Below are 538,941 nucleotides of genomic sequence, written 5' to 3' on the forward strand. Positions count from 1 at the left end.
TGTGGAAGTTGATGTATTAATGTATGCCCTGACCGGAATGTGAGAAGGCTTGTTCTTATCTTTCTTGAAGTTGTGCACAGAAGGCCCCACTTTCGGTAACTGGTCGAGATGCCTGGTGCACGGAAGGTCTCACTTTAGATAACTACCCTGTGATCTCACCACCATGCCCCTCACTCCATAAGGGCCAGACTGAGTGGAGAATGGCTAGCTGTGCAGTGCCCTGGATGGTCTGTCCGTCCTCCCATCTACCCGCCTGATCTCCCCTGTCAGTAAATCACCCTGGCTAACACTCTGTGTAAACGGTATGAAGTGGCTTGCTTCATCTTTTGGGTCTTAAAGTGACTTCTCGGACTGGAGAATAGATTACTGACTCGCCTTCACCTTCTAACAATATCCATTATCTTTTAAATTTTCAAATAACCCTAGGGACTCCTGGGTGACTCAGTTGGTTAAGCATCGGACTTCGGCTCAAGTCATGATCTCACAGGTTCGTGAGTTCGAGCCCTGCGATGGGTTCTGTGCTGACAGCTCGGAGCCTGGAGCCTGCTTCCGATTCTGTGTCTCTCTCTCATACTCTGTCTCTCTCTCAAAAATAAATAAAACATTAAAAAAATATTTTAAATTCTCTCATCTTCAAAATGGAACTAATAATACTAGGGTTATTTGAGAGTTTTTTGTATTTTTTTAAAATGTTTATTTATTTTTGAGAGAGAGAGAGTGCAAGTGGGGGGAGGGGCAGAGAGAGAGGAAGACACAGAATCCCAAGCAGGCTCCAGGCTCTGAGCTGTCAGCACAGAACCCAACACAGGGCTCGAACGCACGAACCGTGAGATCATGACCTGAGCTGAAGTCAGTCGCTTAACTGACTGAGCGAACCAGGCACCCCGAAGATGAGAAAATTAAAGATTAAAGAGGTTGAGTAACTTTCCTAAATTCCCAAGATCACATGGCTATTGAATGCTTGGGGTGACGTTTGAATTCATGTCTGTCAACATGCGGTTCCATGTTCTTTCCACAAAACCCCCCACAGCTAAAAGTTATGCCGTGGCCATTCTGAAGGCATAGATGCTTTAAGACCCTCAAAATACCCTTCCCTCTCCCTGACCTTTATTCATCCCTGTTATCTACTCTATTTCAGAATCTCACTTTATCTTTGATCTTTATTCCATCCCTACTGGACCTCCAAACAATCCGTCAGCCTTGCTCATTTGTTAGCCCCACAACTCCTTTACCCTCAAGGGTGAAATATCACACCACCACCTTTCCTGGGCCCAGGAGTACTTTTAGGTCCACAAATACTCCAGTCACTGACTTTAAGACCAGTGGGTCCTTGAGAACACATGATATCCCCAGAGGTTTCCATGGACTTAGGATCCTCACATGCTTGAAAGGCATTTGTGTACTTACCGACTCAAGACCCCTCTTTTCGCCCCGCCTCGCCCCCATCTCTTCTTGACTCAGGGCAGAGATGCAGGAAACCTGGGTCAGCCAGCGCCCTTCTATGAAATAAATGGTGCCCCCTGAAACTTCAGCTTCCTAGTAATAGCAATTATTCTGGGATGCTGGGCACCCCCTAGTGGGAGGAATGGAGAGAAGCCAGACTGTTTGGATGCTGTTCTCAGTCATCCATCCACCCCCAGCTTCCTGCCCCTCAGTCACCTTCTCCTTCCAGCCCTTCTGGCTGTTCTCAGAATGATTCATTCTTCCCACAGTGATTGGGCCTTTTGCCCCATAAAGCCCTCCCTGTCTTTACAGACATACTGAACTAAAAATTAAGCAGAAGGCAACTCGGGCAGCAGAGCAGGGAAAACTTCCTATTGCGAGAGCTCCTGAAACCCTGAAATTCCTTATAAGGCAAACTGATCAAGACCCAACTGCACTGGGCAGAACAATAGAGAATATCTTGGAAAGATATTTTTGGAAGTGAGGAGGATAGGCTGCTTTCCAGATTTCAAGGTCTATGTTAACGCCCACATATGACCCCCTCAGATTTCAGACTGGTATCAATTCCCTGTGCTATGTCTTACCCCTTCTAAGGTCAAGAGAACACCCAGCATTTACCTATTTTGGAATAAACCAATGAATCCCTGTCCCAGCAGAGGGGTAGACTATCCGAGGACGGGGCACTGCATACCACTGTGGGACTTTCCAAACATTCGTCACTATCACTTACTGTTTAAAGACTGGGGCCATAGCCCCCCATGACAGGGGATGAACCCTATTACATTGCAATTAACAAGCCATTTTCTGGATACCTACGATATACAAGTCTCAGGCAGGCTGACCATAAGTTCAGCCTATGCATTTTTTTTACATCTGCCACAGCTAGTTTAGCCCCTTATCTAAGAAAGGGCCTTAATAAAAGACAGAGAGAGCTAACATATTTGAGTTCATGTCCTAAGAATTCCTCTGGTCAGATACACAGTCCATATTAGTTAGATTCCCGATCATTTGCTCAGTGGGAAGAGGTTAGGCAATTTCGTCTTGTGGCCCAGTGCGTGTCCCTAAGGGACATTACAATTATATAGCAACCCACCTCCATATGTGCTTGGTTGCTATAGTCTGATTTGTTCCTGGATCTGAGCCATCAACTCATTAGTACCCATTCAAATTGACCTTCTCTGATAAGTTCCCTGAAAATTTGTTCATAATGCTAGCAATTCCAGGGCAGGATTTTCACGGCTATGGCTCCTGCCTTCTCTGGAGCCTCATCCATTGGACAGTCTTAGTCTTACAGCTGCTTTCGTTGTCAATCCCTTTCATCTTTTCGGAGACATCTGATGATGTTCATCTCTCTGACAACCAAGAACTTTGGAAGACTCTTTCCCTCAGGCACTTCCATTTTTGTGTCGAGATTGGCAGCCTCTCAAACTCACCAGAGGCCTCGCAGAATGAAACTCTGTGGAGGTTCAGAGAACAAATTAAACACAAGTTCATTGGCCTTCTGAGAGAAAGAAGAGAGGTCAAGGAGGCTCCAGCATGGCCAGCTTCACAGGCCAACAGCAGAAGCTGTTGTGATGCCTTCCTGCATAACTGGGGCTTGATTAAAGGCATTCTTTAGTCTGGAGACCTTTGGCCTCATTCTGAATGGAACACTCAAAGGGCCGAGTAGCATTCTCAGCTGGCAGGAAGGACACACTGACCACTGGGCCCCTGTCTTTCCCAACCTGGGGTACACAAAAGCTGTGGTGAGTTAGCTGAGCCACCTGGAATGCTTCTGTCCGTGTAAGTTGTTCTACAGAATGTAAGCTGGCCTTGACTTTGTAAGAAAGGGTAGCGATATGTTTATGTGCTCAGAAGAGAAAACATAAAGAGAGAATGAGGATCAAAAGGAATAAACCTAAAGGGTGGCTGCTTTACAGGGCTAGAAAAAAAAATCCCAAGAAGGGGCCCCAGCCCGGACAGAGATAAAGGGGACTTCCACTGCTTCTGCTTCTATTTTTAGAAGAAATAAAAGCCAAATCCTAAATCTAAAGATCAAGGTGCATTCACGTGGGGAGAGGACTAAACAAGCTATAGCATCCCAAACAGATACAAGACTGCAAAAAGGAACTCTTGTAATCTACTCGTAGCCGTGTTTCTTTCCTAAAAGTCACCATTGATTAAACACCAAAGAGAGGGTTATAAAAAATTCCATTTCATGCAGATTAAGAGGCATCGATCGGGGCTGTCTCTAGCAAGCTGGATTCCTAGCACTGGATGCTTTCCAAGAAAAAGTGAAAGGTGAGCAACCAGAGCAGATATGGGAAATTTAGGTGTGTGTTTGTCAGGAAAGTTGGGTTCAGCTGGCCCAGAGATGCAAAGCAGAGATCGGTGGCTCTACAGCTTGAGAGATGCCAGAGGGGATGGGGGCCCTGGATCAGGCCTTCGGAGAACCAACGCCGAGCCCCCAAAGCAGGGTTTGTGGGAGGACAGGTTAAAGCTGCCTGCCAGTACCTTCAGCAAGGTAGCTATGCATTATCTGCTAATGTCCCTGAGGGAAGGGAGTTAGGTGCCAGCTGGAGATCTTGCAGGAAAGACAGGGATATAGCTCTTGGGTGATGTCCAAGGAAGCCAGGTGAAGGCTTGAACTGTAGCCAGGGAGTCAGGGTGTGTAACACCTGAGGAGGCTGGGTAGGAGTCACCAAGACTCAGGCAGGGGAGACTGAGGTGTGGTGTGTCCATGAAGGTAGGCGTGAGCATTCCAGAGCCTAGATAATGTTCATGGAAGAAGCTTCAGTAAACATAGAATACACGTCACTCTGCCCTTCTGTCCTAAAACTGTTTCTGCAGCTGAGTTTCTGATTCTTTTAAAGCTCAACATAAGGAAGTTCTCAATAAAGTCAAAGCTAAGAGATGGCCAAAGATTGGATGAGATGGCCAAATCCATAGCCTAGAGCGGAGGACACAATACAAGCCCTTTTGACTTGAAGTAGACGTTTCTGAATCATAGTAACTGAAGTTAAAGACAGCACAACAGGCTATCAACTTAGTTTTCCTTCTGTCACTTCTGGGAAGGCTTTAAAACCACTCTACGGTGTCCTTTCCACCCTTTATTTCCTTCTTGCCCTTTCTCCCAGTTATTTCCAGCGGCATGCTGGACCCAGTTTCTACCATCTTCTGACTCCAGTTTCAATTAACGTCATGGCAGCTTACAGTCAGCCATGATGGAACCATTTGTACTATGGAAATTGGCAAACTCTACAAATTAGAGCTTTCTATTTACTTCTGGAGAGCAAGTCGTTAAACATTTACGAGTGCACTTTGCCTGTAACTGAGAGTTTTTACACGGGAGACGGGGCAGTGAACTGAACGTAGGAAGTTTGGACAGGGGAGCGCCAGGATTGGCGAAGCCCAGAGTGTCTAGGAGGAAGTGGTAGATGGTCAAGACTGGCTTTGCCTCCCTCACAGATACACTCACCCAACCCTAACACAAGCCATCAGTTCAATAGTTGAGTTGTTCAGTAAGAACCTACTCTTGTGTTTACAACAACGTGTAGACTCTGTTTTCTATTGATTTGGGGGGGTGGTTTTTATCTTCCCACTTGAACATTTTTTGAGGTTTATGGTGCAAAATATAATAACACAGGTATAGAATGTTTTTCCTAGTATGAATTTAAAGTGTTTCACATAGATTCAATCCACTTTTCCTCTTCCAACTCCCGCTCCACAGACACATACTAGCACGGGCTCCCCTTCCCCTATGTGTGCTTATCATTGACCTTCAGATTCAACATCTTAACTCTTATAAAGATATCTCTGAGATGGATAATGATTACTCCCTCTAGAGAATCCGCTAACTTTAATGGACATGCAGATCACCTGGGGAATCTTGTTAAATGCAGATTTGCATTCAGTAGGGCTGGCTGGGGCCTGAGAGCTGCCATTCCTAACAGGCTCCAGGTGATGGTGCTGGCCAGCGGATCACTCTCAAGGCAAGGCTCTACACTGACATGTTATTCCATTCCGCCTCCCACAACTACCTCTCCCTTCTATCTCTTCTGCTTTAAAAAGTCCCGTGTATATCTCTTGAAGGAACAGATTGGACCAGCACTGGAAGTATAACCAAACAACCAAATCGATATGCCAGGTACGGTTAAATTCTCTTTCAAGAATTTGAACTACAATGCTATCCCAGCCTGGGTTCCCCGTTAGAGCACAGCCAGAGATAGAAGTTTGCATGTAGCAATTCATTTGGGAATCCCAGAGAACGAGAATGCAGGATAAGGGAAGTAAAAGAGGGGAGGAAGAAAAGCCGATATGAGGATGTGCTATTGAATGAACCATGGCAAAGGGCCACAGGTGTTCCATCCGGTGGGACCTGCTAATGGGCCTTCTGATATGCCTCTCAGTACTGTCTCCATTTATCCAGACTGTCCTTATGAAAGTACTGATTAAATGCTTGATAACCCTTTATTTTCCAGTTTCCAAATGATGGTTCCCCAGCACCCACTAAAAGTCACCAATAAATTTTATTTTAGTATGCGTATGAGCTCGTGGATTTAAATATATTTAATATACTTCAACCCATTGCATTTATTATTCTAAGTGGTGCTCAAAATTATCCCACCGTTCTTTAATGGAAGTTTATTTGTGTTGACTCCTGAGTCTTTTTGGTACAACCCCAGTAGTCTTTGATAGCTTCCTTCTTTTCTGGTATAAATCTGTTCCAGAGTGGCTCTATCCAGTGAAACTTTCTGTAATGATGGAAACGTTCGATATCTGCACTAAAGGACAATGTAGCTATTAGCCACATGTAGCTATTAACCACTTTAAATGTAGCTAATACAACCAAGAAACTGAATTTTAAATTTTATTAATTTCATTTTAAATAGCCACACGTGGCTGATTGCCATTGGACAACACCATTCTAGAGTTTAACCATCTGAGTAACAATTGAAGGAAGTTACATACCGAGAAGCAGAAGGATTTGTCTGTGATGGAATTCGATCTTTATCACTGGAATATTGCAGGGACTCAGTGCATCTGAATAATCTAGGGAACCTTTGTAAAATACTGATTTCTGAGCCCCACCCCCACATATTCTGATTCATTATACATGGGGTGGAGCTCAGGGAATCTGTTGTTTTATTATTGTTACTTTAATATTACCATGTGATTCTGATGAGAAGCTAGGTTCAGAAACCACTATATTAAATTGCCAGGATGTGATATTTATATTACGGCTATGGTTCATTGCAAATCATTCCCATGAGTCAACTGTACATCTTTAACTCCTTCTGGTCAGTTTTAGAACTTCTCAGAGCAGGGGTGCCTGGGTGGCCCGGTCAGTTGAGCATCTGACTTTGGCTCAGGTCATGATCTCATAATTTGTGAGTTTGGGCCCCTCATTGGGCTCTCTGCTGTCAGCACAGAACCTGTTTCGGATCCTCTGTCTTCTCTTTCTCTGCTCCTCCCCCGCTGGCACACACGTGTGTGCTCGTTCTCTCTCTCTCTCTCAAAAATAAATAAATAAATAAACTTAAAAAAAAAAAAAAAAAAGAAGAGAAGAGAAAAAAGAACTCCTCGGAGGACCATACCGCTCTGCTAGTTACGTAATCAAGAGCTACGGTTTCTCACAACGGCTTGCCTCTCTCTGACTTCAACATAGTCTTCTGGCCTTAGTCTTCTGGCCATAACATAAATACCATAGACTTAGTGACTTATAAACAAAGGAAATCTATGTCTCACAGTTCTAGAGGCTGGGAAGTCCAAGATCAAGGCACCAGCACATTCAGTGTCAGGTAAGAGTCTGCTTCATATAATGGCTTTCTTTTCACTAAGGTTTTTTGTTTATTTGTTTGTTTTTTCATTTTTGAAAATGTTTTTTCAATTGAGGTAAAATTCACATAACATAAAACTAAACCTTTTTACAACAAACACTTCAGTGGCATTTTGAGACCCCGTTTTCTAAGAGCACTGAAGAACACCACTCTTTGACAATGGGCCACAAGCCAATCTGCCCAACTGTGCCCCAGAGAGAGGCATGGTCTTTATGATAATGTAAGGCAAACAAACCTTCCCTCTGCTCCACACGGAGACACTATCTCTATCTGCCAACGCTGTTTAATATGAAAACATAGTCCCCAACAAAAGGCTGCCAATGTCTTTGCTTAAAAACATGCAGAAACATGAGAGGCCCATGGAGATTCGACTTCCCATAGTGTGCACCCCAGGACACTATTCTTGGTCCATCCATGATAAACCCCCAGAACATAAACCAAGACTATAGTACTGATGCAGAAACTTTTCTCTCCTAATTATGATGACTTTGGACTTGGCTGTGTCCCCCAGCAGGAGGTAATAATGCATAGTTGTTAGAGGAGAGGTCTCTAAAGTCAGACTATCTGGGTTCACATCTCAGCTATGCCAGTTACTAATGTGAATGAGAAATTTAATTAGCCTCTCTGAGCCTCAATTTCCTCATCTATAAAACAGGAATACAATAATATCTACTCCAAGGTTATTATAAAGATTACATGGAAAGTGTTTAACACAAGTTACATAGCAAGTCCTCGGTAAACACTGGCCATTGCTATTGTCACGCTTTTATTATTAATATATTCTCATGACTTTTCCTACCATAGTGGACCTACTTGCTCATACAGAACCCCAACATACACTGGCTTCTTTGGGTTTAGTTGAAATTCCCAAACCTGACCTACAACCTCCCACTGCAACCTAAGAGCCAGTTTGACACCCTACTGAGTTTGCTCTATTCCTCCAGTGTAAGCCTGTAAGCCGAATCTAGCCGACAACCTATTTTTTTATTTTTTATTTTTTATTTTATTTTATTTTTTAACGTTTATTTATTTTTGAGACAGAGAGAGACAGAGCATGAACGGGGGACGGTCAGAGAGAGGGAGACACAGAATCTGAAACAGGCTCCAGGCTCTGAGCTGTAAGCACAGAGCCTGATGCGGGGCTCGAACTCACGGACCGCGAGATCATGACCTGAGCCGAAGTCAGCCACTTAACCGACTGAGCCACCCAGGCGCCCCACGACCTATTTTTTTAAAATAAAGTTTTTTTTGTAACACCACCACATTCACTCATTTACATATTTTCTTTTTTTTTTTGTTTTTTTAATGTTTATTTATTTTTGAGACAGAGAGAGAGAGAGACAGCATGAGTGGGGGAGGGGCAGAGAGAGAGGGAGACACAGAATCTGCAGCAGGCTCCAGGCTCTGAGCTGTCAGCACAGAGCCCAATGCAGGGCTCGAATTCAGAACTCACAAATGGTTAGATCATGATCTGAGCCAAAGTCAGACTGAGCCACCCAGGCACTCCTCATTTACGTATTATTTACCAGATAGTAAGCCTAAAATATTTACTATTTGGGCCTTTGAAGAAAAAGTTTGCAATCCCTCCTCCATTCTAGGATTCCCAATCCCATGCAACGATCTTGTGATGGGTTCTTGATTACCAAGGGGGCCAGGTAAGGGTGGAAATGAATCACTGTCACTTCTTTTCACTAGAAAAACAATTCCAAAGTACTGTTAGCAGAGCAGGCATCAATGTACCCTTTTAAGAGCCGTGCTTTATGTTGTCCTCTGAATTGGACTATTGACACAGCCCATCACTTGGCTAACGTCATTCGAATTCGACAAGCAAAACATTAATAAACTTTCTTTGTGTGAGACTATAAGCCTGAAAACAGAAGACTATTTCTAAAGGAAACTTCCCTTTATTAAAAGCCTTTTGTCAAAGAGTACTCTAAAAATAAATTAGCCTTTCAAATAAGAGTAAATATAGATAGAATTTATCACTTTCATTTTCTCCACAAATATCTTTGACATGTTAATAACCACCAAATGAAGATAGACATTAGATGAATATTTATGATGGCCGTGGCTGATGAATCTGATTCATGAACTGTGCATTTAGGACTGGATTTCAGAATGGAGTCATGAGATATGTTTAGTCATTATAACTGAATACACATTGAATGACCACTTTATAATAGGCCCTCAACAGTGAGAATGCCCATACCCACATAGGAGTTTCAACTTCTTTCATGAAACCACCTTTCAGGGCAGAGAGACAGCAAGTTATTGGAGAAACCCAGCTCTGACCAAATAACACAGATGCTTTTATTATGATCAGAGGTCAGGCTTCAACGTCCTTTTGAAAACAACCCAGACCCAAAATTGCAAAGGGAATGAGAGGGGAGAGAGTATTTGGCAATTAGAGGTATTTCTGTCATCGTTGTAAAGACAGTACAGGTGTTTTTTTGTAATTTTAAAGAAAAACTCCCTGTATCCTTCCACCTGATACAGCTGTTTTCGTTGTTACGTATTTGTGTGTAGACTTCATCCAAATTCATACACCTGTTCACCTACAGCTGACAGTCCATGAGAGTCCGTTTGTAATGGGAACAATTTTTTCAGTGTGCACAAAAGATCACCCATGGAGGAGGAATCAATGGTATTGTATGGAAGGGCCACGAGTACCTCCCAAACCTGACTGTGTTGGCCTCATTGAGAAGGTTTGTTCAAATACTAACCTTCTGGGCCCACCAGGCCGAACATGATTTAATTAGCCTGAGGTAGGGGGCAGGGTTGGGTATTATTTGAAAGTTCTTCAGATTCTGCAAATTCTAAAATGCAGCCAGGTTGGGAGCCATTGCTCTAGCTGGACACCTTAATTTTACAGGTCGAATACTGAGACAGAGAAATGCACTTGAAGCCTGCAGCTCTTGCCTCAGCCACAGGCTTCCCCGGGGCCCCTGAAATCACAGCCAATAAACAGCAGGTCTGAAACCCTTCTGTGGGATGGAAAGTTCTCGGAGCTTTTCTTGGTTGGGCTGGTGCGGGTATATTCCAGGGTTCTGAGAAAGAGGATTTAGCCCTTTCAAGGCATAGAATGCAACTTTCTTGAAATATTCAAGACCTACCTCTCTGTAAATAGGGGATGTGCCATCATCCCTCAGTTGGAGCTATACCTTTGGCCTAGTCAGTATTTATTGTCCCGATGTCTGGGATTGTGTCACCTCAGCCATCCAGTCCCCACTCTCATAGTCAACAAGATGGCCACCGTTAGTTAGAATTCCCCTGAGAGTAGGCTCCAAAGCTGAAGACTTGACATGCTCCCTCTTCTCTCTTTTCCACGGGGTTTCAGTTCAAAATGTTGTTGTGCTGTCTCTCCCTTTGGGAATTTCCTCTGGAGCTGGAGATTAATTATTATGCAAATATTAAATACTTTGAAAGTTGGAGAAGAGAAGGGAATTTTTTAAAGCAATTTTGTTATTGGGGCACCTGGGTGGCTCAGGCAGGTAAGTGTCCCGACCTCGGCTCAGGTCATGATCTCACGGTTTGTGGGTTCGAGCCCTGCGTCGGGCTCTTTGCTGACAGCTCAGAGCCTGGAGCCTGCTTCGGATTCTGCCTCTCTCTCTCTCAGCCCCTCCCCTGCTCACACTCTGTCTCTCTCTCTCTCTCTCAAAAATAGATAAATGTTCAAAGAAATTTTTTTAAAGGCAATTTTTTTATTATAGTTTAAATGAGAGATAACGAATAGCTGTTGCGTTTGAACTGTATTCGAATTCTACAGTGCGGTGTGTGTGATATATATATATATAATAGTTAAATCTTCTTTAAGATGTATATGTACCTTTGCCAAAACCTCTGGGTTCCCATAAATATCCAAATATATCGACCATCACCCAGCCCGTTTGCCCTCCCTCCCAGACACAAAGGCAGTTCTGGGAAAAGACAGATTAAAACATTTCTCCCTCGGAATGTTAGTTTGAGACGTTATTTAGATTTTTTAAATAGCCTACATGCCTAGGGTGATCTGAAAGGAAATGCTGCAGAGTGTAACGTTGCTTAATAAGTAGGAGAAGTCATGCTCACTCAGGCACAGCCCGAAGGGAAAAACAAAGTCCTCACTCTTGTCCTGAAGGTCAACATTTCTTTGACTCCTCTTGTCATAGTCTCTTCCTTATGTCCTCGTGGGTTTCTAAACAATCAACTGCTAGTTAATAATATTTTATATTAAACTTTCCATGCTCAAATCACGGTGGGGTTTCTGCCTGCTGTTCTGACCCATACGGATACCAGGCCCTTTCTATACATGGAGCTCCCCAAGAGCAAAGGACAGTCAGTGTTCCAGGGCTGAGATGAGGTGACTCAAGCAAGGCACGCAGGTGCATGGAATGGCAGGGTTATTCAAGTGCAGGGTGGGCACTGAATGTCGTGCCCTAGGTCCTTGGTGTGCCTCACCCTAGTCCAGACCTTGCTGCGCTATTTTCTTTCTTAGCGTTCCATCGAGCACATTCCAGAGAATTTCTGTATTAAAGCCCTAACCCCCAATGTAGTGGTATTTGGAGGTGGGGACTTTGGGAGATATATAATTAGGTTTAGATAATTAGGTTTAGAGGGTAGTGCTCTTATGATAAAATTAGTGCCCTTATTAAGAAGAGGAAGGCAGAGTGAGAGCTCTCGCTCCCCCTTACATTCACCCAGGAAACACCACGTGAGCATGCAGGAAGGCCAGGAAGGGGACCCCACCAGGAACTGAATCTGCTGGCACCTTGATCTTGGACTTGCCAGCCTCCAGAACTGAGAAATAAATGTCCGTTGTTTAAGCTACCTGATGATGCTATTTTGCTATGAAAGTCAGAGCTAAGACAGTGTCCAATTAGCATTTACTGAATGGCTGAATTACCTTCCTTGCCTCAGAACCGTTTCTCTGACGCAGGTTCAGCAAACAGTTGAGTCTATACGCAGTATGGCGTGGTATTCGAAAGCCACACTTTAAAGGTTCAACCTTAGCCCTACGATGACCCTGGTCTAGTTACTTCCAATGCCTCAGTTTCTGTAGCTGTAAAATAGGTGAAATGGTAATACCTACTCCATAGGAGTGTGGAAAGGATTAAATAAGACGATGCATGCAAAGAACTTAGCTCAGTGCCCTCAAACATTAGTTGTACTGTTAATAGTAAGCTCCAGTCACTTCCCATTACATTAACCTCTAAATTCCCCCTAGTCTGAGTCACAAAATGGTGAACTAAAGCCAAAAACCGTATGGGAGTAATTAGTCCTTCAGAGGGGGTCCAAAGTCCCAAAGTTGAACTCACTTCTCTCTGTCCCAAGAGCCAAACAAAAGCCAAAGTAAACAAGGTTTAGGAAGGAATGTAAAAAGACAGCAATGGCATCGATCTCCTTTCCCATCAGAGAAGATTAGATTAGAATAAATATCCAATCCATTCTTTTTTGTTCCCATTTCAAAAAGCTAGACCTTTATTCAACATCAACTCATTGGGAATGTGTAGCACCCCCCCCCCCGCTTCCATGTTCCAGGAATTATGCCAGTTAGTAAAGATTTAAAAATCAGATATCCTCTTTGCTCTCAAGCAGCTGAAGGTCTTGAGGTACAGAGATAAGCATGTAAACAAAGCAAAGGTTATTTCGAGTGATGGTTAGTTCAGCCGAGGTGGAGTTCACAGGCTCTGCAGGAGGGGATGGGCAGGGACCCGGCAAGGTCAGAGAATCCCTCCCACAGGAGAAAAAGGTACACTCCGTAATCCATATTGCTACCGCACTGAGGAAGTTGAACGGGAAGCATGGAAGCTAATTCCCCAGTGGAAATCCTCTCCCCGTGGCCCAACTGCAAAGGTTTAACATCAGGTTTGCACCATTCCTTGGCATTTAACAGTCGGCTCTCCCAAGCTGGTGTGAACCCACTTCAGAGCATCCCCGTGGAGGTGCTCTAAACCACGAGCAAAATTACTCTCAAACTGTATTGAGCACAATTGAATTTCACCTTGATAATCCTGGAGTGTACTTCATGGTGGTGTAGTTCCTGAGAGCCAACACGGGGAACATTAATTGCTCTTGTGCTGTGTATGTGCAGAGAGTTCATCAACAGCATAGCGGTAGATAGCTTACAAGACTAAAGGGCTGAGAAGGAAAAGGCAGAACAAAACGTCTTCTTGCTGGTTGTCGGTTGTATGGTTTTATTCCTTAAGGAGCTCTGGAAGGAACCCGGTAGAGACCATCACCTTCCCTAGGTAAACTGATTATGGTATAAATAGTAACAACAGCGACAGAAGTCATCATCATTTTCTTCCAAAGGAATAAGGCTTTACAATTCTCAAAGTGAATTGGGCTTTCACCTCGAGGAAAACAGAATAGAGGCTTCATCTCCAGAAACAAATGTACAAAATCCAGTCTTTCTCTTCGGCCCCACGCTATGGTCTTCCGAATAGCATTCCAGTTGTATGTATCTGGGGCTTGGGAAATGTTCCTAGTTCTTGGGAAGGAAGTGAACTAAAACATCTGACATCTCTGGCAAGAGTCACAGTTTCACACAAAAACTTTCTTGCAATAACTTCACATATTGCTTCCCCTGGTAGCATCGCTGTCTCTAGGGGAAGCTTGGGTCTAAAATGACAACTCTGTTTAATGAAAGTGAGAGCTGAATGCTAACTCCAACAGGCTTTATTTCTCAAGAAGAAGTCTTCATCTTAAAATCACTCGTTAGGGATGACGTTATGACAGAGATAAGTTGTTCCAGATTTTTTTCTTTTTGTTGTTAGAGCATAGAAGCAGGTTTAAATGTCTTGCATGAAAAAAAAATAAGCAAATACGGCTACTGCCCTTCAAGTCAACAGTGTTTCCTGTAGATAAAATATGACAGGGTATTTGCTGTTTCCATGTCACTGTAAAGAATGTTGGCAGGGGCGCCCGGGTGGCTCAGGCAGTTAAGCGTCCGACTTCGGCTCAGGTCATGATCTCAGGGTTCATGTGTTCAAGCCCCTCATCGGGCTCCGTGCTGACAGCTCAGAGCCTGGAGCCTGCTTTGGATTCTGCATCTCTCTCTCTCTCTCTCTCTCGCTCTCTCTCTGCCCCTCCCCCACTCGTGCTCTGTCTCTCTGTGTCTCAAAAACAAATAAACATTAAAAATTTTTTTAAAGAGAGTGTTGGCAGAGATGGGTGGTTGTAAGATTTCTTCCTGAATGAGGCTGGTGATGGAAATCGATGCTTTCAAATTTTATAATGTGCTATATATGGTAAATATACATATGCCCTAAGTAAATACACACAAGACAGGTATTTGCTACCCTTCCAGTAGAGAAAAGCAAAACCACTGCAACATCCAAGGATGAGGTTGCCACCTGTGGGTGTGGTACCTGCCATTTATGGACCCATGTGTACAAGGGCCAGGATCTGCCCCACAGGCTAAAGCTGAACCTCAAGGTGTGCCCTACATATAAAAGATTTTCAGGACATATCCGTTGATCGTCACAGTGATGAGCTGGTGTTAAAAGGTTTGACCAACACCTACCGCAGGCAACATGGTCATTACCTGTAGGAAGGGGAGGATCAGAGCTAGGAGAGTGAAATTCTAAGTTTCTGAAGCTTCAGTCACATTAGTGGCACTGAAGAGTGACAGAGGTGGCTGTTCAGATCCTCTAACCGTCCCGTAGACTTTGTGATAGAAGAATGAATAATTTGCTATGAGCTTGAAATAGCAAAACCAATAATCATTCCTAATTTTGCTACCGTATTGACTAATCACTTGCCTATTTATGATCGGCTACTTATCTACACCTTGTGGAGAATTTTAAGAAAACGTTTGTGGTGTACATCTTCACAAACCCAAAAGTTACTTTCTTCCCTCTATTGAAAGGCTCTGAGAGGGATGCCTGGGTGGCTCAGTCGGTTAAGCATCCGACTTCAGCTCATGTCATGATCTCACGGCTCGTGAGCCTGGAGCCTGCTTTGGATTCTGGCGTCTCTCACTCTCTCTGTCCCTCCCCCGCTCACAATGTGTGTGTGTGTGTGTGTGTGTGTGTGTGTGTGTGTGTGTCTATCAATAAACATATGGGGCACCTGGGCGGCGCAGTTGGTTAAGCATCTGACTTCAGCTCCGGTCTTGATCTTGCAGTCTGTGAGTTCAAGCCCCGTGTCGGGCTCAGTGCTGACAGGAGCGTGCTTCGGATTCTGTGTCTCCCTCTCCCTCTGCCCCTGCCCTGCTCATGCTCTGTCTCTCTTGCTCTCAAAAATAAATAAAACGTTAAAAAAATTCTTTTAGAATACATAAACATTAGACTATTTTTTTAAAAAGTCTATGAGAACACAAATGTCTGCCTGTAACAATTTTAACTGACACTTTCCCACAAATGAGTGTGTTTAAGAACCTCTAAAAAGATTCTAATAATCAGATGCCAGATATATGAGGTAGTAGGAGGAAGAAAGAGACAGAATGGAGAAGTAACAATCCACAAACAATCTCTAATGCAATCTCTCAAATTAGAACATTTAATTTCAGCCGCTGCTCCAAGAATTCCACAGCATGTTCTTGCTCGTGGATACAATCAGGGTCAAAAAAATGCGATGGTCAAGAGATAGCCACAAAAAGAGACTAGGAGAGACAATGATTCTATAAGATCCCCAAGCCAAAGGAGCAATCCCTGACTAGCGAGAGGGACGTGGTATGGGCTTTGGATTAAAATATAGACCGATGTTGGAATCCCGGTTGTCCGTGTATAAGCTGTGTAATAACATTGGGCAATTCACCTAATTCCTCTGAGCCTTTATTTCTTCATTTCTTTTTTTTTAAATTTTTTTTTCAACGTTCATTTATTTTTGGGACAGAGAGAGACAGAGCATGAACGGGGGAGGGGCAGAGAGAGAGGGAGACACAGAATCGGAAACAGGCTCCAGGCTCCGAGCCATCAGCCCAGAGCCCGACGCGGGGCTCGAACTCACGGACCGCGAGGTCGTGACCTGGCTGAAGTCGGACGCTTAACCGACTGCGCCACCCAGGCGCCCCATATTTCTTCATTTCTTAAGTGAGATAATTACACCTAATTCATAAGATTTTTGAAAAGATTTACAATAGAAGCCCAATTTTAATTATCATCCACAGGCAGTAAAGTCTGCTGTGTGATTCTCTTTGAGGTTGGGAGGGAGCGGATGTAGCTTTCTCTAGCCGATCTGTGCCAGGAGACAGGAAGGGTCGGAGGTGTGCGAAGCCTCGTGCCTCCTGTGCTTCTTTGCACACTTCTGTCACCCCTGGTGGAGTCACCTGGGTGTGGTTAAGCCTTCACGGAGGTGGTTTGCACGGTTGGCGTTCCCATCTGGATGGAGGAAGCCCCGCAATGCTTGCCCCACCTGTCCGCAGGTCACCCAGGGGGCATTTATCACACGGCAGCCAGAGGCTCTGAGGCTGACACCATAGGATCTTTTGCGTCCTCTCTCTACCTTGTACTGACAGGCAGAACGGCGCCGTGGTAAGCGGCACGGGTTGTGACGGCAAACCGACCTGTTTTCAAAAGCTGCCTCTGCCACGGGCCACCTCCAAGCCTCGATTTCCTAAACGGTAAATGATGATCAGAATAGCCTCTATTTATTTATTTATTTATTTATTTATTTATATTTTGAGAAAGAGAGCAAGCTGGGGAGAGACAGAGAGAGAGAGAGAGAGAGAGAGAGAATCCCAAGCAGGCTCTGCACTGTCAGCGCAGAGCCCCACGCGGGGCTCGAACCCACCAACTGTGAGATCATGACCTGAGCCGAAGTCGGACGCTTGACCGAGTGAGCCACCCAGGCGCCCCGATCAGGGTCATTATGAGAATGAATGGCCAACACATATTGAGTCTATTGAGTGCTGCCTCCATACCACTCAAAGGCTTTGTGTTATTTAAGTCATTTCTCCCTTCATCTCTGTAAAGTATTGTTACAGTTGTAGAAACTGAAGCGCAGTTTCCATTGCTTGCCCCGGGACCCGCAGCCATATTAGTCTGGCTCTGTGTCCATGTGGCTAGCTACTATGCAACCTGGCCTAAGAAGAGGAAGTGAAATCAGGCACAAACATTTCCTGGCACAGTGTCTGACTCTTAGAAAATGGTCCATACACGATAGTTAGTGTTAGTTCGATAGTTACTGCTCATCGGAGACTGTGTGAACTCCTGTTTGGCTCCCACCTGAACCTCTGCTGTGTCTGCTTCTAGCATTTGTACTCTGACTTCTCAACAGATAAAGTCACAGGGCAGATGTGGGGAGCCATCCCGGCTGAATTCTCCCAAGACACTGGAGATTTCAGTGGACAGTTGGGCAGATGGGCCGACAGGACCGGCAGTGACCGTCATTCATCCCCTGGGTAATTTGGCACCTAATCTCACCAAACTATTGAGAAGTCTGTTTTATTGGCAAATTACTTCAGAACTCGTGAATCTTGGCAAAAATGTGGCCGTCGTTTAGGTTAATAAATGTTTCCGTGTGATAATTTCCTATGTGAGTTATAAATTTGGTTATATAATTTGCAAGGAAATTCTTTTATGTTAATGGTGTGTGGGAGCCGGAGGGGAATGAGGACAAAGGTAAAGTTAGTGGGGTGGTTAACAGTATAATTCTGCAGGGGAACCTGGGTGGCTCAGTCAGTTAAGCCTCCCACTTCAGCTCAGGTCATGATCTCATGGTTCGTGGGTTCAAGCCCCGCATCAGGCTCTGTGCTGACAGCTCAGATTCTGATTCTGTGTCTCCCTCTGTCTCTTCCCCTCCCCCACTCGCACTCTGTCTCTGTCTCTCTCAAAAATAAAATAAACTTTAAAATGGGGCGCCTGGGTGACTCAGTCAGTTAAGCATCTGACTTCGGCTCAGTTCATGATCTCGTGGTCCATGATTTCCACCCCCGACATCGGGCTCTGTGCTGACAGCTCAGAGCCTGGAGCCTGCTTCCGATTCTGTCTCCCTCTCTCTCTTCCCCTACCCCGCTCAAGCTCTGTCTCTCTCTCAAAATGAATAAACGTTTACAAATTTTTTAAATTTTTTTATTAAAAACAAACAAATCAGTGTAATTCTGCAAATATCTCAAATAGGTTAAAAGAGAAAACCAGATGACAAATAAAGGAGCTATTAAGGAAAATGCAATTGCATTCCTACTGGACACATATTTATCACCACTGAACTCATGTCTTACAGCTTTTCTGAAAAAGAAACTATCAAAGTGACCATAAAGTGATTCTACTTTGCATCAACTGTTTTATAGAGGAAAGAACAAATGTTTTTGGGCACTGCCACCAGATGGGCTGGGATTTTAATATCAGCCTTCATGCTTACCAACTGTGCAAACTTGGGCAAGTGACTTAACCAATCTGAGCAGAAATTTCTTCTTATCTAAAATTTATCCAACAAATTTGCTGTAAGGTTGAAAGCATGTAAAATTTTTGTCACCTAGGAGATGCTCAATAAATGGTAATTAATGTTCAGTTTTTCTCTTTTTTTTTTAATGTTTATTTATTTTTGAGGGGAGGGGGAAGGACAGAGAGAGAGGGGGAGAGAGGATCCAGAGAGGGCTCTGCACTGACAACTCCCAGGCGAGGCTCGAACTCGCAAACCGTGAGGTCATGACCTGAGTTGAAGTTGGCCGCTCAACCAACGGAACCACCTAGGTGCCCCTGTTTGGTTTTTCTTTGAATAAATTCCTATGACCTAAGTGAGGGAGTTTATTCAAGGCATTTATCTAGATGTTTATTAGAGGGATTTTTAATCCAAATTATATGCATCAAATTGTTTACTTGAGTGGAAAAATTCTGGAATGAAGAATTGACTTTCTAACGACTAGACAAAGCTGAGTAAATTATCTAATCAGTTCAGGAACGAAAGCAGTGCCGGGGGGCTCAGAGGCTGGCCTTCCCTTCTGCCCATTGGTTCAGTTTATTGCTGCAAGCTTCTAATTTGTCTCAGCGATGGAGACATGGCCATTCCATCTCCCCTTTTGCCCTGGAACTAGAACTATATATTTTCTAATACGTTATTTTTACTTTTTAAAAAATGTTTTGAAGTAAACTGTACCTCCAACATGGGGCTCGAACTCACGACCCCAAGATCGAGAGTCCCATCCTCCACCACCTGTGCCAGCCAGGCACCCCAGAACTGTATTCTGAAATAGGGACAACGGGATTTAGAAAATTCCTTTTGCACAAATATAACTCGTTTACAGCTAGTTATTGAAATGTCCAGTGACAGCATAATAAAAATATGAGACCTTCGGTTAATGGAATGCTCTGGTTTACTATTCCCTGTGAATGTGGTTGCACACATTTGGAAACTGCTCTCTTTCATGTATTTAAAATAGCATCTAATAGTAAGGCAGTAATTTATTAAGAAGTAACTTGCTGATCCGAAAGTGCTGACGTGATTTCAAAATGTATTTAAGATGAATCCAGCTCAATGAGGCTTATACATATAGTTTGGGGAAATAAGGAGCTTATTATGGGATTGTCATAGCCACCTCAAAATGGCAAATGAAGATAAATTCCAGAAATCAGGACTGCATGTTGTAATCAAGGAGGAACCTTCCCACAGACTGAAGCAAACTTGGGAAGCAAGTGAATGGGAGATTAAACAGTGAAGTCTGAGTAAGATTACTTGTTCCCCTGTGATTAAAGCCTGACAGTCTCCATGAGTCAAAATGCAAACACATCCTAGTTCTGGTGGCCCTCGCCGGTTGAGCGTTTGGCAAAGCACAGCTGCCTCAAATTTACCATTGAAAAGGTGTTTTGGAGGAACGAACCTAGCTACCGTCTTCCTTCGTGCATGTGATTTATTATCCATCATAAGCGTTTTCTATGATGGGAGTAAGCATTTGTCTCATATTCTGGTGACTTTTCTACAATTTGAAAAATTGAAAAATATATTTGAGAAATATATTTATAATTTATAAGCCCCTTACGTTTTTCATACCTAATTCACAAAATATTCAAGAATTTCCCGTTATGTGCTTAATTTTAAGGTCTGAATTTTTAGATGCCTTCCTTTTACTGAGCTGGAAGCTTTACTGTGCACTACTCCAAACGTATAGACGGACAAACAAATACATACCAAGAAGCGCACGGTATAAATGAGAGGAATCTAAGTATGAAATCAGCTAATAATAGCAAAGCTAATGTTTATTCTGTTACCTACTGTTTGACAAACACTGTGCTAAGCATTTTAGAAGAACTATTTCTGGTTTTTTTTTTTTTTTTTAAGTTATCTATTTTGAGAGAGAGAGAGAGGGTACAAGTGCGGGAGGGCCAGAGAGAGAGAGGGAGAGAGAGAGAATCCCAAGCAGACTCCCCAGTGACAGCACAAAGCCTGATGCAGGGCTCAAACTCACGAACTGTGAGATCACGACCTGAGGCAAAACCCAGAGTCAGACTTAACCAACTGACCACCCAGGTGTCCGAGAAGAGCTGTTTCTTTTCATTTTTTTTTCATTTTTTTTTTAATGTTTATTTATTTTTGAGAGAGAGAGACAGAGCACGAGCTGGGTAGGAGCAGAGAGAGAGGGAGACACAGATTTGGAAGCAGGCTCCAGGCTCTGAGCTGTCAGCACAGAGCCCGATGCAGGGCTTGAACTCACAAACTGTAAGATCATGACCTGAGCCGAAGCCGGACGCTCAACCGACTGAGCCACCCAGGCGCACCTCTTTTCATTTTTTTTTTTTAATTTTTATTTATTTTGAGGGAGAGAAAGAGAGGCAGAGTGTGAGCAGGGGAAGGGCAGAGAGAGAGGGAGACAGAATACGAAGCGGGCTCCAGGCTCTGAGCTGTCAGCACAGAGCCCGACAGAGGACTCGAACTCACGAACCGCGAGATCATGACCTGAGCCGAAGTCAGACGCTCAACCAACTGAGCCACCCAGGCTCCCCAAGAACTGTTTCTTTTGATCAGCAATCCTTACAAGACAAAAATCCCAGTGTCCCAGATTATAAGAATAAAGGGTTTTGAAAATCTTAATTGTCGATAAGGAATTAAATCCCTAAATGAAACTAGGGAACTATTTTACAGGTGATTTCTTGGCAATTTGAAAAATTAAAGTTTTCCTAAAATTCGCTGTATACTGAAACCTACTCATCATACACTGCAAGTGTCTACAGTCAAATTTTAAGTGATTTCTCTGCTTTGTTAGCCATTTTTATCAGAATTTATATGAAACTTCCAGTTGAATCTCCAAGTGAAACCAAAAAGATAAAACCTTTTCCATATTGTAAGTCAACAAGATTGTGGAACTTTTGTTTATTCCTGGGACTGTGTTCACTACCTACTGTGCACCACACCTTGAGGACACAAATAAAGTCACGAATTCCGCCCTCAAACAACACCCAGCCTAGTAAGACAGATATGTAAACAAACCACAGCAAATGTAACGTGCAGCACATCGTACAATAGAAGCAGGTAGAATGGAGACCCAAAGAGGAAGTAGTCAATTTTCACAGAAAAGAAAGAACCAAAAAAGGAAAATTCTAAGAAAGTTCATGAAAGCAGTGACACAAAAGGCAGTGTCTTGGGGCGTCTGGCAGGCTCAGTGGATGGAGCACGCAACTCTTGATCTCCAGGTTGTGAGTTCGAGCCCCACATTGGGTGTGGAGGTTACTTAAAAAAAAGAAAAGAAAAAAGGCAACGTCTTCAATGCAGATGAAAATCTGTGGCTTTTGGTGGTTGTTCCATTTACTTATATACTCAATCTACTTTTTTTGTCAAAAGGTGAATTCCTTTAAAAAAAAAAAAGCATAGGATTCTGTATCTCAGTCACCTACCATTCCATACTGTTTTCTTTCCCATTCCCGACATTCTGTTTCTCGCAGCACTTATCTTAACTTCATTTTGTTCTTTTAAGTAACAAATCAGATTGTTTTCCTATCAAATGAAAATTCATCTCTATACTTATGACCCAATCTAGTGATGCTCCATACAATTCTCACAAGGAGACAGGTACAAGTATGTTTATTCCTGCATTGTTCATCAGAGAAAAATAATGGAAACAATTTAAAGATGTGTCAGTAACAGACTGGATAAAATGTGCCCCTTTTATACAATGCAATACCATATAACAGTGAGCTACAACATGTGTATTAATACGTGTTGAGTGAAAACTTGAGAAGTATAAAATATGTCATTTAATAAATATGGAAAAGAGGCCAAAAACCATTATTGTTTATGGATACATATAGAGTGTAAGTATATAAAAAAAAAAAAAAGCACACAAAAATTAAAACTCAAAATTCAGGGATGCCTGGCTGGCTCAGTCAGTAGAGCATGAGACTTAGATTTCAGGGTCATGAGTTCAGGTCCCATGTTGGACATGGAATCTACTTCAAAACAAAACAAAACCAAAAACACCACCTCACAATTCAGGATACGTGTTAACTCTGGATGGCAGGAGAAGAATGGGACAGTTTGGTTACAGGGACTTTAACTACATGTGTAAGATTTTACTTTGGAGGGGTGAAAGAGAGGAAGAGAAAAATAAAGGAGGGAGGGAGAGAATGAGGAAGAGAGAGAGATCCAGAGCAAATATGGCAAAATTTTGTTACATGATTGAACTGGGTAGTGGATACATGATTTGTTGTTATATTATTCTCCATACTTTTTTGCATGTTTGAAATATTCTATAATAAAATAAAAGATTGCTGGGCGCCTGGGTGGCTCAGTTGGTTGAGCATCCAACTCTTGATTTCTCCTCAGTTTTGATCACAGGATTGTGGAATCGAACCCGCATCAGCATCCACACTGAGCGTGCAGGCTACTCAAGATATTCTCTCTCTCTCTCTCTCTCCCTCTGTCCCACGCCCCCTCCCCCCAAAAATATTGCTAATCTTTATAATATTAGTCCACAATGTTACTAACCAAATCTAATAAATAGTTAAACAAAAATCTTAAAGTAAAAAATTAGCAAACATGCACATATAATTTTTTAGTTTTAATAAATTTATTTGCTTCTATGGGAGGTAATACTTGTAACTTTCCCACATCCCTTCCAGAGCATTCTTTATTTTTTTAAATGTTTTTATTTATTTTTGAGAGAAAGAGCACAACCAGGGGAGAGGCAGAGAGAGAGGGAGAAACAGAATCCTGAGCTGTCAGCACCGAGCCTGATGTGGGGCTCGACCCCACGAACCAGTGAGATCATGACCTGAGCCAAAATCAAGAGTCGGACGCTTAACCAACTGAGCCACCCAGGCGCCCCTCTTCCTTTTCTTTCTTAAGTCGTCTCAGCACTTTTAAGGAAGAGGTTCAGAGTTTAGCAGGCCTCCAAATGAAAAAGCATAATATTGGGGCGCCTGAGTGGCTCAGTCAGTTAAGCGTCTGACTTCAGCTCAGATCATGATCTCGCGGTTTGTGAGTTCCAGCCCCGCGTCAGGCTCTGTGCTGACAGCTCTGAGCGTGGAGCCTGCTTCGGATTCTGTGTCTCCGTCTCTCTCTGCCCCTCCCCCACGTGTGCTCTGTCTCTCTCTATCAAAAATAAATAAAATGTAAAAAAAAAAAAATATTTTTTGAAAGAAAAAGCATACTATTAATTCACTTGTTAATAACGAAATTATTAGTTCCGAGGCAAAATTAAAACCTCAGTTTTGAATAAACCAAATTCGTAGCTGGGTCTCTGCCATCAAAGTACGATAAAGATTTGGGGCGCCTAGGTGGCTTAGTCAGTTAAGCGACTGACTTCAGCTCAGGTCATGATCTCACAGTTTGTGAGTTCGAGCCCCATGTTAGGCTCTGTGCTGACAGCTCAGAGCCTGGGCTTGCTTGGGATTCTGTGTCTCCCTCTCTCTCTGCCTCTCTCTCTCTCTCTCTCAAAAATAAATAAACATTAAAAAAAAATAGGATAAAGATTTGAAGAGAGGCCATATTCAGGGAAAAGAACCCAGAGCTGGGGGGAGGGAGACCTAGCTCCTAGGGCTAATTCTGCTACCAACTACATACAATTAGTAGGGTGATTTTAGAGTGTTCACTTAACCTCTCCCTAAACCTTCGTGTCATTGTTTGTAAAGTGAAATATTCAATCTGATGACTCTACAGTCCTTTTCAGATCTAAAAGTCTGTAATTTGGTATCCTAAATCATAGCAAGACATGAGCCCTTAGAGTTAACCACAGGCAATAAAAAATTCTCATTAGCGATTTCCACAAGGCTGATAAGTAAGGTAGAAGTATGTCTCTAGACCTGAGCTTAAGCAGATCATTCCTTCCTCCCCAAAAGAGAGATGGAAGGTATATGTGCTGTGGAAATTAACACGAGCTCTTTGGCATCTGCAAGAGATCATGGAAAACTACCATAAAGCCAGAGAGTGGAAAGCTCAGATGCAGCCACTCCATAAATCTTTCGGGAGCTGTTGTGTTTCAGGCATGGTTACACACTAAAGGATACAGTCCCAGCCCTCAAGAAGCTCAAAGTTTTTGTAGGGAAGACAGAAAAAGAATTAGACGCTAAATATTGTAACACAGGCACGTACAATGTGTTACAAACTCAGATAAAGCACTTAATCCTGACTAGGGAAATCAAGGAAGACTTCCTAAAGGAGACCAGGTTTCAACTCAATTCTAAAGGATAAATGGGAATTAGTTGAAGGAAGAAGCAAGTAGGAACCCCATACGAGAAGGCAGAGCAGCGATATGAGAACATATCGCTTACTTATTTCAGTAAGTACCATGGTATGGCTATAACTTAGAGAAGAGAGATATGGCAGGAGATGACAGTGGCCATTTAGGCAAAGGTTAGATCATGAAAGGCATTGAATGTCAACCAAAGGAGTTTAGATTTTTAACAGTAATGAGGAACCACTTTAAGCCAAGGACAGAGATAAGATACAACGTGAATTTCAGCTAAATCTTCCTGAAAGCTCTGTGGATGATAGACTGTAGGTGTGAGAGACAAGTCGGGGGGACCAGTTGTAAGACACCAATATAGTAACCCAGGTGACAACTGAGGAGGGCCTGGGGGGTGACAAATGTTCTTGTTCTCGAAAAGGTAGAAAAGGACAGATTCTGGAAACTGTAGAGCGGTCAACCGTATTTTCGTCTCTAGAAAACTCCAAAAATCACCTACAAGGTCACTGGGGAGCCCTGGAAGATATGTTGATCACTAGGAGCCACTATCAGTTCACCCAAAGAGGCATCCAGGCCAGCCCTCTCCTTTGTGATGGGTCTGCCAGATTAAGAGATCAGAGGATGGTTCGATAGTCAGTGTGCCTTGACTTCTCCATACCAACACTACCCTACACTTGGTTTCTGGCCTTGCCCCTTACCACAATAACCTGGATAAAGGTTTCCCTGGAAGACCTGTTGAGACTTCAGTGAGACTTACGCAACTCAGAGATGGGTCTTTAAATCCAAAAAAAAGGCCAAACAGAAAGTACTGGGCCTTGCCTAAAACTACTTCCCAATTTCAGAGGCTGTGGCAGCCAATCCCCTGTGAGCCTTGATATGTCAAGGATTCAACACGATACTCCAGATGAGAACTGACCAGGCTGTCAAAGCCAATTAATTTTGTTTCATATCAGTTATTCTCAGTGTTAATCCTTATGTCAATTTGACTCGTTCCCAATGGATGATTATGGGTCTCCAAGATCTTGCCAGCCTCTCTTCCATCCCCACCTTTGGGCTCTTTGCACGGCTGGTTCTTGCCTAGAATGCCCTCTCCCCATGCCTCCCTTCTCTGATTCTAGGCCTCAGCTGGAAGACCTTCTCTGGCTTCCCTACCTAAGGGTCGGGTACTCCTCAGTTTCACCATCTCTGGCCCTTGTTTTCCTTCAGGACATTCATTACAGCCTGCACTGATTTGTTTGTCCACCTTCTTGTCTGGTTTCATTTGGTTTTGTCTTGTCAGTCTCCCCATAGGAATTAGAATTCCCTGAGGGCAGCGACCAGGTCTGTCTTATTCATCGTTGTATGTACCATGGTGTCTGGAACATAGTAGGCTGTCGATTAATATTGAATGAATGAATGAATGAATGAATCTCTGTTTTCCTTGATCCAGACTTGGCTCATTTATAAGACTCCAGTTGGCTTCAGCCTCTCCACTTTGCTTTCTGCCCTGACCAGCCACCAACCTTCTCATCCACACAGTATCCTGTCACCCTTCGCCCCTCCCCAGCTCAGCCCTTCCAGCCTGAGCTCTCCCCTCAGGCTACGCAATGAACAATGTGTCTTGAAGCTGTTTCTTTGCTGCCTCAGTGGTCAGCTGGAGCTGTTAACCTCAACTGATCCTTGCAAAAACACAAAAAACAAAGAACAGCCAAAACCACAGCTGCCTTGGGATGCTACAGCCAATCCTTGAGTACTGACTCTAATTATCAAATTTACATCACGCACAAAGTTGGCAGTGTGGCTAATAAAATGGTGAATCAGTATCATGATGATCTGGAACAATCACATCTTTGGTCAGTCACATCACTGGCACACTATTTTCAAGGTGGGCTCCACATCTTAAGGGGGGGAAACGTTGAAAACTTAAAGCATGTCCAGAAGAAGGCAATGAGTTTGTAAACTGTTGGAACAGGAATGGGGCTTACCACGGCCAGGACTCGGCAGCCAGACTGGGTTTGAATCCAGGCTCTACTACTTACTATGTGATATTTATAAATTAATTAACTTGGTGCCTTTGGTTTTCCCAACTGTGAAATGGGGCTAATAACAGTGCCCATCTCATAGGGCGTAGTGAGGGTTCGGTGAGTGGACACACGCAGAGCACGTAAAATACTGTCAGGCACATATTAAGTGCTCTATCAGTGTCTGACGTTATGTGAAGAATGGTTAAGAAACCTGTTTCTGGTCGAATGCTGTGAAAAGGCAAGACCATTAAAAAAGACTTTTGATTTGGGCCCAGGTCATGATCTCACGGTTCGTGAGTTTGAACCCCCCGCCTGGGGTTCTGCACTAACAGCACAGAGCCTGCTCAGGATTCTCTCTCTCCCTCTCTTTTCTCTCTCTCTCTTTCTGCCCCTTCCCCATTCATGCTCTTGCTCTCTCTCAAAATAAACAAACATTTAAAAAAAAGGAAAACAGTTTCTTCTTACTGATGAGATGAAAGAAATATGCTGTCATATACATTTTTTTAAATATCATTTTCTGTGCATTTGGTTTCCTAACCAGAGTATAAGATACTATATGTCAGGGGCCGAATCTTTTTCTTTTAGATTCCCAAACAGAACCTAATATACTGCACTGCACACAGTAGGTGCTCGATAAATGCACTGAATTTCAGGAGTTGCTGATCTCACCAGACGTAAATCGATTTGACAATAATCAGATGATTAATACCATTAATATGAAGTAAATCTATGGCATTAGAAGACCAGAATCTGCCACAATCCTCCGCTTCCTGTGTTACCCAGGTATTTACACAGAAGGCAGCAATGGGAATTGTTAGGAAAACGTGTAAACAGATGAGGATTAAAATCCTGGTTGTGTCTCTAATTTGCTCTGTGAGTCCTGCCCTTAAGTTGCTTAGCATTTATTCGGGCTTCAATCCCCTCATCTGAAATGAAGGTGGAACACAGTAGTTATGAAAGCAAATAAGAATTATGAGGAAGGGCATCAAAGACATGACTGGGCAGAGATCCATTTCTGTCAAATCTCCCGGCAGAGAGATCCCTGGTTCCACCCTGGCAGGGTCACCACTTCCCACGTTGTCCCATGTCCCTGCTTCAGTGAGGTGGTCAGTGAGGCCTGACTGAATACTAGGAAAGGATTCTAAATCCATCAAGGTTCACAGTCAAATTACCCTCCATTAGGACTCCTAACCAGCACTGTAATACAGACGGAATCACACAGAACTTTTGGGGAGTGGGCAGATACCAGCTTTAGGATGTGAAGGGATCGGGGTGAGGGAGCAAGATTTGGCATCAGGTGGTGTAGGTACCCATCCGTGTAGGGTATCCAAGCTGCAAAGATCCCTCTCTGCCAGGTGAGGGGATGGGGGTGGGTGATGGGGGATCCAGGTGAGGGGATGGGGGGTGGGGGTGAGGGGATGGGGGAAAAGAAGGGAATCAATATTACCCTGCTTCACTACACCCTAGAGACGCCCAGACAAGATGGCCATACATCTCAGTCCATTCGAGCTGCTGTAACAGGGTACCATAGACTGGGTGATTATAAACAACAGGAATTTCTTTCTCACAGCTCTGGAAGTTGGGACGTCCAATATCAAGGCACTAGTAGATTTGGTGTCTGGTGAGAGCCCACTTCTGGTTCACAGATGGCAGTTTTCTGGCTATGTTCTCACATGGGGGAAGGGACAAGAGAACTCTCTGGGGTCCCTTTTATGAGAGCACTAATTCCAGTCAGGATGGCTCCACTTTCATGACCTAATTACCTCCCAAAGGCCCTACTTCCAAATACTATCACATTGGGAGTTAAGTTTCAACGGATGAATTTGGGGGACACAAACATTCCGTCTATTGTACCATTCTTAAAAGAGCAAAAGAGGTTCATTTTCTTCGAAGACTCCTCATCACTAAACCAAGGGTCGAGAACAATAAGTAAATACACTACTTGCTGTTCTAAGACTGCATTGTGAGTTAATCTTGGTTCAAAGAAAATGAGACAGGCTGATGTTTCAATGCCAGGATGGTAGCAAAAAAAAAAAAAAAAAAATCTGATCCCAAATATGGAAGTTTATTATAGCCACAGTGGGGTAGAAAGCAAAGAATTAACAGGAACAAAAGTAACACATATGCCCCCAAATCTTCAATTATCTCATGATGAGTCACTTGCTGAGAACAGTGGCTCTAGAGGGCTACACCATATTTTGAAACTATGCTAAATAACAGAGTAAAGAGGAAGAAAAAGTATATAGAATCTTATCAAGAAGGAAATGAGCCAAGCAAAAGCAAAAGAATCTCTAGAATACCTGTGAACTAAATCTATTTAGAAACCTCAGAGCCCCTTAACCCTTTGGGGAGGAGAACCATTACTAATATAGGCCCTTCATGGTTTATCTTTCATAGTTCTGAAAATTGGCCAAGTTCAGTCAGAACTACAAGACTGTGCTATTGGTTTTTTTTTTTTTTAATTATATTGTTGGAACATCAGCTTGTTGAAAAAAACAACACATTTCAATAGAACAATACAGATCACATGAAATCAAATACAACATTTATAAGTGGATTGATTACTGGGGCAACTGAGTGGCTTAGTTGGTTAAGCAGATGACTTTGGCTCAGGGCATGTTCTCGCGGTTCATGAGTTCAAGCCCTGTATCAGGCTCTGCACTGACAGCTCAGAGCCTGGAGCCTGCTTCGGATTCTGTGTCTCCTTCTCTCTCTGCCCTTCCCCCACTCACACTCTGTCTCTCTCTCTCAAAAATAAATTAAAAAAAAATACATTAAAAAAATTTTTAGAAGTGGATTGATTTCTGATGCAAGCATTGCCTGCCCCGAGTGGACATGATTACCCGCCCCAGGAATAATATTCAGATAATGACAGTTGAGCCCAAAGATATAACTTTCTTTATTGGTAGGTGGTTCTTGAGGTGGCTTAGGGAAATAAAATCGAACAAATTTTCTACCTACAGCATATTGGATTCTCTTTACCATGTAATTCTTAGTTTCCTAATTTACTGCTTGATTGTTAACTCTTCATTTCAAAAACAATACCAGCTTCTGTAACAAAATTCTATTCATTCTCTCATGCTACAATTGTAGAAATTTCTTCACTCTTGAATTCCACTAATTTCCATTAATAATCATTAGATTAGTAGATTAAACTTTGTTAAGACCTTCTTTCACTGAAATGTTTATTAACCTAATTCTGCCATTCTCACTAGGGGGCTGTTAACTCAACAATATTTGTTCTTTTGTGTTTGTATTTCTGTTTATTCTTTTCCCCTCTAAAGTTAATCACTGGGGACTTTGTTTTTCCTGCTGTAAAATGAGTGCCTGCATCACATAAGCCTAATATTAAGAAAACACATCTCAGCACCTATAATAAAAGTGACCTAATTGCAGAAAGAGACAATGAACTAGTTAAAAAGGGGTTCTTTCTTTCTTTTGACATATAAGCTATACAATAATTACTAAAAAGTACAATTCAGTCACATTTCTTCACTGAAGATCAAGTCTATTGGAGTGTTGGTATTACTGAAACCAAAGCACTTACTATTTAGTAACATCAAATTCTCTGATGAATAAGCTTCTGTTGAATGTTTACATTTTTTAAACAAGAACAGTGTTTCAGATTTCTTATGTACCTATTTATATTCATCATGTGAAACTGGAAACCATATGTATTACATTACATTATAATGAATCATTGCCACTAGGCCAACAAGAAGGAACAAAAAAAAAAAAAAAAAGCCAAGGAACAATGCAATTTTTTCAGAGTTAACTGAATGCTAGACATTTTTCAATATAGCACCATTTTCTTTCTGTGGAATAGACAAGAATGCCAACATGTATAGGTATGTATATACTATATACGTATAATAGAATGCCAACATTTATAGGTATATGTATACAATATCTGTATAATATATAGCATATAATTATATACATACAGGCATTCATATGTAGATGTACACATAGGAATAAACACATATGATCAAATCCCGAAGCAAATACATTGTTCTCATTTCTCTCAGTAAAAAAACAATAACAAAAACAAAAAACAAAAAACAAAATCTGTATCTTAAAGTTGAATTTAAAAACCATTATAGGGGCGCCTGGGTGGCTTAGTCGGTTAAGTGTCCAACTTCGGTTCAGGTCATGATCTCACAGTCCGTGAGTTCGAGCCCTGCGTCGGGCTCTGTGCTGACAGCTCAGAGCCTGGGACCTGCTTCAGATTCTGTGTCTCCCTCTCTCTCTGCCCCTCCCCTGCTCGTGTTCTGCCTCTCTCTGTCTCAAAAATAAATAAAAACATTTAAAAAATATAAAAAAAACATTATAAAAAATCATCTTTACACACTATATCTAATCTACATCTAATATGTGGTTCTTTGAATGTCTATTCCGCATGTAGTGTGATTTTTCTTACAAAAGTTAAATTTTCTTCCAAGTTTAACATCTCACAAAGGTGATCACATATATTTCCTACATAAAATTTCTTTTCCTGAGAGAAATCTTCTCAGAACGAACGACAAACTAAGAAGCAATAAACAAATTGATTTAAAAATCAACAACCCTTAAAATGAGCTCTTAAAAATGAGACTCTTTTTAATCTTGGTAAATTACCACATTGTAACTGATCCTTTCGCATAGTGCTTATTAATGCAGAAGTGTGTGACAGAGTAATCATTTTCAGTCCTGCAAGTTATTTGCAATAAGATTAGATTCTGTTTTCATTTCTATGTTGATTTTTTTTTCCAGTTAAACATTTTCCTTAACCTTATCTCCACATCTCCTCTAATTCTGGTAGCATCTGTAGATCCCTAACACTTGGCATGTGCTACTTCAGGCAAACATATCCCATGTACAATCTATATAAAGGAAGGGACCTCTCAACCTCCCTCCCTGTCTTACGTGATTTCAAAAACAAACTCAGCGTTCAGTGGTATGCATTTATGGCCACTAACATTTTTTTTTAATTTTCAGAGAAATCAAATTTTGAGTTGGTTATACTTAAGCTACAGAATTATGGAGTTTTAGGCAACAGCCCTTCGAGATTAAGTGACTTGCTCAACATCACATAGCTTAGCAAACAGAAGGCTTGCACCAGATTTTGAGTCCCTTTCCCAGGTGGGTAATCCCCAGTGTGTGTGCTGTAAGATAAATACAAATAACGTGTTGGGATCTTTATTGAAGAGAAAATGAGAATCAGCACTCTAAAATACCATTCAGTGCCATAGGATCCCAGGCTATTCTAGCCCTGTTCTAAACAAATAGAAATTCATAGATTTTATAAGTAAAGCCAAATTTTCAAATAAGGGGATAAAGCAAATGCAGCAGCATAGGAAATATGTGTGCTAAAAAAAGAATATGCCTCTTCTTATCTCAGCAATACTTCATATACATTTTCTTAACTTGAGAAGTCAAGCTAAATTTGATTAAGCACATTTTTACATATCACATGAGCCCACCACTAGTAGAGAAGAGAGTGGAAACCGAAAGAAATGCCACAGATTTCATGGTGTGATTCAGTTTCTTTCCAAATGACACTTCCTTTGAAAAGGCATATATTTGGAATTTGCCTTTTGGAAAATGCTTCTTTTCAATTTTCAAATATAATTCTGGTGTAATTAATCTAATCTGCATTTCAAAGCTTCTTGAGCTGAACTTTCTCCCAAGCACGTGATCTCTGTTTATGGACCAGAATAAAGAACAGTGTATTGAACACAGTCCAGAACGGTCAACATGGTGATAGCCATGACAGAGCTTCCGTACGTCATCAAAGGCATAGTCTTTCCAAGACGCCTTATCAGACACCTGTTTATCCTTGTTCTGTCCACGTTCAAGTGCCCAACAGACATTTTGCTGCTGCTGCAACTCCTGCAAAGTAAACAGAACAGGTGCCCAGAAAAGCATCAGATGAGAAAACAGATGAGATAGAAAATAAAGTCATACCCCTTTATGGAAGGTGGGCCTGAGGATGAGGTCTACTTAAAACACTTATATCCGAGGCAGCTATACGAGGAACAAACAGCTAATTGCTAACTTAAGAAATGTTAAATTCTGGACTTTATGAATCAAAAGCGAAGTGTTTATCTTGACTTGACACTGGACAAGGCACTGGGGAAGAAGAAAGATGTGGAGCCATTGGCCAGTGGTCTTGGTTCTCCACATACTCATTTGTTTCAGAAATCAATAAAGTTGCCGTGTTTACAAGAAATGCATCAGAGATTAAAATAGCAGAAGAAAATGGAGCTGCTGTTTGAGGAGGAACCAAACTGATGCAGAAGATTTTGCGTGATGAAATTCAATCAGGCTTTTATGTAGCTGTGCCGGAAATAATGCCCAAGCTCAATCCATTAAAGAAGAAACTGGGGGGCGGAGGGGAGGAGAAAAGACTTACAAAGCTTACTTGGAATTCCATTGCCTGTGACGTCCCAAAAATTCTTGAATTATTTAAATCTGGACACGAAATTAAGGTAGATGAAGAAAGGGAGAAGTTTTTGAGACCAAAATAGCTACACTAGATGTCAAGTGACCAGATAGCTGCTGATCTACAAGTAGTTGTTCTGTTACCAGTGTAGGCACTGGATGGCTGAATCAGGGACCCTTTGTGGCATGTGCTTTCCCTGAAGTTTGTTACTAAGGAATGAGCCATTGTTGCCGAAAGTAGCAGGAGCCCAAAAAAGCAACAATGAAACTGCCTAGAAGTGTTGCACTGTGAAATTTTCAGTCAGTGGATTAAGAAGCAACAGAAAAACTTATAAAACTGTTAATTTAGTGTCTTGTTATTTCTTTTCTTTCTTCCTTTCTTTTTTTCCTTTCTTTACTTTTCTTTTTCTTTTCTTCTTTCTTTCTTTCTTTCTTTCTTTCTTTCTTTTTTGTTTTTTTTTAGAGAGAGAATGCACCCAAGCAGGGGAGGGTCAGAGGGAGAGGAAGAGAGAAAATCTTAAGCAGGCTCCATGCCCAGCACAGAGTCCAATGGGGGACTTGATCTCACGATGGTGAGATCATGACCTGAGCCAAAATCAAGAGTCAGACCCTTTACTGACTGAGCCACCCAGGTACCCTGGTGTCTTGTTATTTCTTGATCAGCATGCTTAAAAATGAATTTTAAGGCTGGAAAATCTTGTAACACTTTCAAAAGTAAGAAAATAAAATGTTCTCTGTGTCTGAAAAAAAAAAAGAAACAGTGTCTTAAATTACTAGGTAAGTTTTTGTTCTTTTCTTCAAATATTTACATGAATTATTCGAGCTTTGTATGGATGGAATTTTGAAATATTCAAATTCCTTGAAATATTTTATTATTTAATGTTCATATTTATTAAATCCTGTAGCATGTGCTTTTCTGTGGAAGTGAGGGTTCAGTTCAATTATCATTTCTTCAGTACAGACAGTATACAGAGCAGAGTCTGGGTGATGGAGGAAGTGTAAAGTAAGCCAGTCTTCAGAGATTTTGCCCATCAAGGGGGAATACAAAGCGATAAAATACTTGTAAACCACAAGTTATAGAGGTCCTAAAAAGAGATACCTGCCAGCAGTGGCTAGAGGAAAAGCTTCAGAGAGAAGCTGGCACTCCAGATGGGCCCTGAAGAGCCAACAAGGGTATCACACGTGGGGTGGGGGGCAGTGAAATGAGGGGCTGAGGGGTCAACTTGACTCTTGCTCTCTTGTTCATTCATGAAGCCCCTTTTTTTAGATAGGATAGGATAGGATAGGATAGGATAGGATAACCCATGCAATCATCTTCTCAGCATGGTGCCAGCTCCTTTGGCGTCAACCTTGATTCACCCTCCCCACTAGGAAAACACATCTTGGCTATCCCAGGCACCTGTTTCCAAGGGCTTACCTGCACCCCTTCGCCCACAGCAACTCCCCTGTTCAGCAATTCTGCAGGTCCCAAGCAGCCCTAAAGAAGCAGAGGAGAGCAGGCATCACAATCCCATCAGAACTCCCAACAGATACCCATTCCCCCCCTCCCATCTCTTGAGTCCTGCTTGATGAGAAGACACCATTCAAACTAGAAATCTGGCTATACATGTGGCCCTGTGGCCCCATCCCCACTTCCAACGCTTCCTGACACCCCAAATGATAGTCCTTAACTATCCTTTAACAGTCCTTAACTGTCCTTTAACTGGGGTAAAAAGCTTTTCTGTCCAGCTCTAGATCTCCCCTGTCCCTGGCTCACAGTGACTCTTTGTAGACCCTGCCGCACACACACATACACACACTCACAGGCACCATGTTGCTTCACTTGTGTTTTGCTTGCGTTTCCCCCTCTATGTGAAACACAAGCCTCTCTTCCCTGGGTTGCCACAGTAATTCCTATCCATACGTGAGTCTCAGCTTGAATGAATTCTTTTCTTTTGATAGCTTCTTGCTCTCTCTAATATAACATTTTAGCTTTTCTAAACTGAAGCCATTACTCAGATCAGCACAATACATCCATCTTGAATTTTTGTCCATTCAATAGAGGATTGTTCCTCCTTTGGGGTAGGAGAGGGAATGAAGCTACGAATATTTATGTTAAGTCTTTTTTTGGTGGGGGCATCTAAAATAATAAATTTTGACACAAACTCATGAAAACATTGCCACATTTAACTCTCGTACTTCATTAGGAAACCACTGAAATTACCTAAAAGAGGAATGATAAGGGATCACAGCAGATGCATGAACAGGGCAATGGCAAAAAAGAGAAAATTCAAGGAAAGAGGATCAATAGAATGTGTAATTAACTGTCTCTGGAGAAAATAGGAGGAATCAAGGGAATGAATTTGAGCCTTAGAAACTAAGAGAAAGATAGTATCTATGATGGAATTTGGAAGGTTCAAAGGGGAAGAAATTTCTCTTTAATTTTAGAATTTTTTTATTGAAGTGTAATAACATACAATGTTATATTAGTTTCAGGTATACAACATACTGATTCAATAATCATATATATTACTCAGTGCTCATCATGGTAAGTGCAGTCACCATCTATTATATTGTTGCCAATATTCCCTATGCTATACCTTTCATCTCCATGACTTATTTATCCCATAACTGGAAGCTTGTACCTCTTAATCCAAAAAAGGGAAGGGAATTTGATGGGACAGCAGGACATTAAGTGAATGTACAACCTGCAAATTTATAGCTATAGAACCTAGGGGGAAAGGAGTGCCTGGGTGGCTCAGACAGTGAAGCATCTGACTCTTGACTTCGGCTCAGGTCACGATCTCCTGGTTCATGAGCTCGAGCCCCACATCAGGCTCTGTGCTGACAGTGAGGAGCCTGCTTGGGATCCTGTCTCCTCTCTCTTGTGCTACCTTTCTCTCTCAAAAATAAATAAACTTAAAAAAAAAAAAGGACTTCGGGGGGGCATCCTAGTGTGAAGAAGGTAGGGAATCATTTTAGAGATTACTGAAGACACAAGAACGTATAAAAAAAAAAAAGAGAGAGGGTAAAACCAGTGCAAAGGCTGTGGCCTAGTGGGACATCTACAGTCACAAAATGAGAGGAGGAAGTGAAAGTAGTTTAAAAATTTAAAAAAAAAAAAAAAAAAAAAAAAAAAGGAAGCGTCAGAAGAGGTAGTGAACCAGGACAGTGGAGTATGGAATTAGCCAAAAGGAGAAAGGGATAAAGGACAAGCTGTCAACATTGTTGGGTGCTGCTGAGGAGTGAAGGAAAATGAGGACTGAAGAAAAAAAAAAAAGCTGTTCAATTTGGTGATTGGGAAATGACATTGGCGACTTCAGAGAGCACAGTTTCCGAAAGCAAAGCAGGAGAGGAAGCTAGATCACGGAGAGTCGAGAACAAAATGGGAGTGGACTTAAAGCCATGACGGTGCTTGGAGGGACCACTCCAGTCCAGAATGATAGTGATAACAGAGGGAATATCAAATGGGAGAGATGTTGGGCATGTTCACACTTCAAAACACCTCTGCAGCCCAGAAATGGAACAGAAACGATATGGTGAGGGGCCTAAAGCTATAGACTGGCTGGATTCTGCCAAAAGCCAACAGAGGCATTCAGGACCTGGTCTCATATGGTGCATTAGGGGCTAAACATCTCCATGTGAGGCTGAAGATTCACCTGAAATCAAGGGCTGGGATCAAGAGTCAGGAGCCGCCTAGGGCTACGGGCTTGTACAAACCTACATACCTAGGGAGGGTGGAAAAGGCAGACACAGTCTCATAGCCAGAATCTCATCCCGGGGACGAGATTGGATGTACAATACTTTATAATAATAAGACAAGATCTGGCCTGGGAGTCCCAGAAACCACAAAGCTACCAAGTAGGGAAGGTTGAGTTCTGAGGGACAGAGAAAGGAAGGAAAGGGAGCAGGGAGGGAAGGATGATGGAAGGAAGTGCTGAGAAAGAGAGCCCAAAATAGAAGCAACAGTGCTGAGAAGAGTTCACTCCGGACCAAAAAAAAAAAATGGATGGGAAGGTTATAAGACAAAGAAAAGAAATGGGAAGTTTATATATTCAAATACTGAAAATATTGAGAGAGGTTTAAATACACCTGTGTGTTTTGTCTGCCCAGCATCGATTTCCTTTTTTCCTAGTCACAGCATTCCAATTTTCCTTGGATAACCGGACTCACTCCCTGTCTACATGCATATTCTAACCCCCTAACTAAAATGATTGGTTCAGAGATGAGCAGGTGAGCAAGCCAATGAATTAGAATCGGTCCTAAAATTTTTGTGGATAGCAATACTAGAATAGAAGTCCCCTGCCTCTGGGTATTGCTGAGAGAAGAGGAGGTAAGTCTGGCACTGCTGGCAGACTTTTTGTCATCGCACAGGGAGATCCTGCCTAGAAATGGAGCCAAGACGGAGAGAAATACGTTAGAGAGATGGAAAAGGCAAGACCAAGACCTAATGGCAGCATCTGATGCCCTGGATCCAGCCATATGGGCTTCTTACTGTTTCGTGAGCCCGCACGTTTCCTTTTTTGATTAAGTTGGTTTGAATTTGTTTGTTATTCTTACCTAAAAGACAGCTGACAAAACAAAAATGAAGAGGCATAGGTGTTTCTCTTTGAAGATAACATGAGCAGCTACCTAGAAAATCTAAGAAAATCAACCGAAAAGCTATCAAAAACTAATGATGCAAGGTCAAATGCAAAAAAAAAATAGTCAACAAACTGATCGTTTTAAAAATAGGAAGTGTGATAAGAAAAAAAAAACAGATTCCATTTACAATAGCAACAAAATTAGGAAATAGTCACCAATAGCACCGTACCTTGCAGATATGTTCAAGAACTACAAGAAAAAGATTAAAACTAGACAAAGACTGAATAGGAGGATTTAATGTTGTCAAGATAACACTTGTCTCCAAATTACTCATAAATTCCATGCGTTTCTAGTCGAACAAGAATTGATCAGTAGCTCAATGGAAAAGAATAGACAGCCCCGAGACAAGCTCAGGTACATGAGAAGTTAGTATTGTGATAAGGAAAAGAATGGACTCCTCAATAAAGGATATTGAAACAATTGCCTATTAGAAAAAACTTGTTGGGGCGCCTGGGTGGCGCAGTCGGTTAAGCGTCCGACTTCAGCCAGGTCACGATCTCACGGTCCGTGAGTTCGAGCCCCGCGTCAGGCTCTGGGCTGATGGCTCGGAGCCTGGAGACTGTTTCTGATTCTGTGTCCCCCTCTCTCTCTGCCCCTCCCCCGTTCATGCTCTGTCTCTCTCTGTCCCAAAAATAAATAAAAAACGTTGAAAAAAAATTTAAAAAAAAAAAGAAAAAACTTGTTACTTTTTTTTTTTTTTTTTTGAGAGAGAGAAAGAGAGAGAGTGTGTACACACACGCCCACACGAAAGCAGGGGTGGAGCAGAGGGAAAGGGAGAGAGAGAATTTCAAGCTCTGTGTCCAGTGTGGAGCCCAATGGGAAGCTCGATCTCACCTCCATGACATGAGCTGAAATCAAGAATCGGAAGCTTAACCAACTGAGTCACTCAGGCACCCCTTAAGTTACTTTTTTTACCTCATGTGATTTTTTAAAAAATAAATTCTAGGTGGATTTAGGTAGGGAAACAAAAACATTATCAAACTATTAAAGGAAAATATATAGAAGACCATGTTTAGGACCTTTGGGGGTAGGAAAGGTCTCCTGAAACAATATGCAAAATGCAAAAGCTGTAAAAAGAGAAGGATTGAAAAGATAAATAAAATGTATTCTATTAACCCTTTAAATTTGTTGAACAAAAACTGTAAATGATATTAAAATTCCAGTTGTAGACAGGTGAGCACATCGTAACATATATAGCAAAGGACTTATAAGTTCTTTGTTATATGTCCTCAAGAAAAAGATAAACAAAATAGGAAAATGGACAAAATATATGAGAGGCAATTTACAAAAGAGGAAACATAAATGGCAAACATTTGAAAAGTTGCTCAGTCTCATCAGTTTGGGGAGGGGAATGCTAATAAAAACATGGGGATATCATTTTTCACACATTTGACCGACAATACATAACAAAGATTGGGTTAGCAAGCCTTCTGGAAAAGAGGTGCTCTCTTCTGTCATTGCTGGGAATGTAAACTGGTCAAGCCTTGTTGGAGAACAGATTGGGCAGTGGTCCGGACAACTTTAGATGCATCTATCTTTTGACTCAGCAATCTCACACTTTGGTATCCACCCTACAGAAATACTCGTGTATGTGCAAAAGGAAAGCAGGTTGTTCACTGAAGTATTAAAAACTTAGAGCAGGTTGAGCACTGGGTGTTGTATGGAAACGAATTTGACAATAGATTTCATATTTTAAAAAATAAAATAAATAAAAAATAAAAATAAAAACTTAGGGCAGGGGCGCCTGAGTGGCTCAGTTTGGTTAAGCATCCAACTTTGGCTCAGGCCATGATCTCTCAGGTTCGAGCCTCCCATCAGGCTCCAAGAACTTGCTTGGGATTCTTTCTCTCCCCTTCTCTCTCCCCCTCCCCTGCTCGAACTCTCACTCTCTCTCTCAAAATAAATAAATGAACTCAAAAAAGAAAAAAAAATGAAAGCAACCTAAATGGTCATCAAGAGAGAGACTGTTAAATAAGTAGTGAAGCATCTGAGTCATGTAAGAATATGCAGTGCTTAAAAAAGAATTAGAACACCTAGACACAGAAAAATCTCCAAGAGACAAGGCTCAATTAAAAAAAAAAAAAAAAAAAGCAAATTGAGGAACAATCCATACTATGTCCACATTTCATGATATGCAAAATTTCCTCTCCCTCTCTCTCTAAATCTCTCTAAATACATACCTATGTACATAAATAAATATACAGGTAAATCATGCAGTTATGTAAATCTCTGAAAAGATACATTCCAAACTGAGATCGGTGTTTGCCCCATGCAGGAACCTGAAATGGAGGTGGGGAGGAAGGGTAGAAAGAAAAATGTTTTATTTATCTGTGGTGTGATTTTCTTTTTTTTAAGATTCCTTATAACTTTATGAATGCGGGTCTTCACTCTGTTTAGGAAAAGACCTTCCTCCTTTCGAAAGTCCTGCTCCTTGTGGGCATCTGGGCCCCTGCGCTGCATTCCAGACTAGCTGCATTCCTGGTGAGGTAGTGAGTCAGCCCAGTGTGCCCCAGGCTAGGCCGGGGAACAGCAGTTCTGTGCTTCAGTCCTGGGTCAACAGTCACAAAGACGGACCATGGGTAAATCAGTTTCAGTTCCTTTCTGGTAGCCAGCTCATTTTTGGAGCAGACATCACAGAATGGAGCAAGAATGAAGGTCAAACGAATTGCCGCTCCATAGGCCACTTCCCCCACCCCCACCCCCACCCCCTGCCCTGCCCTGGGTGCCTCTGGTAACCAGCCAAACCCATCCGGCAGCGGGGAGCTGGAGATTTTAGGGGAATTGCTTGTGGAATTTGGGCACTGCTCACAGCAAAAGGGCAGGCTGGGGATACCATTGCTGGAAATTTTTTAGTGCAGTCAAGTGTTCCTTGTCCATCTGGCAGACTTTCCTGCACTCTTTTTGGATAATTGTAGGGTAGACAAAATGGCCCTTCACCCCAGCGATGAAACTCTGGAGAGATGATCCATAGACCACAGAGATACACTGAAGTGGGCGGGGGAGCTAGAGTGCCATGAACAACCTCTAAAGGGAATGCTGTGAATAAAATCCTGACTTACCAGTCAGTGGCGTCCTAAAAGGAGAGGAAGTCGGCACGTATAAAACAGCTGTGTAAATTATAAAGCTTCCAGGGTACAACTAACCTCATCATGTTACTTCCTAAACACTGGATTCCCTCCTCCTTTCTCCTCTTATACCCCAAAATAATCTAAAACAATCATCAAACTGGGGGAAAGGCAAACCATTTTGGGAAGGAAAAAATAGCAGCTGCTCTAGATATCTTTTTCAGAGTCTGGCTAAGATCGTTTAAGTTATTTCTCATTCTCTTTTCTTCTTGGCTGCCTTGACAGCCCTTCAGGATTTCAGCTGGCTCCAAGCACAGCTCAATAAAGATTATTCCGGAGAAGTTTCATATTCCTAAGATTCCTTACATTTCTTTCTTTAATTTAGGAAATGAGGTTGAAAAGGCTGAAAAACAGCCCAGATTGCCCCATTTCCTATGCAAGTTTCTTGCAAAGCAAGCTGTGCCTCCCTTTCCAAGAAGAACAGAGAGAGGCAGTTCTGATTGGAAGGTGGGCGTTGGGTCCCTCTGGAGCAGCGGTAGGACTATTTGTCTTTTGAAAAGGCCCCAGCGGGCCCAAAAGCTGTCTGAAAACTTTTTGTAAAGGAAGGGAAGGGGGGCGGGGGGGGGGGGTAGGAAACTTTTGTGTGCTCAGCCACTGGAAAAGCCAGTAACTGCTCTGTGGATTTCATTCATTCACCAAACGAATGTCTACTTTGCACCTGTGTGGTGCCAGGCTCTGTTCTAGATGCTGAGGGTAGATGGGTGAAGACGACCGACCAAGTGTCTGATCCCTGCAGGGAGTTTCTGTGCAGGAGGCGGGGGCTCCACCGAGAGGGCTGGAGGAAGCCCCGGCCCTGGCTGTTTCCTCTCAGTTGGGTGCTTTCCTTCCCTCCTTCGGGCTCTTGAGTCCCTTCCTCCTCCTGCGTCCTTGGTTTATTATACCCTTCACCTTTCCCCTTTATAATCACATGTGCCGTTTGTAAACATCAAAGGAAAATAAGCAGGACTGGGGAGCTGATGAAAATGAGGCCTATGACTCAGAGGAGGATGTTGTTCTATTTTTCGTTTATACAACTCTCTTCTCAGAAGAAAGCAGGAGACTTTTCGTTATGAGAATAGGCTGTCTCTCTGTTTTAGAGATTCCTCACCTCTGCTCTCATTGTCAAAGTCTCCTTTCAACCATCCACTGCGGTGTTGACCTCCAACTCACCTGGGCCCTCAGAGGAGCCTGGCAATCACTTCTTGTTTCCTCATGCAGCTTTGTTGTTTTTCGTCCTTCATTTAGTCTATTTCAAAAAAAAGAAAAAGAAAAGTCTCCATACCCCTCGGCTTTCCCTGACCACATCCCATCCCAACTTCCATGCCCACCCAGTTAGCCTCAACCAAAGACAGTGCTCATACTTTAGAGAGAAAATACAAACCATCAGAAAATCATCTCACCTACATAGACTGTTTCACCCACTAGATTCATATGCTGAAACCTAATCCCTAATGGGATTAGGGAAACCTAATCCCTCTCGGTGGATTCACAGGTGGGGCCTTTGGGAGGTGATTGGGTCATGACTCCAGCCATCATGACTGGGATCAGCACCCTTGTAACAGAACCCCCCCTCCCAACAGTTCTCTTGTCCTTCCCCCAACATGAGGACACAGTGGGAAAATGACCAGGAAGCAGGCCCTCAGGAGACACTGAATGTGCCATGCCTTGATCTTAGATTTCCCAGCTTCCAGAACTACGAGAAATAAATTTCTGAGGGTGCCTGGGTGGCTCAGTCGGTTAAGCGTCTTGACTCTTGATTTAAGCTCAGGTCATGATCTCATGGTTTGTGAGACAGAGCCCCATGTCGGGCTCTGTGCTGACAGTGCAGAGTCTGCTTGGGATTCTCTCTCACTCTGCCCCTCTCTGGCTCTCACGCACTCAAGTCTTTCTCTCTCTCTCTCTCTCTCTCAAAATAAATAAATAAACTTTAAAAAAAAAAAAAAAAAAGAGCAGTGCCTGGTTGCCTCAGTTAGTTAAGCATCAGGCTTTGGCTCATGATCTCAACATTTGGTTATGATCTCAACGTTCATGAGTTTGAACCCTGCATTGGGCTCTGTAGTAATAGTTCAGAGCCTGGAACCTGCTTTAGATTCTGCATCTCCTCCTCTCTCTGCTCCTCCCCCACTCACACTCTTTCTCTCTCTCTCAAAAATAAACATTTAAAAAATTTTTAATAAAAATTAAAAAAGAAAGTTCTTTATTTATAATCCAGCCAGTCTATCCTGTTATAGCAATTTGCCCCTGCACACATTTTCTCCACTTGCACAGAGAAAGGGTGCCTCTTAATTAAGGTGAGCCCCTGCACCACAGCTTTGTATCTACCCCATTTAGTCTTGTCAGGGAGAGCACTCCATCAGTAACCTACTTCTTTACCCACCCCCCTCCATTTCTTCCCCTCTGCTGGATCCTTTCCTTCTAACATAAAACCCTAGCCTTTCCTCATAAGAACTTCCTGCTAAAAGCTGGTCCAGAAACATCCAAGGACAGATAATAAAAAAATGGGGGGAACCAAGATGAAGGCTCTCATAAATACCATTATCTGACTGTTAGACCGTTTGGAATTACCCTTTATGTCTCTCACCTTCTACTCATACTCTACTTTCTGAGATGTTTTATCAACTATCTAACCTTTCCAGTGGACTTTCAGTTTTGCCAAACATACTGTTCATTCCCAAGATTTCCACGTATTTCTGAACCTTCTTCCTATAGCATCCTTGCTCCTATTTTAGGTAGGTAATATCTTCTCAAATCTCTGAAAATACTAATTAGAGGTTGTTGGGTTTTTTTAAAAAAATAAATATCTTTCAGGGCGCCTGGGTGGCTAAGTTGGTTAAGCGTCCCACTTCAGCACAGCTCATGATCTCATGGTTCATGGGTTCGAGCCTCGCGTTGGACTCTGTGCTGACAGCTCAGAGCCTGGAGCCTGCTTCAGATTCTGTGTCTCCCTCTCTCTCTGCCCCTCCCCCACTTGTGCTCTGTCTCTCAAAGGCAAATAAATGTTAAAAAAAAATTAAAGAAATATATTTCTGTTCCTTAAATTATTTCTCTGTGGGATCCTTGTCATTAGGCGTAAGCTGCTGAGTACACCCATTTATATTGCTACTTCCAGTCGCATTCCTGAACTCCAGATTTATATCTTTAATTGCCTACTGAACAACTCTACTCGGACATCCTAAAGACACCTCAAAGTGAGCTCGTACTTTCCTCCAAACTTGTCGTTTCTTTCATCTAGCAGTAATTCTTGACTGATCCAATTTTTACTCACCTGTTTCTCCTACATGAATTCCTAAAGGTTCTGTCTCCTTCATGCCACTCAATATTGTCCTAATGTTTCCTACTTTGCTGAAGAAACAGAGGTGGTACAACAGTTGGCACATCTCCATGCATTTAACTGCTCCATCTCAGGGAAGGTGGAGTGACGCGTGATTTGTACATCGGGAAGGACGACCTGGGCGTGTTAGTTCTGAGCCACCCTTTATTCTCTCGGCTGTTAACCCCAAGGACACACATTCTTTTCTTTTTTTTTTTTTAAGTTTCTTTTTTCTTCTTTTTAGTAATCTCTACACCCAACATGGGGCTTGAACTCACGACCCTGAGATTAAGAGTCCCATGCTCTTCTGACTGAGCCAGCCAGACATCCCTATGGGGACACACATTCTAATAGTCATCCAGGTGCAGCATTCCCCAGAGGATGTCACAGTTTGGGTTCCTTGGAAAGCAGATGCTGAGATAGATATTCATGTATAGGAGGTTTATTAGCAGTGTTCTCAGGATCAATACTTGTGGAGGGAAGTGAAGAGAAAGGAAGGGAAGGGAAGGGAAGGGAAGGGAAGGGAAGGGAAAAGGGGAAGGGGAAGGGGAAGGGGAAGAGGAAGGGAGGGGAGGGGAGGAAAGGAGAGGGGAGGGAGGGAAGATTGGGCACAGGGAGAAGTTGAGCTGAGATTCAGTCTCTATAAAGGCTTTAGATGACCTTGGGGTGGGGGGGGGGGGTTCCAAAGCTGAGATGACCTTTCAAAGTTGTCTCAAATTGGGGCTAGGGAACCAAGACTTTATATTCCCCAATCTGATCTGTCATTGGATGCCAGCTACCCCAAGAAGGAACATGATTTGGGGCTAGTGGTTCTCTTTGGCCAAGGCCATCCCTAAAGAGGGCTGCTAGATGAGGGTTCTAGCAGCCCTCCCAGCAGCCAGGGGAATAAATCCTTTATTTCTGAAGAGGCATCCAGGTGGCCTTATCTCAGAGAAGCCTGCCCTATTCCAAGGGTTTACTAGCATCTCATTTGGCTCTCACATTCAGCTAAAACTTCCACCATAGTTGTTTTTTTTTTTTTTCAGCCCAAAATAGCATGTTTTGGAGTCTATCTGCCCATGTTTGTTTTATTACTTAATTTTCTCAGAAACCTAGACTGGGACAAGGGATGCTAATTAAATCTCAGATATTTCTCAGTATCCTTCCCACTGCTCCCCAGGATCAAGCCATCTTCACCTCTGTCCTGGACTACAGCCGTTTCCCATCTGGCCATTGATTCTACCTCCATTATCCATATCCATCCATTCTACCTCCCCAAAGGGACATTCCAAAAACACAGATCTGATTATCTCACTCCCATGTGTAAAACCCTTTCCTCGGGTGCCTGGCCGACTCAAGTCAGTAGAGCATACAACACTTGATGAAGCCATGAGTTCCAACTCGTCATGAGTTGGAGCCCCATGTTGGGCGTAGCGATTATTTTAAACAACAAACAAAAAACAACCCTTTCCTGCTTTCCCCTTAGCCTCGGAGATAAGGTCTAACCTTAACAGGGCTGAGAAGGCCAACAAGATTTTATTTGAGCTCCCTGGTCTGGTCTGATTCTGTTAACACTCCCTTATCCTTCAGCTCTGTCCTTGATGCGCCAACAAGAGAAAAGTACTTGCAGTCTCCATCAGCACCCCAATGGTTTTCTTGGCTGTGCTTTTTAAATATTTCCTTCCTTCCTTCCTTCTCCAATCTCACTCACGTGAATGTGAGCATCTTGGGGGCTGGGGCACTTCTATGTTCTTACACCAGGCACTCAATAAATATCAAGTGAATGCATGAATGTATCTAGAAAGGATTTATATGCTTACTTATTAGCAGCGGCCACTAAACCTGGGAAAATGTTTAACCTTACTGTGAAAAAGGCACTCTGAAACAAGGAGATACAACTTTTCACACAGAAATTGGCAGAGTTTCTAACAATAATACTTAAGGCCACCAAGGGTATGGCAAAATGGGCACTCTGATACAACGCAAGCATCAGACAAGCATTTTGGCAATATGCAACAAGTCTTAAGATACTTAAATCACGTGCTGTAATAATTGCACACCTATGGATCTATCCTATCTAATCAGAGATAGAAGTAAAATTTATATACAAAGGTATTCACCATAACATGTTTGCTCTTGTACTCTCACACTGTTCATATGTTCCATAATGGGCGTGTTTTAGTTTAAAAACCAGCAAAATGTTAGTAAAATGCTGATAGGGTTAGAGTTCGCATCACAGCTAACGGGAGCCAGCCTCTGGGACAGCCCCATGCTTGTTGCTTCCTGGAAATGGCAGCAGATTGTTCCCTCGCACATTGTCCCAGAGATGATCTGGGCGGCCAATAAAATATGATGGAAAAAATGACACACGCATTTAAGATTAGGTTATAAAAGACTCTACAACAACCATGTTAGTCTCTTTCTTACTCTCAGATCAGATGCTTTTGGGGAAAGCCGACTGTCCTGTCATGAGGGCACTCTATGGAGAGACCTACAAGGCAAGACATTGAGGCCTCTTGGTAAAACCACACAAGTAAGCTTGGAAGCAAATCCTCTGGTCTAAGTCAAGCCTTCAGATGACTGCAGCCCTAATGACATCTTTTTGTTTTAAGTTGATTTTCATTTATTTATTTAGAGAGAGAGAGAGATAGAGAGCAAGCGGAGGAGGGGCAGAGAGCGAGGGAGACAGAAAACCAGGCAGGCTCTGAGCTGTCAGTGCAGAAACCCTCGAGAACCATGAGATTATGACCTGAGCCGAAAGCAAGAGTCAGACACTTAACCAACGGAGCCACCCAGACACTCCATCCCCACTGACATTTTGACTGCAACCCTGAGTCTCCCAGTTAAGTTCCTCCTAGATTCTTGATCTAGAAAAACTATGAGCTAACAAACATTTATTGTCTTAAGCTGCTACATTTTGTATAGGATGTTCAGGTGTCCAGGATTTACTAGGACTGAGTTTCCTGGGATAAGGGATTGTCAGTGCTAAAACCAGGGAAGCCCGGGGAAAATTGAGATAGCTGGTTAAACTAGTAGTTTTTCCACATAGTTTTAGTGAGATATAATTCACATACCTTAACATGTGCCCACTGAAATTTCAGTGGTTTAGTATATTCAGAGTTGTGCAACCATTTCCACAATCTAATTTTAGAACACGATTAAAAAAAAAAAAAGGGAAATCCTGTTCTCTTTAGCTATCATCCCCAGTCCTCCCAGCCCTAGGCAACCATTAATCTTTTGAGGACAATTGGTTACACAATAGATAATAAACACAAAGTTATGGGTAGCGGGATAAAGGATGCTTGCTTTTCCATTACTCTTTTACTGTATACTCTTTTAAATTGAGCGAATTTTTCCAATAGGCATATTTTCATTTACTCTAAGAAGGTAGTAATATTCTGATTTATTGAAAAGGTGATGAAGTTTCATGGAACTGTTTTCTCTACCCAGCATCTGTCAGCTCCCTGTTCTTCTGGTAACAACACTACCCTTCTTCCTTAGGAAAGTGCCTTTCCCCAACTCCAGGTTGTCCTGATGTGATTGCCACAAGACAAGGTGGATACTTGACTCAGGCTAGGACCATCAGATTTTTCTCTCCCAATAATTTGAACCTCGAGTAGAGGCACACAGGGACAGAAGGCATTTAAAACAAGTCATTTGGGGGGAGGGGCAGAATACCAGAGAGCTGGTTAGGGAATGTTGTTTCTAAGATCTCTGTAAACTTCCTGGCTCTTCCTTCCTCTAGGACATTCAGTTATTCCTTTGATTCTCTAAGTTACTCCTCTATGGCTCCATAAATCTCTTCTTTTATTTAAGTTCATTTCTATTGCTCGCCACAAAAGAACTCTAACTGATCCAAATAATAATAAAGAATATTCATGGAGGGGAACGCCCTTCTACCTGCTAGGTGGGGTGCTGTCTCATTTGTGAATCTTTTAATAAAGCCAATTAGAGAGAGAGAGAGAGAGGGACAGAGACAGAGACAGAGACAGAGAGAATAGTTATAGGGAATGGAGGGAAGTTTACCCCCTCAAACCCTCAAAAAAAAACCCCGTAAATCTATCACTCCAACACAAGTCTTACTTTTTTCATCTTACCTATTGGTTCACTTCTACATAGTTAGAATCACGGTATACATATCACCTTACATTTCAATTTTTCTACCTAACATTATACTTGCAAATTTTTTTAGCGTTTCTATAAGGAACTCTATACATCCTTTTTAATGTATGTTATTTTCTTGTACTGGTATATCATAATTTATTAAATCTTGATCCAGGGGTTGGATTTGGGGTTGATTTTAGTGTTTTGTCAGCAGACATCATGTTCAAAATGAACATTTTCACAGCAAGATTTGTGCTTCTGTTGAGTCATTTCTTTTCTTCGGATAAATTTCCAAAATTGAAAAATAGATATGCTATGAGTCTCATCCTTGTTCCTTTCATGCATCTGATGTGTTGCTTTGTAAAGTGAAAGGTGCTTTTGTGCCACAAGTAATTTTCTGTTTTGTATGTTTGGATTTCCATTTATAGGATATTCTTAGATTGGGCAAATTCAAACAAATAGAATTTACTTGGTTATAAATCGTGTTCTGTGTTCTGACTGTTCTACAAGTATTCATGTGAGTATGACTTTTTACATAAACCTTTTATTGAATATATCATAAATAAATAAAATGGCACAAATCAGAAGGGTAAGATCTCAATGACTTTTTACAAAGTAAACACTCCCTTGTGACCAGTATGAAGATCAAGGAGGACCTCTAGTACTCTAGAAATCCCTTTATGCTCCCACTCAATTACAACTTCCTGTCCACAATGCTCAGGGCACCTGGGCGGCTCAGTCAGTTACGCATCTGATTTTGGCTCAGGTCATGATCTCATGGTTCCTGGGTTTGAGCCCTGCAGCAGGATCTGTGTTGACAGCTCAGAGCCTGGAGACTGCTTCGGATTCTGTGTCCCTGCCCCTCTCACTTGCTTGCTCTCTCTCTCTCTCTCTCTCTCCCCCTCTCTCAAAAATAAACAAACATTAAACAAAAATTAAAAAAAGAAAAAAAGATGATCCTGACTTCTATCACAGTAACCTAATCTCTTCTGTTTTAGAACCTTAAATAAATGCACACTTTTGTGTGCTGTTTCTTTCACTTGACGTGTTTAAAAACTTCATCCATGTGTAGCAGCAGTCTGTCCATTCTCATTCTGCGTAGCATTGCATTGCACAGAGATACATAATCTATGTAGCTATTCTACTATTGATGGGCATTTTGTTTTTTCCAAATTTTGGCCACTACTGGTTTGTAGGTTACTCCCATATTCAGTTTTCTTAGAAATTGCCAGTTTTCCACAGTGATATACCAATTTACATCCTCACCGGCAGCATAGAAGAGAGTTCCAGTGGCCCCCATCTTCTGATTTTAACCTGTGCTTTTGCTGTGTTTATTGGGCACTTGGGGATTCTCTTTTTGGAAGTACCTGTTCAAGTCTTTGACCCAGTTTTGAAATTCTAACTAATAAATACATAAGGAATGATTAGGTTGGAAAATCATCATTTTGTAAGCAGAATAATGATTAATTCAGGAAAGAATCATCAAAAGATGTTAAAAGTTAGTGGGTGAGGGATGCCTGGGTGGCTCAGTCGATTAAGCATCTGGGTCTTGGTTTTGGCTCACGTCATGATCTCAGGTTTTATGAATTCGAGCCTTGCATTGGGCTCTGTGCTGGCAACGTGGAGCCTGCTTGGAATTCTCTCTCTCTCTCCCTCTCTGCCTCTTTCCCCCCACCAAAAAAATAAATAAACTTTAAAAAAAAGTTAGTGGGTGAAATTTAATGAAAAACAAGATATTTACATAGGCTCAAAATATCTCCACATAAAATACCTTTAGTTACATAGAGGAAACTCTAATTTTATAAGAGAGGAATGTGATATACATCACCTTAACTCGGCAATAAAGTTAACACTACCAGTAATGGGACAAACCAAAGCCACGGGCATCCTGATGTAATATGCTGTCGCAGGTATAATATTATTGCTTTGGTATTCCTGCCAAAAATGCATTATCTGAATCAATTCATGAGGAAACATTAATTGAACCCAGTAGAGGTACATTCTGCATAATAACAAGCTTGTACACTTCAAAACATCAGGATCATAAAATAAAAAGTAAAGATAATGAATATTTTGGATTTTAAAAGATTAAAGTGACATGACAACTCGTGTAATGTGTGATCCTGGATTGGACCCTGGACCAGAAAAAAATACTTTTTTTTTTTTAATTACAAAAAGTTGTATTAGGAAAACTGGTGAGATTTAGTAAGTTCTATAGATTACATTAAATTATATATCCTTGTTTTGGTAATTTTACTGTGATTATATGCATGGATTGTCCTTAAAATTATATACTGAAGCATTTTAGTGATAAAGAGATATCATGTCTTACTCGTAAATGGTTCAGAAAAGTAAATAGATTTTAAATAGACAAAGTGACATTACAAAGACAAATGTGTGGGGCGCCTGGGTGGCTCAGTCGGTTAAGTGTCCGACTTCGGCTCAGGTCATGATCTCATGGTCTGTGAGTTCGAGCCCCACATCAGGCTCTGTGCTGACAGCTCGGAGCCTGGAGCCTGCTTCGGATTCTGTATCTCCCTCTCTCTCTGAGCCTCCCCCCGTTCATGCTCTGTCTCTCTCTGTCTCAAAAATAAATAAACATTAAAAAAAAATTTTTTTAAAAGACAAATGTGATAAAATGGAAATAATTACAGAATGTTGCTGAGGGTGATACAGGAGTTTTTCCTCTTTCTTTACAACTTTTCTAGAAGTCTGAAACTCTTTCAAAATAAAAGACTACCAAAAAGAGAGGAAATCCCTAGTTTGCTAGGAGTTTTAAATCATGAATAGATGTTGAATTTTATCAAAACTTTTTCTGTATCTACAAGGATGAATATATAAATTTTCTTTTATATTATTAATTGGGTACATAATAAGATGTTAATGTTAAACCTACTTTGAATGCTTGAAAAAAACACATTTTATGTATAATATATTATTGGGTTTGTTTTGCTGATATTTAATTTAGAAGTTTTTCATCTTTGATAAGAGAGAGACTGGTCTGTAATTTTCCTTTCTTGTAATGACCTTCTCAGGTTTGGGGATCAACACTTTATTGGCCTCATAAAATAAGTTATCATTTCTTTTTTTCTGTTCTCTGAAAAAGTTTACATATGATTGATGTTACTTCTTCCTTAAATATTGGGCAACTATACTGGTGAAGACATCAAATTCTGGAGATTTATTGTGTGAAGATTAAAAAAGAATGTTTGCGGGGCGCCTGGGTGGCGCAGTCGGCTGAGCGTCCGACTTCAGCCAGGTCACGATCTCGCGGTCCGTGAGTTCGAGCCCCGCGTCAGGCTCTGGGCTGATGGCTCAGAGCCTGGAGCCTGTTTCCCATTCTGTGTCTCCCTCTCTCTCTGGCCCTCCCCCGTTCATGCTCTGTCTCTCTCTCTGTCCCAAAAATAAATAAACGTAAAAAAAAAAAAAAAAAAAAAAAGAATGTTTGCTTATTTTTGAGAGAGACAGAGCATGAGAGGGAGAGGTGCAGAAAGAGAGGGAGACACAGAACCTGGAGCAGGCTCCAGGCTCCCAGCTGTCAGCACAGAGCCCGACGCAGGGCTTGAAATCATGGACCACGAGATCATGACCTGAGCTCAAGTCAGAGCTTAATGGACTGAGCCACCGAGGTGCCCCTATTGTGTGAAGAGTTTTAGTCACTATTTAGTTTCTTTGGTTGATAGGACTATTCATGTTTTCTACTTCCTTGGTGTCACTTATTGTATTGGGTTGTCCTAGAAATTTCCCATTTCATCTAAATTTTCAAATTTATTGACATTAGGTTTTCTAAAATATTTTTAATTCAACTTGTAATGTCTGTAGGATTTCTGGTGATGTCCCCATTTCCAAGCCTGATAAAGGTAATATGTACCCTTTTTGTTCTTGTTTCTGTTTTATATGTGTGATCTGTCTTGCTAGATTTACCAGTTCTATTATTTTTCTCAGTGACTCTTCTCTACATTTTTCATTAATTTTTTTCCCTTCACTTTACCATTACTTTTTTTTGTTTTATTAATTTAAAAAATCTTTTTTAATGTTTATTTATTTTTGAGAGAGACATAGAGCACGAGCAGGGGAGGGGCAGAGAGAGAGAGGGAGACACAGAATCCAAAGCAGGTTCCAGGCACTGAGCTGTCAGCACAGAGCCTGACGTGGGGCTCAAACTCACAAACCGCGAGATCATGACCTGAGCTGAAGTTGGACGTTTACCGACTGAGCCACCCAGGTGCCCCTATTTTATTAATTTTTTAAGTTTATTTGTTTATTTTGAGAGAGATAGAGAGAGTGTGAGTGCGGGAGCAGCAGAGAGACAGGGGGGATCTTAAGCAGACTCTGCACTGTCAGTGCCGAGCCTGACGGGGCTCAAACTCACAAAACTGTGAGATCATGACCTGAGCCAAAACTAAGAGATGGATGCTCAACTGACTGAGCCACCGAGGTGCCCCTATCATTACCTTTTTTATACTTTCTTCAGGTTTCATTGGTTTTTTTTTCTAAGTTCTTGAGATGGATACTTAGGTAATTCTTGTTTAAAGCCATACATTTCAGCCTTTAAGATTATAAATTTCCCCCCGAACACAGTTTTAGCTGCATCTTAAAATTTTTAATGTGTCATGTTTTTATTGAGTTCAAAATATTTTTTCATTTCCACTGTTATTTTTTCTTTGACTAATGGATTATTTAAAAGTAGTATATTGCCTAATTTCTATGTGTTTGGGAATTTTGTTGTTTTTAAAAAATTATTGACAGCTAACTTAATCCCCCTCTGCTCAGAGAACATACTCTGCATGATTTCTTTTGAAATATGGTGAGGGGCTTGCTTCATGGCCCAAGAATTGTCACTTTTAGTAACTATTCAATGCTCACGTGAAACAAAAGTAAATTCTGCCGTTGTTGCCTAAAAAATTCCGTATGCATCAACTGTGTCAATTTTGTTAGTCATATTTAAATGTTGTGTACCCTCACTAATTTTTTCTCATTCTTTCCAACACTGAGAGATGTATTAAAGGCTCCTACCATGATTATAGATTCGTCTATTATTCCATGCAGTTTCAGCAATTCTTTTGCTGTATATATTTTGTAGTGTGTTGTCGGTTGTGTACAAAATTAGAATTGTTATATCTTCCTGATAGGTTAATATTATTATCGTGAAATATCACACTTTATTTCCAATAATGCTTCTTTCCCTAGAGTCTACTTTATATATTATTGTATAGCTGTACCAGCTTACTTTGGGTTAGTGTTTGCATAAAATGTCTTTGTTTCACCTTTAATTTTTTTGTGGTAATTATTTTACTTATTTGTTTATTTTTCTCTGTCTGGGATTTTACTAGATTACTTTTTTTCCCCAACATACCTGTTTTGGAAGATGGATACAAAAAGGTACAAACTCACACGAAGTAAACAAGATAATATAATCAGTTCTACAAAGTGTATTTTATAAAAGAAGTAGCACTAGGAACCAACCAAAATAAGTCAGGGAGCCCCAGCAGGGACTGTAAGAGAACTTGGGAAGATATACTTATGCCCACCATACTGACCCTGTCCCTGACCTCTCCCTGTGAGCAGACCAGAGCCCAGCACCCTCCATCCCCCTTACAGATGGATGCTGCTGCAAACTGGGACTATGACCTTGGAAATCTAATGGCAGCAGCTGGTCTGAAGGGGCATAGCACACCCTCTGGTACTTCTGTGGTATAATTTTAGATTGTAACTTTTATATCTTTTGTAAACAGCATATATATACTAATCATAATATTATATTATTAAATCTTTATATTTAAAACCAGTTTGGAAATCTCTGCTTTTTAATGGAATATTATACCATTTATATTTAGGGTAATTAAGGATATATTTGGATTCATAGCTAACACCTTACTATTTTGTTTTCTATTTATCCTATTTGTTACTTGGTCCTTCTTCTTTCTTGCCTTCCTTTGATTTAATTGACTACTTATAAAAATTATTATGCCATCTTTCTTCTATTTATACATTATGATGTTTATACATAATTTTACTATTCTGTTAACAGTAACCCTAGAGTTTATAATATGTACCCTTGTTGTTTCAGTTTAGCATAAATTAATACTTTTACTGTGTCTGAGGCAATATATCCTTGCTGGCATCCTCGTCAGAGGTGTCTACTATCCTGATATGCTATCTAGGAGTAGACATAGGTCTTTACCATTTATGGAAACCGACTCCTGTCTGATTCTCTATCCTTCGGGATTCAACAGATCCAAATTCTCCTGAAGTGAAGCCACTCCCCTTTTCTTAGAACCCCTTTCCCCTGCCAGAGAGTTATGTTTTCTGCCTCCCTGAGGCTTTAGAAAATCACCATCTTAACCCTCCCTCTAGAGAAGAGAAGGGAAAAATACTTCTCTTTTTACTATGATAAACTTATAGATAAGAAAACAAGATACAATTTATTAATCTACTATCCTCTCATACCTACTAATACGTTGGGTTGTAAATCTAACCATAATCACAGTATTTTCATGGGGAAATTAATTCTAAGTTACAAACACTTATCCTTTAGGGAAATTTTAGGACCCAATCTACTCTCTCTCTCTCTCTCTCTCTCTCTCTCTCTCTCTATATATATATATATATATACATATATATATGTATATATATATATATATAATTTGTATAATAGCATTTTTCTGACTTTATTTAGGGAAAGGAAAAATTGCAGAGACCGATGATAAAGCTCCTCATTACTATAGGAAAATTCTGGTCACTTTACTTCAGGGTTTTGCTTCAACACTAACATTTTTAAAATGAGTGAAAATGAGGGAATATATGATCTTTTACCAAATTGCGTGAAATTTTCGTGCCCTTAGTTATGTTCATTAGGACACAAATGACATAGAGATAGAGGAGGGTAATAAGAGATATAAGTCCCTGAGGCACACTGTAGAGTTAAAAAATGCAGTCATAAATACAGATGGAGGTAAGTTTTAATTTAGAGAACTGTGTTTTGAGTGTTATAGTACTTAGGCCAAAGAACCACGAGATAGTGGCCTGGTTTCATACAATATTACAAAAGTTTCCTTGGGAAACTGTTCAGGCACAAAAGTGGTAATAGTTTTGACCTAGAAGCTACTGCAAAGCTAAAAGTAACCATACTGATTCTTAAATTGATCTCATTCTTCAATACCCAACTTTTGGTTCTGAGGAGAAATAAATACCAGAATGAAGGCAGATTGATAACAATGTATATTTGTGTGTGGCTATGTAGCATATTATAAGAGGAAATGTTTTTCCAAAATAATTTGTAAGTTTGGCCTAGGATCAGCTGAAAACTGGAAATGATCTATGAAACAAGTCCATAGTCATAAAATAAAATTTTAAAATCTGCTTTTACTCATAAGAGATTTTCCACACTTAATCATTCAAGAACTGATTATCCGGAATGTGTAATATACAAACCCGCTATTTCTTTTTTTCCCTTCTGCTGCCTGAGTTTTGGTCATTTCGCAGCTCATTACTATTTTCTCTCTGGGAAAATAAAAGCAAATGTAGCTCCAACTAGTATTTTCAACTTTCTAGATAAAGGCTTTGTAGCAAGAGTAATAATTATTGGTTTATACGCCACTTTTCTTTTAATAAATGTCTGGTTAGACTCTGCTGGGCACTGGGGAAGGATTTTAAAAGTTCAAGACATTATCTCTGCTCTTAAGGTTCTTACAATATAACTGGAGAAACAAGGTTTGTGTACAATAGAGCCAAATATTACTGCAATGCAATATATATTTAAACAACATGAAAGAATTCTGGTCATACAAACATTGTATACAAGAGAACTTTATTTTTTTTTCCTACCCCTTCTCAGTACCTAAAATGTGGCTTCAACATACTGAGAACAAAAGTCATTTTGATAAAATCATCATAGAATACAAGAGAACTTTATAGACCTATTGTGGTTTAGAAAAGGGAGAGCATAGTATGGACTGACAAGATTGTCATAGAAATTCTCAATAAGGTAGTGAGACTTGAATTAAATATCAAAGTATGGATGGAATTTTAACATGGAAAAAGGAAAAAAAAAGAAATTTCTGCACAAAGAGAAAAATCCTGTAATTCCACCATTAAAAGAACATTTATATTTTTAAATGAAATATTTCAAGTATATATGATATAGAAAATAATATCACAAACTCATCTTTCCCACCAGTTTTTGTCAAACATTTACTTTTTGCCATATTTTTTTTCCAATCCACTTTGGGGGAAATACAGATTTGGCTAAAGGCTTCTGCATACTCTATCATTATCCTTCTTTTTCAGCAGAGGTAACAACTATCCTAAATTTGGAGTTACTATCACTAAGAGTATTTTAAAATGTTTATCACACATGGAAATATGTACTATTGTTCCATGGGTCTGAAGTTAATGTAAATGGTAGCAAGCCTTATGGGTCTCCTGCCACTTTTTTGTTTTCACTAGATATTCTATTTTTTGAGATTGATGCATATTATAGCTCCAGTTCTAGTTCATTTATTTTAACTATGATATGGTATTTCACTGTGTGGTCATACAACAATTTACTTAACCATTCTCAGGATGATGAACATTTAGATTGTCTCCAATTATTTTCCTGTTATACATGATGCTTCAATGAATATTCATTTACATGACTCCTTATGCGTTGATGGGAGAGTTTCTTGCAAATATAGAGAGAGAAATGGAATTGCTGGATTGTAAGATAAGGGCATCTTTCGTTTTAATAGATGTTGCTAGATTGCCTTCTAATGTAATTGTACCAATTTATTTTCCACTCAGTGGTATGTAAGAGTTCCCATATCTTCCTTATTTTTGCAATTTTGATGACTACATCACAGGCATGGAACTGCCAGAGTACCCTAGAGTCGATTCTTCCTGTAAATGGGCTGTCTGTGTCGATGATGCTCAGAGTTGGATCTCCTTATGAACCAGGCTGGCCCAGGCTTACAGGAGATATGAGTCTTCTTAGAACTGGGGAAGAGTCAAGAAAGAACGGTATGGTGGCTGAGGATTGTATGCACATTTTAATCATTGTTGTGTCCCCACGATGTAGCACAACCTGAATCTCAGTAAGCAAGGCTCAGTAGGTATTCAATTGAGTGGAACTAATCATTAAGCCTGATCTCTTTCTGGTTTTCACTTCTCGAAGCTTCAATTTCCCCATCTGTAAATTACAGATGATGATAATTTAAGGGATCACCCAAAGATACAAGAAGATATAAAAGTGAAAACATTTTTAAACTCTAAAAAGCAATGCAAATTAAGTTAGAAAAGATTTGAGAGCTGTTTCTGTGTCATGACTTCTTAGTATGATCAGTTAACATTTTAGCAGTTCAAAACCATTGCCAAATTTCTCATTGGCATTCTTCTTGGAACTCTAATAAGTCCTGGGGTCCCATATGCCTAGACTCTGCTCAGTATCACACGTAAAGATACATGGCAATTTTTAAAAGGTATTCCAACTTTTTACAGATCTCAAAGAACATCAGAGAACCCATTTATGGTTACAGAGACACACTTGGGTTCCATTCTATTCTCTCTCTCTATAAATCCCCAAACTCTTTCTCTAGGACCTAGTTGATTGGGCTTTTGGTTACCTCCCTTCTCCCTTTCTTCCAACACTTTGAAGGTTGACTTAACTCCTTTCTAGCTAAATTATTCCCCTTCTCTTCTCATTTCCCCACTCAGGTCTACATTCTTTTTACCTTAGATTACACATCACAAATATAGCAAGCTAGGGCAAGCTAGAAAACACTGCCTGGGAGAAGAATAGATATTCATATCTCAATAAATCATCCCAGAGCATAAGGTCTTGTTATGGAAGCCAGTAACATTATTTTCCCTTCGAATGTTTCAAACACAAGATTTGTAAACACTTTCTGCTTCGTTTAAGTGGTCCTTCCTTGAATGAAAGAAAGAAAGAAAGATTGCTCACCACTGCTCTATACTCTCAAACTTTCACTTAGAGATCTCATGATTGATTCTACCATCTTGACTTATATGACTCACATTTACACATCACGATCTAATTCCCTCTTGCACTTCCTAAATCTGTCACTGTCCTTGTAATGTCTCCTCCTTAATGCCCTTTCATCCCCTCAAACTCAACATACTTAAAAGTGAACTCACATTCATTCCAAATTTAGCTTCCCCGCAGGACTTCCATATTTCCATTGTTGGCATTTTAAGAAATTATGTTTATTGCCCAGGTGTAGTATTATCAGAAGAAGAACAAAATGGGGCCAGAGAGACTAATTAAGAGACTTGCACCACATAGCAGAAACAGACTGCATTCAGATTTGCAGACATGGTGTTTTGGGTTTATTTGGAATGACCTGAGAGTTAGGTGAGAGGTAAACCCTAAATACCAGTATCAGCAACTTAAGAGTATTATACTTTTCAGCATTAAAATTCATGTAAACATTTTCAGATATTGATGCCCAGTTAACAGTCTCGAGGTTGAGATAGAGAAAGACTGCCTATACACGGTGCCACATTTATGCTTGTAAAAGGCTATTCACAAATTTCACAGAGGGGTCAGCTATTTGTAAATAAAATACAGAGCATCAGGGAAATTTTCATGAGTTTCCTTCCTTTTGTTATTCCGTCAACACAGGTTTAAACCATTCTGATGGTATCAGATGCTTAGCTGGGGAAGTTCATAACTGAGTCTTGATTTAAACATATATACATATTTTATTTTTTTATTTTAGAGAGAGAGAGAGTGGGGAAGAGGGGCAGAACGAAAGAGAGAGAATCTCAGGCAGACTCCATGCTCAGTGCAGAGCCTGACACGGGGCTTGAACTCGTGAACCATGAGATCACTGTGACCTGAGCCAAAGTCAAGAGTCAGATGCTTAACCGACTGAGCCACCCATGCACTCCTAAACATATATATTTTTAAAAGTATCTTTAAGTAACCAAGATGATCAGATTCCAGGCAGGAAGTTTGGCTCCCATACCAAGAAGAAATATGCCTTGATCCATCCAGATGGGCTTTGCTATGAGCTCAGACCCAGCAAATGGATCCATGTCCTAGGCAGAGATCTGGGTCAATTTGAGAAATGGGTTATCTTCACATCAGCTTGAACTGTGAGCAGGGGTAGGAATAATGGAAAACTCCTGGCACTTTATTTGAATTATTTAACTTAGCTTTTATTGCTATTTTTTTGGTGTGTTTTGATCAAGAAAACCTCCATACCAGGTTTAAACCAAATTAGTGAATTTTTTTTCCCCAAAGAGATGAACTTTCTAGATCTGTAAGCAGATAGCTTTACCACAGGTTTTGTTGGGAGTGGGGGTTGGAGTCCTCCTAAGAGTAAGAATTACTAGAATAAAGTTTTCTTCTTCTTCTTCTTCTTCTTCTTCTTCTTCTTCTTCTTCTTCCTTATTTCTTTTGAGAAAGAGAGAGAGCGTAAGGGAGGGGCAGAGAAAGAGGGAGAGAGAGAATCCCAAGCAGGCTCCTCACTTCAGCACAGAGCCCTACCCGAGGCTTGAACTCACGAACCGTGAGATCATGACTTGAGCCAAAACAAAGAGTCAAGAGTCAGAGGCTTAGACAACTGAGCCACCCAGGTGCCCCTAGAATAAAGCTTGTTTAAAAAAAGGCCAGCATGATAACGCTCTGGGCAATAACCTACTCTGGAAAAAGTGTATATCACTACATTTGTTCTGGACCAACTCGATCTGGCCCCATAGTGGCCTCACTCTATATTTGGGAACTAAGGGTCAGGGCAATGCTCTTTAACTGGGAGTATCTAAGGGGAACTGTAGGCTAGATATTATGTAAAAAGGAACTGGGAAACACTATGCTGTAATCTACCATGGGATAAAAGGTTAATATAATCAGGAGTTTCATCAATAAGATTATCTTAGCATCTCTTAGTCTCTTACCCAGCCTGTATCCCACCTGTACTTTCTTGTAGTCCCTTGATACTTCGTTATCTATTTTTCACACAGCCTGTACCCCTCAAGGATTAGTTGAGTTAAAAAGATATTAACTGCAGTGCTGGCCAAACAGCACCCCCTCAAACTCCTGGCTTCTCAAGAAGATAGGAAGTTCTTGTCTATCCAAACAAGGCTCTAGGATCTTGTCTAATTTGTTTGTCTTTTCAAGACCTCACCTGGTAGCAATATTGGGTAGAGGTACTCTGTGCCTTGTTTTGTTGTTGGTGTTGTTATATGTGCTTGGTGATGAGAAAATGGTATCTGGTCTGATGAACTCTTGGCAAGACAGGAAATTTATAGTAGGATGCACAAGACCAGGTTTCCTGTCCCCAGAATTTTATGGCAATGAGGTTTCAAGAACGCTTCTGATGATATGATTAAGAGGGGAGCAAATGTGGATTTTGGAGATTAAAAAAAAATTTTTTTTTTAACGTTTATTTATTTTTGAGACAGAGAGAGACAGAGCATGAACGGGGGAGGGTCAGAGAGAGAGGGAGACACAGAATCTGAAACAGGCTCTGGGCTCTGAGCAGTCAGCACAGAGCCTGACGCGGGGCTCGAACCCACATTCCGCGAGATCGTGACCTGAGCCGAGGTTGGACGCTTAACCGACTGAGCCACCCAGGCCAGGCGCCCCAAGGAGATTTTTAAAATCAGAACCCAAGGGCCAGGTTGGACTTGAGGATTATATAATCTAAATGGCATCCCTTGGTGTTGAGCAGTACAGCAGCCCTGAGTTTGTCATGGCTATTAAAAAAGAAAAAAAAAACTGAATCAAAGTTTAGGCTAAAATATAGCGTTCAGATAACAGGTAGTTATAATCTTCCTATCGTCAACATTGATCAGACTGCCTGTGGAATACTGAACTCACCTCCTGGTGCCAGAATTTACAAAGATATTCACAGGGCACCTGAAGGGCTCAGTCAGTTGAGCGTCTGACTCTTGGTTTTAGCTCAGGTCATGATCCCAGGGTTATGGGATCAGGCTCCCTGTGGGACTCTGTACTGAGCATGGAGCCTGCTTGGGATTCTCTCTCTCCCTCCCTCTCTCTCTCTCTCTTTGCCCCTCCCCAGATGGTGCTCATGTGCACGTGCGCTCTCTGAAAATAAATACACATTTAAAAAATACTTACTTAAAAAATAAAGTGAAAAAAAGATATTAACAAATTAAATGTGTCCATAATGAGGGTGTCCGGATGCGATGTATGAAGACTATAATGTATGACCAAATTGAAGGGGATCTGGGAGAATAACACTAAGAGGAGACACAATAGCAGAACAGGGACTACGGACTTCAATAGTTAGACTGACACTGACCTCCATAGTGACAGATCTGGTGACACTTTTCTGTCTCCCTCCTTGTCAGTCTCTTTCTGGCATTTATCACAAGCTTGATCACTCTCTTAAAATTCCCTCCTTCGCTTCATTGATATCAATTGTATTAGTTCAGCAGATGGTAAAATTGAATTAGAAGTGTAAGATGCACCTGTGAAGGATAAAGAGTGAAGGGAGCAGGAGTAGGAGGGAAGACTCTCAGACTGCAATGCATGGCTTCATACCTGTGAAAGGAGAGAAAGAAGGAAGAAGGACTGGGTAGGAAGAGCCTCAGTCTGCAGGGACGCTCTGTAACTGGCTCAGTAGGCTCACGGGGGGGCCCGGAGCAAAGCTGCCCACTAGAGGAAATTCCATGGGCAGGAATGGCCGGCTGTGCTCAGTCATTTGTTGGGAGCATCTGGGGAGACTGAGACCTCTGCATGAGTTCTGTGATGGATCCCAAAGGCATGGTAGCTGGAGACTCAGCGATTCACACTCCTACAGCAGGTGCTTCCTTGAAGGGACTCCTAAGTGGTACACACCTATGGCTTCCATACCATTCCATTTCCACATAATGGATTCCACCTTCCTAGCCTCCTTTGCTAGATCCTCTGCCTTTGCTCACAGTCTAAATGTTGGGGTTTTCTAGGAACCTGTTTTCTGCCTACCTATTCTACTTATTTTCCCTATGAGAATTCATTTCAACCCACAATTTCAAAGACATCACCCAATGTTGATGCTGAGTCCATATGTTCATTCAGACCATCATTTTCTCCCACCTGGACTGCTATAATGGTCTCCTATTCTCCCAGCTCATCTCCAGTCTTGCCACCTGCCTTCAATTCATTTGCCACCTGCAGCTGGTGGACTATTTCTAAGGAGCAAATTAGACCATGTTACTTCAGTGCTGAAAACCCACCAACAGCTCCCTTTTGTTCTCAGGAAGAAATGCGAATTATTCAACACAACTTACATGCTCCTTAATGGACTGGTCCCTGCTTACCTTCTAGCCTCGTTTGTCATTCTCCTTAAAGGGAACTACTTTAGTTTCTTCAAATGTAATCTCTCTACCCTTGGTATGGAGTATACCTTCTTGCCTGGCTAATTCTCTACTTGTCTTTTAAGTCTCAGTCTGGAGGGTCCTTCCTCTGTGAAGACTTCCATAACCTGCAAAGACTAGATTCGGTGCCCTCCTATGTGATCCCAGAAACTGTGTGATAAAGGGCAGGTGAAATCTTGGTTGTGAATCTACAGAGGGCAGTGAAACACCACTTGGGTGCTAAGTATTGGAAATCGGAGGGACAATATTTTACATACCAGAACTTCTCTCAGGAAATATACTATATGAGATAGAAAGGAATACTACAGTAACAGTTTGATGTGGGTGACAGTTCTCCCAAGGACATGATAGACAAACATTCTCAATCCAGTCACCACGCCCCCCCCATCCTCCACCCCAGCCCAACCCTAGACATTCAGAAATATGTGTGGCTATTTTTGTTGTTGATGCCAGTGTGGCTGGGAGCAGTATTAAAATAGAGGACAGTCCCACACAAGGAAGAATTGTCCTACCCAAAATGCTAATAAAACCTCCATTGAGAAACACTGTACTGGGACATATGCAAATCTGGGAGCAGAACTGAATTGCTCAGAACATCAGAGTGGGAGTTGAAAGTTGACACCTGAGGACTTCCATCTCCACCTACTCCCCATGCAGAGCTCTACCTTACCTGTAAATAAATGTAGAGTATACCATTTAAAAATACATTTGTTTTTGAGAGAGAGTGAGAGACAGCATGCACACGAGAGAGCAGGGGAGGGGCAGAGAGAGACAGAGAATCCCAAGAAGGCTCTGTGCTGACAGCAGAAAGCCTGATGCGGGGCTCAACTCTTGAACGATAAGATCATGACCTGAGCCAAAGTCAGAGGTTTAACTGACTGAGCCACCCAGGTGTCCCTGTTTAAGGAAAATTTTAAAACATATATTGGCTTGAAAAAGAGCCAAATTATTAGCCCAAGGAGCACCTAATAAATATCTCCTTCTAACTCTGCTTCCCTGCACCCTAGTACTTACCTCATTGTAAAGGAATTATCTGAGAATTTGTAGCCTCAACTTGAATTCAGGGACCATTTGAATTCAGGCCCTATTTCACATTCAGAATCTAACATAGTGTTTGGCGTGTAATAGATAATAAATATTTCTAAACTATGACTCTTAAAATTTAAAAATTAGCCGTGACACCTTTTCTAAGTTTCAACTTTATGTGTTTTTTTTTATGTTTATATATTTTGAGAGAGAGGGAGAGTGAGACCGAGCAGGGGAGGGGCAGAGAGAGGGGGAGAGAGAGAATCCCAAGCAGGCTCCATGCTGTCAGAGCAGAGCCCGATGCAGGGGCCCCACCTCACAAACAGTGAGATCGTGACCTGAGCTGAAATCAACAGTTAGAATCTTAACCAACTGAGCCACCTAGGCACCCCTCAACTCTATTTTTCGTCACTAATTTTACATTTACAGTTGAGCATCTCAATCTTACCAGGTAAGAAACAGAATCATTTACTTCGACCTAACGTTAAAACCCTCCCCCAAATAAGCCTCATACCTCTGTTATGGCAAATGCTATCACCCTCTTGGGACCTTCTCAGTTGTTTAAGCCTATTTGTCACCCATTGTCTACCTGCTTCCTCACCCCACGGACCTTTAATTCCACAGTCCAATGATCTTTATGTTCTTTGTCTTCTGTCTTCAGCATCCCTGGCCTCCATTCAGGTTCTCCTGTATATGTTATTGCATTTGTTTTCCTAAATAATATCTCCATTCCTATCCCCATGACTTGTCACCCTTTAAAGCATTCTAAAATGGGGTGAGGGGAGTGGGAGTTTGGGTTAAATAGGTGACGGGTCTGAGTGCACTTGTAATGAGCATCAAGTAATGTATGGAATTGTTGAATCACTATATTGTACACCTGAAACTAATATAACATCGTAAAAAAAATAAAGTTACACTTATACCAAAAAATTTTTTTTTAATTCTAAAATATATCCAAAATAGTAGCGATTAATACTCTGTGGGCTTACTGTGGTAAGGCACTGCTGACTTTTGTTTCGTTTTGACTCCATAACAGCCCCATTTTGAAATAACCTCCTCAAGGTCATTCAGTGAAGGGACAAAGCTAGGAATCCAGGTAGCCTGACTCAGAGCTCTGCTAGGCTAGGCTGCATGACATACTGGAATTCTCTGTCATTGTGTTAGATATGTCTCCATCTGATTCTCCTCCTCTGGTGGATGGCCTGGTTGTCGTCTTTTTGAGCCAAGGCCTGCTTTGTGTTCCTTTCCCAGAGCTGTTGGTCTACTGAAATGTGAGTGGTGATTATGAGGTCAGTAAGCCAAGGAAGTGGATCTGATGGGTGGTTCAGACAAGAAGTCTTCAGGGTAAAACTGAGAGCTGGTACAGAGACCAAAGAATCCCTAAGCCACACACCCATGAAGGATGGGCTAAGAGAAGGGTGGTCTGAATATACTGTCCATTTTAGCCTTTACCTGCTCCCTACTGTGTGATGCTCACATGGGTGAGTGCTTTAAGGGGCTTAGGGCTAAGTGGCCAGCCTGGAGCGTACGACCTCCCCTTTACTTCTTTGGCTAACTCCAACACATTTTTCAGGATTTACCTTTAGCATCCTTCCTATATCTTCCTGCCTGCATTCCTGCCCCTCTTCTGTGCTTCTCAGTTATGTGAGACTGCCTGAGGGCAGGCACTGTGGCTTTTCTTCTCTGTATTCTGTACCACTAGAATTTAATAATCGTTGACTCTAAATGCATGACAGGGAGGCAGATTTGGGCTTAGCATAAGATAATTTTTTAAAATTAATTTTTGGGAGACAGAGAGAGTGGGAGTGGGGGAGGGGCAGAGAGAGGGAGACAGGATCTGAAGCAGGCTCTGTGCTGACAGTGGGGAGCTGAATGCGGGACTCAAATTTACAAGCCAAACCGTGAGATCATGACCCGAGCCAAAGTCAGACACTTAACCGACTGAGCCCCCCAGGTGCCCCAAGAGAAGTTTTAAAAAGCATACTGTAAAGCAGAGTACAGATTAGTGGCTGAGAGCCTTCATGTCTTACCCTGTTCAAATTTCAGCTTTCTATTACCTTGAGCCAGCTTAATCTGTCTGTACCTCAAAAAATGATGATATTAATACCTATGTCATTAAGTTGTTGTTGAGAATTAAATGAGATAATACATGGAAAATACTTGGCTCAGTTCCTGGCACCCCATAGGCACTAGGTAATGCTAGATATTACTATTGTTTTTATTATTGTTACTTTGATCATTCACTAGCACTGTCTCATAACAAGACGGGTTGCTTTTGGAAGCAGCGAGTTTCCTTTTGTTGAAGGTATTCAGGTAGCAGTAAAGACAGGATAGATGCTGTAGAAGCAGTTCTTAAATTGAAAAGATTAGATGACTTCTAAGGATGCTTTTAATCACAGAAAAGGGAAGCTATTTCTCAGATTCAAAGAAAGTGTGATCATTAGTGTTACTTCTAGCAAAGTTGAGGAGCATTGGAATAGGAAAAACAAAGACATCGGATTTGGCATCTGCATGTATCTATATTACAAAGAACAAAATATTTTATTCATTGTGAGCAGTTAATTGCAAAAGCCCTTTTATTTATGCTGTAACCCATATGGCAAATCAGGCCCTTACACGAAAATCAATCCCTTTTCAAAAGGACTAGCTAGCTAGGCCCTGCCAAAATGGAACAAACAAAACCTTAAAGACTGTTTCAGTCCTACTGAAATGTCTTTTCCCTTTGAAAGAAGTCTATTAGTGATGCAAATGCAAAGTTATCTGCACAGATGATAATCCTAGCGAACAAAACAGTGAAACCATTATGAGGTTCTCTTGCTGAGAATTTGGCTCCCCTGCCCCTGTTAAAAAGGCAGAGAAAGCGAGTAGAGCTGATTCCTATTTGGGATAGTTTATTAGGTCTGCTTATCTGAATCCTGGACTAATTATTCTTATGTTTGGCTTAAAGGGGCCAAACAATTCTCCAAATGTGGACAAACTGAAGAAAGGCCTGCAGTCTGGGTCCCTAGCAAGTGCCTTAAACAGGCAAAAGCAGGAATGGAATAACATTTATATTCGGGAGTTCGATTTTCAAGATACCAGAGCCTTAAGGTAAGATCTAGCTAGAAGAAATCCAATGATAAGCACTCATGTGGGAGTAATTTAAGTGATGTGCACATGTCACTCATGCTTTAATTAAAACAAAGCTATTTGTATGGGTGAAGAGACGGTCATTTTCCAACACCTTCTATTCAATACTCAGAGTAAACAACTTCTTTGAGAACTTAATATGCAATCTTCCTGTGGGCAAAAGGATTGAAATGGGAAAAATGAGGCAGTTAACTGTAACTGGCTTGACTATTATTTGATTACACTTATTTTATCCTTAAGAGGTTTGATAAGACCTAGTTTTTCAGGAGTCATCAGGCATTAGGGAGCACTAGTGGTTAGAAGGTGTGGTGCCTATGGATATTAGAAAGGCATTTCTGAAGCAAAGTAGTATTGTCAAAGTGGCCCTCACCTACTTGGTTAAAGCTTTTGGACATGCCTAGTGGACGGTTTACTGAGAACAGAAAATTAACTCTCCATGTCCACACACTTTCTTGAACAGGTATTAACAGGTGGAGCCGGTGTCCACAAGACTGGACGCGATGCTCACCATCTGGGTCTCACTCTGGGTGGGGCTTTGGGTACGTACACTAAAGAGCTTCCGGATCAATCATGTGTTTACATTTCAGGCGCAGGATGGGTCTTGTTCACACTCCACCCTCCACCACCTTTCCTTCGCAAGGTTGCTCACAGCTTGCACTGTCCCCGCCCGGGTCTTTGATAATCCAGGCGTCTCTGGTGAAGAAGGTCAACCACTGTTTTAATTCTGGGCTCTGCCAGCTTCCCACGCTCTCCACTCGGGCTGGTGAGCAGCCGCTCAGCGTGTTTTTCCCCCAGAGCTTCCCACGCCCTACCCACTCCACACGCCTCCTGGCTGCCCTCCAGGCCTGCCCTCTTTTGCAGCCAGGCAGGCCAGCTCCAGTGTCGGATATCTAATCTAGCAAGGCTCACTTTTCTCAGGGGCTTTTCTCAGGGCCACCCTTTCCCCGCAATCTCAGAAGGTCTCTGGTACTCGGCTGTGTCTTCTGCGTCCAAGTGCTTCTACAAATAAACTGGGGCTCCTGGCTGTCTTGCAAATTAAAACTTTACTACCTGCTTAAGGTTGGGACGTGATACAGCGACGTCAAACTTTGCTGTTCAGGGAATCAGAAGCGAAAAGGAGCTACTTTTTTTTCCGTCCCACTCCCCGCGGCCCCTGGGACAGGCACACTTTCCCGGCAACGCTCGGCCGCAGTTGCGCGCGGGTCGGCAGCGCGAGAGTCCTGCGCCGGACCAGGGTCCGGTGCTGCCGGGCCGCCCGCCCACGCCCGGCAGGCGCGCGGAGCAGGAGCGCGCACGGGGCCGCACGCGCGCGGGGCCGACGAGCGCTCCCTCCGGGATCGCGGCTGCGCAGTCGGGCCGGAGCCGGGAAAAGGGGGAGGAGGGTGGAGGAGCCGGAGTAAGGGGAGGGGGAGGAGCGGCGAAGGCGGAAGCCATGTTGGAGTTGCACCCCGAGCGAGGGGCTGCGAGCGTTCTCCTCTCCTTGTGGGTGTGACCCGGGTTCGGCTGGCGGCGGACTGCGGGGGCGGGGACGGTTAGCCGGGTCGTCGTCCGCGGCTGCGGCGGCGTGAGAGGAGCGGCGGCGGCCGCAGCGTGGAGCCGGGCGATTGTGACCGCCGGGGGAGCAGGGGGCCGGCCGCGGCTCCCACTCTCCGTGTGGCCCCCTGAGCGCCCCCCCTCCCCTGCCCGGGAGGGAGGCGGGGGGCACCCGGGGCCCGCCATGAACCCCGGGTTCGATTTGTCCCGCCGGAACCCGCAGGAGGACTTCGAGCTGATTCAGCGCATCGGCAGCGGCACCTACGGCGACGTCTACAAGGTAAAGGCGAGGGGCCGCGCGCCGCCGAGGCCGCGGGGTCGGGACCCGTCGCGGGGAGGGCGGGGTGCGCCGCCGCTGCCCCCTGGGCACCCGCGTCCGCGCTGTCCCTCCGCGGGAGGCGCGGGCGCCCCGGGAGCAGTGGGGGAGGCGGAGGAGGAGCGGGCGCCCGGGGGGCTCTGCTGCCTTGGAGCGAACAAAGGGCCAAACGAGTCACCCCGAGACCTCCGAGCCCTTACCTGAACCCTCCCCTGGACACGCAGTGCCCGGCTAAGGCTGGACGCGAGCGGGCCGCTCTGCTCGTTACAGCGCGGAGAGGGTCTGGCGGTTTGCTGCATTGGCAGGGTCAGAGCGACGAACCAGACGGCGGGGGTTTGGCGTATGTCAAACCGGTGTCCATCAGACGGACCCGGGACTGCCCGCCGTGGGTCGGGCACTGCTACCCACCGGGCCGGCGGTAGTTTGGAGCCTGGGCAGCCTCCGCCCACAGCCCCCCAACCTCTGGCCTCTTAGCATCCGCATACCAGTTTTCTTTTAATCTTCCATGTATTGACTTGGGTCAGTAAAACAGATCTAGTTAGTGTAATTTTTTTTCCTGTTTTGGAGAAAAAAAGCAACTTTGTTTTCTCCAAATTGAATTGGACTGTGGTGCCTTATTAAACTTGTTTTTGTCAGTGATATAGAAGATTCAGATTTTTTTTTTTTTTTTTTAACGAATACTCAGCAAGGGTACTGGTTTGGGTTAGAATTCAAAGTCCATTAGTCGTCCAGCTTTCCTGTTGTAAAGGTACCCCCTAGATAAATCACCCTTCCGTGGCCAGCTCAACTCTTGGCCTCGTAGAGACTGCCAAGATGGGGATAGCGCCAAATGTGGCAGCAGTCTTGATTTATTTGTGTATCTTCTTACTGGTGACTGACTGAAGTACAACTCCTGTTTCACATAACATCAGAGGATGCACAGAGAAACTTAATTTTACTTTGGAAAGTTTCGTCTTAACTTTATTTTGCCCACGGATGGCAATTCACAGGACAGCCAGGATTCTGCATTCGTCTCCTTTTGTGGATGATTTGCTTTCCGTCATCACCTGTCTCATCAGTTTTTCTCGTGAGAATAATACAGGCATTTTGTGCACACCTGTCATCTATACGGTACTGGGCATCTAAGCACTTGGGTTGTAGCAGAAAAAGATAGACATGTTCCTAAATCTTACTGGGAGTTTATCTATTTTGGGGAGGGGGCAAGAAGACCATTAAACAACCACTTAGATAATTATTTTATTGCAGTTTTATTTCGTGCTGCCCAGGAGAAAAGAAGATTAGGATTAGGGTGATGAGAGCACAGTAACAGGAGGACCTGATCTCTGGGGAGTCAGAGGCAATGGGGAGAGAAGATTATGCCAGATAGAGGCACATAATCTGCAAAGGCTCTGAGGCCCCAAGGAACAGGGGGAAGATTTGAAAGGCCTGAATGGCCTGAGAAGCCAGAGAAGGAGGGTGGCCCTAGATCATACAGGCCCCTTAGGTCTTATGAAGCGGTCAGATTTTTCTGTAGGACAATGGGAGCCATGGTAGGGTTTTCAGTGGAAGAGTAAAATTAGATTTGTACTTTTAAAAGATCTGCCTTACTGCAGCGGAGATTGGAGGGGAAAGAACAGTTAGGCAGCCATTGCCACAGTCCAGGTAAGAATGACCATTGGCTATGTTTTGGAATTGGTGTGATTATGAAAGTTGAAGTGAATGGATCCAAGTAGATTAGAGCTATTTAGGGGAATCTAGTTATATTCAATTGAAAAGGTAACTAAAACTTCACTAGTATGTAAGTCTTAGGTGGCAGTGTGTACAGTAAGTTCTTTTCAAGAATAATTGGCCATGTATTTACTATATTTAGAAAAAACAGCTGGTAGTTAAGCCACATGATTAAAAAGAAAAAAAAAATTAAGGCCTATAATTTCCTAAGGACTTCTAAGTGCAATACAGGTATAAGTTGATTACTCGTCATCTGTTTAAAGTAATGATAATGAGAACTAACATTTGTGGAGTGCTTATTCTTTGCTAGGTACCGATGTAAGGTTTTTCCGTGTATTAATTTACTTACTGCTTACAGCAACCCTATGAAATCGGTGCTGTTATTAACTCCATTTTGCATTTGAGGAAACTGAGGCACAGGGAAGTTGCGGTAACTTGCCAGGGTGGGTAAGTGGCAAAGCACAATTTGAACCTTATCTGTTAGAGACTGCATTCTTTTTTTTATTTTTTTTTTATTTTTTTTATTTAAAAAAAATTTTTTTTTTCAACGTTTATTTATTTTTGGGACAGAGAGAGACAGAGCATGAACGGGGGAGGGGCAGAGAGAGAGGGAGACACAGAATCGGAAACAGGCTCCAGGCTCTGAGCCATCAGCCCAGAGCCCGACGCGGGGCTTGAACTCACGGACCGCGAGATCGTGACCTGGCTGAAGTCGGACGCTTAACCGACTGCGCCACCCAGGCGTCCCTAGAGACTGCATTCTTAACAGTACTGCCTGTATAAAGATAGGATATGATCAGGTAATGTCTTACTGAATTTTCCAGTGGGGAAATCAGGGCACACCTTTTAGTTCAGCATACGTGTTGTAGCCATACTCTGTGTTAGAGCGGATCTTGAAGTAGTAGTCGGAATACCTAACTCCTACTGTGCAGCCAGGCCTCATTGTTTTTGTAGAGTCTGCCAAGTGGACACCAGATAATAGAGGCTTGATCCCTGCGCCAGACTTTTCCAATACCAGGGGCCCAAAGCAGAAAACTCCATGTGGTTTTTGGCATCGTACGCCCTGCTTGCTAAATCACCCAAAGCTTAAGCTGTTTGTATTTTTGTCTGTAATCACGTCCACATATAAAGATAAAAGATTTTTTTTGTATTTGTTTGGCTGTTTTAGATTTTTCTTAATTGTACAAACTGTGTTGATTAGAGAGGAGTACATAAGAGGGTTTGTTTTCAAAAGCCAGTGTGTGTAATGTGCTCCTTAATTTGTCAGTTTAGGTGCTAAAAATGGAAGAATCAGATTAAATAAGGTAGAGACTTAATTGTTTATAGTCATTCTTGGAAGGTGGGTGCTTCAAGGGATTTTTATTTTCAAACTGTATCCTAATGTGATAACATGCTTGTTTAAGGTGGCATGGTTTACTTAAAAAGCACTGAAGTAGAATGTGGAAGACCTGGAATTTATTAGTTGTGCAGCCTTGTAAAATCATTTAGCCTCTCAGCTGTTTTGTTGTGAAGGTGTTATTACCATCATATGCCTGTTTATGGTGTTAGATAAATGACTTGAGTTTTACCCAACAAGTTTTCATTTTTTCTAGGCTAAAAAATATAAGTATACATTCTCTCTGCACTACCTTAAAGTACGTGAAAATAGAATTAAAAAAAAAAAAAAGTCATACTTTTAAATGTCCTGTAACTGTGTGGACTTTATCTGTGAGATGAAGTATTTGTAGCATCGGTTACCTAGGGACCTAGGAGTTGACAACTAGAGAGCTCAATGACTGGGCCTCAGGAGGTCCTCTGACATTAATAGGTTTAATGTATGTATATACATATACATATGTATATATATACGTGTGTATATATATATATACATATACATATGGGTGTTCTTTTGGAGAGATGGCTTATAGTGTTCATTACATTTAGAAAAAAGAAAAGAATGAACAATCTATAGGTTTGTCATTTCAGAGAGTTCTCTTGGAGAAATTAGGCAGTTTACCAGATCACATTATCAATGTTTATCAACATTAATAGGATTTTCACATGCGTTGTACTATTTTTTCTCAGGTAGCTTTTTCAGTTCGTCATATTCCTACACCATGTCTTGTTGTTTTTCTACATTTATTGCTAGAGAGAAGCAGAAGATACTAAAGCTGGAGATAGGGTAAGGCAAGGATGTTTGAAGGACCAGTCTTACTGTGTCTCTAAGGAAGTGTCTCATCTAGTCTCATGGCTTAAGCTTGATCCTGTGAATGACTCCCAAATGTGTTTCTGGTTCGTGCTTTCTCCTGAGCCCTAGCCCACTGTCTCCACCTGACCTCTTTCTTTACAGAGCACATCTGCCTCCAGATGGGCCTTTCCTTATATTCCACTTCTGTCAAAAGCCCCAGTGTTGGCAGTTTGCTAAGGCTTGGAGCCTTGGAATCATCTTTTATTCCGGACAGGACTTTGTAGGCATTTCCCAAAATGTGTCTGGGACGCTCAGAGAAAGCACTACTATCAGTATACCGAAGACTGAGACATCATGTGGTAAAGAAACCTGTTAAATGTTGCTTAACCCAGCAAACTCCAAACTTGCTTGTCTGTGGGATTCTTTTTCTCTGTAATCCATATTGCTTGTCCTTAGAATCAGTGTCCTGTAGAGAACATGCTTTGGAAATGTTGATATTGATTTTATCTGTGTGTGTTTGGAAGCCATTCCCTGTGAAGCAGAGGCTGCACTGTTGCTAAGCATCGAAGTAGCACTCACATGGTAGTCTGGGTAAACAGACGGAGTCTCTATGAAAGCTGATAGGAGCAAAACGGAAGATTGGGCAGTGAAATCAGAAAATTCATTTGTTCAAGCATTTAGTGAATTGTGTTGGCTTATTTGTAGCTCTGTATCTTTCAAGGTGTTCTGATTAATATCCTCAAACACTAATTCTTTCACTATACTCCATGTTTATAAGATTGGAAAACTCAGTTCTGAAACCTAACTTCTTTTGAGGAACATGAATACCTTAAGCATGGAGAAAAGAATAGCTGAAGGAAAATAAAGCCTGATTGTCTAAGGCTATGCTTATTTTTTACTTTCATGGAGGACAAAGTCTAGGGGGACCTGAGGTCCTAAACTTCAGAAAGGTCGTTTGAGTATTTAAGGTAAAATTAAGGTAGAATTTTCCAGCATCAGTAGTTACTTGCGATGGCAAGTGACAGTGGGACAGATTGTGGGATCATTTTTCTTGAGAGCTTTAAAAACAACAACAACAAAACCCAGGTTATCTGACTTTGATATGGATCTGACTCCCTAAAGGAGGTGCTTACCTCCAAGGTTTAATATGTATACATATTTACTTGTGACAGAACATTTAATACATTATTTTGTATTGAGAGTGAATAGTTGGTAGTTCTCTTTTGAGAGTACACTGAACAACCATCCTACATTGAATAGCAATACTGTGAAAGGAAATGTGTTAGGGACTGTGAGTGGAGTAGCAAAAATGACAAGATTTGGCCCTTGGTATTTATAGGGACGTGGAATGTGGACCTACTTTTAGCTATCATAGTTTTGAGTTCAAAACCTTTTTGATTTCTTCTTTTCTATTATATTAAATCTCTTACTGGCTGAGAGATTGTCTAGACACTCCATAATCTGGACAGATGACTTCTCTGTAGCTTAGTAAAGTGGTTTAAGAGCTGGGTTCTGTCTGGAGTCAGAATGCCTGGTTTCACCACCCTTAGCCAATTACTTAATCCTTTTTTCTCTGCCTCAGTTTACTCAGCTGTAAAGTAGTGATGCTTAGAAAAGGGCCTTGTACTCTGTGCCTCTAATCATTAATTGCTTCTAGTATTATTTATTACATATTTCTTTTGCTACTGGCCTAACCTACCCTGCTTCTCATGCTCCTGCCTCAGGGTTTTTGCACTTGCTGTTCTGGGCCTGAATTCTACCCTCCCCCGATAGCTATATGGTTTGCTTCTTTGTTTCCCTTGGGTTTCAGCTCACATGTCACCTTTTAATGTGTCTGTTCCTTACCACCTTATAGGAAACAACACCCCGTTCTCTTTTTTTTTAATGTTTTATTTATTTTTGATAGAGTGTGAGCAGGGGAGGGGCAGAGATAGAGGGACAGAGGATCTGAAGCGAGGTCCGTGCCAGTAGCAGCAAGCCCGATGCAAGGCTCAAACTCATGGACAGCGCCATCATGACCTGAGCCTAAGTCCCACGCTCAACTGACTGAGCCACCCAGGCACCCCACCCTACTCTTAACTTTCTGTCTTTAACAGGGATGCATCCAGATTTTGTAGGGCCTGAAGTTTATATAGTTTGGGGGGGAGGGCCCTCATTAAGTAAATAAATAAAAATAAAAAGTTTGGTATAAAAGTGAATATTTAGAATGAGAAAAGATGTCCCAACAAAATGTTGTAACCTTAGAGTCAGGTCCTTTTTTGAGATCTCTGTAGGCATTTACTCAGAAGTGGTCTCATAAAATGCTCCCTGTTAGCATCCCGTTACTGGTCACCTTCTATGTTCTGCATGTCCCAGTAATTCTCAGCACTCACAGAGGCGAGTGAGGAAGCCTGAACTTGAAGTTCTGTTAGCTTTATAGAAAATTCACCCTCTGCTCTCTTCCTAGTTTTCGTTTTTATTATGACGTTTGTCACCTTCTATTTAGTTGTGTATTTCCTTTCTCTTCCTACTATAGTGTAAATCCAGGAAGCTGGTGGTTTTGTTTTGTTCACTACTGTGCCCTGGTGTGTGACACCTATTAGACTCTCAGTACATATTTGTGGAATGAATGAATGAACTGACAAAGGGAACAATCTATATGCTATGTGAGTTTAGAGAAAGGAGATCATTGTTTCTGGTTGGGAGAAATCACAGCAGGTTTTACAGAGAAGGTAGCATTGGGCTGGATTTAAAGTTCTGGCAGTAGTGGGTACAGAATGAATTACGCATTGTGGATTATTATTAGGTCTAAACTGAATCAGTAGGCCTAATGTGAGTATCTTTTGCATGTTAAGTGGTGGTCATACCTATTATGTGCATATGAAGATACTCCGTCATTTTAAACTGAAGACTTTTAGTGACTAGTGAGTATATGGAGCTGTTATGTATTGGTTTTATTTTGTTTTTTAATAGAATTAAACTGGGCTTTTAGGAAAGGATTTTGTTTACCAGTACCAAAAGGCCTTAGATTCAAGAGATGAAAACATGCTATTTTCTGCTTTAGCTTTGCCAGTCTTTTTTTTTTCCTGGAGGATGCCACGTTTCAGAGTTCCAGGCTGCCTTGACCTGAGATTGTGGGTTTGGATTCCTAGTGTGACAATGCATTGCTTATCTTAGTCCTTAAACTCTGTAGGAGAATTTTAGATTTGACTGTGAATTTTAGTTACGTTTAAATAAGACTTTTATTTTGTTTGATTGAAGTCTTGTTAGAAGTTTGAGATGGTCATCTACCTTCTCCTGCTCAAAAAATCTTCTCTACATTGCCTGTGGACGAAAGTGCATCTTTTTAAGCCTAACATTAAAGGCACTGTCCTTTTTGCCCTCTGGCCCCTAAGAATGAGTTAAGTTTAGGTAGCTGGGAGGGGGCAGGGAGAGAGAAGAGGCTGGCAGAGAAGGGAATGGGGTGTTGGTATTCCCAGGTGTATGTAAACTATAGGGGTAAAGGCTTGGGGACTAGAAGAGAGGATTAACTTGGAAGGCTTGTGTTGGGAGCATGGAGAAATAAGATTTGCTAGATAAAGGAGGGCCAATTTTAAACTTCTTGGAAGCTAGATAAAGTTATTTAGGTATGAAGTGGTAGCACGTTGGGAACTCTAAAGGTTTCTGTACAAGGAGTAATGTTGAAAGTGCTCAAGATTATTCTGGCAATCATGAAGAAAATGGATCAGAGAGGAAAGATGGAAATATCTGCTAAATAGAATCTGTGATTCTTAAACTTTTTAGTTTCAGAACCCCTTTATGCTTTTAAAAGTTATTGAGAACCCCAAACTTGTTTGTTGTATCTATTGCTATTGACTATTTTAGCAGTTAGACATAACCGAGTTTTAAAAAATACCAATTTATTAAAAAGAATAAACTTATTACATGTCACATAAGTGACATTTTTATGAAAAATAACCATATTTCCAAACAAAAATTTAGTGAGGAGAGTGACATTGTTGTACATTTTCCAAGTCTCTTTAATATTTGTTAAATAGAAGACAGATTCTCAATTCTTCATTTATTCTATTGGGACATTTTGTTTTGTTGACATATATAAAAAAATCTGGTCTCTCATGTATTTGGAAAAGGAGAATATTTTACTAGCCTTTTCAGATAATTGTGGGTATTTTCCTCTTATTCTTTTCCACGACTTGACAGTTCGTACCTTCTTAAAAGTTAGTTATCATGTGGAATCCAAGACCATATCAATGAAGCTTTCTTACTCTTATGTTAAAAGTCTCTTCTTGGACTTAAATGGATCTTTTTTTTTTTTTTTCTCCTTTTTTAACATCATGCATTGGTCATTTAGAAAACAGAGATTAACTGAGTTATCCTGATCTTACCAAAGTTTCCATATTTCATTACACAAGGTCAAAAATCATCATTCCTCTTGATGGAAAAGCTTTTTTTTTTTTTTTTTTGAAGTTTATTTATTGAGAAAAGGGAGAGAGGGGCAGAGAGAGAGAATCTCAAGCAGGCTCCGCATCAGCACAGAGCCCAATGTGGGGCTTGAACCCACAAACCGTGAGATCGTGACTTGAGCCAAAGTGAAGAGTCGGAGACTCACCTGGCTGAGCCACCCAGGCGCCCCATTGGCAGAAAAGTTTTGAGGTACTGATGGTAGATAGAAGTTTTCCAAGATTCATATTTCTCTCTGAAAGTACTAAATGTATCACTTGCAATAAATACTGTTGGTTTTTTTCACTGAAGTGACAGATTCATTAGTTCATTTTCAATAAAATTTCAAATACTTAAGCATGACTGACCAGTTAGTCAGTTCTTTTAAATAAAAAATGGTGTTCTGTAGAAAAAGTGGCTAGTTCAGTTTGCAGCTCAAAATCACACATGCTGTTCTTTGAGACAACCATTGTACTTTGGTATGCAGTGGAAGTGTTTTGTGGATATCATCAAATAGAATATTAAAATGACTTGTATTAAGGGTTAAGAATTAATAAAATCAATAATTATGCTTCAATAAAGGCATTCTTAAGTGAAACTGGTGTTTTGTTGTTTTGTTTCTCCTTTTGAGTGCATGGCAGTGAAAAATATGGTGACTGGTAGTACATTGTGGGACCACTGCTTTGATTTGTGCCAAGGCACCAGCAGTTTTATCACCATTGCTTTTGCTTTTTTAGTGCAAATGTCAACATGGTAAAAGGAGGCAAATAACATTTTCATATTATGAAAATCACTTTGTCCTTTCAAACCCTCAAGATAGGGACTCTCAGGGATTCACAGAATTGTGCTAGAATATTATATGGAATAAGCTAAGGGTGAGGTATGTAGTGATGGAGCAGACAAGGTGAGAAGAAATGGCAAGGAAGGAACTGATGAGAAGCATCATGAAGAAACATTTGATGGGGCTTTGTGAAGAAATATGAAGATGGAGAAAGACGATTTAAAGAGGACATCAACAACTTTTTTTTTTTTTTTTTTTTTAATTTTAAGCAGGCTCCATGCCATGGTGGGGCTCGGACTCATGACCCTGAGATCTGGAGTTGCATGCTCTACTGATTGCACCCCAGGACTTCAAAATTTTAAGCTTGAGGAGCACATAAAATAGTTGTTTGAGCCAATTAGTAGTGGGAGAATGATGTCAGTTACAAAGACAGTAAAGGTGAGAGGGAGGAGCTCGGATGGGTAGGGATCTTTTACTAGAAAATAGGTATCTGTGAGATTCGTTGTTGTTGTTGTTGTTGTTGTTGTTGTTGTTGTTGTTTTTTGCTGTAGTTTCTCTGAAGAAACACTAATAGTGACTTTTCCTTTTTCTTTGGAGTGTAACAGTTCTTTGGCAGTGTCTTTAAGACTAATGAAAATTGGTCAGGGTCAGTACCTTTCTCCCAGCACTTAACTGAGGGATTACTGGAGCACCTGCAAAAGATATGTCTTCCTGTTGAACCGTGCTACACATTTGAATGGTAACTAAGGTAGGAATTAGTGGACTAGATATTTTTATTGTGCCATACATTTTAAAAATTTTGTTTTATTCTTACAGCATATACATTATACATCCACATTTTTAATAATTATAAAATTATCTAACTCCCAAGAGATAAGAGATACTCTTAGTATTTTGATATATTTTCTTCTGTTTTTTTAATAAACAAATATTTTACAAAGCTTTTATGCTGTTATATATTTCTAAGGTAGAATTAGTCTACTTACAGTGAAATGATTCGATCTTAGTGTTCAGTTAGGAGAGTTTTAACGGGGGCTCCTGGGTGGCTCAGTCGGTTAAGTGTCCAACTTCAGCTCAGGTCATGATCTCACAGTCCGTGAGCTCGAGCCCTGCGTTGGGCTCTGTGCTGACAGCTCAGAGCCTGGAGCCTGCTTCAGATTCTGTGTCTCCCTCTCTCTGCCCCTTCCCTGCTCATGCTTTGTCTCTCTCTGTCTCAAAAAAATAAAAAACATTAAAAAAAAATTTTTAGAAGAGTTTTAACATACAGAAAACTGCATAACCCACACCCTTATTAAGAAAGAACATTTCCTTAACCTCAGAAAATTCCCTCATGCCCCTTCCCAGTCTCACACCCCCCTCTCCCATGGCAATCACTATTCTGATTTCTGTCAGTGTAAAAGCTTTTTTAGAACTTCATGGAAATGAATCACAAGTGAGTTGCCTTAGCACCTTTGACGATAAATATATGGGGATATTCTGGCTTCCGTTGTGTTCTGTTGAGCTGTATGGCTGTACTTGTACCAGTGCATCACAGTCTTGCCTACTATTGTTTTATGGATAGTCTTGGATTCAGGTAGTGAGTCCTCCAACTTTGTTCTGTTGCTGTTTTTTTTTCAAAACTGTTGGCATCTGTTTTAAGTCCTTTGTTTTTTCCATGTGAATTTTAGAATTGCTTTTCAAATTATATAAAAAAGCCTGCTGGGATTTTGTTTGGGAATAATTATAAACTCACAGGAAGTTACAAAAAGAGTACAAAGAGGTCTTGTGTACCCAACACCTAGCCTCTCCCAGTAGTGACATCTTTATATGACTACAGTGCATTATCAAAACCTGGAGCTCGATTGGCACAGTGTGATTTAACTAGACCTTGGATTTCACTGCTTTTTGCATGCTTCATTTTTACGTGTCTTTGTGCATAATTTTGTGACATTTGATCATGTAGATGGTCCGCTGGGATTTTACTGGGATTTGGTAGGATCTGCAGCTCAATTTGTGGACATTTGAGATCTTAATAGCATTCAGTCTTCTGATCTATGAATATGTCATTTCCCTCTATTTATTAGATCTTTGTCTTGTCAGTGTTTTACCTTTCTTTTCTTTTTTAACTTCTAAATTTTATCCCTAGTCTTTTCTCCTAACATTGTAGTAAAAGATAACTATTAACGTAATATTTCTTCAAGGTGGTGCAGTAATCGAATGTGGGCGACATTTTCAGTTTTTATTAAAATCTTCACTGTATTAGTAATGTCTGACTTCCTTTCACTTGACCTTGTACATTTTAGCTCTGAGCATGTGGACTCCTTTTAAAATTGGCAAAAGTGAAAAGAAAATGGGAAATGACTATTTAAAATCTGTTCACTTGAGCTTTCTTATCTGAAGATTAAAACAAAGTCTTTAAAAATCTGAGATATTTTTATATATGAGATATGGGTTTATGTGTGCATATTTTGTAGATTTCATATTTTTTGAACTTATTAAAGAAAAATAACTTAAAGTTTGCTTCATCCTTAAGTGAATAATCAACAACAATGTACCAGATTGTTTAGGAGATCCTAAAAAATTTCTTTCAGATTTTGAGGAGCTTATGCTCAGATTGAGGAAACAAAATATGCCTAAGTGGAACATCTAAGGAACATTCCTAAGGCAGCAATTTAACAATTAAAAAAGCAACGATGTGTCATAAATTCTACAGAAATTCAATTTAAGGGTAAGATGACCTGGGGTTAATCAGTAAAGACTTCCTGGAAGAGCATATCTTGACTTGGGACTGGAAGAAATACTGGGTTTGCATTTGTAGAGAACATTGGGGAAGCCATATGAGTAAATATGGATAAAAATACTGCTGTGCAGTCAAAGTGGGCAGAGAGCCATTTTGACTAAAGTAAGGGTCCATATTGGGAAATGTGATAGATAATGTTTCAGATACCCAAGATACAGACAAATGAATGCCAACTTAAGGATATGAACTCATTTGATTTATAGTATAAAAGTTTCCAAATTCATTAGGGCCAGTCTTGTCTTTCTAGCCTGTTTAGTTCACTATTTCGATGGTATTAATTGAATTTTCCTTTATTCCTCCCCCCCTCCCCCAGTTGAGCTCAAAGTTATACATTTCATTTTTATACTTTTGGTGATTACCTTAAAATTTCAACAGGCATAATCAGGTTAATGAATATCTCTGTTCTCTTTCTGGTCCGTACATGGACTTTAGAATGCTTAATTCAATTACTGCCTTTTTGTATTGTCTCTTGTTTTGGTTCTGCATTGTTTTACATCTTCCTGATTAGTATTTATTAACATTATTTTATACAGACAGTTCTCTTTTACATTTACCTATACGTGTTCAGTTTCATTGTTCACCATTGTTTCTTGGCATTGTACTCGTGTTCTGGGTTCAGTGTTCTTCCTTGGTGACCACTCTTTGGTAGGGTTCTTTCTCTTTCTCTCTCTCTCTCTCTCTCTCTCTCTCTCTCTCTGTCTCTTTATTTCTCTCTTTGTCTCTTTCTCTTTCAAGTGAGGGACTGTGTAAGGTGAACTCAGAGTTTTTTTCCGTCCCTCAAAAATGTCATTATTGTATCCTTACTTTTAAATCTTAAGTTAGCATGGCATAGAACTCTAAGTTGTGACAGTTATTTTGTCTCAGAACTTTGAAGATATTCTGTTGTCTTCTGGTTACCTGTTGCTGTTGTTAAGTCTGTTGTCAAAAAATAAAATGATAAAAAAAAGTTTATTGTCAATTTAATTCTTGTTTCTTGTAGCTAATCTGTTCTTTCTGATTGACTTTTAAGTTTTTTCTTTTTTTTTTTTTCTTTTTACTCTGGTGTCCTGTAGTTTTCACATTGATGTTTTTTAGATGTAGATTTGAATACAAATATTTGTTGTTTTTCTATAAGGAGCAGCATATTTCTTCAGTCCTGGAAAATTCTGAGCTGGTATATCATTGACTATTATTTCTTCCCCATCTCTCTGTTGTTTCCCTTTAGAGCTCCTATCGTATGTTGTATCCTTTTATTTCACCGTGTCCCATAAAGTCATGGTTTTTCCAGCTCTTTGTTCTGTGTCTTCTGTTATGGTTCATGTGTATAGTATCTTTGTGTCTGTGTATAATCTGTTGCTTTTTAAAAATCCTTTTTGCGGGCTCCTGGATAGCTCAGTTAAGCAGCTGACTCTTGCTTTGGGCTCAGGTCATAATCTCATGGTTTGTGAGTTGGAGCTCTGAGTTGGGCTCCATACTGTCACCACCTAGCCTGCTTGGGATTCCCTCCCTCCCTCTCTCTCCCTTTCCTTCCCTCTCCCCCACCTTCCCCCACATGTGCTCGCTCTCAAAATAAATAAAGAAAAATCCTTCTTTTGGGTGGAAATAATTTGAACTCATAGGAAAATAGCAAGAATAATATGAAGAACTCTTTTATACCCTTACCCCATATTCAACAGTGATTAACACTGCCACATTTGCTTTTTCACATTTTCTCTTTCTATCTATACATATTATTTAAAAAAAATTTTTTTTAATCCTTATTTATTTTTGAGAGAGAGAGACAGAGTGGAAGTGGGGAAGGGGCAGACAGAGAGGGAGACACAGAATCTGAAGCAGGCTCCAGCCTCTGAGCTGTCAGCATGGGGCTCGAACTCACAGGCTGCGAAATCATGACTTGAGCCGAAGTAGGACACTGAACCGACTGAGCCACCCAGGTGCCACTATACCTGTTTTTTTTATCTGAACCATTTGAGGGTAGGTTGCAGACATCATGTTCCTTTACTTGTAAACATTTAATATATATTTCTCAAAGTAAATATATTCACTTAAAACAGTTATCAAAATCAGAAAATTTTAATATTAGTACAATACAGTTGTTATCTGATTTCCAGACCTTGTATTCAGGTTTCTACTGATGGCCCTAATGATATCCATAATATCATTTTCTTCCTAGTCCAGAAACCAGTCCAGGATCATATTTCACTTTTCGTTTCCAAGACACTTCATTCTTTTTTAACCTAGAATAGTTTTTTAGCCTTTCTTTGCCTTTCTAGACACTGACATTTTTTAGGAGTATACATCATTTATTTTGCCGGATTTCCATTTTGGGCAGAAATGTATATAAATGATGTGTCCTCTGTGAATAATATCAGGAGGCATGTGATGCTGACTTGTTTCATTATTAGTATTTTGATCACGTGGTTAACATGGAGCTGCCAGATTTCTTCAGTATGAAGTTATTTTTTTCTTTTGTAATTAATAAATTGTGGGGAGATATTTTAAGACTGTATAGTATCTCTTTCCTTACCTAACTTGCAGCCATCAGTTTTAACATCCATTGGTGAATCTTACTTGAGTTATTACTATGTGGCTGCAGAAGAATGCTTTTCTAACTCCATTAACTTCTTCTGCATTTATTAGTTGACATTCTGTTGTGATGAAGAGCTTTTACTTCTCTATTCATTTTTGGACTTAATGGATTTTTTTACTTTATTCATTGGGTTCTAATTGATCATAATCATTTATTTTGATGTTCAAACTACTTCAGATTTGGTCAGTTGGATTCTGTCTTAGTTCAGTCTGCCAAAACAAAATATCATAGACTGGGTGGCTTAAACAACAAAAAATTTATTTTCTCACCATTCTGGAGACTTGAAGTCTAAGATCATGATGTGCCAGCACAGTTGGTTTCTGGTGAGCGCTCTGTTCCTAGCTTCTAGATGGCCACCTTCTCACTGTGCTCACAAGGCAGAGAAGGAGGGGTATCTCTGGACACTAATCTCATCATGAGGGGCCCAAACCTCATGACTCATCTAAACCTAATTATTTCCCAACACCATCGCTTTGGGGGTTAGAACTTCAACATACAGTTTGGTGTGTGTGGTGTGGGCACAGTTCAGTCCAGAGCAGATTCCATTGCTTTTTAAATTATAATAGTTATATTTCTAGAAGCTCTGTTTTATTACTTTTCAAGTCTGTGTATTCTTTGTACATAGTTTCTTGTTCTTAGATTTTTGATTCCTTTTTCTTTTTTTTTTTTTTTTAATTTTTTTTTCCAACATTTTTATTTATTTTTGGGACAGAGAGAGACAGAGCATGAACAGGGGAGGGGCAGAGAGAGAGGGAGACACAGAATCGGAAACAGGCTCCAGGCTCTGAGCCATCAGCCCAGAGCCTGACGCGGGGCTCGAACTCACGGACCGCGAGATGGTGACCTGGCTGAAGTCGGACGCTTAACCGACTGCGCCACCCAGGCGCCCCTTGATTCCTTTTTTTAACTGATTATTTTTACATATTTAACATTCTCTTTCAAGTTACCATTCTGTCTTTTCAAATTTTGAGAATTTGTAGTCTTGCTGTTTGTTGTTGTATTTGCTGACTCACTCATGGTAGATTTTTATTTTAATTCTGAATTCATCAAGTTTTTTCTGTAAGAATATTTTTGTGGCTCAAATTGTGGGGGTGTCTTTCCAAAACAGTTCTGCTTTTGCTTCTTCCAGGAACCTCAGGAGTCTCTTTGGTCTGGGACTGATATTTATGTTAATTTCCCTGTTTGAAATTCCTCACACCTTGTGGATAATGCAAATTTGAACCCCAAACCCAAATGAGCAGCTGGGCTCTTGGTTTTGAATTCTTAAGGGACTTTTTTTCTTTCTCCCTGTTCAAAGCCCAAGCAGAGACAGGCTGTTGTTATCCTCCTCCTGTGCTTGTGCGTTCCTTTTTTTTTTTTGTTTTGTTTTGTTTTGTTTTGTTTTGTTTTTCTTTTCACTTTACTGAGGTTGCAGTCCTTGCCAGGTCCTAGTTTTATCCAGAGGTCTCTGTCCCAATGTATTGTTTTGAGTTAATCCCAAGATCTGTTCACCTGTCCTCAAGTTATTTAATTTATTTATTTAAAAATTTTTATTTATTTTTGAGAGAGCACAGACAGGGGCGGGTCAGAGAGAGAGGGAAACAGAATTCGAAGCAGGCTCTGTGCTGTCCTGTCAGTGCAGAGCCTGACTCGGAACTCGAACTCAACAAACTCCTAGATCAGGACCCGAGCCATAGTCGGACACTTAAATGACTGAGCCACCCAGGCCCCCCTGTCCTCAAATAATTTAAAAACCCAAACGTCTAGTTTGTAGAGGCCAATTTCTCCCCTTCTGCATCCCTTCTATTTTTTATCCTTATCCCACTGTTGTTGGAAGCCTCAACTCTGGTTTTCTATTTCCCTTCATTTATGGTACCCAGGATTTTACTTGTATTTTTTGTGCACCCCATTAGTTTTAGGTTTACAGAAAAATTGAGCAAAGAGTACAGAGTTCCTATACACCCCTATTAATGTCTTGTATTAGTGTGATACATTTGTTAAAATTAACAAAACAGTGTTGATCCATTATTATTTTTTTTTGCTGCTTTTTTTTTGTTTGAGCATGAGCTGGGGAGGGGCAAAGAGAGAGAGGGAGACAGGAACTGAAGCCAGCTCCATCCTGACAGCAGAGAGCCAGATGTGGGGCTTGAACTCAAAAGCTGTGAGATCATGACCTGAGCTGAAGTCGTATGCTTAGCCAACTGAACCACCCAGGAGCCCCTGATCCATTGTTATTAACTAAAGGCCATTACATTAATGAACTTCAGTTAAGTTTACATTAGGGCTCACTCTTGGTGTTGTACATTCTGTGGGTTTGGACAAATGTATTAGGACAAATGTGTTAGATATGTATCCATCAAGGTATCATACAGAGTATTTTCACTGCTCAGAAAATAATCTGAGTCTGCTTCTCTGTTCTCCCTAACCCCCTCTCCTACCTCTGGCAACCACTGATCTTTTTACTGTCTCCATAGTTTTGCCTTTTCCAGAATGTCATATAATTGGAATCATAGGTATGTTGATTTTTCACACTGCCTTCTTTCACTTAGCAATATGCATTGTTTCCTTCGGGTCTTTTTGTGGCTTGATATATCTCATTTGTTTTTTTATCACTGAATAATATCCCAATGTATGATCGTACCACAGTTTATATATCCTTTCACCTATTGATTGACATCTTGGTTCCTTCAAAGTTTTGGCAGATATGAATAAAGCTGCTATAAACACATGTGCAGGTTTTTGTGTGGACGTAAGTTTTCACCTCATTTGGGCAAATACCAAGGTGTGCAATTGCTGGGTTTTGTGGTAAGACTGTTTAGCTTTGTAAGAAACTGTCTATCGTCCAGAGTGTCTGCACCATTTTGCATTCCCAGAAGCAGCAAATCATGATCCTGTTGTTCTACATCTTCGCTAGCATTTGATGTTGTAAGCATTTTGGATTTTGGCTATTCTAATAGGTGTGTAGTAGTATCGTTGTTTTATTTTTTATTTTATTTTTAAAAAATATTTTTATTTTTGAGAGAGACAGAGTACAAGCAGGGGAAGGGTAGAGAGAGAGAGAGAGAGAGAGGGAAACACAGAATCTGAAGCAGGCTCCAGGCTCTGAGCAGTCAGCACAGAGCCTGACATGGGGCTCAGACTCACGGACCGCGAAATCATGACCTGAGCCTAAGTCAGACACTTAACTGACTGTGCCATGCAGGCGCCCCTCATTGTTTTAATTTTCAGTTCGCTAGTGACCTTTGATGTTGAGCATCTTTTCATATGCTTATTTTCAATCTGTATACCTTATTTGATGAGATGTCTGTTCGGATCTTTTGTCCTTTTAAAAATTGGATTGGTTGTCTTATTGTTGAGTTTTAAGAGTTCTTTGTGTATTTTGGATACAGGTCCTTTATGAGCTATGTGTTTTGCCAATATTTTGTCCCAGTCTGTGGCTTGTCTTTTCATTTTCTTTACAGTGTCTTGAGCAGAGCAGAAGTTTTTATTGTAGCAAAATCCAGCCTATAAAAAAAATTTTTTTTTTGGCTGATCATGCCTTTGGTGTTGTATCAAAAATCTCATTTCCAAATCCAAACCAAGGTCACTTAGATTTTCAGTTATCTTCTAGAACTTTTATAGTTTTGCATTTTATGTATAGGTCTTGATCCACTTGAGTTAAATTTGGGAGAAGTGTTAAGCTCTGTGTCTAGATTCTTTTTCTGTCTGTCTTTTTTTTGCATGTGGCTGTCCAGTTGATTCATTACCATTAGTTGAAAAGACCATCCTTTTTCCATTGAATTGCCTTTGCTCCTTAGTCAAAGATCACCTGACTATATTTGTATGAATTTGTTTCTGGATTCTTGCTTTAGAGCTTTCTAACAAAGTAGCACTGACTGGGTAGCCTAACTGGCAGAAATTTATTTTCTCATAGTTCTGGAGGCTAGCAGTCTGAGATTAAGGTGTTGGCAGGATTAGTTTCTTAAGAGGACTGTCTCCTTGGCTTATAAATGGCTGTCTTCTCCTAGCGTCTTTACATGGTCTTCCCTCTAACTGTCAGTATTCAAACACAGGTAGTTTGAGATTATTAAAAAGTGGTAATTTGGAGTCATATATAGCAGAGAACTAGGGGAGGTAAGTACTGGTAGACCAGTGAATCTAGTTAGGAGGATATACTTGATGTCCATAGAGTCATTTTCTTGAGTGGTTGGAATGCAAAGAATCTAATTGCAAGTGATTCAGAAGGTAAGAGGGGATGGTGACATCTTCTGTAGTTTGTCGTTGAGAAGTTTCATTCCGTTAGCTTACTTCTGGTACCATATTATTCTTAGCCTTTTAGTGTGTTCATCAGGAGTGTTTGTTGAGCATCTGTGCTGGGCTTTGGCTGATGTGGAGGATGCGATCCCTCTTCTCAGAGAGGTGGCAGACTAGATATAGGGATAGGACCAGGTAATTTAATTACAGCATTAAATAGTATGTATTATTTTGTGGTTATGTATTGGATTATGTGATTGTTGGTAAAAACTGAGAAATGAGACAATGCTTCAGTCTACTGCCAAATAGGAAAGACTTTTTGGAAGAGATAGAGTGAAAGGTGGACCATGAAGTGTGGTTTAGATTTAGGTGGATGAGGTGGAATGGTATTATAGTGGAGATGGATATTGCAGAATAAAAACCTGATGGGGGAGGAATAAGCAAGAAGGGGTCATGCAGGAAACTGGTCAAACATGCCTCAATCTGTATTGGAGAATACTAGGAAGTATTGGATATTAATAACAATAATTATAATAGCAAATAGCATTCATGAAGTACTTGCTATGTACCAGTTGTGGTTTTATGTAAGCACTTTACAAGTATTCTCATTTTAATCCTCATGGCATTATGAGGTAGGCATTGTTGTTATTTCCTTTTTATTTTATTTTTTTTTTTTAATTTTTTTTTCAACGTTTATTTATTTTTGGGACAGAGAGAGACAGAGCATGAACGGGGGAGGGGCAGAGAGAGAGGGAGACACAGAGGGAAACAGGCTCCAGGCTCTGAGCCATCAGCCCAGAGCCTGACGCGGGGCTCGAACTCCCGGACCGCGAGATGGTGACCTGGCTGAAGTCGGACGCTTAACCGACTGCGCCACCCAGGCGCCCCTGTTATTTCCTTTTTATAGATGTGGAGACTGAGGCACAAAAAGAAAGGTCAAGAACAGACCCAGAGTCATACATCCAGTACGTGGTAAAACAAAGATTTGAATTCAGGCAGTCTTTACTCCAGAACCTATGCTTTGTAGTCAGTTACTATGTTCTGCCATAGAGAGTAGTTGAGACCAAAATATGTCTTGAGAAACTGTCTCACAAATGAAATATGATAGAAATAAGGGAACCACTGAAGATGTTTGAGACAAAGTGTAGATAATGAGCTACTTGATTGCAGGGACCACTTAGTCCCATGGAGGATTGGTGGGTGTGATGTAGGGTGGACATGAATCCTCAATCTGATATTTCAGATTATCTAGAATATCTTGTTCCAGTCCAAGAGTGAATGGTAATGATGTGACTCAGATTAACAATAGGGGAAGTTTTGGACATAGATGGCCTAGAGAAGTTGAGTGAAGAGAGATGCGGAATTAGGTTTTGGGCAAATTGAGATAATATATTTAACTAGAAAGGTGTTATCCCATTCCCCTCCCCTCTCCCCCTGAAGTGGTAGACTAGCAGATTTAAAGGGACCCTAGGGAGGTACAGTTAAGGAAAGAGCACACATGAGAACAAGAATTCTTCAGTAATCAGAGACTAGATAAGGGACATCTTTTGTGCTTAGTTTTCAAAGGAAGAAAAGCTCTCATCTAACTTCCTCTTCACTTTTAATATCCAAGGAATTCAAGATTCATGGCTTCAAGCTTTCCTTTGAGGCATAACATTTAAGTGAATGAATGAAATATATGACATAAAAGACCTGTAAGTACACGTTTGTGGAAGTTATAGTCTTTAGGAAAAGGTTTGCTATTATAAGTTACTGAATATTTTTTTAGTTGAAACAGGTAAGAATAATGCAGTAAATAGAGATAAAGATCACCTACTATTTTTGTTATCAGAGTATTCTTTCCACACATTGTTCATCCTTAAAATCCATTTTTGGATTTCTATTATCCTTCCAGTGCCTTAGGAATAGATAACTTATCTCTCACTGTCCCCATGTACTCTTCTCTCTCCATGTCCTTCTTAATAGGTGACAAAGTTGACGGAAATGAGAAGGCATTGAAGGTACTGAGAGATAAACCAGATGGACAGTATCATTATTAAAACTTGTTCATCTTTTTCTTTCTGTTCCTTGCTCACCCCATGCTCCACTGCCCTTTCTCCCTTCAATAAAAACTCAACCCCAAACCTTCAAAGAGCATCAAGTAGAGACTATAAAGCCTTTTGCAGAAACAGACCAACAGACACAGTTAGGTTGTTTTTTTGAATGTCATTCACTTTGAACAGTAATGTCAGTCATTGTCATTTTTATTTCGGTCATTGTGTTGACATTTTTCTTATGGGGGGGGGGGTCTCCTGTTTCTGGTTAGTGCTGTGACGTTGATTTGCCAGCACAACTGGAGCAAGTTGATTTGCTAACACACTGGAGTAAGATGTTTTGATTTGGAATGTTGAGATTTTTTTTTTCCTTCAGTAAACTGTGGTTATATGAGGTTTGACAAACTTTTTTTTCCCCAGAAACCAAAATTGAAGGTTTCCGTTAATTACTGGGCAAAGTTGCTATTTTTACCGTAGGTTTAAATTGTTTGTGCTGAGATGTCTTTAGCTGTTTCTATCATGTTATAATGCAATATTTGAATTAAAATTTGAAGAATATTTCTGTAACAACTTTCATAGGAAGTGATCATATAAAAAGTGTGAAATTTAATTAGGCTATGTTTTATAAGAGTTTAAGACAAAGTATTTTAAAAATATGACTTAACTTATCTTGGATGGTCCGGAAAAGTCTGGAAACTAACCTTATGGGATCTAATTTTTTTTAGCAACATTGTTAGAAACTATTTACCAGATATGATCAGCTCTTTTGGGAGACAAATACTTTTTTGTTTATCAGCCAAGATTTAAACTCACCTTTTTAAACTTGTAACATTAAAAAAAATTGAATTGTTTAATTTAGTTAAGATTTTAAAAAACAAACTTTATTTTAGAATAATTTTAGATTTATAAAAAAACAATCACAAAGATAGTGATAGAGAGTTTCTGTGTACCCCTTCCCCAGTTTATCCCCTTTTGTTAATGTCTTATTTCACCATGGTATATTTGTCACAACTAAGGAACCAACACTGGTACATCACTATTAACCAAACTCCACAGTTCATTTGGATTTGACTAGTCCCTAATGTTCCTTTTCTATCCCAGGATCCCTGCAGGATAGCACATTACATTAACTCATCATGTCTCTTTAAGCAGAATTTTCTGGTCTCTGACAGTTTCAGACTCTTTTTTGTTTTGATGACCTTAACAGTTTTGGGGAGTGCTGATCAGATATTTTGCAGTGTGTTTCTCAGTTTAGATTTGTCTGGTGTTTTTCTCATGGTTAGACTGGATTATGAATTTTAGAGAGGATAAAATATCCATGCTATTAACATGACTTCTCACTAGTGATGTTAACCTTTTATCACCTGGTGGTGGTAATGTTTTCTAGGTTTCTGCATTATAAAGTTATTTTTTCCTACCTTTCCATGTTGTGCTCTCTGAAATCACCAAACTCAGCCTCACACTTACAGGGTTAAGTTGCATCTTTTTTTTTTTTTTTTTCCAATGTTTTATTTTTGAGAGAGCAAGAGCAAGAGTGAGAGTGGAGGAGGGGCAGAGTGAACCGGGCAGAGAGAGACGGAGACACAGAATCCAAAGCATGCTCCAGGCTCTGAGCTGTCAACACAGAGCTCGATGTGGGGCTCGAACTCATGAACCATGAGATCATGAGCCGAAGTTGGATGCTTAACTGACTGAGCCACCCAGGTGCCCCTCATCTTTTTGAGGGAGGGAGTAGCTATATAAATTAACTGGAATTCCTCTGTATGGAGATCTGTGTTTTTACCCTTCAGTTATTTTATATCTGATAGATTTATTTTATAGTTTGGGTTATAATCCAGTAGTCCGATTGTTCAGATTGTTTCAGTTTAGCCATTGCGAGCTCTTTCAGGTTGCTTCTTGTGTCCCTTTGACAGTATCTATTGTTCTGTTTTTGATACTTGTTTACTTTCTGGTAATATAAGATGTTTCAGGCTCCTCATGTATATTCCATTTCTCTAAGGATCCCTGGTTCCTTTTTTTTGGAAATAGTATAAGAAAGCAAGATATAGGCTCTGGGTATATTTATTGTTACTGCTATGTTATTACTTCTAGGCCCTCTTTAGTGGATAGAGCAAGGAAATCACTACTAACTAAATTACTGTGTTACTGGACCAAATATATATTTAAATACAACTAATATATATATATATATATATATATATATATATATATATATAATTATTTCTGTATCTAACCGTATCTATTTTAGGCTGAACATGCGTTCATACTGCTGTCTCAAAATCTAATCCACTACCCCATGGTTCATTCTAGTCTTGCCCTACTGCTGATCTGTAGCCTTCTTCTCCAGTAGTGAGATACCTGGCTCCCACCATCCACTGTCCATTCATGTATTTGTTCAGTGTCAGTATATCTGTATAGCTTTTTAGGAATTGTCACAACTCTGTAAGTTTTCAAACCAGACTGTTCTCATACATTTTTTTTAAGTTGCTTGTTTACTGTTTGAAATAATAATAATACACCATGTGCTAACTGTTGTTTTATGAACTTTTATATGTAATAACCAAATTTAGTCTTACTCCATTGGTATAATGTAGGAACTATAATTGTCCTTCTTTTACATATGAGAATAGAGGGGCACAAAGAGCTGTAGTCCAAGAGTTTCCAGCTTATAAATGGCAGAGCAACAGTTGAACCCAGGCAGTGTGCCGGTGAAGTCCATGCATTTGGCTATACTGCCAAGAGTAGGTGTGTGAACATGGAGCTATACATCTGTCACGTTGGCTTCTAGTTTTTAAAGAAGTATTATCTTTTGCCAAGGTAGGAGGGTCAGAAGTGATTTAGTGATACCAGAAAGATCCCCAAGGTGTCCCCCTGTACACGGGAGGGGACAGATGTTAGAAAAGAGTAAATTTCCTTAAAAAGCAACCATGGCGAAAAGGATCTTAGGAGATAAGTTTGTTTTCTTCTGGTCAGCTGGGGAGATTGTACTTGTGAAGAAAGTAGCTGATGCTTTTAAAAATGTTCTGGAATTAACAGCTTTTCCCCCCTCTAAACCACCCCACCACAGTTGCCAAAAGATTATTTTTTCCTTCTGGTAGAAGCATGTGGTTCTCACCCTCTTCACATATGTCTCTTGCACAGAGGGGAGAGGAGTGGGTCAGAATTGCAGTTAGCAAAGGCGTTCAGCTGGCTGCTAATCAAGAACGAAATCAGTTGAAGGGATTTCTTTATTAACATGCCAGAAACATCTATTCTGTTTCAGCAGAGCCTGTTTAGCATTTGGTTTCATTGGTCAGTTTATATAGAAAAGCTTAGTTATTCTGGAGCATTGCTTTCAAACACTGCTGTCCCCTACTCCTCAACATCTGACTTAAATTTTAACAGCTTTGAGATATAATTCACATACAATGCACCCATTTAAAGTACAATTCAATAAGTTGTATAACCAGTCTGATTTATATGTGAGTCTTAAACTCAGAGACAAGATAGTGATAGATGGAATTTATTCTTCCAAATGTTGACTTATAGTTCTGTTTTTATATTAACTGCTGTTAATGGAAACCAAAGGTGACTGTTACTGCCTAACATTATTACCTTGTAAAGAGTGGAGAGACATTAAAACCATTAGAAACTCTCAGAATGTGGTTTAGTTCTCATGGAAATAATGCACACAATTGCCTTGTTTTCACCGTAATTCTCTTTTCCCTTCTCCTTCTGTCTCTTTTTCTCCCACTCAGTTTTAAGGGCATTTAGTCCTATAAACCTGTTTCAATGGAGTCATAATTGACTGGATTGTATTATTAGTCGTCTACCAATAAGTGCAATGGGAAAAGGTCTTTTTTATGTGTGCTGAGAAGTCCCATTTCTTTAGTGTGGAGCATGTTAAATTTCTCCTGTTGCTTAAGCAAATCAGATCAGTTAGTGTAGAAAATCTAACGTTAATCATTAATTCTGATGCTTGTTCAGTTGGGCCACATGATTCTTAAATGACAGCACACATTTGGAACTGTTTGAGAACCATAACTTTTAAAAAGCACCACACTTCCTTGGAGGGGTTTGGACTTCACAAGTGCAGACTGTCATTTGACAGAAAAGAAAATGTGGTTGTGAACATAACCAATCAGGGGCCATTGTACTTGGCTTATGGGATTGCGTATAGCCTCTTGAACTTCTTAGTTCTTCCAAAAATTGTTGGTGATGGTAGTTATGATTCTCTGTGAATTTGGGCCTTAATTTCGGGTGAATGAATTACCATTATTTTTTAATGAATTACCACTTACATAACATTTGGCTTCACATATGTTGTGATTGTGTTGCTATTCTCACAAGTAACAGTATGATACAATCATACCACTGATTCTGTACCCAGTCCAGTCCATCCTCTGTATTCATTTGGTCCCCATCTTCAGGATGTGAGAATAATGGTGGACATCAAAGGTTGGTTCTGCTCCTGTTTCTGGCTCCCTTGTTACTTAGGTAATTGACTATGGTTCAGTTACTTAAGCACTCAGGGCTATAGTTTTCTCATCTCTTGCTAAGTCCTCTTTAATTTCTTTTGAACTTGGTAACTCCTGTTGTTTTCTTCGTGTTGTCCAAGGAATTTAGCCTGCTGCTGTATGCGCTTTTTACTGCCACTGTGTGGTCTTTGATGACTTTCTTTATAGCCTAGGTAAAACTGTATGTCGAGATGCAGTTTCTACTTCTAAGGGGAAAAAAACCACATATAATCGTTTGTTGGGTCTCTTTGCTGGTGACTTCAGGGAGGTAGACAGAAATTACTTATATGTAATAGACAATGAGAAGGTGGAAAAAAATCTTTAAAATTATTGAAATGGCATTTTGGTATCTGCCAAGTAGATATGACTTGGTCAGATGGCCAAATAGGAATTTATCGTCTTGACCTAGATTGCCACATTTGAGTTTAAGCTCTGCTGGTTTGTGACCTTGAGCACCGTAATTTAACTTCTCTCTACCTCAGTTTCATTTGTAAGGGGGAAATGTTAATAGTACTTACTTTAGAAGGTTATTGTGAGGTTTAAATAATGAAGCATTTAAATCTTTGTACAGTACCCTGTACATACTAAGTACTTCGTAACTGTTAATGTATTTGTTCCTGTTCCCGCCCACCCCCCCCCAAGCTCTCCACCCAACGTGGGGCTTGAACTTTGACCCTGAGATCAAGAGTTGCATGCTCTACCGACTAAGCCAGTCAGGTGCCCCTATTTGTTCCTGTTCTTTATTACCTAAGTTTGAGCTTATATTCATTCATTTATTTTTATTTGATGTCAGCCCATCTCAATCGTATTCTCTCTACAATATCATCCAGATTTTTGTTTGGTTTCACTCCTGTATAGCACTAGTCAGTCTGATATTTTCTTGTTTTTGTGTCCACCAACTGGAATGTAAGCTCTGTGGGATCATGGACTTGTCTGTACCATTCACTGTTATAACTCCAGCATCTAGCATAGTGCCTGCAATGCAGTAGGAGCTCAGTATATATTTTGGAGGAACATTAATTGCTGCATTTAGTTGTTCAGTGTATATATCCAAGAAAAGATGGCATTGACTTTGCAGCTAGGCATGGTGGACATTTTGGTTTTCTCAAGAGCTATTTTGTGGTCTTTTTTCCAGGTCTCTGACCTTCTGGCTACCAGTGGATTTTGCCTCTGGAAGTATGTTCTCTGACTTGATTCTTCTTATTTTATTTGGTACATGAGTGCAATTTTCCAGAGTTTGTTTTCTGGAACATTAGATGCTTAAAATGATCCTTAATTAAAAGATTAAAGGATTCTGTGATCAGATGAGTTTGGGAAATGGTACTGTTCCTTTCCTCCACTTGAGATTCACATTATATATTAGTATAGTGAAGAGTCTCAGAAGTCCTGCAGTAGATACACTTTTTAACCTTGATCAGTTATTTTTCTAAACTAGTTGATCATGAACCTAAACAAATGTATTTATTTATTTGTTCTTTTACCTAATGAGTATAATATCCCAGTTCCACAGAACACACTTTGGGAAATGCAAGGCTAGCCTACTGCCAAAAGCCTGGTTTACCTTCACTCAGTTCCTTTCCATGTAAAATTATGTCAGGAAAATTAAAATTAAACTTAAATATAGTGATAGTACTTTGAGAACTCTCTAGAGTGCCATAAGGCACTACTTGTCAAGAATTTCAATCTATTCCTATTAGCCACCATGTAACTGTAGCAGCAGGTATCTTTGGAATCTGAAGGCACCACATTTCCCTTTCTGCAGACCTCACATTTTTTCAGTGCTAATGATCCCAGTTGTTCTTACCCTTAGAATTGTTTTTTTCAACTCTGGAAGACTTCTGTGCTCATATATAGAACTGAGGTACTTGGCGTACCCCAAACTGGATGAATGATGAAGCTCTTGCTACATCAAAATTCACTAGTTCTACTTTCTCACAAGTTTCACCTGGCCTTTCAGGGGAATGGACTTGCAGAATTCTAACATTGTAGTTTTACCATATAGCAAAGACATAAAGCATAAGCTAACAATAGCATTGTGTTCATATACCTCGTACCATACCTGGCATGTAATTGACTACTAGTAAGTATTTAATAACCAAACGACACTGAAATCATGCACCATTCTCCTTGTTTTCACATAGTGAACTGCAGTCACTGTCTAGAGAGGGAATGCAATTTGGTATATTCAGTTTGGATTATGCACTACAACTTTGTGGTATGATTTTTAAGTAGGAAAAATGTAGGCAAAACATCTGCATTTATGCCAGAAGTAAGGGAGTCAACTGGCTGTTTCTTTGTACTCTGCTTTTAAATTAGATCCTAAATAACAGCTTTAACTAAACATAGAGGTCAAGAAGACTTGCTTGTTGCATGTAGATGTCCATTTTCTAGTACTTTCAGGAAATCCACTCTCAATTTAAGGCATAAAATTATAGAGTATATCTTGCTTTAAAAAATTACTGTTTAATTATTGTCTTGTATTTAAGAGGACATTGTATTGGGTTCTGTCCATTTATTTACAACTTTAAGTAAAACAGTATAATGACATCAAGTTTTTTGTTCTTTTAAATACATTTAATTAGTTCTAAAATGTTTACTTAATGCCTGTGTAGATTATATGCTATGGATATATTTCATTTGAATGAATAAATAGAAAAACAGTGCTAGACTGTTAGTATCAATAGCTACGATATATATGTTCCTTTAACATCATTATACCACATAGCCTTTATGTATTTCAAATGGCTGTTTCCTATGTTTTGGTTTAATTGCTACAGTAAGAAAGTTTCACTTTTGAGAAGCTAGAAAGCTTTTCCGAAGTTAGAAAACTTTTTATATTTTGTATTATTAACAGTACTGATTATGATCTTCAACCAGAGACCTTTTAGAAAATAATCCTTTAAATACCATTTTCATTATAATTAAATTAATGTTTGTCTCTTGAAGGCAAATTCTGTTTTTCTTCATATACTTGTGTGTTTGTTCCCAAATCATGTAATAAGATTCTTGACTGTTACAGTTTAATGATTATAATGTTAATAGAATTTGTTATTGTAATGTATGGACACAGAACCAAAATTTAATGTATTTAATTTAGATATAAAGCTTTAAAAAAATTCTAATTTTTTTCAGTATTACCAATTGCTTTGTTGTGTTTATATTACTCCCAAGTTATTAAAATGGGTCCAAGCTGTTGCATGAATATAGGGAACTCAGAATTCTTGATTCTGGCTATTTGTGGTAGATCCTGCCAATCCGTCTAGGATTCTTCTGCCTCTTCTACTTAAGTAATGCAGTACCCTGTTCCTGAACTAGAAATCAGCCTTCTTGTTAAAAGACAGATTCCTAGGCCCTCTTCCACTCTTCTAAATTACTGTTCTCCCATCCAGACTGACATGTAATTGGAACCAAAGAGAGATTAGCCAGAGTTACTTCTCTAGCTGGAGAGAATCAGAAAAACCTAAAGAATGTTAGACATAAACCTATGCAGCATTTTGTGTCTCAGGTGCACGGAGAGAAGATTTTCAAAGTACTTTTATCAATAGAAATGTTTTTCTGCCATTTTTAGTGCATTGTTGGAATTAGCACTGGAAACTATCTGCTTACACGCTATTGACCCTCTTAATGCTATTCCTTCCCTGAACCACACTGTCTGTATCTTAGTGCCTGTGAATTAGAGGCTTGTCTTTACATTTGTTATAGTAGTAGGTAAATATGCATTTATGTAGACTCTAACATAACTACCAATTGCATTTAGACTCTGGATAATTAGTCTGTGTCCATAGTGTTAAATTACTGTCGTCTTTAGTTTTTATCTCTGAGTTTATCTCAATATCTACTTTTTCTTCTGATTTCTGCTCTTCACACTAAATTTTTCTGGATAAGTTCAGAAAAGTGTTTATACTGGCTAAGTGTTCATACTGAAACACTGAATCCAGTTTCAAGCGGATCTTTATTGAGTCTTAGCAGTATTACGCATCTTTGACTCCTTTTCATATTTACATCCAGCACCTATTTTCAGACCAAATTCATTTACCTAAGACTCTGCATTGGTTTTTAAAGATTAAACAGAAATTCAATAAATTGTTCATGTATGGAGGGAGCACTTACTATGCATAAGCACTACTCTACTATGTCTTGGGCATAAAAATATGAACAAGACATTCTGGGAGCTCACAGTCTTAACAGGGAAGACAGACATACAAATAAGCATAATAACAGTGTGATTTTATTTTAGAAGTATATTTTAAGTTCTGTGATGTGGTACGAATACAGATTCTGCCAGAGAATGCCAAGAAAAGTTACAGTGTGGGGGAAAAAATGACCTTGAAGTTTTCTTTTTCTTTTTAAAAAATGCTTTATGGATGGGGCGCCTGGGTGGCTTAGTTGATCAAGCCTTCGACTTCGACTCAGGTTGTGATCTAGCAGTTCATGAGTTCGAGCCCCATGTCTGGCTCTGTGCTGACAGCTCAGAGCCTGGAGCCTGCTTCCACTTCTGTGTCTCTCTCTCTCTCTCTCTCTCTCTCTCTCTCTCTCTCTCTCTGCCCCTCCCCCGCTCACGCTCTGTCTCTCTTTCAAAAATAAATAAACATTAAAAAAATGTTAAAAATGCTTTTTGGAGGTGTAATTGATGTATAGTAAACTGTACGTATTTAAATTGTATGATTAAAATTTTTACGTATGTATATACCTGTGAAGCCATCACCTTTATCAAAATAATAAATATGCATAATCCTCAAAAGCTTCTTTGTGCCCTGCATATAATTGCCTTTTTTGTCCTTAACTAGTCCCCAGACAACCACTGGTTTGCTTTCTGTCTGTTTAGTTTGCATTTTCTAGAATTTTATATACATGGAACCATACAGTAGGTACTCTTTTGTCTGGCTTCTTTTATTAAATTATTGTGAGATTCATCCTTGTTGCATGTATCAGTAGTTCATTATTTTTTATTGTTGAGTATTGTTCCATTGTAGGGGTATAACATAGTTTGTTTATTCATTCATGACTCTTATTCGTGCTATTTTTGTTGTATTAAGAAATAATTTGCCAAACTCAAGGTCACTATGGTTTTCCCCAAATACACTTTTAAATAGTTTTTCCAGCATTGTTGATGTATAGTTTATAAACCATGAAAATTATCCAGGACTGTATTATTACAGTCTGATGTATATAATTGTGTTTCTTAAAAAACAAGAAAGAACCAAAAAATTAAAAGATTAAGCATTCACCCCGAAGAATCAGAAAAAGGACAGAGCAAACTCCTAGGCACTAGAAAAAATGTAAATAAAAAGGAGGGCAGGAATTAAATAGGAGGGAAAACATTTTTTAAGTTTTTAAATTTTTTTTTTTCAACGTTTATTTATTTTTGGGACAGAGAGAGAGACAGAGCATGAACGGGGGAGGGGCAGAGAGAGAGGGAGACACAGAATCGGAAACAGGCTCCAGGCTCCGAGCCATCAGCCCAGAGCCTGACGCGGGGCTTGAACTCACGGACCGCGAGATCGTGACCTGGCTGAAGTCGGACGCTTAACCGACTGCGCCACCCAGGCGCCCCTTAAGTTTTTAAAAAAAAAAATGCTTATTTTTGAGAGAGAGAGAGAGAGAGAGCGCATGAGCAGGGGAGGGGCAGAGAGAAAGGGAGACAAGAATCTGAAGCAGGCTTCAGGCTCTGAGCTGTCAGCATGGAGCCCGGTGCAGGGCTTGAATTCATGAACTGTGAGATCATGCTCTGAGCCGAAGTCACATGCTCAAACGACTGAGCCACCCAGCCGCCCCCGGAAGAAAAAGTTTTTTAAAAGTTGATCAAAGAAACCTAAAGCTGTATATTAAAAAAAAAAAAAAAAAAAAAATATATATATATATATATATATGTATATAAGAAAGATAAGTTTCTAACAAGATCACATAAGAAAAGAGAAGGTGTAGTTTTTATTTATTATTAGGAATAAAGAGAGGGCATACCTACCAATATAGCAAATATTTAAATATTCATAAGGGAATATTATGAGCAGTATATGTCAATAAAACTGAAAGCTTGGATGCAGGGATTGTAAAGTCAAGACAGGGTCTAGGCTGGAGACTGTTGTCAGCATTGCAGAGAAGAGAGGATAGTGGCCAGAACTCCAGGGCACTAGGAGTGGAAACGGAAATAAAGGATGTTCACAGAATTTATACTACTGTGAATGGAGAGGTGGGGAGTGGCAGGGAAGGTTTAAAGCATTCAGTTATAGGATTTGGGCTTGGATGGTGTTGTGTGGTGGCATTACACCTGAGGAATAGCAGGGTTTGGGGGAAAGAAGGTTGAATTTGAGGTATATTGGGGGACAAGTGGAATTATCTCGTTGGTTATGTGGATCTTGAACTTAGAGAAGACTGGCTAAAGTGCTTATTTTGCCACAGGATTGGGTTCTTGTTTTTAAATTCACCTGCTTGTTTTTCTTTTTGTGAGCATGCCTTTAAACGTTCCCAGAAATATAAAATACCTTTTTAAAAAAAATCAGATTAAACCTTCTCCCATATAAATATTATTTACCCAGCTAGATCTCAGATATGAGAACAAAGAGCCTACTTAGAGAGCAGTCTGTTGTAATAAACACTAAAACGTATGCTTGTAACAGGAGCCCTTAACTTTTTGGCACAGTTTCTATATAAGTATTCAGATTTCTCTGAGTCATGTGGCTACGACTTAGACTGTGATTCTCCAGAAGGCACGGTCAGGCATATCTGACCCTGCTCCTAGGCAGCTGGGGCAGCCTTTACTAGAATATAGCCCTTTTGTCTTAGCATTCATTTAACTAGTGAAGTTCCTAAAATAGTTTTTAAATTAGTCACTTTCACTTATGTTAGTGAGGTGCTAAATGTAGACTTTATTTTCTCCTTATGGTCCTACAAAACTTTCCGTCACCCAAAGAGGGAAGCAAGATGGTTCTTGTGTCCTTTTTTGTTCTACTAGAAGAGAATGTGACAGGTACTGGAAGTGGCCTTTCCTTTTAGGCTTTCATTTCTTGACTGGATCTAAGGCTGCTGTTTACCAGTTTTAGCATAATCCCAGCCTGACCTGCGCCGAGCTGGCTGTTACTAAAACCTTTACATTGCTAGAAGTATTTACTGCCTGTTGCCAAGTCCTGCTGACTTCTATTGACATATAAAGTGCAACTATAAATTTGAACAATGTGAATTGCACGCTTTTTTGCTACACAGTACAACATGTTTTCAAAGTGTAATACATTCTCTAGTTTTAATAGATTTGTTTGAAATTTGGTACGAACATAGACAAGTATGATTACATTTGTGATGTTGATGTTTCACACAGTGATCAATGTTGTAATTTTAATTATTCTTTTAAGTATCACTTGGGAGAGGCTTATAGCATGGTCCAATAAATTTTTTTGAACAAATATCAACCAAGCCAACAATTTCTTTTCATCTTTTTATTTCAAATTTAATTGTTTTAAATTTAACTTATTTTTTTGAATAGGGAATGTATTTATTTACATGGTTCAAAAATCAAAATGCTGTTTTTAAAAAGTATACCCTGAGGAGTCTTGGACCTGCCCACCCTCATCCACTCCTTCTCCCCAGCCCATTACATGTCATTATTTAAAAAAACCCTTTTTTTAAATGTTTGTTTATTTTTGAAAGAGTGCGAGTGGGGTGAGGGGCAGAGAGAGGAGAGGCAGAATCCGAAGCAGGTTCCAGGCTCTGAGTTGTCAGCACAGAGTCTGGTGTGGGGCTCGAACTCATGAGCTGTGAGATCATGACCTGAGCTGAAGTCGGCTGCTTAACTGACTGAGCTACCCAAGTGCCCTACATGTCATTATTTTTACTAATTTCTGGTTATTCCTCCAGATTTTATTTATGCAAATAGTTCAAATATGTATTTTTATTTCCTCCTCCTTTTACTCAAAAGGTAACATGCTATTATTCTTCACCTTGTATTCTTTTTCAGTTTTATACCTTGGATCTCAGTACATAATGATCTTCCTTTTTTTTTTTTTTAAATGTGTAATATTCAGTTGTGTATGTATGTCATAGTTTATTCAAACCATTACCCGTTGCCAGTTACTTGAATGTGTTCAGTCTTTTGCTATTACATTTTCATGGTCAATAATCTTGTTTATGTGTTTTTTTAAGTTTGTGGTGTCTTGTTTATTGGGTCCTAGAAATGTTTGCTAGGTAAAAGAGTAAATACATTTGTAATTTTGAAAGATATTTTTGTATTCCCTTCATATAAAGGTTGTACATTTTCCACTAGCAGTGTACAAGGGTCCCTGGAGCATCCGGTTCCCTAAAGAGTGGTTGGACTTACATCAGATTTTGCCAGTCTGATAAGAAACACTGTCTCAGTGTGGTTTCTGGTTTGCATTTGTTTTCATGAGTTAGGTGAAGCATCTTATCTGTATATTTAAGGGCTATTTGTATTTCTTTTTCTCAGGTACTTTGTCTACTTTTCTAGGACTTCTCTGTTTATAGAAATTCTTTATATGGGTCTTTCTGGACTTTCTATTTTGTTCTTTTGGTCTCTGTATTCTTTTGCCACTTGTACTGTTTCAACTTTTGAGGCTTTATAGTAAGTTTTAATATCTGTTAGAGCTGTTTTCTCATTGCCCCCCCCCCCCCCCCCCCCGCCAGAGTTTTCATGGTAATTATTGCTTATTTTTCATTAAGATCTTTAAAGTTAGCCTGTTCTGGAGGAAAAACAAGTTGGCCTTTTTTGGGATTTGTGTAAATTATAAATTAATTACCTGAAGAGTTGACACATTTGTTATGTTTACTCCATGTCTCCAAGAATATGATTCTTCCTTTTTCTTCATTCAGTTCTTTCTTTTTAAGGTTTTGTGTTTTTTTTAAGTTTATTTATTTATTTTGAGAGAGAGAGAACAGGGGAGGGGCAGAGAGAGGGAGAGACAGAATCCCAAACAGGCTGTATGCTGTCAGTGCAGAGCCCAGTGTGGGGCTTGAACTCGCAAGTGAGATCACTACCTGAGTTGAGATCAAGAGTAGTGTGCTCAGGGCCGCCTGGGTGGCTCAGTCAGTTAAGCGTCTGACTTCGGTTCAGGTCATGAGCTCGCGGTTTGAGAGTTTGAGCCCCGCATCAGGCTCTGTGCGGACAGCTCAGAGCCTGGAGCCTGTTTCAGCTTCTGTCTGTCTCTCTCTCTCTCTCTCTCTGCCCCTCTCCCACTCATACTCTCTCTCTCTCTCAAAAATAAATAAACATTAAAATAAATTAAAAAAAAAAATAGTGTGCTCAACCGACTGAGCCACCCAGTCGCCCTCTAAAGGTTTCTTCATAAGCTTGCACATTTCTGGCCAAGTGCAAATATATAAATATTTCAATGTTTTGTTGCTGGTGGAAATGAGGCCTTTCTGCTGCACGTCAAGAATGCTGTGTAGTTGTTGTATATTATATGAACAATCAGAGTAGTTGACCTTTAAGTTTCCTTCCAGCTGTTTGGATATTAAGTGTAATGCATAGTTACTACTCTCAAGGAGCTTGCAGTGTGCCTCAGTATTTGCAAAGACAAGGTAGAATGTGGGGGAAAAGATTCTTCCATCTTTTGCCAAATAATTAATAATGAATATGCAGATAAAATAATTCCTAATTTGTAGAATATATGTAGATCTCCATGACTGTTAAAGTTCTGTGCATGTCAATATTTCATCAGTGACTCAATTTGGCCCAAACAGTACAAAATAAAAGTAATACCTTTTTTATATAACTTGGAAGGAAAAAAAAAAAAAAGGAAATGAGGCCTTTTCTCCCTTTAAATCTTCTATTGTTTTTTGCATTTATACATAATTGGCTATTGATTTTCATACATTCATTTTATAGCCTACCATTTTGTTAGATTCTCTTAGATTTGTGCTCAGAATTTTTAATGCTGTTTTCAAGTACATTGGAAAGAGTTGCCAGGTATTATATAGCTTTTTTGGAAAGGTTGCTAAATTCCTGGTTGAGAGACCTTATTTATTACCTCTACATTTTTCCTGGTGTAGATATGTAGGATGATGAACCCTAGCAAGTTGAAAAAGAATCAATTCTTTGATTTAAAATTTCAGGGTTTTTACTTGGTGGGTGTGTTAAGGGTGATATGAAATCCATTTATTGGTATGTGATGCAATTTACTTAAGTCAAATAACCCAGTTAGTACATGTGTTTTTGAATAATTTAGTAACATGTTTTTATCTTGTAGAAGTTTCATTGAGTGTAATCAAGTTTTTATTTTTCTCCTATTTTTTAACATTTTTAAATTTATTTTTGAGAGAGAGAGAGAGAAAGGTGGGGGGGAAGGGGCAGGGAGAGTGAGAGCGGGAGACACAGAATCGGAAGCAGGCTCCAGTCTCCATGCTGTCAGCACAGAGCCTGACATCGGGCTTGAACTCATTAACCATGAGATCATGATCTGAGCTGAAATCGGACACTTAATCAACTGAGCCACTCAAGCGCCCCTTATTCTTTTCTTTATACAAATAGTAAGTATAGGAAATCTACAGGAAATCACCAATTTGTATATTGTGGCTGACCAAGACTTAGCATCAGTATAGGCTCTACTTGAAGAGTTTTCTAATCTTTCTTATTTTAGAAATAAAGATCTGCTTCCCTCAAAAAGTGAGAGCGTTTGAGCCTTGAGTGGCTCAGTTGGTTAAGCATCTGACTCTTGATTTCGGCTCAGGTCATGTTTTGTGAGTTTGAGACCCACATCGGGCTCTGTGCAGGGAGCCTGCTTGGGATTCTCTCTCCCTCCCTCTCTCCTGCTTGCACACACACTCTCTCTCTCAAAATGAATAAATAAACATTTAAAAAAAAGGTAAGAGTGGTTTCTCATAAGCTGTGAAGAGAGGGAACTGTTTTGGGATAGTTATTTTTGTTGAAATTGTTTTATGAAAAGTGCTTTACTGTGATCTTTTAAAAATTTTGGGACTTGAAGCTAAAGCATGTTTTCTTGAGCAGAAAAATATTCCCACAGTTCAGAAGCATAAACTGAATTGTCTTATTTTACCCAGATGGACTCTGGAGTATTAGGCTGTTAGCATAAAATTACTTGCATTTCCCTTCCTTGCTTTTCTGATATTTACATATATATGTTCTACACAGGAAACACAGTATCTGTCTTCTGAACTTTTTAAATGGGCTCTAGTCTTACAGATACTAAACTTTTTAGGTTTTAAATAAAGCATATATATCAGAAATACTTTGAAGAGTAATTGAGATCTCAGTTGTTTTTTTCCTTGATCTCTCCCTTTTTCAAGATAAATGAGAAGGAATTATTTGATAAAGTGTTTTACTTTGTTATGTAGCGTGCTTGGGTTTTAGTAATAAGAGTCTTAAGTCACAGTAGTAAATAATAATAGACAAATGGGATAAGGATAATATGAATGTCCTTAGCGGTAATTAGGAAATTATGTTCATCCTAAAAAAACAAAACCAGTAAACTGTTAAAGTCAAATTTGATGGCATTTAATAGTGAGAAAGGACGCTGATAGTGTAGTCTTGCAAAATTGAGTAATGTAATGTCTCTTTTGTATAAAAGAATAGTTTCAGAGGTATTACGTTTTCCTTTTTAGATATAGTTAATGAAAATCTGATGATTGTATGTATTGATTGACAAAGTGAGCAAAAGCCAGTATTGTCAGGTAATAGAAAAAATTACTTGCCTTATTAAATCCACTATGAGTTAAAAGTGTGTGTGTGTGTGTGTGTGTGTGTGTGTGTGTGTGTGTGTGTAGGTTGTTTGGTTAAATCTGCTTTTTATATACTTGTTTTAGATTTGTCAACAGCAGGCCATCAGGTTTCTACTCTTAATCTCTGTGGTATTTTTCACACATCGAAAGCCCCTTACAGATGAGTTTATTGCACATTATGATATTAGTGCTTCATTATGAGTTGATGTTATTTCTTGAATGGAAACAATGGCATCTATCCTTTTTTTTTTAAACTAAATATTAGAGTGGTAGAAAGTTGTTTAATTTCATGAGTGTCTGAACTACTAGTATTTGCTCTTAATGCTAACTAAGGTGATAGTTTCTAATTGCTATCACAGGTGGAATCATTCCTTGGTTATTTTTGCTTCAGATTTTTAAGAATTAGGAAATAAAAATCTTTCATATTTCTATGTGTTTATGCTTCAAAGGCACAAAATCTTCTTGGTCAAAAAGCCTGTATCATACATGTAATGTCAGATCACAATTGATTATCAGAAAATCCTTCCCTGACTTCCTCTTACCTAAAGATCTCCTAATTATTCTTACAAGCACAGTATAAAGTTTCCAACCCCGTAAATGTTTTTCTTCTACATCAGACAATCTTCCCTCAAGAGCTCATTATGAAGAACATCTTGCACAGCTCCTGGCACTCAGTGTTTGTTAAATGAAGCAATTGGTGACTTTGCAAGTATTCTCTAATGTTTTCCTCAAAAATGAAATCTAGGCACAAGTGAACTTCACAATTAAATCTTTAATTTTGTATTTGTAGCAATTGAAAGTGTATATGGTGTTTGCATAATGAATATTCATTGTCAAAGAATTGTCTTTGAATAACATTCCTGATTATGAGTAACTTGGTTATTAAGAGCATAGCTTTTTGGAATCAAGACAGTCTGGATTTAAATTTGTTAATTTCTCAGAGAGCCAGTTATGTGTTCTATAAAATAGATTTAATAATAATGCCTGCCTCATAGGATCATTGTGGAGTAAATGAGCTTTACACATAAAGCTTCTGGCACAATGCCTGGCACATAGTAAGTGCTTGGTAAGAGGCAGTTCTTTTCTGTTCATTGCTAGTGTGGTAGCATCATCAGCATTATCGGTTTCTGAGCAAGTACCATGGTTCATATGTTGAACCAAGGACAAAACATTTCTAGTTAGGAAAGCTGTACAATTATGTCAAGTTAATATTCTGCTCTGTTAGAGTGCTAAAAACATATTGTTGGCTATGAGTTAATATTTTATTAAAGATAACCAAAACACATTTTAGGAACAAAAAAATCACCTTGTTCAAGCACTATTAACTTGTTGTGGGTAATTAACAACTATAATTTTTTGAAGGTTATAGGATATTTGTAATCGGCAAAGATTGATTCTACTTTTTGAGGCTTTAGGATATTAACATACATAAAAGAGGTTGTTATCCCAACAAATAAGAGTCCAGGACCAGATGGCTTCCCAGGGGAATTGTACCAGACATTTAAAGTAGAGATAATACCTATCCTTCTCAAGCTATTCCAAAAAAATAGAAAGAGAAGGAAAACTTCCAGACTCATTCTATGAAGCCAGCATTACTTTGATTCCCAAACCAGAGACCCAGTAAAAAAAAAGAGAACTACAGGCTAATATCCCTGATGAATATGGATGCAAAAATTCTCAATAAGATACTAGCAAATTGAATTCAACAGCATATAAAAAGAATTATACACCATGATCAAGTGGGATTCATTCCTGGGCTGCAGGGCTGGTTCAATATTCGCAAATCAATCAATGTGATACATCACATTAATAAAAGAAAAGATAAGAACCACGTGATCCTGTCAATCGATGCAGAAAAAGCATTTGACAAAATTCAGCATCCTTTCTTAATAAAAACCCTCGAGAAAGTTGGGATAGAAGGAACATACTTAAACATCATAAAAGCCATTTATGAAAAGCCCACAGCTAATATCATACTCAGTGGGGAAAAACTGAGAGCTTTCTCCCTGAGATCAGGAACACAACAGGGATGTCCACTCTCACTGCTGTTGTTTAACACAGTGTTGGAAGTTCTAGCATCAGCAGTCAGACAACAAAAGGAAATCAAAGGCATCAAAATTGGCAAAGATGAAGTCACACTTTCACTCTTTGTAGATGACATGATATTATACATGGAAAATCCGATAGACTCCACCAAAAGTCTGCTAGAACTGATACGTGAATTCGGCAAAGTCGCAAGATACAAAATCAATGTACAGAAATCAGTTGCATTCTTATACACTAATAATGAAGCAACAGAAAGACAAAGAAACTGATCCCATTCACAGTTGCACCAAGAAGCATAAAATACCTAGGAATAAACCTAACCAAAGATGTAAAAGATCTGTATGCTGAAAACTATAGAAAGCTCATGAAGGAAATTGAAGAAGATATAAAGAAATGGAAAAACATCCCGTGCTCATGGATTGGAAGAATAAATATTGTCAAAATGTCAATACTACCCAAAGCTACCTACACATTCAATGCAATCCCAATCAAACTTGCACCAGCACTCTTCTTGAAGCTAGAACAAGCAATCCTAAAATTCATATGGAACCACAAAAGGCCCCGAATAGCCAAAGTAATTTTGAAGAAGAAGACCAAAGCAGGAGGCATCACAATCCCAGACTTTAGCCTCTACTACAAAGCTATAATCATCAAGACAGCATGGTATTGGCACAAAAACAGACACATAGACCAATGGTAGAATAGAAACCCCAGAACTAGACCCACAAAAGTATGGCCAACTCATCTTTGACAAAGCAGGAAAGAATATCCAAAGAGACAGTCTCTTTAACAAATGGTGCTGGGAGAACTGGGCAGCAACATGCAGAAGGATGAAACTAGACCACTTTCTTACACCATTCACAAAAACAAACTCAAAATGGATAAAGGACCTGAATGTAAGACAGGAAACCATCAAAACCCTAGAGGAGAAAGCAGGAAAAAACATCTCTGACCTCAGCCGCAGCAATTTCTTACTTGACACATCCCCAAAGGCAAGGGAATTAAAAGCAAAAATGAACTATTGGGACCTCATGAAGGTAAAAAGCTTCTGCACAGCAAAGGAAACAACCAACAAAACTAAAAGGCAACCAACGGAATGGGAAAAGATATTTGCAAATAACATATCGCACAAAGGGCTAGTGTCCAAAATCTATAAAGAGTTCACCAAACTCCACACCCGAAAAACAAATAATCCAGTGAAGAAATGGGCAGAAAACATGAATAGACACTTCTCTAAAGAAGACATCCAGATGGCCAACAGGCACATGAAAAGATGCTCAACGTCGCTCCTCATCAGGGAAATACAAATCAAAACCACACTCAGATATCACCTCAAGCCAGTCAGAGTGGCTAACATGAACAAATCAGGAGACTATAGATGCTGGAGAGGATGTGGAGAAACAGGAACCCTCTTGCACTGTTGGTGGGAATGCAAACTGGTACAGCCGCTCTGGAAAACAGTGTGGAGGTTCCTCCAAAAATTAAAAGTAGACCTACCCTATGACCCAGCAATAGCACTGCTAGGAATTTCCCCAAGAGATACAGGAGTGCTGATGCATAGGGGCACTTGTACCCCAATGTTTATAGCAGCACTCTCAACAATAGCCAAATTATGGAAAGAGCCTAAATGTCCATCAACAGATGAATGGATAAAGAAATTGTGGTTTATATACACAATGGAGTACTATGTGGCAATGAGAAAGAATGAAATATGGCCTTTTGTAGCAACGTGGATGGAACTGGAGAGTGTTATGCTAAGTGAAATAAGTCATACAGAGAAAAAAGATACCATATGTTTTCACTCTTACGTGGATCCTGAGAAACTTTACAGAAGACCATGGGGGAGGGGAAGGGAAAAAATGTTAGAGAGGGAGAGAACCAAGCCATAAAAGATTCTTAAAAACTGAGAATGAACTGAGGGTTGATGGGGGGTGGGAGGGAGGGGAGGGTGGGTGATGGGTATTGAGGAGGACACCTTTTGGGATGAGCACTGGGTGTTGTATGGAAACCAATTTGACAATAAATTTCATATTAAAAAAAAGAATGTATGTAGATGAAAAATTGCCTTTATATTCTACCTTACTCTAATAAACTTAGTTTATTGAAAAAAAAAAGAGAGAGATTGCTAGTTTTCATCTGCTTCACACTAGGAATTGCTGCTGGAGTGGAAATTGGCAAGAATGACTGAAAGAAACTGGTATCGGTGTTGCAAAACTGTTGAAGAGATAGATCATGACCTGAAATGAGGGCTCTGAGAAAGTAACATAATCCTCTGTCAATGTCATGAACTGTTTGCCTTACAATATTTAAACTTTAAATATGCTTACTTTGAAATGCCAGGATTCCTAACTGGGAAATACATATGGTTTAGTAAAGTTGCATTCCTCATATAAATCTATGCCTTTCAATAAGAAATGTTAGGGACATTCTCTTTTTTTCATGGAAAACCATAAAACTGAAATCTTGTGCTTTTCTTTGGCTCTGTGCATGGTATAGTGATACTGCTTAAAGCCTTCAGAGATTGAGAATCTGCCAACACTGAATAATTTAGCCTAAATCGTAGATGAATCACATCCTCAGTTTCTTGTGTGCAGTTTTTATCTTGTATGTGGATTGTTGTGGTGCTTTTAAAAGTTATTAGCACAACTTTTTAACACTTCACCTTTTCTGTTTCTAATGCATGACTTTTTAAAAAATCAAAACACTAAAATAGGGGTGTGTGGGTGGCTCTTCGTTTCAGCTCAGGTCATGATCTCTGAAAGTGAGAGAGATCCCCATGTTGGGCTCCATCTCATGGTCCTGAGATAGAGCCCCTCATAGGGCTCCACTCCCTCCCCCCACCCCGTGGAGCCTGCTGAAGATTCTTTCTCTCCCTCTCCCTTCTTTGCACCATGTGCTTGTGTTGTCTCCATCACTCTCCCTCACTCTCAGAACAAAACAAAAAACAAAAAACGCCAAAATAAGTGAGAGTCCCTTCCTTCTACCTCTCCCTTCCTGTTACCTACATCTAGCCACTGGTTCCTTGTATATATATGTTTCTAGAGCTTTTCTATACATGTGTGAATTCTGTGTGCAGAATTCTGTGTGTGCACTATATACTCATACATGTAGTTTATATCATTATGCGCCTTGCTCTTCTAATTCAGTACCGTGTTATGGAAATCATGTCCATACATAAGGCTCTACTTCCTATGGCATTTCATAGTATGAATTTACCATAATTTTATTTGATCATTTCCTAGTAATCAGCATTTAGGTTGTTTTTACATTTTATAAATATTGCTGCAGCGAATACATACACATATTTGTACATTTTTAGAATATTTTTGGAATAGATTGTTAGGGGTGAAATTATTAGGTCAAAGGATATGTGTTTTAAAATGGTGACAGTAAAAAATTATTTCTTTAAAAATTATTCTCCCAATACCCTCCTCTAAATATGTGGGGATGTCCATTTTACTCCTGTTTTTTCCTTTCATTCATGTCATTTATTCAAGTCATTAATTTATTTGAATTTTGCCAAACTGATATGCCAAAATATGCATTTTATTATTTTAACTTACATTCTTTGATTTTAACTGGGCTTAATAATTTAAAAATATCTATTATTTATATTTCTTCTACAGATTGCTATTTTGTATCATCCTTCATCCATTTTCTACCTACTTATTTTGCCATGTAGAATCCTTAATTGTATCTGGTGAGATATGTTGCTTCTTTTTCTGTGATTTCCTTCATGTTAGTTTTGAGAGGACCTCTCTCCATGATTATCAAAATGCACTATCTTTTTTCTAGTATTTCAGTAATTGTGCTTTTTATATTTAAGTCTTACAACACCTGAATTTATTTTTTGTGTATAGCATGAGATAAAGGAGTCTGATTTTTCCCCCCACCTGAATAAACAGTTGTTCTAAAAGGGTCTTTTCACCGCTGATTTGAATTGCTGTCTTTATCATATTCTAAATTTGGACTCTTTTGTTCCATTGATTTATTGGTCTATTCATGTGCCAGAAACACACTTTTCTAATTATTGTGTCTTTTTCATATGTGTTTTGGTACTTGATACAGCAATATCCTCTTCATTAATTTTTGAAAAATTTTCCTTGGTTAATCACACGTTTTCACTTCCAGATGTATTTTTAAATGTTCTTTGCATGTTTTCTAGAGAAAATTTGCTAATGTGCAGTGGGATGGCATGCCCTTTGCTCTTTTAGGCTGTGAACAGATGAGTTAGTAGTCTCAGATACTCTGTGCTCTTATAGCAACGCTTTGACCATACTGCCCTTTGACTTCCTGTGATTGTCATCACTGGCTGTCACTGCCTCTTACCTTTTCTCTTTGCTACTCTGTTCTCTTTTAGCATCTTACCAACACAAGAAGCCTCTACTGATTTCTTTGCCTCTGTTCTTCAGCACTTGTGTAGAGCTTCTAACCTTTTGTTGCTCACACTGGCCAATCAGAATGTAAGCAATAGTAGTACATCAGGTTATGACCTTAGGTTTTCCTCACTCTTAGCCCTTTCATTGTTGCTGGCTGCTTAGAGTGTGCTTTACAAATGCCAAATAAACTTTTTTTTTTTTTTGAGTCATGCTTTTGGAGCTGTTTCATTGCTCAGATTTACAAGAGGTCTGTTCTTATAACTGAGATATTATTGGATAATTATTATGATAGTGTGTTTGTGTCATGCACAGTTTGAGGTGACATACTTACTTGCTTTACTACCTTTGCTCTAACCTTTCAGCTAAGTCCTTAAATGTTGTAGTAGGATATATACCATGTCAACATGATCAGACCGAGTTTGGAGTTAAACGGTATGATTAACTGTACCAGTCTGTACTGTTGGATAACAGCTTCATGAAAATTTGTATTTGTAAAACAGATAATTTTAAAAGGTGGGTTTTTATGTTATATAATAATTATTTGGTTTGCATAAACGTCATCTTAACTAGACACGTAACTATGAAGCTTCTTGATTTTAATGGCTTTTTTTATGGAATTACTATTTTTTTTCTGAATATACCTAATAGAGTTCATTTTAAGCAGATTCATGTAGATGTCTCAGTATTTTCCCGGGTTATCCAAATCTTGAGAATCACTTCACTGAGTTAAGACAGTGGAAAACAAAAGTACAAAAATCTCACACTGTGTCTTTGGTCTTAGGTACACATTGAAATTGTTCAATTTTTTAAATAAGATTTTTTTCTGATTATGAAAATATTTGCTTATCTGATCATACTTAGCGAACAGAACATTGTAACAGAGAATAAACATTACCTGCCCTGCTGCAAATATAAAATGAAATTTCATGCATTTATATGGAGGCTTGATTAATAATGGAATAATAGTTGATAGTGGGCACTTATATTTACCTGTTTTGTTCTAAGCACTTTATAAGTACTGACTAATTTAAGTCTCACAGCTACCTCATTTATATAGTTTACGTCATTTATTATCTTCATTTTACAGATGAGGAAACTGGCACATGGAGGTTGAAGAACTTGCTTATGGTCATATAGGCTAATAAATGCATTATGTGTGTATTCATAATAAATGATGGAGATCAGACTTAAACTCCTAGAACATGTATATAACCACTGTCTTTATTGCCTTTGTATGTATTAGTATTTCCATGCATATATGTATCATCTTGCCTACGTATCTGTTTATTTTAATAGAATAAGAGTTTCTAAAAGGATTATTGTAGTTTGCCCCTAGGACAAATAAAAAATAAAAGTGAAAATGTTCACTTTTCTAATTTTAAAAAATAGATTTTTTAAAAGACTGGTATTATGAATTCATAGGTATTTGTTCCATATTGTGAGTTTCTTATTCTGGGAGAATAGAGAGTCATTACCCTCAGCAGTTTAATGGATTTACATTTCATCTGACTCACAGGAAAGTCTCTTTCCAGGTGAGATTGACTTTGGGAGGAGGTTATAACACTGACCAAGGGCAGTAGGAGCTCATTGTCCAGTTTCTTTACTTCAGCCCTTAAAGACCTATGTGGGCTTATAATGGCAAACCACAAGCTATCCTGTCAAAATGTGGTACCTGAAAATAATATTCAGCAGCACCAGGGAGATCAGTTCCAGTTATTGTTGGTGATCTGGATATGTAGCCACTGCTGTGCCTGTTTTTGGCCTCCTGACCACATTTACCCTTGTCTTGTTCTGTGAACTGGTCTTCTGTTTTCCATAATCTGCCCTTAAGTTCTTTTTCCTGTCCATCTGGCTAAGGTGTTTCATAACTTACTTGAGGATATGCAGTCTTGATACTTTGCAGCCTGACTGAAGTCAGGTCCAGCTTTATTGGAGAGGAATGGCCCAGCTCCATTGTGGCTTTTCATGTGAAGACTGTTCTAGACAACTCTGGATTGGAAGTGCAACAGAGACCATAGCTGTTTATTCCTGAAAATAATTGCTTAAGTAAACATAGTGTGGTTCTTGTGAATTTTGGCTCTGGACACCACAAACTGGAAAATGTGGGATGAAATAGAATTTTAACCATTTTTGTCCATTCCCATTAAATTATTTCAGCTTCATTGATCATCATTTCAGGCCTGCTGTAATGCAATATGGCCTTAGAGGTTGTCCTACCTTCCACTGGCTCCTCCTGCACTTCATCCTCCGAGATTATGGTAATGTTATAGAAGTAAAAGCCCAACAGTAACAGAAGCAAATGAGATGCATTTGAAGGGTTTTAGGAACATAGAAGAAATGTGGAAATTATGGTATTCATATTGGGGATTCTCCTGTAATAATAGGTGACTTTTTACTGAAAGGAAGAATAATGGTAGAATAATTTTATATAGTGTGCCTCTAATATCTCTAGGAGTGCTTTATGAAAGTAGCATTCATTGATTTGATGAAGTTAAGTTTGTCTCTCTTCGGAATATATTTATGTTTGTATCATAAAAAAAGCATATGTATGTCCTCATATCACTGGGTTTGGTGTTGTATAAGTTCTTTATATTTTTGGATACTAACCCTTTATCAGGTATGTCATTTGCAAATATCTTCTCTCTTTCACTAGGTTGTCTTTTAGTTTCAGTGGTTGTTTCTTTCACTGTGCAGAAGCTTATTTTGATGTAGTCCCAATAGTTTATTTTTGCTTTTGTTTCCCTTGCCTCAGGAGACATATCTAGAAAAATGTTGCTATAGCCAATGTCAGAGAAATTACTGCCTGTGCTCTCTTCTGTCTAGCATTTCTATGGTTTCAGGTGCTACATTTAAGTCTTTAATCAGTTTTGAGTTTATTTTTGTGTGTGGTGTAAGAAAGTCATCCAGTTTCATTCTTTTGCATATAGCTGTCCAGTTTTCCCAACACCATTTGTTGAAGAGACTGTCTTCTTCCCATAGCATATTCTTGCCTCCTTTGTCAAAGATCAATTGACCATGTAATTGTGGATTTACTTCTGGGCTCTCTATTCTGTTCCGCTGATCTATGTGTCTGTTTTTGTGTCAAGGTCCTATTGTTTTGATTGCTTTGTAGCATATCTTGAAATCTGAGATTGTGATACCTCTACTCCTGTTCTTTTCAAGAGTGCTTTGGTTATTCAGGATCTTTTGTGGTTCCATAGAAATTTTAGGATTGTTTTAGTTCTGTGAAATATGCTGTTGTATTTTAACAGGGACTGTATTAAATCTGTAGATTGCTTTGGGTAGTATGGACATTTTAACAATATTTATTCTTCCAGTCCAAGAGCACGGGATATCTTTCCATTTGTTTGTGGTCATCTTCAGTTTCTTTCATCACTGTTTTATAGTTTATAGAACACAGGTCATTCACCTCCTAGTTTTTTCCTAGTCACTTTAATATTTTTGATGCAATTGTAAATGGGACTGTTTTCTTATTTCTCTTTCTGCTACTTCATTATTGGTGTATAGAAGTTCAGTAGATTTCTGTACAGTGATTTTGTATCTTGTGGCCTTACTGAATTCATTTATCAGTTCTAGTAGTTTTTTGGTGGAGCCTTTAGGGTTTTCTATATATTGCATCGTGTCATCTGCAAATAGTGTTTTACTTTTTCCTTATCAGTCTGGGTGCCTTTTATTTCTTTTTCTTGTCTGATTACTATGGCTGTAACTTCCAGTACTATGTTGAATAAAAGTGTGGAGAGTGCACATCCTTGTCTGTTCCTAATCTTGAGGGAAAAGCTCTCAAATTTTGACCATTGAGTGTGATATTAGCTGTGGGTTTTTCATATATCCTTTATTATGTTGAGGTATGTTCCCTCCAAACCTACTTTGTTGAGGGTTTTTGTCATGGATAGATGTTGTACTTTGTCAAATGCTTTTTCTGCATCTTTTTGAAATGATCATATGGTTTTTATTTCTCTTGTTGATGTGATGTATCACGTTGATTGAACCACCCTTGCATCCCAGGAATAAATCCCACTTGATCTTGGTGAATGTTGGATTTTGTTTTTTAAAATATTGTTGGATTTGGTTTGCTAATATTTTGTTGAGGATTTTTATATCTGTGTTCATCAGAAATATTGGCCTGTACTTCTCTTGTGGTTTGTAGTGTCCTTATCTGGTTTTGGTATCAGGGTAGCATTGGCCTTGTGGAATGAATTTGGAAGCTTTCCTTCCTCTTCTTTTTTTTTTTTTTTTTTTTTTTTTTTTTTTTTTTTTTTTTTTTTTGGAATAGTTTGAGAAGAACAGGTATTAACTCCTCTTCTTAAATGTTCAGTGGACTTCACTTGTGATGTCATCTGGTCCTGGACTTTTTGGGAATTTTTTGATTACTGTTCATTGCTGGTAATCAGTCTGTTCAAATTTTCCGTTTCTTCCTGATTCAGTTTTGAGAGGTTATATGTTTCTAGAAATTTATCCATTTCTTCTAGGTTGTCCAGTTTGTTGACATATAATTTTTCATAATATTCTCTCTAATCCTCTGTATTTCTGTGGTGTTGGTGGTTATTTCTCCTTTCTTTTCTTTCTCTTCTTTTTAAAAATCTTTTTGTTTTGCGAGAGGCGAAGAGGGGGAGTGGGGCTGAGGGGTAGAGAGAGAGAAAATCTTGAGCAGGCTCCACGCTCAGCACGGAGCCCCATGTGGGGCTCGATTTCATGACCCTGGGATCACGACCTGAGCCGAAATCAAGAGTTGGATGCTCGGGGCGCCTGGGTGGCGCAGTCGGTTAAGCGTCCGACTTCAGCCAGGTCACGATCTCACGGTCCGTGAGTTCGAGCCCCGCGTCGGGCTCTGGGCTGATGGCTCAGAGCCTGGAGCCTGTTTCCGATTCTGTGTCTCCCTCTCTCTCTGCCCCTCCCCCATTCATGCTCTGTCTCTCGCTGTCCCAAAAATAAATAAACGTTGAAAAAAAAAAAAAAAAGAGTTGGATGCTCACCTGACTGAGCCACCTAGGTGCCCCCTCCTTTCTTTTCTGTTTGTTTGAGTGTGCGTGCTCTCTCTCCTCCCCCTCACTCTGTGTGTGTGTGTGTGTGTGTGTGTGTGTGTGTGTGAGAGAGAGAGAGAGAGAGAGAGAGAGAGAGAGAGAGAGAGAAAGAAAGAGAGTGTGTGTGTGTCTGGGTAAGCAGTTTATTTTGTTGCTCTTTTCAAGGAACTAGCTCCTGATTTCATTGATTTTTTTTTTTTTTTTTTTTTTAGTTTCTATTTCATTTATTTCTGCTCTTTATTGTTTCTTTTTTCTGTTGTGTTTTTTTTTTTTTTTTTTTTTTTTTTTTTTTTGTTTTTTGCTTTTGTTTTTTCTTGTTTTTCTAGTTTATTTAGGTTTAAGGTTTGGTTGTTCATTTGAGATTTTTTTCTTCTTGAGGTAGGCTTATATTGTTATAAACTTCCCCTCTTAGTACAACTTTTGCTGCATCCCAAAGATTTTGGACCATTGTGTTTTCATTTTTATTTGCCTTCATGTATTTTTTGATTGCCTCTTTGATTTCTTGGTTGACTCATTGTTTAGTAGCATGTTATTTAACTTCCATATATTTGTGTTCTTCCCAGAATTTTGTTGTTGTTGTTGTTGATTTCTACTTTCATAGTGTTGTAGTCAGAAAAGATGCATGCATGGATGGTGCCCTTGGGTGGCTCAGTCGGTTAAGCATTAGATTCTTGATTACAGCTCAGGTCATGATCTCACGGTTTGTGGATTTGAGCCCCACATTGAGCTCTGCACTGACAGCATAGCATGGAGCCTGCTTGGGATATTCATTCATTCTCTCTCCCTCTCTCTCCCTCTCTCTCTCTCTCAAAAATAAATAAACATTTAAAAAAAAGAAAAAAATGCATGGTATGACTTCAGTCTTTTTGAATTTGCTGAGATTTGTTTTGTGGGCTAATATGTGATCTCTTCTGGAGAATGTTCCATTTGCACTTGAAAAGAATATGTATCCTGCTGTTTTAGGATGGAATGTTCTGAATATATCTATTAGATACATCTGGTCCAGCGTATCATTCAAAGCCACTGTTTCCATGTTGATAATCTGCTTGGATGCTCTGTCCATTGATGTCGGTGGGGTGTGAAAGTCCCCATTATTGTATTACTATTGATTACTTCCTTTATGTTCACTGCTAGCTCCTTTATGTATTTGGGTGCTCTCGTGTTGGGTACATAAGAATTTACAATTGTTATATTTTCCTGTTGGATTGTTCCATTTGTGATTATATAGTGTCCTTTTTTGTCCCTTGTTGCAGTCTTTTAGTCTTTTTTGTCCGATATGTAAGTACTGCTACTCTGGCTTTCTTATCACTTCCATTTGCACACTAAATGCTTTTTCCATCCCTTCACTTTTGTTGTGTGTGTGTCTTTAGGTCTGAAATGAGTCTCTCCTGGGCAGCACAAACATAGGTCTTGCTTTTTTATCCATTCCATCACCCTGTGTCTTTTGATTGGAGCATTTAGTCTGTTTACATTCAAGGTAATTATTTATAGGTATGTACATATTGCCATTTTGTTACTTGTTTTATGGTTGTTTTTGTAGTTCTTCTCAGTTCCTTTCTTGGAAAAGTGGGTCTTAATCTTTGGGTTATGGACACTTTGAGATACCTGATGGAAGCTATAGAATTTCTTTCCAGAAAGATGCATTAACATATTACCAGTTTGCATTCAGTGTCAGAGGCATCTTGGGTTCCCTGAACCTATCCTTGGGTCCCAGGTTAAGAACCCATGATTTAGTAAAGGACAATTAGCTTTGTATATCTCTGTAACCTTTGAAAGCATCACTTTATGACAGTTTATAGGTAATTGACAATACTGAGTTAACAGAAAATGCTAAGTTTTGTACCACACACTTGATAAATATATAGTATTTCTTTGAATTGAAAAAAAAAATGTACATTTTTCCACCTAACGTAGCATCCCATTACCTGGAAAAGTCAGTCTTCATTCCTCAGGAATACTAGTTTATGAGGTGTTAACTCTGTATTTCCATAAAATAAACTATACTTAGCATTTTAATCATTAATGTTCTGGAGCCTTTTTGTGCTAGTGAGATTATGAGCATCTCTTTCCCACTCTGTGTTCAGAGATTTCAAGCTCTGGTAGCCATGGTGGGAGTGTTTACAATGTAAAATACCACCAATCAAGGCTTGCTCTCTCCTTTTCCCCCAAACTGATTTTTTAAACATTTACCAGCATGCAACTGATATTAATTACTCATTCGGCAAACATCTTTTGAGTTCCTGTTCGAGACACTGTCCTAGGTGCCAGAGGATACAGCAGGGAATAAAAAACATTTACTTAAGTGAACATCATTTTCTAAATCTTAAATTTGCTAATGAAAATGGGGAAGAATTGGGAGTTCCTTTTAATCAAATCATGGTGAGAGAGTGGAGTCAAAAGCAAATGGATTTCCTTACTGTAAACTCTTCAGACTCTTTTTTTTTTTAATGTTTATTTTTGAGAGAGAGAGAAAGAGACAGAGCATGAGCAGGGAAGGGGCAGAGAGAGAGGGAGACACAGAATCCGAAGGAGGCTCCAGGCTCTGAGCTGTCAGCACAGAGGCTGATGTGGAGCTCGAATTCACAAACCGTGAGATCATGACCTGAGCTGAAGTCGGCCTCTTAACCGACTGAGCCACCAGGTGTCCCTTTTCAGACTCTTTTAATGTACTATTGTACATTGTTAATCTCTAGGAAGAGAATATGTAGTATTATTTTCAGTGCAAGAAACTCTTTCCCCCCACCCCCCTCCAGAATATATTTAATATCTTTCAGAAATACTATTCTGCTGTCTGTGGCAGTCGCATCCTAGATGTTAGGAATTAGTGAATGAAGGGCATTTACTCAAAGAGTGTAGGTCAGAGTGTGGCCGGGGCTTCTGAAGACAGGCCTTCCCACCATCTGCTTTATAGGTGGTTCATTTATGGTTTGTGGATTGAATTGTTTATTGATGGTGTCCTGAGTCATTCTGTTGTAATTTCATTTCCAGTAATTAAAGAACATTTTATTTTACGTAGTGGAAAAGCATTGTTGTACTTCTATTGTTGTTAAATTTAGAAAAATTCTTTTCTTCTTGATCTGCAGTTTCTGATTTGGGGACTCCTAATGTTATGTGCAGGTGAATGGCCACCACCTACCCCCTGCTGCTGGATTTCTCCTCAGCAGTGGGCCGTGCTTGCTCTGGAACCTCTGCCTGTACTGGGAGTCTCTGAAACCCTCTTCACCTGCCGCGTCCCCTTCATTAAGCTGTAGTGTTTCTCAGAGTGTGGTTGTTGGATTGTATCACAGTTGCTCGGGGGTTATTAAAACTGTAAGTTCCTGGGTCTCATCACAGACCTGTTGATTCAGAATCTGTTATAGGTGAAGCCCAAGAATTTGTGACTTGAAGCACATTTATAGGTGATTTTTATTGTTTAATTTCCATGTTGAATTATTTAAATTCCATTTTTGGTAGTTGTATATGTTATTTCATACTGTTATAGGGCTATTGACATTTTGGCTAAGACTTTTACTCTGTGGCACTTTATAGGCACAGCAGGACATTTAAAATCCTTGGCTCCTACCTATCAAGTGCGTTGTCATCCCCAGAATGCCTTCACACATTCCCAAACACTTCCTTTCTAACACAGGGGGCTAGTGTCCACCCTAATTAAGCATCACTGCTGTATACTTCTTCTACTATTCTAGAAGTTACTCTTACTAATACATGTATCTAATTTAAGACCTCACATTACTCGCTAACTCCACACCTCCTAAATACACATTCCCAAGAGCCCTTTAATATCAATCACACCTTTCCATTTACATGCCATTTGTTCAGTATTTGAGTTCTATCTTTTAAAAAATGGCATAAATTAGACATTATTATTACTGCTCTCTACAGTCATCAGTGTTTGTTTATATCAACCCAAGATTGCCAAATTATTTTTGCTCCTTTTGGCATTTAGACTGTCTTGAAACTTTTTTTAAAATCTTGAACTATACCTTTAGAAGGACATATTCCATGCCTTTTGGTGGTTAACTCAGTTTTTATCAAAAAATGTATGGGGTTTTTTTTTTTTTGTCCTATTTCTTGAATGATGTTTTTACGTAGGAATGCAATTCTAAATGACTTAATTACTCTTACCAGAGTAGTATTCCGACCTTTATTATTTTTCTGAGAAGTCTAATTGTTCCTTTATAGGAACCTTTCTCTGTCTGATTTTAAAGATCACCTCCTTGCCTTTGGCGGTTTGCAGTTTCATCTGATGTGTCTGGATGTGGATTTCTTTTTTATCCTTCTTGGGACTTTTAGTGTCTCCTGAATATGGCATCCTCTCTTTATTCTGGAAAAATTTCAGCCAATGTCCCTTGAAGTATTGCTGCTTCTCCATTTTTTTCCTGTTCTTTCCTTCTGAAATTTTAATCAAATGTAAGTTAATCTCTCTTTCTTGAGATGAGATTTAATGAGATGGGATGGTTTTAAGATGTCTCTTAATCTCTTTCATGTCTTTTATTTCTTTGGCTTTCTTTCCTGATTCAGATCAGTCATTTTGTTTACTGATTCCTTCTCTGTGTCTACTCCAATTAGGTTTTTAATTTCAAGGATTATATATTTTTTCCCCAGAAATTCTATTAGGTGTTTTTTGTTTTTTTGTTTTTTTTTTTTTTTTCCTGTCTGCCTAGTCATTTTTGTTAGCCTCTTATTTCTGGCCTATATATTCAATATTTTATTTCTGTACATTTTTATTTTATTTTTTGAGAGTGGGAGAGGGGAGGGGCAGAGAAAGATAGGGGATCCAAAGCCGGCTCTGTGCTGACAGCAGTTAGCCCAATGCAGGGCTTGAACTCACAAACCATGAGATCATGACCTGAGCCCAAGTCAGCCACTCAACCAACTGAGCCACCCAGGTGCCCCAATTTCTGTAAACTTTTAAGGCATACCTAATTGTAATTTTATATTATATATCTGTAAATTCCAAAATTTGAATTTCTTGCAGGTTTAATTCTGTTTTTTATAGCTTTTGCTGCTGTGATAGTTTGTTTCCTTTTGGTTTGATAATTTTGTTAATTTCCTATTTGGATAATAGTCATATTTAGGAATCTCCTGGGATGTGGGTTGAAGGTATGTTTGACTTCATGCAGAGAATTTGCTTCTCTTTCTGACAGGTGCCTTGCATTACCACCAACCTAGAAACAGCTGAAATTCATTTATTGGCTTGAGGCCCTGGTCCTTGTAAGAAGTGTAAATTTATACTTAACTGAGAACAGGCTTGTAATAATTTTCACTGGACCCCATTCCAGTGAAGTCCTGATTCATATGGTTGTGTTTTTATTTGCTCTCTTTGTTAGTGGCCAGACATGCCCAGCCCCCTCACTGAAGGGTATAGCCTTTCACGGGTATTGCTGGTTTTAAGTAGTGGTCTCAGTTCCACCTTTCATCACATATCATAAAAATCAAAATTCAAGTCTCTATATTTGGTTTTTTTTTTTGTTTTTTTTTTTAATGTTTATTTATTTTTGGGAGAGACAGAGACAGAGTGCAAGTGGGGAAAGGGCAGAGAGAGAGGGAGACACAGAATCCGAAGCAGGTTCCAGGCTCTGAGCTGTCAGCACAGAGCCCGACTCGGGGCTCAAACTCACAAGCTGTGAGATCATGACCTGAGCTGAAGTCAGTTGCTCAACTGACTGAGCCACCCAGGTGCCCCTCAAGTCTCTATATTTGAAGTTTGAGCTAAGATCATGGTTTTAGCTCTTGCGCACCACTCTAATTTCATTAAATAAACACATTCAACAGATATTTTTGCTGTCTGTGGATTTCTTGTGAGTTTAGCAGTGCATTTAAAAGAGTATTTGTTGTGGGGCGCTTGGGTAGCTCAGCTGGTTAAGTGTCTGACTCTTGATTTCAGCTCAGGTCATGAACTCATGGTTCCTGAGCTTGAGCCCCGTCTTGGGCTCTGAGCTGAGCCTGGAGCCTACTTGGGATTCTCTCTCTCCTTCTCTCTCTACCTTTCCCCCCTGCTCTCTCAAAATAAAGACTTTACTTGTTGTATCTTATTTGCTTTATCTAGGTATTTGTAATATGAGGGATTCTCATATCTCAGCTAATGTATTTCCAAAAGCAAAAACCTCAGGTAATTTCTGTTTACACTGGGGTTTGAGCACCACTGGGCCAGAGATGCTGCTGCTGTTGCTTCTATAATGGGAAGTTGGAATTTGGTTATCTGCACCCTTATGTTTTCCCAAACTCAAAGCCACTGTTAAGTTTTAACCGTATTAGTAGTTAAATTGACATTTGTAGTCTGCCATTGAAAAACGTTACTGATACAGAATAAGCCCACTTTGAATTCTGAATTAAACTTTGAAGTATAATTTATTATGTTGCCTTTTATCATGCACAGATTATTGTCCACTACATGCAGTCATTTGCTAAGTGCATTTTTTTTTTAAATGTTTATTTTTGAGAGACTGGGAGAGAGCACAAGTGGGGCAGGGGCAGAGAAAGAGGGAGACAGAAGATTGCAAAAGGGGAGCTGCGCTGACAGCAGACAGCCAGAGGTAGGGCTTGAACTCCTGGACCATGAGATCATGACCTGAGCTCATGACCTAAGCTGAAGTCGAACACTTAACCAACTAAGCCCTCCAGGCGCCCCTGCTAAGTGCATTTTTCACAAAAAGTTAGCATGATAGTCCTGATCTGTTTTTGTTTTTTTTTTTTTTTTAATTAGCACCATATAGTCCCAGAAATTTAGATCTTTAAACATCTGGTTTTAAAGGGGCACCTGGGTAGCTCAGTCAGTTGAGCGTCTGACTCTTGATTTCAGCTCGGGTCGTGATCCCAGGGTTGTGGGATTGAGCCCCGTGTGTGGCTCCATGTTAAGTGTGGAGCCTGCTTGAGATTCTCTCCTGCTCCTTTCCCATTCATGCTCTGTCACTAAAATAAAACAAAAAATTTTTTTAAAAATCTGGTTTTAAGAAATAAAGAGCGATTTAAGGTGATTCTGGAAAATAGAGGCTATTGTAAAGATAACGTGTGATATGAAACTGGAAAGTTGTCAGGAACTCAAGGCAGCTTTGGAGATCTGTTCCTTTCTCATGGTCTCTTATAATTTTTTTTCACACTGGGTTACATTGTGTAGTGGTACTGTTTCTCAGGGTTTCCAAGTTCACACTTTTTAGACCTGTGATGTCTAATATAGTTGTCACTAGCTACACATGGCTATTAAAATGAAAATAATGTGTTGGATCTGTATGCTGTTAACTGTAAAACACTGATGAAAGATACCAGAGAAAACCTAAACAGAGATTGGTGTTCATGGATTGGAAGACTACATAGTAAAGATATCAGTTCTCTCCAAATTGATTTATAGATTTAATGCAATTCCAAATAATCCCAGCAGGATTAAAAAATATATATACAGACAGGTCAATTCTTTAAATTTTTTTTTTTAATGTTTATTTATTTTTGAGACAGAGACAGACAGAGCATGAACAGGGGAGGGTCAGAGAGAGAAGGAGGCACAGAATCTGAAACAGGCTCCAGGCTCTGAGCTGTCAGCACAGAGCCCAACGCAGGGCTCGAACTCACGGAGTGTGAGATCATGACCTGAGCCAAAGTTGGCCACTCAACCGACTGAGCCACCCAGGCACCCCCAGACAGGTCGATTCTAAAATGTATAGGGAAAGGCAAAAGACCTTGAATAGCTGAAGCAACTTTGAAAAAGAAAAAGAGGAATCACATAATAATTAATTTTTAAGACTTTTTGTAAAGCTACAGTAATCAAGACTGCATGAGTATTAGTAAGGGATAGACACAAGATCAGTGGATCTATATAGAATCCAGAAATACACCCACACAGGTATAGCCAACTGATTTTGACAGAGGTGAAAGGCAGTTCAATGCAGGAAGGATAGTCGTTTCAACAAACAGAACAGTTGGACATATTCCTGCAAAAACAAAAAACCTCGACCTAAGTGTCCCACCTTAAATAAAAATTAAAGTAAAATGTATCAAATCTAAATGTAAAACTTTTTTAGAAGAAAGCATAGGAGAAAATTGGGATTGAGCAAAAAGATTTTTTTGGACATGACACCAAAGCACAATCCATGAAAAAAAATAGTGGATAAATTAGACTTTATAAAAAATATAAACTTTTACTCTCTGTATTAGTTTACTAGGGCTGCCGTAACAAAGTACCACAGATTGGGAGGCTCAAACAATTGAAATTTTATTTTCTCGCAGTTGTGGAGACTGGAAATTCAAGATCAAGGTGTTGGTAGAGTTGGCTTCTCCTCAGTCTCTCCATGGATTTCAGGTGGCCACCTTCTTGCTGTTTCTCACATGGTCTTTTCACTGTGCGTGCACATCTCTGGATCCCTTCCTGTTCTTGTAAGAACGCTAGCCCTACTGGATTAGAGCCACCCGTATGGCTTCATTTAACCTGAATTACCTCTTTAAAAGGCCTGTCTCCAAATACAGTTACATTCTAAGGTATTGGGGGTTAGGACTAAAACATACGAATTTTAGGAATGAATGCACACAATTCAGCCATAACACTCTGCAAATGATGCTATTAAGAGAATGAAAAGAACTTGTATCTGGAATATATAAAGAACTCTCAAAACTCAACAGTACGAAAGTAAACATCCCAATTAAAACATAGGAAAAAGATTAGAACACACTTCACCAAAGGATGGCAAGTGAGCACATGAATAGATATTCAACATCATTAGCCATTAGGGAAGTGCAAACTGAAACCACCACGACATGCCATTACACACTTGTTAGAATGGCCAAAATTAAAAGTACAATACCAGTTACTGGCAAGGATGTAGAACAACTGGGACACTCATAAATTGCTGCTGGAAATGGACAATGGTACGGCTACTTTAGAAAGAGTTTGATAGTTTTTTACAAAGTTAAACATATACCTGTCATATGACCCAGTTTCACTCCTGGGTATTTTTGTAACCTGTACTCAAATTTCTAGGAAGCTTGATTCATAGTCACCAAAAACTAAAACTAGCTAGTATTATAGCTAGCTTTCACTGGTAGAGGATGAATGGTGGTATAGCTGTACAATAGAAAACTACTAAAAAAATGAGAAGGAACGAACTAACAGTACATACAGCCACTTGGTGGAAGAAGATAGTTTCAAAAAGTGACATGATGATGGGCGCCTGGGTGGTTCAGTCGGTTAAGCGTCTGACTTTGGCTCATGGTTCGTGAGTTTGAGGCCTGCGTCGGGTTCTGTGCTGACAGCTCAGAGCCTGGAGCCTGCTTCGGATTTTGTGTCTCCCTCTCTCTCTGCCCCTCCCCTGCCCATGCTCTGCATATCTCTCAAAAATAAATAAACATTAAAACTTTTTTTAAAAACTTACATAATGAATGTTTAAATTTATATGAAATTCTTGAAAAGACAGAACTGTAGTGGCAAAGATCCAGTCATTGGTTGCCAAGGGTTGGGGGAGGCAAGAATATAACTTCCAAGGGAGTTTTTGCAGTAATGGAACTTTTTTGCTTCTGGCTGGTGATGATGGTTATACAAGTCTATACATGTGTTGAAACTACTAGAACTATGTTTTTTAAAGTTGATTTTTTCCAGTTATAAGCTAAATAAATCCTGGGGATGTAATCTACAGAATGTACTACAGTGATCACAGTTCTGTATTGTATATTTGGAAGATGGTGAGAGAATTGTTCTTAAAAGGTCTCATCACAAGAAAAAAGAACTTTTAAGTGTGTGTGGTGGTAGATGTTAACTAAATTTATTGTGGTAACCAGTTTGCGGTATGTACATATATCAAGTTATGTTGTACACCTGAAACTAATACATTTTAAATGTAGTAATGCCTCAGAAAATTAAAACTCCCAAATATAAATATTATACTGTATGCACAAATATATAAAATTCAGTTTTTCAGTTGTACTAGACATATTTTAGGTGATCGATAACTACATGTGGCAGTCTATTTATTGCACAATGCAGATACAGAACATTTCCATCAATGCAGAAAGTCCTGTTGGACAACGCTGTTGTAGAGTGAGAGTCAGCCAGTTTTTCCTGTAAACAACCCAATAGTAGGTCTTTCAGGTACTTCATATGGTCTCCTTCTCAACTACTCAACTCTACCATCGTATTGTGAAAGCAGCCATAGACAGTACTTAAATGAACATGGCTGTGTTCTAGAAAAACTTTATAAAAATGGACCTGTTTCAAATCAAGAAACAGACTCTTAACTACAGAGAACAAATAGGTGGTTACCAGAGGTGAGGTGAATAGAGGGGATGGGTGAAATAGGTGAAGGGGATTAAGAGTACACTTTATCATAATGAGCACTGAGTAACGTACAGAACTGCTGAATCACCGTATTGTGCACCTGAAACTAATAGAACACTGGAATTAAAAAAAAAAACAAAAAAACGGATATGTTTGCTGACCCCTATGTTAGAGAATCTGGCCTATATCCTTTCTTCATGTCAGCTCAGGGTTTACTGGTGGAGTGACCTTGTGTTTTACCATTCAAATTAAATAAAAATTTAATTATAATTTTGAGAATGAAAGTGGGCACTATTAAGAATTCTGTTAGGACTTAGGCATAAACTAGGAGTGTCCTAAGCAAACCAGGGACTGAGATCACTCTGGCTATCAGTCTTCTAGTGTATTTAGTTGCCCTTGTGGTAGGCTCACACTCGTTCAAGTAACTGGAAAAGCAGTCAAAACTATTCCTTCAGCAGGGACTGTGGGTTAGCCATCTCCCTCTGTAAGGGAGTATTTATATGGGAGGTACCCTGAGGCTTGGCCCTCCGTTTACACTCAAAATAGCCCGTGTTTTCTGTCCCAGTGCCCTTGCTCATGCTTTTCTTTCTATGCCCTCTTTCCCATCCCTCTTCTGTGTTTGTTGTTATCCAGCCCATCTTGCAAACCTCTGATTAAATGGTAATCTCCTTCATAAAGCCATCCCTGTAACACCCCTTTCAGACTTAGAAGTTGGTATTTATTTTATGAAACTCATGGCACAGTGCTTTATACCATGTCTCCAGACCTGGTGGGACGTCAGAAGTACCTCAGTAGCTTTAAGTACAGATTTATGGTTCCTGTCTTAAATCTGTTGATTGAAAACCAGTGGTGGTGTTTTGTTGTTGCTGTTGTTGTAGCTAGTTTAGTATATGGAATCTGTTAATTTAGACTTAAATTATTCGATGTAAACATTGACCTTTGTAAGGAACGTTAGAAATAGCCTTTTTTCACTTTCTTGTTTTTATTTTTTTTTTAATTTTTTTTTAACGTTTATTTATTTTTGAGACAGAGAGCATGAACGGGGGAGGGTCAGAGAGAGAGGGAGACACAGAATCTGAAACAGGCTCCAGGCTCTGAGCGGTCAGCACAGAGCCTGACGCGGGGCTCGAACTTACAGACCGCGAGATCATGACCTGAGCCGAAGTTGGACGCTCAACCGACTGAGCCACCCAGGCGCCCCATTCACTTTCTTGTTTTTAAATTGCGGGAACATAATTGGGAAGAAGACACAGGGAAATCACTTGCTCAGATCCCATTGCTAGTTACTGGCAGGACTAAACTTCACATATCTTCACCCCCATTTCTGAACCTTTCTTCTTCATATTCATGTCAGACAAACCTTTCTAAGGTGTAAGCTTTGAATACCTGGAAGTGCTTGGTCATAGTCGATGGTCAGATTATTTTATTGGTAGTGATGGTCTCTAACTCACTTTATATAGTATGTAGCATACTTTTTGCTTCTTAACGATTGCTTCTGGATTATGTTGTTTACTCCCACTCTCACACGCAAGGGATATTTTTCTGATAGTTGGAGACGGTGCAGTAGTCAGCATGAAATTATCTCAGAAAAATCCTTTCCCAAATTCCATCATGAATGGCCTCTAAAAGGCTGACTGAACCAGGCTGACTTCTGGGATACCTTTGAATCATAACAGTTTGCAAATCCCCTCTAAACTGAGACCAGTTCTAGATCTGTAGGACTTTCCTAACCAGGCCCACTCCCATTTGAGAAAGTTTACCCAGGATCTTTGGGAGTGTGTGTGTTTGGGATGTCCAAGCCAGAATAGAGATAGGGAAAAAGGCATGGGGGAAGTGATGATGACCTAAGCTGAGCTTTAAAGGATTATTTAGGAGTTAGGCCCAGGAAGGAGTTGGGGCAAGCATTCGTCTCAGCAGTATGTTCCAAAGGGCAAACGTGTGGATAGCATTGGGGAATGGCAAGTTGTTTAGTTTGGCTGCAGCACAAAAATGCAAATTAGGAAGTGACGGGGGCAATATAGTAGAGAGTTTTATAGTTAAAATGCTATATTTCTCAACTAGATACACGCACGCAAAAGAATGAAATTGGAGTTCTCCTGGATGCCATGCCAAAATTCACTCAAAATGGATCATAGACCTAAATGGAAGAGCTAAAATTCTAAGATGCTTAGAAGAAAAGATAAGAAAAAAATTTTTGTGACCTTGGGCTAGACATTAGTTTTTTAGCTATAACACCAAAAGCACAAGCAACAAAAAATAAATTTAAAAACTTGATCAAAACTAAAACCTTTTGTGCTTCAAAGAACACCATCAAGAAAATCAAGACAATCCACAGGTTGGGATTAAATATTTGCAAATCATGTAACTGATAAGAGACTTACATCACAATCTATAAAGAATTCTAGGTCAGTAATAAAAAGACAACACAAAAATGGGCAAAAGTTGAATATGACATTTCTCCAAAGAAAATATTCAGATGGCCAATGAGCATAAAAAGATGCTCAACATCATTAGTCATTAGTGAACTGCAACTCAGACCACAATGAGATACTACTTCACACCCACTAGGACAGCTGAAATAAAAACCGTAACAACAAATGTTGGCAAGGATGTGGAGATATGGAACCCTTGTGTATTGCTCGTGACAATATAGAATGGTCCTGCCACTTTGGAGAAACGTTTGACAGTCCTTCAAAAAGCTAAACATAGAGTTGCCGTGTGATTCGGCACTTCCCCTCTTAGGTCTGTCTGTACCCAAGAGAATTTGAAACAAAAATGTGTACTCTAACATTCATAGAAGCATTATTCATAATAGCCCCAAAATGGAAACAGCCTAAATATCCTTCAGCTGACAAATCGATAAATAAATTGTGGTACTTCCATACAGTGGAGTATATTCAGTAATGAAAGGAATCATGCACTGATACACAATACATCATGAGTGAACCGGAAAATGTTATGCTCAGTGAAAGAAGCCAGTCACAAAGGACCACATTTTGTATAATCCTATTTTTATGAACTGTCCAGAGTAGTCAACTCCATAGAGGTAGAAAGTAGACCAGTAGCTGTCAGGAACTGGGAGGAGGAGGAATAGGGAGTGACTGCTAATTGATTGGTGTAGGGTTTCTTTTTGGGGTGATGAGAAGTTCCAAAGTTAGAAAGCAGTGATGGTTATGAAACTGTGAATGTACTTAAAACCACTGAATTGTATGCACTGAAAGGGTAAACTTCATGGTATGTGAATTATATCTCAATAAAAGCTGTTATGAAAAGTGTTGTAATTAGTGAAAAATTTAAATTCTCTGACAAGGAATTTGAGATTTGTCTTTATAAAAAGGCTTCCTTCCTTCCTTCGTTCCTTCGTTCCTTCTTCTTTACTTTCCTTCCTTTCCTTCCTTTTGCACAGGAGTTGGGTAGGAGCAAAGAGAATCCCAAGTGCAGAGCCCTGTGCAGGGCTAGATCTCACCAACCGCGAGATCATGACCTCAGCCCAAAGCAAGAGTCAGATGCTTAACTGACTGAGCCACCTAGGTGCCCCTTGAATTTTGTCTTTAAAGCAGTGGTGTGTATTCCTGAAGAGTTTTCCGTTCAAGAACAACATGATCTGAATATCACTTTCAAAATAAGTGAAGAATGGTGGGCAAGCCAATGATGTGGCAGACAACTCCTAGGTCTAGATGCTAAGAATATTTATCCTCAGTTTTCTGCCCTGAGCAAGTCTGAAATTTTCACATTATTGATACTGAATTAAAAATGTTTAACTTTAGGGGTGCCTGAATGGCTCATTCAGTTGAACGTCTGACTCATGATTTGGCTCAGGCCATGATCTCATGGTTTGTGGGTTTCAGCCCTGCATCAGGCTCTGTGCTGACAGTGCAGAACCTGCTTGGAATTTTCTCTCTCCCTCTCTCTCTGCCCCTTCCCCGTTCGTACTTTCTCTCTCTCTCAATATAAGTAAATAAAACTTAAAAAAAAATTTTTTTTAACTTTGTACATGGCAATATTTTATAATATTTACCTTGTTCTCATTTTCTTCCTAATAAATTGCTCTGGGTGATTGCAAAAAGATTAGTAGTTGCGGAGTGTAGGAGATAAGTATTACTTTTTATATTTATCTCAGTATATAATCTTGACCATTGTAAATTTAGAGACAGCAAAACATGATTTAGCTAGAAGACCAAGAATTTTTTTTTTGAGAGCAAGCGAGCGAGCGCAGGAGCTCGTATGCAAGCAGGGGAGGGACAGGGTGGGAGAGTATCTTATGCTGGCTCCATGCAGGGTGTGGAGCTCGATCCACATGGGGCTCAATCTCAGGACCCTGAGATCAAAGAATCTGACACTTGCTTAATCAACTGAGCTTACCCAGGAACCCCAAAACCAAGATTCTTGATGAATCATAATGCTTTAAAGCTTTAAAGACTTTTTGTTAATAAATGTCTGTCTGCTGCGTTTTGATGCAGAAAAGCTCAGAAATTCAACTTGTCTGGGTTTTTTGTTGTAATTTTTCTTTTTGTGAATTACCTTAGTTCTGTCAAATAAAGTTACATACTGGAAAATATTTCAGAAGGTAAAAAAAAGTAGTAATCATTAGGTGTCTTCTGTTTTTTTGTTCATTCTAAAGAATCATAATTTTAAGGTCTCCTTTGTTATCCTTAAAATTCTGGAATGATTTAAATTTTGAAAAATTATATCTGAAGTCACGCCTGTAGTAAACATTGACTTCAGTCTGATAAGTGCTACTGATAAATATTTTGCTGTCCCAGTTTCTCTGTTAAATATGTGCTGGTGTTAACTATTAGTAAATCTGTTTTTAGAAGAGAGTTGTACATTGTGTCCAGTAGCCATTTTGGACACTCTCTGTAACTTGTGTTGTCAGTAGACACTGTGCCCTCTTGTGGTCAATTAGGAACAAAATTTCAGCTATAAAAAATCATCCTGGCTTTCTGTGAGTTCATATTCTCTCTGCTCTTCTGTAATGGAATCACCCATACTCTGATTTTCTTTTCTTTTCTTTTCTTTTCTTTTCTTTTCTTTTCTTTTCTTTCTTTCTTTTTTCTTTTCTTCTCTTTTCTTCTCTTTTCTTTCTATGTTTATTTATTTTTGAGAGAGAGAGACAGAGACAGAGAGACAGAGCATGAATGGGGAAGGGGCAGAGAGAGAGGAAGACCACAGAATCCGAAGCAGGCTCCAGGCTCGGAGCGAGCCCAGTGCGGGGCTCAAACTCATGAACCGTGAGATCATGACCTGAGCTGAAGTTGAACCCTTAACCAGCTGAGCCACCCATGCGCCCCTGAATTTCTTTGGGTGAACAGAAAACAAAACCATGGCAGGATTTTTAAATGGAGAATTGAGAAGTGGGGAGAGTAGCATCTTGTCTTAGTTTATTTGGAGAAGTGCTAGAAAAGATGGGGGTTAGAGGACAGAGTGTCTAGGGGGAGCCTGACAGGGCAGGTTCATGAAGTGTGAGGAGAAAAAGCAAGTAGTTGTGATAATGTTTGAGAAGATTTATGAGTCCTGTTTCTGTGATATACCTGAGTATTGTACAGGTACACTTTGCTGGCCCTTCACAAAATGCTCCCAGAATGGTGTTCTGATTTTATTTCTGTTTCAGTGTGTGTGTGTGTGTGTGTGCGCGCGCGCGCGTGTATCTTCTCATTCAAGAGAAGGGAATGAGCACATATCTAGCACTATATTGAAATGTCTATCTCATTTAACAGAAACTAAGTTTAGTTTGAAGTAACTGTTCAAATCTGTTTTGTACTGCTTATAATAAGTTGGCCATGGTAAGTGTTCATTGGTTATGGGAATTTTTTCAGAAGGAATGAATTTTCCCTACAAATTTCAGTTAAAATTTTTTCTTAATTTATATGGGGAGATCTCTCTTTTATAAAAATATTTATTTAAGTAATCTCTGCAGTCTTCGTGGGGCTCAGATTCATAACCCCTAAGACCAAGAGTCACATGCCCTTCCAATTCAGCCAGCCAGGCACCCCAGTAGGGGGAGATCTTTTTAATACCTTTGAGTTAAAAGGTTAAATTTTATATTTCAGCAATGGCCGTGCCCCATATCTACCTTCCTAGATTATCATCTGACCTTTTTAATGCCCCACTATTCTTAGAAGGGTTCTATTGTTAATGCTGCTATCATTACTTGTAGATGATTCACTGATCTTCACCAATCCATTAATAGGAAAGTGTTGTGGGGCGCTTTGCTGGCTCAGTTGGCAGAGTGTGTGATTCTTGATCTTGAGGTTGTGAGCTCAAGGCCCACATTGGGTGTATAGATTAGTTAAAAATAAATAAAATTAAAAAAAAATATGAGAGTGTTGCAGTTCAGCTCACAGGACTGTATCTTTCTGTGATCAGTGAATTGTGTGTATTGATTTTCATTGGCTGATATGAAAGTTAAGTTTCAGTGAGCAGTTTTATGTAACAGTTATAACAGTTGCAAGTATTTTGAAAGTTCTGATCAAATTATAAAACATTTTAAGGGGCGCCTGGGTGGCGCAGTCGGTTAAGCGTCCGACTTCAGCCAGGTCACGATCTCGCGGTCCGTGAGTTCGAGCCCCGCGTCGGGCTCTGGGCTGATGGCTCAGAGCCTGGAGCCTGTTTCTGATTCTGTGTCTCCCTCTCTCTCTGCCCCTCCCCCGTTCATGCTCTGTCTCTCTCTGTCCCAAAAATAAATAAACGTTGGAAAAAAAAAAAATTAAAAAAAAAAAACATTTTAAGTTGACAAAGAATTACTGCTATTTGCATACAAATTGAAAAGACAGCTTCAGCTTATTACATAATTACAGTTGTAAATACCAGCAATTTAATGTTATTGATTGATCTCTTAAATAATTTTTATTTTTAATATATGGCTTGTGAAATATACTTGATTTGTACTGAACTGCACTGAATTGATTGTACCATCAGCTGTGTTTAAACAGATGCATGGGGGGGGCTGTTTTTATATTTATATTATTATATACTTATAAATTATTAGCTTTTCATATTCTCAGATTTTTAAGATTAAAAGTTTAAGGCTAGTTAATGAATTCAAAATTTTAAATGGACTTAGAATGAATGGCAATAAAGTGTAATGCTTAAAAGCTCAGACTCTGAAATCAGTCTTCTTGGATTAGAATCATTACTGTTGCTTACTAGCAATATGGCCTCGGCAAGTTCTTTAACTTGTCTGTGCTTCAGTTTTGTCATCTGCAAAGTGGATATAATATTAGTACCTACCTCATAAGATTGTTGTGAGGATAAATGAATTAATAAAAAATACTTAGGACAGTGCCTGGCACATCCTGAAGTCTCTGTATGTGTTAATTATTATTATCACTGTTATTAAATTTACACTTGAATTAATGTTGGCATTCATTGTAAAGAATATATTGTTTGCTTTGTAAATATAAACCCCTTTTACAGTTCTTGCATTAAAAATTATCTCTGTATAGGAGCGCCTGGGTGGTGCAGTCGGTTAAGCGTCCGACTTCAGCCAGGTCACGATCTCGCGGTCCGGGAGTTCGAGCCCCGCGTCAGGCTCTGGGCTGATGGCTCGGAGCCTGGAGCCTGTTTCCGATTCTGTGTCTCCCTCTCTCTCTGCCCCTCCCCCGTTCATGCTCTGTCTCTCTCTGTCCCAAAAATAAATAAACGTTGAAAAAAAAAATTATCTCTGTAGAACTGAAAATAAACAGTAAACTAAAATGACATTTATAAGGTTTTTCATGAAAACTTTTTTTTACAGTCATTTTTTCTTCTCTTTTAGGCACGGAATGTTAACACTGGTGAATTGGCAGCAATTAAAGTAATAAAACTGGAACCAGGTAAACTGAAATTTGATGTTTCTTATTGCTGTAAGCCACTACATATCTTTAAGGCTGATTTTAATGATGTTTGGTCAGCATTTTCTGATTGTTCCTAACATCTGGGAAATAGAACTGGGGTCTACTCTTTCCTCCTCCTCTTTGAGTTCTGTAGACACCTGACTCAGTTCTTCTTGAAAAAATAACTCATAATGGGGGGAGGAGGAGAACTCCTGAAGAGACTGTTCCTTCTAACTCAGTTGAGCTAACTTGTCACCAGTCTCTAGTGCTGTTTTTCTAGGTTAGCACTGTCCTATACTGAGAGGGCATTGTGATGCCAGGGGGAAAACACTGAACTGAGATTGGAGTGCCTGTAGTCCAGTTCTTTCTGTCCCACACTCTTGCTGTGTGAACTTGGGCAGGTAGCTTCTCTGGGTCTCCTCTGTTTTCTCAGTAGACCTAACCCTCCCATTTTTTGAGTCATTAATATTGTAATACTAGTTACCTTCCAACTTGAGCAGCTTATTGTAGAGCCCCTAGATGACTCTGCTTTTTTTTTTTTCTGCTTCAGCTATATTTTCTCTCTGAAATCCCCTACCCTTTACAAAACCCATGTCTTTCTGAGCTAACTACATACCCTTGTTTATCCTCTCTTAAAAGTCCTTCTTTGGGGCGCCTGGGTGGTTCAGTTGGTTGTGCGTCTGACTTTGGCTCACGTCATGATCTCGCGGTTCGTGCTCTGGTGCTGACGGCTCAGAGCCTGGAGCCTGCTTCAGATTCTGTGTCCCCGTCTCTCTGCCCCACCCCTGCTTGTGCTCTGTCTCTCTCTGTCTCTCAAAAATGAATAGACAGTAAAAAAATTTTTTAAAAAATCCTTCCTCTTTTTTTCTCTTTTCTATCATAAACAAGTAGTTGTGCTAAGTGTCTAGGCTGAGTTCCACAGTGATGGTACTGCCTTTCTGATGGCTTCCTTCACAACAAATTGATAATACATGAATTTGGTAAAAACAGGTTTTATTCCTGGTGTGAGCAGAAATCCATTTGGTAGTTTTTTTGTTTCTGTTTTTGTTGTTTTAAGGAGGGCATTTTTTTTTTTTTGAAAAGTCCAGATAGTAAAGTATTTTAGGCTTTGTGGACCATATGTGGTCTCTGCATACAGTTACCCCTCTTTCCTCCCTCTTTGTCTCCTTTCTCCCCCTAAAATGTAAAAACCATTCTTAGCAAACCAGGCCACCTGCAGCTGTAGTTTTCCTGCCCTTGATTTAGATCATCAGTAGACTTTTTAGAAGTGCCATTAAGATGAAATTTAAGGATGTGTTGATGGACTGTGATCAAACCACACTTAAATATAATGAATGAAAAAATACTTTCTTAGTTACACATATTTACAGATTTTGTATAGTCTAATTAATACTCTAACATACAAGATAGTTTTTTCTTTGAATCTCCTCTGTTTTTTAGGGGATATTTAAAGTTGGTGAAATCTGAGGTAAAAAAAAAAAAAAGTGAAGATTTGGCATTTGAAGCAGGGTCTTCATTTGTAATCAGTAAGGAGTGGCTCTGTTATTTGATGAAATCGTCTCTAATTAGAAGCAGTTTGTACATACATCATTCCTTCCAATCAGTTTAGTGTTTCCTGTTTCAGGTCTTCCTGCCTCTGCTCTAAGAGCACTTAACCACATCTGTATTGTCATTCTAGAAATGCCTTTCTTTGTTCCAAGGCTTTTGGTCAAGTTTGTGTCCATAGCACTGAACTTAGTGTCTGGTACACGGTACCTGTTCAGTACCTCTTAAAACTTCCTTTAAAAAATTAGGAACTTGAAAAATCTTTCTGTTCATCAAGTCCTTTGTTTTCTGATTAATGCAATGTTTCTGTTGTTACGATGTGAATCTTAAACTGTCATGCATATGTTGATCATTGTTTTAAAAGTAGAAAATACAATTAAATAAAAAGAAGAAAAATCATTCATGTTCTATCCAGAGATAACAGGGTTATTATCATTTATATGTTACTACATATACCCTTAAGTTTACTTAACATTGGATTCCCTACCTAGATCTTCATAGAAGCCACCTGACTTTGAATACTTTAATTTCACATATCACTTGTTGGTGAGCTTGAAATATATGGCCCGGTGTTTAAAAACACAGGTCTAAAGCCAGGCTACTTTGATTGTAGTCCTGGCTTTGCCACATTGCTTAAGCTTTCTGGTTCTGTTTCTTGATCTCTAAAATGGAACTAATAACAGTAGCTTCCTCTTAAGGTTGTTGTAGGGATTAAATGAGCTAATATATCTAAAGCACTTAAAACAGTGTCTGGAACAAAGTACCGTAGTACCTTCTATAGTAAGTAGCTGTTATTACTACTAACAGTACTCCAGTTCTCGAGATATGACCAACCATATTCCATCTATACCCACCACCCTCCTTCTCCCATTCGTAATTTTGAATGAGACCCCAAATATCAAATCATTAATATTTCAGCATGTATGGCTAAAGGATAAGAACTCAAAGTATAACCACAAATAGGAACCCTTACAGGAACATAAAATGGTGCATCTACTTTGGAAAAACAGTTTGGCGTTTTTCTTAAAAAGTTAAACATTAATTTGCCAAATGACCCAGCAGTTCTTCTCTTGTGCATCTGCCTGCACAGCTTTCACATACAAGTTCATAGTAGCATTATTCACAGTAGCCTGAAGTTGAAAAGAACTGCCCATCAGCTGGTAAATGAAGAGACAAAATATGTCTATAAAGTGAAATATTATTCAGCACTAAAAACAAACTGCTGATGGATGCAATGACATAAATGAACCTAAAAACATGCTAAGTGGAAGGACCCAGACACGAGAGACCACACAGTGTATGATTCCTCTTATGTGAAATGTTCAGAAGAGGCAAATCTGTAGTCAGAAAGTGGATTAGTGAGCTGGTGTGTTTGTGTGTGTGTGTGTGTGTGTGTGTGTGTGTGTGTGTGTGTGTGTGGACTAACAGTTAATGGACATGAGGAATCTTACTGGGGTAATATTCTAAACTGGTTTACAGTAATGGTTGCACACCTTCGTAGATTACTAAAAAAACTATTAAATTGTACTCTTGTTATGGATGAATTACGTGATTTTAAAATATGCCTCAGTAAAGTGATCAAAATATATAACCACAATACCATTGTTGTCTTTCAACAACTTTAATAAGTTTCCTAATAACAAGTAAGTCCCACGTACTGCAATTAGTTGATATGTCTCAAATTTCTTTTATATTTGTATATTCCTTCTTTATCTCTCCTTTTTTTAAAAAAAATCTCTTCTTTTTCCTTGCAATTTTTTGTTGAAAAAAAACTAGGTTATTTGTCATGTAGAATTATTCCCTCAGTCTGGATTTTGCTGATTGCCTCCCTGTGGTGTCATTTAATATGTTCTTCTGTGAATTGGTAGTTAGCCTGAGAGGATTGATAAGATTCAGGCTAGATTTGGAATGTGGTGGAGGGAGACAACTTCATGGTGGCATGTTTACATTTTTCTAAATTAAAATTCTGATGGACTGTCTATGATTTTTGGAAAAACAAAAACCAAATCTGAAATACTTAAGTGTATGTAATGAAGAATTACATCCAAGTTTGTTATTTTGTTCTTTTTTTTTGTTTGTTTTTTTTTTAAGCAGCTGATATCCAGTTTGAACCTGACACTAAATGAAGACTTATTCAGACATGTGGACAAAATTGTTTGCTTAAATGTGAAGTTAGTGTGTTTATGTCACTGGGACTTACAGTCTTATTCATGTGGCTTTAATTTATATTTGGTTTCCTTAGTCATCCTGTAACATTTTTTTAAACTTTTCGTTTGAATTCCAGTTAGTTAACATAGAGTGTAATGAAAGTAAAAAAAAAAAAATACAATTAAATAAAAAATAAGAAACTAAGCATCATTCATCATTCTACCAAGTGTGTGAACCCTGTCAACAAATACAGTTAAATAAAAAGAAGAAACTAAGCATCGTTTGTCATTCTTCCAGGTGTATGAACACTGTCGACTTCTGATGATTCTCTGGATTTTCTTGTATGTTTATATACAAACACCCACACATACATAAACATATAGGAACCACACAGTTATGTAGACCACAAAGGGCTGGTGGAAGTTCAAAGATTGGCAAGAGTACACAACTGAGATTGGCTTAATTTGCTTGCCTGCCATGAACCAGTGAACAGGCACCACAGAGGACAAATAAGATAAGGATGCACCTGAGTGAACATGGCTCACCGGGGCGTCCCCAGGTCCTCGCAGAGGGTGGGCTACATTGGTGGTCTGTGCAGTGAGTAATTTGTCAGCCACAAAACCTAGTTTGCCATCATGTATGCTTTCAGGCTTGGAGAGTGACATCATCTGTAGTCAGCAAGTGGTGCAGCTGCTGTTAGAAAAGGCAATTATTTGTTGTGACACTGTTCTGTGCTTTTGTGTTCCATTTCTTGCAGTGTCCTCGGACCTGTAGCAGGCCTGGCCATCGCCTGCCTTACATGTAAACACATGTATGTGTATATGAGTACACTTTATTCATATAAAGGACTTAATTTTGTGTATTTGCTTTTCGTTTGAAAAGCATTTCATGAATATTTTTCCGTGTTAACATTTTTATGCCAGTGGTTTTTTAGCTGGCTGCATAGTAGTTGGTTATATAAATCACCTTTATTTACTCAGTCCTTAATGATTGTAACACATAAGTTTTCACGGTTAGAAACAGCATTACTGTGTACCTGCGAGGATATCTTTTGTTTTTATACATGATGGTTTTGTCATGATGAATTCATAGCTGGTCAGAAGATGTGTCCATTTTTAAGAGTTACGATATATACTAGGAAGGTTGTGCCTGAAATTTCCTGTTGTTTTCCCCCTATACTTTTGCCCACAAAGGGTATCATTAAAATAAAATCTTTACTATTGGGTAGAAATTGATACTGTTAATTAATTGGCATTTCTTTGTCTTCTGGCAGTTGGATTTTTTTGTGAAGAACTTGTTCATGTCAGTTATTTAACAGAAATGTATTCAGTGTCTACTATGTGCCAGTCTATGATCTCACTGTCCGGCAAATAGTGGTAAATAAGGCAGACTCGTACCCTTGAAAAGCTTATATTTTAGTTCAAAGAGACAGTAAACATGTGGTGAAACATGTAAACAAATACTTTATGAACTAAAGTAAGGTAATATTGAAAATAGTGTGGTCATGGGAGGCCTCTCAGAGCAGATGGCATTTGGGTTGAGACTTGAATGATGAGAAGATGACAATCCTGTGACAGGCGTGGGGAAGAGCATTCCAGGTAGCCAAGATCAGGTGCAGAGACAAGAATGAGTACAGTGCAGTTGAGGACAGAGAGAAGGCCTATATGGCTGGATCATTGTGAGCCAGCGGGCGTATGAAATGAAATGAGGTTGGAAAGCTAAATTACAGGTGGCCTTGGGGACTGTAGTAAAGAGATTAGATTTTATTTGAAGTGTACTAGAAAAACTTTTAAAGAATTTTTGACATCTGAGCAATGAAGTGGTACTATAAGTACTATTAGTGAAATGGAGAAGACTTAAAGGGTGGATGGAATCAGTAATCCTGTATGTTTTATTAGTAATTCTGTATTTGTTATGTGTGTTTTAGACATCTGTTAGATGACCAATTGCACATGTTAAATAGGCAGTTTGACATATGCATTTGAAGCTGTGGGAGAAGTTAGGTTAGAGATACAAATTTAAGGGTCCTTGGCATATAGGTGGTAGTTGAAGCTGTGGTAGCTGTCTGGCTGAGGTTATAACCCTGGATGACTGCAATATTAGAGGCCTGCCAGACGGGGAGAACCCAGCTAAGAGAACTTGAGAACAGCTGACAACTTAGGAGAAATACCTGCTGGGTGTTTTGTCTTGGGAGCTCAAGGAAGAAAGTCTTTCAGGAAGGAGGGAGATGAAACTGTCGGATGATGCTGAGAGATGTGGAGTAAGATCACGATGGAGACTTGAACATTGGTTTTGCAGACTTGGACAATTGGTGGGCTGCTCGAGCAAGTTAAGGGGAGAATGAGAGGAAAGGAAATGAAGGTAGCAGGAAGGATCCGCCTCTCAAGGCCTTTTGCTGAAAGGGTAGCAGAGAAATGGGGCATTAGCTAAAGCAGGACCTGGGGTTATGGGGGGTTTGTCTAGAATAGATAATGGTAAGTTATGTTTTGTGCCATTGAGAATAAACCAGTAGAGAAGAAGAAATTGATGTTGCGGAAGATAATGCAGATAACTCCAGGAATAAAGTATGAGAAAATGAAAAGAGGTAGGATCCAAGGTATAAATCTGAGAGCAAGGAGAAATGATTCATTTTAATAGATAAGGCAGAAGACAAGTATATGCATGTTCGGTGGTGGGGTTGATAGTGGGAAGCTTACCTGATTGGGCCCATTTTCCTTTTGGAACTATAGGGCATGGTTATCAGCCCAGAGTGAGAGTTGGAGGGCGTACTGGAGATGTAGTGCTGGAGGTAAAATACGTGAAATAGTCTCAGGGACTGGAAGATGATACATAGAGTAGGATGGTCTGGCATTGATCAGTGACCCATTGAAATATGAAGCTGTAAATTTGTACTCTGTAGATGTTGCTATGGTACAGGGGAAAGGAAAGGTGAGGTGTATCATTGTAATTTTGCTGGCAAGTATAATGGAGGGAGAGAGGTCTGTCTCAGGAGTTAAGGGTGATTGTAAAGGAGTGGTTATATTGCTGGTTCATGGAGTCTGGGCAGAGAAGGACAGGAAAGTGGTATGGATAGTAAAAAATGATAAGCTCAATGAGAACAATCCTCGAGATTGGAAAATTGTTGGAATGGGAGAACTTTAGTCAGTCATATGGAAAGATTGGATGACCTGAATGGGATACTTGAAATAGAGGCTTTAAAGGTGGTACGTTGGAGGGGCACCTAGGTGGCTCAGTCAGTTAAGCGTCCGACTCTTGGTTTTGGCTCGCACGATCTCTTGGTTTTGGGAGTTGGAGCCCTGCGTTGGACTCTGCGCTGGTAGCACAGGGCCTGCTTGGGATTCTCGCTTTTTCTCCACCCCACCCCCTTTGTACTGTCTGTCTCTGTCTATCTGAAATAAATAAATAAACTTAAAAAAAATAAAGGTGGTGCATTGGAGCACTTGGGTGGCTCCGTCGGTTAAGCATCTGACTCTTGGTTTCAGCTCATGACTGGTGGATTCGAGCCCCACATCAGACTCTGCTGATGGGGCAGAGCCTGCCTGGGATATATTCATTCCCTCTCCCTCTCCCTCTCCCTCTCCCTCTCCCTCTCCCTCTCCCTCTCCCTCTCCCTCTCCCTCTCCCTCTCCCTCTGTGTGTGTGTGTCTCTCTTCCTCTGCCTCTTCCTCTTTCTCTTTCTCTCTGTCTCTCCATAATCAACATTAAAAAAAAATCTAATTTTAAAAAATAACTAAAAGTGGTACGCTTATGAAGGATGATGAGATGCCCATGTGAATAGGGTGGGGCTGAAATAGAGATTGTTATAGCTGAGCAGGTCATGCATCCAAGAGGCCTGGGTGTTTTGATGATCATTTATGAGGATGTCGAGGGCACGAAACATGAGTGAAGTAGTGATGAGCCAGGTGCCACAGTGTCAGTGTGTGAGGGAGAATGGCTAAGAATTCCAGAAATGGCAGCTACAAGGAGTAGGAGGTGATACCCTGTGACAGCAGCCGCTTCAGGAGAGGCTGGGCTTTGAAGGAGAAAAGGGGAAGGGGTATTTGGAAGCAACAGCGAGGACGGAGGATATCCACCCCGCTTCTAGGTCCTGCAGGACATGAGCAAATTTCTACACCCTGAGAGGACTAAAGAGGAAGCAGCATCCTAGGGGAAAGCCAGCTTTCAGTTAGAATGTGAAGGTGAAGGGAGCCTGAAGAAGGGCTGGAGGATGAAGAGGAGGTCCTGATGACCTGTGAGATCAAAGGATGCCCATTTTTCTATGGAGATACCTGTCTTTTATTGATTGATTTTTTTTTTAATAGAGAACACTTCTGGGGTGTCTGGGTGGCTGAGTTGGTTAAGCGTCCAACTTTAGCTCAGGTCATGATCTCACGGCTCTTGAGTTTGAGCCCCACATCGGACTCCGTGGCTCTGTGCTGCCGGCTCGGAGCCTGGAGTCTGCTTCAGATTGTCTGCCTCTCCCTCTCCCTCTGCCCTTCCCCTGTTTGTACTCTGTCTCTCTCAAATATACGTAAACATTTTTTAAAAATTAAAAAAAAAAAAGAACACTTAAAAAAAATGTTTATTTATTTATTTTGAGAGACAGAGGGAGGGAGAGAGAGTATCTGAAGCAGGTTCCGTGCTGTCAGTGTGGAGTCAGACTCGGGGCTTGAACCCACAAACTGTGAGATCATGACCTGAGCTGAGGTCAAGAGTCTGATGCCTAACTGACTGAGCCACTCAGGCGCCCCTATTTATTGATTTTTTTTAAAAAGGTCTTTTTCTATGACAGATTTTAATCCTTTGGTAAATTGCAATTTTTTTTTCTAGTATGCCTTTAAAATTTTGATGACTTTTGGATACAGGTAAGTTTTTAATTCATATGTAGCTAAACCTATCACTATTTTTCTTTATGCTCTGAAGGTCTTGCTCATTCCCCTTGTTTATTTTTATGTGTGTGCATATTTTATATTCACTTGACTATTATTGTACTTTTTTCAATATTTAAATCTTTGATCCATGTGGAATTATTGTGGTGTATCACCTGAAGTAAAGATCGAACTTGATTTTTTTTTTTTTCTTGCATAATTAAGTCAAGCATCTTAGTCCTTCGGTATAATTCGGTCTGTTCTGGGCTTTCTGTTTTAATTTAAGGAATTGCCTATTTATTTTGTTGCTAATGCCACACTGAAACTAGATTTTATTTTGTTTATTTAAAAATAATTTTTGGGGCGCCTGGGTGGCGCAGTCGGTTAAGCGTCCGACTTCAGCCAGGTCACGATCTCGCGGTCCGTGAGTTCGAGCCCCGCGTCAGGCTCTGGGCTGATGGCTCAGAGCCTGGAGCCTGCTTCCGATTCTGTGTCTCCCTCTCTCTCTGCCCCTCCCCCGTTCATGCTCTGTCTCTCTCTGTCCCAAAAATAAAAATAAACGTTGAAAAAAAAAATTTTAATGTTTCTTTTTGACAGAGAGAGAGAGAGAGAGAGAGAGAGAGAGAGAGAACATGAGTGGGGGAGGGGCAGAGAGAGAGGGAGACACGGAATCCAAAGCAGGCTCTAGGCTCTGAGCTGTCAGCACAGAGCCCAATGCGGGGCTTGAACTCACGGACTGCGAGATCATGACCTGAGCCTAAGTCAGACGCTCAACCAACTGAGCCCCCCAGGTGCCCTCTGAAACTAGATTTTAAAATAATACTTGTTCTTGAGGCAGATTGATTCAAACAATATTTTTATAGGATTGATAGTGGTATATGTTTGGACAGAGATAATGTATTCAGTGACAGTGGAAAATAACAATATAGGTAAATTTTCTAAAATCCTCCTTTAAATTGCAAGAATTATTTTGACTGTTGTTTGTAAGTATTTCTCAAATGCACTTATCTCAAATAGCATGCTGAGAGCAGTGTACTCACCATGATGTAACTGATAGTTATAAGTTAAATCCTCAACACCTCATGACAGAGAAATGTTGCCTCCCAGAGAAAGGCTCTCAGCGGCATTTTTTCCTATAGTTTGGTGTCACTTCTTGCTTGTTTTTATCAATAAACATTTACAGACATGCATTAAGATAAATGAAAAGACACAGTTCTTGATTTTGAAGTGTCAGCCCTTTATATCTGCCCCCTTTATCTGCTGTGTCTTTTGCATTGTTGGCCAGGAGATTGGACAGTTAGATTTGTTAAAATGGCATTTACTGAAAAAGTAAATAATGCTATGAGTTTATCAGAAGAACTTTCCTTTGAGCTTTGAGTCCTCTCTTTTGCCTGATCAAGTTGCTTTTTGTCTATGCGTGGTTCTCATTTATGTTCTGAAAAGTTAATTACTAAATAAGTGCTTAGTTTTGAAGTCTAATTGTTATTTTGGAAGAGTTTCTGTGATGGGTAGCAAGAATGAAAGAGTGGTATGATGGTGAAGGAATAATGGTTTAGAATGTAAACTTCGGACCCAGGGTCCTTTGGTTGTAATTGAGGCTCCATCACAGTAAGTGCCATGACCTTAGCAAATTACGTAACCTGTTTTTATACCCTCCTGCAAAGTGGGTATAGCAGTAGTTCCTATTCATAGGGTTGTTGTGAAAATTAAGTATTTTAATACATTTAAAGCATTTAAAATAGCTATTATTTTTATTAATAGAGACTTAAAATTTTTAAAGTATAATTTCATGTATTGTGAAATTGAAATTAATAAAATTAAGTAAGCTATTATGTTTTCTTTCATTCTAGGAAACAAATGCAATAACTGATTTCTTAAACTGTCTGCTGACTTAATACTATCCCTTATTATTCTCCTCTGTCCCAACACACACACACACACACACACACACACACACACACACACACCTTAAACACAGTAGAGCTCCTTAGAGACATTTATGCACTTTGAGTTAGATTTTTCTTTGTGATAATCTGGGGGCTGTGGAATAAGGCAAGCCTGGGAAATTATTTCCTTAAGCTTGTTTTCTTTACAGTGACTACTCAAATGCAATGAAACCAAGTTCTAGAATTGCCTTTTTTGAACTTAAATATTCTGTCCAGAGTAGGCTATAAAATCCTTGGTGAAGGTGACTTTTTTTTTAAATTATAACCTTGAGACTTTGTATAGTTCTAGGCACATAAATGCTCAGTAGGTGTGTTATTGAATGAGTACTAGTGATCAGCTATTTTAAAAAAAATTTTTTTTTGTTTATTTATTTGAGAGACAGAGCATGAACGGGGGAGGGGCAGAGAGAGAGGGAGACACAGAATCGGAAGCAGGCTGCAGGCTCTGAGCCATCAGCCCAGAGCCCGATGCGGGGCTCGAACTCACAGACCACGAGATCGTGACCTGAGCTGAAGTCGGACGCTTAACCGACTGAGCCACCCAGGCGCCCCAGTGATCAGCTATTTAAGTGTCAGACACTATACTGTCAGATACTAGAAAGGCTAGAATTTCCAGAATGATGATTTTTTTTTAATGCAAAAACTTTTTTTGATGTAAAAAAAAAAAAAAAAACAAAACCACGCTTATGAGGTCAGTTGCTAAAGTTCTTATACTTTGCCGAAAAAGTAACTTTATAGCCTTTTGTAGGCTACCCATCCTAATTTCTGGAGAAAATGGAGAAAAGCTTTTATTATTTGCAAGATAAAATCAAGTCAGTTTCATCATAAATAAAATTCTTTTTAAAAATTTTAATTTCAGTATAGCTAACATACATATATATACCAATATATATAGTGTTATATTAGTTTCAGGTGCACAATGTAGTGATTCAACAATTCTCTATGTTGCTCTGTGCTCATCGTGATAAGTGTACTCTTAATCCCCTTCACCTGTTTCCCCCATCTCCCACCCATATCTTCCCTCTGGTAACCATCAGTTTGTTTTCTATAAGAGTCGGTTCTTTAGTTTGTCTCTTTTTTTTTCTGTTTTTTGTTTCAGATCGATCCTTTAATATGTACATGTTTAGTATTAAAATTAAGTCTATGTCATCTATGTAAGTGGCATTGATAGGCTCTGAAATGCTGGTGGGGAAAGTACAGCTATCATATTAGGTTTGTTTTCTGTTTTCTATGTCGGAGGAGGTATAGGGGAGATTTTGGCAACATAATTCAAGTACACCCAAAAGTGTAGGAAATGATGATATGTAGAACTTGGTTTAACAGGAATTCACTTTCTTATTAGTGTTTTTCCAGATGGTGGAATTTTTCTTCTGAAATTCACATACCTACATAACAATAACAATAATGGTGATAAAAGTCACAGCGACCACTTTTTGAACATTTGCTGACGGCTGCATGCCAGACTCTATACTAAACTCTTCATATGCATTGTCTCCATCCTCAGAGTAACACCTTGCAGTAGGTATGATATTATCATCCCCATCTTATAGATGTAAAATAGAGGCACAGAAAGATTAATTTGCCTTGGGGCTTTGTAACAGTGAAGCAAATTCAAATCCAGGTTTATGTTTTTTCTAGAGCCTGTGCTATTGTGTATATTGCCTTACAGATACTTCATGGAATGTTGAGAATAATTCCTGGTTCTCCAGCAATGTTCTTTGAAAGTTTTGCCTCTTTATTGAACCTGTGTTCATTTATTTTTAATTTTTAACTAAAAATTTTTATGTGTTTTATTTAAGGTAATTGCAGAGGATAGAAAAAATTATAAGAACAGTACAAAGAATTTTGGTATTTCACCCAGATTTCTCAATACTCAATTTATTATTTTTGCTATATCCTTTCCTACATTAAAAGATAGACTCTTCCCCTGAAGACTTTAGTGTGTATTTCCTTTAACGATGAAATGTCATTGTCTTACATAAGAGTACAGTGATCAAAATCAGGAAATTAAGACTGATACGATGCCTATTATTTAAACCCCAGACCTTACTCAGATTTTGTCAGTTGCCCCAGTAATACCCTTTTAAGGCAAAAGAAAATCCAAGATGATGTGTTGCATTCAGTTCCAGGTCTCTTGAGTTGCCTTTAATCTGAAAGAGTTCTTGAGCCTTTGTTTTGGATTCTAGGTATAGTTACTGCTACTGAAGTATCCTTGTTACTAGGCTGCCTTAAGGGATGGAGTTGGGAAATAGAGGTCCCATGTATGTGCACACACGAATATGGATTTACCCACACCTCCCCCTCCCTCCTACCCATATGATTGTCTAAAACCAATACCAGTCTAACACCACATGGTTCATTTTCTCCTTTTCATGTTTGTAACTCTCTTCTCCAGTAGAGAAACCTAGTTTCCATTATCCACAGTATATTCATTCCTTTGCTTAATCCTTGAACACAGAAGTAATTTCAAAATTGTTAATCCATATCTCTTTGAGAAATCAACTACTAACTAGAAGTCACTGTTCAGAGTTCTGTTTATCTTTAGAACATATACTGTTCTCATGTTTGGTTCCCTACCACCCTTACCCTTTCATAGTGTTTATGCTATTCATTTGAAGTCTGTGTGGTGTATTAATTTCCTAGAGCAGCCATAACAAAATATCACAAACTTAGATGGCTAAAGCAACAGAAATTTATTCTCTCACAGTTCTGGGAGGCCAGAAATTGAAAATTAAGGTATCAGTGGAGTTGAATCTATCTGAAAGCTCTGGAGAGAATATGTTCCATCCTTCTCCTTCAGTTTCTGGTGATGGCCAGCAATCTTTGGAGTGCCTTGGGTTGTAGAAGGCTTGAATTTCTGCCTTTGTCATCACATACTGTGCTCCCTGTGTCCAAATTTTTCCTTCATATAAGGACACCAGTCATAGAGATCTCCCTTAAGGCCTCATCTTGACTTGATTACTGCAAAGACCATATTTCCAAGTAGGGTCACATTTACAAGTACTAGAGGTTAATTAAGACTTCACCATATTTTGGGGGGAGGGGGGACACAATTCAACCCATGATATATAGCCAGTTCATTTGTTTCTGTTTGTATTCATTTGGGGGATGCCTGCCTCATCTTTGATTTTATTTCTTTTCTTTTAGAGTGTTTTTAGAGCATATGAAACTTTAACATGATTCTAAAAGGCAGAACTATACAAAAAGGAATATTTAGGAAGTATTATATTTCTGTCCTTTTTACCCTATTCCTGCTCACCCCCTATTGATAACCACTGTCTTTGGTCTCGGGTTTATCCTTTCCATGTTTTTTTGTTGTGCCGTTTTGTTTGGTTGGTTTTGTTTTTTACCCAAAGGGACAGGTATATGAATATTTTCTTGTTTTCTTTTTTTATTTCACAAAGGGTAGCATACTATAGATATCTCTTTGAATTTTGTTCTTTTCATTTAGCAACATGTCTGGGAAATCACTCCAAAATAGTCCATTACACACACACACACACACACACACACACACACACACACCCCAAAGTTAATTCAGTCACTGTCCCATGTGTGAGCATTTAGGTTCCAGTGTGTTGCATTTACAAATAATGCTGCTTGAAAAATTTATGTCATCCATATTGAAAAATGCTACAAGGAGGTCTCAGAAACATGCCAAAATGAAGGAAGCCAGACATAATAGGTCTCTTGATGTATGGTTCCATTTATATGAAATATACAGACTAAGTAAATCCTTAGAGACAGAAAGCAGATTTGTGGTTGCTGGGGAAGAGGGAGGAAATGGGAAGTGACTGTTTAAGTGTATAGGGTCTCCTTTAGGGGTGATAAAAATGTTTTAGAATTAGAGGTGATGGTGGCACAGCATTGTGAATGTACTAAATACCACTGAATTGTACACTTTGTTATACGGATTTCACCTCAAAAGTATGTATTATCCATAAGTTAAAATAGCTGCTTATTTTTTCTCATGCGTCTTGGTGCTTTGACATTTCAACCCTTGAAATGTGCAGTGCATCTTTAAATGCTGAGGTTCATCATTTTAATGATGGTGTGCATAACATATATACATTGCTCGCACATTTTTTTTGGTTGCTTTATCAGAATTTAGAGTAATTTTCTTTACCTCTTCTGTCTCTCATTTTGCAGAGCTTTTGGGTTATGTTTTGTTTTTCTCATACACTGGAGAGAGTTGAAGTCTAATGATGCTGGAGCTTAAAGTATCTGGGGAATTGGGAGCATGGTCAGGGATGGAAGTGGGTCGTAAAGGATGGAAGCTAGAAGGATATTAAGGCCAGAATGTATACCATGACACTTTCTATGCTATGCCAAAATGTCTGGAGCTGTGGGTTATAGAAGGTTATTAGGGAGAAGACTAATATTTATCCTGTGTTTTAAATATAACTGGCAATAATATGACAAATGTACTGAAATGTAAGTTAATACTGGAAATAGGGAGACCAGTTAAGAATTATATTGGGAAGCGTATTGGGGCTCAGGTTAACTGCCATACAAAGAAACTCCAAAATGACCTGAGTAAGATAGACATTTATTTCTCTCTCATGTAACAGTACTGTTACATGAGCTTCTTGAGGGATGCCTGTTCCTTCCATTTTATGCCATCACCCAGTAGAACACACATTCACTTGCTGTGTGAAGCAGGGTCATTGGTGTGTCCATCTTTTTCTTGTAGGAACCGAGAGACAAGTATTTTAAGGCAAGCAACTTTTAACTAATGAGTCTGGAAGTCGCACACCAGCTCTGCTCATTGTCCATTTCTGGAAACTTGCTTACATGGTCACACAGATTCATGAGAGGCTAGGAAATGTGTTCTTTAACCTGACAGCTATATGTCCAAGAAGGAAAGAATGGCTATTAGAGGTAAAAATAGTAGTCTACCCCAAGAGGCAATTTGGCTGTTATTATGAAGATTTGAACCAAGGTAGTTAACAGTAGGGCTGGATTGGAGAGGTATTTAGGAAGTAGAATGAAGAGAGAACATATTTCCATTGATTTGAGACATGTTGATTATGAGGTGTTTAGAGATTGTTTTTGTAGATATGTATAGTTGTCAGTATGATCTACAGGTCTGGGGCTCAGGAGAGAGGTCTTGGCTGGATGCCTGGATTTGAAAATCATTGGTGTTAGGTAGTAGCTGTAGTCAGAGAGTTTCAAAAAGAAAGAAGGCATTGCTAATATTAAATGCTGCTTCAGAATTGATAAGAGGCCTTGGATTTGGATCTTAGAATGACACGGACCTTTGCAAGAGTAATCTTAGCAGAGTCCTGGAATGAAAAATACATTGGGTTGAGGAATGCATGGAAGTCATGAAAAGGAAACAAACCTGAGACTACTCTTTGAAGAACTTTGGCTGTGCAAAGCAATAAGGGGACTGGTTTAACAAGGGAAAAGAAGGTTAAGAGAGAGTTTTTACATTGAAGTAAGTTTGAGCGTATTTGTAGACTGAAAGGAAAGGAGTGGTGATAGAATAAAGGTATCAAAAAGAATATAATAAATGATGAAGCAACGTTCTGGGAAGGCTTGGAAGAAACAGGATCAGGAGGTACCTCTTTTGAAAAGGAAGAGAGTACCTCTTTTGGGATCATATCTTTATAAAGGGCCAAGAGTGGGCACAAATATAAATTAGCTTTAAGGTTGAGTAGAAGGTAGTAAAAGAAGATCTCTACTACAGGGCCTCCATTTTCTCAGATGGAGGAAGCTTTGTCCTTAGCTGAGAGTGAAGTAGAGGTGGATAAGTAGGATATCTGAAAAATAATGGAAATGACTTTTTGTTGTTGTTTAGGAGCCACTGTAGGAAATAGAAGAAGAAACTGACTAGTTACCAGTGATGGGACTGTTGGATGGTGTTATGTGCCTAACTGAAGTTTAGAAATAAACCATTTTTTAATTGTTTCCATTAACACAGCTGTGTTACTATTCAAGAACTATCATTAGAACATTGCCTGAAAACATTATGCCATCAGTTTTCACGGATTAAACGTTTCTCTTTTCTCTAGAAATTAGAATTATGGGGAAATTAGTGTTAAGAGAACTAGACAAGGGTAGTACTCCGATATAGGTAAACTTGTCTCTTTCAAAAACTGTTCATTAGTGAAATTCCTGTCCCTGTAATGTTAATTATGCATCCATGATACCTGTCCTCCAAAGTCTCCGAGGATAACAAGCATATATTCATAATTTATCTTCAGCCTTACTCACAAAGTAGGTTAAAAAAAAAAAACACCAGTAATGCTAAGATAAATGTTTTTTTTTTTTTTCACCGTTTATTTATTTTTGGGACAGAGAGAGACAGAGCATGAACGGGGGAGGGGCAGAGAGAGAGGGAGACACAGAATCGGAAACAGGCTCCAGGCTCTGAGCCATCAGCCCAGAGCCTGACGCGGGGCTCGAACTCCCGGACCGCGAGATCGTGACCTGGCTGAAGTCGGACGCTTAACCGACTGCGCCACCCAGGCGCCCCGATAAATGTTTAATTAAAGTTAGAAATAGTACTTTTATAGAAAAGAGAAAAACAATACTGAGATATGTCACTCCATAATCTCATTCTTTTGCATAAAGTCTTCTTGATTCCAGATGTGTAATGCAAACCAGTGATTCCTGGTATTTAACATGAAATGCTGCTACCACAAATGTAATATTTATTGTACTTCTATATAATGCCAGTATGGAAGAAAGTTCAGTTTCCTTTTAAGACTCTTGCTTCTACTAAAGCCTATGTTTTCTTGATATGTTAAAAAGGGACATTGTAGTCCCAGAGGTCTTCACTATAAAATACAGCCATTCGAACAGATGTGAGATGGTATCATCTTGTGGTTTTGATTTGCATTTCTCTAAAGATTAATGATATTGAACACATTTTCATGCACCTGTTGTCTACTTGTATGTATCTTCTTTGGAAAAAAAATGTTTATTCAATATTTCTGCCCATTTTTAAATCACATTTTTTTTCCTGTTAACTTGTGTGAGTTCTTTATATGTTTTTTGATATTAACTCCTTATTGGACATGATTGGCAGATATTTTTTCCCCATTCCACAGGTTGCCTTTTTATTTTGTTGATGGTTTTCTTTGTTGTGCAGAAAGAAGCTTTTTAGTTTTTTATCATAAAAAAGACAAGAGATGAGTGTTGGTGAGGATGAGGAGAAAAGGGAACCCTTGTGCGCTGTTGGTGGGACTATAAATTGGTGCAGCCACTACGGAAAACAGTATAGAGGTTCCTCAAAAAATTAAAAATAGAAACTCTATACAATCCAGCAGTCCAGCTTCTGGTATATATCCCACGGATATGAAAACAGGATATTGAAGAGTATCCACACTCCCATGTTTATTGTAGCATTATTTATAATAGCTAAATTTGGAAACAACCTACATGTCTGTCAGCGATGAATGGACAAAGAAGGTGTAGTGTGTACATACACAATGGAATGTTACTCTGCCACCAGAGAGAAGGAAATGCTGCCATTTACAGCAACCTGGATGGACCTTGAGGGCATTATACTAAGAAGTAAATTAGAGAAGGCACATACTGCCTGGTATCACTTTGGTGTGGAATCCTAAAAAACAAAAGTAAAAAAAGGTCAAATTCCTAGAAACAGAGTAGAAGAGTGGGTGCCTGTGGCTAGGGGATAGGGAAATAGTGTATAATAAAAAGCAAACAAAATTAATTCAAAAGGTAAGTTCTGTATATTGTTATGAAAAAGAGAAGACAATACTTGGCTTAACAACAAAGCCCCAAAATATATGAGGCAAAGCTAACAACTGGAGAGAGAAATGGTTTAAACAATAATATTTGGAAACTTTAATACCCCACTTCTATTTATTCATTTTTGTTTTATTTTTATTTTTTGAGAGAGAGCAAGCAGGGGAGGGGCAGAGGGAGACAGAATCTTAAGCAGTCTCCATACTCAGCAAGGAGCCCTACGCTGGGCTCGATGTCAGGACTGACCATGAGATGGCCTGAGCTGAAATCGGGAGTTGAATGCTCAGTCAACTGAGCCACCCCAGATACCCCAGTATGCCACTTTTAATAATTAATGGTAAAAGTAGGTAGAAAATAAGGAAATAGAAATACTATAAACCAATTAGACCTGATATACATCTGTAGAACACCTCACCCAACAGTAGCGGAGCACATATTCTTCGCAAGCATACATAGAACATTCTCCAGGGTAAACCATATGCTAGGCTATAAAACATGCCCGAATTAATTTAAAAGAATTAAAGTCATACAAAGTATGTTCTTCGAGAATAGTATTAAGTTAGAAATCAGTGACACAAAGAAATTTTGGAAATTCACAAATATGTGGAAACTGCACAACACTCTTTTGTTAACTAAAGGCTCAAAGAGGAAATCACAAGGGTAATTAGGAAGTACTTCAAGAGGAATAAAAATGAAAGTACAACATATAAAAACGTATGTACAGGTGTGCTGTTTCAAAGGGGCACATGCATCCCAATGTTTACAGCAGTGCTATCGACAATAGCCAAAGTATGGAAAGAGCCCACATATCCATTGATGGATAAATGGATAAAGAAGATGTGGCATATATATATACAATGCTGTATTGTTCGGCAATCAAAAAGAATGAAATCTTGCCGTTTGCAAATATGTGGATGGAACTAGAGGGTATTTACTAAGTGAAATTAGAGAAAGACAAATATCATATGACTTCACTCATGTGAGGACTTTAAGAGACAAAACAGATGAACATAAGGGAAGGGAAGCAAAAATAATATAAAAATAGGGAGGGGGACAAAACTTAGGAGACTCTTAAATATAGAGAACAAGCTGAGGGTTGAGGAGGGATTATGGGAGCGGGGAGGGGCTAAATGGGTAAGGGGCATTAAGGAATCTACTCCTGAAATCATTGTTGCACCATATGCTAACTAACTTGGATGTAAATTAAAAAATAAATTAATTAAAAAAAAACTTACGGAATGTAGCTAAAGCGGTGCTTAGAGGGGAGTTTATGACTGTCAATGCCTGTATTAAAAAAGAAAGTTTCAAGTTTGCTGACAGCTCAGAGCCTGGAGCCTGCTCTGGATTCTGTGTCTCCCTCTCTCTGCCCCTCACCCCCTCTCAAAAATAAACATTAAAAATTAAAAAAAAAAAAAATTTAAGCCAAAAAAAGAGGAAGAAATTAAAGACCAGATTAAACCAAAGGCAAACATAAGGAAAGAAAATATAAGGATTAGAGATAAATAAATACAGTATAGAACAGTAGAGAACATTGGTGTAACTGAAAATGGGTTCTTTGAAAAGATCAACAAAATTGACGAATCTTTAGTTAAACCAAAGAAAAAAGTGAAAAAAGGGAAGACTAAAATTACTAAAATCAGGAATGAAAGAGGGGAACTTACTACCGATCTTACAGAAATAAAAAGGATTATGAAAATACCATGGACAGCTGAATGCCAACAAATTAGGTACATAGGTGAAATGAACAAATTTCTAAAATGACACATCATCAAAACTGACTCAAGAAGAGATAGGAAATTTGAATAGACCCATAACAAATAGCAGTTGAATTAGTAATCAAAAAACTTTTCACTGAGAAAAATCCAGGAACAGATGGTTTCACTGGTGAATTCTACCAAATGTTTAATTAAGAACACCAATCCTTCACAACAACCCTCCCCACAAAAAAAGGAAGGAACGCTTCCCTACTCATTCCATGAGGTCGATATTACCCTGATATCAAAACCAAACAGATTTTACAAGTTAACTACGGATCAGTCTTAATATAGATGGAAAAAATCTTCAGCAAAATCATAGCAAACTACATGCAACAATGTGTAAAAAAGACCGTAGGGGTACCTGGGTGGCTCAGTTGGTTAAGCTTCCGACTTCAGCTCAGGTTATGATCTCACATTCCTTGAGTTCGAGCCCTGCATGGGGCCCTGTGCTTAAAGCTTGGAGCCTGCTTAAAGTTCAGTGTGTGTGTGTCTCTCTCTCTGCCCCTCCCCCACTCACACTCTGTGACTCTCTCTAAAAATATAAACATTAAAAAATATTTGGAAAAAAAAAAAGATTGTACACCATGACCAAGTGGGATTTATCCCAGGAATGCAAAATTGGTTGAATATCTGAAAACGTAATACACCATATTACTAGAATAAGAACAAAAATCATTTCAACAATGCCAAAAAGGCAATTGACAAAATCCAGAACCTTTTCATGATGAAAAAAAGAAACTGAACAAAGTAAGAATAGAAAGGAATTTCCTCAACCTGATAAAGTGCATATATACAACACCCACAGTTAGCAACCATACTTTGTCTTTGATGAAAGGCAAAGATGTCTTTCCTGTAATATCAAGGACAAGTCAAGGAAGTACATTTTCACCATAACTATATATACATCATTGTAGATCTTCCTAGGACAGTTAAACAAGAAAAAGAAATAAGAGGCATCCATATTGGAAACAAAGAAGTAAAATTATCTGTATTTCCAGGTGATATGATCTTGTATCTAGAAAATCCTAAGGAATCAATCCACTAATATACTATTAAAACTGAAAACAGATTCAGTAAGTTTGCATGGTACAAGATCAATATGCAAAATTTTATTTCTATACACAAGCAGTTACATTCTGAACATGAAAGTGAGAAAATCTAGTTACAATAGCATCAAATTAAGATTAAATACTTAGAAACTAAGGTTAAAATATTTATGTATAAGTTTAACAAAAGAAATGGAAGACTTGTGCATTGAAAACTATAAAACATTGGACAAAGAAGATCTAAATAAGTGGAAGGACATTTCATATTTATAGATGGAAGACTTAATATTGTTGAGGTGGCATTACTCCTGAAATTGATATACAGAGTCAACACAATTTCTGTTGAAATCCCAACTTGCTTTTTGGCAGAAATTGACAAGCTGACCCTAAAATTCATATGGAAATGCAAGGGGCCCAGAATTGCTAAAATAGTCTTGAAAAAAAGAACAAAGTTGAAGGGCTTGCACTGCTCCATTTTAGAAGTTATTACAAAGATGCAGTAATCAAGACCGTGCAGTATTGACATAAGGATCGACATGTAGATCAGTGCAGTAGAATTAAGCATCCAGAATTTAATCCTTGTATTTATGATCATGATTTTTGAGAATGTTGCCAAGACAAGTCAGTGGGGAAAAGAATAGTTTTTTAGATAAGTGATGCTAAAAATGAATTTGGGACTCCAACCTCACACCATACAGAGATTAATGCAAAATGGATCACATAACTAAATGTGAGAGTTAAAACTATAAAACTTTTAGAAGAAAACCTAGGAATAAATTTTTGCAACCTTAGGTTAGGTAGTGCTTTCTTAGATATGACACCAAAAGTGATAAAAGAATAACTATATAAATTAGATTTATATCAAAATTAAGAACTTTTGTTCTGGAAAATGACCATTAATTAACAAAGTGAAAAGACAGTGTGTGCAGAATGAGAGAAAATGTTTGTAAATTAAAGGGACTGGATCTAGAATATATAAAGAGCTCTTTCAACTCAATTAAAAAAAAGAGACAACCCAATTTAAAAACAGGCAAAGTAGGGGCACCTGGATGGCTCAGTTGGTCAAGCATCCGACTTCGGCTCAGATCATGATTTCATGGTTCATGAGTTCGAGCCCTGTGTTGGACTCTGTGCAGATAGCATGGAGCCTGGAGCCTGCTTTGAGTTCTGTGTCTCCCTCTCTCTCTGCCCCTCCCCTGCTTATGCTCGCTCTCTCTCTCTCAAAATTAATAAATGTTAAAAAAAATTTTTTTTAAAACAGGCAAAGGATTCAAGTAGACACTTCTTCAAAAAAGAATTTACAAAGGGCCAGTAGGCATGAGCTCAAAAGATGCTCAACAGCATTAGCTATTATGAAAATGCAAAATTTTGAGATACCACTTTATACCCATAAGGATGGCTGTAATAAAAAAAAGTAACAGTGTTGGTAAGATCATGGAGTAATTGAAACTCTCATACATTGCTGGTGGTAATGTAAAATGGTGCAGCCACTTTGGAAAATAGTTTGGCAGCTCCCCAAAATTGTTAGTGAGTTACATATGTTCTGGTTTTTCCACTACTAGGTATGTACATAAAATAAATAACAACCTACATTTACACACGAACCTGTACATGAATATTCAGAGCAGCATTATTCATAATGGTAAAAAAGTAGAAACAACCTAAATATCTATCAACTGATGAATGGATAAATAAAATGTAGTGTATCCACAATGGAAAAAAAGGGAATGAACTATTGATACATGGACAGTATGGATGAATGTTGAAAACTTTATGCAATGGAAAGAAATTAGTCACAAAGGACCACAAATGGTATGATTCCATTTATATGAAATGTCTATCATGGCAAATTTGTATAAGCAGATTAGTTCCCTAGGGCTGGGGGAGGAATGATGGGAATGGGGAGTGACTGCCAATGAGATTGAAAAGGTTCTAACATCGATTGTGATGGTGGTCATACAGTCCTGGAAGTATATTAAAAACCATTGAATTGTACACTTCATTTGAATTATATCTCATTAAAACTGTTACAAAAATAGTACTCGTAGTATTAATAATTACTAGAACATAATGCTTATTGCTGTATTAATACTTAAATTTAGAAACAGCTAAAAATAGAATCTTGGGCTCTTACTGATTACAGGTATGTAACTAATTATACTAGTTAGACTGCTAAGGCAGCTAGTTTTTTCACTTAGCAAAGAGAAAAGGTGGCAACTAGGAAAAGGTTGAAGAAAATGCAGGAGTAAGAAACATTAAAGATGATATTTGGAATTGAGAAAGAAGTCTCCTTAAGGAGTGATAAGATATCTGCGAAAAGAAGGTGTGGTATGAGTTGGGAACAAAAATAGAGTGGGGGAAGAAAAGTAATTAACAGTGCTGTCCCTTGGAAACCTCCTTAGTCTAAAGTAGCCTAAGCCCCTTAACCAACAACTTGCAAGGAAGCGGGAGGAAGGGGACCAAGCAGGAAGGCTCAGGAGGGAGGGTTGATGTTGAGGTTCTTTAGTTTATGTGGTCAGAACTTGTGAAGTTGTGAAATTTTGGTTAGCCTTTGTTTTTTGTTTCATTTTTTGTATGCAGTTGTACTTACTGTACTTTTCCAAAACCATCAGCTGTAAGTTGATGACCAGTTTATCTCATCTTGCATGAGATTTTTTCCACTTTTAGTACTGAAAGTGCCATGTTCCGGGGAGTCCTTAAGAGTCCTTCAGTCCTTGGTCACCCTAGTTGTAAGATGTGCTGCTGATTTATAATAGCTTTTTTGCTGTGTGTGTGTGTGTGTGTGTGTGTGTGTGTGTGTAGATGATGAGGAAGAAAGACGCATTAAATGTATACATTACCGGTAAAATTCAATTTGGAAAAAAAATGAATTATAGAACCAAGAATTAGGGAAATGCCACAAAATATTTGTTAACTCTTACATTGTTAAGACCCTTTATAGTTAGGCACTAGAGTTATCAGCACCAAGACATGGGCCTTGTTCTAAAGGAACTGTCTATAGTGATAGCAATTCTTTGAGATGATATCTTTTCCTCAGCAACAAGAGTGTGTGTTGTTGTTTTTTCTTTCTTTTTTTTTTTTTAATTTTAGAGAGAGAGCGTGCAAGCACGGGAGAGGGGCAGTGTGGGGGGAAGAAAGAGAATCTCAAGCAGGCTCTACATTCAGTGCAGAGCCCGATATGGGGCTCAATTCCATGACCTGAGCCAAACTCAAGGGTCAGATGTTCAACCGACTGAGCCACCCAGGCACCTGAAGCGTCTATTTTTAGTAGAAAAAAGTTGAAAGAACTGTTGGTAAGAATGTGGTGGTCCTGAAGTCTTCACAAGATTATAATTTCTGTGAAGGCAAACTTCATATTCATTTTCTTTAACATAAGATTCCCAGTGTCTGGTAAGTTGCCTGGCACCTATTAAAGACTCAGTAAATATTTATTGGATAAATCAAATTAATGAGGAAGATTAGGAGACTGGACAGAAGATACTTTAGAGATTTCTTAGAGATAGGTCGGTTTAAACCAGGATTCTTTTTTGTTTTTTTGCCAGTAAATAGCTAATGTTTACAGACTTTGTGCCAGGCTCCGTCCGAATGCTTTGGTTGTTGACTCATTTAATCATTGTATTATTATCCCTGTTTTTTATAGATAAGGAAACAGATGGCACTGAAAGTTTAAAATGCTTGCCTGAATAGAGTGGATCTTGGATTTGCACCCTGGCAGTGGGACCCAGAACCTGCCCTCTCCCTGCTCTCAGGAGTTGGCAGTGGTGTGGAAACTGTAGTATCAAGTTCAGCTGGATGTTTACTTAACCTAGAGCTAGTACATGAAAGCCTTTGTTGGTAGAGCCACCACTTACCCAGCTAAGTGATTTCTCTGCACTTTAAAGGAATAGTGAACTTCACTGGGTAAGATATAAATGTTTCTTCAAAACCTGTAAATCTGCCCAAATTGGGCATCTTTTGTGGAGAAATTAATGAATAATATACAAAAAAAAAAAAAGAGATAAACCAGCGGGTGGGAGGGAGGAAACGGTGGGTGATGGGCATTGAGGAGGGCACCTGTTGGGATGAGCACTGGGTGTTGTATGGAAACCAATTTGACAATAAATTTCATATTAAAAAAAAAAAAAAGATAAACCAGCAAGTAAACTCTGCCTTCTAAAGAGCATAATGTAAACAGTTTAATTAGCAAGTTTTTCACGCTCTGACACAAAATGGAGACGGGAATGTCAAGTAACTAATGGAGAAAGTAAAAATTTGCCCGGTTGTTTGTCAGGCTGGAATTACACACAGAAAGCCTTACACAATGTTTCTCCCAAGAATAATGCAGTTGGAAAGTGTCGTAATAAGCCCTTTGAGTGACGATGGCTTGCTTATATACCAAGAAACTTTGTTCTTGAAAATCATAGACTGTCAGAAACTTGGCTGTGTGTAATTATATCTGTAAGAGTAAAATATCCCCCTCTTGTCTGGAGAATCTTAAGTCATTTTGATATGAGAAGCAATCTTGACCTACAGCTGAGTTACACAGCTTCAGATAAGGGGTTTCTGGATACAACATCCACACAGTTGCTAAGGAAAGAGGACATTGGGTTCTCTTTGCAGTCCAGTCCTGAAGTAGACCCGTTTTACATACCGCTCTGCTTTGCTCTAAGCCTGTCACAGCACTGCTTAGTTTAAATTTCACCTAAACTCCACTCCTCCCCAAATCTCATAACTGTTACCGTTCCTCTGTTTTGTGAGATGGCTCAGGATTCCTCTGCTGTGCAGTCTTCCTCATTGCAATGCATCAGGCTCCAGGTTTGTTCCTGTGGTCTTTAACCTGATCGGACTAGCACACTGCTGACTCTTGGAGACTGATTTGAAAAGAAAACTAAAATTGGATCAAGATGAGAACTCGTTGCAGAGCTTGCTAGTAGAATAGAAATCACCTTGCAGTTCTTATAAGGTGTCATTGTGGGTCTCTTGAGTCTTTTATTTTTTTCCTTTGTGTGTTTTAAAGTCATTGTTAGAGCCGTAAGGAACTTTTTAGGTCTTCTTTCTCAATGGTTATCAGATGTTTCACAGCTTTCAAAATTTTTGTCATAAAGAATAGGTGGTGACGGGAAGCACTATTTGAACAATTGCTTAAGCCTGACTCTTATATTTCCTGTTGTGAAAAAGTAGGCACCGCATTTATAATTCCCCCAAACTCACACATTTTATTTGTGGATCTTATTCCTCTGATTCTTGGCCCACTGTTTAGTTTTTCACACTAAAATATAGGATTTAATTACAGTTCCTCATAATTACTCATTTGTGGTGTTGCTTGCAGCACCACGATTCTACTAGTTTTTAAAGTAGAACGTAAATGCAGAGAATACTGATTAATTAGGTAGCAACTCATGGGAGAAGCTCATTTCTTCTACATGGGGAAATTCATTCCTTTTCCAACATAATGAAAAGTATAGAGGTTGGTGTGCAGGATAATTTGCAGTAAGAAAAATAGGGTATTATGTTTTGTTTTCATTGAGAGCAACCTTTATTAAATTGTAGAGCAAAATTCTGAAAGTGCGAAAGGTACTGGAAAGACCTCACTCTACTATTTCTTCATGGTTCTCCAAAGTTGTATTTTATAAGTTTTCTTTCCTGTCTGCTTTTGACACTAGTTTTTTTCTGTCCTGAGAGGTAGGAGAGGTGCTTTCTCCTCTTTATTTTCATCATAGAGTAGAAGGCACCAGGGAAATGATTTATCTGGCTCCTTTTCTGTGTCCCTGGAGTGCGTTAGTAGTAGATCCCTTACCACCTGTTGTTTATTCAGTGTTGCATTGTGCTTATTGCCATCGTGAAGAGAGTCTTTGTTACATCATTTATGATAATTTTCAAAGATTAATCATAGGTTGCTTAACCATTTTTTAATATGTTAGAGGCATGTTATGGGCTTGAGGCTGACTATACTAGACAGATTCTGTATTTAACAATTGAAGGGTCATAATGCACAAAGTTAAAACACAAATAACAAAGGACTTTTTGTTTAATATAGCTGCCATTTCTTCCTCATTTCCAATCCTGTGTGTCTGTTCAGTGGATTTAGCTGCATGAATATTTAGCACTCAATTTAGTTAGGATAGAAGATACAAAGACAGGGTTCCTGCCTTCATAGAGCTTGTTATCCAATGTGAAAATGAACTAGAGAGTGTTTTTGTAGCAACCTAACTACAGGGATTGAGCCAGGTATGTGTGTATTTGAATTGTGCTGACAGTAAGGAATGGGCGGACTGTGACTAGAAACACTTACTCGATTCCCACGTCAATGAATAGCTGGCTTTGACTAGTCGTTTACTCTGTGAAATACTCTAGATGGGGCGTATCTAGGCAAGATGCTCTGTGAAAGGACACAAATAGGACATATATCCTGATTCATTTGATGGGTTCCATAGAGGTTGTAAGGTTCATTTCACTTGGTATAATTAGGAAAGGAACAGTTCGGCTGAGCCTCCAAGGCTAGCTAGGATTTTGCTAGCTATAGGAGAATAGGGGTATTTCATATGAGGATACTGTGAAAGCAGAGATGGTATTGACATACCCAGCCTGCTCTGTTTGGGTATAGTGGGAAATAAGATGTAGAAAGCAGATTGATGATAGTTTATGGAGAACGGTAAATAGTAGCTAAAAGATTTAGACTTTACCCTGCAGACTGTGAGATTTTTTTTTTTTTTTACAGGTTAGTAGCACAGTGTACATAGGACAGAGTGAGAAGAGAGATCCTGGGAGTAAGAAGACCTGTTATTCTTACAACATCCACAGTTGAGTAGCATGGAAGGCAGGGATGACTGCATGAGATTTTAGGGCGGAAGGAGGAACAGGACTGAAACATGACTGATAGGCTACTACAGAAAAGGAAAGAGGTACAGTGTGTGTCCAAATTGAGGTTATGGGGAGAATAGTTTTGCTGTACTGTTTTTATTTTGGGAACTGATATTTTCTTAAGTTTTGTTCAGCTGTGACTTACGCCTACATAGCCTCCGGATCAGGAGCCATAGAAAATTGTATTTTAAACCAAGCCTTGTGAGAGAGAACCAGAACACTAGAGAGCTCGAAGTTTTAGAACTATCCCTAAACAGTAAAGTGTGGTTCTTGTAAGCATGGTGAAGATAGAAAAATTATTGCCCATTATATTCTTTGCTTGGTTTAAAATCTGTACCATGATTTGTGTTTCCTTTTTGTTCTTACTCCAGCTTTCAAGCCTGCTACAAACCTACTTTACATAAAGAAATTCTAGGTATGCCGCTATAATTTTTAATAAAGTAGTAGGGATATAATCCAGAGGACTGGTACTGGGAATTCACTTCTGAGTTATGGGTACCTCCTTTATTTTGAATCTTCCATTAGAGCTACATTGATGAACTGGGCTCTCAAAAGAAGAGCTGGATCCAGGTAAGAGAAAGGGAGACCTAGAAGGTTAGTTAGGAATTTCTGGTTAAATCAGTCTAACCTCACTACCTGGAGACCATCCGTTCACATTGGGGAATGTTTTCTCAAATACTTATTTAAAATGAAATGGGTAGAATTCCGTTCTTTGGGTGTGAAAAAGTTTTTTACTCTTTTTATGTATACAGTGCAGATACACACACACATATAGAATATCTGTGGCATTAAAATTTCATCGGGAAAGGCCATTAGGAAAACAAGATGGAGAAACGCTGTATTAGGAGTTTTTGTTTTTGTTTTCTTTCCCCTAGGAGTGGGAATCCTGTTTTCTTTAAACCAAATATACCTAATCATGGAATGATGATGGAAACTGTTCTGGTACACCAATCAGGATATTTTAATCTTCCACTGTTTAGTTTCAGCAAGGAAATTTCTTGATCCTATTGAACTCAAGTTCAGAGTTGATTTGTAACCATTTATGCAGATGTAAGTGATACTTACTTTAAACATTGTTAATCATAAACACTTATTAAAAGATGGCCAAACAAAAAATAAACTGTAAGTTATTTTCATTAGATCATCTATTTGAAGAGTCATTTTCTTATTTGCAGTTCTTAAAAATACCAATGCTGCTATCATAATTCATTTTTTCATTTATATTGGAATATCTAGAAATCCTTGGAACTATTAGATACTTCCTTTATATTTCTGTGTGGTTTTAATTTGTAATTTGAGTATTCTCCCCAAAACTAAGAATTGGGTACTAGTTCTGTGGTTTGCAAAAAATATTTTACAATTTTATATTGTAATTACTTAAAGTCATTTTCTTATCTCTTTAAAATTAGCCATTAGATTTCATGGTAGTTTAGGATAGTAATTGGATTTCAGTATTTCCTGGTACCCTGATGGTTTGGGACAGTAGTTGACAGCTTTTTTAAGAGAATAACAGTTCTGGGAAGAGAGCCATAGATTACTGAAATACTATTAATTCCATTTATTATTTCTATAATATGAAATGGAGTTTAATTCCATTTATTATTTCTATAATATGAAATGGAGTTTTATAAATTATGTATTTTGAATGGTACCATAAATCAAATTAAAAGGCAACTCAAAACTGGTTATAAAATACATGTAGCATGGATGGACATTGCCATTTCTCTGTGTTTAACAATTCTTTTTTAATGTTTGTTTATATTTAAGAGAGAGAGAGAGAAAGAGCGCAAGCAGGGGAGGGGCAGAGAAAGAGGGAGACACAGAATCCAAATCCAGGCTCTGAGCCATCAGCACAGAGCCCAGTGCAAGGCTCGAACTCACTAACCATGAGATCATGACCTGAGCTGAAGTCGGACGCTTAACCAACTAAGCCACCCAGGCACCTCTCTCTGTGTTTAAAATAGAATGGAAGCAGGAATGTTTATGAGTGAAGTACCCATAAGATGGACATGGGAAATCGTACTTCTTTCCCATAATCTAAGTTTAAATTTTCTTTCTGGCCATAGAACATTGTGTGTGCATGTGTGTGCATGCATGTGGTTAAAAAATACCAAACCAAACAAAAAAACCACAGATTTAGCTTCTTAACAAATTTTTAAGTGTATAGTACAGCATTAACTATAAGCACAATGTTGTACAGCAGATCTCTAGAACGTTTTCATCTTGCATGATTAAAACTCTATACCTGTTGGGGTGCCTGGACAGCTCAGTTGGTGGAGTGTCTTACTCTTGATTTTGGCTCGGGTCATGATCCCAGAGTTGTGCAATTGAGCCCCATATTGGGCTCCATGCTGAGCGTGGAGCCTGCTTAAAATTCTCTTTCTCTCTCCCTCTCCTCTACCCTACTCATGCTCACTCTCTCTAAGAAAAATAAATACAAATAAATAAATAAATACCCAGAAGTTGTATTGCTGGATCATATGGTAGCTCCGTTTTTTCCTTTTGTGAGGAAACTGTTTCCTGTTTTCCATAGCAGCTGCATCATTTTACATTCCTATCAACAGTTTACAACTGTTCAGATTTCTCTACATTCTCACCAACCTTTCTTTCCTTTGTTTTCTTTTTCCTTTTCTATTCTCCCTCCCCATCTTTCTTTTCTCTTTTTCTTTTTTTCTTTCTGTTTCTCTTTCCTTCTCTTTCTCTTTCTTTCTTTCGATAATGGCCATCCCAACAGCTGTGAGTTGATATCTCATTGTGGCTTTGATTTGCATTTCCTTGATGCTTAATGGTGTTGAGCATTTTTCATGTATCTGTGGGCCATTTGTACATATTTTTTAGAGAAATATCTATTCAAGTCCTTTGCCTATTTTTTAATCAGGGTGTTTTGGTTTTTTGGAATGTTTTGCTTTTCAGTTATGGGAGTTCCATATGTATTATGGATATTAACCCCTTATCAGATACCTGGCTTACAAATATTTTCTCCCATTCTGTAGTTTGCATTTTCACTCTGTTGATTGTTTGCTGTGCGAGAAGTTTTTTAGTTTGATGTAGTCCCACTTGTCTATTTTTGCCTTTGTTGCTTGTTCTTTTTGTGTCATATCCAAGAAATCGTTGCCAAGACCAGTGTTATGAAGTTTTCCCCCAATGTTTTCTTGTAGAAGTTTTACATTTTCAGGTCTTGAGTTTAAGTCTTTAATCCATTTTGAGTTGCTTTTTGTGTATGGTGTAAGATAAGGGTCCAATTTCATTTTTCTGCATGTGGATATCCAGTTTTTCCAGCGCCATTTATTGGAGAGATTATTCTATCCCCATCCAGTAGTCGTCATGCCCTTGTTGAAAATCAGTTGACCATACATGTGTGGGTTTATTTCTGGCTGTCTGTTCTGTTCCATTGGTCTATATGTTTGTGTTTATGCCAGTACTGCCCTATTTTAATTACTATAGCTTTGTAGCATGTTTGAAATCAAGAAATGTGAGGTCTCCAGCTTGGTTCTTTTTTCTCATGATTGTTTTGGATATTCAGGATCCTTTGTGGTTGTTTCATATGACTTTTAGGGTTGTGTTTTTCTATTTTGCAAAACTAAACAAAACAAAAGCCACTGGATTTCTATAAGGATTGCGTTGATCTGTAGATCACTTTGGCTAGTATGGACACTTTAACAATATAAAGTCTTCCAGTCTATAATATGGACTTTATTTATGCCTTTAGTTTTTAGTATACAAGCCTTACACCTCATTGGTTAAGTTTATTTCCAACGATTTTATTCTTTTTGATGAGATTGTAATTGAGGTTTTTCTTGATTTTCTTTTTGGATTATTTATTGCTCCAGTATGTAGACACAACTAATTTTTGTATGTTAATTTTATATTCTGCAATGTTGCTGAATTTTGTAATGCTTATAGTTGTCTGTTTTTTGGAGTCTTTAGGGTTTTTTACTTATAAGATCATGTCATCTGCAAACAGATAGTTTTACTTGTTCCTTTCCAATTTGGATGCTTTTTATTTCTTTTCCTTATCACTCTGGCAGAACACATTTAACATGATCCAGGGTAGACAAAGAATCAAAAAAAGGTGAGAATTCTTCTGGACATATCCATTCTTAAATAAGAGCTACTTATTTTAAAGTAATACCAATTACAAAATGGTTCTCCCATGTTTTTCTTTTCTGATGAATATAATTTTAAATTTTTTTATGTTCAAAAAAAGATTTGGTTGGTATTTTGGTTGGTGTATTACATTAATTCAGGGATTAATTCAAGAGACAGTTGCCATTTTTACTATAATAAAGCCTTCTCTTCAAAAGTGAAGTGTCTTTCCATTTTTCAAAAATGTTTATTTATTTTGAGGCCAGTAGGGGGGGCAGATAGAGAATCCCAAGCAGGCTCCAGGCTGGAAGCGCTGAGCCTGACACAGGGCTTGAACCCATGAACCGCGAGATCATGGCCTACGCCAAAATCAGGAGTCAGACGCTTAATTGACCGAGCCACCCAGGCACCCCATCTTTCCATTTGTTTAGATCTTTTATCTCCCAAAATACTTTATTTATGGCCTACGCATTTTGAAGCTTATCCTTAGATATATAATTTGATTTGATGTATTCTAATTTGTTAATTTAGGCATTTTAAAAAATTGTTTCTGGTTGTTTTTTCAGTTGATTTTTATTTGCTTGCTTTCTGGGAACATATATATACTAATAATGAGAATTTTGTATTTTTACTATTTATCCACCTATTTTTTTCTGTTGTGGATTTCAGTTTCTTAGTACTTCTAGAATAATTCATTGACTCATTCATATTCAGTGCCCCTATTATGTGTTAGGAGACACAGTGACTAAGTAGACATACAGTATGTTAGATATGGCAAGTGCTACAGAGAAAACTAAGGGCAGTAACGTACTGTAAGAGCAGTTGTAGAGTTGTGATTGTGGGTTGCTATTTTGTATAGGGGTATCAGAGAAGGTCTCACCTTGAAGGCAACAGATGAGTAGAGCCTTGAAAGAAGTGAGGAAGCAAGCCATCTGGGTTAAGAGAGCACTTTAGGTAGTCTGAATAGAAAGTGTAAAGGCTGAGAGTCAGGAGCTCGTTTATGCTATTCAGGGAGAAAAGCAAGGAAGACAGTGTGGCTGAAGCCGAGTGAAGGGGGAGAATAGTAGGAGAAATAATGTAAAATTACAAATAACAAATCATACTGGGAGATAATAGTAACGAACATTTGTGAAGCCTCGTTCTAAGCATTGAAGTATTCTTTCATCTAATCCTTCCAATAAGAGAATTAGAGGGAGACACTGTTATCTCCATTTTATGAGGAACCTGAATTCAGAAAAAGAATATAAATGAATTTGCCCAAAATCATACAGCCAGAAAGCTGTGAAATCAGGTTTCATAAATCAATATTTTGATTCCAAAGTACATGTCCCTAACTATGACACTGTGCTAAACATGGTGAGTCCAATTGCAAAGTATAGATTTGATGTTATAGAAATAAAGGAATTACTTGAGGTTTGAGTTTAAACTGTTATAGTTATTATAGTACAGATTTCATGTCCCCTGTAAGTTTCTTAAAGTCAAGGAAAGTATTGTTCATTTCTCAAACTCTACCTATGGTTTCTAAGCACATTCTCACTTGTATCATATTTGCTGCTCAGTGTATGGTGGTTGTTGAATGTATTCTCAAGAAACACCATCTAAAGAGAATAACTGGGGGCACCTGGGTGGCTCAGTCAGTTGAGCATCTGTTGATTTGGGCTCAGGTCATGATCACAGGGTCATGGGGTTGAGCCCTACCTACATCGGGCTCCAGACTGAGCATGGAGCCTGCTTAAGATTCTCTCCCCCTCTCTCTGCCCCTCTCCCCTTTAAAAAAAAAAAAAAAAAAACTACTCATCTTTAACCAACTGTAAAGTGTTAGGTATTTTTACAAACGATATATTGATTTATATATATATATATATATATATTTACATATATAATTTCACAAATATATATATCTACGTGTATGTACGTGTATATATGTACGTGTATGTATGTATATATATATATACATATATGTGCATATATGTACATATATACACACACACAAACACCTCATTACAGAGTTCTACACTAGAAGGTAAATCGTATCTATAACAAGTTGAAAAAACTTGTTTTTAAAAATCTTAAAAAAATGATAATTGAAAGTATTTTAGATTCTAACTTGCTGTGTTAAATAACTGTCGATAATGCAGAGAATTATTTTATTATAATGACACTTGTCAAGACATTTCTGGAAAACCATCACAACTTACTAGGATTGTGAAGATGTCAAACACTTAGAAGAAAGACATAAAGATGACTGAAGGAAAATAAGAAAACAAAGAAACAAAATAGGATACAGGAAACAAAATAACACCAAGGGAAATTGAGGATGCCTTGTAAACTTGTGTTTACTTCACAGGGAGCAGAACTAGGGAAATAGAATACACAGTTTACAGATAGACTAAGACTTGGTTCTTTGAAGACACGAACATACTTGTCTCTTGGTTCACTTCCCAATGCAAGATAATCCTTAAATTTTCCTGGTTTGATTTTCAGATAAACTGTACTTCCGTTTAGTGTGAAGGGACATGTCAGCTGCCTTCATATAACGACTTGGATGGAATTAGATCCATAAGCTGTTACACAGACCAAATGACATTGCTACCTCTTAACCAATAGTTCCATTTTTTTCATGGTTTTTTTTTTTTTGCATTTATTTATTTATTTATTTATTTATTTATTTATTTAATTTGTTTATTTTTAATATAACTTGTTGTCAAATTGGTTTCCATACAGCACCCACTGCTCATCCCAGCAGGTGCCCTCCTCAATGCCCATCACCCACTTTCCTCTTTCCCCCACCCCCCATCAACCCTCAAATGGATAAAGAAGATGTGGTTTATATATACAATGGAATACTACTTGGCAATGAGAAAGAATGAAATATGGCCTTTTGTAGCAACGTGGATGGAACTGGAGAGTATTATGCTAAGTGAAATAGTTCCATTTTGACAGTTTCACAATATTTATCTGAACAACAATATTTGTATAATTATATTACTGAATTCTTATTACAGTTTTATAAAAAAGTAAGTAGTTTATTAATTCAAAATGCTTGTGTTAATGTACTTTATAAAACATACACAGTTGACACCAGTGAAAATAACGAGGCATACCAAAAAAGCAGTTAGTTGGATATTTGACTTAAGTATTATTTTGTCAAAGAAAAAGTAAAGAATTTTATGAAATTTTGGAAATACAGTGATTGTCAGTTTGTATCTAAAAGGCAAGGAGGTATTAGGGATTCTGTGTTTTCTTGTAGTTTTCAGGGAAAGACCCACCTCCATGGCATTGAAGTCTCCTCGTTTGTTCTCACACATCTGACTAAATATAGCTGTTTACAGGAAAGCATTGTATACCAAATAGAAATGTCTATAATCTGGTTCATTGTTATCTGTCATTGTATCTGTTCTTTATTAAATGGAAGGAACTGAGTCTTTTTTGTTAAAAAAAAAAAAGTTTGTTAAAACTCTAAAACATTTGTGAAGCACCTACTACAGTTTGGACAACGTTTTTCATAAATGGATGGTAATAATTCTATCAGCTTAGAATAATGTTGACTACTGTAATAACTAAACTAGAACATATGAATGGCTTAACATAATCAAGTTTATGTAATAGTTCAGTGCAGATGTTCAAGTTGTTGGATGACTTTCTTCCTTTTAGTGACTCAGGGACCCAGACTTCTTGCAATTCCTGGGGCCTCACAGTGTCATGTAGTTTGCTGATAGGGAAATAAATCGTGCAACAAGGACACATTACTTTTGCTCAGTTTCCATTGGCAAGAACTAGTCCTTAGGCGCATCAGTGTTCACTGTGAAGGAAGTGTCATCTTTGACTAGATGATTGTCTCTCACCAGTAACTTCTACACCGCGTAAGGAGAACACAGATTGAGAATGGCTAGCCAGCTCTGCCACAGTAATAATGTTGATAGTAATAATGTGTTAATTTCCTGTGGCTGCTGTAACAACTTACTGCCAAACTTGACGGCTTGAAAAGCACACCCTTTTCTCTTAGAGTTCTGGAATTCTGAAATCCAGAGTGTGTTTCACTGGGTCAAGAGCCAAGTGTCAACAGGGCTGCACCCTCTCTGGAGACTCTAAGGGAGACTCTCTTTGCTTGCCTTTTCCAGCTTCTAGAGCCATATTCCTTGCACTCCTTAATTCTTGGCCTCTTCCTTCATCTTCAAAGCATAGCAACTTGCTTCTTGCCTTCTTATAGTCAAGTCTCCCTCTTCTTCCCTCTTATAAGGACACTTGTGACTCCATTTAGATGATCCAGAGAATTCAGGGTAATTTCCCCGTCTCAAGATCCTTAATTTCATCACACTTGTAAAAACCTTTTGCCATATACGGTCATATTGACAAGTTTTAGGGATTAGGACCCTTCTAGGGCCATTATTCAGCCTCCTGCAAATAGTTAACATTTATTGAACACAATAATGTGTTCAATGTGCGTCATGTTTATTTAGAGAAATTTTCACGTCTTAGTTTCTGTTTTTCTGCCTGTTTATTCATGATCCGGTCTACTTACAGGTTTGCCTGTTTTTCTCAGTTATGGTTTTCTTTTCTTTTTTCTTTTCTTTTCTTTTCTTTTCTTTTCTTTTCTTTTCTTTTCTTTTCTTTTCCCTTCTCCCTTCTCCCTTTTCCCTTTTTCCTTTTTCCTTTTCCTTGTGTTTTCTTTCTCTGCCATTTTTTGGAAAATATATTCCTTACTTCAGTGTCTAAAAATTTTACATAAAATCCTAGACTCTCAGAATTGGAAAGAATCTGTAGAAATTGTCTGGTATAACCATCCCAGTCTACAGTATCCAATTAAGTGTGCTAGGATTTGGGATGGGGGTGCCTGTTAATTTATTCTTTGAAATATAGTTCTCTGGAGCTTTGATGAAAGCGCTTTAAATCTACTGTAAGGCTTCTTTGGATTACTGCTGGATTAAACTCTGTTTTCTTTTTTTTCCTACCCAAATCACCCTTTTTCAGTTACCTTTAAAAATCGAATTGTGCATTTTTTTTACTCCCCCCCCCCCCAAAAAATGTTGAATTTAACTCAGCCATTCTCCTAAGCACATAGAAATGACTTGATAAGAAAAAAGGAAGCACTTTGGGTTAACACCAGTTTCTGGGAAAGAGGGTAGTTGAAGACTTAAAGCCATTCTCAGGTTTTTGTAAAACATGAGAGTAGCAAATAAGCAATTATTTATATAAAACATGGTAACTGGTTGAAATTAAACCAAAAGCAGCATTCTTGATTTAGTGTCAGCTTGTAGAGGAATTATGTGGTATTACAGATTCATACAGGCAACAGTTCTATTGATCACATATTAGTTGCTATGGATACAAAGATGACTAAGACATAATCTTGTTCCAGAGGATGTGATATTCTAGTGAGAACGTAGACATGCACTGATGCAGTGTCATAAGGGCTATGATATGTGTAAAGATCACCATAGAAGATGTGATACAGTTGTGAGTAACAGAAACCACAACTCAGGGTAGCTTAAACAATACAAACAGGGAATTTATTGATCACGTGCAGGTATATCTGAAGCTTACAGAGTCAGATGAGGCTAGCTGCGGTGGCTCAGGCAAGCCTTCTTCCTTCCCCTGTTTTCCTGTTTCTCCTCAATGCTTTCTACAGATCAACTTTATTCTAAAGCTATCTCCCTTTGAGGTTGTAGAATGACTACCACCAGAACAACAGCTGTTATCCTCTGACCATCAAACTAGATCAACTTTGATCTCGTGTAAGCCCTTTACTGCTTTGGGGAAATGCGTAATTGAGAGGCAGGTGAAAAAGCAAAATTTAGAACTTTTGAAGTATTTAATATGTCCCTGAAATTTGGTATTAGTTTTATTTGGCTTTATTATTTCTAATTAGATTTTTAATATATTGTTGCAAATTGGATTTTTCTTAATATGATGAATATCAGGAATTCTTCATGATGGGGAATAAAGTCAGAAGAGAATCCTAGTTCAGTGATTTTCTTCTGAAAATTTGGAAACATAAAAGTTTTCTGTTCTCCCTTTGGAGATCTTTGATTTTGTATTTACTTCATTGCAGAAATTAAGAATCTGACATACTGCCTTTTGTCTTTTATTTCTTCCCTTGTAACTGGGACAGTAGAGTGGGTTTTGACATTGGGTTCAAATGGTTCATGGCTAGGCTACTTCAAGTCTCAATTAGGTTTACAGTAGGAAACTGCCAAGGCAAGAAATGTCAGGGCTTGCCATAATGACCTCATACTTACAGTTTGAGCTGTAATTTAGGGAATCTGTTTCTTACTTTGCCACTAATATACATTGAAAATGAGGCTGTTCATAGTATATAAAGCTTTTAAAAACTGAAAGTAGTGCAAAGCTACTTTCATGTAGATGTAAGGACTACCATTTGTCCCTTCTACCTGGTCCCTGGTTCACCACATTTGCATTCACTGCAGTTCTCTTTCTATCACAAGTGTTCATTCAGGAGCCATACCATGCAACACTGCTATAGGATTGCCAGATCTTATTTTGGAGAATTTGGGCAAGAAGGGAGTAGAAGGAGATTATTTGCTAATAGTCTGACCAGGCTAAATACAATTCCATTCTGCATCCGAATATGGCTGGAACAAGGCAGTTGAATATAGGAGAAGCCTGTGTATGTGGGCCATCTGGTAACACAGTGCTGCTAGAGGGTGGGTCTCTCAGCCAAGAGCCTGTGGAGGTATATTTGACACTCTTGGTGCATAAGGGTTCCTGCCCTAACTTAAAAAGAACTACTTCCTTGTGCTATCATTATATTAAATGTTATTTGGTAATAAAGGAAAAAAGCTGTGTATGTTTTCTAGTGAATTATATGATGATTATGTCCAGTGTGTAATAGTAATAATAACAAATGTTTATATAGCACTTACTCTGTACCAGGCACCATTCTTTTTTTTTTTTTTTTTTTAAAGCCAAAGCAATCTTGACGTTTATTTATTTTGGGGGGGGGGGGGACAGAGAGAGACAAAGCATGAACAGGGGAGGGGCAGAGAGAGAGGGAGACACAGAATCAGAAACAGGCTCCAGGCTCTGAGCCATCAGCCCAGAGCCTGATGCGGGCCTCGAACTCACAGACCGCGAGATCGTGACCTGGCTGAAGTCGGACGCTTAACCGACTGCGCCACCCAGGCGCCCCATGTACCAGGCACCATTCTAAGCATTTTACGCAAATTAGCCCATTTAATTTTTCCAACAGTCTTAGGACAAATTATTACTATTTTTATCCCCATTTTGCAGAGGAAGAAATTGGCACAGGTCAAGTAACTTGCTCAAATTAACACAGCTTAGTAAGGGACAGAGTTAGTATTTGAATCTAGATAGTCTGGGACCTGAGTTCACATTTTTAATCACTGTACTTTTTGTTAACTAAAGACTGAAAGTGTAATTAAATATAACATCAGTAACATTATTATGTTTTGAAACAAATTGACATTTTGAAACTTACCTACTAAATATTCGACATGCTTGTTTTTTATTCTAGGAGAAGATTTTGCAGTTGTACAGCAAGAAATTATTATGATGAAAGACTGTAAACACCCAAATATTGTTGCTTATTTTGGAAGCTATCTCAGGTACATTTTTGTTTCCCATCACCTAATACATTTAACAAAATAAAGTTAGCTCTAGTAGCATGCTTTGTAGTTTTCTTCATGCTTTGAAGATAATAGGATATTTTTGTGTGAATGAAATTTTTATTTCTGACCTGTTTATGTTCATTCTGTAATCAATATCATAGTCTGATTTGTCTCTTGTACTCTTGGGAATTCTGGATGTGGTTTCAGTGAAGAAACTCGCAAGTAAAAATGAACTTTTATGGTTAATCTTTGGGTGGTAGACCAGAGATCTAAATATGTCATTCTGTTGCCCCTTACTCACAGACTTGGGTATATTTAGAAAGTCAGGAGCATCTCTAACTGCTAGGTTTTTATTAGAAACTTTTTCTTTCTTTTATGCTTCTAGCTCAGGGTATTGCATCATCCCTTCCCTTCATTTTGTCCAAAGGACTAGGAACTATAATTATTTCACTAACTTCTTATTTTCCCAGGTTGTAAAGTAAACTTACACTGTGAATTGCAGTCTCTTGCTTTGGTCTGGCAGGACCATGCTGGGTTCCCCAGGTCATAGTCCATAGGGGTTGACCTCAAGGTCAAATCCTGTTTTCCCATTTACTTCTCTGTGCAGTTGTGAGCTGAACTCTGTGACTGACTTGTTTTTAAGGTTCCTTCCAAAAGGAGGATTGACGAATGTTCTCTTCCTTATGTATTAAAAAACCCTTAATGTTTTATTCTGGTGGATGTACTGTGGGATATATAAGGAAGTAGCTTATCACAGCTTCCATTGTCATATGACCCAGGTATTAAAAAAACACTTCTCTCCTCATGTAGGCACAGCATATGGAAAAGACAGGGCAGTTCTGCCCCCTCTTTACAGCTTGCGAAAAGCCAACCAAACCAGCTCTTCTTGATTCTAACCACTCTTGAACAGTTTTGATTGCCCCATCTTCATTAAGGTTGAAGAGTAGGTTTAGTGGAGACGTTAGTTTATGTAGGGACAGATACTACGACGAGGTCAATGACTATTATATATTTTGAATGAGTTCTATAACAGCCAGTTTAAAACCACTTTAATGGTAAGTGGTTCAAATAATACCTAACACAATTTCTGGTTCAGTTTTTATTTTATGGACAGACCCAACACAGACAATTACTGTATCAGGTCAAAGAAACAATCTCTTAAAACTCAGTTAAGTTTGTGATAAAAATAATTGATCGCTGCTAATACGTTAAAATCATCACTTCAGGACAATTTGTTTTTTTACTGTTGTTGCTCCTAACAAAATGACCTACTTATAATCAATTGGAAGAAGCATCACAAAATACTTTTCCCCCCAAGGGCAAACAGGTCTTTGGTCTAAGAGTTTTCTCAAACATGGTCTGAGTCGTCAGGAACTATGGGACCATTCAAAGGCTAACCTGTTATTCTGGGATAGCCCCATCCATTTATATTGGTCTTTCTGCCATCAAGACAATAGTATCTTTGGTGGTTAAGAGTTCTGGAGTCAGATCGTTTGGATTGGTTGAGTCCTGACTCCATCATTTATTAACTGTGTGCCTCACAGCAAATTACTTAACTACTCTGAGCCTCCATTTCCTCATCTATAAAATAGGAATAATAATAATAGATACAAGATGTGATAGCTACGAGGATAGTGAGTAAACACATGTAGTGTTTCCAACAGTGATTAAAATAAAATAAATGCTCCATAAACATTAACTCCTATTACTACTACTATTGCTGCTGTTACTATTATTATTTCTTAACTATTTTTAAGTGTTATCATGTTAGTGCCTCATTTGATCTTTTCAGCAACACTATTACCAGTATTTCTCTATGGTACATACTATTTCCATTTTACAAATAAGATGCTTGAGAGAGTTCAACATCAAGTAATTAGTTTACAGTCCAATTTCAAGTTATTGACAGTAAGGTTCTGCGTTCTTTCTGTAATATTGTGTTCATAGATCACATGACTTTTGACTTAGCCCTTTTGCTTCCTTGCCAAAAGAGCTGACCAAATAAACTTCCACCCCCACTCCCTCAGGTCCCTCCCATTGCCCCCCAAAAATCCTAACACTAAACTGGACATTTGACTGTGTTACTTAGGCAAGAGTCTTCCCACACAGGTTAGGCAGCAAAACATTTGTTCTTGTTACCCCCAAAAGGTGAATTACTTATGAGTTTGTATCCAGTTTTGTTTATAAATCTTGGCTTTGGCTTGCAGCAAAATAGTGCAACTCTTTAGTAACATGTCCATTAACCTTCACTTTTAGACATGGTACAGGAGAGAGCCAGTTAGATTATGCTTAACAAAAATTGTATTTACTTTAAAATTTTAGGAAATGTGTATTCTGACTATATGTTGAATGTCTTTTCTTTTTGAATTTTATTTATTTATTTTGAGAGAGAGTGTGGGGGGTGGGGGCGGTCAGAGAGAGAGAATCCCAAGCAGGGTCCATGCTGTCCGTGCAGAGACCCAGGGCTCTATCTCAGGAACAGTGAGATAATGGCCTGAGCCCAAATCAAGAGTTGGACGCTTAACTGACTGAGCCACCCAGGCGCCCCTTGAATATCTTTTTTAAAGTAAACTTTTTGTTGGAGCATAAAATACATAGAGCAAGTGCACAAATTTATGTTTTGTGTATAGCTAGATGAAATTTTTAAAGGGGTTCTTTGAATCCAAATGTAAGAATACAAAGAGCAAACTTGCCCCCAAACCAAAGTTAAACAGACAACATTAGAGTCATTTTTTTCAGTAGAGCTACCTGTGTTAGTGGAATTGTATGATCTAATGTAAGAAATACTGGCTTAAGTAGATGATTTTATTCTGTAGCTGGCATAGCTGATGTAAGTGATAGAAAAGCAAATGTAGTATAACATAGAACAGCAATTAATCTTCTCTTTCTCTACCTCTTTTTTTCTATAGAGATTTTTCCCTTCTTCCCTAATTAAAGTCCAGACTCAGTCAAATTTGGAGTGTGAAATACTAATGATTAGACTTGCAGGATGTTAGAGCTGGAAGGGACTAAGAGATCTTGTCACTAGTCCCACTCTTTTTACTGATGAGGAAAGTGGGGTGCTGGATCAATGACTTCGTTAGGTCATCCAACTACTCATTGTTGGTGGTGGACTTAAACCAGATACCAGGTATGTAGGGGTACCTGGTTGGCTATCTTTTTGGTATTCTATAGTACTCAGCCTAGGAAGGCCAGATTTAGTCTTAAAGGGAACATGGTTTCTTGGATTTCTTCTCATTATTGAATGATTTTACAAAAGGCAGGGAGCTTATTTTTTAAAACTTGATACAAACCCCCTAAAATGCGTACTGTTCTTAGCAACTTTCTTCCTTGTATTTTATTGCCATTATAGCCTATTACAACAAATTTAGACCAAAATAATGAGGAAATTGAGCTAATGTGGTTTTACCATTAATAAATTTCCCCTTCAGGGAATCAGCCTTATCCTATGAATTTACTGAATAGATGACCAGCATGTAATTAAGTTCAGAAGCCTGTTTTATAACAGGGTAGCCATCCTCATTTCCTGAAGAAATACAGAAACGGAGCTGCTAAAAAACAGAGTATCTTATGTTATTCTTAATAGGACATTCTCTGTTTCTCTCTTCAATATCATTAAAAGTCTTTGTTTATTAAGTACTTAAGTACATATACTGTACAATGAGAACTGGATGGACAAAACTTCTCTCTGAAGTTTAAAAAAGTAAATAGTCCTGATTTGGTGTAGATTTTTATTTGTATATTTGTGTGTGTTCCTAAAACAACAGAGTTAAGTAATCATAGACCTATTCTTTAATCCTAGTAGAGCTTAACTATTGCTTCTTTTAAGTAAATAATGACTCTTTAGGTTCCTTCTAAGCATTCCTAGCCCAGCATATCCTTTCATAATATATTTAAAAAATTGAGATACTTCTCTCCAGTTTGAACTCTTAAAGTTGAGGTTGAAAAACAGCAAATGCTCCTCAAAAAATAAGCCAATAGATTAGATCCATGCAGTAAAAAATACTAATTTGGATCAGAGATTTTAAACCTTTGAAATCAAGAATACTAGTTTCAATGAGCATAATTTATCACATAATAATAACATATTTGTAAATCACCACCATTAACAAAGTGTTTTTACATTTCTTTGGATGTATAGAGTGCTGTATTGGGTTCTAGATATGTAAAGACAGATAAAACATAATCCTTGCCTTTAAGGAGTTTATAATCTAATAGAAGAAATACTCATGAGCAAATAATTGCAGCATAGTATGCTAGGTACAATAATAATTTCCACATAAGACGCAAAGTGTAAAGACGGTAGAAAATCTGATTTTGTCAGAGTAAGGGAATCAGAGAAAGCTGTGTGAATGATATGATTCCTAAATGTTGGGTGTTAAAGTGTTAGTAGGCATTTACTGTAGCATCTCATGTGTGCAGAAAATTATAACTTCTGGCAAAGGAAATGCATGCGTGAAAATACCATGAACTACTCAGGAGGCAACTAATAGTTTCATACTAGAGCTTAAAGGGTAAGTCTGTGGTTGCAGTAGGTAAGGCCATGGAGATTTGGCAAAGAAAGGCATCTTTTATCCCTTAATTAAGACCTGTAGGTATTGAGCATACTTGTTAAAGGTTTGAACACAGAGTACAGAGTAGTGTATCTGTGGCGGATGGACCTGGTGTGTGGGGGATTGAGACAGTGAAGATGTTCGTTTTATTACAGTGTGAATGTCGTAACCCAGGAAAGAGATGTTTGTCCGTTGAGTTATATAGAAACTGGAAGAAATTTTTTTCTAGAGCTAGAGGTGGGACTGGGGAGGGAACTTAATAACTGGAAATACTTTTTTGAATGCTCACACTATGGAAATAAAGATTATCGTTAAGTTCATTTTAATTTGTACCTAGCTACCCTCTTTTTTTAAAAAAGGAAACTTATAATTTTGGAATGTATTAGATTTACATAAAAGTTGCAAAGATAGTACGAAGAGTTCTGTCAGTATTCCCTATTGCTAACATCTTACATAATCATGGTACATTCGTCAAAACTAAGAAATCAACATTGGTACCATACTATTAGCCAAACTAAGGTACTTCAATTAATTTCACCAGTTTTCCACTAATGTTCCTATTTTGTTTTTAGTTTTCTAGTTATACTGATACAAACATTTGTTTCCTTCAAGTGCAACCAGAGTAGTAGTAACAGCAGTTACTTCACACGCTGTCTAGGGTAGTTAGCAGTGTCCCGGCCTCTACTAGATGCCAGTAACACCTTCCCAGTTAGGACAACCCGAAATGTCTTTGATAAGCCAAATATGCCTTTGGGGACAAAATCACCCCCGTTGAGAACCACTGCTTTAGGAAGAAAATTTGGTGGAACTCTCTTATGAGATGCCTCCTTATACCAGAATTGCTAGGGTGTTTTCTAGGAACATTAGTTCTGAGGGATGCTAATACGTGATTTGAAAACAAGGGGTCTGTGGAAAAAATAATTTGGGGAAGTAGCGAACTAAACAAAATTAAAGAAGTTTTCTTTCTTTTTCCTCTTCCCTCTCTCCTCTGCTTTTTTTTAAAATCCCATTCTTCCTCCTACCCTTTCTCCACTTCCTAACTTCCTCCATCCCCATCCTTCCTTTCTTCCGTCTCTTCCTTCTCTCTCCACCTGTTCCTCCTTCCCTTCTCCCAGCTACCCCTGCCTCACTGCATGATTTCTCAGAGCCTTTAACATATCCGTGGCATTGTTAATTTCCAAGAGAAGACTATATAGTATGTGACATTCGTAAAACTGGTTTAACTGCACATTGATTTTTTTTTTATGGTAAGCATACTTCACATAGGATTGCTGTCTGCTCACCCATTCTTTGGAAATTAGTAGGTTGAACTGGGGGTTGTTAGGTATAAGTATAGAGAAATAGGTCAGCTTGTATCCCCGAATACAGAACTACCCCTCATTGTTAAAGGGGAAGTAGATAGATGAATTACCTATAACTTTTTGGAATGCAGTAAATTTTGTCTGTTTGAAAATGCACCAAAATATTTTAAATTCAGTTCACATTAAATAAAGTTATCCTATATTTAAAAAAAAAAATTTTTTTTTTCAACGTTTATTTATTTTTGGGACAGAGAGAGACAGAGCATGAACGGGGGAGGGGCAGAGAGAGAGGGAGACACAGAATCGGAAACAGGCTCCAGGCTCCGAGCCATCAGCCCAGAGCCCGACGCGGGGCTCGAACCCACGGACCGCGAGATCGTGACCTGGCTGAAGTCGGACGCTTAACCGACTGCGCCACCCAGGCGCCCCAAGTTATCCTATATTAAAACAACTAGCAGTTATTAAACTTTTTATTTTTCACATTGAAAGTTATGATTCGGAGTTGAATTATTTTGCTGAATATACTGGAGTAGTTATTGTGAAATGTTTTGTTCAGCAGGATAACCCACAGTTAAGTACAGGGATCAGCAGACTGCAGTATCGGGGCATGGCCAGCTGTCCCATCCCAGGGAGAGTGATTTGGTATGCCAGTTTCTAGCAGACATTCTAGAGCTGTGGCTTCTTGGTGATCTTGCTCACATTTTCTTTTACTTTTTAAATTATGTTATATTTGGGCAAAATATATAAATCCACAATGTTTAATCAGTTTTAAGTCAGTGGTGTGTTACAAAGTGTGGGAAGATTGGGGTGCCTTGCGTGGCTGGTCAGTTAAGCACCCGTCTTCGGCTCAGGTCATGATCTGGCAGTTTGTGAGTTCAAGCCCTGCTTTGGGCTCTGTGCTGACAGCTCAGAGCCTGGAGCCTGCTTCAAATTCTGGGTCTCTCTCTCTCTCTCTCTCTCTCTCTCTCTGTTCCTTCCCAGCTCCCGTTCTGTACCTCCCTTCCGTTTCCCTCTCCCTCTCTCTCTCTCAAAAATAAAGATTAAAAAAAATTTTTTTTTAAAGTATGTTTTAGAAATTGTAAGATTTTTAGCTCAGTGAAATAATTATTAGAATGTTAATTCCTATATGCTGTAGTAAACATTGAACTAGAAGATTAAAATTTCCCTCCCTTTACTTATTTTTCTATTCCTTATAGAAAGAGAACTTTACAGAATAAGAGAAAAGAATTACAAGAAAATTTATAGTGATACCTTGAGTATTTACCTTGGTGGTTAATTGTTTCAATTCAGATATCTAGGGACAAAGATTTTAGTATTTATTGGCCTGCATGAAATGGGCCAAGTGAGTCAAGTCCTTTCCTATTAGGCAGATGGCTTGGTAAATGACCAAAAAAGTAGATGCAGATTTGTCTTCGCAAGAGGGGCATTCATGGAACAGATGGAAGTACTTTTTCTAAAAGATTCTGAATATTCAACCTTTCTGATAATACCAGACTTAACTAAATATATTTTAGACATCTTAAAAAGTAAAGTATATATATAGTATATATAGTTTTTAAATCATTATTTATTTTCCTTTGTAAGTTTGGAAAGTAATTTTACGTAGAATGACTAGAAAATTGTTTTAAGCAGGATTGGGAGGGGGGATAGACCAGCGTCAAATAGAGGATGGTATAATACTGAAATATGTAAGAAAGTGGAGAACTAATTTCTTTTCTCCCTTTTTTCTACCGAGGAGAATTGTTTTCCAATTGGAAAGGGTAGGAAAATCATTATGAAGAAGGGATTGAAGCAGGAGATAGATGAGGAGATAATTGTAGAGCAGCTAGATACTTTAAATGAATCTGAGCTTTGAGACTTATATAAAAAGTATATTTTATTACAGTGAAAAGTTATCAGATGGGATTGTTATCCACTATCAGTGAGTGTCTTTTGACAGATAGAAGAGGTACCAAAACATTAGTGGTCAGCAATGACCAATTTGCAACAGAAAGGAAAAGGAAATTTCTGGAAAATTGTTAACCTTGATGTCCGTCATCAGCCCCAGCAAACCTCTAGAATAAATTATTAATCAGATAATTAGTGAACATTCATAAGAAAGAAGTGGTGATTATTGTGACTTTAGTAAGAAGTCATCAGTCCCATCTCTCTCTCTTTTTTAAATGTTTATTTTGAGAGAGAGTATGAGCAGGGGAGGGGCGGAGAGGGAGGACAGAGGATCTGAAGCAAGTTCCAAGCTGACAGCACAGAGCCCAATGCGGGTCTCAGACTCAGAAACCATGAGATCACGACCTGAGGTGAAGTCTGATGCTTAACCAACTGAGCCACCCAGGTGCCCCTCTTTTTTTTCCCCTTAAAAAAGAAAATGCCGGGGCGCCTGGGTGGCGCAGTCGGTTAAGCGTCCGACTTCAGCCAGGTCACGATCTCGCGGTCCGTGAGTTCGAGCCCCGCGTCAGGCTCTGGGCTGATGGCTCGGAGCCTGGAGCCTGTTTCCGATTCTGTGTCTCCCTCTCTCTCTGCCCCTCCCCCGTTCATGCTCTGTCTCTCTCTGTCCCAAAATAAATAAAAAAACGTTAAAAAAAAAAAAAAAAAGAAAATGCCAATTTTATGTGTTTATATTGTCACTGAGTTCCAGAGCAACTTAAGGTGACTTACAAAAATAGACTACAAGATGAATTATAACAAAAGGAATAGAAAATAGCTTACATTTATTGGGCTTATATTCTGGGCCCTTTTCTAAGCAATTTACATGTTACTTTATTCTGAGCAGACCCAGAACAACCATTCACCCAGTTTTTATAAGATATGTAAGAACCCCTGCTACTTGTCCTGTAAATGCTTGTGTCAGGTATTTTACATGAAAGATTCATTTAGGACAGATGTGAAAATACTTTAGAGCAGTGGTTCCCAAACATTTTGCTATTAGAACCCCTTTTATTTTACACTCTGAAAACTTATTGAGTACCACAAGGAGCTTTTGTTTATGTGAGATTTAACAAATAAGGACAAAGTCCTATGCATAGTTCTAATGAACCAGATAAACAAATGTGAAGCTGGAGAATCATCTGACTCCTTTTTAACCTAAAAAAGATCCAGAGGTTTTAGTTAACTTCAAACTGAAAATCAGAGGTTTTAGAGCAGTTGCTAAGAACCTGAAGATAGCCTTTAGCCCAGTTAATAGAAATATAAGTGTTCAAATAAAGGAGATAATTGTTGATTCTCAAGGGTAATTAGACTTCTCCCTGTGTTGCAATCACCAGCCATAAATGCCTTCATCCTTTTGGATAAGATATCCATCTGCCAGCCCCGGGCATGTGTTCTGAGAGTTAGTAAAACCAGACCACTGGGCAGCTAGCTCATACTTTACCATCCACTGTCATGCCTCAGTTTCATTGGTCTGTGGACCACCTGTGAATTTTAGACACTAGAGTGACTTCAGATTTCTTCTTCCGGTCCTCACTGTGTCAGCTTTGCCTCTAAAATCATGGTATTTTTTTCACTGTGTACTGATGTTCATGCTCGGATCCTTGTGTTCCCTGTTACATGCTGCATGGTGCATCGTACTCAACCACGTCCACTCTCCTTGTAGGTCTGGTTAATCTCTCACCACCAACATGTGTGATCTATGTCTGATAACAACTCCACTTTTTTAATGTTTATTTATTTTAGAGACAGACAGAGCACAGATGGGGTCAGGGCAGAGAGAGGGGGAGACAGAATCTGAAACAGGCTCCAGGCTCTGAGCTGTCAGCACAGAGCCCAACACAGGGCGGAAACCCACGAACCATGAGATTGTGACCTGAGCCAAAGTCAGACACTCAACCAACTGAGCCACCCAGGCGCCCCGGGAACTCCACTTTGTATGCAACACTTAGAATAGTACTTGATTCTGGATGCTACATTTTAAAAGACATTGACAAAGTAGAGACCATCCAGATGAAGGTAACTGAACTGAGGAGTTTATAAACCAAAGCATTGTTTTACAGTGTCACCCCACCTATTCTAGCTTCCTTTCCTGCCATTGTCTCTTCAGGTAGTCTGCGTTTGATTCACATTAAATTACCCATAGTCTTTCAAGTGTAGCATCTTCTTTCAAATTTTCATTCTCTGAGCAGGCCCCTTCCCTGTCTCTCGGTGTTGAATTCCTACTTTAACTTCAAGACACAACAAATGATATCTCCTCCCTAAAATTTCCCTTGACTTTCCTAGATATTCTTACCTCTGGGTTCTCACAGAATGTTATTCATGCCTGGATTGTGTACTTAATCAAATTACAGTCTAATCCAGGGATCAGCACACCTTTTCTGTAAAGAACCATATGGTAAATATTTTAGGCTTTGTCTGTTTCTCTGTCACAGCTACTCAATTACGCTGCTTTAGTACAAAAGTAGCCATAAGTGAGTGTCACTGTGTTTCAATCAAACTTTATATGGACACTGAAATTTGAACTTTGTATAATTGTCATGTGTCAAGAAAAATTCTTCTCTTGATTTTTGCCCCCAACCATTTAAAAATATAAAAACCAAAGCAGGAAAGATTATCCAATGGAAAAAAGACAGTCTCTTTAGCAAATGTACTCGAAGAACTGGACAGTGACATGCCGAAGAATAAAACTAGACCACTTTCTTACCCGTAACACAAAAATTAATTCAAAATGCATGAAAGACCTAAATGTGAGACAAGAAACCATCAAAATCCTACAGGAGAAAACAGGCAGCAACCTCTTTGACTTCAGCCATAGCAACTTCTTACTTGACATGTCTCCAGAGGCAAGGGAAATAAAAGCAAAAATGAACTATTGGGACCTCATCAAGATAAAAAGCTTCTGCACAGCATAGGAAACAGTCAGCAAAACTAAAAGGCAACCAACAGAATGGGAGAAGATATTTGCAAATGACATATCATATAAAAGGTTAGTATCCAAAATCTATAAAGAACTTAGCAAACTCAACACCCAAAAAACCAAATAATCCAATGAAGAAATGGGCAAAAGACAGGAATTGACACTTTTCCAAAGAGGACATCCAAGCGGCTAACAGATACATGAAAAGATGCTCAACATCACTCATCAGCAGGGAAATACAAATCAAAATCACAATGAGATACCACCTCACAGTTGTCAGAATGGCTAACATTAACAACTCAGGCAACATCAGATGTTGGCAAGGATGAGGAGAAAGGGAAACCCTTTTGCACTGTTGGTGGAAATGCAAACTGGTGCAGCCATTCTGGAAAACAGTGTAGAGGTTCCTCAAAAAATTAAAAGTAGAACTACCCTATGACCCAGCATTGCACCAATAGGTATTTATCCAAAGGCTACAAAAATGCCTATTTGAAGGAGCACATGCACCCCAATGTTTATGGCAGTGCTGTCAACAGTAGCCAAAGTATGGAAAGAGACCAAATGTCCATTGGCTGATGAATGGATAAAGAGGATGTGTGTGTGTGTGTACACACACACACACACACACACACACACACACACACAGGAATATTACTTGGCCATCAAAAAATGAAATCTTGCCATTTGCAACAGCATGGATGGAAGTAGAGTGTATTATGCTAAGCGAAATAAGTCATGGGAAGACAAATACATGATTTCACTCATGTGGAATTTGAGAAACTTAACAGATGAACATAGGGGAAGGGGAGGAAAAATAAGATAAAAACGGAGAGGAAGGCAAACCATAGGAGACTCAAATACAGAGAACAAACTGAGGGTTGCTGGAGGAGAGGTGGGTGGGGGGTGGGTTAAGTGGGTGATGGGCATTAAGGAGGGCATATGTTGGGATGAGTACTGGGTGTCTGTCATATGTAAGAGATGAATCACTGGTTTCTACTCCTGAAGCTAAGACTGCGCTATATGTTAACTAACTTGAATTTAAATTAAAACACACACATATATATACACACATATATTCATACACATACATATAGATGTGTGTGTGTATACACATAAACCATTCTTAGTTCCTGGGCTGTACAAATCAGACAGTAGGCTAAATTCGGACCACTGGCCAGAGTTGCTGACTCTTTATCTAATCAATTTGTTTATTTTTTTCAGTCACTCTTGTATTCATTCATTTATGAAATACTCGTTTGCTGGCTCTTCTAAGCACTCTGAATGCAGTGGGGAGAGAGACAGACATGTTAAGGTAGAATCTTCTGTGTTCAACTGAGCTTGCTGGGTTTAGAGACTTTCTCTTCCATCTCTGCCCCCTGAGAATAGTATATTTCCTGGTACATTTTGAGATGAAGTTGTGAATGATTGAACAAGGAATAAGCTATTAAATCTTTGCTAATTATTTCTCTTGTGACTGTGATTATGATATCTTAATTGAGTGTGAGAGGGAAATGCTATGTAAAGACAGGTAAGTGATAAATTTTAACAGATTGTTTTGGAAAGACCTTTGCTTACTAGATGTCATGGTAAAATTTGAATTTTGTCTGTTTTGTTGATGATAGCACTATTAATGTGATATGCTTTGAGATGTATTGCCATTCTGTGATGAATCTTCTACATAGTTTTTGGTCTGAGCATTTTAACTAACATTTAACTTCTATAATACTGTCTTGGAGTAGGTAGGTAAACTGGGAGGGAGAGGGAAAGTTTTTAACTAGAGGCAATTTCGTTTGGATGTGTCTGACATTTTTATATCCTACAAATGGTCTATTTTAAGGATTAAAACCTTGGATTGAGTTATAACAACACATTATATTAATTCTTTTACTCATAGAGATTAACTAGCTTTTTTTCTTAGCACGTTGAATTTGTGTGGTTTTTCAAGGTTATAGCATACAACCTTAAAATACTTGTTACCTCAGATCATTTTCATCATGAAAATGTGATACATGTTTATATTCTCTTTATAGGCGAGATAAACTTTGGATATGCATGGAGTTTTGTGGAGGTGGTTCTTTACAGGATATTTATCATGGTAAGACAAAAGTTATGTTTTATAGAGATTAAGTAGAGTTTCTTAAAATATAGTTATTAAAGCATTAATGTTTTCAGGAGAGAAAACTAATGTTTTATTATTTAGACATATAAAAGAATGTAAGATATATATGGATGAAAAGAGCATTTGCTTTATAAGTTACAAAATTATAGGCAGTTGAATTCATTGCTATTTCTAAAGAAGGCATATTATATATAGTTTCAGGGGGCCTGGGTGGTTCAGTTGGTTAAATATCCGACTCTGGATTTCAGCTCAGGCCATGATCTCATAGTTCGTGGGATCGAGCCCTGCATGGGGCTCTGCACTGACAGTGTGGAGCCTGCTTGGAATGCTCTCTCTCCCTTGCTCAGCCACTCCCCTGCTCATGCTATCTCTCTCTCTCTCTCTCTCTCTCTCTCTCTCTCTCAAAATAAATAAAATGTCAAACTCAAGCTTGTAAATAACATGTAAAAAAGGCCTTGATGGTTAACGCTAAGCCAAAAGAATATCTAGTTAATACACGCGTGGTATTAATACAAAGATCATTGATTTGCTCTTGTGTATTCAAGAAGCATCAATTAAATTGTTTACTTTTTAAAAATACTAGATTCTGGGGTATTAAAAATTATTAAGACTTTTTGGGGTGCCTTCGTGGCTCAGTTGGTTAAGCGTCCAACTTCAGCTCAGGTCATGATCTCACTGTTGGTGAGTTCGAGCCCCGCGTCGGGCTCTGTGCTGACAGCTCAGAGCCTGGAGCCTCCTTTGGATTCTCTCTCTCTCTGCACCTCCCTCATTCGCATTCTGTCTCTGTCTCTCAGAAATAAATAAACATTAATAAAAATGTTTAAAAATTATTAAAACTTTTTTATTGAGATTTCAGTGGAGTATGTAAGAAAGACTTACATAAAGTAAAATAACAGCGTTTACTGTCTTTTCTTTCTCTCCCTGTCCTGTTCTGTTTCTGTTAATGGGTTATTGTCACAAGCTGCAGAGTTTATTCTTTTACTAGAGATGTGCTTTTTAAACATTAATGTAAAGTAATGTCTTAATAGGTCAGATGTCAATTTTATGAGAAAATATTTTGGAAAAGGTTGCATTTTTCTTTATATGGGATTTTGGCTCAGATTTTCCCGTTAGGGCCTCTTAAGTAATTTTGAAGGCTGATTGTAATAAAACAGATGTTAAAAGACTGTTTGGGTAGGAATTTTACTGTCTCCATCTCACTTCACTTTACTGTATCTTCTTGGTATACATTTTACTTTTACCATAAAGATTGACATAATAGTATTTTAAAGTACTGCTAACTACAGTTGGAATAGGAAAAAGGAAATGATGGATTTTCTGGAATTGTTTTTGAAGGCTTAATGAGGAAAATGGGTTTTCAATTGATGCATAAACTTTGGGTAGAAAGAAGAGGTACAAGTACATTCTAGGAGGTGAAACAGCAGTACGGTAATGTGAAGGTGTGACGGGTAACATCACTCTTATTGGTGTGGGGGGTGTATTTGGGGGATGGGGTCAGATACAGAGAGACTTGAAAGCCAGATGGAAGAACATGAGAACATTTCTGCTTTATGAAGAGTTCTTTCTTTTCTGAGTATATTTTGTATTAAGTACAACTCTTCTTTATATGTGAGAAACTTTTTTATTAATGACATTTTGATTTCAAGGATTCAGTGAAAAGTGAGACGTATGTGGCGTTATTTTGCATTGTAGAACACACAGTATGTCTGGAAGCTTGTGATTTCTTCCGAAGTCAAAAAGCTATTTCCCTTTTTGTTGTCTTAATTTGGACTAATTTGTCTACTGTTTTTTCTCATACTTACTCATTTAATTTCCTTCATCCTAAAGTTCTGTACTAGGTCTTCTAGTGGTTGAACTCTCAGTGTTTGACCCTCACCCTTCACTTGTCGTGTAAGAGGCATAGACAGATATTTGCTGTCAGCATTGTCTTCTAGCTTTTATAGTTTTTCTATAGTATCTTCTTCTCTCACTTTACATTGATCCTTTTCAGGCAACCTTTTTCTAATTGGTTTTAAGATTTTTTTTCTCTTAATTTATGGTGTTTTTAGTATCTAAATACGGATTTACATTGCCTTTTTTTGCTTAGGTCTTAAAGTGCTTACCTCAGAGGATTTCACTTATTCATCAAGCGTGGACAATTATCAGTAATTCTGTCTTCAAAAGTCTTTTCTACCTCAGTCTCTCTGATCTCTCCTTTAAAATTTCAATTAGATATACATTAAATCTTCTCTGTGTCTCTTAAACTCAACCTTGTATTTTGCACTGTTTAATCCTTCAGTAGAGCACTGAGGATACTCATAACCCTCCTATAGTATATGGAGTTTACAGCTGTGATTAGTACATGCATAAGGTTTTAATTTTTGGTGACTGTATTTTTCATTTCTAGAAATTACTTGGTTCTATTTCAAGTCTCCTTCATTTAGAAAAATTTTTTAATGTTTTTATTTATTTTTGAGAGACAGAATATGAGCAGGGGAGGGGCAGAGAGGAAGGGAGACACGGAATCCAAAGCAGGCTCCAGGCTCTGAGCTGTCAGCACAGAGCCCGACAGCGGGCTCGAACTTGGGAACCGTGAGATCATGACCTGAGCTGGTTAGACACTCAACCTACTGAGCCAGCCGCGTTCCCCTCCCTTCATTTTATATTTGTGTCTTATTCTCTTGTAATTTTTCATTCATTCTTTTATGACCTCAGTTTTAAGCGTCCCTTTCTTAAGTCTTTTTCCAATTGTCAAGTAGTTCCACCAGATAGTATGTATGCATGGCCTTAGGCATCTCTTCTGCTTTCTTCAGGAAGAAGCAAGAGGACCAGTTTAGTTAGGGAAATAGTTTTGTCGTGATTGTTATTTCCATTTCAGCCAAACGTTGGAAGTAACAAAGTAATATGGATTTGTTAATATTGATTGATTTAAACTGATCAACTGGGTCAACGGGAGAAATGATCGTTTGCAATGCCCTGAGTATTCTCAAATGTACATGCGAGGGATTTACATGATTATACAAAGAACCCCAGACCCTGTCTCTCTATTCACTCTTGACTGCACCCTGACTTCTACCAAATGACCTCCTCGTGGAGATGTGTGTACTCCTCTTCGGGTAGTCTGCAGCGCCTCTGCTTATACAGCCACATAAGACTTATACCTGTATTTCTCTTTCTCTTCTCTCCTCTCTCTTTTATCACATTGTCCTTCTGTGGGAGTAGTGTAATAACTTGGATTACCTTATCTAGTAAAAGAGAAAGTTCTTCTTTTCTAATAACCCTAATGCTTGTGGGGTTTTGCTTTTTTTATAGGTATCTACAAACCATATTGATCTGTCTTGCAAAATTTGTAAAGAACTTGCCCTTTTTTGGGTAAAGCCTGCTTTTTTCCCTCTTTTATTTCGGCTTTCTAAAGTATCATTAAACTAATTTTTATATTTTGTTTTACAGCTCTTAATTCCATCACTCTATATGACTTTTTAAATTTAAATCTTAAAAGAGAGAACTGTATTAGTTGTCTATTGCTGTATAACAAATGACCCCCAAATTCGGCAGCTTAAAACAGCAAATATTGTGTCACAGTTTCTGAGGGTCAGGAATTCAAGAATGGCTTAATTGGGCGAGTCCAGCTCAGATTCTCTCATAAAGCTGCAGCGTTGCTGTTAGCTGGGACTGCAGTTATCCAGGCCTGACCAGGGCTGGAGAATTTACTGTCAAGTGGTTTCACTTATTGTGGTTGTTGACAGAAAGCTTCAGTTCTTTGATGGCTGTTGGCAGGTCTCAATTTTTTGCTCTGTGGATCTAGCCATGGGACAGCTTGAGTGTCTTCACAATATGGTGGCTGGCTACCCCCCCCCCCCCCGCCCCACCCCACCCCTGCCCCGCCCCGCCCCAGAGCAAGTGATTCCAGAGAGCCGGAGGAGGCCACACAGCCTTTTATGATGGAGTGGCAGAAGTCATATGCTGGCCCTTCTGCCATATTTTGTTCTTCAGAAGCAAGTCGTTTCTGTCCAGCCCATACTCAGGAAGGGAATTAAGTTCCAACTCTTGAGGGGGAAATATCAAAGAATTCTTGGACATATTTTAAACCACCACAGGTGTGTGTGTGGGGGGGGGGGGATGCATTTTGAATTTACATTTTTTCATGAGTTTTTTCCTCTCCATTTGTTTACTTTTTCTTTGAAGAACTAACATTAGAACCTTTTATTGTTCCAGCATAATGCATTTTCTCCTCTATTTATTGAGCATTTTCATTTCTGTTTAATATTGTTAACAATTTTCCACAGTTTTTCATGTCAGTTATGACGAATTGCTTTCTCATTTATTTAATAATTTTGAGTTCTGAGATCATCGTAAGTGGGAATTATACGTGGCTTTTGAGAGTGTATCCTTCCACAGTGGGTTTTTTCCTGTGACCCCAAGACGTCAGTGTATCCAGTGTATCTGAACCCTGAACGTGAATGACCAAGAAGCCTGTGGTGACAGCATCAGGAGAAGATATTTTCCCCTATCCAGATCCCAGGCCATGGCACAAAATCCTGAGTCTTCTCCTTGTGCTTGGCTACCCTTTTAAAATGAGGATGTAGTCCTTCGAGGGTTCTGGTTATGTGGGGATATTTTTTTTAACTCTGCCTATACAGACCTATGGCCTTTTCTTCTGTGTTCCTGTAGGGGATAAAATCAACACCCCAGCTTACCAAGATTGGCCTTTCCCTTAGAGACGGCTAGAATATTTCACATTTTTACCATTCTCATTTTCATTTCCTCTTTGTTTTTGGTTCCTGGGAAAGTCTCTTACTGTTAACAAACTAGCTAGGCATTTAAAAGATTATTTAAAATACTCTTTTCTGTCATTTGTAGGTGTTATTTTCAGGGTATTCAGATTGTTTGCCATACTGTGGAAACAGAAATCTAAAGGATGCCCATCTTACTGAATGAGAGTGGGCTTACAAACCATAAGAATTAGTTATATGGCTTGTCTTCAGACACTCAGACCCAGACTTGTCCTCAATGGAAACTTTTTTTGTGTGTGTTTATCCATTCATTTTGAGAGAGAGAGAGAGAGCACAAGAGGGAGAAGGGCAGTAAGGGAGAGAGAGAAAAGGAGAGAGAGAATCCCAGGCAGGCTTTGCACTATCAGCACAGAGCCCAACACAGGGGCTTGACCTTACAAACCGTGAGATCATGACCTGAGCCGAATCAAGAGTCATATGCTTAACCCAGGCACTCCAGTAGAATCTAAGTGAAATACATTTCTCTCTTCACAATTGTGAAATACTACAAGTACTCCAAAGTAAACATTTTTACAAAGTTGTTAAGTTTGGGTAAATATGGGATTACTATCTAGCAAAAGATTCCACCACTGGAATTTAGTTCCATTCTTAGAATAGTCTCTCCCATCTAATGTATTTCTTTATTCTAAAGTGATTTAGTAGTGAAAAAGAGAAAACTACTTAAATGTCTTCAGTAGTGGATAGATGCACACAGAGAAATATTATTAAATAATGTGATTTAAGTTACATGTATTGATATGGAAAGGTGTCTGTGGTAAGTGAAAAGGGCAGGTTCCAGAATTGTATATGTAACATGATTCCATTCATAATCTTGTGTGAGATGCATAACATACATTATTTAAAATGTCTCTTTATAAGATTGTCTGGTAGACCTTAGGCCAAACTATTGATATTGAGTAATTACTGAGTATTATTGAGTAATAGTTTGGGTAAGGAAGAGACCTTTACTTTCCAAACTTGTCTATTGATTGCATCTTTATGAACATATATTATGTTTATATATATGTTTATGATCATATATTAACGTGCTGTCAGCATAGATAAGGACTCTCTGTCTCCCTCTCTCTCCGCTTCTTCCCAGCTTATGTGTGCACACTCTCCTCTCTCAAGATAAATAAACATTAAAAAAGAAACTAGCTAAACCTCTAGGCCATGATTTATTTCTTTTAACATTTAAGAGGTAATATTGATCAGCAAGGTACAAAAATGAAAATATAATTAATTTCAGAGAGTATTTCAGTCTTTTTATTCATTCCACAACATTTGTTTGCAGCTTTCCCCTGCCAGGCACCGTTCTGAACACTGGAGATACAACACTGAAAAAACCAGGTTTAAAAAATGTTGCCCTCATGAAGCTTATGTTTTAGTACAGTTTTTTAGGTGTATTAAGGCTACTGCTTAGTGGAACTTGTAAAAACTTTGCCATTTACTGAAAAACATGCTTTGACTAATTTCATTAATATAAATTTTCTTCTCTTACAGTAACGGGACCTCTGTCAGAACTGCAAATTGCATATGTTAGCAGAGAAACACTACAGGTAAATCCAGTGCTGATTTAACATTTTTTATTAGACTGTTTAATTATTGTGCATTGTCTGTTAAGTAAAGTAAGGATTGAACATCTAATTTGGTAAATTCTTGTATATTAACACATTTTTAATTGTCTAGTAGACTCAAATTTATTTGCAGATAAGCACTATAAAGCCTCAGTGTGACAATATGACCTCCTCAAATTTAAGTGCTTTGAATTTGTTGTTTCGTATTTTTATACTTCTCTGAATACCAAAGAAAGGCTTAAAAATTAAGCACTCTTATGGGAATTGAAGCTCATTTTAATACTAATTGCATTTATGCTTTTTAAAAGTTATTTCAAACTGTTTGCAGAGTTTAGTGGAAAGTATTGTCTTAAGAAAATTAGTGGTTCCAACAGAACTTTGCCTTTTTCATTTTCTTGATTCTTCTTTTAGGCTATTTCAGTAAAATAAATTAATGATTACTGCTAGATTATCTGTGATGAGTAAATAAAAAACAGAAACTGCTACTCAGTTGATCACTTTAAATCCCAAAGTATTCTCTGTAATAAATAAAGTCTTGTTAATTTTTCTGTTTTTTTTTTTTCTTTTTCTTTCTTGAAACTCCAGGGATTATACTATCTTCACAGTAAAGGAAAAATGCACAGAGATATAAAGGTATACATCATAAGTTTAACCTAATGGCCCTCTCTTCATTTTTAAATACTCGGACCAAACTGTTGAGCAAAATTGTCTTAGTCTATCTGATGAATTTCTTACCTGAAATATGTTACTGTAATAAAATTAAGTGATACTTTTAAGAATTGTATTACTTTTTTAAAGTAGCTTTATTGAGATATGATTCACTTTGTTGAGATGTGATTCACTTGCCACAAAATTCACTTGTTTAAAGCATACATTTATGGATTAGTGTTATAATAACCCGTATTAGCTTATCTCTAGTTATTTATTTGTAAATTGCAAATTAAGTCCTTAGCTTCCATCAAGTTAGGGTTTTTACAACATTTCATACTTTGATATTTTAGAAAACTTGGTAGTCTTAAGGAACTATCATTAATAATGTTTCAAAATGGATAAATTCAATTGTAACATCTTCTGATGATCTGATTTAACTGGCAGAGGAGAGCAGGTGCACTGGGTGTGCTGGGGTCAGCTCCGCGGTAAACCAGGGTGCTTGGGCAGGGCTTCCTGAGGTTCTTTCTAAAGATACTGCCATCTCCCCAACTTAGTTCTTTTCTTTCATTTATTTTTCTTTTACCTTCTTCCTCATTTGTCTTTTCTCCTATTTCTCTCCCCCTTTTATTTTCTGAGGTTTTCTCTGGCATAAAGGTTCTTAATATTTTTTTCTTAATCATGTTGTTCTTTGAGTCTCTAATGAAAGCCATGGACTCTCTTTTCAGAAAATGTCCTCATGCATATGCCTTCATATTTTGCATGAAATTTCAGTGAACTCTCAGATCATCTGCTGAGATCCTTTACTAAGTGTTTTTCATAAGCCATTTAAGACCTAAGCAAAGAGCTTTGGAGTTCATAGGGAGAAGTATAACATGAGTGCATTAAAAGCACTGTGTCATCAGCACATAGATGATCTGGAAAGACTGATAAATTTGTGTCAGAAATGGAGGTTGGAGTGCCTTCCAAGCAGAGGGAACAATGTAAGCAAAAATGAAGACGTCAGAAAGTGTGGGGTCATTTTAGGGAATATAAAAACTGTGCCATATTATCAAAGAGAAGAGAACATATGATGGGGATAGCCGGATGGTTTTGTGCTCGATTCCAGGAGGAATTGTGTGATGAACTTGAGTTTGAGCCCAGCTGGGGAGAGTGTGACCATCACCACTATTTCTACCCTCGTCTAAGCCATCGGTCTGTTAATACCTGCACTTCTGCAGCAGCCTTCTAACCAGTCTCCCTGTTCCTGTTCTTGTGTGTTTCTGCAGTCCTTCTCCACCTTGCAACCAGAGTGATCTTTTTAAATCAGAGCTTGTCACTCTTCTGCTTATAAACCACCATCCCGTTACTCACTATAACATCCAGATGTTTGTTTTGGGGGGTTTTGTTTTTGTTTTGTTTTTTACCATTGCCTGTAAGGTGTTACATGATCTGGCCCCAGCTTTTCTCTCTGACTTCATCTCATACTCCTCTCCATTTTACTCATTTTGTTCCAGCCACACTAAGCTTGCTGTTTTGGAGTATGTTGACTCATTCTGGCACCAAGACTTTGTATTTGCTGTGCCCTCTTCCTGGAATGTTTTTTCCCCAGATTTTGGCATGCCTCTGCACCCTCACTTCATCTAGATCTCTGCTCAGACATCACTGCCTTAGAAAGGCCTTCTTCTTCCTGCTTTACTTGCTTTAGAGTACTTCCCTCTTCCTGGCTTGAATCATTTGTTGGTTCGTTCATTCATTCATTCATTCATTCATGTGTGCATGTATTTTTAGATTTTCTTTCTCTCCTATTCACTGTAAACTTCATGAGAGATGGAGCTTATTCTCATTTATTACTATAACCCTAGAACATAAAATAGTACCTGATTGCTCAAGGAGAGAAAGATGGAAGGATGGAAGGAAGAGGGGAGCATCAGAGGCCATAGATGCACGTAATATGATATAAACTGTAATTTAGGAAAATTAGTCTGGAGCTGGGCAAAGACCAAACTGAGGACCGTGGCAGACATCTAGATCGCTGGGGCTTAGATCAAATTAAAATCCCTGCTGTAGTCCCTTCTCCCTTCTTTTTCTTGTTTCTCCCATTATTCCCAGTAATATCAGGGGATACAGTCTTCTTTATGGCTTCCTCTTTTTTGGGTGGGGCTGGTTTCCTAGTGCTTTTCCTGTTAACCTATAATTACATGATTGTTGGCACCTTGGACTAAGATTTAGCCTGCTTACTTTTGCTTGCTCATTTAAAAGTTACAGAAAAGGCAAAAAAATAAAATTTAGAAAAGTCTCTATACCTTGAGCTTATTGAAGATGTAGTGGTTTTATCGTCTTTTTTGGAGCTCAGATCAGGAAGTAGAGGTGGCCAAAATGCTACTAACATTGAAATGGGAAAAACTGAGTTTTTTTTTCCCCTTTTCTGTGTGGGGGAAAAACCCAGTTCTTTCCGACTGTATGCTTCTTTCCTGAGGCTTCTTTACTACTCACACAGAACACTTCATTCTGACCCTGGTGGTTACCAAATGTCTGCAGGTTTTTCCCCAGTGTGATACCAGCTGGTGTCCTACAATTTAACTCAGTTCTGACACTGTCCTACTTGGAGAGAGCATCAGATCCCACAGATAAGGGCTCAGCCCCATGAGACTGTCCCTTCCCCCAACACACACACACACCAGATACCAGTTCAAGGCCAGTTTATCAGCTGTGCTTCTGAGCAACTGACTGTATAGATTGGAGGTTCCAAAGACCCCCTCCTTGAGTTCAGTTAATTTGTTAGCGTGGCTCTCAGAACTCAGGGAATTATTTATGTTTACCAACTTATTAAAGGATATGATAAAGGATACAGATGAACATCCAGATGGGAGAGGTGTGTAGGGCCAGGTGTGTGGGAAGGGGCATGGAGCTTCCATGCATTCTCCAGACACACCCCTCTCCCAGTGCCTCTTGTGTAATTCAAACCCCGAAAACTCTCCAAACCCCATACCATTGAGATTTTATGGAGGCTTCCTCATGTAGGCGTGATCAGTCATTAACTCCATTTTGGCTCTTCTCCCTTCTCAAGAGAATGGGGGGCAGGGCTGAAAATTCTGAAGTTCTAGTCATGGCTTGGTCTTTCCAGTGATCAGCCCTCATCCAGGAGCCATCCAGGAGCCTAACCCAGAGTTGCTCCATTAGAACAGAAGACACTACTCTGTGACCCCTGAAATTACAAAGGTTCAGGAGCACTGCATCAAGAACCAGGGTCTGCAAGCATATACTAGAACAAAGATGCTCCTAGGGCTCTTGTCACTTAGGAAATTACAGGGCTTTCAGGAGAACTGGGCTAGGAACCGGGGGTAGAAACCAGTGTATATTTTGTTATCTCACAGTCATGCAGCCAGGTGACATTTTAATCCGGTGGGCCTGTGGCTAGTTGTTTATATTCTGGGTGGTCCTCAACTGTGGGCAAACACATTAAGATAGACAGCCTCATGAGTAAGCAGCAAGGTTCAGTCTTATGCACCAGCAGTGGTTCAACTGATGATGAACTCCTAGAACAGGAAGTAACACGTTTAAGATGTAATACAGGAATTGAAAATGCCAGTATTAGGTCACGTTTTAGGGCAGTCACAATGTTTGATCAGTAAGAATATAACAGATGAAAACTAATACATCATTTTCATAATAACATTCATATTGTGTTAATAGCAGCGTTTTGCAAGGTAGAACATTTTATAAGAATAGTCAAATTGTCTTAAAAGACCCTAAGTTTTCCTGCAAATATAATAATTTAACACTTTAATTGGGCATACTTTAAATTTAAGTATTTCTAGGTCTAAGGCTGCCACTTGCGATCATTTTATATACGTATATTGATCAATTATATGTGCTGTCTGATAAAAAGTTTCTTACTTTAACTGAAATGTTCTCGCTTTGAAGGGAGCTAACATTCTGTTAACGGATAATGGTCATGTAAATTGGGTAAGTAAATTAAATTTTGTCATTTGAGCAAATTTATTCCAGAACATAGTAAGTTTTATTTGCCTCTGTAAGATTAGTTTTTCCCCTCAGCATCTGTGTAATTTTAGGTGGAAATCTCTTTGTGGGGCATATGTAACCTGTTTCTGTTCCCTTTTCTCCTACATGGGGATAGAGTCCGCCCTTCACATATGACAGATTTGTTGTAAAGATATGGCAAAATAGTAATTCTTCAGGAATTCTTTCACCTGTAACCTGAGGAATGTGACTTTTAGTAAGAAATTTGTACAAAATTGCCTTGTAACCAAAAAAACAGGGTAAACAAACAAAAGCCAAAAAAATCAATAACACCAAAAATCCTACATCCTTTACGTTAGCATTTAAAACTAAATATAGTCGGGGTGCCTAGGTGGCTCAATTGGTTAAGAGTCAGACTCTTGATTCAGCTCGGGTCATGATCCCAACAGTCGTGGGACCCAGCCCCACATCGAGCTGTGTACTGACAGCGCGGAGCCTGCCTCTCTCTCCCTCTGCCCCTTCCCCACTTGTTCTCTCTCTCAAAAAAAAAAAAAAAACAATATTACTAATATAAGGATGTAATTTAGATGCTGATGTTGCTTTATTTCAAACTGTACCTTTAAAACTTTGGTTATGACTAAAATAGAGTTCCAAACCTAAATAATAACTTAATTTGAAAGTTTGAGACTGGGAACATGTATAGTATAGTAGTTTTTATAAACAGAATCATGGACATTAGGTATTAAATGAGAGTTTAATAAATAAGAAAGTTATTTTGAATTATATATTACTATAAGACAAATCAGAATTCAAAAAACATTTATTTTATAAAAGCATGAATAAAACTATTTTGAATTATAGCCTACAGTAGGACTGATCAGATATAAAAGTATCTATCTGATAATTAACTTACATAATAAAATTTTGCTGAGCTACCTCTAAGATGAAAAAAAGCATTTATCTAACTATTGATGTCTTAGTGAACAGTTTCTATCAGCAGTTTAATATTTGTGTTAATATTATGTGCCTTACTGACAGAAATCCTATATATAAAACGTTGGTTGATAAGGATTTAGAAATGACTGTTAAAAAACTAGAAAATATTTAGACCTCAACATACTTAAAGAATAGCAACAAGTCCTGCATAAAAACAAATTTCCTAGTGATTGGTGTTGGATTAGAAGGTATTGCTAAGGTAAGATTTGGGGGAACATTCTGTTTGGGTGTCCTTTTCAGGCTAGGCAGATTTGCCGGTAGATTCTTGGTTTGTTGATGTCAGTCATCATGAGTATGGCAGGAAGTGAATGGAATATATGACTATGTAAGGTCCCTTCCAGTGATATTCTTTGAATTTCAGGTCCTCAGAATTTGAAATTATAATATATTAAGTCTGGCGGGTTAAATTTTCTCAGCTCTCTCTCATCAAAATCATTGACTTTTGTTTTCATCTGATTCATGCAGGGATATATGAGAATCTATTTTGCTGTAATACACCCTGACTACTTAGTGATATTTTAGTGCTAACCCATAAAAGTTAAAAAAGTTTAATGTGATGTTTAAGAATATCTCGTTTCTGTGAAATTAGTTTAATGAAAATAATTGTTAAACGTTTCTTCTCATGTTACTGTAAATCATTTTACCTTCCCTCAGTTTCTTCCCTAAATGTTTCTTCTTTTTTTAATAGCTGATTTTGGAGTATCTGCACAGATTACAGCTACAATTGCCAAACGGAAATCTTTCATTGGTACACCATATTGGTAATTGTATTTTAATTGATAATTTAACATTTTGTTTTTCTGTCATTATTGAATACAGCATTTATTGAAAAACATACACTGGTCAAAAATTTTAAGACTAAAACAGATTAAGAAGATCATCAAGAGCTTAAGCAGTGTAGGCGGGTACACTTGTGGATACACAGCCAAAGAATATTTTACCATGTTCATTAAGTGGAAGAAGCTCTAAAAAAGATTGATAATGGCTTTTGGGAACCTTGCTATAAAGGAACTCTCGCTTGCTCTGTAGGGTCCAGCATGATTTTATACATATTTAGTAAATGTTTGTTGATGATTACTGATCTCCAACTGCAGCTTCAGAGATTAAAACTCTAATGTTATTACCCACAAGAGAGTGAAACTGTCTTCAGAACATGGGAAATTGTGAATTAGGCAAAGTGAATTTTTGGAACACACTCTGTCTTCATCTCTCTCTCTCTGTATATATATGTATCATGTCTTTCCCACATGAACTCTAGGGATGTAGAACAGAATGGAATGTCTTGTCCAGAGTGACTAAGGTTGGCAGTTCCTCGGTTAATCAGAAACATCTGTTGAATGGCAAATCTCAAAATTAACACAGATGTGCATTAAACCTTTTAATTTCAGGCTTATGAGTGTCTTTTTCTTTTTTACTTTCTTTTCGTTCTCTTTGTTTCTTTTCTTTTTCTTCCTTCTTTCCTTTTTCCTTTTTCCTTTCCTGCCATAAGACCAAGGCCTTTTCTTTGAGTGGCTCTCTAATTAGAGTTATATCTTAATAATGTAAACTATACCCATAATACATCAACTACATTTTCCAGGTTGTGTTTCTCTAAAGCGCAATCTTTAGTTCTAAGAACTTGGACATACAAAGCATGTGCCTTTTTTTTTTTAAGTCAGGTCTATGAGATATAGATTTAGCCTTACTAGGTGTGCAAGTCTCCCAGTGTTGAGAGACTTGTATGCTTTGGTGGTGAGAAATAGCACTATACTCAATATAAAAGATAGGTTTCCAACACCCAAGGAAGTGTTCTTTTGCCCCCTTTAGTAAATTCTGTCCCTTCATCCCTAGCCTCTGGCAGCACTCAATCTGATTTCTGCCTTTTCCCTGAATGTCCTACAAATGGAATTATGTATTCTGTAGCCTTCATAGTCTTTTAGAGTTGTCATATTCTCAACATAATTTTCTAGGTTTTTTGGTTTTGTCTTTAGAAACTTGTCTTTAACAAGCTTTTTTGTAAGCATTCACTTTAATTTTCATAACTTACCTTTTTAACCTGCTAACAAATCAGTTTTTATAACATTTAATTAAATTGCATATTTATAATATTATATAATACGTATGTAATATAATGAATAAAGAGGTTCAAAGATGAACTCAGTTGACTGTATAAGCATACAGCCTAGCTGGCAGGAGTAGAAGCACTAGCTGGGGCCTTTCACTTGTGTATTTATAGAGGAGTGGAGAACGTCTCCTTGCACGGCAAGTGGGGCATATCAGCTTTATGCATTTTCCTTCTCTGCTAGTGCACTTGTACCAGTAAGCTGGAAGATTCCAACCATCAGTAAAGTAATAACTGACATACTTTAAAATTCACTTTTCTTATGACAGTTCGAATATTTTTAAGAAGTACTTTAAGATTAGAAAGATTTTAAGAGGAAGCCTTTTGAAAGTCAGAAGGGGTGGTGTGTTGTGGTGTGTGTGTGTGTGTGTGTGTGTGTGTGTACGTACGTATTTTAACTTCACCAATTTACTTGACTTCCCTAAAATCATAATAGGAGGACAAGTGTGTATTTGTAAAGTTACTTATTAAAATCATTCTTTTGATATGTAAGAGTTGGTTGTTTTCAAAACCGTTGTTTAGAATTTAAAAACTCTTATATTTGAAAATATAATTTAAATCAGTCAAATAAAAATTCATAGAGCTACAATTGGAATAAGACTATATAGAAAAGTTAAAACTAAATTTGGGTAATTTTCTCTAAATAAATACAGTTTTAAAAAGCAGACACTCATTTTTTATAACTTCCACCTTAAAATAAAGCCTGAAAAACTGCCAGTTAAATTTATAGTAAGTATGAGCTAAATACTAAATGAAGATTATTGATGCCCCAGTAAGTAGTTTTGGTCATATGAAAACAGAGGCCAGATTGCAGTTCACTGGTACAAATAGGTAAGAGCTAAAAATTATAGATCATTTATTGCAAGATGTTATTTCTCTGTAAAATTCTACATTGTACAGAGAAAAGAGATTAAGGTGTGGACAAATTTGGGTTATGTTGCTGTACTATAAATGTCAAGTTTTATAAACCTTTATAAGTATAGCAAAGTAACCAAGGAATCACCAGTAGGGTCTTGGGATGGAGGGTCTTTTAAGGGATCAAGATCTCGACAGAGATCTACCTACTTATTTTTCAGATATCAAGGCCTAGGTAGGCCTCAGCTTAGAAAGGGATAGTTCCAAGTGCCTCTGGTGGGAATATGGAAGAAAATACAGTAAACACAAGTTTTGCAGTTTTTTTTTTCCCTGCAATATTTCCTTCAGGATGGCTCCAGAAGTCGCAGCTGTTGAGAGGAAAGGGGGTTACAACCAGCTCTGTGACCTCTGGGCTGTGGGAATCACTGCCATAGAACTTGCGGAGCTTCAGCCGCCTATGTTCGACTTGCACCCAATGAGGTCAGTGTATCATAATTGAAGAGTTCTGTGCTTAAATTAAGGGTGATCCTCTCACCCCCAGTACTTATTACATCATAAATACTAGTCTGAGTCTTGCTCTATCTTAGTAATTGTAATAGAATTATTTAATAGTAATAGAATTATTTATTATATATTAAAATATAAAAGCTTAAAATGCTGTGTAACAATTTGTTGTTGATTTTTCAGAGCGTTATTTCTAATGACAAAAAGTAATTTTCAGCCTCCTAAACTAAAAGATAAAATGAAATGGTAAGTATTTTTGTGTTATTTACTTATAATCATGACTAAAAAAAGAATTAAATTTAAAAGTCTTAATTTTCAAAATTGCTTAGGTCAAATAGTTTTCATCATTTCGTAAAATGGCACTCACCAAAAATCCAAAGAAAAGACCTACTGCTGAGAAGTTACTACAGGTATTATTGTTCCCTGAAATATCTTTTTTCAAAAGGTAAAATGTCATCCAATCATATTTCTAATGAGTGTCTGTTCTATATTATTTTTATAGCACCCTTTTGTCACACAACCTTTGACACGGTCTTTGGCAATCGAACTGTTAGATAAAGTGAATAATCCAGATCATTCCACCTACCATGATTTGATGATGATGATCCTGAGGTAGGAACTGTTTTTACCAAGTATACATATACATATATGTACGTATGTGTGTGCATCTCAGAAGCAATATTTTAAAGTTCTGGGTCTGGTTTAAATAATAAACTCGTGAGGGAATAATGAACTCTTTGAATTGGTCTCTCCTAGGGAAGTCATGTGTTGGATTTTTCTTACTGGCTTCGTGTGGGTGACTGTTTTCTGAAAATGGCAAGGCACAATCATCTAATCCACTTGGTGAAATTACTGTAGTTATTTCAAGTAGTCATTTTGGATGAAGTTGCCAATAAATCGTCCACTTTAAAAGAGAGAGTGCAGACAGGAAGTACCTAAGTCAGATGTTAGAATACATTCAAAATTTCTGTTCAGTTTTCCTCTTAAAAACAATCCTGCTACAGTACCTCATGAATTATTAGTGGTTAGTAGAAAGTATAGGATTGATTTTTTTGGTGACTAAAACCTTAATTATCCACTACGGGAATGTTTTAAATGAGCCAGTGTTGGGGTGCCTGGGTGGCTCAGTCGGTTAAGCATCCGACTTCAGCTCAGGTCATGATCTCGTGATCCATGAGTTCGAGCCCCACGTCAGGCCTCTGTGCTGACAGCTCAGAGCCTGGATCTTGTTTCAGATTCTGTGTCTCCCTCTCTCTGATCCTCCCCCGTTCATGCTCTGTCTTTCTCTGTCTCAAAATAAAATAAATGTTAAAAAAAATGTTTTAAATGAGCCAGTGTAGTTGTTAGAGAATAAAATAACTAATATGATAAGAAGGATTGATATCAAAGGAAGCTGTTGGCATACTTAACATTCCTAGCCCAGCTAATAATTGTGACACCTAAGAGAAACTTGGTAAATGTGACATGGCAGAATTTTGTTATTGGATATATAACTTGAGATGGATACCCTTGACCCTGATGACTGGCTTTATGGAAGATACTTAAAATGGTGTAAATTTCTTGATACTGAGGGAACAATAGCTCCTCAGTGGTTGGAAGGGTGGTTGTGTATTGTGTTAAGTCAGAACCTTTCTGTCAATTCACCATTGTTCTAGCTTGCCATCATTATACAGCTGTAATTAAAAAGCTATCTGTCTTTTTGTTCAAAGTCTGGAAAGGAGTTTGGAAACATAAAACTTAAGGAACGTAAAGTGTTACTATTGACCTTATAATTATAGTAGGGAAAACTTGTTTTATTGTTATGCTTAAGTATTCAATTTGCAAGGTAATGTGGGACTATAAAAATGACCCTGGTAGCTAAGACACCCTGCAAAGTGATCTTAATAATCAGTGGGAAAGTGACAGTTGTTCTATGACTTTGAAAATTTTTTGTAAGAACATTAAAAATTCTCTTACTGTCAGTTTAAATGTATAAGGAAGTGAAAAAGTAATTAAGACTAATATTTACTTACTGCACTGTTATTTAAAATATTAGAACCAGTGAGAATTACGTGTTTTGTTTTTTTACAAAAAAAACTTGCATAGATTGATTCTCAAGTAGTCTACTTACTAAGTAGATTGCACAGTGCTTGCCTTCTTGTCATAACTCTGTGACACGGAGCAAGTATCTTTTTTGTGCCTTGGTGAACTGTCCTACTCCCTTTCTAAGTTCGGGTCAGTTTCCAACATTCTTTTCCTTGTACTTCCAATGCGTGAAATATCTCCGTATTCGTATTCCCATGATGTGAAATTTTTTGTGGATGCCACTTCTTCGGGAGCATCTTCCTCTTTTTTATCAGAACCGCTTTCTTCCTTTATACCAGTGAGTTCACCTTCACCGAGTTCTCTGGCTGTACGTTCTATAGGCTCGTGAGCGCAGCCGGTCCACGCTCTTACCGTCATCTGTTTCTTCCTAGAACTCCACTTACATGTTACATTCAGATTTTATTTCCAGCATGATCCAGACTTCACACTTTTATTTCTTTACAGCACTTTCATCTTTGTTGGCTAATTCCCTCTTTCAGCTACCAGTTTTTGTTAAAATGTCACATGAGTGTATCCTCACTGGGAGACCAGAGGGAACACAACTACCCACTCTGCCGTCTGTGCACGAGCTGACAGGTGCTCAGTGAGCAGTCACAGACATGGAAAGAGCGATGTGATTTGTCACTGAATGTGACGTGCGTCTGTTTGTCACGTGGTGATTTATGGCCTGAATAGAGAGCTTGCAGTGAAGTGTGTACGTTATACAGTTACAATTCATGTACTGAATGTTAATAAGATATTAATATACCAAATATTATACGATTGTAGAGTATCTATACAATTAATATACTGCTGACTGATATTTGAACCATGTTATGGGGGACTGGTGTCATTTAACTAATTCATGGTGAAATTCGTGCATCCTGAGACTGCAAGGCAAGGACTGCCTGTGTCTTCTCAGTGCACTGATGCCACCTCGTTGTCTCTTTCGCACGTCCTGTACACATCGTCACACTGAATTACGAAGTCCTTTTGAAAATGTACTTAAACAGGAGAAATAATAAGCCAAAATACAGAAGCAGTCTGTGGAATGAAGATGCTTCTGAAGTTTTCTCATGTAGTGGAGAAAGAAATTCATCTTTCTTATGAAGTCTGTGTTGTTCGTATTATAATTGTAGGTTGTGGGGGGAGAACTTTTCTTCTCATCATGTTTAAGATAAAACTTTTCCCGGAGAAATTCATAATCTTACTACTTGCAAATGCTTCGTTGTTGAAAATTGCTAAGGGCTGCGTTCCCGCTCATAATTTGAGTGACATGTATCTAACTTGCATTTCAGGATTTGCTGTGATACTGTGCATGTTGTATGAAGGCTGAATACTCTTGAAAACATTGAGCACATCTGCTAATTCTACAGTCTCTAAAATGTATTATCTATCCTACACTGTTGGAAGGAAGTTTGACTTTTTATTTTGGATTCCCATGTAGTTTTTTAGAAAGGTGCTGCACATTATACTTAATATAGTTTTTCTTCGACATGTTAACCCATTTACTCTGTTCAGCATTCTGAGATTTAATAATTTTATAGTTACACCGTTTAAGCTGGGAAAGTAACACTGTTCTCCTAGGCAGTCACAGGTTTTATTCATGTTCACTGGTAATAGCAGTCTGTGTGACTAGCCTGACGGGATACCTTGTTTTTGCTTGCTTGTTTGTTTTGCTACTGTATATCGTTATCAGAAGTACGGGGTTTGTTCTTTTCCAGCTCTGCGTCTAATTAGCTGAGTGCCCGAATTTGAGTCTCAGTGTTCTCATCTATAAAATGAAGAACAGTACTTGGTTCACAAGTGTAGTTTGAGGACAGAAGGAGCTGAGGTGTACGAAAGCACCTTGTAAAACTGCAAACCACTGTGTATACGTAAAGTTTAAATACTTCAGTTTTGAAATGGCTTTTGCTGCTGTTTGACTACTATCAGTATTTCAGTGTTTGGGGTCTTTTAGATTCATAAGGTTTTATTTCCTGAGACGCACCAATATGAGAATAGTTCACTTGGGTCCTGTTCTTGATCTGCCTTTTGAATCTGCTAACTTGAACTTAAATGTTAACGAATTACATTTTTCACGAAGATATATCTACGAGTGTGTCTCCTTCAAAGGTAATAACTTCAAGGGAAGCGTTTCACACACAGAAAAAAAAAACCTATTTGGTACGTGAAATAGATGCTGGCATCACCTTTTAAGGTGAAACCTTCAAGTGTATGGGCAGAAGCTGCAGAAGCTTCTCAGATAAGGCCCCTCGTACTCCATATGGTTGGAGGGATGTCTGTGATTGAATGTTTCTCTCTGGAAGTGGCAATACACAGAGCTTTAATACAGTAAAAGGAAAGAAAATAGAGCGCTGTTCCTACAAGAAGAAACATGAAGGGGGGAAAGTTATGCTTACTAAAGTAAAAGGACCATAAATCTTTAATGCCTTTAGCATCGTTTCATTTTATTCACCCCATTCTTTTTGATAGAAGAACTTGAGGCAGATTTTTTTTTAAATCACAGTATCCTCTTCTGCAACAGGGAAAGCTGCAGCTTTTGAACAGCTGTTGAATTATTGAAATACTCAGTTTTGGATATTTATTTCTATTTATTTCAGAGAACGTTTATTGGGAACCTGCTGTGGATAAAATATATCCATAATTTTAGAAGCTCCCAGTTGCTGGTTGCCTCCTTTGTAAAAAAATAACCACAGAATCATTATATTTTGTCCTGTGTTTGCATAAAATGGGGTATTTCTTTCACATTTGGGTAATTTTGTGGACCAGACTGTGACTTGATTAACAGATGCCACATTATCATTGATTTGGTCTTTTCCTAGCCTCTTGTTGCTGTACCACATAGAATTCACTCAACGAGTAGAAATGTAAGAGAAGAAAAAACCCGCTCGGAGATAAACTGTAAGTGTATACTTTCCACAGTTCATAATTTAACAATGAGAAATAAGATTTCAGGTTGTAATTTAGTTAACAATTACTTTGTTTCATTTTTTCCAAATAGTCTTTCTTAGTAAATCTTTTTAAAGGTAGAGTTTAATTAAGGCAGTAAAAATTTTTCACTTACTTTATTCCTGGGGGAATTTTCTGTGGCAAGAGAGGGGATGTATTTATGTTGTTATTGTTTGGGAGGAGGAATAAAATCCCTCAACCAGGCAGGACAGAAGTAATTGAGGCACTGCTTCTTAAACCGATAGGTGTGTACAACTCACCTCGAGAGCTCGTTGAAGTGGTTTCTGATTCAGTGGATCTGCTGTGGGAGTGAGGTTCTTCTCACAAGCTCCGAGGTTATGGAGATGCTTATGGTTCCAGGACCACACTTCGAGTAGCAAGGAGAGGTAGAGATCTGCAAACTGGCTTAGCGTCTGAGTGTCCTGAGCACCTTTAAAACTAGGTTCCACGCCCCACTTTTCCACAGATTCTGATTCACTAGGTCTTGGGTCAGCCCAGGAATCTGTCTTTTAAAAAACAGCCCTCTGGGTAATTCTTATGTATACGAGCGAGTTATGGGCCCACCGAGACAGACCTTTCATTCACAGGGAATCTGGTGCTGTCAGCTCATCAGTGATGAACTCTGCCAGCAGGAATCTGCAATAATAGTGCCTGAACTTCATTTTTCTTTTTGGAAGCGTTAATTCTCTATGACTTAGAATACTCATTTAGTGCAATCGGGCACTGTGATAACAGTTTTCTGTGAATTAAAGATTTATCCTGAAGGACCTAAAATCCAAAATGGCTTTAGTGAAATTATGTGGTAACTTAAAGATAACTACTGAAAAGAACTGTTCCCAATTTTTGGCTAGATTAGTAATGCCAATTATAATAATACATTTCATACTTCAAGATGAATCCACCTCTTGTCTGAAAAGCTAATAAATAAGTAGTGGCAGACACCATTTAGTAGGAAAAAAACAAAAGGAATGCAGAGATGAAGAGATTTGCCTGTGGGATGGAGGGAGACTCCAGGTAAACAGCAAGCCCTGGATCCCTCAGCCTCCAGGCCCAGTGGTCTTTCACAAACACTGCTCCGTTTCAGAAACCGCCTCATCACACTTGTGTGGCTTTTACACTGCAAGTCCTTTGTAAACTTCCTTTGAAACTTTGGCTGGACCATACACAGTATATTAAGTTCTTAGAAAAACTTTGTGCTGGCGCTACTTGAAGTACTCTTAAAAAGGAGGAAACTCTTGAAAGAAAGTACCATGCATTGTACAAAAGCCCAGGACTGGGATTTGGTACTCTGTTTGCCAGCAATTGCCTGTGTGACCTTTAAGCTCCATCTGAAGCCAGATGGTTTAAACTTGCTGATTTCCCTCCAAAAGTATTTTCTGAAAATGACAACCTTAGTATATGAGCAAAATTTCCTATTTTTTTTTAATTAAAAAAAAAATACTTAATAAGATGTCTTTGTCCTTTCTTTGATAATACAGATGGTGAGATCAGAGATGTCTTTGTAGTTCATTTAGAAAACTTTATATATTCAGTACTGTTGAAAATCTCATTTAAGGTACTTTTATCTTGTTATCCAGTTCTTTTAAAAAATTACATTATCAGACTCTTTATTGCAAAGTGCAGTTCTTACTGAATCATTCTTTACAAATTTATATTTGTGACTCTCAGCTTGTAAATGCGTATGCATGTGTATGCTGTTTAAAACTAGATGCCTATACCCCAGTTTTTCTGAGATTCTCACGTGCCCTCCTTTTGGTGGGAGCAGGTCCCTTCTCCCCATTTGCCAGTAAAAGAGGTGTCATATCCCTCGTTGAGGTAGCAACAGAATTAAAACCACCACTTTGTTAATTTGTGAGTTTGATACTTGAGCTTTTAAAATCTTTCACAGTGTTCTAATATCTGCTTTCTTAGAATGTTTTATGACTTTATGTGAGATATGATAGAATTAGAATAGTTAATGCTGTTGTCTATAAAGACAAGCTTTGGAAAAAGTATTTAAAAATTGTATACAGTTGTTCCTCCTGATAATGTTTTATGTTTACATTTACATGGTGTCTCTCCATGCAGCGGAGGTTTTCTCTTTATTAAACCAGATGGTGTTTAAGCAACATATATATGAAACTGACTCCTGTGCAGAAAGGGTGTTATTCTTTCCCTTTTAGGAATCCTCTCTGCCTTCATATCATAAATACAATAAGCAAAGACTCGCTTTAGGAAATAATTCCAGGGCTCTTCCTGTCTGCCTTAATAGGGTTAGTTTTGATCCATAATTGCTAGTGTAGGGTCAGCAAGTGGGAATGTTGGAGTGGAGCTGTCTCAAGCTAAAGGGAGTTTTCATCTGGATATTAAAATAGAAATTTACAGTGTCTGGCTTGACATATGTTCAAGGAGATGGTAGAGGAAACAGATCAAGACCAATCGACAGCTAGTTACAGATAAGTAGGATTTTCTCACATTATGAAGAACATCATAAATAGCACTGCAGCGTAGGATGGTTGACCAATAATTATTTGAACAGTAGCTGGAAGATTCTGTGGCAGAAGCTTGACATCACTTGAGGGAGTTTGAAGAGAACAGGCATGATGAATAAATCTCCAGAGGGACTGTGCTGCGCCGTTCCCCCCCCCTTCTAGCAATGCATTCCCACAGACTACAGAGTAGTACTTTGCCCGCAGAGGACAGGGGTATAGGAGCCCTGCTACAGTTAAGATTTTGTCCTTGTTAGGAAGTTAGTCTAAGACAACATCTCTGCTCCCCAGCACTCAGTGAATTATACAGATTATATATATACAGAATATACAGATTATTCTGGCGGGGGGAAGCAGGTATGTTCACATGTGACAGTAACACGACAGTAACACAAGACAGATAGATGCACAAACTGTCCTCATGTAAGTTTATTACACAGATTTAACTTTGCTGTTTGATGACAAATACAGGTGAGAGCTGTTCAATAGGCCTGTATCAAGGTAAGGTAGGCAGATATTAAAATATTTTAATACCTTACCTAAAAGTTATTTATGATCTTTGATGTGTGATCATGTGTGGACAGGGGTGAGGAACCCATTACTGAAGAACCTACTCATCTCTAGGGGCCAGAATTTGATATCTGGTCCATAACAGCTGTAAACTATGTACATACGTATACAACTGGAGGTCTTACAGGGCTGTGTTTCCCAGCCTTTTTCACTTTTCCCTTCTATTGATAAATATTCAAATCTCATGGTTTCTTTTAACTGGTATTAACATTCACAATAAATCATACATACTAAGCTAAAATAAAAGCAATTATAAAAATGATTTTACTTTAAATTTCACTCATTTCCTGACCTTGATTGAGAATGACTGTTTTGGCTGAAGCTCTTACTAGTTGATGAACTGTGATATATTTGTGATTGTGTTTCTTCTTTTAATGTTTTGTTTGTGCCTCTGCTTTTATTCAGTGGTTTTGAATGCTTTACCCTGGTGATAAAAGCAGATAATGATAGTGAGATATGGAAATTAGAGGTAAAGATAATGAAACATTCAGTATATTATAATAGCAAGGAAGAAGGTGAAAGTAGCACAGTTTATATATCTCTAGGTAGTTTATACCTGAGCTACAGTGATGTATTATTTATTGTTGTATATAAATTTCCTGAAAATTGAGTAGCTTAAAATAATGAACATTTATTCTCATACATATTCTGAGGCTCAGGAATCCAGGACAACTTTGCTGGGTGGTTCTGGCTCACATCTGTTATGAAGTTATACCAGCTGGGGCTAAAGTCATTTGAAGGCTGGGCTGGGCTGGAGGATTTGCTTCTGTGGTTGCATAACTATTCACGGAGGCTTCAGTTACTTGCCACTTAGACTCTCCTTAGGGCTGTTCACAACATGACTTCAGAGCAAGTAGTCCAAAGAGAGCCCAAGATAGAAGCCTTACCTTGGAAGTGATACACCATCACTCTGCCATATTCATTTGATCACAAAGACCAACGCTGGTGATGTGGGAAGGGACTACACAAATTGATGAACACTAGGAGGCAGGAATCATTAGAGGCCAACTTGAAGGCTGGCTTCCAAAAGTAGTCTGCCTCAGTTGCTGTCTGCCCACCTAAATCCTGACTTAGATGCTCTCTAGTGAATGCTGGGTCACAGTGAAGTAGGTTAGATCCTGACTGTAACTACACATAATTCTGCTAATCATTTTTTTATTTATTTTATTTTATTTTTACTATGGAAGAGGCCTAGGACTAACAGATTTAGCTTTAAATAGCCTACCTAGACTTTCTTGGACTTTTTCCAGCCAACAGATTCTTAATTTAAAACATTGGTTTTGATCCCTATATGGTACATGGTAAAATTAATGTATTGCCATAGAGTAACTTTTAAAATTATTACGTCTTTAAGAATACAGAAAGAGATCATGGCTTTACTTCTTTTCTTCTTTAGTTGGCCAAGTAAAATTTGATCCACCCTTAAGGAAGGAGACAGAACCACATCATGAACTTGTAAGTAGAGTAGTCTTGGAATGTTAACACTAAAAATAAATATTTTAATTAGTCTTTGTGATATTGGTAATGACTAAAAAGTCTAGTTCTTGATATTTTCAAAAGCATTTGGGGAAATAAAAAGGTAAGTAATTCTAAAATTACAAAAAATAAATCTGTGTTGCTGAGATCGAATATTCTTAATGTTAGGAGAAATGTACTAGTTTTACCATTCTCCTATTAAATGTTTTTAATGCTGACCTGTTAATTTTTTTTTTATTTTTGTTTTTCAGTTTTCGAGGGGCTTTTTGTGTACACATTTGTTAGAATAAATGCCACCATTTTAAATTAAAATGTTGGACCAATAAAACACATCTCACTGAATTTATGGGCAGCCTTTTAAGAGTGTAAGCCAGTTTCCTAAACATGAGGGTAGAGTCAAATCTATTGGGACTAAAACTCAGGAGAGACCAGGCATACATAATAGATCAAGTCTGTCATTCATTTAAGGCTTGCTAACTCTATGAATGTTCTTTTCATTATTGTTTTTTGTTAATGTTTTATAAACACCTTCCTAGATATGTGATAATATATTTTTAGATTCAGTCTTAGAAACAACATGTTTTGCAAATATTTGAGATGTTACTATCCTATGGAAGAATTTAAAAAATGAGACTTAAAAAACAAAATCAATCCTAATGAAATTAGTTTCCTAGAGCTCCAGATTATATGTTTTTTTTTTTTTCTGTTCAATACTGAGAAGAAAGTAACTATTAATAAGTAGTAAGGATTGAAATGGAAACTTTCTTAAATTAATGCTTTGTGAACCCACTTGACTAAAGGTATACAAAGTGGAGTTATTCTAATTCAGTATACCAGCATGGAGGGAAGGAATGTTAAAATTCTTAAAATGATTATAACATTTAAACCTAACATTTATGTAGAGGATGTAGAAGGTTAAGAACAAAAAGTAGTAATGATGTTTATAAATGCTAATGGTTACTTTGTTAAGGCAGTTTGAGTTTGTTTCCTGTTTCTCTTTTGAAGTTGGCATTGCATGTATTTAATTATATACTAGTTTAATAAAACTGTATTACAAAGCAAAGTTGTTGCAATATTGCTATTTTACAAGCTTCTTAAGATTATTTGACTTGGCATTTGCCTTAATAAAATTATTAGCAGGACTAACCTCATTTGTGACAGTTCCCTTTGTGAATTTGTGGCTTTTAGTTTAAGTGTAAATAACTTGGGTTTCTTGGTCTCTGCTAAACAGCCCGACAGTGATGGTTTTTGGACAGTCAGAAGAAATATACTACACTGCAAGATCTAATCTGGTATTTCTCATCTTCTGATTTTCTTTGTCAGCATTGTTTAGTCTTAATTGTTTTTGATTTTTTTGATCAAATATTTTGTTCATTTTAATGAACCAGTTTAAACATCATTTTATAAGTTCCTGCCATTTAGCAAGTTCTGTATATTGATTATAGCATTTTTTTCCAAAACAAGTTAGATGTATCTACTCAAGTGTATTATAATGTAATAAAAACTAAAATCTATTTTCCTTTTTTATGAAAAGTATTTAATTTTCTCAATGGGTTTTTTTTAGAAATTACATTTCCCTATAAAATGTCATTTTAATAATGTGACTTATTTTAGTGAACTAGAAAGCATCCATATATGTATTACATATACCGTTCATATATATAAAACTATTTTTATATATTGCATATATAACATATATGGAAATAGTTTCAAAAAATAACTTACCCCTAGTTAACAATGAAATCTGTCTCAGATGAAATTTTAACTTTTTAGCGTTAGGTAATATCTCATTTTCTCAGGCCAAAATTTGGATTTTAAAGCCTCCCTGAAGTTATAAGTATTAAGGCTGTTTTACCATTAGGTAAGAAAAGAGGGAAACTAACCCTGGTAATATTGAATAAATAGTAACTTTAATAGTTGCTATTGAATAGTTTTTTTCTACTTCAGTAGGTAGCCAGGACCCAAAGTTGCCTCCATATTTATCCTTAGATTCTATTTTTCTGCCTTTTCATTGGAATTTTCTTTCTTTTTCCTTTCTCTCTGCCTTAATAACGTACTTCTTTCGATTCTGGTTAGTTTAAATGATTCTTTATATAAATTCTTAAATCTATACCCTATAACATTTGTAGAACATAAAATGTTGAGACATAATTTCTCTTTTGAGGAAGGTTGCTGTCTTAATGGGCGGAAATTATTTGGACATACAAACTTTCAGCTGTGCAACAAAATATACAGTGGATTGCCAGCAGGTGTTGACTGTTGAGGAGAGGCTGACATTTATGTAATAAGTGTATGGAAATCAGAGGAGAAAAGCTTTGGGGTTAATGTGGCTTATCTGGCTTCAGGAATGGACTAAAACTGATCTCACTGTAGTGGAGGAACCCTTATAGAGTCTTCAGGAAGAGAATGGACAGATGCCTCCAATGTTTCATGGGAATTGATGTGGGAACAGTCATCGGCACAGATGCCAGTTTGAGAGATGGCAGATAAAGAGCTGAAATTATGAAATTGGCATACTACTCCTTGAATTATGGTATTGGCTCAGAAGAGGAGGATTGAAGTCATCAAGAGAAGTGATAGATGAAACCATGATTGCATCTGTTCCCTAGTTAGGTCCGAAGAAGGATGGAGTGCAGAAAACTGGTTACCACAGTGGGTGATGCCTGTGTTTTGCAGTCAAAGGTAGAACCAACATGGGGCAGAAAGAAGAAGCAGTTGGAAAGCTGGAAGAGTCACTATCAATACTTGGACTGTCACAAAAGAAAGAGGGATGCATCCGATGGTCCAGAGAGGACCAGAAAGTGTAAGGATTGAGAGTTAACTGTCCACAGGGGCAAGTGAGATGAAATGTCTGAAGAAAACGCTGTCAGCGGCTTCTGGATTGAAGATTTTTTTCAGAATTACATATAGATAGGCTAGAGTGATAATTAGTGAAATTTGTTGTGGAAATAAAAGATCACAAAATCAAAAGTTTAAACTGACCACCATTAATATTCTCTAGAAAAGACCACAGCAACAAACCCAGAAACATGGTCTTTAAAATTACAGTTATTCTCTTCTGTTCTCTGGGTTTCTAGAACTAGCCTAGTAACATTAATAAATTATGGCTCTGTTCCCTAGAACTGTCCTACCCCAAATAATCAGGAGTTTCTGACAGAGGGAGCAGCTGACAGGCAGTCTTGTGACAGAGGGCTTTAGGGACAGTTAACTAATTACATCGTTCTGGCAGAAAAGGATGAACAAAATATTTGTCAGACCCTACAATTTTTAAATCAACTTTAAAAGTTCACCTCTGATGATGATAAAAACTAACATTCATCTACAAGTTTTATACACCAGGCATTCTAAATGCTTCAAATGTATTAAAATCTTTGTATTAGAAATGAGGGAACTTAAGGTGCAAAGAAGCTGAAATTGGTCTTCCTCCTCAGCTAAATAATAGCCCACCAGGGGTTTGATCAAGGCAGCTGGTTCAGGAAATGAAACCTAAACCACTGCCTGTTGCATCTACCCCAAATACTGAGCTCGCACTCATGGTCTCTCTTTTTAATCATGTACATATGTTCCATAGTTATTATTATTTTTTAAGAGAATGTACCTGTTTTACTGTTTGTTTTAATGTTTGTTTATTTTGAGAGAGAGCGCACGTGTGCGCGTGCACCAGCGGGGAGAGGGAGAGAGAGAATCCCAAGCCAGGCTCTGTACTGACAGCAGTACTGATGCGGGGCTTGATCTCATGAACTGTGAGATCACGACCTGAGCCGAAATCAAGAGTTGGGTGCCACCCAGGTGCCCCCATAGTTATTATTACTTTTTTTAAGTTTTTTTTTTTGTTGTTGTTTTGGTTTTTTTTTTTTTTTTTTTTAGAAGAGCAAGTGCATGTGCACAAGCAGGGAGGGGCAGAGGGAGAGAGGGAGAATCCTGAGCAGGGCCTCAATCTTGGCAACCCTGAGATCACGACCTGAACCAAAATCAAGAGTTGGATGCTCAACTGACTGAGCCACCCAGGTGCACCATTATTCTTTTATTGTGGTAAAATATACATAACATAAAATTTACCATTGTGAGCTTTTTTAAGTATGCAGTTCAGTGGCATTAGGTTCACTCATATTGTGCAACCATCACCGCAATCCATCTGCAGAACTTTTTCGTCTTTCCACACTGCAACTCCTTACCTATTAAACAGTAACTCCCATTCCCCCTTCCTTGCAGTGCCTGGCAACCACCATTCTATTTTTTGACTCTTTGAAGTACCTCACAGATGTGGAATCATACAATAGTTGTCCTTTTTTGACTGGCTCACTTCACTTAGCATAATGTCACAATGTGTTCAAGATTCATTCATGTTGCTGCATGGTCAGAATTCCCTTTTTAAGGTCGAATAATACTCCTGTGTGTGTGTGTGTGTGTGTGTGTGTGTACACGTGTGTACCACATTTTGTTTGTTCATTCATCTATCAATGGACGTTGCATTGCTTCTGCCTTTGGACTATTGTCAGTAACTTGCTGTGAACATGGTGTACAAACATCTTTCAAGTTTCTACTTGAGTTCTTTGGGGCATAGAACATGAAAGGGAATTGCTACATCATATAGTAATTCTACATTTAATTTTGGAGGGAAATGCTGTACCATTTTCCATAGCAGCTGTGTCATTTTACATTCCCCCCAGCAGTTCACATGGGACATGGGCTTCCAATTTTTTCCACATCCTCTTCAACGCTTCTTATTTTCTCTCTCTCTCTCTCTGTGTGTGTGTGTGTGTGTGTGTGTGTGTGTGTGTGTGTGTGTGTGATAATAGCCATCCCAATGGGTGTGAAGTGTCCATAGCTGTTTCAATCCCCTGATTTCATCAGTCCTGAAACTTTGGCACTGTCAGCAAGATTTCCAGCTGTTACAAATACTTGTTGCTGGCCACTAGAAAGAAACCCGTTGCACACAAAAATGTCTGGCTGTCATCTTAGCACCAAGATGACAGCTCTAAATCTTTTGGGACCCAGATTTACCCTCTAAAGACTTGTTGCTTAAAAGTCCCATATCATAGGGGCGCCTGGGTGGCGCAGTCGGTTAAGCGTCCGACTTCAGCCAGGTCACGATCTCGCGGTCCGTGAGTTCGAGCCCCGCGTCAGGCTCTGGGCTGATGGCTCAGAGCCTGGAGCCTGCTTCCGATTCTGTGTCTCCCTCTCTCTCTGCCCCTCCCCCGTTCATGCTCTGTCTCTCTCTGTCCCAAAAATAATAAACGTTGAAAAAAAAAAATTTAAAAAAAAAAAAAAAAAAGTCCATATCATCAGTGATTTAAGTGCTAAATGTATTCATTTATGATTTTAGAAATGCATTGAGAATATTACATCTCAGTTTTCATTATTACATTACAATGATTTCTTAAAAATTAGATTATCATAATATATAAACCTGAAGAACAGAGCTTGATTTCTAGGATTGTTAGTAATAAGGATCTGCAAATTTTGAGAAGATGCTTAGTTTAAAAACTTCACCATAATGCAGTAATTAAATAGTAAGAGTTTTGCTTCTAGAAGAAAGCATAGGCAGTAATCTCTTTTGTTGCCTTAGCAACATTTTTCTAGGTATGTCTTCTAAGGCAAGGGAAACAAAAGCATAATAAATTATTGGGACAATACCGAAATAAGCTTTTGAACAGCAAAGGAAACCATCAGCAAAATGAAAAGGTAACCTATTGAATGAGAGAAGGTATTTGCAAATGATATATCCAGTAAGAGGTTATATCCAAAATATCTTAAAAAAACTTACACAACTCAACACCAAAAATACAACCCAGTTAAAAAATGAGCAGAGGACCTGAATAGACATTTTGGCCAACAAACCCATGAAAAGATGGCCAACAGCACTAATCATCAAGCAAATGCAAGTCAAAACCACAATGAGATATCACCTCACACCTGTCAGAATGGCTAAAATCAAAAAGTCAAGAAATAATAAGTGTTGGCAAGGATATGGATAAAAAAGGAACCCTTGTGCACTGTTAGTGGGAATGCAAATTATTGTAGCCACTATGGAAAACAGTGTGGAGGTTTCTAAAAAAATGAAAATTAGAGATACCATATTATCCAGTAATCACATTACTGGGTATTTACCCAAAGAAAATGAAAACACTAATTCAAAAAGATACATGCACACCCCTCTGTTTATTGCAGCATTATTTACAGTAGCCAGGATGTTGAAACTTAAGTGTAGATAAATGAATGGATGAAGATGTGGTATATATATACAATGGAATATTAATTAACTCAGCAATAACAAAAAATAAGATCTTTCCATTTGCAACAACATGGATGGACCTAGAAGGTATGCTAAGTGAAATAAGTCAGAGAAAGACAGATACCCTATGATTCATTTATATGTGGAATCTAAAAAACAAAAAGCAAATGAACAGATAGCCAAAACAAACAAACAAAAAACCCAGGAGCAGGCCCCTAAATAAAGAGAACAAGCTGGTAGTGTGCCAGAGGGGAGGGGGGAGGAGATGGGCAGAATGGATGAAGAGGAGTGGGAGGTACAGGCTTCCAGTTACCGAATGAATTAGTCACAGGGATAAAAGGTACAACATAAGGAAAATAGTCTGTGGTATTGTAAGAATGTGGTCTGATGATAGATGGTAGTGCAGTTGTGGTGAGCACAGCATAATGAATAGAGAGGTCTAGATCACTATTTGTATACCTACAACTAATGTAATAGATGTCGATTGTACTTGAGTTTAAAAAAAAAAACTTTTTATGAGGTCCCAGTAGTTCGTTTTTGCTTTTGTTTCCCCTTGTCTCCAGAGGCATATCTCTAGTAAGGAGTTGCAGCGGCTGAGGTCAAAGAAGTTGCTCCCTGTTTTCCCTCCCGTAGTATTTTGATGGTTTCCTGGCTTACATTTAGGTCTTTCATCCATTTTGAATTTATTCTGTGTATGGTGTAAGAAAGTGGTCCAGTCTTATTCTTCTGCTGTCCAGTTTTCCGAGCACCATTACTGAAGAGACTGTCTTTTTACCAGTGGATATTCTTTCCTGCTTTGGTCGAAGATTAGTTGGCCATACGTTTGTGGGTCCATTTCTGGGATCTCTATTCTGTTCCATTGATCTTTGTATCTGTTTTTGCACCAGTACCATACTGTCTTGATGATTACAGCTTTGTAATGCAGTTTAAAGTCTGGAATAATTGTGATGCCTCCAGCTTTGGTTTTCTTTTTCAACATTAATTCAGCTATTTGGGGTCTTTTCTGATTCCATACAAATTTTGGGAATTGTTCTAGCTCTGCGAAGAATGCTAGTGTTATTTGATAGGGATTGCATTGAATGTGTAGCTTGCTTTGGTAGTATCAACATTTTAACAATATTTGTTCTTCCAGTCCATGAGCATGGAATGTTTATCCATTATTTGTGTCTTCTTCAGTTTCTTTGATAAGCTCTCTGTAGTTCTCAGCATACAGATCTTTTCTCTCTGATCAGGTTTCTTCCTAGGTATCTTACAGTTATTGGTGCAGTTGTAAATGGGGTCAATTCCTTGATTTCTCTTTCTGCTCCTTCATAATTGGTGTATAGAGATGCAACCGATTTTTTTTTAAGTTTATTTTAGAGAGGGAGAGAGAGTGTAAGCAGGGGAAAGAGAGAGAGAAAGAGAATCCAAGCAGGCTCAGCACTGTCAGCACAGAGCCCAACGTGGGGCTTGATACCACGAACTGTGAGATCATGACCTGAGCTGAAATCAAGAGTTAGAGGCTTAATCGACTGAGCCACCCAGCACCCCACTGCAACCAATTTCTGTATGTTGATTTTATATCCTGTGACTTTGCTAAATTCATGTATCCATTCTAGCAATTTTTGGTGGAGTCTTCGTGTTTTCCACGAGTATCATATCATCTGCGAAGAGTGAAAGTTTGACTTCTTCTTGCCAATTTGTATGTGTTTTATTCTTTTGTTGTCTGATTGTTGAGTTAGGACTTCCAGGTGAGAGTGGACATCCCTGTCATGTTCCTGACCTTAGGAAAGCTCTTAATTTTTTCCCCCATTGAGGATGATATTAACTGTGGGTCCTTTCATATATGGCTTTTATGATGCTGAGGTACGTTCCTTCTGTCTCTAATGTCTTTTTTTTTAATGTTTTTTGTTTGTTTGTTTTTGATAGAGAGAGAATCAGAAGCAGGCTCTAGACTCTGAGCTGTCAGCACAGAGTCCAGCACGGCACTTGAACTCACAAACAATGAGATCATGACCTGAGCCAAAGTCAGACGTTTTACCAACTGAGCCACCAGGCACCCCTGTCCTTAATTTCTTGAGGGTTTTAATCAAGAAAGGATGCTGTATTTTGTTAAATGTTTTTTCTGCATCTGTTGAGAGGGTCATAATGGTTCTTCCCTTTCTTTTATTAATGTGGTATATCGTGATTGATTGGCAAATATTGAACCAGCCCAGTACCCAGGAATAAATCCCACTTGATCATGGTGAATAATTCTTTTAATGTACTGTTGAATTCGATTTGCTAGTATCTTGTTGAGAATTTTTGCATCCAGGTTTATCAGAAAGATTGACCTGTAATTCTCCTTTTTAGTGAGGTCTTTGGTTTTGGAATCAAGGTAATGCTGGCTTCATAGGACGAGTTTGGAATGGGAAAAGATATTTGCAAATGACATATTGGATAAAGGGTTAGTATCCAAAATCTATAAAGAATTTATCAATCTCAACACCCAAAAAAACAATGAATAATAATTCATAATAAACCAAATATACCAATAATAAACCAAAAATAATAATCCAATGAAGAAATGGGCAGAAGACATGTATCGACACTTTTCCAAATAAGACATCCAGATGACACAGACATCCAGCAGACACATGAAAAGGTGCTCAACCTCACTCATCAGGGAAATACAAATCAAACTACAATAAGATACCACCTCACACCTGTCAGAATGGCTAAAATTAACTCAGGTACATCAGATGTTGGTGATGATAAGGAGAAAGGGGAACCCTTTTGCTCTGTTGGTGGGAATGCAAACTGGTGTGTCCAATCTGGAAAACAGTGTGGTGGTGCCTCAGAAAATTAAAAATAGAACTACCCTACGACCCAGCAATTGCACTACTAGGTATTTATCCAAAGGCTGCAAAAATGCTGAAGGAGCACATGCACCCCAATGTTTATAGCAGCACTATCAACAATAGCCAATTAGGGAAATAGCCCAAATGTCCATCAGCTGACAAATGGATAAAGAAGATGTGATATATACAATATGTACAATGGAATACTATCCTGTGATAAAAAAGAATGAAATCGTAACCATTTTCAAAACATGGATGGAACTAGGGTGTATTATGCTAAGCGAAATAAGTCAGTCAGAGAAAGACAAATACCATATGATTTCACTGATATGTGGAATTTAAGAAACAAAACAGATGAACATAGGAAAAGAGAAGGAAAATAAGATAAAAACAGAGGGAGGCAAACCATAAAAGACTTTTAAATACAGAGAACAAACTAAAGTTTGCTGGTGGGAAGGTGGATGGGGGATGGACTAATGGCTGATAGACCTTAAGGAGGGCACTGTTGAGATAAGGGTATTATATGTAAGTGATGAATCCCTAAATTCTACTCCTGAAACCAATACTACATACAGGTTAAATACTTGAGTTTAAATTTCAAAAAAAGAATAATACAGTAGATACATATTTACCAATGTGGAAAAAATAAAAATTAAAAAAAGAATGTAAACATATCCTTAATCATTTTTATATTATTTCATGGAGGAATGATAATACTTAGGATATGTTGGTGAAAAATATATATTATTAAAGCAATAGTAAGAGTTTTGCCCATAACCATAAAAATGGGTTTATCTAACGTACTGTCTTTAGATTAAAAAATTATACACCTGTTTAATTGATGCCAGTTTTTTCTAATTTGCCCAGTTTTTCTGGGTATTTTAGCCTATACAATAATGAAAATATATTTAAAGTTAATTATATGGAAAACATGTTAATTGGTGTGGAGGAACATAAGTAGTAACATAGTCTTTGCTCTGAAGAAAGTTATGGTATACTTGAAAAAGAATAAAAAATTTAAATTATAATTTAAAACATGTCAGAAAGGGGTGCCTAGGTGGCTCACTCAGTTAAGTGTCCAGCTTGGTCTCAACTCAGGTCTCGATCCCAGTCATGAATTCAAGCCCCGCATTGGGCTCCATGCTGGGCGTGGAGCTTACTTAAAAAAAAAACAATATGTCAGAAAGGTATACCCAATTGATCATTATCAGTAAATAACAAAAGTACTTTAAGAAACCCCTGAATTACGGACTTAAAGCCGTATTACAAAGCTGTATGGTACTGGCACAAAGACAGACAGTCAGATCAATGGAACAGAATAGAGAACCCAAAAATGGACCCACAAACATATGGCCATCTAATCTTTGACAAAGCAGACAAGAATATCCAACGGAATAAAGACAGTGTCTTCAGCAAGTGGTGCTGGGAAAACTGGATGCGACATGCAGAAAAATGAACCTGGACCACCAGACACAAAAATAAACTCAAAATGGATGAAAGACCTCAATGTAAAACACGAAGCCATCAAAATCCTCAAGGAGAAAGCAGGCAAAAACCTCTTTGATCTTGCCTGCAGCAACGTCTTACTCAACACTTCTCTGGAGGCGAGGGAAACAAAGGCAAAAATGAACTCTTGGGGCCTCATCAAAATAAAAAGCTTCTGCACACGAAGGAAACAATCAGCCAAACTAAAAGGGAACCGACAGAATGGGAGAAGATATTTTGCAAATGATATAGTAAGAAAGGGTTAGTATCCAAAATCTATAAAGAACTTATCAAACTCAACACCCAAAAAACAAAATCCAGTGAAGAAATGGGCGAAAGACATGAATAGATACCTTTCCAAAGAAGACATCCAGATGGCCAACTGACACGAAAACTCAACATCACTCATCATCAGGGAAGTACAAATCAAAACCATGAAGAGGTACCACCTCACACCTGTCAGAATGGCTAACATTAACAACTCAGGCAACAGATGTTGGCGAAGATGCAGAAAGAGGATCTCTTTTGCACTTCTGATGGGATGCAGACTGGTGCAGCCACTCTGGAAAACAGTATGGAGGTTCCTCAAAAAATTGAAAATAGAACTACCCTACAGCCCAGCAATTGCACTACTAGGTATTTATCCACGGGATACGGGTGTGCTGTTTCAAAGGGGCACATGCACCCCAATGTTTATAGTAGCACTATCAACAAGAGCCAAAGTATGGAAAGCCCAAATGTCCATTGATGGATGAATAAAGAAGATGTATATATATACAATGGAGTATTACTCGGCAATCAAAAAGAATGAAATCTTGCCATTCACAAGTTGTGGATGGAAATGAGGGTATTATGCTAAGCGAAATTAGAGAAAGACCAATATCCTATGACTTCACTCATGTGAGACTTTAGATACAAACAGATGAACCTAAGGGAAGCAAAAGAATATAAAACGGGGGGGGACACAAATAATAGACTCTTAATATAGAGAACAAACAGAGGGTGCTAGAGGAGGCTGTAGGAGGGGGAATGGGCTCTAAGGGAAAGGGGGGCATTAAGGAATCTACTCCTGAAATCATTGTTGCACTATATGCTGATTAACTTGGATGTAACTTAAAAAATAAATAGCATAAAAGTTAAAATAAAGCCCTGAATTAGGTCAAGTTAATAAAGTCTAAAAATAAATTTATTCTGGAAGAGAAACAGTAAATGTCAACATCTGTTTATTTTAAATTTGTTAAGCTATTACTATTAAATTTATATGATGTAGCTACTTTTCTTACCTAATATATGATGACAGTTTCTTAGGAGAACTCATTTATTTTGCACAACAATAGGACATTTTCTACATTGGCAAACCTACCCTGCTTGATCTTCATGTCCGAGTTCATCATGTAGGAGTCATGAATACTGTTTAGCATTTATCTGTTAGTGTTCTGACCTCACTTGCTTCTCGTTTTAAGAAAGTCTTTTTTGATTTATCCAAGATTCAATCCCTTTTTACTTGTGTAAATTGCTGTATTAAAAGGTATCTTAAAATGACCTTATCCAAATCATAATTTTCTCATTTTCTGATGAGGAAAGAAATTCTCTTGAGCTGTTCCCTTTTTTGTTGATTAAAATATATTGCTAACATATTTTTTCTTTTATATTTTTGTAGCCAGCTATATCAGTTCTGTTAACTTCCTGCTATTTTCTCATCAGATGTAGGCTTTGCAGCCTGACACAGGGTTTACAAAAAACAAAACAATAAAAAGATTTCTTGAACATGTATTTTCCCTTTCCCATGTTCCATGTTCTATCCTTTATCTTTTTCAGTGCTTTCTGGCTCTATCCTGCGCTTAGAAATACTTCCCCATTCATTAAAACTGAAGTTAGGATTTTCTGACCCAAAAAGATATTTTCATTGGGCTAGAGTAACCATCTTCAATTTTTGTTGAGCTGTTCAGATCAAATCTATATAAGGCTATTGCATGTTTTCAGCCCATGTTGTTACTTGTTTGACTTTACTGTCTAGCTAAACATTGTCCTTCATTAATAACTTGATGCCTCATTTGTTACTAATTCCCTTATGTTTCTCTTGGCATGTTCAAATGTGTTCTTATTTAGCTTATAAAAGATTGCTATGTTTTACTGTCATCTAGGGTTATCTTGAGTGCTTTTCCAAGCATAATTTTGGTAGCATTTTTCTATTACAGAATAGCTTCCAAGTACTTTTAATAAATGTTTTAAATCAGTCTTTCTTAGAATGTTCTAAAGATATATAAATGGCTACTAACTTTGCCCAATTTTACTTTTTTTCCTTTCCTTTTTTTTCTCATTTTTCTTGAATGATTTACTGTCTGAATCCCTGCCATATAATAGGTGGTTGGTAAATAATAGTTGAATTACCTGAGATTCAGTACTTACTAGAGGACTTAGTGTAATTCTTTTACCTGATTGGATCCCTAGCACATTGTTTTTGTTCCATAGTTGCTAAAAACATAACTTGATTTCTAGAGAAGGAATTAATAAAGAATAAGCCCCCTTTTATTTTAGCTTTCCTGGTAGTGTTTGACACGTGGCACATTTAATCACCACACTTGGATATATCTACAACTTCTCCCTGGCCTGAATGTTATTTTGCTTATGAACCTATGTACAATTTTCTATTAAAATACTGCATTTGTTATTTTAGACTCTTACCTTCCTAAATACCTTGCTAATCTCAATGGATTTTTTTAAATCATTGTCATCAACCCAGCAATTGTCATGTACCATAAGATGACTGTTCCTACAACAGCCACATGTGTGTTTATATAACAGAAGCTATTGCCATTCTGCACAAATGTAGAACACTTTTAGACGCCATCATTTGATTAGGGCCTTAAGAGATTATGTTGACTGAAGAGATTGCTGGTGTGGTGGAGGAGGGACGTTACCTGTAGCTGAAGAAAAAAACTTGAATTTAGGAGTGTATTCATGAGATTAGTACTTCTCTGTACTGAATTCCAAAGATTAAAGGTTCCTGTACAAAGTCATGACCACTTCAGTTGTACAGCATAATAATTGTGTAGCAGTCTTACGGTAGCAGTGATAGCATCCTATTAATATCATTATGAATTAAATAGAACAGGTATCCTTTTGCACTAGAATTTCATGTGATACCAGTGTGATGATGGTTGACTAATCTTACTGTTTTTGATGTATTCTCTTTTCTGTCACTAGTAAGAACATTTATTATGCATGAAAGAACGCAAATATTGAAGAAGACAAGATTTGAATCTTGTCTAAACCAGGATTTTTATTTTGACAGGTCTTGGAGTACTTAAACGTTAAAGTGCTTTTTACTTAAATGTAATGTATCGTTTAGAGTTCTTATGTTCCTAGGCTTAGTATTTTTGTGATCTAGAATTTGTGTATCTTAATGAGGCTGGAGTGTTAGTTATCTGCTTGCAGGAAAATGAACTACTGGCATTGGAACAAGAATTTGTTTTAAGGGTCTGGTTAGTGTGTGTAGGTGCTATTCTAGACTTTGGGCCTGTAGGGAAGAAAGATGGACGTAACAATTTTCCTGTTTTGAGGAGCTCACAGACTGGTTTCTGTTTTTATAAACTGGTTAATAAATTAATTAAAAGGCAGTTTAAGTGCTAGAGGAGAACTGTGTATTCAATGCCATGAAGACATGGGAAAGGTTGCACCTTCCTTCCTGTCAGTCTTGGAAGCCTCCTCCAAGGAGGTGTCTTTTGCATTAAGTCCTGACTGTGCATCTGGCGATACCTTGTGTATTAGAAAACACTTTATTCTATATTCTGATGAAAATAAAACTCATTTTAAATGTTAAATATTCCCCTTTATTGTTAAAATCATGCTTGAAATACAGTGACTTAAGGGGAGAAAGGAAGCTTTACTTTGTACTTTCCATAGTTGTTGGAAAACAGTTTTTTCCTCAAGAAGGCGTTTGAGTTGAGCATTTATGTTGTTACCCCTTTAAATTTCAATTCTTAAGCCTACAACCCATAGCATTCAGTGGAAACGTTTAGTTAAGGAACTGCCTTAGTAATACTCCTTTGAAGTTTCACTACTTAGCTCTTTAAAAAATTATTCAAAGCCCTTTAAGTGTAATTTGCAACCTTGCCCATGTTCATCTATACAATTTACTTAAAAAGAGCACCTATTCTATATGTTTAAAAATTATTACCTGCCTGAAGCAACAATAGAAGTGTGTGAATGTGTATAAATACATAATTATTGCAGATCTTCTATACAAAGTCAAGATTTTTGTTGCTTGTTCTCTTCTGTAATTTTTTTGCTTCATTATAGCTTTGCTATTAAAATACCTTATTTGAGCATTTTTCTTTTTAAAAACTGGGTTTTTTTTGCAAATTTTAACTAAGAAAGCAATAACCATAAATGAAACTTACATATATTATTCAAACAAGTTCCCAGAAAAATACTGAACTTAAATAATAAAATACGTAAACCACAACTACAAACTTCTGACATCTTTTATTGTTGGAAGTCCTACCATACCTTTTTTTTAAAGAACATATAGCAATACAGATTTATTTGCAGTCTGGGGTTTCTCTTTTAAATATATATATTGGTGTATTATGATTTGTGATATACTACTATTTTGCTAAATACATCATTTTGTACTATTAGGATCTACAACTAGAATATGGACAAGGCCACCAAGGTAGTTACTTTTTGGGTGCAAACAAGTAAGTAAGTTCTTTTTAAATAAAGTTATATTCAAGAATAATTAAGTTGCTTTATATTTTAATTTATTTATTACATATATCTTGTGCATTTATTACATATTTAATATAGAAAATATGTTAATATTTCCAGAAGTAAATTGTATTAGTCTGGTAGATAGGTTTTTATAATACGCTTTCAACTTTTTTTCATTGCTACCTTGCTAATCATTTAGTCAGTAAGTGTCATAATGGAGACATTATGTTTTTATATCAAGCTACTTTGTAGACCTTACTTGTTAGAGAAAACGAAGTACATTCCAACTGAAGACGATACATGTTTCAGAATTTTTTTATTTTATTTTTAAGGTTGACCTTTTATTCCTTACAAACTTGCTTTGGTACATATCCAGGGTGGTTGGCTCTGAAAATAGCTGAAAATATTCACAGTGTTACAACTCTTTATCCTAACTTTTTAGTTGTTAAGAGCTTTCCAAAAAGGGAGATAGTAGTTAAAAATGCATCTGCTGTCTTCAGAATTATCAATTCATGCAAGAAGTAAATAGAACAATTACTGTACACCAGGCACTGTCTAGGTGGTACAGCACTGTGGTGAAAAGGCAGCTTACAAGGAGTAACAATTTAAGTTGTTCATAGTCCTCAGCAGAGTAAGGGGACAGGACTCTGCTGTTCTTTGTAGATTCTCATTTTCTGAGTTCATGGAGAAATTACCATTATAAAATCTAATATGTAAGGAAATACTATTTAAATTGTCAAAATCTCTCAGCAATGTAGATATTGTTTTAACAATCAGAACATCTTAAAATTGCAACATATAATTTCACTTATACATTAGAGAGTTGAAAAATATATATACATCCATAGTTTAAGCAGTTGAGGAACGATGACTGAAGACAGTAGTTCAGATTTAAAGACAATGCAAAATCGTGTCTCCTTTTTTTAGACTAAATGTTTAATTTAAATACCCTATCTTTTCTCAACACAGAGAAGAGACTTTGAATGACTGCCTAGAGAAATGCATTAGTTTGGATTTAAGCTGCATTTCAATTAAATACGATGAATTTATTTTTAATTAACCTGATTTAAGTTTCCTAAAATGGGAAAAAGGCATACAATTTCCCTGATAGAAAAATGAGATTTTATCTAAATAGTAACTGTGTGCTATTTATAATCTCTCCTGATTCATTAATGGACAGCAAAGGAAGGTTTGTCTCATAGTGGTTAGCAAATAAAAATTCTGAAGTGCTTTTTTTATTATTTTGTCTTAATATAAGGTCACTAGTTTTAAGGACCTTGTTAGCAAATTTTGGTGTATTTTAAGAGACAGTGGATGATTCGGAGAAAAATTCCATTTACACTTTTTTGGTTCATTTTAAATATATTTTTAAATTATATACTAGCAAAAATGCAAAAAAGAAATATGGCCCATCACTAAATGCTTTTCCAGATTCCTTAGTTCCCATTGTCTAATATCTGATTGTTAGACATTTTCATAGTATATAGTTACTTTGGCTAGGTAAAATGTTTAATAATTTGCCCAACCTTCATTTTTGATTAATTGGATCCCTGCTTAAGGAACTGTATTCTATATAACGAATCACTGGCAAGGTAGGTTGGCCAAAAATTTGACCTTTGGCTGTGTTTCGTGTACAGGTATATACATACATGTGACATGAGCATGGATGTAGCACTTCTCTTACTGTACTGATATGTCTGCTTTATTCTTGTGACCAGGCAGTGTTTTAAACTCACAGGATTTCCTGCTTTCTCCATAGGTGATCAGGCAGACAGATTTCCATTTATGGGTTTCTACCTATTCCAGACCATACAAGAACTAAGATAGGGTGTAGGTGTTGTTGTTTTTTTTTAATAGAATATGTATTTTGACTTAACTGAGTTTTCTTTTCTCTTGAATGCTGTTGTTGGGGTCAACTTTTCTGATTATTTAAAACCAACAAAATACTATTTTTAAAAGAAAACTAAATTATTTCTGATTGTTTTTAATGTAGAGCAAAGATTCTAGAGATAACTTAAATTCTTTTCTAAAGACTTAAATAATGGTGAAAAAAGTAACTTGAATTACACAGTTCCTAGCACAGTTGAGTGTAGTAGTAGTGAATGCCATATCTGGAGTCAGAACTGTCTCTTCCTGTAAGCTATGTGACTTTGAGAAATTTACCTCAATTTTCTCTAGTAAAATGGGGATTATAATAGTCCTTGCCTTGTAGGGTGCTAAGGGTGAAATGTAATAATCATTGCAAAGCATTTTTAGGACAGTTACGGTTTAATAAATACTTGTTAATTGCCCTTATTTGTGTAGTATTTACTCAGTAAGTAATTTATTATAAAAGCAAGTGAATGTGAGTGAATAAAACTGCTCTTTGGTTTTAAAGAGATAGGAGATTTTTTTTGTTTTGTCTTCAGATATACTCAGGACAATACTTAAAGATTGTTTTTAGCTACTTAGACAATTTCAGAAGATTTCAGAAACCAGCATGTGAATTTCTTAGCTAATTTTAATATGCTAAATATTTTGGCTGTGGGTTTTTCTTTCTCTTTTTTTTTTTCACTTCCCTGTGTCAGTTCTTCACTTTCATCAGTTAAATTTGTGATTGCATATTGTTCCCTATTTTTAACATTTTCATCCAGATATCCTAATGTTTTTAGACTGACTTAGTAACTCAGTATCTGTGGGCATCATTTTTGTTTTACTTCATTCATTACTTTCTAAAAATTCCATAACAGAAGAATCTACATGGACCAGTGGATAGTGGTTTATTGTATAGCACCCAATCTTGGTGATTAAATCAGTGTTACTTTTCCCCAGGGCTCACAAGATACAGTATTTACCATAAATGCACCTCTTAGCAAATTTAGCCATGTTTCACTTTCTCTTTTATAAAGCCTGAGAAGCAAATCATATATCCTACTTTTCATTAACACTTCATGAATTCTGTAAGTTTATTAACAAAATACCTGGTAACACATAGTAGGAGATACACTAGTAAATGAATTGAAAATATACGTGAGTCCCTAACAATAAAGCATAGCTGCTTTTCCATGTTCTCTTATTCAGCCTTTCTCTCTTATTCTTGGAGAACATAGTACTCCTGGGTACATTCTTTTTTAAAAAGTGGAATGCCCTGTAAGTCCAATTAAATATGGTAATTGAAAAATAAAGTACATTTTTACTTTACTTCTTAATTGTTTTCAAATCTGAATATTCTCTATTGGAAAAAGAGGTGCACCCCCCCCCCAAAATACTGGCATGTGCTTAAGAAAAAAATTTTTTCCTATCTTCTAAAATGATATAAAAGCCCACTATACAGTTCAGAGATACTATATTTAACTTGGTAACATAGTTTAAAGCAGTGCTTCCTAAATTTTTGGTCTCAGGATCCCTTTACACTCTTAAAAATTACTGAGGACTCCAGAGCTTTTGTTTATGTGTGTTATAACTGTCAATATTTATGGTATTGGAAATTTAAACTGAGAACTTTTCAAAATATTTATTTACTTAAAATAGTAATATACTCATTACATGTTATCATAAATAACACTTTGTGTGTGTGTGTTTAAAATTCCTCATGGGGGCACCTGAGTGGCTCAGTTGGTTGAGCGTCTGACTTCGGCTCAGGTCATGATTTTGCAGTTTGTGAGTTCGAGCCCCACGTCAGGTTCACTGCTGTCAGGCTGTCAGCGCAGAGCCCACTTCCGATCTTCTGCCCCCCTCTCTCTGTCCCTACCCCACTTGCACTCTCTACAAAAATAAATATTTTTTAAAAATTTCTCATCATTAAGGACCAATTTAAATGCCACCTCAAACCTAACACCGTGTAATTCCTCTCACGAGATTTAGAAGCAGCAAATAATTGCATTAATAGATTTTATATATGTCCATGTAATTCAACAAACTTTATTGCGGCCCACTAATAACATTTTTTATGAAAAACAGCTATCTTTCTGAAACAAAATAATAGTAAGGAAATTGGCATTGTTTTATATTTTTTTTGCAAATCTCTTTAATATCTGGCTTATTAGAAGACAGCTGAATTCTCATATCTGCTACTAATCTGTTGTGTTATCATGTATCTTATAACCTCTGGAAAACTCCAGAGTTTCATTCCCAATGAAAAAATTAAGAGTGAAAAAGGTAAATGCTTTTTTGTATTATATGTATTATGAAACTAGTTTTATTCTTGCAGACCCCCTACAGGAGGCCAAGGGACCTCTGGGATCCCTAGACCACACTTAGAATTGCTAGTTTAAAGAAATGTTGCGTAGCACATCATAATAAAGAAAATGTGAATTGAGTACTTACTGTATTTTAAATTACTATTCCAAGCATTTTACCCATATTCATTGTATCTTTCGATAAATGCTTTGATGTAGGTACTGTTATAATTCCTGTTTTACAGATATGGAAACTGAAGCAATGGGAAATCAAAGTACTTATTGAAGGCCACACGGCTTACAGTGGCAGAGGCGGGACTCAGATGCAGGCTGTCTTTGCTTTACAGGCTGGCATCACTTATGATCCTGCCCATAGTCAGAAGCTCCCATCTCCCTAGAACTAGCCCTTGAAGAGCTTTGTAAATGAGATCACACATTTGACTGAAGTACCTCAATTTTTTTTATCTGCAGAGTAGGATTTGCAATTAGTTTATGGCCTTCCCATGTCATTTACCACTCAAGTTAGAGCTTTGTCATTTTTAATACTTAGGTTGTTAGTAAGCTGGCCTAATTAAAATATTTGAAGACTAAAATGTATCCTGTTGCTCATACCAGCTAACTTTACCTTTCAATATCTCTGGTTTTATGTTTTGACAATTCTAAGGGGAGTTTTTTCCAATATTTATCAGTGGGAAAAATGATCAGAAGGTATTGCCTTACCTTTTGAGGAGAGTAGATTTTCCGTTGGCTCACTTTTACCTCAGTAATCTATTAGTAACCATATTTCTCCCTATCCCGTTGGCTTTAAGAAGGCTGCTGAGTTTTTATGCTTGAAGAGTGCAACATAGGAGGTTCGCTGCATGGACTTGCAGTGAAAAGGAAGGGAACTCAGGAATGCCGTGAGTTCTCTCTCACATTCCTGAATAGCAAAGTTCCATAACTTGCTCCTAATGATAAAATCCTCGCACCTGGTCTGATACAGGCTTAGTCTCCCAAAAGTGTAAATGTGTTTGCCAGTACACCACTGGAGAACAGATATCTCAGGTAAGTGAGTGTCTTCTGTGAAAGCAAAGTGCTACTACATTCATGTATTCACATCACATGCATGCATGCTTTTGCAGAGAGATCCAACATGTTGAGTTTCATTTTGTAGGATTGCCTGAGAGCATGATTTTTTTTTAAAGTGTGTCACCTTCCTTATTTTAAGAAAAAGAAAATATAATTTCAGGTGTCAGGTAAAATGTTCCAGGTAGAATTTGAATCCTGGAAACCCCTGACTATGACCCTGCAATTATGGTTTTGTCAGTCCTATTGTGACATTTCATGGTGGGTTGTCCTCTGTTTGAACTGGTATTTTTCAATAAACATTAGGATTTATTTTGTTCATTTCAAATACATGTATGAAGACATTAGCAGCAGAAAATACAGATATATTATTAAGTATAACTTGATGTTCTGTGGCATAGAGATCATTGTAGCTGATGTTAGAAAATAGTAAAAAGTAATTTAAAAATTTATGGTTAAGGTTCAAATGATGAAAATATGTACTTGGTATTCCTTTCCTTATTTATTCACATTGTTTTTTGTTTTTTGTTTTTTTTTTTTCTTTTAAGGAGTCTTCTGAAGTCTGTTGAAGAAGAATTACATCAGCGGTAATTTTGATTTTTAATGAAGCTTAAAATATTTTTTGTCACAGAGAGTAGAGTCTGTTTGCCCCCTTCTCTGTCATGTAGCCTCACGTTTTGTTGTTTAATTCTGAATCCTGTAAAGCTGCAGAAATAAAATGCTGTCTTGCAGTAGCCCTTCCTACACTTTGTAAAATTTCTTCTTAAGCCATTTTGGTGAAGTCCATTTAGTAACAGTGGAATTATCCTTTGTCCTTAGAGGGCACGTGGCACATTTAGAAGATGATGAAGGGGATGATGATGAATCCAAGCAGTAAGTTCTTTCTCTGTTTTTGATAAAAGATGTCATTTGATGTGATTTCATAGGTTTGACAGCTTTATATTGAGAGTATTATGGGTTATATCACAGTTTCTTTCTCTGTTCTAGTTGTGTTACCTCAGGCAACCTTAACAAAATACCATGGAGAGGTGGTCTAAACAGCAAGTTGTCTCACAGTTCTGGAGGCTGGGAGGTTCAGGCTCCAGCTGCTAGCCAGTTTGGTTCCTGGCGAGAGTTCTCTTTCGGCCTGCAGATGGGTGTCTTTTCACCATGTTCTCACATGGGCTATCATCAGCGCATGCATGCATGCATGCACGCAGAGAGAGAAACCTCTCTCCCCTTTTCGTAGAAGGCCTCTAATCCTATCCAACTAGGACCTCACTCTTACAACCTCATTTAACCTTCCACTAAACATTAGAATATGAACACAATTCAGCCAAGTTGTCTACCTCTCTGACAAGGATCATTTTTCCTCCCATTTCCAATAATGTGGTCATCATTTCCATTGCAGACCTCCACCATTTCCACTGGAGAATGGCCTTTAATGTGTACATTCTACCAGTATTCTCCTGGTAGTTATTGATGCATTCTCTAAGAAGAGGGAAACTTTCTCTTCAGCTCTCTCTCTCAGCAAAATCATTGTTAGCGTCCATATTTCTAGCATGTACCTCAGAACTGTTCCAGCCTCTACCTGTTACTTGATTCCAAAACTGCTTCCACAGGGGTGCCTGGTTGGCTCAGTCGGTTGAACGTCCAACTCTTGATCTCAGCTCAGGTCATGATCTCACCGTTCATAGATGGAGCCCTGCGTTGACCTCTGCACTGACCACGTGGAGCCTGCTTGGGATTTGGGATTCTCTCTCTCCCTCTCTCTCTGCTCCTCCTCCATGCACTGTCTGTCTGTCTGTCTCTCTCTCTCTCTCTCTCTCTCTCAAATAAACTTTAAAGAAAAAATCTTAAAAAATAAAAGCAGATCTTCCACATTTGGGGTATTTGTTGTAGCAGTACTCCACTCCTTGTTACCAAGCTGTGTCTTAGCTTAGGCTGCCATTACAAAATACCACAGACTGAGTAACTTGAATAACAGAAATTTGTCACAGCTCTATTCTGTTCCTGGTGATGGCCCTCTTACCTGGCTTGTAGACAACTGCCTTCTTTCTGTGTCCTCAGATGGCCTTTTCTTGGTGTGTACAAAGAGAGTGAGGAGAGATCTCTCTTCCTCTTCTTACAAGGTTCTGTTGGATCAGATATATGGGAATATTTTCACTTACATAAGCATTCAGGCTTAGTTTTTTTAGATTCTCTTTTTTTCTTTAAAGAAAAGTGCAGTTTCATGGTAGAGTGACAGGTACCTGACTAGCAGTTGGAGGCATAAAGGCATAGGTTTTCTTTTCTGTCTCAGTACTCTTTGACCTTGAATCAGGTCACTTAACTTCTCTGGACCTGTTTCCTCATCTGAGAGTTTATGCTCCATCTTTTAAGTTTTTGTACATCGAAAACTCCCAATTCTGAGTTATAATGAATCTTAGCTTCAATCAGATAAATTCTGCCTAAAATTTTGTAGAGAATGTATGTAGCTTTTGATGAGCTTCATCAGAGATGTTTCATCTCTAACAGTAATAAAAATGAAGCTTACATTGTGATATATTTTTATACTATATCATTTTGCTGTTTTTCCCTAACTAGTTGTTGCTAGTGTTTTCATAATAATTACCATTCAATTGATATAAACTAGAATTGTAGTTATCTTTTCCTATTTTAATTTGAAACCAAGAAAGCATGTCTACTTAATTACGTCTGAATAAAACTTCATTCAGCATAACGTGAACATTGTACAGAACGTTTTGGAAAACACTCATAATCTCAGGAAAGGGAACTTGTTTCTGTAAATTTTCTTCCATATCTTTGAAAAATTAATTATACTTTAGTAATCATTCAATTCTGATCCTAAACTTTTACGTTTTTATAGTTCAACCATGAAAGCAAAAGTTCCACCTCCTTTGCCACCAAAGGTAAGCAGGTTTGTTTTTCAGTTTGAATTATGTGTGGGTGTGGGTGTGTGTGGTTGGTCTGTCACATCAGTACTATATTAATAGTTACTCCGTAGCTTATTTTCACTTGAGAGCCACAAGAAAACATGAAGTTACCAGCCATGATATTGATGATTGTGATTAATTTTGGTTGCTTTTTTAAATTATCCAACTTGTCATTTAGTATTTATTCTAAATAATAAAGTTCTAGAAATTTATACATGAAAATGATTAAATTAATGGGTTAGTGTTAATTCACCTGGCTTAGAAATCTCACATTTTTTGTAAGATTTTTTTCCTTCAGAAGCTATGATCTAGTAAATGATTTCCTAAGAATGGGTAATGGGTAGTGATTTATTATCATAGATACTAAATTATCAGAAGGTACTTTTACATTTAAAAAACAATAAGAATAATTTTCAAAAATTTTTGGCAACTGTTTTGTCAGAAACATTGTAAAATGCTAAAATTCTCACTGATGGGTTTTTTTTTAAAAGGCACAATGAGTTAATATAGGTAATACTAATATAAATTTATTTTACATGTTTATATGCACAGCAAGTTTTAATTATAAAATGAACTGTTTATAAAATGAGCTGTTACAAGGTTTGAAATCAGGGTTTATAAATGACAGTTGGAGTCTGGCCCGTCTTGGCATCTAATGTTTTACTATATTTTCATTTAGGTTATTCAACTATCATTTCATTTTATACTTTAAAAAAATTATGAAAGCTTTGAAATCCGGGTTTATAATGTTTATTTTTGAGAGAGAGAGACAGAGTGAGAACAGGGGAGGAGCATAGAGGTAGGGAGACAGAATCAGAAGCAGGCTCCAGGCTCCAAGCTGTCAGCACAGAGTCCGACATGGGGCTCGAACTCATGAATCACAAGACCATGACCTGAGCCAAAGACACTTAACTGACTGAGCCACCCAGGTATCCCGAAATCAGGGTTTATAAACAAGAATTAGAGTCTGACCAGTCTTGGCGTCTAATGTATTACTGTATTTTGTTTCATTTTATACTTAAAAAAAATTATGTTTCCCACAGGTAAATAATACTGTATTTGCTTGTTTTGTTTTACATTAGAATTTCAAAAACATAAGTGTGAACAATCTTTCTAGTAAGGGACACATTAAGAATTTATAAATTCTCCAAACCTTCAGCTGACTGGGGCTTTTTCCATTGTCTGCACAGAAAGTTTCTTAGCCATTCCATATTGCGGTGTTAGTCTTTTCCAGTATGATAGAATTTTAATTGGTATCTTCTCCTGCCCCAGTCTGAAAGGTTAGGCATTAACATAAAAGACATTGAGTCATCTAAAAAAATTTTTTAATGTTTGTTTATTTTTGAGAGAGACAGAGACAAAGCATGAGAGGGGGAGGGGCAGAGAGAGAGGGAGACACAGAATCTGAAACAGGCTCCAGGCTCAGCGCTGTCAGCACAGAGCCCGACGTGGGGCTCGAACTCACAGACTGCGAGATCATGACCTGAGCTGAGGTCGTACGTGCAACCAACTGTACATTGAGTCATCTAAAAGAAACAGTTTAGTATTATAAAGAACTGTAATTTGATTAGTCTGAATGTTTAAAATAAAGAGACTCATTTAAATTGGAGATCTGAAAGAGCAGAATATTTTTATTTAGCAAGTCTAGATAGGAAGGCTTGCGAAGGAATTAATAGAAAAGGACCTTTTTTCTGAGAAAACATGTTACTGTACATTTTTAGGATATATATTAAGATAATATGAATCAGATAGTTGAATAACCTTAAAGCTCAGCTAGTAAACACAGAATAGTATTTACTTCAGGAAAGACGTTTAATATTTTTCCTTTTTGAATGAAACAAGTAATTTCATGTTTAATCATTGATCTCCTTTTCTGTATTATTTCAGCCTAAGTCCATATTCATACCACAGGAAACTCATTCTACTGAGGATGATAATCAAGGAACTATCAAGAGATGTCCTATGTCAGAGAGCCCAGCAAAACCATCCCAAGTTCCACCCAGACCACCACCTCCCAGATTACCTCCACAAAAGCCAATTGCTTTAGGTAATGGGTGAAGGGAGGGTGAAATAAGTACGTTACCAGGTTTTCGTACTGTGTGAAGAAAATGGAGGGTGTCTTTTCTTTTAAGAGTATCTGAAATTCCTTTGAGGGAGGGGAGAAGGAAGGCAGTGACTGTAGAGATGGCTTCTGCTTTTTTGCCACATAGTTTGAAGTGTTCATATATGACAGGATTACTGTGACCCATTCTGGTATTAAAATGTCCTTGTTTCTCATTTCATATCTAGCCTTCTTTCTTGGGGAATTGTAAATGCTCAGTTCATCAGTTATCTTAGTGTGGCAATAGAAGAAACTGAACGAACAAGGACAATGTGTTTTGGTTGTAGGCTACTTGTGTTTTAGAAAAAGAAAAGAGGGTTCTTCATCTAACTCCTTTCTTTTTTTTATTTCATATTATCATTTTTAGAAAAATGTCACTTTTGCTAGTTATTTGTCTCCAAATTAATACTAGAAGATGCTGTTTTAGTACTGTATTGTGTATTATGCAAAAGAAACAATTAAAAAGCAACTAAAATTTCCTGGATATTGTAAATTGCCCCTTCCTGAAAGTAGTTATATATTCAGTATTTCTTTGTTTTTCGCATTAATATATGTGCTTAGATATAACCTGATTTTAAATTTGTCTCTATGAGGGGCACCTGGGTGGCTCAGTTGGTTGAGCATCCAACTTCATCTCAGATCATGATCTCACGGTTCATGGGTTCAAGCCCCGCATCAGGCTCTGTGCTGACAGCTCAAGAGCTTGGAGTCTGCTTCAGAATCTGTGTCTCCTTCTCTCTCTGCCCCTTCTGCACTCGTACTTTGTCTCTCAAAAATAAATTAAAAATGTTAAAAAAAAATGTTTAAAAAAAGAGATAGAAGTAGAACATAGGTATCAGACTTTTTTTTCTTTAACTGTTTCTGATTGGATGAAGGCAGAAACCATCTGAGAAATCGTATTTTTCTTTCCTACTTGATAATTTTCTAAGTGAAAGTTTTCATGAAAATTAATCCTTTTTAAATATATTTAAACATCTTATTGAAGGAAATGGAATGAGCTCCTTCCAGTTAAATGGTGAACGAGATGGTTCATTATATCAACAACAGAATGAACATAGAGGCACAAACCCTTCAAGGAAAGAAAAGAAAGATGTACCAGTAGGTATTTATATTTATAATATACTTACTATATAATATATAATAATACTTAGTAATATAATTGTATTTTCTTTTTCATTGTTAAGTTAGTTTTGTTATTATAATTAAACTATAGGGATTGTATATTTTGCAATTAGTATGTTGTTTTTTTAATGTATTAATTATAATAGATTGCTTAAATCTTAAAAAAAAAGTAACTGCTGTGGCAAACTTGAATGATGACTTTCTGCTATTCAAATTATGTAGGCCTTTTTTTTTTTTTTTAAATAATAGTGTATTTTAAATGTGACCTTCAGCATACAGGTAACTATTATTATTCTCATTGATGAGATTCTTAAAAGTTCCTAACAGTCTCAAAAAGTTATGGAAAGAAGGACATGGACAGATAAGGAAAGCTAGGACTTTACTTAGGATGAGTTTTTAACTATAGATTACATAATTCGTGGTATTACTACTATTACTCAAAGAAAATAACAAGGAGGAAAAATGAAAATTATTTTCCAGTAGATATAAAATATCACTTTAGGAAAGATGAAATTAGCCTCAGTAGCTATTCTTGTTACAAATGTTGGATAAAATACTGTGACATAGCTATTAAAACATAAATAGTATTTATCAGGATATTAAAATTTTTTAACATTTGTAAAAAATTTGCTCATGATCGTCAGAAGACATTTGTCTTTCATCATAGAACTTAAAACAAACAAACAAAAAAATCCTTAAAATACCCAATTTAGCAGAATGACCGTGGTGAGATCATAAGATGAGAGTATTTTTTAAGTTTTTGTGTATGTTGGGGCACTTGAGTGTCTAGGTTGGTCGAGCTTGATTTTGCTGAGGTCATGATCCAAGCCAGGTCATGGGGATCAAGCCCTAATGGACTCCCCCATGAGTGTGAGATTGCTTGAGAGGTTTTGAGAGAGAGAAGAGAGAGAGAGAAAGAGAGAAGAGAACGAGAGAGAAGAGAAAGAGAAAGAAAAAAAAAACATAAGAAAGAGAGAGAGAAGAACGAGAAATACGAAAGAAAGAAAGAAAGTAGGAACTTCCTCCCTTCTTCCTCCCTTCCTTCCTCCCTCCCTTCCTACCTTCCTTCCTACCTTCCTTCCTTTCTCCCTCTCTCCCCCCACCCACACATGAATGCACACACTCTCTCTCAAATAATTTAAAAAAAATCAAAGTTTTTGTGTTTACTAATATTTGCTTTTATATAGTACAGTTAAAGTACTTATGTGCATATAGCTATGGTTTTATGCAGGAAGCACATTGTTAGAGGCTTTTGTACTATAATCTGTTTTTTTTAAGATTTCATGACATAATATGACATACCCTTTTTGTATTTAGTTAAAGCATTTAAAAATCTAGGATTATCCATCGTAAGTTGTGAAATTTAGGTAGGATGTTGTTAACAAAAGCATCAAATGCCCTTTAAGAATGGGTTTTTATGATGTCTCTTCAACTGAACAGGGCCTTTTTGTGTTCACTGGTTTAAATTTTAGCAGCACTGTTAATGTAGTACAGAAATACAGCTTCATGACTCTACGATGCAGCATGAGAACTTTTGAGAGATGTATACATTTTTTTATGTGTGCATTTGTAATTCTTTCTCTTACCTTATTTCATTAGGATAAGGAACTACTGTACCGTAGTAGTAAAACTAACAGTCTCAGTGATTCTGAAATATGTCGGCAACTGTATAATAGGATAAACGGTATCCATGATATGTTGAAACGTGATTACAGTTTCTGCAGCTTGAAATTGTTTATAGCCAATTCTGTCAGTACTCAATGTAAATCTGACAGTTTCAACATTCAGAGCTTGCTAACTTAAAATGTTTTGCGGGGCATCTGGGTGGCTCAGTTAAGTGTCTGACTCTTTGGCTCAGGTCATGATCTCAGTTTGTGGGATTGAGCCCTGGGTTGGGCTCTGTGCTGACAGGCGGAGCCTGCTTGGGATTCTTTCCCCACCCCCTCTGCCCCTTCCCTACTCATGCGCACGCTTTCATGCGCGCTCTCTCTCCCTCTCTCTCCCAAAATAAATAAATACACTTTTCAAAAATGTTTTGCTCATATAGACGATCTAAGGTAACTTAAGGACATAAATATAAAACCAAGTACATAAGTTAGTTGCAAAATGAAAAAAAAAAATTACCACAAATTGGTGGCAGCAATAGGCTGTACATCCTCATACATATATCTACAAAGTAAAATTTCAAATAGTTTTAATTTCAGAAGTGTCTAATAGTTAAAGAAGTAGTGTTACACAGCATATTTTATTTGTATCAGGTATATGAAATCAATTAATAGATTTTGATTTTTGTCACAGTTAAACAATTTTGACTTAGAGTGACAAAAATTAGGAAGTCATTCCTTAAAATGTTATTAACATTAACCCCCAAAGAAATGTAGACTTTCATAAAACTTATATTTAAAGTATAATCCCTCTGAAAGGGTGGGAGGCAAATCATATATCCAGGCATGTGGCCCCTTGGAAAAATATCTGGTATTCTTGAGCTTTTTTTTTTTTTTTTTTTTTTTTTTAATTTAGAGAGAGCACACGCAAGTCAGGGAGAGGGACAATGGGAGAGAGAGACAGAATCTCAGGCACACTCCACACTCAGTGTGGAGCCCAGTGTGGGGCTCGATCCCACGACCCTGGGGTCATGACCTGAGCCAAAATCAAGAGTTGAGCGCTCAACTGACTTAGCCACCCAGGTGCCCCTCTTGAGCATATTTTTACTCTCCTTATTAATTATCAGTATACTCTGACCAGTGATTGATATATTTGAATCCCTCAAAATGTAAAACTTCAACTCACGTTATAAACAAGGTTAAGATAATCTATAGACTAGGATAAAACATTTGTAACATATTTAATAGATAAAGTATTCAAATCTGGAATCTGTAAAGAACACCAACAAATAGATAAGAAAAAAGATAACTCAGTAAAAAAAAAAAAATGAGAAAAGACAATTCATAGAAGAGAAAGTACAGATAGCCAATAAACTCTTTTTAAAATATTCTCAATGTTCCTAGCAATCAGAGGCATGCTTATTAAGGAGAAAACATTTTTTACTGATCAGTTTGATAACATTAAGTGTCTGTGAGACCAAAGGAACCAGGTCTCATCCACACTGCTGGTGGGTATAATGTGAAATGGGCACTCAGAAAGACAGTTTGGTGGTCAGTATCCACTGCATTGTAAGAGGTACAGACTTTATATTCCAGTAGTTTCTCTTATCACAGCATACCCTAAAAAAATAATTCATACATTGCATAATAAGGTAAATGCAAGAGTGATCATTTCTGCATTGTTGTTATAGTAGAAAGCGGAAAATAACTTAAATACCCAATAATAACTAGGGAATAGCTAAATAAAGTTTGTTGTATTTGTACTGTGCTGCAGTTAAATGAACCAAATCTATGTGTACTGATACGAAGATCTAAGACCCGTTAAGGCAAAAGACAGGTTGATAAAAGAGTGCATTAACTGTGTTCTAAAGCACACACCAAAACAGTGTTTTCTATGGGGACACATATAGAAGTATATACAAGGTGGTATGGAAAGATACACAAATACATGAGTACATATAGTTGCCTAGGAAGAGGTTTGGAAGGGGCACCCTAAACCAGCTTTTTTGGAGAGGGGGCAGGTACCAGGGATAAATGGACTGTGGAAGGATTATAGGGGACTTTAGCCTTATCTGTATTGTGCCTTTTTACAAAGAGAGTGTACGTGTGTATTTTATTTCAATAATTATGTTTGAAATACAGTATTAATATGCCAAACAACAACAAAAGAAGTATACTCATGCATGTATTCTTTTTTCTAGAAGCCTATTAGTAACGGTCTACCCCCAACACCTAAAGTACATGTAAGTATAAATATCAAATAAGTTGTTTTCAGGCTAAATACAATGACCAATAATTGCTTGACTGTGTACCTTTGGTTAGATTTTTTAGCTTTTTGAAAAGAATCTCCATTTAGTATTGAAAAAATCTATAAGATTGCTAATTTAAATATAGATTGTTACATTTTAAAGCTCCTTTATTCCAGACTTTGTTACTATCTTCTTTGCAGACATTTTTGAAGAAATGTAGAAAAGGCACATGGATATAATAGGAAGTACAGAATGTAAATAGGACACATTTTTTTCTAGCATTTTCAATGATCAAAAACATTTTAGAACTAGAAGGAGCATTAAAGGACCATCTGACCCAAACTAGTTTGCCCACGAGTAAAACTGAGACCCCAAAATATTCACAAGATCACAGAACTACCCCCCAGCTCCAACCAGAGCTGGAATAGACGTTAGATACAGTCCTGTGTTACAGTCTGTTGTGGTTTTGTTGTTTGATTTTTTTCATTAGACCATGCTGTTTTAGGATTAAAATTATATTAGTTCAGTGTAATTGTGCGTCAGTATAGGTAGAACTATATTTTCGCTGCTGCAACTCTTTAATCTGAAACATAGTGTGACACTAATTGAGGTGTCCACAGAGCTTCTAGTCTGTAACCTCCCAACTCTACTTTTTAGCCTTTTAGTTTCTTATTTCTTAATTTTTAGCCTTTTTTCTCGACTTTTTAAATTAATATGAAGATCTAAATATTTATGCCTTTTCTTATAAAAGTTTTGAGAGTGAAGGGCTCCCAGGTCTGGCAGAGACATTCGGGTTGTCCTGTTTGGATACAGTAGAAAACTCTCCGGTCAGATGTACAGCTGATGGGGAGGAGCCTCTAACTGGAAAGGCAGGTGGGACTGACCGTACAGACTGGCTTACACTCGGAGTTGGTTGGTCGGCACTGCGTTGTGTCATTTGGATTTTTAGGGGTTAGGCCACACCTCCACGTGTGTATTTTAGCAGCTGTCTTAAAGCATAATTACCAGAGTGAGTTAAATGATACACTTTCTGCCCTACACCATAAAAACATGTTTATAGGTCTTCTGCGACGTGGTTGTTATTTGGTGCTAAAATCTTAAAGATATTGTTTGGTAGGTTTCTGTGAGCAGAAGGAAATCTTAGGATTTATTATTTTGATTCTTTTTTATGTTGATATTTCTAATCCATTATCATCAGCTACAGGGGTGTGTGTTCTGTCTCTGGATATTGTCTTCATATTTGTGAAGAAAACACTCCAACTGTATGATGCACAGTGCTCTTCTTTTCATCAGATATTTGTGTTCTTTCCCCCCAAGTTGTTGCTAATAAAAGTGATTAAATGAGTAAGCTTTCTTGTATTTATTTATTCTAACATGAACAATAATTTGAAAATTAACATTTTATTCTTTCAAGATTAAAAAAAAAGTTCAAATGAATGATACTGTGTTTCCTTATAAGGTATTTATTATATGAAAGACTTGTAAATGGGCTTAATAAATATTAACATAAAAAAGTAAAGATTTTTATTGAATCCATCCAGGGAAAATAATCACATTGCTCAGTTTTTCTTAAAAAATGGGTCTGTATGTTTTAAAGTACATATATGAATTTGAAACCAGCCATACCTCTTTCATGTTGAAGTATTAAATTCAGTGATTAATAACATTGTATTATTAAGATTATTTAACATTTATTACTAATAACATTTCAATGATTCAATAAATAAGAAAATTTTCACCTTTGTAGCAGTTATAATTTCCTTCTTAGCAGGGAATATCGTATTACTTGGTTATTCTTTGTTTTTCCAGATGGGTGCATGTTTTTCAAAGGTTTTTAATGGATGTCCCTTGAAAATTCACTGTGCAACATCATGGATAAACCCAGATACAAGAGGTAGTACTATGTTATTTGTTGTTGTTGTTGTTGTTTAATGTTTATTTTTGAGAGAGAGACAGCATGAGTGGGGAAGGGGCATAGAGAGGAGGACACAGAATCTGAAGCAGACTTCCGGCTCTAAGCTGTCAGCACAGAGCCCGACATGGGGCTCAAACTCATGGACTGTGAGACCATGACTTGAGCCGAAGTCGGACATTTTACCAACTGAGCCACCCAGGCAGCCCCTTTCTAGTTGTTTTTTAAACTGAGGTCATGGAAGAATTCAGTTTTCTTCCTGCTCTGAATGTCTTTCTGAAAAATATTTTGTTATAATTCAAAAAACATTTTTAGGCTATGTTTCTCTAGCTTATTAGCAGTGCTTGAGGTGACCCATGACACTAAAATTTCACTGTGTTGTCCCCATGTTAATATAGCAAAACCATGCACTCTATGCCACCCTAATTTTCTCCACAAAAGTTTTTTCCACTGCTGCACACTCACTGTCTTTGTGTTTTAGACACAACTGTTGTTAAGGAGTTTAGCTACCTAGGGTCCAGGGTGTGGTGACCACGTTAGAGGATCTCTCCACCTTAAAGGAGATCATAATAAGAATTGTTGCCATTAGTCACTGACTAAAGACTATCTGCATTCTCCCACTATATATCTGTATCTTAATATATGTGTGTATAAGGTATGCATAAACACACACACACACACACACACACACACATATATCTTCTTACTAAATCTTTTAGAAATCCAAGGTGGGAACTTTTATTTCACAGGTAGGCAAAGTGACATGCAGAAAGGTTCACCACCGGTCGGTAGGAGGGCTGCAGTTCAAACCTGGTTAGATTGTATTCTTGGACCACAAAGCTTATGTCTTCAATCTGCCATTACTAATCCTAAATATTGGGCAGTATAACAATGCTCTTGGCCTTCTAAGTTCTTAGCATACTTCAGTTTAGTCTGGAGAAGTTCCTGACCTGTTGTTTTATATTGTCAAAAGCAGATCAGACAGGACCATAGCTAAACTAACATCTTCTAGAAGATACTGAGTACCTTAGCCAGGTATCTAAGTTTTAGCTTTATAAATAGGCAGTAGCCAGATCCTGGTTTCTGATGTTATTTCTTACAGTGGTAGCCCATCTGCAAAAATATTTTGAATCTATATCAGTTCTTTATTTGCATTCTGTACATCAACTATACTTTTAAGAGAATTTTTTTTTTACTTTTTTTTTTAATGTTTGTTAATTTTTGAAGGAGAGAGAGACAGAGTGTGAGCGGGGGAGAGGCAGAGAGAGAGGGAGACACAGAATCCGAAAGGGGCTCCAGGCCGTGAGTTGACAGCACGGAGCCCGACGTGGGGCTTGAACTCAAGAACCGCGAGACCATGACCTGAGCTGAAGTTGGTTGATTAACCGACTGAGCCACCCAGGCTTCTCTTAAAAGAATTGTAGAAAATGAGCTATGGATTCTCTGCCAGTCCTCAGCACCCTCTGATGAGTGAGGAACCCTAGCATTCCAGTCTTCAAAACCTCTTTTACATAAAAGTTTTCCTCAGTGCTTTGAGGCTGGTATTTATATGTAACTCAGTTCATTAAGGCAGAGTTTTTAGCCACTTATTTGTATTAAAATATATTTAATGCTTAGGGGTGCCTGGGTGGCTCAGTTGGGTAGGTCTCTGACTTCGTCTCAGGTCATGGTCTCGCGGTTCATGAGTTTGAGCCCCGCGTCAGGCTCTGTGCTGACAGCTCAGAGCCTGCTTCGGATTTTGTGTCTCCCTCTCTCTCTGCACCCCCTCACTTGCTCTCTCTCTCTCTCTCTCTAAAAAATAAACATTAAAATATATATATATGTATATATAGGTTGTCAATCACAGTAATTCTTTTTTCAGGTTATAGTACATATGTACATAATTTTAAACTATATAAATCCATTTTGAAAATTTTTTTTATCAAAACCGGTGAATTTTGTCATTTCAGATCAGTACTTGATATTTGGTGCTGAAGAAGGAATTTATACTTTGAATCTTAATGAACTTCATGAAACATCGATGGAACAGGTACATTATTTTGTATTTTCCTTTCTTAAAGTCGTACACACACACTAGGTAAGAAATAAGTTTCAGTTCTGTGATTTTCTGCCTCTTTATTTTTTTATCCATAAAAGCTTCATCAAGTATGTTGTATTTATCTGGTACTGAGGACGTATTCTCAGGACTAGTCCTTACCCTTCAAGGACCTCACAGGTGTAATAGAGGCGTGGCAGTAGCTGTAGCACTCAGGTTAGGTGTCACACTAGGAGTGAGCACACGTCACTAGCACCTCCTGTGGGGAAGTGAGAAGAGACCGTAAATGGCAATGAGCGGAACATTCCCAGACAGAGAGAGGGTAAATATAAGTGTGAAGGTGTGAAGTGGTGCAGTGGAGTGGCAAGGGTGGGGAACCCTGAGCAGACAGTCTGGTTCGAGTGTAGAATGAGTGCAGAATGGTAACAGGAAGTGAAAGGGGGCGGGGGGGGGGGGGGGAGAGGCAACTGCCAAACCCCAGAGCTTTGTTCCTGAACTGATCCGTGTAGAACGGTTTGCAGCATGGTGACAGATGACGCTAGAGATTTTGGTCAAAGGGCAAGGAAATGTTGAGTTGGGGCAGAAAGGAAAAAGTGTGTTTGGAATTGCGTGGGGATGTTTCTTTATTGTCACAGTGACTGGGGGAAGCTTTGGATGTTTAGTACCCAGAGACCAGCAATGCTAAACAACCTACAGAAATGATCATGATGACATCAGTAGCTAGTACCTGTATAAAGCTTACTATGCACCAGATACTGTTTTTAAATGCTTTACATAGAGTAACTAATCTTCACAACTCTCAGAGATAGATACCATTATGAGTTGCATGTCAGATGAGAAATCTGAGGCACAGAAAGGATTAGTAACTTTTCAGAGATCTTACAGTGCTTAAGTGGATGAACTGGGATATGAACCCAGGCCAGACGGCTCCAGAGTTCATGTGCTTAACTGCTTGACCACGCTGCCCCTCCCACTTGTATTCCTCCCATAGAGAAACACTAGATCTAGGGAAACAAGAAAGACCTAGAATTGGCAAATTGAATGACCAGTTCAACACGGACATGTAATAGAAGTATTTTACTTATTATCTTTTATAAACTTTGTACTTTTTTTTTTATCAGCTATTCCCCCGAAGGTGTACATGGTTATATGTGATGAACAATTGCTTACTGTCAATATCTGGTAAGTCTTTTAGTTTTTATTTATATTTTTTTAAGTTTATTTATTTTGAGAGAGAGAGAGAGCGTGAGCGAGCTGGGGAGGGGCAGAGAGAGAGAGAGAGAGAATCTGAAGCAAGCTCTGTGCTTTTAGTGCAGAGCCCAATGTGGGGTTCAGACTCACAAATGCTGAGATCGTGACCTGAGCCGAAACCAAGAGTCAGACCCTTAACCAACTGAGCCACCAGGAGCCCCTAGTTTTTTGATACCTTTCACTTGTTCCTATTTATGTTATTAGCTTTTATATCGTGTTTATTTATTTATTATATTTTTTTTTACAGGTAAAGCTTCTCAGCTTTATTCCCATAATTTACCAGGGCTTTTTGATTATGCAAGACAGATGCAAAAGTTACCTGTTGCTATTCCAGCACACAAACTCCCTGACCGAATACTGCCAAGGTAACTGTGCACTTACTTATGTTTCATCCTTAGAGATTATATGTTAATTAATTCTAAATAATAGTTACACTGCAGAAATTGAAAAAGCACTTAGTTTGCGTTAGTAGAAATCATGTGTAATGAAAATCTTGTGAGAGGTAATAGATTTTCACAAGAACTGAGAGGCACCTCTAGAAGTTTAAAACTAATTACTGTTTAGTATTTCATACAACATTAAAACTGATTTTTCTCTATAATTTGCTAGTAATTTTTCTTCATATCCAGTGCTTTGGACATATTTGTGTTAATTTGAATAACACGAATTTGTCTCAAAGCACAGTTTCTAAACTTAGAAAATCAAAATGATTTATTAAATCAAGGTTTTTACATTAGGAGATAATTACTTAGGAATTGAGGGGTTTTGCTTTTCTGCTTTCAGGGATTTTTCATTATGTTCTCTCCTCCTTTGCTTATTATATTGTACTTCATTTATTGACTGAAAGGTCTTCTGAGTCTGCTATAAATTTTATGTTACAAAAACATTATACTCTGGCCATTCTTCCTTTACCGTATCAGTTGTAAAGCAACTAATGTACACCGTTAGCTCTCAAGTACCTTGAAAAGCTGTTCTCAATGCTGAGTTTACAGCTAAAATGTGCCCCTTTGTGCAAAAGGCTTTTTCAAAATTAATCTTTTTGATGAAAATCATTTAAAAGTTATACTGCATGCTTTTCTGTCTTAAAATAGATTACATTGAGTTTAATTGGACCTTTTCATGATGACTCAGAGTTGCACCTATGAACTTGACTTATTATACTTCTACTGTAATGTCTACAGTTGGGGTTAAGGGCAAGAACTACCCCAAGAATGGGGCCAGGGGGCTTCTTCACGTAGAGTTTATCTGCCCCTCTTTTCCTCTCAGCTACCACTTGGTGCTATTGATTTTCTGTCTTCTTACAGCACATCTCCCTCTAGCCTTCTGACTTAATAATCCTAAATTCTCTGGGCATGGAAACTGGCCCCAAGCTTTAAAATATACAAGAGCGCCGCCCCCCCCCCCGGAATGTAAAGCACATAAACTTTAATACATTCACTTTTTCATATCATTTTGTCAGAATAGAGACCTTTGTAGTTTATTTATAGCTGTGTTCAATTCTTCAAATTTTACTGAATATACAAGATGTGCGGGAAGTTTCCTAGTATGTAGCTAAAACAAAATTGAATAACGTATTACCTCTTCCTTTAAGGAATTTCCATAGAGGAAGATGTTACCTCTAAGAGTGCTTTACCTCGAGGCTTTTATTTCATGTAATTTTGTTATAGTCAGTCTTTAGTGTTGGTAGCACTCACCAATGTGTCCTTCCCACTTTCTTCAATTTTGTTATCGTAAAATCTACTTTTTTTTTTAATGTTTATTTATTTTTGAGAGAGAGACCGAGTGGGAGCAGGGAGGGATAGAGAGAGAGAGGGAGACACAGAATCCAAAGCAGGCTCCAGGCTCTGAGCTGTCAGCACAGAGCCCGACGTGGGGCTCAAACTCAAGAACCATGAGATCATGACCTGAGCCGAAGTCAGATGCTTAACAGACTGAGCCACCCAGGCGCCCCTAGAATCTACTCTTAATTCTCTCATTTACTGGCAAGAAATCTGAAAACCTTTTTTGCACAATAAAATTTTATGTTCTTCTGCCGTAAAGTGAGCACAAATTAAACTTCCTTTGGGAAGTTTATAATGTTCTGTGGTTCTCATTATAAATATAGGTACTCATTGTATTGTATGGTAAAGCTTCAGTTAAGCATAATTTTTAGAATCCAGGTAGACTTCAATTTAAATCCTACATTGTTCACTCACTAAGTTCAGGACCTAGAATAAATTGTAAAACTTCTCAGGATATTCATCTGTAAAATGGAACCAGTATACCTATCTTGCAGATTGTTTTAAAAATGATAAATTATGTATGAAAAGTATCCACCATGGTTTCTGGCACATATTAGGCTCTTAAGAAATAGTCGTGTTATCATTATTATTAGTCATGGTAAATTGAATTGTGTCTGTAATGTACCCTAAAATATCTTACATTAAGTACATTGAGAATGTTGTTTCACAGGATTCTAGTTAATTGGGTGCTGTAAATAAATTTTTTTGCCTTGTAAAATCATAACTAAAATTAAGGTAAGTCTATATGTAGATCACTGTAGAAAATTATGAGTTTTTATAACATTTCAGTGTGCTGCTCACAGCTCAGTTTTGAATCATTTCATTATTGTTAACTTCTAAGCTATACTTAGTAGTTGATTTTGTCTTGACTGTGTAGCATTCTTTATAATCTTTCAAAACCTTGCAGTCAGTTAATCCTCCTGGGTTTGACAGATTTAGTAACTTAACCTCTAAGTTAACGTTGGGGGCCAAAGGACAAGTTCACAAGTGTGGACGAGGAACATTAAGTTGGTTGCAGTGGAAATCTATCAAGAGCTTGATTCAGATTTTTTTTAACTGTAAAAAGCACTTTGGTTCAAGCAGTTTACTTAATTTAAGGGTATGTGGAATTTTTGTTTTATTTTAAACTGTATGAAATTCCAATGCCTTATGAAAGGGGTATTTTTGTAATTATTAATGTAATTTATGAATTGGAATGTAAAATTCTCCCCAGTATGAACTTAGTCGAGAGGAACAATAGGGGCTTTAACCCAAAATTTGAATCAAGATATTCTAGATTGTCACTTTAGTCATTTAGTCCCTCAGTATCTGACTAATTTCTGTGTCACTGTTTAGGTACCATAGTATCAACAAAATTCTAATTCACACGGATAAAGTACTTACAAGTGATAACAGATTTTAACAACTTACCTTGCAAACTCAGAATACTCTTTAAAGTGATCCAGAATCATAAAAGAGAAGTAGATTTGTTTTCAAAGTTGAATCACTATGAATGTTGCAGTTAGGCTAAGACACTAGAGTAGAGTTCTTCCTGAATTGCTAACTGTATGATCTTGAGGAAATTACTAAATCTAACCCTCAGATTTCTTTCTTCTTTTCTTTTCTTTAATTTTCTTTTCTTTTCTTTTCTCTTCTCTTCTCTTCTTTTCTTTTCTCTTCTTTTCTTTCCTTTTTTAGAGAGACAGAACACACAAGCGGTGGGTGGGGAGGAGGGAGAAAATCTTCTAAGTGGGCTCCGTGCTGAGCACACCCCCTAACCTTCAGATTTCTGTGCTGTGACCTATCTCATGGCATTATCAGAGGGACTGACAGAACATGTGAAATTCATGGTAAACAATAAGATCTCAGTAAATGTTAGCAATAGTTATTATAGATTTTTATAAATACCGGCATATAAAACATATTAAAAGCTAAAATTACAATACCTCAGCATTATATGACTGATTATTACTCAGCTGCCAGTTGTACAGTGATAGGAACATACATCAAGATTATTCTGAGCTTGGGGTGCCTGGGTGGCTCAGTTGGTTAAGCATCCAAATTGATTTCTGCTCAGCTCATGATCTCACGGTTTGTGAGATTGAGCCCCACATCAGGCTCCGTGCTAATAACGCAGAGCCTCCTTGGCATTCTCTCTCTCCCTCTTTGTCTGCCCTTCTCTCTCAAAACAAGTAAAAATAAACATTTAAAAAAAAATAAGATTATTCTGAGCTTGTTTGGAATGGCATTGCGCATCACATACGTGCTCTACAATTCTGTTACCAGCAAAGGGCAACTCTGTTTTGTTTTTTTTAAAAGATGTGCAGAGCAATGGCCTCTAATATGTGGCGTGTTTACACATGTAAAAGAAGTTTATGTGTACAGAAATGGAGAAGTATAATTTGAGGCTAGCAAAACTTGGTACGTTAGCAGTCTGTTATATTAATTTTCACTATAAAGCCATTTGAGTTCATGGGTATTTTTTTTAATTGTAGTTTAAAAAACAATTTTAAATGGATTTTTACATATTAAGTTTGAATCACCTGTTTGCAGAACCCGTAAAGGACCTTAACAGAAAATCTATATCTCATTCTTCCTGAGCAGAGAAATAAAAATGTCTAAAAAAAGTTCTTATAAATTGTTTTAGTGATAAGACAATGTTTTACATAGCTTAAATTTATTATATGTGCTAAAAAATATCTTTCCCCCCAGTTTATGGCATATCTTTTTACCTTTTTAGTGTTATCTTTTGGTAAACCAAAGTTGTTAATATATTCAAATTCATTCAACAAATTGCCACCTGTAGTTTGAAGTGGTAGGGATCCCTAAGTAAAAAAAGTATCAGTTACGTTTATTAATATTGGGGTGCCTGGGTGGCTCAGTTGGTTATGTGTCTGACTTCAGCTCGGGTCATGATCTCGTGATTAGTGAACTCAAGCCCTGCATTGGGCTGCTTCAGGTGAAGCTGCTGTCACCACAGACCCGGCTTTGGATCCTCTGTCCCCCTCTCTCTCTGTCCTTCCCCGGCTCACACTCTTTCTCTCTCAATAAATAAACATTAAAAACAGAAGTTTATTAATATTTTCCTGTATAGTTTGTTTCTTTTTGTATTTTTTAAGGAAATCCCATGTTTCTATTCTTCTAAATCTAAATATTCTATAGTCTTGTTTTTCATACTTTAATAAATCCTTAATCTATTTGGAATTGATTGGAAGAGGGATGAGAAACAGATCAAATATATTATTTTTAATAGATTACCTATTAATGTCAGCACCAGTTTTTATTCTCCATTCATCTGTAATGATACCATTATCGTATACTAACTTTACCTACATGCCTTATATATTCATTTTCATTTACATTTAGGAAATTTGCTGTATCAGCAAAAATCCCTGAAACCAAGTGGTGTCAGAAATGTTGTGTTGGTAAGTAAACTGTTCCATAGCACGTAGCTCTCCTGCTTTGTGGAGCGAATGAGAAAACACTGTGAGGCTCATTTTTAAATCTAGTATGAAACAGTACTTCTCCAGGGTATTCTGCCAGTGATAGTTTATTTTTACCCCTTGGGTAAAACAAATGTGTTGGCCATCCAGTCTCCATGTAGACTAACCCTATAATATAGTACCTTGTACATAACAGTTGTTTTGCAAATTATTTATTGACTGGATAAATGGAGAAAGTAGGATGACTTTATTACAGCACTTTATCACACCCTGTTCTCCAAGGGGCCTGTTGCTTGTCATTCACATGCTGCTTGGTAATGGCTTATGAGACTGCATTTATTCATTCAGCATATATTTCCATGCCTTTAATGTGTGAAACCTTATGCCTGTGGTGTGAAGGTTATAGTCTCTCTGTTCACACACACGACCCGGAATCCCTCCCCACCCCCATAACAACCAGCTGTTTTATTTGCATCAAGCAAAACCAAAAAAAATCTTTTCCCTTAAAATCTCTTCCCTTCAGAAACTCTGAGGCTTTGTTTTATTATTTGTAAACCTGTATTTTGAGATTTCATTAACGTCTTCATGCTGTTGCAACCAAAGCATTACTGCCTCTGAACATTACTACCAAAAGCATCCTTAATCACCTGTCCCTAAGTGTGCTATAGCCTATCAGTTTGGCAACTTCCCCCCAAATCTTCTTAGGACCCTTCCTTTAGGGTCCTGCTGCCTCACCTAATCTCCCTGCTCCCATGAGATGCAAAATCTTTCTTCCCACCCAGACCCCAAAACAACCACCAGTTTCGTTTGTGCATTAGACAGAAATCCTGCAAGTGATGGAGTTTCCTGCTGTTACCTGAAAGTTTTTTCACCCTCTAGTCTAATTAAGAAATTGACCTAGCAGCCAGCTTTTGTTTGTTCTCAGAGCTTGCAACTACTATCATAAGGATTTTGTATCATAAGAGGACTTACGTACACTTTTTTGCCTTGACAGTGCGAAATCCTTACACAGGCCATAAGTACCTATGTGGGGCGCTTCAGACTAGCATTGTTCTATTAGAATGGGTTGAACCAATGCAGAAATTTATGTTAATTAAGGTAAGCACGAAAAGCAATCTAAGTCATTCTTAGTATAAAAGCTTATAAATGAAATCAATTTTCCTGTTCCTGTTTTTTTCCTTAAAAAAACCAACAACATTTTTTCCCATTAATTATCAGGTTAATGTCATGATTTTGGATTATGTGGCAGGGTGGTGAAAGTCTGCGTGTGTGTGTTAATCTCCTGCCTGGGTGTTACATCTCCACTTCCAGTGTCAGTCACGAAAAATAGTGAGACCTGAGAGTCCCCTGTCAGGCCACATCTTGTGCACTTTCTCTGTAAGATCGTAAGGAAATGAGTTGGCTTGATACAAGTTTCAGAAGAGACTAGAGGGATGGTTCAGGGAAATGACAGTAGGAGCTGGAAACAGGGTCTCACATACACAGTCAGATATCCAGAACCGGAGGTGTTAAAAAGCAGTGAAATGCTGTTCCAGTATACCCTCTGGTTGACCAGCTCCATCACAGCAGGAAAATAACCTACAGGTTGGCGTTTGGCCCAAGAGGACAAGGGGTAACCATACTGAGAAGGAAGTTCTTGATCTGAGTTACATGCCTGCCTGCTGATTTTGATTTGCCCAGGCTTTCCCATGAATGGTTTTTTGGTGACTGAGTTTCTCTAGAATCTGTAATTAATGAACATTCTTTAAAATATCTAATATTACTCAGCAGTGACTTTAAATTGGAGGAAAAACTAACTCAAAATGTGTGAAGTACAGGTTCACTCGCACCAAGGGACTGCCAAAGGAATTTTTTAAAGCTGTTTCCTTTGCTATTTTATGTAAATTAAGTAGTCTTAGTTTTTTGAGCATTTGAGATCTCCATAGAAACTGGGGTCAGGAGGGGCGCCTGGGTGGTTCAGTCGGTTAAGCGTCCGACTTCGGCTCAGGTCATGATCTCACGGTTCGCAAGTTCAGGCCCCACGTTGGGCTCTGGGCTGACAGCTCAGAGCCTGGAGCCTGCTTCGGATTCTGTGTCTCCCTCTGTCTTTCTGCCCAACCCTGCTCACATGCTCACTGTTTCTCTCACTCTCTCTCTCAAAAATAAACATTAAAAAATTTGAAAAAAAAAGGAAATTGGGATCAGAATATAATTGGAGTGGATTCTTCCTAAATTTTATAATACAGCATAATAAAGGCTTCCTTTTATTTAAATTTTATAAGTGACTGAGGAATCTATTTTTAATTTCATATCACTATTTGTTAACCTCAAAATTAACTAGGGCTAAAGAAATGAAAAAATAGTTTCAAGAATTTTGGATCCATTGAGGTGGTATTGCCACAAATCACTGAAACAAAAATTCTTTAAACCAGAAGCTGCAGGGGAAAAATAAATAGCCTTAAGAACTGTCTAAAGCAGAGCTTCTGAATCAGCCCATTTATGGCAAAAATTGCTATGTCCTCAGCTCCTCTTTGTTCTTGCCCATTCCACAAAAATACACCTTATCATAAATGGAGGAGTAAAGTGTACATGGTTTGATTTTTCAGCAGCCCTCCCCTTCCCTGCCCCTTCCTTTCCCCTTTTAGGTGTATTTTAGGTACATCTTCCCTATTCCTTTCATTCTTAACCTCTGGTAGAATGAAAAATAGTTTCATCATATCAGTGTTCATATCATCAGTTAATAATCTGATTAAACCATAAGATGAATGAATTTTTTGTGTAATTTGATATGTTATACCACTTACCCTAATACACAACAAAGAGTCTTTTCTCTGTTAAAGGAATTTTAGGTATGAAGAGCATGCAGGAGAGAATGTGTAAGACATGGGAAGCTTAAAAATTACCCGTCCACATTTTCTCTCTTCCAAGTGGATAGTCCCAAGGAGCCTGGCCCTGGCTAATGAGGCCTGTTGCCAGAGTTCAAAGATACTAGACTTACAGTATAGTCTCCCTCAAGACTTCACGCCCTTCCCACTTTCCCCTTAAGCTCCCTGAGCTCTCTGTAGGCTCTTACTCTCCTCCCTGAATCTTAACCCAGCTCTCCTTCCCCTGCCTCTCTGCTCCAAGACCCTGTGGATATTTTGTTTCTGTATTTGACATTGTTGTGGTTAGTATTTATGATGTTGCTTTTCTACACTCTTACAAGATGTGCTCAAAAACACTTTTATCCTTTATCCTCCTCTTCATGACATTTTTGACAGTTTTTGATTTATTAGACTACATTTTCATCATAAAAGTTATAAGTTAAAGACCTCCCCAGCAAACAATTATGTACTTACTACCAACCAGGCACAGTGCTGTTTAAGGAGACAGAAATGAGTAAGATATGGTCACTGCCCTCAAGGACCATCACCAACAGCAACTGGATGTAAAGCTTTTAGACGGGAGTCCTCTTCTGTTAATGACTTAACACGTGATTATTAGAAACTAAATAGAAATATTCAGAATCTCTTGGTTTTCTTATTTGCTCACACACACACACACACACACACACACAGAAGCACTGTTTTTTACTGTACTGCTCTTACCACATTTCAAAGAGAATTATTTTAAATGTTTTACCTTATTAAAAATATGACAGATTTAGGGGCGCCTGGGTGGCTCAGTCGGTTAAGCATCCGACTTCGGCTCAGGTCATGATCTCGCGGTCCGTGAGATTGAGCCCCATGTCAGGCTCTGTGCTGACAGCTCAGAACCTGGAACCTGTTTCGGATTCTGTGTCTCCCTCTCTCTGACCCTCCCCGTTCATGCTGTCTCTCCCTGTCTCAAAAATAATAAATAAACGTTAAAAATACATATATATATGACAGATTTTATCCAAAGCCTCTCCCCAGGTAAGGGGAAAGCTTCTAAAGAGAGGGGGTTTGGGGAGTGTTGATGAAGAAGTGTCTGTACCCATGGGATGGAGGCACTCTGGCAATCACAGGGAAGGAAGGAATACGGGAACAACAGGTGCACATAGAGCTTCACCTTCTAGCCACAAGGACCACATTGTGTTTTCTAACACTTGTGTGTGTGTGTATTTTCTGACACTTTTAAGAATAATAGTTATGGTGGACCTGTTTCACCTGTTTTTCTCCAGAATTTATTTTCTTCAGAATTTACATGTTGCCAGATTAAAAAATAAATCAAATTCAGTAGCTTTGTTAAATACTACCAATACTAACCTTGGGGGAAATTAAATGAAATTACAGCCCATTCATGAGAGCAACAAAATCTAAAACATACTAAGAGTGGACTTACTACCGTATGGATAAGACCCATATTTTTTGAAAAGCAACCTTTTCTGTTGTGAGGAATATCATCAGCACCTCTGAACTCCCCATGGCACCCCATCCACTAGGAGTCAGCTCCCTTATTTTCCATTTTCACTGTATAAACGTACACCCCTAAGCCCCTAAAATTAATTTTACCTGATTCTTCCCCAGTATCTAAGTGGAGTCATAAAGTATGTATTCGTTTGTGTCTGGCTTTGGTGCAGCATCAGATTTGTGTAGTTGTTGGATATGGTTCTAGTTTGTTCATTTTCATTGCTCTGTGACTTCCCATTGTGCGAATAGGCCGTAACTTTATCTAGCTGTTGTTGATGGGTATTTGAGTTACTTCCAGTTTTTTGTTATTTGAACAATATTGCTGTGAACATGTTTGCATCATGTCTCCTGTGCCTGTGTGTGCTCGTATTCTCTAGAAAGGATAAGAGTATTGCAGGGCCCTGACACTCACAGATAATGTAGTCAGCCAGCATGGCCTTCCCTGCTTACGCTCCCATCACTTGGTGAGCACTCGTCTGCTCCTCCTGGTAATACTTGTTACTGTCACTTGTTTCATTTTAGTCAGGGGGATATGGATCTTATCTCGTGGTTTAATTTCCTGATTACTGAGGATGTTAATGTTCTCCATCTATTTTCCCAAACTTACAAAATACGAATTTATTTAGTCTCTTGGTTGCAATGTAAGAATAATTTTGAAATTATGTAAAAGTAAAATTGGTTGCATCATAAGTGAGTTAATGAATAGCATCACTTGCGCCAAGAAGCTAAATTTCTCTTACTTATGGGGTTTTTTTTACTGTCCACACTTATAAGAGGAGTGTTTCTTGCTAATTAGCATTTCTGTGCTCTCATCCATGTTTGCTCAGTTGGATAAGAAAGCAGGGAAATATAACTGAAGCAGCATCCAATGGGGAGACAGGAGACTTTGCAACAAAGTCTGGGGGACCCTGGGCCAGTCCCCAGATTTCTGGATCTCAGTTGCCACCTGGGTTGGACAGGTGATTTATAAGTTCCCTTCTAGCCCTAATGTCTTAAAATTGTGTGATTTTTAACTTAACAACATTTTACAGTGTTAAACCTCAAATCAAATACTTTATAATTTGTGTTTTTCTACATACCCAGAGTTTCTGTGACAAGAAGCAGTCCTAATAGTAGAGAGTTATTTTCCATGTGTTTGTAGAAGTAAAAATTCTTAGTGCTCTCGTGACACTATTTGGCTTCCGTTTTCCTTTGTTTAATGTCCTTTTGTTTCTGTGTCTAGCACATAGATTTTCCTATACCTTGTCCGCTTCGAGTGTTCGAAATGCTGGTAGTTCCCGAACAGGAGTACCCTCTCGTCTGTGTTGGCGTCAGCAGAGGGAGAGACTTCAACCAGGTGGTTCGATTTGAAACTGTCAACCCAAATTCTACCTCTTCGTGGTTTACAGAGTCAGGTTTGTGACTTTTACTGAGTTATTAAGGCCAGTACATATCAGTGGTTCCCAAACAGGAGTATGGATCAGAATCCCCTGGGGGCCTGCTGGCCCCCCACTGCCAGAGTTCATCTGGTAGATCTGGAGCAAGGCCTGAGAAGTTGCTCTTCTGTGTGCTCCCGGCTGATGCCGGTGATGCTGACACAGGCACCGCCCTGTCCACTGCACATACACAGGCCTCAGGCTGAGGAAAGGTGATCTAAATAAAAGCAAAAACTGCATTGAGTCTATTTTCCATCATATTCTGGTAATTGAGACGCAGGTACTATGCAATCACTTTAATGAATTTTTTAATGATTCGTAATTAAGATACAAATATAGCTAAACAAAAATATTTGAGGGTGCTTGAAAATCATTCTTTTGTACAATTTGTTTTCTTAAATTTTGATCTGCGTTGCCCAGTGGTGTAGCAGATCCTTTTTTCATACTAGTATCTTGGGAAATATTATTTCCAATTAATTATCTTTTTACAGAAATTTGATTATAGTTTGAAACCTCCAATCTTGTTGGTGTAGTCAGTACATATCGGTAAAACTTATGTTTCGTGGTAAATAAATCTGATTCAACTTTTTACACTTTAAAAAAAGTGACCTGAATGGTCTTTTTTTTCCTGATTTTTAAAGCACTGTGTTTATTATGGAGCTCCTTTTGATTTTTTTCCTCTTTAAAAATAACACTGCACAATGTTTTGCTGTAAAATAGACAGTGGCCATTTAAGAAGGCAATTTCATTATTTTTTTAATGTTTTATTTATTTTTGAGAGACAGAGAGAGAGAGAGAGAGAGAGAGAGAGAGAGAGAGAGAGAATGAGCGGGGGAGGGGAGGAGGAGGAGGCAGAGAGAGAAGACACAGAGTCTGAAGCAGGCTCCAGGCTCTGAGCCGTCAGCACAGAGCCAGACGTGGGGCTCGAACTCATGAACCATGAGATCATGATCTGAGCCGAAGTCGGACGCTTAACCAACTGAGGCACCCAGGCACCCCAAGAAGGCAATTTTTAAAGGTCTTGCAGAGGCCTTTTGTCAGGGTCTTTGGGTTCTTAGGGAAATATTAAGAAGACAATTGGCCGATAAATATTGATTAGTCAGGAGTTTGTTGGAAGCCTAAAAGAGTGTTCACAAAAAGAAAAAAACTTAGAGTTGTGGGTCTTTGACACTGAAAAAAAGTCATCGCAAACACATTCACAAAAACCTAGAGACAATTACATGACTTCCTGAAGCCCAGGAAACTTGAAACAGCTTTCCTTTAAGGACACATTGTTGAAGGAAAACATGGCTGGCCCTTGACAATGTGATGTGGCTTCCTTGGCTCCCTCGAATTCTCTGTTCTGCGTTCTCTCTTAGACACCTATCTACCCTTTCAGACAGCAGGTACACTCCTGCTTTCCTGATCTCTTCCTCCCTGCTTAATAGGCATTGTTGGGTGATTGATATTTTATTGTTAGTGGATTTCAGTTAATACCTTATTTCTCCCAAGCATTTTAATTTTAAATCCTTTTCTACTAATTGTTGAATGAAGGGCCTGATTTCTGCGCAGAAGAATTTTGTACAGCTGTGTGGGTACCTTCATTCTAAGGAGCTTCTGATTTCATTCTCTTACTGTAATGAAATCACTTTATTAGGAGTTGGATTTTTTTGTTTTTTGGAAGTTTTTTTTGTGAATTAACATTAGATTTCCTTTTTTCTTTTTTAATATAATTTATTGTCAAATTGGCGAACATACAGTGTGTAATGTGTGCTCTTGGTCTCTGGGGTAGATTCCCGTGGTTCATCGCTTACCTATAACACCCAGTGCTCATCCCAACAATAGAAACTAAGTATGATAACTACAGTTCATCTCTGGTTTTGAGATGCTAAGGTAAAAATTGAATGAGAGAAAGTATGGTTAGAGTTTTGCATCATATGAAATTCTGAGTCATTGGTTTCCTAAACTGTGTTGCACTGTACAGCCCACCTGGGAAGTTTTAAAACTCCTGATACCTCAAGTCACATATGCCGTCAATTAAATAAGAATATCTAGACGTGGCAGCTAGGCATCAGTATTTTGTAAAGATCTCCGGGTGATTCTAGTGTTTGGTAACTAATTGATACAAGCAGTTGGTAAAACCTTATTTTCCTGACTTTCTCTCTGGTATGCTAGCCTGGCTTCCTGAACTGAAGTCGATTGTATAGATATGTTCAGATTGTTAATTTTCACCCACGTATGTAAGAGCTACAAAGATCTGATTTCCAGGAGGCCTGTTCCGTGTCCTTTCAGCTCTGGTTGGTTACAGACATACCAGGTCTAAAATACATTTGAAGGTCTAACGGCAGGCCTTGGATGTCCTAAGACTAATACTATAGGAAGTAGAAAACAGTAACTGTAGGTCATCAGACCCACTCTCAAGGACACGTAAGGCCAGAAACAAAGGCCTGTAGATCAGCAGTTTCAGTTTTGATGTTCATACAAAGTTTGGGGTAGCCTACTTTTCACTTCGTGGAAAATCATTTAAACATTCTCAGTTTGGGGGTGCCTGGTTAGCGTCCAACTCTTGATTTCGGCTCAGGTCAGGATCTCGCAGTTCATGGGTTTGGACCCCACATTGGTCTCTGCACTGATGTCATGGAGCCTGCTTGGGATTCTTGTCTCTCCTTCTCTCTACCCCTCCTCCACTTGTGCTTTCTATATAGATACAGATACAGATCTATATCATATATATGTGTGTGTATATATATATGTATATATATGTATATATTTATTTATTGATAAATAAATATAATATTTTTTTCAAAAGCATTCTCGGGGCGCCCACATGGCTCAGTCAGTTGAGCATCCAACCTCGGCTCAGGTTATAATCTTGCGATTCGTGAGTTCGCACCCTGCGCCGGGCTCTGTGCTGACAGCTCAGAACCTGGAGCCTGCTTCAGATTCTGTGTCTCCCTCTCTCTGCCCCCACCCATGCGCATATGCATGCTCTTGCTCTCTCTCTCTCTCTCTCTCTCAAAAGTAAACAAACATTAAAAAACAATTAGAAAAAAATTCCCAGTTTATAAGAACTTTGATAAATCTTAATTAAAAAAATGATGCCTGTTTGCATTTTGATAATATTTCATACTTCTCAAAATACTTCAGTATTTCTTTTAACTCATTTGTACTTGACGTGATTTGTTTGTCCTTCTGATTCATTCACTCAGTAAATAATTATTGCATGTGGTGCTGGACACTACCATGTGATATACAAAGCAGTCCCTGGCTTTCTGAGCTTAAAAGCAGAAATCAGTCATAACTATAATATAGAGGATTAGACTCCTGATTTCACATATGAGTGAAAATAATGACATCACCAGCAGTAATGACAATAGTTAGCGTTCCAGTGAGCCCTGACTTCCTTCCGCACTTGCATCAGAGTTTAGACCCAAGCAGCCTGGCTCAGCCAGTACATATGTATAGCTAAAAATTTAAGTCTGTTTCAGATTCAGTGATGTTCAGAATTCTTGTTTTTAGGTCTCTGTGCTTTCAAAATTACTTTTTTTATGTCAGTTTATTGAGTTTGTTTGTGTTACAGATAGCCCACAGACAAGTGTTACTCACGTAACCCAATTGGAGAGAGATACCATTCTTGTATGCTTGGATTGTAAGTTTTTATTTATGAACATCTTATTTTAACACCTTCCTTTTATCTTAGTTTCTGAGTGACTCTCCCCCTCCCCGTCTCTAGGTTGTATAAAAATAGTAAATCTCCAAGGAAGATTAAAATCTAGCAGAAAATTATCATCTGAGCTCACCTTTGATTTCCAGATTGAATCAATAGGTAAGTGCAAGTTTTGTATTTCTGGTTTGATTGCAGTAAGAGCTGCTTAAAATATCTTACCTGATAATTATCTGAGATTATAGAAATATATTACTAAGAATACATTTTTTACAATACAGGGTATAATGAATATGAAGTCAACATCAGTCTTCACTTTTATACATTCTCTAAAATAGTTTAATAACTGACATCTAGAAATAATGTTGTCCTCCTTACAGATTTGACATTTCAAAAGAAATACATACCATTTTTTCATAACACAGGAATTTCCATTTCCTCCAAACTCTTGTGGAGTTTCCCTATAAGTACTTTAAAATTTAGTACTTAGCGTACTCTGTTGTACTTCTGCTGTTGTATCTGCTGACCAGAGCAAAATGTGAAAATGGCAAGAAGGAGATTCCATTATCTCATTCTCACATTTTGCTGGACTACGGTGTTTTCTGAAAAAGGATTTCTTATATATTCAGTATTCTAAAATTATTACATTCCAGGGGCATGTGGATGACTTAGTTATCTGACTCTTGATTTTGGCTCAGGTCATGATTTCATGATCATGAGATCCAGCCCTGTGTTGGGCTCTGCACTGGGCATGGAGTCTGCTTGGGATTCTCTTCTTCCCTCCCTCTCTGCTCTTTTCTCTCTGTTTCTCTTTCTGTCTCTCTCTCTGCTCTTCTCTGTTTCTCTTATTTATTATTATTAAATAATAAATTTATCTATTAAATTAAATAAGTAAGTAAATATTAAAATGATTACATTCCAGAAAAATGAGGTAAAAATGATCACAGATGGTACTGGGAATATGAATGAGAGTTAATTCAGTATTTAACTAGGCACAATTTTTTTGCTCTTCATTATCAATGAAAGATATTTGCACATATATAAAGAGGGTAGGGCCAAGGACAGATAGTTCATTTGTTTTATTCCTGGTTCTGCTTTTACTGTCTCCTCCAAGTAGAATGCCCTTTCCAGCAAGCAAATGCTGATAATAAAATGAGAGAAATCTCTTCACGATTTTCAAGTGGAATCTGTGTGGGACGCCTGGGTGGCTCAGTTGGTTAAGTGTCTGACTTTGGCTCAGGTCATGATCTCACGGTTTGTGGGTTCAAGCCCCACATCAGGCTCTGTGCTGACAGCTCAGAGCCTGGAACCTGCTTCTGATTCTGTGTCTCCCTCTCTCCTGTGTCTGCCCCTCCCCTGCTCCTGCTCTGTCTCTCTCTGTCTCTCAAAAATAAAAAAAGTTAAAAAAAAATTTTTAATATATATAAATAAAAATAAATAAAATGGAATCTGTGCTTAAAAACTCATAGCCAAAGCCAAAGAATAAGATAAATAAAGAACAGAAACTCAAAGCAATATGTAGGCCTGCTGTGCTTCTTCTGATAAAGAAGACTAAAAGTATCCTGTAGGAAGTGGGAGCCAGAGCCTGGCTCCTTGCTTGAGGTGCCTAGTAATCAAGACTCTCCCCACATAAAGCCTGACAGCCTTATAGGAGACTGCTATCCACCCTTAAAAAGAAATAATCCCTATCCTATACAGACTATTTCAGATTACTGACAAAGAAGGAATGCTGAACAAATCAGTGTTTAACACTGATACTAAAATCAAGCAAGGTTAGTATAGAAAACAAAAGAATCCATTCTCATGAAAGCAGAATTTGAACAAATCTGAAACAAAATAGTAAATAGAACACACCATCAAGTATAATAGAGTTTATTTCAGGAAAGTAAAGGTGGTTCAGTATCAGAAAACTTGTTTATGTAATATATAATATAGCACATTAAATATTAAAAGCAAAAAGTCACATAACTTTCAGTAGATGCACAAAAAAGCATTGAGTAAAATCCAGATCATTCATGATTTAAGAAAAAACTTCTCAGCAACTTAGCAATAAAAGGAAATGTTCTTCATCTAGGAAAGCCTATTAAAAATATTCATGTTTGGGGCTTCTGGGTGGTTAGGTTGGTTGGGCATCCGACCCTTGATTTTGGCTCAGGTCATGATCTCATGGTTCATGGGATCGAGCTCCAAGTCTTGCTCTGTGCTGACGGTGTGGAGCCTTCTTGGGATCCTTCTTGGGATTCTCTCTCTCCCTTTCTGCTTCTCCCTCATGCACATGTGCATACTCTCTCAAGTAAATAAACTTTTAAAAAATATACTTAAAAAATAATAAAAAAAATATTCATGGTTTCATGGTCAGATTCTGCCATTAAAGTCGAGAACAAGATAAGAATATGTGCTATCATCACATTTGACATTGTCTTACTAGACAAGGAAACTATGAGGATTAGAAAAAAGTAAAAGATCCTTTTTTGCTGATGATATGATTATATGGACTGTATAGCTCTCTGAGTAAACTGCTGGAATTAGTAAGAGAATTCAGAGTTGCTAGATATGACTCACACCAATAAATAGCTTTTTGATATGCCAGTAATTATGAAATTAATAGAAAAAAGGATCTCACTGACGATGGCAATAAAATAAGAAATTTGGAAATAAATGTAATCAAAATATGTTTAAGACCATTATCTAGGAAATTCCAAGTTATTGTTTGAAAGCATAAAAGATTTGAACAAATGAAGAACTATACCGTGTCTGTGAATATGAGAAAGGTGTCAGTTCTTTATAAGTTAAACCACAAATTTGGTTCGTTTAAATAAAAATCCCGGGGCGCCTGGGTGGCTCAGTTGGCTAAGCATCTGGCTTTGGCTCAGGTCATGATCTCGCGGTCCCTGAGTTCGAGCCCCGCGTCTGGCTCTGTGCTGACAGCTTGGAGCCTGGAGCCTGATTCGGATTCTGTGTCTCCCTCTCTCTCTCTGCTCCTCCCCTGGTTACTCTGTGTCTCTCTCTCTCAGAAATAAATAGACATTAAAAAACATTTTTTTTAAATCCCAATAAAGTGATTTGTGCCACATGATAAGCTGATCTAAAAATTCATGTGACACACAAAAATAAATTCAAAATGGATGAAAGACCTAAATGTGAGACCGGAAACCGTCAGAATCCTAGAGGAGAAAACAGGCAGCAACCTCTTTGACCTCAGCCACAGCAACTTCCTACTTGACATGTCTCTGAAGGCAAAAGTGAACTATTGCAACCTCATCAAGATAAAGAGCTTCTGCACAGCAAAGGAAACAATTCAACAAAACTAAAAGGCAACCAACGGAATGGGAGAAGGTATTTGCAAATGACATACCAGATAAAGGATTAGTATAAAAAATCTATAAAGAACTTACCAAACTCAGCACCCGAAAAACAATCCAGATGTGAAGAAATAAGCAGAAGACACGAATTGACACTTTTCCAAAGAAGATATCCATTTGGCAGACATATGAAAAGATGCTCAATATCACTCATCATCAGGGAAATATAAATCAAAACCACAGTGAGATACCACCTCACACGGGTCTGAGTGACTAAAACTAACAACTCAGGAAACATCAGGTGTTGGCGAGGATATGGAGAAAGGGGAACCCTCTTGCTGTGTTGGTGGGAATGCAAACTGGTGTATCCACTCTGGAAAACAGTGTGGAGGTTCCTCCAAAAATTAAAAATAGAACTGCCCTACGGCCCAGCAATTGGACTACTAGGAATTTATCCAAAGGATACAGGAGAGCTGATTCAAAGGGACATGTGCACCCCAGTGTTTGTAACAGTGCTATTAACAATAGCCAAATTAAGGAAAGAGCCCAAATGTGCTTCAACTGATGAATAGATTAAGAAGATGTGGGGTGTGTATGTATATATGTGTATATATATATATACATACACACATACATACATACATACACAATCGAATACTACTCAGCGATGGAAAAGAATGAAATCTTGGCATTTGCAACAATGTGGATGGAACTAGAAGGTATTATGCTAACCAAACTAAGTAAGAGAAAGATCTCATGATTTCACTCATATGTGGAATTTGAGAAACATAACAGATGATCATAGGGGAAGGAAGGATATAAATAGAAAGGGAGGCCAACCATAAGAGACTCTTAAATACAGAGAACAAACTGATGGTTGATGGGCATTAAGGAGGGTGCTTGTTGGGATGAACACTGGATGTTGTGTGTAAGTGATGAATCACTGGAATCTATTCCTAAAGCTAAGACTATACTGTATGTTAACTAACTTAAGAATAAATTTCTTTAAAAAAAAAAAAAGGAAAAAAAATAAAAATTCATGTGAAAGAGTCAAAGGCCAAGAACAGTAAAATAAATTTGGATGAATACTTGCCCTACTCAGTATTGGAACTTTTATAAAGCTATAGTGATTAAGACAGTGTGGGATCAGACGGATAAAAAAGTAGAAGAGTGGCACCAGAAGAGAAGGCTCAGAAGTGGACCTACATGTAAATGGAAATTTATAGCATAAATATGTCAATGGAAAATGGTGGACTGTTCAGCAAATGATGGTGATGCAATTGCTTATCTGTAGGAAATAAAATTAGATGTCTTCCTCACTGAATACACACAAAAATATGTATTAAATATGTAAATATTAAAAGCAAAACTAAAATTTTTAAAAAGTATGCCTGTGTCCCATTAATTCTGTTTCTAGAATTAGAAAAATTTGCACATGTATTAAAGAAGAGGTACAGAATGTTTATTACAGATCAAAAACTTAGAAACAGTTCAAATGTTCACCATACCCCATGTATGAAAGTCGGAAACATTTGATACAAAGTTTGATATTGTGTAGTAATAGTAAAAACATGCATGAGAATGACAAGCATCAAATTTATAATAGTGGATACGTCAGGGAGAAAGGAAGGCCTGGAATGGTCGGGGCCAGCTGCTCGGGCTGTACTCAGGTGCTGGCTGAATTTGGTTGTATTTTAAACGAAAGGCATATAATGGCAAAATGTCAGGATTTGAGAGTTGAATGGTAGATACATATGTTTCTGTGCTCTTCTCATGTTTTTCGGTATGTTTGAAATATTTTATAATGTCATTTTCTCAAAACAAAAAATGTCTGTAACAAAACAATATTTTCAATGAATCTTCTTTTTTCTTGCCAAAAGATGAATCAGTTCTGTCTGGTATATGCATATACCTGTGCAAGATAGAGGGACAGAATGATGCTTATCAGTTGAACTTTTGTACTATTAACAGTAACTGAGCTGTTCTTGCCTGCTAGTTTGCCTACAAGACAGTGTGCTAGCTTTCTGGAAACATGGAATGCAAGGTAGAAGTTTTAGATCTAATGAGGTAAGTAGTCTTTTAAAAATTATGTCCATTAAATAGGCATGAAACTATCAGATTCTACTTCAAACAATTTTCTTTAACTTTGCAAAGTTCCTAATGGATATGAGGAATACTTGATATGCTCGCTGTTGATGTTCAATGTATTCAGTCTGGTGACGAGGTTCATAGCGTGTGCTCTGCAGCCACCTCTCTTTCTGCATTCACCCAAACGACTTCAGTGCGCATTTTGTGTGCAACCACATACTCACTTTTATATTCGGGACAAGAATTTCCTAATACTGCTAAAAGTGATTTCCTCGCAGCTCTCCCAACTCTCCCAGCCCATCCCTTGGAACAAGAGTGCAGATGCTGGCTCTCCCCGTCTTGAGGCACCATTTCTACTTTGGATTTCAGAAATGATGACCAGAGCAGGCTTATAAGTCAAGGATCCCACATTCCTCTCCAGCCACCTTGCCTCCTATTTCTCTTACCCTCCTTCACTTGGCATTTATAAGATTCTTTGCCCCTTTTTCTTCCTACCTAAATTTAACTCCAGGAACGATTTAACTCGCAAGTCTTGTGAGTCAGTTCAGCTCACCATTTCCACCACAGAGTGCTGGGGTTACAGACATTGTACTTGGCCCCGAGAATATTATAGGCAAGTGAAACCAGAAACTCTCCCAGTACCCCCAAATCAGTCTCAGCAGTATAACTTTCACTTGAACATTAGAGGGAAACGAAAACCTTCAGCTCCTCAAGCAAGAAAGCTCGTTTATGCCCCAGTCTGTCATTCTGAGCTCAGAGCATTTCTGCTAACCAAGTGGGCAGTGTAGTAGAACGACCGTCAGCATGAATTCCAGAGTTGCGACGCCAGGTTCGTTTCTCCGCCCTGCAGTTTAGTACGTGTAGCCGTGGCATGTCACTTAGCTCCTTTTCATTTTCAAATGGGAGATAACAATCATACTTATTACTTCATGGGATGATTAAGGGAAAGGAAGCATGCGATGTGATTGGCATAATGCCTGATTTACATTAAGTATTCGATAAAAATCCAAGGGGCACCTGGCTGGCTCTGTCGGTACAGCATTCGACTTTTGATCTTAGGACTGTAAGTTTGAGCCCCACGTTGAGTTGCAGAAGTTACTTAAAAATAAAATCTTAGAGAAAATACAGTTTGGGCTAATACGTTCCTAGCAGTAATTCCCACAAGAGGGTTCACTTCTCAGGAAGATGTTTTAAAATCATCTGTGGAAATTGAACAGGGAATTAAGAACAGTCAACAACTAATAAACACTAGGCAGAGAAAGAAAAGCACCATAGGCAACATACAAGAGAACAGTTTTTACAAAAAGACAAGGTTGCCCCCAAAATCACCTGAGGGGCTTCTTCAAAGTGCGCCAGTAGCCCTTACTGAGTACTGCTTGTCCAAAAACATGTCGAAGATCAGTCATGAGCACGATTACTGAAGTGAGCATGTTGTATCCTTCAGGTGTGCTGGGTTCCAAAAGAGTTGAGAATCCCTGATGTTTCCAGAATAACTAATTGTAGAGGTACTAATGCAATGGGGAGAAGTTACTGCCATTATAATTTGAAATGCTTTGCATTCAATAAGCAAAAGGAGTGGATTTTTCTTTCTTCTGTAGACATATCTTTAACTCTCCAGCTGGTGATCGGTCACACTGAAGACTTCCTGAAGGCTGTATGCCATCAGAAAACACTATTTCAAGAGACTGGGGCGGGGGTGGGGGGCGGTGGATATGGGAAAGAAAAATCCTCTGTTGAGCACTCCCTTAGCTAGGCATTATACCCACTGATACTTTTAAGAATACTACACAAGACTACCGCAGAGTAGATATTTTCTCTCCTGTTTTGCAGAAGACAAAACCATTTGCAACAAAATTACGTACCTTGCCCAGTGTCATAGCTAGTAAGTGGGATTCAAATTCCAGTCTTGAGTTCGTCCCATCATGCCACACTGCAGCCTTTTAAAAGTAAAAGGGCCCGATCAAAGTGGCTTGCTGCTGCAGTGGCCTTGCTGTTAGCATTAACCTAACTGACAAAAGGTTTTTGTTAAATAAATGGACTGGGTGCTTGCTTTTAAAGTTTTCCCTTGAGGTCTAGAATTTTGTTTTGTTTTGTTATGTTTTTATTTAACTTCCGGTTAGCTAACATACAGTGTAATAATAGTTTCGGGAATAGAATTTAGCAGTTCATCACTTACATGTAACTCCCAGTACTCATCGTAACAAGTGCGCTCCTTAGTATCCACCACCCATTTAGCTCCTCCCCCCTGCCCACCTCCCCTCCAGCAACCTCAAGGTCTGTAATTTAATAAGTACATGGTTTTCCTATTCTCCTATTTTAGGATTTATTCAAAATTAGCCATGTTTTTCCTAGGCTAACAAATTGACGTATCTCTGTGCTGACTTAACAAGTTAACAGTCATAGAGGGATCTGTTTTCATCTTAGGAATTATGTTTCTTTTCGATAGAGTTATAAATTAAATGCCCATATAAGATTTTGTGCCTTTAACTTTGGAAATTAAATTTATATTTTAATTGAACAGGTAACACAAGAAATTTCAGATAACACAAGAATTTTTAGGCTGCTTGGATCCGACAGGTATGGAAAGGGGTTGTACTAAAAACATAGTACTAAATGTGTTTTATAAAATCCAGCATGAAACTGATTTCATTTTCAAGGGAATTGAAATTTCTACAGTAATATATTCAACATTGTATTTTTCACACCAAAGAATCCCCAAGTCAGGAAGTTATAAAGCCTTTGAGAATGTACCTGCTGTTCCAAGTAACAGGAATATATAGATCTGTCAGTACTAATTTTGCATTACGGTGCTGTCCAAAGCGTGATTTACAGCACAAGAAAGAAGAAATACCATATGCTGACAAATAAAACTTTTTGGTTTTAGCGCCAGATAGAATTTTTAGGTTCTATTCTGATATATTTCCTGTTTCTTGAATGACAGATTGTTCTATACTTTATGAGAATTAAGTTCCCCCAAATTATTCCAAACACAGGTTTACCCACCCCCTGCTCCCTGACTCTTAAAACAGCACTGGCTTAGAGGTGGGAGGTGGTGGGCAGCAAAATTACTTACCGGAGCTGGAATTGGTTCTTTAACTATAATGATTTGCAAATGATGGTCTGCCCACAAATCAAATAAACAGTGTTTTATAGAGGCATAAAATGAAGAAGTAATGGAAACTGTCTGCTGACATTAGTTTTCAAGAATAACTTTGTTCTGCTACATGTTTTTTTGTTTATTACTTTTAGGGTCGTGGTTTTGGAAAGTAGGCCAACTGATAACCCCACAGCAAATAGCAATTTATACATCCTGGCGGGTCATGAAAACAGTTACTGAGAAATGTTGTGCTTTGACAGTTAACGCCAGAAAAGAAGGACACTACCGCGGCAACATTAACGAATGCTTGAAGCTGTACAAAGGCTGCAGTGACCTGGCTTCAGTTACTTGTAATTTATTGTGGCATGAGACAAGATGGGGGAAATTTCTGTTTTAAGTGGTATGGATATATTTAGCATATTGAACCACACAAGTGCTTAATTCATTGTTAATGTAATCTTTGTACATATAGGCAGTATTTTTCTGTGAAACTTCATATTGCTGAAGACATACACTAAGAATTTATGTAGATAATGTACTTTTATGAGATGTACAAGTGAGTGTCTTATCTGTACAGATGTAAATGTTGATGAAAAATGCAATTGGGGTTAATATTTTAAGAATTCTTTAGTATATTCTTGGGTGTGGCTATATTACAAAACGGGATGCTGGCAATGAAACAGTACATTTAACACTATTGTATTTTTATTATATGTAATTTAGTAATATGAATATAAATCTTGTAACTTCCAAATTGTAATGGAGGCTATAATCATTTTATAATCTTGTTTTTAATTTTAATGCAAGTACACTGGTGTTTATATTTGCACAGAGTATTGATACGTGATGTATTAAGTCACAAAAGTAAGCTGTGACAATGTCAATATGCATTTGGCCCCACAACATCTTTTTTAAATGTCTTTGGATTGTTTTCTATGTGAAACAAACCAATTAACCACCTGTTGTAGTAACTGGTCTTTTTATATTTAAGCAGAATCCTGTAAGATTGTTTGTGCTTAAAAATATACCTTTGAAAAAATTTTGAATCAGAGAATAGCGGTACCTATAATAGTGACGCTGCAATTGTTGTCAGAATTACAGTGTGCACAAAGAATAAATCAGCGTTATTAGAGTCCACACTAAACATTTCATATAGTCACGTTGAAGAACTATAACATTCCATCGAGTGGAGTGGTTCAAATTTCTAGTGGGATTTTTACTTTGGTTGGCCTTATTTTATGCTCGTTTTCCTATTTCTTTTGACTTAGAGTATTAATACATGGCCAAAATAATTTAGTTACTACCTCATATAAACAATATAATGGTTACTACACATCACAGGAACTTAGCTTTGGTTTAAAGTCATTTTTGATTGCTTTTTTCCAATGGAATATGTATATACCAAGTTTTAGCAAAAATGCACACTCTGGCTCTTTTTTGGTATATGTTCTTTATATTTTAATGTGGGTATATACACTAGGAACAAACTAAATTGTGATTTATGGTCTTCACTTATTTTAATTGATAATGCTTTTAAATATGTTTTTGATTGTACATAGTGTAAAATAAACATGTTTTTTAACACACGGTTGTACAGTAGCTTGTTATCTGGCTTAATCTGTATAGAGTAAGACTAAAATATATTAAGGAGAAAAAAACGTTTACTTATTCTGCATACCCATTCTGGTCCCTCCGATCATATTTTTATTTGATCTGTCATCTCAGTTTCATAAAGGGGCATCATCTATAGAATCTTCAACTTTCTGATGAGGAAGATCAAAACATCCATAGTCTTAGGAAGCAGGTGTCGGCAAACATTCCTCATCCCAATCCTGCTCACCATCTGCTTTTTGTAAATAAGGTTTTATTGGAACACCACACCACATACTCGTTTATGTGTTGTCTGTGGCTGGATTTGCTGTACAGTGACTGAGGTGAGTGGTTCCGAGAAAGCTGTATGGCTTACAGAGCCTTAAATATTTACCAACTGGCCCTTTATAGAAAATGTTGCCGACTCCTGGGTTACAGAAAGGAAGGGGACAGTGTTGGGGAATGCAGTTCTGGAGGTTAAGGAAGGGGACACTTGGGTGGGAAGAACTGGATTGTGTGTCATGAGGCGCCATTTCTGCTCTTGCTAGTCTCACTACCCTTCTCTGTGACTTTAGGTAATTTACTTGACTCTAGAACAGTTTCCTTATTTAAAAACATGACTCTAAGTCATATAGGTATAACATTATCATCAGTTTGTTGAAAAACAGAGACTCATGGAATTGATTTTCAAGAAATCAAGAGCTGTTCTTGGCATTTATTGACAAGGCTGTCGATCCTTTTTCTGGGCCAGTTTTTTTCTAGTTTCCGAGTCCTATATGTTACATAAAGGGTCACATCTCAAAAAAGATTCAACCGTCATATTTAATTGTCAAACAGAATTCTTCCCAGAAATGCAACTGGTTTGTAGGTCACTCATGGGCTTTTTAAAAATGTGGACCCCTGGAATCACTCCCTGGGGATGAGGCCCAGTGACATATTATTTTTATAAAGTTGTACAGATTATTCTGATGTGCAGCCCCTGTGTGGGAAACACTGGTTGACTTGAATTTAAATCAGTTTTCTGAGGGTGGTCCAAGGATCACATGCCTCAGAATAATCTGATGACCCTTAAAAATGCAACTTTGTAGCTCTACCTGGTAAGTTTTGACTAAGGATCTTTATTCACTCAAAAGGAAAAGAGCCACTCACCTAAATGTTGGAAACTATTTCATCTTCATTAAACTTATCTTGTGAGCTAGTTTCTTAGACATTAGTGTTGAGATGAGATTGGTTGTTTCTGGGCCCATTGCCATCATTCAGCTTGCAAGTGCGCCACTGATTTCAGAAGAGATCAGGAAATAAAGAACAAATAGCAGTTTTCACCATTGTTAGAAAGAGATGAAAATGTGTGCTATACAAAATACTAGGTAAGCACTAAGAGTCTGACTTGAGGGAATATGGTAAGTGCCCAGGGCTGTGTGCCAGGTGGCTATCCTACATGCTTTATATAGATTCTCCCACTAGAGCACCACAGCAGCCCAGTGAGTAGGTATTGTTAATGCTCTTTCACAAATGAAGAAACAGGCACATACAGCTTAAATAACTTGCCTAAGAATAAAGCTGGTAAGTGATAGAGCTAGGATTTAAACCCAGGCCACTTGGTTCAAAGTGCATACTCTTTTAAGTACCATACTAAAGTATGTATTCCACAGAATACAAGCAATATATATATCCACTGCCCTCTAAAATATAAGCATTTCCCCCCCCAGGAAATTAGATTTATTTTCACCAGGAGTTGGATTCCAAATTCTGACTCTCACTGTGTCTTGCAACAAGAGAAATTAACTTCCTGTCTTAATTTATTTTTGCTTTGTCAGGAAGCATTTTCTTTATTCAAAGTGTTTTATATTAGAATAAGGATTTGCATAAAATTACAACTAAAGCTTATTAAGTCAGTCTAGTCAAAACTCATTGCAAAGACGTGTGTGTGTGAGAGAGAGAGAGAGAGACTCCATTATTTAACCAACTTCTATTGATAACTTTCAGTGTATCCAGACACTTCACTGGCACTGGAGAAAAGATGGAAAAGGCGGCATTTCCAGTATTCAAGGAGCCCATTTGGTTGAAAAGCAATAAAGGTACAAAAGGCTGCACCGAATTCTGCTTTGGGAGAAGGAAAGCCTTTATGCAGAAAGTTCTATATAATCCAGGTTGTTGATGGATGAATAGTTTATGAAGTGCAGGAGAAAAGGGTAGCAAGCTGTAGGCTAGATCTTGAATGCAGGTGCAAGGAACAGTGGTGATACATGCAGCTGAGTTTAAGGTGCCTGGAGCACAGCAACAGGGCATGAAGCTAGAAAACAGGTTGGGCCTGACTGTAGAGGGCTTCCCCACGAGAAAGGAGCTCTAGTAGTCTATAGTTTCAGGAACTTCATAGATGGAACACAAGACCATGGAAACAGGCCGCTGGGTTTGCGCGTAGTGATCACCTGTGTCCTTACTGAGAAAATTTTCTACAGCATGATGAAGGCAGAAATGGGTAGATGTGAGTTTAGGGTAGATTTGAGGGTATGCTTGGTCTTGAAGGAGAAAGGAGATAAACATTTCTGGCTTTGTTTTCTAAGCAAATGAAGGCAATGGAAAACTGAAGATGAGAAAAAGGGAGTAGAGCGACCTGAAGGAAGAAGGGGAAGTATGGCCACCCCAATCCGGCATGATGGGGAGCATTGTATTGATGCTAAACAAAGTATGTATGTGCTCATTAACATAGCATTTTTAAGTTCCTGTTTGGAAACAAGAAGAGTAAGCTTTGGCAAAAATGATACTGTCCAGCGTTCATCACATTATTTGCCTGACTTGCTTCCTCACTGGCTGGCAAATTGGTCTCTCTCTGAATCAGCTCCACATACTACTACCCTGCTCGCTGAATTATGAAAACGGCAGCAACGTGTACCATAGCTAATAGCTGCCTGTCACGGAAAAGCCTCCAGAAGTTTGCTGAAAAGCTATTTGGACAATAAAAGCAGGACTGAAAAGTACTAATAACAGAGGATCTGACAAACTGAAGGTCTCTGCCCGGGCAAGGAAACAGCCTCATTTCAACGTTTACATGCGCTTAATTTTAGTGCTCTTGAGGACTCGGAGAGGAACAGGACTTCGTACAATCAAGTGCTACTGGACAAGTAGCTTAAATATTTCCTGAGAGCCTTCTTCGGGGCCCCTTCGGGGTTCCAGAGAAGAAGCTTCTCCTGTGTCTGCACTACGACGTTGCGGCCCTGCCAGACGTTGCCCACCGACACAAGGCGGCGGGGCCACGGCTTCCCCGGCAGCAGGTGCGGCGGCGGGGGCGGGGGCGGGGGGACTGCTCCGGAAGTCGCCCTGCCCGCGCGCCCTGAGCGTCCGGTTGCCCGGGAGACGCCGCGGCCATCCGCTCCGCCGTCGCCGTGCGGGTGGCTGCCTGCACACAGCGACCCCCGCCGGGTTGGGGCCGCTCGGGGCTGTGCGAGATTACGTCGCCGCCGTCCGGGTCCGCGCCGTAAGTGGAGGCGCTAGCGGTGGGTCGGGGGCCTGCGGGCTGGCGCGAGGGGCTGATGGCGAGAGAAGTGGGGTCTGCTCGCACGCTCCCAGAGAAGGGAGAGTTCCCGAGGGCAGGGGAGCGGGCTGCCTTCCCTTCTGGTAGCCTCCGGAGGGACGGGGAGGGTGGGGGCGAGGGGCTAGAGGTGACAGGGTGCTCCCGCCAGCCTCACGCCCCACCTGCTGCGGCTCCCTAGGAGCTAGAGGGAGATGCGGTCCTGGAGTGGCGAGCGGCGGCGGGAAGGTGGCAGAGCGGCGGCGGGGGCGCACCCGCGCTTTGGGAGACCCTTGTGTGGCCGAGAGGCTGGACTGCCATTGAAGGGTCGAGACCTCTTCAGAGGCCTGGAAATAAAGAGGACTATGCCACGCTTCCAGATATGCGTACAGATGAAATGTGGTGGTGGTTTTTTTTTTTTTTTAAACAAAATTAGTTTCTTGGGTTATATAAATTATATGGTCTTCTGGTTTCCTGGGGAGTGCTTTCAATTCATCTGTGCCATCACCAAGACAAGCTTATTAACAGGTGTGTGTACTTTCGAGGTTCTGTAATTCAGGGTTATGTTCATAAGATAGATGCAGATGGGTCTTGTAGCCCACTTTCCGGGTCAGTTTTATAAAGACGAATACTGCAAGTTTGGTTGCACTGGAAACACTACTAACAACATAGCACATGGTGAGTTGAAGTCTGCAGAATCCACCTGGTCTGGCCTGGTGTTGAAAAGGTCTCCTTTCCCCCTAATTCCTAACGCCACCATTTACACCAGTTTCTTATAAACTTCAGGAAATGTGTCAGTATTTTTTCACCCCATTACTCTCCTGTTTCTTAATTTTGTTTTTCTTCTTGCTTGAGCCCTCAGGACCTGCTTTGTGATACAACCATGGAAAACAATCTGCCTCCCAGTGTTTTCTCTGTTTCTGTGTGCATCATTTCCTTAAGACTAAGGAAATTAAAAAGAAAACTTTGAAAGAATTTAATGATCCACTCAAGTATCGTATCCATCTTTCTGTATTTACCAGTGGGCCTAAGTGTATATCTGTTTTTACCTTTGTGCACAGAACTTCATGAATTTAACAGATATTTGATAAATTGTGAAGTCAGGAGACCCCATAGCCAAGATATATATATATATATATATATATATATATATATATATATATATATAATATATATATATTATACTCTCTCTCTCTATATATATATACATATATATATAGAATATATCTATATATATATAGAAGGTCACTAAGGACAGTGAAAAATATTTTCAACCAATTTCATCTATTCCCTGGCAATAGCTATATCACTGCTTAATCTTGATTTCCTGCCCAGATACTATATTAACAACCAAAACGTGATTATTTCCTTTGCTTAAAAGAGAGTGATTTCACATAATTAGCAGAAAGGTTAGAGAATAAAATTACGGAAGGACTTCAATAGGTTGAGCACCTGCCATGTGCCAGCCGATGGGCTAAGGATGCAAGTCGGATGTAATGAATAATGCGTAAAAAAGGAGTGGGGAAGTCATGAACACAGTATGTGTGCAGAGAAAGATTGGGGTTGGGGAAGGCTAAGAGAAAGGACATTTGAATTGAATTGCAAAAGATGAGGATTTCAGGGTCAGACCTTCCCAGCAGTGCCATAAGCAGAGACAGATCTGAAAATATCTGGGGAAGAATCTGAGGAGCATCGTGGGAAAGGTCCATTGGGACCAGAGTGTAAAGGACTGTAAATATCATACTGTAATCTGAACTTTATTCTGTGGCATTAGAGGCCATAGGACATTTCTGAGGAAAGACAACATCTGAGGATATTGATGTTTGAGAAAGATGTCTTTGGTGTAATGAAAGTTGATATGCAGAAGAAAAGTGAGTTAAGACACTTCAGTCCCACCATATATAGGTTTTTTAAATAGCTGCATTTTGATATAATAATTTCAAACTTGAAAGAATAGTACAATGAACTCCCATACATCTATGTGATTCATTAATTATGCTCCATTTGTCTTATCATTTCCTTCCTGTCTCTCCATGTATAAATACATGTATATTTTTCTGTCTGTACCTTTTGAGAGTAAGCTACAAACATCATGCCCCTTTACCCTTACGTATAGTTCAGGTATATTTCCCAAGAACTAGGCCATTTTCTTACATAACCACAGTACGGATTACATAAATCAGGAAATTCAGTACCTATTCCACAGTCAATATTTAATTTTTTGTTTTTACATTTATTTATTTTTTTTAATTTTTTTTAACGTTTATTTATTTTTGAGACAGAGAGAGACAGAGCATGAACGGGGGAGGGTCAGAGAGAGGGAGACACAGAATCCGAAACAGGCTCCAGGCTCCGAGCTGTCAGCACAGAGCCCGACGCGGGGCTCGAACTCACAGACTGCGAGATCATGATCTGAGCCGAAGTCGGCCGCTCAACCGACTGAGCCACCCAGGCGCCCCTTACATTTATTTATTTTTGAGAGACAGAGAGAGACAGAGCACAGCAGAGGAGGGGCAAAGAGAGAAGGAGACACAGAATCTGAAGCAGGCTCCAGGCTCTGAGCTGTCAGCACAGAGCCCAACGCAGGGCTCGAACTCACAGACTGTGAGATCATGACCTGAGCCGAAGTCAGACACCTAACCAACTGTGCCACTCAGGTGGCACCACAGCCGATATTTAGATTTCATCAATTAGCCCAAGTATAACTCTTTATAGTTATCCCATTCAAAAATTCAATTTAGCATCACACATTGCATTGCATTTCCTTTTCAATCTTTTTAGTCTCCTTCATTCTGGAACAGTTCTTTGACCTTTGTCTTTTATGACCTTAACATTTTTTTAAGAACACGGGCCAGTTATTTGTAGGATGCCAAAGTAAATTTGTCTACTGTTTCCTCGTGATCTGATTCAGGCTTTGCATTTTGGGCAGCGGTACCACTGAGGAGATGCTGGGTCCTTCTCAGGGGTACATTTGCCTTTTCTAGAAATTTCATGTAAATGGAATCATATAATATGTGTGTGGGTGGGGAGCTGTCTGGCTTCTTTCACATAGCATATGTTTTCAGTTTTATTTTTTTATGCGCATCACACTATAGTATGAATCAATACTTTCCTTTTAATGCTGAACAAGTATATCATTGCATGGATTTTCATTCATTAGTTGATGGGCATTTAGATTGTTTTTAACGGGAGCTCTTATGAATAATGATATTATAAACACCTGCATACATGTCTTTGTATAGACCTATTTTTATTTTTCCTGGATAGATACCAAAGAGTGGAAGTGCTGTTTCTGTTTAACTTTTATTTTAAATTTGTGTTTAACTTTTAAGATATCACCAAACTGTTTTCCAATGGGACTGCGCCATTTAGCCTTCCTACCATTAATGTGTGAGAGTTCCAGTTTCTATGCATCCTTATCAATCCTGGATATTGTCACTCTTTGTCTTTTACTCCTTCTGGTGGGTACATAGTGGTATCTTATTGTGGTTTTAATTTACATTTCCTAATGACTAATAGCATCCTTTCATGTGCTTATTAGACATTCATATATCTTCTCTGGTGAAATATCTATTCAAATCTTTTGTTCATTTCTGGGGTGACTGGCTGGCTCAGTTGGTAGAGCATACAACTCCTGATCTTGGGATCATGAGTTCAAGCCTCATGTTGGGGGTAGAGTTAACTTAAAATCTTTTGTCCATTTTTAAGTTGGGTTATCTGGCTGCCTGATGAATTGTAAGAATGCTTTATGTATTGTGGATACAGATCCTTTTCTTTTTTTTTAATATTTATTTTATTTTTGAGAGAGAGAGAGACAGAGTGTGAGCAGGCGAGGGGTAGAGGCAGAGGGAGACACAGAATCTGAAGCAGGCTCCAGGCTCCAAGCTGTCAGCACAGAGCCCAACTCAGGACTCTAAATCACAAACCGTGAGATCATGACCTGAGCTGAAGTCGGACACTTGACCGACTGAGCAAACCCAGGCGCCCCATGGATACAAATCCTTTATGTAATGTTTTCTTTAGGCTCTGTCTTGTTTTTTCATTTTCTTACTGGGTCAGTTTTTTTGAAGAGCAAAAGATTTTAATTTTGATGAATTCCATTTTATCATTTTTTTTCTTTTATGTATCATTCTTCTGGTGTTGGATCTTAGAAATCTTTGCCTAACTTAAGGTCACAAAGATTTCTCTCTTAATTTTTGCTAGAAGTTGTACAGTTGTAGCTCTTACATTTTGATCTGTGATGCATTTTGAGTTAGTTCTGGTATATTGTGTGAGGTACTTAAGTTTTTTTGTTTTTGTTTTTATTTTATTACATATGTACACCAACTGTCCTAGCATCATTTGTTGAAATGATTGAAATGATTGAAAACAATCTTCTTTTTTCATTGAATTGCCATCGCATCTTTGTGAAAAGCAATTGACTATAAATAAAAGGGTCATTTCGTGACTGTCCGTTCTGTTTCACTGATACATATGTCTGTCTTTATGCCAGTACCATATTCTTTTCATTGACTCTAATTTTATGGTAAAATTTGAAGTCAGGTATTGTAAGTCTTCCAGTTTCTTTTTATTGCAGTTGCTTTAGCTGTTCTGGGTACTGTGAGTTTCCATACCAATCTTAGGTTCATCTTGTCAATTTCTATCCCCCAAAAAGAGTCTGTTGGGAATCCATTTTTGTTGTTTTTATTGACTTGTTCTCCCCCACCCCCTCCCCCCACCGCCCTTGAGTATCAGAAACACTTTCCTTTTGCTTAGCATCCCTCATAACGTTTTAATTGGAAACTGGGCATTTCAGATAATACATCAATGCTGGATTCCAGTTTTCTCCACTGAGGATTTTTTTGTGGGTTGGTTTTTGTATTTGCAACCTGCCTGTATTCTAGAATCTACCTCCTTCCAAATGTGTGACTGTTGATGTCTGTGTTAAGTTTTTTAATTATTTTAGCCTGGCTTTCTAGGACTCACCACTGTCTGCATAGTTTGGTGGTCACCAATAATTTGAGCAGCAGTGGTACTTAAACACCTCTAGGCATAATCCTTCATCCTCTTCCAGTGGACCAGTGCGTGGGTTGGGCAGCGCATTCAGAGTTCAGTCAGCCCTCAAATCTGCCTCAGGACCCTACTGGGTCTTCCCTCTGTATGCCTCAGAGTTTCCCAGTTAGCCAGAGATATGTGGAAAGCCAAACTACCCCTTCTGGGGCTCTTCCATGATCTTCCCATAAATGTTTGGCTAGTCTGCAGCTCACTCCACCTGGAAGTACATCCTTAGGCTTACAAAGCTGTGGGGCTTTCCCCCCTTGGTTTCCTACTGAATTTTACTGACAGTCCTGTCACGGGTTTTCAGCCTGTCATGGGTGTGAGCCATATCAAGCACATTTTCCCTTGGAGTAAGGCTTCTGGTTCATGGCCAGTTCACAGTAGTTGTGGCGGTGCCCCTGCTGAGCTGGGGGGATGAGGGTAGAGGAGGAATGGCAGCAGGTCCAGGCAGAAGCCACAGACCCCCATTGTTCTTAAGTGGAATTCTAACTGATCATGAATAAGTACCTCTCAATTTGTTTTTTACCTTTGGTTGATTTCCAGAGCCCCCAAATTGTTATGGGTTGGTTCGGGCTTTCATTTTACTTTTTTGACAATTTTCCCTGGCCTTGTGTTTTCGGGAGAGAATTTACCAACCTCTTTACCCCACAGTAGTCAAAGTCTGACCCCTGGTGCTTTTTTGTGGGATTTTTAAAAAATAAACTTTCTTTATTTCTTATGCAGAAACCACTTTATTTTTTTTTTAATTTTAATGTTTATTTTATTTTTGAGAGAGAGAGAGAGAGAGAGAGAGAGAGAGAGAGAGAGAGAGAGAAAGCATGAGCAGGGGAGGGGCAGAGAGAGAGGGAGACACAGAATCTGAGGCAGGCTCCAGGCTCTGAGCTGTCAGCACAGAGCCCGATGCGGGGCTTGAACCCACAGACTGGGAGATCATGACAGACCCTTAACCAACAGACACTTAACTGACTGAGCCACCCAGGTGCCCCAGAAGCCACTTTAAATTTTCAATCTTTAATCAGGTAAATTTTCGTAAATGGTATTTTTCTAGAAAATTATCCATTTCATCTAAGTTTTTAAATACATTTTTATAGATGCCTGCATGGGGCACCTGAGTGGCTCAGTTGGTTGAGTGTCTGACTTCAGTTCAGGTCATGATCTCACAGTTCGTGAGTTCCAGCCCCGCGTGGGGCTCTGTACTGACAGCTCGGAGCCAGGAGCCTGCTTTGGATTCTGTGTCTTCCTCTCTCTCTGCCCTAACCACCCTCCCTTTCTCTCTCCAAAATAAACACTTAAAAATAAATAAATACATAAATAAATAAAAATATAGATGCCTGCAAAGTAGACTCATGATTTTTGAAAAAAAAAAATTGTTCTGTTTTATTACCTCTTATTATTTCTTATTTTGTATATTCATTCTTTCTCCCTTTTTTCTTGAATAAGGTAGTTATAGGTTTGTTTAATTTTTTTTAAGGAACTAGGATTTGGGTTTATTAATTAGATCTATTATTTCTGTATTCTCTATTAATTTCTGCTTCAATGTTTTGTTTCTCGTGCTTTATTTTGGTTTATTTTGTAGTTCTTTTTTAGATTATTGCATTTATTTATTATTTTTACTCTTTTATCTTTTCTTCTATATTGTTTCAATCCCTGGATTTTTTCTCTCAATTTCTATATGTCAGGGTGTCTCAATCATGGCATTATGAACTTTTCAGATAGACCATTCTTCTTGTGGGGCTCTGTCCTGGGATAAATATTTAGCAGCATTCCTGGCCTCTACATACTCATAACAATCAAAAATGTCTCCAGACATTGAAAAATTCCTCTGAGGAACAAAATGACCCCCAGTTGAGAACCCCTGCTTTAAATGTATCTCATTGATTTTGATATGTAGTGTTTTCATTATTTTTTTTTTTAGTTCCATTATTTCAGTTTGCATTTCCCCCTCTACCCAGAAGGTATTTAACTGAAGGCTTTTTTAGTTTGTAGGTAGAAGGTCTTTTTTTTAATTATATATATATATTTTTTAATTGTATTAATTTCTAGTTTGATTGTGATCAGAATGTTTTTATAATATTTCTAGTTTTTTAAACTTTCTGATGTGTGCTTGAGAAGAAGGTAGATTTTAGATTATCAGAGTATATAATTCAATATATCTGTCTCCTAAAGATCTACCTTATTGGTTATATTGTTTAGGTATTCTGCATAGTTACATGTTTTTTTGGGTTTTTTTTGTTTTTTGTTTTTTGTTTTCCATTGGCCTTGCCTTTTCCTCAAACTGGTGTGTTTAAGTGTCATGATTAATGTGTTTCTATACATGTCTCCTTACATGTCCTAAATAAAGTTTCTGCTTTATAACAGTAATTGCTATGTTATTTGAGGGCTGTTATATCTTCATTGTGAATCGTGGCTTTTAGCATTAAAAATTGCCCCCCTTCTGTTGTATTTAATGCTTCCTGTAGCTTTAATTATATTTTGTCTTAAATCTCCTTTCTTAATATTTCCATTTGTCCTGAATACCTCTGTTTGTCTTTTTATTTTTAACCTTTCTGAATCACTTTGTCTTAGATGTGTCTCTTGCATATAGCTTATAGTTGAATCTAGCTTTGTGAGCCAAATTGAAATCTTTTTCATTTAATCAATGAGTTAAGCCCACACATATTTATTGATATAACTGATATTAGTCTTTACCCTGTCATATTGTTTTATATTATAATTTTTACATGTATAATGTTAACCCTGTGTTCTTTCTCTATGTATTGTGTTTGATTTTTATTTCTTAGACTTCTTTGGGTATTTTTTTAGTGCTCTCAGTCCATTTTCTTATTTAACTTTTTATTCTCTGGTTTGTCTGGGTTTTTTTTCAAGTTTATTTATTTATTTTGAGAGAGAGAGAGAACACGCACGTGTAGGAGGGGCAGAGAGAGAGAGAATTCCAAGCAGGCCCCACACTGTCAGCATGGAGCCCGATGCAGGGCTCAAACTCACAAACCGTGAGATCATGACCTGAGCCAAAATCAAGAGTTGGAGCTTAATCAACTGAGCCAGCCAGGTGCCCCTGGTTTGCCTCTTTTTAATGGTGTATTTTACTCCCATCTATTTAGTTATCAATTTATTCTGCTTTCTTTGTTCCCTTTCCATTTTTTAAACAGATCTTTAATTGCATTACCTTCTACATTGTCAGCACTTCTAACTTTTATATATTATTCTTCCACCCCTGTCCCCATCTTTGCTCTAGTCATCAATTAAATATATTAAATGCTCACTATAAATCTCTTCTTGAAGTTTTCCCAATCAGCTCTTGGCTGGGTGAAAGTTTCCTCTTGTAGATTCTTTTTTTTTTTTTTAATTTTTTTTTTTAACGTTTTATTTATTTTTGAGACAAGGAGAGACAGAGCATGAACAGGGGAGGGTCAGAGAGAGGGAGACACAGAATCCGAAACAGGCTCCAGGCTCCGAGCCGTCAGCACAGAGCCCGACGTGGAGCTCGAACCCACGGATGGCGAGATCATGACCTGAGCCAAAGTCGGCCGCTCAACCGACTGAGCCACCCAGGCGCCCCTCCTCTTGTAGATTCTTTAAGAGGGTTCATGAATACAATATTCCTGGAGGTCTTGCATATTTTAAACTGTTTATGTATGATTTTGCTACTTGAAGGACACCTTGGTTGAGTGTAAAATCCTTGGCCTTCACTTTCTTCTCTTGAATCTCTTGAAAAGGCTGCTGTTGCACTGTGTCCTCTAGACAAGGTTGATGTCACTCTCTTTCTCTTATGGCTGCAGGATATGAGAATATTTGTTTTGATAGTTTTATTCAAATATGTCCGAGTTGATTGTTCTGATTTAGTTTTGCCAACTACCTGACGGGCCTTTTCAGTATGTATGCTTTGACTTTATTTTGCTGCCAGAAAAATTTCACGGATTATACTTTCAACTATTCGTTCTGTTCCACCATTTTGTTTTCTTCTTCAGAGACTCTAATTACATGTGTTGGGTCTTCTTTGCCTGTCTTCCATTTCAACCACTTTCTCTCTAAACTCTCTTACTTTTTCTTTTCTCATTTTTAATCTCTTAATTGTTCTGTCTTTTTAAAATGTCCCTTATTAAGTTTTCATTGGAATCTATTCTTTCATTGGTGTCTTGTTTTTTAGCCTTTATTTCTGAGATGATTTTGTCTTTTTCTTGTATTTTTTTTCCTGAGTTCAATCAACTATCTTTTTTTTTCTTATTTATTTATTTTTTTTGTTCACTTCTGGTCTTATTTGAATTTCTGATTCCAAGTGCTTTTCATATATCCAGATGAATGTTAGAAGATATTTAAATCGGTTTGGAGTGTTGTGTTAGTTTTCTTCTGCTTCACTGTTAGGTTTTTGGACATAATTTTCATCAGCTGAAATGTTCCATTCTCATTTCTATTTTCTTCCAATAATAGGTTTGTGTGGAGACCGCTTTTGTCTATTTGATTTCCTGGGCAAGTTTTGGCTTGTGATAGTTGACAGCAATCCTAGGTCAAGAGAGTCCGCTCTGTCAATGTACCAAAGTGCAGTTTCTTTAATGAGTAGCACTTTTTTTTTTTTTTTAATTAGGGGCAGAGAGATTTGCATGTCCTTCAGTTTTGGGGTTCTCTTTTGTCTTGCAGGGGCACAAATTTACCCTCTTGCTTCTTTTACTCTTCACTCTCCAGTCTCTGACAGAGATTGGATAAGCCTCTCCCTTCCCTCTTGCCCTTCTCTTCCCCAATAGTGTCACACTGACTGATGCCTTCTCGACATCCGTAACTTTTAAGTCCTTTCCCTGTGGTGACTGCTCTGATCCACTGAGACACTCTCAGTATTTTTGCACTTGTGATGTATTTTCTCTTTGGCTGGGGGGAAGGGGGGATGATTTTAAGTCTATCCCAGGCCCTTCATTTCCTCTCCTGTCTCCTTTACAGTTTTTCCAGATCCCACCACATTTCTGTATTCATTCTCTGCAAAGGCTTCTAGTGGGATCCTAGGAAATATCTCTTCCAGAATTTGGAGTGTACTTTTCTACTTAAGTTTTTAAATTCCTCTGTCTTTCCTTTTATGTTGGAAGCATTTCATTTATGTGCATTTTCTTATTAAGTTTATTTTTATTTAAGAGAGAGATAGAGAGCAAGCCACATGTGGGGCCCAAACTCCCGAACTGTGTGATCATGACCTAAGCCAAAATCAAGAGTCAGATGCTTAACCAACGGAGCCACTCAGGCGCCCCAATATTTATGTGGTTTTATTGTTCTGGTTGATTTCTACAGCTTTGTGAAAGATATGTGACGAGATTAGAGTTAGACAGCCATCATTATCCTTGGCTATCTCAAAGTTCCCCACCATATACATCTTTACAAACCGTTTAGGTAAAATGTGGAGCAGGTATGTGAACTTTGGGTAGAGGTAGAGGTAGAGGATAAGAAAGAAGACATTTGGCTTAGAACAAACTGACTTTGAAACGATTCTATTTGTGTAGAGATAGTCATCAAACAGATAGTTGGGCTGTACCTCAGATAAGAGATAGAAATTACTGCTTCTTAAAACTCTGGTAGAGTCCTAGTAAGCTGGAATTAAAGCCATAAATCCCTTTGAGGAATTTCTGTTGTGGTCTAACTCCTGCCTGCACGCTCAGACCCATCTTCCATGAACATATAAGCCCTTTAGAAAGCAGATACCATTGAGAGGTTAACAGGTAAAGTACTATTTTTCTGGTGTTTTATTTTATGATATTCAGAAGTTTGGTTGATGTGTCTAAGAAATCTAAATATTAGTCTGAGAACTCAATCATTATTAAGCCAGTTAGGGAAAAAAAAAAAGAAAATCATAGATCAATAGATCAAAATATCTATCTAGAGGGAAATAAGAACATAATACATAGACGAACATCATGAGTAAGCTTTCTGGCATATTCACAGTTTCTTCCAGTAACCATAGGGCTTATCGAGTAGGTTAAGTTCATAAATCCACAAAGATCTATACTGATAACTTTCTAAAGCAAATTCCTAGTTTCTACTGTTTTATCACCTGTAACTAGACTAAAGAACAAATCTATGCATGTTTATATATAAACAGATTTAAGATAATAATACCTATATAAAAATACAGTATAACTGATAGAGATTTCAGAACATAATCTGTGATGAATTTTCCATTTAAGAGTGTATGCTTCAGTTTTCTCCCTGTAATAAGAAAGAATAGAATCTACAAAAAAAAAAAAAAATGAGGCATTGTAAAATGGTTTAGTAATAGTCATTTACCAAGGTAAACACTCCCCCAGTTGTGTCTTTCTATGGTGATGAGTGAGAGTAGATGATTTCTTTCTCCATTGAGACAATCTGTGGGTGGAAAAGATGTTAGTGAAGTAAAAAAGAAAAAGAAAGAGGATACTCATTTGAACATGAAAAATCTAAAAAGGGGTCACCTCTTTTACTTGACATTTTATTAATACTAAGACCTGGATAAAATGGTTCTCCTAACTGTGCATTCTTTTGAACTAACTGAGAGGCAGTATAGCCTAGTGACTGAAATTGTGATCTCTGGAGCTTGACTCCCTGGGTTCTAATTCCATACTAGCTTCACCTTGCCTTGGTTTTCTCATCCATATAACTGGATGAAAATCGCACGTACTTCATAGAATGGTTGTGCAAATTATATGTGATTTTCCTAGGACAATGTTATTTAAGGGCTAGCTCTTATTATCACTATTAGATTATATTAAGATTCTGCTGGATAAAGTGGGGTGGGATTTTTGAGACTTACTTGAATTTTTATATTTTTAATTCCTACACTGATTTCTTTAATTATGGTGGCCTTATTTGTTACTTACCATGTAATCCAGTCACCACAAAATTCACACATGGGTGATGCAGGACCAACAAATTAAATATTTCCATGGAAATCATTATGGATATGAAAGCATTCGTGAAAAATTAGAGAAATCTGTCCTCTTTTTGTGCTTTTTCTTTTCTTTGGGAGCTAAGAATTTAAGGATATGTTCCTTCATACATATAAGAGCTAAGAGCTAGAAAGATTTTGTTACTGTTTTTAATGGCTGCTTTATTTGACAGTCCATATCTGCTCTTTCCTCTGTCCACCAGGTGGAAGTGTAGCACTTTGTACCTTGTCTGGTTCTCAGTTCTTCCTAAACCCCCTTGTCAAATGGGTGAGGAGAGAAAAGAGAAACAATGTAATCAAGAGTATAAAAATGTTCCTTCAGTTGGATTTTACAGCATCATATTTTAATCATTTACTTGAGGATAATGAAAATAGACTAGATAAGGTTCCTTTCCACGAATTCCTTAATTCAACTGAAGTAAATACAGACCCACTATAAGAAATATATGAGATCTTGGGGCACCTGGGCGGCTCAGTCAGTTAAGTGTCCGACTTCAGGTCATGATGTCACAGTTCATGGGTTCGAGTCCTGAATTGGGCTGTGTGCTGTCTGCCAGTGCAGAGCCTGCTTGAGATCCTCTGTCTCCATCTCTGTTTGGCCCCTCCCCACATCTCTCTCTCTCTCTCTCTCTCTCTCTCTCTCAAAAGTAAATAAATGTTAAAAAAAATTTTTTTAATAAAAATCTTAAAATGAAAAAGAAATATATGAAATCTTTGCAGTAGCTCAAAGAACCACATAAAGACTGAACTAAACTGCCAAAATAATGTTCACATCTTTCTAAGTGTATTTAAAATTAATCGATGGAAATAAATCTCTGGCATCCTGAGTAAATTGGTTTTATGTAAAAGATTGTGAGAACATTGACCTTGATGACTTGATCAAGCTGAGTCGTCTTATTTTCCAGGTGCAACATTGTGCTGCAAGGCAATCAATACAGTACCTTAAGTCACTTCAACCATAATGGAAAAGTATGAAAAATTAGCTAAGATTGGAGAGGGGTCCTATGGGGTTGTATTCAAATGCAGAAACAAAACCTCCGGACAAGTGGTAGCTATTAAAAAATTTGTGCAATCTGAAGATGATCCTGTTGTTAAGAAAATAGCACTAAGAGAAATACGTATGTTGAAGGTAGGTTAACTTTCTCTATATATCTATAACCTCATGGTATTGGATGAAATATGTATGCCCAAATTACAATTTGAATGCATCTTAAAGTGGTGTTGTTTTTCTGATTGGACTTAAATTTCTTGGTATCAGCGACTATGGAAAATGAGTTGATTATCGCTTTGGACTTTGGCAGTTCTGATCCTGAAGTACTTTCCATTCTGGTTGGTAAATATCTACTGTCCTGAGTCCCTTCATCCCAGTGTTCACCCTCCCCCACCCCCGCCTTTCTCCGCTCATCCCCCACCCAATCCTCCTCCCCACAAACAGGCAACTAGAAGAGCATCTCCCGGCACAGGATCCCCCAGGACTGGACTGTGGCATCCATAGGGGTTGGTCCTTCCTGTGTTCCACTGGTTCTTAGACCTACTGAGTATCTCCCCCAGCTATGTGTACACATTTTCCACAAATAATTTGTTAGTTAGTTGTTGTTGTTGTTGTTGTTTAAGTAAGCTCTATCCCCAATGTGGGGCTTGAACTAGGACCTGGAGGTCAAGTCACATGCTCTACCAACTGAGCCAGCCAGGTGCCCCTAAAGTTGTTTTTACTCTGATAGGATTTGACACGTAAGATTCATAAGTCTTCAATGGAAATGTTTTCCTGTCCTAGAAATGTTACGGTTTTAGAACCAGAAAAGAACCTAGCGACACTTCTCATCCAGCACCTTATCTTATCAGGGAGGAAACTGAGGCACAGGGCAGCACCTCTCAAACATTAATGTGCATTGGAATCCCCAGGGGACTTTGCTAAAATGCAGGTACTGAGTTGAAGGTGTGTGGTCAGCCTGAGATGCAGCATTTCCAGCAAACTCCTTGGTGGCACAGAAGGTTTGGAGACCACACTTGGAATAACAGAAACGTGATTTATATCCTCAAGCACACACAGCCGATCTTCACTTTTGACATGTGTCATCTTTTTTTAGGAAAACCCCAGAAGTCCGTTTTTAAAGGGAGATAATAATTATCATATTATCTGTCCTTTCCAAGTATTATTTGCAGCAGGATTCCTAAAACTAATAATAGTTTAAAATATAATTTCATATACACCGACTGAGTTTTCAAGTACATCCATCATAAAAACCGGTTCACTGTTACTTCGCAGCCAGCAGAGGGCGCTGGTCAGCAGACAACATCACAGAGCTAAGCTCCAGGGTGTGTCTGACCTGGCTGCGGGTTGTTTTCTAATGAAAGTAATGCTTTTTTATCCCCCACCTCCCGCCTACCCACGTCTGCAAGTAAGGTTAACGCTCGTAGTACCTCCTGGGTCACAGTGCCCCAATTTGACTTGAACGTACCCCTTTTCTGCTTTTGGTATGTTATACCCATGCATGCCCTGAACAGTTTCCTTCCATGATAAACTTCCCTTCCCTTCCTCCTATCCTCCTGTTATTTAAATGTGATTTAATTTTTGTCCTCCTTATCACCTGTGTTACTGATACAAGTCACTGTTTTCCTGGGCTAAGTTAATTTCATTTGCAAAGGGGATATGTATTGCTCATCTACCCCAAACCGGGCCTGACCAGGTTAGCATCTGTGAATCCCTTAGCCTCCTGGTAGAGACACTGTTTCATTTCCATCCTGTGGTTTTCAGTGTAGCACAAAGCAGCTGGCTTACCTGTGTGACCAGTTTCCTCCCGTTTGCCTCTCTGCTGTCTTAGGGAACGGCAAGTTGATTTTGTGCTCTGGACATATTTTTAATATGTAATGGAGTCCTTTTTCCCAAACTGTTGAACAGCAGACACATAGTTGCAGACTCATTTTTTTTTTCTTCAAGTCATGCTTACAGGTACTAAAGTAGAGGAGGCTATCGCTATTGGGCCTGCAAAGTATTTATGCAGCTCCTACTGTATACACAATACTGTGTTCCCTCTATATATCTTTCTGAGTAAGTGGTAGAGGGTTTGGAAAGTGATGTATCTGTATACTGGAAAACAATAGGGAAGATGAGTTATATGTAAGTAGGAGTGATCAGATGTCCTGATTCATAGCTTTTGTCCCAGAATCCGGTCTGGTTAGCACCCTCTTTCAAAAGCACCCTAGGGTGTGAGGGCGATCTGTCACCCCCTGGACTGCCAAAGGTGATTTGGCTGATCTGGCTGGCTAGGCTGTTTTCCTCTTCCTCCCTCACCACTCCATGTGCATCATGGAGCTTGGAGCTGCATGCTTGGCCGAAGAGGACGACCTTCCCTGATACAGGAGGACTGCTCTTCCGTCAAGGGTCTAGGAGTAGCTGTGTTCCCCTGCTACAACCTCCAAACGAGCTCTCAAAAGCCTCCTGGTTTGTGTGCTAACTTACATGGTGGCCCTAGCTGTAGGCAGGATGATGGTATCTGCCTATGTGCCTGGGACAGTCTTGGCTTATTATGCTTGTTACCCTGATTGGATGATAAGTTATATAGTTAACTCTATGATGGATTGTCTTCAGTAGAATTTTCCCTCTGGTTCATAGCATTAAACAGGTGCCTTGTGAAATCCTTCAGCTTGAGACGGAATTTAGCACATAAGACGTCTAAGCATAAGAGAGAACAATAGAATCAAAGAACAGAGATGAAAACATGATAAATAAATTAAAAATACACTGTGGGGACTCGTAGAATAGGCAGCTTAATCAGAGTTGAACGTTGGGATCTATTATTTCTGAAAACCAACACGCAAATCCAGACTGGGTTTAAACCCATGACAGTATGCAAACTTAGTGGGGATTAATAATTTTTAGGGCCTTTTACTCAGTAATTCCATTTCTTCAATTTTATATTCAGGTTATTTTATGACCTGGATGTTTAGAATTTTCACAAACTACATAAAGTATTTGTGGTATCAGTGCCTATATTTTAAGTTGTGCACTTTATTTGCTATCTCCAGAGAGATTCAAGCAGTTTAATTACCATCTATATACAGGTACATTAAATAAACTCTTAAAGAATTTATTTTAAAGAAGAAAAACATCTTCTTTTTCAACCTCAAGTTTCTATGATTCTTACCAAGAGTAGTTCCTCTTGTGAGTAACCATAATAAAATTATCCACAAGAGATGCACAGGGAATGGTAAGCAAGGCCTTCTATTGTTCAAATTGTAAGGGATCTGGGGAGAAACTACTATAAGAAATAAAATCACCAGACTTTGTATTTCAATTCCTTTGCAGCAATTAAAGCACCCAAACCTTGTGAACCTCATTGAGGTGTTCAGGAGAAAAAGGAAAATGCATTTAGTTTTTGAATACTGTGATCACACACTTTTAAATGAGCTGGAAAGAAACCCCAAAGGGTAAGTGACACACAAACTGAGGCTCTTGTGGCCATTTGGTTTCATTATATGTGGGATTAACTGTGGCAAATTTCAAGTATGAAACACAGTCCTCTTTCTACCAAGATGTGTCTGCTGGCTACCCCTTTCCCATCTGAGTTAGGATGTGCTCAGAGGAACACGAATATTAACCTAGAATAAAAATATTTAGGAAGACAAATCTACTGCAAATATAAATCACAATGCGTTTTGAGGCTAACTTCCCTACAGGCATACCTCGGAGATATTGCAGGTTTGGTTCTAAATCATTGCAATAAAGCCGACATTGCAATAAAGTGAGTCAAATGAATTTTTTGGCTTCCCAGTGCATACAGAAGTTATGTTTACACTATATTGTAGACTGTTAAGTGCTCAATAGCATCATGTCTAAAAAAGCAATGTACATACCTTCATTTAAAAATATTTTATTGCTGAAAAATGCTAACCATCATCTGAACATTTAGCGAGTCATAACCACTGGTCCCAGATCACCATAAAATACAATAATAATGAAAAAGTTTGAAATATTAGGAGAATTACCAAACACAGAGACACAAAGTGAGCAAATGCTCTTGGAAACATGGCGCCAGTGGACTGCCTCCACAGGGGATTTCCACAAACCTACAATTTGTGAAAAAACACAATGTCTGTGAAGTACAATAAAGCAAAGCACAATAAAGCAGGGCAATAAAACGAGGTATGCCTGTATTGGATTGTCTCAATTCAAGGAATGAACCATGGTTCAATATTTGGATTCCACTGAAATTAGAATCCATATAATTCACTAAAAGGTTAAAGGAGAAAAAATACATGTGGTTGATAAAATTTGAAAAGGCAGTTGATAAATTCAACCTCCTTTCCTGATTATTAAAAAAAAAAAAAAAAACCTTTGCAAAGTGGGGTTAAATGCTTTCCTAGTGCATATGCATGCACACACACGCCCCTCTTCAAATCAACAGCTAGTTTTATACTCAGTACTAAAGGAACCACCATTAAAGTGAGAAATGAGGAAGTCAGTTGTCACTACCATAAGGCAACACTGTTCTGAGAGCTCTAGCCAATGTAATGTAATAAGAAAGACAAATAGAATATGTAACTTTGGAAACAAGATTGAACTGTCTTTATATGGATGATAGTATTCTACAAAATCTAAGATGATTGCCTGAAGGATCATTATAACCAGTGGAATTCAGTATAATGAGTACAGCACTCCAAATTCCACACATAAAAATTAACCGCTTTTGTATCAATGAGCACTTTAGGAAAGCTAGTGGAGAAGGATCTCATTCAAATATCAGTAACAAAAAAGTTTAGAAATAAAGATAAAAAGAATTGTTCAGACTCTACATAGGAAAGACAACTACAAAATTTAAGTGAGGTACATAAATGATTTTATTTAAATGAACATGTATTTCTGGGTAGAAATATTCATTATTATAAAGATATTGCTTCCCTAATTTATTTATTTATTGCACAAAATCTAATCAGAATGCCAATGGGATTTTTTTTTTAACTTGAAAATCAAGTTCTCTAAATCAAGAAATTTTTTAAAAAGAAAAAAGGGGACTTTAACTGCCAAATATTAAATTATATCAGCTTTAGAGATTCCTTTGACAAAATGTACCATAAACAAAACTAAAAAAGAAGTGGCAAATTAGGTAATTATTTGCCAGATGAAGAATTAATATCATTTCACTTGCAGATTTTGCAAATCAAATGTTTTAAAAGATTAGCGCCCCATTTGAAAATATATTCATTCAAAAAAACTTGAGTAAAATACTATTGTTTTTCCAGCTAGGTGCTAAGGATATAGCAGCAAACAGAACACATTAAAAAAGTTGCCTGGGGGTGCCTGGGTGGCTCAGTCGGTTGAGCATCCAACTTCGGCTCAGGTCATGATCTCATGGTTAGTGAGTTCGAGCCCTGCATCTGGCTCTGTGCTGACAGCTCAGGGCCTGGAGCCTGTTTCAGATTCTGTGTCTCCCTCTCTCTCTGCTCCTCCCCTGTTAACATTCCACCTCTCTCTCAAAAATAAAGATAGATAAATAAATAAATAAATAAATAAATAAATAAATAAATAAATGTTTATTTATTTTTGAGACAGAATGTGAGTGGGGGAAGGGCAGAGAAAGGGGGGGTTCACAGATTTTGAAGCAGGCTCCAGGCTCTGCGCTGTCAGCACAGAGCCTGATGCAGGGCTCGAACTCATGAACTGTGAGATCATGACCTGAGCCAAAGTTGGCCACTTAACCTACTGAGCCACTCAGGCACCCCTAAATGGTTTTCATCTTTTAACCAAGAAAGGACATTTAGAGAAATTTGTAGTAAGAAAATAATCAGATAGGTGCAAAAAGTTACACATAAGAATGTTCAACACATCATTATTTACTACAACAACAAACTGGGACTGACCTAATTTTCCATTAGTAAAGCTTTGGTTAAATGCACTTTGCTATATCCATACAATGGAACACTATGCATCCAACCCATTAATAAGGAAGTTGGATAGTTCATGTTCTGGGGGAAATGTTCATGAAATGTTATGTGAAAAAAAAAAGAGATTATAAAGCATAATTTTCAGTGTAATTGAAAATTTATTTTGAATTGTCCCTATATCCTAGTGAATGCACATATTTTCCTCTGAAAATAAAAATTAATTAAAAAACACAGTTTAAATGAGGAATTAATTCATAGTTCAACTTTATTGCGAACAAAATAGGGTTTTGTATTGGCTTAGACAACAGATTGTTCAGCCATCCTATAAGTTAATTTATAAATTACATTTTCATAAAACTTAGAAATATAATTTTTTTAATGTTTATTTATTTTTGAGAGAGCGAGAGACAGAGCATGAGTGGGGGAGGGGCAGAGAGAGGGAGACACAGAATCTGAGCAGGCTCCAGGCTCTGAGCTGTCAGCACAGAGCCCGACATGGGGCTCGAACTCACAGACCATGAGATCATGACCTGAGCCAAAGTTGGACACTTAACTGACTGAACCACCCAGGTACCCTCATTTTATTTTTTAGAGAGACAGAGTGCAAGCAGGGGAGGGGCAGAGAGAGGGGAGGACACAGAATTCAAAGCAGGCTCCAGGCTCCGAACTGTCAACACAGAGCCTGATGCAACCTTGAACTCACTGACCACGAGATCATGACCTGAGCCGAAGTCGGACGCTTAACCAACTGAGCCACCCAGGTGCCCCTTTGAAACTTAGAAATATAATTGTTCAAGGCCCTGAAAATAAAACGTACAGTACATACTACACGTGTACCTATTTAATTGAACTAAACATCTTTCTCTTCCCTCTATGATGCATAAGCTTTCCTGCTGGTAGGACTTAGCTGATGCTCTTCCTTTAATCTAGAGTATTCTAAACTTTTCCACTTTCCCTATCTCTATCATAATCTTTACAATGAGAAGTCCGACCCCCCACTCCCTTCTTAAAACCTACTTAGAGAACAGCCAGGAGAGTGTAAAACCAGTGACTAGCAAACAGAGGTAAACAACCAGGCCACATACATACCAACCCTCTTTGAGCCGTTGTTTATTAGGGTAAATTCGCGGTTTGGGGAAGTCACAGTGTGCAGCCATGAGACAATCAACGTGGTGGATGTGTGGGATGGGCTGTGGGATGGTGAGATGATCATCCAGAGACCCGAGGACTAAGTTACCTCATGAAGAAGAGCTGATTTAACACTAAGATGGTGAAAATACTGTTCCCTCTGCCAGATGGAACCTCTGGTGTCCTCTGCTTTGTGGGGAGCACAAAAAGCATTTGTTAGATAATAGCGGCATAGCGAGTACTGAGTACTGCGACAGTGTCGGATTTGCTCGGGTAAAGAAACCACATGGATATACAGCAACTGAAATTGGCATCATCTGGTTAAACTTAAAACGATCTAGTCCCATTCTGTGTTCTACAGTAAGTACAATGGGTAAGTTAATTGGTGATGTGATAGACATTGCCTTCCCGCCAGAGAAAGGATTTTCTTTCCCATTGCACCATGTATAATGGAATAATCCTGCCTTCAGGAAGCTTAAAATCTAATGAGGAACCAGAGATACAAAAGAAAAATTACAAATGATTATAATGTTGTAAAACTACTAATGGGTTTATAAAACTATGGCTGTCCACTCCATTTCTGGCTGACAATAGCATATTATGTATATCTGTAAACCAGGGCTTCAATTTCCTTTTTTTTTTTTCAATTTTAGCTTTATTGAGTTATAGTTGACACATAAAAGGTTTGAATTTTTTTCTCTTTCTCAGTTAACTGTTCACAGAAAATTTCCCGTGAGACCGGGTGTGGTCTGGTGGAGAGGTAGCAGTGAATCATGAGTACTGAGAAATACATTAGTGAGGGTTGCACAAGCGTCATGTCCCAGATTATGAAGTGGGGAGATCCTTTCTCTGAAATGGCTTCCTGATTTCAGCGGGGATGGTGGGATCGCTGGATGACAGAAACCAAGTAGTAGTACTTCGTTTCCAGAATTGCTGTAATAGGCAACAGAGCCATAGTGATGATCAAAATGTTTTAATTAGTCATAGGTTCTCTCAAACCAAAATAGATGGGCAGATCACTAAAGTCCTGTTTGTTCTATAAAAACTGGGGACTAGAAGCTTGACTTGAGTCACCCCAGTAGCCAATTCACAGATCCAGGGCCTTGTGAACCAAGGGAAGACGGCTGTCCTTGAAGCATAGCCCTACAATGACATCACACATATGTATTTAATTCTTCCCCTTAGCCTGCCCTAAAGTAGTCTGCCGCCATTTACAGGACAGTTGTGCACTGGGAAAAGAGAAATACCCTATCTTTTGGGAATTACTGGACAATGCTCTGAGGTAAAACCAGTCCCCAGTGACTTTGAAAGCCACTGTGGTTCATCAGTTTTGGAGGGATGGGGAGCATTAAGCATTAGGTCTGGTAGTAAATGAAATCTTGACTCAAATCCATCTCATGATCATCCTACCACATCCACAAATCCATCCTTGGGATTATTTCCCCATTTCCTAACTGGGTAGCTGAAATAGATACACTAACAGATGGGAAAAGAGCCAGTTGGCTCTGACCCAAGGAATGAAAACTCTTGTGGTAGGAAGAACCTAGTAGAAGTGTCTGGTAGGCTGCTTCTTTACCAAAATAGAAAACTGAAAGCCATACTACGTATTCGAGGAAGAGCATAAATTGGTGCTACCATTATACACTTTGAGGAGACACAGTTGGGAGGTAGATAAGCATGTTGCATGTGCAGAATCCTCTCCAACACTCCTATCTCCTCAGATCTTTGGATCTCCTCCTCCTCATTTTCCTAATTAATTTCTGGCAGTCAACTTCAATTGCCATAGACAACCATTTCGTCTAGGTTTCAATCAACCAATTTAGCAATCAACTAGACCCACTCCTAGCTGCTCCAGATAGTCTGTTGAAACTAGAATCTCTAGTAAGTTTGCCCATAGTGTTATAATCAGCCCAGTCTAAAATTATGATTCTTCCTGTCTGGTCCTACATCAGTGAAATCCATTTTTACATGCATTCACCACTGTAAATTAGCAACATCTTATAGTTCTTTTTTTGCTGCACAAAACTTTTTCCTCTGTTTGACTTTGTAATAGGCTCCCTGGGACATGCTGAAATCTGACTTTGAGAGATGATGGGGGGAGGAGCCTTGAGAAGAGGCATCCCCAGGCCATGCACCTGCCTCAAGTGAGAACACTAGAGGCTTCTTGTCAGGGCAAAATCAGCCTCATCATACAAGTCTGGCCACTGCTTTGCACGACACGGGATGTTTGGTGGGAAACTGGGGTGCTCTTAGTAATATGAATACTCCCAAAAGTCACATTTCAATTCTTGAGGCTTAGATAGCTCTTTCTCAGTTAATTAACCGAGAAACTAATTAAACTCACACAAGTCAAATCTATGTTGTCACTTAGTACCCTGTAGGATTATTCTCACTGTCTTGATTTTTCAGTCATTTCATGGTATTCCTATGGGTCCACAAAGTGAGCCCTATAGACATAAGTAAAAAGGGGTTCTTTTAGGGCAAGCATTGAAACTCTGGCTTCTTAACTGTGCCTTGAACCAAGATATAAAAGCCCTAAACGTGACCTCTTTAAAAATTTCTCATGAAGTTAGAAAGGGCCAGCACACCCCACTCTTCTTTGATTATTTACGTTTCCCATATTATTCTATCACATTCAGTCCACCAAAGCCCTGCCTTGAGAAGGCACTTTTTCCAGATGACCACAGATGATGATTTAACAATTATCTCATCACTAGGTGCCCATCTACCATCTATTCCAGTCACTAATGGTAATTAAGTTCTCCTGCCTTCAGACCTAATTAAATCAGATAGCCAATCCCCAATTCCCAATCCTTTTTGCCCATATCTACTTCTGGTATTGAATTCTGAGCAGGTTAGGATTCAACAACATAATTCACTCCAGCTAGTTTCAGCAAAAAGGGATTTATTACGGAGTGTTAGTTTATAAAATTTCTGAGAGTGCCAGAGAAACAAGCTTAATTTAAGTACCTAATGGATACCAGGTACCTTTCTCGGCCTCGGAGCCACAATGAGGGACAAGACAAAGTCCTTGAATTGGAAGAAAGCACAAGGAGTCAGGGAATGCCTAGGGAAAGGAGGAGAATGGACCATAAACACAAAGATCTGGGGGTCCCAAGCCTAGGCATGTTTAGGGAATGGCAGGAACCGATGGGGCTGGGGCAGAGTACCTGTGGGAATGTGGGAGGAGACAGAAGGGGAGGAGGACAGTGTGAAGGGGCTGGTAGAGCAGAGTAATTAGGTTGGCTTTCATTCTAGGATAGCAAGGGTTCACCGAGAAGAACTCCTTTCATCTCGGGTCCTGACAATGAAATCAGGTTTTCCCATATTAAGTTATATAACAAATTAAAACAAAGATGCTGCGTTCTGATGTGAGCATCAGGATTCCCCTGAGTGACCGAGAGAGAGAGAGAGAGAGAGAAGTCCCCTGAGCAATCCAGTCTGAATTCCCTGATGGCGCCACCCTTATTACAGTCTTGAGCTAGGATGTCTAGTTTTTGCTCTGAGGCCTTCATTATTCCTTGCAATATCCGTTTCTGCACTCCCCCAGAGGATGATATTTAAACACTGAGTGTCAGTTGACTTCTTCAGAAGGTTTTATTTCCCTTCAGAACACTTTGAGAAATGCTGCCTGTGGCTGAATAATGTTGCAACTCTCTATCTTTCTGGAATGAGCACTGTGTGAATCTGTATTCTCTTTGATAACTATCTTCTCTTTGTAGGGTCAGTGGTATTTGTTTGTAGTTGGTATTTTGTATATATGTTGTGTTGCTTGTGATGGAACCTGCCTTCTTGGAATCTGAGCTGACTATTCTGTTTAGGGCCACGCCATGACACTTGATGTGAGATGCCATGAAACAAACACTCCTCTTCCACAGTGAGAGCTCGGGACTTCCCTATGGCATTAGTTCATGCCTGATTCCATGTTATCGATGCTAGAACCCTGGGTCCTGCCAGTCCCCACCTTGTTTCCCGATCCCAGGACTTGAGCCCCTGTGCCAGCCGTCCTTTGATCCCACCTGGCATTCCATTTCTGCATGAATCGGGTCCGGTGTTACTCTTGCTGGTCCCTCACAAGGACTGAAATCCACCTCCCTTCCCTCCACCACCACCACTGTCATCAGAATCACCAGATCTCACCAGCATTATTAAATTTGCCACCTAATTAACCTTCCTGTATCTGCTTTGCCCCCAGAAATCCATTCTCCATATTATGCCACTTGCCTTCTTGAGTCCTTTCAATGACTTTCTTTTAGATTCACAGTAAAATCCAAACTACCTACCCAGATCTGTAATCCCTCCGTGACTTGGCCTCTGCCAGCCTCACCTTCTTCACTCATGGTTTGGCCACACTGGCCTCCTTATTGCTTTTCCCACACTCCCCATTCTTTCTTACCTCAGGGCCTGTTGCTAGTCTTTTGAGGTTCTTCTTGTCTTTGTATAGCGTCTGAGTCCCGTCTACTGGCCTCACCTGATCTCAGACCCTCATTTCCTGAACCTATGGAGATACTAAAACCCAGACTCTTAGGGCATAGACTTCTTAATAAACTTGCAGGGCACTGTTCCATTTTTACACATGAGGAGCACTGAAGGCACATATAACTGGCCCAAGGTTATAAAACTTGGAAGCAGGGATTTGAACCGTGCCTCATAGTGCTCAAAAATGGCTCTACTATTCTATTACAAAAACATTTAAGCAATGTCTCCAGCTTGGCTCTGGGCAAAGAGGGGAAAAAGATCAAGTTATATCAGAATTCAGTGTGGGAAACAGAAATGGCTCTAGATACTTCCAGTGGAAAGGGATTAATACTGAAAATTAGGGGCTTTCACAATATTAATAATACTTAATAATTAGAAGAGCTGGAGTCAAAGGGCTGCTGTCAGCCTGTGAATATCAAGAACATGCCGCCATAATTGTGACCTGAGATCAGAAAACTGCCCTGAGAAAAATACCTCCACACACTTGCTGCTTCTCCATATATGCCCCAGCTCCACACGGTGGTGTCTTGTGTGGACCAGCGACACCTGCAGGATGAGTTTAGTTTGTAAAAAGTGATCTAGGGGCGTCTGGGTGGCTCAGTCAGTTAAGCTGCTGGCTCTTGATTTCTGTTCAGGTCACGATCTCACGGTTGGTGAGTTCGAGCCCCACATGGGGCTCCTCACTGACAGGTGGATCCCACTTGGGATTCTTCCTCTCTCTCTGCCCCTCCCCCACATGCACTCTCTCTGTCTCTCAAAATAAATAGAAACTTCTAAAAAACTGATCTAAACATAGGATTTACATTTCCAAATATGATAAAATATTAAAGCTGAATGACTAGGTGTGTTTGGGATATTCGATAATCCTAAATTTTTTTTTTAAATTTTTTTTTTCAACGTTTATTTATTTTTGGGACAGAGAGAGACAGAGCATGAACGGGGGAGGGGCAGAGAGAGAGGGAGACACAGAATCGGAAACAGGCTCCAGGCTCTGAGCCATCAGCCCAGAGCCCGACGCGGGGCTCGAACTCACAGACCGCGAGATCGTGACCTGGCTGAAGTCGGACGCTTAACCGACTGCGCCACCCAGGCGCCCCCTAAATTTTTTAATTAAAAAATTTTACAGTAGGCATTTAGCAAAAGACATCTTGTGTTTCAGATTTTTGAAACTATGCAACCAGCAACCCCCATCTCCATGAATAGGGTTGAAAAACAAACAACACCCGGATAAAAATATTTGCGGCACATATGCTGACTCCAGTGTATGTTGAGCCTTCATAAATCAACTTAAAAAAACTTTTTAAAGTTTTTATTTATTTTTGAGAGACAGAGAAAGAGAGAGCATGCGTGGGGGAGGAGCAGAGAGAGAGGGAGACATGGAACCCGAAGCAGGATCCAGGCTCAGAGCTGTCAGCACAAAACCCGTTGCAGGGCTCAAACCCATGAACCATGAGATCATGACCTGAGCCGAAGTCGGACGCTTAACTGACTGAGCCACCCAGGCGTCCCTTCATGAATCAATTTTAAAAAGAGTAAACAGACCAGTCAAAAAAGACATAAAGGCCATGAACAGGAAGTACACAAAAGAAGAAATGTAATGTCCAATAATCATGTGAAAATTAAAAGTCACTAGTAGTTAGTAAAATGGAAATGAAAACCAAAATGAGCTTTTTATTTTAACCACAGATTGGCAAACATAACATTGGCAAAACCGGCAAGACAATGAGGGGACAGGGGCTTCGATGCACAGATGTTTGGTGGGAGCGTTAATGGGTCTAACCTTTCTTAGAGAAGGTAGTTTGGAAGTATGTAACTGAAAACATCTTCAGAGGGACAGTGATGTGAGCAATGGCAAAATGTCAGCAGAAAGTTACAGGGAATGTAATTGCTATCATTTATAGAGATGGCTACACGAAATAGACTCGTCCCAGATGGAGTGGAAGTTACCCAGATCCCCATTTCCGCAATGGAAAATACCTTCCAGTGTTTCCAGGGCTCTGCAGGGACAAGAAGCATCCAGCCTTCCATCCTCCTGGGGGCTGTGTTCTCCCTGGCTTCCCCTGGCTGGGGACCTGCCTGCTTACCGGGTGTACGAAACTTACAAAACAACTGTAGCACGTGTTCGAGTGTGTTTACCACCAAACCCTCGGAAGTCAGTCTTCCAGTTTGCCCTTCCTCCTACAGGTCCTACCTGCAGAATCAAAATGTAACTTGTGCCTACCGTTAGCCTTAGAAATCCCACCTCTAGAACTTACCTTAAAAAGATGATTACAGATGTTCATTGACATGTTGTTTCTAGGCATAAAATTGGGTCAACCTAATTGCTCACCAGTGGGAACTAAGTAAGTAAATTATGACACATCCGTATAATGAGACCATGAAATAGGTGTAAACGTATTAGTATTTGTGCCGCTATGTATTAAAATGTTTCTGAAAGAGGTGGGGGGAGTTGCAGAAGATGAAATGTATGACTAGCCAGGTGTGAGAGAGATTTCGTCACGGATATGCTTTTATACTCTTTAAATGTTGAGCCATACGAACACATATATTTAAAATTAAAGTTAAAAAGTAAATGCAGGGACGCCTGGGTGGCTCAGTCCGTTAAACGTCCAACTTCAGCTCAGGTCGTGATCTCACGGTTCGCGAGTTGGAGCCCTGCGTCAGGCTCTGTGCCGATAGCTCAGAGCCCGCTTCGGATTCTGTGTCTCCCTCTCTCTCTCTGCCCCTCCCCTGCCCTTTCCCTCTCAAAAATAAAAATAAAAAATGAAAAATAAAAACAAAAAAAATGAAAAGTAAATGTAGAGAGAGACAGAGAGAGGGAAAGGAACAGAGATGCCTGAAGAAACACAGATACCTGTGCATTCCAGCAATTATTTTGGGGTAGCAAGTTTTGAGCCAACACTTTGTATTCTTTTGCTTGTCTGTAGTGTTTGGATTTTTGTGATAAGCATGTATCATTTTTGCAGAACTAAAGTTTTTAAATTACAAAAGAAAATTGTATATCTATAATGAAAATATAGTAAAGGAGTTTTCATTAACACATTAAGAAAATGTATTTCCAACACACCCTTTGCACCCTGTTTGTTGGCCATGACAAGCCCTATGCATTCCATTTCTGTTCCCAGCTCTTGGCCCTGACACTTCAGCTTTGGAGTTTTCAGTTCCTTTTTAATTTTCTTTCCCCGCCAGAGTTGCTGATGGAATGATCAAAAGTATATTATGGCAAACACTTCAAGCTCTTAATTTCTGTCACAAACATAACGTAAGTAACATTTTCTAATATATTTGTCAATTTATTCTTTTCTTCTCAATAGCTCAACGATCTATTTAAAGAGCCAAAGACAGAGGGAAAGGAAGAAAGCTACAGAATATGGGAAAAGCAAGTCATGGCTTTTTTTCCCAATTTCTGTAAGAACCAGATTACTAATTCCTTATGAATTAAAAATTTGTATAAACTTGCTGTTCCTTTTGCTATCCTGCTGATGATTCCTGTGGTCATATTTAAATTGAAGTAAGTTTGCAGGATGTGTAACTCCCCATGGTACTTGATTTGATTTTGTTTTTGTTTTGTTTTTTTAATTTTTTTTAACGTTTATCTATTTCTGAGAGACAGAGACAGAGTGTGAGCGGGGGAGGGGCAGAGAGAGAGGGAGACACAGAATCCGAAGCAGGCTCCAGGCTCTGAGCCGTCAGCACAGAACCCAAAATGGGACTCGAACCCACAAACCGTGAGATCATGACCTGAGCTGAAGTCAGTCGCTTAATCGACTGAGCCACCCAGGCGCCCCAGTTTGATTTTGTTTTTATGTTTCTTGAGTCTTTTATTCTCTAACAGTCTCCCTTCCTCTATCCTTTTTCTAAAATGTTTTCATTATTAGTTTTTTACACCCGTAGTTTTCAAACTTGAGCATGTATCAACCCCCTTGGAGGTCTTATGAAGACAGTTTGATGGTGACTTTTGAAATCTATTATTTCTTCTGCATATATTAATTCAAATTCTATGGAGAACAACCTACCCTCATGGACTCTGGCTACTGTAAAATACCGTCAGAAAAAGATGTGATTATTTCCTTTACTTGTCAGTGCTCATAGTGATAAGTTGTTATGTTAACAACCTCCAAGAGTGAGTAATGAAGGGTTTGGGGTGGAATGCAGGCATCATTTCAAATTTATGGGTTTTAGGGGCGCCTGGGTGGCTCAGTCGGTTAAGCATCCAACTTCGGCTCAGGTCATGATCTCACCATCCGTGAGTTCGTGAAGGCCCTGTCTCGGGCTCTGTGCGGACAGCTCAGAGTCTGGAGCCTGTTTCAGATTCTGTGTCTCCCTCTCTCTCTGCCCCTCCCATGCTCACACTCTGTCTCTCTCTGTCTCTGAAAAATGAAGAAACCTTAAAAAAAAGTTTTTTAAAAACAAATTTATGGGTTTTATATATTGATGTGTTTCAATCCTTTGCTTTCATCATTCTCTCTGATGTTCAAATTGTCCCATCTTGGGCCAGCGGGAGCTTCTTTAAGTTGGCTTCTGGGGACTCTTGCTATAATGATAGTTTTTAAAAAATAACTCTAGACCTTTTGAGTTGGTGCCTAGACAGAGGCAGTGCCTGCACAAAGGTACAGACTATCTTATGGTCAATTTAATGCCAGCAGAATGTCTATCATTGTCTAGGATCGCTGGAAAAGAATGCAAAATCATGGAAATGGATTTCAATACTTAGTGGAAGCTTCCTTTAGTTGTAAGGAAGTTAATGAAGAGTTCATTAGGATCAATCAGAAGCTTATATTTTGTATTAATAAAGTATAGAGAGGTGTGCCTGAGTGGCTCAGCGGTTAAATGTCCAACTTCGACTCGGGTCGTGATCTCACAGTCCGTGAGTTTGAGCCCCGCATCGGACTCTGTAGTGACAGCTCAGAGCCTGGAGCCTGCTTTGGATTCTGTGTCTCCCTCTCTCTCTGCGCCTCCCACTCTCACACTCTGTCTCTCTCTGTTTCAAAATAAATAAAAACATTAAAAAAAATTTTTTTTAAAGTATAGAGAGATAGTGTTCACAAGATACATAAGCCTGTTCTTCATGATGCAAACTGTGCTTTTAAATACTTACTAAAGATGATGCTGAATCAAAACCACATCTCTGTTGCTTCCCACCATGATATCAGAGGTATTACAGTTTACCTAAGATTCCTGTAGGAGTCTTATGGGTAATTAAAATGACTTTTAAAAAATTCTATTTACCGTAAGTGTTTGTACCCCATCCTTATATAATCAGGCACTTACCTGTGTACTAGGTTATAAGCCTGAATGCAGTATCTGGATTTATTTCTGTATCTCTCTAATACCTAGCCTGGGTCTTTTTATATAAAAGGTTCTTACTCAATAAATATTTATTGAATAACTGAATTAATTAATTAATTAATTAATTAGACAGTCAGCCAGTCAATCAACTTACCTACATGATTGTGACTTACTATTTCACAAACCCAAACATTATTATAACTCAATGCAACTGCCATCATTTCTCTGCTTGGAACAACATGTTCTATATCTTAAGCTTTAAAACCTCCAATCAATTATCTTTGACCTTTATTTTTTTTATGTTTATTTACTTATCTTGAGAGAGAGAGAGAGAGAGAACACAAGTGGGGAGGGGCAGAGAGAGAGGGACCAAGAGCCTCCCAAACAGGCTCAACACTGTCAGCACGGAACCCGATGCACAGCTTGATCCCATGAACTATGAGATCATGACCTGAGCTGAAATCAGGAGTCAGTGCTTAACCGAGTGAAGCCACCCAGGCACCCCAATCTATGACCTCTATTAAAAATGGATATTTTTTTCAGACAAACTTCCCTCCTCCAACATAGGAATTACTTTTGAACTCTGTTTATCTCATTTTTTTTTTATGCACTGGTAAGCCTTTGTGTATCTTTTTATTTTATCACTGAAATGCATGCAAAGGAAACAAGTTAGGTCATATATAAGACCATGACTACCTTATTATCCCCAGAGTGGTGATCCTAACCCAGACAAGGAAGGTTAAAGTTATAAGGGATTGAGGCCTTGTTACTCAAAGTGTGCTTCACAGAGATCCGCTGGGAGCTCTTTAGGAATGCAGAACATCAGGCCCACCCTAGATCTACTGAATCAGAATCTGCATTTTAACAAGATCTCCAGGAGATTCATGTGCACATTAAATTTTGAGAAGCACTGGACTCAAGAAAATACCTACTCATTTTGTTCTTTCTTACCCTTTAATATTGCCAGGATAAGTTATCTAAGTGACCCATTGAGCATCATTATGAACGCATGGATTTTATATACTTGATATAATAGACAAAAAGAACGTCATCTCAAAACAACAAAACTACAGTGACTTTCAAAGACGTGTGTGTTTGGGGCTGCAACATCCATCATCATCTTGTTAATGTTAACGTTCTCATTGTCAAGAAGGAGGTCCCTTTCCTCACTGCTGTATCAATATCCATCTCTAAAGCTCAAAGAGAACAATCTTCTCAAATAATAGTAAACTTTTTGAGAGAGAGAGAGAGAGAGAGAGAAAATCCCAAGCAGGCTGCACACTAATCTCAACCATGAGATCAGGACCCGAGCCTAAATCAAGAGTTGGACGCTCCACAGACTGAGCCACCCATGTGCCCCACAAACTATTATTTAGGGGCATCTGGCTGGCTCAGCCAGTGGAGCATGTAACTCTTGGATCTCAGGTCATGAGTTCAAGCCCCACATTGGGTATAGAGATTACTTAAAAACAAAATCTTTTAAATTTTTTTTTTCAACGTTTATTTATTTTTGGGACAGAGAGAGACAGAGCATGAACGGGGGAGGGGCAGAGAGAGAGGGAGACACAGAATCGGAAACAGGCTCCAGGCTCTGAGCCATCAGCCCAGAGCCCGACGCGGGGCTCGAACTCCCGGACCGCGAGATCGTGACCTGGCTGAAGTCGGACGCTTAACCGACTGCGCCACCCAGGCGCCCCCAAAATCTTTAAAAAAAAAAAAAAGAATAGAAAACCATTATTTGATCAGGTTGTATAAGAAGCAATTTGTAGAAGTTTCTGGAGATGATTCTTAACATTGGGGGTCATGGATACATCTTCTGGTTGGCTTGTGAGCCAGTAGAAAAGAGATTATACGTTAGCCACAATGACCCAACTTGAGCAACATTTTCTAAAAGCCGTATATGCAACCCAAGTTACTGAAAGGACCTGCTTCTGTCACGCTGACAGGCAGGTTTCTTGCTCTTTGGTGAAAAGTAACCTGATTGCAAGAGGCCTGCAGAGTTTGCACTGAGTGTGGCTTTGCAGCGGGGAAGCGGGTGCTGTCTGCCTAAGCATCTCCCCTTCTCTGTGCTGGACTTCTTACTGTTCCAGGGATTTTTACTTTTTTCTTCTTCAACATCCTATTCCTCTTAATAGTAGTCTCTCTTACCTGCAGCTACACCAATAATTTTTCTATTTCTTTGGGACACATCAGTGCTTCGTTTTTGCCTTTGTAATTTTTGGTTGGAAAATAAATTGCTAAAAATTTCACATGGATTTGCATTAGATCCAAAAATCATATTTAAATAGGCCAAAAGTCAAATGTCAGTGTGAGCCCATTTGCTTGGTAATGCCACACATAGTCCAGAAGTTTTAGAATATGATACAAACTCTTTTAAGGGACATAATCTGTTCCTAGTAAATCACCAACTATTGTGAGTGCGACTCAGTGTTAATTCGAGTTTCATAAACGTGTTGCTTAAAAGGTCGGACGTCCAAACTGTGTTGGTTTATATTACCGCAATGTATTTTTTTAATTAATATGCAAGGCCTTAGGACTTTAAAGAGACCTAGAAATTTCTTCTGTTAGTCATATAAATTATGAGACAATTGATAATAATTGAGACCAAATAGGAACCAGCTTCTACTACCACTGCCATTTTTGTGACCTAAAATGAATTTAGGACTCAGCTTTTTCTCTTCCCAGATAGCTATCATAGAAGCAAAGAAAAATTATTGCAAAATTGCTATTTTGGCAGGAATATATAAAGGGACTGACAGCACAGCAGAGAAGTGAGGCAAAAGGAGTGGATGATTGTGACGCTTAATCCAGCGACCCTGTCAGTGGCCATCTGCAGTCACAAGATTGTTGCGGGAATGAATTCGTGGGCAAGTGCTCTGAAAAGGACAGAGCTCTGTATGAGGGCTGAGCTGCAGAAGAAGAGGGACGTCATTTCTAGCTGTTTGCTTGTTTGGGAAGGAGGCACAGAAAGATAAAGTTCTGAAGAACAGGGCCCGAGTTGTGTTCTGGGCGAGAGGGTCTCCATTACATGGAACAGCCATTTCGGGAACAGCGATGAGTGAGGCTCATTCAGCCCGCCTTCATCCTTACCCCAGCTTGGCCCTCGCACATCCAGCGAGGGACACCTGCCCCATCCAAGGCCATTACAGTGAGGCAGCCAATTGTAAGGTTTCTGCCTCTAGAGGGATAGCGGGAGCCTGTCGGAGGTGACAGCGCCTCACGGTGGTGTCCCACTCTCCCAGCGGGAACCCGGACAGTGCCGGGGGGGGGGGGGGCATCTCTCAGGAGAGCTGCTGATCCTTCCAGGTTAGCTGGTGCTGAGGAAGAATAAGTGGTTCTCATCCCCTGATGCCGAAGGCTTTAGTGTCTCTCCAGGAGTAGGTGACCATACATCTCAGCTTTCCCAGGACAGTTGTGGTTTGTTTCTGTTGTCCTGGCATAGTTACTAACAGAGCCCCTTTCACACGTCCCGATTCAGGCAACGAATAATATGGTCACTCTAATTACAAGCCAATTTTAAGCGAGTTTGTTGTTGTTGTTGTTGTTGTTGTTATCATTCAGATCTTTTCCCTGTGTCTCAAATCTGCAATACTTATTCAACCTAGATCGTGATTCTTGGCTGGCAGGAGTTATCAGAGCTACATGGAGTCTAATCTCATCTAGGGCTTCACCTCTTCTGGTTTAAGTAGAGTGCAGTAAAAAGTGGCAAAAATACTTGTGTGACACCACCTTCTCCAAGAAAAAAAAAAAAAAGTTTTCATATCTAACAATTATGATGTCAATTTCTTCACTTATATAGCAGCATTTTGACTTTTTTTCTTTTGTTACGGTAAGATTTACAGGTGAAAATTTGCCCACTAACGTTCTTTTAGGAAAATGAAGGAAAAGCGTATTTGTTTGAATCTCATAGGCTGTGTTTATCATTTAAACTAATAGTTAATGTTTATGCTTTGTCGTTTTGATGGCTCAGAGAAATGATCCAGTGTTATCTTACAGTGTATTCACAGAGATGTAAAACCTGAAAATATTCTAATGACTAAGCAAGGAATAATCAAGATCTGTGACTTTGGGTTTGCACGAATTCTCAGTAAGTAGCATTTTTTTTTTTTAAGTTTATTTATTTTGAGAGGCAGGGGTGGGGGAGAGAGAGAGAAAGAAAGAGAGAGAATCCCAAAGAGGATCTGTGCTGTCAGCACAGAGCCCGATGCAGGGCCCAAACTCACAAACTGTGAGTTCATGACCTGAGCCCAAATCAAGAGTCAGAGGCTTAACTGACTGAACCATCCGGGTGCCCCATAAGTAGCAATTTTTTATGGACTCATCCAATGCAGAGGATTATGAAATGATATAAGATCTTACTTTAGATACTGGATGTATGCTAAATGTGATGTTGTTATTATTCAGAGAGGAAGAGTTCACTTTTACCTTCTAGCCAGGACATGGTTTTGCACTTCAACTGTGCTCCACTCCACTAGAATTTATTGGATGTCACATGTATGTGCTTTGCCTTGTAGAGAAGAGGAAAAGAATTATAAGATGTATGTCTGCTCTTCATGCACTTATAATTGAAGTAAAAGAACCAAAAGAATAATACAAAATGATTCGCAAAGAAGTACCAAAGTGGGGGTCCAGATCCTTCCCTGGAGAAGGTTCCCTGTGTGCTAGAGAGGTCGGGAAAAACTATGTAGTTGGTAAGACTAGGAGAGTAAATGGAAAATTAAGGAGAGGATTCAGAGACAGTGCTAAGAAAAGGGAAGTCATCCCAGTCGTGGGGAAGGGGGTAACCAAAGGGAAAGGGGAATAGACCATTATTTCTCCCTGAATCTAGAACTGCACCGCAGGCAAAACCTGTATTTGCAACAACTCATTGGAAGGCAGGTGTGTCCATAATCGGTATCCTGATAGGACCAGACACAAGGGGCTTCACAATGCACTAGGAAGTTGTTTTCAACCTGAAGTTGCACTACAGAAATCCTCATTCACACCTGCCTCTCTGTGGAGGATGATATAGAGGCTCACTAGCTGAGGGACCCCCGGGAGTTGAACTTACTGACCGAGTGCACGGTGGAACTATTTACTCAATCAGTGCCTCACCGCATCAACGGTTAGGAGTGCTGTGGCCTCCGAGTTACTGAAGCTTGCCTGAACGCCTGATCTGCTCTCGGGAGTAGTTCATGTGTTACAAGAATGTGACCCACCTGATCTGATTGACGCATTTGCAGTTCCAGGAGATGCCTACACTGATTATGTTGCTACAAGATGGTACCGAGCTCCTGAACTTCTTGTGGGAGACACGCAGTATGGCTCTTCAGTAGACATATGGGCTACCGGTTGCGTTTTTGCAGAGCTTCTGACAGGCCAGCCACTGTGGCCCGGAAGATCAGATGTGGACCAGCTGTATCTGATCATCAGAACACTGGGTAGGAGTTGCATCTTATGGCTTACAGAGTTGCTAAATTGTTGTAGCAATGGTACATTCCTGTAATGCACAGCAAGAGCTTTCTTGCTCCTCCAAAGTGCTGCTCAGGATGCTTGTTCTGGGTTGTAGCCAAAGCCCAACCATTTTCTCAATGTGGAGCCATAACTCCTCGCACTGAGGAGTTTTCAGATTCCTTTCCAAGTCAAGCCAATTAGCCATGGAATAAACCACACACTTACTTTCCACATCAGGCCACGATAGGGGATATGAGTCATCCGCATAGAGCTTACTCTAAGAGAGGTTTGATCAAATGTGATTTCTGCCCACTGTAAAAGAGGAGTCTTCCCCCTTTACTGTAGAGCAGGGGTCAGCAGACTTTTCCGTAAAGGGCCTGATGGTAAATATTTTAGGTTTTGTAGGCTCTACAGTCTCTGTGGCGACTCCTTGACTCTGCTCCTTTGTGTATAGCACTTAAGAATTTATGGATCACTGGGGCGCCTGGGTGGCTCAGTCAGTTAAGCATCTGACTCTTGATTTCAGCACAGGTCATGATCTCACAGTTCATGAGATCGAGACCCTCATCGGGCTCTGTGCTGACAGCATGGAGCCTGCTTGGGATTCTCTCTCTCCTTCTCTCTCTCTCTGCCCCTCCCCCATTCTCTCCCTCTCAAAATAAATAAATAAACATTAAAAAACAAGAATTTACTAATTACTTTCAAACACATCATCTTTACCAGTCTTAAGAACAACCCATGCTGGGGCGCCTGGGTGGCTCAGTCGGTTAAGCGGCCGACTTCGGCTCAGGTCATGATCTCGTGGTTTGTGGGTTCGAGCCCCGCGTCGGGCTCTGTGCTGACCGCTCAGAGCCTGGAGCCTGTTTCAGATTCTGTGTCTCCCTCTCTCTATGACCCTCCCCCGTTCATGCTCTGTCTCTCTCTGTCTCAAAAATAAATAAACGTTAAAAAAAAAATTAAAAGAAAAGAACAACCCATGAAGGACATTGTAACATTTTTAATCTTGCCTATGTTACACATGCGGAAACTGAGGCTCGGGGAGCTTCCGCGATTGGCCCCGAAGGCATACAACAGTTAAGTGCACAATAGGAATGCAGCTCAAGGGCTCTCTTTCACAAGCTTCCACACGTGTCAGCATCCGTGGCAGGTGAAGAGGACATCAGCCAGAAGGGGGGCTGTGGCTTTTCACACCAGCAGCATGGACGCAAGGAAAGCAGTACACGCACACGCAAGGTGGGCATTTCCGTGTTCCTTTGCCGCAGGCTCTCCTGGCAGTCTGGCTGCTGGGCGATGGGACCACTGCTGTTTGGTCTGATGCACGTCCCTGTTCCAACACATCCGTCTGGAGAATTCTACCGCGTGAAAACTGTGGGGGAGAATGTCACCATAGGCCACACCTTAGGTGTGTATATACCTTAGGTATACATTGTCTGACTGATTTCCTGAAAGGCGTGTGGAAATTTACCTGATGCAATCATTAGACAGACTTGAGTTCGAATTCTGGGTCTTTTAATGACCATGTGACTTTAGACAGGTTATTAAACTTCTTCTCTTTTGTAAGTTTATTTATTTATTTTGAGAGAGAGAGAGAGAGAGTGCATGCACGCAAGTGGGAGAGGGGCAGAGAGAGAGAGGGTAAGAGAGAATCCCAAGCAGGCTCCATGCTGTCAGCAAAGAGCCCCACGTGGAGCTCGATCCCACAAACTGTGAGATCACGACCTGAGCCGAAACCAAGAGTCAGACGCTTCACCGACTGAGCCACCCAGGTGCCCCGGGGTTACTAAACTTCTGAGCCTCGTTTAACTCACTGGTGCAGTGGAGGTGAAAAATAGCAACCATTGTAGATTGTTATGAGATCACGTGTGTAGAGCCCTCAGCATGGGTTTCTTACCTCCTCTCTTGGTGGGAGATGAAGGGCAAAGAGAGGTGCACGGAGAACTGACCTGCCCTGAGAAGGCAGGAGTTTGCAGCGGTTCAGACCTCCCCAACCTGAAAGGAACCATCAGGCTCAGCATTTCTGGTACATCTGGACCTCAGAAGTTAACCATTTAAACACTTTTATTTTTATTAAATTTATCATGAGTTACATGGTTTGTATTTTACAGGAAAACTAATCCCAAGACATCAATCTATCTTCAGAAGTAACCAGTTTTTCCATGGCATCAGTATTCCTGAACCGGGAGACATGGTAAACTTGCTCAATTTTGGGTATTTTATTATTTGTGTTGCAGCCTTCTCTAAAGGGGGATTTTTAAAAATATGTATACTTTTGGCTCCTGTTTTCCTTCTAGAACACACTGACACGGATCAAAGAAGTTCTGTAAAGCTACACATATTAACCAAGAGAATGCTTTAAAAGCCTACTTGCCCTAAGTTAAACTTACAGTTAAATCTGAAGTGAGAGTATATTTAATTCCCTACATAAACACCTTGATCCTGTTTTTTTAATGTTTATTTATTTTTGACACAGAGAAAGAGAGAGACAGGACGTGAGTGGAGGAGGAGTAGAGAGAAAGAGAGGGAGACACAGAACCCTAAGCAGGCTCCAGGCTCTGAGCTGCCAGCACAGAGCCCGATATGGGGCTCGAACTCACGGACCGCGAGGTCATGACCCGAGCCGAAGTCGGACGCTTAACCAACTGAGCCACCCAGGCGCCCCATCACCTTGATCCTTTTAGTCAAAACACTCAGTACCTTTCTGTTTAAACAGTACTTACCTACCGTTAGGTACTTACTGTCATCTTCTTTATTTTGAAAACACGCAGCCTCTATTTTTTCAGCTTGTAAAACAAAGCCCGAATCAATAAAAGCCATTTCTCCACAGCGGATATTTTCACGTGGAAAGTCCTTCTACAAAGTGATCCTCATTGTATCCAAATCAAAACTCCGAACTGCATTGATCACTGCTAGGCTCTTGCTGTGGTCTCTGCCTTTCTTTGGGAATGTGTCAATGACTTGACCCTCTTATTCTCTATAGACATTGATTTCCTACCTGTGTTACCTGAGTGTGGCCTATGGTTTTTAAAGCTCCATGTGGTTTAAATTCTGCCCATAGGATGAAAGGGTAAGAGGTGTGTGCCCACATTCAGGCTGTGTTGGTACAAGAGGGATGCAGGGGTGGGGTGATCTGGAAAGCCACTTCATGATTTATGACACATGTGACAATCTGAGGTTTGAATGGTCCCAGCTCTCTCTCTAGCCACCCTTTCATTTTAGATTTGGTATTTCATATAATACTTTGAGATATAGATATAGATATAGATATAGACACATACATACATACTAGATTTCTTTTTTATATTTGTTAAAGCTTTTAAGAAATACAGCAAAAGGTTAAAATTGAATTAACAAGGCTAGAGGTTGAATTACAGAGGAATATTTATATAATGTATTTAATTTTAAAGAATGAAATACACATTCACAAGTACACGCTGCCTCGTTAAAGGGCACTATGACCGTTTATCTTTGAAGCTTACCCTTCCCCAGGTGCTCCTCCCTCAATCCCATCCTCTTCCCTCCCTACTATCCTGAATTTTGTGTTTAGCATTCTGTTGCTTTTTTTTTTTAAGTTTTTTAAAATGTGTTTAAAATTTATTTTAAAATTTTTTTTATTTTTTTAAACATTTAAAAAAATGTTTAAAATTTATTTTTTAAATAAATATAAAAAAGTTTTTATTTTGAGGGAGAGACGGAGGGAGTGTGCTCCCAAGTGAGGGAGGGGCAAAGAGAGAGGAGAGGGAGAGAATCCCAAGCAGGATCCATGCGTGGAGTCTGAGGCAGGGCTCTATCTCACCACCGTGAGATCATGACCTGAGCCAAAATCAAGAATCAGACACTTAACAAACTGAGCCACCCAGGGTCCCTCATTCTGTCGCTCTCTGTAGTTCTCACACATGTAACTCAACATATTTGCATTAATGCACAAAGGGTCCCTGTAACAGATCTGGCACAGATCAGATATTAAAGTACTGTTGTAGAAAAAATAAAATAAAACAAAGTACTGTTGTAGGATTTCAGGGACATTTGAAGGTCACATTTACAAAGCATCAATTGCAAGACATGGTGAAATTAAGAAAATAATTCCAACTTTTGTTTTTTAAACCTTTACACTACAGTGTAAAATTATATAAAAACAGGAATTTTTAAAAATCCTTAAAAGGAACCATCTAACCTATGGGGGAAAGTCTTTCACCAAAATGTTCTTATTGCTAATGTTTTCAAAACTAAATATAACTTTGTTGTTATGTAACATTGAAATTCTTTATTTTGTTTTCTAGGAAACTCTTGAAGAAAAGTTTTCAGAAGCTCATCCCATGTCTTTGAATTTCATGAAGGTACTTAAGAATCAAGTATAACAATTATTGACTGTTAATTGTAATAATTGAAGCTGGTAATTCTGGGAGGGGTTGATGGTAGGGCAAATAATGCCAAGGTAGGATGTAGTCATTGAAAATAATAAGGAACTGTAAAATAATTACAGTTAAAGGAACATCAGTAGTTGAAGCTGTAATCTTTCTAACATGTCCATTAAAACTAGTTGAAGACAAAAGAGTATAATTAGTGTTTGCTGTGATGAACACCATTACTTCTTTTGCATTTATTAGGAAATTTACTATTAAGTCAGTATATTCACACTATAGAAATTTATGAGGATGAATGTACTCCTTAAATTTGAAGGTCTAGAATTGTACTGTCCAAGATAGTAGTCACCAGCTATATATTACTATTGAGCCTTATAATATGGCTAATTAGAATGAAGATGTACTAGATTTCTATAAAAATAACTCTAAAATAATATTAAATATTTCATTAAGAATGTTTAGGATATTAATTACATGTTGAACTGATAATGTTTTGGATACACTGGGTTAAATACAATTTAAGATCATTTAAAAAAATTAGTAGACCAGGAAAACACAGAAGACATGCAGACACCAGATATAGCCCCTACACTATGCCCCCCAAAAATAGTCAAAGGATGAATTCTAATAAAAAGCAGAAGAAATTCACCTATTACTAGTCTGCTATTCATGCTTGACCAACGGATCCAATGCTAGAAGGTGTGACTCTTACATCCACCATGGATTCTAAAAGCTCTTAGTGGGATACAGATGGAGATATCAGTAAGGATATCTATCTTTAACAACCAATTAAATTCTATCTATAGCCGTGGCTTCAATACTATTCATCAGAATGACTACTCATCAGAATGAGCTTTTTAAAAATATACATTCCAGTATCTAACCTCAGATCTACCAAAGTAGAATCTCTATGAATAGGGCCTTGGAATTTGTATCTTTAAACATCCCCGTAGGTGATTATGATTTACAGCCTAGCTTGGAAATCATCTGATCTAGAAGGTAGAACCATCTGAATGACCTAGCGTCCATTTTGTAGACTAGCCATTGTGCTAGTGTTGGTCGCTGCCAAGGTGCTATCCAGGGTGCTGGATGCCTCTGGTCTGAGTCCTCCTGAGAGCCTGACGCCTCAGACTTGCCTTTACCACTGCTTCACTGGCACCTCAGCTGCCTTCTGTCTGCCTCACTGCTCTGACCTGCCTTAACTCAGCACTCCGCAGGCGCTGCCCTAGAAGTCCAGTTCCCCAACCTTGTTCTGGACAGGTTGTTCTGACCTACCTGCAATTTAACAAAACCTCCTGCAGGGAGGGTGTCTGTCAAGCATTGTAATCCCAACCCATTCTGAGGTGCAGGCCAAGCCTTGTTCTGGTTACTCCTCTAACCAGAGAGAAAACTTAAGTTGCCCTGCAACTCCAGGGCAGAAAAACTCCCAAGGTATAGGACAGATCCCTGTCCTCAGCTCCAAAGGTGAAGTACTCTGTTGCCCTGCCCAAGATTCTGGATGAAGCTGGTTTTGTCACTGAGCCATTTGATTTATACCTGTAATGTCTGACCTGAGATCCAAGGATTCTCTAAGTGCATCAAGGATTGTGCTGTTCTGTGGGTCACACCCTATCTCCTAGACACCTGCCCCAGGTTAGATGAAGGAAGGCTTTCTTTCACTAATTGCCATTGAGACATCTTTAACAACAAATAAATACCAGCTGCCATAACAAGTCATTATCCCATGGAACGAGGCCATCATCTATGCAGGCGGCTGCTCAGATGGATGAAGTGCCAGCCAATGACTGTGCCAAAGTCAGTGGTGGCCTGCAGTGGCCAATCTATCTATGGCAGAGTTCTTGTGTTCTCTTCATTATGAGACACAATAGACACTGGATTATTTATTTCCCGGTTGCTTTCATAGGCATAACATCCTGTCACTCTATCAGTTTAATCTGGTCAAAGAAGTCTGTTGACTCTTGGAAATATTTTTAAGGGTTTTCTGTGAAATTTGAAGTTTCGAGAAAAGGATCCTGACATGTACTTTGCAGTTCCAATTTCTCGTCCCTCCTCTTTAAAACCTTTCCCAGGTTGGGAACACTCTGATCAGGGAACACCTCTGAGAATTCATCAGCCTCTTGGTACGTAGAAAGTCATTAACCCAGGCAGTCAACAACTCAGAAGCCTCAACTCCACCCAGTTCATCGCACGGCTCCTAAAACTAACAAAACAGGACATCATTCTAGCCCAGGCCCCATGGAACAGCTCAGCATTAACAGCCTCATCTTAGAATCTAAAAATATTCTTTATTAAAAAAATTTTTTTTACATTTATTCATTTTTGAGAGACAGAGAGAGACAGAGCACAAGTGGGAGAGGGGCAGAGAGAGAAGGAGACATGGAATCCGAAGCAGGCTCCAGGCTCTGAGCTGTCAGTACAGAGCCCAACACGGGGCTCGAACCCACAAACCCTGAGATCATGACCTGAGCTGAAGTCGAACGCTCAACCGCCTGAGCCACCCAGGCGCCCCTCTAAAAATATTCTTTATAGTAAAAACCCGTAGGTATTTAGTAGACTAGATTTCAACAGATTGAAAGCCCACTAAAGAAAATGAATGAATTCAACGTATGATTGGAAGTAAAACTGATAGGACTCAGTTATGACTCAGATCTGGGGAGTAAATAGAGTAGAGGGCAGCGAATGTAAGCTATGTGTACCAGTTTCCTAGGACTGTTGTAGCCAAGTACCACAAGCTGGGTGGCCGCAAGCAGCAGAAATTTATTCTTACTCTTCTGGAGACTAGAAGTCTCAAACCAAGATGTTAACAGGGCCATGCTCTTTCTGAAACTTTCAGGGTGGATTGTTCCTGGCCTCTACTGGCTTCTGGTAGCCCCAGACATTCTTGAGCTTGTGACAGCAGAACTCCGGTCTTGGCCCCTGTCTTCTGGTGTTCTTTCTATGTCTGTCTTTGCGCTGTCTTGCCTCTTACAAGAACACCATTCCATTGGAGTAGGGCCCACCCTATTCCATTATGGCCTCATCTTAACTATTTACATTTGCAAAGACCCTATTTCCAAATAAGGGCACACAGTGAGACACTGGGGGGTTAGGACTTCAACACAGTTTGGGGGAACACAGTTCAACCCATAGCAGTGCCCCTGAGGTAAATCAGAAATGTTAAGTAGGCCATTGCATATGTGGGTCTGGAGTTCAAAGGAGAGGTCTGGACCAGAACTATATACATGGAAGTCTCTGGTAAACCTTAATAATTGAAGCCATTTAACATCAGCTAAAAACAGGTAAGGAGACAGGGGAGCATTAAGGAATCCCATCCACCCATTGCAGAGTAGAAGGTAAGTCAACACAGGTTGGTTTGAACAGTGGTGGTCATGAGGTAGGAGGAAGGAAAGGGAGGCATTGGAGAAGCCAAAGGGAGTTTCAAGGAGGAGGATATGGTCAGTAGTGTCTAACACCATGGAGATGAGAACACAAGCTACCTATTGGACTTAAGCATATACAAGTGTAGATAGAGATCATAGATGTGAATAACAAGAACCACTTAAGTGGAATGGTGGAGGCAAATGCCAGAATGAAGTGATAAAGAAATAGAGACTCCCACAGTTTACATTCAAAGTTGTCCTTCTGTGCTGGTTATAGTCCTGACAGCGTTAGGGTTTGAGGAGACAGACTCCCAGTAGTAGCTAGACTTAATTATGGCATGGATCATTAACTTGGGGGTGGGATGGGGGGAGGGGGTCTGCTTGGAGCAAGTAGTGGCCCCTGCAAGTAGGGACAGGAGAATCTAATTATGCCAAGCAAGGTTGTTTCTTAAAACCAGGTCCAGGGGCGCCTGGGTGGCGCAGTCGGTTAAGCGTCCGACTTCAGCCAGGTCACGATCTCGCGGTCCGTGAGTTCGAGCCCCGCGTCAGGCTCTGGGCTGATGGCTCGGAGCCTGGAGCCTGTTTCCGATTCTGTGTTTCCCTCTCTCTCTGCCCCTCCCCCGTTCATGCTCTGTCTCTCTCTGTCCCAAAAATAAATAAACGTTGAAAAAAAAAAAAAATTAAAAAAAAAAAACAGGTCCAATCAGGCGGCTCTGAAGGGCAATTGAGACTGTAGGGGTAGTGGCATTTGCAGGGATCTCAGAGACCTGAGGTCAGCTGGGGTTAGGAAGGAACAGACACCACAGAGCAGCCCAAGCTGGGGTAGCCTCGGTCAATGCAATTATGCCTCAAAACTAAGTCCGTTGTGTTGATAAATTTTATTCTCTAGTACGGTCACAAGGCAAGAAATTTTAGGTCTCCTGTGCCCCGGTGATCTGAGGCTGCTCTAGTTCTGTAGAGATCATAATCTGTCTTTCTTCATGGGAAAAGTCCCATTCTCTGAGTACTCAAAGAGTATCATGGCTTTTTGGAGAAAATCTTTGTGTCAGGATTCTACCAACCCCACGGCTGCCAGAGTCCTCCCCACTCTTGAAGGCAAAGCGAGAGGCTTCTAGTAGCCTCTCGTATAAAGGGTGATGGTGCTACATTTTCCTTTTTGCCTCTAGTTATTCCTATATGAATATATGTACCAATTATCCAGATTTTAGGTTTGTTTCGTTACTAAGACTAATACTTCAGCTGTCCCCCTAACCAGTGGCTCTCAAACTTGAGCAGGTATCAGGGCTTCTCAAATGCAGATGGTTAGACCCCACCCCCAGTGCTTTTGATTCAGCAGGAACTACATTTACAAGTTCCCACGTAACACTGATGCTGCTGGTCCCGGGATCATACTCGGAATCACACATGAAGTGTCTCACAAACTATTTGCTTTGACGAGTGACGAAGAGCTGTCATTGGTAGAAACACCTGATCTACCTGTCGCCCCCTTCCAGAGACACCAGATGTTCATTTCTACCCTCAAAAGACTTTGGAATGACAAAAGAAAAGCAATTCTAGTTATTAAACAAGTTTCGAGTACTTGATGGTACACAAACTTGAAGATTTTGTAAACTCCTATTTGCTCTTAACAAGTTATTCAGTTTGGGGGCACAGTAAGAAAATAGCAACAAAATTCTAATACCTTTTTTCTTTTCTTCCAAAGGATTGTCTGAAGATGAATCCTGATGACAGATTAACCTGTGCCCAACTCCTGGAGAGCCCCTACTTTGATTCTTTTCGAGAGGACCAAATTAAAAGAAAAGCACGCAATGAAGGAAGGAACAGAAGACGTCAGCAGGTACCTCTGTTCAAAAGTTAAAATGCTATAAAAATGATTCTTTTTTTCCTTTTCTACCTTTCAAAGTGAGACCAGGTGGACACCAAGACCTTTGTTTGCACTGGTTTAGTTGTATTTGTTTATCTTAGTACGTTTCAGTGATTGGCATAATAAAACCATAAAACTACGAAAATACCCAGATCATTGCAGAATCTTATTCCAAATACACTTGAATCAACTTTTAGCTACACTGATTAGATAGCTCACCTATTGGATAGCTCACCTGCCAGATCGTGTACCCGAAATACAACAACTTCGTACAATAAAACCCAGATTACAGCAGGACTGAATGTCAACATCGCAGAGGAATCTGGAACCTTCTGTAGCCTCCAGACACACCATAGAGGAAACTTGACTCTTCCTGTCTTTTTACCAATGGCAGGCAGCAAAGTCTGCCTTCCCCAGGCTTTCCTTAAAATCAAGGACAAGCTCTGACAGATACTAAGAGAAGAAATGCAAACACCTGGGAACCAAATTTTACCCCAAAATGTGCCGATATTGTAAGATAACACGAGGAACGTGACAGTGACTCTGCAGCTTATTAGGGGACTACCTTTTACCTGGTTCCAGAAAAACCTTGAAGCTAAAACATAAACCCCACGGAAGTAAGTTTGTTTTGGTTTGGGGTTTACTTTTTATCTTGTGTCCCCAGCGCCTAAAACAATGTCTGACCCACACATAGTACTTGGTAAATATTATCCAAAATAAATAGAGAAGTAAATAGATGAACACTGCTTATTCATAAGTGAGGATGTAATTCTCAATTGATCAGACCGACAATCATCCCATTCTGTGTTTACTTAATCTTCAGCCTTTGATCTACTTATTGGTCATTGATCTTCTCCTTAGCATTTCTACCGTAAAGGGAGAAAGCAGGTTTTGTTGTTTTCAGCCTTTGGCTCATGCAAATTGAAGTTTGTTGAGAGAGAAAAACCAAGCCAATCAGTAAGATGACATGTTAAGATGATTTCCCAGTTTTTACCACACAGACCGTTTTACCTTCTACTGTTTAAGTTATGTGTTTGCAAGTCAAGCCCAGCACACTTTACTTAACCAAAGAGTAGGGTTTGCTCAAATATGTCTGAGGCGGCAGTCTGAAATACAGGGTGAACTGTGTGTAAAAACACTGTCACCTTACAAACAGCTCACCAGATTCCCCACACTTAACCCGGGAGGGTGAACAGCAACACCACTCCATCCCGCCCCTGGGTTCCTGATTCGAGTTCTACCAGCCTCGAGGGAGTAGGGATGCTGGCCTCCTAAGTCTCCAGGTCATAGTGTTTTCCATTCCTTAATACCCTGTAGCCTGACTGATACAGCTCAGGGACTTTATTTCTCCAAAAAAAGAAGCACGAAGAACAGCACATACAGAAGTTACTTCACGTTCTCTGTGTTTAGTCAACTGCATCCTGTCCCCTGTACCCACTATTAAGACCAAGCCTAAACATCTTCCACCACCAGGTAAAGTCTCTGGAGGGCAAGGCCAAGAGAAAGACAGGGATGTCTTTCTTTCTTTTGTCCTTTTTTTTTTTTAATGTTTATTTATTTATTTTGAGAGAGAGACAGAGAGCATGAACAGAGGAGGGACACAGAGAGGCACAGAATCCGAAGCAGGCTCCAGGCTCCCAGCGGTCTGCACAGAGCCCGACTGGGGGCTCGAACTCACAAACTGTGAGATCGTGACCTAAGCCAAAGTCAGAGGCTTAACCGACTGAGCCACAGAGGTGCCCCAACAGGAATGTCTTTCAGGTCCCAGTTTTCTTTCTGATATGCACCTCTTGCCTAAACATTTTACCATATCAGAAAATAAAATAAAAATTCAAGAAAATCTTTTCATTCAGTGTGGTTTCATTTTGTGAGTTTAAATTCCTATCTGGATATCATCTAGATCTCTGATGAGTGACCAGCAATTTCCTTAAAGACTAAATTTTGTTTAAAATGTATAGTATGGGGCACCTGGGTGGCTCAGTTGGTTAAGCGTCTGACTTCGGCTCGGGTCATGATATCGCTGTTCGTGAGTTCGAGCCCCACATCAGGCTCCGTGGTGACAGCTCAGAGCCTGGAGCCTGCTTTGGATTCTGGGTCTCCTTCTTTCTCTGCCCCTCCCCTGCTCACTTTCTGTCTCTGTCTCTGTCTCTGTCTCTCTCTGTCTCTCTCTCTCTCAAAAAATAAATAAACATTAGAAATTTTTTAAATGTATAGTAAAGAGGTTTTAAATCTTTACTGTTTTGCCAGTATCCTAAAATTAAAATTTTGAGATAGGTAGAATGTAGACTCTTGGAATTATTGTCTAACAGCTGGTGGGCATCTAGCTTTTAAACACTGCCTGGATACTCAAAAATTAACATCCTGAAATAAATCAACTACATCCATGAGAATCGTAGAATAAGTAATGGAACCTAATTTCCAAGTACCAGAATATCACAATTCTTGGAAAGGTAACCCTATTTGATTTTAAAATTGATGTCTTTTGACATCTTTGTACCGTGTGTATTCTTTTTGTTTTACCATCTTTAAATCAAACTGTACAAATAGGAATTCTTTTCAATTTACTTTCTTATTTTTGTCTTGTTCTGCTATTAGAATCAACTGTTGCCTCTCATACCAGGAAGCCACATCTCCCCCACACCTGATGGAAGAAAACAAGTCCTCCAGTTAAAATTTGATCATCTTCCAAACATTTAGGAAAATGTTCTTTCAAGTGGAAAGTAATTTAATATGTACACATTTCCGTACAAGAGAGATAGGAATTCTTAGTGTTTCAAATGCAAATGAGCCATATGAAAATTAAGATGCCTTCTAGAATTGTTTTGCTCTGATCATTACTGATTCCTCTGCCCGTGCTTTTTACACGCCAACTTTATCTTCTAGAACATTTTCTTTAAATGTTATGGAGTCTGAAACTGCACATATGGAGGAGACATTTTCAATTTCATCAGAGCAGCCCCACCTGAGGCAATTTATGTTGAGAATTTGTGGGCTTGTACTTTGATTCTTGAAAGAGATTTACATATATCGTTTTGGTTTACCTGACCACATAATGTCTCAGAGCATTATCCAAATAGCTTGCCTAGCTGTTGTTTGTGCAGGGAATGATATCATGTTTCTTTTCTTTTCTTTTCTTTTTCTTTCAATTTCAAAAACTAACTTTAATGAGGTATGTTTTACATATAATAAACGTACTTATTTTAAGTGCAGAACTTTTCCCTGGATTTCAGCAAATGTATACACATGCACGGCCTGACCAAAGGAAGATATAAAACATGGTCATCAAGCTTAAAATGTTCTCCACAGCCTTTTGTAGTAAGTCTTCCCAAGATCACTGGCCCCAGACAGCCATGGACCTGCTTTTTCTGTCACTAGTGATTAGGTTTTCCTATTTGGGGATTTGAAATCAAGGGAATCATAGAACCTACATTCTTTTGCACCTGACAACTTGTGCTCAGCATGATGCTTCTGAGAAAGGAATGACATTATGTTTCTGCATTTAATCACTCTTGTTGCAACCAGGACTTTTGAGTAATGCTGGATTTTATATTGGTGCAGAAAGAGAGCCTGAAATGTCATGTAGTTTATCCCTTGTTTCCAGGGCAGATTCCAGAGCTACAAGGAATTATCATGCTCATCACATAATGCTGTCCTTTGGTACATTATGGTTTCTTACTCTTTTCTCCTGGCTCAGTCATCTCAGTACCTAGACCTATCCTGTGGGTGTGTTTCCTAAATAGTTCACTGTCGATACTTTTCCAAACATTTGCATCCAAAGCCTCTGTGAATTTGTGCAGCCCTAAACTTGTGTAGCATGCCAGATCAGGTTTGTGAATGCTTCCGACAGCAGAAAGATTATCTTTTCAGTTAACTTCATTTTGTGTCTGCTACCAAAAAAGAGAAGCAAACAACAAGATACCTCACTAGGCGAGCCCAATTTACACTGGGATATTTTCCCAAGTGAACTTGACAGATATTCCTACATACATACATATATAAATGTATACACACATATATATACTTATATATATATACATATATATGTACATGTATGTATACACACATAACACATATATATTTATAAGTTTTGAAACATCATGGTAGATGCCTTTTATCCTAGACGTCTAAGAACAATGCCGTCTGTGTAACGGACTTTTTAGTTTGCTAACAAGGAACTCATGTAAAATAATAGCATGGGGTTGTCTATCACTGTCTGGCATAAAGGCACAAAATAGTCAATAAATTATGAAGGTTATTAGCTCTTTTCTGGTCCTGGGTCTGGAATGCTGACCTGAACATTGTCAAATTGTGCAAATACACATGATTCCAGAAATGCCTTGTATCAGGAACCAAAATATCGAGCATAAATTGTTTTTAGGAAAACACACTAACATCTGATGTTCATCCTCTGAAAGTTTATTGCATTTATAAACATGGCTATGTAAACTTCTAGAGAAGCCTGTTGAGTTACTTGGGAGCATCTCTTTACTTGGGAATTATGGCATCTCAACAATGGTTTCTTGCTCACCGGAAGAACATTTTAAGTGGACTTATTTGGCCATTTAACATGCTTAGTGTGAATATAAGCTGCTACGGTCTTCTTATTGTCATCTTATCATTAAGAAGGCACCTCTTCACATTTGTAAGTTTCTTGCATTTTTAATTAGATGATGATACCACAGGCACAAGGAATTTGAGAAATAAAAGATAGAAGGCATCTTCGATGAAAGATTTCTTTTTTATTTTCATAGTGTTTTTATCATGTAAGCCTTCTTACTGCCAAGCCACTCATGCTGCTCCAGCTCTCCTAAATATCTAGATGATTCTATCTCACACACACACACACACACACACACACACACACACGCACAGAGAAGTTCAGAATATACACGACTCCAATACCCATTTTGCTTATAATCATGCTTCAGACAACAGTGGAGAGTTTGGTAAGGGTTGATAGGGTGACTGCTTTTCTTATTTTTGCTTACATTTAAGAATTAACGAAACTGGCATCTGTCTCTCTCAGTTTTTTTTCCTTAGACAAATCCATCATCTAGAGAGCACGGGGAGGGGAGGGGAGAGGAGAAGAGAGGAGGAAGCACCCAATGCTTGGGAAAATGTTCTTTCACCACCAGGGAAAACACTCTTCTGACGACTTTTGCACCCCGCACTTTCCCTGGGCGTCCCGGGGCCACGTAGCCCTGTCGCCGGCTCAGTCACGCAGGCACACGGACCTCAACCTGCAAGTCTTTCTGTCTCAAGGCCGGTTTCTCAGCCCTTGCATTTCTCAGCCACACGTAAGACAGTGGCACCTGAGGGTCTCGTGCCCAAATTAAGTAGTGGGTTTTGTACAACTTAATCAGGCTCTTCACAGAGGCCCACACAACTCTGTAACCAGGCGTTTTCTTTCCATCCATGTCCAGTTTCTGGCTTACCTGCCGCTTCTGTCACCGAGGCACTGGTCAGGCTTTTTAATTTACGGATATAGCTCTTTCCTGGTGCCATCCAGGTACCGCGGGGTCGTGGTGAGTGATGCCGCCCGAGTACTCTCCTTTCCTCCACCTCGGCATGACCTGTTCACACCCCGGGTTTCCTCCACTTTGTACCTGAGAATCTCCAAGCAGCCAAGCAGCTCTTTTGTATTGTGTTTTGTTTTGTTTTGTTTTGTTTTGCCTTGTTCCGTTTTGTTTGAAGAGCACTTTACAGAGAACTAAAAATGCAGACTGTACTCCTTTGTGCTCTTGCTTCTTCTTCAGGGAAGAGAGAAATACACCATAGAAAAGGACACCTCATAGACCTTTATCAGCCCTGTAAGGCTACCTTTGGTCTCCATTTCAGTCCTGGTGATATCTGAATGCACTTGTTCCAACTTGCCCCAACCACAAAGCCCTTTTTTTTTGGGGGGGGGGGAGGAGGGTCACTTTTTGAAGATTATTTTAACTAGACTGAAATTATTAAAAAGTTGTATTTGAGGGACGCCTGGGTGAGTAAGTTGATTAAGCGTCTGACTTCAGCTCAGGTCATGATCTCCCAGTTCATGGGTTTGAGCCCCGCGTTGGGCTCTGTGCTGACAGCTCTGAGCCTGGAGCCTGCCTTGGATTCTGTGTCTCCGTCTCTATCTGCCCCTCCCCTGCTCATTCTCTGTCTCTGTCTCTGTCTCTCTCTCTCAAAAATAAATAAACATTAAAAAAATTTTTTTAAGTTGTATTTGAGAGGCTTTTGAATGCTTTGGATTAGGGAGATAATTGAGTAAGGAGTAAAAACAAAGCTCTAGGGTAGGAAAGACAGAAGTGAGCAGGAATAGATGTTCCCTCTTTTAAGTGAGCCATATTACTCTTCTTCATTGATCTTGCAGATCTCCCAGACTATAATCTAAGAAAATGTATAAGTTATTTTGAAAAAATTCTCAACTCTGAAGATGTTTTTATGGTTCTTCAGCTGCCTTGCCATAGGAATACTGTTTTTAAAAAAAGATGGCACTTTCTTTTCTTTTCTTTTTTAAATTTTTTTTTAATATTTATTTTTGAGAGAGAGACAGAGCATGAGTGGGGGGAGAGCAGAGAGAGAGGGAGACACAGAATCTGAAGCAGGCTCCAGGCTCCAAGCTGTCAGCACAGAGCTCAACGCGGGGCTCAAACCCACCAACCGTGAGATCGTGACCTGAGCCAAAGTTGGATGCTTAACCAGCTGAGCCACCCAGGCACCCCAAGATGGCACTTTCTTAATCATTTGTCACCACTAATGATTTCCAATCCTGGGTTTGAAACAGCTTGAATGGCACCGAATTCTGAAAAAACAACCAAAGAAAACAACAGCAGCAACAACAACAACAAAAAAAACTAGCTTTTTTGGTTAATTAAAACATACTACCAGAAGAAGAATGATCCTAAAATTCCACAAACCTTAAAATCTTGAAAAAATTAGGAAGTCAGTATAAGGTATTAGCTGAATCGCAGATTCAGAATTATAATGCATATATATGCATTATATACAAATATACAGACTTGTGATGCATATGATTATACAGATTTGTGATGCACATAACCACGACAGAAAGACAAAATGCCACTCACATGACCAGGTAATGTGCTGGGTTTGTGTGTGTTCATTTTCCATTAAAACCATGAATTCAGCAACTTCATTCTTGTTTTAGTAAAAGACAGTCTTTAAGAGTGGTAGGTTTAAAGACTAATATATCATTTGGTCTGGGAGTTAGGACACCAGGTTCTTGGCCTGGCTTGCAAATCTCTGTGTAGCTTCTTCACAACATGTGATTTTTCTGTGCCTTCATTTTCTCATTTGTAAATAAGGGAATAGACAAACTAGCTGATTTCTAGGGCTCCTGTGATTTTCAATAGCACATGATGTTTCTGTCCTGGACATCTCTCCCACTAGAAGAGGCTTTGTAGAGATTGTTTCTCATTAATAATACTGAGATAAAATTTGGGGTTTTTAAAAAATATTTGTTTTTGGAGGGGAGAGTGCAACGGAGGAGGGGTAAAGAGAGGGGGGCAGGATCTGAAGCGGGCTCTGTGCTGACAGGCTGACAGCAGAGATCCCGATGTGGGGCTTGAACCCACGAACTGTGAGATCATGACCTGAGCCAAAGTCAGATGCCCAGCTGACTGAGCCACCCAGGTGCCCCTCAATTTGGGGTTTTTTGATCTAACCAGGAGCTAAGAGATCTCTCCCTGTTTCTCCCTCTCTCCTTCCCCCTCTCTCATCTCTCCCTTGCTTGCTTGCTTTCACACTCACACAAACACACACCCACCACCACTCCCTGCTAGTTCTGCCAAGTCAATAGTAGTTTGCAGACAATCATCTAACAGAGGTTACATTTTATAAACTGAAGTGGGCTTTAAAGCTAATTACCGTTAAATTTTAGTTAATGTAAATAAAACAGGTGTGCTTTGAAAATACAGAGTAATATGTAATCATTCTTTGATTGTTTTTATTTTTTAATTTTTTTTTCATTCTTTGATGTTTTCATCTAACTCCAGTTGGCTTGAATATGACACCTATGCTATGAAATATTAATTTAAGATACCCATTAAGGCAAAGAACTCTTAGGGCATTTCTAACTTCAGCAAAACTTTTAGTACTTTCAGTAGGTGAAAACTTAAAGGAATTCTGCAAATATATATAAATTATAACCATGTTGTATTTGAGCAACACAGACTCAGGTTCGGGCTACTTTATATTTAACCTGCAATTTACTCAAGCTGAAAATCGGTTACCCTACTTAACAGGAGTATAAACACCTTGCATTTATAAAGTTAAAATTTGTCTTTCTGTTGTGAACACTAGTCACTGACCATATCTGTCAATATTGTCACATTGAAGATGTTGTGTCTACTTATGATTTTAGAACATGTTAGTATGGAAGCAGATCTATTTCAAATCGCATGAAATTGTAGCCATATATTAATTAGCATGTGATAATTTGCATAATGGCAACTTATGCTACCAGAAGCAATTCACTACAAACTTTTAGTTGTAGCATGATAAATATACATAATACTTTTAAAATTTAGCTTAAGGTACTTGGAGCACCTAAATATGGGCTTAAATACTTTGGTGACCTTATATTTGTATATATAACTTAACCTGAATATGTTCTCTAGCTTATTTTAATAAAAGTTAGAAATATTCCTGTCTCCTTACTTCCATTCAACTCTCCTGTTAGTCTGTTGCCTAATACTTTGTATTTAAATGAGAAAAACTCACATTCACATAGAAAGTTCAGAACTCGTTTAATTTCCTCTCCGTTGGAATATCTGAACAGTTGATGGAGTAACTATTCCTTTCTGTGCCTTGGGTTGGGAATTTTCACAAAATGGAAAAACTAACAAAATCTCTTCCAGTCCAACCCGATCGACGATTATCCCTGAGAACATTTCCTTTGAGGCTGTAAGATTCTTTTTCTTGCAATTCATCAAAATATTTCTCTGACCCTTCCCAGCACTTAAGCTACAAAATATGAAATTTTCTCACAACTTCAATTCCAGGTCCTAACAATGGTTTCTGTTGTAGGCTTAAAAAGGTGAAAAGTCTCAAGACCAAACTTAGACGAATGATCAAAAGACAGAAAGACAATTAGTACCATAATGAATGAGGCCATTACTTAAAGATGCTTCCATTTCTTTTATTTTCTTTTGAACTAGCCTTTCTGCTTTCATGATTTTTAATAGCGCTTATGTTGAAAGAGAATAGTAGATTCTTTCCAAGGCTGACTGCAACGATTTCTCCCATTCCATGGGCCTTTTGCAATGACACTTTGCCATTCCTTTTATCAAGAGGTGAAGGCTCCCTCTCCCACCCCACCTTGTGACCAGTGACTTCCTTAGACTAATAGAATGCAACAGATGTCCCTCTATGCCATTTTGGGGCCTAGGTCTTGAAAAGCCTGTCAACCTCGGCTTTGTCTCTCTGGGGAAGCCAGCCACCACGCTGTAAAGAAGCTTAGGCTAGACCTCCAGATGATAAGATACCGTGTGAAGAGAAAGAGGTCACTGGAGGAGCACCAAGGGGCCAGTCATGGGAGTAAAGCCTTCTTGGACCTTGTAACTCAGAGCAGCCACCAGCTGACTATGGCCAAGTTAAGTGTCGAGTAGAACAGGAAAACTGCCCAGCTGAGACCAATCCACCTCCAAAATTATGAGAAATAGTCAATTGTTTTAAACCACTGTGTTTTGGGATGATTTGTTATGTAGCAATAGATAACTGAAACAGAGTATGTTTTTAAACTGAGTGCCATTAGAGTTGAGAAGCATGTTCCAAATAATGTGCACACTTAAAGTAAGGCATGGGATCTGAAGTTATTTAGCCTAGAACTATAAATACACTCTTGGGAATCTGAAAATCATTCTTCCCTACTACCCACTGGCCCTCTCTCTTTGGATCCTATTTATTTTAGTCAAGGCTGTTATGCTTCCAAAGAGGACATCATCTTCTCATAAAACACGTGTCACCACCCTATGCAGGAAATCTAAAAAACCGTAATGAAGAAATGATCCAGACATTGGATTTTACCAAACACATGCATACGATGTTGGTAGAAATTTACCCGATCTCTTTACGGCAGCCGAAAATATTTTTGCAAGAAAAATATTCACGTCTGTGTTAGATAACTGGATAGATGCCAGACTATTAGCGTCCTCCCTCTTGCCCAAAATAAGAGTCAGTCAGTTTGGGTCCTACTGGGTGTTTTTAACCAGTCTCCTCACTGAGCCTCCCATTCAGCAGATATCAGCCACTGAACATCTTCTGGGCTGTTGAAGAAAAGCCTTATCCAATTGCATGAAAAAAGCTTCTCCTCATTAAAAAAGGTCTCTAGCACCTTTGAGTATTCAGGACGACTGGTACCGTTGTGTTTCCAAAATTTCCCTCTTTCTCTCTGAACCAGAAAGACATCCTACCAGAGGTTGTATTTTGGCTTTGCCACTTGCAAGATCATGACTTTTGATCATCAGTGTCTTCAGCTCCACAGTGAGAATAATAACACTTCACCTGAAATGAGAATCTTAACACCTGAGGTGGTTGAAAGTATTACATGAAACAGTGACGTCAGTGTGCTTTGTAATTGAAAGAGCTATATAATTAATTACTTTACTTTTTTTATGGTTTTTTTTTTGAGAGAGAGAGAGAGAGAGAGGCAGAGCATGAGTGGGGGAGGGGTGGGGAGAGAGAGAGACACAGACTCTGAAGCAGGCTGTGCCAACAGCTCAGAGCCTGACACACTTGAACCCACGAACTGCGAGATCGTGACCTGAGCCGAAGTTGGACACCTAATCGACTGGACTACCCAGGTGCCCCTATTGATTATTACTTTTATTACCTTCTAGAACTTTGGGAATATATTAACTTCTACATTAATATGTGGTCCTTTGAAAGAAACCCATAGAATTCTTCTGGTTTGACTATTTATTTATTTATTTATATATATTTATTTATTTATAATGGAAGTATAGTTGACATAAATACTGTATTAGTCTCGGGCATACAACATAGTGATTCAACATTCATATACAGTTCAAAATGCTCATCACAGGAAGTATATTACCAGCTGTCACCATACAAAGTCATTATAATATTATTGACCATATTCCCCATGTTGTACTTTCCATCCCCATGACTTATTTCTTTTGTAGCTGGAAATTGGTGCCTCCTAATCCCCTTCACCTATTTTGCCCATCTGTCACCATGCTCCCCTCTGGCAACGATCTAGAATATTTTTTTAATACAGTGGTTGCCTCGTTTCCTCCCCAAAAGGTGTGAGACCTCATCATCCTCAGTTGCTTCTATCTTGCATGTGCTGGCTTTTGCATTTCCAACGTGAAAAGGCTCTTATCTTCTGGCGGACAGAAATGTCAAGTTTTTCTTTTTACATCGATTGAATTTATTGACATTATTTGAAATGTTTGCTTATTGTCTAGCAAACACTATCAAGCTATCAGGTACTGGGCAGACACAGAAGAAAACAAGCTTTCAAGGGAATATGTAGCCACCAAGAAGAAACAGCCTGATGGGATTAATCACAAATTAAGACCTCACCAGAAAACTTTGAGAAGACACCAATATCCGCATCATGAGATAATCTGACCATAACTCCAAGAGACTTCCTGAGGGGCCAGAATCATCAGAGACAGAAGAATTGGCTAGGGAGGTACAACTAAATTTTTATGAAAAACCACTTTAGGTATGGGGAGTACACAAAACAATTGTAATATTGTGTTCGTCCAGGATGATTAGTTACTGGCAACTCAACTAGAGAAAAAAAGCAAGAGACCATGCTAGACACGAGTCTTAATTTAATGTGTGTGTTTTGGCGACTGAAACCTTAAGAACAATTTATATTTGCAAGGCAGTGAAGATGTCCTGTGAGTGAGAAGAAGAGTCGGTCTTCATCTTTGAGAAATGCTGGCAGTGAGGGAAAAACAAGGAAAGGGGAGGAACCATCAGAAGTGCACCTAGGGGAAGAATTGGCATTTGTCACTCATCCCTGCCACAGTCCCCGCCATGAGATCTCCACCGTTCCTCCCTTCCTTTTTCTTAATCATCCTCCTTTCTAGCCACGCATCTACTTTTCTCCGATTGGAAACCCTATCCTATGTCATGAGTTTCTTCCTTCAGCAAATACCCATCACCTCACTTTCTGCTCTGACAGAAAAGCATAGAAATTGCTCCATTATCCAATGTCCTTTCTCATGGATTTGCTAACCTTCCCCTTCTACTACCTGCCACTTTCGGGTCTGAGAAAATCATGTTGTATTTGATCTTGCCTAATATAAGAACCCCAGCACTACCTTATATAAACTAAATTTGAAAATAATCTTAGATTGAATTCAAATAAATCTCTAAAATATGTTTTATTTTCTTTTTATTTATTTATTTATTTTGACAGAGAGAGAAAGCACAAGCAGGGGAGGGGCAGAGAGAGAGGGAAAGAGAGAGGATCCCAAGCAGGCTCTGCACTTAGTGCAGAGCCGATGCGGGGCTCAAACTCGCGAACTGCAAGATCATAACCTGAGCCAAAATCAAGAGTCAGTTGCTTAACCAACTGAGCCACCCAGGTGCCTCTCTTTTAGAGGACTCAGTTGGTAGACCATGTGGCTCTTGATCTAGGGTTCATGAGCTCAAGCCCCATGTTGGGTGTAGAGCTTACTTAATTTAAAAAAAAAAGAGTATATTAGATATTGACATTTCTTTAGATGCCATACTCTCTGTTCTTCCTTTAATGGGATCACATTTGGGGAAAAAAAATCTCTCACCAAAATTGATTCCATCAAACATTTCCTCTAAATCACAGGTTCTTAGCCATGAGTCAGCTTCAAGGGATCCATTGGAAGTCCCCTCTTCCATTTCCAAATCCAAATTCTATAATGTAACTCAGGGCTACTGTTGCCCCATACTCCAGAAAGCTCTTCCAGGCTAACACCTAGATAGCTCACAGTACTTCCAACACAGGACATACGACCTCGACATTGGACCTCTTCCCTCTTGCCCTGGTACTTCCCAGCTTGCCTTTCCGGGCATCTTGAGCTCTTAGACTCGAAATAGCAAGACCATGACTATTCTGCCCAGAGGTGGAATGGCCTAGAAGAGATAAAAATCTCTTCCTCATTCTGTTTTAAATATTTAACATTTAGAAATCCATCTGAGTTCAGAGTATTTCCACTGAGAAGATTAGGGAGATAAAGTAGCAGTTAGGATTTTCATGTGAATTTGTTTAGAGGACTAGCTTTTCCAGGAGCTATTTGTCATCAGTAGGCTGAGAAAATGGAAGCGTGGGCTGCGGTGGGTGGGGCTGCTAAGTGGCTGGAGGGCAACATGAGGTCACTAGGTCTCTCTTTAGGGATCGGGAGTGGAGGGCACCACAAGGGGTGAGAAATGGAGATGAAATATGCCTACAGCAAACTGTGAACCTCAAAAGTTTACTACTGCCACACGCAGTCATCATTTCTTACAAAGTTCATCAGAGCAGTGCAGGGAAAGGGAAATACCTTGGTAGGGTTCTAGAGCCAACTGTGCTGTTGACTGCACTGTGCTGAGCCAATGTTCTCTTTTGTCTCTGGCCCCTCGGTCTGTAATTAGGAGTAGTCAAGCTCAATGTTTTTAAAGATCCCTCTGGCTAAGATATCTTGTGAAATGATATAGACAAACAACCGGCACTTATCTCTTGTCCTGTGCCTGTGTCCTCTTCCACCCTCCTTTTCTCGGGTCTGTCACAGATGGAACAGAGAGGTGAGGACAGACAAGGAGCCTAGCTAGAGAGCATGCTCAGTCTGCCTCCCGGGGCAGGGACTAGTCCTGTGTCCTTCCACCGTCCTGATCTACTCTAAGATCTCTTTTCTCCAACCTGTCTGATGCAGAGAGCTAGCTCCCTGGTGGCAGGGCAAAATCCTGAGGGTGCAGTTGTTTTGCCAGAGCTCAGCTTCCAATTTTTAAGCAAACCAGAAATATATAAGAGGTATTAGAGGGTTTCCATTATTCAACACAGGGCTTGGTATTGGTTTTGTTATGGCTGTTGTTTTGCTTTGCCTTTGTAAGCACTTTAAACTCCTTGTTGCCACAGATTATGGCATACCGTAAATAGATAAGCTGGATGCCACTCTCAAGAGGAAGAATATCACTTTTGCCCAATAAGTGCACAACCTGCCCTTTGATCAATAACATCGACAAAGACGAATACATACGGCTGAAAGAATAGCTATTAAGCACAAGTGAAATTGAAACTTCAGTTTTCAAATCGCACAATTCCTAAAGATTAAAGTAAATCCTTGGCCAAGATCCCAAGAAGACTCTATCTGGAGACATTGCCAGGAGATTTTCCAGTGTTCTCAATATGTAAAATCCTAAAACATTATTTACAGTATTTTTATTTTATCTCAACTTGTTAACCATCAGACCCTATCTTGCACAAATTTGCCAAGTGTTTTTGGTTTGATTTTTTTAGTATTCAGAATTCCTTTATTTTGTAAAGATTTTTAAGTATAATCTGCCCCCCAGTGTGACCCCGAGATCGAGAGTCATATGCTCTACTGGCTGAGCCAGCCAGGCACCCCTTAATTTTCAGAATTTCTGAACTCCCAAGGGAGCAATAATGACCAACACAGTTGAATATTTTAGGAAATTTGACAGGATCCAAGCTAGAGAGAAGCATTAAATAATAATAGAAATCTCAAGCCTTATGTGAGTAAAAAGGAAAGAAATATTTTAAATCAATACTCTAAATATAAAACGGCTATCATGTTGAAATAAAAGTCATTGACCCATTATGGAGGCAAATTATGGCTGTTTCAGTTTATCCTTAATTTCAGCAATTTATGTATGTATCATGTATTGGATTATGTATTATCATCTCTCTTCTGATGGCTTTTATGTTTTTGGTAGATTAACTGGTCCAAAGGAACTAAATTGCATTAGGCCCTCCTCAGATGTCAGGCATTGCACTGGGTGTTTTCTATGTACTCTCTCATACACTCTCCCAAACACTGTAGGACGTAGGTATTGGCCACATTTTACAAGTAAGAAATCTCAGGTTCAGAGAGATATTGAGGAATTGGCAGAGCTGGCTTTAAAATGTTCAGAAAACTGGGGTGCCTGGGTGGCTCAGTCTGTTTGTTAAGCATCCAACTCTTGATCTCAGCTCAGGTCATGATCTCAGGAACCGTGAGATCAAGCCCTGCATCAGGCTCTGCGCTGACAGCGTGGAACCTGCTTATGATTCACTCTCTCCCTTTTTCTCTCTACCCCTCCTCTGCTAATGCTCTCTCTCTCTCTCAAAATAAATAAATAAACATGTTAAAAAGTTAAAATTTTCAGAAACCTTGCACCAAACTTTTCACTTATTTTTGCCCTTAAAGGTGGTAAGCATTAATTGTCTGAAGCCGGGTCCCTTGCTTTAGAGCATTTTCAGTATTTGCTAAATTCTTACATCCTGATATTTGTAATTTCTTTAAGGCCAATCCTAACCAAAATAACTGTGTAAAAACATATGCCCTTCACTAAGTGGCTAGCCCCAAACTGTAGCAAGGTGTCTTTGGGGTAGATCTCATCACATTTGTAAATAAAGGCATCTGTATATTCCTCTTTCATACATGCAACGCCTGGCTTGAACCAACATAATGGTACTGAAATTACCATGAAGCATGAAACAGCCATATTAATGCTACCTAAAAAGATAGAATTTAAATCAGAGTCCTTTGTGAGATCACACCAAACATCTGATTTTATAGATAAGAAAACCAAGGCCTTGAAAAAGTTCAGCGCCCCAAAGAAATGTTAAACACAGATTAACTGGGTGCTCAAAACAGTTTTGTTTATTTAACTACGTGTGTCTCTTGGTTGCCTTATTTGATAATGCATTTGAAGCAGCCTCTATGTATAATAATTATAGAATAAAATGAGGAAATTTCCAAATTTCCAAAAACAAGAACGATGAAAATGTTCTAAAATAAGGGAGTAGTGACAGTTGCACAGTCTGTGAATATACTAAAACCATCAAACTGTATACTTTAAAAGGGTGAATTTTATGATCTATGAGTTATATCTCAATAAAACTTACTCTTTTAAGAAGAGGAGGGCTATATTTACTTTTCAGTATAGAATAGAGGATAACACCCTTAGTGACTTTTTTTATTTCATTTTTATTTTTTCCAGTCTCTCTTCTGAATTCCACATTACAGCACTGCTAGTGAGTTGGCCTGCATCACATTAGTTTAATGAATCAAGAACATTGATCTGTTGCCTCCATTTCTCTGTCGTAGACTATTAGCTAGGTTTCAGAATTTCTATCGGAGTTTTCAAATAAGACTCTGGAATATATTTCAAAGGAGAATACAGTTTTTCCCATGAGAAATTTTCTGAATAAATCAGAGGCCATAAACTAAGAGGTCTTGATGACATCTGTTAAGAAATAGAAAGTTAAGGGGTGCCTGGGTGGCTCAGTCGGTTAAGCATCTGACTTCAGCCAGGTCATGATGTCACGTGGGTTCGAGCCCCACGTTGGGCTCTGTGCTGACAGCTCAGAGCCTGGAGCCTGCTTCAGATTCTGTGTCTCGTTCGCTCTCTCTGCCCCTCCCCCGCTTATGCTCTGTCTCTCTCCATCTCTCAAAAAATGAATAAAGGTTAACGGGGCGCCTGGGTGGCGCAGTCGGTTAAGCGTCCGACTTCAGCCAGGTCACGATCTCGCGGTCCGGGAGTTCGAGCCCCGCGTCGGGCTCTGGGCTGATGGCTCAGAGCCTGGAGCCTGTTTCCGATTCTGTGTCTCCCTCTCTCTCTGCCCCTCCCCCATTCATGCTCTGTCTCTCTGTCCCAAAAATAAATAAACGTTGAAAAAAAAAATTTAAAAAAAAAATGAATAAAGGTTAAAAAAAAAGAAATAGAAAGTTAAATCTGTGAGCCTTTATATATAAGCATACATGTGTGTACAAGCATACATTTCAAGCAAAATCCTTTAAGATCGGTACACACAAACTGATCTGGGAAGTCCCCTTCCTCAAATTTATCATAGGATATAAAGAGTTCAGAAAAGGGCTTGAAAACAAAGATATTCATCCTAGAATTATCATTATTTATATAATGAAAAGGTGGAAACAGACCTAAATGTCCAACAGGAAACTTTAGGGTATAGTGGAATATTGTACAGGCCTTTAAAAATGTGATTTTTATTTATTTTTAAAGCTATATTATTTTTCTTCTTACAGAGATAATAACAATATACACACTATTTTAAAAATTTTTAAACCTCCAAGGGCACCTGGGTAGCTCAATCGGTTGAGTGTCCAACTTCAGCTCAGGTCGTGATCTTGCGATTCATGGGTTCAAGCCCCGTGTTGGGCTCTGGGCTGACAGCTCAGAGCCTGGAGCCTGCTTTGGATTCTGTCTCCCTCTCTCTCTGCCCCCCCGCCTCTCTCAAAAATAAATATACATTAAAATAATAATAAAAATTTTAAACCCCCAAATATTTCCACATAACTCCTCCCCTTAAGAGATAATCAAAATTATGTGCTCAGTGACTATTTTATATGATCATCTTGAAAAATGGCTTTGCAACTTACTTTTTGCACTTTATAATGAATTTTTATAAATCAGTTCCTGCAGGTCTGCCCCACTAGTTTGTATGGTATATATATATTTTTTTTTTTAATTTTTTTTTTCAACGTTTATTTATTTTTGGGACAGAGAGAGACAGAGCATGAACGGGGAGGGGCAGAGAGAGAGGGAGACACAGAATCGGAAACAGGCTCCAGGCTCTGAGCCATCAGCCCAGAGCCCGACGTGGGGCTCGAACTCCCGGACCGCGAGATCGTGACCTGGCTGAAGTCGGACGCTTAACCGACTGCGCCACCCAGGCGCCCCTGTATGGTATATATTTTTTAAACATTATTTTTAAAAGTATTCAAGACTTAGGGAGATGTTCATGATATAGTGTTAAGTTTTTTCAAAAAACGGAATAGAAAAGATTGCATATGGTATGATCCTAAACTGGGTAGGACCTGGGGGGTGGCATAGATTATACACAAATTTACATAAAAGACCTAAAGAAATACAACAAATTATTAATAATAGTTAGTCCTAAGTGGTAGAATTATAACTTTACTTTCTTCTGTATAAAATTTTATATTTTCCAAATTCTTAATGATGAGCATGTTAAAAATAGCATTGGCTTTTTCTATTTCCAAAAATAATTTAGGTTCCTTGTAGGCAATCTGGAAGATGCAGATAAACTCAAATAAGAAAATAGGAAGTCACTCGTGATCCAACAACCCAGAGATAATAACTCGCCACTTAGATAGATTCTTTGAACAACTTTTTTCTCTGTGTTGTGTGTGTTTTACAAAAATAAAATTATACTGGTCATAATTTTGCAACTGCCCTCTGTCACTTAAATGTATTGTCCACATTTAAAAAATTTTATACTTTTCCACAAAATGATCTTCTGGTTACCCACGACCATAATTCATATCTAAGATTCAGTTATTACCAATTTTTGCTTTCACAATTGAAGTATTGAACATTTGCAAGGATAAATCTTTATGTGCTGTATAATATTTTCATCTGATAAATAGAAGTAGAATTGCTGCATTAGATGGTCTGCAAAATTGCAACGCTTCTGATACTTATTGCCAATACATTCTTCAGAAAAGATTTAACAGCGTCTCTCCCCAGCAACGGTATGAGAAAGTGGTCGTTTTCCACACTTTCAGCAATGACAGGTGTTAGCAATCTGGACACTTTTATTATTTTTTTCTCTTACTAGGAAAATAATAAATGTTTAGTATAGAAAATTTTAAATGTGTAGTTAAGCAAAGAGAAGAAAATAAAAATCACTAAGGATATCATCAACCACTGATTCTGTGTGTGTGTGTGTTCTCATGTGCATATTACCTATATCCTTCTTAATTTAATAAAATTAAATCACATAACACAGCTAATATTTATTAAGCAATACCTATTTGTTAGATTCTATGCTATGAGTTTAAATTATCTCATTAAATTCTTATGCCTTGGGGCGCCTGAGCGACGCAGTCGGTTAAGCGTCCGACTTCAGCCAGGTCACGATCTCGCGGTCCGGGAGTTCGAGCCCCGCGTCAGGCTCTGGGCTGATGGCTCGGAGCCTGGAGCCTGTTTCCGATTCTGTGTCTCCTTCTCTCTCTGCCCCTCCCCCGTTCATGCTCTGTCTCTCTCTGTCCCAAAAATAAATTTAAAAAGTTGAAAAAAAAAATTAAAAAAAAAATTCTTATGCCTCTATAAAATAGTATTTTTTTAAAGATTTTATGTTTAAGTAATCTCTACACCCAACATGGGGCTCGAACTTACAACCCCAAGATCAGGAGTCACATGCTCTTCCAACTGAGCCAGCCAGGTTCTCCAAAATAGTATTTTTAGTATTTAATATGTCCATTTTTTTAATGTTTATTTTTGAGAGAGAGAGAGAGTGAATGTGAGCAGGGGAGAGAGAGAGAGAGGGAGACAGAGGATCAGATGTGGAGCTTGAACTCATGAACCTTGAGATCATGACCTAAGCCGAAGTGGGACACTTAACTGACTGAGCCACCCAGGCACCCTACTATGTCCATTTTAAAAAAAGAAACTATTCTTTAGTTTCCCTCCAATACTGTTCCCTCTAAGAGGTGGAGCTCAGTTTCCCTCCCCTTGAGTGTGAGTTGGCTTTAGTGACTCTTTCAAAGAATAGAATATGAAAAGGGACAAAACAGTGACTTGAGAGGAGAGAAACCTGCAGACCCCCCACTCCCTGTGTGATCCAAGTTAGTGTCACCATTGATCAGCCATGCTGATGTCTCGTACCCCCCAGTCTGGTGTGAGGAGAAGGGTGCTTCATGTCTGGTATTCTTCCCACAACCCCATAACCCCGGTGTCATCATGGGAAAAAAAACATCAGATGAACCAAATTTGAGTGTACAAAATACCTGACCAATACTCCTGAAAACTGTCAAGGTCATGAAAGATAAAGACTAGTAAACTGTCACAGAGCAGAGGAGACATGATTCACTGCCACGTGGGACCCCAGACCAGACTAAAACAGCAAAAGGAAATTGGTAGAGCAACTAGTGAAACCCAAATAAAACCTGGAATTTAGTGAATAGTGATGAACCAATATTGGTTTCTGGGGTTTTAACAAATGTGCCATGGTAATGTAAGATGTTAACATTAGGGGAAACTGGGTCAGGGTATACAGGAACTATAAGTAGTATCTGCAACTTTTTTGTAAACCTAGAATTATTCCAAAATAAAAAAGGTGGGGTTTGGGGGGTTTTGTTTGTTTGTTTGTTTGTTTTGGTTTTGTTGTTGTTTTTGTTTTAAGGATGCCTGCTTTAACAGGAACAGCACTTGTGAAGGCAGAGATAAGGTTCCAGCTATGACAGGCTTTTCATACCCTCAGGGTCTGAACTAGTGTCCTCCCTTTTTGTCATTGCTTCCCAGTGAGGGTCCAGTTGTCCAGCCCGAGGGAGCCCAAAAGGGCACACTCAGATGGGGCAGCGCAGACAGATCTTGAGGGCCTGATCCCAGGACTCCAGCTAGTTTTTCTATTAATGTTGATTTTATAGTTTCTGCAGGACCAAAAGGCCTGATCACCAATGGTCACTCATTGATCAGTCCATTCCTCTGATATATTTCTTACTCATTTATTAGCGAGCAAAGGAGGTTGGCGGGGAGGGGGGGAGTCCACTTCTGGATTGACTTTAAGCAGCAAGGAAGTCTGGGGCTGGATGCTTCTACTATGGGGCTCCTGGCATTACAAGTGGCCCATGGAAAAGAAAAGTGTGTTAAGATCACCCGCAGAATGGCTCCCAAAAGAAGGGTGGAGAGAAGGGTCATTCTGCCATCAGTAGGGTAGTGACCAGAGAATACACCATCAACATTCACACGTACATCACGGAGGGGGCTTCAAGAAGCATAGCCTGCAGGCACTCAGAAACATCTGGAAATTTGCCTTGAAAGAGATGGGAATGCCAGGTATGTGCATTGACACCAGGCTCAGCAAAGTATCTGGGTCAAAGGAATAAGAATGTGCCATACGGTATCCCCAGGTCGTTGTCAAGGAAACACAATAAGGATGTACCTGTCACCATTTTCAAAAACCTGTGGACAATGTGGATGAGAACTAACCACTGATTGTCAAAGTTATAAAACAAAACAAAACAAAAGAGAGAGAGAGACAGAGACAGAGAGGGTAAGTATGAGAGAGGGAGGGAGAGAGAGAGGAAGATCACCAAGTACCCAGAGAATAATACAGCCCTGTTCCTTATCTTTAGCTCGACTATCTCTGCAATATTTCTTTAGATTATGAAGCAGGGCTGTTTCCTTGGTTACAAAGGCCAGCTCACTAGGACAAAGGGCACAGTGGTTGAGTCAGTCCAGGAATTTGTAATGGCAAATGCCAAGCTTTCATGTGAATATGTGTCTATGTGTCCTAAGCATTTGGGATAGACTATCTGTAGACTTGCAGATTACTATAGTTCTCAACCACTCTGTAATCGGCAGCTTCATTTTTTTTTCACTTAATAAATCACGAACATCTATGCATGTTATCTTTTTTAAGTTTATTTATTTATTTTGAGAGAGAGAGAGGAGCAGGGGAGGGACAGAGACAGAGGGGGAGAGAGAGAATCCCAAGCAGGGTCCACACTATCAGCACATCTATGCATGTAATTAAATGTTCTATAAATCCTTTACGAATGTGATCCTCTCAAAATGGCTTAGGTAAATTAAGGGACACATATCAAAGGATATGGATGTAACTCTACAGTTACTTAAAAGCATGAGGTCACTATCCATGTGCTTATATTGCATAATCTCTAAGGAGAATTAAGGGTAAAAAGCCAAGAGCAGAACAGTGTGGATAGTATGCTACCATTAAAAAAATACACGTATGCATATATAATTTAATAGATTACATAGTCTAGGATATACATATATACATATACAGGGGAGAATGTCTCTGGAAAGATTGGAAGGGAAACTGGAACATTTGCCTTCAAGGAGGAAACTCAGTGGCTGGAGCATAAGAGTAAAAATAAGGTTTATTTTACATCTGTTTAAAATGTTGTTAAGACACAAAGTATTTACTTCAAAGGGATAATTTTTAAAAATTACAACATCATAGTTAATGCCTGCCTAGTATATACATTAAGCTGTTTCCAGTTTTCACTATCATATATAGGGCTCCAAGCCACATCTTAGTAGCTAAATCTCTGCCTGTACTGATGCTGATTTTCTTCAAAAAGATTTCTGCAAATGAAATTGCTGATTCAAAAGGTAGAGATATTTTTATGATTTTGATATGTTTTGCTAAATTCTCCAGAAACAAATTAATTTACATATTTCTCTATGCCATCATTTTTTCTCCCTATGCCCTCACTAGCAAGAAAGAGGGTTTTTTTTTTTTTCTTTCCACTTTGGTAGGATAAAACATAATGCCATATATATGTGTGTGCACGTGTGTGTGTGTATAGTTTTATTCTGTGAGGAGCTCATGAACAGTATGCTTTCCAAGTTCTCGCATGTATGCGTAGATCTTCATAATTTTATCACTTACAGATTTTAAACTCAGAATACTTTTCTCTCACAACTTGGAGGACAGGGCTCCAATACCTTCTAAAGGTAATGATCTTAAGATTGCTGATTGGCATTGCTGATCTTAAGCCTGACATCGTCTGACTTACATCCTTCGTAAGTTACGAGATTTCTCTCTCTCCCCTCTGGAAGCTTTTAGAGTTTGGGCTTCATATTAGTCTGCTTTCACCAGATTGGGCTGCAAAACAACCTCAAAATCTTAGTGGCTGACCACAGATGTCTATTCCTTGCTCACGTTACAGGACAGTCAACGGGGGTTGGCTGCAGGCTGTGGGTTGAGAACAGGTTCATGTGTCTGCTCACTTAGGGACCCAGGCTGAAGGAGCGGGTCCTATATGGGGCATGCCCTTCTTGAGGCGGAGGGCACAGGAACGAAAGGCCTGGCAGAAACCTGCAATGCCTCTAGAATCTCCTGGTCAGGAGTGGTGGCAGGACACATCTGCTCACAGTCTGATGCCCAACCTACAGGACCGAATAAAGCCTTCTCCTCAGGGTTCCAAATTTTTCCCTAGGAAGTGTCCTGCCATGAATTCAGCTTCCGATTTTTTACAAAAATTCTACGCATACAAAGTAATTTGTGGGCAGCAGTCCTTACTACGGACAGGAAGAAAAGGAGAAGACAGAGGTGGGGTATTTTTAGTGGCTCCAGAAAACTCCAGATTTGAATTTTGCCATTCATGGGTATCAAAGTCCCTTCTCTGCGCCCCCCTCCCCACCACCACCACAGAGGTCGTTTTACTCTCACCTCACCCCACATCCCGTCTTCTCCCTCCTCTCCATCACTCTCTCTCTATTCTCCCTTCCCCCCATTCTCCTCAGTTCTTGGAATTTGGGGATTAATATTTTGGAACTTGAGCAGGAAGTGGGTGACCTGACAGAAAAAGATTAAACATGCCTGTTTCGGTTATCTTTTGCCGCATAACAAACCACCCCAAAACTTTGAGGCTGAAAACAACAGCCATTTTATTATCTCTCACACTTCTGTGGGGCAGCAGGGCCTCGGTGGGATGATTACTTCTGCTGGCCTCCTTCGGGGTATCTCATGCTGCTGCTGTCAGATAGTGATGGGGCTGAAGCAGCCAACATGGCTTCACTCATGCATCTGCTGGAAGGCAGGCTGGGGCGGGGGAGGGCACTGGGCGGCCAGGCCTCTCTCTGTCTCCCTGCCCCACCCCACCCCCCCACACCTGTAATCTCAAGCATTTCTCTCTCTGTGTGATCTCTCCACACAGTGCTAACACACAGGGTAGCGAGACTTCTCATATGTTTACTCAGGGATCCAAAACAGGCCCAAAGCAGAAGCTGCAAAGCCCTTCTTAGAGCATAGGCCCGCCCGGAAGGGAGAGGGTGTCACTCCTGCCACTTTCCACTGGTCAGTGGGAGTTCCCAGGCCAGCCCAGATTCAGCATGGCAGGGGATTGAGAACCCAGGAGCACCCAGGAGGCATGCTGCATGGGGGCCATCTTTGGAGAAAGATACCACAACGCTTTAGGCAGCAGTTAATGTGTGCATACCTTTGTTAAGTCTGCTATAAAGTCATAATAAGAGTTGACACCCTCTGGCACTATTAGATATTAAAGTACTGAAATTAAACTAGGTATTTATTACTTTGGTTTTTTTTATTTTTTTATTTTTTTAATGTTTATTTTTAAGAGAGAGAGTTTGAGAGCAGGGGAGGGGCAGGGAGAGGGAAACACAGAATCCAAAGCAGGCTCCAGGCTCTGAGCTGTCAGCCTGACACGGAGCTGGAACTCATGAACCCGTGAGATCATGACCTGAGCTGAAGTCAGACGCTTAACCCACTGAGCCACCCAGGCGCTCCTTTATTACTTTGCTTTTGATTGCTGACTGCAGGTTTCGATCACTTTTATTCCTCATTTCCACTTTCCTTCCCCTCTGAAGAGAGACAGCATTATTTGGGTCCTCTCTTGGATCCCTTTAGACCTTTAGTATACTTACACCTTTTAAAATCAATCAACGATACTCAGTTCATAAGGTGGGAAACATTACTCCGTGATCACCTCTCCTCTTTCTCCCTGCTAACTTCTGTCGGCTGTACCTTCTGTCGCCAGGGTTGGTAACATTTACAGTGTTCTGTAAGTAGACTTGTTTTAGAATCAGTAGACTGATTCTAAAAACGCTCAAAAACCACAGGCAGTCACGAGAGGCCTTTGCAGACCACCGTGAGAACTTGGATTTGACTTTGAATGAGATGGGAGCCCTTCACCTCCTCTCCAGCTGTGTCCTCAGCTCTGACTCCGCTGGCCACCTGCAATAAATAAATAAAAAAAATGTTTTTAATGCAAGAAAGGAGGGGAAGGCAAGGAGGAGGAGGCGGACGGGAAGTGTGTGCCCACGTTAATCCACGGTGCCTGGGGCAGAGAGGGCAGGAGCTAAAGGTGGGTGACCTTACCGGGACCACTGCGGTGGCTATTTGGTACCTTTCACTGCACATCTAAGTAGAATAGCGTGATGACAATTCCTTTTTTCCAAGGTATTGCATATCAAAACAAAAACAAAAACAAAAACAAAAAGTCTTTTACTCTCGTGATGGTGCCCTTTGCGGGTGGGAACTGGTCTGTCCCCACTACTGACCATCCTTACAACAGCCAGAGGCCCGAGGTGCTTTGCCTGCAGGGCGGAGCCATAGATGGGGGGGAAGAGGGCCACCAATAAAGCAGGAGAGCAAGGCTGGTGTGGACCCTGAAGGTTTATCTGCCAAGCTGCTGCCTCAGAATGGTTTCTGTCCTTTGTACCCAAACTGTCCATAACGGCTCATTAAAAATGATAGCCTGGGACTGCTGTGCAGTGAGAAATTGAGGAGCTTTCATACAGATGGGACGGAGCCGCCGGGGAAAGAAGAAGTCAAGGGATAACAGCTGAGGGGACCCTAATGGAGCCAAACCCTGAACACCTATAAATAGGAGATTTCCCCCAATTCGGTGACGGAAACTGCATGGAAGCTGACTTCCTGTCACCTCACAGTCCAAGGTGGGGCTCCCCAGCCGCGGATGTCTCTGCTCCACACAGACACGCAGGGACCCCGGGTGGGGGCTTCGGTCTCCCTTGGCACGCAGCTGCCGAGGTCAGTTTAGTCATCGCCATTCAAGCCCAAAGGAAAGGAGAAGAGGGAAAGTGGAGGGAGTTTCCCTTGACAGAAGAGAGAAGGCATTTTCTCACCCGACTCTTACTCACGCTCCCTTGGTTAGAGCTTAGCACACCTGGGAGGAAGGGAGGCCGGGCCGTGTACTCTGGCCTGGCAGGCCTGTCCTCGCCCTGTCTTTTCTTCTGGAAAAGCGGGTGATTCCTTCTTGGTGGACAGCCAGCCTTTCTCTGCTACTGTGGTCACAGCAGAGACCAGGGGACGCCAGTGGGGTGGGAAGCAGAGGGCAGAGGTGGCATGAGGGCAGTGTGGCTGCTTCTGGACTTGACCGGAGCTGACGATTGCCGGAGAGACATTCAGGGACTCGCCTGAGGCAGCAGCCTTTGGACTCTGAGAGAGAGAGCTGGGGAACACTTTGAAGGGAGTGAATTTCAGGCAATAAAGTTGCCTGGATTTATCATCTTAATTGGAATGATGAATGATGTGTTTTTTTTCCCCCTCTGCTTTGATTGAGAGGCAGTGTGGTAAAGTGGAAGGAACAGGGGTTGGAATTAGGAGGCCTGGGTTTACATCTTAGTCCTACCGGTCACTTAGTAACTTTGAGATTCGAAGCCCCTCATTTGCGGGGGGGGGCTCCTGGCTGGCTTAGTTGGTAAAGCATGCAACTCTTGATCTCGAGGTCGTGAGTTCAAACCCTACATGGCATATAAAGATTACTTAAAAAAAACAATCTTAAAAAAGAGAAGAAAGAAGCCTCATGGGGAGCCTGGCTGGCTCAGTCTTTAAGCGCCTGACTTGGTTTCAGCTCAGGTCATGATCTCACGGGTTCATGGGTCCATGCTGCTAGCGAGGGGCCTGCTAGGAATTCTCTATCTCCTTCTCTTTCTGCCCCTCCCCCACTCACACCGTCTCTTTCTCTCCCTCTCTCTCAAAAGAAATAAGCTTAAAAAAAAAAACAAACCAGAAGTCTCTCATTTTTAGTTTCCTCATCTGCAAACTGACAAGACCGTTCCTCCTTAGCGTGCAAGACTGTTGAGTCAAATGAAACAATTTTAAAGTCCTCTGTAAATTATAAAATATTCTGCAGATAAAAGAAAATTGCTCGTGATAGTAATAAACTTAGTTGGTTTATCTTGCTATGAGATAAGATAACGCAAGAACCTAAACAAACAAACAAAACCCTACAAAACCCCTGGTCCTTTGGCAATCTCTCCCCTGCAAGCGAGAGCTCCCGGTTGAAAGCAGTAGTTAGTAGTTCACAGTGCCTCAGACCCATTTTTGGAAAGAGGGTCTAAATCCAGCGTCCTAGATCTGAAGGACTGGAGATAGGAGCCTTATTGCTTTCCTATTTTTTTTAATATAATTTATTGTCAAATTGGCTTACATCCAACACCCCGTGCTCATCCCAACAGGTGCCCTCCTCAATGCCCCCTGCCGACTTTCTCCTCTCCCCCACCCCCATCAACCCTCTGTCTGTTCTCTGCATTTAAAAGTGTCTTATGGTTTGCCTGCCTCCCTCTCTGTTCGTAATTGCTTTCCTATTTTTGCCATTTGGTCTCGTGAGCAGAAAGTACCCAGTGTCTAGCACCATGTTCTTAAGCCTATAAATAGCCTTGCTTCTGCAGTCTCCTGTAAGGAGGGAACTTTTAGAAGTGAGGCCCTCAACCTTCATATCCAGCTTCAAGTGACCATCTCTAAGACACAGAACCTCTCCACACATTCAACAAAAAAAGGCAAAGGAAAGAATGCTCACCAGATAAAGCCCCAACCCAAATGCCAACTATGAAGAATGAAAGAAAAAGAGATCAAAAAAAAAAAAATTTGGGGGGGCGCCTGGGTGGCGCAGTCGGTTAAGCGTCCGACTTCAGCCAGGTCATGATCTCGCGGTCCGGGAGTTCGAGCCCCGCGTCAGGCTCTGGGCTGATGGCTCAGAGCCTGGAGCCTGTTTCTGATTCTGTGTCTCCCTCTCTCTCTGCCCCTCCCCCGTTCATGCTCTGTCTCTCTCTGTCCCAAAAATAAATAAACGTTGAAAAAAAAAATTAAAAAAAAAAAAATTTTTTCTGGAAGTTCTTTTTTTAAGTGACTCTAACATCCTGAAACTATCCCATCATAGACTCAGATTATTATGGGAGCCAGCCATCGGTAAACTGTGAGAACGGCCGTTCGCCTCTGTCTCCTGACCTTGTGCAGCAACCACATTCGCCCTCCTGAGGCATTGGGAACCCACAGCCATTCTGCTCTCTCCTCTTACCTCAGTGAAACCCTCTTTGTTCTCCGGAAAGGAGCTGAGGCACTCAATTTTTTTTGAGGTGTAAATGCCTGGTAAAGCAGACAACACTTTAAGCCAAAGGAATAGATACCTAATTGTGGAGTGTCAGGGACCCGTCAGTGAGTGCTTCAGAACTCATTTCCCAAAAGTCTCACATTAAAAAATTTTTAACATTTTAAAAACTTGTTATAGGCTTATGTCTTTGCCAATTTGCTAAATGAAAAATGGTAACTCCTGGTTTTGATTTGTATTCAATAGAAGCTTTTCTTCTTTTTTATTTTTTAATTTATTTATTGTTTAATTTACATCCAAGTTAGTTACATATGGTGCAACAGTGATTTCATGCCCTTTACCATGTAGCCCATCCCCCCTCCCACAACCCCTCCAGCAACCCTCTGTTTGTTCTCTATGTTTAAGAGTCTTTTATGTTTTATCCCCCTAGATATAAGCTTTTCATATGTGTTTTTGCCACTTGTATATTTTCTTTTGAATATTGTGTATTCATTTCCTTCAGGAGCTTAGTAGAAAGATCACTGGGCAGGGAGTCAAGAGATCTGGGAACCAGCCCCAGCCCACACACCTCAGGCCTGGGTTTCTTCAGCAATAAAATGAGGGAGATTGGTCCAGGTGACCATTCTCTAAGAGTTCTAAAATGTACCGCTGACCACATAATGACCAGTTTTCTATTATTTTTGCTTAAAAATAACCAATGGCATAGACAAAACTAAAACCAGGAGCCAAAATCTTTTACTGCCCTTCCAGGCTTAATAAACAAATAAGAATGATTCATAGGTAGCCTGCATTTGCATCAACCCAGCCAATTTGTATCATTTACGGCCCAAACCTATTCTGGCTAATTTCAAGGTGAATTCTTATTTGAGCCCTTTATTTATCCTAGTTATGTTTCAGAGATTAGCTTAATAATTGCTCTTCTTAGGGGCGCCTGGGTGTCTCAGTCGGTTGCGCTTTCGACATTGGCCCAGGTCATGATCTTGAGGTTTGTGGGTTCGAGCCCCACGTCGGGCTCTGTGCCGACAGCTCAGAGCCTGGAGCCTGCTTTGGATTCTGTGTCTCCCTCTCTCTCTGCCCCTTCCCCGCTCATGCTCTGTCTCTCTGTCTCTCTCTCTCAAAAATAAACATTTAAAAATTAAAAAAAAAAAATAATTGCCCTTCTTAGACATTACCTACTACATTTTCCTGAAGTGTGAGAATAAGAGTACATTAGATTGTATCTGAATTGTTTAAATACTATATACAGTCCTAAGCAGGCACTTGAATGTGGTTCCAGTGATGAATTCTTAGAGAAAAACAAGTACCTGCCCCTCACCTGATAAAATGCAGACACTTCAATAGAAGTCGTGGCTAAAATACCACAATTCTGGTTTAAAATATAATTACCTAAAGTCTTATTTTGGAGAAGGTAGATGGGAATTACTACACCCACATCCAGATTCCCCTAGCATAGATTCTATCCAGCAGAAGAGGTAGATAAGGAATTCTAGGTGCAAAAACTCCAGACTGTTTCCAATAAAACCACACAGAAGGAGGCACACACTATTCTTGATACATTGTTTCTTCCTGATTTTTGTTGCTTGTTTCCAAAGATGGCAGGAAAAATATATTACACTTGCCTGTTTTCAGCCTAGTCTGGAATGAAACAAAATTAGAAAGGACATTGAAAATAAGGAGAAACAACATTAAAAATATGGAAGTTAAATTATAATTACAGCTACACGGTTTCGATCTGTGCTGCCCAACACGGTAGCTGCTATGTGAGCCCTTGTAAGCGCACAAAATATGCTTACATGTAAAATACACAGTGGACTTTAAGGGCAGCATGAAAAAAGAGAATGTAAAATATCTCACGGGTACTTGTTAATCAATTACATGTTAAAATAGTATTTTGGATATATTGGGTTAAAAAGGTTGTAAGCATGTACTTCTAATACGTCTATATTTATAAATCATACACATATACATATGAAGCTAAATGATGTGCATTAGAAAATATTTTAATTACTGACATAAAAAATTTTGCTCTTACTAAAAAATATCATAATTATTAGTAATTAGTAATATCATATTAGCACAGCAATATAATTAGTAACAGCAATATGACTGACTATGTCATAATTGTAATGTTTGATTTAGCACCTTGCAGTGAAGCGAAGGTCTGGTTCTACATCCAGCTTTTTTTTCAATACATTCTTTTAAAGTCTCTCAAAGCTAAAAAAAATACTTCAAAACAATATGTGTTATGTGTTATTAGATAAGTTTACTAAACCGTAATACTCATTTTTAATCCTTATCTAACTACTATATTAATGTTTTGTTGAAATTTGGTTAGGAAAGTTTTCCATTTTCCCTAAAGCAAATTAGTTATTCTTACAAATCACAAATCATCTTACAAATCTTGTCAAATTCTTATTTTAAATAAGTGTATTTAAAACCTATTGAAACATTTCATTTGTAAGATTTTAAAACATGTTAGAAAATTCTGTTTTTAAGTTTTTCATGTGTGCACATGCAGATTTTTTTTTTAACATATCATTATATTGTTTGAGGTTTAAAAAAAAATCACATAATGATAGGATCCTTTCCAAGTATATTTTTTTCAGAATAAATTCTCCAAAGTATACATTTCTTTCAAAAAGCAGTTACTGTATTACTATTTCTAAAATATCACCGGTGTCTTGAAAAGTTGGTCTGGTTTGTTTTTCCAGAAAATATCCAACAGCAAGCTTAAAAATGACTGAGAGCCTCTTGTCATTACCTAAAAGATCAACACTTGTCTTTTTGTCAAAGAAAGATAGGTAACTCTTCACCAAGGTTGACAATTCCTTTCAGGACTTTGCCTCTAGATAATCAGGAAACCTTTGTCTTCTGGTCATCTCCTGAAATTGATTAGGCAGGGCTCCTGGTTGAAAACAGTAGAATCTGCTCTAGCTAGTTTGAGCAGAACGGGACACAGGTAACTAAAAGAATAATCAGAAGGGCTGGGGAAACAGTTCCTTGAGTGAAACTCCTCCTAAGGGTCTGAACCAGAACTGGCTCCCCAAGGGACCTACCACCTGTGCCTGCTGGCTTTAGGAATATGCCACTTTCTCCTCCTCCTCCTCCTTCTTCTTTTAATGTTTATTTATTTTAGAGAGAGGGAGACAGGAATAGAGCACCATTGGGGGAGGGCAGAGAGAGAGGGAGACACAGAATCAGAAGCAGGCTCCAGGCTCCGAGCCATCAGCCCAGAGCCCGACACGGGGCTCGAACCCACGGACCGTGAGATCGTGACCTGAGCTGAAGTCGGATGCTTAACCAACTGAGCCACCCAGGTGCTGTAAGACCATGTCACGTTTGGGGCGCCTGGGTGGCGCAGTCGGTTAAGCGTCCGACTTCAGCCAGGTCACGATCTCGCGGTCCGTGAGTTCGAGCCCCGCGTCGGGCTCTGGGCTGATGGCTCAGAGCCTGGAGCCTGTTTCCGGTTCTGTGTCTCCCTCTCTCTCTGCCCCTCCCCCGTTCATGCTCTGTCTCTCTCTGTCCCAAAAATAAATAAACGTTGAAAAAAAAAAAAATTAAAAAAAAAAAAAAAAAAAAAAAAGACCATGTCACGTTTGCCACCAACCATGACAGCAACATGAAGCCTCACACCCTGCCTCTTCACCTGCGTAATTCAGTTCCAAATCAACGTCTTACTCAGGTGAGCCTTACACAAGGAACCTAAATCAAACGTCTGCACCTTAGCTCAGAAAAAGGCTGGGCCATATGGTTTTTCACATTCTATTTTGAGAAGTGAGATTTACAAATTATCAAATTTGGGGAATTATCAAATCGTGGAGACAGTTCTAAAGACTTTGAGTAGTCCCAAAGGAAAAGATGTTTCCCACACTCCCTACCTCATTACAAAGTGTTATCAATATTCCACTAAATCCACGTAAGAAGGCTCACCAACACTATGAGATTCCACAAATACTCCAATATGCTAAAAGTCACAGAATGAATGGAAGCATCACTGTCAAACTATCCATGTCATGGAACCCCTTTCTCTCAGATGTGGCTGAGTGAAGGTGCCAGCATTGGCCTTCATGTTAGGTAGCAGAAGGCTTCATTTCTTTCTTATTTTCCAGACAAGAAAAAAAAAAGTGAATAGAAGTTCCAATATTTTCCCTCCATGAGATCTTGTGCCTTTGGGGATGTCTGCTCCAGACCAGCACATCTCAAAAAACAGTTGGTTTTTCTGGACCACAGCAAAAATGAGAAAAATATGGACCAAAAATAAGTTTTTCCTAAAGCCAAATTAATTCAAAAGTCCCTCCTTTGTTCTTCCTTTTTTAAAAAGTTGAAATGTCTTCTCATTTATAAAATGATGGCCATAGGACATGGCAATAATAATTAAGTCCTTTCTTAGCAACAACTACAAAATAAAATAAGTCAATTCCTCTAAAATATTTTCAAATGGAATTACTCTGTGAGAATGAAAAATCTGTAGTTTATTTTTCTAGATATACAGTATTTCAAATTGTTCCTGCAAAAGGATTGGAAAAATGTGGGGAAAAATTAAGAAAGCTGCAACGTAAATCTGCAGGAAGACATGCAACATCATGTCATTAGGGAAATGCAAATGAAAACTGCAATGAGAATGCCATTTGACATCCATTGCAATAGACATTATTAAAAAAAAAAAGGAAAATAACAAGTATTGGCTGGGAAATTGAGAACTCCCTCAGGCAGTGCTTCAAGGAATATAAAATGGTGCAGCAGCTATAGAAAACAATTTGGTCCTTCTTCAAAAAGTTAAACTTAGAATTACCATATACTCCAGCAATTCCACTCCTACGTATAGACCCCAAAGAACTGAAAGCCTGGATTAAAACACGTCTTTGTCTACCAATGCTCATAGCAACATTATTCATAATAGCCAGAAAGTGGAAACAGCCCAAAGGTCCATCAACAGATAAACAGATAAAGAAAATGTGGTAAATACATACAGTGGAGTATCATTACCTTTAAAAAGGAATGAGATTCTCACATACTTCAACATGGATGAATCTTGGAAACGTTATGCTAAGTGAAAGAATCCAGACACAAAAGGACAAATATTACATGGTTGCACTTGTATGAGGTATCTAGAATAATGAAATTCACAGAGACAGAAAGTAGGATAAAGGTTACCAGGGGCTAGGGAGATACGGTTTATTGGGTACAGAGTTTTAGTTTGAGATGTTGAAAATTTTCTAGAAATTTGGCAATGGTGGCACAACAGCATGCATGTACTTAATGCCACTGAATTGTACACTTAAAAACAGTTACATGGTAGGGGCACCTGGGTGGCTCAGTCGGTTAAGCATCTGACTTCGGCTCAGGTCATGATCTCACGGTCCTTGGGTTTGAGCCCCTCGTCGGGCTCTGTGCTGACAGCTCAGAGCCTGGAGCCTGCTTCCGATCCTGTGTCTCCCTCCCTCTCTGCCACTCCCCTGCTCATGCTCTTTCTCTGTCTCTCTCAAAAGTAAACATTTAAAATTTTTTTTAAATAGTTAAATGGTAAACTTTATGTATATTTTGCCACAATAAAGAAAAAGCAAAAAAAAAAAAAAAAGAGGAACAAACTACTGACCATGTAATAACTTGGATGAGAGAATTTCCATTCAATGACGTTATGTTGAGTAAAAGGATTCAGATACAAAAAGGAGAGTGCATAGTGCACAGTTCCATTTACGTAAATACAAAACAGGAAGATCTCTCAATGTATGGTGATACAGATCGGAAATGTGGTTATTTGTGGTTAGGCTGGGATAGGTAAAAAGCACAAGGGAATTTTTGGAGTGATGAAAATGTTCTGCATCTTGATGTAGTTTTGACAATCAAAACTCATGGAATTGTACATCTAGTATCTGTGCATTGAGCTCTATGCAACATGTATGTCAATTAAACAATATGACGAACTGAAATAGAACTGAATTAAAAAGAAATAAACATTTAAAAATAGAGTTGTGAGACAAGACTACGCTGTATGTTAACTAACTTGAGAATAGAAAGAAAGAAAGAGGAAAGAAAGAAAGGAAAGAAAGAAGAAAAGAAAGAATAGAATGAAATAAAATAAAAATAGAGCTGTGGCACATTACAAAATAATGTAATTATTTTTCTGAGTCGCCAGGGCTCATCTCTTCCCTGCTTACTCAGTGGACGTCAACATGAAAAATCCACAACGCCCAAGAAGAACTTAAAGTATTTTTTTCATTGTTTCTTGTTTTTTCAGTTGTTTGTTTTACCTATTAAGACACGTGAACATTCATCAGAAAACAAACTGAGCTGGAAAAGAACATTAATCTAAGTTCCAAAGTATGGCTTTCCCAAGTATCTCCACTATGGTTCATGAGTGCTTGAGAATTTCTTGATTTTAGAAAAATACTCCCCTCTATACCGGTTTTATTCTGTGGCATTCTATTCCATAGGTTTATTTTATTTAGAGAAAAACAAATTAGGGCAGAAAGATATTCTGCCTGGTTTTCTGATGAAAAAAGCCCAAAGGATGGATTAAATCATCAATGCAAACTAGAATGTAAATCCCAACCAAACCTACTGGGAACCACACCCAACTTCCTGGGTAGCAGGGCAGAGCCTGGGGAAACAGGGCCATCAGGGCCAAGGAGGTAGGGAAAGAGAGAAGGGGAGGGAGGATCACACGCTATTTTAGGAGATGTACTCTATGTCACTTAAAGAATATACAGAAAAATATGGAAAAGAGATTCAAAGAGAGGTAAAAAAAAAAAAAAAAAAAGAAAAGAAAAAAAAATTCCTGCCTATCTTTACCCACCAAGTACAAAGTCATATCTTAGCAGGAGCTGACAATGACAGATTCCAGGAAGGACTGGGTGGAGGTGGCTGCCAAGAACAGTCACCTCCTAGGAACTCCAGCACCTCTTCCTCCCTCCCCAACCCCCCCCCCCCCCCCCCCCCGCCCCTCCCCCCCTCCCCCCTTCCCCAGAACAGGTGGCTGGGCTTTTGCAAGACTTGTCTAAACAGCCAGTAAAAGAAAGTGTGTGTTTAATTTTGGAGAAAATACCTGCTGTTTTACATGATTATTTTTAATTAGCTATTTTCTGGAGTTGATTAAATTTGGGAATAATTGCATCTTGGGAACTATTTAAGAGCCGCAGATTGTAAACCTAGGCTGCCTCAGGAGTTCGGGGATGGGTTGTCATCCAATGACCAATTGCCAGTCCTGAAAACAAGCATCCTTTGTCTATGGAAGAGATTGTGGTCATGCAATTTTTTTTCTAGTTCTTTTCTGCCTGGAAAGAGAATCCCATCTGGCTGACTTCTCTCTTTTCTCCATTTTCTTATATGAAATATGCAAAACACAAATGCATGAGCCACCAGAGCAGCAGATTATGTGGCCTGCATGTGGCAGATAAAATTGAAACATGACAAGAAGTTAAAATTTGCCCCTGGGAGAAGCATGTAAAAAATGCTTTATTTGCATAATGATTTTATAAAAATTTTAATAAGTCCTAGATGGGAAGTCAGATAATTATGGGGGGGAGGGGGGAGAAAATTGCCAGTCTGGAAAATTCTGTCATAAATAAAAGTATAAGAGAAACAGTTTATGTTTCTGAAATAGTTTAAACTGAGATGTGAACTTGCTTTATAAATAAAAAAACATAAGATATGTTTTATACCATTAAGATTCCATGTCTAACCCAGTTTACAAAGCATTTTCACACACCCATTATGCTAATACTCATGATTATGAGGTAGCGAGAGAACTTATTACTAGATTTACTTTACAGATGAAGGAACTGAGGCTTAGAGCAGTTTTGCCTAAATTCGTACGTGAGCTTTAGTTGGAACCCACAAGCAGGTTTTGACATTCAAACCTCCTGGGCCGTTGCCACAGTACTCCACTGCTTCTGTTCTCTTCCTGAAAATATTATGAAACTAAATAATAAGTTAACCATAGAGCAAGCTCTGTAGTTAATTATAGTTACTAGTACAAATTTAGAAAGGCATTATAGTGTGGCAGTTAAGAGCATGGACTGCTTACCACTACTTAGCTGCGTAACCTGGGGTAAGATATTAAACCTTTCTCTGCCTCAGTTTACTCACCCATAGAACAGGGATAATAAAAGCACCTGCCTCGTAGAGGTTTTGAAAGCAATAAACGAGTTAATATGTGCTAAGCACCTGGTGCAGTGCCTGACTCACAATAGTCATTTCATAAGGGTAAGGTATTCTCTTTGCAAATTAATTTATGTTTAGGTTACTCTGGTCTGCATTGAAATATTAATTATTTTAAACAGCTGTATTAAATCTGCAAATTAATTTTATGCTTAGGTTCCTCTGATAAGCATTGAGATATTTTAAGTAGCTTTGTATATGCCATATTACATAGATTCTAAAAACCATACAAATTGAAGACAGAAACCATATATCTCATTTTACTATCTCTGGCATGCTCTTGCCAATTATGAGTAAGCATTTTTTCTATGTCATTAAGGATCAGGCCTCAGAGTCAATTAACCTAAAGTCTTAACAAAACACTGCAATTTACACCTATTCTGAATCACCCTAGTCTAACAATCATGGAGACTCCGATATAAATTTGAACAGGCTTTGCCCTTTCCAAAATAATGGTGAAACTCACCTGCTCAAATATATTTACTGTAGAGGACATTATGTAGAACATTATGTAGGTCCCTTCTGGTTAATGTTAACTAGCAGACTTTGTTCCTGCCTTCAAGATTCACGTAAAAACAGGTAAATACACATTCAAGAATCACCCAGTCTTCCTGTGTCAGGCAGCAAGATGCTCTCAACATCTCCTGGAGCATGGTGGAAAGAACACAGGAATAGCTTGAAGGAGATTCCATCAGGTAAGTGAGGGACCATTTGGTTATTCAAAAGAATGGTGACTGTAACAGATTTTGCATACTGAATTTCCAAAGTCTATGAGTCCGTGGTGTTGGGGGAAGAGAAGAAAATAGAAAAGTAGCGCAAGCAAATCAGTTTTTCCATATAGAAGGATTCCAACTAATCAATCAACAAAATGAAAAAATCAGCCTACAGAATGGAAGAAAATATTTGCAAACCATGTATCAAAGGATCAATATCCAATATGTACAAAGAATTCATACAACTCAACAGCAAAAAAAAAAAATCCCATCTAAATGGGTAGAGGAACTGACTAGATAGTTTTCCAAAGAAGACATGCATATGGCCAACAAATACATGAAAAGAGGCTCAACATCACTCACCATCAGGGAAATGCAAATCAAAGCTATGATGAGATCTCACCTCACACCTGTTTAGAATGGCTATTGTCAAAAAGACTAGAAACACCAAGCGTTGGCGAGAATGTGGAGCAAAGGGCATATTTGCACACTGTTGTTGGGAATATATATTGGTGCAGCCACTATGGAAAACAGTATGGCGCTTCGTCAAAAAATTAAAAAATAGGACTGCCAGATTGCTGATCCAGCAGTCCCACTTCTGGATGATGTCTACCCAAAGGAAATAAAAATAGGATATTGAAAGGACATCTTCACTCCCGTGTTTATGGCAGTATTATTCACAATAGCCAAGTTATGGAAATAAACTAAGTGTCCATCAATGGTTGAATGCATATATGTGTGTGTGTGTGTGTGTGTGTGTGTGTATCATGTGTATACACATGAAATATTCTGAAATATTCTTCAGCCTTGAGAAAGAATGAAATCTTGCCATTTGTGACAAGGTGGACGGATCTTAAGAGCATTATGCTAAGTGAGACAAGTCAGACAGAGAAAGACAAATACTACATGATATCATTTACACGTGGAATCTAAAAAAGCTGAACTCATAGAAACAGAGTAGAATGGTGGTTATCAGGGGCTAGGGGCTGGAGGAAACGGGAAAATGTTGGTCAGAAGGTACAAACCTGCAGTCAGTAGATGAATAAGTCCTGGGGATCTCCTGCAAAGCATTGTGATGAACAATACTGTATGATATACTTCAGAGTTGCTCAGACACTAGATCTTAAATATTCTCACCACAAGAAAAAATAATAGTTATTATGTGGCCTAAAAGAGATGCGCTTTAATTAACGCCAGCAAGGATTATCTAACTCAGAGGTTCTCAAATGTCAATGTGCACCAGAATCAATTAGAGGCTTGTTAAAACACAGATTACTGGATGCCACCCCCAGAGGTTAGCAGGTCTAGGGTGGGGCCCAAGAACTTGCTTTTCTATCAAGCTCCCATATGATGCCGATTCCAGGATCACACTTTGAGAACCACTGGTTGGAGAACCATTGGGTGATGGATTGTTAAGGAGGAGGATATCCACACAAGCAAGGATTTTTCAAAATAAACATTTAAAAGCGAAAAAAAGAGAGAAAGTGGACCAACACCTTTTCTAAGTTCAGATACTGCTCGTGTTGTTATCTGGTCCTAGAATCACGGGACCTAAAGAGGGCAGACCTTCCCTGAAACACCAGGCAAGATCACATTGAAACCTTATGAGTACTTTCAGACCAAGGGACCTAATTTTGCTTTTACTATTAACAGACTTGTTTGACCTCAAGCAAGCACTTGATTTTTCGTTAGGCTCTGTCCCTTTACTTATAAAATTAGGATCTTGAACTAAATGTTTTCCATAAGCCTAATGGCAGAGGGTTACAATGCCTGAAGAAATTAGGCTCAGAGAAATTACTGCATTTTGTGGCTTTGGACTCAGAAAATAGCAATACAGAGACACCCATCTCTAGTGAAAATTATTTTTATAACATTGCATCAGGGATTTCTTTTTCTAAGAAAGTTGCTTGTCTTAGCATCTTAGCAATATAGATCTGAAAAGAATGTGAAAGAGAAATGTTGTAAGACAAGTTAAAAAAAAATCAATGTTGCCGCAGCCACTCTGCTTTATATAGCAGGGGAGGGGAGAGGCGGGCTAGGAATCACTTTACTCTGCAGAAATAAATTAGCTCAGTTCTTTGGAACCAGTACGACTTTCTTGCTAGATGTAAAACCACGAACGCTCTTGTGAAATTCCGTGTGATAATGAGGTAGATTAAGGAAGACCGTATCAGAAAATGTATGTTTCTTTGCTACTGACAGTCTGTAGAAGACAGAGAGTTTAATACTCCGTGTATTCTAGGCAGGCCGGGCTTCTCTTCTTTACAGACTCCCCAACCAATCTCAAAGCCATTCTGAGGAATGAGTGGAGTTGGATCCTCAGTGGGCATAATAGTAAAGGGTACACTTCTCTAGTTCCAGCCTTTTTACATGAATTTCATCAGTAAAGACCCCCCTGGCCGGGAAAGGGTAGATCATATTGATGGGCAAACAGTGGGGGAAAAGGGGTTTTCCAAAGCAAAGCTCTTACTGACAGAAGGGGGAACTAAACAGGCAAAAATAAGGTTACATGTCAGGGTTTGGTTCAGTGAATTCAGAATCTCTCAGGACGTAGTCGTTTGGAGCTGGGCAAGTGAGGAGCTTGGGAAGCGAGGCTTGGGCAAGGAATGGGGAGATGGAGAAGAGAGGCAGCCAGGTGGGTAGTGTGGGCTGAACGGAGCTCTGGGCAGCTTGACGGTGAAACCTGTCTGTCAGCTGGGGAAGAAGAGGATGACCTGGGAAAACTGGGCTGGCTTTCATTTTTCTTATGTTGCAAGTGGATTATAAATGTCACTTTCGGCAGAGCTGAGAAGACTGAAATTCTGCAGTTCTGGGCTCAACAATGGCCTATATTTCTATCCCATGCCCCAATCAGCACAGCCTTTTCCTCCCTTTACTTCACACTCTTCCAGCCCAACGAGACGCCTTTGTGTCTCTTGCTTTCCGTCCTAGCAATGGGTTGTGGAGCCCCGAGAGCTCTAGTGAGAGCTAGAGCGAGAGCTCTAGCAAAGCAAGAATGCTAAAGGGCCGTGCCCACTCTTTCCGCCTCCTGAGCTCTAATCTCCAAGTGCCCTGGAGTGAAAGCCAAAGTCGGTTGTGCCAGACTGAGAACCCAGGGGGAAAACCGTGTCCAGTCTTTGGCTCCCCTACATTCCACGATAATTATATACAATAGAAACACATAATTAAAGACATTCCAGTGTGCACTTACGCGTACACGTTTATTTGGCTTTAAGAAAATGTCCTAATATTTCAAATTTTAAAAGATTTGTAAAATAGTAGAAAACAACCTTTTTTCCCCCTTCTGATGGTGTCATATCATGCTAAATTAACTTAGCGTGTCTCATTGTTGGGACACTCAGTGATGGCCTCACTTTATGTAGAGCAACAGGGCGTGTACATATCACAAACATAAACATATATTTTTGGTGTCATGAACTTAGGCCAGAGATCCATTTTTCTTTTCTTTTCTTTTTTTTAATTTTTATTTATTTATTATTTTTTTAATGTTTTTATTTATTTTTGAGACAGAGAGAAACAGAGCATGAGCAGGAGAGGGGCAGAGAGAGAGGGAGACACAGAATCCGAAGCAGGCTCCAGGCTCTGAGCTGTCAGCACAGAGCCTGCCGTGGGGCTTGAACTCACGGACTGTGAGATCATGACCTGAGCTGAAGTCAGACGCTTAACTGACTAAGCCACCCAAGCACCCCGTAAAGATCCATTTTTCAAGGACTAGGTTTCAAAGGTAGAAGTTGCCTTGTGACTCAGGATCCTACTTACCTCCTAAAAAACAAAACACTGAAGAACAAGAATGGGATTGAGCAGGGCAAACTCTTTAAGTCGCAGCCTGCTGTCAGCCCCAGCTGGACCCGAAATGGTCTCACACATGAGTGTCCTTCAAAAGATCAAAGAATGAAACTGTTGGAACTTCCCTCTCTTGAACAGTCTCATTTTTCAGAAAGATAAATCTGACACAGCAACGTACATAGAGTCCTTGGCATTGGGACTCTCTGGAAATGAAGTGAACTGAGTTAGCACGGACTTTAATTTTTTTTTCCATGTTTATTTTTGAGAGAGCCAGAGAGCATGAGTGGGGGAGAGGCAGAGAAAGAGGAGACAGAGAATCCGAAGCAGGCTCCAGACTCCTAGCTATCAGCACAGAGCCCAACGTGGGGCTTGAACCCACAAACCACGAGATCATGAGCTGAGCTGAAGTCAAACGCTTAACCAACTGAGCCACCCAGGCACCCCCAGTTAGTACGGATTTTAGAGTCAGCCAAAAGCATTGCACTGGGGGAAGTAGGGCAAAGTGCTTAAGCTAGCTGAGCCTCAGTTTTTCTCTCAGGAAAATGGGGATACTAACCCCTGCTTCATAAACTAAAAATGTAAGTAAGGTACCTGGGATGTTAGAAATGCTCAAAAAAGGCTAGTTTCCTTTGCTCATAGCCAAACCAATTATTTGAGAGCAGCACCATGGGGTGATACACATGGTCCTTGCTTTAGGAATGAAGGAGAAGGATATGGCAGGATGCGAGAGCTCCAGGTTAATGGTTTTGATTTTATTAATGAAATAAAAGTCAAGATCAGGAGCAAAAAGGAGGTGGAAATGGATGGGAGAAATAAGAGGAAAAGGTGTAAATTAGGTGTTCTGAAGACTGATTGCATTTACAAGAGCCCTTTTGAGGTGCATGATTATGAAATTACAGTGACGCCAGCTGAGCGATTCTCTAGCACAGCCCAAGTCCCATGTGCACACGCAGAACGAGTGGATGGACGGGCTTATCTGAGACTGGACTTCTTGCAAGGCAAGTATGGTGAAGGGAGAGAGGCAGGGAAGTGGAAAATATTTTCGAGGCATTGATCATAGTGGTAAACATGGAATCTAAGTCAAGAGGGGGAAAAGGACAGTAAGAGACGGCCCTGAGAGCGGAATAGAGTAGTGTGGATATTTATTCTACCTCCAGTATAAATCATGTTACCTTCCCCTGCATAAGGCAGAAGTAGTTAAGACCAATTTTGTTTTGGAATAATAATTATTTACCTCTGTCACACCAGCAAACTGAATCCAGAAGTTTATTACAGAAGCAAGGACAGTTTATTCTAAGAACACACGAGTACGTAAATATCACATCAAAAGATGAAAGGAGAATAATTCAATGCTCACATCATTAGATACGGTATCAGTTATCTATTGCTGTGGGACAAACCACCTCCAAAGCTTTGGGGCATAAAACAACCATTTTATTACACTCATAAATTCTGAGGGTCAGTAATCTAACAGAGCACAGCAGGGGCCATTTATCTCTGCTCCACAGTGTCCAGAACCTCACTGGGGAGACTCAAGGCCTGGGATGCCTTGATGACTGAGAGACAGAATCATCTGGAAGTGTCATCACGTGCTTGTTTTGCACTTGATGCTGGACTGTCAGGTGGAAAATTTATACATGGCCTCTCCAGTTGCTTTCTCCATGGGTCAGTCTGAGCTTTCTCATAAGCATGGCTGGTGGGATCCCAAAGTGAGCATCCCAAGAACAGAAGGTAGAAGTGCGTGGCATTTTTATGATCCAGCCTTGGAAGTAACATACTATCGCTTCTGCCATACTCTGTCCATGCGGTCACAAAGATACTCCCGGGTTCAAGGAGAGAAAGTATAAACCCCACAACTCAGTGAAAAACGTGAAGCGTGAGCGATAGTGATGATGTTGCAGCATCTTAAAAAGTATATCATCTGCCACAGGTACTAAAAACTTGTTTGATAAAATTCAGCCGTCCTTGCCTTTTTAAAGCTCTAAGAAGAAAGAAATGGGTATGCATTAAAAGCAGGGCTCAAGAGAGAGATTTGCACAACCATGCTCTTAGGGGTATTATTCACAACAGCCAAGGGGTGGAAGGAACCCAAGTGTCTATTGACAGATGAATGAATAAACAATGAGTGAATAAACATACAGTGGAAGATTCAGCCTTAAAAAGGAAGGAAATTCTGACATACACTATAACATGGGGATGACACTTAAGGACATTATGCTAAGTAAAGCAAGACAGTCACAAAAAGACAAATACTGTATGATTCCACTTATATGAGGTATCTAGAGAAGTCAGATTCATAGAAACAGAAAGTAGAATGGTGGTTGCCAGGGGCCGGGGGAAGGGGGAAATGGGGAGTTAACAGTACAGAGTTTCAGTTTTGCAAGATGAAGAGTTTTTGGAGATTTGTTGCACAATAATGTGAATATGCTTAACAGTGTTGAACTGTACACTTAAAAATGGTAAATGGTAAGTTATATGTTATGTGTATTTTTTCAATGTTTATTTATTTAATTTTGAGGGAGAGAGCGGGAGCGAGGGAGGGGCAGAGAGAGGCAGAGAGAAAATCCCAAGCAGGCTCACAAACCCTGAGATCATGACCTGAGCTGAAATCAAGAGTTGGACACTTCACCAACTGAGTCACGCAAGTGCCCCTGTTAAATGTATTTAATCACAATTAAGAAAAAAATAATAAGAAGAAAAAAGAAAAATAAGGAAACATGCTAACATAAGGAATACTGTGGCCAATATTGCAAATTGGCATGCTCTCTAGAATGAATGCACAGACGGAAGCTAAAAGACTCCCAGACTCTTTGTGGCCAGGGCTCAAGATGTGCTTTGGGTCCCACCAAACAGGAGCATGCACGTGAGACTTCGATTTGGAACGGAGTCATCTGTGGAGAGGCCGTGCATAAAGCATCTGTGCTGTTGGTGTAGACCATGGCAGAGGTGGTCTAGTCCTGGAGCCAGCTGCCGTAGCAGCAGCTTATTAATTTGGCAGATGACTTCTTGATTCAGCAGCTCTCAGCATCAGCGGTGGCAGCCTTCCCAACTGTGGTCAAGGCAGAGTGGAGAGCGGGTATGGGGTCCAGGAGCTCCTCCCACATTTATGGAAAGGCTGAAGGCGAAATTGTCAAGGTTTGCAGAAAGAAGGATTGTAAACATAGAGAATCAAAGACGCTGTATTTTTAAAAAAAAATTTTTTTATGTTTATTTTTCAGACAGAGAGAGAGAGAGAGAGGAGCGTGAGTTGGGGAGGGGCAGAGAGAGAGAGGGAGACACAGAATCCGAAGAGGGAGAGAGAGAGAGAGAGAGAGGAGCGTGAGTTGGGGAGGGGCAGAGAGAGAGAGGGAGACACAGAATCCGAAGCGGGCTCCAGGCTCTGAGCTGTCAGCACAGAGCCCGATGTGGAGCTCGAACTCACGAACTGTGAGATCATGACCTGAGCCGAAGTCGGATGCCCAGCCTACTGAGCCACCCAGAGACACTGTATTTCAAAAAGAAAACTATTGGAACGAATGAAAACCTTCATAAGGTGGCCAGATTTAAGACAACTATATGTAAAAAACAATGCTTTTTCTTTGGCCTAACAAGGGTCAGGTAGCCATGTAATCTTAAAATTCTATTCCAAGTGACAACAAAAGTTAACAAGAACCAGAAATAAACTTAGAAGAAATGTGTTAGACCTAATAGGCACACAGATTCAACCTTAAGCCCTTCTCCTTCTGTTTCACCTACAGAATATGTCCCGTAATCTCCTAACTAAAATCAGTAAACAACTGAAAGGAATATTACAACAAAATATTTCATGAGAACTGGTCCCATTGGTCTCAGTAATAAGAAAATCTGTTCTTGCCTGACCAACTGAGCAAATTGAAATTCAATTCATCTTTAGCTGTTGGTGTTGTTTTCCATCCCAAGGTTTTGTTGTTTGTGTTTGAACTTCTACTCTAGAGTTAAGAAAACAAAACTATCCACCCCATAAACCAAGGCAAATTTTTTCATTTTTAGGCAGAGGAGGTTAAGAGGAAATCGATTCTGAAGCAGCAATGCTTCTGCCTCAGGGAGAGAAACTTTTAATATAATCCTTATGACTCTGTTTTTCTGGCATTCTCTTCATAAACCATGCATGTATAAGTAATTTTCAAAGATTTGGGGAAATTAGCTGTTGCACAAGGGATGATGGGATGTGTTATGTTTTGTATTTGTTTTCTTTCTCTCTCTCTGCCTCTTTTTTTTTTTTTTAGAATTGCTGATAGTTTATTGGCCCAAAAATGAAGAGATTGTCTCTGTCAGAAGCAAAGAAGAAGACAAAATTTCAATGCTTTATAAAGCTGTATTTATCATGATGAAAATCTGCTTAAGGAACATAATCAAAATTAGGGTAACTGCAATCTCTTTACTGAGACATTTAGAGCCGTATCAATTTCTGTGCATATCACATGAGAGAAATCAGTTTAAAAAATTGTATATGTATTTCTATAATCAATGAATTTGAGTGTTTATGCGGATGCATCATGATTCAAAATACCGATTGATATCCTGTAAAACAATATTTATAGTCAAACATATGAGTTGGGTCCGCTGGGGAGACCCAACTGAGATGAAGTTAAGAGTGCGAAAGGCTTACTGAGAAGGAACATCTGTGAAGGGAGAAAGGAGGAAGCAGGGCTGGGCAGAGGAGGCAGCAGACCACAGCACCCATCTGCCAATGACTCCACCATCCCAGCAGAGAGTTCCAGAGCAAAGATTGCTAAGTACAGGAGTCCTGCCTTGGGTGGACATGGCCAGGCTTTCGTTCCACCACCTTGCTGAGTCACTGATGGGGGCCCACCTCAAGACGAGCATGGCCTTGACTCAAAAGCTGAAGGAGACTTGAAGGAGTTAACAGCTGGAGGCTGTCAGCCAACTGCACAGTCCTTGCAGTTGGGTGACGAGTCTTTTCTTAAAGGGACATCTGGGCTACGTGGCATCTCCATGTCTGGCGCAAGTTAGATCGGTGTTACATACAAAACAAATTATGTGCCATTTCTTTACAATTTCTTTTTTTTTTTAATATATGAAATGTATTGCCAAATTGGTTTCCATACAACACCTGGTACTTATCCCAAAAGATGCCCTCTTCAATGCCCATCACCTGCCCTCCCCTCCCTCCCATCCCCCATCAACCCTCAGTACAATTTCTTATTTAAAAAAATTTTTTTGGGGGCGCCTGGGTGGCGCAGTCGGTTAAGCGTCCGACTTCAGCCAGGTCAGGATCTCGCGGTCCGTGAGTTCGAGCCCCGCGTCGGGCTCTGGGCTGATGGCTCAGAGCCTGGAGCCTGTTTCCGATTCTGTGTCTCCCTCTCTCTCTGCCCCTCCCCCGTTCATGCTCTGTCTCTCTCTGTCCCAAAAATAAATAAACGTTGAAAAAAAAAAAATTTTTTTTTTCAACGTTTATTTATTTTTGGGACAGAGAGAGACAGAGCATGAACGGGGGAGGGGCAGAGAGAGAGGGAGACACAGAATCGGAAACAGGCTCCAGGCTCTGAGCCATCAGCCCAGAGCCCGACGCGGGGCTCGAACTCACGGACCGCGAGATCGTGACCTGGCTGAAGTCGGACGCTTAACCGACTGCGCCACCCAGGCGCCCCATTACAATTTCTTATTTAAAAAAAAAAAAAAGATGAGGCTGTAAAACTTATAAACACCAGCTGTTCTAAGAAATGACAACTGAGGGGCGCCTGGGTGGCTCAGTCGGTTAAGCGTCCGACTTCGGCTCAGGTCATGATCTCGCAGTCTGTGAGTTTGAGCCCCGCATCGGGCTCTGTGCTAATGGCTCAGAGCCTGGAGCCTGCTTTGGATTCTGTGTCTCCCTCTCACTCTGATCCTCCCCTATTCATGCTCTGTCTCTCTCTGTCTCAAAAATAAATAAACGTTAAAAAAAACTTAAAAAAAAAAAAAAAAGAAATGACAACTGACCAATTGGCCTGACCAGTTCTATCATTTGTTTATATACTTGTAAAAAACCACCCTTTTGTAGGTCATGTGCGTTTAGCGAATACAGCCAGTGTGACTCCACTAGTCTGGCAGATCATCTTAGCTCTCAATGGGGTAACAGCCTTGACAGCAGGGGCACCTGACTGGCTCAGTCAGAAGAGCATGGGACTCTTGATCTTGGGATTGTGAATCCGAACCACAGGTTGGGGGTAGAATTTACTTTAAAAAAAAAAAGAAAAAAAAAAAGAATTGGGGCAGCTGGGTGGCTCAGTTGGTTAAGCGTCTGACTATTGGTCTTGGTTCAGGTCATGATCTCACGGTTTTGGGGATCGAGTCCCGCATCAGTCTGTGCACTGACAGTGTGGAACCTGCTTGGGATTCTCTCTCTCTCTCTCTTTCTCTCTCTCTCTCTGTCCCTCTCCCACTTGTGCTCTCTATCTCTCTCTCTCTCTGTCTCAAAACAAGTAAACTTAAAAAATAAAAATAAAAATAAAAGATTGACAGCAGATTTATTGTGGAATAAATTTATCTGCTATAATTAATTTACATGCTTTACAGAATGAACACAGAATAAGACAATAGTATAAAAAATGATCATTTGTTCTATATAGCTCAGAAGGTATTTCCACTTCAAGGCATGACATATGACTTCAAAGAAACTAAAAATACTGCTTTAAAGTCCTTATAGGTACTAATATAATAGGAAGAGCACTATTAGGTAACTAAAATATACTCTCTTGGCTTATTATTACTGCACCACTCCTAATGTGCACCCTAAAATCCATTATGCACATTAAATAATCAGCCCTCTAATTTGTCAATATTTATCAAAATTGCAAATGTACTTTCTATTGACCCACAAATCCCTTCAGGGAATTTATCCTCAGATATACTTGAATATAAGCAAAATAACTTTACTCATTGCAGCACTGTTTGTAATCAAAGATTAGGAAAAAATCAAATTCTTTCCAAAGGGGACAAACAAAATAAATTATTGTATGTCCATGTAATAGAATTCTATGTAACTATGTAAACATGAGAATGCTCTCTATCTATGTATGGATTTGGAGACATTTTTAAGATAAACCATTAAGGGTAGGAAAAATATTTAAAATGGTGTTTGTTACAATTTGTTAATAAAACAAGAAAGTAAGGATAAATAGCTTCAGACCTGATAAATGAGTTTAGAATGTTGCAAGATAAAATATAAATATACAAAAATGCATTTCTATATACTACCAATACGCAAACCGATAATGATATTAAGAAAACAACTATTTACAATAGGATCAAAAAGAATAAAAGAGAAATTAGAAATATATTTAACAAAAGAAGCGCAAAACTTATACTATGAAAACTACAAACCATGAGTGAAAGAAGTTAAATAAGACTTACACAAGTGGGAAGACATCTCATGTTCAAAAGTTAATATTGTTAAGATGGCAATATTCACTGCAATCCCCATCAAAATCCAAGCTTCCTTTTTTTTGTAGAAACTGGCATGCTGATCATAAAATGCATATAGAATTGCAAGGAACCAAGAATAGCCAAAACAGTCTTGGAAAAGAATGACAGAGTTAAGGACTCACATTTCCTTACTTCAAAATTTACTACAAAATACAGTAACCAAGACAGGGTAGATCGGCATAACGATAAACATATGGATCAATGGAATAGAATTCAGAGTCCATAAATAAACCCTGACATTTATGACCAATTAATTTTCAATAATGATCTCTTCCTCAGAAAATTAAAAATAGAGCTACCCTACGACCTAGCAATTACACTACTAGGTATTTATCCAAAGAGTACAAAAATGCTGATTCAAAGGGGCATATGCACTCCAGTGTTTATAGCAACACTATCAACAATAGCCAGGGGCGCCTGGGTGGCGCAGTCGGTCCGACTTCAGCCAGGTCACGATCTCGCGGTCCGAGAGTTCGAGCCCCGCGTCAGGCTCTGGGCTGATGGCTCAGAGCCTGGAGCCTGTTTCCGATTCTGTGTCTCCCTCTCTCTCTGCCCCTCCCCCATTCATGCTCTGTCTCTCTCTGTCCCAAAAATAAATAAAAACGTTGAAAAAAAATTTTTTTTAATAATAAAAAAAAAAACAATAGCCAAACTATGGAAATAGTCCAAATGTACATCGACTGACAAATGGATAAAGAAGATGTGGTGTGTGTGTGTGTGTGTGTGTGTATATATATACATATATATATGTATGTATATATATATATATATACACACATATATATAATGGAATAGTACTCAGTGATCAAAAAGAATGAAATCTTGCCATTTGTACCAATGTGGATGAAACTAAAATGTATTATGTTAAGTGAAATAAGTCAGGCAGAAAAAGATAAATATCATATGATTTCACTCATATGTGAAATGAAACAAAACAGATGAACAGAAGGGAAGGCAAGGAAAAATAAGATAACAGAGATGGAGACAAACCATAAGAGACTCTTAAATACAAAGAACAAACTGAAGGTTACTGGAGGGGTGTTGGGGAGGGGGCTAAATGGGTGATGAGCATTAAGGAGAGCACTTGTTGGAATGAGCACTGGGTGTCATATGTAAGTGATGATTCATAAAATTCTACTCCTGAAACCACTATTACACTATATGTTAACGAACTTGGATTTAAATAAAATTTTTAAAAAATAGTGATCTCAAGACAATTCAATGAGAAAATAATAGTTTTTCAATAAATGGTGTTGGGGCAACTGCATATCCATCTGCAAAAGAATGAAATTGGACTCCTTCACACCATACACAAAAATTAACCCAAAATGGATCGTAGACCTAAATGTAAAAGCTGAAGTCACAAAACTCTTAGGTGAAAACATGGAGATAACTCTTCATGATGACAGGTTAAGCACATCCTTCTTAAAATGACACCAAACACACAGTAAACACAACAATAGATAAGTTAGACTTAAATGAAAAACTTTTGTTCTTCAAAGGACCAATAGCAAAATAAAAAGACAACCCAAAGAATCAGAGAAAATACTTGCAAATCATGTATCTGGTAATGGACTTGTATCCAGAATTTACAGAGAACATGCACAATTCAATAAGAAAAAGACAAATAGGCCAATTAAAGAATGAGCAGAGGATCTGACTAGACATTTCTCCAGAGAAGATGTACACATGGCCATTAAGTACATGAAAAGATACTCAGTATCATTAGCCACCAGGGAAATGAAAATCAAAACCACAACAACATACTGCTTCATACCTACCTAGGGTGGCTATAATAAAAAAAAAAAAAAACAGACAATAAAAAGTGTTGGTACAGATATGGAGAAATCATGACCCTCATACTTTGCTGGTTGAAATGTAAAATGATGCAACTACTTTGGAAAATGTTGTGGCCGTTCTTCAAAAGATTAAACATGGGGTTACCATGTGCCACAGCAATTCCACTCCCACTTACATACCCAGGAGAAATGGAGACATATGTCTACCTAAAAACTTGTATGTAAATGTTCATAGCAGCATTATTCACTACCCAAGAAGAGGAAATAACCCAAATTTAATCAACTGATGAGTGGATAAACAAAATGTGGTATATCCATATAATAGAATATTATTTGATAATAACAACTAATGAAATACATGCCATAACATCAAGAAAGCTTGAAGACATTTTGCTAAGTAAAAAAAAGCCAGTCACAAGACCACATATCGTATGTTCCATTTATCTCTGTGGAATAGGTAAATCTATGAAGACTGGAGGTATGTTAGTGGTTGCCTGAAACAGGTGGAGGTTGGGAGAAATGCAGAATGACTCTAATGGATATGAAGTTTTGCGGGGAGGTGATGACAAATTCCAAAATTGATCATGGTGGTGGTTGTAGAACTCTGTGAATATACTGAAAACCATTGATTTGAACACTTTAAATGATCGAATTGTACAGTATGTGAGTTACATGTCAATAAAGCTGTTTTTTAGAGGCGCCTGCGTGGCTCAGTTGGTTAAGTGTCTGACTCTTGATTTCAGTCAGGTCATGCTCTCAGGGTTCGTGAGATGAGCCAGGCATCAGGCTCTGAGCTGACAGCATGGAGCCTGCTTGGGACTCTCTCTCTCCCTCTCTCTCTGCCCCTCCCCTGCTTGTGCTCAATTTCTCTCTCAAAATAAATAAATAAGCATTTTTTAAATTAAAAATATAAAGCTGTTTTTAAAAGTAAGATATATTTGTACATGTTACTAATTAAATACAAGGGCTAAAAATAACTTTACATTGGAGAAACATCGCTGACTCCACCTTTACCAAGTAACCAAAGTTAGCATCACCAATGATGGAAGAAACTGCCATGTTATGCCCCCTGATGTGACACACTCGGGAGGACACATCATTTATGTACTGTTCCTGCCAAAAAGGCAAAATCTAAATCTTATCATGGGAGAACCGCAAACAAACCCACACTGAGGAACATTATGAAACAAAATGGCCTGTCCCCTTAATGTCCACACCATGAAAGACAAAGAAAGACTGGGGGACTGTTCCAGATAGTAAAGGAGACTGAGGAGACACGAAATCTAAATGCACTATCTATGATCCTGACCAAGAAAAGAAGTCTCTGTAGAGAACATTGTTGGGACAAATGATGAAATTTGAAAAAGGTCTGGAGGTTAAAGCGTAGTATTGTATCGATGTTAGCTTTCTGAATTTAATAATTTTACTATGGTTATGTAAGTGAAAACATTGTTCTTCGGAAATGCACACTGACCCTCTGAAATGTTCGGGGTAAAGGGAATGATGTGTGCAAACTGCACGCGAGTAATTCTGAAGAAATATTATACACACATATGTGTATGTATGTATGTATGTATGTACGTATGTATAGAGAGACAAGAACAGAGACAAGGACAGAGACAATAAATGATTTGGCAAATGTGTTACTATGTTAAAAATTGGTGAATCCACATGAAACATATATGGGAATCCTTGCACTGTTTTTGAAACTTCTCTGTGAAAGGTTTTCAAAAAAAAAACTTTTCTTCAGAAGAAAGTTTCTGAAACTATTTGGAAACTTTTTTGTTAAAAAATCTATATTTGTGCTTGCTTGTGTTTGCATGGAGAATCTCTGGCACAATAAATATTAATGAAAACTGTTACCTGTTAGGGAATAGGGGAGAAAAAAGCACTGCAGCTTGTGGCCAGGGTGAAAAAGACGCTTTTTGAATCATGTGAATATATTACTTATTTGGAACTTAAAATGCCAAATGATTTTAAAACATAACCTTTGAGTATCTTTCAATTACATATCATGGTTCATCATATTCAGATATCGAACTCCCTGTACAGCAGGTGCTTGGCTGATGGGGTTCCTCTGGACATAAACTATACAAGTTGTTACAATAGATATTAAGTAATTTGCTTAAGGCAACAAAGAGCAATAAAGGACTGAGTTGGTTAACCTGAGTAGCTCTTATCTCTCCTCCGTTGCTCCTCTAACCATTATTACCTGAGACTGAGAAGCTTTGGAGATGTTAGCCTTTTGTTGATGGCGAGAGGAGAAAAAAACTGACAGTCAGTACAGATGCTTCATAATGGTTTGTCTTTATGATTTTTTAATGATTTGTTTGTTTGTTTGTTTGTTTAGCGCAAGAGCGAGTTGAGGAGAGGCAGAGAGAGAATCCCAGGCAGGCTCCTCGATACCAGTGCAGAGCCGAATGCGGGGCTCAGTCTCACAAACTGTGAGATCATGACCTGAGCCAAAATCAAAAGTCAGATGCTTAACCAACAGAGGCACCCAGGTGCCCCTGGTTTGTCTTTAAACTGCTGCTTACTTGTGCTTACTTCTAGCCCCTTCCAACTCTGATCTATACTCATGAGCAGGTAGTTTTTATTTCATAAGTGCGTTTCTGAGTCTGTCACCATCCTGTTCAGAATTGTCTATAAATTCGCTTTGCTCTCTCTATATCGGTCCTTTGTGGCCTTCATGCCTCCTTGGCGTGTAGCATATCATACATACAAAACATATAACATACACACAAAACATATAACATATCATACATACAAAACATACATACATACATACATACATACATATAACATATCATACATACAAAAAGGGGCATATGTGTGTAAATTTTTAAACAATAAGACAAATATCTGCGTATATATACTACTCAGGTTAGAAATAGAACTTTACACGGGGTGGCTGGGGGGCTCAGTTGGTTAGGTGTCTGACTTAAGCTCGGGTTACAATCTCAGGGTTCATGAATTCGAGCCCCGTACCGAGCTCTGTGCTGACAGCTCAGAGCCTGAAGCCTGCTTCAGATTCTGTGTCTCCCTCTCTCTCTGCCCCTCCCCTGCCCTTGCTCTGTGTCTCTGTCTCTCAAAAATAAATAAATATTTTTTAAAATTTGAAAAAAAGAGGGGCGCCTGGGTGGCGCAGTCGGTTAAGCGTCCGACTTCAGCCAGGTCACGATCTCGCGGTCCGTGAGTTCGAGCCCCGCGTCGGGCTCTGGGCTGATGGCTCAGAGCCTGGAGCCTGTTTCCGATTCTGTGTCTCCCTCTCTCTCTGCCCCTCCCCCGTTCATGCTCTGTCTCTCTCTGTCCCAAAAATAAATAAACGTTGAAAAAAATTAAAAAAAAAAATTTGAAAAAAAGAAAGAGAATATTACCAGTTTCTCAATAGGTCCTTGTATAAAACCTTCCCAATTACAAACGCTGTTCTATACTCTTTTTTCCTACAACTAACAATATATCTTAAAGTCTCTTCATATCTGTACATCTCTCATAACTACCTTTATGAATTAGGTATTAATTTAATATTGTGCTATAATTTTGCACTTGTGTATGTATCCATAAAAATACTAGTTTTCTAGTATCGCTTAACATATTACCCTGAAACTTAGTGGTTTAAAACAACATATATTTATTATCTCACAGTTTTTGAGAATCAAGAATTTAGAAATGGATTATTTGAGTGGTTCTGGCTCAGAATCTCTGAAAATTTGCCGTCAAAATATTAAACAGGTTCCAGTTATCTGAAGGCCTTACTGCGGTGAGGGATCAGTTTCCAAGATGGTTCATTCATGTTCTGATGGCAGGAGGCCACAGTTTCTTGCAGTGTGGGCTCCTCCATAGGGTTTCTTGATTTCGCTTCCATAACATGGCTACTTCTAGAATGAGAAATTTGAGAGAGAGAGAGAGACAGACTAAAGTCACAATGTTGTTTAAGACTTAGCCTCAGAAGCCGCATATACAATTTCTTCTAAGTCCTATTTTACAGACTGACTATTGAATAGGATTGTCTGGCAGTGTGGGAGTGGTGTCTATACCAGGGCAGGAATAGCAGGAGGTAAGGCTTATTGGGCCATCATGCAGGTTGGGTATCACAAAAAATAACACACAACTCACTTCTACTTATTTTTTGCAGTTTATATAATGAATCATAGAGTGGGTAGATTTCTCTCTTTCCCAGTGTTCCCCCTGCCCTCCTCTTTGGAGGTTCACAAGGCACATTTCTATATTATCAGTGTTCTTTTTTTTTTTTTAATTATTTTTTTTAACGTTTATTTATTTTTGAGACAGAGAGAGACAGAGCATGAACGGGGGAGGGTCAGAGAGAGGGAGACACAAAATCTGAAACAGGCTCCAGGCTCTGAGCTGTCAGCACAGAGCCTGACGCGGGGCTCAGACTCACGGACCGTGAGATCATGACCTGAGCCAAAGTTGGCCGCTTAACCGACTGAGCCACTCAGGCGCCCCTCAGTGTTCTTTTTTTAAAGGTTCATCTATGTTGATGTGCGCCTTAGTTTGTTGGGATTGTTATAACAAAATACCATACATGGTGGCTTTCAAACAACAGAAATTTATTTCTCACAGTTCTAGAGAGGGGAAGTCAAATATCAAGGTGCCAACAAGTGAGAGCCTGTTTCTGGTTCATAGATAACTGTCTTCTCTCTCCTTCTCACATGGTGGAAACGGTGAGGAATCTCTCTGGGGTCTCTTTTATTTTAGCACTAATCCTATACATGAAGGTTCCACCCTCATGATCTACTCACTTCCCCCAAATCCCACCTCCAAATACCATCACAATGGAGATTAAGATTCAACATACAGATTTTGAAGAGAACATAAACATTCAGTCTATAAGAATGTTGTATGGCTGTAGTTCATTCATTTTCACAGATGTCTAGTATTCCACAATTTGTTTACCCATTCTACTGTTTACACTCTTACAGTTAAGTGAGGAGTTTTCTCTGGAATATATATACTATGGGAATATATCTATGGTAGTTTATGTAGGACATGCCTATGTTCACCTTTTAAGAAACAGTTATCTAAAGTTGTGTATTTGTTTATTTTCACATAGTCGTGGATGAGAATTTCAATTGCTTTACATCTTGCCAAAGTTTAGTATTCTGCAACGTTAAAAATTTTGCCAATTCAATGGCTATGACATAGTATTTCACCGTGGTTTTAACTTGACATTTCCTGATTGGTAATGAGGTGAACATGTAGCCATCGTCAGTTCCTTTAAAGGAAACTACATGTTCTGAATACTAATTCTTTTTTGGTTATGTGAGTTGCAACTACTCTTTTCTACTTAGGCTTGTCCTTTCACTTTTTCTAAAAAAGTAAACTGAACGCCCAATATGGGGCTCACACTCATGACCTGACTCGGAGATCAAGAGTCATATTCTCTACCAACTGAGCCAGCCAGGCAGCCCTTGTCCTTTCACTTTTTAATGTTATGTTTTGATTTACAGAAGTTCTTAATTTTAATGAAGTCAAATTTATCAAACCTTAAATTGATGGTTTGTGTTTTTATGTCTTAAGAAATCTTTTCCTATGATGAGCTTATGAAGATATTCCATATTTCCTTCTCACAATTTTATAGTTTTGTTTTTTATGTTTAAAAAGTTTCATCCACGTGGGATTGTTTTGTGCCGGGTGTGAGTTGGGGGTAGAATTTCATTTTTTCTATATGTATTTGTCAATTGCCCATATTTCATTTATTGAACAGTAATATCCCATCCCCAATCATCTGCAATGGTTGCTGTGTCATAAATCAAGTTTCTATATATATTTGGCCCTTTATTGATCCATTGGTTTGTTGTCTGTTCCTGTGCTGACACCACATAGTTTTAATTACTCTAGCTGTGTATGTTTTCCTACCTTTTGTTTGATAGAAGAACTAGGGTTTTGTTTTGTTTTGTTTTGTTTTGTTTTGTTTTGTTATTCCATATACATTTTAGAATCAGTTAATCAAGTTTCATGGTAAACTCTGTTGGGAATTTGATTGAAGTTGCATGGGACTGGGATGCGATCGGTTTGAGGTGCCACTATAACTTGAATCAACTGTAAAGAGATTTTTGTAAAACGACTCGACTCTGTGGAAATCTTTCAAAAACAAGTGCCAGGAACAGTCCCATAGATCTTAGAGACCTTTCGACCATTTCTTCTAATTGTACCTACCTTGCTCCCCACCATCTTTGCAAGAGAGAGAGAGGGAGAGGGAGAGAGAGAGATGGAAACGGAGGAAATCCAAGTTGTAACTAAAGGTGATAAAAGGTGGGTATCCAGGAGTTTTATCAGCCACTATTTTCTCTGCTGTATTTTCTAAGGACATACTATTTGGAGAAGTGGAATTGAAAGTAAGGGCTGGGAAGAAAGGGTGAGTTGAAGCATAAAGGGAGGATATGCTCCTGAAACTGCTGTTTCTTACGCCTAGTGGGTTCTAAAGTTTGGGGGGGAAGAGTCCTGAATGGGGGCTAGGAAAGACTTCAGAGAAAAGGTGGCATTTGCGCTGAAACAACAGCGTGGAAAAGAGTTCCTTGGTGAGTGCCTATATGGGAGATGGGGTGAAGCTGTGACAGGAGGGACTGAAAAGAAAAACGGTTATGGACATGCCAGGCGGACGGAGCAGCATAGGCAGGAAACAGAAAAGGATGGGTTAATAGGAGGCAACAGTCGTTCACTTTAAGTGAGATAGAGCTGGAAAGATAAGGAATAGCCTGATTGTGCAAGGTCCTGAATACAGAGCTAAGGACTTCGGACTTTATCCTGGGAGGGCAGTGAAGGCTCCTGAACAGGAGAGTAACCGGACCTGAAATTTGCTTCGGGAAGACAATTGCGGCCACAGCGAGGAAGGGAACCCTGTGGCTGCGTCCGGAGGCGGAGCAGGGCAAAGAGCACTGCCGCCTGCAGGGGGCGCGCCGCTGGACCCGACACCCTCCCCGCCCCCTGCCCCGCTGCCCTGATCCCGTCGCGACACTCTCGGAACTCGGCTAGCACGCCTGGACGCGTCCCACTCGGGCCTCGGCTGGTTCCTCTGGACGCGCCCCCGTGCGTCACGTCCGCTCTGGCACTAGGCTTGTTAGCGCCGAGGAGGGGCGCGAAGGGAGCTTTTGCGCCTGCGCCGCCGCCAGCCACTGTCGGCGGTTAACGCTGAGGGCCCCGGGAGTTTTCACGTCTCCGCTAGCGCGTTTTTGAGTCCGCCACGGTTGTCTATAATGGCTGCACGCCCATAGGTGTTTTGTGCCAAGAGATACAACCAAATGGCACAGAGGGGCTCGATTGCTCCCCGACCTTAGCGGTACCGAGCCCAGGTCTCTCAGCTGAAAAGCGTCGAGCCTCTCCACGGCAATTTTCCTCCAGCTGCTTGGTCTCAGTTTGCGGCCCAAATGTCCAACCTAGTGAAAACCTGTCCCGGCTGCTAAGCATGCCCATGACGGGCTGTAATCCCTGTTTCTTAGGGCTTGTTTACCTCTGCAGTCAAATCAGAGGCTCCCAAGTTGTCAGGGATCTCGGAGGTCAACAAGTCCAGCCTGTTAACCCCGACGTCCCATGTGAATGAATGTACCGTTTTTATCCGCACAGCCCCGCTTCCTGGGACAACTGTGATTAGCTTGTCTTGAGCATCTATTGTGTACCAAGTACTATAGGTCCTGGGGATGTAATGATGAAGTAGGTTGATCTCTTGCAGTATATTCTAGTGGCCGTGATGATGCTAGCAAGGGACTAACCAAGGTTTATGGTAACAACATATAGGTGGGAATTTAGCGTGATCAGAGAAGGCCTCTTGGAGGTGGTGACGTTTCTAACCAGCCAAGTCAACAGTTAGGAGCAGAGTGAGTTTCAGGCTGAGGGAAGAGCAAAGCACCTGCGCGGGAAAGAGGTTGCTGTTTTCTAGGAATAGACAGAAGGCCAGTGTGACTGGAGTGTGGTGAGACAAGGTTGAGAATGGTAAGAAAAGGTTGAGAATGTAAACAGCCAAATGCAGGCTTTGTGGGTCTCACCAACTGTGAGATCATGACCTGAGCCTAGATCAATAGTCAGATGCTTAACTGACTGAGCCACCCAGCCACCCCTACATATCATACGATTTTTTCTATATTAATCCTTTGATATCAGATATTTGAAGATGGCTGACATGAGAGTCCCTTTCCTCTGAGACCCCCTTCTCCTACCCTAACTCCACTCAAAGCTATGGTTCCTCTATCTCATCTTACCCAGAGGGTGTATGTATGATTTTCAAAATGTCATTCTGAATACTTTGAAAGTGTGAAGGATATTAAAATGTAAATATGTACATTTAAATATACACATTTAAAATGTGTACATTTTAAAAGGGAAGGACCTAAGACTTTTATTATGAGATTTGTAAAGAGATCTTGTAGAGATTAAGAACCACTGCTTAAACATTTTCATCCACGTGATCCTGGTTATTGTTCTCTGAAATAGCTGAACAATATCAGCTTCAACCAAGGCTAATTCTCTAAGCTGTCTCCTCATCTGTTAAATGAAAACAAAAGGATTCTATGACTATTAAATGAGATTATGCTCAAAAAGTGCTTAATGGTAAACCATGAGGGCCAGCTGCACCGTACCACTGAGATGAACAACTTGTAGATAATGCTCATTTAGCACTCCTCAAACATTCACTAAGTGTCTATTCTGTGTAGAGCCCTTAGTAAAAAAGATCTGCCTTCCAGGAGTTTGCTATCTATTTGAAAGAGCCTGGAGAGATTACAAAACAGATAAACTAAATGCCCTGAGAGAGACATAAGTAAGGTGCTCAGGGATCTGGGAGCTGCAAGAGAGGTCTCAATTTCCACTGAGGTAAGTGGTTATTGGAGTTCAAATTTAAGTGGGCTTGAGAGATGAACATACTGAATTTGAAACGCACACACAAAATCTATACTGCAGGTACGCACTTTATTCTTGGTGATGTGGAAAGACTAATCGGAAACACTGCAATCGTTTCTATTACCGGACAAATATTGAGTAGTAGGTTTCGTTAGAAAGGCACCTATCTTTTGTCCAGTCTGTTTACTATACATTGCATGCTCTGGGCAGTTCTTATCTTCGTGTTCAGGAACAAAGTACACACATACACGCCCCTTTCCGAAACTAAAGGCCCAGAGACGCCAAAAGAGAGGTGGGATTCCTCGCGGCCCAACCACACAATGGGGGCCGCTTCCCCGTAGCTCGCACCCCACCCGGAAGGCCCGGGTTCGACTTCTTGGGGCCCTTTCGCTCCTCCCCTGCAGTCCTCCGGGGCGCCCTTCCTCGCTCGCGCTTCCCTCCTCCTTCGCTGGGGAGCAGGAAAACCCGGAGCGAACCGGCCCTGCTCGGCAGCGCATGCTCAGTAGCCAGCAGGTTCAGTTCGCTAGTAGGAAGCTCGAGCGCTACACCGGCGTCGGCGGCGGCCGCGGCGGCACCTCCGGGCAGCCAGAGCCTCCAACGACGACCTCGGGCCTTTCCCCTCCCCCGCTACCCCCCGGCCCCGCTCCGCCTCGGGCAGCTAGCGTTTCGGGGTCGCCGCTGCGCGGAGCGGGCTCCGCGGCCGGAGCGTCCCTCCGCACGCCCTCCCCCAGCCGCCGGCTCCGCCGCGGGGCCAGGCCGGGCTCGGGAGCGTAGCCCCGGCGGGCGGCGGCCGCGGCGGAGGGCAGCCCGGGGCGGCGCCGGCGGGCCGGGAAGGGGTGGGGGGGGGGGCCCGGCCCCTGGGCGGTGGTGCGGGATGCCGCCGCCGCCGCCTCCGGGCTGCGTTCGCTCTCCGCGGCTGGTGCCCGTGTCGGGTGGGTGGCCGGGCGCGAGCCTCGCCCCTCAGCCCCCTCTCCAGGGCTAGCCCGGCCGCGCGGCGCCCCGAGGGGGCCGGGCCGTCCGGTGGGGCCGCGGCCCTGTTCGGTGCTGCGAGCTCGCCCTCTCGCGGCTCCCCGGCCCGGCCGCCGCCGCCGCCCCTCTCCCCGCCCAGAGGCGCCCCGGGGGCACCATGCAGGCGCAGCAGCTGCCGTACGAGTTTTTCAGCGAGGAGAACGCACCCAAGTGGCGGGGGCTGCTGGTGCCGGCGCTGAAAAAGGTGAGGAGCGCGCGGGACCCCCGCTTCCCGGCTTGCAGCCCCCTCTAGGGCGCGGGGCCGGGGCGGTGGAAGGGCTGGGGAGGCGGGGCGCGCGCAAGGCCGTCTTTCTTCCCGGTCTCGCCGCCTCCCAGAAAGGACCGCGCACGCTGAGAGGTTCCCCCACACTCGCTGGCTCCGTGTTGACATTCACCCGGTGTGTGGGAAGGCCGCGGCAAGCCAGGCAGAGTTTGTCCGAATAAAACAGCCTCCCGAGAGGTTAATGTCCTGTCCCTGATTCCGAGACGAGAGTTGGAGGAGGCTCAGTTTTCAGTGGAGGTCACAGCAGGCCACTTTTCCGCCTTCTCGGTCTTACCCTGGAGCTGCTGTCAGCCTCCGGTTTTAGGTGTCCAGTATGCTGGTTTTAGTGGGCTCAAGAATGCTCTAGCCATAATGCTTGCTCTAAGTAATTGCAGAGCTCGCTTGCCAGCGGGAACACGGCCTGCTTTGCTCGCCCTCTGTAATCGCTCTTCATTCCCCTGAATTCCCCCACTCCTCCGATTCACAGGGGCGGATGCACATGCCACTTTTGTTGTTGTTGTTTAGAGTCTTGATACTATCTTTCGGGCTGCTGATTGAAATTTTTAACCTTTCTGTGTGTCTTCAGCTTTGCCACCTTGTTATCTAAAGTTGTATGCTCCATGATCTTTGCTTTTAAATGTTTTAGTAGTATTAGGAAATGTTGCTACATTTTAAAAGCTTCTAAAGCAACATTGTGAGTTAGTAAATACATTACAACACTAGAAACTGTGTTTGAAGATAAAAACAATCCGTATTTTTTGTTTCCCTTTTACCTTTTCTGTGGAGATTGCTTTAGTCTCCGAGTGTTTCTGAAGTCCAATTTGTTGTTGCTCAAAGAACGTTTTATGTTATTAAAATATATTTTAGCTCCTACTGAGAGTTGAGATTATGATGTACCTTTTGTTCTGAACACGTATACTTTGAAAAAAACTGTGTCTTAAAAGGTGCCTGATGTTTCCCAAAGGCCAGCAACTTTTACTTTCCCTTTTGCCCTCCTCCCCCTCCTTGGAGACTTACAGTGGAAACTATTTAGTGTGTTAGCAGAATTTGCTCATTTTTTTCAGGTGTAAGTTACTGACTTTTTCCCTTAAGTGACATCAAACGTCTCCGTGATACTGTTTTCTAAGAAAACCAAAGAGATGCCATCTTCCTTACATACCTTATTCATTAGAAACTCCATCAGGGCTCTCTTTTTACTTTTGCTTTACCTGCAAGCTTGGCGTCTTAGCTTATAATAGGGGAGTAGGAGGTCTCAGTCGTGTCCGAAGCCTGGTCCTGGCAGAGGTGGGAGTGGAGTGGGGAGGAGACCAAAAAATTGTTGCAAACATACAGAAGAACTCAAAACACCATCAGTTTGGGGCTGTTTTGCTTAAGAGCAAACAACTCCTGTTCCAGGGAACCATCAAGATACTCTGTCAGTTGTGAGGGTACTGTGAAGTGGTGGAAAGAGCATTCCAAGAGTTGGCCGACCAGGTCTGACTCTGCCACCCTGGTGCCCCTTGCTGAAATCTGTCTACAGAAGCATTTTGTTTGGCCGGCACCCTGTTGTTTTACTTTTAATGTAATTAGTTGCCACTATTTAAAAGTGGGAGATGTTAAAATCCGAATTTTCAGCTTTTCTTGAAGAATAGGAGGGCCTTTCCCCATTGGGCAAGACAATAAACTGCTGGAGCTGAGTAAATGGCTTCCTTCTTTAGACTGGACATGTATCTCCCATTTGCCAAGGTCCCCTCAGTCCTCTTTGCTTATTTGCAAAAACAGCCTTAACCATACGCAGAGATCCCCTTGCAGGACACAAGTGATGGGAGGAGGTGGAAACATACACAATCTAGCCGATAGGTTCTGCTAATTCTCATTTAAGGTAGCCACTGGTGATGATTCTGCTCCACCTAAGATGAGGTTGAGAATACAATTTCATATCTGGAGGTACTCTTGGGAGCTCAGAACCTGCATTTGCACCTGCCTGCTCTCCTTATCTTGAACTCTTCCTTTAGACTTAATGCACTATTGCAGATGTGCCCAACTTGAGCTCTTTTACCTGAGGCTCTGTTGTCATGTTATTCTCTTCCCCTGGACTGCCCTTTGCCTGGCCTAACACTACTCCTCCTTCTGGACTCACTTGACCTCAGGTGTTTTCTCAAATCCTCAGGGCTGAGTTGGATAGTCTTCATTTTCTTTTAGCACTGAAGCCTAGCACTTAATAATGAATTGTAAGTTCCTATTCACTTGTCTGCCCCATCCCACAACTAGATTAGATGGTCCTTGAGAACAGGAATGATATTTTACCCTCATTTTATTCTTCATGCATACAGTGCCTGACACCTAGTAGGAACTTCCGTTGCTTGAATGAATGGGTGGCGGAATACCCAAACTACGTCATCTGTCTCCTCCTTCACTGACCATTAAAAAAAATTCCTCTTGACGGCTTTATTGTTGTTTATTTGGTTAAAAACTTTGGAGTCGTCTCGGACTTCTCTCTCTTACATTACTGCCCAAACCCAGCATGGCCTGTAGGTTTGTTCCCTTTGACACATTCTTCTAATCTGTTCTCTCCTACTCTTGAGTCCTCTTTCCTTTTCTTTTTTTTTTTTTTTTTAACGTTTATTTATTTTTGAGACAGAGAGACAGAGCATGAACGGGGGAGGGGCAGAGAGAGAGGGAGACACAGAATTGTAAGCAGGCTCCAGGCTCTGAGCCATCAGCCCAGAGCCCAACGCAGGGCTCGAACTCACCTGTGATAGCACCTTAACTAGTTTACTGCGTCTCACCTTTCCTGTATCTATTTTTCAAATTTCAGAAGTTCTAGTACACGTCGGAATACGTTGCACTCTTGCTCAGAACTAGCGGTATCTTTTGAGGGCACAGGATGCGCCGCACGGTCATTAGCAGAGAATTGATGGTGATCAGTGATCTGGCTTCATCCTGCTTTCCTGGCTGGATTGCCCACCATGGTCTTTCATATTCTTTATGCTTCAGCCAGACTGGACTACTACTTTTCCTGAATATGCCCAGAGTGTCCCACTACCTCTCTCAGTCTAAGTCCTATCTTGTCTATTGCACAAATATATCATGCTTACTACAGACCAAGCATTGCCCTCGGCACTAAGAATAAAAAGGTATGACATCATCCAGAAACGACTAAGTCAGAGCACAGTGGGAAGCGGCAGAGGATGAGTTTGGATAGGAAACTGGTTTCGAGAGAAGTTTTTTAAATGTTAAGCTAAGGAGTTTGAATTTTATCTTGAGGGGATGAAAGTCATTGAGGAATGGGGGAGTAACATCAGATTGGAATTTTAGAAAATTCACTTTGGCCAGAGAATAGAAAATGGATTGGAGAAGAATGAGACCTGAGGTAAGGAGAAAAGTTAGAAGGCTAGTTTAATAGTCCAGTCAAGAGATACTATGCATTTGAATTAAGGATGCATTTGAACTCGGTTGGAAACTTAGGGATGGATTTTGAGAGATGTTTAAAGGTAGAATTGACAGGACCCAGTCACTCCCTCAGTGAGTAGGGCAAGTGGTAAGAGAGCAGGAAGAGTCCCTAAGTTCTGGTTTGTGTGCTTTTTGTCAGAACAGAGAATGGAGGAGAAGAAGCCGTTGTGATGGAGAGAGTGGCGTAAAGAGATGAGTTTTAGACACGTTGATTTAAAAGTCCTTTCAGCTTATCCAGGTGGACTTGTCAAGCTGGCAGTTGTCAGTGGTATCTGCCACCGCAAATTTGGAACTTCCAGGGGTGGAGGTAAAGCCTTAAGAATAAATGAAGCCTCGGAGGCGCCTGGGTGGCTCAGTCGGTTGAGCGTCTGACTTCAGCTCAGGTCATGATCACGTGGTTTGTGAGTTCGAGACCCACATCAGGCTCTGTGCTGACAGCTCAGAGCCTGGAGCCTGCTTCAGATTTTGTGTCTCCCTCTCTCTGCCCCTCCCCTGCTCGTGCTCTCTCTCTCTCTCTCAAAGAATGAATAAACGTCTCTCTCTCAAAGAATAAACGTTAAAAAAAAAAAGAATAGATGAAGTCTTTATCCATACAAAGACTTATACAAGGATTCTGTTCATGACAGTTCTCTTCAGCAAAAAAAGAGGAAACAATCCAAATGTCCATTAACAGGTGAAAGAATAAACAAATTGTGAAATAGCCATACATTGGAATACTACTGGGTAATAAAAAGGAATGAATTATTGATACACATGACAATATGATTGAATCTCAAAAATAGTTCAGCTGAATGAAAGAAACCAGGTCAAAAAAAGAGTATATACTGTATAATTCTATTATATATATAAAATTCTAGAAATTGCAAACTTATCTACAACGACGAGGAGCAAGTGAGTGGTGGTTTTAGGGGGAGGCTTTTATGTTCATTTGTTGATTGTGCTGATAATTTCACGGATATATACATACATTAAAATTTAGCAGATTTACAACTCAGATATGTGCAATTTGTTGAATGTCAGTTGTACATCAGTGAAGGTGTTAAAAGTAGATAAAGCCACTTACTGAAAATTAGAGAGGTAAGACTGAAGTAGGGCTGTCATTAGACCTGGTTGGGGAGGGAGAGGAGTGGGCAATAGTGTGTAGGAGAAGAGCAGGGGAAGGAGTGATTCAAAGGGATGAAGAAGGAAGAAGTTGGAGGGGCGCCTGGGGGGCTCAGTCGGTTAAGTGTCAGACTTTTGGCTTCGGCTCAGGTCATGATCTCACAGTTCATGGGATCGAACCCCACATCACGCTCTGTGCTGACAATGTGAAGCCTGCTTGTCCCCTTCTCTCTGCCCATCCCCTGCTCACTCTCTATCCCTCTCTCTCTCTCTCTCTCTCTCAAAATAAACACTTTAAAACAAAACAAAAAAACCCCTATGTTTAAAAAAATCAAAGAAAGAAGGAGTTGGAGTAGAGACTCCTCAGTCCTGGGCCTTGTGGTTTTGTTTTTCTCTTCTGGACCTGAGGCTTCTGCCAAAATTATTTCTCTGTTGGATCTTTGGTCAGGCCAAGAGACATCAGATCTTGATCCCCCTCTTCGTATTTATTGTACGTCTTGTACCTGGCATTATTCATTCCAGGTGTTGGTTGAGATAGGAAGTATAACCCAGAGCCTGGAACAAACTGGGTCCCAGTGATCAATACAGGGTCTACTCAGTGAATGTACATACAGCAAGCTGAAGAAAGGAGGTCCAGACTTCTAAATTAAATGTTTCACGGGGCTCCTGGCTGGCTCAGTGAGTATTATGCTACCTTGATCTCAGGGTTGGGAGTTCAAGCCCCATGTAGGTTGTAGAGATTACTTAAAAACAAAACCTTAAATCTAAAATCTTAATTAATTAAATGTTTCACTATAAAGCTGCTTAGAGTGAAGGTCTTCCAGAAGCCATCCACACAGTTTTCCACTTATCCGAGAAATACTTCTTTTCTAAATGCACAAAATCAGTGTTGGTATGTTTTGTTGGCGTTTATACTGATTAACTGATATCTGCAACTTTGTATATATCATTATTTAATGCTGAACTTTATAACTAGGGCATAGGAAGTAAACTATTAGAATTTGAAGGGGAAATATAAAAAGAAGGAAGGAGTCAGGTAAAAAGTATGAGACCCTAGTGTCTGCGAAGCCGAGAAAGTAAGGAGCTGCAAGAAGAGTCGTTAAGTGCGTCAGACTATGGATAAGTGAGGTAAGGTGCTTGAAAATGTTAGATTTGACAGCTAAGGGGTCACTTCCGTCCGAGCGGTTTCAGTGTGGATAGATGACTGAAGAACATGGAAAGACAATAGCAAGGTAGCAAGGACAGATGACTTCCGCGCCCCCCCCCCCCCCCCCGCCACTCTCCAGATTACTATGGTTTTTTTTTTTTTTTCAGAAGCTTGGAAATGAAAAGAGATACTGCTGTGGCAAGAAGGGGATTCAAGCTTGGGGAGGTTTTTTATTTGAAGGTGACGGAAACTTGTATATGTTAGGAGTCTCTGGGGCAGGAGCTGGTAGAGAGTGCTGGTGAAGATACTGAACAATGAGGAGATGAGTAGCCCGGGAACACAAGTAATGGGATTTGTCTTGAACTGTTTGCCAGGTACTATTTTAAGTACTCACATGTGTTTTCTAATTCTCATTGGATTACTCTTATTGCCTCCATTTTACAAGAGAGAAAACTGAGGTTTAGAAAGAATAATTTGGTTAGAGAGTCTGCAGTTTTAAATACTATGATATACTACCTCTAGCAGGGCATCTTTGATGGCATCTTTTTTCCTGAGATGGGAGGGAAAGAGACAAATAAGGGTTTGTAGGTTGGGCAGCAGGGAGTTCACGTTAGGTATCCTCTATTTTCTTAACGAAATGAATAGCAAGATTCTTTACATAGAGCGAGGAAAGAGAAATGAGTAAGGAGTTTAAGAAGCATGGTGAAATTTTGAAATTGCTGTTTTGGAGCGTGGAGAAGGGGCCAACCAGTGAATCAGAAAGAACTTGCTGAGCAGTGCAGAGTGTGAAGACCATAAATTTGGAGGCACATTCATTGGTCTGGTGGTTGTGAGATTTCCTCCAGCAGCACTCATCGGTTCAGGTGAATGGACACAGAAGGAGAGTTGATTGCAGGTGGCTGCAGTAGAGACTAAGAGGATAGCAATATTTCAGGTGATAGAAAGTAAAGCTGTAAGATGGGTTATGGGGGGATAAATGAAGACTCCATGGATTAGAAATCTTTGATGAGGGGCGCCTGGGTGGCGCAGTCGGTTAAGCGTCCGACTTCAGCCAGGTCACGATCTCGCGGTCCGTGAGTTCGAGCCCCGCGTCAGGCTCTGGGCTGATGGCTCGGAGCCTGGAGCCTGTTTCTGATTCTGTGTCTCCCTCTCTCTCTGCCCCTCCCCCGTTCATGCTCTGTCTCTCTCTGTCCCAAAAATAAATAAACATTGAAAAAAAAAATTAAAAAAAAAAAAAAAGAAATCTTTGATGAGTTGGAGGAGGAGGGTAGTGAGAGCAGACAGGGGATTATGATTGGAGATCATCATAATAATTTAGGGTTTTAAGATTCCAGAAATGAAAGAAATAAGACAATTGGGAGCTCTGGAGTTAGTGTATTGAATGATGGATTGGTGTATTACATATATGGGTGATGATGAAGTCCGCAAGGATTATGGCACATGTCATAGTGGAAAGGAAGGCTGTAATCCAGCCATGGCAGTGAGATCCAGAAATCACAGCAGTGAGGATGCTTCAACCAAATAATAAAAGTGGCAACTACTCCCTGTTCCCCATAATGTATTTTGTATCACAGCTTTGGGTAGAATAGGAAAAAACGTTGCACTTCATTTTAGAGTGTTTTTGTCTTGTGATTAAGTTGTTTTTTTTTTTTTTTTTTTTTTACCCAATGTTTTATTATGGGAAGTTTCAAATATGCAAAAAAGTTGAAAGAATTATTCATTAAAACACCTGTGTACCCATCACCTAGATTCTGTAATTTACATTTACTATGTTCGTTTTATCGCATGCCTATCCATCCCTGCCTCCCTCCATCCACCAATCCATCTTATGTTTTGATGCATTTCAAAGTAAGTGGCAGACATCAGTACATTTTACCTCCAAACATTGCAACATGCATGTCATTAACTAGAGTTCAGTATTTGTTTACAGTTCTTTTTGGTTTTTAGGTAAAATTTATGTGCAGTGGAATACACAAATGTTAATTGTACCATTTAATGAGTTTTGACAAACAAATACAACTCAAACCTCTATGAAGATAACAAACATTACTATCACTCCTGAAATTTACCTCCTGTGCCTTCTCAGTCAATCCCTGTAACCATTGTTCTGATCTTTTATCATCCTACCATAGATTATAATCTTATAATTCTTATTAGAATTCTTATAATTCTATTCTAGAACATCATATGAATAGAGTCATATAGTATATAATTTTTGTAAGGCTTTGAGGTTGTGTTTCTTAGGAATTCAGTTCTTTTTTCCATCAGAGGACTATGTCAGAGTTTGTTTGTCAAGTGGCTGGCTACCTAGGAGGTTTCCAGTTTAGGGCTATTATACATAAAGCTTCCATGAATGTTCTTATTATACAAGTCTTTTTGTAGGCCTATGTTTTCATTTCTCTTGTGTAAATATTAAGAGAAATGGCTCATAGAGTGTTTAGTCTTATAAGAAACTGCCAGACCTTTTCTCAAATTGGTTGTACCTTTAATATTCCCGCAACAATGTATGAGAGTTCCAGTTGTGCCACATCTTTGCCAGTATTTGTTGTTATTAGTCTTTAATTTTAGTCACTGTGGTGGGTGTGTAGTGGTTCTCACTGTGGTTTCAATTTGCATTATCCCGGTGACTAGTGATATTGAACACTTTCTCATGTTCTTATTGGCCATTTTGTATCTTTCTTCGGGCAGTGTCTGCATAAATCTGTTGCCCATTTTAAATTTTGCGTTCTTTTTAGTATTGCATTGTAAGAGTTGTTTATATATCATGGGTAACTGCTCTTTATCAGAAAAATGTTTTATGAATATTTTCTTCCAGCCTGTGGCTTGTCTATTCATTCTCCTAATGGTGTTTTTTGATGAACAGACTTTTTAATATTGATGGAGTCAAACTTATTAGTTTGTGTTTTTTTTTAAGGTTATTGCTCTCTGTATTTAAGAACCTCTTGCCTGCCACCAAGCCGTGAAGATGCTCTCCTAATGCTGTGTTCTAAAAACTTTATAGAAAAGTTTTTACAGGGGCGCCTGGGTGGCGCAGTCGGTTAAGCGTCCGACTTCAGCCAGGTCACGATCTTGTGGTCCGTGAGTTCGAGCCCCGCGTCAGGCTCTGGGCTGATGGCTCAGAGCCTGGAGCCTGTTTCCGATTCTGTGTCTCCCTCTCTCTCTGCCCCTCCCCCATTCATGCTCTGTCTCTCTCTGTCCCAAAAAAAATAAATAAACGTTGAAAAAAAAATTTTTTTAAATCTGTGGTCCATTTCAGATTAATTATTGTGTATAATGTAAAGTGGGAATTGAGATTCATTTTTTATGCTGATATCTAGTTATTTCAGAAGTATATGTTGAAATATAGGTGTCTGGGTGGCTCAGACGGTTGAGTGTCCAATTTTGGCTCAGGTCATGATCTCGTGATTCATGAATTCAATACCTGCGTCAGGCTCTGTGCTGACAGCTTGGAGCCTGGAGCCTGCTTCAGATTCTGTGTCTCCCACTTTCTCTCTGCTCTTCCCCACTCGTGCTTTGTCTCTCCCTCAAAAGTAAACATAAAAAAAATTATATGTTGAGATTTCTCTTTCCCTGTTGACTGTGATGTTTTTATGAAAATTAAATAAGTATTATATATATTTATGTAAATATATATACAAACATCTCCATTCTACCCCACTGATCTGTTTATCTTTACACCAGTACCACACTATTGGTTACTGTAGATTTATACTGAGTCTTGAAGTTAGGTAGTATAAGTCCTCCAATTTTTGTTTTTCTTTTAAAATCTTGTTTTAGCATTTCTAGATTTGGATTTCACTATAAATTTTGAACCAGCTGTCAATTTCTACCAAAAAATCTTGCTGAGATTTTGATTGTGATTGCATTGAATCTATAGATCACTAGGGAGAATTTGTATCTTAACAATATTAAATCTTTGGGCCTGTGAACATGGTGTATCTCTCCATTTATTTAGACTTATTAATTTCTGTCAGCAACACTTTGTAGTTTTCAGTGTAAAAGCCTTACATATCTTTGGTTGAGTTTAACCCTAAATACTTTGTTTTTTAATTTTATTGTAAATCGTTTTAGAATTTTATTTTCTAATTGTCACAAATATGCAAACATAAAGCTGCTTTTTATATATTGGACTTGTATCCTTTGATTTTGCTGGTAGTTGCAGATTCCACAGAATTTTCTACATTATTATGTCATGTGCTACTACAGATAGTCCGATATTTATTTTTCTTGCCTTATTTTACTGACTAGGTCCTCCATTAACTGTTAAATGAAAGTAGTGAGAGTGGTCATCTGTTTCTATGGCTGAGTTTTACAGCAGAGGAAATGGGTCCTTAGGCAGACTCCTCAAGATCTTATAACTAATAAGGAATAGAATCAGGATTTGAACCTGAATCTGTCTGGCTTCAAAGACCACTCTTTGTACTGTACTGTATTGCTTCCTTTGAGTAGGCAGTATAATATAGTACAGTAGTGTTTTCATTGTCTTGCACCTTAGATTTTAGGGAAGAAGTACCTTAGGATAGAGGAGGTTGAATGAAGCTTCGAAACCTTTTGCTTTAAGCTGAGAAGCTCGGCCCTTTTACATATTAGGGCTCTGCATAAGATTACATTTGAAAAAATGGTTCTGCTGCATAAAAAAGTAAGACTTTTAAAGGCACTAGTTAATGGAAAACCAGTATAGACCATAGAGGAATGGGCTGAGAAATGTCTTGGTGGCATTAGGTAGCTTGGAGACCGTCCTGTGTACTTCTTTTCGGGAGTGACAGGAGTGATGTTTTAAGTAGCAGTGGGAGTTAACCAGGTGAGGATGAGGAGGAAGTGTGTTCAAAGATTTGTGGTGGCTTGGAGTCCATGAGGAGCTGAGCATTTTAGAAATTCTGAGTAGCTGGGAGTCTGAAGCGTGGGGCCAGATCTTGTGAGCAGTGGGGAAGGCCAGTTAGGGTGGGATAATGGTGGTTTTGACTAGGGCAATAGCTGTGGGCATACAGAAAAGTGGATAGATTTTTAGATGTAAAAGTAGATTGATGATTGAATGACAGAGTAGTAAGAGAGGAGTAAAAACTGATTCCTATGTTTCTGGCTTAAGGGTCAAAGTGGTAGTGGGATGAAAGAGGAAATACTGGGGGAGGAGCACGTTAGGAGGAGAACTAAGAAGGCTCCAGTTCTCTGGGAATGAGAGGATGTGAGAGAATTATGATGGGAGGGATTTACACTTTGGGGGAGGGGAGGAGCCAAGTATGGCAAGCATGGAAAGTGTCTTTGTTGGACTGCTCTCAGGAATGAAGGCTCTGACAATGTCTTTCAAAGTACATTTCAAATACCATTTTCTCCACAAAGGCTTTCTACTGCAACCCCATCCCCTAAGTAGAATGTATCTCTTAATTTACTTAGTGCTTTATATGTCAGTTTTAGTACTTAATGATAGTCTGTCCTTCAAAGTTTTATCTGTGGCTTCTCTTTCTCTATACTGGGAGTTCCTTGAAGGTAAGAATAGGGTCCTACTCACCTTTATATTCCCTATAATGCTTAACATATTTCTCACATATAGCAAGCAGGTGCTCAGGACCTTTGTTGAATTGCATGTGGTTCTGAGCCCGTCCCCTCAAGAATATACTACTAATGAGCTTGTTGGGTGTTAGCTGAGATCTTCAACTTCAAAAGGCATTGGAATTGCCATGTTCAGTGTATTCCATTTTAGCACATAGGTAAGCAAATACTATATTTTAGAAATAACTCATTTTAAATGGCTAGATTTTTTTTTTTTTAGGTTTATTTTTGAGAGTGGGGGTGAGAGAGAGAGCACGTGTGCACGAGCAGGGGAGGGGCAGAGAGAGAGGAGACAGAGAAGCCTAAGCAGGCTCCACACGCTGACAACACAGAGCTCCTTGTGGGGCCCAAACTCACAAACCATGAGATCATGACCTGAACAAAATCAAGAGTCAGGCACTCAACTGACTGAGCCACCCAGGCACCCCTTAAATGGCTAGTTTTTTAAAAAGTGTGCAATGCAAGGGAGAAGCAGATGCCAAGGTGGGGTTGGGTATACAAGAAATGTATTAACAGTGCTTGTGAGAGAAAATGGGGAAGGAGTCAAGGAGAGTCTTGAGACTGTAAGGCAAGTCTGACTCCCAAGTGAAGGAGAGAGGTAAGGGAGGAAGGAACTTGGGGTGAAAGTGTCTTACACTACAGTGCAGTTCTAAGGAAAGTTCACCCAGGCCTCAGGAAGTTCTTGAGTGAAAGTTGGGGTCACAGGAATTCCTCATCCCCCAGGAAGAGGCCTGGCTTAGTATGCGTGCCGTGCTCGGTCCTTGACGGGGGGCAGCCTGGGAGAAGCAGAGCCTCTGCACAAACACAGTGATGGATTTCATAGTGCAGCAGCTGGAGTCTGAGGTCTGAGAGACTCATTCTCAGAGCCAGCCAGGGTCACCTCTGAGGCTATCGATGGCCTGATTCAGGATAATACGGTTACAGACTTCCTCCACTGAAAGTGGATAATTTGTCCTCCCAAATCCCTTATGCTTTCAAAAAAGATATCTTAGGTTGAGTTCTGAAAGTCAGAAGTTCATTATTGCTGATATTAACAGTGCACAGTTTGCTTTAGTAGTTACCAAATAAAGTTTGCCTTTCATATTCAAGTTTATTTCATAATTAACCCTTTGATGTACAAAACCCACAAACAAAGCAGTAAAGGCAAAAGAAAACAATGCAAACGATACCCATGTTATTACTACGTGAGCTAGTGAACTCGGAGCACTTCGGCACTACCTTGAGTAGTCCAGCTCTCTGGCCATGAAGGTGACTACTTGTTGATTTTCCTTTCCAGGCTGGGCTATCTTGGAGGCAGACAAACACAAATCAGTAAAGGAATTCCTCATGAAGTCTGGTAACTTAATTTCTGGTACCATAAATTCTGGGAACTTCCCATTGGAGTTGGGGATAGGAGTATACATAGGTGAAAAGTAATTTGAAGTTTTGGTTTTATGGACTCTGAATTACTTAGATATTATTTTTAAAATAGATACTTTAAAAGTGTAATGGGCACCTGGGTGGCTCAGTCGGTTAAGCATCTGACTCTTGATTTCAGCTCAGGTCGTGATCTCACAGTTTGTGAGATCGAGCCCTGCTTTGTGCTTTGCGCGCGGAGCCTGCTTGGGATTCTTTCTCTCCCCCTCTCTCTGCCTCTACTCTGCATGCTTGCTCTCTCTGAAAACAAACAAACTAAAAAAAAGTGTAACAGGAATATGATTTCAAAAAAGTTTCTTTAATGTTGCTTTCATGCTGATTTTGGCTGGTTTGGTTTTATTTGCTAAATTTATTGAGCTCTTATTGTATGGTAAGCATTATGGATATGCAAGTAAAAATAAAACAATTGTTTTTATGAAACTTGTATCTGGTGATAAAAAAAAAAAGTCTATAGTCTGCCCATATATGTTAAAGTATCCCCTTTTCAAATGGGATTAATCTTAGTATATAGAAGTTTGTTTCAGGGTTCAGAATAAATCAATAACAAATAGGTCTTGAGATTAAAAGAAAAGTTGAATTTTTCATTAACCAGAGACTTTTTGTAATAAGCTAATAATTCCAGTTATTTTATAATGCCTGAAATGAACTTTTCTATATAGACAAGACTAATTTTCTATAATCTAAGCCACTTGCAAGTAAATTGATTTCTATATATGGCCAAATAATTTATAATGGAATGCACTTGGGGCACCTGGGTGACTGAGTCTGACTTCAGGTCATGATCTTGCAGTTTGTGGGTTTGAGCCCCATGTCTGGCCCTGTGCTGACAGCTCAGAGCCTGGAGCCTACTTTGGATTCTGTGTCTCCCTCTCTCTCTGGCCTCCCCTGCTCATGCTCTCTCAAAAATGAAAAAATGTTAAAAAAAAATTATAATGGAATGTACTTACTGGTAATTACACTTACACCCGTTTTGTTTAAGGATTTCGGTAAGATTCTGATTTCTGTACATATATTTAATAACTTTTTTCTCTTAATTTTATATATAACATAAAATTAATCATTTTAACTGTTTTTAAGTGTATAATCCAGTGCCAATAAATATATTCACAGTATTGTGCAACCATTACCACTATATTTCCAAAAATTTTTCATCACCTCAAACAGAAACTCTGTGCAAATTAAGCAATAATTCTCCACTTCCCCCTCTTTTAGCCCCTGGTAACCTCTAATCTACTTTTTGTTTCTGTGAATTTGCCTATTCTAGATATTTCATGTAAGTGGAATCATACAACATTTGTCCTTTTGTGTCTGACTTATTTCACTTAGTATAATGTCTTCAAGGTTCATTTATATTGTAGCATGCGTCAGAATTTCATTTTTTCTTAAAGCTGACTAATATTCCATTGTATGTATATACCACAGCTTGTTTATCCATTCATCTGTTGATGGACACTTGGGTTGCTTCTGCCTTTTTGCTATTGTGAACAATGCTCCAGTGAACTTTAGTATACAGGTATTTGAGTCCATGTTCTCAGTTTTTTTGGGTACATACCTAGACATGGAATTGCTGGGTTGTTTGGCAATGCTACGTTTATCTTTTTGAGGAGCTGCCGTACTGTTTTCCATAGCAGCCATTGTATATTTCCACTAGTAATACACAAAGGTTCTAATTTCTCCACATCCTCACCAATATTCATTTTTTGTTAAAAATTGCCATCCTAACTTGTTGGGATGAGCACTGGGTGTTGTATGTAAGTGATGAATCACTGGCTTTTACTCCTGAAACCAATACTACATTGCATGTTAACTAATTTGAATTTAAATAAATTTAAAATAACGATTGCCATCCTAGTTGGTGTGACATGATATCTCATTGTGCTTTTGGTTTGTATTTCCCTAGTGACTAATGATACTGAGCATTTTCTCCTGCACTTGTTGGCCATTTCTATATCTTTATAGAAAATGCCTATTCAAGTCTATTGCCCATTTTTAAAATTAGGTTGTTTATATTTTTGTTAAGTTTTTGTAAATAATTATATATGTTCTTGGTATTAGACTCATTCAAACCCAACCAAACGTGTCTTAGTTTCTTGATAATGTCCTTTGCACAAAAATTAATTTTGATAAAGTTCAGTTTATCTCTTTTTTCTTTCCTTGTTCCTGTTTTAATGTCATATCTAAGAATCCTTTGCCAAATCCAATGTCATGAAAATTTACCCCTAAGTTTTATTCTAGGGATTTTATGGTTTTAGCACTTATATTTAGGTCATTGATCTAAATTTTCTATGTGGTGTAAGTTAAGTGTCATTTACACTTAGCATAACGCTCCTGAGGTCCATCCATGTTGTAGCAGATGGCAAGATTTCACTCTTTTTTTTTAATGGCTAAATAGTATTCCATTGTATATATCATAATTTCTTTATCCATCCATATGTGGACACTTAGTTTGTTTCCATATCTTGGCTAATATAACTAAAGCTGCAGTGAACATGGTGGTACATACAACTTTTTGAGCTAGTGTTTTTGTTTTGTTTTCTTTGGATAAATACCCAGAAGTGGAATTGTTGGATCATTTGGTAGTTCTATTTTTAATTTTTGAGGAACTTCCATACTGTTTTCCATAGTGGCCACACCAGTGTACATTCTCACCAACAGTGCTTATGAGTTCCCTTTTCTCCACATCCTTGCAAACATTTGTTTCTTATCTTTTTATTTTTTTGATTTTTAATTTTAATTTTTAAAGATTTTATTTTTAAGTAATCTCTACAATGTGCGGCTTGAACTTACAACCCTGAAATCAAGAGTCACATGGTCTACTGACTGAGCCAGCCAGGCGCCCCTCTTGTCTTTTTAATAGTAGCCATTCTGACAGGTGTGAAATGGTATCACATTTTGATTTGAGTTGCACTTTCATGATAATTAATGTTGTTGAGCATCTTTTCACGTACCCATTGGCTATTGGTATGTCTTTGGAAAAGTGTCTATTTAGGTCTTCTGCCCTTAAATTTTTTTTTTTTTGGTGGGGGAGGCTGTTGAGTTGTATGGGTTCTTTATATATTTTGGATATTAGGCCCTTACTAGATATATGATTTGCAAATATTTTCTTCCATTTAGATGGTTGCTTTTTCATTTTGCTGTGCAGAAGCTTTTTTAGTATGATGTTGTCCCACTTACTTTTGCTTTTGGTGTCAGATTCAGAAAAACATTGCCAAGACCTATGTTAAGGAGCTTACCACCTATGCTTTCTTCCAGGAGTTTTATGCTTCAGGTCTAATGTTCAAGTCTTTAATCCATTTTGAGTTAATTTTTGTGGTCAAGTTTCATTCTTTTGCATGTAGCTGTCCAGTTTTCCCAGTGCTCGTTATTGAGAAGACTTTCCCCATGGCACATTCTTGACTCCTTTGTTGTAAATTAATTGATCAAATATGCATGGGTTTATTTCTGGGCTCTCTAGTCTGTTCCATTGATCTACATGTTCATTTTTATACCAATGCCATACTGTTTTAAATCTTTTCAGAGAACCAGCTCTTAGTTTCATTGATCTTCTCTGTTGTATTTTTAGTCTCTATTGCACTTATTTCTGCTCTAATCTTTGTTATTCCCTTCCTTCTACTAACTTTGGGCTTCATTTGTTCTTTTTTTCTAGTTCCTTGAGGCATAAAGTTAGGTTGTTTATTTGAGGCTTTTCTTCTTTCTTGAGGGAGGCATATTGCTATGAATGGCTGTCTCAAAACTGCTTTTGCTGCATCCCACAAAATTTTTGTTATAGTTTTATTTTCGATTGTGTCAAGATATTTTTGAGTTTCTCTTTTGATTTCTTCTTTGACACGTTGGTAGTTCAGTAGCATGGTGTTTGATTTCTACATATTTGTGAATTTTCCAGTTTTCTTCACGGAATTAATTTCCAGTTTCAGATCATTGTGGTTGGAAAAGATGCTTGATATGATGTCAGTCCTCTAATATTTATTATCACTTTTTTTGTAACCTAACATGTGATCTATCCTGGAAAATATTCCATGTACACTTGAGAAGAATGTATATTCTGTTGCTTTTGGATGGAATGTTCTGTATGTATCTGTTAGGCCTATTGGTTTAATAGGTCATTCAAGGCTGATGTTCTCTTAAATACTTTCTGTCTGGATGATCTACCCATTGATGTAATTAGGGCATTAAAACCCCCTACTATTGTTGTATTGCTCTCTGTTTCTTTCTTTAGGTCTGTTAATTATTTGTCTTATGCATTTCTGCGCTCCTATGTTGAGTGCATAAATATTTACAAATGTTACATCCTCTTGTTGGATTGACCCCTTTATCATTATGTAACATCCATTTTTGTCTTTTTTTATAATTTTTTAAATGTTTATTTTTGAGAGAGAGAGAGAGAGAGGGAGAGACAGAGCATGAGTGGGGGAGGGGCAGAGAGAGACAGAGACACAAAATCCGAAGCATGCTCCAGGCTCGAGCTGACAGCACAGAACCTGATGTGGGGCTTGAACTCATGAACCGCAAGATCATGCATGACCTGAGCCAAAGTCAGTCGCTTAACCAACTGAACCACCCAGGTAACCCCCATTTTTGTCTCTTATTACAGATTTTCTTTTATGATAAATAAGTATGTGTAATATATATATGTATAATTTTTTTCTTATTGGCTTTAATTTTTTTCTTTTTTTTTTTTAATTTTGGTATACCCTCTTTTGCATCCTTGTTTTCCCCTCCCCCCTTTTCAACGTATTTTAGAGAGCATAGCATTTAAGACCACCCTCATTCTTTTCTGTGGCTGCATGCTATTGTTTGGTTGTACTATAATTTAACTAATGTATTGAGAAACAGGTCATTTCCTATCTTTTTGTATTGTAAACACTGTTGTAATGAAACTTGTATGTATGTTATATCATCTGTATGTGAAATCTTCATGTCTCTTGCCCATTTCTGATTGGATTGTTTGCCCTCTTACTGTTGAGTTTTGAATGTTGGGTTGTTTTTTGTGTTTTTTTGTGGGTTTTTTTTTTTTTTTTTGTATATTTTAGATACCAGCTCTTTGTTGGGAATGTGGTTTGTAAATGCTTTGTCCCACTCCTTAGCTTGTCTTTTCAATCCATTTAACAGGGGCTTTTCAGAGCTAAAATTTTTAATTTTGCCTATTATTGGATCCTGAAAATTTTCTCCTATATTTTTTCCTAAAAGTTTTTTTTTGGTTTTACATTTTACATGTAAGTCTTTGATATATTTGAGTTATATCTGTGTAAGTTGTGAGATTTAAGTTGAAGTTCTTTTTTGTCTTTTTTTTTTTTCCTATGGATGTTCAGTTGCTTCAATACCATTTGATGGAAAGGCAATCTCTCCTTCATTGAATTTTTTTGTACTTTCTTCACAAATTATTTGGGCAAATTTTTGTGGGCCTATTTCTAGGTTCTCTATTCTGTTGCATGGTTCTCTCTCTATATTGCCATAGCTATATAATAAGTCTTAAAATTGGGTAGAATGGCTTTTCCCATTTTATTCTTTACCAAAATTATTTTAGCTATTCTAGTTCTTTTTCATATAAAGTTTAGAATAATCTTGTCAATATCTATAAAAAATCTTGCTGGGATATTGGTAGGAGTTGTGTTAAACCTATGTATTAATTTAAGGCGGTGGGAGGATTGATTTTCTTACTGTGTTGAGTCTCCCATTCCATGAACATAGAATGTCTCTCCATTTATTTAGAGCTTTGGTTTCTTTAATCAACAACAACAACATTGTGTTGTTTTCAGCATACACATCCTGTACTTGTTTTCTTAGATTTGCACTGAAGTATTTTGGTTGTAGGGGTTATTTTTAATTTAATTTACATTTAGTATGCATGTGTTCATTGCCACTATATCAAAATACAATTGATTTTTGTAGGTTTATCTTGTATCCTGTGTCCTTAGTGAACTCACTTATTTGTTCTAAGAGTTCCCTCTTTTTTGTTATTTTTGGGGTTTTGCAGGATTTCTTTTGTAGATTCTTTGGAATTTTCTACTAGGTAATTATGTTATTGGCAGATAGGGACATTTATATTTTTTCCTTTTCAAATTTATATGTGTTTTATTTCCTTTTCTTATCTTATTGCACTAGAAAGAACTTCCAGCATTATCTTCAATATGTTGACAGTGGATATTCTTGCCTCCTCACCACCCAATTTTGGGGGAAAAACATTCAGTCTTTCACTGTCAAGCGTATGTTAACTTTAGGTTTATTGTAGATGCTGTTTATCAAGTTGAGGTAGTTCCCTTCTGCTCCTGTTTTTCTGAGAGTTTTTTCTTTTTCCATGAATGGGTGTTGTGTTTTGTCAAATGCTTTGTCTACTTCAGTTGACATGATCATGTGGACTTTTTTCTTTAGCTTTTTAATGTGGTGGATTACATTGATTAGCTTTACAATATTGATGCAGACCTGCACCCCTGTGATAAACTCTGCTTGGTCATGGTGTATAATAATTATTTTGTGTATATGTTGCTGAATTCCACTTGCTGGTATTTTAAGAATCTATAATTCTGAAGCATATTGGTCTGTAGTTTTCCTTTTTGTTCTGTTTTTGTCTGGTTTTGGTATCAGGATAATACTAGCTTATAGAATGAATTTGAAAGTGTTTCCTTCAATTCTGTTTTCCAGACAAGATTGTGGGGAATTGGTGTTAATTTTTTTTTAAGTTTGCTATAAATTTCAACGAAACCATTTGGGTCTAGAGAGTTTTTAGGGTGTTTTGAAATTACAGATTCAATTTATTTAGTAGGTATAGGGCTATTCAAATTATTTCATAATGGTTAAGTTATGGGAGGCTTGTGTTGTTGTTTGAGAAATTGGTCCATTTCTTCTAAGTTGTCAACTTATGTCTGAAGAGTTATTCATAGTTTTCTCTTATTATCCTTTTATAGTTGCATGGTCTGTAGGGCTATCCATGCTTCAGTCCTGATTTGGTCCTAATATTGGTAATTTGTGTTGTCTTTTTCCTTTGCCAGTCTTGCTAGATGTTTGTCAATTTTTTATTTCTTAAAAGAATAGCAGTTTCACTGATTTTTCTCTATTTTCCCCCTGTTTTCAATTTCACTGGTTTCTGGTCTTCACTGTTTCTTTCCTTCTTGGTTTGCTTTTAGTTTGCTCTTTTCTGGGGTTCTTGAGGTAAGAACTTAGATGATTGATTTGAGGCTTTCTCTTTTTTTATAATGTGCTGTTTTACCTATGCCCTACAAATTTTGATATACTGTGTTTTTATTTTCTTTCATATATATGTGTATGTACATATATGGTTGTGTGTGTGTGTGTGTGTGTGTGTGTGTGTGTGTGTGTGTGTGTAAATTCCCTTGAGACCTACTCTTCGCCCCTTCGAGCCATAGGTTATTTAGATAAAAGTTTAGTTTCCAAGTGTTTGGAGATTTTTCTGATACCTTTCTATTATTAATTTCTAGTTTTATTTTATTGTGGTCAGAATATATTCTATATGATTTCGATACTTTTAAATTTGCTAAGTTTTGCTTTGTAGTCCTAGATATGTTCTGTCTTTTTTTAAATCTTACACACTTGAAAAGAATGTGTATTCCACTCTTGTTGTATGGAGTGTTTTATAAATGTTGATTAGTTCTTGTTGGTTGATAGTGATGTTGTGTTCTTTTAAATTCTTGGTGATTTTCTGTCTAGTTTTATTGTTCAGAGAGGGGTGTTGGATTATCCAACTATAACTTTGGATTTGTCTTTATATTCTTTCAGTTCTCTCAATTTTTGCTTCACGTATTTTGGAATTCTGCCTGGTGGATACACATTTGGGATTGCTATCGCTTCTTGGATTGACCCTTTTATAGCTATGTAATGTCCCTCTCTGTCTTTGATAAATTTCCTTGAAGTCTACTTTATCTGATACTAATGTTGTCACTCCTTTTTTTTGATTAATCCTCATGTGATACATATTTTTATGTCAGCCAACTTACTATATTTGAAGTGAGTATCATGTAGATAGCACATAGTTGGGTCATGTCTTTTAATCCTCTTTGCAACGTTTGCTTTTAATTGGTGTGTTTAGACCATTTTTATGCACTGTAATTATTGCTATATTATGGCTTGCCATAAATGGCCTGCCATCTTAGTTATTGTTTTCTGTTGTAGGTAATACATTGTATATGCATAGCTTATTTCAGGGTACTGTGTCACTTGATGAGTTTGATTAAGTATAGAGGAATGTTACCTCCTTCCCTTTACTCACTTCTGTTAATGGTTGTCTTAATATGTCTTCAGTATACATTTAGAACCACATGAGACAACATTAGAATTTTGCTTTAATCATCAAACATAATTAGCCTATTGTATTTACCTGTATATTTTTTCATGTTCTTCTTTTCTTCCTAATATTCTGAAGTTCCTTCCTTTTATTGTTTTCCTTCTTTTTAGACAACTTCCTTTAGCCATTCTTTTAGGGTAGGTTTGCCAGCAACACATTTTCTTAATTTTGCTTCAATTGTCTTAATTTCCTCGTCATTCCAGACTGTATTTTTACTAGATATAGGATTCTGGATTAATAACTTTTTTTCTTGGGGCACCTGGGTGGCTCAGTTGGTTGAGCATCTGATTTCGACTCATGATCTCACTGTTCCCGAGTTCGAGCCCCACATCGGGCTCTGTGCTGACAACTCAGCGCCTAGAGACTGTTTCAGATTCTGTGTCTCCCACTCTGTCTCTGCCCCTCCCCCACTCATGCTCTGTCTCTTTCAAAAATAAATAAATATTAAAAAAATAACTTTTTCCTTTGCATCTAAAAAATGTTGTGCCACATTTTTCTGACCTCCATGATTTTTGTTGAGAAATCTGTTGTTGTTCTAATTATTTTTCTAATGTAGGTAAAGTGTTGTTTTTCTCTGGCTGCATTCATGCCAATCTATTTACAAATTCTGCCTTGCATTTGCATATGATTCTTTTGGTGTGTGAAAATATTTTTTTCCTAACTGAAATTGTATTGTGTTGGTCTTGAAATAAAAATAACCCAGAAAATTCTAGAAAATTTATTTCATAATGAAACCACTTTTTAGATGGCAGTGTTATACTCCATTATTTATAGCAGCTAAAGCCATGTAAACCCTTGAAAAGAAAATCTCCGGTGAAGGAAAAAATTATATTTAAATTATATATTAAAATTATCTGTTGCCCTTTCCTCATTCTCCCATTCTCAGCCAGGGTATTTCAAATTCTATTATAAAAGTAATTTTCTCACCTGACATTGGTGGAGGAGTTAAGATGGCCGACTAGTAAGGAGACCCTGGGTTTGTCTTACTCCTTGAACTCAGCTAGATCAACATCAAACCATTTTCAACATGTGGGAAATCAATCTGAGGATTAGCAGAAAAATCTGCATAATTTGCAGGAGAGAATGTGGCTGGTGCATGATATGGAGAGGTGAATTGTGGGAGAAAAGAGCTGTGTTGCTGTGGAGGGGAGAGAGCCATTTTCACAGAGAAGAGAAAGAGGGGGGAAGAGAGAGCAGTGCATCGGGTTTGCGCAAGAAAGCACTCCCCCTGAAAGCAGCTAGAGAGAAAGTGAAAAATGCACACAGGGAACTGCACAAGAAAACTATTCCCCAAAGCCATTGATTGGGGAAAAAGGAGAGGGTTTCAGTACCACCAGTTTTTTATAAATAGAGCCCAGAGTCTGAAGTTTCAGAGCTCAGTGCCTGGCAGTTATCTGGTGAGGAAGCAGGGTGACTCCCTGGGAGTGGGCATCACAGGCTGAGGATACCCCAGGTCACACAGGGAGAAGTGGTTCCTCTGTTTCGAGTGCATTTGGTAGAGGTGATGTGGCCTCTCCACAGATAAAAGTCCCAGGGGGTGCCCTTAAACCACCACGTTCACCCATATAGGAACAAATACACTGGCTGAGGGCAACAAGCCCGGAGTTGGCTCTGTGTTGTGATTTACTATGTACTCTGAGCCACTGCCACTATGTGGTGGTGCGACCATTTCCTGGGGCAGGTGGGCCACAATGGGGTGAGACCCTCCCCCAGAAGATCACTGCAGGCCCAAACCATGGGCATCTCTGATGTGTGGGGTTTTGAAACACAGCTGCACCTGAGATAAAACTCTGAAGGGAGGCACCACCTAGGAAATGGACAGCTTAGACACGGGTCGGGGGGAGGCGGAGAACTGACGGAAATGAGGGACACAGGAGGGGTGATTAATCACACATCTCTGAGAGTGCATACTTCCCACTCCAGAGACTAGAGAGTGGGTTGAAGCCATTTTCATCACTAGCCCACCCACACTGATTGACCCCAGAGATCTAAACATCTCCGCCAAGTGGAGAATGGAGCCATTATACCAACCCTTGCCCTCCTGTGCCTTCCAGGCACATTTCCACTAGGGCCAGTCCACCTGAAAATCAGAGCAGCAGGCCCCTTCCCCAGAAGGCCAGCACAAATCACTTCCACAAGCTTAGTGTATTTAGAGTAGACTGCAAAGGTTCAGCTCAAGGGGAAACTGGATCTGGTTTCATTTGTTTTGTTTTGTTCTTTAATGTTTGTTTATTTTGAGAGAGAGAGAGTGTGCATGTGAGCAGGGAAGGGGCAGAGAGAGGGAGAGAATCTCAAGCAGGCTCTGCGCTGTCAGTGTGGACCCTGATATGGCGCTCGAACTCACAAACTGAGATCATAACCTGAGCCGAAGTTAAGAGTTGGGCACTTAACCAACTGAGCCACTTAGGCGCCCCTGGGTTTTTTTGTTTTTTTTTTTCATTTGTTTGTTCGTTGTTTTTGTTTGGCTGTGTTTTGTTTTTGTTGCTGTAGTTTTTCTTTTGTTTCTTGGACACACAACAATTTATTTTTATTTTATTACTTTATGATTTTTAATTTTTTTTAATTTTTCTTCTTTTTTTTCCTCTCTTCTTGTATCTTTTCTCTTTTTTTTCTATCAAGCTTCTCTGAACAAGCAGATCAAAACAGACCTAGGACCTAGCTTCCTTTATTTGTTTTTTTTTTTTAATTTTTAAAATTTTATTTCATTTTATTGTTGTTGTTTGTTTCTTCCTCTAAAATGGCAAGATGGAGGAATTCACCTCAAAAGAAAGAACAGGAAGAAATGATGGCCAGGGATTTAATCAGTTCAAATATAAGTTAGATGTCTGAACTAGCATTTAAAAACAATGACTATAAGGATACTAGCTGAGCTTGAAAACATAGGAGACCCCAAAGAATCCCTTTCTGTGGTGTTAAAAGTACTAAAGCCTAGTCAGGCTGAAATTAAAAATGCTATAACTGAGGTGCAAACCCCAATGGAGGCCACAAAAATGACAATGGAGGACACAGAGAAGCAAATTAGTGATGTAGAAGATCAAGGTCAGGGATCATGAAGGCAGACTTAGGGAACTCAGAGATTTATTAAAACTCGGTAACATTCATTTCATAGGAGTCCCCAAAGGTGAAGAGAGAGAAGAAGGGACAGGTATATGTGAGCAAATTATAGCTGAAAACTTCCCTAATCTGGGAAAGGACATCAAAATCCAGGAAGCACAGAGAACTCCCATTAAATTCAATAAAAGCTGGCCATCGCCAAGACATATCATAGTCAAATTCACAAAATACACAGACAAGGGAAGAATCCTGAAAGCAGGAAGGGAAAAAATAGTCCTTAACCTGCAAGGAAAGGCTGATCAGGTTCATAGCAGATCTGTCCACAGAAACTTGGCAGGCCAGAAAGAAGTGGCAAGATAATTCAACACGCTGAATAGGAAAAATATGCACCCAAGAATACGCTATCCAGTAAAACTGTCGCTCAAAAAGGAGAAAGAAGGAGTTTCCCAGACAAATATTAAAAACTAAAGGAGTTTGTGACCACTAAACCAGCCCTACAGGAAACACAATGACACTAATATCATATCTTTCAGTAATCACTATGAATGTAAATGGACTAAATGCTCCAATCAAAAGACATAGGGTATCAGAATGCACTAAAAAAAAAAAAAAAGGCAAGATTCTATACATTACCTATAAGAGACTCATTTTAGACCTAAAGACCCCTGCAAATTGAAAATGAGGGAATGGAGAACCATCTATCCTGCTAATGGATGTCAAAAGAAAGCCAGACTAGCCATACTTACATCAGACAAACTAGATTTTAAACCAAAGGCTGTAACAAGAGATGAGGAAGGGCATTATATCATAATTAAAGGGACTGTCCATCAAGAAGATCTAACAGTTGTAAATATTTATGCCCCCAACTTGAAAGCACCCACATATGTAAATCAATAACATAAACTCCTTGATAATAATACAGTAATAGTAGGGGACTTTAACACCCCACTTACAAGAATGGAGAGATCAAGAAAATCAGCAAGGAAGCAGTGCTTTGAATGACACACTGGACCAGATGGATGTAACAGATATATTGAGAACATTTCATCCAAAAGCAGAATACACATTCTTTTCAAGTTGCACATGGAACATTCTCCAGAATAGATCACATACAGGGTCACAGAGCAGCCCTCAAAAGTATGAAAGGATTGAGATCATACCATGTACATTTTCAGATCACAGTGCTACGAAATTTGAAGTCAACCACAAGAAAAAATTTGGAAAGCCCTCAAATACATGGAGGTTGAAGAACATCCCACTAAAGAATGAGTAGGTTAACCAGGAAACTAAAGAAGAAATTAAAAAAATACATGGAAGCAAATGAAAATGAAAACGCAACAGTCCAAAACCTTTGGGATGCGGCAAAGGCAGTCCTAAGGTGGCAGTGTATTGCAATTCAGGCCTATCTCAAGAAGCAAGAAAGTTTTCAGATATACAACCTAACCTTACATTTAAAGGAGCTAAAAAGGAACAGCAAATAAAGCCTAAAGCCAGCAGAAGAAGGGAAATAATAAAGATTAGAGCAGAAATAAAATGATATCGAAACAAAACAGTAGAACAGATCAATGAAACTAAGAGCTGGTTCTTTCAAAGAAGTAACAAAATTGATAACCCCCTAGCCAGACTTAGAAAAAAAGAAAAGAAAAAGAACCCAAATAGATAAAATCACAAATGAAAGAAGAGAGATCACAAGCAACACCACTTAAATACAAACAATTATGAGAGGGATGCTTGGGTGGCTCAGTCGGTTAAGTGTCTGACTTCGGCTCAGGTCATGATCTTGCAGTCTGTGAGTTTGAGCCCTGTGTCGGATTCTGTGCTGACAGCTCAGAGCCTGGAGCCTGCTTCAGATTCTGTGTCACCCTCTCTCTCTGCTCCTCCCCCACTCACACTCTGTCTCTCAAAAATAGACATTAAAAAAATAAAAATAAACAATTATAAGAGAATAGTATGAAAAATTATATGCCAAAAGCGGGCAATCTGGAAGAAATGGACAAATTTCTAGAAACTCACAAACTACCAAAACTGATACTGGAAGAAATAGAAAATTTGAACAGACCCATAACCAGCAAAGAAATTGAATCAGTAATCAAAAATCCCCCAACAAACAAGAGTCCTGGGCCAGATGGTTTCCCAGGGAATTCTACCAGACATTCAAAGAAGAGTTAATACCTATTCTTCTCAAACTGTTCCAAAAAATAGAAAGAAAACTTCCAAACTCATTTTATGAATGAAGCCAGCATTACCCTGATTCCAAAATCAGAGAAAGACCCCACCAAAATGGAGAATTATAGGCCTATATGCCTGATAAACATGTCTGTAAAAATTCTCAAATCAAATTCAACAGTACATTAAAAGAATTATTCACCATAATCAAGTGGGAATTATTCCTGGCTGCAGGGCCGGTTCAGTATTCACAAATCAATCAACATGATACACCACATTAATAAAAGAAAGAATAAGAACCATATGATCCCATGAGTAAATGCAGAAAAAGCACTTGACAAAATACAGCATCCAGTCTTGATTAAAAAAAAAACAAAAACAAAAAACCCTCAACAAAGTCGGGATAGATGGAATATACCTCAATATCATAAAGGTCATATATGAAAGACCCACAGCTAATATCGTCCTCAGTGGGGAAAAACTGAGAGACTTTCCCCTACAGTCAGGAAAAAGACAAGGGTGTCCACTCTCAACATTGCTCTTTAACACGGTACTGAAAATCTTAGCCTCAGCAATCAGACAACAAAAAGAAATAAAAGGCATCCATATTGGCAAGAAAGAAGGCAAACTTTTACTATTTGCAGACAACATGATCCTCTATATCGAAAACCCAAAAGTCTCCACCAAAAAGTTGCTAGAACCCATACAGGAATTGTGCAAAGTCACGGGATATAAAATCAAAGTGCAGAAATCTGTTGCATTTCTATACACCAATAATAAAGCAGCAGAAAGAGAAATCAAGGAATCGATCCCATTTGCAATTGCACCAAACCAAAAAGATCCCTAGGAATAAACCTAACTAAAGAGGTAAAAAGACCTATACTCTGAAAACTATAGAACACTTAGGAAACAAATTGAAGAAGAGGACACAAAGAAATGGGAATGCATTCCATGTTCATGGATTGGAAGAACATTGTTAAAATGTCTTTACTACCCAAAGCAGTCTACACGTTTAATGCAATCCCTATCAAAATACCACCAGCATTTTTCACAGAGCTAGAACAAACAATCCTAAAATTTGTATGGAACCACGAAAGACCCTGAATAGCCAAAACAATCCTGAAAAAGAAAAAACTGGAGCCATCATGATTCCCAATTTCAAGCTATATTAACAAAGTTGTAGTCATCAAAACTGTATGGTACTGGCACAAAAATAGACACATAGATCAGTGGAACAGAGTAGGAAACCCAGAAATGGACCCACAACTATACGGTCCACTAATCTTCAGTGCATCAGGAAAGAATATCCAATGAAGAAAGACAGTTTCTTCAAGAAATAGTGTTGGGAAAATTGGACAGCAACATGCAGAAGACTGATACTGGGCCACTTTCTTACACCATACGCAAAAATAAATTCAAAATAGATGGAAGACCTATATGTGAGACAGGAAACCATCGAAATCCTACAGGAGAACACAAGCAGCAACCTCTTTGACCTCAGCTGTAGTAACTTCTTACTAGATACGTTGCTGAAGACAAGGGAAACAAAAGAAAATATGAACTATTGGGACTTAAAGTGCACAGTGAAGGAAACAATCAACAAAACTAAAAGAGAGCCTACATAATGGGAGAAGATATTTGCAAATGACCTTTCTGATAAAGGGTTAATATCCAAAATCCGTAAAGAACTTATCAAAGTCAATACCCAAAAAGCAATAACCCAGTTAAGAAATGGGCAGAAGACATGAATAGACACTTTTTTAAAGAAGGCATCCAGATAGCTAACAGACACATAGAAAGATGCTCAACATCTTTCCTCATTAGGGAAATGTAGATCAAATACCACCTCACACCTCTCAGGATGGCTGAATTTAAAAACACAAGAAATAACAGGTGTTGGCAAGGATATGGAGAACAGGGAACCCTCTTGCACTGTTGGTGGGAATGCAAACTGGTATAGCCACTCTGGAGAACAATATGGAGGTTCCTGAAAAAACTGAAACTAGAACTATCCTATGATCTAGCAATTGCATTTTTAGGTGTTTACCCAATGGATACAAAAATATAGATTCAAAGGGGTATATTTACCCCAATGTTTATAGCAGCATTATCAACAATAGCCAAAGTATGGAGAGAGCCCAAATGTCCATTGATTGATGAATGGATAAAGATGTGATATAGATACATATACAGATGTAGATTACATTGGAATATTATTCAGCCATCAAAAAGAACGAAATCTTGACATTTACAGTGATGTGGATGGAGCTAGAATGTATTATACTAAACGAAATAAGTGAGAGAAAGACAAATACCATATGATTTCAGTCACATGTGAAATTTAAGAAACAAAACAGATGAACACATGGGTAGGCGGAGGGAAAGAGAAGAGAGGGAAACAAACCACAAGAGACTGTTAATGATAGAGAACAAACTGTGTGTAGATGGAAGGAGGTGGGTGAGAGATGGGCTAGATGGGTGATGGGTATTAAGAAGGGCACTGTTGAGTACTGGATGTTGTATGTAAGTGATGAATCACTGAATTCTACTCCTGAAACCAATATTGCACTATATGTTAACTAAAATTTAAATTTAAAAAAATGGGAGAGAGAAAAACCCTTTATTTCCCTTATTAAGTAAATTTTATTTTTTTGAAAAAAAAACTATTTTTTTTCACTTCACTGACATATTTGAAATTTGGAATCAAATATCTTAGCACATAATATTTATACTATAAAACTACCAGGACTTGAGTGTAGTGGAATCTCCTTATGACTATATTTTAAGTTAAAATAGCATTTTACCTGAGTAGTTTAAAGCGTTGCAAGGTAGGAAAAGTATAAGTAGCCAATTTTTTTTTCATATCTGTATAATAAGTCAATTTCAGGGTTTTTTTGTCTTTTATTGAGAGTTCTCTTACAGGATTCAGGTTGAACAACTTTGAAGTCGACAAAATACACAACCTAATACACTTATTGATAATTTATTAACAGTTTTAGTATATGAAATGAATTCTACCTTTTCTAATGATGAAAGTACCAAAGTATCCAGCTTCTTACAGAATTTATTTAATTGTTATGCCATTAAACAACTCCTAATTTTTTCATATAGTCCCCACAATGGAACAAAAATGTCAAGGGAGGCCCCTGGGTGGCTCAGTAGGTTAAGTGTTTTGACGCTTGGTTTTGACTCAGGTCATGATACCATGGTTTGTGGGTGCAGAGCCTGCTTGGGATTCTCTCTCTCTCTCCCTCTCTCTCTGCCCCTTGCCTGCTCTTGCTCTCTCTCTCAAAAGAAATAAACTTAAAAAATGTACATATCAAGGAAAAGCCAAAACATTCCTTTTGTGATTTCCTTCTAAGAATATCAGTACTTAATGCTTTTTAGCAATTTAGAGTACTAAGCTGTTTTAGTCTGGATGCTTTGGTTACAGCAAAAATACAAGTTTATTTCTGTATTAAAAAATAAAAATTTGGGGCGCCTGGGTGGCGCAGTCGGTTAAGCGTCCGACTTCAGCCAGGTCACGATCTCGCGGTCCGTGAGTTCGAGCCCCGCGTCGGGCTCTGGGCTGATGGCTCAGAGCCTGGAACCTGTTTCCGATTCTGTGTCTCCCTCTCTCTCTGCCCCTCCCCCGTTCATGCTCTGTCTCTCTCTGTCCCAAAAATAAATAAAAAATTTGAAAAAAAAAAAAATTTAAAAAAAAATAAAAATTTGGGGGGCACCTGGGTGGCTCAGTCGGTTAAGCATCCGACTTCAGCTCAGATCATGATCCCGCAGTTCATGAGTTTGAGCCCCGCATCAGGCTGTGTGCTGACAGCTCAGAGCCTGGAGCCTGCCTCAGATTCTGTGTCTCTCTGTCTCTCTGCCCCTCCCCAGCTCATTCTGTGTCTCTCTCTGTCTCTCAAAAATAAATACACATTAAAAAAAATTTTTTTTTTAATAATAAAAATTTTGAATGGCCAACATTTAAAAGGCATTATGCTGGTGACTCTGGGAATCTCCATAATGGTTTTGTAGCTATCACAAAAATTAAAACAAGAAGTTAAAACATTGAGACCTTACCTGTGACTCACTTATGGGGATCTTTTTTTTTTTTAATAGTAATAAACATTCAGTATTCAAATCAATAATACAGATACATATAAGATAAAAATGAAAATCTCTTCCTCCTCTTTTCCTTCCTTCATCTCACCAGCTTCGCTCCTCAGAATCTATATGGCCTAATATTTTGGATTTCAAAATCCTTAGTTCTCCATCTCAATAATCTTGTTTTCCATTTTTAAAAATAGAGATAGCGCTTAAGAAAATGAATAAACAAGACATTAAATGAAAACTCATTATATTAAGAGATCATGAAGAAAGTTGTATATTTTTTTTCTTCTTGCAGAGGCAGTGAATAGAATTATGCTGCCTCCTTACCTTTACCTGGTGGTGTTCCACATACCTCTGGGGAAGCTCTCAGTTCTTTGCTCATAATTCGAAAACTTACGCTCTGTGTGTGCGGCTCATCATTAAAAGCAAGGAGAAATTAGTTGAGAATTTTATGAAAGAGGAATACATCTAATTTTTTAAGTGTATTTTTAAAATACCTTTATATTCCAAATATAAATGTTCCCTTGTCAGAAATTTCAACATTTGGAACAAATCTTGCTGGTTAATTTCTCAATAAATATAACTCAAACTAGGCTTAGTTAGGATGGGTGCCTAGAATGCTGTCAGGATTCATATGATGTTATTTTCTATAGTATTTAATTGTTCAACAGTTGGTTTAAGCATACTACTGAAACTGTCCTTGCAGCTAATATATATGTTTTTCTTTATCTTTTCTTGTTCTTCTTCTGTGCTTCTGTTTCTCTTTCTTTTGGGTAGGAGTTTTCTTGGTGTAGAATTTATGTATTGTATAGGCCACCCATTTATTTTTTTTTTGAGTTTTTTAATTTTTTTAATTTATTTTTTCAATATATGAAGTTTATTGTCAAATTGGTTTCCATACAACACCCAGTGCTCATCCCAAAAGGTGCCCTCCTCAATACCCATCACCCACCCTCCCCTCCCTCCCACCCCCCATCAACCCTCAGTTTGTTCTCAGTTTTTAAGAGTCTCTTATGCTTTGGCTCTCTTCCACTCTAACCTCTTTTTTTTTTTTTTTTCCCCTTCCCCTCCCCCACGGGTTTCTGTTAAGTTTCTCAGGATCCACATAAGAGTGAAACCATATGGTATCTGTCTTTCTCTGTATGGCTTATTTCACTTAGCATAACACTTTCCAGTTCCATCCATGTTGCTACAAAGTATAGGCCACCCATTTAAATTATACATTTCACTGGTTTTTGATATATTCATAGAGTTGTGCAACCATCACTACAGTCAATTATCAATTATTTTCTTCACCTCAAAAAGAAATCCTGTACCCTTCAGCTGTCACCTCCTAGGCTCCCAGCCCCAGGCAACCATTAATCTACTTTCTGTCTCTATAGATTTGCCTATTCTGGACATTTCATATAATGCAGTCATATAATGTGTGTGTGTGTGTGTGTGTGTGTGTGTGTGTGTGTGAGAGAGAGAGAGAGAGAGAGAGAGAGAGAGAGAGAGAGAGAGAGAGAGAGAGACTGACTGGGTGTGTTTCACTTAGAAAGGTGTTTATAAGTTTCATCCATGTTGTAGTATGTATCAGTACTTCATTCTTTTTTATGCCAGATAATAGTCTATTGTATGGATTTACTACATTTTATTTATCCATTCCTCAGTAGATAGTCATTTGGGTTGTTTCTACCTTTTGGCTGTTACAGTGTTATAATGTTGCTATGAACATTTGTTTCCAAGTTTTTGTGTGGACATAATGTTTCCGTTTCTTTTGGAGTGGAATTATTGGGGTATATGGTAACTCCAGACTATTTTCCTAAGTGGCTGTACCATTTTATATTCCCATCAGCAGTGTGTGAGGTTTTGATTTCTCCTTGTCACCAACACTTTAGCCATCCTAGTGGGTGTGAAGTGATATCTCATTGTGGTTTTTGTTTGCATTTCCCTGATAAGTAATGGTGTTGAAATAGCATATTCAACATAGCATATTTTTACCTCTTCTTTGGGGAAATATCTATTCAGATTCTTTTCTCAGTTATTAATTGGGTTATTTGTACTTTTGTTGTTGAGTTGTGAGAGTTCTTTACATATTCTGAATACAGGTTCCTTATCAGATACGTGAATTGTAAAAATTTTCTCCCATTATGTGAATCACAGCATTCTTAAAAATATAATATTGTGATTGAAAAAGAATAAAGCTTACATAAACACTTAATTTTGTTTTAATACTTACTTATTTTGAGAGAGGGAGAGAGATTGAGCAGAGAAGGGAGAGAGAGAGAGAGAGAGAGAGAGAGAGAGAGAGAGAGAGAGAGAGGAAATATCCCAAGCAGGCTCCAGAGCCCGACATGGGTCTCAATCCCATGAATTGTGAGATCATGACCTGAGCCGAAATCAAGAGTCACTTAACTGACAGAGCCACCCAGGTGCCCCAAACATTTAATTTTCAATAGGTGAAAATACTTAAACTCTTCTCATCATGGGTTAATCATGGACTTAACTTAAGCTCTTGTGCTTGGATCAATTGTTCTCAAACTTTATTAAGCATCTGAATCACCTGGAGGGGCTGTTAAAAATTTACTCCTTGGGGGCCCACTCCTAGAGTTTCCTAGATATTAAGAAAGTCTTGGGCGGGGCCCAAGATTTTACATTTCTAAGTGGTGCTGGTACTGTTGTTTTCAGGATTTCTGCCTTAATGATCCACATTAACAATTATAAAGTATTAGAGTAATGCTGATAAACAGAGCAGTTTCTACCTGATTAAAAAAAAGATAAAATTTAGATTTGTACCCCACATTTGCATATATAATTTGCATGTACTTGCATATATATAGGTTCTTGTAATATTTAGCCCTTGTTAGTGGCTCAATTGGTTTCTTTTAAGACTCCTACATACATAAAGTAAACTTTTCTTCATAGGGCTATCTCTCTTCAGATCCTCACAGATTTCCTTGAACTTAAGAAAATATTTAATAATCAAAGAATTTTGGAACTTAAAGGAACTTTATAGATCATCCAATTCAATGCCCCCCATAGAGATTAATTAAATCACTTAATCCAAGGGGCCCCTGGGTGGCTCAGTTGGTTAAGCGTCCTTCTTCAGCTCAGGTCGTGATTTCGTGATTTGTGGGTTTGAGGCCTGCGTGGGGCTCTGTGCTGACAGCTCAGAGCCTGGAGCCTGCTTCAGATTCTGTGTCTCCCTGTCTGCCCCTCCCTGCTGTCTTTCTCAAAATAAGTAAACATTAAAAAAAAATTATAAATCACTTAATCTAAGATCACATAGCTAATTAGTGGTAGGTATAGGTAGGTCTTAGTAAATTTATTTCTGAAATTGTTGTTAGAAGTAAAAATTTATTTCAGCTAATATATTTTTAGTGTTTTTCAAATACAGATCTCCTTGGTAACACATTTCATTAGGTAATAAAAAGCTTAATACTTTTAGATGAGTTTTTATACTTGATACATATATTTTTATGTAAATGGTATTTTATTACTTCACTATATACCAAAACCAAGACCAGACAAACCCACATGAATTTAGCCTGACAAATAATTAGGTTTTAAAAGGTATATTTTATAGATATCTTTTTGTTTTTGTTTTCCCTTTTCCCCTCCAGCTTTACTGAGGTATAATTGTCAAAAACTGTATATATTTAGGGTGTAAGACGTGATGTTTTGGTATACATATGCACTGTGAAATGTTTACTACAATTAAGCTAATTAACATATCCATCACTTCACATAGTTGTCAGTTTTTTGTGTTGTGAGAACATTTAAGATCTACTCTGGTAGCAAATTTTAAGTATATAATACAGTATTATTGACTGTAGTCACCATGCTACTATCCATTAGATCTCCAGAGGGGCTCCTGGCTGACTCAGTCGGTAGAGCATGGGCCTCTTGATCTCGAGGTCATGAGTTCAAGTCCCATGTTGGGTGTAGGTTATTTAAGTAAATAAAACTTAAAAAAAAAAAAATAAATAACCAGCCCAGCATTATATCTCCAGAACTTATTCATCCTGTATAAATGAAACTTTGTACCCTTTGACCAGTGTCTACCCTTGTAGGCATCTTTTCTATTCTGTCCTTAAAGGTAACATAAGGAAGAAGATTGATGTTAAAGAGTGTGTGCTAGTGAGATGTGGGATAGATTTCCATAAATAAACTCATGTAAAATGGAGCGCATTGAGCAGATTGTTTCTAAGAAACATCTTACATTTATTAGAAAATTCAAAGGGAGTGGGTTGAAGAAAGGAAGTAACAGAAAAAGTGTAAAGCTGCCCGCCCTTCCCCTTCCCTTCCTCCCCCACCTTAAAAAAAAAAATCTCCCTAGCTGAGTCTGGGTACAGGGAAGGACAGTCTTGCTTTCACCTTTCTAGGTTATAGGCCAGTAGATAACTCGTTGAAATACTAAAATGTGTTTTTTTCATTTAGCCCTTCACTGTAATTGTTAAGCAACTTTTGGGAGGTTGCTTTTTCATAAATTAGTTGATCTGCATTGTTTCTTTTAGAGGAGTTTGGGTAGCCAAGTAGGTAGCTCCACATAAACATCTAGCTTCTCAGGAACCAACTGTAAAATGCACAGAAAATTATATTAAACATTAAAAATGGATTGTGAAAACACTGCTGACTGACTTATGAAATTATTTCCCAGTTGCCCTTTGTCAGCTCATGCCTAGACTTCCCTACAGCCAGTAGCTTCTTCTAACCATTGTATAATGTTGCTAAAATAATTTTTCTGCTTCACTCTTAAAACTTTAACGACTCCCCTCTGTCTTCTTTGAATAGTGACACAGCCCTATCCTACGTGCAACTGGAATAATTTTTGTCTTGGAGGCAGATATTCCTGTTAAGACTTCAGGCTTGGTGTGTTTTCACCTTTTAAATTTTACCTAGAGTAGGGAACTTAGCAAAGTAAGAAATGTTCATCCGGCCCATAGTGAGGAATAGGGAGTTATTTTACTATCTGAATCACAAACTTTTGAATGTAAATCTGCAGAACTTTGGTACTTTAGAGCCACAGACCGGTTGGCAGTTGGTTCTTCTTATGGCCTGGAAACTGCGGCTCATCTTAGCCCTTCCTCACTGAACCTCTCCTCTGAGCTGAGCCTCTTCTGCTTGCCTAGTCGTAGTGTGTCTTTCTTCAGGAAGCCTTTTTATGTTAACTCCACCCATCTACCAGTCCTCAAGCAGTTTCTTAAGAATTTGGAGACATTCTCGTGGGTCTGAGAGTTCTCTGTGAGATTTTAACAATTTTGTGGTTGTCTATAGAGATGCAGATAATACACATCTGGTTTCTACTAGGGGGTGAAGTTGAAACAGTAGCAGAAGCCTTTCTGAGACTTTAGTAAGCGGCAGAGTTAAGCAGCGGTTTAAAATAAAGATTTAAATCAGTGTAATTAAATCAGTGTAATTCTAGGTAGTACCTTAGGGGGTCTTCAAGGTAGCTAAGGGGGTGGGTGTACTGGAGGCAGAAAATACCACCCTCACTTTGACCAGAGTAGCTTCACTTTTATTCATGTTATATTTGGTATTATATACTGTGGTTCGGTGGAGATTTCTCTTGGGAGCTCCCTTCTCCCCGCTAAACGTTCTGAAGGTTCCTGGACTAACAGGTTTATGGTTTAGGGTTTTAGTGAGAGAATAGAGATGATGTTTGTAGCTGACTAAATTATTTGTAAATAGATTTTCTGTAGCGAATCTGACAAGGAGTCCTTCCAAATTGTTAGTGGTGTTTGGGGAATGCTACTCCAGGACACCTTAGGTTGGTAGATGGGTAGTTCTCAAGTTTTTGATCTCAGGGTCCCCTGTACACTCTTAAAAAATTATTGAGGCTCCCAAAGAGCACTGTTTATATGGGCTATACCCATGAATTTATATTTTTGAGAATAAAACAAAACATTTTAACATATTTTTATATAAAAATAATAAACTGTTAAACAACACATTTTTATTAAAATAACTATATTTTCCAAGATAAAAAATTTAGTGAGTGGCATTGTGTTACATATTTACATTTTTCCAAATCTCTTTAATGTCTTGCTTAATAGAACAAGCCTGGGTTCTTTTTTTTTTTTTTTTTAATGTTTATTTATTTTTGAGACAGAGACAGAGCGTGAGCAGGGGAGGGGCAGAGAGAGAGGGAGACAGAATCCAAAGCAGGCTCCAGGCTCTGAGCTGTCAGCAGAGCCCGACGTGGGGCTCGAACTCACAAACCGTGAGATCATGACCTGAGCCGAAGCCGGACGCTTAACCGACTGAACCACCCAGGTGCCCAAGCCTGGGTTCTTATATCTGCTTCTGCAGTCAGTCAGTTGTGATATGTCGTTTTAGTTGAGCTATATGAAGAAAATCTAGCTTCATACATATAAATAGTTGGAAAGGGAAAATATATTTAACAGCTTTTTTCAAATACTATGAGTATTTTTCTTTGACATCAGACCCCACAAGTGGTAGTTTCTTAACTGCAGTGTGGAATCTGAAACCATAGCAATGAACTTTTTGTTCCCTGAACTAAAAGTAACAGTGCGCCCTTCTCAAAAGGCTCAATAGACCTTACTTACCATTGGCTTTTCATCATTGCTGCTCCGTTGAGCTCGAAGTCAATCCTTAAGTGATCTGGCCTCCTGTCTTTCTTATCTCCAAACTCTGCTGACTGCTCTAGTCACACTGAACTTCTTGCCACTTGTTCCTCTAAGCAGTCTCCTGCGTCGTGCTTTTGTGCTTGCCGTTTCCTCTGACTTCTTGGCAAACTCACTATTGTGTCAAATTATCTTTTTTTTTTTAATGTTTATTTTAGAGACAGAGCACAAGCAGGGAGGGGCAGAGAGAGAGAGGGAGACACAGCATCTGAAACAGGCTCCAGGCTCTGAGCTGTCAGCACGGAGCCCGACGCGGGGCTCAAACCCACAAATTAAGAGATCATGACCTGAGCCGAAGTCGGGCTCTCAACCGACTGAGCCACCCAAGCGACCCTCAAATGATCTTAATTAAGTAAAAACCTACCAGTAGAACGTATCTGATTTTGAATGTGAAAATAGGAATCCTGGAGTGGAATTGCTTATACCTGATTGCCATTGGCATTTTGCAGACAGAAACATTTACCCTGTCCTGTGTTGGTGGAAATGAAAGTGGCACTGAGTCTGGGCGCCTGGTGGCTCTGTCGGTTATGCATCTGACTTCGATTCAGGTCATGATCTCATGGTTTGTGAGTTCCAGCCCCTCGTCGGGCTCTGTGCTGACAGCTCAGAGCCTGGAGCCTGCTTCAGATTCTGTGTCTCCCTCTCTCTCTGTGCCTCCCCAGCTCACGCTCTGTCTCTCAAAATTAAATAAATGTCAACATTAAAAAAAAAAGGTGGTACTGAGTCATTTGGATTGCTAATACTTTGCTATAAAGTGCATAAATGTGCTTCTGCATTGCAAAAACACTAAAAATTGTCTTATGAGGACCTATCACATAGGTGATCAGTTATTTCAGGAAAATATAAAGTAGAAAATCATTATTTTATGTTAGGATTTTATTTAAATCTAGGTGATTGAAACAATTAAGCTACTAGTCAGTAACATTCAACATGTTTTTCCAAAAGAATTTCATTTATTGCTTGATGTATTTAGTATTCTTCACTTTAAAGGTATAATAAACTATGCCTTTTCAGGAAGTTACATTTTCAGGTGATATTTGATGTTTTAACTGAATTCACCAGATTATTGAGTGGCAGGTCAAGGATACAGGGGTTAAAAAGAAGCATCTCCTGGGGCTCCTGGGTGACTCAGTTGGTTAAGCGTCTGACTCTTGATTTCAGCTCAGGTCATGATCTCATGGTTCATGAGATTGAGCCTGGTGTCTGTCTGTGCCCTGACAGCACAAGGCCTGCTTGGGATTTTCTCTCCTCTCTCTCCCCCTGCCTCTCCACCCCTCCCCCCACCTCTCAAAATAAACAAACTAAAAAAAAAAAAAAAAAAAAAAGATGTATCTCCTACCCCAAAGGAGGTTACAGAATTATCATGGTGTTATATTGTATGATTAGGAGCCCCAATTAAACAAAGGCAAATTCTTACTAAGGTGTTAGGAAAAGGCCTGTCTCCAGTGTAGGGAGTTAAAGATGAACATTTGGAATTTTTTTTTTCTGTTATGTGTTAAGCAGACAGAAATATTTATATAGTTTTATGTACCCGAGATATCTGTCGTGACTTGATACTTTAAAAATTCAATTTTAGGAAATAATTATTGATATATCTTAATGATTAGAAATTTTAATTAATATTACACTTAAAGCCCTATAGGCCAAGTGTCAGGATGAGAAAGAAACTCATCCACCTTCCTTATCTAATTTATTTCCAGAGGTGAAAAAGACGAACCTTTCTGTTTGCCATTAGTTTAGTGTATCAGTTGGAGTTCTTGATTTCAAATAAAAGGTCTTGATCGTAAAAGAAATTTGTTGGAAGGTGCTGCTCAGAGGTTCATGAAGGGAGGAGAGCACCCTTGACAGAAAAACTGGCAGGAGCCCAGGGAGCTCTGTCTGGGGCCTCAGGGTTCATGCTGCAGACTTCTAAGTGGGAAAGGCCTGCTGGATCTCTGCTGCTGCGTGTGACCGACTTCCAGTCTCTTTCCTTCCTTGCATTACCTGCTTATGTTTTAGGGAAAAGTGTTTGTGTGCACCCCCTGGAACTGGAAGAGTTAGGGACCAGCCTGTTGGCTCCTCTGGTGGGAAGTGGTCACCAGAAATTACTCTTTTACCAACATTGTACAGAGGGGAAAGGTAATTCCTCAAAAGGAAGTCAGAGTCCTATTAGGAAGGCAACCAGGAAAGACACATATTCACCACCTTTTAGGGAAAGAGTAAAATACCTTGATAAACCCACAGAAGGAACCCAAAGGTTAGTTACAACTGGATTGTTGCCTTGATTGAAAGAAGAGAAGATTGCAGTTAAAATAACACTTTTTGTACAGTAGTACAAAAACACCTGGATTATTAGTAATTTCTGAAAGAAATTTTCTTAAGTCACCACTTAACTGATGTGATATTACTGTCTTGTGATACAATGTATAGCAAAGGGACTTCAGTTACCACTTCACTGATCATGGAGTTACTTAAAATTTTATGGGCCCATTCATACACATAATAATCCCTTGAGTGAATTTATATAACATATTTGAGTTTATTATTTAATCTGTGTTGTGACATAATCTTGGTTGTAGTGGAGGTATTATCCTCAGATTATGGAGTAGGAAAACTAAGAAGTTAAATCTCTTGTCCAGTCATATAGCTACTAAAAGAATCAAGATTTAAAAAAAAATTTTTTTTTAATGTTTTATTATTTTTGAGAGAGAGAGCATGAGCGGGGAAGGGGCAGAGAGAAAGAGAGAGGGAGATACAGAACCTGAAGCAGGCTCCAGGCTCCAAGCTGTCAGCACAGAGCCTGACGTGGGGCTTGAATCCACAGACTGCGAGATCATGTCCTGAGCCCAAATCAGGCGCTTAACCAACTGAGCCACCCAGGCACCCCAGGAATCAAGATTTTAATTCAGGTCTTAATTATTCACATATATTGAGAATGGCCTGTATCAATCTTTATTATCTGTATAGTGGTGGAAATACTGCCTATCTTTGCAAGATTGTTTGAAGATTAAAGAAAAAGTGTAAGAAGTTTCCTGTTACTGTAAGAGTTAAACCTTTCGTTAAATGTTAGTTTTAAAGATGCATTTATTTTAAAAATTAAAGTGTTTCTGCAGTAAGTGATTTTTTGAGATCTTTGTATATGCTTAGAGCCACTTCTTTTTTAAAGTTCCATTTTACCAAAGAAGTAATAGTGCTTCATAAGAGTTCTGAAGTTATAACAGAACTTTGATATTTAGAAGTAAATTGTCATATTCATTTTAAACTTTAATTGGAGAATTTGAGTGGTATGCAGTTTTTCTTGAATGCCTAGTTTGAAGAGACTATTTTTACAACTAATTAAGAGCTTCCAAGTGGGTTTAAATTTGTCTTTTAAAGAGATTTTATTTAAAAATTTCATAAGTCTTTTCTTTTGAGGCATACTTTGAGTTTTTGGTAAAAATTCATTTCAAGTTTTAAATATATCACCTAGCTCTCTTGCCTCAAAAAGGTATAATTTTTCAGTAGATATTAAGGTATAAATACATGGACTTTGCTGTTTTTAAAAGTTCTGATATAAATAGAATGCGAATGCGTGTTGTGAAAACACAAGGAAGGGAATATTTAAGAGAATATATATAAGCAGTAGTGAGGAAGAGGTCTGCTGGGCCACGCTGGAGAATTATGAAGTGTTGGGGATTTAATTTTTATCCAGGAAAATGTATAGTAGGGCAAGTGGTCCGGTTGCACCTGGTAGACTATGAAGAAGTAGGGCAAAGGTGTGCTTTAGATCACTGGTTCTCAACCCGTAGTGATTTTACTCCTACCTGCAGGGGACATTTGGCAATTTCTGGTGACATTTTTGGTGGTCACAACTGGCCAGCACAGGGTTGCTGATGACATGTAATTAATGACATCAAACCTGGTTAGAGGCTGCTAAGTACCTTAAAATACACAGGACAGCCCCCTACAAAAGAGAATTATTTGGCTCAAGAGATCAGTAGTGCTAAGGCTGAAAACTCCTGCTTTAGATCCAGAATGGCTGGTCCAGAATGGAGTAGGGCTGATAAAGTCATCTTAAACTAGACAGTTAGAAAAAAAAAGCAAAGAACAGATACTGTTTACATCAGCACCCCAAAATTGAAATACTTAGATATAAAGCTAACAATATATATATAAATCTGTATAAGGAAAACTACATAACTCTGATGAAAGGAATCAAAGAACTAAGTAAATGGAGACATATTTCATGTTCATGGATAGGAGCTCTCAATATTGTCAAGGTGTCAGTTCTTCTCAACTTGATCTATAGATTCAGTGCAATATCAATCAGAATTATCCCAGCAAGTTAGTTTGTGGATATTCACAAACTGATTTGAAAAGCAGGGGTACCAGTCAGTTAAGTGTCTGACTCTTGATTTCACCTCAGGTCATGATCTCACAGTTTGTGGGACTGAGCCTTGCATTGGGCTCTGCACTGACAGCACAGAGCCTGCTTGGGATTCTCTCTCCCTGCCTCTCTCTCAAAATTAATAAATGAAGTTTAAAGAAAATGGTCAAAATCTAGAACACTAAATGGTGGCAAGGATGTGGAGCAACAGGAAACTCCCATTCATTGCTAGCGGGAATGCAAAATGGTTTAGCCATTTTAAAAATTAGTTTGGTGATTTCTTACAAAACTGAATATACTCTTACCATATGATCCATCAATCACACTTCTTAGAATTTACCCAAAGTAATTGAAAACTTACATCCATGCACAAAACCCGCACATGGATTTTATAGCAGTTTTATTCGTAATTGGCAAAACTTAGAAGTAACCAAGACTTCTTTCAGTAGGTGAATGGATAAACTGTGGTATATCCAGACAATGGACTATTATTCAGTGCTAAAAAGAAATGGGCTAACAAGCTATGAAAAGCTATAGAGGACTTTAAATGCATGTTGTTAAGTGAATGAGGCTGATCTGAAAAGGCTACCTACGCTATAACTCCAAACTATATGACATTGTAGAAAAGGCAAAACTCTGGAGACAGCAAAAAGATCAGGGCTTGGGTGGGAGGGGGAAATGAAGAGAGTACAGAGAATTTTTAGGGCATTGAAACTACTTCCTGTGATACTATAATGGTGTATACCTGTCCTTATACATTTGTCAAAACCCATACAACACCAATAGTGAACTCTAATGTAAAATAAAGATGTTGGGTGATAATGCTGTGTCAGTGCAGATTCATCAGTTGTAGTAAATGTACCACTCTGGTGGGGATTTAGGCTCCAGGCTCTGAGCTGTCAGCACAGAGCCTGATGTGGGGCTTGAACTCACAAGCTGTGAGGTTGTGACCTGAGCTGAAGTCAAAGGGAGGCTATGCAGAGGGTATGTGGGAAATCTCTGTACCTTCTGCTCAATTTTGCCATGAACTTAAAACTGCCATAAGAAATAGTCTTTAAGAAAAAGATTAGGTGTGGGTGCCTGGGTGGCTCAGTTGGTTAAGAATCTGACTTCAGCTCAGGTCGTGATCTCTCAGTTCGTGAGTTAGAGTCCCATATTGTGTGAGCTGGAGCCCCGATTCAGGTGAATGTGAGCCTCGCTCTCTCTCTCTCTCTCTCTCTCTCTCTTTCTCTCTCTCTCTCCCCCCCCCTTGTGGGATTCTCTCTCTCCCCCCTCTCTCTGCCCTCGTTCACTTGTGCCCTGTCTCTCTCAAAAAAAAAAAAAAAAAAAAAAGATTAGGTGTTATCAGTGTTAAAGGCAATGAAATCAAATCTATGCTGCAACATGGAAGAGCCTTGAAAACATTTTTCTAAGTGAAAGAAGTTGGACACAAAAGGACAAATGTAGGATTCCACTTATATGAGGTACCTAGAGTGGCCAAATTCATAGAGACAGAAAATAGAATAGTGGTTACCAGGGCCTGGGGAAAAGAGGGAATGGAGAGTTATTGTTTAAGGGCTACAGAGTTTCTGTTTGAAATGATGAAAAAGTTTGGAGATGGATAATGACAATGGTAGTCCAACAATGTGAATGTACTTAGTGCCAAATTGTACACCTAAAAATGGTTAAGTGGTAAGTTTATTTTACCACAGTTAAAAAAAAAAGAACCGTGTTCCTTGGCTTCACCCCAGGCATACTGAACCACAGTCTCTGGGGATGAGACTCAGAAGGCTGCATTTAAAAAAAAATTTTTTTTCAGATAATTGTTATGCATAGTTTAGGTTAAGAATCACTAATATTTGGGATTATATAATGCAAAGTGGGATAAACTGGATTTTGTTGGTGTGTGTGTATATATATATATTTTTTTTTTTAATTTTTTAAAATATTTATACTTTGAGAGAGAGAGAGAGAGAGAGACAGAGTGGCAGCTGGAGGAAGGCAGAGAGAGAGGGAGACACAGAATCTGAAGTAAGCTTTGGGCTCTGAGCTGTTAGCACAGAGCCTGATGTGGGGCTTAAACTCATAAGCTGTGAGATCACGACCTGAGCTGAAGTCAAACGCTCAACTGAGTCACCCAGGTGGCCTTGTTGGTATATATTTTTAAAGAGAAACTAGCAGGTTGATGATGAATTCAAGTACATATAATCTTCATCTATGGTTTTTATGTTCAGTTGTTAAAATTTGTACCTCGCTGCATGTGGTGATATGAATAATGACTACTCATAAGCATTTAGCATTGTATTTTAAAAAATAATTTTTTTAACGTTTATTTATTTTTGAGACAGAGAGAGACAGAGTACGAACGGGGGAGGGTCAGAGAGAGAGGGAGACACAGAATCTGAAACAGGCTCCAGGCTCTGAGCTGTCAGCACAGAGCCCGATGCGAGGCTCGAACTCATGGACTGCGAGATCATGACCTGAGCTGAAGTCGGACACTTAACTGACTGAGCCACCCAGGCGCCCCTGGCATTGTATTTTTTAAAGTGCTTTCGGATAATATGATTTTATTTGATCATTACGGTATCCTGAGGAGATGGGTAATGATATTGCCATTTTCAGGTGAGAAACTTGAGATTTTAGGAAATTTAATGTCTTGCCTAAGATCACACATACAGGTAAAGTCAGACCTCCAAGATACACATTCTGACAACTGTTATTTCCTGTATTGGCAATCTCCAAGAAAATAGCAGATCTTGTTTGTTATTACAAAGTTCCCATGGATTTAATTGTTTTGTGTTTGAAAAGTGTGAACTTGTTAAACAAATCATAACACTTTATTTTGCAGACAAGACTTTATGATTTGACAGCCCTATTATTTTTGCCATGTTGGCAATGCTTAATATTTACAAAACTGAGTTACACTGATTCTATTTAAGGAAGTATTTTTATGAAGTATAAATATGAATAGATGCTAATTAATGTCAGTTGTCAGGAAATCTGAAGCAAACCTGTCATTCTGTGACACTGTTTTCTTCTCTTGAATCAAAATGATCTCTACAACCAACCATTTGTGCCTAGTATGCTTTTCTTAAATGTGACTTTTTTTTTTTTTTTTTTTTTGAGAGAGAGAGAGAGAGAGAGAGAGTGAGTGAGTGAGTGAGGGGTGGGGAGTGGAGAGGGGCAGAGGAAGAAAGAGAATCCCAAGCAGTCTCCACACTCAGTGTGGAGTCTGAGGTAGGGCTTGATCCTACGACCTGAAATCAAGAGTCGGATGCTCAACTGGGTGAGCCGTCCAGGCACCCCAAATACGACTGTTCTTTCTGAGCTTCCCTTTGAAGAATGTATTTGTCACAGTTGAGCCGAGGAGTCAGTAGATTCTGCTCTTTTCAAGGGACATTCATCCACATTCTAGAATAGTGCAAAGTTGGAGGGGAAAGCCACTTCTAACATTCCTGTTTTATACATACCCTCTGTAGTCTTACTGTCTACCATCATGGAATTGATTGGGGAACAGCACCCCTTACGAGGTTACGGTCTTCAAAACATTGAAATACATCCAGTTTCTTCTCGGTAGTATGGGATGTCTAGGAGAAAAAAAAAGTTTCATCTGGTTTCCTGTGGCATTATTATTTTATGGTCATTTAATATCTAACCACTTCTTGCTGTTTTGATAGGATAGAGGCATTGTATGATTGAAATTATTAAAAATACAATTCCAGACTTGTTTACCTGTACATGAAACTGATCATTTGCTAACTTCATGTCTCAAAGATATCTCAAGCATAATGAAGTCCAGAACTAAACTCTTAATCTCCTTGTTCCCCTTCCCCTGTAGTAAAACATCTGTTCTTCTTACAGTATTCTTTATTTTAGTAAATGCATCTGCATCTGGTGCATCTGGCCAGTGATCTGAGCCCTACCAAACCACCTCTAATATTAGCTCCTTTACTCTCCCTTTTGTGTCTGTTCATGCTGTTCCCTTTACCCTGTCACTTCATTCGTCCTCTTTTCACCTAAATTCTACTCTTCACCCTTCAAGTTTCAGCCTTACTCCTCCTTTCCAGAACCCTAGGTTAACGTAGGCTCCTATTTAAGTCTCATGGCATCCTTTGTTTTAAAAAGAACAACAGCAGTAGCTACAGCTAACATTTACTAAACACTGACTGTGAACTGGTACATAATATTATAGGAGGGGTTAAGTGATTTGCTTGGGGTTACACCCTGATCATTGAAAGAACCAAGATTTGAAACTGGATGGTTTAGCCCACGCTTACCCTCTTCACTCCTTTGCCTCTTACGTAGTTGTTTTTGTGATGATCTGTTTAATGTCTTGTTCTCCTTCTGTATTTCTAAGCTCTGTGAGGGCAGGGACTGTGTCTATTTTGTATCCTAGTATCTCACACAATATGTGGTGAACACATGCCTGTGTGCATGTATCTTATTTGGGATGTAACCTCTTTTACTCAAAGTCTGAAAATGGATAACATTTATAAGTGGAATTCACAGATGACATTGACTATTTTACCTTCTCGAAGTGGAAGTATCTATAAATGCAAAGAAATCTATTTAATTCATCTAGTAAACCAATTTGCTCTGTTAGCGATTATATGTCAAGGAACCTGATCTATTTGGGAAAGTTTGCATTTGAAAAAGCTTTTCCCTCTGCTTCTATGCCTTTGATTCACTAGATTTTAGAATATTATATTACACTTAGAAGTTAGGGGCAATTAGTTGTGAATCTTACTAAAACAATGTTCAAGTCACAAACTGTTATCTATTGGTATTTTTAGGAAAACTACCAAAAAATAGACAATAGATACACATGTATTATGAATGGTTACTCCAGCTTTAAAGACGCCTCTTTGAATGGGATTCAGACTTCAGATAGGAGAGGGTGTATGGGAGCACTGTGGGGAAAAACTGGGAATTTTATAAAGAGCTCCTACTTGTGTCAGGACACCACTGATAAGGGCTTTCTGTCACATTTGGAAGGCTCTTGAGTATGAAGATTAAGAAAATGCTTGAAAAAAAAAATGCTTGAAGAACTAAAAAACCATCAGATGGCTTTCTCAAATCAGTTTTTTGTTTTATTGGTGGGAACTCTGTTATCACAAAAAGCAATAAAAAATTTGTTTTGGAAAGTCATACTTATTGTTTTTAAAGCAAAACAAATGCAAGATGATATGAACTTGGCACTTGACACGTTTGGATTTTGACTTGTATAGTTATTTTCTGTGGGAAATGACTTCAAATACTGTCTTTCCCATGGCTAATGTACACACAGCAGAAAAGCAATCATGAAAATTTTTGTTTAAATGAACACTAAATAAAGTGAAAAAAATTAATTAAATTTATATTTTACTTCATATCTACACACATACATAAAATGTTACAAAAATGCATAAATATGGCACAATTATTTTCAGTATAGTTTTCTGGGGGGATGGGGAGAGGGTGATTGGTTCATTTTTCTCCCTTTTTTCGTCCTTTCCACCCATATCCCTGCCAGAATCCTCTAAGCCATGTTAATAACCTAGCTTATATTTGTCCATATTGTCAATGTCATCTACAAATATATATTTATAATATATGGTACATACACACGTGTGTACATGGGTTTTTGAGCATTCCCTGTACTTTTTTTGTTTTTAATGTTTGTTTATTTTTGGGAGAGAGAGAAAGAGCATGAGCAGGGGAGGGGCAGTGAACAAGGGAGACACAGGATCTGAAGCAGGCTCCAGGCTCTGAGCCGTCAGCACAGAGTCCGATGCGGGGCTCGAACTCACGAGCTGTGAGATCATGACCTGAGCTGAAGTTGGACGCTTAACCGACTGAGCCACCCAGGCGCCCCCCATTCCCTGTACTTTTAATTTTTGTCTTAAAAATACCTTGTGGAAGTCTGTCACATGGCATAGCTCTAGTTCTTTTTAATGGATACATGGTTGTATTAGTCTGCCAGGGCTGCCATAACAAATTGGGTGTCTCAACAGAAATTTACTTCATTATAACTCTGGAGGCTGTAAGTCTGAGATCAAGGTTTTGGCAGGGTTGATTTCTTCTGAGGCCTCTCTCCTTGCTTGTAGATGGCCATCTTCTCCCTGTGTCTTCCCATGGTCTCTCCTCTCTGTATATATGTGTCCAGATTTCCTTTTGTTATAAGAACACCAGTCAGATTGGATTTGGGTCTACCCTAATGACCTCATTTTTAACTTAATTACCTCTGAAGATCCTGTCTCCAAATATAGTCACATTCTGAAGTACTGGGAATTAGGCCTTCAACATATGCATTTTTAGGACACAATTCAGCCCAACAACAACAGTGTCCTGCAAAGCATGTTTAACTCATAATGATATAGCTAATACTATATAGAATTTAGCAATGTGATTCATCCATTCATTTCATAAGTACTCTGTGAACTCTTGTTCCTCTGATTTATCCTAATATGGGTAGGGACAGTGGCTTCTGGAAGAGAATGCAAGAAGGAGTGGAATTAACAGGTGACATGATAGTTACAATAGTGTAGATAGGATACAGGCCTGGCTCTGTTGGGGGGAGAGATGATTTCTGGATTAACCACCAGTTATGTGCTTACATGATACATTCATTAGGTGTGTGTAAGTACAGTGTTTTTTGTACTTTGAGTAATTAGACATTCAATTCATAGAAAAGCTTAGATGTACTAAAAAAGACTATCATATGTATTGTAGTTACATCTGTAGTTTCCTTTTTACGTACATATACTTGATGTCTCATTTCAGCGGATTGAGGTTCAAAATAAGATCCTATTTTTGAAAAAGCACATGGCTGGAGCCCTTTTCTTACTAAAATAAAAGCTCAGTGTGAGCAAGGATTGATATATTTTGTTTAATGTTGGATCTCTGACATTTAGAATAATGTCTGGCTACAGAGCAGAGCTTCAATAAATATTTGAGTCCAGGTCGAGGTAGAAAATAACTTTTTCCTTTCTTTTTTTAATGTTACTACCCCTCCCCCATTGATAAATATAAGAAAAGGGACTTACTTAGACTAAACATAAGTCAAGGTTTTACACAGAGTAAAAACTAGAAATATGAATGGTCCATAGCAAACCATCCTTGTGGTTCTTATTAATACACAGACAGCCAACTACTTTGTTGAGGTGCTTGAGAAAGTGCTGTTCTGGAGCACAGACACAGCCCCCAAAAGTGGAGCCGCTGCTTCTTAAAAATTTTTTTCTGTCTCCATTGCTGGGACTCCAGTTACATATATGTTAGACTGCTTAATATTGCCCCCACAGGTCATGGAGGCTTATCATTTTTTTCCGTCTTTTTTTCCCCCTATCTGTGCTTCATTTTGGAGAGTTTCTCTTGCTGTGACTCTAAGTTCCCTTATATTTTCTTTTGCAATATCCAGTCTGCTCTGTCTTCACTTTCAGATAATATAATTTTATCTCTAGAAGTTTTACTTAAATATTTGTATCTTTTTCCATAGCATGTTCATATTTTCCCTTTACATTATTAAGTATATAGGGTGTATTTATATTAGCTGTATTTATTTATGTTTCATCATGACAAGTGTACTTTTTAATCCCCATCCCCTATTTCACCCATTCCCCACCCTCCACTGCCCCTCTGGTAACCATCAGTTTGTTCTCTGTAGTTAAGAGTCTGTTTCTTTGTTTCTCTTTTTTTTTCTTCTTCTTCTTACTTTGCTCATTTGTTTCTTAAATTCTACATTTGAGTTGGGCACCTGGGTGACTCAGTCAGTTGAGCGTCTGACTCTTGCTTTTGGCTCAGGTCATGATTTCACGGTTTGTGAGTTCAAGCCCTTTATCAGGTTCTGTGCTGACAGTGTGTGGAGCCTGCTTGGTATTCTGTCTCCCTTTCTCTCTGCCCCTCTCCCGCCTGCTCTCTGTATCTCACTCAAAATAAATAAAAATAAACTTAAAAAAAATTCCACATATGAGTGAAATGATGTGGTATTTGTCTTTTTTTTTAATGTTTTATTTTTTTTATTGAGAGACAGAGCGCGAGTGGTGGAGGGGCAGAGAGAGAGGGAGACACAAAATCCAAAGCTCTAAGCTGTCACCACAGAGCCTGATGTGGGGCTTGAGCTCACAAACCGCGAGATCATGACCTGAGCCGAAGTCGGACTCTTAACTGACTGAGCCACCCAGGTGCCCCAGTATTTGTCTTTTTTCTGACTAACTTCCCTTAGCATTATACTCTCTAGCTCTATCCATGTTGTTGCCAGTTCAAGATTTCATTCTTTTTTAAAAATGGCTGAGGGGCGCCTGGGCGGCTCAGTCAGTTAAGTATCCCACTTTTCATCTTGGCTCAGGTCATGGTCTCATGGTCATGAGGTTGAGCCCCATGTTGGGCTCCACACTGACAGCACAGAGCCTGCTTGAGATTCTTTCCCTCTCCCTCTGCTCCTCCCTGCACTCTCTCTCTCTCTCAAAATAAGTAAACATTAAAAAAACGGCTGAATAATGTTCCATTGTGTATATATACTACATCTTCTTTATCCATTCGTCTATCGATGGACACTTGGGCTGCTTCCATAGTTTGGCTATTGTGAATAATGCTGCAGTAAACATAGGGGTGCGTGTATCCTTTTAATTAGTATTTTTGTATATTTTGGACAAATACCAAGTACTGCAATTGCTGGATCATACAGTAGTTCTATTTTTATCTTTTAGAGGAACCTCCATACTGTTTTCCACAGTGCTACACCAGTTTGCATTCCTACCAACAGTGTAGGAAGGTTGCTTTTTCTCCACATCCTCACCCCCACTTATTGTTTTTTATGCTTTTGATTTTAGCCGTTCTGACAGGTGTGAGATGGTATCTCTTATCGTAGTTTTGATTTGTGTTTCCCTGATGACGTGTGTGCGTTGAGCATCTTTTCATTGTCTATTTTTCAGTGTCTATTGGTCATCTCAATGTCATTTTTGGAGAAATGTCTATGGTCCATTTTTTCTTTTTTTTATTTTATTGTATTTATTCTTGAAAGAGTGCACAAGTGGGAAAGGGGCAAAGAGAGAGAGGGAGACACAGAATCTGAAGTAGGCTTCAGGCTATGAGCTGTCCACGCATAGCCCAACATGGGGCTTGAACCCACCCACTGCAAGTTCATGACCTGAGCTGAAGTCGGACGCTTAACCGACTGAGCCACCAGGTGCCCCACTTTTTAATTGGATTATTTGTTTTTTGGTGTTGAGTTGTAGATATTATATATATATATCTTTTTTAATTTAATTTTTTTGAGTACTAACCCTTTATCAGCTATGTCATTTGCAAATATCATCTCCCATTCAATAGGTTGCCTTCTTATTTTGTTGATTGTTTCCTTCACTGTGCAAAAGCTGTTTATTTTGATGCAGTTCCAGTAGTTTCTTTTTGCTTTTGTTTCCTTTGCCATAGGAGACATATCTAGAAAAATGTTGCTATGGCCAATGACAGAGAAATTATTGGCTGTGCTCTCTTCAAGGATTTTTATGGTTTCAGGTCTCACATTTAGGTCTTTAATCCATTTTGTTTATTTTTGTGTATGGTGCAAGAAAATGGTCCAGTTATATTCTTTTGCATGTAGTTGTCCAGTTTGCCCAATACCATTTGTTGAAGAGACTGTCTTTTTCCCATTGTATATTCATTACTCCTTTGTTGAAGAGGAGTTGACCATGTAATTGTAGATTTATGTCTGGGCTTTCTACTCTATTCTGTGCATCTCTGTGTCTATTTTTGTGCCAGTACCATACTGTTTTGATTACTACAGCCTTGTAATACAACTTGAAACTTGGAATTGTGATACCTGTAGTTTTTTTTCTTTTTTTAAAAACTTTTTAAAAATGTTTATTTTCAAGAGAGAGAGAGAGAGAGAGCACAAGTGGAGGAGGGGAAGCAAGAAAGGGAGACATAGAATCCAAAGCAGGCTCTGAGCTGTCAGTACAGAGCCCGACGTGGAGCTCGAACCCATGAACTGTGAGATCATGGCCTAAGCTGAAGTTGGATGCTCAACTGACTGAGCCACCCAGGTGCCCCTGTTTGTTTTCTTTTCAAGATTGCTTTGGCCATTGAAAGTCTTTTGTGGCTCCATACAAATTTTAGGATTGTGTGTTCTAGTTCTGTGAAAAATGCTGTTGGTATTTTGAGAGGGATTGCATTAAATCTGTATGCTTTGGGGCGCCTGGGTGGCGCAGTTGGTTAAGCGTCCGACTTCAGCCAGGTCACGATCTCGCGGTCCGTGAGTTCGAGCCCCGCGTCGGGCTCTGTGCTGACTGCTCAGAGCCTGGAGCCTGTTTCCGATTCTGTGTCTCCCTCTCTCTCTGACCCTCCCCCGTTCATGCTCTGTCTCTCTCTGTCCCAAAAATAAATAAACGTTGGAAAAAAAAAATTAAAAAAAAAAAATAAATAAATCTGTATGCTTTGAGTAAGATAGACATTTTAACAATTTCTGTTCTTCCAACCTATGGATGTGGAATGTCTTATTGTTTCTTTGTGTTTTGAATTTCTTTCATCAGTGTTTTATAGTTTTCAGGGGACAGGCCTTTCACCTCTTTGGTTAAGTTTATTCCTAGGTATTTTATTGGTTTTGTGCAATTGTAAATGGAATTGTTTTCTTAATTACACCTTATTAGTGTATAGGAATACAACAGATTTCTGTACATTGATTTTGTATCCTCTTGCTTTACTGAATTCATTTATCAGTTCTAGTAGTTTTTTTTGGTGCCATCTTTAGGGTTTTCTATATATAGTGTCATGTCATCTACAAATTGAGTTTTACTTCTTCCTTACCAATTTGGTTGCCTTTTATTTCTTTATGTTGTCAAATTGCTGCAGCTAGGACTTCTAGTACTGTGTTGAATAAAAGTGGTGAGAATGGACACACTTACCTTGTTCCTGACCTTAGGGGAAAAAAGCTCTAAGTTTTTAACCAGTGAGCATGATGTTTTCATATGAGGCCTTTATTATGTTGAGGTATTTTCCCTCTAGACCTACTTTGCAGAAATTTTTTATCATGAATGGATGTTGTACTTTGTCAAATTTTTTTTTCTGTATCTATTGAAATGATCATATGGTTTTTATCCTTTCTCTTTTTGGTGATATATTGCATTGATTATTTTGCAAATATTGAACCATCCTTGCATCCTGGGAATAAATCCCATATGATCATGGTCTACGATTTCTTTAATGTTTTATTGGATTTGGTTTGCTAATATTTTGTTGAGAATTTTTGCATCTGTATTCATGAGACATATTGGCCTGTGGGTTCCTTTTTTTGTGTGTGTGGTGTCATTATCTGGTTTTGGTATCGGGGTGATATTGGCCTCCTAGAATGCATTTGGAAGTTTTCCTTACTTTTCTATTTTTGGAATAGTTTGAGAATAGGTATTAATTCTTTAAATGTTTGGTAGAATATTTCATAATAGTCTGTCATGGTTGTTTGTATTTCTATGGTGTTGGTTATTTCTCCCTCTTTCATTAGTGATTTTATTTATTTGGGTCCTCTTTTTCTTCTTTCTTTCTTTCTTTTCCTTCTTTCTCTCTTTTTTTTTTTTTTTTTTTTTTTGAGTCTGGCTAGAGGTTTATCAATGTTTTTGATCTTTTCAAAGAACCATCTTCTGGGGCGTCTGGGTGGCTCAGTTGGTTAAGCGGCCGACTTCGGCTCAGGTCATGATCTCGCAGTCCGTGAGTTCGAGCCCCGCGTCAGGCTCTGTGCTGACAGCTCAGAGCCTGGAGCCTGTTTCAGATTCTGTGTCTCCCTCTCTCTGACCCTCCCCCATTCATGCTCTGTCTCTCTCTGTCTCAAAAATAAATAAACGTTAAAAAAAAAAAAATTAAAAAAAAAAAAAGAACCATCTTCTGGTTTCATTGATCTGTTTATTGTTTTTTTAGTTTCTATGTCATTTATTTCTTCTCTTACCCTTTTCATTACTTTCATGTTCCTTCCTTTTGCTGTCTTGGGGATTTGTTCTTCTTTTTCCAGTTCCTTTAGGTGTAAGGCTAGATTGTTTATTTGAGATTTTTCTTCTTTTTTTTTTTTTTTTTTTTTTTAAATTTTTTTTTTTTTTCTTCAACGTTTATTTATTTTTGGGACAGAGAGAGACAGAGCATGAACGGGGGAGGGGCAGAGAGAGAGGGAGACACAGAATCGGAAACAGGCTCCAGGCTCCGAGCCATCAGCCCAGAGCCTGACGCGGGGCTCGAACTCACGGGCCGCGCGAGATCGTGACCTGGCTGAAGTCGGACGCTCAACCGACTGCGCCACCCAGGCGCCCCGAGATTTTTCTTCTTGAGGTAGGCCTAGACTACTGTAAACTTCCTTCTCAGATCCACTTTTGCTGCATACTGGTGATTTTGGAGCGTTGTGTTTTCATTTTCATTTGTTCCCATTTTCATTTGATTTCTTCTATGACTTTTTGGTTGACCTATTCATTGTATAGTACCATGTTATTTTATCTCCATGTATTTGTGCTTTTTCCAGATTTTTTTTGTGGTTGATTTCTAGTTTCAGAGTGTTGTGGTCAAAAAAGATGCATGGTGTGACTGATTATTTTTGAATTTGCGGAGACTTGGTTTGTGGCCTTATACCAGCTATTTTCATTTCTTTGTCTGCTAATTCCATCATCTTTGCCATTTTCTAGGTTTGTTTCAATTGGTTAACTTCTCTTTTGCTTTTGGGTTATTTTTTCCTGCTTCTTTACACACTGGTAATTTTTTATTGGTTGTCGGGAATTGTGAATTTTACATTGTTGAGTACTGGATTTTGTTACGTTTCTATGAATAGTGTATTTTGTTCTGACAAGTAATTAAGTTATCTGGGATAAGTTTAGTCTTTCTGAGACTTGCTTTAAGCTTTGTTAGAGCAGTTCCAAAGCAGACTTTAGTTTTACTACTGAGACCGTATTTTCCTGAGGACTTTGCCTGATACCCTGTGTACTATTAAGAAATCTTTCCAGTCTGGCTGATGGGAGCATGAACTAATCCCAGTTCTGTGTGAGCTCCAGGAGTTGTTTTCCCAACTGTCTTCTGGTGGTTCTTTCTTGGCCTAGGGACATTTTTTCTCACATATGCATATCAGTATTCAGCCATAGAATTAAGGGTACTCTGCAATCTCTGGAGCTTCCTCCATCTTGGCCAGTCCCCTCCATCCTAGTACCCTACTGCACATATTCTAGCCACCTTGACGTGCATGATTCCTATTTCTTTCTCCTTAACTTGAGATTGCTAGGCTCCTTTTGAGTTTTTCCCCACTCTCCCTGCTCAGTGACCTGAACACTGCCTCCAGGCAGAAGCTGAGCAATTATAGGGCTCACCTCATTTGTTTTTCTTCTCTTTCATCACTGTAGTTTTGAGCTGCCTGTTTCCCAAATGTCTGAAAATATTTGGTTCATATATTTGGTTTTATAAATTAGTTGAAGTGGGAAGGTAATTCTGGGACCTCTTAACTCTATCATGACCAGGGACCTGTTCCTTTTGTTGCAACTGCTGGAGGTGGGTAGGAAAACTGGAACCTGGGGAGGGGACAGGCAGGCATAGTGGTCCCACTTGTCCTAGCTGGCAGTTCAATACCCTTTCAGCTTTTGCACACTTTTCCATCGCTTTTCTCAATCTACTGTTTATTTCTACTTTCTTCCCAAATGGATTCTAAACCATTATCCTCAAACAAAATGTCTGATTTCAGTATAGGTCCCAGTCTGTGTTCCCAGTCATAGTTATCCCTAGTCATTTTATTATATGTGTAATATCTAATTTGGTTAGGAACAGAAAGAAGGAAAACATACTCATTAACCACTAAACCTTTATTAGAAATAAAAGCAAGTCATGGGACATCCATTAGATATATATGGTGTGTCAGTAAGTATGCGTTGTAGGCAATTCATGAAAAAGACACAGTCCGTCCTCTCCAAGAGCTTTCAGTTCATTGAGGGAAACAACTATAGTATATATCAGTGTTGAACTATTAACCAAAAAAAGGTATAATAACTTGGAGAAGGCCTCAGTTAATTCTGATTGGGAGATCAAGTGAATTGATATGATAACAGAGTCACAAAAGGATCTTTAGGGTTTCAGTCGACAAGGTTAAGGGGAGAAGGACAGTCAAGGCAGAGGACAAGCATGAGAAGGCATGGAGGTAAGTGTGTTCTGGGAGCAGTAATACGGGAAACCCACACTCATCCTTTAGATCTCCGCTTAAATGTTACTTGATCAGGGGGCGCCTGGGTGGCTCAGTCAGTTAAGTGTCTGACTTCAGCTCAGGTCATGATCTCACAGTTTGTGAGTTCGAGCCCCACATTGGGTTCTGTGCTGATAGCTCAGAGCCTGGAGCCTGCTTTGGATTCTGTGTCTCCCTCTCTCTCTGCCCCTCCCATGCTCACACTGTCTCTCTGTCTCTCAAAAATAAACAAACATTTAAAAAAAGAAAAAAAAATATATATATATATATATTACTTGATCAGAGAGGATGCCCCTGATCTCCAAATCTAAATTTGGGGTGCCTGGATGGCTCAGTCAGTTAAGCATCCGACTTCGGCTCAGGTCATGATCTTACAGTTTGTGAGTTTGAGCCCCACATCGGGCTCTGTGCTGACAGCTCAGAGCCTGGAGCCTACTTTGGATTCTGTCTCCTGCTGTCTCTGCCCTCCCACTTGTGCTCTCTCTCTCAAAAAAAAATAAATAAATAAACGTAAAAAAAATTTTTTTTTAAATCTAAATTAGATTATTCCTGTCCATAAAACTGTTTTCTTCATACAGTTTTAATAATTGTTTCATATTTTTCTCTTTCACTAATTTGTAAACCACATGAATACAGGCAGAGCTGTCTTTTCATTGTATTCCCAGTGCCTGGTATTATATCTGAAACATAGCGGGCTCTCAAGAAATATTTCCTGAATGAGTGGATGTGTCAGGCAGTATGCTAGTCTGCCTCATGGGTGTTGAATGTGAAGTGAACCACACACATGTGTCAGTAATTTCTCTTAAGCCTTTATCAACAGAGGTAAAATGTGTTCCTATAAAGGGCGTGAAATAATGAGTAATAAATTTTTTACTCACAATTGGGCTAGTATTTCCTTTACCCTCCATGTTCTGCATCCCTTTTCAAGACTTCTACAGTTGTGTCTCTTCTTTCTTTCTTTGCTAACATTCCCCTAAGAGCAGTCTGAATTTGGGGTCCCCCTGCCCCTCTTTCTCCTCCCATGTACTCCTCTATGGCCTTCCAATTGAGTTTCATTTGGTTGAGTTCCACTTGAGTTGCCATTTGGATTCTGCTCCTGCTACTAGATTCATATTCTCTAAGAGGTCACCACTTATGTGATAATAATTGTTCATTGGTTGGCCTTTTCAAAATATTCTGTTTGAGTTTTGCTGTGTTTAAAGCTGATAGACAGTGGTTTTTGTTTTGCCTCATGTCCATCTGCTTGCTGCTTGGATGTAGGTGCTACCAAGATTTCATCCTGTCTTTCACTGCCTATGGTCTACCTTGGGCTGGGAGATTTTATCCACCTCTAGTTTGTACCATTTCCTGTGAGTGAGTGGGTGAATTCCAGATCCTTGTCTTTGGCCTTAACCTCGTTCTTGAGCTTTAAGACCTAGCTTGATTTCTAGACACTCTTTGGTAAGTTTAGAGTAAAATTTGATCATTGCATTAAGATACCTTTTCTTAAATATTCTTTTTTGGGGTGCCTGGGTGGCTCAGCGTCTGGCTCTTGGTTTTGGCTCAGGTGATGATCTAGCGGCTTTGGGGGTTTGAGCTCCATGTCGGGCTCTGCCCTGGCAGTGCAGAGCCTGCTTGGGATTCTCCCTCTCTCCCTTCTCTCTGTCTGCCCCTCCCCTGCTCGTGCTGTCTCTGTCTCTCTCGAGATAAACAAACTTAAAAAAAAAATACTTTCTTTATTCTTTCTTAACACAGATCTCATTTTTCTTTGCCAAAAATGTAAAAGAAAATGAGGGAAAAGACAAAGTAACACAAGACAAAGTAACACAACCTAAAGCAAGGAATGTAAGTTCTGTGAGGACTAGAACTTTGTTATGCTATTCCCAAATGCCTACCACACTGCCGAGTATATGGGCTCCTCAAAATATTTGTTGCACAGATGAAAGAAATGCAAGGGGAAGGGCATTACAAGAACTAAAACATTCTATCAGGCTAATGTGGTCTATAGTCTTAACTCTGATGTTTATATAGTAGTGTTTATTTTATTTCTCCTCTTCCTGCAGCTTGAATCATATTTCTATTTTCCCATATGAACTGAGATTTTGGACAAGTTTTGTAAAATACCTAACTATCCTATTCCTGGCTACGTAATAGCTGAGGGCTTAAGTCCTTATTTCAAGTTTGATTTACATTACATATTAGATATAAATAACAAAATGGAATAAATTGAACAGTTCATGATATTAGTTAAATTAAGGCGGGTTAACTTTTCTCCCTGGATTAAACATTAAAATTTGAAATAGGATGGTTCTGGGTGAAAATTTCAAACTCAGGTTTGAGAAAATATCCCTGTTCAGCATCTTTATACCCTGACTTGGGTTGAAAATATGATAAGAAGCTAATAGTGTGTAACAAGGCAAAGAAACCAGGCACCTGTACTTAATTAGTCCAAGACTTGTTTATTCTTAGTACTTTAATTTGTCAGTTTTTTCAACTTTTTGATGTGATGCATTGTATTTTCAAGCTATTTTGTAAGACATTCTCTTTAGGTGGGGAATTTAGGATACAGAGTCACTTCTGGCTCTTTCTTTCCAACACTTAGATTTTATGATTGTATGTGTTTGTGTTCTTTTCTTCAGCTTTACTATTAACTCTTAACTAGGTATCATTTTCTATATCCTTTTTAATATAACCTAGCAGAGTATTCTTTATGGAGAGAGTTTAATGAATGTTTTTAATAAAAGATTCAGGGGTGTCTGAGTGGCTCAGTTGGCTGGACCTCTGATTCTTGATTTTGGCTCAGATCATGATCTTGCAGTTCATGGGTTTGATCCCTGTGTCGGGCTCTGAGCTGATGACACAGAGCCTGCTTGAAATTCTCGGTTTCCCTGTCTCTCTGCCTCTCTCTCTCTCAAAAATAAGTGAACATTTTTAAAAAATTAAAAGAGTTCTATATTATACTTAGAAGTGGAATTGCTAGATCATAAAGTGTGCTCACGCGTGCGCGCGCACACACACACACACACACACACATATATTCGGCTTTACTAGCTGTTCTCAAACTTTATTCCAAAAAGGTCATGTTGCTTTATATTTCCACCAGTAGTGAATGAAAATTCCCATTTCTTCATCTCTTCACTAACACTTGATATTCTCAGACTCTTAAATTTTTGTCAGAATAGTAAGACCTGAAATTATAATTCATAGTTTTAATTTGTTTTGACTTGAATACTTATAAGGTTGAGGCTGAGTACCTCTGTATTATTTATGGGGCAATTGTGTTTCCTCTTCTATGAAATGCTTGTACATGTCTTTCCCCCATTTAAAAAAATGAGGTGTTTTCATTAATACTTAATAGTTCTTTATTTATTCTGGATATTTATCCTTTGTAGATTATATGTGCTTCATTTATTTTTGCCCAGTGTGTCCCTTAGCTTTGTACTTTTTGTGTTTGATGAAGCAGTACATTTTTTTTAACATTTATTTTTGAGAGGGAGAGACTGTGTGTGTGTGTGTGTGTGTGTGTGTGTGTGTGTGTGTGTGTGAGAGAGAGAGAGAGAGAGAGAGAGAGAGAGAACGAACACAGGGGAGGGACAGAGAGAAAAGAGAATCCCAAGCAGGCTCCACACTGTCAGAGCCGAGCCCAACACAGGGCTTGATCTCACAAACTGTGGGATCATGACCGAAGCCAAAGTCAAGAGTTGTGTCCTTGACTAACTGAGCCACCCAGGCACCGCAAAGTAGTAGTTCTTAATTTAAGAAATTGAATTATGATTTTTCTTTGTTTTGTACTTTTTGTGTCTTTTCAAAGAAGTTCATTCCTACCTCAAGTTATAAAGATATTCTTCTATACTTTTTGGGGCTGGTGGCAAGAGAGAGCATAAGCAGCAGAGAGGGGCAGAAGGAGATAAAATCTTAAGCAGGCTCCACACTTAGAACAGAGCCCAACTCGGGGCTCTCCCCATGACCCTGAAATCATGACCTGAGCCAAATTCAAGAGTTGGATGCTCAACCAACTAAGCCACCCAGGCGTCCCTCTTCTATGCTTTTTTTTTTAAAGGTTTCTAAATGTTTTGTTCATCACAATTATGTACTTGATCCATCTTTGATTTTTTTTTATATGGTTTTCTATCTTAGTCCATTCAGTTTCCATAACAGAATGCCATCGACTGTGTGGCTTATAAACAACAGAAATGTATTTCTCACAGTTCTGGAGGTTGGGGACTCCAAAAATCAAGGCACTGGCAGATTTGGTTACTGGTAAGGACCTGTAACCTGGTGCATAGATAGCTATTTTTTGTCTGCATCCTCACATGGTGTGAGGGGGCCAGAGAGCTCTCTGTTTTTTATTTATTATTTATTATTACTTTTTATTTCTTTCCTTTGGGGAGTACTGTTTTAATATATCTTTCTCTCCCACTCCCATTTTCTTAATTTGGATGCTTAGCCCATTCATTTTCATTCTTTCTTTACTTCTAATATAAACATTTAAGGCTTTAAGTTTCCTTGTAATACTGCTTCAGCCACAACCCACATTTAAAAAAGTAAACCTTTTACTTTAGAATAATTTTATATTTACAGAAAAGTTGCGAACATAATACAGAAAATTCCTGTATACCCCTTACCTAATTTCCCCTTATTAATGCCATATGTCACTGTAGTACATATGTCACAACTAAGAAATCAACATTATTTGTACGTTATTATTTACTGAATTTCATATCTTATTCACATTTTGCCCGTATGCCCCAGTGTCCTTTTTACAACTTTAGGATCCCACCCAGGATACCACATTACATTTAGTCATCTTGTCTCCCTAGCCTCCTCTGGTCTAAGACAGTTTCTCAGACTTTCCTTGTTCTTGATGACTTTGAGAAGTACTGGTCAGGTTTTTTGCAGTATACACCTCAATTTGTATTTGTCCATTGCTTTTCTCATGGTTAGACTGAGGTCATAGGTTTTTGGTAGGAAAACTACAGAGGTCAAGTGCTATTTTTTCCCAAAGGATATCAAAGGCATGTGTTATAAATATGACTTCTCATTTTTTTTTATTTATTTTTTTTTCAACGTTTATTTATTTTTGGGACAGAGAGAGACAGAGCATGAACGGGGGAGGGGCAGAGAGAGAGGGAGACACAGAATCGGAAACAGGCTCCAGGCTCTGAGCCATCAGCCCAGAGCCTGACGCGGGGCTCGAACTCCCGGACCGCGAGATCGTGACCTGGCTGAAGTCGGACGCTTAACCGACTGCGCCACCCAGGCGCCCCGACTTCTCATTTTTGATGTAACCTTGATCACTTGGCCAGGGTAGTGTTTGTTAACTGTATCCATTATAAAGTTTCTCCCTCTCCCCCTTCTTTTACATATTCTATGGAAATGGACTATAACTGAAGAGAACAGTATTAAGTACCCCTCCCCTAACTTGCTTCAGAAGAATATGGAAAATGTAGGGGAGGGCGTAATTTTATAGGGGTGTGTGTGTGTGTGTGTTTCACGTGTGTGTGTTTCACGTGTGTGTGTGTGTTCCATATATATATATACACACACACACACACATACATATATATATATATGGAAAGAGATAATCTCTCTTTATTTAGAACATAAATACATATTTATGTTTCATATATCTATCTGTATCAGTATGGCCGCATAGATGTTTGTTTATTTTGTACTTTGGGTTTGGGTTATAATCCAGTACTATATTACTTATTTTCTTGCTCAAATTGTTCTAGCTTTAACCATTGGGAGCTCTTTAATGTTGGCTCCTGTATTGCTTTCCCTTTCATTCTTTTCTGCTCCTCCCACTCCCCCCTATGATTTTTTTTTTTTTACATACCCTACCCTTTTGTTTTTTGAGCACTTCTTTTTTTTTTTTTATTTTTTTTTTAATGTTTATTTCTGAGACAGAGAGAGACAGAGTATGAGTGGGGGAGGGACAGAGAGAGAGGAAGAGACAGAATCCGGAGCAGGCTCCAGGCTCTGAGCTGTCAGCACAGAGCCCAACGCGGGGCTAGAACTCACAAACCATGAGATCATGACCTGAGCTGAAGTCGGACACTCAACCGACTGAGACACCCAGGCGCCCCAACACTTCTTTACTTTCTAGCACTACAGCATGCTTTAGGCTCAATTTGTTTATTCCCTTCTCTGACCTAGAATCAGGCATGTCACCAAGGAACCCTGCTTTCTCTTTTGGAGAATGGTGTTGGAAACCAGGACCAGGGCACTGGATGTGCTCATTGTTACTAAGGTACATGTACCTTTAGGTCCTCTCAGAGGACTGAACCAGGAAATACATGTATTTCATAGTATGTACATAGGTACATACTTTAGGTACATAATGGTAACGTGGGCATATTGTTTTATTTTTGTCATTCTACTTAAGAACATTTGACTTTAGTGCCTATTTTTAAGCCTCATTTTAGGTAGTGGACAGGGTAGGGAACCTAGTTGAAGGTAACCTTCTGATAGTGGTATCTTGTCTTTTTACAAAAAGGTCTTTTTACCAAGACCCTTTTTAAGACAAAAATAGTCCTCAAGGCACTATGGTTTGTTTCCAAAGTCCCATAACTGAATTGTTTAGAATGTAGAATAAAATTTCCCTTAACACCAAATATATTAAGTGTAGTTTAATTTTTTTTAGCATGGCCTACAGAAATCTTTTATTTTCTATCTCTTGCCCACCTCAATTCTTACCACCTCCCCATGCTTCCTAATATTCTAATCATACAAAACTGCTTGACATTTCCTAACCTGCAATACATACTCTCATAGCTCTTTGTGTTTACCTGTAGTATTCCTTCTAGATTGCCCTTCTCTTTGATTCACTCAGACGATTTTCATTCAGTTTTCAAAAGTCAGCTCAGGTTGTAGATCTTCTATCAATCCCCCCTTAACTGGTCCAGATATATTTAGGACATTAGGAGTTCTTTCTTCTTCTTCTTCTTCTTTTTCTTCTTCTTCTTCTTCTTCTTCTTCTTCTTCTTCTTCTTCTTCTTCTTCTTCTCCTTTGTAAGTTTATTTTTGAGAGAGGGAGAGCGAGAGCATGAGTGGGGGAGGGCAGAGAGAGAGAGAGAGAGAGAGAGAGAGAGAGAGAGAGAGAGAATCCAAACAGGCTCCACGTGTCAGGCTCGAACTCATGAACCGTGAGATCATGGCCTAAGCTAAAATCAGGAGTCATACCCTTAATGCACTGAACCACCCAGGTGCCCCTAGGAGTTCTTTCTTCTATGTTAATATTTCTCGAAGTGTGATTTCAGGACCACTTGCAAGAATCGCCTGAGACAGGGGTGCCTGGGTGGCTCAGTTGGTTGAGCGTCCAACTCCGGCTCAGGTCATGATCTCACAGCTCATGAGTTTGAGCCCCATGTCGGGCTCTGTGCTGACAGCTCAGAGCCTGGAGCCTACTTCAGATTCTGTGTCTCCCTCTCTGTCTGCTCCTAACCCACTAGCATTCTGTCTCTGTCTCTCTCAAAAATAAATATTAAAAAAAAAAAAAAGAATCTCCTGAGACACTCCTGAGGTATTGTTAAAAATGCAGACCTTGGGGCCCATCCCCAGACCATGGCAAAGGGAATAGTTGGAGTGGGGTGGATTTGCATTGTTGATAGTCTCTGTAGGTGATGTGCAATATTTTTATGTCCCATTCCGGTGTTTTTAAAGAGTCTTTTTTTTTAAATGTTTACTTTTGGGGGGGGGGGGACATGCATGCAAGTGGGGGAGGAGCAGATAGAGGGAGACCAAGGAACCCAAGCAGGCTCCACACTGACATCAGAGAGGCAGCCCAGTGCAGGGCTCGAACTCACCCATATTTAAATGAAAAAATTTAAATGTACACAAAGTAGACAGAACGAATATTCATGTGCTCATTACCTAGAGTTAAGAGGCATCTGGATTTTGTCACATTTACTTCATCTACCTTTTTATTTTTCTCCGAAGTATTTGAAAGCAAGTTGAGTTCACCAGAGGTCATTTTTCCCTTACATAACTTCAGTGCCACTATCACAATTATCAAAATTAACAGCAGTTTGTTGGTGCCATCTAATAATACCAGTCAAAATTCAAATTTGTTCATTTGTCTGAAAAGTGTCAGTTTTGCAGTTGGTTTATTGGAATCAAGGTCTTCATATTAAATGTAGTTGTTATGTCTCTTAAATTTCTTTAATATACAGATCCTCCTCTTCCAGTTGACTTATTGCAGGAACTGAATCAGTTGTCCTGCAAGATGTTCAACATTTTGGAGTTCTCTGTTTATTTCCTTGGGGTAATGTCTAACTTTTCTTATATCTGTCATAGTTGCTATAAATGGAAGTCAGCTTTAGAAGCTTGATTAGATTTATTTTTAGCTTTTTTGGCAAGAATACTTCACAGGTGGTGCTGTGGCTTCACACTGCATCAAGTCTGGCCCCAATTTTAGTGACGTTAACTAAGATTGATCAGGGGATTCAGGAGGTAACAGCCTGAGCCCTACTTAAAAAGATCATCTCTTTATGTAGTGGTTTCTTTCATCTGTTGGTAATTAGTGTCTGAATTTATGTTGTTCAAGTCGCAAATGGGTGGTTTTCTAACTCTGTGTTCCTTCTACATTTGTTACCTGGAATCCTTCTATAAGGAACAATTCATCAATGCCAGTTGTTTGGTTTATCCCAGAGTATAGTATAGTTCAGACAGGAAAAGAAGGATGTGTATTAATTCTTTCAGGATAAAGACTTGGTGCCCCACTTATTTCCAATTTGGTATTTTTTGAAACCTCATTTTGACCTCATTGGTTTTTGTAGATTCAATGTATTTCACGAATTTGCATGTCATCCTCGTGCGGGGGCCATGCTAATCTTCTTTGTTTCATTTTGATTTTTGGTATATATGCTGCTTGAAGCAAGCACAGATTCAGTGTGTTTCACTTAGTTGCAGTTGATTTGGTTTTAGAGGTAGCCCTTTGCCTTTTCATAAGATTCCTGTGTTGTTTTGTTACGTTTTGTTTTGTTTGTTATGGCCCATTCATCTGAGAGCTTCCTTGCTTTCTGGTACAATAAAACATCCCAGGCTTATATTTTCATTTACAATTTAGATTGAATTAAGAGTTAAATGTGTATGTGTTTTAAAAATTCTGTGCATATCTCCTACTATAGTTGGAAATTTCTTCATATAATATGAGATAGAATTTTTTAGTAACAATATTTACTATAATTTAAAGTTTTTGCTGTATGTTAGCTGTATCATTTTTTTCATTGCTTTCATTTTTAAAATTTAATTACATTACAATTTAAGTTATCTTCATTATTTTTGTATATGCATATTTTTGGCCATAGTAGTGGTCTAAAGCTTCTTCTACAGTGTTCACAGGTTCTCAGATATTTTGTTTATTTTTGCTCACACGACAAAATATGTGATAAGTAGTCTTAAATAATTTTTACTTATTTCAGTCAATTTATTGTGACCATTTTCATCTAACATTAGTAAAGGGGAAGAATCTTGGAAATTGGGACTAAGTTATTTGTAAATATTCTTTAAATAAGTCCTTTTTACTTCCTGTAGTTATGACAGCTAGTAAGTTAATAAGTAAATATATCTCTATGGTAAATACCCAGTAGTTAGGTTGTTTTGCTACTTGAGTATTTGAAACACTGTTTGGGTAAATAATTCTCCACAACCAAAAAAATAAAATACAATAAAAATTTCAAAACCACTTAAAAAAAAAACAGTTTCAGTTTTGTTTCACTACATGTAATACAAAAACCTTAAATTGAGGTGTTAAACTGAATTTCTTCTCTTTTCTGCAAAATATTATCCTATTCTAATATTTCCTATCCTGGTTAAGTTAGTGGTTCTGATTGTTGCCCCCATTCTACTCCAAAATAGTTATCCAAACACACCTCCTCACTTTCCCACCTCCCACGGTTTCTCCCTCTGTTCAGGCATCCACGGTTTCTTTTTCCAGACCTTGCAGCATCCTTCCAATTAGTTTTGCCTCCTTCAACCTCATCTTCCTTTAACTCATTCTTCATACTGATACCAGAAAGATTCTTAAGCAAAGGGATCTAATTATGTCAATGTCTTGCTTAAAACCTTTCAATTATTTTCTACTTCCTCGGTCACTTCCCCACTTCTTAGCGTTCCACACAAGCCTGCCCTTTCCAGGCTTAGCTGTCCTCACATTTTGTCTTGGCCTCTGTAATTTTTTATATGCTACCTTTTTTAGTAACATATGTGCTGCCCTTAACACCTTCGTTCTCTGTGCACCGTTCAAGTGTGTTTTACTTGATACTTTGATAATCCTCACACACCATTCAGCAAGGGTCACTCTTTTTTTGAGGGGGGGGGGTTGTCACTGTGCCTTAAATATAACTCCATTTTAGCCTCATCACACTGTTAATTAAGTCAGTTGCGTATATTGACTGTGTGAGCTGAACTCTTTGTGTCCTCTTTGTGTCCCCAGCAAATAAGAGCTTAGGAAAGGGGCGCCTGGGTAGCTCATCGGTTAAGCATGTGACTCTTGATTTCGACTGAGGTCATATCTCACCGTTCGAGGGATTGAGCCCTGTGCTGGGCTCTGTGCCGACAGCTGACAGCGTGGGGCCTGCTTGGGATTCTGTCTCTCTGCTTCTGCATTCTCCCTCTCTTAAAATAAATAAACTTTAAAAAAAAAAAGCTCACGAAATTAAAAAGATTGTTACATATACGGACCTAAAGGCTAATTAACAGACTCCAAGAAATGAGAAAATATTTTCAGTCAATTTTATTTCTAGAAAAGATATAAGTTCTCTGATTTATTTTTATCTCCTTTAATTTGTTTAAAGGCTTTGCTTTGATTTTTAAATCTATGAATGAGGGAAAATGAGGACCTGAAACATCAGATGTTGGCTAAATAATCATTGTTAACATTGCAAAGAAGTTTAACGATGCAAATCTTTATTATTTGCTATGATAAAGGTTTTGAGGATACAAGTTTTATTTTATATTCTCCTGTTATATTTATAAATAAAAGTAGCAGATCTGGGCTCAAGATATGACAAAATACACTCTAGAAGCCTTTCTAATTCTTCAGAGAGCCATTAGCTAGAAAAGGCTATTAAAAATTCATCAGAATTCAACATAGTGTTTTCTGGCAGTTTACCCAAGGGGCTGCTGAGTACACTTAGAGAACTCAAGTCTCAAACAACCTAGGATTTGATACAGACCTGATCCTTGTTTTTTTCAGATTCCACAAAATCTGGCAATAAGAGCCAACAAAGTTGCTTCTGAATCTGTTGGAAACCACTAGAGACCAAATGAACCATCAAGAGAGATACAGGCAGTCCTTAAAGAAGGTTTAAAATTCAGTGTGGCATCTTTAGTTGAATATGATGATTATACCCTAAAAGAATTCTTGTCATGATCATGTGACATTCTTATTCACGACTATGATTAATTAATTCTTCAGTGAAGTTCTTGCATTTGCTTTACTTAAGTTACCTAAAGTAATTTTCTAAGTATGTGAGGTTTTTGATATCAGTAAATAGAAGTATAAAATATAATATTTTTGAAAACTGTATGTAAAGGAAAACCCACATCTAATTTATAAACCCAATCCTAAGTGCTTATTATAACTACACACACACACACACACACACACACACACACACACACACCCTTAATGAATATCAGCTGTAGATAACTTCTGAAGGCTGTCATAAGATTGGCAGTGTAACCTATTCTGTATGGTCTTGAATAATTTGGATCATTTGATCTATTAAATACCTTTCAGTACCACTTAAATGGAATAGAACACTTTAGCTGTAATACTATCTCATAGAAAAGAAGTGTTTTTTATTCTGTCTGTATAGGAAATGTAATACTACTTCTGTCTGCTCATTAAAGAAATCTCTTGGGGCGCCTGGGTGGCGCAGTCGGTTAAGCGTCCGACTTCAGCCAGGTCACGATCTCACAGTCCGTGAGTTCGAGCCCCGCATCAGGCTCTGGGCTGACGGCTCAGAGCCTGGAGCCTGTTTCCGATTCTGTGTCTCCCTCTCTCTCTGCCCCTCCCCCGTTCATGCTCTGTCTCTCTCTGTCCCAAAAATAAATAAACGTTGAAAAAAAAAGTTTAAAAAAAAAAAAGAAATCTCTTAATAGCATCTTCCTTAAAAGAATAAAGAGCAAAGTCTGTATTTCAGAAATTGGTGTTCTGCTTGTCTTGAAGTATTTACCATCGTCCATGCTTTTCAGCCAGAGATTTTGAAGTATTCTTTTTGTTTTTAAGGAAGTAAGATAATTTATTAGTCTCTTGTACGAAGGAACCTTTTGATCCTAATTTGACAGGTTTAATATATGATGAAGGTTAATATTCAGAAACTTAGAAGAACAGTTGGCATTATGCATTATTTCTGTTTAGGCCTAATTCTTTGTGTGATTTATTTACCTAATAGGTTTTATTTGGATATTAATAACCATCAATAAATAAAACTGTTTGAATTTAAATTTCTAAAATTTTATGCATCATGCTAGGTGTTAAACTTGGCCAGCATTTGGATTATATGTGCCTGAATTGTAAGCAGTATCAAGTTTGTTTGTCTAAAGCATAGCATTTTACCACTGTGGTTATATACAGTTCATTTGATTCTACAAAATAAACATCTATTTTAGTTTTGTCTTTGTATGTTGAACAGTTTCTGCTTTAAGGGTTTATGCTCCTGAAATCATCTAGCCTTACCACTATCCCTTTTCAACCTTAATTCCAAGAATGAAATATTTTATCCCTCTCACCCCTGCAACACCAAGGCTTTGAGTGAGTATACTCTGAATGTCGGGGATTGAGAGTGAAATGCTAAGAGAATATGATTCTATAGATAGATGAAGAAGGCCCTGCCCAGTAGGATCATCGACATCAAGCAGACAAGGGAACATGTAATTTTAATTCATTATGACAAACTGGTAGCAAAAATGTGGTATCTAGTACAAGCATTAGCAGAATATAAGGCCCATACAAGCAGGAACTGTTTTTGGCTTAGCTCTATGTATCCAATACCAACAAAGTCTGATATTTATAATGGGGTCAGTAAGTCATTTAAATGAATGACATTAATTCTGCCTTAGAGGCAAGAAACAAGGAAGTCTTCCCAAATGAGACGAGATCTGGGTTTTGAAAGTCAAACAGGTAGATGAGAGCGTGAATGACAGGCATGGAGGACAGTGTGAGTGAAACTGCATGCCATGTTTTAGCGAACTACAAATGGTTTGAATTGCTGCTTCAGCTTAAAGTATAAATTGAAGAGCAGCTGGAGAGGGACCTATATTAATGAAGAATTATGTTCCCATGGGTTTCTTTGAAAAACAAAGAACATTTTTTAAAAATAATCTGATTAATTTACACGTTCCTGAACACTTTCTAAAATGTGTTTCTGTGTACCTATACCTCAAAAGTCTTTGATATTTTAAAAAACTAATTAAAATGATTGCTGATTAAATATGTTCTTTTTCATTTTTTTATTTTTTAAGTAAGCTCCATGCCCACTGCGGGGCCTGAACCCACGACGCTGAGATCAAGAGTCACATGCTGTACTGCCTGAGCCAGCCAGGCGCCCCAGTATTTTCATTTTAATATTTATTATCTCCAGCATTTTAGCTATATGTTGGATTTTTAGTAAATTTGTAATTTATAATTTTACTTTATTTGTAATTTTGAATGAGTAAAATGATTTTACCTTTTCAGATGATAGAGATTTCTAGTGCTGCATTTGCATTTATTACATGACAATGTTTATTGAAGTGAGACAGCATACATCAAGCCATGTGTTCTCTGGAAGACCGTTATGTGAATAGATACAGTTTGTGGGCATTCTCTCTGTGCTGATGGAGCTACTAGCACACTCCTCAGACTCCAGATTCGACAGTCAAGGGTTTAGTGGAAAGAACTATATGGCCCAGACACCAGGAGGCCCAGGTTCGGTATTTACAGCATTGCTAGTTAACTGCAGGATCATGGGCATCTCCTTTTTCTCATTTGCTAAATAGAGGCGCTGAGTTAAATGACTTCTCAAGTCCCTTTTATTTCTAAAATTCCTCGGTTTTATAAATCTATAGCTATAGTTTATATGATGCTGGAGCGTTGGACAGAAATGTAACCCCAATTATAGTTACATTTTCCAGTACTACATCTTAGTGAAAACAGGGGCTTCTATATTGTCTTTTTCTAAAATATATTTCCATTTGTTAAACTGAGTTCTATATGTGACATATAATTTTTCTTTATTTTTTCAAGTGCTTTTTAAAAAAGATTTTATTTACTTTTAAGTAATGTCTACACTCAACTTGGGCTTGAACCTACAACCCAGAGATTGCATGCTCTACCAACTGAGCCAGCCAGGCACCCTGAGATATAGTTTTTCTTATTAAACTTTCATAGTAAGTTCCTTTTTCTCACTAAGTTATATTAGAGATTTTGGTAGGATAGATGGAGATAATCTAACAAGTGATTTGAAGTGTGTGTCTAAAACTCAGGAGGCAGGGGCGCCTGGGTGGCTCCGTGGGTTAAGCATCCGACTTCGGCTGAGGTCATGATCTCACTGCTCGTTCTGTGCTGACAGCTCTGGGAGCCTGCTTCAGATTCTGTCTCCGTCTCTCTGCGCCTCCCTTGCTTGTGCTTGCTCTCGTGTGCACTCTCTCCCTCTCTCTCTCTAAAGTATAAAATAAAATATTAAAAAAAAATTAAAACTCAGGAGAGAAGTCAGAACTAGGGGTAGATTTGAAGTTGTCTGCATTGGTTGTAGTTTAAAATGTGGAGATAAAGATTACTTGGGGGAAAGAACAGAAGAAAAGAGCAGACAGAAAAGGCTAGAATCCACAGTTAAGAGGTGGAGGAAGCTAAGGAACTCCACAAGAAAATGGAAAAGGAGCAAAGAAATAAGAGAAGTAGGACAGGTTGTGTCACTGGTCAGAAAAGAGAATTAAAAAATGAAAAGACTTGGGGCACCTGGGTAGCTCGGTCGGTTAAACATCTAACCCTTGATTTCAGCTCAGGTCATGATCTCACAGTTGTGAGATCAAGCCCCATGTCGGGCTCTAAACTGACAGCACAGAGCCTGCTTGGGATACTGTCTCTTTCTCCTCTCTCTCTGCCCCTTCCCCATGCCACCCGCGCCCCATGCTCTCTCTCAAAATAAATAAACTTAAAAAAAAAATGAAAAGACTGGACTGAGAGTCCCTCAAGAAAAGCCCACTATGTGGTGTTAGGATTCACTGATAAATGAAGATAAGTTGGTTATGAAGCTAAAGGCTATCTGACAAGACAATTTAAGCCAAATGGGTGCATGCAATTCAATCAATAAAAATAAAATTTTGTAAGCAGAATCAGACCTGAACAAACTGATGGCTACCAGAGGAAAGGGGGTTCTGGGGATGGGCTAAATGGGTGAAGGGGAATGGGAGATACAGACTTCTGGTTGTGGAATGAATAATCACGGGATTATTAACAGAATAGTCCATGATATCGTGTTAGTATTGCATGATGACAGACAGTAACTACATTTGTGGTGAGCATAGCATAAGGTAGAGAGAAGTCGAGTCACTGTTGTTGACCTAAAACTGTTGTAACGTTATGTGTCACCTATACTCAAATAAATAAACAAATAAAACTTTTTATCAAATTCCATCTTAAAAACAGAAAGGTGGTTTAATGTTGTTATGTGCTGAAGGGAAGTAAGTTTACAAGGTCCATTAGCTACACACATTAGAGTGTGATGGCATGGCAAATAGTAAGCCCAGAGCTGAGAAACACAAATTCTGGGGTTCTAAGTCCAAACGTTATCCGTTATTTTAACTGCACAACCATTCAGTCATCTAACAGGGTGAAGAGATTTATAAACAGATTAATCACAATCAGACTGGTAATTGCTATACTGAATATGACCGGAAATGTTCGGGCAAGGGATTTAAGCCTTTTGCGGCTTAGTTTCTTCACCTATAAAATAATAATAAATTGCTTTAAACCTCATACTTGATGTAGCATTCCCCCCACAGTTCTGAATTGTGATTGCCTCTAAAATATTTTTCCTTAAAAAGTATTTTAGGGGCGCCTGGGTGGCGCAGTCGGTTAAGCGTCCGACTTCAGCCAGGTCACGATCTCGCGGTCCGGGAGTTCGAGCCCCGCGTCAGGCTCTGGGCTGATGGCTCGGAGCCTGGAGCCTGCTTCCGATTCTGTGTCTCCCTCTCTCTCTGCCCCTCCCCCGTTCATGCTCTGTCTCTCTCTGTCCCAAAAATAAATAAACGTTGAAAAAAAAAATTAAAAAAAAAAAAAGTATTTTAAATTCATATGTACGGATATATACATATCTATGTATTTTTAACACACATTCCAGAAATTGATAATATAGTACACTGTGTATAAAAATGTACCCCTACACTAAGGCTGTCATACCCTGTTCGATAATGAGGTGTAATAGGACAGATCATACTACATGCTCTTGGCCAGCGAGTATTGTGCACTTTTCTCCCAAGAGGGCTGTGCCCTTTGGAGAGTTGACTGTATTTTAAAACCTATATTGTTTGTTTCCTGGAACTGATTTTTCTGCCATTTGTTAAAAGGAATAGTTGTGACCCATAGTGAGTGACAAAGGATGCACGTAAAGGCTAGCATGCTGGTAATTAAAATGTAAATTTTACAGAGGCCAGTGGCCTGATGGGCCTCCAACCAAATGGTTGAGGAAAATGAAGGTAAAGATGATTAGGCATTTATGAATGAGTGACTACCAAGTTATCTTCATAAAGCAGAGACAGTCACAGATTGTCAAAAGTGCCCATTTTGTATCCTTTGGTATAGGGTGATTTTGTGTTCAACAAACATTTATCAAGTTTGTATTCTGTGCCCTGCACAGTGCTAGGTGCTAGTGTTACACTGGTGAATAAGAGAAATCCTTCTTGGATTTTATCATTTAGGAGGAAAGGTAGAGTTAAAACAAGGGCCAGAGACCCATGGGAGATCAATTTTGCCCAAGCAGTATGTTGAGTAAATGTTCTGGTTCTGGATGAAAACCATAGCCTCTCCCTCCTTCTCTGCATTCCCATGTCTCAGGGTAACTGTGGTTTAAAGAAAAAAATATATTGAAATCTGCAGTTAGGTATCTGAACCTCCAGGAGCATGTTAATAAGCATGTATGGTATTGTGGCTGGGGAGAGATTGAGAACGAACTTCTGGGTCATCACATTTAAATCTGTACTTGGAATTCAGACCATGTGCTTGAGTATAAACCTACATTTTAATTACTTTGTTTTTTGTTTATAGGTCCAGGGGCAAGTTCATCCTACTCTTGAATCTAGTGATGATGCTCTTCAGTATGTTGAAGAATTAATTTTGCAGTTATTAAATATGCTATGCCAAGCTCAGCCCCGAAGTGCTTCAGATGTAGAGGTATGATAAATTTTGCCTTGTATTTGCTTTATACACACACACACACACACACACACACACACGCACACACACACTGTGTACTTGTTGCAGTGTCAGTGAAAGTGTTCTGAAATGAACTTTTGTTGGCCTCAAAACACTGCCTTTATTTTGTTTTAAGTTTATTTATTTTGAGAGAGACAGAGACAGCGTGAGAAGGGGAGGGACAGAGAGAAAGGGCAAGAGGGAGAGAATCCCAAGCAGGCTCCTCATTGCCAGCGCAGAGCCCGATGCGGGGCTCGAACTCATGAGCCTGTGAGATCATGACCTGAGCTGAAACCAAGAGTCGGATGCTTAACCAACTGAGCCACCCAGGCACCCCTAAACACTACTCCTTGATACTAGAATTTTACACACACACACACACACACACACACACACACACACACACACAGTTCTAAGAGTGGAATATGTTCAAATGTTTCTTTTGTTTTTTTCAACGTTTTTTTTTTTTTTTATTTATTTTTGGGACAGAGAGAGACAGAGCATGAACGGGGGAGGGGCAGAGAGAGAGGGAGACACAGAATCGGAAACAGGCTCCAGGCTCCGAGCCATCAGCCCAGAGCCTGACGCGGGGCTCGAACTCCCGGACCGCGAGATCGTGACCTGGCTGAAGTCGGACGCTCAACCGACTGCGCCACCCAGGCGCCCCCAAATGTTTCTTTTGTTTTTAAAGCCCACTGTCATTTAAAAACATTTTGGGGCGCCTGGGTGGCTCAGTCGGTTAAGTGTCCGACTTCAGCTCAGGTCATGATCTCACAGTCTGTGAGTTCGAGCCCTGTGTCAGGCTCTGTGCTGACAGCTCAGAGCCTGGAGCCTGCTTTGGATTCTGTGTCTCCCTCTCTCACTACCCCTCCCCTGCTCATGCTGTGTCTCTCTCTGTCTCAAAAATAAATAAAAACATTTAGTTATTAATCTGTTGGTCTTCAGTTGTTACCTGTATTTTAGATAGTAAGTGAACTCCTTCCCACCAATTGGAAGGGAAAGAAACATGTAAAAACCTAGGAAGTTCTGCAGTCTACTATAGCAGTGACCTGGCCCCTGTCTTTTTTAGGGCTTAAAGTTTGGTGGAGATACAGGAATAATGGCAATAACAGGATGTGATCCACTGTGCATAAAAGTTTTGAGGGACACCATAAAAGGGACAAACTAATAACACAGGCCTTGGGGCTTAGGGATTAGCTTCCCAGAAGAGGCATCTGAAGAAGTCAAAAGTCTGAGAAGAAAAGAAAGAAGGTTTGAAGTTCTAACTGTAAAAAATGGGAGATAGAGCTGGAAATATAAAAGTTGTCTAACAACGATTAAGAACATTTGACTTTAATGACCTTGAATGTATACTAGTACAAATCTTTGAGTTTCTCTGACATTTCTTTTGCAGTACTCAAATGTGGGCACAAGAAAGATAGTTGGGTTGAATGGAATTTCACCATAGACATACAGTAGAATAGTAGGACAAGGAAGTGGTGGAAATTGGTAATAACAGGGCTTTACAACCTTTCGAGACACAACACACATAGAATGTAACAAAGATTTTATCTCAAACGGTGGCTGGGTAGGAGGTATATCTATCTACCCCAGGCCCTACCCTGTCCCCCAGGGGATGAGGGATTGATAATATAGGCATATCTAATGAGAAACTTCTGAAAAGAGCATCAGAGAACCTAAACTGGATAGGAGAAAAAGTGACATATAATAATGGCTGATATTTAAGTGCTTGCTGTAATATTGTGTACTGTTGTAAACAGTTCCGTACTTTATATTTTATTTAAAGTTTTTTAATAACCCCATGAAGATTGTGCTGTTTTCTTCTCTTACTAGAATGTAAGCTCCAAGGTTATTTTTCTTGTTTACTGCCAAATTCCTAGCATCTAGAACAATGTCTGGCACTGAGAACGCACTCAGGAAATAACATGTTGAATGAATAAATGTGGAAACTGAAGCACAGAGAGGTTAGATAAATTGCCCTTACCCAAGGTCACAGCTAATAAGTAGCGAAGTCAAGACTGTAGCCCAGAAAGTCTAAGCTTTTTGGATGTACATTACAACTCAAGTATCCTGCCAGGAGAGGACAAGTAGATTGGAAAAACATGGAGGGAATTAGGGTATTGGATTTCCCAATAAGGTTAAGAACTGATAACACTAGAATACCTGAGTGAGAGAATTAAAAGAATAGATTGGGATCAGAGACAAAGTTGTTGGAATTTAAGATTTCCTCAGTAACACAGTTACAAAGCGGGATGTGGCCATGTGATGGTGGCTGGGGTAGAAAGTCTCCAAGATGAGGTATTCAAAGAATTAAGAGGCCAGGGTATTTCATGTGTCCTTAAGGTAGACAGTAAGGTCACACAGGATCATGACAAGATTTTACATGATCCAGAAACAGCTTGGGGAATGGAAAAGATGCTAAATTTACCTTCATGCAGGTTTTGGGACAAGGGCGGTTTTTGCTCTCGAAGTCTTCAGGGGAGTTCCAGATTTCAGCTGAGGCAAAGAGATATTTGAAAACATTGAACTACAGAGGTTGTAGATGTAGAAAAGATTGTATACAATGGAATAGTAATTCACTTTGATTTCTTAAGTAATTTAAAGAAGGTTTCATACATTTTTATCCGATTTTTCCATTGAATTATAAGGTCAACTATCTTCTATTCATGATTTCCTTTAGGCACTTAATTACATTGGTCTTCAGAGTAGATCTTGAATAGAACTCGTTGCCTGACTCTTCTCATGAATAATTCCAGTTGCTCTTTTGGATCTTAGTTAGGTTCTCCCACAGTGTTTATAAAATACAGCATTCAGCCTTGTGCCTAGTGTGTTAGACTAGGGTTATGGAACTCATCTTGCTTATTATCATTCTGATGTTAGAGGGCGTTCTAGGAATTTGCTAGTTTGATAACATTGCAAACTCAAATTCAGTTCTTTCTTGATATCTCATACTATACTGTGTTTATTTAATGTCCTTATTTTTATTAATACAGAAACTAATATATAATTTTTCCAGTATTGAAGGAGATCTCCATGAATTCTTGAAAATTACTGCGTCAGTTTTTGACTTGCACAGATCAAAATGTAGGCCCTCAAGACTCTAAATATTAATAAAGGATATTTCTTAGCTTCTTAATAGAAAACTTCTGAGATATTGAAGATATATAATTATCCAGTGCCCTGTCATGTTATTTTTAAGCAGTAAATCTGAGCCCTTAAAGTGGATGTAGCCATGTGATATACCAATGAGCTGGCTTTGGAATTGGGAAAGGTTGGGAAGAATGTATGAGTGAAATAGAAATAGCCATCAGTTGGGTAATGGGCTTTGTAATTTCAGAGTACTGTTATATACATAGTTATGTCTTTACAGCAACCCTATGGAGTAGTTATTACTCTGCCTATTTTATAGATTACACACCCCTCAGAATGGTAGAACAGATTTAATTTTTTTCTTTTTTTTTTTAAATAAAATGCAGGGCTTGAATTCCCAACCCTGAGTTCAAGACCTGAGCAGACACTTAGCGGACTGAGCCACCCAGGTGCCCCTAGAACAGATTTTTAAAAAGGTGGAAACCTGGAATCTAATCATGGTCAAATACCCTTCTTCCTGTACCATTCCTGGAAACGTATTTAGACAAAAATATAGATATATAGAGATTTTAAATGAATATAATGGTGTGTTAGATTCTTTTATCAGAAAACAATTTTTCACTTTCTTCGTTCATAAGGATTTTATATTTCTTTAATACATTTATTTTATTTCCTTAATACATTTACAGAGCCTTTTTTTTTTTTTTAAGTCATAAGGGTCATGAATTTTATAAGCCCTTCAAATAAATTTTGAGGTAAGAGATAATTCATCAAAGTTTTTTTTAAAATTTGAGGCCCATATTAAAAACCGTACTTAAAAAAAAAGACCTGCGTTTGGCTTTGCGCAGATAGCTCAGAGCCTGGAATCTCCTTCGGATTCTGTGTCTCCCTCTCTCTGCCCCTCCCCTGCTCATGCTCTGTGTCTGTCTGTCTGTCTCTCTCTCTCTCTCTCAAGAATAAATAAACATTTAAAAAAATAGATCAGTCTGAATTAATGCAATATATAAAATTTCTGTCTTTCTAAAGAATACGTTTTGATTAAAGTATAAACATAATTCAAAGTAGAGTAGCAATTCTTCCTTAATACTTGGCCCCAAGGGGATTTATTTTAATGAAAAACTAAAAGTGGGTTTTAGTTGCCCTATAGTTTTAGGAATATAGATACTTTGAAAGTGCTTGAAAACTGATGGACTATATATGTATCTATACTATGTTAATTGAATATTATGTTATTTAATCTTGCTTATGTTAATTGAAAAGTTTTGAGAAATTGTACTAAAGATTGTGAACTATCAGAGTCCAAATGAAAGGGATTTCGTTTTACTGACGTAGCCAAAATTCAACAATCCATGCCACCAGTATTTGAGTATTGCTATCTGTCAGGCAGTGTTCCCGATGAATAAAGAAGCATTTATATGAGTGCTCTGGGAATGTAGAGGAGGGATATGTATTGTTTGTTTCTGTCTTTTCACAATAATTTTTCATGTTAAAAGATAGTGTATAAAAATTGCTCCAATCCAGTTCATTCTCCCTCATTTTCTGTATTTAATCTTTATAAAAAAAAATAGAAGAAAAAACTAATAGTATTTTTTTTCTGTTCTATGTCCCTGGTAAAGTATATTCTTTGTTAAATTTATTATTTTTCTTTATTTAATTTCTTAAGTCTTGTCTTTCCATAATTATACCTGTTCTTTCTCTGGGAAGGGATTGCTATTCTATTTTCTTTTTCTTCCACCTCAACCCCTGCCTCCATTTTGCCTATGTAATTCTACCAGTGACTTTTTTTCCAAAGACCTATGTGAAATATATTTAAGAATTGTCATATTGAGTTCAACGTCTTTTCTCTTATACTTTCACTACCATACACCAGTGCTTTTTAGACTGTAGGTCAGGACCCATTAGTAAGTCATAAAATCACGTTATGCATTGCCCAACTAACTTTTTTTTGATGGATAGAAAATATCAGTGTAATATCAGCGTGTAATAAGGGCAGATTTTGTTTTATGAACTTTGTTTAGTATGTGTATGATGTGTAAGGATGCAATGAGATGTATTAAGAATTTATTATTTCTTACTGTGAGTTGAGGTTAGAAGGAAGGAAGAAAGGGAGGGAGGGAGGGAGGGAAAGAGGTGAGGGGAAAGAAAATAGCAGCACAGGGCCATACCATTATAAGATTTGTACCATGGTTAACCACAGGTTAAACCCATCACTGAAATTTTTAATTGGAAGCCATAGTTAAATTAGTCCTAAATCTCTTTAATTGTCATTTTTGGATTAGCAAATCTAGTATTGACTGGGAGAAAGGAAAAGAATTTTAGCTTTTGATGTTGCTTTCCACCTTCTCCTCCTTTTCTTTTCTCCTTTTTTACCTTCCAAACTCCCCCAATATTTTGGACCTTTGTATTATCTGTATAGTGTCCTGGCAAATAGCTTTTTAACTAGGCATTTCAATAAATTTGTAAACTCCATTTATAACTACAATAATTTCTTTCAACATACCTCCAGTTCCATTAATTAGAATTGAAACGATCACTTCTTAACTTTGGCAGCTGATTTCAAGCCTCAAACCTAGATGAAGAGAAAATTTACTTAGCTTGAATGGGCTAAACTATTCTCACTTTATAAATTTGTTCTTAAGATGTCCTAAAATCAACATGTTTTCCCTCCAAAGTGTCATGTGACAGTCAATTTTTTTATTTTTCATTTTAATAGCAACTGACAAAACTTTTTATTTAGGTTTATAATCAGGAGTGACATTTAATTTTATCTAATAGTTTTTACAAACTAGTTATCTACATGGTTTTAAATTATGTTAATAGCGACCTCTACTGGTTTTCACTGTGATATCCTGAAAGAGTCACTTTTGCTTGAAGTGAACTACATTAGTTTATTAAAGTAGGAAAATTCAGCTTTTACATTAACATGAGTTTCTTCACTTTCAATGGAAATGCTAACCAAGTAAGTGCTAGAAATTAAAGAGAAGTATTTTGTAAAAATTAATGATTTATAGAGGGTTCAAACTCTAATGATGAACTACGGTGTATAAAAATTGCTGTTACTGGGGCGCCTGGGTGGCGCAGTTAGATAAGCGTCTGACTTCAGCCAGGTCACGATCTCGCGGTCCGTGAGTTCGAGCCCCGCGTCGGGCTCTGGGCTGATGGCTCAGAGCCTGGAGCCTGCTTCTGATTCTGTGTCTCCCTCTCTCTCTGCCCCTCCCCCGTTCATGCTCTGTCTCTCTCTGTCTTAAAAATAAATAAACGTTGGAAAAAAAAAAATTTTTTTTTAAAATTGCTGTTACCAATGTAAACCCTTGTTTTCCATGATCTGTAAATAGTTTTGAAGTCAAGTACTTTTGCATGATCAATAAAGAAAAAATTTCTTAGAGGTTTCAAGTGCAAAATGCTACTTGAGGTTGTAATTGGTATTATTAAAAGGTCAAATGAATGAAAATTAGATTTAGATACTTGCTTCTTGAGCTTAGGTCTTGTTGAGATTTTATATAAGCAATGTTTATTCTAATCATTCTTGTCATTAGCTTTATCACAGCTAAGTTGAAATCCTGAATGTGATATTCTCCCCTAGATAATACAAAGAATGTTTAATCTCTTAATTGTCTAATTAAGAAACTAATCCATTGACAGTAGAGTTTTCTCTTAAGTATGGTTGTAGTATAAATTATAGCACATGTGAAAAGCCTGCTTTTGGTATTCTTTGATTTTTAAAGTAAATTATAAGTGAAGAGCACTATTTAATATATTTGTTGCTTAGTTGTTATTTTCCTATTTTCCAAGGAACGTGTTCAAAAAAGTTTCCCTCATCCAATTGATAAGTGGGCAATAGCTGATGCCCAATCGGCTATTGAAAAGAGGAAGCGAAGAAACCCTTTATCTCTCCCAGTAGAAAAAATTCATCCTTTATTAAAGGTAAAGCTGAAATACTACCTTCTTGCCTTTTAAAAGCAAAATAAAACCCATCATTTTCAAACACTCAGCATATATTTTATGGATAATAGTCGATTGAAGAGTAAAATTCTCTCATTTTAATTTTTCCAGAAATTCATGTCACGGGGAGGGATGATATGACAATAGGGAAATATAAGTTGGGCAACATGATTTAAAGTAATTTCATACTGACAAAAATATGCAAATTGAAGGGACTAAGAAAAGTTATAATTGTGGATTTCGTTCAGCTCTGGTGTTACTAGTACCTCAAAGAGAATTTATAAAACTCCTTTCTTATTGGTTAGACCTAAGTATCCCTACACATCCTTCAAATCTTAATCCTTCACGTTGTTAGATGTGTAGGGACCTCTGTGAGTCTGCCACAGGGCTATGTGTAATTTCTGAGCAAAAATTGTCCAAAGATTACCTAAACTACCCAGTCCCACTTCTCATTTAAATCAGTCAGCTGAATCTCTCCAGAGCTAGTAGAAAGAATAATTGTTGGAAATGCTAATAATCCTGTTTCTATTTATTTAATAAGATTAACAAACTATAGATTAACTCTCACGTCAAAAATATAGGTATTATAGTAATTAAAACCTTAATACTTATGATACCAATCATTTTTATGTACTATAATACAAGCAAAATGTTAATGCTTTTGCGTACATTACCTCTAAACTTTATTACTCAACAAAGTTATTATTGTCATCCCCAGTTTGTAGATGAGGTGACTGAGGCAAAAATGGATTAAGTAACTTTTAGTCCATGTTCACAGGGCTCCAAGTGATGGTGTTAGGGAATTCAGGTCTGTTTGATCTTGTCCAAGACTTAAGATTTAAGACTAAACACTTGGATTATGTTTAAGACTGTCAAAGGTTATGTTTTGTACTCGGGTTGTTGGAATAGAAATATCTGTCTGTATTTTACTGGTCTGAGGAAATAAGTGCAAGCTATAGAGAATTACTAAACTACTAGTAACTACATACTTCTGTATAATTCTCTTTTCCTAATTTTTACTAGCCATACATTGAATTTTATTCTGAGAGAATTAACACATTGAGGTATGTGCCTGCTGTGTCAGTAATGATCCTGAACTTTGAATTTTATGATCTAATTGCAGATACCATTTCAGTTTATTAATAAATCTTTATCACTATAACCATTTCATAGTTTTTACATATCTTTAAAGGTAAATGCCACCTGCCGCCAACTTATAAGTAAACTTCATGTTTCAAAGGTTTTTTTTTAAATCGGATTGTTTAGAAAATAGAATTTGTTTCCCTGTAGCAACTGGTCAGCCCCACAAAAGCCCATACCTTCTTTGAAGTCTAATAATACTATTTAATATGTTCTTAGTAACCACTGTTGTTCAGTAGAACATAGCATAAATTTTTTCTCATTGAAACAGTACAAATACCAGAAATGCACCACCAGGGTTTTGGGATCCCAGATTCCTTTGGAATGAAGAACAGAGGTATAAGGCTAGTGTACATATTCCCAGATATCAATAATACATTAACTTTTGTTCTGAATAAAGAAAAAACCTCTTTTGTCATAGTTAATTCCAGGTATTCTGAATTAGGTAAAGTGAGCATTTCTCCTGTCCCCCAAACTGGGGCTTCCCTTCTTAAGTTAAGGATGATCTATTTAGTAATCTGTACTTATTAAGTATTTTACATGATCGTAGGTAATTTTGCTCTACCTACATTTCCAAATAGCAATATGTATATTATTCATAGATGAACCACTTACAATGAAATGTTGTTGATAATCACAGGCCTCAGTAAAAGTTAAGCTAAATTGTATACATGTTTTTTTTTTTTTATTTTTAATCAGTGTGTCAAATTTATAGTATCTGATTTTTAAACATGTTTTTCTTTTAATTTTTCAGGAGGTCCTAGGTTATAAAATTGACCACCAGGTTTCTGTTTACATAGTAGCAGTATTAGAATACATTTCTGCAGACATTTTAAAGCTGGTGGGGAATTATGTACGAAATATACGGCATTATGAAATTACAAAACAAGATATTAAAGTGGCAATGTGTGCTGATAAGGTAGGATACTGATCTTCTGTATGTCTTGTTCTTAAGTTTTTATTCCTGATTTATTGGATGCTAACATACTATTCAGATAATAAAATTATATATTATGTGTTAGGGTATATTTCCAGTAGTCTAATAGCAACTACACAAGATATCACTTGATGGAAATAGAGTATTATATATATAGTATTAAACCATGTTTATTCTTAAAAATGTTTTATTTATTTATTTTGAGAGAGAGAGAGTGAGCGAACCTGTGAGTGGGGGAGGGGTAGAGAAAGAGAATCTCAAGCAGGCTCTGCACTGTCATCATAGAGCCTGACCTGGGGCTCGATCTCACAGACCATGAGATCATGACTTGAACCGAAATCAGGAGTCAGATGTTTAATTGACTGAGCCACCCAGCTGCCTGTAAACTGTGTTTAAAAATGTCATGCAGTTTTTCTTTTATGTGTTCCTGCAAGTAGAGTAAATGATAGTAATAATCTCTTATTAGTGAAATTCTTTATTTAGATTGGAATACTTAGAAGATGATGAACTTTGAAAACAAATTTTGAAAATGTAAAAATACTAAACTCTTGAGGGCTTTATTTCAACACCTAACTCTCTTTAGATACTACTTCTGTGGTTTTATTATAAAAATATTAAGAACAAACATTGGGGCACCTGGGTAGCTCAGTCGATTAGGTGTCTGACTCTCGATCTTGGGGTCATGAGTGCAAGTCCTGCGTTGGGCTCCACGATGTGTGTGGAGCCTACTAAAAATAAAAAGAGCAAACATTATTGAAGTTAAGCATATATGTAATTTATTTCCTTTCGTCTTTGTGGTACCCCTGTAAGGTAGGTACTCTTTATAAAAGGGAAACTGAAGTTTAGAGAGATACAGAAATTGACCCAGAACTTACTAAGAAGCTTCAAAACCTGGACTCAAACTCTAGATCTCATTCTAAAGCTCTTAGTTGTTACTCTAGATTGCCTCAATATTTTTATTTTATGAAAATGACTTTTCAGAAAAGAAAATATTTTTGGATGAGCATTTCGTTCCATTTTTTCCTCACTATACTCTTATTGATTTGGACTATTCTCTCTGATTACTGAATCCACTTAATTGTGTTCTAGTGTTTATTTTTTCTTTTAGAATGTGAGCATATAGAGTAAAAATCACCTGATCTGAGGAAGGGTCTCAAATGTATTGACATTTTTAAATGAATAACTATTTGGTTTGTAAAATATTTTTCAATGAATATAAAATATTTGTTAGCTTTTAAATCAGATAAGTAAAATATTTTTTAGTACATACTATGAGCTTACACAGAGAGGAGATGCAAAAGAAGTATAAAACAAGGCTTCAGAGTTGATGAAGGGAAATTTACATTTGTGAAACAACACAGAGTAATACAAGATAAAATATTTCATCATGTTGTAGAGATAATGATGTCAAAATTTATAGAAGGGGAAAGGTGAGATTTAGTAAGAGAATAATAATAGGCTTCTTGGAAGAAGCAGGACTAGTTTTGATCAGTTTCCAACAAACGTAGTCAAGGAGGCCAATTAGCAGACTGTGAATTATTCAGATACAGGGCAGTGAGGCCCTGGAATGAGGTGGTGATGACAAGGGTATGAAACAGAGGAAACTAAGGGAAGTCTAAGACAAAGTTTGGGAACAAATTTGAACTAATAGGTTAACAAGAAAGACAGACAGGTAGCAGTATTAACAGAGAGCTTGGAGGAGGCAGTTTGTGATATTAGATGTAGAATTCTGTTTGTAGAGAAAATATGCAGGAAGCAGTGGCAATATAGCCAAGAAGAGATTATTGTGTTTCTGCTTTTTATCACTTATGAACTGTATTCAAAGAGCAACTTAGGGTGCTTATCTTTAACTACAGATTCATATTTCACTGTACTTTTTTTATATCTCTGACTGTGTAGGTATTGATGGATATGTTTCATCAAGATGTAGAAGATATAAATATATTATCTTTAACCGATGAAGAGCCTTCCACCTCAGGAGAGCAAACTTACTATGATTTGGTAAAAGCATTTATGGCAGAAATTCGACAGTACATAAGGGAACTAAATTTAATTATAAAAGTTTTTAGAGAGCCCTTTGTCTCCAATTCAAAATTATTTTCAGCTAATGTAAGTATTGTTGTATACACATATATCATTGTACGTGTTAATTTTACATGATCCCTTAAATTTGAATTTGTGTAGTTTATGATTGCTAATTTGTCATAACTTTTTAAGCTGTGTGATTTAATTCATAGTGACTATGATCTCAGAGTTGCTACAACAGTTTCAATAAATTCAACATCAAAAACTAAAAGACCAAATCTAAACTAGACTGAACTATAAGTGCAAGTGAATTCAGTTTTCCATGTACTCCAAGGAATAAAGCCTCTTGTTAAAGTGGAAGATTTTTTTTGTTTATTTTGACTCATTTGAGTCATTCAACTAATACTTCATCAGTACTGCCTGTATATACTGTTAGGCACCATACAGTACTTGGCAGTGAGGAGTTAGAGATGAGTAGGAAATGATTCCTTACCTCAAATTGATTCTAGTCAAGATGGAAATGTAAACTTGATGTTAAATTGCAACACAGTACAGTAATTACCATAATAGAAGAGCGATGACAATATTTTGGGGAGCAAAGAGAGGGAGCCAATAACATTGAAAATTAGAGAAGGGATTACTGATCTTACAATAGCAATCAAACCAACCTAACTGAATCCTGGGGAAATGCTGAATGCTGAGAACAGTTGAGATTGTCTAAGGGGGCTGCATTCGTAGATTGTCTAAGGTAGAACTCTAGGCATGGGTGACTGATAGAAAAGCAGTGCTCACTACAGTAGCTGGCACTGGGGCTCAAGTTATGGCAATGAGTGAACGTTAAAAGTTAACAGGAGTGGTTTATGAGTTGCACAAACCTTTAAGTATAGTAAAAAAGACATTGAATTGTTGACTTTAAATGGATAAATTACATGGTATGTAAATTTTATCTTAATAAAGTTGTTTTGAAAAATAAAGGAGTAAAGAATAGGTAAAGATTTCTTAGGACACAAAAATCAAGAACCATAAAGTAAAAAATTAATGAATTGGATTTCATTAAAATGAAAAACTTTTCTTCTAAAGACACTGTCTCAAATAAAAATGTAAGCCACAGATTGGTAGAACCTATTTGAAATACATATATCTAATAAAAGACTTGAACCCATAATATATAAAGGACTTAGACAATTCAATAATTAGAATAACAGCCTGACAATTTTAAGTGGGCAGGAAATTTACACACTTTATAAGAGAAGCTATTCCAGTGACCAAAAAGCACATTGAAAGATGCTCAACATCCGTAGCCCTCAGGGAAATGCAAGTTAAGACCACAATGAGATACTACTACAAACTCATTAGAACGGCTGTAATTAAAAAATGACATTACCAAATGTCGAAAAGAGTGTGAAGCAACTGCTTGTGGGAATGTAAAATTCCCTCGTTGCTTGTAAGAATGTAATCTGGTACAAATACTTAGGAAAAGAGGTTGGCCGTTGGTGTAACATTACACATAAACTAGCCATACTGCCTGCAATTCCACTCCTAGGTTTTTACCCAGAAGAAATGAAAACATGTCCACACAAAACTTGTTTGTGAATGTTCATAGCAGCTTTATCTGTAATGGCCCCAAACTGGAAACAACCCAAATATCCATCAACAAGTAAATGGATATACAAATTGTGGTATGTCCATACGTATGGAATACTGCTCAGAATTAAAAGGAATGAAGTAGTTATATAAGCAACATGGATGCATCTCAAAAACGTAACCTAAGAAACTAAACAAATATGATTATGTATGATTCCATTTGTTTAATATTGTAGAATTCTAATCTGTAGTGACAGAAGGCAGATTGCTGGTTTCCTGGGGGCAATAGTGGTGATTAATGGGGATTGAACATAAGGAAACTTCTCAAGGTAATAAAAGTGTTTTATATCTTGACAGTGGTGACAGTTATAAGAGTAAATAACATCATAAAATCTCATCTAAAAGTACATCAAAATAGGTATATCTTATTGCATATGAATCCTACTTCAAAGTTGATTTGACAAAAAAATATAGTCAATAATAAAGATAATCAAATAAAAAAAGTAACTGAACAAATGCAAATGAGTATTTGTTTTTCAATTACCTAGACATTTTTCTAAAAGTTAAGATTGACAATCTTGTATGTAAGGGTTGTATGTAAGGGTTTGACCAAACTGTTACTCCCATACACTACTTATGGGAGGGTAAACCAGTGGACTTTTTTAAAGAAAATATCCATTGACATTTCAAGTGTGTAACCCCATGACAGAAGCCCATCCAGGAATCTGACCTACAGAACATCGTAAGTCACCAAGTGTTGAATTGAGCATTCTTGTATCATGTCTACTTGTAACAAAAATGAGATAACAAAGGAATAGAATGAAGACATGAAGTAAAAGGGGACTGTCTGGACTCATGGGGGTTTTTTCTGTCACTACTGGTAGAACAAGAGCTGGGCATCCCATGAGAAAGCCCAGGTAAGAGAAGCGCTGAGGCAGTTAGGTTTGTTGTAAGCACTTCTGCTCCATACCAAAGTAGGGTGGCTGTGTTGAAGGAAAGCACTGTATGACTGAATGGCTACCTGAACTAGCCATTTTCTTCATGAAACACTACTTTTACCTGAAAGAACAACTGACAGGTCTGTAGTTATTTAGACTTGTGTGTTTGGCAGACATTTCTCAAAAATGAATGAAATGGAATAAAACGAACAAACCTGTCACTTCAAGGAGAGTGGCAATATTTGTTGACAGTGATAAAATTTGAGCTTCCAAATGAAATAAAATTTTGGAAAATTTGTATCTACTCCCAAGATCAGTGGTGATACTAATAGGTTTGGTCTTTTAATATTCTATAGTTAAATGTGTTAACATTTGGAAAATCTGCAAAATTCAATGGACCACTGTTTTCCAAGTGACCAAATTCATAATGCTACAAAAACACACATAGGTAAAGAATCCTTTCAAAATTTAATATAGCCCAATGGATTTTGATGTAACAGTACCAAATTGATGTGGTTTCAGATTCCACTTGCAACTAACCCTTAAGAAACTATCATTTGTTGATTTGGGGCATACTAGCATGAAAGGGTGTTCACTCCATTTATATGAAACGTCCAGAATAGGCAAATCCAGGGAGATAGAAAGTAGATTAGTGGTGGCCACCCCCTGGGCAGAAAAGAAGAATGGAGGATGCTGCTAATGGACATAGATAGACCTTCTCTTTGAGGTGACAAAGATATTCTGGAATTTTATACTGCCGATAATTGAACAGCTCTGAATATGTGAAAACCATTGAATAGTGCAATTTAAAAGGGTGAATTTTATGGTTTGTGACTTACATCTCAATAAAGAAACTGTACTGAATAAGAAAAGGATATCTACAATTATTTGAATAGACAATTAAAATATTCCTCCCTTTTCCAACTACCTATCTGTGTAAAGCTAGATTTTCTTTGTATGCTTTAACCAAAACAATGTCTCACAACAGATTAAATACATATATATGAAAATCGAGCTACCTTCTATTAAGTCTATTAGAGATTTGCAAAAATGTAAAAAAGTGCTAGTCTTCTCACTGTTTTAAGGAAATAACAGTTTTCAAAAAATATATGTGCTATATATTGAGAACCACTGACCTTAAAGAAATATATTTGCAAATTGTACACCTTTGCACAAAGAATTCTTAAGCTGTCTTTTGCTTACGTTTCTAAGTTGTTAAAATTTCTCACTGTATTTGTCATGTTAAATTTTATGATTATAAAATGACTTATTGGCTCAAAATTTGTTTTTTATTCTATAGCCTAACTGAATTAATATGTTTTTCCTCCCGACAGGACGTAGAAAATATATTTAGTCGTATAGTAGATATACATGAACTTAGTGTAAAGTTACTGGGCCATATAGAAGATACTGTGGAAATGACTGATGAAGGTAGTCCCCATCCCTTAGTAGGAAGCTGCTTTGAAGACTTAGCAGAGGTAAGTACTTTAATTATACACCCAAAAAAGTCCATATAAAAGCCCTACATTGCATTAAAATTGGAGTCTTAATTCATGTTTCCAGCTAAAATCATAGATATTAACTGATGACCACTCAGCTATATTGCCTGTTCCTCATAGGGTCATTGTCAACATTTGTTTCTATTGTCTTATGAAACCCACAAAAAAGTAGTCTCTTATCCATTATGAAAAAGGAGATCCCACCAAGGAGAGGCATTTACAGCTGACACTCAATCATCTGTCTTATATAGCAAAGCTAAGAAAAGTCCATGAATGCCCTGTCAATGAAGAAGCCATGGAACTTGGATCTGAGGTTAGACTACTTGTGTTCTGGTCTAAATTCTGCTACTTACGAGTTGTATGTGACTGTGGGCAATTTATCTCAAAGCTTTAAACCTCCATTTATATATATATAGAGAGAGAGAGAGAGAGATAATAATAGGGTTCAGGATTTTTGTAAAAATTAAAATAACCTACCTAAAATATTTAGCTAACCACCTTCACACAGTAAGCTATTCAATATATGATAACTATACGTTATAATTTGGAATAGGAGGAGTGAAGTGAATAGGAAAATCAGGTCTAGGACCTAGATGATTCAAATGCTGTGGGGGTGGAAAGATAGTGACCCTCTCCTTGGGTATTCAAATGCTACAGTATATGAGTTAGTCCTAATAAGTTCGCATTGGTAGTCATTCTGAAGTTTTTAGCTCTTCCTTTGTTCTTACTCTAAAATCCACAAACACAGGGTTGAGTTTGTAAAATAAAAAATTTAAGATTTTCAGGCAGAATAGCTTAAGCTTCACTGACAGCCCCTCCACTCTTGCTTCAAACACATAGAAGTCATAGAGTATATTTTTTTTTTAAAAAAAGGAATATATATATGGGGTGCCCAGGTGCCTCAGTCAGTTTAGTATCTGACTCTTGGTTTCAGCTCAGGTCATGATCCCAGGATCATTGGATCAAGCCTCGTGTGGGCTCCTCACTGAGTGTGTGGATCCTGCTTGAGATTCTCTCTCCCCCTCCCTCCCCCTCTGCTCCTCTTCCCCACTGTGTGCTCTCTCTCAAAAATAAATAAATAGATATTTTTTATAAACTTAAAAAGAAGGAATATGCAAAACTGGACTAAAAAATAAGATCAGTAGTAGAGTAGAAATAGAGTAGACACTCAAGGTAATGATCTCTGGTAGCTGAGTGTTCAACTCTTAAGGATAATGAAGATTAAATGTGCTCCGTGAAAGTGAGCAAGATTTCTTGTTTCAAGACCCTGATTGTAAGAGGATGCCAGAGAAATCTGTCAATTTCCTGCCTGCAAAGTTTTATAGAAAGTTGTAGACTTGAGGTGGGGGAACAGAAACACTACCTTATAACAAATATACTTTAAAACTTAACAAATTATCCCACAATATTAAGCCAATGTGACTACAGAGCCTGAGACCCAAAAATCACAGAACAGGTTCTGGTCTGAAAGAATGATCATAAAGAGATGGGAGAGAAAAAAAGGAAACCAAACATTAGAAGCCTCCCCCTAAGAAATCTCTAATACGCAATTCCAAAATACAGGACAAATAATAATGCTTAGTGTGATATCTAACAAAATCAACAATTAGAAAAAAAAAATCATTCCAGATGAAATTAATTTTGTGCAATAGATATATGAAGACTTTAAAAGAAGTTTAGGAGGCTCAAAGAGATAAGTGAAGAAATATTTATAAAGAAGACATTGTGAAACAAAAATAAGTGGAGGGAAAATAAGAACAGGTAGCTATCAAAAGAAACAATTAGGTGCTCCTGGGTGGCTCAGTCGGTTAAGGGTCCGACTCTTGATCTCAGCTCAGGTCTTACTTGATCTTAGGGTCATAAGTTCAAGCCCTGCTTTGGGATCTGTGCTGGGCATGAAGCCTACTTAAAAAGGGATGTGGGTGTATGCCTGGGTGGCTCAGTTGGTTAAGCATCTGGCTTTGGCTCAGATTATGATTTCACAGTTTGTGAGTTTGAGCCCCACATCAGGCTCTCTGCTGTGAGCACAGAGCCCACTTCACATCCTCTACCCCACCCCCACCCCATCTACCCTTCCTCTGCTCACGCATATGTGTGCACTCTCTCAAAACCAAATAAAAACTTACAAACAATTAGGGATATTGGGAATTAAATATAAAATAAATAAAAAATAAATAAAATATAAATAAATATAAATTGAATATAAATATAAATAAATATAAATTAAATATAAATAAAAAATATAAATAAATTAAATATAAATAAAAATAAATATAAATTGGGAATAAATATAAATATAAATACTACTCACTATGTAGTCAACATTTGCTAGACCTGGTTCAAAGAGAAAATTTATGAATTGGAAAAAGGAATTGAAGAATTCACTGAAAATGTGACACACAGAAACCACGATTAGAATATGATCCTCTTAGAACAGCTAAGAGTAATGAAGGCTACATTGAAAGACTTTAATATTGTCTAATAGGAGTTTCAGATAAAGAATGGTGGAGAAGAATAATTTGAAGGGGTAAAAGTTGAGCATTTTCCAGAAATGAAGACATGAGCTCCCAGGTCAAAAATGAATTCCAAATAGTGGGCAGGATAAATAAAAATAAACCTACAGTCAAAAACGTTACAGTGAAACTATGGATCAAGGATAAAGAGAAAATCTTAAAAGCTGTAAGAGAGAAAAGAGTACTACTTGAAAAGGAACTATAATTAGAATGACAGAAGACTTCTCTTTAACAATAGAGGCTAACAGTCAGTTAAGGAATATCTTCAAGTACTAAGGGAAAATAGAATTTTCTGTCCAACTAAATTTTTATTCAAGAGTGAGTTAAAATAATAAAGCTTGCGGAAGCAAATGTGAGAGATCTTCATGACCTTAGAATAAGCAAAGATTTTTAAAACAAGACACCAACACCATAAAAGAAAAGATTGATAAGCTAGATTTCATTAAATGTAAGAGCATGTGTTCAGCAGGGGTGCCTGGGTGGCACAGTCCCTTAAGCATCTGACCCTTGATTTCAGCTCGGGTCATCATCTTGTGGTTTGTGGGTTTGAGCCCTGTGTCAGGCTCTGCACTGACAGTGTAGAGCCTGCTTGGGATTCTGTGTCTCCCTTTCTTCCCGCCCGTCCCCTGCTCATCTGCATGTGCTTGTGTGTGCTCTCTCTCAAAAATAAATCCATGTTTATTTTTAAAAAAACTGGTTATCCATATGGAAAGAAAAAACTCCTTCCTTACCTCACTTCATACCCAAGTTCTCAACAGATTAAAAATCTAAAAAACAAAAAGCAAATTTTGGAAGTTTGGAAGAGAGGGGCACCTGGGTGGCTCAGTCAGTTAAGTGTCTGATTCTTGATTTCAACTAAAGGTCGTGATCTCACAGTTCATAAGATCAAGCCCCGCGTTGGACTCCATGCTGACAGCACAGAGCCTGCTTGGGATTCTCTCTCTCTGCCCCTCCCCCACTTGTACACACATTTTCTCTTTCTCTCTCAAATAAACTTTTAAAAAATTCAGAAGAGAATATAGGGGAATATATTTATGACTTTGAGATAGAAAAGCTTTCTTGGGGCACCTGGGTGGTTCAGTCAGTTAAGCGACTGGCTTCAGCTCAGGTCACAGTCTCACAGTTCATGAGTTCGAGCCCCACATCGGGTTCTGTGCAGACAAATCAGAGCCTGGAGCCTGCTTCGGATTCTGTGTCTCCCTCTGGCTCTCTGCCCCTCCCCCACTCACACTCTCTCTCTCTCTTTCTCTCTCTCAAAAATAAATAAATATTAAAAAATATATTTAAAAAGAAAAGTTTTCGTAAAGAACCTAGAGAGTGAAAGCCATTAAAGATTAAAGTTTTTAAACTTCTGTTCACAAAAAGACACTATAAAGTTGTGAGAATATGAAAGAATGAAGTTGAACTTTGTGCCTCACACCATATACAAACATAAAATAGATCTAATGTAAGAGCTAAAATTATGAAACTCTTAGAAGAGAGCATGGCTAAATCTTCACAATCTTGGCTTTGGCAAAGGATTCTTAGATGTGACAACCAAAGCATGAGCTACAAAACAAAAAAATACATAATTTGGACTTGGGTGGTAATGGGAGGGAGTGAGGTATGATTCTAAAGGGGCAATGAGAGATCCCTGTGGTGATGGAAATGTTCTGTACTTCACTACATCAATGTCAATGGCCAAGTTGTGATATTGCACTATATTGTACTATTGGAAGATGTTACCTTTGTGGGAAACTGAGTAGTGTGTACACAGGATCTTTCTATATTATTTCTTACAATTGCATGTGAATCTAAATTATCTCAAAAAAGTATATTTATTCAATACAATGTTAAAGAATTTAGAATAAATGAGTGGAAGAAACTACATTAATCCAAATGGATAAGTCTTGGACATAAGTTTGAATGTAAAGTACAAATTGCAGAAGCATAAATACATTATGATATTCATATAAAGTTTGAAAGCATTGCCTTATTTCTTGATACATGTGTAATTATGATATAAAAACATACATGGAAATGATAAAATTCAAATTCAGGATAATGATTTCCTGTGGGGATCAGCAGGGGAGGAGATAAGCTTGTGAAAGAAGGATCAATTACCACTAAACTGTCTTCTTTCTTTTTTTTTTAAAGAAATTATTATTTCTTTTATTATATTATTATTTATTGTCTTAGAAAATGTTGAAATTAGAAAATGTTGAAATTTTTGGAGCTAAATGGTGAATATAGTTACATCAGTTCTAGTGTACTTTTCTGTATGTTTAGAATATTCTACATTTTTAATCATTAATATACAATTGTATATATTGATCATTGTTTTGTGAATCTTGTATTGAATTTTAACCAGTAAACTAATGAAAAAATCATGTATTAACTTATATAAGGATTCTTAGTAGTGCTAAGAGTTCTACAAATTTATGCTCAAGGATAAAACTATGTGATGAGAGGTTGGATTCCCAGTTGGCGATTTTTTTCCCTTTTGAGATTAGCCAGTTAAAATTATAATACTGCATACCATTTATTCAGTACTTTATATGTGCGTGCACTGTTTGTAAGCATTTTGCACGTTATCATTTAATTCCTAAAACAACCCCTTGAGAGTAGGTATTATCCACATTTTCCAGTGAAGAAACTGGCTTTGTTTATCAGAGCTCACATAGCTAATAAGTAGTACAATCAGAATTAGAATCTGAGTCCCTATGACTCTAAAGTTAGGCTTTTAAGCCACTTTACTCTACAGCCTTTATCTAGTTGTCATAAAAATTCTATAGTATATTTGAGTTTATTGAAAGAGGAGGAAGGCAAACATTATCTTCTGTAAAGATAATTTCTAGAGTTCAAGAGACCCAAGATAAAAGCATCAAATCACATTTTTATTCCTCTCTCCCATTTACTCTGTCCATACCTGACTCCTTGTTATTGCTGAAACCTTACTATCCCTTCTTGTAAAACCTACAGTGGACTGCAATTTCCAGTTTACATTATTATAGAAATTTTTAGTTGGGAAAGTAGTTGAAGGAGTTGAAATTGGGAAATGAATTAGGAACCAGTTCAAGGAATTCAGGATGACTTAGAACTATGTAAGCCATATTGTGTTTCACAAAGAATAGAACTCCGGTCTCCTGATTTCTGATTTTATACTGTCATTATTCAATCTTAAAAAAAAAAATCTAAGAAACTTTAAGAGTAATTAACACAAACATCATTTGATCTGTCAGTCCTTTCTGTACTCCTCCACTAGATGTCCTCTTCCTCTTTCTAGAATTACCCTTCCTAGAAATGAGCTCTTGCTAGAAACTAGAGTACTGTTTTCATAATAGTTTCTTAAACCATAAATAAGTTAGAGCATAGGATGGCTTCTGCTAAAATCATGACGCCTATTCTCTTGTTCCTCAGGAATCATCAAAACCAATAGATTACAACCTAACCATTAAAATTGTTTAGTCTCTTAATGATTGATGATAGAATTTTTGGGCAGTTTCGATTAAACTCTTGTTTAATTGCTTGTGAAAACCATAACAATGAATTTTAGATGCTATAAACTGTTACCTCTGGCTTACAGAATGTGAAAGTAGAAGTCTACCACTAAGAAATAACCTTGAGAAAATAAATGTTGGGCACCTGTATTCTAAAGGTTTATTATACTTTACTTCATTGTAGATATCTATATTTTTTGTTGTTCAGGCTAAACTTTGTTTTCTGGAACCAAAAGTCTGCCCATTCTTATGACTATTTTTTTTGATAATGCTCTACTAGAATCCTTGATGGGAAGTATCATAAAATACAAGAATGCCATTATTCATCAGAAAGAACTGATTTACTTACTCTCTTACTGGAGAATATTAAACTTATCCTATAAAAATTATAATTAATAGCCATGTAATTTTGTTTAGAGGCTTTAAGAGAAGTACCTAATTGTGCTAGCTTAGATGTACCCATAATTTCATCTGTCTGTATTTCTGGTGGTAGGTTATTTATGTTTTAACTTGGAGAAAGTTTATTTATGTTTTACCTTCTTTATTTTCTAAGGAACTGGCATTTGATCCATATGAATCATATGCTCGAGATATCTTACGGCCTGGTTTTCATGATCGTTTCCTTAGTCAGTTATCAAAGCCAGGAGCAGCACTCTATTTACAGGTATAGTAATTTTTAAATCAAGATATATGATGTCTGAAAAGTAATCTAAAAAAAAAAATTAATCACTTTTTTTTTTAGTCAATAGGCGAAGGTTTCAAAGAAGCTGTTCAATATGTTTTACCCAGGCTACTTCTAGCCCCTGTTTACCACTGTCTGCATTACTTTGAGCTTTTGAAGGTAAGATAACTCTTACTGCTATTTATAAAACATTCAAATATGATGCAATTTTTTTTTACCAGTTTGTGAATTATTATATGAACACCCATGAATATTAGTCTGTATCTATTTTCTTTTTCTAGTTAAGAAGTAAATGTAGGGGTGCCTGGATGGGTTAGTTGGTTAAGTTATCTGACTCTTGATTTCTGCTCGGGTCATGATCTCACAGTCATGAGATCAAGCCCCCCCCACTGGGCATGGAGCCTGCTTGTGATTCTTCTCTCCCTCTCCTTCTGCCTTTCCCTCTCCTCCCCCTCTTTCTATAAAAGAAAAAAAGGGGGGGGGCAGTGTGAGTCTGCAAAAAAGTGGTGCATTTTCTCTAGTTTCAGGAGTCAATTTTAAAGGAATCATCAGATATTTTAATCTTGTGCCCTTTTTGTTTACATGGCCAATTGTTTGGAAACAACCTTGGATATACGCATCCATAAAATCTAGCAAAAAGCAAACAGCTGCAGTATTTTTCATATACATGGACTATAGGCAGGTAAAAACCGACAGGAATACAAAATTACTAACTTAATCATCTGAATAAGACTAAGTGTACATAATTGAGTTTGAGGTTATCATGTATGCTTTCTCTTAAATGAAAAAATAGAAAATTTAACACTTGAAATCTCTATACCTTTCTTAGGTTTTATTGGTAATAAAAAGTACAAGATTAGCAAAATAATTGAGAGAAAACATGTCTGAGTTTAATTTCAACACATCATAATAACCATGTATTTATAGAGAAGATTAAATTGAGGACCAACAGAATGATAAGACTGTAGTTGATGTAATTTCATTTATAATAGTGCAGTGTTTATCGTGATAATAAGCTTTATTTTAGAAAATAGGAACACTAACAACTTTAGTCTGAAGGCTCGCATGGTTGGACTTTGGCTATATGTTAAGGTTAAACAATAAATTTTTTAATATTCCTTGATTTTTGTGTAGTAGACCAATTTGAAGATTGGTCCTTTTTCCCCTTACCATCACAAATATTACAAAAATTGTAGCCCCAAATGCTTAAGTACAGGAATTGTGTGGGAAAGGATTACAGATAAAAACTTAGAACTGAGGGGCACCTGGGTGGCTCAGTTGGTTGAGCTTCCAACTTCGGCTCAGGTCCTGATCTCACAGTCTGTGAGTTCGAGCCCCACATTGGGCTCTGTGCTGACAGCTCAGAGCCTGGAGCCTGCTTCAGATTCTGTGTCTTCCTCTCTCTGACCCTCCCCAATTCATGCTCTGTCTCTCTCTGTCTCAAAAATAAATAAACATTAAAAAAATAATAATAATAAAATAAAAAAAACTTAGAACTGAGTAGTGCAGTTGAGTGGAAAACTTAGGATCAAAAATTGAGAAATGGTGGGGCGCCTGGGTGGCTCGGTCAGTTAAGCGGCCGACTTCGGCTCAGGTCATGATTTTGAGGTCCGTGGGTTCGAGCCCTGCGTTGGGCTCTGTGCTGACAGCTCAGAGCCTGGAGCCTGTTTCAGATTCTGTGTCACCCTCTCTCTGACCCTCCCCCATTCATGCTCTGTCTCTCTCTGTCTCAAAAATAAATAAACGTTAAAAAAAATTTTTTTTTTAAATTGAGAAATGTTAAAATTAAGGGATTATTTATCCTCCCCAAATAGTCTGGTTTTTTTTAATGTTACACAAAACAAATTGGAAAAGGCAAATATAAATTGTGCTACATCATACACTTTAAACACTCACTAGTGACCCTCACATAGTGTGCCAGAAATTCTTTGTAAAGAAATCTGCTCCTCAGACCCCTTCTGCAAACATCTTGTATACATTTGTTAATGGCTTTGGTTTGCTGCCTTTACGTTTGGGAGCTGGACAATATCAAACGTCTGCTACTGTGGATAATTCATCTTCTTTTTTTCATGTTTTGCATTTATTTTAACTGCTATATGCTTCAAACTATCTATTTATTTATTTAAAATGTTAATTTCTTGAGAGGGAAAGAGAGAGAACAAGCAGGGGAGGGGCAGAGAGGGAGGCAGAAAGAGAGAGAATCCCAAGCAGGCTCCACACTCATGTCAGAGTCTCACAACCACAAGATCATGACCTGAGGCAAAATCAAAAGTCTGATGCTTAACCGACTGAGCCACCCAGGTACCCCATCAGACCATTTTTTATACTGCCTATAAGCTGATGTCTTTCTTTTTTTAATTTTTTTTAATGTTTGTTTATTTTTGAGAGAGAGAGACAGAGCATGAGCAGGGGATGGACAGAGACAGAGGGAGACGCAGAATCCGAAGCAGGCTCCAGGCTCTGAGCTGTCAGCACAGAGCCCAATGCAGGGCTTGAACTCACGGACTGTGAGATCATGACCTGAGCCGAAGTCGGACGCTTAACCGACTAAGCCACCCAGGCGCCCCATTTTAACAAAAAAAATTTTTTTTTAATGTTTTTATTTACTTTTGAGACAGAGAGAGACAGAGCATGAGCAGAGGAGGGGCAGAGACAGAGGGAGACACAGAATCCGAAGCAGGCTCCAGGCTCTGAGCTGTCAGCGCAGAGCCTGGTGTGGGGCTCAAACCCATGAGCTGTGAGGTCATGACCTGAGCTGAAGTCGGACAACTAACTGACTGAGCCACCCAGGCACCCCTGAGCTGATGTCTTAATACCAGCAATAAGAGAAGATTTAGAAAACAGCTTCTATCATAAAAATAAGTGCAACAGAGGTCTATCTAGCTTCCATTCCCTTAAACTAGATTTCTAAATTTAGACATTCTTATCCAGAAACCATGGGTTCAAAGCAGTGAGCTAAATGGTATTATAGCTGACTACAGATGTTAAATGTCTAAAGTCAAGCATAGGATAGTGTAATTCAGGAGCCATTGTAGTAAAAACACAATTAACAGCTGGCTATTGTACTATTCCAGTTTTAAATTTTAAATCAATCAAACTGCTGTGAGGTGCATTTATAATTTTGGTAATTTTCTCTTTGATAAGAATAGATAGTTTGAAAGGTGTTTTATTTTTATAAATGAGCTATCCTAACATTTTTTTAGGGTTGATATCCTGTTTAAAGTTTCAGACTCCTTTCCATCCTTCAGATTTTAACTTGCTTTTACATTATTGTTGCATTTTCTGCCATTTTTCTTTAATTTTCTCTCCTTCTGGAACTCTAGTTACAGATATGTTGAACCACTTTATGTTGTCCCACAGATCTATAATATTGTTCGTTTTTCTTAAATCTTATTCTTTGTTCTTCAAATTAGTAATTTTTATTGATCTATCAATAGAACTGCTAGTATCTTGCTTACTCTTGAATTTCCATTTGGATTTTGTTTTACAGTTTCCACAGACTCCCTATCTGTCCATTCAGTAAGACCATGTTTTCTTTTAATTCTTTGAATATGATCAGAAAAGCCACTTTGAAGCCTTTCTTAAATCCAACATGTGGGTCCACTTGGTGTCAGTTTCTATTAACTGACTTTTTTTCCTTGAACATGAGTCATATTTTCCTGTTGTTTGTTAGTTAACAACTCTGGATTCTATAGTGTTGAGGATTGTGAGATTCTTGTTTTTGGATTGTTGGTTTTTTACTCTAGTAGACAGTTAACTTTCCTGGTCTCAGCTGCAAATTTGTCTCTTCTGTGTTATACAGCAGCTGATATCTCTGTTTACTTTCTAGGATTTCCATATGCTGCTTTTTTAGCCTGATTCTCTTGGATCTCCCCTACACATGTATGATTTGGTAGTCAGATAAGTGTGTGGGCAGAGATGATGTTCAGATTTGGGGGCACAGTCTCTGTGGTTCCCTTATACTTGGAAATTTCGTCCTTAATTTCCAGCCATTCTCTCAGCTTTAAACGTTATCCCCTGGCATGTGAAACCAGTAAGGCTTCAGTTTTCTGCTGCCTGAGCTGTGTATAATTTGGGGAATAAACACAGTTTTTTTGTTGTTTTAATTTTTTTTTAATGTTTATTTTTGAGAGGGGGGAGGGGCAGAGAGAGAGGGAAACAGAATCTGGAGCTAGTTCCACGCTTGAGCTGTCAGCGCAGAGCCTGATGTGGGGCTCAATCTCACAAGCCATAATAAGATCATGACCTGAGGCAAAGTCGGCCGCCGAACCAACTGAGCCACCCATGCGCCCCTGTAATTTCTTTTATTACTGCATGTTTCAGACTAGAAATTGAACTTAGCTTCAATCTGCTAAAACTATTAGTCTTTTTATAGAAGGAAGATACTCTGATAGGTATACAGAAAGCTGAAGACCACATATTTAGCATCTGCTAAAAGTGTTAAAGTATTACTTTAAAAAAAAAAAACAGCAAAAATAAATAAATAAAAAACAGCTTTATTGAGACATAATTTCCATGCCAAGTGTTCTCCATTAAAATGTACTGAGAAAAAAAAAAAACAAATTCAGCTCCAAGGACCTGTAGGGAAGGAAATTTTTCTTCAACCCACTTACTGGGTCTGAAAAGTAAACTGACAAAGACTAAAAGGAAAAAAAGCATACAACTTTATTTATTCATACAAGTTTATTTGATGTCACTTTTACATGATACAGGAGCATTGGCGCACTGAATATTTAAGGTGAAGGAACTTAAGACAGAAGCAAGAAGGTCATTGATCTTCTGTTTTCTAAAACCCCTTTGACTTAAAATATTTAGTATGTCAAGGTGCTATTTTGGGGGGTAGCATGTCCTGAAACCCATCACTCCTTTCACCTCCTCCCACCCCCAATCCCATCATTTACTCATGAAATTGCTCTGGATAAAGCAGTGACCCCTTTGCTATTAGGTAATGAACTGCCACACCAAACGTTGATTATGGCAACATGAAAAAAATCAGGAACTTATGCAGTTCTCATTAGAATTAAAAGGATTCAATGAAGAGAGGGGTATAAAAAGGGAAATGTAGAGGGATGCCTCGGTGGCTCAGTCAGTTAAATGTCTGACTCTTGATTTCGGCTCGAGTCATCATCTCACGTTCCTGAGATAAAGCCCCGCATTGGGCTCTGCCCTGACAGTGCAGAGTCTGCTTGGGATTCTCTTTCTCTCTCTCTCTCTCTCTGCCCTTCTCCCACGTGCATGTGCTTACTCGTGCTCTCTCTCTCAAAATAAATAAACATTTTAAAAAAAGGGAAACGTGGAAATGCAGGCTGTTTATTATCCAACTGTTTATTGAACAACTTTGCTTGTTTATTATGTAAGCACGTGAAATTCACTTTCTTCAAAACTCACTACCTTTTCCAGCAAAAGTACTCTTTCTGTGCTCACTCTCTCATGAGCAGCCCCCACTATCCATCTTTCTCCTCAGTAGAAACCTGAGTGTCCTTGGGGCTTCAGTCAGTTAAGCCACGTTGGGGCGGTTCAGTCAGTTAAGCGTCCGACTTCGGCTCAGGTCATGATCTCACAGTTCTTGAGTTCAAACCCCGCACAGGCTCTGTGCTGACAGCTCAGAGCCTGGAGCCTGCTTCGGATTCTGTGTCTCCCTCTCCCTCTGCCCCTCCCCCACTCATACTTTGTGTCTGTCTCTCTCAAAAATAAATAAAAATTAAAAAAAAAAAAAAGAAACCCGAAAGTCTTCAACTCTTCTCTCTCATTCTTTCTGTCACATCCATTTAGTCACCAAGAAAGTCCTTTTCGTTCTTGAAAAGGATCTTCTTTTAGATTCATCTTTTCATTTCCTCTCAATACTCTGAAGGCCATGATCGTCTTATCTCTATTATTGAAAGTCTCCCTTTAGTTTTGCCTTTTCCATCTCCCTTCCCTACACAATCTGCTCTTGAGGAGTTAAGTAAACCAAAGTCATCCTTCTAAATTGCAAATTTGATCATGTTAGTCATTAGCTTAAAACCCTTAATGGCTCCCCATTGCCGCAGGTTAATGTCCAAGTTCCTGATAAAGCCTGAGGTTGACCCATCACTGCTCTCCAACCTCTTTTCTTCCCACCCACCAGGCTCTACTCTTCAGCTAGTTTCTCTCAGTCCTGGTCCCTAAAAATCTCTCAATCACACATACTATTTCATCTGCCTATTTTAAATTCTTTTACCAATGTTTCCCCATTCTTATTCTTCAGTTCCTATAGTCATTTCCTTCTGGAATGCTTCTTCTTGCTGTGTGTTTCCAGAAGGCTATATTTCCTCCATTACATAACACTTTGTCATTCATTTCTCTTCTCTTTCATGCTTTAAGCTAACAGTAGGGACCAAATGGGCTTGCTCACCATCATATTTTCATTGCTATAAATATGGATGGTTAATTAAATATTTGCTAAATTAATTCCAGTTGGGACCTGATTGGCTTTGCCTTGTTGATCTGCCCTTTTGAGGTTTTTTTTCCACTCAGCTACTATTAATGTTCTAGTTTCTAAAAGACATCTACTTAATTATCTCAATAAAATTTGTGACTTTCCTGAAACATCTTTGAGAATATTGCTTTTATTTCCTAATAGTGAATTATAAATCATGTTATAATTTATATTTTAAGATTTCATTTTTATATTTTCAACCACTGGCTAATTTTATAAAGATATTACTTTATTTAACTTACAACTGTAGAAGAAGTATACATTTATGCTGTAAATTTATACTGTTTATTCCATGTATTATATGCAGCTTTGGTAATGATCATCTGCTCACTTGTCTTGGGGGAAAATGAGGGTTTCTTTAGGCTGATTAAGTAAAAGAAGATTACATTTTGTTAATATCATTAACGTCACTTACTGGTTGAAATTTCATATATTATAATAGAGTTATTTGCATATATGAAATCACTAACTTAAAAAATAACTTTGAGGGGAAAGGAGGGAACTGGTTATGAAATGTACTTTCTTGGGGTGCCTGGGTGGTGCATTTGGTTAAGTGTCTGACTTCTGCTCAGGTCATGATCTCGTGGTTTGTGGGTTCAAGCCCCACATTGGGCTCTGTGCTGACAGCTCAGAGCCTGCAGCCTGCTTCAGATTCTGTGTCTCCCTCTCTCTCTGCCCCTGTCCCACTCGCACTCTGTCTCTCAAATATAAATGAAATTAAAAACAAAAAAGTTTAAATTTAAAAACATATATTTTTTAAGATTTTTTAAATGTTTATTTATTTATTTTTGAGAGAGAGAACAAGCCAAGGGAAGAGCAGAGAGAGAGGGAGAGAGAAATTCCAAGCAGGCTCCACGCTTTTGGTGCAGAGCCCAACATGGGGCTCGAAGTGCCGAGCTGTGAGATCATGACCTGAGCCGAAACCAGTCGGGAGCAGTGGTTTAATTAGTTGGTTTCTGGATAATTTGGATAATATTCCATACATTTGTTAACAGGACTAGTAAATTAAATTTACTATTTGACCATATATTTTCCACTTTGTAATCTGTTCTTAGCATCTCATCAAAGAGTATACAAGTAACCACTCCACAATCAAAATGTGATCCTCATCTTTGCTTGTGTTTTCCCACTCTGTGATAAACTCTCTATATACACGCAACATTTAAGACAAAGACAAATCTTTATTTTATGTCCCAAACCGTAGATAATTACATTTTTCTTGATTCTATATTTTGCCATCCTGTGCACTGCATGCAGTTTACCTATCTGAATGGGCTATATCTTATTTGGTGAATATTTTCTAAATAGGTATTTCAAACTTATTTTGGTGTTTTGGTTAGTATATTGAAAAGCCCTTGAACTCAGGGTCAGAAATCCTGGGTCTTGCTTGCCTCTGCGACCAAGTAATGGCAGTTCCTTCATTTTAAATAATCTAGTGTTGGAAAAAGTAGTTTCTAGAAATAAAAACATGAGTTCAAAGGGTTTTTTTTTTTTTAACCAAAGGAAACCATTACATGTTTGTGAATTAGTTGGACTCCTATAAAATGCATCAGGTGTAACACTTTATTTCTTATATATAAACAGTCTTCAGTTTTGTCTCCTTTTCCAGTTCACAGCTTCTTAAATTTAAACCCATTTAAACCCTGGAAACTTCCCAGGGTTTCCTTTGAACACGCAGTACCCCATATTGATTTCTGCCCCTTCACTTATTTCTAAAGGACCAAGAAAAAGTAATCACTGTATAAGTGGATCCTTTCTTTTGAGAATATAAATTTTATCAACACTATAGAGCAATGAGTTTTCACTGTGCTTTGGAATATGATTCTGTGGATTATTTTAAATATAATCTCATATACAGCAATTTAACCTCAAGACTTGATAATTTTTAACTATTTAAACAGAACTGTATTTGTAAAATTAAATTGTTGCTGTTGCACAATGTTATTAAATAGGTACCCATGAAAAGCATGGTATTGAACATCACTTTGGTAAAAAGAGGATGCTGCTTTGTGGAGTCTTATTTACATACTGATTGCCACTGCTTTGTTTCTGTAGCAACAATAAGCCACCGCTTTGATGGTAGTTAACTTCAACTATTCTGCACCAATGCCCAGTTTAAGTCAGCTATGTTAAGCAAAAGTGCCTATAAGAAAGGTCATTTGTTACATTGAAATTTATTTTAGATGCTTGACTAATGCTATGAAGGTAAAAATTACATTTAAAAATTACTTCATGGGGTGCCTGGGTGGCTCAGTCAGTTGAGTGGCCAACTCTTGGTTTTGGCTTGGATCATAGTCTCACAGTTCGAAAGTTTGGATCCCCACATAGGGCTCCGTGCTGACAATGTAGAAACTGCTTGGGATTCTCTCTCTCTCTCTCTCTCTCTCTCTCTCTCTCTCTCTCTCTCTGTCTCTCTGCTCTGCGCACGGTCTCTCTCTCAAAATAAATAAACTTTAAAATCTTTTAAAAAAACTTAAAAATTACTTTATTAGTAAAGATTTATGGGTTTTGACATAGACTTTGGGTTTGTGGTTTTAGAATGTATTAACAATATTTTTGAGATACTGGTATATTCTGTATGTGAAATGCTATCGTTAATGATAGATAAATGACCCAGAATCTTCAAACATTTATGGAATAGAAAACTAAATGCTTGCCTAAATGCATTTGTTACTTTCATAGTTCTTTTTATGTATGTTAAAACTGTGTTTTGTATGACTTTAGGTTTGTTTGCCTGAATTAATAATACAAAAAATACCACAGGATAGAATATGAAGGACTCAATATTCTGTTCCCTGTTGGTGCCAACTCTTTAAAACTAAAAACTCTCCATGTGTCTTATTGACTTGAATATCTGAGCAATTAAATTCTGAAACAACACAGTGAAATAGTTCTCATTTGTGGTGCTCTCATTATGCCATGTAGAATTCTGCCTCTTTTTCATGAACATTGCTTTCAGTGTGAGATTGCTGAATTGGAAGTAAAGGTTAACAGTAACATTTTATTTGTCTCCCAAAATTCTGCCATATGAAAGGTGAATAGTTTTAGAGTGATAGGGACGGAAGGTATTTTGAGAGATTACCCAAAGTCCAGCCTTCAGCTTACCAGTAATAGCCGTTAAGTAAAAATCTAGTAGCTGTCTTTCATGAACACTTGGCCATTGACTTCCTTTAATCTAGCTGGCCACAGTGAAGAACAATACTATGAGTAAGTGATATCTGAGTATCTTCTGATATATATAGATATATGATATATATGTATATTTTAAGTCTTTTATCCTTTGGGGGGGGAGAACCATTTTTTTACCCTTTTTATCTGGGGGATTATTGTGAATAGATTTTTATTTTACTAACACAATTGAGACCGAATATTTTTCTAAAAAGTGTAGTTTGCACCTTTTAGTTGAAAGTATGGTGAGTTTTTAATAATGAATATAAGAAATTTGGATGATAAAAGCTGAGCATTAAATAGACTTTACAATACGGTATTTATAACTTATGGAATACTTGAGCATTTAAGGTATTTTAAGTAAATTATTTTTAGAAAAACGGTTTAGGGCTTTGAGTAAGAAATAAGTTTACTTTTCACAAATCATCAGAATGTGTATATAGTCTTTAGCAGAAATGAAAAGGAATTTATTGTTGATCTTTAAGGAATATCTTTCAAGAACATAAAATCCTTAGTCATAAGAATAATTACTCTCATTAAAAAGTAAACCTTTAAAAAAAAAAAAGTAAACCTTTACAAGGTACTTTGAATATTTTGTGGTTTTATTTCTCCTGTCTTTTCCTTTGTCGTAAAGAGTAAATGTTCTTAAATATTGCATGAAAACTATTGGTAAATGCTATTTCTTAACTTTTTCTTTTTGGTAGCCAGAAGCAGGTTTATAAGTTTACTGAATTCTTGTTACTTATTGTAACTCATACCTTGCTCAGTTAACTGCTTGCTTGAATTATAGCCACCTGTTATATTGATAACTGGTAGTAATTGATGACTCAATCCTTATTAAGCACAGACTTTTGCCACCAGTAGAAAATGTGCTTGGGTTTCACTAATAGTTACATTTCTAGTTTTACTCATAATCTTAATGTGTGAATACTGACAAAATTCTTCATGATACCAATGTTAATTCTATAGAACTACAAAGAAAACAACTTATACTGTACATTACCATTTACACAGTGCTTTGATTTTTAATAAGAATCCCATTAAATAGGCACCTGGGTGGCTCAGTTAGTTGAGCGTCTAACTCTTGGTTTCGGCTCGGGTCATGATCTGACGGTTTTGTGAGTTCAAGGCCTGCGCTGGGCTCTGCACTGACAGTGTGGAGCCTGCTTAGGATTCTCTCTCTCCCTCCCTCCCTTTCTCTCTCTGTCCCTCCGCAACTCACACTGTCTCTGTCTCTCTCAAAATAAATAAATAAACTTTAAAAAGAGAGAAAACCCCATTAAGTAGGCAGGGCAAGATTTTTATAAAGCTTCCTTTAATAGTTGGGAAAAGTGAGACTCAGAAGTCAAATAATCTGCCCCAAAGTCACACAGCAGTAGAGTCAAAATTTGGTCCTAGGTTTTGTGTCTTCAAGTTCCTCTCCACCATATTGCATCCTCCTGTGTGTATTTATCTTCCTAATCATCCTGTTGCTACAGCAGCCGTGTTGGAATCAGAAACCTAAGACCAGATTCCATACTTCAGAAAACCACATCTGTGTGCTTGCTGCTGTGCAAATCCTGTGCTGGTTAAGAAGACACTTTATGTCCCTCATTTCTTTTCAGGAATAGTCACCTGAGAAACTGCACATTATTGCCTGTCACAAGGTGTGACATCTCTTAACACTGCTTCTACTGGTTTTTTTTTTTTTTAATGTGGAAAACTTGGTTGCATGTTAATATAGAAAGTAATACATAAAGAAGAAAACGCTTTTTTAAAAGAATGCATTTTATGACACATTTACAAGTTGCATTGTGATAGAAAGAGTTGAATCGATGTTATCTTTATTCTTTTTGTCCCAAACTGTCCTACTGGTTCAGATTTGTCATTTTGACTTTGCAGCAGTTAGAAGAAAAGAGTGAAGATCAAGAAGACAAGGAATGTTTGAAACAAGCAATAACAGCTTTGCTTAATGTTCAGAGTGGTATGGAAAAAATATGTTCTAAAAGTCTTGCAAAACGAAGACTGAGGTGAATATTTTTACTTTTTTAATAATCCTCCTTTTCACCCTGAATATTTTGGTATAGATTCAGGGATCTCAGTTCCCTCGTCAGTAAACAATGAAGAAAATAGTTTTAGTGACAAGCTTGGTCTTTCAGAGGAAGTGACATCAAAGCCAAGAGAATTTGTTATTGTTTGAAAAACCTTTCATATTTGTGCATTTTCCTTGCATACTCCCAGACAAGACCTCCTGAGAGCCAACTGGTAAGCTAAAGGAGAGAGAGAGAAAAATGTCTTGCGTAGATTTATGTCAACATCACCGTTCTGTGAAAGTAAAATTCGTAGTGTCCTTTATTTAGGGGTTATGTAACTTGAGGTATTAATTCAGATACATTGCTTCCAGTTTCCTCATTATAATCTGTGCATGATTTTTAGCTTTAGCTCTTATCCACTTAAACATTTTTAAATAATTTTTTAAGTCTCTTCTTCTTTTCACTGTATGGAGCTACTTTTTAATATTTGTCATTCTAAATAGTAGCCAAGGTAGAAGTAATCATTCCGTAGCTGGATTTATAGAGTAGAATTTTGTCAGTAGTCACTAAAAAAAGTCTCTACTGTGTTGCTTTGGTTTCTAAATGGTACAGTTTTGTATCACTAATATATGTGGAGAATTAGTGAACACTTTGTCAGTGCAACTTTTTTTTAAATGTACTCTTATTACTGTCCTTTATTTACGTGAATTCTAGGTTGCCTGTTATCTGTGCACTAATACTGTTTTTTCCTTTATCCCAGTGAATCTGCATGTCGGTTTTATAGTCAGCAAATGAAGGGGAAACAACTAGCAATCAAGAAAATGAACGAGATTCAAAAGAATATTGATGGTTGGGAGGGAAAAGACATTGGACAGTGTTGCAATGAATTTATAATGGAAGGAACTCTTACACGTGTAGGAGCCAAGCATGAGAGACACATATTTCTCTTTGATGGCTTAATGATTTGCTGTAAATCAAATCATGGGCAGCCAAGACTTCCTGGTGCTAGCAATGCAGAGTATCGTCTGAAAGAAAAGTTTTTCATGAGAAAGGTACAAATTAATGACAAAGATGACACCAGTGAGTACAAGCATGCTTTTGAAATAATTTTAAAAGATGAAAATAGTGTTATATTTTCTGCCAAGTCAGCTGAAGAGAAAAACAATTGGATGGCAGCACTGATATCTCTCCAGTACCGGAGCACACTGGAAAGGATGCTTGACGTGACGATGCTACAGGAAGAGAAGGAGGAGCAGATGAGGCTCCCTAGTGCTGATGTTTATCGATTTGCAGAGCCTGACTCCGAAGAGAATATAATATTTGAAGAGAACACACAGCCCAAGGCTGGAATTCCAATTATCAAAGCAGGAACTGTTATTAAACTTATTGAGAGGCTCACGTACCATATGTACGCAGGTAAGAAATATAATTGAGTTGCCTGTCACTTGTGTTTTGCTGCTTCCAGCTGAGATTCTTTGCTGCACAGGTCACTGTGCCTAAAATAGAAAGCAGACTAACAACAAAGGATGATCTCTGCATTATCCCAGTTCATTTTCCGTTGCCTAAAAAACACTGCCATTTATACTTTGTCTACCACATTTACATATTATTTTGTAGCTTTATAGCCACGATTGCAAATGAGAAAATAAAGTCACTTGGCTAAATTTTCCCAGTTAGCGGCAGAAACAAGACTAAAAGTACTGAGAAATCATCATCGTTAGGGTCTAAAAAACTTTTTCACATAACCTTTACCACTTGTTTTTTTCTTTTGTCTGTTTCCATTACTGAGATGATAAAGTCAGTAAAAATTTTATATATGTTCATCATCAAAATTGTGCTGGTAGTACAAATATACACAGCATTGGGTTTTCTTCATTTCCATTCCTAAGACTTAATTAAATTTAGCAATCCTGAGAGTCATGTAAGTTTTCAATATTTTTTGCATTTTACAACCGATGTTATTTAAAAAAAAAAAAAAAAAAAAAAGTCCATCTTAGTAGGGCAGTTTTTTAAGGACGAACATGTCCAAACTACCTAGGAAGATTGGTAGAGGCTGAATCAAATATGATGTTTGAGAGTCAGGGAACAAATGTGATGACTTTTTTTTTAAGTAATTTTATTTCTTCTAATAAAGTAACCAATGATAATCCAATATTCTTCGACCTTCAGTAGAAAGCTTGGTAATTGTAAACTACTGTAGCGTATGGTATAGTGGAAATCTGGATTTACGTCGTCACTCTGTCACAGCTCCTCACCATCCCAGAACCTTAGTTCACCTCAAAAATCAACATCACAACAGTTACCTTCAAATGCTGTCGGAAAGAATAAATGAACTGCTAAAGGTGAAAGCTCTTTGTAAATATAAATGTAAACTTACTTTCAAAGAATGTTTTTATTACAAAGACCTATAAACTGAAATGTAACTCTTAGAACATAAGTGTTATTCTTAAATAGTTGAATGAGAAAGTTAACCTCCATTCCTATACTTCTTGCTTAAATATATTCCTGTCTCTAGGAGATGTGCGTTTCTGAGGGAGATGTGTTTCTGGTTTTGGTTTGTTTTTTTCATCGTTGATGTTTTTCATTGTTTAAAGTCCTATAAATGGGTTCTCAGTTCTCTCTGGAAACTGCTCTGGCACCAGTTAAACTTTTAAAGATACCCATTAACTACTCGACTGTAACAAAGATGACTAGCATTCAATAACGTTAATCTTCTCAGTTTATTAAATGGCCACTTAACTACTTAAGTGGCCTGGCAACCATATCAGGGCCAGCTTGCAAAAAAGTAAAATTAAATTAGAATATTTTTAGCAGTGATATCAAACACTTTTATAAACATAATGTTTCATCGTGTCCACATGTCTCTGGGATAAATAAGCCAGAGTTTTGTTTTCTTTGTAATTTTTATTTGGCCTCTAATTGGTAGTTCTCTTGCTAGCCTTTTCCATAGTAAGAGATTAGTGCTTTCCATAGGCCATTAAAAGCAGTTTGGGTTCTCTAAACAGACTGCAATTGGTAGTAGCAGTCAGTAGCTGAAACACATTGAAGATGGCGAAATAAGACTAGCCTGGGGTTCCAGTTTTACTACTGATTTTTTGCCTAGAAACTGCCACAGTCCATGCACCCATTTTACTGACTCAAAAAAAAAAAAAAAAGTCAAAGCACAGGAAAGTTAAATAAGCTGCCTAAGATTTTACATGAAAAAGAAATAGGTTATTCTGGCACCTTTTTTACATATAAAACATTTTGAGAGGTGCAATTTTCAGTAATTATTATGACCAACTTATTTCATGATTTTCAACCTCTGTATTCTTCTTTAAGACCTAGAATACAACTACCAAAATGTTTCATTAAATTACTCAAAATTTGTGGTTGCAAAACACTTATTTCTTTGCTTTTTAAGGAATTTTTAAGGTTACACAAAGCTTAAATTGCTCTTCTTGCCACATTATTCTGATTTTTTTAAGTGTCTTGAAAGAGTCATTGATTTATTTAACATAAGTATTCTAAGCTATTCATCATTTTATTTTAATAAAATACCTGTGTTTTGAGCTCTTAAACTGTTTAGCTTAAAATTGATTCTTAGATTTTTATCTGTGTGGGACCAAAGCTTTACTGATTTTTTTTTTTCTTGTAGAACAGTATTAGTGGAAAGTGCTAAGGAGACTTACCTAATGTTTACTGTCACGTCAGTGGGATCTGAGTTGGAAACCATTTTCAAATTCCCAATTTTTAAATGTAATTGTTTCTGTAAAACTTGATTGTTAATGATAAAAATTGTTTTTAAACTGCCTGCTGAATTTCACAGAACTAACTTACGATTATTAGTAAGCAGTTGCAGAACTACAATTAAATATTTTCTGGGGAACTGTGTGCCTTTTACTTATTTTCCGAACAAGGATACTTTAAGATGTGAATGAGCATAGCCGATGGTTTTTCTGCATCTTGGCTGTGTTTTCTCCTTAACGTGCACAACACTGGCCAAGTCTGCAGACGTAGTACGTGTGCCACGGTTTCTTATTCGTCACTCTAGGTAGTTGCATTCATTTATATTAACTTCTAGCTTTTGAGTAGAATAGTATTTTTAAGTGTTTTACTTCTAGCTAATATAAAACACTGAAATTTCCAAATTTATAGAAGTTTGCAAAGTTAAGTGTGTTCGCATTTAAATTGACAAGACTGTTTTACTTTTTTAAAAAGTCAAAATTTTGAAAAAAAAATCCTTTTATTAATATCTTGAGGAATAAAATGCCAGTGTTGGTTTTGGAAGTGTTGTGGCCGAGTTTTTTGACATTTTTCTTTTCTATCTTCTTTTGAAGCTTAATTGAATATTTTAACATATGTGATTAAAGTGCATGACTGGTGTAACCGGAATCCACAAGCAGTTTTCATGAGCTGTGATTTACAGTACACACAGCTTAGTATTAATTCCTAGCTTATTTGGGCTCTTCTGGACGGGGTCTCACTGAACGTGTTACAGGCAACGTGGGATGTGTTTCTGATAGACCATCTATGAACTCATAAAACATGAAAGCAGTTAATTTTTTAAGGTCTTTTCCAGCCCAAATGTACTTTGAGTCCTCACTACCATAATAACAGATCAAGTTGCCATTTGTTTTTAGAATTATTCATCTGCTCTTTTTGGTTTGTTTGTCTCAGTTGGTTGGTTAGATATGTTTATTGGAGGACACGCAATGCAAGTTGGGCTGAAACAAAGGCTAAAATTTAACTTGCACATTTTTATTATATTGTACAGAATTATAATAAAAGACAATGGCTATAATTAAGAAAACTTAATATCTGATAAGCACCACTTACACACATTTTTTAGGTTATGGGTTGGTCAGAAACCTAAAAAAAAAGAAAAAAAAAAGAAAAAAAAGAAAAAGAAAAACTGGCTTAACCTTACTTAATTCAGACTTTACTGTGGCTTCAACCAACCTGATCCCTCAAGTGTTTTTAACAATAATGTTCAAACAGCGCTATAGATTTGTAGTGTTAGACCAGATTACCAATCCCTGAATTTAGAGACAAAAACCCAAGGCCCCTGAAAATTATATGATTTGCCAGAAATTATTATATCATCAATTAATTGCAGAACAAGGACTAAAATTTAGGTTTCTTTTCTTAATAGACTATACTTTCCACCATGTTATAGTGACTCATCCAAGGCAAATTTTTCTTCATGATTAAAATATAACATAATTTTTACTATGTGTATCAAATAATAAAAATAAAGAGAATTTCTTGCTTGGTTTGAATTTCCAGTAGTATAAATGGCTTGTTCATCATTGGGCACACACAAGTTTACTATGAAGACTTTAGCAGAGTAATTTTTTTCTCTTATTGAAATAGGTAATAAACTCTGACTATAGATAAACTTCCATTTTAATGCATAGACTTTAGTATATAGTTAGATACTGGGCATCGTCATTTTAGTTTTTAGCAAAATCCAGTCATTAGTCTACTGGTGTTGTGTGCTCTGTAAAGAAAAGCTTTCTGGGAGAAAAACTTAATTTAGGTTAATTAGAAAATGCTTAACTGTTGCTTAGAAGATTGCCACAGGGTCTTATGTGGAATCTGATTTATACTTGGCTCTCAGATGCAATATTTCTGGACATCGAGTAAGTCACTGGCTACATCAGAACTTTGGAATTCATTTCAAATGCCGTGGGGCGTGGGAGCATTATCTACTTAGGGCATTCTGAATCTGGCAAGAATAGGAAGAGACTTTCTTCCTTACCTACCTTAAGAAAGCACAGAGCAATGTACATAAAGCAGCGATGAGAGGAGGACTTTTACTTCTGTTTCTAAAGTACAAATTAATTATTGAGACTTTCAACAGCATGAGTAAAGAGATGTGTGGTAATGGTGTGTGTGGTTTGATCGTCTTGTTTTAGAGAAATGAGGTGACCTTGAAATAGGGAAAATTTAGAACTGACATTACATGGAAATAAAAGCTTTTCATGTTTGAAGTGTGGGAAAAAGGTGTTTCCCATGCATGATGAACTTCTCTTTTCTAGAAAATGGTGTTGAAAAAACTTAAGCCTGTTGATATTTTTCTTTAAAGTATTTACTGGTATTTTATGCCCTTCTAGAAAATCCTCAAAAACCTAAATTAGATTTCTTTTGCATTCATGGCCTATATAAGTTCAGTTTGGGTGTCTTAACTTTAAAAAAAAAAAAATCTCTTGAACAATTTTTGATCTATAGGGCAGTACTGTTCTATTTTTAAACTCTCTGATAACTTTTTTAAAGTGTTTGTGCGTCAGCATAGCGTCTGTTTCCTTTTTTAAGGAATTCAAGAGTGATTGTTTATAAATCCTTGTTGAGGAGCTTATTGTTTCTGGTGGCTTTTTAAATGGCTGTATTAGAGGGAGAATTATCACATGAACAGACATCCTGATTAACAGTGTTTCACTACGGTGGTGGGGGAAGGGGCGTTCTTTACATAAATAGCTCCATAGAACAAATATTTCATAAATTTCATTGACCTTACCAAATAAAATGTCAAGTGTCAATCAAAATAGGTACCTAAGAAAAAAGGATTGGATTATCACCTCAGCTTTATTAGGTTATATTCTGAACATTAACGTAGGATAGTATATTTTGAGTTCCTAAGATTCTGATGAATTGTGCAATGAAGTATTATCAAAGGATAGTTTTCGAGTTAGGGAGACAAGGCAGCTAGAAGACCAGCAGAAAATAGTCCCTGCAGCTTGTGTTTGAAACAACCTGGACCTAGCCCAGGAATCTGCTGGTACAGCCGGCAGGCGTTTGCATGGCGAGCTGCATCGAGGGAAGGAAGCAGACCAGCTAGTGAGCCTGGTGGAAATCTTACTGCAGGGATAGGAGGATCTAGTAGAAGACAATGTTACGTAAAATGATTGAAGAAGAAAAACCACAAGGAAGTTTGCATCATCGCTCACACTGAAATCCATTTGGGATTATGTTTGAGAAAGAGGCTTCTGGAATTTACATCCACAATCAAGTGATAAACAGACAAAGAGACTATCAAAATAGCCAATTTTCGTGTTCTCCACAAGTATTTGCACTTAGGTTTTAAAACCAAAGCAGGCCTGGCTTTTGTATTTTCATGCATTTGCCTTCCAGCTGTCTATGCAACACCGTTTTATAACACAGGTGGGCAGAGGCCCCTCCACAGCCGGCAGAGCCAGCATAAGACTTAGCTTTGATGGTTGCCTGTACTCTGCGTTCTCACAAAAGTACACAGCCTGTCCTTACTGAGGAGTATTTTTAAGATACTGAATTATCTGAGTCCTTTACATCATCTGTAAGATCACGGTTTCTAGGGGTTAGTGTGACACAGTACATGTTGGAATCACCTAAGTGGGAAATTGATAGAGGTAAAAATAGCTTCTGGACTATCTACCCTTCTTTCGTGTAAAGTTTCAAGTACAGGTGTTATGTCCTCTCCATAGAAGTTTTTCACTCATTAGCAATTTTGCACTGCTTTAGACTAAAAATGGATTCTATAAATTATACAAGCCTCGGAATATATGCAGCCTTTTCAGATATTTTTTGAAAGTGCTTAAACTTTTACCAAATTTTTTTGGTTTATTTTTAGCTTCTGCTGGTTTTTGTTTGTTTTGTTTTGTTTTGGCAAGACTGCTTTTACTTCTGATGAAGCTAGAAAACAACTTAAACTTGAGTCACTTTAGAATGTAGTACAACAGTGACGATTGTGGGAGTGTTTATCTCACTGCCCGCTTCAGAAACTCCTTTTCTGAAGACTGTACAGGAAGGCACAGCAGCTACTTCCTAAAATCTGGAAGAAGGCTTAACAAGAATTACAGAATCACAATTAGACTGCTGATTTTTCAGTGATTTTCCTAGTGCCTTAAACCAAGATTAGCAGAGTACAGCTATATTCTAAATTAATCATTTATGTAAGTTTTCTATAATGATTACATAACTCATGGAACCATTCTTTATATTTATATGTCACAGCTGCGGAAACCTTAAAGGATCCTTTAATCCAGCGAGGTTATGTGTGACACAGTAGAAAAAGGCATAAAACTAGAAATCGCACAATCTGGACTCTCTGCCATTCTACTGTGTAACCTTGGATGAGTCTTAGCTACTTCTCTCATATGTAGAAAGGGAAAACAACAGCCCCACTCACTTCACAGAAGTCATATGGAATACATTATGTGAATGCTCTTTGCGAACGTTACATAACAGATATCAGGAATTGATTTGATCCCCGTGTGACTGATGTGGCACCAACGCCTAGCACGGCTTTCCCAGCATTGTCATCAGTTACTCAAGTACTGAAATGACCAGAAGTTTTGGTAGAAGATGAGAAGGCAATTTTAAAGTAGTTTGCCTTTAAAAATAGGCAATTTTCTTAAAAAACAATTCATCTAGAACTTGCTTTTGTTCTGTTTTTCAACTTAAAAGTACCTTTGATATCCCACAACTTTTTAACCTAACTCAGTTGGCATCTGAGAAGAAATGGATCTGAATATTAATTTTAGGCTTTTAGACCAAAATAAATTTTTTTTTTAATTTTTTAAAAAGGAGGGGTCAGCCTAAATTTAGAACACAGCTCAGGGATTCTAGGAACACTCTGTTGTACCATGTGTCTGGGCTCTCTCTCCATTAGTGACAGCTCAGCATCTCTATAGTGGCCACTGCTTTGGATTCCTAAACATAGGATGTTTTGAGTAGCCTCACCTTACAAATAGATTTGCAGAACAGGAAGTAGATTCTTGAAAGGGAGGATTGTGATGAAACCGATATAAATCTCTGTTTTAAAATCTTGTACAGCCTTCTGTTTTAAAATCTTTTCTTCTGGATGAGACATTAGTCTTTAACGTTTGAGGAACTCTGTAACTGAAGACAAACAATAAGATACCAACAGAGAGGAAATTACTAAAGGATTGTATATATTTAAATTACCTTTTTCAGTAACCCACTGTAGACTTGGAAGGCAAAGGAGAAGAGGGGCATTTAAAACCAGTATGTTTTTATTCTGTAAATTTTCTTTAATTTATAAAAGCATTATAAATTCAAGGTTGTCTGATATTTAAATCAGTTCATTATCTTGATGACCACATTTACCAATAGATTAGAAATAGACTTCTATTTTTATGATAAATCCATACATTTGCTTTGCTGGGGGAGTTAATATATTTTCATTATTTTATGTTAAGTCTAAATTTAGAGTGGTTCTTAATCAGATGGAATCAGCCTAAGTAGAAATTTTCCACACAAATGAACTCTGAATCTTAGTAAATCCTATCTGAATAAAAGATATTGTACTTAGAAAGGATCCACAAAGGTACTCAGTATTCTGAATGAATTTATCATTAAATTAGAGCTTACCGGTCCGTAATGTAAAATAGGAAAAGGATCTTCCCAATAGAAAAGTTAATGAATTCTCTCCTCCCTCTTTTTGAAGACTTACAACTAAATGTGGACATTGATGAAATTTGAGTTATGGAAGTGCGTGATTTTTTTTTTCCATTGTGGGAAGATGTCTCTCCCCCTCTTTACACAGAAGATGACAGACCAGGTCTCTTGTGCTGATGACAGCAGCCTTTCTCCACAACTTGGGAGAATACTGTCAAGGAGAGACTGGAGTAGGCCAGGCCTGGGGAAGTGATGACATTCAGTCAGCCTCCTGATTTACTTCATGGAGATGTGAATGAAAAGTAGGTCCTCTCTTGGAAGGGGCTGGAGACCCCTGCTCGTATGATGAAACTCTTATTGTGACTACTTGAAATAAAAGGGATTAAGTTGTGAATAGAACCAAATCAACATTCTCACACATTTAAAGAGTTTTAATAACTTACAGGTATGTGTAAGCTTCTTTTAGCAGCTTTAATTAAAACCTCTAGCAAATCATTTAGAAAGTGTATTTAGCTTAATCTAGAACATTGTAGTATCCAGTTTCTAGTCGTATGCTCTGTTAATGTGATTTCAAGAAATCTAGATAACTGATCCTAGGTAAACAGTCTGGATGTCAGAAGAAGTACTGGGCTATTGCTGTGGCCTTTCTCTTTCTCTTTGTCTTTCTCAAGAGAAAGAAGCCAACCAGAGATGCTCTAAGATCCAGGTAGCAGGTGGGGAGCTTGTGTTGTGTGCTCTTTGCCTTTCTTCCTTTTGCATTCCTGCAGCTGATGAGGAGTTTCAGTTCAGCTAGTCACAGTGTACAGAAGTCAAGAAATAAGCTGTTACAGAATCCTAGTATCAATGGTTTTGCCACTAATTTAGGAAGTGCTCAAGCTAGCAGTTTGTTATAAAGTCCAAAGCATTCTGTGTGGTCAAAACATTTTGGGAATTTCAAAACTGACTGTTTTTCATCTCTCTTGAAAATGTTTTAATAATAGCTTTAATCATTCTGAATCAAAGATTTTAATAAGATATTTTTCCTTTTTCTTCTTAGATCCCAATTTTGTTCGGACATTTCTTACAACATACAGATCCTTTTGTAAACCTCAAGAACTACTGAGTCTTATAATAGAAAGGTCTGTTAATGTAAAATGTGTAAATTCTTTTTTTTTTTTTTAAAGAGAGTGAGCTAAGATCCTACATGTCTCTCAGAAATAAATTGTATGAGCTTTAAATTGTAGTTCGTGAGTACTTTTTTAAGAAATAAAATCTCTTAGATGACCATTTATTTTATAATAATCTTGTGGTTTTCATTTATTAAAATATAAAAATAAGCATTCTTTTTTATATGGTAACTATGAAATTGCATATTTATGGAATTATTCAAGTTAAAGAACTATATAAAAATGTATATTTTAGACTCTGGATTTTGGACTTTTATATAGTTTTATTATATAGTTAAAGAACTATATAAAAATGTATATTTTAGACTTCTAAATTTTGATGATTTAGATGTTCTAAACAGAATTTTTCAAATATACCACATGTTGAATACAATGGAGCTTGTCAGTGAACAAATACATTATATAATCGAGAAGTGTTTCAGCCACTCAGAGAGCAGTCTACTTTTTAAGGATTACCCTTAAGGGTAAAATTTTATGTTAGCTGATGAGTGATTACACAGCCAAAAATAAACATCAGTCCCATAACTTTATAATCACATCTATTTTTAGACTTTGCATGTATTCTTTATTCTTAACTATGTTTCTAGGTTTGTTTTTGTTGTCAAGTATTAATTTCTTTTTTAGAAGTTAAGATCAGTAGAAGTCTTACTTATTTTCACCGATGTGTGTGTATATCTTTAGTAATTTTTTACAGCGCTCTCTTGATTGTGCTGACTGGTGAAAAGGTTTGTAGTTTTCTATTTGAATAACTTGATATTATTAGTATTTTCATTAGTTTGTTCTCTTTTATGTTAGGTTTGAAATTCCAGAGCCTGAGCCAACAGAAGCTGATCGCATAGCTATAGAGAATGGAGATCAACCCTTGAGTGCAGAACTAAAAAGGTTTAGGAAAGAATACATACAGCCTGTACAACTGCGGTAAGCAGTAATTAAATAACTGAAGGCATTAAGTCTGTACTGAATTTTTGTTCAAGAGTTGACATAAATAAGGATCTTTCCCAAGCAAGGAGAAGGTAACAAGTAAAATGAGTGAAGTAGAAAGCAATTATCAGAAATTATTGTGTAAGTCTTAATTAACATAGAATTTTGAAAGTAGTCAGCCACTTATAAAATTATTTGGTAAGAATTACTGTTTTAATTTATGTGATTCATTGTGATAAACATTTATGCCTGAGTTCCCATGTAATTCAGTTATTCTTCTTTGTTAATGCCATAGAGTATTAAATGTATGTCGGCATTGGGTAGAGCACCATTTCTATGATTTTGAAAGAGACGCAGATCTTTTGCAGCGAATGGAAGAGTTTATTGGAACAGTAAGAGGTATGGTTTTTTTAAGTGCCTGGTTTCATATGTAATAAAAGTACCTTTTGGTGACTCTCAGTTGATGTCATTGTTCAGTGTTGTTAAGAGTTGTTTATAAGTGGCAGCATAACCATTTGGAAAAGTTAAAAATTTTCACCAAACAACATTTTGACCTACAAATTGCTCAATAATCACCCTGCTGACCCAGTGTATTTGCATTTAGTAAATCCACTTACTGATCATTTTGGAATTGGACAGAAAAAGTCTCGATTTATTCTGTCTTTCCACTTATCTGAAGGTCTGTGTCCCAGAAGACAATTAGGAAGCGGTGTGCCATTGTAACACCACTGATGGAAACTGACGAGGCCCCAGTTAGGTGAACAGTTAGGAAACTGACTACACCCAGTTAGGTGTATCAGAGAGGCAGCAGAGCAGACTGAACCGAGAGCCAAGAAGCGAGAGTTCTCTTCTGAACACTGCCACTCACCAGATACAGGACTTTGGGCCAAGCCACTTTGATTCTTTAGACTTGGGTTTCCTCATCAGTAACATAAGAAGTAAGGCTTGATGTTTTCAAAGTCTCCCCTCTAGTTTTAAGGATTCTGTGATCGTATAGGTCTAAGAATGACCTAGACAAACTTGTTTCTAATTGCCCTTGTGCACTCTAAAGGAGAATCAGAAAGTAAAGAGTTAAATAGTAGTACTTTCATGCATAATACAAAACAAAGCCACATCAAAAACTCGCACTAAAATGAAGGCATGGATCCTCTGGTACTGTTTGGTTTATAAAATGCAACATTAATAAGATTAATAGTGACTATGAATTGTCTGTACTTCTAAATCTCATGTGTGTAAGATCTATCTTATGGAGAATTAGAATATTTTGAACTGACGTTCAGAAGAGTAAAGGTGAAAAATGTCTATGAATAAATTACTTTCTAATTTTATTTAGAAGGGATGTAGAAGAATATATACCAGACTATTAACAGCAGTTACCCATGTGAAGAAGAATGAGATTAGGATAGGGAACAGGGAATGGTAAAGAGGAACTTCCATTTTTTTTTTTTTATTTTGATCATTTGAACCTTGTAATAGCAAATATATATTCAACTATCACTTGTATGATTTTAAAATATTTTAAAAGAATAAAATATTGAGTAAAAAGTATTTAAATGTTATTTAAAATGTAATGTATTTCAGGTAAAGCAATGAAAAAATGGGTTGAATCCATCACTAAAATAATCCAAAGGAAAAAAATTGCAAGAGACAATGGACCAGGTCATAATATTACATTTCAGAGTTCACCTCCCACAGTTGAGTGGCATATAAGCAGGCCTGGGCACATAGAGACTTTTGACCTGCTCACCTTACACCCAATAGAAATTGCTCGACAACTCACTTTACTTGAATCAGATCTATATCGGTATGTAATTTGACATTCAAGCTGAAAAATCATTTCCAAGGAGTTGATTTTTTAAATGAAATACTGTTTTCTGCCTTATAGGAATGTTATAAGACCTAAGTGAGCTAGTATATGAAGGGGAGTAGTAATAAAGCCTGATGTATAGAAGGCCACCTCTTCTCTCACTCCTACCTGGTAAAGCTGAGTGCAGCGTGTGACTTTACCAGTCGCTGGCTGGGTATGCTTGGGCAACTTTAACCTTCATGTGAAACTTTTATCCCTTTGTCCCTTAGCTTCCTCAAGGTTAAAATGGAGCTAATAATGGTACCTATTCTTGGGGCTGTTGTGAGATTGAAAACAGTCAATATATAACATACAGTGCTTAGCCCAGCACAGAGTAAGGGCCCAGTAAGTTAGCTACTGCCCTTGTAGTTGTAAAATTAAGTCATGGCCCGTCACAGCCTTTTTTAGTTTTTCTACATTGATGTAACTACTGTCTCAAAAAGTGTCCGTTTTTGCTTGTTTGTTTGTTTTAAATGGGGACTAGTTAGGATTGCAAACTTTTGAAATAACTAAATGAAAAAAAAAAAGGAACTAAATTTATAGATCTCCTCCCACCCCAAAGATCATCACTATTCCCAAAAACCAATATTAGAATCTATTTTATTTCCCTTTATTTACCAAAAGGTGGTAGGGTTTCCCTCCCTCCTTTAGAAGAAAAAAAAGATTTCGGAATTACAGTGATTACTATATCCTCATTGAACTGATTATTATAACAGGTATCATTATTTAAAAGAACAATCCCCGATTACATTGTCACCCTAATTTGTTAAATAATCTTTGTTAAGTGCTAGGAAAGATGTTATGAAAAAATCTCAGTGTTGCCCAAAGCAAAATGCTACTATAAAGCAATAATAAAAGTACACAAATATATGCATAAAAATATTTTTTAATCTATAGAAAAATACACATAATTATAATTAGTTGTGATATGTTGTTTTCATAAACCTTTCTATTGGTGTAAAAACAAAAGGTTTATATGGGAGTTTAGTTTTATTTATCTCATTTACTTAGTAAAACAGTATGCTACAGGGAAAAGGATCATGGAGAATTATGTCTTGATGATTTCAGAGCTGTACAGCCATCAGAATTAGTTGGAAGCGTGTGGACAAAAGAAGACAAAGAAATTAATTCTCCTAATCTCCTAAAAATGATCCGGCACACCACTAACCTCACTCTGTGGTTTGAGAAGTAAGTGTTACTGACACTCTCGCATTTCGGAGCAGTCAGCTATTATGATTTTAAATGCAATTCTATTTTTATATGTCTTGCGTCCTTTTTTTGTTCTCTGTCCCTCCTTTCTTTTGCACTGAGTGAATACTTTCCTAATGTAGCATTTTTATTTCATTAATGATTTTTTTCATTATATCTTTTGGGGGGTTTTTTAGTGAATGCTTTAAGGTTTACCATAGACAGCTTATCAGAATCCACTTCAGATTTCTACTAGCTTAATCCCAGTGATAGAAATGTTCCTCCTGTATAGCTCTGTTCCCTGTCTTCCTTTTTGCTGGCACTACTGTCATACATATTACATATAATTAATGATGCAAATCTAACAATACATGTAGCAATTATTGCTTTCCCCTTTGTTATTTTCTTAGCCCATTACAGCTTTGCTCTTCCCCACCTCCTTTGTCTGGTTATTGGCAATTTATTCTATATGTATATCTTATAGGCCCAACAATACGTTACGTTCACATTATTTTATACAGTTGCTTTTTAAATCAGTTAAGAGAAGCAATGAGAAAAAAACAGGCATTTATCCTGTCTCCTATAATCACATAATTACTTTTACCGCTGCTCTTTGTTTTCGTGGACTGGTGTTAGCATCTGGGGTTCTTTGCTTTCAGCCTGAAGAACTTCCATTACTATCTCTCGTACGGTGGGTTTGCTAGCAACAAATTCTCTCTGTTTCTGTTCACCTGGGAAAGTCTTTATTTTGCCTTTGCTTTTGAACAACAGCTCTGTCTCCAAGTTAATTAATTTTTTCTTCTGGTGGTTCAAAAATTGAGCCCCTTTAGTAAATTTATTTTAAACTATCGTATTTTTCAGTTTGAGTTGCCAGTTGTTATTGCTGTGTCTTTTATGATACTTTCTTCTGCACATTGTCATATCTTTCTTTACTTTTTAAATCATGCCTTCTTTCCTTTAGTTCTGTGAACACATTCATAATGGCTACTTTGAAATCATTTTCTGTTAAATCTGACATCTGGTCCCTCTCACAGGCAATGATTGTTCCCTGCTTTTATTCCCCCGGTGAACGGATCATACAATAGTCCCCCCTTATCCACAGAGGACCCTCAGTGGATGCCTGAAACCACAGATAGTACCAAACCCCTTATACTGTTTTTTAATTTTTCATTACTAACAATAACAGAACAGTTATGACAGTATACTGTAACAAAGGTATGTGAATGTGGTCTCTCTCTCAAAATACCTTACTGCACTGTACTCACCCTTCTTGTGATGATGTGAGATGATACAATGCCTACATGATGCGATGAAGTGAGGTGAACGCTTTAGGCACTGTGACATTAGCAGTATGCTACTAAATGACCTTACGACACCTCAAAAGGAAGCTATCTGTGGTACCATAGTTGACTGCTGGGTAACTGAAACTGGGGAAAACAAAACAGCAGATGAGGGGACACTACTGTACTTTCTTGTTTCTTTGCATGCCTGGTAATTCTTTGTTGGACACTTGCTGTTGTAGCAACTTGTGGGTCCTGCCCCTCCGACTCCCCACCGCCCAGAGCTTGTTCCTTTAGTGACTAGCTGGATTCTTCTCGACAAGCCTATCCTCCAGCTCCCCCCACACTTAGATGTTAAGCTGAGAAGTTCCTCTTCTGAGAGGTACTGTTTTGGGTATGTCCACGGTCACTCCAAGAAGGCAGCAGGAGAGGTAGTGCTTTCTTTCACTCCTGTCCTGACCACATCCAGCTGTTAAACTCTGCTAATTGCCAGCTGGTTGCTCTATTGTTTTCAGCAATTTCCCTAGTGGTATAAATTGCTCTGCAAACTAATCCAACCAAATTGTGACTCCTTTTAAGGAGTGGTTTCTTAGGTTTCTGATATTTGTTCTGACCCTTGGAAGGCTCGTCCCAGCTCTTATTCCCTGGTTCTCTCCTGCAGACTAGTCAACCAACAATTGTTAGATCCAAGAATCTTACCATTGCCCTGCACCACAACCTTCACTGTTGTGTGTGTGTGTGTGTGTGTGTGTGTATGTGTGTGTGTTTTGAGAGAGAGAGAGAGAGAGCATGCGCATGCGTGCGCACCAGTGGGGTAGGGGCAGAGAGAAAGAGACAGAGACACTCAAAGGATCTGGAGCAGGCTCCGTGCTGAGATAAGTAAGCCCCCTGTGGCTCAAACTCATCAACCATTGAGATCACGACCTGAGCCAAAGTCAGACGCTCAATGGACTGAGCCACCCAGGCACCCCCTTCACTGTTCTTGAGAGCACTGTTCTTGAGTTCTTAGGTTTAAACTTCTCCAACGGTTTGTTGCAAATGACGAGAGTAGGAGCCGTTTGAGCCTGCACTCTTGTGCTGGTGGCAAATTTCCCTGAAACATTCCTGCTGTAGGAGCTGAGTGCCTGGTTGGAGGTGGTGTGTGAGGTCCTCTTTACTCACCTCTCCTGGCATGGAACCACTGCCTCGGGAACCAGGGAGAGGCTGTCTTCCCAGCATTCTCAGTGTGCCACATTCAGGTGAGAGCCTGTGTTCCATGCAGGAGTTAGGCAGAAGGGAGTCCCCACTTCCCAGCTACACTCACCAGAGATTTAGCCTCAGCCACCGCCAGCTGGGGACTGGAAATGCTGAAGTCCTGTTCCTCCAGAGAAGAAAGCCCTCCAGCTGGGAGCTAGGTGGACAGGGAGGCCTGCATTCTCAGCTGCAGCTGTCTGGAGTAGACTCTTCCCTCCACTGCCTGGGGTCCTCTGGGAGGAAGGAGGGAGCGGGCTTGGTTCAAAAGCCGTAAACTCTTGCCTCTCTTACTGAATTTTTGTAGTTTTCCCAAATAGATGTTACTTTATTTGCCAGCATTTGCTCTTAGAGCCATTTCCAGAGACTTTAAATGTTGGGGAAGATGATATTAGTCATGATTATGTTTTTCTTCATATATATACTCTTCACTAGTTTCACTGAGGAGTGGGTAAGCAGACCTGCTTATACGGTCATGTCAGCAATCTAGAATCTCAATGCAATTTTATAGTTGGGGCCACAGATTGGCATTATATATGTCAGCCATATTTTTTTGAGTAAAAACACTATGACTAGTTGACTAATATTTTATAAGGGTGATATGAGGTTCCTATTGGAATTATCAGAACAAGAGGCCAGTGACATAGGGAATGACTAGAACCTATGGTACAATGTGGATAAAGACTTAAAAGCAATTCCTAAAGACAAATAAGCATTCCAAGTCACTTATGTTATTATTTCTTAGCCTGTAAACAGTAAAACTTTACCATTTGCCCTCTAAATGTTGCTTCCTGATTTCTTCATTATCAAATTAAATAATTCCACTTAAATATGCAGAAGACTTTTTCCATCATAATAATTAAAATTTGTGTCTGTAAAGGAGAAACATAACTGATAAAATAGACCATTTTTATTTCGTCCTGTTTTTTAATAGATGACTGAAAAGGCCATTTCCTGCACTTTTTCCTTTTTCTCTAAATTACTGTAAGAACATTTAACATGAGAGGTACCCTTTTAACAGATTTTTTCCACTGTGCAATACAGAATTTTAGTTATATAAATTATTAATTTATAGGCATAATGTTGTATAGCAGATCTCTAGGATTTATTCATCTTGCATAACTGAACTTTTATACATGCTAATTGGTAACTCCCTATTTTCCCCTCTCCCTGAATCCTGGCGATCACCATTCTATGCTTCTATAATTGTGACTATTTTAGATACCTCATATGTGTAGAATCATGCAGTATTCATCCTTCTGTGACTGGCTTATTTCACTTAGAATAATGTCTTCAGTGTTCATCAGTGTTGTCACATATTGCAGGCTTTTCTTCTTTTTTAAAGCTGAGTAATACTCCATTGTGTGTGTGTACCACATTTTCTTTATCCATTCATCCATAGATGGGCATTTGGGTGGTTTCCACATCTTGGCTATTGTGAAAAAACACTGCAACGAACATGGAGTGCTAATATCTCCTTGAGACCCTGCTTTTGAATAAATAACCAAAAGTGGGATTGGTGGATCAATCATACAATAGCTCTACTTTTAATCTTTGAGGAACCTCCATACAGTTTTCCATAGTGGCTGTATCATTTGCATTCCCCCCACCAGCAGTACACAAGGGTTCCAACTTCTGCCTTTTCAGTGTGAGAGATTCTTGTCCGTTTGCTACGGTGGCTCTTAGCCATGGACGTATATTAGAATTGGAGTCACCTATGGATAAATCACCCCAGACTTACCTGGTTGTTACAGAAACTCCACAGGTGATGACAATTTGTATACCTAGGTAATGTCAACTGAAGTAGTCAAATACAAGATGTAAATATATTATACTTGTATTATACCCTTTTAAATGTCCAGCTAACTAGTTAGCCAGTATATGATGTATTTGTAGAGATCTAGCTAATGCTTTAAACATGTAAACATGTTATGTTTAATTTGATAGCAAATTTGATTTTATGTTTATTTTGATAATTTTGCAACAGTTTTTTTCTTAGTGTCAGGTTATCCTCATCAGAGAATAATGTAATTTTCACCTTTACAATTTTAAAAATGTTTAATATTGATTTATATTTATTTTCTCTTTTGTGTATTGTTTTTCTTAGATTATACATTATCTTATATTACATTATTAAAAACCAAGTTTAAAATGCCTTTTTCTTTACTGGTGATTAGTAAATTTAAGATTCTCTCTAATATTAGAGAGTAAATGCTCACTGAGGAATTTTCTCTTTTTGAACCGAGTATGCTTTCTTTTAGCTATTTATTGGTATATTAGCTGTATACCTTCCAAAGATTCTTGGTATTTAAATGTAAAGTGCCTTTGATTTTTTTTCTCTTTCTTAGTAATTAAAAAAATTTTATTCTTAATTATGGTAAAATACTTTCATTGACTTTTTAACATCACAATGTTTTTCTGAAGAGCCGTTCCTAGAAATGTAGCTAATTATTTCAAAGAAAGAAAACATGATCACCAAAATCTTGAAATTAGGTGAAGAATAGGAAACACAGAATTCTTGAGTTCCAGAATAAATCCCCTTAGGACACAGCCACATCCAGAAGACCAGCATACGGTCAACAAGATGTTAGTCTCACCAGTTAATTCTAATACAGCAGGAAAATGATTGACTGGTGGCTGTGTCCGTGTGAAAACCAGTGAAGAGCACCTTGCCTGACTGGAGCACCGCCTGGCGATCCAGTCTCCTGCTCTTTACCTGTCGTTCTAAATATAGATCCTCCGAGGTTACTTGATAACCGCACCCCCCCACACACACATTATTTTATTTACTAAATTCCTTAAAGCATATCTTTGTTGGGTAAACTATAGATTACTTAATTCATTTTTTTGTCTTTGATTCCCAGATGTATTGTAGAAACTGAAAACTTAGAAGAAAGAGTAGCTGTGGTGAGTCGAATAATTGAGATTCTACAAGTCTTTCAAGAGCTGAACAATTTCAATGGTGTCCTTGAGGTTGTCAGTGCTATGAACTCATCTCCTGTTTACAGACTAGACCACACATTTGAGGTAGGTTCGTCTAGTCATTTTGTAAATGAAGAATCAGAATTTTAAGAATCATGGTCTTTAATTGTTAAGCGCCTCATCTATGTTTTCAGTGACAGTTTAAAAGCTGGAATTGTCTCAATTCCACTGTATTTGTATTTGTATTGAACTGGTTGCACTTTTAAAATTAGGAATTCTCGTTAAAATGCTTTCACGGGCCCTAGCCTAGGTGACAAGAAGAAAAACCTTTCAGCACTTAATTTACGTATAACATAAAATCAGATACTCTCGTGATTGTATAAGGAATGGCAAGATAAACTAGATTTCACTCACACACCACACTCTTGCAATTGGTTCTGGGGTCCATGAAGATAGTGTCTTGATGTGGTTATTCTTAGAATCAAACGGATACTGTTGTGTTTGGGCTTTATTCTTAGCCTGGCATTTTGCGGCAAAACCTATGCTTCCTTTTATAAACTCACACTCTCTAAATTTTTTTTTTTTTTTTTTACTATAGCAAATACCAAGTCGCCAAAAGAAAATTTTAGAAGAAGCTCATGAATTAAGCGAAGATCACTATAAGAAATATTTGGCAAAACTCAGGTCTATTAATCCACCGTGTGTGCCTTTCTTTGGTAAGCATTTCTTGAATTTTTTTGTGTTTCTGGATAAAACAAGATACTTATTTCATTAAATGACTGAATATACATATGTGTAATATAGCAGCAGAAAATACTTATTTAATAAATACCTAGCACCTGAGTCACCTTAGAATTTTACTCTCTTTATTAGGACTTTTTAAGATCACACCCAACATATACATTCCATTTTTTATTTCCATCTGGGGCAGCTGTTTGATATCATTTAATGCTTCTTTGTGCTTTATATTCATAGAAATCTTTTTTTGTTGAATTTTGATAAACCATACATTCTACAGAAGAGGTTTGGCCTTGGTCATTTATATTTATAATCATGTTTCTTGTAAACAGTTTCACAGAGCTAAAAATCATACTGCATGCATTCTTGAACCCACACCTTCTATACATCAAAATTTTACCTGCCATTTTTTCTTTCCCTTCTCACCAGAGGAAGGAAGTGCCCTTTCCTTCCTTTTAAAGCTGAAACATGTACCATCCAAATCTTCACCCTTCATACAGGTTCTTCTATCTTATTCCATCATTTATTTCCTATATTTCATATCTTCAATATCTCTTTCACAACTGGTTTCTTTTTTTTTTTTTTCTGTTTGTATATATGCTCTGATGATTCTTCCTCTGAATGCTTACAAATATCATGCCTATTACACATATTGTGGTTTAGGTTTTTTAGTAAGTGGTATATTTCCTTCTAGCCATTTTCTCATCTATAGCTATATATTTTCCATATAGCTTTAAGTTATACTGTCCTGATATTCTTTCAATTAACATCATGCAGTTATCACAAAAGCCTGTTTTTGTTTGAGCTTTATAACCAACCACTTTTGTATTTATTTCTCATCTTTTTGCCATGCACATTGTACATAGTCATAAGTATATGACATGTACACATTATTTACTTTCACTTACCATATCTTAAACTTATTGCTGTGTTTTATCAGTCTTCATAATATCATTTAAAATGGCTACATAATAGTCTCTAAAGTTGATATGACAGTTTATTTAGCTATTACTCTATGATTAGATACATAGTTTCCAGCTTTTTTGTTTTCCTAAATGTTGTGATCAATATCATCATATTTATACCTTTTATCTATATTTGAAAATATTTCCTTGAGCTAGATAACCAATCTATCTAGATACTTTATATCTAGCTGGGAATTTCTTGAGCTAGATATTTTACCAATCTGCTTTTTTATTTTTATTCTTTGATATACCATATTTTAAAATTCTGTAATCTGCCCATCTTCCCCATTATGATTGCTCTTGTTTCTGGCCTTAGAAAGCTCTTCCAGTCTAACAATTTAATATTTCAATCGTATTTTCTTCTAGCTTAATAATGTGACTTCTAAAAATCATATTTAAGTCTATTTAATCAAAGTCTCTTTTAGATATCATATGAAATCTTCAAATTTATTTCTCCACTAAATTGTTTACTTGTTGACCTGAGTATACTGAATAATTTTCTTTACCCAATTTATATATGGTACCTCCTTTAATAAATATTTTTTCCCATTAACTTATTCTATTAGTTCCCCAGTTTTAATGACTGGCACTTTACAATCTGTGATTCTCAACCAGGGGTAATTTTTGCCCCCCCCCCCCCCAACCCTTAGCAATGTCCAGAGACATTCATTATTATTCTAATTGGGAGGTGCTAGAGGCTTCTATGGGATAGAGGGCAGGAATGTTGCTAACATCCTACAGTGCACTGGACAGCCCCCTGATGACAAAAGAATTATCCAGTCCAAAAGGTCAATAATGCCAAGGTGGAGAAACCTTGCTTTATAGTGTTTTCATATATGATAAAGTTGGTTCGTCAATGCTGCTTCAGTATTTTCTTTACCAGTTTTGTCTCTTTATTTTTCCAAATGCACTTTATAATGGGAGAGGGTGTAATTCCCCAAAATACAGTTGGAACAGCTTATCAATTAATTAGGAAAGAACACTGATGATAGATACTTTTGGTTGTGAATGATCTTCATTTTTTAATAGTCAATTACTCTTAATTCTAAAAATTTTTTTTTAATGTTTACTTATCTTTGAGAGAGGGAGAGACAGTGCAAGCAGGGAAGGGCTGAGAGAGAGGGGGAGACAGAATCCGGAGCAGGCTCCAGGCTCTGAGCTGTCAGCACAGAGCCCGATGTGGGGCTCAAACTCACGAACCGGGAGATCGTGACCTGAGCTGAAGTCGGACACTTAGCTGACTGATTCTAAGAAGTTTTGATTTCCTTGGATTTTCTAAATATTTGATTATGTCTCTTCCTTTCGTCTTATTTCTGTGCTATGCGTTACAGCATTGGTCATACCTTCCCACACAAAGATTAAACAATAATGACAAAAATAAGTATCTCTGTTTTCATCTCCGTTGCAGCGGGAATAGGGGTGATTCTGCTCTTTGCTCGATTAGATGCTTTTTGTTATGTTAAAGTTTCTTTTCATAGTTATCTTCTGTATCTTCTGTGTTTTTGTTAGCAGTATACATTTACTTTTATAAATAGTTGCCATCTTAGTGAGAGAAAGATGATTTTTTTTTTGTTTAGCAAATTAAAATTACAGATTTACTAATACCAAACTTTCCTATTTGCTGATATTAAAACTTATTTATTCATGGTAGTTTGATCTTTTAAATGCACAAATGAATTCTATTCATTATCATTTTATTTGGGGTTTTTGTATCCATCTACATAAACGAGATTGATCTGTGATTTTTTTTCTTTTTGTGCTATATTTATCAGCTTTTGTTATTATAGTTGTATTTGCCTTGTAACATGAGTTAAGTAGCTTTCCATCTTACTCTATTCTGGAATATCATGAAATGATCTAGCCTTTAAACTTTGAAATATTCCAATAGAAAAACCCATCTGGGCCTGGAATCTTTTGTAGGATGTAATTCTTTAGTAACGTTTTCATTTGTTCCTTAGTTTTTTTTCTATTTCTATTTTCTGATACACAATTGTCTAATTTCATTATTTTTAAAATACTGGTATTCAGTTATAGCCTCAAAAGCATTATTTTTTAAAATTGTTCCTATTTGCAATAGGTTTTTCCCATTTATTTTTACTTGTTTTACTTTGCTTACTTCAAAAAGATAAAATCTTAAACTTAATTACTCTCTGATTTTGTTGTCTTTTTTTTAAATTTTTTTAATGTTTGTTTATTTTTGAGAGAGACAGAGCGTGAGTGGTGGGGGGCAGAGAGAGAGGGAGACACAGAATCTGAAGCAGGCTCCAGGCTCTGAGCTGTCAGCACAGAGCCCAACATGGAGTTTGAACTCACGAACCACGAGATCATGACCTGAGCCAAAGTTGGACACTTGACCGACCGAGCCACCCGGTGCCCCATCTGATTTTGTTTTTTATATCATGTATTACCTTTTATCATTACTAATTTATTGTCTTCCTGAGAACTTTTTGCCCCCTACATTCTTGATAAAACTATTTTATTTTCTCTTTATGGTAAAACATTTTCTTTTTAATTATAAAAGTACAGATTCAGTCAGATTTAATTTTAAAAGTGGAATGCATCCTACATAAGATCTTATAAGTTAGAAATGATATACCTATCTGGGCACTACAGAAGATGCACAGACCTTCCACAGCTCATAGAGGAGAGAGTGTAAAGACAATTTTGATAAGGAGTAAAGAAACAATTCAAAAATAATTTACAAAAAGAGAATCAGGAGCCAGATGCATTTAAAGTCTATGTATTTTAAGCATGGTGAGTATGGTGCCAGTTCATACAAGGGACCTGGGTAGGCCTGATGTTCATTTCATTCAGTCAGTCAACAAGTATTTCTTGAGTACCTGTGAAGTATCAGGGACTATGTCAGGTGCTTAGAAAAAGTGAAAAATACATAGTCCTTCAGTGTGTTCACTGAACTTACAGTCACACTACTTGTGATATCCTACTGCTTCTGGTACAAAGAGGTAAAAAGAAATTTCAGGGCCCGTTCGCCCGACTCACTGTTTGGCCCCTGCGACCCCATCACCCTGATCGGTGAGCATTTGTTCCCACAGACTGAACCCTTTAAAGTACTCTCCCTCCCAAATGTATGACATACCATAACTGATCTTCATAACATGTTGTTACAAGAAGAAAAGAAGTTTCAGGTATGAAATCACAGAGTATGATTCTGTGTTTTAAGCTTGGCCATGTGATCTGGTGACTGGACACAAACATGCAGGCAGTTTGATAGGAACGGACAGCGCACCTGCCAGCTCTTTGCCCTTTTCTGCCTGTTTTCCTGCCTGTTGAGCCTCTTCTCTTCTAAGGGAGGGCCTCTCAGCTGTCCCTGGTCTGTTCTGCTCTAGGAAGGTTTTTGCTGTTCCCAGGTTTTCAGTTCACGGGATTAGCCACACGGCCTATAATGGTTCTGACCCGAGAATAGAGCCAGATGTTATTTTATTGCTCCTTCTTAATTCTATCTCTTCTGTATGGTGGTTTGGAGAAACTCCTTCCAGATTCTTATCCTTAATGCTGGACACTGGTTTTTTGGATTTTTTTTCCCCCTCTCTATGGGAGGACCAGTGGTAGTATCTGATTCTTTTACTTCCTCTGTCATCTTACCGGAATTCTCATTCGGGTCTTTTGCTGGTACCACACCATTTACAGAATAAAAGTCAGGCAACTTCTTCCAAGGCTACCCCAGACTATGGGTCCACATCCCAATTTTTCTCCATATAATAAAATGTTCTACTCATAGGTAAAGTGGACATATACAGGCAAACTAACATTTCCTCTAAGGTAAAAGGATGTAGATTCTTCCTTCAACCAAGCTTCACCTCTCTTCTCAAACATCCAAGCCTGTAGCATTGGCTTTGCTCTTTCCTTTCACACAGCTCTAGTTTTGCATCCTCCTCCTGTTTCTTGTCAATCTGCTTCATCTCCACTCTTATTTCCCGCCATTTTAGAACTGACTGTATGTCTCTTGCATCCTGATCTATTCTTCAAATGCTTTCTCTTCTATTCTGAAATAATGTGCTTCTTTTTATTCATTCAGAAGCATTGCTGAATGTCTCTGTGTTCCAGGCCCAGGGCTAGGTGTAATGAATCAAGAGACAAAACAGAGTCTTCCCTCAATAAGCTCTCTTGAAAGAGCAGAAGAATAAATTACAGTACCATACGCAGTAAATGTAATGCTGCATCGTAGAAATGTGTAGGTTGGAGATGAACAAAGTGCTACGGGAACCTAGAACCCTGAGGAGCCACTTTTTCCTGGAAAGGCTGGGAAAGGCATTAGCAAAAACATGAAACCTCATCCCTCTTCATTATTTACGTCATAATGCTTTGCTTTTGCTCTCCCCAGACAGCTGTCACCAGAGCAGGGTATGTAAAATGGTCTATTGAAAAAAATTAAGCTTTAACAGTATATAATATTCAGGTCTTTGTATATACTTATACTAAATTTTTTATTCAAAAATATATATATGTATATATACACACACATATATATACACACATATATATATATACATATATAGAGAGAGAGAGAAGGGGGGGAGGGAGAGAGAGAGAGGATCCATGTTTAAACATTTGTTACTGATGGAAGTGTATGATCAACAAAATTTGGACACCCTCTCTTTGGTCACTTACTCTTCTTTTAATTAGCCATTATATGTCATAAGATAATTTCCACATTTTATCCTGAGCTCTTTTAAAATGCTACTTATGAGCATTTTCACAACTTCATTCAAGTATACTTTCAACACACAAAACATCCCATAACTTAGTGCCCTCCATCTTCCCAGTGGCAGTCATTACACCACCACCCATTCAGTCCCTCAGGCACAAAGCTGAGAATCTTCTTTCTCAGCCCCCACCCTCTGCCCAAAACAGTTAATCAATTGTTGTGGAGTCTACCCCTTAAATACGTGTGCATTCCACTCTATCCCTGTGGACCCTAAGATAGCCCCCATCATCTCAACAGGGCTACGTTCATCCTGCTAACTGATCATCCTGCTTCCCATCTTAACTCCTTCTAACCCATTTAGCTTCATAGTCCAGCCAGAGTAATCCTTTTAGAATGCAAAGATGCTAATAATGTCCTAACTATTGAATACAAATTAAGCTCTTTAAAAAAGCCTCTTCATGATCCAATCCAGGTACTGCTATCCACAAACTCTTCATAGCTGGGCATTCAATGTGTGACCAGTAATGAAAAGTTGATTCCAGCTGCCCTTAAATATGTGTACTGTACGGGCACGTTTGTCAGACTGAACATTGAGCTAAGTGCATCACGCAACTTAGCGTAGTGGAGAATATAACTGGCTGCAAGTAAAAGAGCCAAGTGACAGGCAGATGTGGAAAATAAAAAGCCTGAGCATTTTAGAACACATCGTAAATTTGACTCATGAATGTACAATCAAGAGTAGCCTAGGTGCTAGGAAATAGCCAACTAAGACACTTAAAAACTGGATACTTTTTAGAACCAAACAGGCATGGATGTCTATCATATTTCATTATTGCTGACTTATTCACTGAGTTTGAGTCATTTATCTTTACAAGAATGAGGGCAAATATTCAAGTAGTTGAAAGTAGGCCTCTACCACAAAAGCCTTTGGACCCACTTGACTAGGATTAGAACCTAAGCGTCTGTTACTTTGTTCGTTCCTCTCCTCATCCTGTGCACAACCTGCAGTGACGGAGGACCAGAACCACTGATGCCTTGCCCGCGTCTGTCCTTGCAGCCTGCACCCTTCCTGAGCCCATATACCAAAGCCCTGTGGTCTGGCCGTACTAACCAACGTACTGTCTCTGAGTATGCCTTCTGAGCTTCGTCGCAAACCAGCGCCTTCTAACCCATAGATGCTTTGCCTAGAATCCCCTTCCAGCTTACTCTGCTCATTTGACTTCGCTCATTGTTAGAGACTTTTTAGGCATCACTTCATCTGTGATGCTTTTTCTATTCACACCAGTCCAAGGCAGAGTTAGGCACACATCCTCGGCGGCCTCACAGCATCTTATGCATTACTCTAATGCAGTACTGACCAAATTGTACTGTAGCCCACGTTCAAAGCTTTGAACTCCTTGAGATCAGGGACTGTGTGTCTTGTTCATCTCTGTATCTGCGGTACTAAGACAGTGCTGGGCATACAGCGGAGACTCAGTCCTTGTGTACTGAGTGAATGAACTCAGGTACTCATACATTCCCTTTTCTTTAGTGGAAAGTACTTTAGGGGAAGACGCAGAAGCCTAAGAGACCAGGCCAAGAATAGCAACAATAGCATCAACAATCACAACCATAGCTAATTAAGCATTTACTTTAGTCAGACCTTGTTCTAAGCCTGTACATACATTTACTCACTTATTTCTCACAACAACCCTGCTATCCTCATTTTACAGATGAGAAAACCAAGGCATAGAGAAGTTAAGCAACTTGCACAAGACCACACAAGTAGAGTGCAGCAGAGTTGGCTCCAGAACCTTTATGCTAGAACAGAAAGGAACTCAGGTGCTCCTGGAACCACAGGGCTGTGTACAGAATGAGAACGCCTGTTACCTGGTTCCTTCTCCTCCTCACCCAGCGCACAGCCTGCAGTGATGGGGAAACTGGAGCTCATTTTCGACATTGCCACTAAATCTAAAAGTGCTGAAGATCAGAATAGAAATAAATTCTATGCAGTGCTGTGTTTGCTAGGCTTGCAGAGCCTTCCACACTCCCATGAGCAAGCCTATCCAAGCGGTACTGCCTCCGAATTACAAATCCTTAGCAACCTTTGAATAAGCAGAAAGTATGATCCTCTGAATTTAACATTTTCCTCTTTGGCCAGAAATACGTGTTATTAAGTGATGGGTTATTCTTAAAATTCCTTTAACAGAATGGTGACTTATGTCAAATACCATGTGGTTTTGGAGGTACGGAAAATTGGGGAGTCCTCCTGATAAAACTCTTAAATTTCGTTAAACTTGGTCCCCTTTTTCTTGGGTATTTATAAAAAAGTGTCACAGAATAATTTGATGCTTACAAAAATGTTTCTCTTGATATTTAGTTAGCTAGTTGTTTCTCATAGAATGGAAATCTGTGCCTTAAATCTTTGGTTATGGTGATTGAGATGGTACATTGTATATACCTTATTGTACACGTACATATTGATTGTACCTATGCCTACAGTTACTGACAAAAAAGCTAGCTGGTTCCTTTTTCATCCTTGAAATAATTTCATTGTATCTTCTAGGAATTTATCTAACTAATATCTTGAAAACAGAAGAAGGCAACCCTGAGGTCCTAAAAAGGCATGGAAAAGAGCTTATAAACTTTAGCAAAAGGAGGAAAGTAGCAGAAATAACAGGAGAGATCCAGCAGTACCAAAATCAGCCTTATTGTTTACGAGTAGAATCAGATATCAAAGTAAGTTGAATTATTTGAGGATACATTTTTCTAATTAAGTTTATAAACCGGCTGATGAAAGACAGGTTTATTTCAGAGAAGAGATAAAGGAAAATAAAACTAAAAATAACTCGAAGTTAACATTTTGTTAAATGTTTTCTGCAGTTATTTTTGTGAATGTCAGACTGCATTTAAAATATTTAATATTAATAACTGTTTATTTCTTTGCATTTAGAGGTTCTTTGAAAATTTGAATCCAATGGGAAATAGCATGGAAAAAGAATTTACAGATTATCTTTTCAACAAATCCTTAGAAATAGAACCGCGAAACCCTAAGCCTCTCCCAAGATTTGTAAGCATACATATATTCATATTTCTTTCATATTTGTATATCTTTTGCAGTTATTGATATCTGGTGATGTCATTAACACCATATGTGTTGCACAGATTAGTTTTCCATAAGGGCATTCAGGGATGAAGTGCACAGGTGACGGATAAAAGTAACGAATAAATGCTTAATAAATATGCTCAGGAATATTCCATTTGGCTGCATATAAGTGAGCAGTAATATTAATCTGAATAAATCCTGGTAGACGAAGAAATTGGGCAAATAAATAAGTTTTGTTTTTTGTTTAAAAAATATTTTTAATGTTTATTTATTTTTGAGAGAGAGGGGGAGGGAGGGAGCACAAGTGGGAGAGGGGCAGAGAGACAGGGAGACACAGAATCCGAAGCAGGCTCCAGACTCTGAGGTGTCAGCACAGAGCCCAGTGTGGGGCTTGAACCCGTGACCCATGAGATCGTGACCTGAGCCGAAGTTGCCACTTAACCGACTGAGCCACCCAGGCACCCCAATCATTTTTTTTTTTAAACAAAAATGTTATCCAAGATTTACTTTAAGGGCAGAAATTTGATTAATTTATACCAATCCTTTTATAATAAACATGTATTTATGACTTTTCTAAAGTAATGACTGAAAACTTTTAACTATGAATCATTAGCCATAATAATAACAAGTTTGGTTAAAGATACTTTTGTGGGGGAAATAAAGTTTCCATTGTTTTCTTTACTTGCCAATGCCTGGCCAACTTTATGTTTAGTATCATCACCTCACTGATCTGAACATAATCTCTCTTGTTCATAAGAAAGTAAAAAAATCAATAAGTAAATATAAATGGCTTCCTACGTAACCAAGATAAATTTCAAAGTATCTGTGAACTAAAGCTTATGCAATGACCTCACAAGAAAATTTCTCAAGGCCTAAACCAGTTTCTCAAAAGATGGACTAAAAACAGAAAATTGGAAATAGCTATAGAGTCTTGCTCCAAAGAGGCTCACTAATAGCACTCTGTAAGAAAATTTCAGAAACCTAAACATATACACACACGGATGAAAACTCCAGCAATTTAATGCATTTGTAAATAGCTCAAATGATTCCAGCATCACAGTATTACAGCATAGTAAGGTATCATAATTCATAATAATGATCCTGGCTTCTCCAGCAAGGTTAAATTCGTTCAACAGGGTCTATTTAAAAAGCTAGAGAAATCTACAGTATATCTTAGAAAGACTTCCATTCAAAAATACTAAGATAACAAATACTCTGGCATTTTTAGGACTAAGACTCAGCTACTTAAAGAAATCCATTGCCTAATATTTTAGATAGCCAAGGCTTTATGGAAATGGGACGTTAATATTTTAACTTGGACACTTTAGTTTTAATCATTATACAACTTCTTTACTAATGGTTTATGTTTTTCCTAGATATTAGTTGAGTTTTACCAGGCATATATAGAAAAACCTTCCTTTCTGTTATGGTGTTTTAAATATTGTGTTTCTTTTGTTATGTTTACAGCCAAAAAAATACAGCTATCCCCTAAAATCTCCTGGTGTTCGTCCATCAAACCCAAGACCAGGTACCATGAGACATCCCACACCTCTGCAGCAGGAGCCAAGGAAAATTAGTTACAGTAGGATCCCCGAAAGTGAGACAGAAAGTACAGCATCTGCACCAAACTCTCCAAGGACACCGTTAACACCTCCTCCTGCTTCGGGTGCTTCTAGTACCACAGATGTTTGCAGCGTATTTGACTCTGATCATTCGAGCCCTTTTCACTCAAGTAGGTGCTAAAATTTTAAGTGCTTAAAAGTAGTTGTTAGTATTCTGTGTGCTAGCAGTAATAAAGAATCTGTATAACTTTTTTATTTTTTGTAAATTTGTACACAAATACCATTCCAAAAGATATTATTACAAAAATATAAAGCAAATTCTGAACTCCAGCAACTTATAATTTTTTTAAAAAACCTGTTGGAATTGCTCTCTTTAAATTTATTATACTTTACTGAAAGGACTGGTGATGAAAATTAGTAATTTAAGCTTGAAAATTGGTATTCAAATATTTGCTTTCAGTTGGTGAATTTAAAATGGCATCCCTCATCCAGAGAAAACAAAGATAACTCCTGAAATCTGCAAGGATTGTCAGTCCGACGCTTTAAATGCTGCCTCCAAAATTATTGTCTCCGCATACTACTCAGTACATCATTCCGGTTCCACCAAACTCTGTAGTTTCAGATTTTGCAGCAAGAATCAAGTTCAAACTCTTCCTTAGTCTGCACCATCTGGCGGACAGTATGTGGTGCCCGCTAATCCACTGCCTGTGCTTTCCAGCCCAGCCGGACAGATCTCCCAGACTGCACACTGTTGCTCACCCCTTTTTTATTTCTAGACCAGTGTCATCTAATAGAAATGTAATATGAGCCACGTATGTACTTCAAATGTTCTACAGCCCCATTTTAAAAAGCAAAAAGAATTAGGTGAAATTAATTTGATTAATATATTTTATTTAACTCAGTGTATGCAGAATGTCATTTCAGCATGAACTCAGTATGAAAAGTTATTGAGATATTTTACATTCTCTTTTTTGTTCTAAACCATCAAAATCCCATATGCATTTTACACTTACAGCACACCTCAATTCAGACCAGCCACATTCACATGTTTAATCCACACATGGCTGGTGGCTACCAAACTGTAATGCTCAGCTCTAGCCCTTTGAAGAGACTACGTTTTATACATGGGTCACCCTGCTTCCACTGACTTTCTAACCAATTCCACGTGCAGTTTTAAAGCTCTAAGAACACACAGCCTTTTTCCATTTGTTCAGTATTAAATCCAAACTTGAATCCCATCACCTTTAACCCTCTCACAGCCACTTGCACATGCTTTTCCCATTGGCTGTCAGCTCAATGTACAGACCAAGTTCAACCCCAGTATCTGGCAGCACAGAATCCAGTCCTGAGGGACAGCGTGTCATTGTGGGGAGGAGGTCGAGAGGCGGGTGACCTAAGAGTTAGGAATCAGAGGATCTAACTTTTTAACAAAAATCGACTTAAAATTATTCTTTGAAGGTATATTATTTTGAGATTTGGTCCAGAATCCTATTTATTTATTCCTGTGTTATACATACATTTGTAGTTACCCAGAAGTTTGTCTTGTCTGTTGACCACCCTAAAGTGTGTTTGTTTGGAGAATTACTACATCTTGGCTTTATTTTGCTACTGGGGGTTATGGAGTCACATTATATACATATATTTCTGATAAGTTCAAATAAATACCAGGTTAAAAAAAAAAATCCCACCTATTCTCCCCAGTCCTCTAAAGCTAAGTAATGAAACCAGCATTTTTTGCAGTATACCCCACCTAAAATCATTATTTCTTCTGCCCACTTAACTGTTTGCAGGGTTTTTTTTTTTTTTTCTTGAAGCAGAGAGCTAGTCTGTATTATAAGGATTCCCAAATAAGTAAATTATTGAAGTCCTGTGAAAGCTATCAACTGCAAATTCTATTTCTCTTAGTTTAAAAAGTAGCTACAAATGGAAGAGGTGGGGAAATGGGAAATAAGTTACCTGCTAGTTCCCTACTAGTTCCCTACTAGTGCTGAATCTTTACGATAACTAGTCAAAAGGGGAAGAAGGGGTCGTCTTGGAATGCAGTGGTCTGGAGCTGTGCTCTGCCGTATGTGGCGGTGGAACAGGATTAAATACTGGACAAGTGGAGAAACCACTGTTCCAGGAGTTGGGCTTTGTAGTCTTAGCTTTGGGGGTTTTCTCAATTTCACTTTCTTTGTGATAAAGAAAACACCTACTGCTATTCCTTTTGCTCTTGGTAGAAACTGAAAATAACCAACTTTGAAATGAAAAAACCTAGCCAAGTCTAAAACCATCTGTATGTTCAGTTAGTCGCTTACTTAAAACTTACGTGGCCTGCGTGTAGTAAAGATCCTCATCTGCTGTTGACCTCACTTCTGCTTAACAGATCTGCTGGTACCATGGGGGCCACCACCTTGCCCACTGTGTTGCCACCACAGCGTGAACTCCCCCTTCCTCAGGGCCTGGCAGGAAAGAGCTGCCGCGCCTACATTCTTATGTCATCTGAACACCTGCCACTCAACAGAACAGCAGAAAGTTCCGTTGCCTAAGTTTTTCAAAAGGCAGTTTGACCAGAATTTTTGATCAGTTATAATAGTACTGTTTTGCTTCATATAGTTTTGTCTTTCAGAATGATTTACTTTAAAACCGTACTTGGGGCACCTGGGTGGCTCAGTCGGTTGAGCGTCCGACTTCGGCTCAGGTCATGATCTTGTGGCCTGTGAGTTCGAGCCCCGCGTCGGGCTCTGTGCTGACAGCTCAGAGCCTGGAGCCTGCTTCGGATTCTGTGTGTGTGTGTGTGTGTGTGTCTGCCCGTGTCTGCCCCTCCCCCGCTCATGCTCTGTCTCCCTCTCTCTCTCTCTCTCAAAAATAAACATTTAAAAACAAACAAACAAAAACCATACTTAATTTTTCAGCCAGTATCTGTTGCATACCTCACTCCTTGCCCAGTATTCCTACATCACATTTTCTCTGGTAAAGTTTATAAATCTTACTGAGAGAGGAAAAATAATCATGGTTCAAAGAAAATCACAGTTTAGTGCTTTAGCCATTGTTAAATGCTGCAATTCTCTCTTTGTACTGTGTTTATTTTTCACTCTCAGTAAGATTGCAAGCTTAACTAGAGAAGATACGTAAGGGCTTAGCAAAAGCAAAGTGCTAAATGAGTGGTGAAGACATAATGCTGTAGGAGTTTACACAAACGATGACCACAGAATGGGCAAGAATGGTCACATCAAGCTTTGTGGTGAGGAACCTGGCCATCCTCTTAGTGCACCCACATACACCCTCACATTCAGAGCCCTGCCCCACACGCTGCCCTGGCCAGCTCCACCTTTGAGGTGATGATGACAGTGGCCCTGACCAGGGGAGAGACCACCCAGCTCGCTTGCTTTGTCTCTGCTGCTCTAACAAGGTGGAGAGGATGAGATGCTCTAGGGACCTCCCTGTGTAAAGACAGCCTGGTCAGAAAAGGGAGCCAGAGGCCCCACCTGGTCTGTGTGCTGCAGATGAGCTTAGCTGTGTCCCTCTGCAGCAGAAGCTTTGACAAGAAAAGATGGTAGTCCAAGCTTGAAGCTGGAATGCAAGGCTTTTCTTCATAGAAGATTCTTGTAGGTGCTTAGTTTCTGATCTCAAATGAATTTGCAAAACAGGCTTTTGTGAGTTTAAGAAGTTATTCATGATTGATACAATTTTTGTCTATAGGGAAATGCTTATTTCTATTTTAAGAAAGACTCATTATAAATTGAAAGCATCTTGAACAGTGGTTTCAATCCTGACTGTGCAGTATGATCCCATGGGGAGCTTAAAAAAAAATACCTATATGCCCAGCCCCTGTTTGAATTAGACTGGTATTAGCACTAGGAATCAGTAATTTTTAAAAGCTGTCCAGGGGGTTCTTTTTTTTATTTTTTAATTTTTTTAATGTTTATTTTTGAGAGAGAGAGAGAAAGAGTGTGACTGGAAGAGGGGCAGAGAGAGGAGACACAGAATCTAAAGTAGGCTCCAGGCCCTGAGCTGTCAGCACAGAGTCGAGTGCAGGGCTTGAACCCACAAACCATGAGATCATGACCTGAGCCGAAGTCGGACACTTAACCGACTAAGCCACCCAGACACTCCAAAAGCTTGAGACTGAGAACCACTGAGCTGTCATTTGGGATTTGTACTTAACAAATTAATACTTTTTTAATTAAGTGGGTTTTCACTCCTAACTCATTATAAGTAAACTTGTTCACTGACAAAGATTTCTAGTATATATTTCTTGATTAGAGCATGTATAATTCAAAGAGGGTTTTTTTTTTTTTTTTTGGCATTTTCCAGGCAGTGAGACCAAGAAATCCATTTAAAATGACAAATCAGAAAAGTGCCCTTGATTTACCAAACATACAAATCTAAGCCTGCGACATACATGTATATAAATATGACCAAAACCAAGTCTGTGTATGCACAAGTGTTTATGTATAGGTATAATAATTCTTTTTACAAGTCTGCAGTTTATAATTATCATAAGCTTTGTGTTTTTATTTTATTCCCATATTATACTAAGTGTACTACCGTATTCTTGAGGCTTATCTCCAGGAGGCATATTTATTTCCTTTCCAAGAAAAGTAGAAAAAACATAAGTAGGTAAACACTAAAGGTAAATACTCCCTTAACCCCTGTTATGCCTAATAAGCAGTGGAGTGAATCACTGACAGAGCAACTGCTTCACTTAATATCAAAGTATAAAAATTCATCTTAGAGATAACTTATTAGAATTAGCTGGATTGCTACCTTTGGTAACTGTGGCCTCCAAATGAGTATCAGTACATAAGGAAAGGAGATTAATGGGATAGATTGTTAGAAACTGGGGTATATGGAAAATAAACCCATAGCTATAGAAGTAGCAATGACATTAATAATCTTGCCAACTGAACCTGGAACATAAAATTATTCTTGTTCTCACCAAAGAAGCTAAAAGAAACAGTGGTCCAAATTGAGTGCTTGTCTATTGTGGAAAGAGAGACAGGGGGAGAGACAAACCTGAGTTTTAAAAAATCAGCTGAGTCTAGTGTTACAGGAATTATTTTAGTCTCGTGGATATTATCTCATCCATATGTTGGTAATATGAGGCAGTGTAACATAGACAACTATGTTGATTTAGAACCACTACAGATAACTTAACCTTTTGTCTGTTTTTTGCCTTTATTGCTCTTGGGGCTTTGACTTTTATGGTTTTCAGGTTTTTTCTTAGATGAATTAATAATCTGTTGAAATGAAGCATTGTAAAATTGTCAGTGAGTTTCCTGTACAAAATGTGTCTAAGTGCCAAATATTAATTGATTTTTTTTAAAGAAGTGTTCAAGAATATAGAAGGAAAAAGGCTATATCACTTTCAAGCTTGTTTTGTAATATCCAAAGCTGTAGTTATTTTGTCATGCTCTAAGAATAATTTCGTAAGTATATAATAATATTAGTAAGAAATTCCCTTTTATTTTTCAATTTACTAACATAAATTCATTGTTTACTACTTATTTCACACAGTTGAGTTTTCAAAATAATCTCTAGTAAGTGACATATTTTTATATGTCCAGCTGAACTCTTTGCTTGAATTGAGTTTATACATATTTTAAAAGTCTTCCACTAATAGAGAAAACTTTAGTTTCCTCATGAATGCTTTTCATTGAATTATTATGGCATCAGGTAGTGAATCTAAAAGGAATCTTCAACATTCCCAGTATGATATTAACTCAATTCTTTATTTTTCTCAAAACTGAGACGTAATGAGCTTTTACGAAAAAGACTGTTGTACCCTTCTTTACTTGAATGACAAAAATAACATTTCTATCGTGGATGAATTTTTGCAGATGAGTTGAATTTATCAACGAAAGAAAAAAATCTGCTTCTCTTGTTTCCTTTCACAGGCAGCGATACCGTCTTTGTCCAAGTTTCACTGCCCCATGGCCCAAGTTAGTATATTTAGTTTAAGACTCCTAATTCTTGCTTTGGCTTCAAAAATTAAACCAAGTGCCCCCCTCCCTGCTAAAACTCTTCTTGGGCCTGGCAGCACTGGTACCCCGCTTGCAACATCTTAGAAGTGAGGCCTTCCCTTGTGCTACCTTTTGATCATAGATGATTTGCTTAAACGTATATACTCTTCATGCTTTTCGTAAAACCCTTTTCTCTTTTAAAAAAACATTATTATATGGGTGACTTCCACATTTAACCATTTCTCTTTCCCAACTGTAGCGTTCTTAGTAGTATTTTAATGCTCAACTTAAAAAAAAAAAAAAAAAAGCAAGAGCATGCATGCGCATATGGGAATGCTGGCGGCTATGGGCAGCGTCTGAGTCACAAGATACACTTAGCCTGACGACCTTGGCACAGACTGCAGGCAAATGACCGTAATTTGGCTTAGAAGAACTATCTTGTAGTTGTAATTACTTAAATCATACGGCCTAAATATTCATCACTGTTAAGTGAAATAAAGTGCCATTACAGATATTTGCTTTTATTTTTAAAGTCAACTAACAATTCACCAAATTAGTCCATAAATTTTAAGCTAATAGGTTAATGGTTTTTGCTGTCCTTCATACAAATGGTTTCAAAATGTATCCAATGGAAGACATTAGTTATAAACTAATTAACTTATTGCATAGTCTTTTAAGAAAAAAGGTAGGTGATTAAAATGTTTCTCATTTGAATAACATCAGTACACAAAGTACTCTTTAAGTTCTATATTGTTATAACATTTAGTTGACAAAAGCTTAAAGGAAAATGAGAACCTGCCAAGTATAATTCTGGATGATCATTTATGTATTTTTTCATCTTTTTTATACTGTGCATAAACTTAACAACTTACATGAATGTTGTCTTTCATAATGTAATTATTTTATGCCTAGATTATGCCCTTGTCATCATAAATGTCTAAGGATGAGTTCTGATTAGAAGCTTTACTCACCTGTCTTGTGCCAGTTCATCAACTTTTTAAATCCGGTTCACTAGATTTAGTGTAATTTCTGTTTTTATCAGGGCTGCCTCACTCATCTTAAATAGCTCCATCACAATGAAAATGTTTGGATTAGAGTATGATGAACCCGATTTTCTGCCAAGGAGAGCCAGCCTATATGTAAGCAAAGTGAGGAGAGACCCCTCCCCCAAACACAAGATTCTTCCTGGCATCCTTTGAGACAGTCGCTGGGGAGAGCAGTTCAGATCAGAAACTAATCCCAAGGACTGACTACCACCTAACGGCAGGGAGATTCTATACTAATACAGTCAGGGAAAGAAAATGAGCCCATCACAAAGGCTTAACAAAATTACCATTCCAAAGGTTTCTCCCGGAAATCTGAGAATCATACCCAAATAAAAACTTCCAATAATTAACAGTGGGAATGTTATTTTGTTCAAAAAGCAAAATAACAGAATATCTTAGGCAGCTTTTTTTTCCCCTGAAAATTCTGCTAAGAAATTTCTGCATGCTTTTATAGCAGTTTGCTTTGATAAAGGAAATACTACCATGTATTGGTTTGTTGAACTGCTTTTGATAATTCTGTACATTTCTTTTAATAAATATAAGCAGTTTCCAGCTAAGCCTTTTCAGGATTAATAGATGAGATAAAATTCCTGTGAACTGTTAAAAAAAATTTCACATCCTACAGGATCTGCTTCAGTATCATCTATAAGTTTAACCAAGGGCACTGACGAAGTGCCTGTCCCCCCTCCTGTTCCTCCACGAAGACGGCCAGAATCTGCCCCCGCGGAATCTTCTCCATCTAAGGTACGTAGAGAGTCCTGTCATCTGGAGCCCAGAGTCATTACAGTTACATTAGAATCACGTGCCTGTGTCTAGTTTAGTTCCTACCAGATTAGGTCAACACTTCAGGGTATCTGGGCTTAACTGAGTTTAGACGAGGACTAAATACGGATTTATCCTGCGGTAATGTTTATTTCCTATCTTCTGAAGGAGTTTTTTGGTATGTTTTCAAAACCCTGTGAGTCTAAATCATGGGTACTGTCCAGGAGAAAACAAGTTTAATCCCAAAAGAGTAGAATGTAGTCTCACGCAGACCACACAGAGAAAGAAAAGCAAAGAGGTGTGAAGCTTTATATATGAAAGCACGTTTTAAGTGAAACTTAAACATGACCCGTCTGCGCCCTTGATAATAAATCTGATATGCTTTTAAATGGGATTTTCATAACAGTTCTGGGTTGGAAGAGACCTTAAAGACTTACAATAGCTATTTTTTTCCACTTGCTTAAATTTCTTTCTTTGGCAACTGTTGACTTGATTCGGTGGTTCTCAGAGGATCTGGAGAGCAGGGCACCTGGACAAGTCAGGACACTCTGTAGAGTGTCATAAAATGTGAACATAGTAGGTTTAAAATTGTAAGATTGACTTACGTTAAGTCATAAATTGTCTTAGATTGATAGGTGCACAGTAGCAAACAACAAAATTTTGAGAAAAATTAAAACTTGGAAAAAAATTGTTTTTAATGAATTGGCATAACTCCCTCCTTTTAAAAAATATGGCAAAACCCCCTGATCCATGCCTCGCTCTCTTCCAACAGTGTGTTTGAAAACCCCAATTCTTAATATAGTCACAGCACTGCATAAATTAATAATAAATGTGTGTTTTATTCCTTTTTCATTTGTGTTAGATTATGTCTAAGCATTTGGACAGCCCCCCAGCAATTCCTCCTAGACAGCCCACATCAAAAGCCTATTCACCGCGGTATTCAATAGCAGACCGGACCTCTATATCAGACCCTCCCGAGAGCCCTCCCTTATTACCACCGCGAGAACCTGTGAGGACACCTGATGTTTTCTCCAGCTCACCACTACATCTCCAGCCTCCCCCTTTGGGCAAAAAAAGCGATCATGGCAATGCCTTCTTCCCAAACAGCCCTTCCCCATTTACGCCACCTCCTCCTCAAACACCTTCTCCTCATGGCACGAGAAGGCATCTGCCATCACCACCACTGACACAAGAAGTGGACCTTCCTTCCATCACTGGGCCGCCGGTTCCTCCACGACAAAGCACTTCTCAACATATCCCTAAACTCCCTCCAAAAACTTACAAAAGGGAGCACACACACCCCTCCATGCACAGAGATGGACCACCCCTGTTGGAGAACGCCCATTCTTCCTGAGTGTCTCTGTTCCAGGATGGACATTTTCCTAGCCCCAAATCCATTGCTGGCAATGGATGCACGGAATGTGCCAGCACTGAGGAGTTACAGTGACAACTCCAAACACTAACGACTCTACTTCAAGATGCAGTATAAGACAATGAATTTTAACCTAGACATAATTATAAAATGAAAATGGTATTCGTTTAGATATGGAAAGACTGATGTAGAGGAATTGGACAACTGATTGCACCTGAAAATCAAGTAAAGGGACTTTTTCCAGCCAATAGGCAGGAGTCCTCTTTTTGTGAAGTGATCTTTATCGTTAAAGGGATGGAAAACATAGTCTAGTGTCCAGCAGGCCCACATGATGACAGTTTTTGTAATTCAAAATATGCACTTTTTAAAAAGAAATCTTAAACAGGGATCTTCATATCTCCTTTGTTTTCCTTTGCTTTTACTCATCCTACTTTAGAATATTTTCCTAGAAATCATTTAAAGGACTGTGGGGGGTGGCTGTGGTGCCTGACCTTGTAGGAGTCCAGGCCCCGTGCTGTGCCACAGTCCCGTTTACAGATTATTACAGTGAAGTGAATGGGTACCGAGGCTTCACCAAAGAGGTACTTTTTTTTCTTTTTCTTTCTTTTTTTTTTTTTTTTAGGAATAATTATATTAATTTTAAGAGCATTCCCCCACCCACCCTCCCTACAAACAAAATATGGTGGTGATGCCTTCAAACAAGAAGTTTTGTGTCATTAACATGACAGAAGAACTTTTTAAAAAAATGTAACTGTCAAGTATACGATTTACATTTAGGAGACTGTTAATCTGTGCTAGATTGTTATCGTCCCCCACCCCCCACAAAAGTTTACTGGTAACCCATGTCATGGCTCATAGCCGTCCCTCTAACCATTCTCTGGAAATGCAGTCACCCAGTGTGGAAAGGAGCATTGCTGGGCGTCCCTGACACCGCTCATGTTTTACGGATAGTTGAGTAATCCGCAGATCTAGAATTACCTTGCATTGCCGAAATCATGTGTATATAGTGAATGTTATATAATAAACCTGGCAGGTCTGTTTTAATTTAATTGAATAAAGATACAAATACTTTGTTTGGCTGGCATATATTAAATTATTATATGGAGAAAATGGTTGATTCTTATTTCTTTCAGTTGAAACACACACACACACACACACACACACACACACACACACACACGCAAACACTAAGCATAAAAGCACGTATTGTGGTACGCCTTGGTTTCTAGTTCTGGATTGTATGTATTCATCTTAAAGAATGATAAGATGTTGCAGTTTGGCATGTAGGAAAAAAATTTGGTTAGAGTAGGATGGGTATCTTTTTAGCAGAACTTTGTAAGTTTTTTAATTTGCTAAGCAACATGTATACAGTTTGTTAGTTTATATTAAACATTCTACCTTGCTTGAGGTCTTTGCTCTATCAAAACTATTCATAATAGAACATCTACCTACATCATTAATATCATAATATGGATTATTCATTAAGCCTATGTACTGATCTTCTGAGTCTAACAAATACTGTGACTGAAATGCATGCAACTTGTTGAAGAGAAAAAGTTTTATTAATCTCCACTCTAATGTCTATGAAATGTGCAGCATTCCATCATTAGTCATCCATTCGTCAGTATCTGCATGTGTCCTCAGAATAATGAAGCAACATTTCAGCAATTCTGTTAACCATGCCATTAGAGACATTTTTAGAAGTGCTGCATCATGGTGCAAACCTAGTACTTTAATAATTTCCTGTGATATTTATTAGAGCATTAAATGTACATCACAGTAGTACAGTATATTGTCCTTTAAGACCAGAATGTTGATTGCATCATCATTAAGCAATCCATCCTATCACTTCCTTTCTTATTTATTTGTTAGAGTTGAATCTTTGTTTAATATCTGTACCATTCCTATTATGGTAGCCATTTTTCTCTCTGTAAAATGTCTCCTTTTAAAAGTCTCCCAAAAAATTAATTTCGAATCCACTCTTGTGTGCAACACGTCCATAAGACCATTCATTCAACAAGTGTTTAAGCCTGCTTACTAGTGCTGCTACAATTAATCATAATACACATTCCAGAATCCCCCATGATTTTTTATTAGAACAGCCTCATTTTCCCTAGGGTTTCCCTTTGTCTGTCTTACTGATCACTTCTCTTTTTAATTACCCCACCCCACTCCATATGAGAACCTGAGAAGTCACATTGGAGCCCATTCAATATCTCCCTGGCCAGTGTGTTAGCCTTCATTAAAGGAGGCTTTTCAACCCGCCTGATCGTCTAAAGAGCAAAAGCTTAGATTTGGAGTTCTAATCATACTTCTCCCAAAGGGAACCATTCTTCTACCCCAGTGGTTCTAGGAGACCACTTCACTGTGCATCAGCACTGTGGATAGAGGATATTTGTATTCTGAAGCTGACATTTGGGTAAAAATATTTTCTGCAGTGGTGACTGCTTAGAAAAATTCCAATTGGGTGCCCTTAAACGGAGGTGGAGAAGACTGTATCCTTGCCTTCTTCATACATGAAACATGAATTAGCTGACAAATTTATTCTCTGTAGTAACTAAAATATACTTATTCAGGGACAAGAAGTGGCTGAGAAGACAAGTGCATCACCACAACATTCTGTTTTTGAATCCAGGACATTACAAGACAGTCAATGCAGCATGACTATTCCTAAACCACATCCCAAAACATGGAACATTTCTTTTAGAAATGGAAATGTTCTTAGATGTGTCATCTTTGGATCACAAAATAAAAATATTTCAAGGTTGAATTTAACTTAAGTGGGCTATCAACCGAGAACAATACAAAGGGAGGCTTTTCACGTCTGAGCACTTTTTAAAACAGGAACAGATAAGTATATGTTTCTAAGTTTACTGAAAGATTATTTACTGTTCCCAGCCTTTCTAATGCATTTCAAGAATACAAATTATCAGGAAATAAACAAGCATTAAAAGTTTTCTTAATTAAAGGTTGTTGGGTATCAAAGGAGATATTTAGTAGGTTACTACGCTCTAACAGCTCAAGAAATGTTTTAATGGGTCTGAATTTAGGAAAGCACCTGCCACACTTAGTGATACTACAATCAACACAACAGTCTAGTGAACAAGTACCATTTCAGTTGGAGGCTATGTTATGGTTCTAAATTCTTCCTTAATGAGTTTTCTATTAAGTTGAAAGTTACATAAACCAAAACTTGGTATCTGTGATCATGATCTTAATTCTCAAGTTTGGCTTACTTTAATCATGTATTTCATCCTTTGTCTTTAAAGACGGCTTAAATTCAGTTTTAAGTGGCTCAGCAAAACAAATAATGGAAATGGAGGGAGAGGTTCCCAATTTGTTAGTGTTGTACATATCAAAGAAAAACCTTTTATTTCCTCCAGATTTAGAAAGAAACTAACCATTTGTTTCTTGGTATTCTGCTGTGGGTAGGTTCACTTGTTCTTTTAACCTATATTGTATGACTGTTGCACAAGTGTAGGTCCTGTTGCACATTAATCTTTATCAGTAAAATACATACCACAGGGTTAAAATTGGTTTGGCTGAAAGAATTATGCAGAATTATTTATAAGGGAAAGTGATGACTTAGTTTGTTTATTCAATATTTCTCCTTTGAAGCATCTCATTACTAACTTAAAATCCCTTACACATGAGCCAATGAAATATTTTGAGCTCTGGTTAAGAAGCATGAAGTCTATATGATTAAACAAAAGCACCTAATACTTGTTTTGTAAATTTCATGCCTTATTTTCCATTTTTGACACCGTAAAGTGCATTTTCTGTCGACTGTGAGCAAATTTCCCTTTTGCCTTTAATGAAAATAGTGCATTAAGTAGCCAATTGCTGCAGAATTACAAAGCAAGTTAGCTAAAGGTGGATCACATTGGATTACCACTCAAACAAGATGCATAGCATGGAAGTCACATGTGGTGTGGCTTTAGGGAGAGCGCACCTGTGCCAGATGCATGCCACTTTCAGTAGCTGCCAAATGTGCCTTTAATTAAGAACATCTCTAATTTGTTTCTTCAGATCAAGTCAGCATTTGGGGGCGGGATCAGGGCAGGGGGACCTTGGGGTGCAAATATCTGGTGAGACACACCAGAGAAGAAGCCTTTGTCAAAGTGACATGTATAACTTCAGTTGAAACGTGTTCATGTATATGTGTGTGTGTGTGTGTGTGCGTGTGCGCGCGCGTGTGTGTGTATTTGCCTTTGTTTAGTAGCACGGTATTTGCTAAAATAATTGTCAAAAAATTGCTCTGTCAGTCTTACTTTGATGTAAAAATAAAGTGCAGTCTATACATCTAATATGGCCTTTGTACCTGACCATGTTCGTAGGTAATCTTTGTACTCTGCGTGCAGCAGTATTTGGTTTGCATTTAAAGTGAAAATAATGGCTGTTATTTTTCTGGCATTACTAAGATAAATTGAAAAATAATAAAGAAAAATGCCTTACCTAGTCCACAAGTGTATTATTTTTGTATTTATTTTAGAAAGCACTCTTTTCAAGATCAGTCGTGATTCTCATTTTAGCTTGTGCTTTCCACATGCAAATAGTTTGTTCTATCTCATGGTCTTGCTTTGGAGACACTTTTTCCTGTATCATGTTCTCTATAAAAAGTTCAGTATTTCCTTCTGTATCAAGCTCTCTGACTGTAGTGAGCAGGAGGCCCTTGGGATGAAAATTAGTGACCTTCAGTATCACCTTTCAAAGGGCTGAGGGAGGCATTTGTATTCCATCAAAGTTTTAAGATCTCACAATTCCTTGACAGGCAAGTTTCACTGAGACCTGTTGGAAAGTGGCAGCCTGACGTTCAGCAACTCTTTCTAGGCTTGGCATAAAAAGATACAGTTTATGGTTATACATTGTAAAGAATTATACACTGTCAAGAATTTTTGTAAGTGTGAGGTCATTCATGGTGAACTACAGAATGCAAAATTGATGAAAAACTGGGGTGCCTGGGTGGCTCAGTTAAATGTCTGACTTGATTTTGGCTCAGGTCATGATCTCACAGCCATGGGACTGACCCCCACATCGGGCTCTGCGTGGAGTGTGGAACCTGCTTGGGATTCTCTCTCTCCCTTTCTCTGTCTCAAAAATAAACCTTAAAAAAACTGGGGGCACCTGGGTGGCTTAGTGGGTTAAGTGTCCAACTTCAGCTCAGGTCATGATCTCAGGGTTCATCAGTTGGAGCACCACATTGGGCTCTGCACTGAGTGCAGAGCTTGCTTGGCATTCTCTCTCTCTCCCCCACCCGCCTCTCTCTCTCTCTCTCTCTCTCTCTCTGAAAAACAAACTTAAAAAGAATATGATGAAAACTTAGAGATCTCATACCCTTACTTAAAACTTAAGGCAGATGAGGCCTGGAGCAGTGAGGTGACTAAGCCAATATCACGTGGCAGTTAGTGACTGAGACAATTGGCTCAACTTTGACTCCTCGCATTTGGAGGACTGTTTTTAGGAACAGCTAAAATGTATTTGCAGTTCCCCTCCAAATTTAAAGACACACAATCATTAATTTGTACAAATTCCATTTATAGGCCACTGAAATCCAAGCAGGTATTATTGAGTATATTCTAGGTAATCAATTTAAGAGCTAAAGGAAAATAACATTAATGTTGATATTAGTCAGAAAATAACATTAACACTGATATTAGTCAACCTGGTTCTGAGTTTGCTCTTGAAATGTCACTTGAATTTTAACCAGGTGGTTTGCTTTTTACTCATTTTAATCATGTTAGCTCATCACAGATTCAGGGCACTTAAGTCTCTAGGGTATAGCCCACAACTGGGCTAAAGATGTACATGGCTTCCAGAGGCAAGGAGAGCTTTGACAGAATAGAATTCCAAAAAATCTTATCCAGGGCTCCTGGGTGGCTCAGTCGGTTGAGCATCCACCTTTGGCTCAAGTCATGATCTCACGGTTCATGAGTTCAAGCCCCACTCTGGGCTCTCTGCTATCAGAGCAGAACCCTCTTCAGATCCTCTGTCTCCCTCTCCCTGCCCCTCCCCTGCTTGTGCACGTTCTCTGTCAAAAATAAACATTTAAAAAAATCTTATGCACATTCTAACATTTTAAGACTGCTGATTCTCATTAGAGGCAAAAAAAAAAAATGCAGTCCTTTTTTAGAAGCTAGTTTCTCTACCTTCATGACTCCTCAAGAAAAGGAAGAATCACTGTGGTAAAGTACAATAAGCAGTTGCTTTGGAATCACACGTCTGTGTTCACATTCTGGTTCCATTACTTACTAGATGTGTAACTTTGGAGAAGTTACTTAAATAATCCTAGTCTCTGTTCCTCATCAACACATGAGGTTAATGGATCTACTGGGGACTATGTGAGGTTTAAAGGTGATATGTGTAAAACCCAATGCCTTTCACAGAATAGGTGCTTCATAAAGGTAACTAAAGCTATAAGGGATATGTTTTCAAAGTAGGCCTGCTTTCAGGTATCTTTTAAGAAGCTGAGACTTCATCCTGAATTCCCCTAACTTGATTCTTTGGTATCCAGATTCCTTTGATGTTTACTATCACTTCAATTGGTTTTGAGTGACTGTATTATAAACATTTGATAGGGCCTATCTGACTATTCAAAAATATTTACTGTTCCAAGTCCACTTCTGATGTTAGGAATACAGCAATGAACAAAACAAACAAAAATCTCTATCATCATGAGATTGGTTATCTAGTGAGGAGATGTAGACAATAATAAGAAATAGCATATTATACATTAGAATGTTGTAGCTGCTATAAACAACAAAAAAAAGAAGGTTCCTGGGAATGTAGGGGACAGGTTGGTGATCTATAAATGGGATGGTCAGAGTCAGCTCATGGAGAAGGTGGCATATTGGTAAAGAAGGAGGTGAAGGAAGGAGATGTGCAAGTGTCTGAGAAAGGAGTATGCCAGGTCATGGGGAAAGGCCAGTTCAAGAGCCTAGAGGCAGGAGCATACCTGGTACATGTAGCGAGGTTACAGAATAGGAGATGCCATCAGAAGTTTAATGGGGTCCAGGTCACTTGTAATGACTTTGGCTTCCTTTAGAAATAAACAGAGCCCATAGAGCATTTGAGCAAGGGATCACTCTGGCTGCCATGTTGAGAATAATTAAGGGTTAAGACTGGGAGCAGGGAGGCTAGCCCAGTAGAAGGCAGCTTGGGCAAGGTGATAGCAGTGGAGGTGGTGGGAAGTTGTTCAGAGTCTGGATGGATTTGGAAGACAGCCAATTTGCTGAGAGCCTGAACATGGAGTTTAAGAAATAGAATTGCCAAGGATGACTTCAAGGTTTTTAGCCTGACCAACTAGAAGGACAAAGTTACCATTAACTGAAGTGGGAAAAGTAGAGTTGAAGCAGAGGCTAGGACACGTGAAGTTCAATAAATATGTCAGACATTTGAGGGGTGCCAGGAGGCAGTGGGAGATGTAAGTCCGAAATCTGGGAAAGAGTCTGGGCCAAGGATATAAAATGGGGAATCACTTCCATAGAGACCATATTTTAAAGCTGGCCCACTGGATAAGATCACCAAAGAAGTACAGACTGGAAAAAGAAGATATCTAAGGAGAGCTCTGGGACCCTCTAACAAGAGAGGGAGAAGAAAGGAGAACCAGCAAATAGACAAAGAAGGAACTGCCAATGAAGAATGATGGCAGCCAAAAGGGTGTTGTGCCCTTGAAGCCTAGTAAATTATTTCAGAAGGAAGAGGTGATAAGCATGTCAAACACTATCTGATAGGGAGAGTGGAGTACTCATTCAGCAAGGTGAAAGTCAGTGATGATCTGGACATGACCGGTGTAGGGGGGAGGTGTGAGCCCAGTGAGTTTAAATTTTTCTTTAAAATTTATTCCTTTTTTGAGACAGAGAGAGACAGTGTGAGCAGGGGGAAGGACAGAATCCGAAGCAGGCTCCAGGCTCTGAGCTGTCAGCACAGAGTCCAATGCGGGGCTTAAACTCATGAACCGTGAGATCGCGACCCTAGCCGAAGTCAGACGCTCAACCAACTGAGCCACCCAGGCGCCCCGCGAGCCCAGTGAGTTTAATGATAAGAGGCAAGAACTGGAGCAGTTTCCTCTTTCAAAGGTAAGCAGAGACGTGCAGCATAACTGGAACAGTCAAGATACTTTTTGCTTTAAAAATGGGAGAAATAAGAGCATGATTGAATGCTAAAGGGTTTGCCCCAGTTGGAAAATGTGATAATAAGGAGAGGGTGACCTAGTGCTAAATGGAAACAACCCACTTAGAAACACACACAGTATCGAGCAACAGTCCTTTACAAAGTAGATCCCACTGTCTTCAGATGAACAGCTTTACATACACGAGGAGGGAACACAACACACTCCGTTTTCCTGCTAAGAATTAAGAGAATTTTAATGCTACTACCTCTGAAGGGAATGAGGGAAGAAGGCGGGAGGGGGAATCTATTTTATAGATAAGAAACATGTTTAGATGACTTACCGAGATCATGTATAAGCTCTTTGAAAACAACAAGTTTTGGAAAACAAGTTATTTGGGTAGAAAGCTCTTGACTATTTTGCATGTCTGACAGCCTCCAAAAACAACATCTTCAGCACTGCCCAAATCATATCCCATATTTTTATACAGATGTTTAAAACTTAGGTCTAGTGTCACACACCAATTTCTATTTTTTCCCTTAAAATATATAGGTTTCCATCAATCTCCTCAACCTTTTTTTTTTTTTAACTCATTTCCCTTTTTGAAGAAGTGTATCTCCTCTTCCTTCTCCCTCACCCCCTCCCCACCATGTGAGACTCACTGGCCTATATTCCATAAATGCCAAGATGCCCGGATGCTGAGAACACTACACTTACATCTTTAAGTTAAATCAACTTTCAGGATATGAGAATCCAAAGTGTCCCCAATTACTGTTTTAGGCTCAGGAAGAAAATTATTAATGGTGATGTTTCAAGAGAAAGTTTAGTCTGAAAACTGTATCTAATTTTATTACACAACTTAACAGAAGACATTCATTTTACCATTTTTCTAAGTGCATGCAATTATCTAGAATATACAATCAACTTTACCAATTTATTACAAAGAACACTAATCCTGTATATATGTATATTGTAACCAAAATTTTACTGTATGTGATAGTAAAGATCACAGATGAATTTAAGAAAACCTCAGAAAGAGTCACTCTACCAGCTTTCTGTATCTCAAGGTAAATATAATCAATTCTCTATTCTGTCCTAAACTTCCATCTATGGCTAGAATGTGAGTGCTGATTACATACTAGATCATCCAATTTATTGGTCTAAGAGGTAATGGCTATACAATTTCAGTGGGCCAAAGAATCACCTGGGTGCATTTAAAATGCAGGTACCTGGGCCCCACTCTCAAATTTATTCCAATAAAGTGGGACTGAACTAGTCGCCAGGAATCTGAATTTTTACAAGTTGTCTCATGGAGAAAGTAAAGTGTTAGTAAAGATTTGAAGAAGGTAAGTGAACGAGTCATGAGGTGCTATAGAAAGTACTATTCAAAGAGTTCTCCCTGAGCAAGGAAGAAACATTCTAATGGCAAGCCCCAGATAGGTTTCAACTATTTGTCATAGGGCGAAACAGAGGACCCTGGAGTGCTGGTCCACACATTCCTGGTTCTCCAAGCTTCCAGTTTTAGAGTCAGTAAAGTGGGGCAAATCCTTGTTTAGGCTTGTATATAGACCACACCCAGCTACAGAAGGGACCTGCTGGCCCTCCCAGCCTGTGCAGAAATACCCAACTCCTCTTTTGGTGGGGCGCTTCCTTCTGTTTAGGGACCCAAACACTTCCAGAAGACAGCCGTGGTCCCCTACGTAAACTGTACTTCTCCATGGGACTGGAGCTCACAGATGGAGGAATTGCAAACCTCTTTCCCACCCTGATTTCGTCTTTAATGCAACATCACATTAAATGTCATTAAGAAACATCATCAAAGATCCTATCTCTGCTGTCAATTTACAATACTATGAAGTGACCCAGGACAACACAGAAAAGAGTAGCAAACTTTTTTTCTTTTTCTTTTCTTTTTTTCTTTCTTTCTTTCCTTTCCTTTCTTTTTTCTTTCTCTTTCTTTTCTTTCCTTCTTTCTTTCCTTTCTTTCTCTCCTTTTCTTTTTCTTTCCTTTTCTTTCTTTCTTGCTTTCTTTTCTCTTCTTTTCTTTCCTTTTCTTTTCTTTTCTTTCTTTCTTTTTTTGTGGAAAGATGTTTGCAAATGTTAAATGCTGTGAAAAGGACAGTAGTGCCTTTTACTGCTCCAGAAGACAACAGTGTTTTATTTCTTTTGTGATTGGTATTTTTCTTAAAAAGAAAAAAAAAAAATGAAAGGCAAGAAGGTAAAGAGACAACCCTGAAGCTCTGTCAAATCATGAGCAGAAATTATTCTCTGCAACTGTGTACTGTTCTAGAGGTGGAAAGGAATTTTAAAAGATATGTCATAGTTCCTGCCCTCAAGGGGACTCAACATTCTTGTTGGGAAGACAAGACAAATATGTAAGAAGATAGACAAGTTACGGCACCAGAGAAAATTACGGCACTCACAGAAAGATGAGGGACTTACCCAGGGCCTTGAAGACTGGCAGGGGGAAGGAAGCTACGCAAAAGGCATGACGCAAGGGGCCATGGCTCGCCAGCAGGCAAGAGAAGCCCAGTGTAACTGAGGGCCGGGAGTCCAGTAGGCTGGCAAAGTAGGAGACAGCAGCCAAAGAGAAGACTTGACACCATGCTGGACAGACAGCCTTGAAGGTCAAGTCGAGGAGTTCAGAATTTGTAGACAAAAAAGAACGTTCAGAGAGTTTCACATAATGCAGCATTTGGGAATATTAATGTGTTAAAAGAAGTACAGGACTGATGCAGAGCTAGAAAGCTACTGGAAAAATCCAGATACCAGGTGAAGGAGACCCAGGGAGTAGCAGCACTAATTATTACTAGTTTTACATGCTAGTTTCATAAAATACAATGAAACTGAGTTGTGCTACCGATGTAACATCAAGATTCTTTCAAAGAATGTTATCGAAATGAAAATCTGGGAGGTGTGTGAAGTTTTTGAAACCTTCCCAAGTAATCCATCATTTTTATGATAAACATTATGAAGGGGAAAGAAATTTTATTGTTTTTACATTTTACTTAAAAGACTGTGACTTGCAGTTCACTTTCCATATCCAGTCAGTTCTGCATTGTGCTTTCAGACACTGCCCCCGAACCTTCTTTGGCCTACTAAACAGAGATAAATCTAACTTCAAAGGAGTTCATTAATTTCAGGAAAATGAAAAGCTTGGCTTAACCTTAAATACTGGAAACTCCCAAAACTTGACAGCAATCCTGTAGACATTCCAGACCCCCTACTGTTCAAAGGCTAATGGATGAGTTCCTAATTAATCATCAGACTTGTAGAAAACATGTAACAAGTAAAACTTCCCCGATTTTATCAAGCAGTGCATTCCTAGAGGAAGAGCCTCTAAAGAAGTCGGTTTGAGTACCAAGATTTTGAATGAGTGGTAACCAAATGCCTCTAATTCATTATAGATAACTGCCTGGGAAGAGAGACAAATTGTTTAAAACTAATTTTTTTCTATTATTCTTGTGTTAGGGGCATGTCAAGGCTGTGGACCATCCTGGACATGGGGAAGCAGAGCACATTTTATTATCCTGTAGCCATGAAAGCCTCACTGCAATGATTCCTCTGTCTGAGCTGTTACGAACTCTGTTTTTTGTGTTTGTTTTTTTTTTTTTAAACAGCTTACTTCTGGAAAACAGAACAAGGTCTTA

At 38.6% G+C, this 538,941-nt stretch overlaps 3 protein-coding genes, 2 non-coding genes and 1 pseudogene across 7 annotated transcripts; 4 read left to right on the plus strand and 2 right to left on the minus strand.

Moving 5' to 3' along the window:
- Positions 1 to 5,562: 5,562 nt before the first annotated feature.
- Positions 5,563 to 33,376, plus strand: LOC115511279 (annotated as a pseudogene).
- Positions 33,377 to 56,172: 22,796 nt separating this feature from the next.
- On the minus strand, positions 56,173 to 56,244 carry LOC115511355. The gene has a single exon (XR_003968016.1). It is a non-coding gene; the product is annotated as a small nucleolar RNA SNORD59 (small nucleolar RNA).
- Positions 56,245 to 68,443: 12,199 nt separating this feature from the next.
- On the plus strand, positions 68,444 to 272,645 carry MAP4K3 (mitogen-activated protein kinase kinase kinase kinase 3). The gene is given in 37 exon segments (XM_030311245.1): positions 68,444 to 68,637; positions 134,979 to 135,036; positions 174,466 to 174,556; positions 187,287 to 187,351; positions 193,630 to 193,685; positions 194,289 to 194,336; positions 198,258 to 198,295; positions 199,994 to 200,071; positions 202,615 to 202,746; positions 202,954 to 203,016; positions 203,100 to 203,119; positions 203,122 to 203,180; positions 203,273 to 203,357; positions 203,360 to 203,382; positions 207,660 to 207,738; positions 212,221 to 212,279; positions 213,532 to 213,548; positions 213,550 to 213,592; positions 227,484 to 227,542; positions 233,326 to 233,364; positions 233,597 to 233,650; positions 235,626 to 235,668; positions 237,580 to 237,739; positions 238,779 to 238,891; positions 242,721 to 242,762; positions 244,578 to 244,662; positions 246,630 to 246,709; positions 247,837 to 247,897; positions 248,214 to 248,331; positions 253,093 to 253,151; positions 254,164 to 254,267; positions 258,741 to 258,912; positions 262,493 to 262,561; positions 262,646 to 262,738; positions 267,875 to 267,945; positions 270,488 to 270,543; positions 271,216 to 272,645. Coding segments are annotated over 37 exon segments (2,676 nt in total). The 5' UTR covers positions 68,444 to 68,541; the 3' UTR covers positions 271,304 to 272,645.
- A 3,422-nt stretch (positions 272,646 to 276,067) lies between these two features.
- On the plus strand, positions 276,068 to 326,788 carry CDKL4 (cyclin dependent kinase like 4). The gene is made up of 10 exons (XM_030311246.1): positions 276,068 to 276,128; positions 289,002 to 289,225; positions 292,403 to 292,524; positions 303,775 to 303,847; positions 309,871 to 309,961; positions 311,097 to 311,294; positions 313,413 to 313,495; positions 315,585 to 315,641; positions 320,730 to 320,864; positions 323,487 to 326,788. Exons 2-10 carry the CDS (start codon positions 289,058 to 289,060, stop codon positions 323,586 to 323,588), a joined length of 1,029 nt encoding a protein of 342 aa, XP_030167106.1. The 5' UTR covers positions 276,068 to 276,128; positions 289,002 to 289,057; the 3' UTR covers positions 323,589 to 326,788.
- Positions 326,789 to 380,681: 53,893 nt separating this feature from the next.
- SOS1 (SOS Ras/Rac guanine nucleotide exchange factor 1) lies at positions 380,682 to 531,642 on the plus strand. Of its 3 annotated transcripts, XM_030311248.1 has the most exons (23): positions 380,694 to 380,844; positions 453,500 to 453,625; positions 460,529 to 460,660; positions 462,573 to 462,737; positions 464,655 to 464,864; positions 468,637 to 468,780; positions 475,347 to 475,457; positions 475,536 to 475,634; positions 486,982 to 487,109; positions 487,873 to 488,528; positions 497,527 to 497,608; positions 498,452 to 498,574; positions 498,873 to 498,976; positions 500,159 to 500,381; positions 501,492 to 501,611; positions 506,986 to 507,148; positions 507,642 to 507,759; positions 515,958 to 516,130; positions 516,345 to 516,461; positions 517,965 to 518,229; positions 523,939 to 523,983; positions 525,676 to 525,794; positions 526,675 to 531,642. In XM_030311248.1, the coding sequence occupies exons 1-23, from the start codon at positions 380,758 to 380,760 to the stop codon at positions 527,164 to 527,166; spliced, it is 4,002 nt and encodes a 1,333-aa protein (XP_030167108.1). In that variant the 5' UTR covers positions 380,694 to 380,757; the 3' UTR covers positions 527,167 to 531,642. The 3 variants fall into 3 exon arrangements, 2 of the variants coding, with proteins under 2 accessions (XP_030167108.1, XP_030167109.1); XR_003967886.1 differs by lacking the exons at positions 525,676 to 525,794; positions 526,675 to 531,642 and adding an exon at positions 518,520 to 518,871 and having other exon boundaries at positions 380,682 to 380,844; positions 523,939 to 523,953; XM_030311249.1 differs by lacking the exon at positions 523,939 to 523,983 and having other exon boundaries at positions 380,695 to 380,844.
- Positions 445,022 to 445,126, minus strand: LOC115511319. Its single transcript, XR_003967990.1, has one exon. It is a non-coding gene; the product is annotated as a U6 spliceosomal RNA (small nuclear RNA).
- Positions 531,643 to 538,941: the final 7,299 nt, after the last annotated feature.

Source organism: Lynx canadensis, chromosome A3 (assembly GCF_007474595.2).
Source record: "Lynx canadensis isolate LIC74 chromosome A3, mLynCan4.pri.v2, whole genome shotgun sequence".
NCBI classification, from domain to species: domain Eukaryota; kingdom Metazoa; phylum Chordata; class Mammalia; order Carnivora; family Felidae; genus Lynx; species Lynx canadensis.

Bases quoted from the DNA above. Each gene is read 5' to 3' on its own strand.
- CDKL4 (XM_030311246.1), top strand. From the start codon at position 289,058: ATGGAAAAGTATGAAAAATTAGCTAAGATTGGAGAGGGGTCCTATGGG. The intron at 303,848-309,870 runs GTAAGTAACATT...GTTATCTTACAG, and splicing joins ATTTCTGTCACAAACATAAC to TGTATTCACAGAGATGTAAA. The intron at 320,865-323,486 runs GTACCTCTGTTC...TTCTGCTATTAG, and splicing joins GGAACAGAAGACGTCAGCAG to AATCAACTGTTGCCTCTCAT.
- SOS1 (XM_030311248.1), top strand. From the start codon at position 380,758: ATGCAGGCGCAGCAGCTGCCGTACGAGTTTTTCAGCGAGGAGAACGCA. The intron at 497,609-498,451 runs GTCTGTTAATGT...CTTTTATGTTAG, and splicing joins CTGAGTCTTATAATAGAAAG to GTTTGAAATTCCAGAGCCTG. The intron at 498,977-500,158 runs GTATGGTTTTTT...AATGTATTTCAG, and splicing joins GTTTATTGGAACAGTAAGAG to GTAAAGCAATGAAAAAATGG.